Here is a 576,716-nt window from a genome sequence, read left to right as displayed (position 1 = left end):
AAAAGCATTCCGACTTGAGCGAACACTTTTTTTTTTCATTTGTAACCCACAGATAACCATTAAACCTCACTGAAACATGTATAGATGAAACCAAAAAGAAAATTGAATTTGATCAAAGCAGAATCATTTTGCAACACATATTTTCATGAATTAATTTACACTGTTCACTCTGAATATAGACTGAGGTGATAGAAGTCATGGGATAGCGATATGCACACATACAGATGAGGGTAGTATCGCGTACACAAGGTATAAAAATGCAGTGCAGCGATTTGCACTCAGGTGATTCATGTGAAAAGGTGCCCGACGTGATTGTGGCCACACGCCGGGAATGAACAGACTTTGAACGCGGTGTGGTTGTTGGGGCTAGATGCATGAGACATTCCTTTTCGGAAATCGTTAGGAAATTCAATATTCCGAGATCCACAGTGTCAAGAGTTTGGCGAGAATACCAAATTTCAGGTATTACCTCTCACGATGGACAGCGCAGTGGCCGACGACCTTCACTTAACGACCGAGAGCCGCAGCGTTTGTGTCGAATTGTCACTGCTAAAAGACAAGCAACACTGCTTGAAGTAAACGCAGAAATCAATGTGGGACGTGCGATGAACGTATCCGTTAGGACGGTGCGGTGGAATTTGGCTTTAATGGGCTACGGCAGCAGACGACCGACGCGAGTGCCTTTGTTAACAGCACAAATTGCCTGCAGCGCCTCTCCTGGACTCGCGAACTTGGACCCTAGACGACTGGAAAACTGTGGTTGGTCAGATGATTCCCTATTTAATTTCGTAAGAGCTGATGGTAGGGTTTGATTGTGGCGCAGATTCCCCAAAGCCATGGACCTAAGTTGTCAACAAGGGGCTGTGAAAGTTGGTGGTGACTCCATAATGATGTGGGTTGTGTTTAAATGGAATGGACTGGGTCCTCTGTCCAACTGAATCGATCATTGACTGGTAATGGTTATATTCGGCTACTTGGAGACCATTTGCAGCCATTCATGGGTTTTATGTCTCGAAGCAACGATGGAATTTGTATAGATGACAAGCCGCCAAGTCACTGGACCACAACCGCGACTGGTTTGCAGAATATTTTGAACAATTCGAGCGAGTGATTTGACCACCCAAATCACCCGACATGAATCCCATCGAACATTTATGGGACATAATAGAGAGTTCAGTTTGTTCACAAAATCCTCCACTGGCAACACTTTAGAAATTATGGTCGTCTATAGACAGTATGGTTAATTATTTCTGCAGGTTACTTCCAACGACTTCTTGAGTCCATGCCACATAGAGTTGCTGGACTACGCTGGTCAAGGAAGATCCGACATGATGTTAGGAGGCATCCCACAACTTTTGTGGTTCAATTGCCCCTATGGATGTCGTTTTATGCGACCTGCAATACGCCTGTGTCAAGAACGGTATCCAGACGGGCGATACTCACATATTCGATTAAGTTCTCCCTCAGAGCTTTGGACAGCTGTTAGCAAACGGAATCATACTGTGAAAAATACAAGTGAGGATTGGCCATGAGTTACACGATAGCTTTGGACCAATAGACACCTTACTTGTGTCATACTCATATACTCTTCCAAGTGTCTTCAATATTTCTTTGTGTAATTAGTAGTGTAGTCATACGAGGTTTGGATGTCGGCGTAAGTTCCATTTATAGTACTTATATTTCGTAAATGATTCATAAACGTTGCCTTACGAAGTGTGTATCACCATCGGAAACAACAAAGTTAACAGGAGATATCAAGAGCGGTAGTGTGGAAGTAACAACTTCCTGCCATAATACCCTATAAAAAAATTAATACATGACTCGCCACGTGAGTATGCTACAGTAGTTTCATAAGTAATATCTGTAAAATAGGTCTAAGATATCTTCGTATACTTCACCAGTTATTCAGCGACATTTTGACAACGTACTTCAATTCACCATAGCGAACTGGCCAACAACATTGTTCTGTCGTAGGGGTTGCATACAGCATACAACCACATCGGTAGGCGCAGCTGAATGGCCCTTATATAAAGTTCCGACAGTACAGAATCAAATATTTTATATACCGCAAAGACGAAACTTGAAATGAAAGATAAAGTCATCCAGCTGCAAGTAAAAATTTTCTTACTACGAATATTTAACACCTGTACCTCGCAGTCGCTTGAAAATTGGAATGAAAGATTCACAATGTGAAATTATTATCTACCTACGTAGTGAGGAAGACGTAATGGTCGCAATAAATTTGAAAACTTGAATTCAAAATTTAACCACCTTAATTTTTAGACCTAATTCATAGACGTCCATCCATTCGGAAGTTCCCATCTAGTTTCACGCGCTTTTTTTTCGAAAGAAAAGGAGAATGGAGCTACACTAAGCACGCTGAAAGATGCTCTGTATACGAACAACCTGCTACAGACATTGTATATCCTTGCTTCGGTTAAGACACTGGACTCAGCAGGATGAGATTTCAGGCCCTGATACAACCATCCGGACTGGATTTTAGGTTTAGCGTGATTTCCCTACATCACTTAACGGAACGCCACAAAGGGTCCTTTAAATCATTTACGGTAAATTTCCTGCTCATTCCTTACCCTATGTATGCTTTTTCTCTGTTTCTAGTGACACCGTCATCAACGGGACGTTAAGCACTTATCTTCACAAACCGTCCTCTTCCTGCTATAGACACTCCACACTCTGAAGGAATCAAAGACAATTCATAACTTCAGGTTTGTGGCGCAACGGGATGGTAAACCGTCACGCCAAGCACATTACGTCAGCCAAATATTCGTGGGAAGATAATCAGGACGAGAGGATAAGGTGGAAACTGAGATAATAGTCGTCGACTTTGACCAACTATGTACTAAACATTACGTATTTGGCCATATTTTGAAACGAAAATAAAACAAAAACACTAATATTTAGAGTTACAACTACGACGCCCAATTATCCAGAGAAACATCTGTTGGAAAGAAAACAACTCGAATACCGCTATCGTAAATAAAGTTCTATAGCTGCGATTGACACCGCGACAGACAGTGTTCGAAGTTAAGTTCACAGAATATAAATTAGCTATATAGCTCAAGTGCAGACTGCGATACATCTTTACAAATACAGGCATGTATTCATATCAGCACTAAATGAAAACAAAAATAACTTTTAAGTATTTACTGGAAAACAAACAGTTCGAGTATCGTAAAAACATATCTACAGTCATTGTGGCGATCACGATATACAGGACGTTAGGGTTATGGCTACAGATATTGTGTTCATTGGTACCTTAATAAGGGCAGACTTCACTGTGATAGTTATTTTTTTCTGTGCGTCCAACAGTCTTCCTGCAGACACCTCACATATTTCACTACCTGTTGCTTTCTGCACCATTGTAACTGCAACTCAAAGTGGACAACACGTGTCAGCATAGGCTATCTGTTTAGCGTTCAACTGTTCACACTTCAACACAAAACCTGCCCAGGGAAGAATAAATATTAATGATGTGCTTGTGTCACCCGTACTGGGAGGTACTGACCAACGTAAAAACGTACTACTCGTAATAGCAGTAATTATTAGTCTGGAAACGTAGGAAATACTAGCTACCAGTTTCGGCGCTTCAATGCGCCATCTTCTGGCCTTAGTTGATGCTGAAGACCATTGATTCAGCATATATATGGATCGTGATAACACCTTCAGCATCGACTAAGGCCTGAAGATGGCGCATCGAAGCGCCGAAACTGGTAGCTACACAATAAATAAGATCATAAGGATGGCTAGCAGCGTTTTATTTTCTTACAATAATGTAATGATGTTCAGTACACTGTTCTCAGTTATCAGTAGAAATATCTGCACGTATAGTCCTAACATCCCGTACAGCATGAGTTAAAAAAAGCCATTTATCGTTATGAAATGTGAATGATTACTCGAATAAATGCTATCATTACCACAGAAAAAGAAATACTATTTTTTTCCAATATCCATCCGTGAAAATTACTCTTGAAACCGATAAACATATCGCAACAAAAAGTCCTATAAGGAAATGCAATTCAAAATCCACGCCAAGATGTGACGTCATAGCAGTCGCTACCATCAGGTGACTAGTCGAAGTCGATGACTAGTCTCGCAAATTCGTCTTTTCCTGGACTAGATGATTCAACTGGCTGGACTCCCAGAACACTTTGTCTCTGACCACTAGGCCCACCCGTAATCACATTTAAATGGCCCCATCTGCCAGAGGCTGGGAAGGATGCTTGTAGTCAGAGGCCATTTCACTGTATTATTCAATGTGGCTCACATACTGTAACTAAATATTTTATATCACCATTGCATTACTTATCGACAAACCTCCTTCAAATATGGGACTACATACAATCTCCAGAGTACACGTCTCCTGCAGAAAACAAAAATTCTGGATCCTCACATCCAGCGCAATAGTGCATATAGGCTACGATAAGTGCCAGTGATTTTCACCTTTCCCGTACTTCATCTCCCATGATTGTGCAACAAGGTCAGTTACAAACTATGTCCGAACAGGCCTTGGAAGGCCCTACGGCACCGACCGGCCGCCGTGTCATCCTCAGACCACAGGCGTCACTGAATGCGGATACGGTGGTGCATGTGATCAACACACCGCACTCCCGACCGTATGTCAGCTTACGAGACTGAAGTCGCTACTTCTCAATCAAGTAGCTCCTCAGTTTGCCTCACAAGGGCTGAGCGCACCCCGCTTGCCAACAGTACTCGGCAGAACGGATGGACACCCATCCAAGTGCTAGCCCAGCCCAACAGCGCTTAACTACGGTGATCTGAAGAGAACCGGTGTTAACATTGCGGCAAGACCATTGGCAACAAGGTAAGTTAGTCGGCATATAAATCGCCAGTAGCAATTCCTCACGCGAATGATTCCTAATTAAAGATGTTATTATAGAGCTAGATGAAGCAAAGTTCACAGAAATTTAGAATGCAACAGCTGCGAGTTATAGGAGGAAGTTGAAACGCCTTCGACTCAGTAGTGAAAAGCTAATTCTTAAATAGAAAATTGTTTCTCGGATACATTCCCCTATTATGTCCAAATGGTTCAAATGGCTCTGAGCACTATGGGACTTAACATCTGAGGTCATCAGTCCCCTAGAACTTAGAACTACTTAAACCTAACTAACCTAAGGGCATTACACACATCCATGCCAGAGGCAGGATTCGAACATGCGACCGTAGTGGCCGCGTGGTTCCAGTCTGAAGAACCTAGAACCATTCGGCCACAATGGCCGGCCCCTTTTTATGTCAATACACGTTATCCACCGTTTTACATCGTTGGAGTGGAACTTTGGATGGATTGCAATTGTCAGTCGTCGACAACCATTACCTCTTCATCGTATTCGAGTGTTTTCTGCCTCCGAATATCTTTAGAGGAGGAAAGAGATAAAAGTGAAACTCGTTAGTTTTCTTTTCGAAAAATTAAGTATTTGGTTTCGATGAGAGGAGATGGTTCTCCTCTTTTACAATCCAATCCTCTTCTGGTATAGGTATTCAAATCAGATAACATCAAGAAACGACTTAGTCGTAAAATTGAACAAGTTAGAGCTAATACGGATGTTTATCGGCGATCATTCCTCGCACAGTCCAGACTCGGATATGCTTGTATGCGGTGAAAGGTAAGATACTGTTCTGTAAACGTTAGAAAATGACAGAACTGACCTGTCCGCTATAGTATCAGAGAACTTGCTTCTTTACTCCTTCTCTTCTTCTTCTTCTTCTGCAAACTAGGGTTTCCCTTGTGTGTCGGCCTCATTTAATGGATGCACTGATCCAACTGCTGTCCTATCTCTTGACCGGTCAGCAGGGCAGTCGTTTACAAATTTGAACCAGTCTTGTGCTATCCATTCTTACGACGTGATCGTTCCAATTATTCTCCTTGCCTTCCTCCATTTATTATATCCTGTATTCCACACCATTCGCTTACCGATACATTGGTTTTCTTCTCTCACATGGTTACTCCTTGGGTCTGTCTTAGTACCATCGTTCCCACTGCCGTTAACATTTGTTTTACATTTTTCGTTTTCGTTCTAGTTTCTGCTGCATGGACGCACCATTGTTTTATTATTTTTTTTATTTTGCCCTTAATTGTCACAAAGTTCTTTCTCTATACGATATTTTGGATGTCTCCCATTATCCTTACTGCCTTTGTCACTTGATTTTCCACACCCACAGTTAATTCTTTAAAGGTGTTGACAACAGTTCCTAGATAACTAACGGCCAACACTTGTTCAGTGGAACCATCAACTTTCATTTACATCTTACAGGTGTTTTTGATATTACCAGAGCCTTTGTTTCTTTAGGTGAGGCCTCCCATGTTACACTGTTTAGCTGTTTTATTAATTAGTGAAATATGCAAATCATCGCCATTATTTGCTATCAGTACTGCACCATCCAGCATGAGATATAGTATTTACCAATTTATTTCGCATTTTAAATGTGTGGATCTCCAGGTTGGGCATTCCTGGGTGATGTTAGTATCGGAACTGGGGGAACAAAATTTTGGGGCTGTTCACAGAAATAATAATAAGCCTTCTTCTTTGCAAAAATATTTATTCCTACCTTCTCTAAACAATACATATTATAAAAATGGATATATATCCATTTTTATAATATGTATTGGTTACAGAAGGGAGGTATATATATGAGCTGTAATCGCTGTAGGAGTAAGAACCTACCATGAAGGTTCAGGAGGTATGAGGTTACAAGAAGATGCGTGAAAAACAATCGCATCGTGCATGACATGACGTTTAAATTTGTTATTTCTGTGCTACTTACTCCGTTCGTTATTAACTTCGCAGACAGTGTCCACATGGGCCGCTAAATCCACCTACAAAAGTACCTCATCGTACCACATATGGTTCGGGAGATATGACTAATGAACACGGGGATGCATGAAAAACTGCCGCATCACTAATAACATTTAAGTTTATTATTTCTTTTCTACTAACTCTATTCGCAACATATTTCTCAAAGAATATCCACATTTGCTGCTGAATGTACCTATACAAATCCACAAATGTACGACAGATAGTTCAAGACATGTGACATCATAAACACTGAGATGCGCGAAAAATTCCGTATCATGTGTGAAGTTTTAATATACTTATTCGGGATAACACATTCCTACAGTCGAGTCAGCTTAAAGAAATCGCTGACTCCCGGCAGCAGGTTCGACAGGTCTCAACTGCGAAGCGCGAACGGCTGCAAGCGAAGAGTTATGAATATCAGTTGCCAAAGAGACATTCTCAAAATCGCGTTGTAGACACGCAAAGCAGCTGTACTTATACATTTGTACATTATGCATATTTCTTTGTACGACAGTTTCATAATTTCAAAGGTGTTTTCGCGAATGCACGGAAATGAGATTTTTTCGATATTACACTTCAAACACAGTTCGTTTTTTGTTTCTGTTGCTAATAGAAAATTGCCAAAATGGCTACCCAGGCAACGACTGGTTTCTCAGTTAGTACTGTGTATAAAGTAATTATATTACGTTACCTACAGAACAACACTCAATTAGCTCCCCTTACGAATGGCGTTACATTCAAAACAGTAATTATTTGGCGGCCAGCTGATACCGTCAGGTCACAAATCAGGAAAACACACGCATGCAGCCGACGGTTTCTCGCTTTTTGTGAGAGTAAAACCTCAACATCCAAATATAAACGTAATTAAAATTACTCCACTTCATAACTTTCAGTGGCACTGGTACAGCAACCGTAATGGATCTATAGACAGAAGAAACGGTCTTGGTTGCGCAAGATAGGTTTATTCAGTCTTCACATGTGAAGCGTTTCACCTGTTCTAGGCACCATCAGACAATCGATAAAATCCTTTCTAATCGTGACCGAGGCGTCGAACATAATTAAAAGTCCCATAGAGTCGGAAGGTAACAGCCAGATAGCCACAGTCGATGCCTCATTAAATCACAGATAAAATTCTTCTTACTCGTATTCGACGCGTCAAACGTGATTAAGAGTCACAAAAAACTGGGAGGAAACAGCATTAACATTGGCTATTTGGCTGTTGACGTTTGCCACCTCTAATACGAGTAAGAATTTTTACGACGCCTCGGTCACGATTAGCAAAGTGTTTTAATCGATAGCCTAACGATGCCTAGAATAGACGAAATGCGTCACACGTGAAGATTAAGTAAACTTGCCTTGTGCAGCCAAGACTGTGTTGTATCTAAATATAAATGTAACGTATTTGGCAGCCAGTTTTATCAAATAATGAATATTAGTTGGAAGGAACAAATAATCTACTTAAAAAATGAAAATTCATTAACAGTTATAAACATTGCCGAAATGCCATTAAAGACAACAAAGAAAGAGAATCTTTCAACGATTACTGCAGACACAGGCCGTTTGAAAGAAGGGTAAGGGAAAAACTGAGGTGCTGATATGGGGATGGGAGTAAGTCATGAAAAGCAAATTTTACAGCACACGCAAACGAAAAACGGTTTTGATAGTACGAAATTTTAAATTGTATTCAAAAATGGTTTGAGAAACTTCAAATTAACTTTACAAATATATATCTGCACAAGCAGTCACATTTGTATAAGAAATATAATTATGGTGTACAATTATTGCGGTAAAATGCGTGATATTTGAGGTCCACGCAGTCCATAATCGCCAGCAAGTTAATTTTTTAGCGTCACTATTGATGGGCCTTCACTCAACTGATGCTAAAGAACGAACTGCAGAGATATTCTTGACAGTTTTTCCCGTTTTCAATATGTTCTGCTCCCTCCACTGTTTCTTTTCATTGAATGAATCTTTTATTTCTGTGATGGTCAGTGTAACCCACAGAATTCTAATCTAAGAAGCAGAACTCTAGTTTAATGTATCGTATATCGAGATAAAATCATAGAAATCTTCCTCCATCATGTTTACAACACTGAATGTTTGTACATTATTTGCTTGTGTAATCATATCATCTATTTCGTAAGGAGTCATTCGTTACGAAATTGAATGAATGTCACGACACAGGAAATTTCAGACCGATATTATCAAGCATACTGTTTACCACTGCGTAGATTAGAGCCTTTAAAACCGTCCGATTTTTATTTTGGATGGTGCACTTATCACACCACAGAGACAGCGTGAGAGACAGTAACACATGTCTGTTTTCTGCTCAAAGCAGGATCGTCGATATTACGTAGCCTTCTTTGTTTTATCTGCACTATGTTGATAAAACCGAAAAGAAAATTATCTTGACATATCCAGTTTTCGTTCCAGAACTCTGAGTGTAGCTTCTGTAAGTCATTCTTTAAGTCAAAACTATGGCAGTCATATTTGCATTTACAAGCATGCTACACAAAAGAAGCATAGAAGTCGGTTAGGTGATAAAAAACACAAAAATTACGTGTTACCAGTAAATGTAATCAAGTAAATTTCATTGCAGACGGAAAATATGACTTATCAGTGCGTATGAAACAGGCTTGTGGAGAGTTTTGTCTTACCACCAACATTGATTCCGATTCAATAACACAGTAATTGAACGGTTGGTCACAGAGTAAAAGCTGGTAACTCGGTGGCTTGTTGACTTACTGCAGTATCCATGCGAGCTCACATGATGGTACTACAAGTGCCATCTTGCGTCGTTTGTAAGAACGCAACCGCTGACAACTTTGACATCTTTTACTACATTTTCTATAAAAAAAAACCTGAAAAATTATTTGTTTTGACTTACTACCTTTCCCACGTCAATGCCTCAATTATTGTAAAAGTATTAGTAACTCTAAATCACTAAACGTCTCACAATTTCGTTAGCTATCACCCACGACATTCCGCAACACTAATTATGTGTATACGACCATCACAGAATATAAAAGAATCCCTTTCTCCCCCGAGTCCTTTTGCATTTCCCTCCTCTGCCTCAATTTTCCGCCGTTTTACAATTTAAGTCACCGTTTTATCGCCTGATTTTATTGTTTCTTATCTTCTTACGTTTTAAAAATTCTGTAGGCTGAAGAGTAGCGTACTAACCTGCTGTCAGGCCGCCCCCTTCGGGGGGAATCGAAATTCAATAAAGGTAAAAAAATATTTCATCGTTTTATCTGAGAAAATGTGCGATATTCACAGTTCCGAAATTTATAAGCTCCGTACTCCACCCGAACAATATGTTTGGCAACCGGTCGCGAATGACTAGTAATGCGGAACAGTAGCTATGGACGAGATGTTCCATTTAAAAGGGAGACAGAAAACCGATACAATAGCAGTTCAGTCTCCATGTAGCTTCGTCGCGTACAGATCCCCAGTTGCGACGTAATAAGACATCTTTTAATTTCCGGCATGGAGTCACAGATATAGTGAGTTGAGAAATGCTATTGGCAAGTTCTGCCCGAGGTATGGCCAGAATGCGATTTATTGGGATTGTTGGTGACTGTCGGCGGGACGAAGTTCTTGCAACGAAAGAAGGAGATTCCTCGACACGGCAGCACATAATTACTTCCGAGAGGCCGAACCCGCATCCTTCTGTCCTATGCCTTCGTCAACGCGCCGTGCAGCAAATAACCAAGAGACACAGTAATTAACACACAGACACTCGGCGAAGGGTTTATTACGTTCATCATTCCTAAGATAGCTCCCCAAGGCGCCGTAATGTCGGGACCTAGCATCAAAGTATTTCTCTCTCAACGATACGAACTAAGTCATCAGCTACAAACAGGAGCAAAGAAATGGAACACTGTTCTGTTCACACTGATTTCAGAGATTTTTGCTCCACTTGAAAATAGAAAATTGCATTCCCTCTGTTGCGATCGGTGTCACGTGCCAAAATTCATTAATAGATACCGTATATTCTCATCAGAGTTTGCTGCATTTTAACGGTATAATGAAAAAGATATCCACATAAACTAAATATTTCGTTTGCTTTTGCTTTAGCAAAATTCATCATTATACTGCACAAAGTTTTTGTGGACGCCATTAAAGCTTTTAACACAAAAACAAGTCCCTCCGGGACATACTGTGTTCGAATGTTACTACTTGACCTTTTTTTATCGTGTCTACACATCTTGCACTGCCTGCATCTACATTCTTTACTTTCATTCTCGCTTTTGGTAAGTCACCAGGAAGCAGTACCATTAAGACAAGTAGAGCTGGTACTAGACGTCTGCATGTTTCTTAACTCTTTCAGGGGGAGCTAATGGTTCAAATGGATCTGAGCACTATGGGACTTAACAGTTGAGGTCATTAGTCCCCTAGAACTTAGAACTACTTAAATCTAACTAACCTAACAACATCACACACCCATCCATACCCGAGGCAGGATTCGAACCTGCGACCGTAGCGGACGCGCGGTTCCAAACTGAAGCGACTAGAACCGCTCGGTCACTCCGGCAGGCTCAGGGGGAGGTAAACGCCAGAAAAATTTACTCAAGAGCGGTATTAACGATAGTTTATAAATTTCAAATTTGATCCACTTGTAACACTGTCGTTTTATTATTGTGATTTTTTTCTGCAATAGGTTTGTAAAAATTCACCTTAACAACAACAAAATATTATCACTGAATGTGGTCACCTCAGCTAACCATCACCTGTTACAGTATACAAGTTCGATAGTTGGTGGTTCAACTTTGGTTCAAATGGTTCAAATGACTCTGAGCACTATGGGACTTAACTTCTGAGGTCATCAGTCCACTAGAACTTAGAACTACTTAAACCTAACTAACCTAAGGACATCACACACATCCATGCCCGAGGCAGGATTCGAACCTGCGACCGTAATGCAACTTTGGTATAACTTTCTTTTTGTTTTCGTGGTATCTCTTGAAACAGTTCTTGCCTGCTCTCTGGGAGAAAGGTACTTTGCACACTGGACACATCCACACAGTTCGGGCCAGGGTTTTTCTTGAGCTTCAAACTGCACACTTCTAGATGATGAGTGAATAGGCTGGTGTTTATTGCTTTCGTGGAGGATACTTTCGTCTACGTAAGACTTGTGTGTCTTGATCTGAGATGATAAATTAATTTAAGTACAATGGATGAAGCAGCAGCGACTGAAATGATTTTTGGAGTCAACAAACATTGTTTCCCCTCTCGACGAAAATGAATGACTGCTTATTGTCATCACTTTCGTCAATGTCAACAACGTTTTCACTAGAAGGAATTTCATCAAGTAATATTCGGTAACATTCTTTCCCTTTCCTTTCTTTTTTGGCGAGACGTAGTAGATGGAGAAGAAGGGCAATGATTAGAACCTCTCACCACACAGAAATCCGCCTGTGAAGCATAGAAAATTCTGTTCAATAGTAAATAATATTACATATAGATTTATGGAAGATCAGCACATAAATATAAACAATTACTACCCAAAAAAGCCGTGCAAAGAAGAGATACACAGATGAATGAAAGACACTTCCACGAATAACAGCTACAGTGCATGAAAAATCCAGAATGAAATTTTTGCTCTGCAGGGGAGTGTGCTCTGATATGAAACTTCCTGGAGGCTTAAAACCGTATACCGGATGGAGACTCGATCTTGGGACGTTCGCTTTTAACAGGCAAAGGCTCTACCCACTGAGTTACCAAAGCACGATTCAGCACTCTTGCTCAAAGCTTTACTTCCGCCAGTACCACAACTCCTACCTTCCACACTTCACAGAAATAACGACGGATCGTGAGTCATGCTTAAGTAACTCAGTCAGTAGAGTAATCGCCTACAAAAGACAAAGGTGCTGACTTTGATTTTCGGTTCGACACGTGGTTTTAATTTGCCAGCAAGTTTCATATCGGAGAAAACTTCGCTACAAAGAGAAAATTTCATTCTGGGAACATCCCCAGGCTGTGGCTAAGCCATGTTTCTGCAATATCCTTTCTTCCAGGAGCGCTGGTCTTGCAAGTTTCGCAGGAGAAGTTTTGTGAAGTTTGGAAGGTAGGAGACGAGGCACTTCCGGAAATAAGACTGTGAGAACACGTCCTAAGTCGAGCTAGAGTAGCTCAGTCGGTTAAGCCCTTGACGGCGAAAGGAAAAGTTGCTGAGTTCGAGTCTCCATAGGCACACAGTTTTAATCTGCCAGGAAGTTAACATGACAAATATATCTGCATTACTGCCTATTACGCGTTCATGAGATTTTTCCGTTCCATTTACCTTTTATCCTTCAAAATATAATTTAGTTTTAATATTCGGTAGTTATACACAAACCATCCCGTTTATTGCACCGCTTGTCAAAGTTAAGGACATTGAAAAACATATATTTATATTTGTCCTCCTTATATTTTACTCTATTTGTATCTTGCGTTCTGTCTACTCTCAAAGTTCGCATGCAACATGTTTATTTTTCCGGCAACTTAACAGCGGATCATCGCAGAAGCTTTAATCACTAATGTAAACGAGTGAATGTTATTGAACTTTTATTCCAGAAAATGGAGAAGTTTTTCAGCGTGTTTAGCTGCACTCTGTTGCCCCTTTATCCACGTCGATGTAATCAGTTACTTTATGCAAAACAATCTTTGCTTTCAGACGTTAAATTTGCTTACGTTGGGAACATACTTTTGAATGCAAAAAATAAATATTGGACAAAGAGGTGCAGTTTTCTAGTAATCATAGCAAGTTTCCAATCATATGGCACCAGTGTCTAGGGAAGAAGGGATCCTCTGATGGAAGTTTGATGATGGAGGAAAACTGCCACAACATATCTGTTCATTTGTTCCACTGTCACATGAAAGACAACCATTCACAACTACTACTTGAAGAAATATAGAAGTTTTTCTAGTCTGGGTTTTGTCCCCAACAGTTACTGACTTCAGGATGACCAAAGAACTTTGATATACACTGAAGAGCCAAAGAAACTAGTACAGCTGCCTAATATCGTGTAGCGTCCCCGCGAGCACGCAGAAGTGCCGTAAGACGACGTGGCATGACCGCAGCTGATGTCTGAAGTAGTGCTGGAGAGAACTCACAGCATGAATCCCGCAGGGCTGTCCATGAATCTGTAAGAGTACGAGGGAATGTAGATCACTTCTGAACAGCACGTTGCAAGGCATCCTAGGTATCCTCAGTAATGTTCATGTTCCTGGAGCCACTCTAGCAATTCTAGACGTGTGGGGTGTCGCATTGTCCTGCTAGAATTGCCCAAGTCCGTCGAAATGTACAAAGGACATGAATGGATGTAGATGATCAGACAGGATGCTTACGTACGTGTCACCTGTCAGAGTCGTATCTAGACCTATCAGATATCCCATATCACTCCAACTGCACACGCCTCACGCCATTACAGTCTCCACCAGCTTGAACAGTCCACTGCTGAGATTCAGGGTCTATGGATTCATGAGGTTGTCTCTATATCCTTACACGTCCATCCGCTCAATTCTGTCTGAAACGAGACTCGTCCGACCAGGCAACATGTTTCCAGTTATCAACAGTCCAGTGTCGGTGTTGGAGGACGCAGGCGAGGCGTAAAGCGAGCGGCTCCCACCGTCGGAGGTTGGAGTCCCCCCTCAGGCATGGGTGTGTGTTTTGTCCTTAGCGTAAGTTAGTCTGAGTTAGATTAAGTGGTGCGTAAGTTTAGGAACCGATGACCTCAGCAGTCTGGTCCCATAAGATCTTACCACAAATTTCCAAATTTCCGTGGCGTAAAGTTTTGTTTCGTGCAGTCATTAAGGGCACACGAGTGGGCTTTCAGCTCCGAAAGCCCATTCGGTTCGTACGCTGATTCGGTTCGTACGCTGACACTTGTTGATGGCCTAGCACTGAAATCTGCAGCAGTTAGCGGAAGGGTTGCACTTCTGTCACGCTGAACGATTCTCTTCAGTCGTCGTTGGTCCCGTTCTTGCAGAATCTTTTTCCGGACGCAGCGATGTCAAAGATTTGATGTTTTAGCTCTTTCCGAGATATTCATGGCACAATCATGAAATGGTCGTACAGGAAAATCCGCAGTTCATTGCTATTTCGGCGATGCTGCGTCCCGTCGCACGTGCGCCGACTGTAACACAACGTTCAAACTCACTTAAATCTTGATAATCTGCCACTCTAGCGGTAGTAACCGATCTAACAACTGCATCAGATACCTGTTGTCTTATATAGGCGTTGCCGACTGCAATGCCGTATTAGAATACGCATGCCTATACCAGTTCCTTTGGCGCTTCAGTGTAGAATAGGATCATCGAGACCTACAGGATCAAAGAATGATGTATTTAAATTTCGGTCAGTTAATGGCATACTACCGCTTTTGTTAACAAACAAGGGAATTTTGATAAGTCTTAGGTAATTAAAGACGGATCTGTCATGAGTACGTGGCTAGCTGCTTTTCATGCGACAGATCCTAGTTTCATAGACAACCGATCTTGAAGATCGTGTAGCGTCAATCAGATGCCGAGCAAGCAACCGTAGTGCAACGACTACGTTCGTGGCCACAACGCTGGTGATACAGGTTCAAACCCTGCGTTTTCTTCTAATTTCATCTTTGCAGAATATTATTTAGTTAATCAGTTTTCGGCTTATAATCCCATCATCAAATTTTAACCGGCTATCGTCGTCGAAAATGTTCAAATATTTGTAAACAACATTGGAAAACATGTTACTAATCTATAGTGAGCCACGAATACAGAGTAAACGTCATCGCACTAAATCAGGATAAACTATTAACACTAAGCATGAAAAACAGTGTCTAAATAACAATTTAAATTATATTAACACACCCAATAAAATAAAAATTAGTGCTTAACCAGAGTACTAAGTAATAACTTGAAGAGGTATTACATAAGGGGTTTGGGGTTCTTTGGGGAAGAGGACCAGACATCGAGGTCATCGGTCTCATCGGATTAGGGAAGGACGGGGAGGAAGTCGGCCGTGCTCTTTCAAAGGAACCATCCCGGCATTTGCCTGGAGCGATTTAGGGAAATCACGGAAAACCTAAATCAGGATGGCCGGAGGCGGAATTGAACCGTCGTCCTCCCGAATGCGAGTCCAGTGTCTAACCACTGCGCCACCTCGCTCGGTACTACATAAGGGAAGTGATACAGAAACAGAGTGAAAAATAGAACTGTCAGTTGTAACAACAGAATATATAGATTACGTAGGCGATCACAATAAAATTAATAAGTACAAAAAATGAAGGAAGAGTGGGAAGAATTGGAAAACTGGGAGCATGTTTAGAAGAGTGAGAGTATTGAGCTGCATTTGGTCATTTAATATTGAATCAGGACTGTGAAGCAGATGTCTGTTGATTTCCAGGGCTTCCACAGTTTGAGTCGTCAGCCTATGTTTACTAAGTGAAAAACATGGGACTGTGACCGGTAGCTGTTGCCCTAACTCCGTGCATTCTCAGCAAATTTGGAGTCTACGTTCTTGTTTACACATCCTAGCTGCTGTTTCTCTCCATGACCTATGTAAAATTTATCGCTATCAGGGCAAGTAATTTTGAATACCTCTGTTGCCTAGTAATTTTATCTTATCCTTGCAATTGAAAATACCCTTACCTGTGGTATTTCTCAAATATTAGAAAATCCTACAGTTAGAGGAGTTCAGTGTTTTTTTTACAGTGATACCGGTCCATGGGATGGTACTGTGCACCACTTCCTGCAGACACTGAAAGGAGCAGCAAAGGCATCATGGAGGAGGAGCATAATTTTCAATTTTTGTTTCCTATGTATGACGTGGCCAGTAAGGGAAGGTTGAAGCAATACATTTTATTATGTCTAACACCGTTTTGCAATTGACTTTAGACATGAGAACAAACATGAGACGCTTCACCATTCGGTGGAAAGCTGCATGATTGAGTATTACAGGGTGTTGCGACCAAGAAGGAATTACTTCTCCCCCAGTAATAGGTTTTCCACAAATCTTGAAACACTGTGTTTGTGTTCTGATGTCAATGGTTAGATATAGGAATTTTATGGATTTGTTGCTAATCTTCAATATGAATTGATTATTTTTATGTTCAGTGTTAAGTTATGAAAATATGAGCTGTGTTGTAGTCGGCCGTTGTGGCCGTGCGGTTCTAGGCGCTGCAGTCTGGAACCGCGAGACCGCTACGGTCGCAGGTTCGAATCCTGCCTCGGGCATGGATGTGTGTGATGTCCTTAGGTTAGTTAGGTTTAATTAGTTCTAAGTTCTAGGGGACTAATGACCTCAGAAGTTGAGTCCCATAGTGCTCAGAGTGTAGTGGGACGAAATTAAGCGTCACCCATCCACCAAAGTCAGCCCAGTTTGCAGGTGACTATAAGTTTAATTTAGTTTTGTTTATGTGTTTTCTTATTATTTGTAATAAATGTGAATTATCTAAAAGTGTCCGCCCCAGTAGTTGAGTGGTCAGCGTGACGGATTGCCGTCCTCTGGGCCCGGGTTCGATTCCCGGCTGGGTCGGAGATTTTCTCCGCTCAGGGACTGGGTGTTGTGTTGTGTTCATCATCATTTCATCCCCATCCGGCGTGCAGGTCGCCCAATGTGGCGCCGACTGTAATAAGACCTGCGATATGGCGGCCGGACCTGCCCCGCGAGGGGCCTCCCGGCCAATGACGCCAAACGCTCATTTCCATTTCCATCTAAAAGTTTGTATTTTTTTATGTGTTTCATGTACGGAGAGGTCGGCGCAACGAACGGGGACAGCATCTTCGTTGCCGCGATCAGAGAGGAAATTGCTGGCCGCTATACGTCGCGGGTCGACAGCCAAGGAGCAACAGAAGATCCTGGAACCGAGTTGTTGCGTCGTGCTTCTAAAAATTAAAAATGAAGTTTTATACTCTTTTTGTACAACAATGACATCATATAGATCTTAATCTTATTGAAATGTTAGTCACTGTCTGTCAACGCTCAAGTTCACATCTGTATGTGTAGGAAGCTAATAAAATAGTGTATGCTACTAAAGTTGAAACACGTGTCTTGAAGATTTATTTATGAAGAGTTATGTGAACGGATTAATAATATATTTGACAAGATTATTGATTCAGACAGCGTTGGCCGAAACTTTGAATCTAAAAAGTTTATTTAATGTGTGATTCTGATATCGATTAGATCAAGATAACGTGTGTCGATATAATTTTCTGAGGAGAAACAAACGAAATTTAAATTCGAAAAAGTTACGAAAGCCAATTGGCCCAAGTGATGTAATTCTCTGCACACGACTCAACTGATGTTTTACAGTTTCGTTCAAGAACCATTCTATGACAATTTAAAAAGAATATGAATCATTTTTGAAGTGGGTTGTAACTGACGTAGGTGACGAAGTCTGCACATGGTCATATATCAAACGAAAACTAATACGTCGTTACACCGCACCGTGGCGACCTTAGAAACAGGACTTGTGTGCAACTAAGGCACACAGGTACGAAACAAAGCATCAAGAGTCCTTCGGAAGTCAACGCGAGTTTCTTGGAGCCTTCACCAGCCAGCGGCGACTTCGCGGGTGTGGGCATCTGACGGAGTGCAGCCAAGCAGTACGGTCACGCAGTTGTTCCACGAGAAGGCGCATCTGTTGGGCAGCAGCTGAACGCTGCAAACCTCGACAACCCTTTTTCTCCCTAAACTAATAGGCCCAGTACGTCAGCTGCGGGGCGTTCCTCCGGCTGGTATTAGAGGTGTTGCTGAGGGCTTCGCCTGTCTACGGCGGTGCCGGGCGTGGTTGCAGCTAGCGACGTTTCCGGTGTTCGACTCAGCGTCCTGCCGGTTGCGGAAGCGGGGTCGCAGCATCTCAGCGGCTGCATCGACGGCTGTTACATCTGCAGCCCATAGCCGCACACTAATCATCGAGAACTACAAATTACAATATTAAGTGTCCGGTGAGTTTGTTTCAAGTTGGAAGTGGAGTGTTGTACATAGGAAGGGTGCTTTTACAGGATTGTTGATTACAAGTCTGCGTGTGTAAATAGTTAATATCTTACAATAATGTCGGGAAGTGAAATGTCAGACGAAGAGCAATCTATGTCCGATAGGAGCATGAGAGCCCTTTTTAGGGCGATCGCTAAATTAAAACAATCTAACGAGGAATCTACTGCTAGATTAAAAGAGGAACTAAAACAGGAATTAAAACAGTCTAACGAGGAATCTACTGCTAGACTTAAAGGGGAGCTAACAAAATCAACAGACAGGTTGCAGGAATATCTTAATGAAACCAGTCGAGAATTAAGTGATAAAATAGAGTCTTCTAAAGTTGAAATGCAGGAAAAATTAGTAGGACTTAGTAATAAGATTGCTGATAATTGTAAAAGGTTAGAAGAACATATCCAGGAATCGCGCGAGGAAAAAGCTCGCATGCGACACGATATTACTGACTTATCCGAGAGACTAGATAGTGTCAATATCTTAGTTGTAAATGAAATACAGAAAAATAACGATATGTTACGAGATGAATTTTCTATGTAAACAGAAACTGTTCGCAGAGAATTATTGAAATCTATTAAAGAGGTCTCTACCAAACCTGTAGAGATTTCTTCAATAGGTAATGTAGAATTAGAGACATTAACTCATCAAGTAGAAAAGGACCATACCGAAATCGAAAACATGAAATTTTTAATTACTGAAATATGCAGTAATCTTGAGACTGCCAAAGATAATAACATTGATGAAGGTACAGAGCGTTCACATCGTGAGCACAGTGAAGAATCGATATTAGCTAATCGAGTATCCAATACAGAAATGCGGATACAGGAAATTACTAAACGGTTATCGGAATTAGATAATAACGAGAACATTTCAGGTAGCAGAGGTAATAACATAATCAGAGACAACAGTCGCATCGAATTTGCTAGCTCGGACGACAACAATATGAATAAAGCAATCACGGCAAGCCAATCCGATGCAACTCCGTCTCTGCAATCTAAACAAAATCCGACTATTTCTTTCGCAGAATGTCTGGATGACATAACGACAAATTCAAATGTAGCAAGTCGATTTCCTGTATTTAAACCAGGAGGCGAACTTCACCCTATAATCTTTATAAAAGCTTTTGAAACATCATTATCTCCTAAATGGAGTAATGAAAAACGCATTCAATTTGTAATAGGACATTTAGAAGCAGAAGCTGCGGAATGGGCAGTACTGCATAGAAATGAATTCAGGGATTGGGATGATTTTGTTAAGCAGTTTAAACAAAATTATTGGTCAAGAGGAAAACAACAACACTTAACTTTAGAGTTGTTAGACCCTCCTCCATATTCTAAACGGTGGGGAGGTTATAGGAATTATTTTGAATGGAATTTAAACCGTGCTAAATTAATTGAAAGTCATCTAATGCGAGTCCTAATTAGTGGATTACCGTATTACATAAAGGAAAGAAAAATGTTATTCTACGAATTATACAAAACCTTAATAATGGGGACGAAACAGTTAACACCCGGGGTGTGTGGTTATATTTTAACGACTTGTTGTATTGGAAAGCACAGAGGGAACACCAGAGATGGAAAATCTGCATTCCGAAAACTGTTGTGGACGAGTTAATTACTTATATTCATGAAGGTTACGGGCATTTTGGAATTCATAAATGTATTAAACATCTAATGAAGTATTATTATTTCAAAAATATGTCACGTATTGTGAGAAGTATTATTAGGGCTTGTGAAACCTGTCAAAAGGTTAAAGTTAATAACAAACCCAAGCGTTATAAATTATATGCTGTAATTCCTCGAGGTTTGTGGGATCTACTATCATTAGATTTTTTCGGCCCTCTGCCTCGGAGTTCAGGAGGATTAACATATGTGTTTGTTGTAATGGAATGTTGGTCCAAACATGTGAAACTGTATACTTTGAAACGAGCGAATACAGCAAGCGTTATACGCTGCCTCACCCGAAATTACTTTGTTAACTGGGGCATTCCTAAACGACTTATGTCTGACAACGGTAGTGCCTTTATTAGTCAAAGATTTCAAGATATGATAAAACAATATGGAATCAAACATATCTTAATTTCGAAATATCACCCTCAAAGTAATTTAGTAGAAAGAGTCATGAAAGAATTAGGACGATTATGTAGAACTTATTGTGCACGTAAACATACTCGGTGGGCCAAACTAATGCCTGAATTCGAAAAGATATTAAATGAATTGCCTCACCTAACGACGGGATTATCACCTATAGAAATTTTAGGCAAACGAATTATAGGTGAGCCTTTACTAGCTGCTTTACCGTGGCCACCAGTAAATGAGATCCAACAATGTATCCCAGACGAAAAAGTTTGCGAACCGATTGTAAAAAATGCCGAACGGAGAATTAAAAGTTATAATCAACAGGCTATAGAACCCTCATTTCAGGTAGGAGATCTTGTGTTAGTACGATCTCATCCTAAAAGTTCTAAGATCGGTAAGGAATGTAGAAAATTCTTCTTGATCTTTGAAGGTCCATATGTTGTACATAAGATTGTACATCCCAAAGCATTACTTCTTATGGAACCTTCATCAGGTGTAATTAAAGGATTATATAGTGTTGATCAAATGAAACCCTTCATTCCTAAATAAGTTAATATTTAGTATATGTTACACACGGAAGAGCGTTCATAGTTTATTCATGTGAAGTTTTTCGTGATAGTTACGTGTTATTTTAAATAAATGACAGAAAGCTTAAACATGTGTTCTACAATAATCTACTGGTACTTCAAAAAGAGAAAGATAACCAAAAGGGGGATTTATATGGAGGAAATTTTGCTCTTAGGTCTAAAGGAATTTTGCGTATTTTAAATTTACTCGGATAGTAGGAACCAAAGGGGATGGTTAATAGTTTTAGGGACCATGGGCGTCCAGAGCTATATGGCTCACGAGAACATAGCAGAGTGCCTTTAATAGAGGTTTGTAATAGTGTTAATATAGAACACACCAAATGGGGCTCTCTCGCTTGTTTCTCCTAAATAAATGGCCATTACCCAACAAGGTGTCCGAAGGTAAAGAAAGCCGTGCCGAGATTCCAAAGAAAGTTTTGCTTGATTTCTCCTTGACCTCAGGCATAAATAAGGCATTAGGGAAGAGGATGACGTAAAGTAAATAGTACTATTAGTTATTGTGAGAAACTTATTAGTAATATACATTCTTGAAAAGAATAAATCTAGTAAATAAATGAAACTGAAACTAATCTATCACAATTTGAACGCTCTGTCCTAATGTACAACGTTAAAGAACGTACTAAATTAGTATTTATTAGCAACTATTAACTGAAGAGGAGCAATCTCCCTATATTCGGTTACGAATTACCATAAGAGCACAATTAAGAGTAAATGACAAATAGTCACAAAGATATCGTATTAAAAGGATTAAATCTATCTAATAGCAAGGACTCTAGGTTACGTAAAATGTGAGGAAAATGTATTAACAGTTAAATATTGTATATTGAACAGTTTTAATTCCGGTTAAAACCTGACAAACTGAGCTTGTGGGTGGGGTATGTAGTGGGACGAAATTAAGCGTCACCCATCCACCAAAGTCAGCCCAGTTTGCAGGTGACTATAAGTTTAATTTAGTTTTGTTTATGTGTTTTCTTATTATTTGTAATAAATGTGAATTATCTAAAAGTTTGTATTTTTTTATGTGTTTCATGTACGGAGAGGTCGGCGCAACGAACGGGGACAGCATCTTCGTTGCCGCGATCAGAGAGGAAATTGCTGGCCGCTATACGTCGCGGGTCGACAGCCAAGGAGCAACAGAAGATCCTGGAACCGAGTTGTTGCGTCGTGCTTCTAAAAATTAAAAATGAAGTTTTATACTCTTTTTGTACAACAATGACATCATATAGATCTTAATCTTATTGAAATGTTAGTCACTGTCTGTCAACGCTCAAGTTCACATCTGTATGTGTAGGAAGCTAATAAAATAGTGTATGCTACTAAAGTTGAAACACGTGTCTTGAAGATTTATTTATGAAGAGTTATGTGAACGGATTAATAATATATTTGACAAGATTATTGATTCAGACAGCGTTGGCCGAAACTTTGAATCTAAAAAGTTTATTTAATGTGTGATTCTGATATCGATTAGATCAAGATAACGTGTGTCGATATAATTTTCTGAGGAGAAACAAACGAAATTTAAATTCGAAAAAGTTACGAAAGCCAATTGGCCCAAGTGATGTAATTCTCTGCACACGACTCAACTGATGTTTTACAGTTTCGTTCAAGAACCATTCTATGACAATTTAAAAAGAATATGAATCATTTTTGAAGTGGGTTGTAACTGACGTAGGTGACGAAGTCTGCACATGGTCATATATCAAACGAAAACTAATACGTCGTTACACCGCAAGAGCCATATTTTTTTCTTTTTTTAGCTGTGTTGTAGTGGCTGTCCATATACATAGTACATCTTCTACACGCCTGAACGAGTATTTAATATTTTCACTCATATTATATCTATGCACTAAATAGTTGCTCAGAATTGTCCATGAATATTTCAGCCAAAAGAATTGTCCATGAACTTTTCCGCCAAAAGTGACTACAAGGGGAACCCACTGCTAAGCCAACTAACTGTTTATACAGGGTCTCTTAGATATGGAAACATCGTTGTGTTGAACATGTCTGAGTGGACAGCCTCACGTCATTCAATTCCACAGGGTTGACATTAGACTGGTATATCAACTCTGCCTGTCGGAAGAATATATCACAACTAGAACAAGAAATTAGCATTGATTGGTAATGTGATTGCGCCTCTAACACCCAAACTGAAAACAAAAGATTTCACAACGTCCCATTAATTAATAACTGAGATTCATTGGAAGAATCCTAAGGAAATGCAATCCGAAAACAAAGGAAGTAGGTTACACGAAACGTCCCCTTTGAACAATTGTACAGGACTGTGCTTAACCTGACATACAATATTTTTAGCGCAACGCAATCTGACTTTCAGAAATCCCTACAAAAGAATGGCCCTGACTAACATTAACCTATGCATTTCACAAATCGCTTATCTCACAAAAATCTTCGTTACTCGAACTACTGCAATACAGCGAGCGCCACTACTGCCAGCTAAATAAAAGATTCAAACTACGGAAGGCACTAACTACTGATAGGCATAGTTAGCAAATGAAAGATTTTGATAGAGAACAAACAATGTATTTACCTTAATAGTCATAATATATATAGCAGTTCATGACAAATTACAAAACTCCGCCATCTCTCTCCCCACATCCACCACTGCTGGCGGCTCACCTCCAACTGCGCAACGCTACGCGCTGTTCACATCCAGCTGCCGCTGCCCAATACTACAATGGCAGACAACAATGCAAACTAGCCACAGACTGCACACAGCACAGCCAGTGATTTTCACACAGAGCGCTACGTGGCGTTACCAATAAGAAAACCTAAACAGCCTACTTACATAACCCCCATGCTCCCCACAAAAAATTTTACAAATTGTTTTGGGCAGTGGCCACTAATGATTTGAAAAAATTTTTCATAATTACAATGACAAAGAAATCAAATGCACACACTTATTGATACAATGTTGGTCAAAAGCTAAAATTTTGTCACCGTCCATAAAGACAGTCCTGATCATTCATCATAATAGTAACTACAGTTTTTTTTCACAAAGTCTCATTAGTAAAAGAAATTGCACACAGAAGTAGTGGATTTCCATGCAGTCTTGAAGAAGTAGTGTTGTCCTTCCAACGGAAAGACAGCAGAGCAAACCCACAGCAGAGTCAGTCGAAGTTTTGAAGAATATTGGTAGGTAGGTGATCACAGAGCAGACCACTGTAGTCCTGGTAGAGATTACAATATTGGTGGGCCACCAGAGGCGCAGACCCACTGCAGTCCTTGTAGAAATAATGGTACTGGTGAGTCAGCAAAGACGCAGACCCACTGTAGTCCTTGTAGAGACGGCCAGCAGCCATCTGTTGCAAATGTGCAGGTGCACAATCACCATCAAAGAGTCTTGCGGACAATATAGCAAGTCAATAAACCACCACTTGTGCACTCACAAAGTTTCTGGAATTGTCCTTAGAACCAGCAATGCTGTTATCCAGTCCCTTGCTGAATCATTAACACACGTGCAAACATTATCAGTCCCTACTTCTCACATATTGTCCATATACTATGACCAACAGAAACGTGTGCAGTGAAATGTAACTTAATTTGAAGAACTGGTGTCTATACAATTATAAATTTACAACATGAAAATACAATTACAAAGGTACAAAATACATCATTAAAGAACATAATAGTACAGATAACATTTGTAGTAATATGGGCTTTACAAAAGAATCGAAATAACATATACATCAGTGTTACAGGAATTATGACATGAGTACATACATAAAAGATCAGAATACACTCCTGGAAATGGAAAAAAGAACACATTGACACCGGTGTGTCAGACCCACCATACTTGCTCCGGACACTGCGAGAGGGCTGTACAAGCAATGATCACACGCACGGCACAGCGGACACGCCAGGAACCGCGGTGTTGGCCGTCGAATGGCGCTAGCTGCGCAGCATTTGTGCACCGCCGCCGTCAGTGTCAGCCAGTTTGCCGTGGCATACGGAGCTCCATCGCAGTCTTTAACACTGGTAGCATGCCGCGACAGCGTGGACGTGAACCGTATGTGCAGTTGACGGACTTTGAGCGAGGGCGTATAGTGGGCATGTGGGAGGCCGGGTGGACGTACCGCCGAATTGCTCAACACGTGGGGCGTGAGGTCTCCACAGTACATCGATGTTGTCGCCAGTGGTCGGCGGAAGGTGCACGTGCCCGTCGACCTGGGACCGGACCGCAGCGACGCACGGATGCACGCCAAGACCGTAGGATCCTACGCAGTGCCGTAGGGGACCGCACCGCCACTTCCCAGCAAATTAGGGACACTGTTGCTCCTGGGGTATCGGCGAGGACCATTCGCAACCGTCTCCACGAAGCTGGGCTACGGTCCCGCACACCGTTAGGCCGTCTTCCGCTCACGCCCCAACATCGTGCAGCCCGCCTCCAGTGGTGTCGCGACAGGCGTGAATGGAGGGACGAATGGAGACGTGTCGTCTTCAGCGATGAGAGTCGCTTCTGCCTTGGTGCCAATGATGGTCGTATGCGTGTTTGGCGCCGTGCAGGTGAGCGCCACAATCAGGACTGCATACGACCGAGGCACACAGGGCCAACACCCGGCATCATGGTGTGGGGAGCGATCTCCTACACTGGCCGTACACCACTGGTGATCGTCGAGGGGACACTGAATAGGGCACGGTACATCCAAACCGTCATCGAACCCATCGTTCTACCATTCCTAGACTGGCAAGGGAACTTGCTGTTCCAACAGGACAATGCACGTCCGCATGTATCCCGTGCCACCCAACGTGCTCTAGAAGGTGTAAGTCAACTACCCTGGCCAGCAAGATCTCCGGATCTGTCCCCCATTGAGCATGTTTGGGACTGGATGAAGCGTCGTCTCACGCAGTCTGCACGTCCAGCACGAACGCTGGTCCAACTGAGGCGCCAGGTGGAAATGGCATGGCAAGCCGTTCCACAGGACTACATCCAGCATCTCTACGATCGTCTCCATGGGAGAATAGCAGCCTGCATTGCTGCGAAAGGTGGATATACACTGCACTAGTGCCGACATTGTGCATGCTCTGTTGCCTGTGTCCATGTGCCTGTGGTTCTGTCAGTGTGATCATGAGATGTATCTGACCCCAGGAATGTGTCAATAAAGTTTCCCCTTCCTGGGACAATGAATTCACGGTGTTCTTATTTCAATTTCCAGGAGTGTAATTATTGAAACATCGACTTCACACATGAGCATTAAAACAAAACAGAATAAATAATGTCTAAACATCTTTACAAAGAAAATAACATAGTATTTGAAAAATTCTACAACATATCTCTTATCAGATAAACACATAAAGACAGGAAAAACACAAACACACAACAGTACACAAACACATAGCATAATAATACAAAAGGAAAGGACAGGGTTTGTTTTACTGCAGTATTTTGCAAACAAAACTTTCTTTACTTCTTAGAGATCTCCCTTCATTCATCATTATTCCCAAAAAGTCCTATCTATACCTGCTTTCTTATTCTATTCATATTTCTTTCAAAATAATTATTTCTTAGTGCACAATACTCATTTTTGCCAAATCTGTTTCTTATAGCTTCTCAATGCATTTCTTCCAATTCAGCACAACTTGTTCTCTTATATAGCCTACCCCAACTAAGGGACGAGGCAATGCAACAGCACAAAACAATTAATACAAACAGCAATGACAAAATATTCAAATTGGCCAAGCAAGCAGCAATATTACAACTAATATTACGCAATGAGCAGCAAACAAGAAAAATAAATCAGTAGTAAAACTGGCTTAACAGAGTGATGTAAAGTGAAATTTAGTAGCACTATGCCTGGCAAACAGCAGAAGCAAAAGCAATAAATTATATCTAAACATGACAACGCTCAAGCAGAAAAATATTACAGTAAAGACTACAATGCAGATAAAGGAAATGTATAATCGCATCTTAATGTCTATGTAATTAAAGTGGTGCACCACAAGAAGTTATTCTACCAAAAAAGTTACCAAGTACTTGAAAAGAAAATGATATATGCAGTTACTGTTATTAGTCCCTTCTTATTGTTCTTTCCATTCCAAAAGCTCCTTTTTCTAAGAATGTGGGTCATAAAATAATTATTTAATAGATCTGTTGACAGAAAGTGTTCACATTAGCAAATGCATTTAATTTTATTTTATAAAAGCAATGATGCAACCCACCTGGAAAACAGATATCAAATAAAATAAGCAACTATGTACAAAGTGAAGCATAAAATATCATTCAGTAGTCATGAAGCATTTCATAAGTTAGTAGAAATTCTCTCAACTCTCATAGAAAGACGATTGTCATAATCATGTGTGCAGATGTATCTGTCCAAGTAATGAGCGTGTCGTATTTGCGATGCTTTCTCTAAAGGAATGTCAATGGCGAGGATAATGGCCTCTTTTTTTCTCCACCTAATGGCTTTCTTTTGTCAGACGACTACCTCTCAGCTGGGCGCCAAAAACGCATTACGCCAAGGTCACTTACCTTTCTTAACGAAATATTTACGACAGCAGTTTCCGCTACAGTGACATTCTCATATAAAAATATTTCACAGGTCGAGAATTTGCGTTGCAAATGTGTAGAAACAAAATCCTGTAAATATAACAAAGTCCAAAAAATTTTCAGTGGGATTGTAATACATTCACGCATTTACATACATTTCATAACTCTTAAAGTACGATTCTTGGTTTCCAACAACCTTTTTCACAAACCAGAGTCCCTAACCACTACTCATTATTTCTTACCTTATTCGTCGACACTTCTTCAATATTTCATCATAACAGATACGTAGCATACTCAAATAACTCATATAGCATCAGCTTATTGATCATAAACATACCGCAACAGCATAATACACATAGTCATCGTAATAATAACATCATAACACCTCAGTCAACTCTCAAAATCGTCGTAGCTTCCTCCAATAATTAAAAAAAATTCTCTGCTCATGTCAAAAGTGTCATCTGCCTCAAACGTACTTTAAAAATCGTGATCCCATACCAAATATATCATTCAAAGTTCTCATAATATCACAATGGGTCTGAAAAAATATGAACAGTTCACAAAGTACAGACAAAAATACAATTTTGTGAGTGTGAAGTCATACAACGGTGTAATTACGTAAACATCTGTCACTGCCGTAGTACAAAGGTTTGTCTCTCTCAGTTAAATGATCAGATAGCTGTGTAATTATGTGTTAGAGAAATATGGTACCGATGTGTAAAGTTGTGTAAGCAAATACCATATTAGCTAGGGCTCCTTGTGCTTGCCAAACACATGATACACAAAGTAAGCGTGTACCCCCCTGAGGATTAATGTAATTATACCCTCAGGTGTTACAGATTACAACAATGGAATGAAATGTTACGGAAAACTTTTGTATCATTGTACTTCAAATATCTTTAAAAATAAATGTTTTAAGTACAAAATTAATCACTCAAATGTGTGTCCTGTAGCGCTAAATGTGCGTCTTGCTGTAAGATAATTCTGTGGAAGTGTCGTAATTATCGTCCTCTGAAAGCTAAGTTCTGCAGAAGTCAATGTACTTACCTCATGATAAACAAAAGTGAAATGCTTTGAGTATAGATATCTTAGTTATTACGCTTATTGCCGTGATGAAGAAAGTACTGTGCTGTAACGTATTGTTGTGCTACAGAAAAGGCTGTCTCCTTGTAGCTATACCACAAAAGTTACTACTAAAATATGTTTTACATTCCAGAAGAATTCAGAAAAACTGTGCAGATATAAAACAGATACACCGCAAAAGCAACAAGGTAAATTGTGTCACACATTAGTAGCGTCGTGATATAGTCGTGTAGCTGTCAAATAAACTAACCACTGTGTCATCTGATATCTCTCAGAAAGCACCTTGAATCCATAATGTATTTTCAAGTAAACCAAAATGTTGCACTAAAATCTCATTAGCAGTACCAGTACATGTTCTATGTATGTAAGCCTGATAGTCGTTACGTAATCGTGCAACTAACAAGCAAGAATGTACAAATAACAACACTGTGTCGTCTGTTCACTGTAACGATGCATTCGTAATTTCTCTTTAAATAAGTTCTCTTGGTTCTTGACTGGATATTTAACTTCAAACATTGTTGTATGTTAACAGTTTCTTAAGTCTGACAAAGCATACTAGAAATGTGAAGTGAAAAGTTTTATGGCAAAGACAAAGTTAAAAAGCAGATTATCATTCAAGAAACGGTTTTACATGTGAAATGTGGTGTAAACCTTTAATCTTCCTAGTATGCAGAGTTTCAACTGAAAAGCAATTGTCATGTTTTATACGTCGGTAAGGAATGTTAAATCTTTTCTCAAGGTTAGCGTCTGTGTTATTTTGCTCTGAGCCAGCCGGCGCACGCGGCTGCCTGTGGTGCGAGTCATTGTCTGTTCCTTTGTTGGCGCGCGTCATTATTGGGATTTGGAGACCTAACTTCTACAAATTCACGTTGTCGAAAGTGCCCTGCTCTGTTTGAATCCCGCTAGTTCTGATGAAATTCAGGTCTGTCGTTATGATTATCTCGTCTGTAGTCATGTCGGTAGATTTCATAATTTCTTTCTTGTCGGTCATGTGGTGGAGAATTTCTTCCTGAATCGTAACTGTGCGCTGAACTGTTGCGTCTGAAGTTATTCTGTCTCCCTTGATAATAATTGTTTTGGTCCCCATATTGTCCGTTTCTAAGGTAATCTCTGTCATATTCACTACTTCGGGAATGCGATCTTTCTCTGTAACTATTATTACTCTGGCAGTGGTTGTCATATGGGTGGTGTCTGTTTTGGTCACGATTTGCGTTGTAAGAATAGACTTGTCATGTCCAGTTATTGTTTCTGTCGCCACGGAATTGTGACAGATGTGACCTGTAGTGATTGTTTTCCCATTTTCGCATCCTGCGACTGTCTGTGTCAATTTCTAATTCTTCTAAGAGTCCCTGAAAAGCTTCAATGTCGTCTTTGGAACGTCCTGCTAAAATAATATGTCGTAAATGTTCAGGCAATTTGAGTAAGCAAATGCGGATGAGTTCTGAGGGGCTGTATCGGTTTGAAAGATACTGATTCTTGTGCAACATGTCTTCAAAATATTTGACAAGACTGGAAAATTCAGATTGTTCAAAGTGTTTCATCATCATGATGCTATGTTTTACTCGGTCTTGTGTAGCTTGAGACCAATATGCTGAGAGGAAGGCATGGTAAAATTCTCCTTCACTGTGGCAATCGTGAATGACCGATCGCATTCTTACAGCTGGTTCATTCTCCAAGTAGCCACACATAAATTCTAACCTGTGCTCCAATGACCACTTGGGAGGAAAACAATGAGAGAATTGATGGAGCCACGCTTGTGGATGAATGTCGTTACCAGAATTCTTAAATGTTTTGAATTTACGTGTAGTAATGAACAGCTTATAGTCAAAGTCATCATGTCGGCGAGTCGCATATCGGTCATTGTTACGTCGTTTCGGCGGTTCCATTTCAAAATTCGGTGCACCTTGCCAATTTCTTTCATAATTTCCGAAATGCGCTGTGTTATTATTTTGTGGCTGTTCCGTATTTCTATGTCCCTCTTCCCGTATTGGGGCGCGAGTGTCCTCTGAAATACGTAATTCTTGTATTACCTGTGTCAGCTGATCTTGTACTTCGCGGATTTCTCTTTGGTGTTGCGTATTAATTTGATTCTGATTTTGTTTGAATTTCCTAATTTGTTTGCACTCTTCTGTGTCATTAAAGACTACCGGTTTTGTGTCATTCAGATTATCATCTACCTTCGTAGATAAATTATTTAGCTGATCCGAAAGTTCAACTACTTTCTCTGATAATGAACTAATTTCCTCCATGTGTCTTTCTGAACCAATTTTCAGAGTATCTACTGTGTCCTTTAAGTTTTCCTGAGCTTTTGCAAGTTGCGTAACCGAATCGGTAGATGCAACTGAGTCAATTTTAGCTTGCAAGGTCTCATGATTTTCATGAACAATAATTTGCAGTTCTTTTATGGCTGCTTCGTGATTCTGTAATGCATTTTCATGCCGCGAAAAAATAGGTTGAAAATGCTCACAAATTTGTGTTTTTACGTCGTTACAGACTTTTTGACATTTCGATTCGATTTTATGTAACTCAGTAGTTAAATCTTCACGTGTTTGTTCAAGTGTGGTGTCTAACTTTTGAAGATTTTGTTCCATTCTGTCTAACTTTTGAAGCTTTTGCTGTGTTTGTCTCTGATTTTGTTCCATTGTATCTAACTTTTGAAGATTTTGTTCCATTATGTCCAACTTTTGAAGATTTTTTTCCATTATGTCTAACTTTTGAAGCTTCTGTCCCATTTGTTGCATTAATTGTAATATCAATGCACTGGTGTCTGAAACATGTTCCTCAGTGCTATTCGGCAATGCATTTGAACCGGCAATATTCACATTTTGACAAGCAGAAAATGTGTCTTGACTTATTTGAGAAAACGGTGAGGACGCTAAACCTGAATCTACAGTATTTGCAAGATTGTGTCCTGTCATTTTGGAATTCTGAGGCGAGCTGTTGCCGACCGATCGATCGATAATGCTTCCCTGTTCACTAATTGTTTCACTGCCTATGCCATTGTTTGCCGCCCGCTCCATTTCCTTATGCACAATTACCAATTTACTACTTTGAATGTCTGTTACTTCATTACACAGTGGTGCTGATAAGCTACGCTCGTGTTCACTATTATTTCTCAGTTTACTTTGGAGCCTAGTGTTACGTTTTTCACACGCCATTATTGTCACAATATTTCACACGATAACACAGAAAAACACAATTTGAAGAGCAAAAATAAGAGAACACATTAACATAGCACTGAAAATGATATATAGTTAATTGCAAGCGCAGCTGCGAAATACTTGGTGCAAATCTACATGCATGCCACAACTGCTTTACTGTACAACAATGAAAGACTGCAACTACAAAGGAGATTCTTTCTACAATTACGCGCTAGCAATAAACAAAAGCTACACTAATTATACAAACTACAAGAAAAAATCAGAAGATTCCAGTGAGGTATCCTCGGCTAAGGGTCGACATATGAAACGTCCCCTTTGAACAATTATACACGTGACTGGGCTTAAACTGACACAATATTTTTAGCGCAACGCAATCTGACTTTCAGAAATCCCTACAAAAGAATGGCCCTGACTAACATTAACCTATGCATTTCACAAATCGCTTACCTCACAAAAATCTTCGTTACTCGAACTACTGCAATACAGCGAGCGCCACTACTGCCAGCTAAATAAAAGATTCAAACTACGGAAGGCACTAACTACTGATAGGCATAGTTAGCAAATGAAAGATTTTTATAGAGAACAAACAATGTATTTACCTTAATAGTCATAATATATATAGCAGTTCATGACAAATTACAAAACTCCGCCATCTCTCTCCCCACATCCACCACTGCTGGCGGCTCACCTCCAACTGCGCAACGCTACGCGCTGTTCACATCCAGCTGCCGCTGCCCAACACTACAATGGCAGACAACAATGCAAACTAGCCACAGACTGCACACAGCACAGCCAGTGATTTTCACACAGAGCGCTACGTGGCGTTACCAATAAGAAAACCTAAACAGCCTACTTACATACAGTATGCTTGTTCGCCCACCACTTGAATACTGCTCAGCAGTGTGGGATCCGTACCGGATTGGGTTGATAGAAGAGATAGAGAAGATCCAACGGAGATCAGCGCGCTTCGTTACAGGATCATTTAGTAATCGCGAAAGCGTTACGGAGATGATAGATAAACTCCAGTGGAAGACTCTGCAGGAGAGACGCTCAGTAGCTCGGTACGGGCTTTTGTTGAAGTTTCGAGAACATACCTTCACCGAGGAGTCAAGCAGTATATTGCTCCCTCCTACATATATCTCGCGAAGAGAGCATGAGGGTAAAATCAGAGCGATTAGAGCCCACTCAGAGGCAAACCGACAATCCTTCTTTCCACGAACAGTACGAGACTGGAATAGAAGGGAGAACCGATAGAGGTACTCAAGGTACCCTCGGCAAACACCGTCACTTGGCTTGCGGAGAATGGATGTAGATGTAGATGTAGATTAACTTGTGGGATTTTTTCCCTTAGACAGATCAACAAACTGTACATGAGAAAGATTTTTAATACGCTCCTTACTTCCTACATCAGAAAAACAATCGAGCGAGGTGGCGCAGTGGTTAGCACACTGGACTCGCATTCGGGAGGACGACAGTTCAATCCGGCGTCCGGCAATCCTGATTTAGATATTCCGTGATTTCCCTAAATCGCTTCAGGCAAATGTCTGGATGGTTCCTTTGAAAGGGCACGGCCTACGTCCTTCCTTGTCCTTCTGTAATCCAATGAGACCGGTGACCTCGCTGTTTGGTCTCTTTCACCAAATCAACCCTACCCAATCCTCAGAAAAACATCTAAATATAACGGAGGATGATATTGACTATGGTTTAGGTAAAGAAACTATTTAAAAACATGCAGTTGCTTATGCACTAAGGAAACGGACAACATTTCAGTGTAACACATGACAGGCTATGTCTTTTCACACCCATAAAACTTTTAGAGACAAGTTACATTAGCAAGATATCATAGTCAGAAAATTAGGCAATAGCAACACTTTTGTAGTTTTGAAAAAGGCCATTATTTGAAAAGGATTGTTTCCTGAACCAGATACACAGTATTATGATTTTATTGGTAATTATGTTGTTCTACAAAGAAGTGACAGAAGAATCGGTTAACATTATTTCCTAAGCTTTTTCAAGACAGTATGAACCATGACCAACGCCAAACGTTTTAGATGGTGAAAAATAAAAACGATTTCGGTATCATTACGGTTACCTTCGTAGAGGAATGAAATGTAGAATGCTGAAGAGACAGAAATCGCTGTATCTATGTTCTTTCTAAGTGACTACACTGTTTTGTACCTATGTCCTTTGAAATGGTGTACAATGTTTTGTACTACACTGAAGAGCCAAGGAAACTGGTATAGACAGGAGTACTCAAACACATAGACATGTAAACACGCCGAATACGGCGATGAATTCGGCAACACCTATATAAGTCAACAACTGTCTGGCGCAGTTGTTGGATAGGTTCTGTTGGTACAATGGCAGGTTATTAAGATCTGAGTGAATTTGAACGTGGTGTTGTAGTTGGCGCACGAGCGATGGGACACAGCACCGCCGAGGTACCGACGAAGTGGGCATTTTCCCGTACGACCATTTCACGAGTGTACCGTGAACATCAGGAATATTTCTAAATCTCCGACATCGCTGCGGCTGGAAAAAGATCCTGCAAGAACGCGACCAACGGCGAAAGAAGAGAATCGTTCAATATGACACAAGTGCAATCCTTCCGCAAATTGCTACAGATTTCAATGCTGGGCCACCAACAAGGGTCAACGAGCGAACCATTCAACGAAACATCGTCGATATGGGCTTTCGAAGCCGAAGGTCCTACCGTGCAGCCTTTATGACTGTCCCGTCTGGGCCCGTCAACACCGACATTGGACTGTTGATGCGTGGAAACATGTTGCCTGGTCGGACGAGTCTCGTTTCAGATTGTACCGAGAGAATGGACGTGTACGGGCATGGAGACAACCTCATGAATCCATGGACCCTGCACGTCAGTAGGGGACTGTTCAACCTGGTGGAGGCTCTTTAATGGTGTGGGGTGTGTGCAGCTGGAGTGACATGGGACCCCTTATATGTCTAGATACGACTCTCTAAATAAACGTCCCGTATGATCCCCTGCATCCATATATGTCCATTGCGCATTCCGACGGACTTGGGTAATTCCAGCAGGACAGTGTGCAACGCCACGCGTCCGGAGTTGCTATACAGTGGCTCCAGGTACACTCTTCCGAGTTTAAACACTTCCGCTGGCCACTAAACACCCCAGACACGAACATTGTTGAGCATATCAGGGTTGCCTTGCAACTTGCTGATCAGAAGAGATCTCCACCCCCACGTACTCTTACGGATTTATGCATGGCCCTGCTGGATTCATGGTGTCAGTTCCCTCTAGCACTACGCCAGGCATTAGTTGAGTCCATGCCACATCATTTTGCGGCACGTTTGAGTGCTCGCAGGGGCCCTACACGATATTAGGCGGGTGTAGCAGTTTCTTTGGCTCTTCAGTGTAATATGTGTGCACACCACAATATAGTATGTCCCTGACACAAACCGAATATGCATCCTTCTGTATTAGTTGCAGTGGTAGTTGAGCAACAGTGGACTTTGATACAAACATCACCAAAGACTCTAAACACTAAACGGCGGACCTAAAATCTTTGTACGAGGGACCTTCAGTAAGTAATGCACCACGTTTGTTTCTTAAACATGCTCGGTTTGCATACAGGATTTCAATAAACAATATTTTTCCACACTCTTTTGGCTACAAAACCTTATTTTTCAATATAATCTCCGTTCAGTGCGACGGCCTCATGTCACCTTACTCGGAAGGCCTGAATGCCCGCATGGTACCACTCTACTGGTCGGCATCTGAGCCAACTTCTTAGTGCATCGATAACCTCCCCATTTCCCGCGAAGTGCATCTCTCACGGGACAAAACAGATGGAAGTCGAAAGGTGCTAGGTCTGGGTTGTAGGGCGGATGAGCAAGAACAGTCTAATGAAGTTTTGTTAGCTGCTGTCGAGGGCGATGACTTTTGTGAGGCCTTGCGTTGTGATGAAGGAGGAAAAGTTCGTTTGCATGTATGTGAGACGGAGAGGAACTCGCGGGCACACACCGTTGAGTACCCCAACTGGTGGACGACTGTGCAGCACTACCAGCAGAGAAGTCCGGCTGTGCAGCGAGTTGTTTGATTGTAATCCATTGATCACCTCAAATGAGAGTGTCTGCACGTTCCAACATAGCAGAAGTCACAGCTGTCTGCGGCCGGCCGGCACGCGGGATATAGAACAGGTCTGTGCGACCTTGGTGCGATGATGACAGACGCCTCTCCCAACGACTCACCGTTCTTTTATCCACTGCCATGACTCCGTAGACATTCTACAAGCGCTCTGGTTTTCCACCAAAAGCACAGAAGCCATTTTGAAGGCTACATATAGCGCCGCCACCTATCGGAACTTCATGAACCTTCAGGGGCTGAAGCGTGGAACGGGACATCCTCGTCTAGAACTATTTTTAATCAACAGTACTTGTCGATACCACTATTATTTTTTCCGATTTTAGACAGGTCAATATTATCTCAGTTGCTTTTCAGAAAACTTTCGTACAATTTTATATACAGTATGTTATATTTCAAGCTAAAATTTACGAAAAGGAACTACTTCATAAAATATTTTAGTTTAGATCTTATAACCGACAAATACTAGTTCTGAATGTACAGTTAAAATAATATTTTTTTAGAAATATTTGAAATTATGAATTATTTGCACACTTAAAAAATTTCTGTTATTAATTACGCAATCCTGTACTGTTTACTATGTTTGTTTCTGGATTCATTTGTGAAATAATAATCGAAATTAATAATGTAACTAGAACTAGTAGGAATTCATTAGTTAAGAAAAACTAAGTTCTTTGGAATATTGTTATTTCCACAAAGCGTGGGAGTCGTAAGCTTGCCTCCGATATGATCGAACATATTTTTGTGCGAACAATGTAATTTCGGCTTTGTTAATGTGAGAGAATCAGTGGATAATGTACTGACATAAAAAATGCTGCAACGACAATCTTCCAGTTTATTTAGTTCAGACGAACCGTGAGGGCCTGATGTCAGATTTTCAGCTTCAGGAAACAAACCATTAGACAAAAAGAACTGTAGCCATCTCAACATGACAAGCTAAGTAAACTTGAAAGTTTTTTGTACATTTTGCTCCTCTCAAATCTTCGTAAAAGACTTTGCTTATTAATTACTGGGTGTGGGCATTCTTTAACACGGACAATAGATGGAAGGAGGAAGGAGGTGGGAGATTACAGGCGGGAATATTCCATCGTGTCCCACAACAAATTCCGCACTTTTTGCAACCGAAATCGGCTGGGAAAAATGTGTTTCATTACTTGTAGAACGCCCTGGTACAGTTATCAATATTTATTTTACTTGAACTATAGAACGTAAGAATTTGTAGTTTCTGTCAAATGAAGGAATAATTCATCAAGTTTTTGTTGCGATGTCAGTAAACTTGAACATATGCGCTGTTTCTTACTCCAAGAAAGTCTAATCGATTCCACGTCATACGTTTTACAACATTCTTTGTGTAACACCAGCAACAGCATCTGTAATATTTCTTCTTAATGTATCCAGATCATGTACTTGTGTAGCGTATACCTTGTCCTTTAATCTAAAGGGGTTTGCCTAGTGATCTTGCAGGCTAGCCAGTGGGACCATCACCTGTCAGAAAATATTCATTAATAAAATTTCTAACGTGCAATCCCCAATGCGATGTTCCATCATCTTGTTCGAAAATCGCATCAATCAGGAAGTCCCTCAGTTTCGGTTCAGCAGACTGTTCCAGCACATCCAAACAGATGTTAGCTATTACTGATTTTTCGACAAAAAATAATGGGCCAATAACACTGTCGTGCATTAAACAGCACCATACATGAATTTTAGGGTAAACCCTAAGGCGGTCTAAGGTGACACGTGGGTTTTCCGAACCCTGTATCCTGACAACGCTTGTGTTAACTTTAGCTGATAAAGTACAGGAAGCTTCATCTGAATAACAAATTGCTGCTGTCGATTCCTGGCAATATCTCAGTCGCAAAAGCCGCTCGACAAGTTCCATCACATGGTTGTATCGCGCATCGATCTTAGACCCATGCGGATGCGGTCTTCTGTGTATAATTCTTCGCACTGTCGTCCTATGAATTCATAATTCAAGATGTGTGTCGGTAAACTTAGAAGGCTTCATAAGGATGCCTGTTCCACAGCTCCGACACTTCGTTCACTGATCGGAGGCCGCCCTTTTCACGAAAGATCTAACAGGCTGTCGGACAGTTTAAATTTCATATACCATGCAACAATAATCCTTCTGTCAGGTACTTCTCTTCTGTATTATCTTCGAAAATTTAGCTACACAGCAATTGGTTATTTTGTGCCGTGACACCTCAAAACACACAGCGCTTTCTCCTCGCGTGACACCATATTACAATAACGGTGATTGTACAGTTCTCTCTATTCACCGTCTGCTCTGTCGAGGAAGCCTGCATACTCGGTTCACTAGACAAACAATCAAACAAGTCGTATTAATGAGTTTTATGACAATAAGAAAATTACAATACTTAACTTTGGCAATTACACAGATGTGTCACAAGCAAAGGCCGACATACAAAATAAACAATCTTCTTCAGTATAGACAATCCCAAGTCTGTGCTACATAAAGAGTATAAGCAAAGTGACTAGCGTTGACGCTGCTATCGAAATCGCTAAGCTTGAAGCTGCTACCGAACTGGACCGTCACCAATCGGTCGCGGCGCTCATGTCCTCTTCATATAGGGGCCACAGCTGTCGCGTTGTCGTCCTGGAGAGCGGTCCTGTCAGTGTGCGATTGGCTGACTTGTTCTCACAGCCTCCTCTTCCCTGTCGTTCCCAACTAGCGTGCCGGCGCTTGTCTTACGCCGAACCACCTTCTACCTGCAATAAAGATATGCAAACAAACTTGGTGATTTATTCTTTTATTTGTCACAAACCACAAATTTGGAAGTTCTATAGCTTATAACATAACTGAATTTCCCGTCGGTGCTTGGCAGAACATCATAATAATATCAAAAAAGGAAAAAACTTCATAATTTTTTGCAAAATTATGTTTATTTGGTGCCACGCGTGATTAGCCGAGCGGTCTATGGCGCTGCAGTCATGGACTGTGCGGCTGGTCCCGGCGGAGGTTCGAGTCCTCCTTCGGGTATGGGTGCGTGTGTTTGTCCTTAGGATAATTTAGGTTAAGTAGTGTGTAAGCTTAGGGACTGATGACCTTAGCAGTTAAGTCCCATAAGATTTCACACACATTTGAACATTTTTGTTTATTTGGTAACAAACCGGCTTTCGACTTTTCAGTCCAACTTCAGATGACAACTGAATGTCGGAAACAGAGATAAACGTAATCTGTGACTTACACAGGTATCATTTGTATAAAAGATAGTAACAAAGTGTTTACAAACATTACAATAATCATATTAACTAAAAAAGGGTAAACAAAGTTTTTATGTAGAGATACATATAACATAACGAATGACGAGAAATAAAATGAATTTGCACTCTGAATCTAGTATTTAACAAGGGGGAAAACGGAAACTGAGTCTGATCATTTAATACTAAACTGGCATTCTGTGTCATGTGTTTGTTGATTTCCAGTATTCCCAGTAGAGTCATCTTTCTGATTTTTTGACAGAATCTAAAATTTCATATTCTACATCATAAGGACGGTTCCTTGCTAAAAGATGATCAGCAAAGTTCGAATCTTTCTTCCTTAATCGTCAGTTTCTCTCACGTTCACATAGCCTAATTGCCACAGGTCTGCCTGCTTGAACAATATACACTTTTTCACACTGGCTGCTTGCCAAGCGTTGCATTTTGTCTTTACTACTGAAGAGAAATATTGATATGTTATTGGTATTATAAAATGTAGATCTGTAGTTGCAAGACATTAACTTTTTATTACGATTGTATGAAATGTTGCTAACGTGTGCAATTCTCCACCACTCTTTGAAACAATCGAGTGATTGCTGTTGGCCAGCGTACACAAGTGGTGTAATTTTATTCATTCCCTTTTTCGTAGAATATTATCGATCAGAGCAGCAGCTATTGCCATTGCTGGAAGCGATTTGATGATGATTGGTAGTTCTCTTTGAAAGGCTGATTTTTCTAAAATAAACGTGATAACTGAACAAGGACTTTAGGTCCAAGCTGTATTTTCTTTCGTTACAAAGCATTTATCTGCACACATTTTTAACCTTCCATATGATATTTCAGTATCTGCTTGTAAAACTCTATCCCTCGAATAGTTTGTCAACATATGACAGGTTATCTAAGAACAAATTATTCGTGAAGCAACATTTCTTTGGCTTAAACCATTGAAAACGAAAACGAAGAACCACGTGAGTATTCTAACTTACTAACAGTTGCAGCAGAGTGCACTTTTTCATCAACACGTGCGAAGACGGCGGTATATATGTCCGCCGTCGTGCCCTCGGAGCGGTCGGCGCCAGTTAACGGCGGACGCACTAAAATCTGAGGGCTCTCTCATGGGCCGCAATTGATGGCTGTTGACCCGCTGCCTCCCCAGCTGGTCTCGTTCCAACCGCCGCCTGTTACGCCAGCAAGAGGAAGACCGACTGCCTCGCTCGTTGGCCTCTGGCGAACAGCTAGTATTGCCGTGACGTTCCAAGGCGCAAAGATAACGAGCTGGCCTGTCCCTGTCGCTTGAAACGAGGCGAGATCTTGCACAGTTCACAACCTATGGACGTAATTCAGACACGTTCCTATTACCCCATCATAAACCACAGTTCACAATATTAACGTCTGCACACTCACCCACTCACACCCAAATATCCAGAATGAAATTATAATGAACTCCAGACCTTTAGCTGCTCACAGGCGTCGATAAATATCGACGGGGACAAGTTGAAAAATGTGCGCCCTGACCGGGACAAGAACCCAGGACCTCCTGCTTCCATGCCAAAAAACATCTGGAGGCTGGGGTGTCAGGTACAAATACAATTTGCCCATCGAGGGCACTGTGAAATAGTCAGCTTCTGCAATATTTATTATTCGTTAAACGAACCGGTTTTCGGTTGTTATGTCATCATTAGGTACTAAGATAAATACGTGGTGCAGTGAAATTTTGTTAGATCAAAGATTTTAGACTAGAGCATGTACAGAGTATCTCCATTTCCGGAGATGAAAAATGTTAGTAACTCATCTCGGGAAATGTAGATACTCTGTACATGCCCTAGTCCAAAATCTTTGATCCAACAAAATTTCACTGCACCACGTACTTATCTTTGTACCTGACCACGGTGTAACAGCCGAAAACCGGTTCATGTAATAAATAATAAATATTGTAGAATATTACGACAGTGCCTTGTGTGTGTTTCATTCATAATGTATGAAATTTTCTACCAAAAACCGACGGAACAGGAACAGTCAGATTCTACTATTAGATACCTTTAGTTTTTATAAATTTGTAATGATTTAAATCTAACGGTATAAATTCCAAAGAAATCAGTTGCTGACAGGTGTCAATATTACAGAACTATCAGTTCACCGAAGCATTATCGCAAAATACTAATACAAATTCCATACAGAAGAATGGAAAAACTGGTAGAAGTCGACCTCTGCTAAGATCAGTTTGGGTGTCCGAGAAATGCAGGAATAAGCGAGGCAATATTGGCACTACGACTTCTCTTATAAGATATGCAAAGGGAAGGCAAATCTACATTTGTAAACGTAGATAAAACCTTTTGACAATGTGGACTGGAATGCTCTAATTGAAATTCTGAAGGTAGCAGGAGTAAAATACAGGGAGCGAAAGAATATTTACAACTTGCGCAGAAATCAGATGACAGTTACAAAAATCGAGGGACATGAAAGGGAAGCAACGGTTGAGAAGGAAGTGAGATAGGGATGCAGCCTATCACCGACGTTATTGAAACTGTACGTTGAACAAGAAGTAACGGAAAATTTGGAATAGGGATTAAAGTTCAGGGAGAAGAAATAAAAGCTTATCGATGACGTTGTATTTCTGTCACAGACAGCAAAGGACTTGGAAGAGCAATTGAACGGAATGTACAGTGTCTTGAAAGGAGGGCATAAGATGAACATCAACAAAAGGAAAACAGATATAATGGAATGTAGTCAACTTAAATCAGGTGATGCTGAAGGAGTTGGATCAGTAAACGAGACACTAAAGGTAGTAGATGAGTTTCGCTATCTAGGTATCAAAATAACAAATGAGAAATTATAGTCTGGCAATGGCAAAAAAAGGGTTTCTGAAGAAGAGAAATCTGTTAACTTCGATTACAAGTTTTAATCTTAGGAAGTCTTTTCTGCAGGTATCTGTCTGGAGTGTAGCCATGTACGGAAGTGAAACGTGGACGATAAATACCTTAGACGAGAAGAAATGTGGTGTTGCAGAAAAATGCTTAACATTAGATGGACAAAACGTGAATATAATAGGCGACTCAAGAAATTTGTGACACAACTTGACTATAAGAAAGGATTGGTTGGCAGAACACATTCTCAGACATCAGAAGATCGGCAGTTTAGTAATGTAGGGAAGTGTGGATGATGAAAATCGTAGAGTGAGACCAAAAGAGCGAATATAGAAAGGAGATTCAGAGGAATGTAGGTTGCAGTAGTTATTCGGAGATGAAGATGGCTTGCACAGGATAGAGTAGCGTGGAGAGCTGCATGAAACCAGTCTTCGGACTGGAAACCACAACAGCAACATAAATGACGTAGTACACTCCAGCGAGTACTGGATCGTATTGTTAAAAGTCTAACATCAGGCAAGTAATGACTTTATTGCATGTGAGCAATAAAGTCATTCCTTGGCTAATGTCTGACTTTCTACCACTGCGACCCAGTCAGCCTGAATGTGTAACTACTGCTTGTTTCAATTTCAAGTTTGAGTCGGATAACACACGGAAAAAGTATTTTTTTTTTTTCGTGTCATGTAATTACTAATTTACAATTTTCGGATTTTTTCCTTTACTTGTAATGTAAAGTCTTGCTTCTTGCCAAATTTTATGAGTTTGAGAATATCAGAATATTTTACGTAAATAGCCGTATCTCTAGGTTGCACTAACTTAGATGGACAAACAAACGATCCTGTAAGTGTTCTGTTTTTACCAATTGAGGTACGGAACCTGTTGATATTTATCAACTCCTGTAAGCAGCTAAAGGTCTAGATTTCATTATAATTTCATTCTTCTAGAGATGCAAAATCACCAATGATATCTGTACAGATACCAGCTTCATACAAATCTCCAGATGTCAAAAACACATATCGGTACCAAACGTTGTGTGTCGATAGAGTATCAACCGAAACACCGATTTAGTTCGTGCTGTGTGCTGTAGTTCAGTAGAACGGGCGAAAATTGTAATTAAAAGTAATGCCAGAACTACGGAATATGTGAAAGGCGCATCTGTGAGCTGTTATAGCAGACACTTCTGGTAGGTGATTTGGTAGAGCGTCAGGTTGTCAAAAAAAGGAAAGTTTCGAGTCCGAAAGCCACTGGTGGCGATTTTCTTTTAACAGTTTACTTGTGATATTGTTACATGGGAGAACATCTTTCTGACATGTAAAAGGCAGTTTCGGCATTTTTAGCAATGTTCTTTTGGCAGTCTGCTTTCGCTTCTTTAGTTAAAAGTAACAAACGTGTAGTGTACATTTCTGTACATAGGTATGGTGTTATAGACAACACCATACCTATCTACGCAAATGTACTCTATAGGTTTGCTACTTTCAACTAACGACGCGAAAGCTGACTGCCAAAAGAAGAGAAAAATGTTCTCCCATATAACAATTCGACGATTAAACAGTTAAAAAACTGCTCTTAATGGGAATCGAACTTTTTTTGTAATTATGAACTTTTATTTACAAGTTAACAAAATACATTGCTAGAGATGAAGATAGCTTTAAGTTTCGTAGGTAGAATTCCCGTATTGTTATCTAAAGCCTATTTTTCTTTCGACTGTGGTTTATTTTGTTATACAACAATTGGTTTCTCAAATTATCTTCCTTGTTACATTTTATTGGCTTGCGAATTGATTTATAATGGTATTGTGATTTTATTTTAGTTCTAGTCCTGTCGGTTTCTGTGGCAAAGGAACATTTAGTTCTTTTTCAGTGATTTTGTTTGTATTTTTGACATTGAAGAATATATTGTATGAGTTAGTTAATGCTGTATTTTCAAAATTGGAGAGTGATTTTGATCTGGTGTCATGGGAACCTTCAGTATGATAATCTGACACTCTACCATCTCACCTACCAGAGATCTTCATGTTTGGAATTCACAGATACGCCTCTCCTGTAGTACTCCGTTCTTCTGGTGTTACTTTTAATTATCATTTACGCTTGCTCTATTGGGCGACAGCACACAGCACGAAGTAGATCGGAGTTCTGGTTGATACTCTATCGCCACACAACATCTGGTCAGTGAGTGAGTGGAAAGTCGAGCAGCTTAACAGTTGTACATAGAACCAGAATTTTATGGGGTTGTCGGCAAGATCTGTTGCTAAGGTATGATGATGGAAGTTTTTGTGTATGTCGCGCATCTATCGTTTTACAGACGCACAAATTTCCACTAACTTTTCTCTGGCGTCGTTTGTGCATTCTTCTTTTCACCTAGAATGTGACTGTCACTGCTTCCTCAGCATTTTTAAACCACGGAAGGTCTTTTCCGTCCTTAATCAACTTTCTCGGAACATACTAATCCAGAGTGCGATTTACAGTCGCTTTAAACTTTGTCCATAATGCCTCTTTGTCCATCATCGTGGAGCTACATGATGTCGTTTTGTGTGGCTGTTTGAAGTTGTGAGGTAACGGGCGAGTTGTGGCACCCTGCAAATATTATATGTTCGGAGTTGGAGGGTGGAGGGGCGAGGGCGCACAGCCGCGACCCGGTACCAGCCACGTGGTGCTGAACGTTATCTTAGCATCCGCGTGATGCCACACAAAGGCCGGTCCAACACGTGGCTGGGAATTCCTTGGTGACGCTGTGCGCCAGGAGGGTCAAAGATGGCGGACTTTGTCAAACCTTAATGGCAGACATTTCACAGTTCGTATAGAAATTAATAGTAGCCAGATGAATCACGATACCTCATAAAGAAACATGTACACTACTATTACTTGCACGACGATTCTGATGGCGCAATCAGATTTTCAATATATTTGTTAGTTTAAAGGTTAGTATCTTACGATGGATTATACAAATAATACGGTTCATCCAATTTCGTCGATCTACGTGTCTTTAGAAAGCTATTAGTGTAAACCTAAATTGGTGTGAGTTACAGGCATGCAACTTAAATAGTACATGAGTTATTGGAGGTCAAAGGGGCCGACTACTATCGATCGCGTCAGGCCATAAGTACTTCACAGTTACACGGAAAAACGGTAGCAGCATTCTTGTAAATATGTTTATTCGTCTGTCTTTGTTTATATTCGATATATACTATCCATGAAGAAATTGGTTAAATATGTACTGTGTGTTAGAAAGACAAGGAAATTAGACTCCTGGTCTGCCATTTGCTTCTTTTCTTCTGATATAGGTTTATTTAATTTGTTTATGTATTTAATAATGTGTGTTGAGCGTGTTTATGGTCTGGCCGTAGGAACATTTATTTAATTTCAAGTATTTAAATGTAGATCCAGTATTTCGAATATGTTTCATTATGTTTGTGAGTCAGCGTTGGTTTGAAGGCAGGGCGGGAGCGCTCTAGCCAGTCACAGCAATCATTGGAAAAAGGACACGTGGAGAGTGGGGAAGAGCATCGTTTCCAGAGAGGACACGGAGTTCGGAACAGTGCGCCGCGAGAGACAGTCGCACAAGAAGGGAGGTGCTGGACGTGACGGCGCGACGGACGCTCGGTCGCGACAGAGACTTGGAATGTGTGGAGCGGTTTACGCGTGGTCGCGACAGATATAAATACTTCGGAGTACCGACTTGTGCTCTTGTGAGATTTTCGTGGCTTCTACAGTGAAGACGTAGCGTACGTTTAGAAGTGAATATCTCGCGAGCTATGTTGTCGTTCATAACTACTTACGTGCAGTAGGAATCTATTGTTTCCCTGTTGTTCAACTGATATTTTATTTAATTGCTGGACCATCGACACCAGTAAGTGTTTTGCAGAAATATACCGCATTCTCAAAAGTACTTCTACTATCGTACTCATCATTTAAAGTCGTTAAGACAGTACCTGCAGATTTTATTTAATTGCAATCTTTCATTTATAAATTTCTATTTTACATTCGCAATTGCCGAGTGATAGGAACCTTTGACCATTCGATTCGTGTGTATATTCATATTGTGTACTGTAGACTCAGCAGTATTTGGCCTGTAATGAGGCAACTGCGTATCCCAGCCCCTATACAACGAAACCAACCAAAACTTTTAATATTTCAACTTTGAGTCGGAGGGTACGTAGTTAATTGAAAGCCCACAAAATGCACGCAGAAAGGCGAAAATGTCGTCCCCAATCATTCTCTGTGGGCTGTGGGGTGACTGCGATGTTCACTGACTGTCGGGAGTCCAAGCACGTGACTACTATTGCCATGGAGCGGATCATTTCTCAGCTTCCATGGAGCTATCTTTATCCCCAGAGGAGGGTATCTTGACCTAGTGGGATTGAAAGACTGCCTTCTCCCAATAAAGAAGACCGTAGAGGCGTCACCAGCGCCACACCAACACAGCTTGGCGAGCACGACTGCCTTTCGAAACACGCTGTTACAGTATCCTCACTAAACTAACCGTGAAGTAGCAGCAGCCTATATGTGATAATAACACCACATCATGACAGTAACATCACATCACCTCTTCCTCACTATCAAGAAATTAATTAAAAAATTCCTACAAGTCAGAAATTTAGTCTTCTCATGGGTTGGGCATCTTCAGATTCAACTGACTCAAATGTACACTGAAACCAAAAAAATAATTCTTTCTCTGAAATAAAAGTTAAAGCATAACCTTGTCTGATTAATTCTTCATTAAAAGTGCAACGTGAGGATGAATATGGTACCTCAAATTTATTTGTAGGATATTCGTGTCAGCAAAAGAAAAACAGAAAAATATGGTAGTAATTTTCGCTCCATATGAATCTTTGCAAAATCAGTTCTTGGCTTCCATTACTGTGTAGATTTGCTGCAATGAGCATCGTCTTGACAGATGTGAAATAATAAAAATTTCAATATCTCATATAGAGCAAAATTGTGTGTACAACACCAAAAATACTCAAAAGAATTCGTCTTTGCATGTACTCTTCTTCTTCAGAATTAAAAAAATAATGCTTTACCACATCGCGTCGGGATATTTTAGTTGTAACAACGACGGATTCTTAAGTTACGAAAAGTATGGCCTCTTAATTTGTTTGAGAAAAAGTATAAACTAAATGAATTACTCTAAATGATTCTAGTTTTTGTGTCGTCGTTGACTGTGCAGAGTCCTGTACTATGGGAAGCAAAGGAGAGGATGTTGTTTGGTGGCCGGTATCCTCTTGCTACCACATAACTGTACACATTTATTAACAGGGTTCTTTATTCATAAAACAAGAAGCTACTTATCTTTAAGCTAGTCCATGTCTTTTGGTGCAAGCTCTTCCGTAATAGTCCCCATTAACCTCACTACTGGTGAAGAACAAGTCCTGCTATGTACGCTACACTCTCGTAGCCAGTGAAGTGAACTGACAGACGCCAATTAGAATAGTAACTGGGCAAGTAACTGAATTGACTGCGACTGCTGCTCCGACTACGACTGGGCTGACTGTCTGTGACTAACTGGGCCCTCCAGTCTGTGGCGGCGATCTAAACACTTACGGTCGAGAGGGCGTAGGTCGTGCGTTGCTTGCGAGTCTGTCTTTTGCCTCTCTCTTGATAGGCGCGCTTGATTCAGCGCCTGTTATCGATCTTCTTGCAACCTCTTTGCCGACCATGTGCTGGCAACAGCTTACCCAGCACACTAGTGACTATGAATTAGTGAGTGGTAAGTTACATTACTAAATAGTGGTGACTGGCGTCTATCTATGTGGAAAAGCGTGTGTGTGTAAAATATCGTTTCCATTTCCTGTGGTTTACATAAATCAAAATGAGATTGAGTACATTTGTGGGTTCATTTACAAAAATTTAGTGTCTTTGCATGTGCTGACTGTGTGGTTTTAGACTGATACTGTTGAAGTAGTAAATTATAGTTGTCCTTCAAGCGAATTGATAGCCACTCCAGTGGCTATGACTGTCGACAGATTCAGTTTGCTGTGCCGTCTGCCAAGCACACAGACGCATGGTGGTCCCCACGTGCATCCCAGCGCATGGCGGCTTCTTGGCAGACCGCTGCGAAGGAAGGTGGACACACATTGCACCTGCCAGCTGATCAGCTTCTTGTGCCTCCACACAACTCGCCTACCTCTGAAACAGTCGTAACTTTAATGAGCAAATCTTAGCCACTTCATAAAAACCTCAGCACAGCACATTGTAACCCTGTTTTTACATTTTATGAAGAATGAGTGTGTGTGGTCACGAAGAATTTAACGTAAGACGTCAGCTCTGATTATACTACTTCCATGTGTTCAAGCAAATTAATTCATGGTTACTGCACCAAAAGTTAATTATCTACCCTGACTGAAAAATCTTCCTTACCGCTACTCAAAAACCTTTAAAATATTGTTACCCTAAACAGTCTTAAAGTTTAACAAATTATTACTGGCACTCAGCTATAGGCCTGAACATATGGTGATCAAAGTGAGATGTGTGTTTTGCATTAAGGTCTGAGAGGATGGAATAAATTCAAAGAAACAACCATTTCTAGCCACAGACGCTGGTGAACACACAAATAGTGACAGAGGAGAATGTAACAAAAAACACGGCTGAGATAACTCACTTGCTCTACTGGCAAAAACTGACATCCGAAAACTCCTAAAATCAACTCGGTAAGCACCGTAGGGGATTCTTTGCAGCTGCCAGTAGACCAAGAAACTCACAATACATTTACAGTGCATAATATGACCGCACAGAACACGAAATCCACTTATCCTTTTCTTGTCACGCACATTTCCACTAACGATAGCAATATAATCAGCGAATCTTATCACTATCTTCACAATCAGTTTTGATCCCATTCTTGAACCTTTCGTTTATTTCCATAATTGCTTCTTCGATGCAGAGATTGAACAATACAGGCGAGAAACTACAACCCTTACACTTGTATCAATCCGAACACTCCGTTCTTGGTGTTGCATTCTTACGGTACTCCCTTAGGTCTTGTACATATTCTATATTACCCGTCTTTACCTATAGCATATCCCTATTTTTCTCAGGATTTCGAACATCTTGCGCCATTTTACATTGTCGAACGCTTTTTCCAGGTTGACAAATCCTATGAATGTGTCTTGATTTTTCTTGAGTGTTGCTTCTATTATCAACAACAACATTAGAACTGCCTCTCTGGTACCTTTACCTTTCTGAGCAACAAACTGATCGTCATCTAACAGATCTTCCATTTTCTTTTCCGTTCTTTTGTGTATTATTCGTGTCAGCAACTTGTGTGCATGATCTGTTAAGCCTATACTGCGACACATCACGCATTTGTTGGCTCCTGCATTCTTCGGAATTATGTGATGATGTATTTCCAAAAGTCTGATGGTATATCGCCAATTTCACACATTTCACACACCAACGTGAACAGTCGCTTCGTTGCCACATCCCCCAATGATTTTAGAAATCTCGGTGGAACGTTATCTATCCCTTCTGTATTATTTGATCTTAAGTTTTCCAAATCTCTTTTACATTCTGATACTAATACTGGATCTCCTGTCTCTTCCATCGGCCTCTGTTTCTTCTTCTATCACATCATTAGGCAAGTTCTCCCCCTCATACAGGCCTTCAATGTACTCTTTTCACCCGTCCACTCTCTCCTCTGCATTTAATACTGGAACTTCAGCCTACTCCCCATCATCATTAAATTGTAATCAGAGTCCACGTTTGTTCCTGGGTGCACTTTGCAATCCGATACCGGAATCTCTGCCTCACCATGATGTAATCTTGTGATATGATTCTATATCTTCTCCTGGGTACGCCTTACAATCCACTTTCTGATTTCTGAATCTCTACCTGATCATGATGTAATCTAACTGAAATCTTCCCATATCTCCCGGTCAAGTATATCTTCTCTTCATCTGATTCTTAAACGGTGTATTCACAATTACTAGATGAAATTTATTGCAGAACTCAATTAGTCTTTCTCCTCTTTCATTTCTACTACCAAGCCCATATTTTCCTATAAGCCTTTCCTGTACTCCTTCCCCTACAACTGCATTCCAGTCCATCAAGGCTATTAGATTTTCACCTCTCTTCACGCACTGAATTACTCATTCAATATGTACCTATATTTTCTCGATGTCTTCATCATCTGCTTGCGACTTCGTCATGTATACCTGATGAATTATTGTTGTCGGTGTTGATTTGCTGTCGATTCTGATTAGAGCAACCCTATCACCGAACTGTTTACAGTAACTCCAGTAACTCACTCACTGCCCTACCTCCCTATTCAGGACGAATCATGCTCCCGTTATATCATTTTCTGCTGCTGTTGGCCGGCCGGAGTGGCCGAGCGGTTCTAGTCGCTACAGTCTGGAACCGCGCGACCGCTACGGTCGCAGGTTCGAATCCTGCCTCGGGCATGGATGTGTGTCATGTCCTTAGGTTAGTTAGGTTTAAGTAGTTCTAAGTTCTAGGGGACTGATGACTTCAGAAGTTAAGTCCCATAGTGATCAGAGCCATTTTGCTGCTGTTGATAGTACCCTACATTCATTTGACCAAAAATGTTTGTCTTCTTTCTGTTTCACTTACCTATATCTAATTCAGTCTTAACATTTCCCTTTTCAGATTTTCTAGCTTCCCTACCACTTTCGAACCGCTGACATTCCACTCCCAGATCCATAGAACGTTATCCTTTAGTTCTTTCTTCAGTCTTTTTCTCACAGCCACTTCCTCCTTGGCTGTCCTCTCACGGAGATACGAGTGGAACACTAGTCCGGAATCTTTTGCTAATGGATAGATCATCATGACACTTTATCAATTACAGGTCACCGTCCTGTGGATACACATTATGTGTTCTTAATAGAGTGTTGCCTTCTACATCCTCATGCCGTTGTCAATAGCTGATTCTTCAGCCTTTTAGGAGAAATGTCGCACGCCAGCGTCAAAGAGCACCCTGGATCTGAGTCGGCTCCTCCACCCTTTTCGACAAGGCCTTTGGCACAACGGGTGTGCCTTCACATGCTGTAAGCCTTCGGGAGAGATTTATCATATATCTGTCAAATGCAATAAACAAACAAGTCATATTCAAAGATGAATAAAAAGCAGGGTAAGAAAGTTAATATAAGAAATAAAAGGATATAAATGAAAAAGAAATATTAACAAAGAGCTTTAACAAACTGAGTAAATGAGTGCATTGAATAGATCGACTCCTGTACTGCGTGTAACTGTCATCCCCTGTTAGTTTCTGGTGAGGAAATTATAATTGTCTCACACCTTAGAACATCTCTTTTTATACGCAGCGCATTGCTGTAGTGTCATGAATCACTTCCTGTGAGGCGCACGTCACGGAGTTAACATGACAAGCAAGTGTGACGTGCAATGAACAATAATACTGTTTAAAAACTGTGATCACATGCCGTTCCCTAAATTATCGTATTCCTGCAGAAGACTCAGTATTCGTTCAGGCTAGCCAGTGGCAAATCGCTCCTACTACCGAAATCATTTCATCATGGACAGACGATTCAAAACCCATTTTACACGGGCGACTTTCTGATCAAGACTACTTTTTTTGAGCGCATATCACGCGCTTACACGTAAATCAGCAGCCATCGACGCCGCGAGTGGGGTAGCGACACCAGCGATGGACGGAATGTGCTCAGTGGGGTGCTCCAAGATCTTGAGTATGCTGCACACAGCACATGCGCAGAAATAGGGCACTGTGGCGGAATCTGCAATTGGAAATAAAAGGTGTACAACTTTGCTTCCGCCGTTTTTCCCCTAATATTTGAGGCTTTAATGAAACAAATTGGTTACACATGTGTCATTCAAAATATTTTCCACCGCTGGCCACCACTTTCTCCCATCTTTCGGCCAGTGTACGAATCCCGCGTCGAAAAAATTGTTCATCTTTTCAAGCGATCCACGAATCGATCCAATTTGTGACTTCCTCATGAGATCGAAAGTGTTGGTCAGCCGGGCCATGCGCCATTGATCTAAACAGGTGATAGTCAGACGGAGAAATGTCTGGAGAATACGGCGGATGGGGTAGGACTTCCCACTTTAACGCTTCCAAGTACGTATTGACCTCTTTTGCAACGTGGGATCGAGCGTTGTCGTGCTGCAAAATCACTTTATCGTGCCTCTCGCTTTATTGCGGCCGTTTGTATTTTAATGCTCTGCTCAAACGCATTAATTGCGTTCGATAACGAGCACCTGTGATTTTTTCACTTGGTTTTAACACCTCATAGTACACAACGCCGAGTTGGTCCCACCAAGTGCAGAGCATGATCTTTGAGCCGTGAATATTCAGTTTGGCCGTCGACGTGGAAGCGTGGCCGAAACATCCCCATGATTTTTTGAGTTTAGGGTTATCGTAAAGAACCCATTTTTCGTCCCCAGTCACAATGCGATACAGAAATCCCTTCCATTTTTGCCTCTGAAGCAACTGTTGACAAACACACAAATGCCATTCAACGTCTCTTGGTTTCAGCTCACACGGGTCCCAAGTTCCTTCTTTCTTAATCAAGCCCAGAGCCTTGAAACGTTTTGCTGTGTCACTCCCACTAATCGTGCCAATTCTTCTTGAGTTTGACGCGAGTCTTCACTCAGCAGTGTCTCCAATTCTGCATCTTCGAGAACATTCTCTCTTCCACCACTATGACGGTCTACGACGTTAAAATCACGGTTTTTGGAGCGTTGAAACCACTCACGACACGTTCTTTCACTAACAGCGTCCTTACCATACGTACTTGAGAGCATTCGATGAGGCTCAGCCGCTGTTTTCTTCATACTGAAACAAAACCGTAACACCTCCCGCAAATGACGAGAATTAGGCTCGTAAACTGACATTTTCAATGAAGAACAACTTTATGACGCCGACACAAATAGACTAATGTTTGAATGATGTTATGTTGACCGAGGTCCGAGCTAACTGCCTGACGTCTGCGATGTGTTTCTGTCGACCGCTACTTCCGTTGTCGCTACCTATCGGCAAACGGCGGAAGCAAAGTTGTACACCATGGAAAAAAAAAACTCGCACACATTTTTGGCGCGATGCACGTCCTGTTTTTTTCATTGCCAACCATACAGGTCGCTCCACCGCACAACATGTGAACCTTACAAAATTTTCTGCACCTGTCGACTGGGACCTTTTGGCATGCACAGCAGGTCTGTGAACCTACTCTACGCATCATCAAGCAGCTTCCTGTCTGAAGATAGTCTCTTAGACTGAGACCAGTTACCAGAATCTACAGATAATTATTTGTTGCCATCTGGACTGACTGGGTCTATTATACTAAAAGGCAACTGTTTACTACCTTCTAAATATTGTTTGATGTTTTTGTCAGTAGATATTATCTCGAGCTGATAAATGTAAATAATCTGAAATATTTGCACGTGTTTCCTGTTCTTCCAGTTCTCAAGAGTGTGGAGAATTTATTACATGACCTTTTCCCAGAAATTCCACAATGAAATTCGTTTAAACCACTAATAAACAGTATTGCCTTTGCTTACTCCTACGTTCTATTACTATATTTACATTTTTTCGTCAAACGTTCGATCCCTCACGATTTCACTTTCACCGGTCAGTTGTCAAACAGCACTCTCACAACACTACACAACTTCGACACTGACATGTAAACAGAAACAGAAACTCGGAAAAGGCCAGACTCAGTACAGGAATCAAACAGCATGGGCGCTGCAGTAGACTCACTTCTCTCCAACAGTCGATTGCAAAGCCGCTGAGAGCCAAAGTCAGGGGCACTATTTCGTAGATTTCGGCCGCTCTGCCGATCGGATAGATAGGCCAGTGCACCAAGTGGCCTTGTTTTCGAAAGAGAGCCGTCACGTTATTCTGTAGGCACTCTGGAAGCGACGTCGCACAGTTCCAGAGAACCGAGACGTTGTCACTACTCCTTGCGCCAATCAATCAAAAGCAAGCGGTCGTAGATCTGTGCATCTCACTGCAGCGCGCGCAGCACCACGAACCCAAAGCAGCCATCAGCTGACACAGTCACACTACGTGTGTTCAGAGTACGTAGTACTGCTCAGATTTCGCTGACCATGTGTTTCCATGCATGCTATTTGAATGTGTTCTGGGAATTGTTATAAATGCCACATTATATCATCTTATTTTCATTCACACTGACGTCTTGTTTTGTATTCTACATTTCGGAGTAAGAGTTAGGAATGGTGTGTAGTAGCACATTGTACAAATACATCTCTAAAAACAGCCGAAAAATTGGGATTCTTCTATTTCTCCCGGCGTACTTCAAGACGAAAGAGTTCATAGGTCAACAGCCGGCGCTTTGGCTGTCAGTTCGTCACCTGATGATGACAACATGATCGCTTGCCGAAATATTGTTCACCCGTGAACTCTTTCGTCACCCAAAAAAATTGTTTAAAAGAGTGTCAAAGAACAAGAAGATGCATAGAATGTGGTTGCAACTTGCTCCATGAAATCCTAATGCTGAAGTAGCCTACTTCCCTATATGATACATCAACTATTTGGGTCTTAAAAAAATTTTAAAAACGACTTTTCAAGAGCATGTGGCGAGTGCAGCTACTGAAATTCGTTTAGTTCATAACTCACATTTGATGAATCAAGATATTTCGTATATGCTGACATAGTCTAAAAATATTTTAGAGGGGATCTTTCATCTCCGTCTACTGTTGTTAAGAGTTTAGTTGCAGATAAATACTTGTGCCTTGCAAGTCGCGCTCTTAGATTCTGCCTAACCACACACTAGGAAATCGCAACGTATTTGGAAAAAACAGTGAAGTATTTGTGACAAAAAAATTATAAATGTCATCGACAGTTGTTTCACGCACAGCAATTTCATCTCTAGCAATTTCATGTTTTAAGTATAGTAGTCACGAAATCGAAGATACTCATTACTGAGAAAGCGCACTCTTCCTTGTAAATAACAATGAATATTGCAGAAACATTCTTAACTGACACGAATAACAAAGTGTCACACTATGTTACAAACACGCAGATGAAAAAAATTTATACACAACAGCACAACAGGATGTGAACCTACCATCATGAAACTTCAGTAGATCGTAGTCAGATCATCATGTAATGTAAGTTGCAAATGGGAGGAAAATTTATTATGATAACAGAATAATAAATAAAAAAGGAAGAAAAAAACTGAGAAAAAAGCCGACAGTTCTCATGATATGTAACAACAATTTTTATATATTGAAATTATATACAATTTTATTGGCTGACATCCAGCAACCATACGTTATTTAATTACATAATGTATATACAGACACATAAGTTGCAAAAAATTTTTTGTCAATTGTGCAGCCGATGTAGCTATATATGCAGCCTGTAATTACATTTTTAAATTGCTTTTTTACATTTTATTGACTTTTTAAATTTTTATTTACTTTGTATTTTTATATTTATTAATTGTTTTAGTCTTTATTTGCAGCGAAGCGTCAAAGAAACCGGTATAGGCGCACGTATTCAAATACAGAGATATGTGAACAGACACAATACGGTGGTGCGGTCGGCAACGAATATATAAGACAGGAAATGTCTGGCACAGTTGTTAGATCGGTTACTGCTGCTACAATGGCAGGGTATCAAGAGTTTGAACGTGCTGTCATAGTCGGCGCACGAGCGATGGGACACAGCATCTCCCAGGTAGCGGTGAAGTGGAGATTTTCCCGTACGACCATTTTACGAGTGTACCGTGAATATAAAGAATCCATTAAAAAAGATCAAGTCTCCGACATCGCTGCAGCCGGAAAAAGATCCTGCAAGAACGAGATGAACGACGACTGTAAACAATCAGTCAACGTGACGGAAGTGCAACCTTTCCGCAAATTGCTGCAGATTTCATTGGTGGGCCATCAACAAGTGTCAGCGTGCGAACCATTCAACGAAACATCATTGATATGGGCGTTAGGAGCAGAAGGTCCACTTGTGTACCCTTGATGACTGCACGACACAAAGCTTTATGCCTCGCCTGGGCCCGTCAACAACGACATCGGCCTATTGATGACTGAAAACACGTTGCCTGTTCCGTCGAGTCTCGTTTCAATTTGTATCGAGCGGATGGACGTGTACATGTATGGAGACAACCGAATAAATCCATGGACCCCGCATGTCAACAGGGGACTGTTGAAGCTGGTGGAGGTTCTCTAATGATGTGGGGCGTGTGCAGTTGGAGTGTATGAGACACCTGATATTTCTAGAAACAACTCTGGCAGGTGACACGTACGTAAGCATCCTGTCCGATCACCTGCATCCATTCATGTTCATTGTGCATTTCTACTGACTTGGGCATTTCCAGCAGGACAATACGACAACCCACACGTCCAGAGGTGCTACAGATTGGCTCCCAAAACACTCTTCTGAGTTTAAACACTTCCACTGGCCACCAAACTCCCCAAACATGAACATCATTGAGCATATCTGGAATGCCTTGAAACGTGCTTTTCAGAAGTGATCTTCACCCCGTTGTACTCTTATGGATTTATGGACAGCCCTGCAGAATCATGGTATTAGATCCCTCCGACACTACTTGAGACATTAGTCGAGTCCATTCCAAGTCGTGTTGTGGCACTTCTGGGTGCTCGCAGGGGCCCTAGACGATACTGGTCAGATGTAAAACTTGCTTTGCCTCTTCAGTGTATATTTAACTTGAATAAATCTTATTGATTCACGTTTGTGTCTCCACTACTGGTTTCATCATGAAATGACTTCATGTCCCCATTGCACACCTCTGGAAATTCAAGATATATTGATTTCGAGAAGATATTTTAAGTCATTTAATTACCTCTCAAATTGTCGTACCTCAACATCAATTATAGTACTTCGATCTTGTAATAACTTTTTTCTGTAGTCAGTTGGTACCAAATTTTAGCTAAATTGATGCCATGGTTAAACATTTGAATAATTTCATACAACTAAAACACCCCGTACCACAGAACGAGTTTCAGCTGACAAATTTAAGTTACTGAGTGTTTCAACAGCAATGGCAATCTTATCCAAGTCAGCTGAAATTATTACTGCAGCGTCAACCTGAGCTCTCCGTGGGGTATTACACGTGGAATATAAATGATGTCTAACACACTATTTCAGAATTTCCCATCGTTGTAGACTGCAACTGAACAGGTTGTAAACAAATTGAATCACTCTGAAAAGAGTGTCTGCTTCATGACAGTTCTCAGCTACTTGTACTCCACATAAGGCTATGAGAACCTCAAACAGAAAATTTCGGAAGAGGATTGGTTCAAATGGCTCTGAGCGCTATGGGACTTAACATCTGTGGTCATCAGTCCCCTAGAACGTAGAACTACTTAAACCTAACTAACCTAACGACATCACACACATCCATGCCCGAGGCAGGATTCGAACCTGCGACCGTAGCGGTCATGCGGTTCCAGACTGAAGCTCCTAGAACCGCACGGCCACACCGGCCGGCCGAAAGAGGATTTCACGAAGAAAACGTGTCTGAGCTTTATAAGACCCTCTAAATCATAAACTTGTCAGCGGCATTCGCGGATGAGAATTGATTGTTTCACAAGTGTTGAGCGAAGTAAATGTGCAATAGTAACTCTCGTTCTCTGATTAGAATTTACAAATTCCAAAAACCGTTCATTCATTCATTATTTATCAATTTCCTTCTGAAATAAATATCACGCAGGAGAAATGTATGTTCAGTATGGCTTGAATCAGGAGTCTGGTCTTTTTTGAAGCTGAAATTTATTCCAACTGGCAAGGAACAATTCCCATATTTTATATACAAGATCATAAATTCCCGTTTTAAAGTACAGAAAAATAAATAAAAGAAAGAGCCAATGGAATAGAGTATTATATGCAAAGTAGCAAGGGGCTTTTTTCAAAGAGTTTGTAACGAACGTCCCTGTCGTTTCACAACTAGTATGTAAACCCGTTGCACGTATTGTTAACGTTCTTAGCGTCTGGGAGTCTTTAGCATCTGGCAGTCTTTTTGTTCGACATTTTAATGTCCTAGCTTTTAGTGTTTGTACCCCGAGTATTCGCGTCGCTTAACTTCATGCGCCACTGTGTGAAATTTCTGTTCCTTTAATTTATTGTCAAAAGTATGAAAATAGACAGAACTGAGATATCGCTAACCTCCAGCGAACGTCTCAATCGACAAAAGATCGATATCATTAATTCTAATTTAAGAACTTCAGTTGTCGCCGAAGCTACTACTCAAACTTTTCGTCGCATCTTGACTTTCGATTATAGACCGTGTTTTGACATGTGTTATCCAGTTAAAGTGAGACCATTCATAGTAGTGAATCATATCAAAGAATGTTAATGAAAACCCGGTTAAGAAAACACTATACTGTCCTACGATTTCGAACAGAGAATCCCGAGAAGTGAATCGTGTATTGGATTATCTCTTAACAATAACAATGATAATAATAATAATAATAGTTTATTTCACATTAATATTAAAGGTTATAATTTTCAACTGATGTTAAATAAAATCTGTGTCTTTTTGAAGGAATTAATTCGGTGTACACGTGCTATCAAAGATATTAATTCATTTTGAAACGCGATTCGACCTCCTAGTAACTGTTAATGGGCATATTTGGTGGCATCTGCTAAACAACGCAGCTAACCGGTAGCAATAATTTAAATTTAAACATATTAATGAAAGAGACTTTAAAATATTTGTGTAACCTTGAATGCAAACTCAAATTAATGCAGAGAGCGGACATTGACTGAAGTAAAAGGTAGTGTTGTGTTGCCTCGCTTTCACGTATCTCGACGAGTTGAAGAAGACTATTTGGGCACAGAAAAAGGACGTTACACTTTCGTGATCGCGGGAGTGCCGGTAGGCAGCAATAGGAGGCGTCACAAGTTGCATCAACAATAATTGAGTCATGCGTCACATCTTCTCTCGGCTCCAAGATGGCACCCCCTGACATGATGGCCACAACTAGAAATAAATTTATTCTAATAAACGATTGACAGGTAGTGTTACCTGTAAACGCTTTCTAGCTTCTTGTCGGTCACTGACTTTGCTAACGTGTATTATGCAGAAGTGGGTCACATACACTCAAGAGTTCTCATATTCCGAGGAAATGTCCATTATTTGGATTTCCAGAGCTGAACGTCTGAAGGTCGACCCTATTTGGTCAAGAAATAATGTCACATGAAGTAAAGAGAGAGTTCCTGGGTAAGTTGGCTATTCCACCGACCAGCAAATAAGAACATTACCTCTTTACTTCTGTGCATCAGCATGGCCAATGTACCACTTGCATTTCACTTCATTTCCTCAGTTTTACGTTTCTTCCAAGATAGCTGTATACAAATAGAAATATTTTATTTTGCGTTTACTTTTGAACGCGAAATCTTTTCTGCATTATCGTTTTTCGTGTAAAATCACGTTGTGTTTAAATCAGAATTTTCTTATCTTTGGACACTGTTGGTAAACGTAGCAGGTTATAACGACGTTTCACATCTGTAGCTGTGTACATACGTTGGAAGAAATGTTTTGGTATGCTTTCTAGCAACGTTTAAAGAAAGCACACTCTCGACTCCGTCACAAGGTGGTTTTCGTGCACTATGTCTAAAGAAACTATTGTACATTCGAGGTTAAACAGGAAATAGAGTTTATGAACTGTACTGTAGGACTCAAAAAACTGAAGAACTGGACAGGAAGAGATAGTTTGGTTACGCTAGTGCCAGGTTCTTTTATTTATTGTATCATACAATTATTTTTTAACAATAGCTATCTGATATTCTCCATCTTACACCCTGGAGGATCGGAACATTCAAAGTTGCCCCCCACCCCCGTGAGGCTTGGAATCCAGGAATTTTCCTTCACCTCCCCACGCCCCCTCCCCCCTCTCGTCATGCCTGGTCAGTTGAGGCAAGAAAGTAGTTCATGTAAAAGGGACTTAACATTAGTGTACCTGTGACAAGATATTAGGCAATATACTCTACTTAATGAAGTGTCTTTGTAAGTGCTCAGATGATGACTAATACCTTAGGGTTTAAACAGCCACCCCGTGCACCATCCTCATGTGTTCTGGAATCTTGATCCGATGGTGGTTTTTGTAACAGAAAGTGGCTACGTCCAGTAGAACGACAAATTGCGATTTCGGCTGTTATTGTTTATATTTATATGAAGTACAGTGGCTTATGTTCCAGCATTATGTCATAATGCTTAATATTTATTACACTGGCATATACTTAAAAGATTCTTGTTTGTTGTTGCAGGGTTTGCAGTATATAGCGCCTTGCATTTATTATTGTAATTCTACTCTGAGCTATGTCAAAATTTTTTTGTAAGAGTAAAACGTATATTGTTGATCAATTAAGTCATCTCCGACTCCTGGTGACATGTAGAATTCCGCATCCTCCACCCCCCCCCCCTCCGAATAGATTCCTGGACATTGTTTTGGTCCTTAATTCTTCCAGAGCCATTCCATTGCTTTCTTTAATGGCCCCTATCCACCTTCTCCTAGATTTCACTCTACGGCTTTGACCTTCTGCTACTTCTGAGCATTGCAGCTTTTTCTAGTGAGTCTTTCGCTTCTGTTTTTCCGAGCATTGAAGCTTTTTCTAGTGAGTCTTCCGGCCCCAAAATATCTTAATCTCATCTGCTATATATTTTCAGCTTCATTCTTCCCCAAACCGACATTTCAAAAGAAACAATTTCGTCGCGATGGACTATTTTTGGTGATCATTACGCATACCTGTACCCAACTGTGAGAAGATCAGAGTTAGAGCCACTTTTGTTTTGGTCAGTAGTGACATTTTATTTTCCTTCAGCAACTTCATTAATTTTATTGGAGTGGCTTTTCCAAGTTGTACCCTTATTCTTATTCCTCGGTGCAGCAGGTGCTTTTTGCTATGTAAATACTAAAAATACATATTTATCTACTCCCTCAGCGATCTTCTCACCTATCCCCACATCGAGCTTAATTCTTGTTGTCAAAATTTTTTGTTGCCTTGAAATTTATCCTTAGTCCAACGCGATGGGGGAAAGTAAATGTTCTTAACAAAAAAATCTCGTGCTGCAATTAATGGGGCTTACAGAAACTACATCATATTTGTAAGAGAAAACCGTGCCCTGAACGCTGTCAAGAAGCTGTTCTCCAGTGGTTGAAAATGCATTAATGTAGCTACAGAGAAGGAGCTTATGAGACGAGAGGAGGAGCAAAAAGGTTAGACTTCGTCCATAATTTAGAATTCCTTTTGTACTCCACACGCTGTATACTGTATCTTCCCTGCGCTGGAGGCCACAGTACGTTGTATGGCGACACTGACGCGCGGTGCGTTTGGTGAGGCTGTGGGGAGCTGTTTTCAGTGGCTCGTCGCAGCGATATTGGCGTCTGTGGATGTCGTAATGAACGTGTAACATTGCACTTAACATTAAGCTGTTCTCTTACAGCACTTAATAATTTTCGTACAGTTTTGTAACTTTTTCTTGAATTGCTGATGAGATAAAAATATGAGAATTAAAGTGAACTGTATATAGCAACTGCTTGTTGGGAAGAAGGTCCGTCTTCGAAGCACAAACGACATTTGTTTCTACATGCTGTTACCCGCAAGGCTGCTGCCGTAGAAACGGACAGCTGCTCTAAAGACGTCGATGTCGACGAGACGTTGGATCTAACTGACCGCTGTGGATACACCTAGACCCGTTGGCACACACAATACTTATTCCCTTTTGCAAATTGACAGAAATACTGTCCTTTTTCTGTCAGTTATTCTTTCCAGCTGTTAAATTTGTCAGATCGAGATGGGGCAGCGCTTAAGAGTTGGAGCGGCATTCGGTCATCCGCATTTAGATTTTTCGTGTTTATGGTGACATTTTTCTTTGAAAAGACCAAGGTCAAATCGTGTCCCTACTTTCTTAATTCCTAGTTTGTGTGCCGAATGCAATGGCGTCAGTGTCGATGGGACCTTAAACCGTAAGCCTCCTTCCTACCATTTTCTAAATTAAACTTTTTTCACGTATCGGGCAATATTTATTCGGCGTAGGCTAGGTAGAGGACTCATTCTCTCAGCCTTGATTAGTATTTACCTTACTTGTTTTCCGGATTTTACGTTAATCATTTCGAGAGAGAAAATTTTCAGCATATTTCATACTGTCGGGGGAATGTGACACCAGAAATTTATATTCCGTATCGTGGTATTTCTTTAGAGGGTACAGAAGTTCTTGTTTGCGTTTTCCACACAGTTCTGTACCACGGGGAGGCAAGATTACTCTGCTGAGATTGCTGTCAAATTTTATTGCTTCTCTTCCCCTGTGATTAATTCATACTATTGATGGTTAATCCACCAGGGGGTTTAAGCGTCTCTTGTAAATACTGGTGCATGTTTCCAGCCTGCACAAAATATTAACCTTTTCTGACAGTCCACCGAGGACTCTGTTTAATTGATAACTTGAAAGGTCTTGTCTGTGTTAAAAACGCCGAAAAGAATATATATTACTAATAGCAGCGCTCTACACAATCTTTTCATGTGTATCATTAGAAATTCCTGAGTTGGAAGCGGGTTTTAAGGATTTTGGAAATTTATTGTGGAGAAGAGAAATATAGTCAGTGGTATATTACGAGTCATATAATTAACACTATTCATCGTCCTACTGCGCTGCGAGGGTTAAACTGAAATTCATACAGAACTTCATACAGAGCTGAAAGTGGTTTATTTCTGAAACATGGAAACTAAAATTTCTTTGTGACTCCGACTGTTTTCTACAGCTAGTGGTTTTCTCACCTATGTCCTTTTCTTGCATAAGCATAGTTTGTGGCCTAAGTATGTGAATGTCTTTATGCTAGAATTTTATTTTTCAGGCAGTTCTTACATTGTACTAGGAATTTTAGATAGAGACCTGTACTTTTTGTTTCTTGAGGTGCTGGTGTCCAAATAGTATTTCTCGAATATAATCCGTTAATTGTATACAGAACGCCGCAGGTCATGGATTGAAAATGCTGCAAGAGCTAAATCATTCGCAAAAGTTAACGCATCTAGCTTTGCGTTTCTTTTGGTTTGAATGAAGCCACATGGCATTTTTCTCAACTCTTGGATGATTTATTCAAATAAATAATAAACAAGAGTGACGAAAAGCCGCATCCTTGTCCTACTCCTGCACACATTGTGCATCCTTGTCCTACTCATGTATGCATTCTGCACCAGTCTGATAATATGTCCTCTTTCTTGACATAGATTAAATTTGTTCTACAAATTTTGTATATATATCATCGGTAAGTCGGTAGGAAAAATTATCATCTGCCAGTATCTGTACTAATTTGTTTCTGTTGAATTTATCAAAAGCTTTTTTGATATGCACCTATTTGCGCGGTTCGGATAATTCGCCACAGTATCTTCTATAACTTAGCGGAAGAGCAGACCCTGACATATCTATTCGTTCTGGATATATCTGCGGTTAGACGTCCTAGCTGCCTTACGTTGTACAGCAGTCGTTACAAATGACATCCGTCACCCAGTAACAGTTAGTTTCATAATATTTACTAACCGTTAGTGCAGTAAATATTTTTTTTTTAACTTTGATCGCTGGCCGGAGTGGCCGAGAGGTTCTAGGCGCTACAGTCTGGAACCGCACGACCGCTACGGTCGCAGGTTCGAATCCTGCCTCGGGAATGGATGTGTGTGATGTCCTTAGGTTAGTTAGGTTTAAGTAGTTCTAAGTTCTAGTGGACTGATGACCACAGCAGTTAAGTCCAATAGTGCTCAGAGCCATTTGAACCATTTTTTAACTTTGGTCAACAAAGTTAAATTGCTTTCCTTCTGTGGGAAACAAACGAATACAATTTGCTGCAGCATTATGGTACGTAATGCAAATGTGAAGCAAATTTATTATCTTTCTTGGCCTTATAAATTTCTTTAAATGACCAGTTTCAGTTCGACATAAACCACCTCAGTTTGGACAGGTGATTTTTGTAACCGATACAATGAGATCTTAAGATGGTTCGTGTTGGACCGGAATAATACGATGAAGACGGATAATAAATTTGTTTCAAAACCAGTGGTTGCGGATTTTATTTTCAAGGACATTACGTCAATGTTTGTAATGCAATTGTGTTAGAAGGGTTTTGACTAATTCTTGTATTGACTTTAATATTGTGATTCTTATATTTTACATTTCTCCCATTTCAAAACACAGCAGAAGTAAGCAAAAAACAATGAAAGCAGTAGTACAGAATTAAACAGTCCTGTGAACCATCGTATCCGGATGGTCTGTCGACACCGAAATGGAAAAAGTATCGACTATTCGCTCAGAAGAGCTGGACACATTTACCCTCTAGTGCGTCCCTATTAGGAGGTCCATGCCTGTGGCTACAGTCGTTCGTAGAAATGTCTCAACAAGCTAGCAGACGACGATGCTTACATCTTGCGTGGTGCAGCGATAATGCACGGAACTCTTACTAAGGAAGATGGGGGTCCAAATGCCCAGTCGGCCAGCCAGATTTATATTCTCTGTGATTTCGCTAAATCTTTTAAGTCGAAAGTTGGGATAGTTCCTTTCAAAAGACATGGCCGTTTGGCCTTCCCCAGTATTCTCCGCCTTTCTCAACCTGAGCTTGTGCTCCAGCTCTAAAGATCCCGTCGTCGACTAGACTTTAAACCCTGCTTGTTACGATATCCACGCCGAACATTGTAAGCAGTCACGCCGCTATTCGTTCGGTGCAAGACAAAGACTACCACTTCCTCAAACATAGACATACGCCAAGTTTTCTTTGTCGTGGATACATAGTAAATCTGGATTCAATGAGCCGCTTCCAGCCAAAGTTTCAGTGTCGTTTCCCTTGGTTATAAGGCAAATGCTGGAAATGGTAACCTCTCCCAATTATTTCCAAATGGGAACCCCTAAGCTCCACTTCCAGGTTTGCTGAGATTTGGCTGAATAGGACCGATCTCTAGAAGAGGATCTCAAACAGCTGGCCATATGTTGTGAAAGGGAACGAAAAGAAAAAAATAAAGATGGAAATAAACACTGCAGCCTATGTTCTCTCGCCGCATACTATCCTATATCTATAGTTACCAGAGACGTCTGTTTCATGATGGTTAGTTTAGGATTACGTTTTGGAAAACTGTTTCTCTTATCTGTTGGAAGCCCATGTACTCTATCATGTTTTCGCTAGGACAGTGTAAACCAGTAAGGACGTTTTCAGTTCTATTAATTTGTAGGATAGGATTTGGGTAGAATGGAGTTTGATCATGGTTGTGCAATCGTGGGCGTATTTTACAGCAGTTTTTTTAACAAATATTCCAGGTCTGTTCAAAAATTTCCACAACATTCGTAGTTTCGCGCCAATGGTGCGTCGGATCTAAATGCGGTTGGCATCCCTGCACACACCTGTGTTCGTTGTGTAGCTGCTAGAAGTTTCATTGTTCTATGTCTGTTAGCTTTTGTTCAGTGATGTATAGAGTAGAACGTTGTGTCGCACAGTTTGCAAATTTCGAAATGGCAGAGCTAGAGGAGCAACGTGTCTACATTAAATTTTGCGTGAAGCTCAAGAAAACCTTTACAGATACATCAAATGACGCAGGAAGCCTACAGTGATCAGCGCTTAAGCCGTACTCGAAGTTACGAATGGTTCACACGGTTTGAAAATGGCCGGACGGAAGTTAAAGCTGACCCTCGTTCAGGACGCCCTTCGACGTCTACCGATGACGCTCATGTCAGGAAATCAACGAAATTGTGCGTGCCAATCGAAGACTGAGTGTCCGAGAGATTGCAGAAGAATGTAACATTTCAATTGGATCACGTCATGAAGTCCTGACACAGCATCGTTTTGTCGCCAAGTTTTTCCATGGCTCAAGAGTCAATATCAGAAAGACCTCTGCCTCGCAATCTGTGAAGAGCTTTTGGATCGCGTAAATGAAAACGAGATGTTCCTTAAGAGAATCGTAACTGTTGATGAGTCGTAGAGCTATGATAATGATGTTGGGACCAACGTTCAATCTTCACAATGAGCCGGGAAAGGTTCTCCAAGACCAAAAAGAGCGGGTCAGCTCAAGTCAAATGTCAAAGCCATGCTGATAGTTCCCTTTGACTTTGAAGGATTAGTTCATCATGAATTCGTGCCACAGGAACAAACTGTTAAACGATGGTACTATCGGGACGTGTTGCGACGCCTGCGAGATAATGTTAGAAGGAAACGGCCTGAAATGTGGAGAGACAGTTCATGGCTTTTGCATCACGATAACGGACCTGTACGTTCTTTCCTGTTGGTGCGTGACTGTTGCATAAAAAACCAAATCACTGTGTGCCGCATCCACTCCAGACCTGACCCTTATTGATTTTCTTTTATTTCCAAATTTGAAAACCCCGTCGAAAGGACGAAGATATGCAACGATAGACGAGATAAAAGAAAATTCGTAGACGGCGCTTCGCCCGATCCAGCAAGAGGTGTACCAATACTGCTTCCGGCAGTGAAAACGGCGCTGGTGGCGGTGTATCAATTATAAATGAGAGTATTTCTAAGATCATGCACAATAAGTAAAAGGTAAGCGTGGACAAAGGTCCGGAATTTTTTGAACAGACGTCGTACATAATCACGTAAGCTCAAATTCCTCCAATGGAAATACCTGACAACTGATATCCAAGTAAACAGTATTCTGCCCAGAAACGATTCTTAATCGAAAATGGACGTAGCACAAATAACAATAATAATAACAATAATAAAAACTTGTTCTAAGCAAGTACTGTAGTTTCATGCAATAGCCATATCTGGCTCCTGTGACATACAAGAAGGCACCAGTCCGGGTAAATGATCAAAAATCACAATATCAGCCCGTAGAAATCTTATAAATCGCCACCCAGAATAACACTGAAAGCTAAATGAACAAATGTCACAACAAGAGCTGCGCTCTACTACCAAAAACCGCCACCAGCTACACTACAAACACTACACACGACTCTACTACACAAAACTTCTTAATATACTGACAACAGATACCATTATAAGGCAGACAAACTTATAGATACAGTGGATAGGCAAAATAATGTGAACACCTGTACTTACTTGGGAATTGTTTATTATTTAGGCGTTGGACCCCCATTTGCCCGTAATACAGCTGCGATTCTTCTTGAAATGCTGGCATATAATGAGTGTATAGTCTCCAGTCGAATGTTATGTCACTCTTCTATCTGAACCTCTTATAACTCCTGTAGTCACGAGGGAGACGGAAATCTGCTCCGGAGTTTGCGATCCAATACCGCCCACAAGGGTTCGATAACGTTGAAGCCCGGGAACCGCGTTGGCCAGGGAAGAAGCTGTAGTTCTGTCGCATGCTCCTCATAGCACGATTGTACTGTCCTGGCTGTGTGAATTGGCACCATTGTTAGAGAACAACATTTGAATCATGGGATGCACCTGATCACCTAAAATGTTCACGTAATCGTTGGTTGTAACTCGCCCTTTGAGACTAATAATGGGACGAGCAGAATATCGTATGGCTGTCCACATCGTCACACTTCCACCTCCATGCTTAACCGTTGGAATTAAGCAGTCAGAATTGTAGGCTTCTTCCGGCGTTCTCCAGGCGTAAACCTGGCCCGATGTTGGAAATAACGAAAACGTTGAATCGTCGGACCATATGACACGTTTCCACTGATCAGCCGTCCAGGATTTATGCTCCTGACGACATGTTTTACGCTTCTTTGCGTTGATTATTGTCACTAATAGTTTCGGTATAGCAGCTCGTCCATGATTATTCGCTTTATGGAGTTCTCGGCGGATAGATACGGGGTCTCGAAGATGGCTGTTGAGCTCTGCAATCACTTTAGCCGCCGTTGTTTTCTGTTGTTTTGACACAATTCGTGTTAGCATACGACAGTCTCTGTCCTTTAGTTTTGATTTACGCCCACTATTACGTTTACACAATGATGTCTTTCCATGTTTTGTGTAGATTGTCATGACTGTGGAAACAGTTGCCCTTGAAACATTCAATAAATTGGCTGTCTTGGTCACTGATGCTCCAGCTAATCGGGCCCCCACAATCTGCCCTCTTTAGAACTGTTATGTCTGTCATTGCACGTCGACCTTGGCCTCTGGATGCAAATACTAAGTGTGCACTACTCGTAAACAACCCGCACTGATGTCTAGTCCGTACTGAACACGCACAGTCCAGCGCTAAACTTGCCTTACCTGCATTGTCGACCGTCAAACACAACCATCCCATTACTACCACTGTTTACATTATTTTGCCTATCCCCTGTATGTATTACGATTGAATCACAACCTCTACGTAAATACAAAACACAATACAGAAATTAGACTACTATTTTCTCACGACCACCCCGTGCAGTGCAGACGTCACGATGTAATTCTTAAACCGCGTTCGAAAACACGACAGCCTTCATTGCACTCAGTACCCGCTGCACAATAGCTTCAACCCTGCCAGCTGCCCATCAGTAGATGTGTATCATAAAAACGCAATGCTTAATGCTTCGTACAATACAGCTTTCCTCGTCTCTTGATGTGGCTGCTGTCTTCTTCTGGACACCAGAAAAAGACACCATCTTCTCTCCAAGCCGGCAATGCTCACGCGCAACTTGGCCATGCCGCGTAGTGACAGTTGTGACTCTCTAGACGCTGAATGGCCCCTTGGCATTCACATTCCAGACTCCTCCTGTCTCAGCCTCGTTTGCTGGTCGCGAACAGTTTCACTATCCTCTCAACTGCGACCCACGGCGATGCTTGGGCCGGCAACGATGAACCCAAAACAAGTGTGAAGTGTGGCCATTGTCCCAATAATGCCAGGTCTGCCACACGAATTGTCAGTCACTAGACACCTCAGCCTCCGGGAGTGGTTCAGATTGTTGCTGCCACATCTGTTCAGTACCACTGACTGGTACGTCCAACGCCAGCGCACTGGCACACCACCGGCTCTTTGCCAATGCCTGGCCCCTCAGTGACATGCCACAGGTCCCTTAGCCGCTTCCATAGCGGCCATGGCACTGCATCCAGATGAGATTGTACTTCTCCGTACAGACCACTGCCCGCCGTTGCATCATGCTGCCACAGCAAAGTTCGTAATGGTACTGCTGCTGGCGACATCCCACCAACCGCACCTTCTTCCGGGACCTAGCGCTGGCCTGCATGCTTGACATTTGCACAGGCAGGAAGTAAAGCGGAATGCAGTTTCACGGCACGCTTTTATTTTATTAATGTTCAGTTAATAAAACGCCGCTATAGCTAATACTCATAGATTCACAACCAGTTTCCATATTTTTGTTCAAACACTCGGCTGTACAACAACCACAAGTATTTATTGTCATGTGTGAATCTACGGGGTGCTCGACAGGTGTGGAAAACATTAATTATGAAAACCATAATTTTGGATAAGATGCGAAGTGTATACTGGATAAGACAGCCTAATTAATGTTCAGACAGGTACAAACACGGCTAACATTTATATGAGAGACTAGTTTGTTGTGACTGTGTAGATTCTGCCGGAGTATTAACAGGTCAGATTCTTGCCGGGTCTTCAGCCGAATCAAATTGTCATCTGGACACAATATTTCCGCAGTCCACCAGGCCGCCATCATCAGGTGAGAAAAGCTAAGCCGCTCTCGCCAATAACTGATTCATACCATGAGCGACGGAACCTGTATATGCAGCGAAAATACGAAGGAGCGTGAGCTAAAGTAAAAACACTTATTTGTACAATGAACTTTTTTAAAAATATATATATATCAAGAAGGAGTATGTAAATTCCCTACTGTCCTAGTTAAAACTGACTGCGAGAAAGAAAACAGAACCCCACACATTCACAGTAGAGCAAAACACAGCAGTTTCTTCCTAGCAGTGAGTTTTCACATAAAACCTGTATATTGCTTAAAAAAATATGTATCCTGTGTCCATGCCAATATTTATTAAGATGTCTGTAAAACTTCGAAGTAAATCGGTCAAAAACTTTTCGAGAATTTTGGAAACAACGCTTTCTTCCTTTTTATATGTATTACACATGTACACTCCAACAACGAGAGGCCACGACGTTTCGAAAGCGGATTTACTGTAAACTTAACACTCGTAGTACTCCATGAGGACAACAAAATGTGTAAGCAGTTGCGCCTACTTCTCAAGCGTTATTTAGAAAATTGCAAGATATTTTCGGTCGTCAAATATACAGGGTGGTCCATTGATCGGGATCGGGCCAAATATCTCACGAAATAAGCGTCAAACGAAAAAACTACAAAGATCGAAACTTGTCTAGCTTAAAGGGGGAAACCAGATGGCGCTATGGTTGGCCCGCTAGATGGCGCTGCCATAGGTCAATCGGATATCAACTGCGTTTTTTTAAAATAGGAACCTCCATTTTTATTACATATTCGTGTAGTACGTAAAGAAATATGAACATAGGTACGTTTGAACATTTTATTTCGGTTGTTCCATTGAGATACATGTATGTACCTTTGTGAACTTATCATTTCTGAGAACACATGCTATTACAGTGTGATTACCTGTAAATACAACATTAATACAATAAATGCTCAAAATTATGTCCGTCAACCTCAATGCATTTGGCAATACGTGTAATGACATTCCTCTCAACAGCGAGTAGTTCGCCTTCCGCAATGTTCGCACATGCATTGACAATGCGCTGATGCATGTTGTCAGGCGTTGTCGGTGGATCACGATAGCAAATTTCCTTCCACTTTCCCCACAGAAAGAAATCTGGGGGCGTCAGATCCGGTGAACGTGCGGCCCATGGTATGGTGCTTCGACGACCAATCCACCTCACATGAAATATGCTATTCAATACCACTTCATCCGCATGAGAGCTATGTGCCAGACATCCATAATGTTGGAAGTACATCGCCATTCTGTCATGCAGTGAAACATCTTGTAGTAACATCGGTAGAACATTACGTAGGAAATCAGCATACACTGCGCCATTTAGATTGCCATCTTTAAAAAGGGGGCCAATTATCCTTCATCCCATAATGCCGCATCATACATTAACCCGCCAAGGTCACTGATGTTCCACTTGTCGCAACCATCGTGGATTTTCCGTTGCCCAATAGTGCATATTATGCCGGTTTACGTTACCGCTGTTGGTGAATGAGGCATCGTCGCTAAATAGAACGCGTGCAAAAAATCTGTCATCGTCCCGTAATTTCTCTTGTGCCCAGTGGCAGAACTGTACACGACGTTCAAAGTCTTCGCCATGCAGTTCCTAGTGCATAGAAATATGGTACGGGTGCAATCGATGTTGTAGCATTCTCAACACCGACGTTTTTGAGATTCCCAATTCTTGCTCAATTTGTCTGCTGCTGATGTGCGGATTAGCCGCGACAGCAGCTAAAACACCTACTTGGGCATCATCATTTGTTGCAGGTCGTGGTTGACGTTTCACATGTGGCTGAACACTCCATATTTCCTTAAATAACCTAAGTATCCTGCGAACGGTCAGGACACTTGGATGACGTCGTCCAGGATACCGAGCAGCATACATAGCACACGCCCGTTGGGCATTTTGATCACAATAGCCATACATCAACACGATATCGACCTTTTCCGCAATTGGTAAACTGTCCATTTTAACACGGGTAATGTATCACGAAGCAAATACCGTCCGCACTGACGGAATGCTGCCTGATACCACGTACTTATACGTTTGTGACTATTTAGCACCATTTATCACAAAGCGAAAAAAAGTGGTCCAACTAAAACATTCATATTTCTTTACGTACTACTCGTATATGTAATAAAAACGGGGGTTCCTACTTAAAAAAACGCAGTTGACATCCGTTTGACCTATGGTAGCGCCATCCAGCGGGCCAACCATAGCGCCATCTGGTTTCCCCCTTCAAGCTAAACAAGTTTCGTTCTTTATAATTTTTTCGTTTGACGCTTATTTCTTGAGATATTCGGCCCGGTCACGATCAATGGACTACCCTGCATACCTGTGCGTGGCCATTTTTACCATGAAGCGGCGGCAGCCAGGTGGTTAGCGTCAAGCCCCGTAATCGCTGGATCGAGTACCGTTCGTCAGTTTTTTTCTTTTATTTCCAACACAGTCATTTTCTTTACTATTTACATTACAATTTGTATAATGGGAAAAATAAGTGTAATCGGATGAGCTTTTATGTAATTTACAATGTTATTTGGCAGTCTACAAATTTTTATTATCATAAATAATATAATATTCATAAATGTCGACTAGTAAACGACCAAACGCATAAAGTGATACTGAAAATGTATGCTTGTCCGTGTCTTCAAAATTGTTCGTATTTAACCGAAAGAGAACGAGTAACTGCTTCTCGTGGAGACGCTATTAAAATACAATCGATATTGTATAACCAATTATCAGTGCTGATATTTTAGGAAATGCTACGTTATGCATGGTTTGCTTCCAAATGTCGTGTGAAAGAGGGGTTTTTGAAAATGTTAACGAGGTTTGTTTTTTCCATGGAAAACCTCAAAAGACCTTGCGTATGCTGAAACATAGCATTTATTCAATGCAGATGGTGCCGTTCAACTAAGTTTTTCATGTTTTTACGAAAAACACCATCCTGCAACTTGTGCTCGTAATGTCGAAAGCGACGATTAATTGTACAATTCTAAAGCCGCCTGTGCCGGTCAAAACTTGGAGGTAACAAGTCGTTTCGGGCTCCTTCCAGGTATAAGGGATTTCTCAAATCACTGACAAGCATACATTTTCAGTATCACTTTATGCGTTTGGCCGTTTACTAGTTGATAGTTATGAATATTATATTATTTGTGATAATAAAAATATGTAGACTGCGAAATAACATTGTAAATTTAATAAAAGTTCATTCGATTACACGTATTTTTCCCATTATATTAATTGTAAAATAAATAGTAAAGAAAATGACTGTGTTGGAAATAAAAAAAAACTGACGAACGGGACTCGATCCAGCGATTACGGGGCTTGAACGCTAACCACTCGGCTGCTGCCGCTTCGTGGTAAAAATGGTGCCGCACAGGTATATATTTGACGACGGAAATTATCTTGCAATTTTCTCAACAACGCTTGCGAAGTACGCGCTACTGCTTACACATTTTGTTGTCCTCATGGAGTACTAAAAGTGTACGAAGTTTACTGTAAATCGCGTTCCAAACGTCTTGGCCTCCCCTTGTAAGACAAATAAAAGTAAACACATCTCGAATTAACTTTTGGAATCGGAAGGAAATCACTAGATGTGATGCACATGTACAGACAAACAAATAATTTCAATTTCAGAAAAATTGGATGACTTGATTTACAAAAAGAACTTCACAAATTGAGCAAGTCAAAAACGCATTAGTTGACCTCTGGTGCTTAAGGAAGTAGTTATTCGCCTTGGTAGTGACTGATAAAGTTGTTGTGAGTCCTCGGGGCAAATTTTGTGCTTGTTGCTAGTTAGATCGTGAAAACGTTGAGCTGGTTGAAGGGCCCTGCCCATAATGCTCCAAACGTTCTCAACTGGGGAGTGATCTGGCATCTTGCAGGCCAAGGTAGGGTTTGGCGGGCGGGAATTATCTTGTTGAACTGTAAGTCGAGAATAGCTTACCATGAAGGGCAAAACGGGTCGTAGAATATCGTCAACGCCTCTTTGTGCTGCAACTGTGACGTAGATGGCAACCAAAGTGGTTCCGGTATGAAAAACAAGGCACCCAGACTGTCAGTCCTGGTTGTCAGGCCGAATGGCGGGCGACAGTCACTGTCCGGGCGTCTCCAGACAAGTCTTCGGCCTGGAATCTCATTGACTCAAGTAGAATCGCCTTCAGTGATTAGTCTCGCTTCGCAGTGAGCGTTGTATTCATCTGTTTGTCTGTACATGTACATCTACCGATTTCTGGCGCGTCGTTGCATCGTGTCTTATACTGTATTTATGTATTATACATACGAAAAATACGTAGCCTGTGTCCGTCCGAATGTTTATTAGAGTATCATGCACAAATACGAAGTAAATTGGTCAAGAACTTTTCGAGATGTTTGGTAACATCCTTTCGCCATTATATATGTATATATTATAAACTGAAGAGTCAAAAAAACTGGTACACCTGCCGAATATCGTGTAGGAACCCCGCCATCACGCAGAAGAGCCACAACATAACATGGCACGGACCCGAATAATGCCTGAAGTACTGCTGGAGGGAGTTGACGCCATGAATCCTACAGGGCTGTCCATAAATCTTTAAGTGTACAAGGGGATGGAGATCTCTTCTGAACTGCACGTTGCACGGCGTCCCAGATTTCCATATATTGTTCATGTCTAGCCAGCGGAAGTGTTTAAAGTCAGAAGAGTATTCCTGGAGAAACTCTGTAGCAATTCTGGAAGTGTAGGGTGTCGCATTGTCCTGCTGAAATTGCCCAAGTCCGTGGGAATTCACCATGGACGTGAACGGATGCAGGTGACCAGACAGGATGCTTACGTATGTGTCAGCTATCAGAGTCCTATCTAGAGGTAATAAGGGTCCAATATCGCTCCAATTGCACACGGCCCACGACCATTACAGAGTCTCCACCAGCTTGAACAGTTCCATGCATGCCTACTATGCAGCGGATACAGATTCGATTCCCGGCCGGGATGGAGACTTTCTCCCCGTGTGAACTGTGTGTTGTGTTGTCCTCACCATCATCATCTCATCATCACCATCGTCAAGTCGCCCAACGTGGCGGTATCGGAAATAAGACTTGCACCAGGCGGCCGAACTTCCGCGGACGGGGCCTTCCGGCCAACAATGCCAGACGATCATTTCATTTACCCTCTACAGCTCCCTCTAGTTCCATGCAACTTACTCAGTAATGTCTTAACGGATGTCAACCATCCTGTCCATTCGTTATTCCATATACTCCTCGCTCATTCTGCAGAGAATCTCCTATTGCTTACCTTCCCAGTCAGCCCAAATTTCAGCGTTCCTCTAGCACCTCCTCTAAAATACTTCGATCTCTTCTGTTCCGGTTTCCTCGACAGTCCATGTTTCATTTCCATATAATGCAGTGCTCCAAACGTACATTCTCAGAATTTCTTCCTCAAATCAAGACCTATGTTTGATACTAGTAGACTTCTCTTGGCCAGGAAACCCCTTTTTGCCTGTGTTAGTCTGCTTTTGACGTTTTTCTCGCTTCGTCAGTCACGAGTTATTTTGCTGCCCAGGTAGCACAGTTCTCCATCTACTTCTTGATCACCAGTCCTCATGTTAAGTTTGTCGCTGTCGTTATTTCTGCTGCTTCTCATTACATTCGTCTCTCTTCGATTTACCTTACATCCATATTCTGTACTTAATAGAGCAGAACCTGCAATTCCACTTCACTTTCACTAGGGATAGCGATGTCATCAGTGAATCTTATCACTGATATACTTTCCCCTTGAATGCTACTTTGTTTAGCTCGTCCTTATAGTTTGCAGAACAATATATAGCCGTTGTCAGTTCAAATGGTTCAAATGGCTCTGAACACTATGGGACTTAACTTCTGAGGTCAACAGTCCCCTAGAACTTAGAACTACTTAAACCTAACTAACCTAAGGACATTACACACATCCATTCCCGAGGCAGGATTCGAACCTGCCACCGTAGCGGTCGCGCGGTTCCAGACTGTAGCGCCTAGAACCGCTCGACCACCCCCGCCGGCCGTTGTCAGTAAAATATTCTTTGGAAATGGGAGGGGGAGGCACTTAACACCTATGACAGCCGTCACTCTCCCCCCTCTCTTTCATTCACACCTGCCACTACCACGATATCACTTTATGGTGACGAAATGTAATCCCAAGTGCATAAATACTCACGTGCCCTCGGTGGTGACACATTTCTGTTGCTGAAAAAGCATCAATAGAATAGTTAGGAAATGTTATGTTATGACGATGACTTTGAGAAAGTATATCCAGCCTGTGCCACTCCAACTTTTACACTGGGACTAACTGGCTGCTTCTCTTTTAACTTCCTTATTGGAATTAATGCCGGACTGTGAAGCGAGGCAAACTACAGGGGAACGGCCGCCGAGAACCGTCGCAACAAATTTGTATTCCGCGAAGACCGGCAGAGAAATTTATACATGCAGTTTGAAAGCGGCAGTGGCTGAATTGGAATGGAATTGGTAATGCGACAGTCGCAACACGTTAACTTTGATGTAGCTGTTACTGCTGCATTTAATTCGAAGTTTTATGCTGCAAATACAAAACAGTACTAAACGGCACTTGGTGTGAATGTATATAGATCAGTGAATACAAAGCATCTTTCAGTTGTCACAGCGCACTTTCAGAAAACTAACTTTTGGCTTTTTGCATTATATTGCATACAGGGACTCTCTGAGCTTTCTCTAACTACCCTCTGTGGTCTTCGGGCAACGCTTGGTGCCTCGAATCCAACAGCTGACTTGAATGTACGTTTTAAAATGCCAATGATGAAACGTGTTTAATTCCATTCGGAATCGTTTGCACCACGACCTTATTAATGTCAATAGGTTCTGGATAAATGGCAGCTTCGGTCGAAAATATTTAAATCCTTTATTTTACATGTCGATTTCGGTCATTGTGTCCAAATTATGCGAATCTTATGGGCCCATATCATAGTAGCAGAACAGTTTGTATGAGGTGTAACATATACTGTGATGATTAGTTCCAATAGATATGTTCACTTTTACTGTACGTTCGATCGGCAACTCATAAGGTTACAAGAAAGGCTCTTCTTAAATTTAAAAATTATTGCATGCAGTAGAGGTGGTGATATCTGTTGGTAGTAATCATGACAGTACATGTTACATCTCATAGTAAATATAGTGCTATAATGTTCGAATAATCTGGACTGACGATGGTCCCACAGAGACCGAAATAGATCTGTAAAACAAAGGATTTCAATATTTATGACCGATGCTGATATTTTTCCAAAATATAATGATGAAAGAAAATTCCACATATGAGTCTGCAATCGTGTTTATACTCTTCATCCTAATTCCATCTAGAGCGGACCCTTAACTTTATCTCTTCCAGTTATATAACATTTTTTGGCATGCAACCATTATCTATACACTCAAGAACATTGAAAACAGCGCATGAAGAGGTGAGAATCTGATCGAAATGAAATTTATTAGTCATAATGTAATGGATGCGAGATTCACTTGATCCTAAAATGAAGACACGTATACAAGTACAGTGGGTACAAGTAGACAAAACTAGGGATAGAGAAAAATAGAGGTGAGCAATAGGGGAAAAAAATGGTTCAAATGGCTCTGAGCACTACGGGACTTAACATCTATGGTCATCAGTCCCCTAGAACTTAGAACTACTTAAACCTAACTAACCTAAGGACATCACACAACACCCAGTCATCACGAGGCAAATAGGGAAAGGTGGGTAATATTCATTACGTACAAGAACCAAGACGGAACAACAAGAGCGTTCGGATTAGAAAGGTTGGACGAGAGTGGTGTAGTCATTCGCCCTTACTGTTCAATCCATACGTCGAAGAAGCAATTAAGGAAATAAAAGAAAAGTTCAAGATAAGGATTAAAATTCAAGGTGAAAGGATATCATGTTAAGATTCGCTGATGACATTGAAGGTGAAGAAGGATTATAGGACCTGCTGAATGGAAAGAACGGCGTATTGTAACCGAAGATAGACGAAAGTAACGAGAATTAGCAGAAAAGAGAACAGCAAGAAACGTAATATCATAACTGGTGATCACAAAGTACATGAAATTAAGGAATTCTACTCCCTATGCAGCAAAAGGACCAAAGAGGACATATAAAGCAGACCCTGGACAATAGATATCTTAATTTTAGGAATAAATTTCTGAGAATGTATGTTTGGAACACAACACTGTGTGGTAGTGAGACACAGACTATGTGAAAACTGGAACAGAAGAAAATTGAAGCATCTGAGACGTTGTGCTACAGAAGAACGTTGAAAATTAGGTGGACTCATAAGCCAAGGAAGAGGAGGTTCTGCACAGAATCGGCGAGGATTGGAATAAACGAAAAAACACTGACAAAAAGAAGGGACTGAATGATTGAACATCTGTTATGACATCAGGAACAACTTCTGTAGTACTAGAGGGGCTGCAGAGGGTAAAAACTGTAGAGGAAGACAGAGGCTGGAATACATCCAGCAAATAATTGAGAATATAGGTAGCAAGTGGTATTCTGAGATGAAAGCTTGGCACTGGACAGGAATTCGTGGCTGGTCGCATCAAAAAAATCAGAATACAGTGCAACATCAATAACGCGTTGGACCACCTTTCGCTGCAGTACATGCCGCAACACTGTCCGGTATCGAGTTGATTAGATGTCCGACGTTGTCCTGAGGCAGACTGGTCCACAAATCTTGAACAGCCTCCTTCAAATCACGTACAGAGTGACACGGTGGCATCTGGTGTTTTAATTGATCCCACGTATTCTCTACAGGGGACAAGTCCGGGGAGCAGATTCGGAACATGAAGTAGGAAGTCTTGAGCAACTCGAGCTGTTATGCGGACGAGCAAAGCTGGCAAAGCGCCCCTGGTAGACCACATGGGGTTCGAAGAATGTCACACATAACACTGGCTCGTTAAAGTTCCAAATACACGTACTACAGTTCTATCGTAGCCTATGTCCCCGCCCCCACCCTCCCCCTACCCCAGACAATTATGCCGGTTTTGCATCAGGTATGGTGCGTGACAGCGTGGATGGAACTGTACCGTTTACCAGTCTGCCTCCACACCCGTTAACGGCTGTCAACCGTCCCCATAACGTATCGGGATTCATCACTGAACACCACGTTTTGTCTGTTTGTGGCAGTTCACGTCTTTTCGGATTGGCACCACTGTAGGCTAAGTCGCTGATGTCCCGGTATTAAAAGCAGTACACTACACGGGCGTCTGGATTGCAAATTCGCATCCGCAAGGCGTCTGAAAATGGTTTATGGCACAACTGGCACCTATACATTTGCTTGTTTGATGGAGCGAGTCACTGCAGAATCCACGATCGGTTGCTGCACGAACCTTCGATACCCTCGCCTCGTCATCTTCCTGGTCGCTCCAGACCCGGTACGTCACACGTGTGTGCCATCTCGTGTCCACTGCTCCAGACATCCTGTGACGGAACGCTAGGAACGATCGACCTGGCGAGCCACACGGCATGTCGACCAGCCTGTGGTTTTCATGTCGATGAATAAGCCCCTCACAAGCTGGCTTAACTGCCAGAAATGTCATCTAACACGTCTACCTGACATTCTGCGCTCCGAATGTCCTCGAGTCGGGATGAAATCAACACTTGCATCACTCGTCCGCTATGCCTCCGTTCGTTTAAATAGCGCCACTGCAGGGTCAATGGGCTTGCGCACTGGCACCAAACATGGGTCATTTGCAGATCGAATGCTACTGAACTTACGTGCATAATATCGCAATTACACATTTCTAAATTCTGGGTACGCTATTTTCAGTGTTCCTCAGCGTAGAAACTGAAGACACTGCACCCTATAATTACAGCCTCAAGTCAAAATGGGACCATCCGTCTCCAAACCAAAGTACTGCATGTCCAGGACGAGTCAGAACAGCATTGATCAGTTTTCAGAGGTGGTAGTATGGACCAAATCAAATAAAAATGGTGGAGTAAACAAGGGCTCTAAAACACACATGTTAAGATTTATTAGCACTTTTTTATCTTCGATACTGTGAAACACATTTCTTCTACTGCAAGCTCTTCACTTTCCATATTTTGGTAGGCAGTATTATTGATCAGTTATGTCCAGTAGAAGAGCGCTGTTTCACAGTAGCGAACATGAACAAGTACTCTTAGCTTGCAAGACATGAATTTAGCGCCCTTGTTTATCAGGCATCTTTTTCCATATTAAAACCACAGAAATTTTGTTGGTGGAGTTCTGAATAACCCTGTATAAGTTCACATCACGTGTGAAGAAATACATATAGTCTGTGTGGAACACTACGGTGCCTCTCATCTGTTTTTCCACTTCTTCCCTTTCCCCTGAAACATTACAATCGTCCTCCATTTGCCAAACACTGCGAGACAGAAGATATTTTCTGTTATCAATTACCCGCTTTCCATTAAATAGTCTTCTAGATCGTATCTTACCTTTTGAAAATTCAACAATGAATCTCTTTGGCCCAAACAACACCCATTCATCTGGCCACGACATATCCTACACAGCTCCATTTAAGTTTCGTTAACGTGATAAGAAAAAGACTGTTTCTTCATTGTAGCCCTTGAAGCATTAATTTTCCTGTTTCTCCCAATAACTCTAATTAACAGACTTTTGGATTCGTAGGTGACAAACACTCTGCTTTCTCGTACATTACGTGTTACATACGCTCTAAGACAAAAAGACAAAATGATGACGCCCCAAGAAGGAATTGTTAGAATAGTACGGAAATCGGTAGATGTAATGTACATGTAGGCACTAACAAATGATTACAATCTCAGAAAAACTTGATGAACTATTCAACAGAAAGACCTTCACAAATTGACCAAGTCAGTACCGTGTTGGTCCACTTTTGCCCTTATGCAAGCAGTTATTCGGCTTGGAACGATTGATAGAGTAATTGTCAATATCAATGAAATTATACAACAGCTGTGTAACTGAAATGTTAATTTATTTTATTTTGAAGGCTACCGAAACTGGTAGCCTTCAAAATAAAATAATGTAACACCTCAGTTATAGGGCTGTTGGAGAATTTCATTGATATTGACAATTACTTAATCACCCATGTCTCCTATGCACGATACATCAACAGAGTGTATCCTGAGGGATACCGTCTCAAATTATGTCCCATTGGCGCATTAGATCCTAAAATTCCCGATCTGGTTGGAGGGCCCTGCGCATAATGCTAACCGTTCTCAGTTTGAGACAGATCCGACGACCTTTCTGGCCAAGGTAGGGTTTGACAAGCAGAAAGTCAAGCAGTAGAAACTCTCGCTGCGTGCAGGCGGTCATTATCTTGCTGAAATGTAAGCTCAGGCTGGGCTGCCATGAAGGGCAACAAAATAAGGGGTAGAATACTGTCGGCGTACAGCTGTGTTGTAAGGGTGCAGCGGATGGCAGCCAAGGAGTCTTCTGTTAAAAGAAACGGCACCCCAGACTATCAGTCTTGGTTGTCGGGCGTCATGGCAGGTGACCGTCACACAGGTATCCCAACGCTGTCTAGGGCGACTCAGAAGCGTCTTCGCTAGTCGTCGGTGTTCAGTTCGAAGCGGGACTTACCACTGAAGACCTGTTTCAATGAGATTCCAGACCGGAAACGTATTTGAGAACGTCCCCGGACAGTGGTGGGATACCAATTCGACTGTCACCCGCCAGACGGCCCGTCGACTAGGAGTGATGGTCTGGGACCCCTTTGGTTGTCAGCCGCGGCACCCTTGCAATACAGCGATACGTCGATGATATTCTACGCCCTGTTTTGGTGCCGTTCATGGCAAGCCATCCTGGACTTAAATTTCAGCAAGATAGCGTCCACTCGCACATTGCGAGTGTTTCTACTGGTTGTTTACAACCATTAGTTGTATATCACATACAAAGACCAACCCATCAGAAGGATAGTGAAATCATGTAGACTGAGGTGGGCGGGGCATGTGGCTCGCATGAATGATACAGAGGTACCAAAATAGAATATTACAAGAAAAGCCAGGAGGGCAGAGAGGGCGTGGTCGACCAACAGCCAGATGGAAAGATGGAGTAATCGAATATCTTAGGAAGATGGGCTATAGAAACTGGAGAGTATTGGCAAAGGACCGAGAGAAATGGAAGGAAATTGTAGAAGAGGCCAAGGCTCTTCATGAGCTGTAGAGCCAAGAAAGAAGAAGAAGAAGAAGTCTTCGTGCTTGCCAAACCCTTCCTTGGTCTGTAATATCGCCGAATCTCTCCCCAACTGACAACGTTTGGAGTGTTATATACAGAGCTCTCTATCACTTCGGGATTTTGACGATCCAACGCGCCAATTTGGCACAACATCCCTGAGGGGGACATCACACAGCTCTATCAACGCCAATCCGAATAACTGCTTACATAAGGACAGGAGGTGGGCCAACGCTTTACTAACCTGCTGAATTTCTGAAGTTCTTTCTCTCGTATGAAGCATGCAAGTTTTCTGACATTATAATTATTTGTTGGTCTGTGTTTGAACATCATATCTACGTATTACCGTCCCATTCGGATAATTCTTTCACGATGCGTCGTTTTCCCGTTTTCCTTCTTTTTTTTTTTCTTTTCCCCCCTCAGAGTGTATGCGTGAATATAAGCACCGACTTGTAGGACTTCAGTTGGTGTAGTCTTCAAATGGAAAATTTTTGTGTGTCCCTTATACCCTGAACCACCAAAGAAACTGGTATAGGCATACGTATTCAAATACAGAGATATGTAAACAGGCAAAATACGGCGCTACGGTCGGCAACACCTGTATAAGACAACAAGTATCTGGCGCAGTTGTTAGATCGGGAACTGCTGATACAGTGGCAGGTTATTAAGATTTACGTGAATTTGAACGTGGTGTTATAGTCGGCGTACGAACGATACGATATAGCATCCCCGAGGTAGCGATGAAGTGGGTATTTTCCCGTACGACCATTTTACGAGTGTACCCTGAAGATCAGGAAGCCGGTAAAACATCAAATCTCCATCACTGCGGCAACAACGGGATCAACGACGACTGAAGAGAATCGTTCAACGTGACAGACGTGTAACCCTTCCGCAAATTGCTGCAGATTTCAATGCTGGGCCATCAACAAGTGTCAGCGTGCGAACCATTCAACGAAACCGTCGATACGGGATTTCGGAGCCGAAGCCCCATTCGTGTGCCCTTGATGACTGCACGACACAAAGCTTTACGCCTCGCCTGGGCCCATCAACAACGGCATTCGACTGTTGATGACTAGAAACATGTTTCCTGGTCATACGAGTCTCGTTTCAAATTGTATCGAGTGAATGGACGTGTAGGGGTACAGAGACAACCTCATGAATGCATGGACCCCGCATGTCAGCTGGGGACTGTTCAAGCTGGTGGAGGCTCTGTAGTGATATGGGCATGTGCGGTTGGAGTGATATGGGACCCTGTTATGTCTAGATACGATTCTGACGGGTGATGCGTACTTAAGCATCCTGTCAGATCACCTGCTCCCATTCATGTCCATTGTGCATTCCGACGAACTTAGGCAATTCTAGCAGGACAATGCGACACTCCACAAGTCCAGAATTGCTAGTGAGTGGCTGCAGGAACACTCTGAGTTTAAACACTTCCGCTCGCCACCAAACTCCCCAGACATGACATTATTGAGCATATCTGGGATGACTTGCAACGTGCTCTTCAGAAGAGATCTCCACCCCTTCGTACTCCTACCGATTTATGGTGTCAATTCCCTTCAGCACTACTTCAGACATTAGTTGAGTCCATGACAAGTCGTTCTCGCGGGGGCCCTGCACGTTATTAGGTAGGTGTACCAGTTGCTTGGCTCTTCAGTGTACATTAACAATTATAAGCCTTCGCTTGCAGACACATCAGAAGCTTAATTTTGACAGTGCTATCTAATTTACCAAAAGCACACTAGGCCACCTACCCGAAACACAAAAACTCAATAATGTGTCCTGCAACTTTATTGCTCATTTGTCCTATTTTTGTTTCAATGCTTTGGTTAACCATTATTTTAATCTTATTATCGATGATTTTCATGGTTCGTTTTCAGACTTGTTCTCTAAAATAAGTGCTGTAACGCGCAGACGTTTTCCGTTTTTCCGGCTTAAAAATCCAGGAATAGTTTCGATAGTGTAAAATCTCTCTTTTCTGACTCCTCTTTCAAATTTGATTTTCTCTTTATCCTAATTAAGTCTAATATATGGTAGACTGTAGACTGGCGTATACATTCTACAGTATTGTAATATACGAATAAATAAAGTCAATGCCACGTCTCTCAAGAACTATTTGTAGCCTACATACTCTGCCGAAAAAAATTGCAACCCTCAAGGACTGCGTTCAGTGTCACGGAGCTATACAATATGTGCCTCCGGAGGCGTTGTAGTATTAGTGATTCATCTTTCACGATCATCGTCGATCAAATATATCTAGGAAGCCTGTTTTGCGCTCTCTGTTACTCTGGAGGCAGTAACTGTGGCGAGGCTATAGGCGAACTGTGAGTGCAACATTTTTTCTGGGTACAACTATGTCCCGTCGACGATTACGTACTCCTGTTGCACAACTTCGGCTATTTGAACAGTGTCGCATTATGGGTTTGCGGAGACTTGGATGGACGTATGGGTTGCTATATATGGCGGCCACATTGTATCGATTGTGTGTCGCTCCTTTTAGCAGTGATCTGTGTGACATTCCCGCACCTGTTGATTAGGTTCTGGACGTCCGCGTAGTGCAGATGCACATAAAGAGCGACGCATTGTGGGACCAGCAGTGGCCGACCGAACGTCATGTAGGGTAGACATCTAGGCAGATGTTACAACTGATGTTGTAAGGGTTTTGTTTTATACAGCAGATTGTAATTCTGGCAATATTTTGGATGTCTCGCGAAGTAGTAAAGCTACAATAGCGCCTGAGTAATAGCGGGCAACATTTCTACCAAAGAGTTTGCACTCCGAGACACTAGAACCTTTGCGTGTGAATGGAATGCAGTCTTGGAGAGAGGCGGGGGGAGAGAGAAGCAGTCGAGATGTATCTTGTGATGGATTAAGATGCGTTTAGGCCGTGCTGTGCGCAGCCAATAATTTTTTTACATTATTTTTCATTTGTGGAGAGATATTTTATAAATTCATTCAGAAGACTTCAAAAGATACTGTAATAGCGCATTTGCCGAGGCATTCAAGCGTAGTAATTAATTTGTCATGGATTGACAATTGGAGATTTTTTTATAACATAACAATGTGTGATTTACTGATTTTTCCTCAAAGATGAATAGCATATTTATTTCTAAGAAAGTAAAAAGAATTTATTCAGGTTTTTCCACTGTTAACATAAAGTGAATTTTTAATATTTGTAGTGTTCAAATACTTTGTCTTAGTGATTTAATGTTTTCTTAATACAGTTACTTTATTGTTTCTCGATCAATCAACATTCATCTCTTTACTTCAATTTTCACATATATAATTTTGCTTCCCCGAGTTTCTCAGCGACAGAAGTTTAATCAACAATTATCACTGGAGTAATGAAATTTACTAGCACAGACGTTTTGTGGATGTCTCTGTAGTTTAAAACACGCACTGCACGTCGTATCACCAAGTAGTGTAATAGTATGAATTTTTGTTAAGCGTAACAGCAGCAGCGACAGCAGTTTGGAGATAGCAGCAGCTCAGCAATTATTCATTGTGCAAACAGACAGGTCAGTTATAATTTACATATGATACAATTAACATTTCAACCGTGACACACTTTTCAGACAGGACATTTTTGGTAATTATTTATATTTCATATTTCTCTAGCAGTCAGATTGCTTTTATAATTGCTAATGGGGCAGTTTGCTTTATTCTTTTGCACTGCTGAACACTTTTCAAGAATTACGAGATTACTTACGAACCTAAATACGGTCTTCACTGTTTCTCTAGTCATGAGTTCAATTTCACATTACCACATGGATAAAATACCTGCAAATATGACTATACATTACCACACAACAGGAAAATAATTAGCCACTTTCAGTTGGGCAACAAAAAAAACGTTGGGGAACGTCCACATGTAGCAGAACTAACATCGTGGCTGTGGCCAGGTTAGCACTGACACAACGACACCGGAAAGCACGACTTTCTGGTGTTGTGAAAGAGTCGACTAGAGACTACGATGGCACTCTACAGTCTTCAGTGATAAGAGGAGGTTCCGTCTGTGTGCGAGTGATTGGCGTAAGCGTGTATAGCATAGATGTAGTGAGCGGCCATTTTCGGAATGCATTCATCCACGACACACAGGTACCATCCCACGCTTCATGGTGTGACGGGCCATTAGTTACAATTCGAACTCTCTTTTAGTGTTACTGTAGGGTATTGTAACCAGTGGCCGCTACATATCACAGTTTGTTACCCCCGCGGTACTGAGCTACTGCCACTTCTTCGACAGGAAGGTGATGATCTTTTTTAGCAGGAAATGCAGGTCCACATACGACGCAACGTGCTCTACATGGTGTGCAACATCTGTCCTGGTCAATAGGCTCACCAGATCTCTCGCCAACTGAGCACGTATTCGACATGGCGAAGATGGAACTTAATCGTTCTCCAGAGCCTGTAAGAACCATAGCCGAACTGCAACACAAGTTGTAAGATGCTTGTTGCAACCTATCACAGGATGCCACTGGGCACCTTTACGACAGTTTTCATACGAGAACATACGCCTTCGTTGCCGTCGTAGGGAGTGCACTGTATATTGATGCGACCGTCTAGGGGCCTTTTACTGTGACGTGTTGTAACATTATGGACATGGTATAGGTCGATTCAGTAAAACTATCTTGTTCATCTTTACCATCTGTTCAAACTGTTCACACAATATTTCGCCAGATAACATTTGTAGACGCTCTATAACTTCTAAAGACTGTAAATATAGGACAGATTTTATAGCTAATCGGAAATTACCTTCAGTGTAGACTTACAACCAAAATTTGCAACCACAAAGTTATCAAGAAAACTTAAATTTTTGGAAGAGATAATATGCATGTTACATGTAAACAACGTACTGACATCATAGAAATGGCCATATAATTTCAGTAACGAACCAAAACACAAAAACTGTAAATTGTGCAACATTGTTAAATTATTAATTAAGTCATTTTTTGGAACTTTATATCTCATCCGGAAACTTAGACAGAGACACTGAAATGCTTCCTAATTTTTGTCTGTTATATCCTGCTTTGGCAAAAATTTAAATCGAATCCGACACAAAACAACCTGAAAAGGTTCAGAGAAAGTAGAAAAATAGCCTCCTACACAATCATAAACGAAAAGAGGCTGTATGAAAGACTATCACTTCAACAAATACAGGTGTACTTCACTCAAAACAAATCCAGAGACTATTACCAATCTTTCAAAAGACACCTGAAAGGTTACGAACCACCCAGTTTAAATTTTCGTGACAAATCAGGGAAATTAAGTACAAATGACCAAGAAAATTGCAACATTTTAGCAAACTATTTCGAAGACCTTCTCAACTGTAAAGCGCCTCCAGAGAAGACGGAATTCAAAACTCCAGAAGAAATCCCTGCAGAATCACATCCAGCAACTCTAAATAAAGTCCGGGAAGCTATAAAATCCCTCGAGAACAACAAATATTCTGGTGAAGATGGATCACAGCTGAACTTTTGAAACTAGGTTAGGAAAAAGTAACTCTGCACCTCGGTACAGTAATTAAGGAAATTTGGAGAACCGAGAAGATCCCAGAAGATTGGAGGACGGCACTTATACATCCACTTCACAAAAAGGGTGACAGATCAGATGTGAACAATTTCAGGGGGATTCCCCTTCTATCCGTTCCATACAAGGTCCTTTCCAAGATATTACAAAATAGGATTGAACCAGTTCTCGATGCACAGATAGGAGAATACCAAAGTGGATCTAGAAAAGGGAGGAGATGTTCGGAGCAAATTATTAACCTTAAAAACATAATTAGAACACGTGCTGGTCAACTACATGTTACGACGTTTATTGATTTTAGAAATGCGTATGACTCCATAGACAGAGAAAGCCTCATTAGAATCTGAAGGAACTTCGAACTGACAGAAAAACTAGAGAGATAGTAAAGCAAACACTGACAGATACCGAGTCCAAAGTCAAGTTTCGAGGCAACATTTCTGAACCTTTTAAAAACCAAACGGGTTTGAGACAAGGGGTTGGACTCTCCCCAGTTCTATTCAACATCACTTTGGAAAAGATTATGACGGAGACATTGGAGGAATACACACAACAAAAAGTAAAGGGAATATCTTTTGGAGGATCAGTTAAAAGGCCTTACGATACATGCACTATCTTTTGCAGATGATATTGCTCTCCTGTCCACAAATATAGCAGATGCAATTAAACAAATAAAAATCTCAGCAAAACATGCAGCTAATTTTGGTTTACAGATATCACAAGAAAAAAAACTAAATTCATGTCTAAAAAATATAAGGAAATCAAAGAATTGCACACAGTTATTGGGTGTATTGAAAGGGTCAAACACCTTAAATATCTGGGAGAAACAATAACGGATACTGGCATAGAAAAAGAAGCAGTCAAACTTCGAGTAGCTAAACTTAGGAGAGCACATATTATAACACAGAAGCTGTAATACAAAAAATGCCTACACTACAAAACAGTGAAGAGAACCGAAGTTCAATAAGCAACAGAAACACTCTCCTTCAGGAACAAAGGACTAAGAGATGAGCTCGAGAAGAAGGAAAGAGTAATTCTGAGGAAGATTCTCGGTGGACACAAAAAATTGGTGAAAATGTGTAAAGATGAGCAATGAGGAGATCTACCAATTTATTAAATCAGTCGCAACGGAAATGAGAAAGAGAAGGCTGATGTTCTTTGGTCATCTGGTGAGAATGGATGGTGGCAGATTAACGAAGAAAATCTTCAATATAATTCAACATAAGAAAACACCCAACTCTTGGTTGCAAGGAATAAAGAAAGACCTCGGTCAACTTGGGCTTACAGAAATGGACTCAATGAATAGGGACAAGTACAGAAGGGCAATAACTGAATTCGAGGTTTTTCAGGAGGCTACAAAACCGAAGAACAACAAGAAACTAACAGCTGAACATCTGGAAAAAATGGCAGCAGGCAGAAGAGCAGCCCGAGAGAAGAGAAAGAAAAAAGTGTATATCAACTATAATTTGTAACGCGGTCCTTAGTTGGCCCATTCGTGTAAATAAAATAAATAAATAAAATCCCAAATAGAAAATAGCTAAATTTTAAATACGAAAATTGCGTCGTAATTTAGAATTAAAAATCATCAGTGATTCACAAAACTGTTCACACCAAAATCACTTTTACTATTAAGTATACCATTGTCAACAAAATATAAACGTCATATTCTCGTAAATAATTACCGATAGTTGGCTCTGGCTCTGAGCACTATGGGACTTAACAGCTGTGGTCATCAGTCCCCTAGAACTTAGAACTACTTAAACCTAACTTAACCTAAGGACATCACACACATCCATGCCCGAGGCAGGATTCGAACCTGCGACCGTAGCAGTCGCACGGTTCCGGACTGCGCGCCTAGAACCGCGAGACCACCGCGGCCGGCTACCGATAGTTGCTGTAATCATTATTCTCAACCTGTGAGTTCCACATTGTTCTAGTTTTTGTCATAGTATTAGCATGTGTCAAAACCTTGCAAACAAAATCCAGAATAAGAACTCCAGCCTGCAGCTGGAGGTTTCCAGGATGACAGGAAGCGGACATGTTTCGAGGGTCGCTTTAAAAACTGTTTTCATCACTAATACATGTGAATATTGTAACAAATAGTGTATCAAAATTTGGAAGTAAATCATCTGCCGGAAAATGACATCATGGCCAAGACTTTTTATTTAAAGACAAACGTCAAACCTCTTACCAGAACCTATTTTTATAAACTTTCACAGGAAGCAGCAGCAACAGCATGGGGGACATCGCCCAAAACGTAACAACATCAAAAAGCTAAGAACAAATTAATTCAGCCTATGCCCTCATCACTTTGTCCAAATTTAAATACTTTAGGGTAGAAGACGAGCACTGAAATCTAGTCATACCCAAAAAGGTATTAGAACAGGTGGATGAAGTGACGTCAGAATGTATGCAGCATTTGGTCTGAACTTGTTATTATATTCTCCTACAATGAAGAACTAGCTAGCACCTCACGTTTCATTAAAATGGCACATTTCGTTGAGTGTGTTGCATTTTTTTACCAAAAGTGTATTTTCTTAAAACTCGCTCGAAAGCTTTCTTAAAATCTGTGAATCCCAGTGGCAGTGGTAACTCAGATTTAATTTCCGACTCTATAATTTCGTTTATGACTTGCAGGGTTGTCCATTACGCTATAATCATGTCTACAGAGAGGATAATCTTTTCACTGATGGTAAGCTATTTTCTCTCCTTTTCAGTTGGCAACACATCAGTATATGTTGCATATTACGGAGAGGGTGCTGACAGTTCCATAATTCTTTTGTATCTCTACGTAGTCTTTTCTTGTGAAGAAGGACATCAATGTTCCAATTTTGGTGCATTGCCTTCTTTGGCAAACATTTTGTAAGTAGTTTCTTTTATTCGTTTTGTGTTACTTTTTCCTCAGCTTTAATCATTCTATTGAAATATCACTTCCTGTCAGCTTACTTTTTTCTTACCTTGAATAGCTTGAAGCACGTGATCTGGCATTATATCCGAATTGTTATTTTTTTTATCATGAAATGAAATGAAGTCCCATGCTTCTTTACAGAGCGTAGGGGAACGATGCGGGAGACCCGCACCGCCTTACTAGGCAAGGTCCTAGTGGAGGTGGTTTGCCATTGCCTTCCTCCGACCGTAATGGGGATGAATGATGATGATCAAGACGACACAACACCCAGTCATCTCGAGGCAGGGAAAATTCCTGACCCCGCCGGGAATAGAGCCCGGGACCACGTGCTCGGGAAGCGAGAACGCTACCGCGAGACCACGAGCAGAGGACTTTTTTTATCATATCTTGACATATAAAAACGTTTTAAAAATTATTGTAATATTTATACATTTTACTCTTTGTTGTGAGGTATCATACCATTTCCAGTCTTAGCTGATGAAAAGCAATGTTCTCCACGCCAGCATGGACGGGCCTGTTCCATGCCAGCGATTCCTACTGTCACCAGGGAATGTAGATCTGATGATGATCTCTGCAGTAGAACGAAACTGGTCATCCACAAAAAGAAAGTAACAACCTATATGCGCCCACGTATAAATCATGCACGCCACTCTGTAGTGTTCAAAACATGCTGATTAGCTCCTATCTTTCGTGTACCGCCAGCACATAAACTGAGGGGAAAATGACAGTATCGTTCCACAAGCGCCATATTATATCCCAAAATCTTATGAGAAATATTCAACTGGAACGATGGAATTTAATTTACATCTCTCTGAAATACTAGCGTCCTAAATAAATGAGAATGATTTCCACAAGAAGAAAATATTCTTCGAAAGACCCGCCTATAAATTGCTTCATCTTTGTCAGTGGCACGCCTCTGAATACCTTGGATCTCTTACTTCGAGGTGACATGGTTTGTGTGTGAGCTGAACACAACACCAGTTCTCTCGCTGTCAGTAACTTGATTTCCAATTTATAATTATCGTTATCCGAAACTGTAATGAGGACACGGATGCTACGTAATTCATTAGTTTCGTAGTCCTTATTCTACACTATTTTATATTACATGAAATGATTTCTTACATTTCTCCTTAACTCTGTACTGTTTTGACTATTTCATTTGTTGGTTCTACGGACACTATTTACGTGTATTTAAGACATCCTCAATGCTATCTCTGAAATGCGTCATTATTTTCCTTTGTCATGTTTATGATTGGTTCTTTTTCAGGACAACAACCTTTTCTCTGCAGCCACCTCTGTGGTTGCTTGTTTCCCGCGTTAAATAATGTTGACGGGTACTACAGCATTTCATACTAGTTTTTTTTTTATTTTTCACATTCATATTGGTTTGTCTCAATGTGCAGAGAATTAATTTTCACATTTTTGTAGGTAACGGTATGTCATATATCTGCGGAAGGTCTTCTCGCTTGCTGATTACTAATTATCTCTTGCTACTAAAAGAAAGCAGTGATCTCCGCTAGATTTCTACAGGTTACAAGAGAATCTTGGTTAAATAGTTTAGTAATGTGATATTTTATACCCATCTGGAACTTTCGGAAACCTAAAAGATGACGATATTGTGTCTTATATTTGTTACTGTAGTATTTTCATGCCCTGTATACTGCCTTTTGTAAAAGTCAGTCTATAAATCAACACAGACGATATTCTTCACAGCCATTAGACACGATACTCAAGATTGTGGTTTATCCGGCACTTGGGCGCACTGCTGTCGCAGCGCTTAGCAAGAATCAGCGGGAGTGTTTGTGGTTGCGGTCTGGTTGCGGTCTGGTTGCGACTGAAGATTGTGGATATTGTCTGTGATTACACTTTATTATCTCTGATGATAGTCGGTAAGATAAGAGTAGTTTATACGTCCGCCTTGATCTTTGATATTTCGTACTAAGTGTAAAATGACTTTTCATGCCCCACTTCTTCAAAAAAATAATTTAAAAAAAAGTATTATTTACCTTGGAGCGTCTCTTGTCTAAAATTTATAGAAACTTTTTCGAATCATTTGCGTATCCCAACAGTTTTTGTTTAGGAAGATAGATGTATTCGTTTGTATTGCCAGTATACGAAATTATTTCCGTGCTGCAGTAAATGGACTAGGTATCAAGGTGCATTTGCCTTTTCGGATGTCATACTTAAACAACGTACACAATAATTTACAAAATAGAAATAGCACTCTTAATAGTTCAAAATTTTACTCTGCAAAAACAAAATAAATCATTACGTAATTCTTACCTCACAATAAATTTTTTGAAGAGTTGTACATTGTACGCAGTGTTAGCAATCAGTAACAAGGAGTCAAGCATCTCTTATTTGAAGAACCATTAACGTCAAAAATCGTTTCAACCAGAAAACTACCTAACAGAGGTAACGGAAGAATGAAAATTAGCTTCTTTGAGGGTCAGATCCTGAATTCATATGCTAAATTAGGAATGTCTGTTTGGGATTTGAATGAAGTCTGTTCCTCCCTCATGTGAATCCAATGTACCAGCGACTGGCTGGTGCGTGCGTGCGTGTGTGTGTGTGTGTGTGTGTGTGTGTGTGTGTGTATGTGTGCGTAGACCACTTTAACCATTGTTCTCAGATTTTGCTATGTGGGCGTTAATAGTTTTCATTTCCGATCACTATTTTGAGAAGCAATGTAGCTATGAGTATTCTCTAAATATATTTGAATGAAATTCGTATCGTAATTTGGAATCGAACATCAGTGGTTGAAAATACATGTTCAGAAAAAAACAGAACACCTTGAACGACTAGAGATGGGACGTTCATATTCACAGGACATGTGTATGTTCTGCAGAAATGATTAGAATTCAAACCATGTCGGCCCGCGGTTTCAAGGTCAACATCTATATCCCAGCGCAACGCCACCTAACCGTAAAATGTGCCTGCGTCTCTGGTTGTCGCTATAAACCGAATGTGATGGATCAGTGTGACTTGAGCAGACGTGCAGGATGCCTCGCAGACGTATGCACGAACCGTACCGTCAAATCACTGAGTTTGAAAGAGGGCGCACTATTGGCGTGATAGAATTTGATGCATCCATGAGGGAAATTGCTGCTCGTGTGGGACGAAGCGTTTTGGCAGTGTGTGTGCAGAATGGTTAACGGAAGGTCGTAGAACACGACGAGATGGGTCAGGTCGCACCACCCACACCACGCCCCGAGAAGTTCGACACCTCATCCAAATGACATTGCAAGGTAGATCTGCGTCCTCGTCGGCTCTGGTGCAACACTGGATCGTGCGCGTCATCCACTTCTCCGCTTACCTTTGACGAATGTGCAGAAACATACCAGATAGCAATCGTGTATGGAACCACGTCGCTGAGGACAGGAATGGCATCAGATAGTGTTTTCGGACGAACCCAGGTTCTGTTTGTTTCAGAATGATGGGCGAATTTTGATTTGTCGCAGACAGGGGCAGCGGCATCACAGTGACTGCATTCGCGCAAGACATACAGCTCCAACTCGAGGCTTTATGATGTGGGGCGCTGTTGGATACAACCACAAATCAAAATTGGTGCGTGTCAGGGGCACTGTGACCAGTGTGACCTACGTGAATGACAAGCTGCCATCTGTAGCCATACCCTTTCTGCACAACACCCCAGGCGCCATTTTTCAACAAGGTAATGAACGATCTCATGTTGCTACATGAACACCTGCCTTCTTGGTGTCACAGGATGTCAGCCTTTCGTCCTGGCTCGCCAGATCACCAGACTTGTCGCCGATCGAAAATGTGTGTGATACGGTGAAACGGCGGGTGCAGCGCTGTGTCCCTATGTCAACCACCACAGATGAACTTCGCAACCAGGTGAATGCTGTGACGGGTCTGCTGACGCAAGATTACTAGAATTTGGTTTTAAACAGAAACTAAAATTAATCGTGGAAAGAAAATTGTTAAAATTGACTGGAGCAAATGTCCATTGTTGATGCCGAATGCATTTTCTTAGAGACCGAATTGATTTCTAAAAAACTACTGTAAAATTTACCCTCATCAATTTTGAGGAGCTGATACCTGTCATTTACGGGCGAAATGGAATCGTAGCTTGAACACTGTGGCCAGTTCATTCAAGGTCTCGCGCTTGTACACAAGTTTGCAAAACTCTTCGTCACGGTAGGCAGTTAATCTCAGGAACGCTGTATCAAGTTTCAAATGAATAAATGGCAGAATACTAATCGTATGCAGCCATACCGTCTCCACGCTACGATCTGTTAAGCTCGTATTGGTCGTTGGCTGTAACAATAAAACATTCCCTGTATCTTATGTCTGTTAGGAGAACTGTTAAAATGAGAACTCATGAGACTTAATGTAAATTAATGTAAATTCATTAATTTATTACAAACGGTTCGAAAGGTACACTTACATTAGATTTGTCTACATGAAGGAAAGATTATTTACTGATACGCAAGGAATGAAGCTATAGTGGGTCCTATCAGTAGAAAAGCTAACAGACAAGAGAAGGAGAGAGAGAGAGAGAGAGATACAAGCGGGAACGCTGTTCACTTACTTTCTAAAACAAATGGTTCCGAGCACTCTGGGACTTAACGTCTGAGGTCATCAGTCCCCTAGAACTTAGAACTACTTAAACCTAATCAACCAAAGGACATCACACAAATCCATGCCCGAGGCAGGCTTCGAACCAGCGACCGTAGCGGTCGCGCGGTTCCAGACTGAAGCGCCTAGAACCGCTCGGTCACAGCGGTCGGCTCCAAAACAAAGAAACGTATTATAATCGATCGCAATCACCCACAGGCTGCTTGCCGCTATATCATTGAAATGTTATTTATGAAATTATAATTACGTTGCACAAAATTAATTTACCTAAGTTACTTAGAGATGAAGTTACTTACAGCAAAGAAATAGAGTAGTGTGCATTTCTGCCCTTTTCGTCGCTTTTGCAACGCTACATTTACACAAAATTAGATGGGTCTGTCCATGTAATGTTTCAGCAGCATAGATGGCTATATCACAGGACACCATTCGCCCTTTATACGCGTCGATGTCATCACGCATGGAATAACTTATCAGGGCCCATTAGCGGACACTGTGCCAAATAGGCAACGGGACACATGCTGAACCGAGGTGACTGAAATGCTAACCACTTCTCCAGAACGTACTAATGTACATGTCCTGTGAACATGAACGTCCCATCTCTAGTCGTTCAGGGTTATCTGTTTTTTCTGGAAATGAGTATAACTTGAATTCCGAAAGGCAAATTAAAAATAGGACGTTGAACATCTAGACACAGTTCTTCGGCAACGCCTTCGTCGTTCTCAACGCCTTTCAACTTTTCCCCCCATTTGACATTCTTCCGATTTCTGAAAAACGACTCGTTAAGTTTTGAGATTTTTTTGTCTTTGCATTAGGTCTGCGAAAACCTTGCCCCCTCAGGCAGACCACGCTTTAGCGTAATGTCAATTTTTTATTCATGTGTTACTTTGAAGTAGTACGATCGTTCCATAATTCATCACTTGGTTACTTAATTCGATTGACTTTACGCTACTCTGTAGTTCAAATAAACTGGACTGGCCGTGAAAATGTGTCGTAGTCATTATCACTAAGAATGGTTGTATTTTTTGTTAACCAGTTTCGTTAGTCAACAATGAGACCAATGCCGCCGGAATAGCCAAGACGAATATGCCAAGTAGAAAAGAGAGCAATGATCGATCTAAGAACATTTCTTCAGAGAATGTTATTACCATCCGATATTCCTGTGACTTTCGTCGTATGCTTTATACTGTTAGACGCTATCTTTTTGTTGCTTACAAACATTTCTGACATTCCAATCCATGGAGTACACTTTTAAAGCAGTAATTATGTCAGATAATTTTCGTCCTTAGAATTTGACACTTTTATGTAAATATTTTAATACAATCCGTAATTAAAAAATCTTATTTTTTGTTTGTTTCAAAAGGTCATTGCAGCATACTGTGATGCAGTAAAATAGTGTCAGCTGTGCAGCTATGCTGGGACACAGTACCCAGCTGTTTCCCTTTAAGCCGCCACCAGAGATACACCAGATGCTCTTCTGACAGTTCCCAAGTTTCCCCCGCCCTTCGCCGAGAAGTCACAGCGCATATCCCGAGGCCACCAATGTTATGTTCCGTCGTCTCTGAAATCCACTGTTTTGGCACTTTGATCTTCCTGCGTCCTCATCGTAACGAACATTCGCTTGTACATTCAAACCCTATCATAAACAAAGATTCCAGTGTTCTGCTGTCTTCTTTTTCGTAATTGGTCAAGGAAATTACATGACCTGTTGGCATCTGTCTCGAGTTCTTCGGCCGACGTTAGTCTGACGATTTTTCTGTTTCACCCTCCATTGCTCGTGGTTGACTGGAGGTTGAAACTTTGATAATGCGAGCCACTCGTGCTGGCGAAACGTCAGAAAAATCATCAGACGAACGTCGGTCGAAGAACCCGAGACGGAAGCCAACAGGCAGTTTGTCAACAATTGGCCACGAAAGCCTTAACAATCTTGTAAAGTTAAATTACTTTCCCTTTCACATCAGTAAATAGTAAGAAGTAAGACAGTCGACGCTAGTATTGTAGCTATCCAAAGTATGTAAAATCTCGCAAATGTATAAACCAGATGACATCATACCTGTGCCTACTTTGAGGGCGTTCTGAAAAGCAATGCTCCCGAATATTTAAAGTGAAAACTCTTAAAGCTTTTTAAATAAAACAAACATTACTAATCATAGTATGCCAGTGGCGTATATAAAATTCCGTGTACATGTGGTAAAGTTTATGTTGGAACAACAAAAAGAAGCGTAAATACACGGTCAAAAGAGCACAGAAGTCTTTGCCGATTTGGAAAAACAGATAAATCGGCTGTAGCAGAACATGCTTTTCAGCCAGGAAATCATCAAGTGAAGTTTTCCGAAACACAAATTTTATCTACGACGACGAACTATTACCCACGGCTTTGTAGAGAAGCAATTGAAATATATAAACATAGGGATAATTTTAATCGGAAAGAAGAGACCATGAAACTTAGTGATATTTGGACAGTAGCACTACAGAATTGCTAGACAGTTTTATCCGTGACGAGATTACGACCGATAGTTAAGTTTTATCTCTGACAAAGATTATCTCTGCATATCACGTGTAACTCTGGTCACGCCCACTTTCTACGATATATAAGTCGCTCTCAGACGTCCGACCCGTCAGTCGGCAAGACTCACCGGAGGAGAAACACCCCTCTGAAGATGTCCAGCGCAGCTCTGGACGAAACGTTAGGAGCTGAAGAGTTTCATGGACCACGACCTTACATCCCGGAAGGTTTACCAGAAGATAAACATTACTAAGATTCAACATCTTTATTCTTCATGTCTATGTATTTACCGGGTGATCAAAAAGTCAGTATAAATTTTAAAACTTAATAAACCACGAAATAATGTAGATAGAGAGGTACAAACTGACACACATGCTTGGAATGACATGGGATTTTATTAGAACAAAAAAAAAAAAAAACAGAGTTCACAAAATGTCCGACAGATGGCGCTGGACAGCAAAACGTCAGTGACTGCGCATGACAATCGTGTATAAAAGGAGCTGTAATGAGTGAGAGACTCAGATGCGCCAGCAGTCGCAGCATGTTCACGTTACCTGAAAAGGCGCTTTTAGTGAAGCTGTATTATCAGAATGGGGAATGTGCTAGTTCAGCGCTACGATTCTATCGCCATAGGAAGGGGATTCGAACGGGTAAAGGTCCGTTGACAAATGCATCTGTGGCGAGAGTGATTTCGAAGTTCGAAGCCACGGATTGTTTAGACGATAGACCCGTAGTGGCCGACCGAGCACAAGGCGTAATGCTGCTGAGACAGGTCAGGAAGAAACGGAGACTGTAGCGTGTTCGTCTATGCACTGGGAAGTCATCGCTCGTGCAGTCGCACGTCGCACCGGCATTCCATACACTACTGTTTGGTTGGCACTGAGGCGTACCCTCCGATGCTATCCGTACAAAATCCATCGGCATCATGAACTGTTACCTGGTGATTTAGTGTAGCGGAGGGCATTTGCGGTGTGGGCGTTTCAAAAGATGGCGGAAGATGACGATTGGTTGAGTAACGTGTTGTGGACCGACGAAGCTCATTTCACGCTCCGAGGGTCTGTGAACGCCCACAACTGCAGAATTTGAGCTACCGAAAATCCTAGAACTGTCGTGGAAACTCCAATGCACGACGAGAAAGTCACGGTATGGGTTGGATTTACATCTACCGTTATCGGGCCTTTTTTCTTCGAGGAAATGCGTGATTCTGGTTTTGTAACTGCTACCGTGACGGGTGAGAGGTACGCCGATATGTTATAGAATCGCATCATCCCCAGCCTGTCTGATTAACACCTGCTAGAACGTACGATGTTTATGCAGGATGGCGCTCCACCCCATATTGCTAGACGCGTGATGATCGTGTGCTCAGCCGCCACTTTCGTCATGCTTGGCCTCCCAGGTCCCCAGACCTGAGTCCGCGCGATTATTGGCTTTGAGGTTACCTGAAGTCGCAAGTGTATCGTGATCGACCGACAACTCGAGGGATGCTGAAAGACAACATCCGACGTCAGTGCCTCACCATACCTCCGGACATGCTTACAGTGCTGTTCACAACATTATTCCTCGACTACAGCTGCTGTTGAGGAATGACGGTAGACGTATTGAGCATTTCCTGTAAAGAACCTCATCTTTGCTTTGTCTTACTTTGTTATACTAATTATTGCTATTCTGATCAGATGAAGCGCCATCTGTCGGACATTTTTTGAACTTTTCTATTTTTTTGGTTCTAACAAAACCTCAAGTCATTCCAAGCATGTGTGTCAATTTGTACCTCTCTATCTACATTATTCCGTGATTTATTCAGTTTTCAAATTTATACTTTCTTTTTGATCGCCCGGTATTTCTCAACATGGTCATCCTGCCGACGAAAACATGTCGCCCAACGAGAGATCAGTTGGTTTATTCCGTCACTGTAGGATGCCTGACTTTGTTGACGGAGCCACGACCTCACCTCCGCTTGCACCACTTCATCACTATCAAAGTGATGTCCTCGGAGGTGTTCTTCAGGTTTTGGAAACAGATGAAAATCGGATGAGGCCAGGTCGGGACTGTATGGAGGATGATCGACGCCAGTGAACTCAAGGAGTCGGATTGTTGCAAATGTCTCTGTGCTCGTGTGTGGTCTGGCATTGTCATGCTGAAGGACTGGGTGGTCCGTGGGTGGACGATTAGAAACTCGATAACAGCACGCTGTTTCTCTCTCAGCGACATAGTTACGCTACACACCGTCAGGTTACACGCTACAGTTTGGAGCCCTCTAGTGGAAGAGGACTAAAAATATGTAGGCATGAAGAACAAAGGTGTAGAATGTCAATAACGTTTATTTTATTTAAAGAACTTTAAGAGTTTTCGAATAAAAAATTATGAGCCATTACTTTGCAGCACGCCCTCGGATTTCTTTTTCCTTAAACTGTTGCATCTTCCAACGATAAAGCCCAATTTTGTTTCCGAGGGAAAAGTTAAGAAATACATAATTTGTATAACTATTTGATAAAATGAATTAACTCCATGAACAGCTCGTTCACGATCAGTCTGCAAGAATGAAATATAATAACATGAACTGTTATTGGTTGTAGAATTGTAGAACGTCTCAGAATAGATCAGGTGTACACTATTCCCAGGAAGCATTCACTAGGGTAGCGGAGTACGTGAATTCTGCACATGTGTGTGTCTTAGAAAAGGAATCCATCCACTGGCCCGAATGTACTGGTTTTTGAGAGAATACCGTTCGTCATTGCAGACCGCAGAATGATGACGTCAATACAGTACTAGTTATCTGCAGGAGCGTCCGTGGGTGAAGATGTGTTAAAGTTGGATCAAAAATTTGTAATCAGATGGCTCCATAGAACCCATGTCTTAGGAGCTGTAGTGGCGGAACATTTTGAGAAAAGCTTGGGGAAGATCGTATGTAAATTTCCTAACCGTATTATAGTATTAAGGACAAATTTCTACTTAACAATTATAGACTGGAAGACTGAGGTGACAAAGGTGACTGGCAGAAACATGGAATCGTTTGCAATTGTTCTAAATTCATTCTCTGAAAATTACTTCCAGCGGATTCGACTCTTGAGGGCAACGTCTTAGATCTGGAAATCGGTCTACACTTATCTAGAGCAGTGGAATCAGTGATCGTAACATCGCTGTCTACATGTATGTGAGTGTTCATTCATAAGACACAAGAAATAAAAAGTTGAGAGCCGTATTACGCAGACAGTGTTGTTCCTCGGCACTCAGGTGTACATCTGGTAAAGTAGTAGTAGTAGTAGAGGGGTTTTTTGGGCGCACGACAGCACGGTCTTCAGCGCCCGGCAACTGGTAAAAGCTCTACTTAAAAATCTATGGTAAAGTGTCAATTATCTATAGGACAGTGTGAGTGGGAATATATTACATAATCTTTGTGAGGATTATTTAGCCCAAAAATAATTTTACAGTATAGAGGAGTATGTATGTAAATAAAGAGGAATATTTTACTATCATGATGCGTTGTATGTATCGCATTCCCTGTTTTAGTATGTCTGTGTTGTAGTCAACTGAGTTAAAGTCTATTTAAATAACTTTGAGAAATATATAAATAACGACAAATGTATGCAACACTGCTGTCGTACTTAACCATTTTTTTCTGCTGTAAATTGTTTTTGGTAGGGAAAATATTACAATTATACTTTCATACATAAGGTAGACAAATGGGAAGAAATAAAAACTAATCAATCTATTCTTGAAACGATTTTAAAAGCTAAGATTCAGTGGTCTGCTAAGAAATGTAATAATAATCGATTAAGGTACAATTGACTGGATATGGAGAGCTAACCGAAACGTATCGTGGTTCATATCTACACAAATTTCATGTACTCGTAGTATACAACAGAAGCTTTATACGGGATCTCTGCGTTCCGCGGAATTAGTAAAAGTTTTTACAATGTGAATAAATGTGTGCAAAAGGATTCTGATATGATACTTAATTTCACTACAATTTTCATTTTTTTAGAGTTATTTCAGCGACTTTCTTATTGTATCTCAATCAAAGCCATTCCATAAAATGCTCGCTACGTGTTGCGCAAATGCTTTAGACCGTACATGAAGTTAAAAAAAATCTACCTGGCTGAAAGTTATGGCCTTTATTCAGAGCAAAGAGGCTTCACATAAGGAACCCCATTTGCCTTTACTAATTGTGTATCATATAAAAAAATTAACAAACAAAAAAGAAGAAGCTGTTGTTGTACACCTCTGACAACTCTCCAAGCGGCACGTCCAGTTCTTTTTGTCTCAAAGTGCACAACATTATAGAGGTAGAGGGAGGAGACTGGAGGGGCTGATACACCGCAGTATTCAGAATTGTTTACATGGGAGTCAAAATAAAGCACGCAAAATAATTAGTCATTTGGACAAACAGGAGCAAGATTAGTACTCACTAACTGAGTATCAGGTTACAATTGGTAAATTATTTTAAATCCTAATGGACGAGGAATGAAGAAGGGTCTGAAATAAAAGTACGAGTAACTGACACTGGAGGTCTCATCATAGTAGAAGTGATAAACAAAACCAATAAAAACGCGCAAAATTAAAAAAAATCTCCGTGCGTTGACCATATCAATATAAATCTAATAAAATATATATCACACAATTACAAACATTTCTAAACTGAATATGTGCCATAAGAGCGGAATGAAGCCCTAAGTCACAGTACAAGTTATAGTAGAACGTCTCTAGGTGCTTTTGGTGTTGTGTGCCAAAATCAACATCATCGTCATCACCATCGCCATAACTGTAGTCAGTTCTTCTCATGAAATATACGCCAGTATAATAAATAATAAATTAGTCCTTACTATCGATACACAAATCTCATATGCCCATCATGCTCAGACAGTATTTTCACACATACACAAGCAATTGAAAAGGAAGCGAATTTCATTTACCCAATTATTGTGTGTTCATAGACTAGAAGAAGTGTTTTGTCGAGGTGAAACGAAACTTACCATTGGAAAAACTTGCAACATAAGACTCGCAGTGCACTTAATTTCAATTGTTCAATACTTGTATGTAAATAATAAGATTAAAATTCATCCTCTGAAATGTGATTCCGTTTCAGCAAGCATTAACAATGCAGACTGTCAACGGTATTCATTTTCACCTACATTTTTAACATTTATAGTGATGCGGTCATAATAAATGTCTTAAAATAGTAATCGACACTTACTATTTACAATGTGAATTTTACAACTATCTGCTGGTGACCAGATCATAATATACTGTAGTGAGAATGGAATAAAGGCTACAATATATAAATTAAGCCATGTTGTTGCTACACATAATATAATAGCCTCTACAAGTAAAATTAAAATGACTGGATTTCGAGGATTAGAAGCGATAAGAGCAAAACGTGTGAAAAAAATGAGAAAACTCACTTCTAGTTCCTCAGCAACAACCAAGCATGTTCCCACTCTTAATCTTCACATGATCAACCTAACACCACTGAACCACAGAACTCAACCCCAGTGATCACTTTCAGCTCCACAAATTTTTACCACAATAGAATTCTTTAGTATTATATTCATGTTGTTGTTGTGGTCTTCAGTCCTGAGACTGGTTTGATGCAGCTCTCCATACATTATATTCATATAACTTGTATATTTTCGTACTATGAATTTTATTGGTGCACTCCGTTTAAAACTATCCATTTTGTATATTATAATTTAACTTCGTAATTTCAGATGCTTGATACAGTGATTGATGAGCACACGATTTCACATTTCTCAGTTAATATCACGACCAAAGACTTAATGGTATAATTGTTTCTAATACTTAGTTTCCAGCACATCAGTCTGTCCTGTGAAAGCTAGTCAGCTGTTTCCTGACGATGTCCCAGTATGCCGAAAACCGGTTAGAAATAAACGGATATTACTACGAAAAAATAAAGGTCACGTTCGAGCATGCTTCGCCCTCCGACGGTTCCGTACGAACGCGATTATGTGTACAGACAGTTCATCCATCCCGCAAAAAGAGAATCTCGACGAATTTTGTCTGTTGTTGATACTGACGCTGGCAAGATATCGGTTACGGGAATTCTAAGACTTCCGAGAGTGTTCTAATTTTAAGTTTTAAGTTTAACAATAGTCGCTACTTACCATATAGCGGAGATGCTGAGGCGAAGATAGGCGCAACAAAAAGACTGTAAAATAAAGCTTTCGGCCAAACAGGCCGTCATCAGAACAGGCCGGCCGTGGCAGCCAGAGACTGTCATCAAGTGTGTGTGAGTTGTGTTTGCGTGAGCGTGTGTGTATGTTGTCTGTTCTAATAAAGGCATGTTTGGCCGAAAGCTTTGTTTGATAGTCTTTTTATTGTGCCTATCTTCATCTCCGATACACGGTGAGTAGAAACTATTTTTTCCATAATATTGTTATTATTCCATCCCGGATTTTCCATTATTTGAGTTTTAAGTATAACTTTTCTGTGTAATTTCACATTTGCTATTGTAATTTCTGAGAAATAGATCTTAACGATCAGGCAAACTCACAGACGGATAACGATGCAAAAAAATATTCTTTTCGTGTAATATAAGTACAAATTAACAATGTTCAGATATTTTTCCTTTACTTGCATTGTGAAACCTTGCTTCTTGCCAAATTTCATGATTTTAGGTCAACGGCAAGTACCCAAAATGTTTTGGTTATTGAGTTTGCATGTATAAAAATATGTGACATAAATGATCCTAGCTATTGATTGCATTGAAGTAAGAAGCTTAACTTTATTCACCGCGAAGCGATTGCAGACCTTAGCACGTGACAAATTTGTTTGTTACGTCTACCCGTTCCTGAGAAAAAGTGGTCGTAACAGTTGGTCAGGCAGGACAGACTAACAAAAAAGCGATCCTGCACTGAAGTGCCAAAGAAAGTGGTACAGGCACCATTATTCAAATACAGAGATATGTAAACAGGCAGAATACGGCGCTGCCGTCGGTAGCGCCTATAAAAGACAACAAGGGACTCGCGCAGTTGTTAGATCGGTTACTGCTGCTACAATGGCAGGTCGTCAAGATTTAAGTAAGTTTGAACGTGATGTTACAATCGGTGCACGAGCGATGGGACACAGTATCGCCGAGGTAGCGATGAAGAGCGGGTTTTCCCGTACGACCATCGACCATTTCACGAGCATACCGTGAATATCAAGAATCCGATGAAACATGAATTATCCGACATTGCTGCGGCCGGAAAGAGACCGTCCAAGAACAGGACTAATGACGAATGAAGAGAGTCTTTCAGCGTGACTAAGATGCAACCCATCTCCAAATTGCAACAGAATTCGATGCCGGGCCATCAGCAAGTGTCAGCGTGCGAGCCTTTCAACGAAGCATTATCGACATGGGCTTTCGAAGCCGAAGGCCCCCTCGTGTGCCCTTGGTGACTGCACCACACAAAGCTCTACGCCTCGCCTGGGCCCATCAACATCGACATTGGACTGTTGATGACAGGAAACATGTTGCCTGGGTGGACGAGTCTCGTTTCAAATTATATCGAGCGGATGGATGTGTACGTGATTGGAGAGAACCTCATGAATCCAAGGACCCTGCATATGAGCAGGGGACTGTTCAAGTTGGTGGAGGCTCTGTAATGGTGTGGGGCGTGTGCAATAGGAGTGATATGGGATCCCTGATACGTCTAGATACGACTTTGACAGGTGACACGTACGTAAGCATCCTGTCTGATCGCTGGCATCCATTCGTGCGCGTTCTGCATTCCAACGGATTTGGGCAATTCCAACAGATCAACATGACACTCCACACCACCAGTATTGCTACAGAGTGGCTCCAGGAACACTCTTCTGAGTTTAAACTTTTCCTCTAGTCACCAAACTCCCCAGACATGAACATTGTTAAGCTTATGTGTGATGCCTTGCAACGTGCTGTTCAGAAGAAATATGCAACACCTCTTACTCTTACGGATTTATGGACAGCCCTGCAGGATTCATGGTATCAGTTCCCTCCAGCAGTACTTCAGAGCTTCAGTCTGGAGCCGCGCGACCGCTACGGTCGCAGGTTCGAATCCTGCTTCGGGCATGGATGTGTGTGATGTCCTTAGGTTAGTTAGGTTTAAGTAGTTCTAAGTTCTATGGGACTGATGACCTAAGCTGTTAAGTCCCATAGTGCTCAGAGCCATTTGAACTACTTCAGACATTAGTCGAGTCCGTGCCACGTCGTGTTGCGGAACTTCTGCGTGTTCCCGGGATGCCTACACTATATTAGGCAGGTGTACCAGTTTTTTGGCTCTTCAGTGTGTAAGGGATCCGTTCTTACCCACTGTGGTATGGACCCATAAAAAACGCAGTGTGTTTGTATTTCAGTCTTAACTACGAAATTGTGCTACTAAGACGTGACGGAAGAATCCATAGATATGGCGATGATGGCGATATTACTATCTTCCAGTGTCTGTATTCTCCATTTACAAGCACCCCCTACTTTTGCCAGCAACTATTAACTATTTAGTAATGCAGTTTAACTATCCATGTAAAGTCATATTCATACTTCGGTATTTCCGTGCCTTTGAAACTATATCTATTCTTCATCCTGGTTCATTTGTATTAAAGCAAAAGCTATAACCAGTGTGTGTACTGTAAGAACATGTGTGGGAAAGCATGGAAGGTATCATCTTTAATATTGCACTTCCTAATTTTCGTTGTTAGTGCGAACAAGACTACATCTGTTTTCTCGCGAGTGAGCCTCGCTCGTCACGTCTGTTACGTCATACTACAACGTGTGCAATAACCTCTTTGCCCACGATAAGCTGGACATGGGTTATCCATTGCTCCTTTTAAAAACACATTTTTGTCCCCATTGCTAAGCAGGCGGTAATGGAACATCTGTTTTTTACCACACAGTCCTTATCGGAGATAATGTCAAAAGTGAGTGAATGTACAGAAGTAAACACTTCAGTAAATATAAGAAAATTACGACTGTGTCTCTTTCACAGTCGAATAAAGAGAGATACTAACCAATTATGTGATTGACTCGAAATGTAATTACGATATATTAATATATGATGACGAGCAAATAGGGGCCGTCAACAGTAGTCGCTTAAAGAACGAGAATTACGTTTATTATGGTAAGTGCCTGGCCGTCAAGATCCACATACATTTACCGACGAGCTGAGGAAATTACATTCACCGCCGATAAAAGTACGTTAACGAGAGCCGTCATCATGGGTTAGTGGTTACTACTAAAAGCTGGCCGCAGAAACGCTACGTCACTGCCATGGTTTTGCTGAACTCCTGCACCGCTGCAATTCGCAAGCAATTTGTCTCAATGAGGACTTGCCCGCTTTGTCTAAAATGTCTCGTGTGGAGCTGCACTGAAGTTCAGGGCCTATTATTTCTTTAACAGACACAGAGGGACAATGCTGGACACTTAGAGCTACCAGACACCCGTGTCGACGAAAACTGGAAGCTCCTGTTGAGAAGAATCCAAAGATCACATAGCGGAACATATAAATGTAAATATTTTATTTCTTGGAGGTCCATTTCCGTGAATCAGTTTGCCAAATTATGCTAATAGTTCAATAATCGATCTCAAGTCTGTTCGAATTGTGATGACGCGATGTATAGCGATGGTACCTAGAGGGCCTAATACCAGAGACAGATAGTAGACACTGGTCGCCAAACAGTGTGAGGATAATTTTTTTTTTGACACATCATCCTGTGGTTACACAGTATATGTATATATTAGTTCTGAATACGGGAACGAGACCTTCTTGATACTCACGGAGCTTCTGTTAATATAACAAACTTTTTACAACATGTTATGTAGGCAAGTATTTTCGGAAATCACCTGATCTACAGCGTCACAAAGTAGAAGATTGCTCGAAGAACATGAAAGGTAGGAGCTGATTTCGAATAACTACATTTCTACCAACGGGCGTATGGTGAACATAGGATCATGCTTTGCTGTAACTGACACCTTAGATTATTTTGGCACTCTATTCTCATATGAGAGTTATCTCAGAAAATATTATCAACTTACCACCATTACTGCTTCTTTTCATTCTCCAATTACGAACCTGGCAACATAACTTGAACCAGTGTCCATTGCTTACTGGGCAGTGGCGTGTGTCTGTCACCCCTTAAGTACTACTACATAGCGAGATTTGGTATTCTGCTACTGTTCAAGCATATGGTACGGAGGGCCATTTTTGTCTATATTTGCTTACAGTGATTACAAATGGCTATGTGTGTTGTGGCGTAACAAGCTAGTTACGCCACACTGAGAAGGGAGCCGAAAGGCACGCGTACACACACACCGACTGGCGTCAAGTCTGGAACAGGATACGTTATGACTGCTATAAAGAAAGTACGTAGCTTTGGAATATACTTAACTTTTAATCACTCCTTGTGATACATCTCTCTTGACTATACAAATGAGACTCGTAAGATACATGCACTGTTACAATTGGCGCCTTGCTAGGTCGTAGCCATGGACTTAGCAGAAGGCTATTCTAACTGTCTCTCGGCAAATGAGAGGAAGGCTTCGTCCGTATTGTCGCTAGCAATGTCGTCCGTACAACTGGGGCGAGTGCTCGTCCGTATCTCGAGACCTGCCTTGTGGTGGCGCTCGGTCTGCGATCACACAGTGGCGACACGCGGGTCCGACTTGTACTAAATGGACCGCAGCCGATTTAAGCTACCACCTAGCAAGTGTGGTGTCTGGCGGTGACACCACAATGTGTGCAACTAATTTTCAGTATCCCTGTTGTTACTGTACATCTATTTCTACTGATTTACTTCGGAAGCCTCATTAAGGTGTGTGCTAGAGGATATTTCGTGTACCAATATCGCTTTCCCATTGCTTTTCGTCTATTTATGTTTAATGCGTTACATTTGAATGTTGTGTGTCAACAATGCAGCAAGCGTCGATTTTCTGCCAATCTTACAGCATCTCCATATATCTTCTAGTGTTGCGACTTCTCCATGTGCAATAGCATCATCAGTCAACAGATGCATCGAGCTTGCAGCTTTATCTGTTAGGTCATTTGTAGAGGAAAGTGCCTAAAATCAAACCCCACGTTGTTTTAATGTGAAAAAATAGTAAAAAGTAAAATAACATGCTCTAAAAGCATATAGTATTTACTTTTTAAGATTCGGCACCACTTACATTTTACTCTTACAAAATATAATTAAAAGTTATTATAAAAAAGTTAGTTTCAAAGACCTTACACTTACTGAGTTTGAAGAAAGCTTGCAAAAATCGGAGCCCTCGTAAAAATAATCGGAATAACACTAAACAAAATTAGAAACAGGTTTTAAATCAGAGACATCTAGAAAACAGAGTAATCTAGTTTCAATGTATAACAATTACAGATTTTAGTTTTTAAAACAGATGCAGAATTTTTTTAAGAAATATATACAAAATGTAAATCAAAATAAAACTATTTGCCAACGAAAACACAGATGTACACCTTTTCAGCCCCGGCATAATCCTCATGGTCCCACAGGGAGCATATAACGTACAAAAGACAAAGTTCCGCTCTAGCATTACCCTAAATTTTTTTGTCAGGAACATAAACCACACATCTTTGGAAGAGGAAATTCAGAAGACGAGCTCCACTTGGGATGTTCCAGACAACAGACTCTTTTCTTTTTCTATGCTTCATTCTTTGACATTTTTTCAAAACATAGACGATTATTTATTCTCCACTTGTTTGCAAATACTGAAGAATTGCAGAACATACCAACTCGTTGCTCAAACGATGTTTGTTAATTCGTTCTTAAAACGAAATGAACTTTAATAGAAGTAAAGGTGGGATCCATTAGAATTTGAGCGTCAGCTGGAATAATAATACCGTGTGCATTAAATATTAAAATGTCGAAGGAAGTAACAAAAAATAGATATTGTGGAACTGACGAATATGATTCTAAACAAAGGACACATATTGGACAATAGAGAGACTGATGTTGTCGGTAGCAGCAGATGTAAATTTGAAGTTAAGTACAAAAAATTTCTTTTATAAAACAATAAGCTTTTTACATTGTGTTTTGCTTGTGACGAAAACACTTTAACCAAAATGATAATCTCATAGCCAAAAATGGAATCTGAAGCAATGGAGAGTGAAGGGTGAGGGTGGGGGTGGGGAAAGGGAGTGAGTGGGTGTCGGACGTGGAAGACTTGATAAAAGAATTACAGAAGATGATCAAGTGTTTGAAACAGTAGAGCACAGTCACTTTCATACGAAAAATATCTTGTTAATACTAGGTCGAACTATGCAAAAGAGTGAAGAAAGATTCCTAAACATGGAACAATATATGTTAAACATATGAAGAGAGTCTAGAAGAGATTAAACAATAAATTCAAAATCTGGGACAGCAAGTAAAAACACTACACAGTGAGGCTTACAAACTTGGGGAGAAAATCCGGAGTGTAGCAAGAAAAGGTCTGGCTGTGGAAACAAAAATGGAGGAAATAGGGTCGTCCATCAGTTCAGTTGCACCATCTATGACTTTATCACCACCTCCTAAACCACATAATCTTCAGGAAACGAATTTTGTCTCATTCCTTCAAAATTGGGTTCAAAATGGTTCGAATGGCTCTGAGTAGTGTGGGACTTAACTTCTGAGGTCATGAGTCCCCTAGAACTTAGAACTACTTAAACCTAACTAACCCAAGGACATAACACACATCCATGCCCGAGGCAGAATTCTAACCTGCGACCGTAGCGGTCGCGCGGTTCCAGACTGTAGACCGCTCGGCCACCGCGGCCGGTTCAAAATTGGGACAATGAAGATGCAAGATCAGTGGATGGCTGTTGGAAAACCAGGTACCCGGAAGGAATGCTGCAGTTTGTGTGTGCCATGCGCGGCGTGCGGACAATTTTTGTCGAGCAGTCATCAACATCACTGCAACAGTACTCCCCGCTGTTAGTTTTGAGGAATTAGACACAGATTTTGTAACGTTTAATTGTAGAATGTCATCTCTGGGAAACAATTCAGTAAGACAGATCCTTTCCTTACAAAGAATGGTTTTTATGATTCTCCAATGCGAAGTTTTTCTAATGTTGAATGTATGTGGAGCTCTCTTTTTTTTCTTTTGTGTGTGCGCGAGGAATCAAAGTTCGCCATACTTCACAATACACCACAGCAAATCATCGACTCGTTAAAGTCTCCCTGAAAACAGCATACTCGAACACACACCAACTTAAATATAATTATGAAACGATTTTGTGTAACTGTGCATGTGACATCTAATCTGGTCCCCATTTTGCAGTTTCAGAACACTCTATCCACAGACAGAAATACGATGTAAATTTTAAGAAATTCATATGTGTGTCCAAGAAATGAAACATACAGTTTCTAGAGCACACTCTAATGCACTAGAGTATGTTTCAAAACTTAGTACAGGTCTTCTATAACAATCAGTCCGAAGGCCGAGCGGTTCTAGGCGCTACAGTCTGGAACCGCGCGACTGCTACGGCCGCAGGTTCGAATCGAATCCTGCTTCGGGCATGGATATGTGTGATGTCCTTAGGTTAGTTTGGTTTAAGTAGTTCTAAGTTCTAGGGGACTGATGACCTCAGATGTTAAGTCCCATAGTGCTCAGAGCCATTTGAACCATTTGACTGAGCCGGTCACTGAATACGTTTATCAAGATTGTCATCAAACAAGGTTCAAATCGTGTAATACGTACGCAGTCCTCTTAGAAGACGGTGTTTCTGTTAAATTACTGCAGGTATATAACTCTGTGTGGTTCCTCACCCCACTATCTCGTCTAGGAGAGCCCCAACAGAAGAATATCAAATGCGCAACATACACTACACTGTAATAAACGGACAGAATGGCGAACAAACGTCTCTAAGCTTCTGCCACGGCCTCAGTACACTGAGTTGACAAAAGTCATTGGCTACCTCCTAATATCGTGGCGGACCTCCTTCCTCCCGGCGTAGCAGGTCAACTCGATGTGGCATGGACTCAACAAGTAATTGGAAGTCCCCTGCAGAAATATTGAGCCATGCTGCCTCTATGGCCGTCCATGTTGGCAGAGCTGGATTTTGTGCACGAACTGACCTTTCGATTATTTCCTATAAATATTCGATGGGATTCACGTCGGGAGATTTGGATAGCCAAATTCTTCGCTCGAATTATTCAGAATGTTCTTAAAACCAATCACGAACAATTGTGGCCCGGTGACATCGCGCATTATCACGCAGGGCTCTGTCTGAGTGGACCCTTACTTCCCTAGGTGCTTGTGGTACCGAGATGGGGAACATGAAGTCCATGAATGGCTGCTAATGGTCTCCGAGTAGCTGAATAATCATTTACAGTCAATGATCGGTTCAGCTGGACTAGAGGACCAAACACAGCCCATACTATTATGGAGACAGCTCCAGCATGCACAGTGCCTTGTTGACAACTTGGATCCATGGCTTCGTGGGGTCTGGTTCACATGGCTCTGAGCAAAAAAAAGAATGGTTCAAATGGCTCTGAGCACTATGGGACTTAACATCTGTGGTCATCAGTCCCCTAGAACTTAGAGCTACTTAAACCTAACTAACCTAAGACATCACACACATCCATGCCCGAGGCAGGATTCGAACCTGCGACCGTAGCAGTCTCGCGGTTCCGGACTGAGCGCCTAGAATCGCGAGACCACCGCGGCCGGCTTCGTGGGGTCTGTGCCACACTCAAACCTTACCATCAGCTCTTACCAACTGAAATCGGGACTCATCTGACCAGGCCACAGTCGACTAGGATCCAATCAATATGGTCACAAGCCCTGCAGAGGCACTGCAGGCGATGTCTCGCTGTTAGGACCCCAGGGGCTCGACATTCATTTGCTGGGTACAGGCTTGGCGACCATGAGGTTCCTGAGCTGTAGATTGGTAACCACTAGCAGTTCCCTGTCACCGTAAGTTCTGGGCATGCTTCAGCGACCACCGAGCGGCGCGGCGGTGGAACGTTGTGTGTCACAGGGAATGGGGATCTTGGCTTGACCGCCAAGATCGCGAGGATGGAATAAACCTCTATGAAAAACCCCTCAGTCTCAAGTTGTGCTGCGCGCTGATGAGATGCACGGCTGTTGTGGAACAGTCGTTAGCGGGCAACCTCTGGGGAACCTGCCTCACCTCAGTTGTATAAGACTTACTCAGGCATTCAGGGCTCTGTCTGAGTGGACCCTTATTTCCCTAGGTGCTCGTGGTACCGAGATGGAACCCTCGAAATCTTCTTCTTCTCCTCCCAGCGGGGAGGGTGTACCGCCTGGGAGTTCTCACACCCATTCATCAAAAAGAATGAGGGAGGCTAGTACTCCTGATAATCAACTTGTTGTCAGTAACGGAGCTCAAGGAGTCATGAATCATAATGTCTTTGTTGTGATCAAGAGGAAAGAGTGGACGTTTGAAAAAGTGTCCCCCTTCCATATCCATAAAGGCTTAGAAGGGGTGGATAGTACTCTTAAGACTATTAAGCGGCTGCGCAGTGGTTCCTTGCTTGTTGAGACTAACCGGGCAAAGCAGTTGGAACTCCTTAAGAAGTCACAGAAATTGGGTGGGTACTACATCATTGTTGAGTAGCGTAACTCCCTCAACTCTAGCAAAGATGTGGTAACCTGCCGTGATATTATGGATATAGACGTTGCTGAACTCAAACAAGAATGGGCACCACAGGGGACCACAGATGAGGAACAACAGACACGCAAGAACAATGAAGAGACTGAGATGACTGCCACTTTTATTGTGACCTTCAATTCTCCAACGCTACCTGAACACAACATGGCAAGTTTCCTCCGACTTAGGGTTCGGCCCTATGCACCTAACCCTACGCGATGCTTCAAATGCCAGCGTTTTGGCCATACAACGCTGAGCTGCATAGGCGAAGCGATTTGTGATAAGTGTGGAAAGGCAGCCCATGAAGCTTGGATGGACTGTCCATCTCCATCAGTCTGTATTAACTGCTCTGGAAGCCACCCAGTCTGGAGCCAAGCCTGCCCTGTTTTTGCAGAGGAACGCAAAACTCAGGAAGTCATAGTCACTGAGCGGATCCCGTACGCAGAAGCCAAATAGGACTATCAGGCGATGAAATGCCCTGCTTTGCCACTTCCTATGCTTTGTTGGTGCAGAAACCTGTTATTAAGGTCGACGTTCGACTCAGACGACGTCCAGGGTTCCCTTATCCACCTCTAGCACCTGTACTTGCACCTGTATATGCCAAAGTAAAGTGAAAGACATAGAGATTCAAACACCTACAACGGAAGAGTCCAGTAATGCTTCCACAGTGCACAGCCCAAAGGCACCGCAAAAGTAGAGTGTCCATCAACGCCAAGTTTCTTCGAAGAAAACTGGCTCTTACCGCACCCTTTCCCCGTCATTCTTGCTGGGAAAGGGAGCAGGAAAAGGATCCCAACATACGGGTCGAAAGCTAACCCAGGAGCTATCAGACATCATTCTGGCATGTCTAACTGATGATGAGGACATCATGGATTTTGATGCCTCATCACCAGATCCAGTCAGCCCCAAAACCCCGCCTCACTCTACAAGTGCCTCACCACCTTGGCACAAAGACAGGGGTAAATCAAGACCACATTGACGAAATGGCTCCCATACTTCAATGGAATATGAATGGATACAGGACTCATCTGGCGGAACTGAGACTCCTTGTACAGGACAGATCCTTTTGCCTCAGCCTTCAAGAGACTCATTTTAAAGAGACTGACGACGTACCTGTACTTGGAGGTTATCACCTTTATAGAAACGAGACCTTACTGGTGACAGCGCAAAAGTTGTGGTTGCAGTGTTCATAAAGGACACTTTTCACTCCTCACCTATTCTCTTAACAACAAAACTACAAGCGGTTGCTGTCCGGATAGTGGCCCATGTGTACTTACCACCCCATGGTGGAATGATGAGGATCGCTTTGCAATCAGGAACAGGAGGGCAGCAATGTGCAGATTCAATCGATGCCCTGCATATGAGAATCTTGCAAACTTTCGAATGGCGCTTGCAAAGGCGAGGATAAAAATTCGGGAGAGTAAGCAGAGGTTTTGGCAAGATTTCCTGAACTCCATCAATAGGTCCACACCTGCATGCAAAGTATGGGAAGCCATTTGGATGATCTCAAAGAACAACTCTCGACCGCGAATAGCAGCTGTAGGAATACAGGGGTCTCTTGTAACATCGACAACAGATATAGCTCAGACAATGGCTGAATCATATAAATCCATTATGGCCGATTCCAGCCAGGATCCCGCCTTTCGTCAATATCGGGGAGCACAGAAGAAGGTTTCCACCAACATGGAAGAATACAACCAGCCTTTCTCTCTGTGGGAGCTGGATTCTGCATTGTCAGTTGCTTGTGATACGACCCCTGGAAACGACGAGATAACCTACAACATGTTACAACAGTTGGACCGACGGTCGAAGGAAGTCCTCCTTCAGCTCTTGAATAAAATTTGGATAACTGGCGAATTTCCCATCTCGTGGAAGGAATTTATTTTAACCACAATTTTAAAACCAGGAAAGGGTCGGACAGACCCTTGTAGTTATCGTAGTATTAGCCTGACAAGCTGTGTAGGAACGACACTGGAGCGTATGCTGAATCGGCGCCTAGTGTGGGTTCTGGAAACCAGTCCCTCCCTCCCGGTGTGCGTTCAGGAGGTATCGCTCCACTCTCGGTAACCTGAGCCTGCTTGAAGCTGCAATTCAACAAGCGTTCCTTCGTAAGCATCACCTTATCAGTGTTTTCTTCGATTTGGAAAAGGCCTACGATACTACCTGGAGGCATAATATTTTGTAGCAGCTCCATCAGTGGGGATTCCGTGGACGTCCTTTCTCTCGGACAGGTATTTTAGATACAGGGTTGGGAATGTCTTGTCTGACCGTTCTAGGCAGGAGAATGGTGTCCCTCAAGGGAGTGTTTTAATTGTCACTGCTTTCGCCATCGCAATCAATAGTATTACAACCACAGTGCGACGTCCAGTACTATGTTCCTTATTTGTGGACAACTTCTCCATCTTCTGTGCATCCTCCAGCCTCGCGACGGCTACTCGGCAATTGCAACTGACGATCAGACGGTTGGAGGAATGGTCTCGCACCACAGGTTTTAAATTCTCATTAGAGAAAACAGTTTGTGTTCCCTTGAATCGTTCCTGCTCTCCGTTTAATTTGCCTGTTTTAAAACTGGGGGGGGGGGGGGGGGCACCGACCTCACTTTTAAGAAAAAGTGGAAGTATCTGGGTCTTATCTTTGATGAGAAGTTAATATGGTTGCCACACCTTAAAAAACTGAAATTGAAATGTCCCAAGGCCTTAAACATCCTTAAATGTGTTAATCCTAGATCTTGGGGAGCCGATAGAACACGTCTGCTCCAACTTTATAAGGCCTTCGTGCGACCCCGGCTTGAATACGGATGCCAGATTTATGGGTCAGCAAGGCCTTCATACCTTAAAATGCTGGATGCAGTTCACAACTAAGGTATTAGGCTGTCAACAGGAGCCTATCGCACGAGCCCTGTTGTTAGTTTGTGTGCAGAGCTGGTGAGCCTCCACTGTCTATTCGACGTCTTCTTCTCGTGGTACGCCAAGCATTTAGGGCTTTGTCCGTTCCTATATCACCAGCATCCAGTTACGTTGTTCAGCCGCCAGTGGAACGGCTGCTCGATCATCGACCACAAGCAACACGGCCATTCGTGATCCGTGCAAGGGAGAGCCTTGAATTATTACACTTGGGGGGGGGGGGGGCATTAGGTCCAAAGCCAGGGGTGGAGTAGGGCATCCCCCTGGCTACTACCAAGGCCTAGATTGCTTTAGAACTGACTGCTTACAAGAAGCGTTGTGCCCCATACCATGTTTTTAAAATTAAATTTAATGAATTTTTACGTAGCCACCCAGATCTTATTACCGTCTATACGGATGGTTCAAAGCACGGAGATGTTTTCGGTTGTTCTGCAGTGTTCCCGGACACTGTTCTCAGGATAGGGCTCCCACAGCAGTTTTCAGTTTATTACGCGGAACTGTTTGCTATCCTGAGGGAAATGGAGCAGATGAGGCGGCCGCGTGACAAAAAATTTATCATCTGCTCCGATTCTCAAAGTGCCCTTCTCGCTGTTGGACAGATATACCCAGCAGATCGGATTGTGCAACGAGTGCAGGACGCTCTCCTTCTCTTGCACAGGCAAAACAAGGAAGTCATATTTTGCAGGGTTCCAGGGCACATAGGCATCCAGGGAAGAGAAATCGCTGATGCTGCTGCTAAGGAGGCTTGCTCCCTTCCTCCTCCTGCCAGCTGTTCAGTCCCTCTGCTGGCTGTCACGACCAGGAAGGCCATATGTTGGTGGGAATCCCAGTGGCTGGAAGTGAGGGACAATAAACTACGTTCCATCAAAACTTCAGTGCGACCATGGATCACCTCCCTCCGCTTGCGACGGTGTGAAGAAGTAGCCCTTACTCGGCTTAGAGTGGGACATTGCTAACTGACACACGGCTTCCTCTTATGTCGGGAGGAGCCCCAGTATGTCAGAGATGCAGGACACAGCTGTCATTACGACATCTTTTAACCGAGTGTGTTTTATATGATGACCTGAGGATTGAACTGGGTCTCCCACAGGATCTTCCCTCTGTTTTAACTGATTACGAGGAGAGTGTTCTTCGTGTCTTAAACTTTCGTGCGGTGTCTGGAATTCGTCCCAAAATACTTGTGCAATTTTGTGTCACAGAGTGGCTGGGTCACGTATTAGTGCTGTCATCCAGCCACGCTTATTTGTCCCTTTCTTAACAGCATCTTTACGGGTATTTTCTCCATGATTTCGTTTAGTTATCCCGCTGTGTCTCGCTGGAGTTTTATTACGGGCTTTTCTGAACCTCACCTTCCTGGTGTTGCTTTAAGTTTCCTGTGGTGGGAACAAACGTAGTTTTTCAGTTTATTGATCTCCTTCCACAGATTATGAAAATCTTCTTTTCTATAACATTAATTCAAGGGCGCTGATGACCTAGCTGTTTAGCACCCTCCACCATAAATCATCATCATAATCGACATCATCATCGTGCTGTTAGCAAAGGCGCTTGCGTCGATCTTCTGCTGCCACAGCCCATTAACGCCACATTCCACCGCACTGTCCTAGCAGATACGAGCGTCATCCGTCGCACATTGATTTCTGCGACTGTTTTTCACAGTATTGCTTGTCTCTTAGCACTGACAACTCTACGCAAACGCCACTGCTTTCGATCGTTAAGTGAAGACCGTCGACCATCGCGTTTTTCGTGGTGAGAGGTAATGCCTGAAATGTTGAGCTCTTTCCCTGATTACAATCATAAGGCATAAAACATGACACACAGACAAATACCTTTTATCTAGAATTAAATGTGGCGTATTCAAGTTTTTGTGTACGGACGGGCCTACAGTTAATTTGTTTTTCTCGTAACCCGAGACAAGTCACCAAAACAGCCCAGAGAAACTTCCAGACAGCACACCATAGAGAGCCACCAGAAGCTGAAACATCACGATTCGGTATGTGAAGTTTAAAGAAACAGAGAGCGTCTGTGATCCTCCTAGAACAGACAGGCTTGGACCTAGTCCGCAGACGATTCGGGCAGTGATGGACGCCTTCGTGAGAAGCCCCAAGAAGTCAATCCACAGAGTCTCACGTCAGCTGCACATTTCGAATACATTAGTCCACCGCATCCTACGTAAACAACTTCTTCTCCCTGCGTACGGAGTCCAGATCATGTAGTCCCTCCAACTAATAGGTTACAGTGGTCGTTATGACTTTGCTGTTGCCATGCTGGCTGACATTGAGGAAGATTTTATGCCAAGGAGAACGAGGTTTAACAAACACCAGTGAACGACATCGCAGCATTTTGACATAGAATTACTGACGTCATAACATCCAGCCTTCACGAAATGTTGACAAACAGATGCGTGGAGTTGGAATGTGGCCTGGATATCCTTCGGAAAGCGAAAGGATCACACGTCGAAATTTATTGTGTGCGTACGTACACAAAAATTTGAATATTATACCTGAAATCTGGTTTTCAGGATAGAGAGGATCAAGTTATAGTTGTGGAGGGGGCTGTAATCAGTTACTGTCAGTTGCACAAACCACACAAACTTTTATTTTCCTAAGAACCATTTAATTACACATTGCCTTAAAAGGATCAAAATAAAACAATATGGCTGGAGGCCTTGTTAAGAAAACTTGAGATACCTACCTCCTGTGCTGAAGGCCCAAAACCACACCAAAAACAAGAACGCCTGAAGGCCTGAACACAAGTTATAAAAAATTGCTTTAAATAATGCATGCGGCTGAAGGCCTTACTTAAAAAATATTTCGCGTAAATTCTCAGCTGAAGGTCACACATAAGACATTGAACAACTCAGGGCTTAGGGCCTGGATAACAAGAATTTCAGATAGAGCATTTTTTTAAAAAAAATTCGTTTTAAGCAAATTAATCTCCAAATTTTAATTTAAGACCGCTGAAGCCCTTATCTTAAAAATATTTCATGTAAAAGCTCAGCTGAAGACCACACACTGGACATTGAACAACTCAGGCCTTAAGGCCGGATAACAAGAATTTCAGATAGAACAAACTTTCAAAATTTAGTTTTTAAACAAATCAATCTTCCAATTTTAATTTAAGTCTGCTGAAGGCCTTATTAAAAATTAAAACAAACTAAAATAATAGATGGCTGAAGGCCTTGCACAGTACTTCAGACTAAAATGAAAATCACAATCTAAAACCAACAGAGAAGTGGTACTCATAAGGGTTCCAAGGGTCAGTCTGAGGAGGTAGCTCTAACATAAGGTGAGGTGAGACAGGCAGCCAAGAGTAAGGTTAAATAACTGGATGACAACCCGACCCAGGAACGGCTGAAGGACCATTAAACAACCTAATCAATTCCCTTCTGCCCGACCAACGGAACAACAACGAAAAGTATCAGCCGAGGATGAAGATACCAGCAGCGCTATGTCTTCAAAATTAGGGTCTCAAAAAGCCAAGGCACAATAACCACTCTAAGAAAAAAATATGAACAAATAACTAAAAGGCTGTCGAACCACATGCCGTGCCGGACAGCATCAACACAGCGAGGAAAAACACACTGCTGGAAAACTACGCCAACGACCAGGACAGGTGACTGGGGTGTTAACGGCCACAAGGCAGAAAATACCGCTGGTGCACTTCACTGATAAGTAACAACCAATTTAATAGTCAAAGACCATACAGGAAGACGGCTGCAAAATTTCACCGACTCCAACACACCATACATTGCTGCTAGCCGGATTGGCCCAGGAAGCAACTATCTGCAATGGACGAAGAGATGTCACAACAGTTGAGGTTTCGTAACAGGTTAACTGTTCATTCAACTTCAGTGTCCAGGTTGGGTGGGCAACGAACTTTGTATCTTTCGCAGCTAGAGCCTCACAATCCAACCGCGTGCACGTCGCCAGCGGTCCCAGCCTGACCGCTCGCAACGGAGACTTCCTCGCTGCTCTGTCACGACCGACCCCACTGCCACACACACCACCACACGGAAATATAGCGGTCACACCAAAGATGGTACAGCAGTACTAGTATCGATAAGTGCTGCTGCTGCCACTGATGGAGGCAAGTCAGCAACTCGTTATGGTAGTTACTCAGGGAGAAATAAGACGCCACTCAATCGTGACAAAATGCCAAAGAACAAACCGCATCAACGCGAGCTGGCCACAGCTTATTACCTGCTGTTCAACATGAAAGTTATGTGTCTATGTGACACATTTTCTGCGTTATGTATGTTTGTAACCAGGGAAAAACATCTGAGACACCCTGTATTACTTTCTTCCAGTCATGGCGGGTGAATACCACGTCATGCTTGTTCGTTCTTAATGGTGATCAGAAATTCTGAGCTGCCATCAGGCCCCAGATGTTCGCTTTATGCAGTTCGCACAATGCTTTGCATAAACAGGCTGTCCCAGTTGCTGATTCAGATCTGAGAAGTCTTGTATCACGTTATCCAAGCAGTCCTTCTTAGCATTAGGTCGCTTTCATCATTCTACATTTTGTTTTCTTCATTATTAACCATCGTCGTTGAAACCTTGCGTTTTCTGTCGTTGTCTCCGAAACAGTTGACTTTCGTACACTTAACGCAATGACAATCTCTAGAGATATTCACTGATGCGGATATCCGCTGATATATCGCAAAAATATGCAGTGATAATTACTTCGCGTTTAAATGAAGACATGTTTTCACTGAGCCTATAACTTTATGTAACACTTTTATCTGCTCTTGGCCAATTTCAACCTCGTGGTCATTATTAAGGCTCAGTTATAGCTCCTCTACTCTTGGGCATGTGTATTGCTGGTACGCCTGCAACAAAACCTCATGAATTTGGATCCGCAGAGGATTGGGCTCTAGCTGCCCAACACAAGGAAATAAAGAAACCGGAGGATGATCTATCAAATGATTTGGCTACGATCACTAACTGTTTCTGTAAATGAAGACTACAGCCCAGTCCACTTGAGACGGAGGTTTCATATTCACCTTAGCATAACTGCAACAACGTCGCCCTCATTCACAACGAAGCTGATTATCTAGGTGTTACTTTAGACAGAACGTTAAGCTGTGAAGAACACCTGATAAGGAAAGCTGAAAAACTCCGTACAAGGAATACAGAAGGTGTGAGGCACAACAGCTTCTACGTTATGGACAACAGCTTCAGCGCTGGTTATCACAGTAGCAATAGCAGTAGTAATCTGGCTTAACAGCCACCACACCACTAAAATTAACATCGAACTAAATGGAAAAATGAGAATGATTTCGGCCACAGTTAACCCTTTCAGACCTGAGTATTTTTTCTGGAGGAAGGAAACTTTTTTTCGCTTTATTGCTTTTAGGTGGTTTTGTTAATGATTTTGGGATCAATAATTATACAAATATATGCACCCCTTTCCGAAACGTAATTTGTACACAATCGCATACACTGGGTCGCAGTCAACAGTGAACTCATCGCAGAGAAAAAATCTTTTTTACATATTACACATAAATGTGAAATCTTATACACATAGAATAGTTATAAAATTCGCCCGGTTTAGAGCCAACAACGAACACTATATAAGGAGTTACGTTCAAATGTCCCTTTAATTTAAGTGAAAAGAACAGGAACAGTTCTTTTCCTTTGAGAAACAAAGATGTACACTACATTTTTCAGATTTTACTCTTGAACGTACGGTCGCTTGCATCCTGGGAATTTGCACCTAGTAGGAACTGAACTATTTTCATGAAGAGGCAAGTGTTGTGCTCCGTCATGCTGAATCTCTTCAGGAGTTCCAGTTTCTTCTTGTCGCCTTTGAACAGGAGTATCAGGAGGTGTGGCAGATGGTCGACCTCTTTTTTTTTTGGGGGGGGGGGGGGGGGTTCGGGGGGTATCATTCCCACATAACGCCAGAATGTCAGCCAGGCTCATATGGAAATGGACAGGATCCATTATTTTCTTCGTTGGTAACCAACTACTTTGGCACTTGTCCTGTACTCCATCCAACTCTGTACCACAGCAAAATCAGCAGCATGGAAAGTTGTTCCAAGTGTCCATTTCCTGGATTTTATAAAAATTCTGTAATATGACATCAGTCGATCAAGAAGGTCAGCTTCAGCCATCCCATGGTTGTAGAATTCTTCAACCTCTGGGGAACCGATAGTAACATATTTATTTTGTTTCTTGTCACGGTATTCACCTTTATCAGTTTTTCCTTACCCAATAAAATCTGAACCTGTTTTGTTCTCAACCCATTTTACCAGTCTTATGTCATATATGTTAAAAGTTTGTTCTAAAAAGATACTTTCCTTCTTCAGTGCTCATTGTCTGTTATTAGAGGAGAATTAGTAAAACTATTTAGTCTGACAACTCCAGTAGCACAGATGTTTTCTTGTTTCAGTTCTTTGATGAGCTGCATGAAGGAAAAACTTTACCAAAATATATCTTGTGCTCTATTTCATTTGTTTATTCTCTGGGCTAACTATAGAACCACTGTTGGTGTTTGACCACGTGCCTTCAACAAGCATTCCTGGAATTCAGTTGATACACCTTGATAAAGAATAAAACCGGTGTCTACTCTTACCCTATAACATGTACACTTTGATACCCGATGGAGTTGACTTGCCGTTCATTCACTGTTTTATAGAGAGATGACCTGCAAATGGGATCATTGCCACATTGACTGCTAAGTCTTCTTCCGCAGGTAACTCTAGACATCTCTTAGGTGTGGCAGTATGCATAGGCAGAACTTCATAAAACTTGTCTTTATTGTCAGCTGGTATAGCCGTTTTCATAAGAATATGCAAACTTGTTTTCAGTTGGAAGAATCTGTCTCTGGCTATATTGTCTAACAATAATTGCAGTTTCAGTACTGTGTCTCCATATATTTGAGCTATAGGAAATTTTAGAGTTCCCATAATTATATGGAGCTAAACAACGTTTTCATTTCTCCTGGTGTAGTCTGTTTGAAATTGCTTCTCTGTCCACTTCACAATGCTTATATATTTGTCATATCAGCCATAGTGCTGAAGAGGTAATTGGGAATGTACTTACTGAAATAAGTTGAAGGACAGAGTATCTCCTGGTCTGCAATATGTTGTTCTCAGTCAGAAGTGAATCTAGTTTAGAAAGTGCACAGTGACGACACTTTTTTTTTTTGGCGACACTTATTTTGTATCACTAATTTCATTGTTGATTATTATATGGCTTTCTTGAATATCACTGTCACCGTTGTCATTGTCGTTACACGCGTCACTTATTATTTGGCATTATCTGATCATCAGTTTCTAACCTGTTTATCAGCCCCCACTCTCACGATTGTTCTTGTTGAGGTGCAGGAGCACTTTACAACACGTAATAATTCTTTAGCTGATGATAAATCGAAGTCTGACATCTCCCCACTGATCAACAACTCTAATATGGCATTTGCATCTCGCTCATTGTTGAAATACTGTTTCTTTTAAATGATGAACTGAACCGAAAAATTTAAAAAATCCCAAACAGTAAACGAAGTAGTAGTCCTTTCCTATGTATAATAATGTACAGTAGGCCTAACCAGGTTGCCGATAAATAGAGCTTGAGTTAAATGTTAATTTTCGTAGCAATCACTCATAACAATTACTAATAACACAACAGACTTGTCAGATTTGTCTACTTTGAAAAAAATCACAACCAAAGTTCGTGAAATTGTTAGGATAGAGAAGAAACAATTACAACAACCATTTCACATTAAGTAAACACAACACTACTAGGTTACATAATACGTTGTGCTTGAGACCTCACAGTTACAATTGTCAATACTGAAAAACATCGTCACTTTTTATGGACTAAAATAATTAATTTTGAAATATTCATTGTTGTAATAAATAAATCGATGATTCAATAACACTCATGCAAAACAACGACACTAACATTCGATAATACAGTGGAATACAACTCACCAATCACTTGTGTGTATTCAGAAGATCACAAGCTGGTGCGCACTTCTACACTCACTTGGTGATATGTTTCGTGCACTCTGCAACAGGTAACAGCACTTGTGTGTGATGAGAAAAATGGACATTAAACCCTAGTTTACATGACGACATTGCGTTGCGCCACTCATTGCGTGGAATGAGTTGCACGCAAGTGGTTTCATATATGACTGGAGACACGGCGACACCAGTATACACTTCAATTTCGTCGTTTTGTGGGTCTCTGAGTCGTGTCTGAAATGAAAATTTTGGCAGCTGCTCCTCGCATGAGTTGTGATGGGGTTAAAGCATGTCAGCAGAACTGTTCTTCTAAATAGAGTTAATTATGCTATAAGGTGTAAAGGTATTGTAATGCATGAAGCACTGTCGCCAGAACTGAAATTACATATCATATTGCGTGCATTAAAATCGAGAACTCTCGGCATGGTTTTAGTGGGTGATGACGCTGTTTCATTAACACCAATAATTATTAACATTAACAGTAATAATTATTAACATTAGCAACAATAATTACTCGAAACAGGCCGCATTAAGAAGAGAATGGATTGCAAACTACTCTCTTGAAGATAGAGTTTTACAGTGGCAATATTTCACAATTCGAACATAGGTGAATGGGGAGCACTGCAGCGACGTTTTAAATAGATGAATAGATGAATATTGAATAAAGAATGCAGCTTCTTTAATTTGTATAGCCTTCCCTCCTATCAACAATATTCCTTAACAAAGAGTTGGCCAACTCAAACGATGGGATTTTAGTCTTGTAGGCGAGAGCATTGCCACAGCTAGAATTCCACTTGCTTGTATTTTTCTTAATTCAGTTGTATATGAGCTCCTAACTCAATAAATTTTGCCTTGCAGCTCAGATATTGTAATCCATCTATGTTATGATCGCACATGACGGTCTCAGCGGCAGCAAAATGTTGCTTATTTTTGTAATCAGCATCGCTGAAATCCCACAAACACCTATGCGAAGCATAGAAAACCAAAAAGCGAACATTATTCTCTGTTCCCCACTTCATATTTCATTTTGTCTACACTCTAGGAACACACATAACCTCAAAACTCATGCAACTAGTATCGCCAAAGTTGGAACACGCCGAAAGTGTTTAGTTTTTACTAACGAGTTGCGCAAACGCGCGGCGCGCATGCGCAGTGGCCGGAGCGCAGTTGCGTGCAACCTAGTGTCGTCGTGTAAGCTAGGCTTAAGGAACGTGAACATCAGTTTCCCATGGAGGAAAAATATTTCTGTTGCAGTTACGACACAGTAAAACTATATTTCCATAATTGTAGCCTCAGGGTCTGAAAGGGTTAAGAGCTCTTCCACCTTCTAGCTATCAGTCTTTAAGTCAGTTACCCCAGCAAAACTGCAAAGACAGAGGATTTAGAAAAATTTAAAACAATCAATAACATATTTTCATTCATTCTGTGATTACATAAATATTAAATGTGGAACCTATATCCTTAGAAAAAGCAACTCTGACCTGTCCAGTATTGGAAGGAAACCTGAGAAAATACTGTAACTGTGGATCTCAAGAATTTCCTGTATGTCTCTGAAAAACAGACTGGCTTTGACCTCCCAAGGACATGCTGGATAATTCTCAACCAGATTAGAACTAATCATGGGTAATGTGCGGACTCATTGCGTGAATTCCGTAAGTATAAATTGAAATTAAACACATTCTGAAGTACGGCAGCGGAGCCGAAAGGTAAAAAAATCAGTGTATACTACAGACAAGTTCACTAAAATCCTACACAGAAGAATTTGAAATATTAGTGACTGTGACAGATCGACAACTTTGACACTGCTGACACCCTCAGGCGTTTCAACCCTTCTCTAAGGGCATTGTGGACCACATCGTCGTCGAAGATGATCGCACCCATCTTGAACGCAAATTTTGCTCTCATGTACTGGCTGGAACCACTAGAGACCGTTCAAAACAGTTCAACGAAATTTGATCGTTATCCAAAGCAACGAAGGGTGCTTACGCTTTTTCAACGCTTCTATTTTGTATCCTCCTATGGCGTGATCGCAAGGAGATATGACAGTGGCACATGCGTGAATAAAACGACAAAGGGTCCCTGGAAGACCTCCCCCCTCTCTCCCAGTTCAGCAAAACCTTCGGTGGCACCTGCCTACTTTTGTTGAGAATTTTAAAAATTTACTGGAAGTAACTGACCCAGTGATGAAGTCTTTGGCACTTGTGCTCCAGCAACCGCTTCGACATTCTCTGATTCCCTCTGATTCCAGATGGCCTGCTGCGAGGCACAAGGGCAGCAGTATAGCGGCAAAAGAGCAGAAGTGTAGCCTGCCTGCAGGAGCGTGGGACTCCCGTCAGGGGTTCTGTCTGTGCAGATACAGTTGTAAGGGGCTAAACAAAGGCGGTGGCACCGAGGTTTTTGTCGAACTGTGGGGTCTTAGAGGGACCCTTTCCCATTTTATACATGCATGTGTCACTGTTGCACCCTCCTCCCCCACCCCACCCCCTTTCGTGATTACACCACAGGAGGGCGTAAAATACTAGGGACGAAAAAGCATAAATACCTTTTGCTGCTTTAGATCATGGTACGATTCGCTGACGACATTGCTATCTTGAGTGAAAGTGAAGAAGAGTTACATGATCTGCTGAATGAAATGAACATCTGATGAGTACAGAATATGGATTGAGAATAAATCGAAGAAGGACGAAAGTAATGAGAAGTAGCAGAAATGAGAACAGCGAGAAACTGTACATAAGAATTTATCGTCACGAAATAGAGGAAGTTAACTAATTCTGCTACCTAGGCAGCAAAATGCCCAATGAGAGATGGAGCAAGGAAGACATCAAAAGCAGACTAGCAATGGCAAAAAGTACATTCCTGGCCAAGAGAGGTCTACTAGTATCAAACATAGGTCTTGATTTGAAGAAGAAATTTCTGAGAATGCACGTTTAAAGCACAGCACTGTACGGTAGTGAAACATGGACTGCGGGAAACACGGAACAGAAGAGAAACGAAGCTGGTGAGGTACAGGATTGGTAAGCAGGGCACATGAGCTGCTGGAGTGGAATGCTGACCCCATTTGACGATACAGTAGCGAAAATCAAAGTGGCTACACGGAGCAGTCACATCCAAATGTTCCACCACAAAATGGCTCGCCATTTAAGGCTAGTCCAGGAGATGGCTGTTACATGCACGCCAGGGTAAACTCCCGCGCTCTCCTCAGTATCCGAGACAGAGAGCACTCTTAAACAGAGCCTTTGTTGGCCGGTGACTGCTTCTGCACGCCAGTTCCGCTCGCCGCCAGACCCTGGCGCCGGAATGTCAACACCGTGCGCCCTCGCAGAAGAACCAAGAGCCGACTGACTACTGGCGATGCTCCATGCACTGTCTTCCCTCTGTCACGGTCCCGACGGAGTCTCCGTCACTGCCCCCGGCCGAGTCTCAGCTCGCGAGCCGCGGCCTTCCTAAATATAGGTCGCTAGCTAACCAGGACGCCGCAAAGCTCGTAACTTCGACGGAGGAACTTTCCTGCCAAGAGCATCGCAGGAAGTCACGGCTCAGAAGCATTTGAGATGTGGTGCTACAGAAGAAGGTTGAAAATTATGTAGACCGATAACGTAAGGAACGAGAAGGTTCTGCGAAGAATCGGATATTAAAGGAATATGTAGAAAACACTGGCAAGAAGAAGGGACAGGGTTGTAGGACATCTGTTAAGGCATCAGGGGTGACGTCAATGGTACTAGAGGGAGCTGTAGAGGACAAAAACTGTAGAGGAAGAAAGAGACTGGAATACATCCAGCAAATATATGAGGACATAGGTTGCAAGTGCTACACTGAAATGAAGAGGATGGTGCAAGAGAGGGATTCGTGGCCGACTGCATCAAACCAGTCAGAAGACTGTTGACTCAAAAAAGAAAGATCATTTCGTCGAATGGTGTTGCACAGTTCCTAACGGTCGAACCTGCACACGAGAAGAAAAATTGCGGTCGCAGGGCTCAGATCATGTTTTATTTTGATGCGTCACCACAATGTCCTTAGAGAAGGGTTGAGACGTCCGAGGTTGTCAGCAGCGTCAAAGGTTGCGAAGAACGTCCTCGTGTTGCTCAACACATTACGAACTGTCGTTTTCGAGCTTGAAATGTGTGGGACTCAAAGGGAAAAGGGTGGTTTTATTGAGGTTCTTTACGCCACGCTCTGAGCGCCGGAGTGTCTGGAATGGTTTCCTCGGCCATTCATATGAAAACTACGCGATTTCAACGCTGCGCTTCGCTAACCTCCATCACAGAGTGATCAAAGGAGGTGTGAAATGTGGGTAGGAGGAGTTGTGACGACTTTCCCATCGTATGATACGACCATGGTGGCGCTGGGCAGAATTTAGGTGAAGTTTGGTGGCAATGTGACGTCATTAACCCAACATACACGTCACATGAGTTTCTGAGCTCTGGCCTTTTCTTCGTACGTATCGACACCTTGCTGTTAGAAGCGTCATCGAGCCTGACGATGACGTCGCAGGGCGCTATGGTTTCGCAACATTCCAGAGGAATGGTACACCTTCGAGCCAAATTTCAAACTTAAGTGTCGAAATGTGTGGGAATTTGGGGATTCCGAAAAAGTGACACTTTAAATATGTTGCGCAGTGTTGTTCACGACCGTCTAGTATATGTTTCCTGAAGTTCACTCACAGTGAGTACATGTTGTCAACCAGAATACTAGTCGCAGAACCACTGTCTGAACCACTTCAAAGTTCCTTCTAATGTGCCTGAGGCTTCGTACCTACCTCCACAGGGCGAATTTCTGACTAGACGGTTAAACCGTCCAGTGATTGACAATTTCAAATAAAATTCTAATTAAAACTTGAGCTTGAATTTGGAGTTACGGAAAGCATGATTAGGAAGCTCACAGTGTGTACAGTGTGTCTTAAACCTTTAAGGTTAAATCGTAACAGGTGACAGTGCGTTCACAACCGATTATATTAAGACAGGGAACCAGTGGCCAGAAATGGACATACACAGTGAACACCACATAGCAACAACGTAGTTCATGGTAACTGTTCAAGGCGACCGCCAGTCACAGTGTATGCATGGCAACGGCACATGAAGTTCTGCCACATTTTCTCAAAGATGCCTGGTGTGTTGTACCAGGAGACAGGCAGCTTGGACCCTACCAAGCAGGTGTTCATCCGTTTCTACGGAGGCTTCGTACACCATCGTCTTGACGTAACTCCAGAGGAAAAAATCCGGAGGTGTGAGATCCGGCGATCGCGTAGGACCAGTCCTTCGAATCTAACGATGCGGATGTTGTATTTCTGATGTTCGCAGACATTAACATCCAAGAGGGCAGGTGCACCGCCGTGTTGAAACCACATCCTTTCACGAACAACAATGGGTACAGACTCCAAGAACTGTGGCAGCACATCTCGCAGGAATAGCAAGTAACATGGATCAGTCAAACCGCGAGGCAGAAAATGTCATTTTAGGTAACCTTGAACAAAGCCCGCCCATACGTTGACAGAGAACCGTTGCCGGTGGCCGTCGATGGGGGTGGCGTGGGGATTGTCGTCACTCCAGATATGGCTATTGCGGCTGTTGAAAGCATCATCACTGGAGAATGAGGCCTCATCCGTGAAGAATACAACTGTAAGAGGTTCAGCACTACAACACCCCAACTTGGGCTCGAAATCTGTTGTTCGCAGTACTTGCACACGTTCTTTGTGATCAGGGGGTAATACCTGTTCCACCAGTACTCTCCACAGCGTATTCTTTGAAAGGTCCATTTCACGTGCACGTTGATGGATGCTTATTGCTGGGTAGTTGGCCGTACAATCCTACATCATCTCCTCAAAGTCTGATGTTTTGGTATGTTTTTTACGGGAACCTCGGCCAGCTCTCTGTGGTGTGAATGACACTGTCTCTCGTAGGTTAGTATCCATGGAGATATTCAAGCCAGGATGATGCCTGCTGTTTTACAGGCACTACATCCAGCTGCACCAGACATTAAATCCATGTCTGCCAACTGTCGTGATGAGTAACGTTCCGTCTTTGATGAAGTGTCATGCACTGTACTCAGTAGCACACGTACACACGTCACCATGGACACATAACAAGCTGTCTGATGCAAAGGACAACTGACACCAGGTATATTGGTGTGCGTGTGGCACGGGTTAATGCTCCGGTGCGATGTATGCAGTTGTTACATGACACAGGTGCTATGAGCTATTTTGTGTACAGTATGTATGATTGGTGGTCAGGTGTCTACGCTGTTTATCACCTGCTGCCTGTTCCAGTGTACAGCAGACAACCAGGGTCTTTGTAGGAGTGTGGCAGAACTATAATATGAGCATTGAGAGTAGCAGTCGTCGCTTTGAAAGTAACTGTGAACTACATGTTCTTATGTGATGTACGCTGTTTATTTCCATAACACAATAAATATCTACTTCCGATCATTGGTTCCCCTGTCGCAGCATAAACGACTGTCGACCCATCTTCGCCTGTTCCATATTGATGCCAAAGATTTGATATATTCTGTATGATATCGGTAGTCTAGTTGAAGTCATGTATAAATATTTAAGTAGTTAATATTAACAAACCAAGTTATGCATTTGTCGCCAAGACACTTGAAGTGTAAATCACTGTACTCTCTGTTTGTTTCGGTATGACACAGCCCCTGGTAGCGTTTCTGTCCTCACACACCGTGACCATCGTTTTTCGGAATGGAGATTGCTACCGAACCAAGCTGTTTGTCCCAGCATGCACCAGTGTAAGCCTTTCTATACTTTACGATGACATGTAATAAGAATGTTTATTATCGTGTTCGGTAAACTCCATGGGGGTAGGGGAAGAGAGCTTAGCTCACTGCTTTCGCAGATCTTCCTGGCGTAGAGTATCACCTCGGTATGCCTCTGCTCTTTTTTTTTTTGTCATTACATTCTCCATGCCCCATATGGGTGGGGGTGAGGAGGCTGTGCCGGCCGCGGTGGTCTAGCGGTTGTAGGCGCTCAGTCCGGAACCGCGCCACTGCTACGTCGCAGGTTCGAATCCTGCCTCGGGCATGAATGTGTGTGATGTCCTTAGGTTAGTTAGGTTTAAGTAGTTCTAAGTTCTAGGGGACTGATGACCACAGATGTTAAGTCCCAGAGTGCTCAGAGCCATTTGAACCATTTTTGGAGGGGGCTGTCAGTGGATACAAGTCACTGCTCTTCATCCACATAAGAGTAAAAAGTTTAAAACATATAATAAAATTGGACATGGCGGCTTAGAAAGTGAATTTTTGACATAACAAAAAGATATAGATTAAATTACTAAATTTAAATATATATATAAGATGGATTTGTTGATTAAGTAAAAGACTGGCACAGATGAAATGGCAAATAGATCTCTCATGAAAGGTGAAAGACAGAGGGACAGTTGCATAAGTTAAAAAGTAAAAAGCCGGTGACTTGACTAATTAAGATAGATATACACGAGTAAAATAATGAGGGAGCCAAGATGAGGGGTATCCTGGGAACGTAGCAGTTGGAGTAGTGTGTAAGAGGGTGTTCGTATGGGCGGATGTTTGGAGTAGGAATGCGGTAGAGTGAAGAGGGATGACCTGCTGGACCAAGCCTTACAGTGTGGGTGGAGAGGATTGAAGCCCTGACCGGGGGAAAGGGGGGAAGGGGGGGTACGCCTCTGCTCTTTAGCGAAGACTTTTCATGACCTCCCTCGTACAGTTTATAGGCAAAATAATATGAATAGCGGTAGTGATTGGATGGTTGCGTTTGACGGTCAACAATGCAGGTAATGCACGTGTCACGCTGGACTTTGCGTGTTCAGTACGGACTAGGCATCAGTGCAGGTTGTTTACGAGTAGCGCACACTTCGTATTTGCATCCAGAGGCCGAGGTCGACGTGCAATGAAAGACCTAGCAGAGTTCCAAAGAGGGCAGGTTGTGGGGGCACGATTAGCTGGAGCCTCAGTAACCAAGATGGCCAACTTATTGAATGTAACAAAAGCAATTGTTTCAGTAGTCATGACAGCCTAAACAAAACCTGGCAAGACATCATCCTGTAAACGTAATAGCGGTTGTCAATCAAATTTAAATGACAGAGATCGTCCTACGCTAACACGAATTGTGTCAATACAACACAAAACTACAGCGGCTAAAGTGAATGCACAGCTCAATAGACATCTTCGAGAGCCCGTATCTGTCTACACTGTCTGCCAAGAACTCCATAAAGCGAATATTCCTGGACGACCTGCTATACCGAAACCATTAGTGACGACAACCGAAGCAAACAAGCGTAAAACATATTGTCAGGAGCATAAATCCTGGGCCGGCCATTGTGGCCGAGCGGTGACGTTTCCGTTATTTTCAACATCGAGCCGGATTTACGTCTCGAGAACACCAAAAGAAGCCTACAATCCTGATTGCTTGATTATACATGGAGGTGCAAGTGTGATGGTGTGGGCAGCCATATCATCGTATTCTGCTGGTCCCACCATTACTCTCAAAGGCCGTATTACAGCCATCGCTTATGAGAACATTTTAGGTGATCAGGTGCCCTCCATAATTCAAACGTTGTTCCCTACTTACGATGCCATATTTCAGGAGGATAATGCACCTTTCACACAGCCAGGAAAGCGTAATCGTGGTATGAGGAGGATGCAACTGAACTACAGCGTCTTGCCTGGCTAGGACAGTCCCCGAACTTCAACATTATCGAACCCTTGTGGGAGGTATCGGAGTGCAGACTCTGGAGCAGATTTCTGCCTCCGTCGCAACTACAGGGGTTAGAAGAGATCCTGATCGAAGAGTGGCATTCCACTGGAGTCTGTACAATTATTATGTGCCAGTATTCCAAGAAGAGTTGCAGCTGTATTACGGGCAAATCGGGTTACAACTCATTATTAATAAACCATTCCCAAGTACACTACTGGCCATTAAAATTGCTAAACCAAGAAGAAATGCAGATGATACATGAGTATTCATTGGAAAAATATATTGTACTAGAACTAATGTGTGACTACATTAACACGCAATTTGGGTGCATAGATCCTGAGAAATCACTACCCAGAACAACCACCTCTGGCCGTAATAACGGCTTTGATACGCCTGGGCATTGAGTCAAACAGAACTTGGATGGCGTGTACAGGCACAGCTGCCCATGCAGCTTCAACACGATACCACACTTCATCAAGAGTAGTGACTGGCATATTGTGATGAGCCAGTTGCCGACCACCACTGACCAGACGTTTTCAGTTAGTGAGAGATCTGGAGAATGTGCTGGCCAGGGCAGCAGTCGAGCATTTTCTGTATCCAGAAAGGCCCATACAGGACCTGCAACATGCGGTCGTGCATTATCCTGCAGAAATGTAAGGTTTCGCAGCGATCGAATGAAGGGTAGAGCCACATCTGAAATGTAACGTCCGCTGTTCAAAGTGCCGTCAATGCGAACAAGAGGTGACCGATACGTGTAACCAGTGGCACCCCATACCATCACGCCGGGTGATACGCCAGTATGGCGATGACGAATACACGCTTCCAATGTGCGTTCACCGCGATGTCGCCAAACACGGATGCGACCATCATGATGCTGTAAACAGAACCTGGATTCATCCGAAAAATTGACGTTTTGCCATTCGTGCACCCAGGTTCGTCGTTGAGTACACGATCGCAGGCGCTTCTGTCTATGATGCAGCGTCAAGGATAACCACAACCATGGTCTCCGAGCTGATAGTCCATGCTGCTGCAAACGTCGTCGAACTGTTGGTGCCGATGGTTGTTGTCTTGCAAACGTCCCCATCTGTTGACTCAGGGAACGAGACGTGGCTGCACGATCCGTTACAGCCATGCGGATAAGATGCCTGTCATCTCGACTGCTAGTGATACGAGGCCGTTGGGATACAGCACGGCGTTCTGTATTACCTTCCTGAACCCACCGATTCCACATTCTGCTAACAGTCATTGGGTCTCGACCAACGCGAGCAGCACTGTCGCGATAGGCTACAATCCGACCTTTATCAAAGTCGGAAACGTGGTGGTACGCATTTCTCCTCCTTACACGAGGCATCACAACAACGTTTCACCAGGCAACGCCGGTCAACTGCTGTTTGTCTATGAGAAACTGGTTGGAAACTTTCCTCGTGTCAGCACGTTGTAGGTGTCGCCACTGGCGCCGACCTTGTGTCAATGCTCTGAAAAGCAAATCATTTGCATATCACAGCATCTTCTTCCTGTCGGTTAAATTTCGAGTCTGTAGCCCGTCATCTTCGTGGTGTAGCAGTTTTAATGGCCAGTAGTGTAAGTACAGGTGTTCGCATTATTTCGCCTATCCCCTTTATATTGGTTCTGTGAGATGTGCGTAAGATGATGCGTATAGATTTTCCGGAGGCGGACTTTGAGGAGCGACGAGAGCCTAAACGCGGACGTCTCGGGATGTTTGCATAATTCTGGAGGTCATCAACATTCCTCGTGGACGGCCGCCGTCTTATTACTAATGGGGAATGCTATCAAAGACGGGCGCACGTGCAGCAGCTGTTAATGCCTGCGCTGCTGGGGTAGGCAGAGGGCGCCGCCAGCCGACAGCCGGCAGCCGGCCCGTCGTGTCCGCCCCATTACCGGCGGCAGAGGGCGCGTGACCCCGGCCTCATTTGCGGCGCCCGCCAGCCCGCTCGCCTTCCGTAACGAGACGCGGTAATCGCGTTGCCACCGCGCCGCGTCGCGAGCGCCCTCCAGCGGACAACGCCGCCGTGTCTTCCTCCTCCTCCTCCTCCTCCTCCTCCTCCTGCTCGCGGTATTACATTATCAAATTTCTTTGTCAAAGATTTGATCAAAGATGTGATCAAATATTCCGTCAAATATATTTGACAAACATCTTTGACGTAGCGCTAGAAGGGGTATTAAACTATCATATTTTTCGTCAAAGTTCAAGATGGCTGACAACAACAGCTTGTTATTAACCGCAGCAGTTGCATGTACCACAATTGCACTGTGTGCACATGCGGAATAGAAGCGGGGGGAAAAAGGAAACGTACCTGGGTGATGCCGTGGGTTTTACGACGACACGATAAAAGCATTCAACAAAACTTGTTACGTGAGCTTATAGTGAGGACGTCAAGTCGTACATCAATTACTTAAGAATGGATGAGCATACATTTCTGTATATGCTCATTGAAATGTATCCTCATATCACAAAGCACAATATTCACTTAAGAACTGCTACATCTGCAGAAGGCAGGCTCACTGTAACACTCCGATTCCTTGTTACAGGAGAGGGTTAGGTTAGGTTAGGTTAGGTCAGGTCTCCAATCTTCGTAATCTATTTTTGTATTCAGCGTGCCTCACGTTGTAAAGCGCCTCATCAGCTTCATACATCTCTATTAATTTTGTAGTTGTCGGCAAACACCACTTGTATTTACCGATAATGTTTATATAAACACTACAGACGACAGAATGCAGCGATGCTAGCGCTCCATGTGGTAACATGTCACATTGCGGTGAACAGAAGACAAGCGACTTCTTTGATCAAATCTACAGCGACGCCCTATATTTGATCAAATATTGGACGACATTAGACAAAGTTCCCTATTACACCATCAAATACCTTTGACAAAGATATTGGACGAAGATATTTGACAAATAAATTTGATAGTGTAATACCGGCCTAACCGCCGCTGCGCACCCCGCAGTTTAAGCTGTCAACGGCCGAGCTCGCAGGTTCCCTCCGAGGTATCGAGGTGACTGCGATCGAAAAGTCGCTCACGTCAAAATACACGGGGTGCAAAAAAAATATGGAAACAGAAAACAATACCGGATGTTTCAAAAAGGACGTTACAGCTATGAAACTTCATATAAATTAACTAACAGTACCTACAGAGGCCTTAGGAGAGCCAGTCGTGACAAAACTCTACCATCTGGTGAGCAAGTTGTATGAGACCAGGGTAAGATAGAGACTGCCTACAGGAATATTAAAGAGACCTTTGGAGAAAAGAGAACCACTTGTATGAATATCAAGAGCTCCGATGGAAACCCAAGTCTAAGCAAAGAAGGGAAAGCACAAAGGTGGAAGGAGTATATAGAGAGTCTACACAAGGGCAATGTGCTTGAGGACAATATTATGGAAATGGAAGATCGTGTAGATGAAGATTAAATTGAAGATACGATACTTCGTCAAGAGTTTGACAGAGCACTGAAAGACCTTAGTCGAAACAAGGCCCCGGCAGTAGACAACATTTCATTAGAACTACTGACAGCCTTGGGAGAGCCAGTCCTGACAAAACTCTATCATCTGGTGAGCGAGATGTATGAGACAGGCGAAATACCCTCAGACTTCAAAAAGAATATAATAATTACAATCCCAAAGAAAGCAGGTGTTGACAGATGTGAAAATTACCGAACAATCAGTTTAATAAGCCACAGCTGCAAAATACTAACACGAACTCTTTGCAGACAAATGGAAAAACTAGTAGAAGCCGGCCTCGGGGAAGATCAGTTTTGATTCTGTAGAATACTGGAACACTTGAGGCAATACTGACGCTACGACTTATGTTAGAAGCTAGACTAAGGAAAGGCAAACCTACGTTTCTAGCATTTGTAGACTTAGAGAAACCATTTGACAATGTTGACTGGAATACTCTCTTTCAAATTCTGAAGGTGGCAGGGGTAAAATACAGGGAGCGAAAGGCTATTTACAATTTGTACAGAAATCAGATGGCAGTTATAAGAGTCGATGGACATGAAAGGGAAGTAGTGGTTGGGAAGGGAGTGAGACAGGGTTGTAACCTTTCCCCGATGTTATTCAATCTTTATATTGAGCAAGCAACGAAGGAAACAAAAGAAAAATTCGGAGTACGTATTAAAATCCATGGAGAAGAAATAAAATCTTTGAGGTTTGCCGATGACATTGTTATTCTGTCAGAGACAGCAAAGGACGTGGAAGAGCAGTTGAATGGAATGGATAGTGTCTTGAAAGGAGGATATAAGATGAACATCAACAAAAGCAAAACGAGGATAATGGAATGTAGTCGAAATAAGTTGGGTGATGCTGAGGGAATTAGATTAGGAAATGAGACACTTAAAGTAGTAAAGGAGTTTTGCTATTTGGGGAGCAAACTAACTGATGATGGTCGAAGTAGAGAGGATATAAAATGTAGACTGGCAATGACAAGGAAAGCATTTCTGAAGAAGAGAAATTTGTTAACATCGAATATAGATTTAAGTGCCAGGAAGTCATTTCTGAAAGTATTTGTATGGAGTGTAGCCATGTATGGAAGTGAAACATGGACGATAAATAGTTTGGACAAGAAGAGAATAGAAGCTTTCGAAATGTGGTGCTACAGAAGAATGCTGAAGATTAGATGTGTAGATCACATAACTAATGAGACGGTATTGAATAGGTTTGGGGAGAAGAGAAGTTTTTTGGCACAACTTGACTAGAAGAAGGGATCGGTTGGTAGGACATGTTCTGAGGCATCAAGGGATCACCAATTTAGTATTGGAGGGCAGTGTGGAGGGTAAAAATCGTAGAGGGAGACCAAGAGATGAATACACTAAGCAGATTCAAAAGGATGTAGGTTGCAGTAGGTACTGGGAGATGAAGAAGCTTGCACAGGATAGACTAGCATTGAGAGCTGCATCAAACCAGTGTTAGGACTGAACCACAACAACAACATACAGAGGTGGTTGCAGTGTCAATTTGTAGGGAAATACATCAGGCTTTGACTCGCGTAGTTAGCTAGTGCCGAATCGCACCGTAAGGAGCGCTAGCGGTAGTTACGTTAAAGATGGCTGCCTTCACTGGGGCTGAGCGTGACGGCTGTGTGTTTTGGTTTGAAGAATCGAAGTCGGCGACAACAGTTCAACGTAATTTCCGTACCAAGTACGCTAGAGATCCTTCTAGTAGGCTTACAGTTTATGAGTGGGATAAATGTTTTGTAGAAACAGGGTGCTCGGTAAGACATGGGAAATCATCACGTCATCCAAGCAAATCTGACGATGTCGTTGAGCGAGTGAGGCAACGTTTTGTCAAAAGCTCTACGAAATCGACCCAGCGTGCATCTCCTGAACTGCAAATCCTACATACAACTGGAGAGTGTTGAGAAACTGTTTGCATTTCAAACCGTACAGATTGACAATTGTACAAGCTATAAAAGACACTGATGAAAGTGCGTGCAAGAACTTCTGCGCGGATATGTTAGATCGATGACATGAGCATGAACATTTCTTGGACAAAATCATCTTTTCTGACGAGTCGACTTTTCACTTAAATGGCAAAGTCAAAACACAAACTGTAGGATTTGGGGCAGCGAAAATCCACATCAAACATTGCAACATATTCGTGATAGCCCTAAACTGATCATTTTTTGTGGATTGAGCAAGAACAAATCATACGGCCCCTTTTTCCCATCAATGAGATAGTGTACCTCGATATGTTACAACAGGTTTTGATACCACAGATCAATGAGGATGACCGAGAACGAAATGTTTACCTCCCCACTACCTGGCTGACGTCCAGGATTTTCTCAGTGACCGCTTTCCAGGTCAGTGGATTGGCTGTGATGCGCCAATTGCATGGCCCCCACGTTCCCCAGAACTGACACCACTCGATTTTTTATAGGTGTTCACCAAGTATATCGTGTTTGTACCTCCTGCTCAGGCGCCTCTACCTGAACTTAGAGCAAGAGTTTACGCCGCCACTGAGCAAGTTACATCTGCAATGCTACAGTGAAATTGGAAAGGAATTGACTTCCGATGGCATGTATGTAGGAAAACCAATGGAAACCATATAAACGTCTTTAGTTTAAGGTAAAAAAACGTGATTTGTTTCCCTACAAAACAACACTGAGCTGTGCGTGGCTCATGATTTTGACCTGTCCTCCCTGCATTTCTGAAACGGTAAGAATATTTTTTTTTTTTAGTTTTGTGTTAATGTCTTCTGGCGCCACTATCTTTGCTCACCTTCGCTGTCTGTGAGTGGCAACAACAGCGTTATCGATAGTCAGTTCGTGTTACTATCTGTGGAGCGACCGCGATTATCTCCGGGTTCTGCTCTGACAGGAACGAGTTGGTGGAGTGAGTCGGTGCAGTGAGTCGGCAGAGTCACTCGGAAGGCAGTCAGTCGCATGTTAGTCAGTCGGCTCTGTGTGTCAGTCCCTTTTGGGTTGTGGACTGAGTCGTTCGTCGTTACTCGGCTCTTGGACGAGTTGGTAGTCAGTAGCAGGCAGGTACGTACAATGCAAGTACGCGCCGTGACCATGATTGATGCAGATGGAAGGCCATTAGTCGGTTGGTTGGCTGGTCGTCGGATGACGACATGTAGTCTGGTGAGAACTGACACCAGTATCAGTCGAGGAAGGGTTGGCAGCCAGCAACGGTCGGGTCCATATGGTTTTAGTATTCACCGGGACCGCTGTCGGCGAAAGTGGGCTACCATTGGTCGTTTGCTCGGCCGGTCGTCTCTCTCGACGACGTCTTGGATCCTCAGGATGAACACCATTTCCTGAGTGGGTATGTGGTTGGATTTTGTTGGTTCGTTGGTACTGAGCAGTGACATAGTCTCCACAGCGCGAAGCCAGACCGGCGCTTTTGGCAGGAACACGCACTGTTGCATTTGGAGGCGCTAGCTATGTGAGCGCTTTCCTCCGAAGCAGGATCCTCAATTTGAGTAATTAGTTGCCTGTTCTTAAAAATCGACTGTTACGATTTCTTCGTTTTGGTGTATTGTTCTTTCCTCAGCCGTTGACACGTGTGATAACAAGTAGTGTGTGTTGTCTAAAACCCCCAGCCTTCTTACGTAGTGATTTAACGGTTGTGACTTGTGTTTTCTGTATTCCTTGAAACTTGCCTTGAGTGGTGTGTGATGCCTTGATCTTGGTGAGGCCGTGTCCGAAGTAGAGGTATTTTGGTTAACTCCTCATCGGCCAATATTTTCTATTATTTGTGCAGTTGGATCTAATGGTTCGAAATCGGTCAAATTGTTGGTCAGTCGTGAACCGTCCCTAGGTTGTGCTGCCTTCCCTTATCTGACCTTACGCCTTGGCTGACTGTCTCACTTCACTACACCCGTAAGGGATCTTCTCAGGCCGATCTTGGAGTATTTTCTGAACACCACTTGTTATTGTTTTAATTTGTGTTTTCCCCTTTGTAATTCTGTAAGTACTGTGCTTGGCCTTCTCTAGTGTATTAATGCTGTTTTAATGATTGAAATTAGGCCTTCAGCCGTGTTTTATTTAAATTTCTAGTTTGCTCTGTGTTTGGGCCTTCAGCCGTGTTTGTTTCAGAATCTGTGGCTTTAATATGTAAATCCTTGTCTGTAAGGTTTCCCTTTAATTATCTTGAATTCTTGAAACGGCATTCAGCCGTGTTTTGTAAATTTTTATCTCAAGATTGTCTTTAATTATTCTTGAGTAATTGCTTGAGCCTTCAGCCGACAAGATACTTCAAGTTTTCTTAAGATGTTTTTCCTGTTGTACTGTGTAAAGGCTTATCTTTAAACTCTCTCTTTTATAATGTAAAGAAATTTTTTTAATTGGGCTTTCAGCCGAAGAATTGACTTGAATTTTCCTTAATATTGCCTTCAGCCGGAATTTGTAAATACTTGGCTTTTAAAGAATTTCCTTAGCTGAACTGAAATATTAATTCGGCCTTTAGCCGAGAAGATATGGTAATTTTACTTAAGTAAGGCTTTCAGCCGTTAGTCTAAATCCTGGTGTTTTAAAAGCAATGATTTAAACTTATTCTGGAGAAGTTACTTGGGCCCTCAGCCGTGAATTGATCTTTGTTGTTTTAAAGAGAAAACGGTGCATTGGTTTGTGGAATAAAGTTCTGTGTATTCTTGTGTAACTAACTGTAATTGACCTTGGCCCCTTTCTACAACCTGATCCGCTCTGTCCTGCGAAACCAGATTATAAACACTAAACCTAGCTATATATCGTCCTTCGTTAAATTTATATGAATTTTTAAAGCTCTAAAGTCCTTTTTGGAACATCCTGTACTTTTTAAGGTACACAAGCTCTCCTATGGGGCGACCTGTATCGTTGGAAATGAAAACACGGTTCGTACAGCGTACTGTCTGCAAGAGAGCGACCTCGCCAGGGACCTCTTACAAGCCGTCCGTGGACGCCCTATATCCAAAGATAAGCGCGCAGAAAAGCCTGGCGCGATAAATTGATTTGCGACAGGGTCCAGCACCGTGTCGAAGATTAATATTCCATACAGGGAAAGCGTAGGAACACCATGCGCTAAGTCACAGAGCGGACAAAAGCGTGTTGAGTGATCGTGACTGACGCTCAATGAAGAAGACTGTGATGGAAAATAAGGAGACAACAGCTGCAAAAGTCATTGCAGAAATGAGCCTCGCACTAGCCAATCCTTTCAGCACCAGACCAACACCAAGAGAGCCCCACAAGAAAGGAATTTCAGGATGGACTGGAATTCCGAAACCACTCATCTGTGATGCCAAAATCCGTAACAGGAAAACGTGGTGAAGAATCCATAAAATCTTGGCTATGGAGTAATGGAAGGAAGTCATTTGGTCGGATGATTCTACTTTGACACTGTTTACAACTTTTTGGCGACTTTATAGTCCCAAGAGTGAAGCATTGCGGGGATTCGTTGATGGTTTTGGCGACCATATCGTGGTATTCCATGGTGCCCGTAGTTCCTCTGCAATGGCGCATTACTTCCACAGATTCTGTGACCATCTTGGCTGATCATGTCCATCAAATGGTACAATTGTTCCCAAATGGTGACCCTGAGTTCCAAGACGACGACGCCTGTTCACCCAGCACGCAATGTGCAGGACTGGTTTTCTGAGCATGAGGATGAATCGACGCATCTCCCGTGGCCGCCGAAGTCACCAGATTTCAACATTTTTTAGCCTTTGTGGTCTGCTTTGTGGAGGAGGGTGCGCCATCGGAATATACCTCCGTCACCTTTACCTGAACTCGACAGTATTTTGCAGGAAGAATAGAATAAGTGCAAGTGTGGTATTTATCCATGCTGAGACGACTGGAAGGTGTTTTGAATAAAAACGGTTTTCCTTTACCGTATTAGGCGTGGGTCTCCGTTTGTAAATGATGAAGACACTTTGTATATTGCGATCGCAGTGTACACACTTTTATTATTCCAAGATGACCGGTTTCAACAGTTTTACGTTACCATCATCTGATCTAAGGGGAAAACATAAAGATACTAAGGAAGGGGACTGAGACTACTGTTAATTTCACCAGTTATCGAGAACACAAAATTTCTGAGTCAAAGAGTCAAACTGAAGAGTAAAAGAAACTGGTACACCTGCCTAATATCGTGTAGGGCCCCGCGAGCACGCTCAAATGTCGCAACACGACGTGGCATGGACTCGACTAACGTCTAAAGTAGTGCTGGAGGGAACCATGAAATCTGCAGGCCTGTCCAAAAATTCCCAAAGAGTACGGGGGGTAGAGATCTCTTCTGAACAGCACGTTCAAGGCATACCAGATATGCTCAATAACGTTCATATGTCTGGGGAATCTAGAGGCCAGCCGAAGTGTTTAAACTCAGGAGAATGTTCTTGAAGCACTTTGTAGCAATTCTGGACGTGTGGGGCGACACATTGTCCTGCTGGAATTGCCCGTCCGTGGGAATGCACAATGGACATGAATAAATGCAGGTGATCAGATAAGATGTTTACGAACGTGCCACCTGTCACAATCGTTCTAGACTTATCAGGGATTCCATATCACTCCAGCTGCACGCGCCCCACATCATTACAGAGTCGCCACCAGATTCCACGGTCTCCTGCTGATATGCAGGGTCCAGTGATTCATAACGTTGTCTCCATACCCGTAGATGTCCGTCCGATACATCGATACAATTTGAAACGAGACTCGTCCGACCAGGTAACATGTTTCCAGTCATCAACAATCCAATGTCGGTGTTGACAGGTCCAAGCCTCCACCAGCTTGAACAGTCAAATGGTTCAAATGGCTCTGAGCACTATGGGACTTAACTTCTGAGGTCATCAGTCCCCTAGAACTTAGAACTACTTAAACCTAACTAACCTAAAGACATCACACACATCCATGCCCGAGGCAGGATTCGAACCTGCGACGGTAGTGGTCGCGCGGTTCCAAACTGTAGCGCCTAGAACCGCAGGGTCCATGAATTCATGAGGTTGTCTCCATATCTGTACACGTCCATCTTCTCGATACTATAAGGAATGAGACTCGTCCGACCAGTCAATACGTTTCCAGTCATCAAAAAGGCCAGGCGAGGCGTAAAGCTTTGTGTCGCGCAGTCATCAACGGTACACGAGTGGGCCTCCGGCTCCGAAAGCCCATATCAATAATGTTTCGTTGAATGGTTCGCATGCTGACACTTGTTGATGGCCCAGCATCGAAATCTGCAGAAATTTGGAGATGGGTTGCACTTCAGTCACGTTGAACGACTCTCTTCAGTCGTCGTTAGTCCTGTTCTTGGACGATCTTCCTCCGGCCGCAGCGATGTTGGAGATTTCATGTTTCGTCGGATTCCTGATATTCACGGGACACTCGTGGAATGGTCGTATGGGAAAAATCCCCACTTCATCACTACCTCGGAGATGCTGTGTACCATCGCTGGTGTGCCGACTATAACACCACGTTCAAACTCACTTAAATCTTGAGTATCTTCCATTGTAGAAGCAGTAACCAATTTAACTACTGCGCAAGACACTTGTTCTCTTATGCAGCGCCGTATTCTGCCTGTTTACATATCTCTCTGTTTGGATACGCATGCCTAAACCAGTGTCTTTTGCGCCTTAGTATATAACATACAAAGTTTCCATGTTACATTAAATGCAGTCAAAACATACAAGGCAATCTACACGTATACATTTCTTGATAGAAACCTAGTTGACAAACGACACGCATCTGATAAAATTCACACAGTTGGTAAAATCCTCGCACCATCCACCCATATCTGCGGCGAACATAACTCTTCCCAGCTTACCGCACATCACCACTCCGCCGCCGGAGTAACATAGTGGCGGTAGGATCCACTACAAAGTTACCTGTCTCGGCGCTGGATGGCGTGTGCAGTACAAGCTGAATGATCAGGTGTTGTGGTGCACCAAAAATAAAAGTGGATTTTTCAAAGTTCAAGATATAACAATTAGAAATTTCACCCAGCCATATAAAATTACCGTGGCCTTTACAGGTACACGACCGATTTCGTGAATACAAAACTGGTATCGAAAGATATAAATATATGTTACATTTCACCTTTGATTACAGACGTAGTATAGTGAATAGAATATGGTTTTTAGCTTGCCAGTGTTATGTAAATCATAGAAAATTGTTCAATAGATACATTGTACCTCGTCAACATTCTTAAACACGAGTCAAGTGCAAACTGCTACGAAGAAACAAATTATAAACCAAGAAGACTAAATCACGAGGTGGGACTGGGTGCATGTTACGCGCTGAGTTTGATTGTTCAAATTTTTCATCATTACACGGTGTAAAACAATTTCATCACCAAACTATTCATTGAAATCACTTTACATCGTTTTACAAAAGGTTTTTTTTTTCAAAACAATGGGTACTAGTTTTTTTCAGTGGTTAAAAATATTACACTTGAAGACACACACAACTCACAGCGATTAAATAATTAGCATCAGTAAAAGTTCATAAACACCAGTGAAGTGAAATGAGAAGAAGACAAGGTTTTCTGCTCGGATGTCTACAGGGTAATATCTACAGCAGCAGAAAATGGTATAACGGGAGTAGGATTCATTATGAATAGGAAGGTAGGGCAGGGAGTGTATTACTGTGAACAGTTCCGTGGTAGGGTTGTTGTCATTAGAATGGACAGCAAACCAACACCGACAACGATAGTTCAGGAATACATGCCGTCGTTGCAAGCCGAGGATGAAGAGACTGACAGAGTATGTGAGGACATTGAACTGGTAATTCAGTACATAAAGGGAGATAAAAATCTAATAATCATGGGAAGTTCGAATGCGTTCGTAAGAGAAGGAGTAGAATAAAGGGTTATGGAAGAATATGGGATTGGTGTTAGGAATGAGAGAGGAGAAAGACTAATTGAGTTCTGCAATAAATTTCAGGTAGTAATAGCGAATACTGTGTTCAAGAATCATAAAAAGGCGGAAATGTACTTGATTGGAGACATGGGAATATTTCCGTTAGGTTGCAACACGGCCAGGCAGAGATTCAGAAATCAGATATTGCACTGTAAGGCGTACTCACGAGTAGATGTACACTCAGATCACAATTTAGTAGTGATGAAGAGCAGGCTGAAGTCCAAGACATTAGTCAGGAAGAATCAATGAGCAAAGCAGTAGGATGCGGAAATACTAACGAGCGCGTTGGTAGGCTTGAAGTTCTCTAAGACTATAGATACTGAGATAAGGAACAGCTCAGTATTCAGATGAAGAGGAATGGACATCTCTAAAAAGGGCAGTCGCAGAAGTTGGAAAGAAAAACGTAGGTACATAGAAGGTAACCGAGAAAAAAACATAGGTAATACAATACGACTTCAGTTCAGAGAAGTTCATGAATGCAGAAATTAAATCAATAGAAAGGGCGGGGGAGCTAAGGCGAAACGGCTGCAGAAAAAACGTGGAGAAATCGAAAAAGAAATGATTGTCTGAACGAGTGACTCAGCACACATAAAATTCAAAAGACCTTTCGAAGACTTACGATCGAATAAGATAGAAGTTGAGTAGAACGTATGAGTCAGGCGTGATACCATCTGACTTTCGGAAAAACATCATCCATACAATTCCTAAGATTCCAAGAACCGACTAGTGGAAGAATTAGCGCACAATCAGCTTAACAGCTCATGCATCCCAAGTTAGTGACCAGACTAGTATACAGAAGAATGGAAAAGTAAATTGATAGTGTGTCAGATGACGATGAGTTTGGCTTTAGGAAAAGTAAAGGCTTCAGAGGTACAATTCTGACGTTACGGTTGACTATGATAGCAAGACTGAAGAAGAATCAAGACACGTTTAGAGGATTTGTCGAACTGGAAAAAAGAGGTCGACAATGTCATATGGTGCAAGATGTTCGGAATTTTGAAGAAAGATAGTAGTAAGGCATAAGAAGAGACGAATACAAGAGGCAAGAGGGAATAATAAAAGTGGACGACCAAGAACGAACTGCTCAGATTAAAAAGGGTGTAAGACAGGGAAGTAGTCTGTCGACCCTATTGTTCAATCTGAACATCGAAGAAGCAATTACTGAAATAAAGGAAAGGCTCAAGATTGGAATTAAAATCCAATGAGAAAGGATATCATGATACGTTTCGTTGATTACATTGCTATCCTCGGTGGAAGTGGATATGAATTACAGGATCCATTGAATGGAATAACAGTCTAATGAGTACAGAATATGGATTGAAAATCGAAAAAAGACGAAAGTAATGAGAAGTAGCGGAAATGAGAAAAGCGAGAAACTTAACGTCAGGTTTGGCGATTACGAAGTAGATGAAGCTAAGGATTTCTGCTATCTAGGTAGCAAAATAACCCATGACGATCGGAGCAAGAAGAATGTAAAAAGCAGACTAGCACTGACAAAAGCATTCCTGGCCAAGAGAAGTCTACTAATCTCCGCAATATCCTTTCTTTCAGGAGTGCTGGTTCTGCAAGGTTCGCTGGAGAGCTTCTGTAAAGTTTGGAAGGTAGGAGACGAGGTACTGGCAGGAGTTAAGCTGTGAGAACGGGGCCTGAGTCGTGCTTGGGTAGCTCATTTGGTAGAGCACTTGTCCGCGAAAGGCAAAGGTACCGAGTTTGAGTCTCGGTCCGGCAGGACCCGGTCTACCAGGAAGTTTCAGAAGTCTACTAGTATCAAACATAGGTCTGGATTTGTGAATTTGTGGAAGATATTTCTGAGAATGTTTGGAACACATCACTGAATGATAAAGAAATATGGACTGTGGGAAAACCAGGAAAGAATAGAATCGAAGCATTTGTGATTTGTTGTGAAATGCCTGGGCTAACAGGACAGAGCGAATTAGGTTGTGGAAAGGGCCAAAATAAGCTGATGTCAGTTGCACTCAACATAAAAACTTTATTTATCAACACACAGTATTACAACAAGGATGAAAAACTTTAATCGACCTCCTTTGATTAACCTTAGATCGGCTGAAGGCCACACTAAAAATCCAAGACGCAAGGCCTAAGCAAGAAATTGAAATACAAGGTTTTTCTGGGGGTTTCACCCAAAAATATATTCTAAATCCTCAATCTAAACAGGCTGAAGCCCTTAGCAGTTTAATTTTAATGGAACTTGGCTGCATGTTAAGCAATAAGGAAAGTTTCAATCAAATGGCAGAAGGCCTTATCTTAAAATATTTCACGCAAAATTCGACCGAAGGCCCCATACAAAAGCATAACAATCTTATGCCTTAAGGCCAAGACAAGAACATTAATTTAAGAGATGTTAATACTCGGCTGAAGGCCACGTATCAACAAAATATGTTTAAGAGCATAAGGCCTAGAAAAAGAGTTCCAATTTAAAAGGCAGAAGGCCTTATCTTAAAACATCTCACGTAAAATTCGGCTGAAGGTCCCATATAAAAGAATAACAATGTCATACCTTAAGGGCAAGACGAGAACATTAATTTAAGAGATATTGATTCTCGGCTGAAGGCCACTCATCTACCAGATAACTAAAACCCAAACAGGGAACTTACTATGTAACATGCAAGGAATGGCGCTCAGAAGCTTTCAAGGGTCAGCCTGGGATTGTAACACTAACGCCTGTTTAGGTGAGACAGGCAGCCTGTCCAACGACTTCTTAATCTGAAGGCAACCCAACTGACAGACAGCCAACCGACCAATCAACAAGATCAGTTCCGCTCCACGCAACCAGAAAAAGGCCCACAAGATTTCAGTACAACGACACACAGAATAATGGCGCCCACAACGACCAACAACACCTCAGCTGTCGAAATACACGCCTTGCTGGACAGCAACAACACGACGAGGAAAATACGCTGCCGAAAATTTCGTCAACGACCAGGACAGGTAACCGGACTGTCAACGGCCACAAGGCAGAAGATACCGCTGGTCATCTTCAATAAAAGAGAATAAATCAAGTTAAGTTAAACTCCTCAGGAAGACGACTGGAATCCTAGCCGACTTGAATACACACACGTTGTTGCTCACGGGAATGTCCCAAAAGCGACAACCAGGATCAAAAGAAGAAATGTAAACAGTTGAGGCTCGATAGTAGGTTAAGTGAGGACTCAACTTTCATGTCCACGATCGGTGGGCGACGAGTATTGTAGCACTCGCCAGCAGCACCTCACACTCCAACCGCACATGCACACCGCCAGCGGCCCCGGCCAGAGCACGGTTGACGGAGACTTCCTTGCTGCTCCACGCCAACCGACCGACTCCCCAGGCCCAGAAACGGTGAAAGGACCAAATATACGTCCGCCGATGAGACGACCAACCGAACGACCAACCAACGATCCTCCCGCTCCAAACCCCCTCTGTCGGACACTTCATGTGTGTCGCTACCAGTCGGCGAGCACTGGCTGTCCGCACCTCAACGGCGCCCCGTCCCCGATTTCACTGCTGCTGCGTCCCGACTGCACTGCTGGTCCGTCTCCAACCGACTGCCAGACACACGACGACCCGGACATACTATTGGTTGCTCCAGAGATGGTAAGGCAGTGCACTTATCGATATGCGCTGCTACTGCCACTCACGAGCAAATAAGGCAGGAAGTTAGTGACGCCAGTAAATGTAATAAGAAAACGAGGCGGCAGTACCGTAATAGAAGATGAAAATGAATAAATGGCCTGAACACGAGCCGTGCACGGCTCATGGTGTTACAGACGAATGTTGAAAATTAGATGAACTGATTCTCCGGAGAATCGGCGAGGAAAGGAATGTATGGAAAACAATGGCAATAAGGGATAGGACGGTAGGATATCTGTTATGACATCGCGGAATAACTTTCGTGGTACTAGAGGGAGCTATAGAGGTTAAAAACTCTAGAGAAATACAAGCATTGGAATACATCCAGCAAATAATTGAGGACGTAACTTGCTGTGAAATGAAAAAGCTGGTACAGGAGAGGAATTCATGGCGGTGCGCATAAAATCAGTCAGAAGACTGATGACTGACAGAAAAAAAAGACATTGGGTAATAATTTCCAAAATATAGAAGTATCAGATGAGGCATGTAGTACTCAGTTTTGAAAATAGACGGTGCCCATGCACTATCATTTCTGTCAATAGGAGCAAATACATAAGCGCCATGTATAAGTACGAGTATATGGCAACCTTTCCACATTGACTTATCTAACGAGATCTCCTTAACCCCCAAACATCACTTTAACTAAAACACCATCAAGAATTACAATAATTTAAAAATGTCTGCAGTACTACTGTTAATTGTCCATTGGCTATGGTGCTACTTCATGAACTCATACTACATGTTACAATTTTTCCTTGGAATCCAAGATAACTCCTACAGAAATAAGTATAACTAAGTAATAAGCCATAGGCTGTAACTGTACGTATAATAAATTAATAAAATTAAAGAAATTAGAAGGGAGTGGAAAGGAAACAGATTCAGCATTAATAAGCTGAAAAACCATATTCTACTCACTATACTATGCATCTAATCGATGGTGAAATGTAACATATTTTCGTACCAGTTTCGTATCGTATTTTATAGCGTTTGAAAACGATAGAATATCGAAATGCGTAAGACAATTTTGGAAATAATAACAGGTATGGTCAAGGCATCTGAAAGTTATTAAACTGCATCCAAATGGTCGCTTCCTTTCATAGCATTTTTATGCAAATTGCATGCAGGATCAGTAACGTAAATAAATTAGCAGTTGCAAAGAGGAACGCAGCTATGTTATCGAGGATCCACCACACTGAAAATGGAAAAAGATAGACAGAGAGAGAGAGAGAGCAAGAGGCTTTTTTTCAGCACCAGATGTTAGGGGACGCTTTACTGGTTAACAGCCTGAAATCAGAGTCAGAAAAGGGACCAGCTTCTTGTAAGGAAGGCACTCGGAATAACCGTAGCTCAACCAACTGAAATCACGTGAAGAGCGAAAACGCAAGAATCCGAGTCTCCCTTTTGGAAGTGGATGGAACAAACTAAATTTTCGTCGCCTGACACCTTCACCGGCCTCCACTGCCAGCAAGAAACGTGCAGGTGAGCTGACTTGCACTTAGCCACAGATGCAGGCTGTTGGTGTGAAATCTATCATTCAGTTTGCAGCCACATCGGAGTCCACCTGCAAATTAACATGGTGAGATGTAGCCACGACAGCGAGATGATCCGTAGGGACAGTCAAATCATTTCACAAAGTTTCAATAGTTTCAGGCTTCACTCTGAAGTCTTTCTTGCAGATTTCTACGGTCAATATGCGTTCAACTCCGGCCACAGATGCAAACATATGCCCTTCTCAAATATCGTATGATTGCCTCTATCTAGCTTTTAATATTAACATTTCATTCATCACGGTACAACTTCACTAATATCATTTTTTCTATTGAGGCATAGTTATTATATGCAGACCCCGGACCTTTATCCTGATGTGCCGAGGTAATAGTTGCATCTTCTCAACGTTGTCAGATGTGATACACACTTTAATGTAATAAGCTGAATTAATGGTCATTCTTGTTGAATTCCGTTGCTAAAAAATTCCCTATTCGTTATTCTGGAGAGGTTACGATTTGCTTACGTCATATTATAGGACCAATTTATATAATCAATACAAACGTACGCTAGCAGTATCATTGAAACACTACCCGTAATTGTCTCATCTAACTTCTTCGCTCTTCGATGTAACGTCTATCTAAATGTTTTATTCGTTATTTGTGACCATTTATGTAATTGCAATTAATCTATGTATGTAGTTTCAAAGGTAGCATGCTGTAAACGAATGGAAATGTTAAAACTTTACTTAAAATACTGATTCATGCATGGGGAAAATAGGTCTGCAATCGTGTAAAACTTGGAGAAAAGTCCCTGAGCAACCAAATTTACTTAGCGGGAATTGAAAAGGTGGATCTGTCGGTCGAACTGAAAAGCTCCTTTGTGCCATGAGTTAGTCGGTGGCTAGCAGGCAAAGTGTTCGCGTGTTATGAACTGAACTAGGTAAGAAGAACTGCAAGATTATACACTGAAGCGCCAAAGAAACAGTTACAGACATGCGTATTCAAATACAGAGATATGTAAACAGGCAGAATTCGCCGTGGCGGTCGCCAACGGCTATGTAAGACAACAAGTGTCTGGCGCAGTTGTTAGATCGGTTACTGCTGCTACGACGGCAGGTTATCAAGATTTAAGTGAGTTTGGACGTGGTGTTATAGTTGGAGCACGAGCGATGGAACACAGCATTTCCGAGGTAGCGATTAAGTGGGGTTTTCCCGTACGACCGTATCACGAGTTTACCGTGAATATCAGGAATACGGTAAAACATCAAATCTCCGAGATTGCTGCGGCCGGAAAAAGATCCTGCAACAACGGGACCAACGACAACTGAAGAGAATCGTTTAACCTGACGGAAGTGAAACTCTTCCGCATATTGCTGCATATTTCAGTGGTGGCCCACCAACAAATGTCAGCGCTCGAACAGTTCAACGAAACATCATCGATATGGGCTTTCGCAGCCGAAGGCCCACTCGCATACTCTTGATGACTGCACGACACAAAGCTTTACGCCTCGCACGGGCCTATCAACACCGGCATTGGATTGTTGATGACTGGAAACATGTTACCTGGTCGGGGGAGTCTCGTTTCAAACTGAATCGAGCGGATGGACGTGTACGGGTGTGGAGACAACCTCATGAATCCATGGACGCTTCATGTCAGCAGGGAACTTTTCAAGCTGGTGGAGACTCTGTAATGGTGTGGGGCGTATGCAGTTGGAGTGATCTGAATCTGATCTAGACACATCTCTGACGGGTGAGAGGTACATAAGCAACCCGTCTGATCACCTGCATCCATTCATGTCCATTGCACATTTCGATGGACTTGGGCAATTCCAGCAGGACAATTCGACACCCAACACATCCAGAATTGCTACAGAGTGGCTCCAGGAACACTCTTATGAGTTTAAACACTTCCGCTGGCCACCAAACTCGCCAGTCATGAACTTTATTGGACATATCTGGGGCGCCTTGCAATGTGCTCTTGAGAAGAGATCTCCACCCACTCGTACTCTTACGGATTTATGGACAGCTCTGCAAGATTCATTGTGTCAATTCCCTCCAGCAATACTTCAGACATTAGCCGAGTCCATGCCACATCGTATTGCGGAACTTCTGCGTGCCCGCGGGGGCCCACACGATATTAGGCAGGTGTACCAGTTTCTTTGGCTCTTCAGTGTATAATGTAGCCTCGGATGTGAAAGCAATTTCAGTTATTATTCATGGCATACTTTGGTTGGTTGTGTACCACGAAAATCCGACGCTAAGAAGAGAATTTTTAGAGCTAATTACATAGCAAGAGCAATGGATATTTTTGCCACCTTTTTTGAATAGTACAGGAGACCGACATTGCAACCACCTTCGTCGCAAATTACTAGTTGAGCACTGTAAAATAGCATGGACCAGTTAGCGGTTTCTTTTTCAATAATAAGTTGGCGTTCTGTAAACTTTGTTTTGAGTACCTGTATTTCATCCTTAGTTGTTTACATAGACAGGATCCTAGCCCAAGTGCTACGATATTTTCGTGTATCCTATTTTACTGAGCTGGAAAGTCATTTCAGTAAACTTGCACTACAGTTAATAAACTTTGTGGAGTAGCAAATTTCATAATTATTCAGTGAGCATAAGTGCCTAGTAGACGGTTTCGAAATAATAGTATTAATAATTTCATGGTACATAGGTTACTGTGTTTCTCATTGCGTGTTGTGCTTAATGAGTTCAGCCTTGATCTGAGCCTACTGACAGATTAGTTGGTGGGTACCCTTGTTAACAGTTGAGCCAGATTTAAATTTCATATTTCAATAACAGTAGTCAAGAAGTACAACTTTCATGCTTATAACTTGTGCGTATTATACTAAGCAGATACCTACAACTATTCAAATTATACTAGATTCAGCCACCACATGTCCCATCTGAGCTAAATGACATTAGGAAGTGAAGGCTCCTTGAGAATACGAATAATAGCCAGTACAAAAGATGAAATTACTTGAAAACTATTCCAGTGCTAGTAACTTCTAATAAATAAACTGACAAGAAAAGCCCTTTTCCAAGTTAACAGTGTTCCACCATTAGTGATCATTTAACTAATGCAAATTGGAGTATCAGTATCAAGTAAAATCAGTCCCAATAGTTAACTTTTTTATGAACCACTTGGTACGATTTTGCCTAATTAGCCAGGCGACCGTTTCCTTTTACGCTTACTTCATAACTAATAGAACCTTGGTCCGATTCCAATTTGTTCTGCTACTGCTTTTCTTCATTAGAGAAACGCAAACGGTATGATACCTTTCAATTAAGCACGATCACTGTCAGAGAAGTATTCTTTCATAGAAGTACTATTATCGAAGTATCGTTAATTTAGTATTAGCCGGTCTGTATTACTAAGCGACTATCCGCAACACATACCAGTTGCAGGTTGTAACCCCCTCCTTCCTTCCTAATTCCAGTTATTGCCCACAATAAGAGAAGTCTTTTACGAAAAATTTGAGAGGAGTGAAGCTTACAGTAAACTTTCTGGTTTACTTAGTTTTTCATGTAGTGTTGGCCCCAGTTCTTCTTGTCTAGGGCTCTGATTCTTGAAGCTGAAATTCTCACATTTTAGGTCCTCATGGTTGAACTGATCTGAATAAATTTGAAGTTTGTTGTTACAGAATTTTTGTTGTTAGATTAATATATTTTGTCACATTTTAGAATATCATACAGTCTGGAATTTTCACATTAAGAAAGCTGAAATTAAATCTTTCGCCCAAAATACAAACATACGTCCGATCACATCAGAGGCATGCTTACTACTAAGTCATTCTGCGGTAATAACCATGTTCCAAAGGGTTTACAACTTTTCTTGACAGATCCTCCTAATTTCGATTACTATTTCATAAATCAACTCAGAAATAAACGTAGTAAACAGTACTAAATTGTGTAATTAATAATAGAAATTTTAAGTCTGACAAATAATGCGCAATCAAATGTTTCTAAAAAATAATTTGAACTGTACATTCAGATTGGTTCAAATGGCTCTGAGCACTATGGGACTCAACTGCTGTGGTCATCAGTCCCCTAGAACTTAGCACTACTTAAACCTAACTAACCTAAGGACATCACACACACCCATGCCCGAGGCAGGATTCGAACCTCCGACCGTAGCAGCAGCGCGGTTCCGGACTGGAGCGCCTAGAATCGCACGGCCACCGCGGCCGGCTGTACATTCAGAGCTTATCGAAAATAAAGTAGTTCCTTTTCATAAATTTTAACTTGAAATATAACATATTGTGTATAAAATTATATGAAAGTTTTCAGAAAAGCAGCTGAGTTAAAACTGACCTGCCCAAAATTCGAGAAATACACACATCAAAAAAGTTTTACATCACCTTGGTTCCGAGAGTTCCGGAACCTTTACGGAGAAATGGAAGAGAGATCAACATAAACATCATTTTTGCCCTTTTTATTGCTCATAAAAACCACATATTGCATGTTGTACCACCATACAGCGAGACCTTCAGAGGTGGTGGTCCAGATTGCTGTACACACCGGTGCCTCTAATACCCAATAGCACCTCCTCTTGCATTGATGCGTGCCTGTATTCGTCGTGGCATACTATCCACAAGCTGAGCAAGGCACTGTTGGTCCAGATTGTCCCACCCCTCAACGGCGATTCGGCGTAGACCTCCCAGAGTGGTTGGGGGTCACGTCGTCCATAAACAGCCCTTTTCAATCTATCCCAGGCATGTTCGATAGGGTTCATGTCTGGAGAACATGCTGGTCACTCTAGTCGAGCATTGTCGTTATCCTGAAGAAAGTCATTCACAACATGTGCATGATGGGGGCGCGAGTTGTCGTCCATGAAGACGAATGCCTCGCCAATATTCTGCCAATATGGTTGCTCTATCGGTCGGAGGATGGCATTCATGAATCGTACAGCCGTTACGGCGCCTTCCGTGACCACTAGCGGCGTACGTTGGCCCCACGTAATGGCACTCCAAAACAGCAGGGAACTTCCACCTTGTTGCACTTGCTGGACAGTATGTCTAAGGCGTTCAGCCTGACCGGGTTGCCTCCAAACACGTCTCCGATTATTGTCTAGTTGAAGGCATAAGCGTCACTCATCGGTGAAGAGAACGTAATGGACCTCGCCATGGACGTCGGGAGCGAAGTTGCTCTTCATGCAGCCTATTACACACAGCTTGAGTCGTAACACGACGTCCTGTGGCTGGACGGAAAACGTTATTCAGCATGGTGGCGTTACTGTCAGCTTTCCTCCAATCCATAATCCGTAGGTAGCGGTCATCCACTGCAGTGGTAGCCCTTGGGCATGTTATCGACAGTTCCTGTCTCTCTGTCCGAACAACATTGTTATGGTTCTCTCCGAAACGCCTAGACACTTCCCCTGTTGGGAGCCCTTCCTAACAGAAAGTAACAATGCGGACGCAATCGAAGCGCGGTATTGACCGTCTAGGTATGGTTGAACTACAGACAACACGAGCCGAGTACCTCCTTCCTGGTGGAATGACTGGAACTGATCAGCTGTCGGACCCCCTCCGTCTAAAGGGCGCTGCTCGTGCATGGTTGATTACATGTTTGGGATGATTTAGAGAACAGTCAAAGCGTCTGTGTCTGTGATGCAATATTCATAGTCAACGTCTATCTTCAGGAGTTCTGGGAACGAGGGTCTTGCAATTTTTTTTTTTTTTTGATGTATCTAACTCTGGTTTCTACAACTACTGTTGAGGAAAAATAATGCTGGAGGAGGATGCCCCGTTACAAGGTTGCCCATCTAACGTCTACAAGGGGCAACAAAAATTTGATTTTGAATATTTCGTTTCATTATTGATCAAATCTATAATACCGTTATAATCTATTCCGTAAGAGGTATCACATTATGTCTCAAGTTTAACACAATAACACAAGTATTATACTTAGAAAAGTGTCGTCTTGAGACAGCACAAGTAACGGCACGCAGACAGCCGAAATTCATTCAGACGATATTTGAGAATGAAAGCACTTAGCGGCTTCCAACAAACTTTACGCATAATTACAACCCTTTTCTAAACTTTATCGAACGTACATGGTTAACTTCAAATATTTAACATATTAACTCATTTGTAAAGTAATTAGAAGCTGTTTTATACGTGGGAGTTCGAGTCTTCAAAGATTCGGGGGATTACTGGTCTTAGAGAAATGACTACTATCGAAAAGGGGTCTATCGTTAACATAGTTTACGTGCCACCAGTGCGCGTGGTTTACATAACTCCCAATCTCACAGCTCGCTGGCCTTCGACAATGAAGTTCTTGCTGCTGCTGCTGCTGCTGCGCGTAATGCAAATATGCTGTAGGACTGTCACACGTCCGGGTTTCGTTGGATTTTCCCTTGTTTTGAGGCTGTCTGGGAGCATCCTGCTGGACAACTGCCCGGGGTAAACACGTAACCTTTTTCTGTGTCCGAAGAAATTCGACTGATTGGAAAAAACAGATTTTGATAAACCTTAGTTAAAACTCGCTGAGTGAGAACTGGCGCATGGCGTTTGTTCCATATTAAGAAAACAGCTGCGATCATTCTTAGACGCTCTCCTGTACACACATTTTCCACACTTCTTTACTGAGAACAACGAGAAGTCGTCAGCCATGGACGACCGCATGCGCCGCACTGCAGTCCTGCCAGACAGTTGTGCGCAGGGAAGCCAGTTGTGCAGGTGTAGCGTACGTTTCACTCCACACATCCGTGCCGCAAACTCCATATCTCGATACTGCAGTACACCGTCTAACGCATGTTTGTAAGATTTACTTTCGTTAACATTATTTAACTTATCATGGTTTTCTTCCCGTCGGATAACTTGTTGTCGACAGGCTGTATGTGTCCAGGGAAATTCTATAATTTAACCCAGATGTCCGGAGATGCCAGAATCTTTCTCTGGGGTTGGAAGTTTAAGTGATGACATGTGTATGTTTGACCGAAGGCCTCCACTTTTTGCCGATCTATGTCGATGGAGGACTGGAGCGAGGCACGGTAGAAAAAAAAAAAAAAAAGTGGACGTGAGACAGGTTGAATATAAAAAAAACCAACAAACTGGCCGGCCAGTGTGGCCGAGCGGTTCTAGGCACTTCAGTCTGGAACCGCGCGACCACTAAGGTCGCAGGTTCGAATCCTGCCTCAGGCATGGATGTGTGTGATGTCCTAAAGTTAGTTTCGTTTAAGTAGTTCTGAGTTCTAAGGGACTGATGACCTCAGATGTTAAGTCCCATAGTGCTCAGAGCCATTTTTTTGAACCAACAAACTGGAGAGACGGATTCCTGACTGGAAATGGAGGAAAAAAGGTCCTATTAACATGTGTCCGGAAATGCATTGTTGCCACGGCAGATGGCACTGGAGGAATAAGAGTTCCTCTGACCACGTGCCGTGTATTCCTTGTGTGTTGCAGGCTGTGTGACCGACGCAGCGTACTGTAAGTAGCAGTATTGTCTGGTCGGTATTCATGTCGGGAAAAAGGCGAGATTGTGTTTGTGTACGGCTAAGCAGATGGAAACGGGCAACGGCCTTGCCGCAGTGGATACACCGGTTCCCGTGCGATCACAGAAGTTAAGCGCTGTCGGGCGTGGCCGGCACTTGGATGGTTCACCATCCAGCCGCCATGCGCTATTGCCATTTTTCGGGGTGCACTCAGCCTCGGGATGCCAGTTGAGGAGCTACTCGACCGAATAGTAGCGGCTTCGGTCAAGAATACTATCGTAACGACCGCTTCCTCCATCGAAGATGACACGGCGGTCGAATGGTCCCGGTAGGCCACTCGTGGCCTGAAGACGGAGTGAGTGCTAAGCAGATGGAAATGGTCGAGAGGCAGCATGACTATACCAAAACAAGTCTCCTCACAGACACCAGCCACATCACAGAACATTTCAAGCCCTTTTTGGGCGTTTGTGTGACCATGGGTCCTCTCACAGACGATCGTGCAGGGAGGCGGCGGACTGTGCGTGCACCAGATATGGAGAGCCGGGTTCTACAGGATATTCAGATGAACCTTCGTACAAGCTCCAGCAAGTTGCCCGCTAACATAGTATTAGCCAAAGTACGACTATGTGTATCCTGTATGACAACCGCTACCTGAAACGATTGGAATGATTGTCAGCGGCGGATTTCTCCTCTACGGGAGGATTTTGTCGATGGTTTTTGCACCAGAGCATCACAATGATGGGATTTCTGTCATCAATCCTCTTTACGGACGAAGCAACTTTTACCAGAACTGGCTTCATCAATCTGCATAATCGTCGTCTGTGGGCTACAGACAATCCTTGGACAGTGGTTGAAGCGTCTCATCGGCATCGGGTCAGCATCAGTGTATGGAAGGGATTCTTAGCGATCACATACTTGGACACTGGTTATTATTCCTTAACGCTTAGACGGACCATCTACCTGGATATCCTGCGGAACACTCTGTCTGGGCAGCATGAGGAAGCACCTTTGGCAATACGACAAGTTCTGTGGTTTCTGCCTGACGGAGCACCACCCCACTTCCGCATTAAATTCACCGACATCTCAACAACATCTTCGCTGGACGTTGGACAGGACCCGGAAGCCCTGTAGCATGGCCTGCTAGGTCACTAGACTTAAATCCCCCGTATTTTCACCTCTAGCAGATCTGAAAAGCGTTGTGTACGCTGCACCAGTTCCTGGTGTGCAGACCCTTCAACAGCGTGTTTACGATGCATGTGACGCCATTCGGAGAGAGTCCGGAAAGAGCGGAAGAGTGTGGTAATCCATGATGCGACGTGTGAACGGGTGCACTGCATTCCTGGAAGGCCATTTTGAACATCGGTTGTGACGTGGATGTGATGCAGCTTTGTACTGTGTCCCGGAAGGATTTGTTGTCGTTGCACGCTCACCTTCACTGCCGGACACATGTTCATGGATCTTTTTTTCTCCATTTCCAGTCACGAATCCGTCCTTGCAGTTCGTTGCGGTTTTATTTTTGTTCACCCCGTATAATTTACTTGCCACTCCAGCCACAAATTCTGTTGCTCCCTAGTTCCAATTGGTACTACCTGATGTGTACATAAAGGAAGAATTTAGGAATAATCATTCCGTGGCTTATTCATAATACGAGTTGGTATTCGTTGTGTATATTAACAACGATAATCAGTGGTCAGTTAAACCCTCGTTAATAAACGTAAAAGGAACATTTTATGAGCTCTTAATTAAAACCATTTTTACTTGTAATTAATAATTTATACAGTCTTAATAATTTACGAGGAACAAATAAAATATGTTGTTCATTATACTTACTTTTACATTACACGTGGCAAGGGTCTTATCGACATTACGCCTACCCTATGAGGCTCTTTCACTTATGTCTGTGGACTGCACTGTCTGTCTATTTGGTCTTGCTACCCAACCTAGACGAGTCCTCCCGCATGTTATCTCACCACCTTATTCTGATTCTTCCTCTTGCTCTCGTTCCATCTTTTGTTCATCAGAAAGCTATTCTAGGTTGTCTATTCTTGGCCGTCCAGGCTGTATGTCCATCCCAGTTCAGTCTTGTCTGCTTTAGCACTTTGACAGTGTTACGGTGTTTTCACAGCTGAAGTAATTTTTCATTTTTTCTTATCTTCCATTTCATGTTATTTTCATCACATACAAGTCCAAAAATTTTCCTTAGTTCTTTTCTTTCGAATATTAGTAGATTTTCTTCATCTTCCTTTCCCAATATTAAGATCACCGGTATTATAGTCGACTGATACAAGTGAATTTCGAAGTCGATACTAAGTAATATTTTCTTTAACATATTTATAAAACTAAAAAAGTATTTTGTTCGCTGTTGCTGGACGATTCTCTGTTTCTATATCCGTTCTATTGTTGTTACTAGAAAGACTCCCTAAGTACCTGAAGAGATCAGTCAACTGCCTTGACAGCCGGTCCATGTACAACCAAAACTCCATCACGTCTGATTTTCTTCCTTATAACCAGATATTCTGTCTATTCTTCTTTAATATGTAATCCATTTTTCTCGTCGATTTTATAATACTTTTGATTATCCTCATTAATTGTGTTTTGGAACCACTTATTAAAGCTACAGCACGCAAGTGTAGTAAGGTTTTTCCTCTCCTGTTGGATGCCCTGTATATTGGTTATTGTAAATTCTCCGTCGATTTTCTCTAAGAGAGGTTAACTAAAAAAATGTGAAATGTCCTCCCCTTGTCTCATTCAGTGCAACATTAAAATTTACAGTTCCTCCTACAGATATGTTCATACGACATAAAGTTTCGTCTGCCTACATTTTAGCTAATCTCATTAGCTTCCAGGATATTTCAGATTTCCTCATTATAATTAGGGGTGTCTCTTGGTTTTGTTTTATTTTCAATGGTTTTAGAATGTTCACTCGATTTGTGATTTAGTTACTACAATGAGACATTTAATTTTTTTTTTTTTGCGCAATATTTTTCATCAATATAGCTCATAATATTTCTTCATCAGTGCTTCATATTTGTTAAGCCTACTTGCAAAATCACAAAATTTTCTAAAACAGCGTAGAAAAATGGTACTTTTATGAAAATTGACAGGGGAGGGGGCGGGAGGTGGAGGGAACCGACCGCAACTTTGCCATTTCTACCAGAGGAATGCAATCACCTCAGAACAGTTCTACCGAGAACAAACCATAATGTCAAAATGACAGATCACGTGAGGTCTGTAGTACTGCGACCTTCATTGCTTGAAAAACATGTCCTTTTCAGGAGCAACGAGTCTCCATTATTAAACAGTAGTTTGCCAGTCGTTCGTAAGAAGATGTTGACTCATTTCATGGGAAACATTCAGATCCTGCAGTGCAAAATAATTCGACAATAATGAGATTAATCGCCCGTTTCCGGAAATGCGGATCAGTTACAAACAAGAAGAGAAGCGAGAGGCCGGCCGGGGTGGCCGAGCGGTTCTAGGCGCTACAGTCTGGAACCGCGCGACCGCTACGGTCGCAGGTTCGAATCCTGCCTCGGGCATGGATGTGTATGATGTCCTTAGGTTAGTTAGGTTTAAGTACTTCTAAGTTCTAGGGGACTGATGACCTCAGAAGTTAAGTCCCATAGTGCTCAGAGCCATTTGAAGCCATTTTGAAGAAGCGAGAGACTGGCAGCTTTGACGCAAGATTCACTGGTTGTGGGGAGGAAAAGTTTTGATGAGGCTATCTGTCCAGTCTCAGATTTTGCGTGGCAGTGCTGAGAAAGCTGTATACAAGCTAAAATTTCGTACATATCGTGTTAGTATGCAGCAATTGGAGGCACTGTGTAAAGAAAAGTGTCTACCGTACTGTAATGATATCGGTCATTGGTTGACATCTACGGAATTAAGGAACTGAACCATATTTTCCCCATTAATGAGATGAGGTTTCACCTTAGTGGATAAGCGAATAGTGATAACATAAGGATTTACTCAATAGGATATCCGCATATCTTTTAGGAAAAGGATCAGGAAACTGGAGTGTGCTGTATCGTTGAGCAGTGGGCCCAGGTTTCTTTGGGACTAAAGAGAACAATGTTGTGTACTAAGACACCGTTACACAGTTTGCCGGCCGCTGTGACAGAGCGGTTCTAGGCGCTTCAGTCCGGAACCGCGCTGTTGCTGCGGTCGCAGGTTGGAATCCTGCCTCGGGCATAGATGTGTGTGATGTCCTTAGGTTAAGTTAGGTTTAAGTAGTTCTAAGTCTAGGGGACTAATGACCTCAGATGTTAAGTCCCATAGTGCTTAGAGCCACTTGAACACAGTTTATTTCGCTTGTTGATGAGGCAGACGTTGTTCTTGGTTGCATCAGGTTCGTGGCACTTGTCACACGTGTGACGAAACAAATAAACAAATGATTTTGTTACAACCCCTCTCCCCCCGAGCTCAGGGGGTGTACTACGTCAGAACGACCGAAAGGTATGATTTGCGAGAGAGGAGTGACTGACGCCGAAGCGTGCAGAGAAACACAGGCAAGTGAGTCGCTGACTTTATTACATCGAAGCTACACAGCTGGCCTTCTGCTGAACTGGGCGATGACGCCGCGCACCGTGGCAATGGCAATGCCGGAATTTGCAGCGTCGGCGTCCCGTTGCCCAGCCTTGCGGACGTAACTTCACGGCTACGGGGCCGCCGCGTGCGTTAGATGCGCCCAATAGCCCGGAACACGGCTGACTGCTCCCTCGAGCGCGACTCGTGGACCCCACGTACAGCACCGAAGGGAAGCAGCCGACCGCCGTTGTGGTGGACCTTAGCAGCTCCGGTTGTCCGCCCAGGGCAGCTCGTTCAGCGCCGGCAGACAGCTCTGTATCCGGGAGGCTGCGAGTTCGCACCCCGGCCCCGCCCCTGCGGACGACAGCTTGCATTCCGCCGGACGATGGTACCCAGAGAGTGGAGGCTGGCAGCCCTCTCGCTCTTCGCGCCGATGCAGCTCCAAGAAGCGGCGCGCCCCGCCACAGCTATGACGCGTCTGTGCGGCGGAGGTTGGACTATCAGACCAATTGTGTGATTGGTTCCTAGATAACAGAATGCAGCATGTCATTCTCAATCGAGAAAGTCTTCCGAAGTAAGAGTGATTTCAGGTGTGCCGCAGGGGAGTGTCGTAGGACCGTTGCCATTCACAATATATATAAATGACCTTGTGGATGACATCGGAAGTTCACTGAGGCTTTTTGCGGATGATGCTGTGGTATATCGAGAGGTTGTAACAATGGAAAATTGTACTGAAGAGCAGGAGGATCTGCAGCGAATTGACGCATGGTGCAGGGAATGGCAATTGAATCTCAATGTAGACAAGTGTAATGTGCTGCGAATACATAGAAAGAAAGATCCCTTATCATTTAGCTACAATATAGCAGGTCAGCAACTGGAAGCAGTTAATTCCATAAATTATCTGGGAGTAGGCAGAAGGAGTGATTTAAAATGGAATGATCGTATAAAGTTGATCGTCGGTAAAGCAGATGTCAGACTGAGATTCACTGGAAGAATCCTAAGGAAATGCAATCTGAAAACAAAGGAAGTAGGTTACAGTACACTTGTTCGCCCACTGCTTGAATACTGCTCGCAGTGTGGGATGCGTACCAGATAGGGTTGATAGAAGAGAGAGAAGATCCAACGGTGAGCAGCGCGCTTCGTTACAGGATCGTTTAGTAATCGCGAAAGTGTTACGGAGATGATAAACTCCAGTGGAAGACTCTGCGGGAGAGACGCTCAGTAGCTCGGTACAGGCTTTTGTTGAAGTTTCGAGAACATACCTTTACCGAGGAGTCAAGCAGTATATTGCTCCCTTCTAGGTATATCTCGCGAAGAGACCATGAGGATAAAATCAGAGAGATTAGAGCCCACACAGAGGCATACCGACAATGCTTCTTTCCACGAACAATACGAGACTGGAATGGAAGGGAGAACCGATAGAGGTACTCAAGGTACCCTCCGCGACACATCGTCAGGTGGCTTGCGGAGTATGGATGTAGATGTAGATGTAGTTTCAGCGGGCCGATTCGCCGCCGATACACACCACCAACAGGTCGTCGTTGTTGGCCTGCTTTCTCTCCGGTGTTCTAGACACGGACGAAATGGCGACACGACTGCCTGATTTGAGCCTCCGGGCTCGTTTATTTATACTTTTCTTTCCCCTACGCATCTGTCGTAGTTCCTCTGGAGGGGACAAGTGGAATGCTCTTTCATAATTACATCACCTTTCATCAGCCCGCTCCGGCCCTTACACAAAAGTCACTAGGTGCTGTCGCAACTGCAACATACTTATTCGTGGCGCAGCAATTCATTAAGCCAAATCACTGTTAAACAATCAAGTTACAAGACAACAGTTAGCTTTCAAACTACCTCATGTATTACTAAGGTAGAACACTAGCTTGAAACCGAAGGTTTCGAATTCTTAGCAACAAAAAGTAAGCAGAACGTTTCAAAAAATATATCATTTATGACGACGAAGAAAGAGCAGTTTCTTACTCCTGCCTTTTAGTAACAGTGACACCAACAGATTTCGCAGTTGCGGTTTCGACAGCAAACTGAAATACTCATTGCTGGCGCAAGTAGCCAGCCGTTGTGGCCGAGCGGTTCTAGGCGCTTCAATACGGAACCGCGCGACTGCTACGGTCTCAGGTTCGAATCCTGCCTCGGGCATGGATCTCTGTGATGTCCTTAGGTTAGTTAGGTTGAAGTAGTTCTAAGTTCTAGGGGACTGATGACCTCAGATGTTAAGTCCCATAGTGCTCAGAGCCATTTGAACGATTTTCTGGAGCAAGTAGCTTTTAACTGATCATTTCAAATCCTTAACAATAGCTGCAGAAGGAGATAACCATATCAGGAATCTTCATTTTCTCAAGGAAAAATCATAGCTGCGGGACAACCACCGGGACGAAAATACGGGTACAGACTATAAAAAACTTGCTAAATCAAACCATTTAATAAGGCAAAACCCTTTATCCTACAGCAACAAGGCTTATTTGATACCACAGGTTAAAAGTTTTTCGCCTACAAGATTTACTAACAGAATGCTTTCGTAAGTTTTCGTTTGTTACCCAGAAGGAGTTACAGCATTTTTGTACTATGTATGGTAATAGTATTGTATTTTTACCAAGCAATTTTTACTCAAACATCGCGCAAAACATAAATTGCTTTGAGATAATGGGCATCCAACGAACGGTATCTTCTGTATAGATGTGTCACCAAACCACGAAGCATTCACAATCTCGTTGTGTGACAGCCGACAGTACACACATGCATATTTCGATTGCTGTATCTTCAGTCAGGAACCGCGCGACCGCTACGGTCGCAGGTTCGAATCCTGCCTCGGCATGGATGTGTCTGATGTCCTTAGGTTAGTTAGGTTTAAGTAGTTCTAAGTTCTAGGGGACTGATGATCACAGAAGTTAAGTCCCATAGTGCTCAGAGCCATTTGAACCATTTGATTGCTGTGTAAGTGATACATAACTCATGTTAAGATAATAGTACTTAGGTTCTGAAGTTGCTGCAAAAACATGCAACAAACATTATTTGCGGTACAAATCTTTCCCCCCGGATTTCGTTTGGTTATTCTTAGTTTAGCATGGAAGCAGCTGTAAAATAGTCGTTTTGCAGAGTATAGATTTAGATGTAGAATAACTAAATGTCCTTGCTCATATACATGCCATATCTACTCCATTGTTTCATCTATCTACTGACAAATAAAAAGCACCGTATTTCAAGAATCTAAGAATTTAATCACACTAGAAATTTGACCACAAATTAGTTCAAGTTAAAACATCATAACTCTTGTTAGCGCTATACTTGTCCGCGGTTTTAAAACGTCAGATAATATACGTTAATCCATACATTCTTCTTTCTATATCTCTCCCTCCACCAAATAAAATATCACTCCCATCTAGATTCGAAATTTGCAGCTGAAATCACAGTACTGTTGCGTTATTTCAGTGCAAAGCCCCGAAAATCCATAATACATCCCACGCTGCATATGTACCCTTTGACCATAGACACCCATAAACAGCACACACTCCTGTCTCTGCCGTGTTTAGTTTTGAAATCAACCTCTACGTTACCTGCCGTAGAACAAAAAGTCGAATTCTGTCATGTCTGTCATTACGCATTTCATTTACAGTTGACATAAAGCGTTGATTTCAACAAGTCAACGACTTATTGTTTTAATATTACTTTATTTAGTACCATAGTTAACCTAATGTCTCCAAAAATTTACAATATTAATGCAATTGTTATCACTCCTATATTTGTCCTGGTGAAAGGATACTAGTTTCAAACATTGTACTTTCAGTCTTTTCTTTTTTTTTTATTTTTTACTAGCAACAGAATTGCAGTTCTGTAGCGAATTCCTATATTTCTTGCGTTTCAAATTATTTAAGACAAAATATTAGTTTCTCAGGAAGCATTTATTTTTCCGGAGATTCCTAAACAAGACGTGTGAAATGCTTTATTACACTTTTATAAGAATTGACACCCACTTCTATCCATAACGTCTGGTTTCTACACAAAAAAAGCGTTTATGTTATTACTTTTACTTAGCTCAGTACAGATAACGAAATAGTATCAAGATAAGAAGCATAAAATACTAGAAAACGTTGATTATAAAGAAAGCTCTTGTAGTGAGTTAGATCGAAACATTCTTTCGCCTTAAAATCTTCATCATTCATAGAGTTTTATATCTGAGAACGGAGGTATTTTTACGAGATAGATACACACGGTGTTAAAAAAAGTATTCTATATTTTGAGAGGTGGGACTGTGAACCAAACAAGAAACCAAGTCCCGTAAACGAGTGCTTGAGCACTTGCTCAGTAGAAGAGATGTGTTTCATAGTAGTGAAAATTTAAAAAATGATCATAGCTCTTAAGATATGGCTATTAGATCCCATGTTTACTCGACATTTTTAGCTTTTGTTCCATATTACCATCTCGCAAAATACGTCATATTTTCTTTTTGAAAACCCTGTATAATGATCCTTATCATTCAGTTTTCGTATTTAAAGATAAATATGCAATCCCAGACAGAGGACCGTTTTACTCTGACTGGTAACGTTATTACTGCTTAGCCTCAGCCTGTTAATTCATGAATTAATCTGCAAAAATGTATACACGTTTTTTTTGTGATTTTAAAACAAATTTACCCGAGGAACGACGTATTACTTCCTTTCACATATCTTTCAGTGTAATCAAATACTGCACAAGAATTAATCATTGTAATAAAAAAAACTTTACTGCAAATAGTAGAGTTAAGCTAAACTTAATGGTATTCCAGAATCCGTCTGAATTCGGATGCCACCTCTAGTCTGTTGATCGAGATATCGGTTTCACTATAACAGCTCCATGTGGGGTTTCTATATCTATGGTCTATGCATGCAATAGTAGCACCCACATGTCAAGAAGCGCCACGTGGCACGATTGAGGCCACTCAGGGACAGCAGACGGCGCTTGGAATGGCCTTACTTTCGCTTTACAGATCGTCCGGTCAACCGGCGAGTCGCCAGTGTGCCCCTGCACAGTGGCGCGTAGGCAGACCCGCGGCACAAACGAGTCGTTGCGACACTTCCTCATTGATAGCGGCGCGGGGCAGAGACCTCGCCTTGGCCTTCCCACGCGAGCCACCGCCTCACCTCACCTGCCAGACTGCCCGCCGTTACTGTTTCATTTCCATCGCCAACACTTACCAAGATGTCAAAGAAAAGAGAGATGCGTAACCTGAAAGTTTACCGAAAGGCAGTCTTTATAACTACAGCTAGGACGCTGATTCCAGTACAGGATGTTTAAGGACGAGTAGCAAACGCCAGTAAACGCCTGATTCCCTAAAGAATCGATCCCCCATGTGTAAAACAGCGTCAAACATCTGATAACATTACAAATTAGTTACTGTGTTAAATATATGACGATGAACATGTAATCGGGAAAATGGAAAAGGTTTGAAATTTTGGCGTAACTCTTCCCACTCTCAAAAGATATTTTTGGCTCAGAATCGGACAGTTCGGTCAATAAGTGGTGTAAGTTCGTGAAACTCTTGTCGACCCCTGTTCACTAATCCGGGTATTCTGACATTGGCCTCGCAATATATATATTCTTTACTGTCGTTTCTTGTTAACAATATCAGCTTATTCTCAAGAATTGGCAGCTTTCACTCAGTTAATACTAAGCAGAAATCCAATCTGCATTTGGATCGCACTTCCTTGACTCTTTTGCAGAAAGGTGTGCATTATACTGCTGCATCCATTTTCAATAAGTTACTACAAGAATTCAAAAATCTTAGCAGTAATCCACACGCTTTCAAATCGAAACTGAAGAGTTTCCTCATGGAGCACTCCTTCTATTCTGCCGAGGAGTTCCTTGAGAAATTAAGCTGGTTCCTATGTTATATGTTGATTGCGTTTACTTAAACTTATGGCTTGTCTTTTTTTGGTTCATAAACATTTTATTTAATCTCTTATTAGTTTCATGTTCTAATTTCATCTACTGACACGTTCCACGACCTTAGAGATTTGCTTCTCAATTTAGTCCACGGAACTAGACATGGTTCATAAACATTTTATTTAATCTCTTATTAGTTTTATGATCTAATTTCATGTACTGACACGTTCCACGACCTTAGAGATTTGCTTCTCAATTTAGTCCACGGAACTAGACATGTAAAATAAATAAATAAATCATACTTAAAGCTCTTTTGAAGTCGCTAAGTACTCTCAATATGAAACATTGGATTAATACAGCTGGGTAATTTGCGCTCCATTTTAAGCAAAAACTAGTTTTTCGCACCTCTAAGTATTTATGACGTCATATCTCCTAAACTATGTGTCGTACAAAGACATAATTTTGCAGGTACGTTCTGTGACATACGTAAATACTGTCTGCAAAGTGTGTTGGGAACAGAATTAGTACTAAAGAAGTAGTAAAATAAAACGTCATACCTAACGAAGTTTTACTGCGTGCCATTTTAACCAGAAGCTATTTTTCATGCATTTAAATATCTATGACGTCATATTTTCTAGACCATGAGTCGTATAATGATATAACTTTGCAAATACATTCAGTGGTATATGTGTATATAGCTGGCCGCTGTGGCCGAGAGGTTCTAGGCGTTTCAGTCCGGAACCACGCTGCTGCTACGGTCGCAGGTTCGAATCCTGCCTCGGGCATGGATGTGTGTGATATCCTTAGGTTAGTTAGGTTTAAGTAGTTCTAAGTCAAGGGGACTGATGACCTCAGATGTCAAGTCCCATAGTGCTTAGAGCAGTTTGAACCATTTTATATGTGGATATTGCTTGCAAACTGACGCAATTTAAATGTTTATTTGACACTATAACAGTGAAGCCATAGTCATAGTACATAAATTTTTTCTTTAAAAGAAAGGGGTTACATTACCGGTTTCGATGAACTACGTCGTCATTTTCAAATGTAAAGCATCAGTTGGAGAATATGTAATGGGAATTGTGACCATACATCTAACAACAGTTACGAAAAATAATGAGACAAGGCAACCGAGGCAATGATGGCACAATCAACTCATTGCAAGTTATGTCCATGCTTGCCCAACCGGAATGAACAGTAGGCATTGATTTATGTCAATGGGGTAAGTCGAAAGTTTATGCCGGTCCAGGTTTCGAATCCAGGTCTCCTTCTTAGGGGGCGGATAAGCTGACCGTTATTCCATCCGGATACACTGGTCAGCACATCCGCTCGGACTACCCTATCACACCTCCCGTCACACCAAAATCTTCAACTTATACCACACACAACTGATGTAATGCCCTTGCTCATTAGCCTAATTACTTGCAGCCTATCACTGATTCTCCAACTGATGTTTTAGATTTGAAAATGACGACGTTGTTTCTTTGAAACCGTTAATGTAACCTCTTTTCTAAAGAAAAGTTTTATGTACTGTGACTATGGCTTCACTATTGTATTATCAAATAAACTTTTAACTTATATTATAGTCACACTCCTTTACGACAATTATGACGGAATAGAGAATAAATTAAACTGTCATGTCTGGTGCTGAAATTTGACTGTATGAACAGAGAAAATGTAGTAAGCAATAAAGGTTTTTAACATGGCTGTCAATCAGCGACTGTTGTATAATACAAAATTTGAAAAACACAGCCCTCAGTCGCGAACACAATTAATTTGTGACCTAGGTTTCGGTGTCACAAAGGACACATTTGACTGTAGCAGAGGACACATGGCAGCCATTAGTGGCTTGCATCTCTGTTGCATTTTATTTTAATCTGACTATCTGGCGCTGTCAGGTATGACTGCAGCTTTCGTATTTTTTGGTACGTTATGCTGAAACATTTAATTTTCATTTTGTCCGTAGAAGGTGTCCTTTGTGACACCGAAACCTAGGTCACAAATTAAACTGTGTTCGCGACTGAGGGCTGTGTTTTTCAAAATTTTGTAAGCAATAAAGTTTTTTTCTTTTCATCATTTTGTGGGAGGGGGGGGGGGGGGGCGGGGGCGGAGCGTCAGAGAGAAATATAAAGTCCTTGCTCACCTCGAGACAAACACGTAGTTTCTAACTTCAATATTTGTCTTAATGTGTTACACTTTTATCTCGAGAGTACGCCTATTAATGAGTAGATCATGACAGGATTTTAAATTCGGCTAACAATTATTACGCGAAATATTGAAAATCAAAGTTTTGTTGCCCCTGGAATACTAGGCAACCTGTAGCTCACAACGGATTCCACGTTCCGGGTACAGGATAGTTGCTCAGTGATACAGATAACAGGTGGTGGCAGTACAGATTAATTCGAATAAAACATTGCACATGTGTCCACTTCTTATTTGTTGCAGAGATACAGCTGAGCGCAGAGGAAAGTTTTCATTCAGCATGTTGGTACTCCTGTTGCCGCGATCACTTTTCATGTCACTAGTGTTTTGAAATTCAAGGTGTGAAGTTACGCATGAGTTTTCATAACTGAACTTTTCGACTGTGTTGTGGTTGCGATTTGTTGATCAATTCTACTGTACCAACTTTAAACGCAGCCAAAATCTCTCAGACAAACAGAAGCTAAACGATGTCAAAGTTAGCGTAAGGAGGGCTATGCGTGAAGCGTTCAGTGAATTCGAAAGTAAAATTCTATGTACCGACTTGACAGAAAAACCTAGGAAGTTCTGGTCTTACGTTAAATCAGTAAGTGGCTCGAAACAACGTATCCAGACACTCCGAGATGATGATGGCATTGAAACAGAGGATGACACGCGTAAAGCTGAAATACTAAACACCTTTTTCCAAAGCTGTTTCACAGGGGAAGACCGCACTGCAGTTCCTTCTCTAAATCCTCGCACAAACGAAAAAATGGCTGACATCGAAATAAGTGTCCAAGGAATAGAAAAGCAACTGGAATCACTCAACAGAGGAAAGTCCACTGGACCCGACGGGATACCAATTCGATTCTACATAGAGTACGCGAAAGAACTTGCCCCCCCTTCTAACAGCCATGTGCCGCAAGTCTCTAGAGGAACGGAAGGTTCCAAATGATTGGAAAAGAGCACAGATAGTCCCAGTCTTCAAGAAGGGTCGTCGAGCAGATGCGCAAAACTATAGACCTATATCTCTGACGTCGATCTGTTGTAGAATTTTAGAACATGTTTTTTGCTCGAGTATCATGTCGTTTTTGGAAACCCAGAATCTACTCTGTAGGAATCAACATGGATTCCGGAAACAGCGATCGTGTGAGACCCAACTCGCTTTATTTGTTCATGAGACCCAGAAAATAGTAGATACAGGCTCCCAGGTAGATGCTATTTTCCTTGACTTCCGGAAGGCGTTCGATACAGTTCCACACTGTCGCCTGATAAACAAAGTAAGAGCCTACAAAATATCAGACTTGCTGTGTGGCTGGATTGAAGAATTTTTAGCAAACAGAACACAGCATGTTGTTCTCAATGGAGAGACGTCTACAGACGTTAAAGTAACCTCTGGCGTGCCACAGGGGAGTGTTATGAGACCATTGCTTTTCACAATATATATAAATGACCTAGTAGATAGTGTCGGAAGTTCCATGGATGTGTGTGATGTCCTTATGTTAGTTAGGTTTAAGTAGTTCTAAGTTCTAGGGGACTGATGACCTCAGAAGTTAAGTCCCATAGTGCTCAGAGCCATTTTTCCATGCGGCTTTTCGCGGATGATGCTGTAGTATACAGAGAAGTTGCAGCATTAGAAAATTGTAGCGAAATGCAGGAAGATCTGGAGCGGATAGGCACTTGGTGCATGGAGTGGCAACTGACCTTTAACATAGACAAATGAAATGTATTGCGAATACGTAGAAAGAAGGATCCTTTATTGCATGATTACGTGATAGCGGAACAAACACTGGTAGCAGTTACTTCTGTAAAATATCTGGGAATATGCGCGCGGAACGATTTGAAGTGGAATGATCATATAAAATTAATTGTTGGTAAGGCGGGTACCAGGTTGAGATTCATTGGGAGAGTCCTTAGAAAATGTAGTCCATCAACAAAGGAGGTGGCTTACAAAACACTCGTTCGACCTATACTTGAGTATTGCTCATCAGTGTGGGATCCGTACCAGATCGGGTTGACGGAGGAGATAGAGAAGATCCACCAAAGAAGAGCGGAGCGTTTCGTCACAGGGTTATTTGGTAACCGTGATAGCGTTACGGAGATGTTCAGCAAACTCAAGTGGCAGACTCTGCAAGAGAGGCGCTCTGCATCGCGGTGTAGCTTGCTCGCCAGGTTTCGAGAGGGTTCGTTTCTGGATGAGGTATCGAATATATTGCTTCCCCCTACTTATACCTCCCGAGGAGATCACGAATGTAAAATTAGAGAGATTCGAGGGCGCACGGAGGCTTTCAGACAGTCGTTCTTCCCGCGAACCATACGCGACTGGAACAGAAAAGGGAGGTAATGACAGTGGCACGTAAAGTGCCCTCCGCCACACACCGTTGGGTAGCTTGCCGAGTATAAATGTAGATGTAGATCGCTGACGCACGCTACATGTATTTACAAAAGCTGAGTGTGCTGATACGCTGCTTATGTACGGCTTTTGTACTGGAAGCACTGCTGCTGCTACTTGTGAAGGACTTCCTAACAGCAGATTACCACACTCAGCAGAGTCAACCAGCCCTTTCACAGAACTGCGTAAGACTGGCGCAGTTCCCAGTAGTCATATTACATTTGAACGGGCAAATGAACGGTGTGTAGCTGAATCAGATGACATTAATTTGTTGCTTCAACAACATCCTTCAACAACCCCCCGCAGAATTTCTACATGTATAAGCTTTCCACATATAAGAATGTAGCAGACGTTATATACGCACAGCCACTCGGTATCATTAACTGAAGACTCGACACCTTCGCAAAGTAGATGAAGGCAGACGTGTTGGAATTTAATCTTTGCCTAAATGCAAAGTAACTGTTTATGCCACTTTCACTCGTGTCGGTATCAGTAGCCGGCCGCTGTGGCCGAGCGGTTCTAGGCCCTTCAGTCCGGAACCACGCTGTTGCTACGGTCGCAGGTTCGAATTCTGCCTCGGGCATGAATGTGTATGATGTCCTTAGGTTAGTGAGGTTTATGTAGCTCTAAGTCTAGGGGACTGATGACCTCAGATGTTTTTTAAGTCCCAGAGTGCTTAGAGACATTTTTGAATCGGTATCAGCACCACTTATAACTCTCATCGATGCTCCGACGAAAACTCTGACGCCTCTGTGGAGACAGATTTTCAATAACATTTCTCTGAAAATGTGTAGTGTGGCATGCCAGACTATAAGCTGATTGAGCTTGTTGTACTACACATTCCCGTTTCTAGACTTTCTCGAAATTGAGATTCCAGTTTTATTGGAAGAGATTCCTTCCTACATGAGGAGGTGATATCATTTAAACCCAACGTTCCCTGGAAGATGGACTGCCTTAAACTGTCATGTTTCTTGGCCACCAAGGCCCTCAAATCTTACCCCTTTAGATGTTAGCCTCTATGGTTGGTTGAGAGGGGAAGTCTACAAAGAAAACGTAAACACACGGGACGAGTTGATCATTCGGATAACGAATAGTGCCGCACTCATAAAAGGACGTCAAGGTGACTGCAGAAGAGCTGCATGTGATGTTTTCATGAGCATTCGTAAACTCATTGAAGTCAGAGATGGAGTTTATCAAAATTACTTTGAACTTAACGCGTAAGCATATGCGCGTATTATTATTATGTTATTACAAATATGAGGTATTTTTTACTCCAGTTAGATAAAAATATATTTACATGAAACTATTCAGAAAATTGGAATATACATGTATACATCACAACATTAGATTACTTTAAAGACATATTTAATGATTTTTAAGATGTAAACACTCACTTCTCATAATTACAAAAATTAAATCTCACGAAGGTAGTACGAGGGTCAGTCAAAAAGTAATGCCTCCTATTTTTTTTTCTACGTTTAATTGTCAGGAAATTTAAATGCAATTACATAGGTTGAAAACCACAACATTGAGGATCAGTTTGTCATTTTTCAATGTAATCTCCGCCCATCTCTACAGTTTTGGTCCATCTTTGAACAAGGGCATGTATCCCAGCACGGTAAAAATCACAGCTCTGCTTCCTAAGCCATTGACGCACGGATGTTTTGACGGCCTCCTCATCTTCAAAATGAATCCCACGATGAGCTTCTTTTAATGGCCCGAACAGATGGAAGTCTGATGGTGCCAGGTCAGGGCTGTATGGGGGATGAGGCAAAACTTCCCATCCAATTTTGACAATGTCGTCAGAGGTGTGACGACTGGTGTGTGGTCTTGCATTGTCATGCAAAAGAAGAACATCTGCCATTGATTTTGTTGGGCGAACTCGCTGAAGACGTGCTTTAAGTTTGTTGAGGGTTGTGACGTATTGAACAGAATTTATTGTGCATCCCTGATCCAAAAAATCAACCAGAATCACACCCTCTGTATCCCAGAAAACTGTTGCCATAACTTTCCCTGCCGATCGCACAGTTTTGAATTTTTTCTTCCTCGGCGAGCTTGTGTGACGCCACTCCATTGACTGCCTCTTTGATTCGGGTTCAAAAAAATGCACCCATGTTTCGTCCCCGGTCACAATTTTTTTCAGAAACTCATCTCCCTCCAAACGGAAGCGCTGCAAGTGTTGGGAGCTATTGTTTTCCTTGCCTCTTTATTCTGATCGGTTAACATTCTTGGAACCCACCGTGCACAAACTTTTGAGTACCCCAATTGTTTAATAATCGTGATCACACTGCCTTTACTAAGAGAAATAATGCGACACACTTCATCTGCAGTCACCCGACGGTCACCACGAATGATGTCATCAACTTGCTGAATGTTGTGTGGAGTCACTGCACTCACCGGCCTGCCGCTCCGCTTTCCGTCAGTCAACGGTGTTTGCCCTTCAGCTTCCTTACAACGACGAACCCATCGTCTAACAGTGCTGACATCCACTGTCACAACACCATACACCTTCTTCAGTCTTTCATGAATGCGTATGGGCGTTTCACCTTCTGCATTCAAGAATTCAATCACACAACGCTGTCTCAAACGAACATCGATGTCGGCCATCTTACAAACTTCTGCTGTGCTGCCACCTGTTGACACAGAAAGTTACTACTGCAGTGGATTGCAGAAGAAGGTTTGAGGAATGGCACCAAATTCAAATTTTTCACTTAACTTAATTTCTTTAAGTAGAAAAAAAATGGGAGGCATTACTTTTTGACCGACCCTCGTATATTATGGAGGGTTTGTCTTTTATGTCTAAATCAGAATCATAACCGATACATTCTTTGCAAAATAAAACAAACACAGTAACGTACAGCAAGTCTTGCACACACGTCGTAGTTCTGGTCCTTTTTCTAGGAAGACTAATCACATCTCCCAGGAAACAATCTAGCTTTCTTCTGTCTTGACACTTCTGCTCCAGTAATAGAACTCACAATTTGAAAAGTGAAGGTAAGTGTTTTTGGTGAGGTGGATTATAGAGTGATATCCTTTTCTTGCAGCCTTCCTGAGATATAGTTGCTACATCCTCTGATCCTCTGGATCATCATTATCTTCTCCACAGTATCCGTATTACGATGACTCTCTGAAATACACTCCTGGAAATTGAAATAAGAACACCGTGAATTCATTGTCCCAGGAAGGGGAAACTTTATTGACACATTCCTGGGGTCAGATACATCACATGATCACACTGACAGAACCACAGGCACATAGACACAGGCAACAGAGCATGCACAATGTCGGCACTAGTACAGTGTATATCCACCTTTCGCAGCAATGCAGGCTGCTATTCTCCCATGGAGACGATCGTAGAGATGCTGGATGTAGTCCTGTGGAACGACTTGCCATGCCATTTCCACCCGGCGCCTCAGTTGGACCAGCGTTCGTGCTGGACGTGCAGACCGCGTGAGACGACGCTTCATCCAGTCCCAAACATGCTCAATGGGGGACAGATCCGGAGATCTTGCTGGCCAGGGTAGTTGACTTACACCTTCTAGAGCACGTTGGGTGGCACGGGATACATGCGGACGTGCATTGTCCTGTTGGAACAGCAAGTTCCCTTGCCGGTCTAGGAATGGTAGAACGATGGGTTCGATGACGGTTTGGATGTACCGTGCACTATTCAGTGTCCCCTCGACGATCACCAGTGGTGTACGGCCAGTGTAGGAGATCGCTCCCCACACCATGATGCCGGGTGTTGGCCCTGTGTGCCTCGGTCGTATGCAGTCCTGATTGTGGCGCTCACCTGCACGGCGCCAAACACGCATACGACCATCATTGGCACCAAGGCAGAAGCGACTCTCATCGCTGAAGACGACACGTCTCCATTCGTCCCTCCATTCACGCCTGTCGCGACACCACTGGAGGCGGGCTGCACGATGTAGGGGCGTGAGCGGAAGACGGCCTAACGGTGTGCGGGACCGTAGCCCAGTTTCATGGAGACGGTTGCGAATGGTCCTCGCCGATACCCCAGGAGCAACAGTGTCCCTAATTTGCTGGGAAGTGGCGGTGCGGTCCCCTACGGCACTGCGTAGGATCCTACGGTCTTGGCGTGCATCCGTGCGTCGCTGCGGTCCGGTCCCAGGTCGACGGGCACGTGCACCTTCCGCCGACCACTGGCGACAACATCGATGTACTGTGGAGACCTCACGCCCCACGTGTTGAGCAATTCGGCGGTACGTCCACCCGGCCTCCCGCATGCCCACTATACGCCCTCGCTCAAAGTCCGTCAACTGCACATACGGTTTACGTCCACGCTGTCGCGGCATGCTACCAGTGTTAAAGATTGCGATGGAGCTCCGTATGCCACGGCAAACTGGCTGACACTGACGGCGGCGGTGCACAAATGCTGCGCAGCTAGCGCCATTCGACGGCCAACACCGCGGTTCCTGGTGTGTCCGCTGTGCCGTGCGTGTGATCATTGCTTGTACAGCCCTCTCGCAGTGTCCGGAGCAAGTATGGTGGGTCTGACACACCGGTGTCAATGTGTTCTTTTTTCCATTTCCAGGAGTGTATTTTCACTCTGAGACTCATTATTTATTTCATATTCGTTTGCATAATGTTCTACAAAGGAGATACCTTTTTCGAATCTGCAATCTATTCCCGTAGTTCAGTAGTTGCATTATCACACTCGCGGGATATTTTGTACCCAGGCGCTAGAAGACACATCTCTATTCAAAAAAGCACTGCATCAAACTCGGGAACTTACACATTGTTACAAGGAGGTACAGTTGGTTGAAAGGTATGCTCTCAGCAGTAAAACTTAATCGGTCATTTTTATAAAGGTGTCATCCCCAATTTTTTCTCAAAACTTTTTTTTGGTGGATTCGGGTTCTCTGAGGTCGGTTCAGCGATTCCTCATGAAAATGAGTCAAATCTCATCGTCGCAGGGGACTGTAGTCGAGAAGAAAGATAGCATTCATTTTGAAAAGGAGTCATCTCTCGGAGATGGCCTATTTTCAGAATGAACCGTACGCTGATGATGGAGTCTGCCCTCCCCACTTTTCCACCTGTTCTACCTTTGTTGTGGTTAATGCAACAATCCCTGCTAGTGTGTCATTTATAGCTTGGCGGCCTTATTACGGCTTGCACTGCGTTAGTGTTAGTTCTTGTTTAATAAACATGTCTTTCTCCGGAAGTAAGAGCTCTTCAAGTGCGTCTTCTGTTCCTTCGAAACCAACGAAACAAAGGTATTCGAAATCCCTGTAAATATAAACAGATCGCGATGAGAAAATCAAAAATGACGGCATAGGAGTATATTAACCACATTGGGGAACTTGTTCAAACCCGACAAACTGAAACCCCTTGCAAGTAAGTTTCTGTTCAGTTAATGAAACACCTGAATTGTGACACTTGTAGCGTTAAGGCAGCTATACTGTGACTAGAAGTAACTGACCTTGTGTCTAGAATATTTGTGCAGTTTACCACTATCTTATATGTATGCCATAAATATCTGCGCCAGCATATATTGGACTGGAAAAATACGACTTACACCGTACGAAACGAGACGCAGTTTGCCTGATCATCGCCCAGCAACACTTGGTACACTCCTGTGCTGCATGACCATACGTCGAACAAGTTTCCAGTACAAACTTAGTGCATGGTTCTCTACGACCCGTTAAATTACAGGTAGCACATCTCACTAGTACCAAATACGTTTCTTTACAAGTGCCTCTGAAGTCCGATAAATCAACAGGCTCCGTTGGTTGACATAGCACGTCCATCAATACGCCTAAATTCTGCCGTATCACACAGAAGGAAAAATGTTTTTCTGATCGCCGTGTTGCGGTTACTGCTGCGAAGTATGGATGGTGCAGAGACAGATCACTGCGTCAGAATTCCAGGCGTTGGAGTCGACCTCCGATGCCAAATCCTCAGATGACGGCTTCGGAGTGAACACTTCTGACAAAATTTAAAGAGGGGCCGAGCGGAGACACCTCTGCACGAAGTCGGGTCTGCAGTTGGAGACCTGTGACTCGTCTCTCACGCTAGTAAAACACTGTCGAAGCTCGGTTATTTATTATCAAAATTTACTGTCACCTTGTTCCACACCGGCCTTGTAGCCGATGCCTCATCCAGCTGCGAGTTGGATTCCCGCTGAAGGCTGCCGAGTCAGCTCCTCGTCTGGAGGCACAGGAGAAGCGTGAGTCACCTTGCGCGCCTGTGGTCCAGCATGAATGGTCTCGTACTAACTGTTGGAGTGTGCTCCACCCCACGCCAAACTCTATGTTGACCCTTGATGACCCATCTGCGACGTGGTTTTGTCGGAATTCGTGTGGTCGGTCGATCTCCTTCCTAACGACCAGGTAGGTTTCAGCATCCAGAGGCGCCTATCAGGTGTAAAAGTATGAAACCGGAATTTGGTTGCAATAATTGCACATCTGTTGTTTGAAACTGATAAACAATATTTAACTCAAAATAATCTCCATTTTATACATTTCTCCCACCTCTCTGGCAAGCTACGAATGCCACGCAAAAAAAAAGAAGAAAAAGAAAAAAAAAAAAATTTTTGAAGCGAACCAGTCAGCGAGCCATGTTTGTACATTTCCATACGAATTGAGGTGTTGTTCAGTGAGACTGTGTCCCAGTGATGCAAACAGATAATAATCGGTGGGGCCAAATCTGGAGAATAAGCCACATGCCCTAGTACTTTCCAACTGAACGCCTCGATCGTTTCCCTGACCCGTTTTGGTGTGTGATGTGGCGTTGTCATGGAGCAGTGAGGCTTTGTGTTGCCTTTTTCCATATTCCGGTCGGTTCTAACGTAATGCTCGAATAAAAACGATCATTTTCTGTTGGAAGCGATCAGTGTTAAGGGTTTCACCAGGTTTTAGCAGCTCGTGATAGATGACAGCCTTCTGATCCCGCCCAACACAGAGCACTGTCTTCTTTCCAAAGCGATTTGGTTTGCAGTGGATGTCGATGGTTTCCCTGGATTCATCCATGATTTACGACGCTTAGGAGTCTCAAAATATATCCATTTTTCATCATCTGTCACTATTCGATGGACAAACGACTTTCTTTTGTATCTGGCGAGCAGCATTTCAAAATTCGTCTTCCGATTTACTTGCTGTCTTTCTTTCAGTTCATGCGGAACCCATTCTCCCACTTTCTGCATCTTTCCCATAGCTTTCAACCGAAGAGATACGGCTTTCTGCGTCACATTCAATTGTTCCGCGAGTTCCTGCTGAGTTTGAGTATTATCTTCAGCCAATAAGAGCTGCAGTTGGTTGTCTTTGAACTTTTTTGTGGTTTCCCGCGCTCGTCGTTTCTGATGTCAACTTCACCACTTTATAATTTTTTGGACCACTCGAAACACTGTGTTTTTCCCGATAGCATGTTCGGCGAAAGCTTCGACAAACATTCGATGCGATTCTGCAGCAGTTTTCTTCAAATAATAAAAGAAAACCAATACTGTCCACAAATCGTAGTTCGTAGGCACAAAACTCGACATGTTTGTGGGTCTGAAACAGATACCGATGTATGGAACTTGGGTTACTGTGTGCTGCCATTCGTCGTCAGCCGTTACAGGAAGGAGATGGCGCTGCAGACGCGGTCTCACGAGCCCTACACTGACCGCTAGCACCGTCTATAAGGAAATTCCGGTTTCATACTTCTACACCTGGTGGGCGTTGAACAGGAACGTGCACCCCACGAGGCCCTGTTGCCGATTTCTTCGCTGAAATTCGACGCTGTCAGCACTCCGTGATGTGGTGATGTCGGAAGACAGTCAGATTCTCCATGAGTAATGGTAGGCGGCGAACAGTATGAAGATCATCAGGCGAAGACTATCATCTCAGGTACATCTGTAGCTGCTTCTACACTGTTCTGAAGTATCAAGGACACGGATCCACTGCAGTATCTTAATCATGGAATAGAGTGCTGTTACTGTGAACGCCATCGATCCCAATGATCAACTCCTTGAGAGCTGGAGTGCTCGAGTATTTAGAGGGAGCTAACGTGAGCGTATGGCGTGATGCTCGGTTCACGATGAGCCCACGTATCCTTATTCTGCTATATTGGCTTAACAGGCTCTTAACTGCTGTGTCATTGGTTCTTATGAAATAGGTTCTGTTCTTTTGGACATCTCTTATGAGCTAACGAATATGCGTGTCACGTTTCCATTGATTTTCTGTCCCGTGCTATTTTCTGCTGAGTTCGTCCTCTCTCTAGGCGCGGCATTTAAACGTGCTGAGGTATGACCCAATAGCGACATCATCGTTTATTTCCTGGTTCTGTCTCTGCCTCTTGCGTGACCGCCCTTTGCTTGTGGCAAGGTGAATGAATTTCAATAAAATTTTCTAATTTTCAACCCCTTACTATTCGGTGCCGTAACAGCTTTCATTGCTGTCTAGTATTATTAATACTGCGTTTTGTTTTCAGGTGTCCTCGCAAATGTTTTTCCACTATATCGCCTGCAAAAACTATGGAACTGATCGTGACAGTGAAGAACTTTAATACCAAGGACGAGCAAGCTATTTTTCTCCAAGGACTAATCGATGTTCAGCCACCAAAAAAACTGTAACAAACGTTTGTCCGATGAAAATATTCAAACAAAAAGTAAGTTTGAGTCTCGAAAAATCAAATAAAAACGTCTTCAAGTACCATGTCTACTATTGGAAAAGTCGTAGCCGAACTTATCATGATAACAAAGGCAAAACGGTAGGTGCTCGTTCAAACATGATCCCTGGCGAATATTGCCAGAAGATTTATGAATTTATAAGTGATATACCTGCCAAGCAATTACCTTATTCTGGCACCATAGAACATTAGCTTTCCTCAGAGCTAAAAGTAAAATGTTTATACGAAATGTTCAATACAAAACATCCAGAATGCCAAACAAAAGGAAAATACTGATTTTTTCTGAATTGTTTTCACGAAAATTTCAGTTTACCTTTTGACTGCTCAGAATTCGACATGTACCCGAAGTGTGAAGATCTAGGTAACGTAATAAGAGACCCCCACTTACATGACAATGCCAAACGTGCTTCAAAAAATGGATATTCTCTGACTGACATGCAAAGCAAATGAAAAAGTAGCTGCTGTGTGCTTTGACTACATGCAAAATCTTCCTCTACTTTACTTGCCTGTGCAAGAGGTCTTTTATTACCGTCAGCTATGGCTAAATGAATTCTGCGTTCACAATTTTACGATGAGATTTGGAACATATATTGTGTTCGAACATTATGAATTATCTCGAAGAAAACGGTCTATTGGCACACAGTCAACATGGATTTAGAAAACATCGTTCTTGTAAAACACAACTAGCTTTTGACACTGTACCACGCAAGCGGCTCGTAGTGAAATTGGGTGCTTGTGGAATATCGTCTCAGTTATGTGACTGGATTCATGATTTCCTGTCAGAGAGGTCACAGTTCGTAGTAACTGACGGAAAGTCATCGAGTAAAAGAGAGGCGATTTCTGCCGTTCCTTATCTGTACAAACGATTTGGGAGACAATCTGAGCAGCCGTCTTAGGTTGTTTTCAGATGACGCTGTCGTTTATCGACTAATAATGTCATCAGAAGATCAAAACAAATTGCAAAACGATTTAGAAAAGCTATCTGAATGGTGCGAAAATTGGCAGTTGACCCTAAATAACGAAGAGTGTGAGATCATCCGCATCAGTGCTAAAAGGAATCCGTCAAACTTTAGTTACATGATAAATCAGTCAAATCTAAAGGCCAAAAAATGGTTCAAATGGCTCTGAGCGCTATGGGACTTAACATCTGAGGTCATGAGTCCCCTAGAACTTAGAACTACTTAAACCTAACTAACCTAAGGACATCACACACATCCATGCCCGAGGCAGGATTCGAACCTGCGACCGTAGCGGTCGCGCGGTTCCAGACTGAAGCGCCTTTAACCGCGTGGCCACACTGGCCGGCAAAGTCCATAAATTAAACTAAATACCTAGGAATTACAATTACGAACAACTTAAATTGGAAGGAACACATAGAAAATGTTGTGGGGAGGGTTAACCAAAGACTGTGTTTTATTGGCAGGACACTTAGAAAATGTAACAGATCTACAAAAGAGACTGCCTACACTAGGCTTGTCTGTCCTCTTTTAGAATACTGCTGCGCGGTGTGTGATCCTTACCAGATAGGACTGACGGAGCTCTTCGAAAAAGTTCAAAGAAGGGCAGCACGTTTTGTATTATTGCGAAATATGGGGGACAGCGTCACTGAAATGATACAGGATTTTGGCTGGACATCATTAAATCAAAGGCATTTTTCGTTGCGCAGAGTCTTCTCACGAAATTCCAATCACCAACTTTCTCCTCGGAATGCGGTAATATTTTGTTGACACCGACCTACATAGGGAGAAACGATGACCACGATGAAATAAGGGAAATCAAAGTTCGTACGGAAAGATATAGGTGTTCATTCTTTCCGCGCGCTATACGAGATTGGAATAATAGAGAATTGTGAAGGTGGTCCTATGAGCCCTCTGCCGAGCACTTAAATGTGATTTGCAGAGTATCCATGTAGATGTTGATGTAGATGACGATAAAGTTCAGGAAGATTACTAAGACCAAGTTCATTTTCTTGTGCAGACTTCCCATAACCATTTAACGCAGGCAGGAGAAAGGTAAGGTTAGACAGATACATAGAAGGGATGGTCTATACCTTGGTCAGGTGAATCAATTGACGGAAAGACGGTGTACCACATTTTTTTAGCGAAATAAGGGTTCACCCACATCTATAATGCTACAGAGGTTTGAGACGGTGAATGCCCTGAGAAGGAGTGTAAGTGCAGTGAATTTAGGAGATTGAAGCAGTGTAATGACTGGTGTTCAGAATATGAAAGTTTTGTCCAAACTACACTCTTGCGCATTAATTAAGGATAATAGCACAATGTGGTGCCACACAACGTGGCACTACACAAAACTGGCGCTAATAGCATAGGCACAAAGGGAACACACACGACACAGATCTGGTGATAAGAAGAGAAAACCGTCCCGAAACACATGTGCTACAAACCGCCACTGTTTCCTGTGCATGTACCCCAACATCAATATGGGATATGATCACCATGCACACGTACACAGGCCGCACAACGGGTTGGCATACTCTGGATCAGATGGTCGAGCAGCTGCTGGGGTATAGCCTCCCATTCTTGCACCAGTGCCTGTCGGAGCTCCTGAAGTGTCCTAGGGGTTTGAAGACGTGCAGCGATACGTCGACCGAGAGAATCCCAGACGTGCTCGATGGGCTTTAGATCTGGAGAACAGGTAGGCCACTCCATTCGCCTGATATCTTCTGTTTCAAGGTACTCCTCCACGATGGCAGCTCGGTGGGGCCGTGTGTTATCATCCATTAGGAGGAAAGTGGGACCCACTGCACACCTGAAAAGGTGGACATACTGGTTCAAAATGACGTCCCGATACACCTGATCTGTTACAGTTCCTCTGTCAAAGACATGCAGGGGTGTACGTCCGCCAATCATAATCCCACACCACACCATCAAACCACGACCTCCATACAGGTCCCTTTCAAGGACATTAAGGGGTTGGTATCTGGTTCCTGTTTCACCCCAGATGAAAACCCCGTGAGAATCACTGTTCAAACTATACCTGGACCAGTTTGTGAACATAACATGGAACCAATGTTGCAATGACCATGTACTGTGTTCTTGACACCAGGCTTATGGTCTCCCATGTGACCAGGGGTCAGTGAAATGCATCTTGCAGGCCACCAGGCGAATAAACCATGTCTGTTCAGTTGTCTGTAGACTGTGTGTCTGGAAACAACTGTTCCAGTGGCTGTGGTAAGGTCCAGAGCAAGGCTACCTGCAGTACTCCGTGGCCGTCTAAAAAAATGGTTCAAATGGCTCTGAGCAATATGGGACTTAACATCTATGGTCATCAGTCCCCAAGAACTTAGAACTACTTAAAACTAACTAACCTAATGACATCACACAACACCCAGTCATCAGGAGGCAGAGAAAATCCCTGACCCCGCCGGGAATCGAACCCGGGAACCCGGGCGCGGGAAGCGAGAACGTTACCGCACGACCACAAGCTGTGGATTGTGGCCGTCTGCCAGCACTGATGGTGAGATATCGATCTTCTTGTGGTGTTGTACACTGTGGACGTGCCGTACTGTAGCACCTTGACACGTTTCCTGTCTGCTGGAATCGTTGCCATGATCTTTAGATCACACTTAGTGGCACACGGAGGGCCTGTGCTACGACCTGCTGTGTTTGGCCAGCCTCTAGCCACCCTAGTATTCTACCCCTCATAACGTCATCAATATGTGTTCTTTGAGCTATTTTCAACACACGGTCACCATTAGCACGACTGAAAACGTCTGCACACTTACTCACTGCAACGTACTCTGACATGCACCAACAGACCTCTGCGAATGCGGACTGCTGCCAGTGCCACTGTGTGATGACCACACGTCAAATGCACTGCATGGTCATACCTTGAGGTGATTTAAACCAGCAAACCGCCCACCAGAGCGTTGTTTCAACATGTATCAGCATTATCCTTAATTTATGAGCATTAGTGTAGTTCTACAATACACGCATCAAAAAAAGTTTTGCATCACCTCGGTTCAGAGAGATCCGGAACCTGTACAGAAAATTGGAATATAGATCAACATAAACATCATTTCCGCCCTTTTTATTGCTCACGGAAACCACACATTGCATGTTGTACTACCATACAGCGAGACCTTCAGATATGGTGGTCCAGACTGCTGTACACACCAGTACCTGTAATACCCAGTAACACATGCTCTTGCATTGATGCATGCCGGCATTCATCGTGGAATACTATCCGTAAGTTCAGCAAGGCACTGCTGGTCCAGATTGTCCCACTCCTCAATGGGCGATTCGGCCTAGACCCGTCAGAGTAGTTGGTGGGTCACATCGTCCATAAAAAGGCCTTTTCAATCTATCCCAGGCATGTTCGATAGTGTTAATGCCTGGAGAACATACTGGCCACTCTAGTCACATAATGCCAACCCAGAACTTCAGGGAACCTTCACCTTGCTGCACTCGCTGGACAGTATGTCTAAGGTATTCAGCCTGACCGGGTTGCCTCCAAACATGCCTCTGACAATTGTCTGGTTGAAGGCATATGCGACACTCATCGGTGAAGCGAACATGATGACAATCCTGAGCAGTCCATTCGGCATGTTGTTCGGCCCATCTGTACTGCATTGCATGGTGTCGTGGTTGCAAAGATGGACCTCGCCATGGACATCAGGAGTGAAGTTGTGCATCACGCAGCCTACTGTGCACAGTTTGAGTCATAACACGACGTCCTGAGGCTGCACAAAAAGCATTATTCAACATGGTGACGTTGCTGTCAGGGTTCCTCCAAAACATAATCCGTAGGTAGCGGTCATCCACTGCAGTAGTAGCCCTTGGGTGGCCTGAGCTATTTATATCATCAACCATTCCTGTCTCTCAGTATCTCCTCCATGTCTGAACAACATCACTTTGGTTCACTCTGAGATGCCTGGACACTTCCCTTGTTGAGAGGCCTTCCTGGCTCAAAGTAACAATGGTGACCCGATTGAACCACAGTATTGACAGTCTAGGCATGGTTGAACTACAGACAACATAAGCTGTGTACCTCCTTCCAAGTGGAATGACTGGAACTGATCGGCTGTCGAACCCCCTCCGTCTAATAGGCACTACTCTTGCATGGTTGTTACACCTTTGGGCAGGTTTAGTGACATCTCTGAACAGTCATAGGGACTTTGCCTGTGATACAATATACACAGTCAACGTCTATCTTCGGAAGTCCTGGAAATGGGATTATGCAGAACTTCTTTTGATGTGTGTAGAATAGACTTATCTGATAGCAAAGATGAAAATGGTTGGAGCAGGGATGTTCCACGCTTGTTGAGTACAGCCTGTACTGATATTTGACTCTAGAGACCGAATAGTAGGCATATACCCTACAAGCAACTCCACAGGTAATAATAATGTGAGAATGAGTGAAAGGTAACTAACTATGTACATATACATGATGGTACACTAGGAGCTCTTGAGTACACTGGCTTGAAGGCAATACATTGTTAAATAAATAAATATAAACCTCATAAGTAAGCTGAAGAAGTTTATTTAAGTTGGATCATGATACACATATAAAGTGATATCTTGTATGTAAATGGACCGGTCATTGCAGGACAGCTTCTTGACTCACACAGGATGTGAAGTAAATAAGACGGAGAGACTCAAAGTAACACCATTTGCACAGTTTACCTGAAAAGAAACAACAAAATTGAAAAAGACTTACTATTAAAAATGAAGTTTTATTTCTTTTTGAAGAAGGAAAACATATCAATTGTTTTTAAGTAATTGGGTTAGTCATAGTTGTATGTTAATGAGAAATCAATTCTTTTTTTAGATTGTGAGATGTCCCCACTTGTTTCCTTTATGTGGGGGATTGAAGTGTTACATGCCATTTAGACAAACGACATTTTACACTCCTTGTGTAGTACAAGTAAAGATGATTGTGACAGAATAATATTAAGTAGGGAAGTAGCTACTCTAAATCTAGAAAAATGTAATTAATTGCAGATGAGTAGGGAAAACAATCCTATAATTTTTTCAATACATCATTAGTAACACACTAATTCACATAGTTAGGTTGATTAAATATCTAGGTGCAACGCTGCAAAGCAATATTAAATGAAATAAGGATGTAGTGGGGAAAGAGAATGGTTAATTTGCTTCATTAGTAGAGTTTAGGGAAAGAGGAGTTCATCGTAAAAGAGGTCACATATGGAGCTCTAGTGCAATCCATTCTTGAGTACTGCTCCAGTCTCTTGGATCCCCATCAGGTCAGATTAGTGGAAGACATGGAAGCAATAAAGAGCCAGCTGCTATGTTTATCAGTATGTTTGGTCTACATGTAAATATTATGGATATCCTTCAAGAAATCAAATGGAAATCTGTGGGGGGAAATGTGATGTTCCTTTTTAGAAACACTGTTGAGAAAGAAACTTCCTGGCAGATTAAAACTGTGTGCCCGACCGAGACTCGAACTCCCGACAGGTCCCGAGTTCGAGTCTCGGTCGGGCACACAGTTTTAATCTGCCAGGAAGTTTCATATCAGCGCACACTCCGCTGCAGAGTGAAAATCTCATTCTGGAAACTGTTGAGAAAATTTAGGGAACCAGCATTTGAAACTGACAGCAGAATGATCATGCTGCCACCAACATACATTTCCAATAAGCACCACAAAAAAAAAAAAAAGATACGAGAAATCAGAGCTCATACTGAGGCATACAGAGATTCATTTTTCCCTTGCTTTATTTGCTGAGTGAAACAGGAAGGGAAATGATTAGTACTGGTATAATGTGTGGTGTCACCGCCAGACACCACACTTGCTAGGTGGTAGCTTTAAATCGGTCGCGGTCCATTAGTACATGTCGGACCCGCGTGTCGCCACTGACAGTGATCGCAGACCGAGCGCCACCACATGGCAGGTCTTGAGAGACTTACTAGCACTCGCCCCAGTTGTACGGATGACTTAGCTAGCAATGCAACACTGACGAAGCCTCGTTTATTTGCAGAGAAGATAGTTAGAATAGCCTTCAGCTAAGTCAATGGCTACGACCTAGCAAGGCGCCATAGCAATTGATAGTTATCGTATGAAGCGTGTCTCATCAAGAACGATGTATACAAATGATGGATTAAAGTTAAGTATTCCAGAAGCTACGTACTTTTCTTTATAGCATTCATTACGTATCCTGTTTCAGACCTCACGCCATCCTGCGTGAGCTTATAGCATGCATTTCGGCCTTCTCTAGCAATATAACATAATGTACCTACCGCTGTGCACCATATGGTGCCTTATGGAGCTTGTATGTATAATGTAAATGTATAGATAAAAAATCTACTCACCAAGGGGAAGTAGAGGAACACACACACACAAAAGGGTTTAACATTTACAAGCTTTCGGAGCCAGAGGGCGCCTTCTTCTCACAGAAGAGCTGAAGGTGAGGGAAGAGGAGTGAAGGAAAAAGACTGGAGAGGGATAGGGAAAGGAGTGCAGTTCAGAAAAGTCACCCAGAACCCTGGGTCATGGGAGACGCACTGGACAGGATGAGAAGAAAAGAGCGATTGTTTGGGACTGCACTGGATGAGATTCAAAAACCTGAGAGCTTAAAGATGGAAGACACTGTAATATGCAAAACAGAGAATAGTACTAAAACCCCGTGCATGAGTAAATAAGATCGAAAAACTAAGTGCATTGTATGTCACAGAGATAGGAGGGGGGATGGTGAAAAATAGACAAGTCAGAAAATGAAAGGGGTAGAGAACTATAATGGAGTGAAGAAAGGAGTAGTTACTGTGATTATATGCTAAGACAGAGGGAATTAACATAAATTAAGGCCAGGTGAGTGGCGAGAACCAAGGACCTGTTGTAGCGCTAGTTCCCACCTGCAGAGGTCTGGGAAACTGGTGTCTTGGGGAAGAATCCAGATGGTGCGTGTGGTGAAACAGGCATCAAGGTCATGACTGTCATGTTGTACAGCATGCCGTGTAACAGGATATTGTGTTTCCTGTATACACCCTCTACCTATGCCCATTCATCCTGACTGATAACTGGACAGTAGTCATGCAGATGTAAAAGGCCAAACAGTGTTCACATAACAGCTGGTACACGACGTGTCGTTTCACAGATGGCTCGCTGTTTGATATTATATGTTTTGCCAGTAACAGGGCAGGGTGGTAATAAAAGGGTTCATAAGGCAAGTCTTGTAATGGGGATGGTCACAGGGGTAGGAGCCATAGGGTTGGGAGATGGGTGCAGAAGGAGCACAGGGTCTGACAAGGATATTGCGGGGTTTGAGAGGGTGACAAAAAGCTATTCTGGATGTGGTGGGCAAAGTCTCAGACAGAATGGATCTCATTTTAGGGCATGATTTTAGGAAGTCATGGCCTTTTTGAAATAGCTGATTAATACATTCAAGACCAGGATAACATGGCTGGCAAGTGGTGTGCTCTGAAGATGTATTTTGGAGGGATCAACAGTACCAGGATTGAATGTGATGGCCTAAGAAATCTACTTTTGAATTAGGCTGTTGGGATAATTATGTTCAGTGAAGGCTGAAGTGAGAGTGGTAATGTGCTGCTGTAAAGAGTCTGTATCCAAACAAATACTTTTGCCTCAAATGCCAAGGCTGTATGGGATAGAATGTGTGACATGGAAAAGGATGGCAACTGTCAAAATGTAAGTACTGTTGTTTGTTAGTAAGTTTGATCTGGACAGAAGTGTGCAGCTGGCCTTTGGTAAGGATGAGATCAACATCAAAGAAGGTGGGATGGGATTTGGAGTAGGACCATGTGAAACATAATTGGGATAAGATATTTAGAGATTCCAGCAATTTTGACAGCCCTGTAACTGGAAAACACCCATAATAACAAAGGGAGAGACATCTGTAAAATGATGCACATCATATATCAGCTGTTATGTAAACAATGTTGAGCCTTTTACATCAGCATGACTACCACCCAGTTATCAGTCAGGATGAATGGGCACAGGCAGAGGGCATATACAGGCAACACACAATATAATGGTGCAGAGCATGCTGTACAATATGAGTGTCATGACCTCAGTGCCTGTTTCACCACACCCACCATCTGGATTCTTCCCCCAGGCACCAGTTTCCCAGACTTCTGCAGGTGGGAGGTAGCACTACAACATGTCCTTGGTTCTCGCCACTCACCTGGTCTTAATTTATGTTAATTCCATCCACGTCAACATTTCTTCACAATAACTACTCCTTTCTTCACTCCATTTTAGTTTTACACTCCTTTCATTTCCTGACTTGTCTATATTTCGTCATCCCCCCTCCCACCTTTGTTATGTGCAATTCACTTAGCTTTTCACTCTTATTAACTCGTGCACGATGCTTTAGTAGTAATCTCTGTCTTGCATATTACCCTGTCTTCCATGTTTTCTCAGGTTTTCAAATCTCGGTCAGTGCAATCCCCAACAATGAATCTTTCCTTCTCATCCTGTCTGGTAAGTCTCCCCTGAACAGGGGTTCTCGATGACTTTTCTGAACTGTACTCCTTTCCCTAAACCTCTCCAGTCCTTTCCCTTCACCTCTCTTCCTTCCCCTTCAACTCTTGCACCAGAAGAAGGAGCCTCTGGCTCCAAAAGCTTGTAAAAGTTAAACCCTTGTGTGTGTGTTCCCCTGCTGCCACTTGGTGAATAGATTTTTTATCTATCCATTTACATTATGTCATCAATAATTGATTATTTTCAGAGTATGTATGTAGATGCAGATTTAGGTGTGTTTAATGGAAGACATCGAAGCAATTCAGAGGCATGCTGCTAGATTTGTTACCAGTAAGTTCAATTAGCATGCAAGTATAACGGAGATGCGTCATGAACTCAAACGGGAATCCCTGGAGGGAAGGTGGCATTCTTTTTGCAAACTACTATTGTGGAAATTTAGAGAACTGGCATTTGAGGCTGACTTTCGAATAATTCTACTGCCACCAACAAACATTTTGAATTAGGACCGTGAAGATAAGATAAATGAAATTAGGACTCATATGGAGGCTTACAGACAGTCTCTTTTACTTTGCTCTGTTTGCAAGTGGAACAGTAAGGGATATGATTAGTAGTGGTGTGTGGTACACTCTACCATGCACTATACAGTGGCTTGAGGTGTATGTATGTGGATATAGATGTCCTTTTTTGGTGTTTGCTTCATTTCTTGTCATTGGTGGGAACAGACATCCTTGATTGGTTTTTGGTTTATTTCTTGTAACTGGTGGAAACAGGTAAATGAGAAATGGGCAACAGTTATGGCATAGTGCTGTTTACTTGCTGCCTAGTGTTGGCTGAGGCATGCCAGTACTCCATGTACCTACAACCACTGTGGTCTCCCTGTGAGAGTTGCTTTGCAAGGGCTATCACCACATAGCTCTGTTACTGCCAGCAGCCAAATCTCTGGAAATCTGTACCTGTCTTCTCTAGAACAGAAAAGGCCATTTGCAACAGCAGCCAGAACAATGGAAAATTTTACATATTGACAATGCAATCACGTATGCAATGCAATCACATATTTTATTGACAGCATTTCTGTGAAGTTTTCATCATTTTTTTCTGTCACAGCTTTCAGCCTTTTTTAATATCATGAATTTCACTTTTTAATGTGAGCTGTAGTAACTGATAATCAGACTTGAGACAGTGAGCACAATGAAAAGGACATCAAGGTCATTAGTGATGAAGCTCAGCCTCAAATTGTGTCAAGAATGGGGAACGAAATTGGCCATGCCATTTCGAAGTACCCATCCTGGCATTCACCTGCAGCAATTTGCAGAAATGACAAAAAACCTAATGATGGATGGATGCAAATTTGAACCATCATCCTACCAAATGTGAGCCCAGTGTGCTAAACACTGTACCACCTCACTTAGTGCCTGCAATGAAGTGAAACTGTCAGGTCTGTTAATGATAATTCAAGCAATGGTAAATATATGGAACTGTGATTATATTACTTCTTCCACTTCGTGAAAACAAGAATAAGAGCACAGTAGTCACATTAGTTTATGTGTGTTTATGACCTAAGCAGGCAGTGGTCCAAAAATTTTATTGCAATTTTTATGTTGTAGAGGTGAATCTATGATGTAAATAGTAAATTTTCCTATGTAGATGAAACTAATAAGGGTCAAATGTGACTGGTAGCTTTAATGCCTTGAGTAATTTTCATTATGTCTCTCAAATAACAGTTCAAAAATCAAAGTGCATATCACTGGTTAGTGCTAAAGTTAGTGAAATAAACTTTTGTTACTCATTAACTTCATATATTATATGGAAGTAAAATAATATATTAAAAGAATGTGATGTTCTTCCCTTTGTTGCCACTGCATATTCTGTCCAACTATTTTCCTGGTGTTAATGAGTGAAGTTTGTTTTGTGTGGAGGGGATACCAACCCTAAGCATAGTCCCCAACCTGGAGGAGCAGAGACTTTTCTGTCAGAGTTATTTTCCCTTAGGAATGCTGCCTTCAGAAATCATCACACTTCGGTATGTTACAAGGGCATTTGAAAAGTACATGCCAAAATAAAAATTACTTACATGTTTGAGGTAAACCTTTTTTATTTTTCAACATAGTCTCCTTTTAGAGTTATACACTTCGTCCAATGCTGTTCTAATTTGTTGATCCCTTCTGAATAATAGGAATTGTCCAAGTCTGCAAAATAGCTACTGGTTGCTGCAATCACCTCCTTGTCTGAATAAAATCTTTGTCCTGCCAGCCATTTCTTCAAATTGGGGAACAAATAGTAGTCCAAGGGAACCAAATCTGGAGAATAGAGAGGATGTTAAACGAGTTGGAACCCTATTTCCATTAATTTTGCGACCACAACTGCTGAGGTGTGTGCTGGTGCACTGTCGTGATGGAAAAGTACTTTTTGCAGTCCAATTGCTGGCGTTTTTCTTGCAGCTCGGTTTTCTAATGGTCCAATAACAACGAATAATCTGCACCTGTAATGGTTTTACCCTTTTCCGTATATTTGATGAGGATTACCCCTTGCGAATCCCAAAAGACAGTCGCAACAACCTTTCCAGCCGAAGGAACGGTCTTCACCTTTTTTGGTGAAGATTGTTGTTTGGTCTCAGGAGTATTGTAATGTATCCATGTTTCATCCACAGTGACGAAACGATGCTTAAAGTCCTGTGAATTCTTCCTGAACAGCTGCAAACCATCCTTGCAACGCTTCCCACGATTCCGTTTTTGGTCAAACATGAGCAATCACGGAACTCATCCTGCGGATAGCTTTCTCATGTCCAAACGTTTATGAAAAATATTATGTACCCATTCATTTGAGGTGCCCACAGCACTAGCAATCTCATGCACCTTAACTCTTCTGTCATCCATCACCATATCATGGATTTTATCAATGATTTCTGGAGTCGTAACCTCCACAGGGCGTCCAGAATGTTCAGCATCACTTGTGCCCATATGGCCACTCCAAAAATTTTGAATCCACTTATAAACTGTTCCAATAGAAGGTGCAGAGTCCCCGTAATGTTTATCAAGCTTCTCTTTAGTTTCCTGAGGCGTTTTGCCTTTCATAAAGTAATGTTTAATCACCACATGAAATTCTTTTTTGTCCATTTTTTGACATCACTCGACTTCCTTGGTCCACATGAATGCCAAACACAAACAAGTAGACCAATATGGCTGAAACTTGGTGTGCGTTCTTTCCAAAGATCCTACTAACTAAACATGACCTCGATATGCGCCGGTGGTGCCGTCCCTTGGACTTTGCACAGACTTTTCAAATGCCCCTTGTAAATATCATTTGTAAAAGATATAATTTTCAAATATGTAGGACTGAACTAAAGTTATGACATGGAAAAATCAGAGCCAAGATAATAATTAGTAATCAAATAGTAGAACAAGTTTCAAGCTTCACTTATCTTGGTTCTGATTTAGCTGTTAATAATGATGATGAAGTGAAGAGCATAGGTGTGGAACAATTCAGTTTACATTCAAAGGTAAGGTGAGAGAAGAGACTCATCTTAAATTTTATAAGACTACTAGCTGACAAACTCAGCATTGCCCAAGTACTCATTTCGAATTGACACAGGACTCCTGCACCGTCACACAGGGTAAGGTCCTAGTGGAGGTGGTTTGCTGTTGCTTTCTCCTGACCTGTCTGAAGTGTCAAGTATGTATCTGTGTTGTGTGGATGACTGTGATGAGTGCTTCCACAGTGTAGTGTTGGATTTGTGTTTACACAGATGAAGGCAAGGGGGAGGGTAAAAACCATTGCTGGCACATAGCTTACTCCTCTCAAAAGCACCAAAGAGCCCCCGAGATTAGTGACCCCAACCAATGGACAGATCACTATCAATAGTGTCACATGTTCTCACTTCATGAGACACTGTGAGAAGGCTGGGTCTGTAATCCAGGACAGAGGCACAAAGACTGTTGATCAGAAAGTTTACACCACCACCTTTCCTCCCCTTGGAGGCCAAATACCAGCAGTGAAAATTTCATACACCACCACAATTCAAACCAATTTACCTCTGAGCTGAGCACCACCGCACAGACATGTGTTAGTGCCCTTGCTATGGAAGCAGGTAAGAATATGAGTACATATTTCTAAATAAGGACCCTGAAGGTCATCAGTGCTATGATCCCATGCAACCCCTAACTGGCCCTGTCTCCATGCTCATGAGATTACAGTGTCTAAACTATATCTACAAGAGTACTATGTAACTAAAAACATATATGTGAGTGTATACCTGTCCTTCCCCCCCCCCCCCCCCCCCCCCCCCCCAAGGTAAGTCTTTCCACTCCCGGGATTGGAATGACTCCTTACCCTCTCCCTTAAAACCCACATCCTTTCATCTTTCTCTCTCCTTCCCTCTTTCCTGATGAAGCAACCATGGGTTGCAAAAGCTTGAAATTTGTGTGTGTGTTTATTGTCTTATTGTCTCTATCAACATACCAACGCTTTCGTTTGGTAAGTTACAGCATCTTTGTTTTTAGATATATTTTTCCCACGTGGAATGTTTCCCTCTATTATATTCAGACTACTATGTAAGTCACACTTAAGTGCTTGCAGAGGATGCCCCGAACCACTTTCGAACAATTTCTCAACTGTCCCATTCTCAGACAGCACGTTAGAAAAATGAACATCTGAATTTTTCTATGTGAGCTATGATTTCTCGTATTTTACTATGGACATTTGCCCTTATGTAGGTGGGAGTAGATAAAATATTTTCACATTTTGAAGAGGAAGTTGGTGATTTAAATTTTGTGAACAGATCTGACCACAATAAAAAAGTGCCTTTATTTCATTGGTTGACATACCAACTTGAATTTTATATCTATGACACTCTCCTCTCTATTTTGTGATAATACAAAATGAGCTCACCTTCTTTGAATTTTTTTGATGTCCTATATCAATCTTTTCTTGTAAGAATCCCATACCACAAAGATATAGACAAGAAGAGAATGGACAGCTGTATTGTAAACAGTCTCTTAAACAGATTGGTCGCATCTTTTGTGTATTCTGCCAATAAAACTCAGTCTTTGATTCACCTTACCAACATTTTCTATGAGATGCTTCCATTTTAAAATGTTTACAGTTGTAATCCCTAGGTATTCAAATGAATTGACAACATTTCAGTTCATGTGACTTATCATGCAAACCAAAATTTAAAATGATTTTTTAGTACTCATGTGGAGGACATAACTATTTCTCCTGTTTAATTGCCACTTTACACATCATAAAGATATCTTGTCTAAATTATTTGGCAATTAATACTGATCATCTGGTTAGTTTATGAGATGGTAAATGACAACATCATCTGCAGACAGTGTAAGAGAGCTGCTCACATTGTCTCCTATGTTGTTAATGTAGATTAGGATCAGCAAAAGGCCTATTGCACTTCCTTGGGTAAAGCTTGGTACAATTTCTGTTTCATTTGATGCCTTCCCATCAGTTACTATGAATTATAACCTTTCTGACAGAAAATCATGGCTCTAGTCACTCAACTGAAATGATCCAACACAGGTGTATAATCTGATTAGAAGCTGCTTATGAGGAATGATGTCAAAAGGTTTCTCGGAATTTAGAAATATACACTCAGCTTGAGTTCCCCTGGTTCTCATTACTTCATGTGAACAAAGATCCACTTGCATTTTACAAGAACAATACTTTCTAATCCATGCTGGTAATGTATCAATAGTTCATTTTCTTCATGGTATTTCATAATGTCTGAATATGTTTCAAGATCCTACTGCAAGTTGATATCAATGATCTCTGTTCAATTAACAATAAACCATAGTTCCCTAAAAAGTAGAATGGAGAAACACTGTGGATGGTGGCACACCATATATTTATTTATTTATTTAAAAACAAAGATCATGTGACTTACCATACGAAAGTGCTGGCAGGTCGATAGAAACACAAACAGACACATACATACACACAAAATTCAAGCTTTCGCAACAAACTGTTGCCTCATCAGGAAAGAGGGAAGGAGAGGGAAAGACGAAAGGAAGTGGGTTTTAAGGGAGAGGGTAAGGAGTCATTCCAATCCCGGTAGCAGAAAGACTTACCTTAGGGGGAAAAAAGGACGGGTATACACTCGCACACTCACACATATCCATCCACACATATACAGACACAAGCAGACATATTTAAAGACAAAGAGTTTGGGCAGAGATCTTTCTGCTCCCGAGACTGGAATGACTCCTTACCCTCTCCCTTAAAACCCACTTCCTTTCGTCTTTCCCTCTTTCCTGATGAGGCAACAGTTTGTTGCGAAAGCTTGAATTTTGTGTGTATGTATGTGTCTGTTTGTGTTTCTATCGACCTGCCAGCGCTTTCGTATGGTAAGTCACATCATCTTTGTTTTTAAATATATTTTTCCCACGTGGAATGTTTCCCTCTATTATATTGATATCGTTTATTTATTTATTTATTTATTTAACCTGGCAAGATTAGGGCTATCAGGCCCTCTCTTACATCTAACCAGGCATTCTACTTATTTTACATTCATATGTTTTAGTAGGCATGTTAAACTACATCTAGTACAAGATGTGAAATAAACAATTAGAAAGGTACACCTGGAAAAATACATACATATAGAGTTTATATTCGTAGATCATAAGTACTGTTATAATTAGACATTATTGAAGAGACAGATTTTAGATAGGAGTGCTGGCAGCAGGGAGTATGAGGGAGACTCATGCTGAAGGGAGGAGAATAGAGAGACATGATGAAACATAATTAAGGAAATATAAAGGAAAAGAAGATTGTGTTGCTAATAGAGATAGATGAAGAGGAAGGCATCTCAGGAGCAAGATAGGAGACGCTAGCTTTGCCATTTGACGGATGAGGATTGGCCTTGTACATTAATTTTGTGGAGAACTTTATGAGGATGATAGTAGGAAATGCTTCAACTTCTTCTTAAAAGCAGCAGGAGATTGAATTTTGCGCAAGGTAAGGGGCAGTTTGTTCCAGAGGCGGACAGCAGCAACTGAGAAGGAGTTTGCAAAAGTTTTTGTTTTGTGAGTGGGCACAGTTAGGGTACCAAATAAGACTGACCTCGTGTTTCGATTATGATGGCATGACAGGTTATTAATCTCTGAAGCAAGGTACTGGGGTGCTTGCGAGACGAGGAGTCAGTGAAGTAGACATAGAGTGTGGTAGTCACGCAATTTGTCCGGCCGCAGCCACCCTAGCTCGGAGTATGAAGCACTAACATGATCATATCGGTGAATGTTGCAGGTTTAACACACACAGGCATTCATGGTTAGCTCTAGCCTCTTTTGTTTTCCCTACTCATGCATTGTTGAATCACATCACAATAGTGGAGGTTCGGTAGAACGAGTGCTTGCACGAGCTGGCATTTCAAGTCCTGTGGAAATATGTTCCGAAAATTTTTGAGAGCATAGAGACAAGCAGACGTCTTTCAGCACACTGCGACTGTATTCTCCGCCCAGTTGAGATGCTCATCCAAAGTTACACCCAAGTTCTTCACTGTTTTCTGATATGGTATTGGAGTACCGTTGAGCAGAATAGGAGGTAGCCATTCGCGGAAATCTGAACTTATTAATTTGTGATGGGCTATTAAGATTACTTGCGTCTTTTTTGCATTTAGTTTAAGCCTCAGGTTTTTCGCCCATGTCACTACTGAAGACAGATCATCATTCATCTGAGTGATTGCAGTGTTTACATCTTCAGGTCTGACGCTTAGGTAGAGCTGGAGGTCGTCGGCAAAGAAATGATATTTACAACAGGACAGAACCGACGAAATATCGTTGACATATAAAGAAAAAAAAAAGTGGTCCTAAGACTGATCCTTGTGGCACTCCTGAGGAAACATGTTTCCAGGAAGATTTTTCATTTACGCAGACAACACATTGCTGTCTGTCTTTTAAGTAGCTTTCAAACCATCTCATTGCACTATCAGAGAAATTAAGCTGTTGGATTTTTCTGAGCAATATGTCAAAGTTAACAGTGTCAAAAGCTTTGCTGAAGTCCAGTAGCGTCAATACTGTTGCCTTTCGATTGTCGATGGCATATTTCAGGTCATCAGTTACTTTAATTAGAGCAGTGTTTGTGCTGTGATGTTTACGGAAACCGGATTGAAATTTGTCATATAGGCTGAATTCATGCAAGTGTTCAGTGATTTGGTCATGAACTATATATTCAAGTGCTTTGGAAACAGCAGGTGGTATGCTAATTGGTTGGTAATCACTAGGCAGTTGATTGTGGTTTATTTTTGGACTAATTGTAATTTAACTTCAAGCCAGACATCCTGTACTTTCCAATCTAACGAGAGCATGTAGTATGAAACAATATCACATTTGCTTGTGAACGCCTTGTATAATGATGGACAGTAATCTTCACAGACAATTTTAACAACCTCTGCATCATCCAATATGATTTTCTGACAGCTCAGGTGTACAAGGATGAGATTGGCCAACCTTTCATTCTTCTGCAGGGTGTAGCAAAATGTGACTATTCACTACAGAGATCTGTTGCTGGACAAAACACTGAACAAAGAGAGTTGCCCAATATGAACCTTCCTGCATCCCCCCACCCCCAAATAAATCTGATTCCAATATATCTGGGGTTTGTTTGGAAGATATTTAAGTTAGGTTATCAAATTCTACAGCAGATCCAGAGCAGGAGATCGCTCTTCCTGAAGAATGGCAGAAGGTTCCTCATGAATGAATCAGTTCTGAAATTCAGCTCTTTTCAATAAGAAATAAAGGCACATAGAAAAACAGTATAAATCATTATCAAATAATTATTTGCATTCACAGCCATGACAAAAGACACATGTAACTGTGACTCTATAGCTCCTTAATAGAAACAGGGTGGAGTTATATGCTCTGCATGCAGTGAAAGTCTTCAACAACACAGCATGAAACATGATATTATTACTTTACGCTGGGCCACAATTATTGAACTATGTTGAAAAATAAACGTAAATTAATTACAAACTACATCATCCACTTACATTCTTCAACACATAAATATCACTACAGATATTCGGACTTAGGTTGTGACATGTTTGATGTATCTGCCATCATTGGCAATGATGTGGCGCAGACGAATAGCGAAATTATGCATGACCAGTTGAAGTGTCAGAACATCAATGTTGTTGATGACCTCCTGAATGGTTATTTTCAGCTCAGTAATCATTTAGGGGCTATTTCTGTACACCTTGTCTTTAATATATACTCACAAAAGGGAGATGCATGTGTTCAGATCCAGATAATGTGGTGGTCAACCGAGGCTTATGCCAGTGACCTCTCAGTACCCCAGAGCCAGAATGCAGTCCCCAAAATGCTCCTTCAGGACATCGGACACTCTCCTGCTTTGATGGCACTGAGCTCCATCTTGTATGAACCATGTCTTCTCAAAATCATGGTCACTTTGGATAATGGGGATGAAATCATCTTCCGAAACCTTCACATACCATTTGGTAGTCACTGTGCCATCACACTGATCTTTCTGTGTCTGGACATTGCACACTGCACAGTTACCCATTGACGGTGAAGAGTCTTCTCAATCATGAAATGCTGATTCTCAGTCCCCCAAATGCATCAATTTTGCTCATTGACGACCCCACGCAAATGCAAGTGGGCTTCATTGCTTATCCAAACCATGCATGTACATACTAATTCCCGACATGTCGCATGGCCAAATATGCAGTTTGAATGTTCTAACAGAAACTGTTCAGAAGTTATGATGATTTTATTTCACATAGTTCAATAATTGTCAACCTGTAAGTATTCAAAAAGAAATAAAATGTTTCTAGCCACAATGCAGTCTCTATGCACATAATTTTTTGGGATCATAAAATATTTGCATCATCTGAGACAGAAACTGAAAATTATTATTACAATTGAGATTTTTTTTTATATAGGATCCTGGAATAAAATGATGGGACCCTTTTTAAATATCAGCTTGTGTTTATCATAATGAAATGAAATGATTGTATGGCTTTATAGGCCAGAAGAAATGACCTGCTGTTGTTTGGCCATCTAGTGCAAGTCTTTTTATTTGACAGCACTTAAGGACTTTTGTGTCAATGATGATGAAATCATGATGCAGATTCACTAAACTACACGCATAATAACATGTCATAATTATTTGTATTTATATTAGATTCAGCTTCCATTCCATAGACCCCAATAAGTGAGATGATTCCCATAGGTGTAGAACATGTCAGAAAGTATAACATTAAACATTTGAATATAATACTTGCTATTCTGATTGTTCATCAGGAGATTGTCAAAATAGGCGAATACAATGCGATAAACTGGAACAGCTAATATTTAGAGAATTAACACACTGTCAGAATGAAACATTGTTATGCACTGTTAATAAATTTATCATACACAAAATACCTAATCTTGACTGTTGTGACAAGTGCTGTCAAAATTGAAATCTAACAGACATTTTTACACAAGCTGGCTTAACCATCTCTGTTAAGATATTCATCTATAGATAGAAGGACCTGCCTATCATAAAGTCTTTCAAACTCTGTTTAAACCAAATTTTTAATGGTTGCTGGCAATTTATGGAAAATGTGTGATCCTGAATATTGGACTGCTCCTTGGACCAAGGTAAGTGATTTAAGGTCTTTAAGTAGATTGTTCTTATTCCTAGTATTGATACTATGTGTTGAGCTATTGGTTCGAAACAGAGATGTATTACTTGCAACAAATCTGATTAAGGAATACATATACTGAGAAGGACTGGTTAGAATTCAAAGTTCCTTGAACAGGTTTCTCCATGTTCTTGAATTTACACCACAAATGATTCTTATCACATGTATTTGCACACTAAAAACTTTGGCTCAGTTTGATAAGTTGCCCCAGAATATGATCCCCTATGACATAATAGAATGAAAGTAATCAAAGTATGCAAGTATTTTATATTTACATTCCTACATCTGACACCATTCTCACTGCAAATACAGACTTGTTTGGCACTTAAGCAGTTCTGTGGTACGCCCTTCCCACCTGAATTCATTATCCGGTTGTAACCCCAGAAATTTAACACAGTCAACCTCTTTGATCTGCCTGTCTTCATATGTTCCAGGGGGAAATCTCTTACAGGTTCTGAATGGCATATAGTGGGTCTTCTCAAAGTTTAATGACAGTGAATTAGCTTTAAACCACTTATTAATGCCAGGAAAAATTTGATTAGCAGCTATTTGTAAATCTGTACTTGACTTGCTGCTTATTGTAATGTTTGTATCACCTGCAAACAAAACAAACTTAGCATCTGGCAATGTAACAGATGAGAGCTCATTAATGTACACAAGAAAAAGAAATTGACCCAAAATGGAACCTAAGGGAACACTACATGTAACTAATTCCCAGTCAAATGAAAACTAACAGGTATTTCGCAACGACACCCTTTGTTTCCTGTTAGATAGATAAGACTCAAACCATTTCGCAGCATTGCCAGTCACCTTAATATTCTACTTTACTTAAGAGAATGCTGTAGTTCACACAGCAAAAGGCTTTTGATAGGTCACAGAAAATGCCAGTAGCCTCTAATTTATTATCTAACGAATTAAGCACATTCTCACTGTAAGTGCAAATAGCTTTCTCTATATCAGAACCCTTAAGAAATCCAAACAGTGATTTGGACAATATACTATTCGCAGTCAGATGCTTAAGGAGACACTTGAACACAACCTTTTCAAATATTTTTGAGAAAGCTGGAAAAAGTGAAATTTATCACAATGTTACAAGCTATTGTCTAAGAATGTATTAATTTGCATTTGTTTCCTTTCCTCGCTTCACATTTCTGAAGCTATCTTTCTTGGCATGACTTATGTAGGCCTACTAAAATGTAATCTCAGTGCATGTTATTTATTAACACAAAAAGTTTGTATCCCAAAAAATTTTTGGTTTTACATCAGTTTGTCGGTCACTGGAACTTACTTCTGCTTAATAACACAGAACTTAGGTATCAGGCAAGGTCCATATTCTCAGAGACAGACGAATCATTGTTTCTGGCTTAAAGGAGGTGTGAAACAAGAAGATTCAGAGCAGTCTGCATAACCCAACATCAACAGGATGAATCATATTCACAAACCTTCTGAATACAGCTCCAGTCTGTTAATAGAGCAGTCCTTCACTTGCTAATTAACACTTGTTGAAAGAAGCAGTATGTTACAAGATCCTTAGTATGGATTTTAATACTGCTTCCCCAACAGAAATTATGGAACAAATTATCCCACGAATTTCTCAAAGCAGTTACATTTATACTCAAGCAGGTTTTGTTGGAAACAATCTTTTATTTTGGAAGACATGAAATAATAGGCAATTTGATACTCATTTTATAACTGTAGTAACAATTCACTTCCTTGTCTTAAACATATGTTCAGTCATACAGAATACACAAATTAATGTCATGTGTTTTACTTTACTAATTAAGTAAATAAAAGTACTATAGAAAACTAATTCTTGCATTAGCTTAGCTTATTCCACATTTACCAATATTTCCTCACTAATTATCACACAAATTTATCAAAAGTACTTGCTGCCATGCATGCTTTGTACATTCGAGTAAATATACATATATACAGTAAATGGTTTATGAGATAACATTGGCACTGTTACATCTTCACAGGAATATATCTTCAAATTATTTACATGTCATTCAAAGAGTTTAAAATACATACTTGGATATGTTCAGATATACAAGGTACCATGTATTAGGGATTGATTAATACAAAATAAGACAAGACTGAATAATACTGGAATAATTGGCACATTGAATTATTCTTGAATACTCATTGGACAGTCAATGAAGAGAACAGCATGTTCGTTGACAATTTGTGCGTTTCATGTTTAAGTGACTTCTCATTTGTTAAAAACTTAAACAATAAAATGGAATCTGACAATACTGGCTTCAACAGTTCTCAGTTGCAGAGCTGATACATAAGCGAAAGCAAAAACTTATGCTTACAACTAATTACACTAAATACTCTTTTTGTTTGAATCTCACATAATATTTTCAGATGTTATTCTTTATGTTGCCAAATATAAATAAATGACAAATGGGTTTTTGGTTCTTCTATTTGTATGAGCACATAAATAAGGTTGGCATACAATTTTCCGTATTTATTTTCTATTCACATAGGATCACAGCTGTTTTCCTTACGAGAATTCACATTCTATCAGTTTGTTTCCATACCATCACAATGAATATGCCTTATTCATTATTTTTAAAAGATATTCCACTGCTAATTCGATCTATCAGAAACAATGTAGTTTGAAGAAAGAGGTATGAATCTTCAGAAAGTACAGAAATATGTATCATCACCCGAATACCATTAGTAACATACAATCTCAAACTATCACTATTGTAAAGTGTAATTGGTGTTTTCATTTCAGATAATCATCACACTTCAAATCTTAATATCATTAAAGGATTAATTGCTGATATGTTACATAACTAACATAATATCTAGAATTTAGCACATTTGAATCTAATCAATAAAATATTAAACTGTATATGTGACTCTAGGGATAATCATCCACCATGTTATTTAAACACGACCATTTACATTCAACATGATACCAGAGCAAAGAGTGAATCACAATTACTAGAACTGAATGATGGTTAATTTTCATTATTCATATTAAAGTATGAAAATAATGGAATACAGGGATAAGATTTGTATATTTATGAATTGACCAATTCGACTTTGACGCGAGTGGTCATCAGAAATTTCCAAAAATAAATACTTCCTGTAAGAACATGCCCTACAGTTTTAAAATGCATTCATTGACTTTAGCATCACGTAAAATTAACAACCTCAACCATATTTCTACAGCACAAAGTTTTGGTAAAAACCAATATTATGTACTGCAAAAGCTCAGATTCAATTAATTATTCCTGTCTTCAAGCACAGGGACAGAGCTTAAAATCCATTATGATCATTATGTAGAAGCAAAATAGTAAAAGACATGTTTGCAATATTTTTATGAACTATTTTAATATCAGATTCTCCTGTAAATAATCTATTTCCTATCAAATTTGAATTGTGCCTTCTCAAATACAATTTTTTTCCCATTTCTACATATTTTATCAAATGAATACAACGCGAAATTTTGTTTAGTTGTCTTTCCTTATAAATTTCATTTCAAAATTTCTTCTCTTGCCACATTTTAAGCATTTCATAATAATTTTTGATTCCTCAAAGATAATAGTCTATTTTGTTACAAGGAAATGTCATCCTCACAAAAAACAAGCAAGACACAAAAGACTGCACGTCCACAGCAGATAATTCATCTCTCTGTGTTTCACATGCAGTTATTTATTTTATGAGCATACAAAATTTCACAAATACCTTTTGGAATACTGCACACGAAACGTGTGTCTTACAGCAAATGTGAGAGCCTTTGTAAGACACAACACTTGGAGTATTCGCAATGAGAATCAACACCTTGAGGATATAAATGTTTGTTTTTTTTTCAGTTTATGGATTAATTTGTTTTGATGTGATATGTAACCATTCTCAGTGAAATTGGTACCAGGTGATAAAGAAAACACAATTTTGGACTGTTCCGGTTGTGAAATATCTCTTCCACATGGGTGCTTTAGACATTATAGTACACACAAGAGAAAAACAACTCTTGATAATGAAACATAACTTGCATATACTGTCAAAGAAGCAGTTTTTGCAAAGTTGTATAAATAATGCAATGATTGGTATTATATTATTGTGATGTCTTTATGAAATGAAAAGAAGGGTTACAATAACTGCTCTGGAAGATTCCTGGACTGTTAACAGAAGTATTGTTGTAGTGTATGTGCAAATATTCAGTGTACACTAGATGCAAAACAACATTAAAATTACTGTAATTTTACATGGCCAGAAGACTGAGAACATTTTATAAAATAATGTTGTTGTGAGAAATTCTGGTCCCATTTCCAAAAAATTATGACACAACTGAGATGTCCAGTTATTATGAAGCAACTACTTAAAAAAGAAATATGCTGTTTAATCTCACTATTTCCTGAAAAAGAGATTAAGTTACGAAATGTAGTTATTAATTTTAGTCTCACCATTACGAAGACAAAGTGGTAAAAACAATTATAACCAAGACTTTCTTCATGAATTGATTAGTGTTAAAGAAGAGATTCTGAAGTATTACAGTGTTACAAACACAGGTTCTTTATTCTATTTTTTGAGACACAGTAAAAGAAATGGTGATGTGTACAATGTGGATGAAGGTGCATCTCACTAAATTTCTGTTGTCATTAACATTATCTTTAGCATCTCAACATCACACTTCCTCTATTTATCTCTAGCAGAAGCAGGCTTCTGTTTTTGCAAGCTATAGAATACTTGATGCTTTGTATTGCTTTCCACTCTGCACCAAAAATAGCTACATGTGTCTTTAATTACATTGAATTATGTATTATGTTATTTATTTGCAAGTTAAGACTGTTTCAGTTCATGCCTACTGTGTTTTTGTACTGTAAATAGTGCCCCTGATTATGAGGGACAAGGAAGCAAAATTAGGATTTAACATTCTGTTAACAACATGGTCATTAGAGATGAAGCTTAAGCTCAGTTTGGTGGGGAAGGAAGTAAGGCATGACCTGTCATAACTATCCCAGTATTTGCCATAAGAAATTTAGAGAAAAAATGAAAAATCTAAATCTGGATCAATGGACAGGGATTTGAAACTGTGTCCTTTAAATGAGTCCAATGCCTTACCACTGTGCCTCCTAACTCCATAGTAGGAGACAGAAGAAACATATGCATGCAAGAAATACACTCTTATAAATAATTAAGAAAAATTTAGACAGTGATATCAGTGGAAGTTGCTTTTGTCTTGGCGCCTTTGTTAGTTAAATCAAGGCAGCAAGATTACTGCTCTTAGCAGCTACTGAGATTTCTATTTTGGTGAATTTGAGTCACTACATACTGTCATACTTTGTTTCTTGTCTTGGTTATTTAACAAAAGTTCCTAGCATAGCACTAGATTATGTATGCATTTCAGTGTTGATGAAGAGCTATGTTATTTCAATTCGTGAATGATATCCACTTTATGAGATTGTATGCAAGTATTAAGGTGAATTACAATGAACAGCTGAGCAATATAAAAAGTAACAAAAAATACAAAATCAGTTATGTGATGAATGTAGTGCAAACATTCAACCTGTGTTTCATTTTTTCACATAACATCCACTTTTGCATACATAATTCATTGAGTTTTCACTATCCTGCTATCTTAGATACGAGAAGTATAACTAATTATTGTCAAATAATCCATTTATTGTAATGAATATCATAAATACTAGTAGGACATAAAATTTCTGGCACATAACTGTTTTGGCACTTCACATTTTATGCATAACTCTCTTCATAAAATTTTAAACACTTTCACTATAAATTAGCATTATTTTGTAGGCCAACAGTACTCAAATATCCAAAGAATTTTAGAAAGCTCTTATAAAACTTAGCATATAAATTAGAATACATTTCATTAGACTACACAATAAAAACATTTCCAAAAACAAAAATACAAATTCATTTTTGGCTGTCTTATGATCTACATTATTTTTATATATATGTCTGGTCTTCTAAACGTATGCAAAACTAGCAAACAAATAACTTCACAAATATGTGTTTGCACCCCCATACATTTTTTAAGTGCAGATGGGTTTCAAGATTATGTCACAGTAGTGTAAGAATACAAGAAAAAGATTCCAGCCAGTAGCTTGAAAGCTACATTAAGTTCTGTAGAAATGATTCCACTTAAGTGGAAGATAGAAGATATACAGGAGGAATATGTCAAATATTTGAGAGTAGAATGCTCACATTATATAGTTTAGTTTTCTTTAAGAGAATCCTCTCTACTAATGTGAGGTAAGAAAAGTGGAAAATAATTCTGTCAATATGTTCTGTGTTTTTAATTCCAACTGTGTGTGTGTGTGTGTGTGTGTGTGTGTGTGTGTGTGTGTCAAAAGTCCAATTTTGCTAGTATTGGTCAAAGAGAATGTCAGTTTAGAAGCCAGCCATATTCATTCCATTTTCAATAATAATTTTACAAAAATAACATTCAAGCTATCTCACACTTGAAATAACTGGTTCATTAGTCTTCTATAAACATTACATATACTTTTTAAAGTAATAACATTACTTGCATGTGTAAAAAAATGTTTTACTTCTATAAGCTAAGCAGATAAGGGTATGAAAGAACACAATTTAAGGCCTCCTGTCTACTTAATTACTACTTTTGTTTTCTCCTTCTCTTTACAATGTTCAACATTTTCCAACAATGCATAAATTCTAAACAAATTTCTTCTTTATTGATCACCATGAAAATATATTCATAATTTATAGATGTCCCACTGTGTTGACCATTGCTGATCAAAAATGTCAACAACAGAAATAATTTTTGTTCTTCTACATCATTATCAAAACTTATAGTATTTCATATTCGTATCATCTACATTCACAGTAAATTAACTGGTCTTCGAAACACATGTTGGTATAGCATTGGACCACTTGCCATTTCGTAGACATCGTAGCATGGGTGCTCCACGGAGCTCTAAATCTGCATCACAGGTGAATGTAATTGTCTCTCCAATTTTGTAGTAGAACTTAACAGCTGACATTCTTCCACTAATTGTTGTCCCTGGGTAAGAACAGGCTTGGATACCTGCAACATAATACAAGGAAACTGAAGAATTTTTCAAACAGAAGGGGAAAACTTATATAACTCATCATTAGATGGTTAGTATGACTTGGGCTATGAACACAATGTGACAAGTTTAAACTGTGAAGGAAGTGTATATTTACTCTGCATTTGTCTCTTTGGATTTAAAACATTGGAGAATTCACTACCACAGTAACACAAGAAATGATTCTGCCTTTATTACAAATTAGTTAATTCCAGTAACCAAGTACCATTGATGATAGCAAACTGCCACTGATGTGAGGTATCTTCATTTTAAGGAAAGGATCCTAAAATTAAAATGGTAAAAGCTGGGCAATATTTTCTAAATGTAAAAACAAACAAATAAAACTGATTAAGACTTGAACAAACAGACAAGTTATAGACACTCAAAATAAATAAAAAAAATAATAAAAAAAGATGATGATGCACGACAAAAAAATCAATAGATGTGATGTACTATAGAGACAAACAAATTATTACAGTTTTAGAAAAATTGGATAATTTATTCAAGAGAAAGGGCATCACACACTGAGCAAGTCAGGCAGTTATCTGGTTCAGAATTGATTTACAGGAGTTGCTGGATCTCCTCCTGAGGGACACCACCTCAGATTTTGTCCAATTGGCATGTTAGATCATCAAAATGCTGAGCTGGTTAGAGGGTCCTGCACAGAATGCTCCAAACATTTTCAACAGGGGACAGATCCAGTGACCTTGCTAGCCAAGATAGGGTTTGGCAGGCATGAAGACAAGCAGTAGGGTAGCTCACCATGAATGGCAGCAAAGCATGGCTTAGAAAATCATCAATATACTTCTGTACTGTAAAGGTACCACTGATGACAACCAGAGGGTTCCTACTATGAAAAGAAATAACTGTCACTCCTGGTTGTTGAGCTGTAAGGTGGGTAACAGTCAGGTTGGTTTCTCATCACTGTCTGGGGCATCTCCAGACACAGTTCGCCCTAGAATCTCACTGACTGGGGTAGAATTATCTTCAGTAATGAGTTGTGCTTAGAATTTAGTCCCGATGACCAGTGAAGACATGTCTGGAGATGCCCTGGACAGTGGTGGGATACCAACCTGACTGTTGCCTGCCATATGGCCGCACAACCAGTAGTGATGGTCTTGGGTGCCATTTCTTTTCATAAAAGGACCCCTTTGGTTGTCATTCACAGCACCCTTACACCACATCAATATGTCCACAATATTCTAGGCTCCATTTAGTTGTCCTTGATGGTAAGCCATACTGGGCTTACATTTCAGCAAGATAATGCCCACCCACATGGTGAGAGTTTCAACTGCCTGTCTTCATGCTTGCAAACCCTATCTTAGCCAGCCAGGTCACTGGACCTGTCCCCTATCAAGAATGTTTGGAGCATTATGGGCAGGGCCCTCTAATCAGCTCAGCATTTTGATGATCTAATGGGCCAATTGGACAGAATTTGACACAATATCCCTCAGGATGACATCAAATAACTCTAACAATCAATTTCAAGCCAAATAGCTGTTTGCATAAGGGCCAGAGGGGGATCAACTTATTATTGACTTGCTTGATTTGTGAATCTCTTTCTCTTGAATACATCATTCAATTTTTCAGAAATTGTAATCATTTGTTTGTCCGTACATGTACAGCATGCCTACCAATTTCCATTGAATTATGATAATTCCTTAATGGTGCATCATTTTCTTCTTTTTTCTTCGAAAGTATCTCTATCTGTACTTTGCAGATCTCTACAAATTTCATGCCAAAATTTGTTTACAACTGTAACACAGAACTTCACAATTTCCTTATTCCATTATGAGTGGTGTGCAGAAGGAATTTCAAAACTGAACTGACAATACATGGCATAAGGTATAAATCAAAGATGGGAATAACATTGATAAGAAGCCCAAACAGGTCTTATTCCTTAGTATTATCACAGGGAAAACATAGGAACTGATACAGAAGTCTTTGATATTTTGGTGATAATTACCAGGAAACTGAACTAGATGTTCTAATCAAAGTGCTGGAATCAGCAAAGTCAACTATGATTCAGCTTCTCTCAGTAAAGAACAGATTTAACACATAGGTAAAGGCTCTGAGGCAAATGCACCCCAAAAGATAGTTATTTATTACACTGTAGCCTGTTACCTTTAATTTAAACAGCAGCCTGTATTCATTCTTACACAAACTATTACTATAAACAGCACTTTCTGGTATATATAAGTTCTCAGAAATTTACTACAGAACTGAAATTAGAAAGAAGCATTTCAGATATTTTCCAACTGAATTTAAACAATGCCAGTCAACATTTTTAGAACTGTTGACTCTGGATGATGTTTTACAAATGGATAGTAGACTTTAGATAGTGCCTCTAAATATTGGTTAACTCCATGTAGCAGAGATTTGGGAGTGTGGCTTCTAATTGGTACAGTTCTTAGAAGAAATCGTGAAGGACAACCTGAAAATTTGAACAAGAGAGATCAAGTACTTAGAAGTATTAGTTTTTAAAAGTTTTTTATTTATTAATAAAAAAATATTAGTTACATATTAATTACATATCCAGTACAGTATATTACATTAAAGATATTACAAGAAAAATTGTAAACCAATTTTTGTGTTTTGATGAGTCTCCTGAAAATTAAGTTAATGACTTGAAATTGTATGTTATGAAACAATAAACTTCTATTCTGTTCTAGTCAAGTTTATTTCTGACACTATTATGAAAAGGACAGATTGCCACTCACAATATAGTGGAGTTGTTGAGTCGCTCACAGGCACAACTAAAAGACTGCTAAACAAGTACACTTATGGCCAAAAGGTCTTCTTCTGAACTAGACAACATATATGCACACACATTCAGACAAATGCAACTCACACAAACATGACCACTGTCTCTGGCTGCTCAGACCAGACCTGTCTTTTTGTTGTACCAGTCTACAACTGATTAGTAAACCCATCCTTTTCATAATATTGTCATTTTTCCATCCTGGATTTTCCAAGTTTATTTTTGTTGCTTGAGATTCAGTTTGACAGTTTTTTCTCTTATGTGTAATACAAAGAACTAATAAAAACTAGTATTTTGAGATATAATTGAAGGGGACAAAGAATCAGTATAGCTTGCAGGACCCCAAAAATTTCACCACAGTGCTAACAGATTCACAACCTTCCCTTGTATTGAATCTACAAGCTGCCTCTGGTAAAAAATTATTGTACAATAATTATATTGGTTGTGGTAAATAGCATGGACCACAATCTCAGTCACACAACTAAAACTGATATCAATAACACAAATGAGAAGGCTCTCCAAAGAAGTGTGAAGAACATTACAAGTAGTCCTCCTCTGTTAGGCCTCTGATGAATACTTGGCAATAAAACAACTTTGGTATTTTTAACAATGTCCTTCCCCCCTTTACTTGATACCTTATGCCCTGTGTTATTAGAATATTTTTGTAATTTGTACTGCTCTCCACTCATGAGAATGAATGAAGAATTCTGTATAATGTTGTCTATTATGAAGTGTCGTGTGGTGTCTGGTGTGGTTTGTGGTTTTTGGTGTGCTGTAAAAAAAATCTATGGTGTGGTGTGTGGTCCATGGTGTGTGATGTGTAGTGTATGTGGTGTTTGGCTACAGAATTTTAAAAAAAAATATGTTGGAAGTTTAAAATTTTTACTGTGAAGAATGTTGTAACTGTGATGAAAATTATATGTTTCGAGAGTCTGTTGCTTTTTCTGCAAGAAGATCAATATCTCACAAAAGTACAAGGAACAAATGGGTATTATTTTCAAATCCTTTAACAATGCATGACATGATGTCAGCACCCTTTGCTTAGTGATCCACATGTTCATAATTATTTTATTTTGGAATACTAGTAGTCAGATGACATTTATTGAATTCCCCTGGAAGGTTATGCAATAATGAATAACGAACTCAAAATAACAGCTATACGTTATCATTCTGTTTTCCATATTCATGGCATCTGACAAATTACACATTGCATATGCTGAGCTATTTAATGTATTATATTGAATTTTGAGGAAGACTGACTGTGTATTTCATATTATTTTTGTTTTGTTATGATATGGTGACCTATTTGTTCTCTCTGTCTCTCTTTCTCTTTAGTTGTTTAGTGGATTCTGACTCTGTGTGACTGCACTATTTCCCAAAGACTTTCCCAGGTCAGAATCCATTACTTCTGTGATGCCATCAAATCATCTCATCCTTTGCTGTCCTCTCTTTCCTGTGCCTTTGGTCTTCCATAGCATTAAGGCTTCTGCCAGTGAACCATGTCTTCTCATGATGTGCCTAAAGTAGGTCAGTTCTTGTTTCAGTATCACACCTGCCAAGAAGCAGTCTTGTTTGTATTTGCTAAGATATTAACCTATTCATTCTCTTTGCAGTCCATGGAACCCTAAGGAGCTTTCTCTGACATCACATTTCAAAGGAGTCTATTCTATGATGTTTAGCCTTTTTATGGTCCAGGTCTCACATCCATACATCACAAATGGAAAGCTCATAGCCCTTACTACAGAGAACCTTTGTTGTTAGAGTTACGTCTCTAGTCCTCAAAACATTATCAAGGTTGGACATTGCCTATCTATCAAGTAACAGACATGTCTTGATTTCATGGCCGCTGTCAGGATCATCAGAGATAATTGAACATAGAAACTAATCCCATTATCTCTCTTCTTATTTTTTACAGGATCTTTATAGAGTTGCTGTCTCTGACCATTAGTCAAGAACAGAAAGACATGCAGAAATAAAAAATTGAAATCATCCTGTTATGCACTTGATTACATATGACCCCTAGGGACACATATGAATGTGCACTGTGTTGCTGAAGACTATAATGCTTTATCTAGCAGCAGAAGACAAATGACTATTGCGTATGGATAGCTCATTAGAAGGCAAGGTATCACTACAGTGTTGCATTCGCACAGCAAGCATGCCACCCATCTCACCATGTGAATACACCAGCCAATAATGTTCATCACGGATGGTATAAATACAGTTCTGTAATCAACTCCAATATTGTTGGTTACTATCATTACTGTACTACAGACCATTAAATAGCAATCTCACTTGGCACTTGGTTCTTCTCTCTGGTTGTGTTTCGGATAACATCTCTCTTTTTTTTTCTTGCCTTGTTGACATAACTGTGGTGAAGCTTTTGCTTTGCACCTCACTACTGCATAGGCTGCTTTGGGCTTGCACAAGTCTGAGTCTTGTCCACTCAGCCATGTTTAGCTCTACTATCACTTGGTATCATGTTCTCTTCTGCAGGCTGCCCTTTTGCAATGTGGCTTCACACATTCGCTCCTGGGTTCCGATGTGTGAGCTGATATCCAGCTACTCACAGATGTAGCAGCTCAATAGGGTAGAGGATTGCCTGTGAAAGGTTCAAGGGTCAAGTCTCAACTCAGTGTGCAGTTTTTATCTGCTGGGAAGTTTCAAAACAGCACACACTCTTCTGAAAAGTGAAAACTATGATTACTGGAAGAGTTATATCTCAAACTGTTTCCTTTAGAATACTGGTCAGAAGACTGTCTAGTATTTGTTTGTTGTTAACTGTAATCACATCACACATAACAAAGCTTCTAAACTCTTGGATCACAAAGACACATATGGCAAAGAACTCTGAAATTCACTTTTATGTAGAAAATGAAAGGTTGAAAACAGGCTGCTGAAGCAGAATGTAATAAAGGCATAGGGTATCAAAACAATGTCTCACAAGTAGGGACTCAAAGATATGAAACATATATCTGAGGTACACAATTATAAAGATGAAGAGGGGGTGAAAGAACAGATAACACAGATATTTGCAAGAATAGAGAAACATTTCATGTACCACTATAATGGATGAATTAATGTTGGTAGGCATCACTTTTAACAGTTAAACTGAGTCATACTTAGTTTGTCTTTACAGGGTGAATCAAAAAAATGTTTACAAATTGACTTGGCACACCACGCATACAACAAGGATCAATAATCATGTAGGAACCAGAGGTTGTAAATGCCATGAGAAACACGTCCAGGCATTGCAACCAGTGGACTACAACAATTACATGGTATTTGTGCAGTGGTTTCTGCAGGAATCCGCTGCAGACCAAAGCTTCACAGCAAGTGTCTTCTTCACCGATGAGGCTGTAATGAGGGTTCACAACCTGCATACATGGGCAGATGTGAACCCACATGCTACATGAACGTGTGCCTCACAATGCAAAATTATCCTTTATGTTTGGGCTGTCATCACTGGAGGCTGTTTAATTGGACTGTACATTATCTCAGACCAACTTGATGGTCGCACATATCTCATATTCTTGTGAAAGGTTCTGCCGGATATGCTGAATGATATTCCCATTCCTATTTGTCACCGCATTCAATTTCAGCATGACAGAGCCCCTGTGCATTTCTTCAGCAGGTGAGGATACACCAGCAGGCAACATTTTCCAACTGCTGGATTGGCTGTGATGGGCCAGCTGCATGGCCATCGTGGTCACCCAATCTATCCCCAATCCGTTTTCTCCTGTGGGAGTATCTGAAGGGCTTTGTGTACAAAACACTTGTTACATCACCCAAGGACCTAGTGGGCAGGATTGTTGCAGCTTCAGTGTCAGATGTGTCTTGATGTATCTGGACAAAATTTTATGAGCATCTCCTCTAGTGAGCATCCATTTATAACATGTGACTAAATAACTGTAGTGCCATTCAGTAGCCCCAGATTGCCTTTGCAAGCCCTGGTTCCTATGTGATTACTGATCCTTGATGTACACCTGATGTGCCATGTCAGTTTGTAAACATTTTTCTAAATCACTGTGTATAGTAAATATGCAACATTATTTTTGTTGATGTTTGTGGTGTAAAACCAAGTAGTTGTTTCTTGTCATGAAAAAGAGAACAGAGTACACCACCATAATCAGTGCAATAATTCTACCACCCTACTTCTTATCTTTGTCCACAAAGTGGCTGAACTAGATGCCTACTATGTTTTAACTTCATGTCATCACACAGCCTCTATATGAACAGAAAACAGAATATGTTGTGCATTGAACCATAAAGATCATTACATTCATCTCCAAAAGAAGAAAAAATTACAGTGCAAACATATTTCATCGTCATCATATTCATATTATAGAGGTATCATTGCATCTGTTTGCCATCAGATTTTAAATAATGATAGAAAAATTTGTCAGATCAAAAAGAATGACTGTACCGTTAGGGGAGACTGCTTGTGGTTTTACATTTACGGGAATAATGCCCTTTTCTCTTTAGTGCTGTAATTTCCTTGTTTACGCCTACCTGTGATTATAGTGTTGTCGTTATAATTATCTTCTTACACAATTCCTCACTGACTATCCCAATTATCTTACTACACAGTTCCTCACTGACTACCACAATCATCTTATTACAAAATTCCTCACTGACTACCATATCTATGTTAGTGACTGCATAGTTTCTCTTAATATTTTTAAGGTTATCTACTTGTTTCATTCAAGTAAGTGTAATTTGTATAGGCTATACATACACTTTGGAACTGAACCAGACCACCGACCATTTTCTTGACAGGCAATTATAGGCTGCCCTTCCATCATAAATTCAGGATTGCAATTGAACTGCACAACATCACCTGCCTTATACGGGCCAGATCCTTGAATATATCCATTTTCTGGTGTTGGTGGTGTATCACATTGTACCTCTGGAATAAAACGAGTAAGTCCAAGTGTGAATCACACAATTACATCATCTGAAAACAAACACTATAGTTAGGCACTTATTCTTGTTGCCATACTGCTTCTTTGTAATAAGAAGCCATCATGGAAATTTTGAAGGGATTTTTCACTCAGTATTTACCTTTTTGGATTGTAGCTGTTTTCTACAGAATGATTTGTTGTTTCTAAATTAAAATTATTGTGTACTTCTTGATACACATTATATACGGTATAATTTGATCTGCATAGAGAGCTCATGACATATCTTGTATAACACTGTCCACCAATGAAGCCAGTAACAGAATGACAACAAGAACAAAGCAACAGACTGTTTTAATTAAATATAACATGGCATAAATGATGAAGCTGAGATTGCTATACATAATCAGAAAAATTAATCTAGAGGGATAAATTCTGGGACATTCCTGCTGCAAGATAAAAATAATAAATGGAATGACTAACATATGTAATGATGAAACTGAAAAAAAAGTGCAGCATATGTTGTTACAGTACTTAAATTTTTACATGTCACTTTCACATGGAGTATGCTTGTTACCACCGAGGGCAAATGTCCATTCTACATAGTGGTTTTCTCGTGCACACAAGTCATTCACAAAGTTTTGTGCTGTGCTCATGAGAGGGCAAGCCTTCATTCTGTATTATCTCCTTTACTACCTTGACATGTTGGCATTGGGGTTGTCCAGTCACCACTGGGCAAGCAGACAGCTTCATGAGGACCCCTCAGTCCATAGCCCTGTGCACAGCTGAACACTGCTCGGCCCCCAACTTCTCTGCTCAGAATTGACACTCGTAAATGAGGATCTGTCAGATTTACCAGATCTGCGCACTCGATACCTGTGGACAAGAAATATATCCCATGTTAAGACACTTAAAAAAAAAAAATAAAATAAAATAAAAAATAAAAATTGTGCTCAGATACGGAAGAAGATGAGGTTGTGGGAACATAAAAATGCAGTAGAAGGCATAATGAACAGAGTATGTAAATACAGATAACTGGAATAATGATTTAGAAGAGGGAAAATGACACTGTTAAATGTAGCTGGTGCCTCCACAGACTGTGTAACTATTATAACCTTATACTCTGAGTGTGTATAATTAAACAGCGTGCATCTCCATGGCCGGCCTGAAGAGGCTGCCTCACACTGGCACAGACGGCACAGTGGTTTGTGGGCATTCTAGTATTGTGCTTGTGCAATGTTACAATAGCCACAAATGCAAAATTTGTAGGACTGAATATCAATTCTCAGTTGAAGTAGTGTGAACAAAAAAAGATACTTGCAAACAGTACATCAGCAATATGTTATGCCCTTGAGTCCTGTCATCAGTGTGTAACAGTACATTCAATTCTCAGCTAGGGCATTCTTTTCTAGGGATCAAATACACAAAATTTGAAAACAAATTTCAAACTGTAGAAAAGGGCCATAGGAATAATAACCAAAACTAATAGTTGAGCTCACTGTAAAGATCTGTTCAAAACACTGAGGATTTTACCTGCATTGTGTGAATTCACTTACCAAACAGTAGTACACACCAAAAATAACATTGATAATTACTGTACAAACACACTGTGCACGACCATGGAACAAAATCTTGTCTGAACTTACATTTATCAAGAAAGAATAAACATAAAATTCAAAACAGCATTTTCTACCAAGGAATAAAACTGTACAATAAATTATTTACAGTAATTAAAAAGTTGCTAAAACAATCTTAATCAAGAAAGCAGTTAAAAAGTACCTGTTAACCCTAACATTCTATACACTGAAGGATTACTTAAATAACACAGAGCAGGGGCTCGGAAAAATGTAACACAAATAATAATAATAACAGTAACAAAACATGTAACATTCCACATAATACTTTCACACTATATTTCTTTCCTTTTCTGGAAAGACTTATTCCCAAAGCTGTGTAATGTATAACGCTAACACCTTATCCTCTTTCTGAACTCAACATCTCACTCATTAAAGAAGGATGCTGACTCAGTTTTGTAAGTAAGAAATGGGAAGTTGCGGCACACAGAATCATTCTAACCTCAGCTGATAGTGTTTGTAGTGTTATAAAACAATGAGACTATAATGTGAGTAATGTGTGCAGTGACTGGAAATGACAAATGAATGAAAAGAGTGGCATCAGCTTTTTTCATTATTAAATAACTTATTTGTAAGCAGTACTGTTCACTAGGAGTAAACCAATGAGGCAGCACTGTTTCAAACAGACTGGCTTAGTGTTCAGCAGAGTGGAGGTTCCATTCTTCTTCCAGCTATTCTGATTTAGGTTTTCCACAGTTTCTTGAAATTATTTCAGACAAATGGTTCCTACTGTAGGGCCACAATCAACTACCTGTCTCATCCTTGTCATATTAGACCTGTAAGTCCATAAACATTAGTGAATTACTTGATTTTTGTTGTTCTTAAATTGTAATACCAAGACATGTGCAATATCCATGTAAAAGAGATCTATGGATAACTACTACTACTACTACTTTTGCTACAACTAGCTCGTAGCCTGGGATTCACTCCTCTAAGTTCTTGGAATCAAAAATTTGCCAAATGTGTTCAAGTATATTTCATTCATCATCGGATGTTTATTGGATGTTACCAGCATGGTTCTTTACTGACAAGGATGAGGGTCATACATAAGGCCTAATATTCTTTATTTCAGAGTCCAAGGAGAGGAACAAGGATACTGATGGAAAGGATAGTGAAATGTCAAGTATTTTGAATGGTCAGAAAACCGGCTGTTTAGACAAATTCTCATTTAGGAGCAGTAAATTTCAGAATTTGAGACACTTATTGATATAGTTGGAAGAGTATTTAAATAAATCATACAGGCTAAAGTAAAGATATGATAAGGGTGCCAGAAAAAAATACCTGATAGAAAGAAAATAATGTCATATGTTTGATCATAGAGAAATAGAGCATGGAGGAAATTCAGCTTACACTTTATAGTAAACAAGGAAAAAATAAAAAATTCAGATATGAATTACGTCTCACGCAGAATAAAAAGACTTGTTGTAAACATGTTAACCATTCAAATCTATTTATTAATTATGCTCAAACTTTGGCACAGAGAAAGATTTCTACGAAGAATTAAAGAATCTGATAAATGACAGCAAAACCCAATACAAACTGTTAATGTGGCATTTTAATAAAAAAGTGGGACAAAAACTGAAAAACTTCAGGTATGATATTTTAAACATGTTAACAGAAATGGCTGGGGTCCTACATTAGTAGAGTTCGCTGAGAGGTAAAATACACATTTGTCCTTAAAGCATTCATGCACAAAAAATAAAACAGATATTCAACCTGACAAGGACCAATCCTAACTAAATTTGAAATTGACTATATTTTATCAAACAATAACGTGAGGAACAAAATGGCTTTGGAAAAGGAAGATCATGTTGCAGCAAAATTTCTAATATCAAACCAGAGAGAATTTAATATAGAAAAACATATTGCCTTCATCAACTGCAATATAGCTTTTGACAAAGTCAACAGAAACAAATTATTACAAATTCTGGGAAATGATCATGTTCCCCAGCAATGCATCAGTAATACACTGCTGAGAAGAAAATAAAATAAAATAAAAAATTAGAACACCTGAAAGAGGACACTGATTTAGATCCAGTGATGGTGTATGCCACCTGGGGGATAGTAGATGTACTGATAATGGTTTCAATGTTGGTTCCCATCAGATAGTGTTGTGGCATATCTACTGGAGTGCCATCTGTGTCTACCCATTAAAAGGGAATACCCAGAGCCAGAAGGCTCAGTGTGGTGCTAAAGTGTGAAGCAAACAGGCAACCATGCTACGGAGACAAATACATGCTTCCTACAGTGAACTGAGTGAGTTTCAAAGACGTCAAATTGTGTTCTTCTGAGTCACAGGACGGTCCTTTCAGAGACTTTCCTGGCATCAGTGATAACGTGACCACTCCCACACTAATAGATGAGGCTTTTGATGTCTCCACAGCACTGATGCCCATCAGGATTGTCATATTGTAAGAGCAGCAGTGGCTGTTAAAGCACAGATAAAAGAGCTTGTGAGCCCATACATGTCAACAGAAACTGCTGTGATCCAGTTATTAGCAGTGGTACTATGGGCACACACATCTCTTAAAGCTAGTCTTCAACCCAGTCCACAGCACTGACACACACAGCTCAACTGCCGCCATCAGAGGATCACCTGAAAGATGGAATGGAGATTCTGCCTGCACACAGAGATGGTCGTTTGCATACACAACATAGACATTGTGAGTGCTGTCTCGTAGAGTGCATTGGTCCGAGACACACTGGCCCCACCTCATGCCTAATGGTCTGGGGTGTGATAAGCTACAACTCTCTTTCGCCTTTGGTGTTTCTGTAGCTCTTGGTACATGCAAGATGTTTTTATACCCATTCTTGCAACTGGAAGATGGTGTCTTGCGCCAACAGGATAATGCTCACTCATACATTTCCCATGAAACTCAACATGCTCTGCAAGATATGCAGCAACTTCCCTGGTCAGCACAATCACACACTTGTCTCCAACTGAGCATGTGTGGGATATGATGGACAAGAAGTGACTCCTGAGACTCATCAACCAACAACTCTTACGGAACTACACGAACAGGTCTGGCAGGCACAGCATAACATATCTCAGGACAGTATTCACCATCTGCACAATCAACTGGGTGCCAGTCAATGTCTGCATTGCCACTTGTGGAGGCTACACCATGTATTAATATGGGTGTTTAAGCATGGGTTGATACCTGGTACCTCAGAATGACTTGTACTATTGATCTGTAAATGTAATAATTTTATGTACTGCATATGCACTGCTGCCACAAAAAATATCAAGTGAACTGGAAACATCTAAAAAGTGTACTAATTTGTTTTCCAACTGTGTACATACAAAATTCACAGAACAAATTTAATCTGTGTCAAGAAAGAGAACAAATTTTCAGAATGGGGTAGAACACACGCAGAAGTACAACAAGATTGTGGCCTTTCACCATTCTTGTCCATTATTTATATGTGTAAAACCATTCAAAAGTGGAGACATATGTCACATGGCTTTATTCAAGTCAACAGAAACACACACACACACACACACACACACACACATTATGGCCATCTACAGGAAATACCAAGTTCAAAGTTAAGATCAGTTTGAAAAATAAAATTCTACAAAGAGTGAACACGTTCACATATTTAGACTATATGAGGTCTGTTAAAAAAGTTCTGGAACATTCGTAATTTTATGCCAATGGTGTGTTGGAGTGAAATGTGGTTGGCATCCCTGCACATGCCTGTGTTTAATATGTAACTGCCAGAAGTTTCATTGTTGTATATCCATCAGTTATTGTTCAGTGCTGTATTGAGTAGTAGTTTGCATTCAACATTTCATGAATTTTGAGATGGCAGAGTTAAAGGAGCAACACATCTGCATTAAATTTTGGATGAAACTCAAGAAAACCTTTACAGAGACACACCAAATGATGCAGAAAGCATATGGTGACAAGTGCTGAAGCCATACTCAGTGTTATGAATGGTTCACATGGTTTAAAAATGGCCAGACAGAACTTAAAGATGACCCTCATTCAGGACACCCTTCAACGTCTACCGACAATGTTTACGTCAGGAGCATCAATGAAATTGCGCATGCCAGTCAAAGACTGACTGTCCAAAGATTACAGAAGAATGTAACATTTCATTTGGATCACATCATCAAATCCGGACACAGCATTTTGAGTACATAGTGTTTCCGCCAAGTTTGTCCCATGGCTCATGAGTCACGACCAAAAAAACCTTGACCTCAGAGTCTGTGAAGAACTTGTGCTTTTGATCATGTAATTGAGAACAAGATGTTCCTTAAGAGACTCATAACTAGTGATGAGATGTGGGTGTATGGTTATGATGTTGAGAGCAAGGTTCAATCTGCACAGTGGTTCAGAAAAGGTTCTCCAAGACCAATAAAAGCACGTCAGGTTAGGTCAAATGTCAAAACCATGTTGATAGTTTCCTTTGACTTTAAAGGATTAGTTTATCATGAATTCGTGCCACAAGGACTAACTGCTACTCGATGGTACTATTTGGATGTGTTGCAACGCCTGTGAGTAAATGTGAGAAGTAAATGACCTGAAATGTGGCAAGACAATACATGGCTCTTGCTTCATGATAACGTAACCACACATTCATCCTTTTTGGTGCATGACTATTACACAAAAAACTAAATCAATGTGCTGCCTCATCCCCCATGCTCTCCAGACCTGGCCCCTGTGGATCTGTTTTTATTTCCAAAGTTGAAAACCCCATTGAAAGAACAAAGATTTGCAATGATAGACAAGATGAAAGAAAATTTGCAGACAGTGGTTTGCATGATCCAGCAAAAGGCTTACCAAGAATACTTCCAGAAGTGGAAATGGCATTGGGAGCAGTGGATCAATCATGGAGGAGAGTATTTCGAAGTACACCATGAACAATAAGTAAAAGGTAAGCGTAGAAATAGCCTATGAACAAGTCCGAGAATTTTTTGAACAGGCTTCATAAACTACTCTTTAGAAGAAACAGACCTATCTGAAAAATCCATCGGCTGCACAAAAATAAAGGGAGCCATGTTTATGATGAACCAATTACCTGAATGTGTGATTCATTTTAGGCAACATCTTTTAGGACAACACGATCCCATTTTCAAGTTCTTAAAATTAATTTGCCATTAGGCACAGTCAAAAATAATAAGCACATAACAAACACGCAATGTCAATCATATAAAACTCTCCAGTATACATATCATGGCGTAAAGTACATAATTACCAGCAGCACTTAACAATTATCCATGGTAGTGTTAAGTGCTACCAGTAATTATGAAAAAGTATAATGGAGAGTCTTACATATTGAACAATGCATGTTTGCTACTTCCTTACTATTTTTCACTGTGCCTAATGGCAAACTGATTTTAGGACTTTGAGAATGAGATCATGTCATCCTGAAATATGTTAAGTTAAATAAATCACACATTTGGACAACTGCAGTTGCCCACACTGATGCCATGATACAGTTGTACTATGCCTTCACAACAGAAAAATTGTAAAGTATTTGAAGACTTCTTTAAAAGTTTGTGTAGTTCACGAGATGAATCAGAAACACAGACAGTTGATACTGAAAATAATGACATTTCAGAAGTGAGCTAGATGAGGGGTTTAAAGATATCTGAGGTCTGAAAAAAAAATTAGAAATAGTAGAATATGCCTGTGACATTACTGGGACTGGATGTGCTGGGTGAGTACACATAAAGGACAGGTTTTGCACCTGGGTCTTCCACAGGTATACAACTGATATGGCAATATACTGGGAGTATGTGTGGCATCAGGGGGGACCAAGCCATTTTGCAGTTTGGGTGAGCAGTGTGAAACCACTTTGGGAGAGGAGGGAAGGATTTCTAGAACCAACTTCCTTATTTCTGGACATAACCAAAGATAGATGAAGCCCTGTTGGTAAGGATCTTGGATTTATTACACTCACTTCCCAATGCATTTTCACCCTAATGGTATTTGTTGCTGATAATAAAAATCAGCTGGACAGTGATTTCTGCAGTCATAATACAAGACACAAAAGTAATTTTCATGTAGACTTTGCCCCCTTGTGTAGGGTTCAGAATAGAGTTATATACTCTGCTGGGAAGATATTCAACACACTCCCAACTAATATAATGCAAGAAATTGGGAATTACTGACAACATACAAAACATACTTCATCAGCCACTCTCCCTACAAATTAACCGAATATATAGGTACAAGGATTGAAAGTTTCTGTTAAGTTTTGTGGGACGTAGCAGTGTTTCTTGTAAATCTGCTTAACAAGTTGTATCATACTGCAAATAGTGCTCAGTATTTACAGATGTAATTACAAATTTTCCTTGAAAAATACCTCTGTAACCAAGTAAACATTAAACTACCAATAGTAGATAACTGAGGAGGAGCCACATTTTTCAAACTAGGAGCTTTCTTTCTAATTTGTTTGACTGAAGATAGATAGCATAAGTATCAATAACAATAACTAGTGTAATAATAGTTTATTGTTATTACAGCATAAAGATTATGTTTTATGACTTTTTTCTTTTGTTAATGTACACCTTGACTCTTTACACATTTCTGCAGATTCTTCCTACTGATGGTATCTACAGAACATGGGCGAATGAATGAATTATGTGGTTGGGTTGTTCCATATTTTACGATGAGGCTACTTCTTTGCAGCTGATTTGTTGGGATGGCTGGAGAATTAGATGCATATGAGAATATGGCACATGACATCTATTTGTGAATTATTTGGTGGGTAGTGCCTGTTTATGAAGGCCTTACTAAAACCTGCGTCATACTGAACAAGTTATCGCTCAAATTGCAGATGTGGTAGCCAAAGGTGCCTGGACTAAATGGGAGAGATATTTTAGTGTGGAAGGAATGGCAGCTATCAAAGAGGAAACACATGATGAACGGTGGAATCTATATCAGGTTCTCATGGAATGAAGAGAAAGGTGAAGGGGAACACCAAGAAGCATGTCATGCTGAGCAGAAGGACCAGGTAAAATGGACAGAAGAGAAAGGGTTGAGATTGTGGAGGGATGAGGATAGTGTGTCTTGGTCCTGGGTATAGGTCAGGAGGATATCATCAATGAACCTGAATCAGACAAGGGATTTAGGATCTTGAGTGGCTAGGATGGTTTCCTTAAGATGTGTCACAGACAGGTTGTCATATGAGGGTGCCATGCAGGTGCCCATGACTCTGTCAGGGCTTTGTTTGCATATCTTCCCCTTAAAGGAGAAGTAATTGTGAGCAAAGATATAGTTGGTAAGATATACAAGGAAGGAGGGGTGAGGTGGTGGTACTGGAGTCAGCAAGTTTTTGGATAATGTAGTGCTTGATGGCAGCAAAGCTACAGGCATGGAGAATGTTGATGTATAGGGAGATGGTGTCAACAGTGACAAGCAAGGGTCCAAGGAGAAGGAGTGGAGATGATGAAGAAAGTAGTTTTGTTCCTTGATATAGGAATTCAGTCTGGAAAGAGAGGGGGAGTGTAACTGGGGTGAGCTGGAAGGTAGATGCATTCTTCAAACTTACGGATGTTCATCATGCCAAAACCACAACCAACAGAGATGCCGGAAGATAGTATGGACTTGACAGATCTACTGTGCGACACTGGGTGGCTTCAGAGGAAAAACTGAAGAACAAGAAAATCATTAAGGGGATCAGAATGTGGTAAATATCTGAACTTGAAGCTATTCTTTCCTATGTGCAAAATAAAGGGGAAAGACAGGATCCCTATGTCACAAGAAATAATCCAACAGGAGGCCTTGGAAATCGAAAGTGTCTTAAAAGTGCCATAAGGAGAATTCAGTTCGAGGACTGGTTGGTGTCAGCAGTTTATGCAGACAAATGGCCTTGCTCTCCAATGAAGTACACAAACAGAATCCAAGCAGATTTTGAGGATAAACTGGTTAACTTCCAGTTGTACATCAACCTGTTGCAAAAGTGTCAGTCATCAGACTGAAAATGCTGATGAAGTGCCAGTATCTTTTGTCGTGGTGTGCAACATTATAGTAGACATGAAGTGGCAAAAAGTATCCCATTAACAAGAACCAGGAATGAAATGAAAAAAAAAAGGATAACTGTGATGTTAGCTATTACATCTGAGGGGAGAAAGTTACCCTCTTAAGTCATTCTGAAGACAAAAACTATGCCCAAAGAAAACTTTCCTAAAGGCTTAGTATTTGCTGCCAAGGAAAGGGCAGGATGACAATGGAATTGATCACTGAATGGCCATTTATTGTTTGAAATCACAGTCCTAAGGCAGTGCTTGCTAAGAGACCTATGCTACTTTTTGATGCATTACATAAAAAATAAACTTGCTGCACAAAAGACAGACCTTATTGTAATGCCTTGAGCTATAACTTCAGAATTACAGGTGCTAGATGTAGCCATAAACAAGCTATTCAAAGAAAATCTTCAAAAAATGTATTCAGATTGGGTCCTGGAAGAAGACCATGCCCTTATACCATCTGGTAAGATTAAGGATCCATTAGTCACCAATGTGGGTAAGTGGATTCTTGTTTCATGTTTCTCCATGTCATCAGATTCAGTCATTGAAGGGTTCAAGAAATTCTGAATATCAAATGTGCTGGATGACAGTGAGGATGATGTACTGTTTGAAGAGAATGAAGAAAATTATGGGAGTGAGAGGAATGAAGTGAACACTGGTACTGTTGAGAGTGATTAAGACAAAATATGGTACCAGTACATTAGGTGAAAATCTGTAGAATCATATGTTACAATAAATTGGGCCAATTGGTACTTTGTATCAACCTTTTTAAGATGGCTGGTGGCTGAAATGTGTTGGGAATCAATAAAATATTTGTAGCTCAAACAAATGGTTTATTATAGCATATAACTGCAAATATGATCACTGGATTTCATTTTGCATCCATATAACATATTGTTGAAATACTAAATGATAGGCCACCTCAGATGATCTTGTCACTGCTCCTCCCACAAATGTAATTTCAGTGTCTCCACAGCAGCCCACAGTTTCATTCTGGTGCACTAGTGTGGGAAGAACATGCAGGAGGCACTTCAAGTGGGCAGTACCCCCAGGGGAGATCACTAGAGAAGGCAGTTTCCAAAGTCACCAGTAACCAGCTGCACTCTGTCTGATTATGCCAACCACCACCACTCTACCATGCCACCAAGTGGACCATGACAATCACCACCACCACCACCATGACCACAACTGCTACTGCTGCTGCCACCATCAGCACAGCCCTTGCAACCACTAGCAGACATCCTGCATGCTAGACAGCTCATAATCTCAAGAGAAACAGAGGCATCTACCATGCCCATGCCACTGCAGCCAGATCCACGTGTTTGGTGGCTGCCTACACTGAAGACAATATCACAGAGATGCCATTGTGTGTCTAACATCCAGGCAATCACAGCACCTTTCAGTACTTCTGTCAATCCTAAGGTGTGGCAACACAAATGCTGCCAGAGACCCATACATCAGTCCAGTTGGACAGCTCCATAAGTCCAGTAGGGCAGCCTCCTCAGTCTCACCACAGACCATGAGAGTTCCAGGCTCTATACCACCTGGCAGCAATAACAGTGACATACAACAGAAAATGAAAACTGGCTAGTTGATAGTGCTGCCAGTTCCTACAGCTCACAACCAAAATGCATCAAACAAGACATGATACGGGTCATGGTTCTTATGTTACACCACTGCACATAAGAGGTGGACTGCATACTGGCCACAGTGACTTGCTAATACTGATTTGGCTTTGTCATTATGCTCTTGGTTTGATCTAGTTATGACAGAATATGCTGCACTCATTTTTGTTTGTGAACACTTTTCAGAATCTCACTGTGTTTGCTATAGATGATTGTTCAGGGTACTACCTGACTGCCCATCAGTACTTCCCACTTTTGTGAGCATCCCAATCAGCACATTGATCATTCAGTACCCACTGTATTTGTGCCTTGTACAAATATTGTATATGATCAATCAATAACTGTTCATACAGTTACAAAATAATGAACTTCTACCACAGAGGAAAAGATCGGAATTACACTAACTGAAGCTTAGTCCAGGAGGTTGGCAAAATGACAGGATGTGCAGAAAGCAAGTTTCCATCTCTGGATTTCAGAAAAACCATTGTTGGGTGGTAGGGTGTAAACAGTCCATCAGGAAAAACTTGAGTCACATGTACCACAACCTGAGAAACTGGGTACTCGATTCCCAAGGCAGGCAGTTACTCTGTGTCTATTTAGGCATTCAACTGATCATGCAGGAACACAGTTCATAAATAATATGAATCGTCTGACATGTTACGTGTCTTTAATGTTGTAAGATATACCACAGTTCGAGCTGGAGTACATGATAGTGAGTGGTTGTGTAAGGCATGCTTTGCGGTGGGAACAGTTACAGTGTTAGGAAACAGCAATAATGATCAGTGAATGCCATTTGGTTTGACAGGGACTTTTGGAGAGACTATTTCATCTCAGGGTTTGACCTGAGAAATCTCAGCAGAATAATCCATTGAGTCATTTGAAACCTGGGTGGTACTATGTTAAAATAAGGTTGCTTCTGAATTTGCTAAATTGGTCCAAAAGATAATTGCCCAGGAGATTTGTTTGTGTACATGATCAGGGGGGTGGCTGTGACAGATTACTAGTACAGGTTTTAAGGCACTTGCTGTTGGACCAGGTATGTTTATCAGGGATGTTTAGGCTGTAAGTTAGGAACTGTTTGATACAGAAAGGCAACATCTAGGAATGTGGCTTTGGTTATGAAGGAAACCATGAAATAAATTGATAAAAAGAGTTAAGTTGTTGCTTTTACTCCAAGTTCAAGCCACATGAGATACCACGAGGGGCCTAGGATTTTTATGATTTTCAGCAGCATTATTTTTAGATGATGAAATTTCCCTTTCAAATAGCCAGTCCAGATTGGCATAGTTGTGAACAATTTTGGATAAATTTGATAGAAGAGTGGCAATGCTGCAGACATCACTGTTGAGTTTAATGAGGCTGGTCATCTGGTCAGTAGGATATGTGCCTTAGCCTATCTGTGGAAGTTGTTGAGCAAAATGTGCTGTTGTTTCGTCTTTCGATAGTTCAATTCTCATATTTTTTGTTCATCACAGTACTTGTATGTGTGGCCAGAGATGTGATCTTTTTTAAGCATGGACTGATCTCATCTACTGATACAGACTTGGGGATAACTGGAAGTGTTTGGCAAAAATCTCCTGAGAGTATGAGGAAAGCTCCTTCCTCCCTTTCAGAGTTTCCTCACAAGTCTTTTAATGTTCTGTCCATGGTTTTGAGTGATTTTTTATGTGCCATTGTGCATTCATCCCAGAAGATAATTTTAGTTTGCTTTAGAAGTTCACCCCACCCAGATGCTCTTGAGATTTTACATACTGGGAATTGTTCTTTGGCTGTATTCAACAGTAGTTGTAGGGTGGAACTGACAGTTCGTCCCTGTTCCATATGTGTGACTGCAATGCCAGATGATGCCAGTACAAGTGTGATGTGTTGTTTAGCATGTATTTCCGCCAGCAATAGATTTATTAGAAATGTTTTCCTGGTGCCATCTGATGCATCAAAGTAAATAATTCCACCAGTGTTGTTGTCAATCTGGTCCATGATAACATTGTAAATTTCTTTTGATTGTTACTGACTAGTGGTTTGTTGTGAGCAATGTATTGAAGTAGTTCATTGATTTTATAGCTTTTTTTCTTAGTAATTTCAATGTTTAGCACACTGATAGCATCTCATCATGGTGTTTTCATTGTTATACTAAGGTCTGGTTGTTTATTGCTAACCATTTATCTTCTAAGTGCATGAGTGTTTAATTGAAGATGTCATCGTTGAATGCAATGGCCAGTTCAGGATGAGCTTGTTGGAGTTGGTGCAGAATGAATCATGCAAACTCTTTGAAGGAGTCCCACAGCTATTTTAGATTTGATAGTTTACATGTTGTTAGAAGTATGGCAAATAAGCCTCTCATTTGTTCAGCTAAGGCTGTGAGTGAGGCTTCTTGTAGTGTTAATCCCCAGTATTTGTAGGTTTCCAGTAGTCCTAAGCCTTGAAATGCATCTCTGTATACCTGGCAAAAGCAGCCATCAACAGTCTTTAGATCTGTGAAACTTATTGGTCCCCATATTTTATGTAGCAACATCCAGAGGTAGAAACATTCAGCCTTGTTCAGATGTACAGCATATACCTGGCCTAGTGTGCCAGTTTTCATAATTCCTGGATGATCTTCTACTGGAATTCCTTGTTTATGTTGCTGAAAGATTTTTCCTGTTGTTCCACAAACATTTGGTTGACATGTAGTAATGTTGCAAATGGATCTGTTTAGCACAGTTGATAAAAAAGCCATTAATGTTGTGTTCTGAGGTGGTTTTCTTGTAGTTTTCCTGGCAGTGTCTTTTGTGAAGTAAACCCTCTGTCCATTCTCCAAATGTACTGCTAGATGTTGCACAGTTGGTTCATGCTTGTGTATAGGAAATGCAAAAATCCAATATGCTGCTTCATTAGTGCTGATATCTCTTCCTATTTGGCACCTGATGATCTTGTTGTTTCTGTTTTGCTATTCACTGTCTTTGGCTATTTGAAATACTGCCTGCCACTGCCTTTGTTCACACACTTACATATTTGATGGATTTCACCGAATTGCAGTATTCTACATTTATGTGCACTTGGAACATTTTGGAAAGTAGTGTGTTATGTGATATTACCACTGGTTATCTATTTCTAGTTTGTTGCTGCCTTGTATTCATATTTTTGCTGTGAAGCCACCATTTTTGGGTGTTCATCTTCTGTATTTGGGATAGCCACCAACTTCAGTTTGTGTGTCATCCAAATATGGTTTTGGGTACAGTTTGTGTGTCATCCAAATATGGTTTTGGGTACTTTTATGTAAATTTTCCATCACTTGTGCATGGCGAACTGGGGTTTAATGGCTTGCGAGGTCCACTGAATCATGTGTTTTACTACTATGTTGTACAGCTTCGGATCTTCTTGTGGGTTGGGAAATTCAGCTGGCATGATTTTGTTGACATCCTTGGGATGAATTTTCTCACGTAGCCATATGGGATTGTTTGAGTGAGGCAATCATTGGTTTTGCCATTCGATTGTGTACATCCAGCATCTAATGGTTTCAAAGATGTGGCATTTTGTGATGATTTCAATAAATCTCATTTGTTTTTGTCGGACCTCTCAGGCTGTTATGTTGTGTCAATGGATGGGGGCTTGTCTGTGTGACTTCCTGTGTATGATGAAGGTAAGATTACCATTGTTCCAATGAAGTCAGTGTTTCCACCATTTATGATTGAGTCTCAAAGGTGGATGAATTCTTCTGCAGGTAGTTTCTTGTGATTCAGTCTTATGTAAAGCATCTGTTCCACTTCTATTTTTGCTTACATATCTACCAGGAATTGTTGGAATAGATGGTGGGTGTTGAGAATGTGGTTGTATGTTTAATTATCTCTTATCATTAAGCGGTAAGCTTAAGTGACTTTTTTGTTTATTTCTAAGCCAGTTTCAGGTTGGTTTTGTTTCACACTGAAATGATATCCATCCTCTCCATGTAGAAATATTAATGTATATTGGAGGGCATCATATGAATGGTGTTTCTCTGCAAAGTGTTGTAGTCCTTCTCTTCTTTGCTGTGCAATTATGTCGCGGCTTGTGTTTTCACTGTCCACAATTATAATAGTGACTTTGTCTATCTGAGGTACATTAAATCGACATCTATATTCTCCATGTGGTCTTTTGTCAGCTCGAATTATAACTTTATAGTCATCAGAAATCACTGGGTCTTGTGCTGTATTGAATATGTGAATCAGTTGACTGTATTCATATAAGATCCTCTGTACATCTCAGACAACTTCTCATCTCAGTCCACTGATACCTCTGCATCGCCGATCAGTTTCTATTAATTCATTTCTGATGAAATATACTCGCAGAAATTTATGGTCTTCATTGGGTAATGGTAGTAATGATCCCATGTTGTGATAGATTTGTCCTTGGATGGAAAAAACATAATCGATTTCACCTCTGTTAGAGTTGATCAAACTGACACTGAAAGAAGTCATCTGGAGAAACTGTTTTGATTCTGGAGTCTCCCTGCACATGTAATGTAAAAAATCCTGCAGATGTGCTTCCAGTGGTAGTATTCAATTTTTTCCATTCATGCAGCAGAATGCTGGTGTTTCTCTACTGAATTTTTGCACATTGTGAACTTGGCAGATGTTATCCATATTTTTGCTTACAACATGTTTGTGTTTGTTATATTCTTTTGTCAGGTCATAATGGAATGCTTCATTGCTAGGTTGTACTGTTTATGTGTACTCTTCTGCACTTTTCGTAGGGCGATATTTTCATGGCTGTCTCGAGTTCACAGTCCTTTATTATAAGATTGTGTCACAATTTTTAATTTTTCAATCCATTTGTTTAATTGTTCTTTGGTTCCTCTGCTTGTCACAGTGCTTATTCTTGTTTGTTGGGAACCTAAACATGCTTCGGGCCCTTCGTCTGTGTCATTTGCTCACTGTTGTTTTTGTTTTCGCCATTTTGCTTCAAAACTGGCAAGATCTCCTCCTCTTTTACATTTGAGTGTTGTCTAAAATGTAAACCAAATCAACTTTTTATTAACAAATATGGTAAGAACACTTTACACACTTTTGACACTTTATTTTCGATTTACTTTCAGTCACTGTATCACTTTGACTACTCACACTACACTGTTTGTTTTTATTCACTCACTGCACTACTTTTCAGTTCCTCCCTTCATCACTGAGAAGTAACTGATGTTCGAACCCACAACGGGTCTTGCTTTATATACACCCACCAATGGGTAGCCCCACCTGTGGCAAATTTCAGAGCATACCAAAAGGTTTTCCAGAATATTCCACAATATTTGAGAGTGTTTTGGAATATTCCAAATGATCTGGATTTTCCTGAATATTCTGGAATCTTCCAGAATGTTACAAACTATTCCCAAACATCCCAGATCATTGTGGAACATTCCAGAATATTCTGGAATGTTGTGGAATGCACTCAAGTACTCTCAAATGTTCTGCAATGTTCTCAAATGTTCTAGAATATTCTAGTAATTTCTAGAGGGCAAAACTTTTCAGCCCTTATATCTTCAAAAGTACACTCTTCCAGTAAAAATGGGAACCTTCTTCAGGGATGGGGAATAGAAGGCTACCACACCATATAGCTCCTCTGATTGTACTGGGACTCATTTCTGAGTTTTTGCAGTACGCACATTGTACATGAGCAGTACCGGCTCACATCAATCAATTGACCACAAGATTGCAATAGTGATTCATGATCTTTGGTGTTTCTCCACGCAAGGAGCTTTGACCAGCATGAAGGCTGACAGTTCGAATTTGCAGACTGAATTGGAAGAAGCTCTTGTGGAGTGTGAGGCTGGTTTACTTCTGCTGCCTGGAGGTGATATTAAATGGCTTTTACAGAGCACAGACCTCATCCCATGAAGAAGGTGTTTTGTGTTGACTTTGGTGGCTTGGGACTCTGGAAATTTGCCTGTGCCAAGCGTGTGGAGATTTTGAGAGCCATTTTGCTACTGATTCATTTTTCGTTAGGCTCTTTCTGTGGCTTCTGTGGATTGTTTTGTTAAAGTCGTAGTCCTGCAACTACTTTCTCCTTCCTGGAAGGTCTGTTGTGCTTGATGTTTATAGGCGTTCACTCTGAACTGAGCTTTACCTTACTGGAAGCAACTCTGTTTCATTACATAGATTAGTCACAACTGTTTGTGAAATGTGTGAAAGTCTCACGGTCTGTGTTACGTATTTAGTGGGGTTACATTAATCAGACCTTCTTATTAAATTGATCATATTTCTGGTGGCTTACCATGGACTGTGTTGTGGGCTGAATTGTGTGTTGTTGTTCTTTTTAAATACAGTGAAGTCTAACTTAATCAGACTGCCTTTCACTGTAATCGTTTTAGTTAAGGATTTACAAAACATTTTTGTGGGGTTAGTCTAATTTAATCACAGTGTCTTTTCGTTTTAATCACTTCAGGTAAGCATTCGTGAAACTTTTTAGTGGGGTCAGCCTGATTTAATCAGAGCACCTTCACTCTGTAGTGATTTAGTTAAGTTGTTGTAACAAATTTTTGGGTGTTGTTAGTTGACCCACCCTGAGATTTTCTGTGGTAAATTCTGCTAAAATAAGAATGTACTGTTCCACTGTAGTTGTAACACACAGTCTGGTAAACCAAGTCTGACATCTGAGATTTGGTTGCTTAGCTATTTGAAATAGTGCAGTTTACATTAGCAAGAGCTGCCCGATTCATTACTTACAGCTAGTGTTTTACTGCAAAACATGTTAGAAGTCAGCAATTCTGAATTTTCTTCTATTCAAAATCGTGTTTCATGATTGTTCCTGCTGCATAATTTGCCAATTAATTATGGGGACAGTAAGCCTTATTCGTTTTCTCATTCATGTAATCAGAGTGCAATCCAGTTGTTAAGTACTTTGTGGCTTTCACCTGATCTGCTGATTGGGCAATGTTTGTTTCTTATTTACTTATGTTTGACTCTTAAATGGTTATAATGAAATTGTGTCACCCTTTGTTAAGCAGTGCACTGTTACTAGTTTTGTAAGGATGGTTCTTAGTTTGTTGTAGTTCACGTTGTAAGGCAAGTGCCTCACCACACCAGCATACCCCATACCCATGGGTGGTGAGTTCTCACCACACACCCTGTCAGTCGGGTTATCCTGCCTGTTGTGGGGCTGAATTGTATCTGTACAGCTTCACCTGGTTCTGAACTTATGTCACCAATAGACATGACACATTGTGTTTCTACTGTTAACTGTTATCAAATTCACTGTGATCACTTGAGATGATGTATTAAAAAGCCAGCTGAAAAATGTTGTAGATTGTAGATTGTATTTTATTGGTCCTGTTGTCTACATAGCAGCTTATGCATAAGACACTGGACAAGTCAAGTTATAAATATACAGGCTGAAAGTAATTTCAAGGCATACATATTTAAGCTTACAATAATACACTTTACACACAAGTATTTATATAACACATTTCATAAATTTAAATATTCTTCAATGGAATAAAAGCAGTGATGCTGTAAATATGACTTTAGAGATTTTCCAAATGTATTGACCTCAGTGATTTCCAATTACCAAATCGTGAATACGCCCGAACTAAAAATTTATCACCATAATGTGCAATCCCTGCGTAATAAGATTGATGAAATTAACGTTCTATTAACACATGAACTTAATGATATCTCAGTGTTATGCATTTCTGAGCACTGGCTTAACCCAGAATTAATCCAGAATACGAAAATAAACAAATTTGTCTTGGCTGCTTACTACTGCAGGAAAAACAGCAAACAGGGTGGGGTAGCAATTTACACAAAGGATAATGTAGATTTTATTACACTACCTGACTTAACCAGGGCAAATGTCAAAAAGGATTATGAAATTGCAGCTATAAAAATTACTCAGTTCAACCTGGTTATTGCTACAGTTTACCGATCACCGTCCGGGAATTTTGAACTTTTCTTAAACAAAATGGAGTCATTGCTAAATAAAGTAAATAAAATGGATTGTGAATTGATAATCTGTGGTGACTTCAATATTGACTTCCTCACGAATAATGGAAATAGGGAGACCATTTTCAACCTTGCAACGTCCTACAATTTAAAGGCTGAAGTAAAAGCAGCTACCCGAGTATCAGAAACTTGTCAAACAGCTCTTGATCAGTTTCTAGTAAAGAAGAGTTTACACAACACCTCACTAAAAATTTTCAATGCAGGTTTTAGTGATCATCTTGCTCAAATATTAAGCATAAAAGTACAAGGCAGTATTATTAACAACATGTCTTTTAGAACAGCATATCGAAGCTATGATCAGCATAATGTGAACTACTTCAACAACTTATTACAGAAAGAAAAATGGCTAGGAGTGTACAAAATGAACGATATAAATGAAAAATTCGACACTTTCATTGATACATTAACCCATTTCTTTGAACTTGCATTCCCACTGAAAACATTAACCATACGGGGAAACTCTAGAACAAACAGCTGGATCACAAAGGGAATAAGGGTTTCATGCCAGAAGAAAAGACTACTTCATGAAATATGTAAGTCAAAAAATTCCTCACCTGTAGTACGCGCATACTATAAAAAATACTCCAAAATATTAAGAAAAGTAATAAAAGCAGCAAAAATAATGCATCATTTATAATTCAGCTAATAAATCAAAGGCTATGTGGAGCGTTATAAAAAAAGAATGTGGAGAATACAGACAACCTTGGAAAAATATAACACTATCAAATAAAAAAGTAACAAACCCCTTAGAAGTAGCTAACACATTTAACAACTTTTTCACAGGTGTTGCTGAAAATATGTTACAATCAAACTTTAAGAGCATCCAGGCAAATGAATATAAAATAAGTACATGTAGAGGATCAATGTACATCAGTTGTGTTTCACAAGATGAAGTAGCTAAAGCAATAAAAGGACTAAAAAATTCCAAATCGGCAGGTATTGATGGTATACCTGCAACAATGTTAAAGAAGAGCGCATTAAACCTAATTGAAGTACTCACACATTTATGCGACTGCTCACTTCAGGCAGGCACTTTCCCTGATGTGTTAAAAACATCAAAAGTTATTCCTGTATATAAAAAAGGGGATAAAGACAATGTAAATAACTACAGACCCATCACAATTTCCTCCTGCATCTCTAAAGTACTGGAAAAAGTTATGTATGAGAAACTTATGAAATTTATAAATAAAAACAGCATCCTATGTAATGAACAACATGGGTTCAGAAATAAGAGGTCAACGACAACTGCTGTCTATGAGTGCATCAATTCCATCCTAAACCTGATGGACAAAAAACAGGAAACAATAGGAGTCTTTATTGACTTGTCAAAAGCTTTTGACATGGTGGACCATAAAATTCTGCTATCAAAGCTAGAAAGATATGGTATTCGAGGTCTGTCCAACAAGTGGATCAGTTCCTTCCTGACAAATCGTATGCAGGCAGTGTGCATCAAGCACACAAATATTGAACTAAAGACTGTATCTAATCACTTATCTGACTATAAACAAATAAAATGTGGTGGACCCCAAGGATCCGTATTGGGACCCCTTCTGTTTCTTCGGTACATAAATGATCTAAGCTTAAATATTGATGCACACAAATCAATCATATTTGCAGATGACACCACGATTCTACTAAAAAGAGACGACGACGAACAGTTACAGCAGACAGTAAACACGGTCACGAAACAACTTAGCAGCTGTGCACAGAGTAATCAGCTTGTAATAAACAGTAAGAAAACCGTTGCTCTAAAATTCCACAATGTTCCTAACAAGGACATGTTTATCCCATCAGTCTCTATCAATGACGAACCAGTTGGTAACAGTACTGAAACCAAATTCTTAGGACTTTGGCTGCAGAGTAACATCAGATGGAATAAGCGTATTGAATGTCTCAATGCAGAACTGAGCAAAACATGTTATCTTCTTTGTTCATTAAAATCATGCTGTAGTGAGAAAACAGTATTGATTGCATATCATATGTACTTTCATTCTCGTCTTAGATATGGGGTCACCTTCTGGGGAAACTCTAAAATAGCTAATAGCACTTTTAAACTACAAAAAAGGGCCATTAGAATCTTGTTTGGGTGCAAGCCTAGAGACTCTTGTAAACCCCTGTTTAAGAAATCTGGTATTCCCCCATTACCGTGTGTATACATTATGGAAACCCTTTTGTTCTTTAAATTAAATGTAATAGGCAAGGACCAGAGGCTACAAAAAAACTGTGATATGCATGAGCACTTTACCAGGTTTTGATTATTAATCAGCCACTTGGTTGACTTCAAATACCTGTTAATATTTGACAAACTGCTTTGTTTTTTAATTGATTAAAAGGTTTCCTGCTGATGTCAGTTGCTAATCTCACTAGCTCGAATAATATTCGACAATTTGTTTAATTTCTTACTTATTTTTAAAATTATTTTACTGACATCATAAGGTCATATACTTTTATTTAAATAAAAGGTTATGCATATTTTCAACTGTGAATACTGCTTTCTTACCTTCTGGCCAAGCCCTATCACTCAACAGCATATTACGCTGCTTTAAGGTAACTACACCCAGTTCAAAAGTGTAGGAAGAGGCATAAAGAAGACGTGAAGTTTCAGATAGGCACAATTAAAAGACACTTACACAAAGTTTTCGGTTATAGCCTTCATCAGCAAAAGAGAAAGAGAGAAACACACACCATTCATACACACAAGCAAGCTTACCTCATGCACACATGACTGACAACTGTGGCAGCTCAGGCTGGAGCGCAGAATACCACTATACAATTTACCTCTTGCATCAACCCACTACCATTTACTCCAGCCCTGCCACTTCTCATTCTGCCCTTTTCATCATCAATAAACCAAAGCTGGCAATGTTTACCAATGTAATATTTTTTACTTGCTAGTTTCTCTAGTATCTTTTATTCACTTTTGTCTCCTCTCATCCTCACAACTCTTATCCTAGAGTCTTGCCTGCCTCCCTTCTTTAAGTGTTTAATCACCCAATCCCTCTTTGGTCTCTAAAGGAGGACTATATAATATCAAAAGTAAGGAAAGTTATTTTTTATGTAAGCTTTTATATTAGCAGTACCATGTACTGCTGTTTCATCAAGGTAAATATTAGCCAGTCTAGTTATCTCTCTCTCCACCTGTAACAATTTTGATTTAGGTACTCACTTTCACAGATGGGTATTGGTGCACTCCAATTTCCAGATGGAAGACATGTAATCTCTGGTGCACCAATGAGTGAATTTCCATTTGCACAAGAGAGCAAAATCTTTGTATTCATCTTGGTATTAAGCGTGTTCACATTCAAGCCTCTGCGTGATGGAATAGGAGGACAGTGAACAGCTGAAAGAAAAATAAATACTGATAAATCAATATCAGGAAACAGTAGTTTCATATTCTTACCAAGGACTTATACTTACGAATAAATGCAACATATCCTACAGATTATAAACAAGATGCATAGGTCTGTCATATTTTGTTTTATATGATGAGACTGAAATATTGGAGTCCAAAGTTCACATAAAACAACAGAGGTGCATGAGATTTTTTGTGACCTGTGCCTTCCATAATGTGGGTAGCATGCATCTCCTGTGATCTCTTGTCACTGAACAATGGATGATGTGCAACCCTCAAGGAACTGACAAAGTCAGCTCATATTTATTAAAGAAGCTCAACAATGTAAGGAAAAGACAGATTGCTACTTACCCGAAAGACGATACCAGAAGTTGCAGACAGGCACAACTAAAAGACACTTACACACTAGCTTTTGGACTGGTCCGAGCTGCCAGAGATGTCGGTTCAGGTGCATGTGAGGTGTGCTGGTTTGAGGGAATAAATATGTATGTCTTTCCTTTTCTGATGAAGGCTGTGGCCGAAAGCAAATGTGTAAGTGACTTTTAGTTGTGCCAGTCTGCAACTTGCCAATGTCATCTATAGGGTAATTAGCAATCCATTTTTTTTCCTTACATTGTTGGAATTCCAACTTGGAGTTTCCATTGTTTCCTATTTTTATAAATCATATATTATTTTAGAGTGGACACTGCATCTGCCAGAAGGGCACAGCCAAATTCAATCACTTGTTGTAGCATTGTGGTAGAAGCTATATGGACTGCTGTGTTCTTGTATGGAGGTGAGCTTAACACTTTGGAGATTGTCAGTGTTATGAGGAAAAGTATTAATTATGCCTTGAAGGAAGTCTGTCACTTGTTGTTTCAAGATTTATAATACATACTGCACTACAGGAAATGAAATTCAAATTTGCAGACACAAACACATCAGGGAGTTCACGCTTGCAGTAAGTGACAAACCATGATCCTACACTCAGAAACTGCAAAACCACAAATTCAATATAATAGCTTGTAGCAGAAGAGGTTATGATCTTGACAGAATAGTTCCACACAGAAGTGGGGGTGAAATGTCATCAGAACTAACACTGACCAGCCAACAACCCAGAAGCCTTTTGGATACAGCACTAATAATCTCACCAGACAAAGTATTAATGACTTCCTTAAAAAGACACACTGATCAATTTGGACCGCTACAGATAATTTAGAACTGCTATGAGGTGGTCGTGTAGCCATTCACTGTGAAGAAAAGTCATAGATGTGAAGTGGGGATATGTGCTGCTCCGTTGTATGGAATGGGCACAGTATGTCATGTCAATGTGGGGACATGTCAGAATCGTAGAAAGGAGCTACAGTGTCACATCTGGAATGCCCATGATCCAGTAGTGAATGAATTTGCTTCAGTTTGTTGGTGCTGCATCAATGCAGACCATTCAACATGTATACATGGAATAATATATGACTAACAGACATCTAACACAGCACAAGAACAATGATCTTAAAAAGGCTGACTGACAGAGATCAGAGAAGAATGTCATATCTTGTGAGTGACAATCAGTTTCAAATTTAACAAGAATTGCTGCTGTCTGAGAATGGAGATTCATATAAGCCAGTTTTGAGTGAACCTTGTGAAGTGAAGTACATGGAATGGATTTTGCAGTCAGACAACTTGCAATGAGGCATGCAATCCGCGACATGTGGAGGGTAAAGTTCAGGCTGGATGTGGTTCTGTGATACCACCCCCTCCCCCCCAAAAAAATCCCCTTATTTGGGCTTACTCATTCAGGTTACCACAAACATGAACCACAATATTTATTTCAACATTCTTATTAGTGACCAAGTGTAGCCCTTCCTTCTAGATCTCCACAATGAGCATTCTGATAACATTCCCAGCTTCCAAGGATGACCACAGTCCATCCGACAAACCCTCAAGCAACCCATCACACCTCGACTGCTTCAGTAAACTATCCAATCCTAGCCACGCGGTCTGAGGTGCCTTGCAACGGTTTGCGCAGCATGCCCCATCGGAGGTTCGAGTCTTCCCTTGGGCATGGGTGTGTGTGTTGTCCTTAGCGTAAGTTTGTTTAAGTTAGATTTAATAGTGCGTAAGCCTAGGGACCAATGATTTCAGCAGTTTGGTCCCATAGGAATTTACCACAAATTTCCAAAATTTATCTAATCCTAACTTCATAGAAATAGCCTGGGACTATTTGGGACAGCAGTGGAACATAGCAGTAAATGATATGTGTATCAAGTTTGGGTGAATCTGCTCTACACATTCCACAATTACATTTTACAAATCACACCCACTTCCCATCTACAAATCCACTGCCATGGGTCAATAGTGACCAGAATTGTCAGTCTAGCAGCCCTGACTTGGGTTAACCTTTTCTCATCACCACTCTAACACTCACCAAATCCCATTGGCGTGCAATGTCTTTGGGACTGTCACCAATCAGTCTAATAATGCAAAAATATTTTTTTTGTACTAATATTGGTTGTTATTTATAATTTTTACATGTCACCTCTTTCATATCCTCAGTTCCCTTCCTAACAGTGGTAGGGGTTTCTAAATCCCCCCACCCAATTTTTTTAACAGATGATACTTCATATTCATACCAAGTGTGGTTGAAATTGCTTCAGATGTTCCAGAGTAATGAGTACATGTCATCACTTTCCCTATCCCTCAAACAGTCATAGTAGGGCAGTCTGATGTCAACAGTACTTATTCCCAGATAGGAAGTCACATGTATACAAATTCTGGTGGGAATTTTTCCATGAATTCCATAACTATGCTTGCATGTCACCCCCATTCTTCCCTCATCTTCACTCTCCCATCACTCAGAGTGCTATGGGTATCTGAGTCCACCAGTATCAATTTCTAGATAGTAAAAGTCATTATCAAATGTAATCAAAACTGCACCCTAACATTACAGTTATGTCAATCTTTATTACAACCATTCCTACCTCCAATTAATAAATGTTATAGGGGCTGTCATCAGTCAGCTCAGCAGCCCAGAAAAATGTAGATCTGACATTAATATAGTTCAGTCAACTATTTTTAGATGTCACCATCTTCTCACCCTCATCTCATCCTTAAGGGTCTGTGATTTTCATCCCAGCAGAAGATTTTTTTAGATCTTAGCCCATTGATATATCACCTCATAGAGCCAAATAATTTCCTATTTGAAGTAATACAACACACATTTAAATATTATTTTTCCTAGTACTAAATAAAACAAATATTTTGTAAATATCCCAGAATGAATTTACTATTTAATGAACAAGTTGATCAGCCTTGCATTTGCAATGACAATACCATCCTAGGTAAGTGACATAAACCCAAGAAAATTGTTTATCACAACTACTTTGAGTGAAACATAATACAGGGAATCATATTTTGCAGGAATGCATGTAGTGTAAATAAAATATTATTATTGCAAAAACCTATTATTAGAAAAAGTGTAATATTATGCCTAGAGAATCACACAAACTATTATTGAGGGATATAATTGTTTTAAAATTTCAATACATAGTAATTCAGAATTAGTGTTTACATATATTTTATAGGACAGTGTTTTCAACATACGGACATTACTAGAAACAAAGTAAATTTCATGTTTCCCTCTCACAGATTAAAACTTACTTGTAGACTCCACCGTACATGGTTATGAAAATTTATATTAAATTAAAAGGGAGAACCTTCCACAATATGGAATTAACTTATCTGAAAGTAAAACTTTATTAATAATAATTTTGTCACAGTTTCAATGTTTGTACTGCTCAGTCTCCTATATATGTTTTATGTATGTACAGAATGAGATAATAAAATACTGATTCAGAAATGTGTTTTGGAAAATTAAATTATGATCTTTCAAACAATAAGCTGAAATATTTAATCCAAATCACATTTCAGCATCAGAACTGTAGTAGCATTTGAGTTAGCAATAAGATTTTTAGTGTAAAACAATTAAAAAATACAGGGAATGAATGTGATCACCCTAAATATTTAATCAGAGCAAAATGACTCAGAAAGCACAGCAATGATGTAGCCAGAAGGGATGTACTGAAATATCATATTCTTGTGTTTGGGGCACATATATTTCTCACAAATACGCTGTGGCTATGACACTTCTCAAATGTGCTGTGGCTAAGACACTATCTTGAACAATCCAGAAATTCTGAAGATGAAATGTGATTTTGTAATTGCCATAGCTCGTCCAATATCAGGCACATTTTACTACTAAAATGTCCACAACAACAATAATAGAGCAACTGATAATTAAGCTAAATATTACTGACCTTTGACAACAATTTCAACTGCGTGAGTGTGACGAGTTGGAGTTACACATGTGAAAACTCCAGAATCATCACGGCTGGCATGATAAATACTTAGGCGATATTCCAATTGTGAGTCTCTTCCTGGATCTGTCGTCCATCCTTCTGGATACTTTCTGTAAACAACAACAGAATTGTTCAAACTGATTTAAACTTACCGGCATGTCACCAAAAAATTATAACTTAATAATTGGCCACTGCATGGTTGAATACCATAGATGTAATAGATTACATTAATTTCATAATAACTCTTCATTTATAGCCAGGACCCTTCAAGACAGTAAGTGAAGTAAAGACCATAGCAACATTTCCCAAACAACTGATCAAAATTTATATACGTGCAATTTATAAACCCAATTAGAAGAATATGAAAATTACTGTCTAAAATTCCATTACTGTATTAATATTACACAATATATAAAGTCTGCCTTCATAAGCTTTCATGCTCAGGTCATTTTCAGAATCAGGAGCTGACTGAAACCCAAAGTAGGAAGCTCTGAAATATTTAGTCATGAAATGTATATCAGGAAAACAGATTAGATGCTGTAAGGAGGAGTAGTGTTCGCTGCAGTCAACAAAAATATTGTCTCTATTGAAGTTGAATTTGAGTGTGACTGTGAAGCTATCTGGATGTGTGTAACAGATCTAAGTGAATTCAAGTTAATTACTGGATGTTTTCACCAGCCACCTAATTACAACATGACAGTTTTAGAATCATTCAAAAAAAGTCTACACTCAGCAGTGTGGAAATACCCAGATCATGTAATAGTGTCTGGAGGAGACTTAAGCATACCAAGTATAGACTGAGATCCATATGGATTCATTGCAGGTGATATGGGCATGCAATCTTGTGAAGTACTTTTGAACATGTTTCCCAAAAACTGTCTTCAGCAGCTCTTTCAACAGCCCACACACAATGGAAATATTTTAGTCCTTGTAGCTATAAACAGGCCTGAATTATCGATGGTGTCAGTACAGAGACAGGGATTAGTAACCCTGATATCACATATCGATGAAAGGTTACTAAGTTAATACATCCATCAAGAAGGCTAGGAGAGTATTTGTGATGGAAACAGCAGATAAGCACTTGTTGGCATTCCAGACAGACAATGAACGGACATCATTTACTTCCACTATGATGGGCATAGAGGAATTACGGGCCAAAAATTGCACTCTGGAGAAGTATGTACTGAGTAAGTGAATTAAGGATGGGAAAGACCTACTGTGAATTAATAATAAAATTTGGAAAATGCTGAAGCGGCAAAGACTGTTGCACTCTCAGGTCAAAAAAGAATGCACAAATCATGATAGGCCAAAGTTAGCGGAAATTTTTGTGTCTGTAAAAAGAGCGATGTGTGGAGCATAAAACAACTACCACTGTCACACCTTAGCAAAAAGATCTTTCCAAGAACCTGAGAAAACTCGGGTCCTACATAAAATCAAAAGTGGGTCAAAGGCTTCTATCCAGTCATTCTTTGACCAGTCTGGTGTGGCAACAGGTGATAGCAAAAGGAAAACAGAAGTTTTAAATTTCACGTTTTTAAGAAATCCATCAAGAAGGAGGATCATACAAACACTGACATTTGACAGTTACATACACTCCTTTATGAAGGACATAGTAATACGCATCCCTGCTGTCAAGAAGCAACTGAAAGAGTTGAAAACAAATAGGTCATCAAGTCCAGATGACATTTCAATTTGGTTTTACAGGGATTAGTCTATGACACTGGCCCCTTACTTAACTTACATTTAACATGACTCTCTTGTACAGTGAAAAGTCCCAAGTGACTGGAAAAAAGCACAGGTTATTCCCGTATATATTAAGGGTAAAATAACAGACCAGTGAAATTATAGACCAATATCCTTAACATCAGTTTGCTGCAGAATTCTTGAACATATTCCCAGTTAGAACATAATAAATTTTCTTGACATGGAAAAGTTTCTGTCCAAAAATCAGCATAGATTTAGAATTTAGAAAGCATCACTCATTTAAAACTCAGTTTACCCTTTTCTCAGATGATATCCTGTGAACTATGGATGAAGGGAAATAGACAAATTCCATACTCCAAGATTTACAGAAAGCATTTTACACGGCGCCCCACAGTAGACTGTTAATGAAGGTACAAACATACAGACTAGGTACCCAGACGTAGGATGAATTTGAATCTAAACTATGGAGAGTCCAAGTTGGAATATTAACAATATTGTGACAATGATAGATTGCTACTCACCATAAATATGACACACTGAGCTGCACACAGAGACAATGAAAATACTGTTATACATCTGAGCATTAAACCAAAACCTTCTTCAGCGAGTAAAACACACACATGAAGACATTCACACAATCAAGTTCACCTCACCCACACATGATCACCATCCCCAGCTGCTTTAGACAGAATGCAAATGTGTAGCAGCAAAAGGAAGCAGCAATCCAAAGTGGGGAGAGGAAGGAGGAAAGGATAGCACAGAACATGTGGAGTGTGCAGGAACCATACGGTGCTAGGACAAGACTGCTAGATGCAGTGTCAAGAGGTTATGGTGGAGGAAAGTGTGTGGGAATGAGGAGCAGAAAAGGAGAAGAGCAGAGAAGGGAAACAGACTGATGGGTGTGTTGGCAGAGAGTGGCCCACAATAAGAGTTACGGGATGTGAATTATGAGGTTGTGAGAGGACAGCAGGGGATAGAAACTGTTGGGTGGAGGGTGTAGGGGCAACTGTTTATCATAGGTTAATGCAGGGATGATTTCTGGAGCAGACAATGTGTTGTAAGGATAACCCCCATCTGTGCAGTTTAAGATAGCTGGTGATGGAGGGGAGGATCCAGATGGCCTGGGTTGCTAAGCAGCCACTGGAATCAAACATGTTATGTTAAGCTACATGTCATGCAATGGGGTGGCTACAGTTTGGTGGTGGCCATTTGTCCTGCTGGACAGTTGGTTCATAGTCATACCAATACAAAAAGCTGTCCAATGATTGTAGCAGAGGTGGCACATGGCATGATTGTTTCACAGATGGCATTGTTAGCTGCAACAGGCAAAAGACGTACTTTGTTGGTGCTGCACATTTTTGTGATTTTCATCAAGATAAACTCATGCTGCAGTGATCTTCTTCGACATGCCAGTATAGAGGTGTGCACCAAATCAGCTAAGTGAAAAATCTATCCAATAAACACGTTTATTTATGTATGAAACCAGATTTCAGAATTTTCCTTTAGGTGATAATGTGTGTACAAAAACCATGTGCTGACATAAAGTTCTAGATTTGCTTATTTCACTGATTGTGTCACTTCTTCATAATTTTCATTGATTGTATCAACACTCATTTGTATTGTGATATATTGTGAAATTTCGAAGATTCCCAAGTGCCGCAGTAAACTCGTATTGTAAATAAATGTAAATGTTGTGTGACTAGGGCTTCCCGTTGGGTAGACCGTACGCCGGGTGCAAGTCTTTTGATTTGACGCCATTTCGGCAACTTGCGCGTTGATGGGGATGAAATGATGATGATTAGGACAACACAAAACCCAGTCCCTGAGTAGAGAAAATATCCAACCCAGCCAGGAATCAAACCCGGGCCCTTAGGAAACACATTCTGTCACGCTGACCCCTCAGCTACCGGGGGTGGGGGCAACTTATCATCAATTATAGGCTTAAACTTAATCGTACTCTTTTAAAATTTTTGAGGACAGTAGTCTATCTTCATTCAAAATAATTATTCTCTAAATTCATTTCACAATTATATGAAAAACAGGTTATTTTTAAGAATTTTCAGATGCATAAGAAACTATAAGAAACTATCTTAAGTTACTGGTACCAGTGGTCTGGATACATATTTTATCTTGTAGCATATCAGTATTTGTGGTTTGCAGTTCTGTCTAGAATACATCACCCACAAATTTTATTGTATATCAACACAAAAAAACGTGCATTTTTGAGAATTTTTGGAAGCTGGACTCCATAACCAAATATTTCTACTGTTGTAGAGTCCTTAGCTCTGCAAGGACTAACCTTGATTGAGAAAGATTTTTAAATTTTGAATTTTTCTAGGCATGAAGCACACTTTTGCCACTACTACTATATGAACAATATCACAATCAGTATTATGGAAGGGGCACATGAGGAGAAAATTATGGAGATCTTTCCTCTTACCTAAAATGAGTCCTAGTTGATGCCAGTGATTAAAGTGAGGGTGCATCCAAGAAACCCTGTGCCTCATCTTGCCTTTAAATTACATGTTAGTACCACACTGGTACTCGGCAGAAAATTCAAGACACCATAAAGATTTCTTATTCATCTTGCCCACTCCATATATGTCAAGGCAGTCTCAGCAAGTAGCAGAACTGCATTCAATACAGGTACTGAAGTCACCTAGAATGCACTGATGCTCACCAAGATGCATTCCCTGCCACACTTTGTAGAGATGTTCGTAAAACTGATCCTTTAAGTCACGGTCAGCATTGGTCTGCTGCTAGTTGACAAATGTGAAGTCAGAGATCATGTTCGTGCTTCCAGTATCCTCCCAAATTGAACCCACATACGGTAGCCTGATATCCTGCCAGACTGTTACAGCAACATTAAGCCCAGCTAAACCCACATATATTATAGCTAATTTGAGTGGATATTGAGAGCTCCCACATGTGTCTGGGAAACCTTGTGCCATTATGTGGATGTTCCATGTTGCAAACCACAGTGATTTGGATAATACTTCTCTTTTATTTCTGCAGGTGTTGACAGTTTAGCAATTGCTTCTAGTGCTCTGTACCCCCAAATGAAACAACTGGCACCAGGATGGACCAGTAACTAATTGGATTGGTACACATATGTGAGCTGTGGTGGCTTCTCTGAGGGCGCATGCACGATCCTACTGGCACCACTTGTGCGTGCGTTCCAACGATTCTGACCCTCGTCATATCATCTTTACTTGGTTACGTGTTCCCTCAGGGCCTGGATGGGTATACCTGAGTAGGTCTCGGCATCTTAGCAATTGCACAGAGTTGAAACCGTTGACCAGTGGGCTATGACGCCCATGTTGTCCTGCAGCGTTGACTGTTGTTACTGGAGAGTTTAGCTGGCAAAGAGTGGCTCTTGTCATGTGCAACCTTGTTATGAAGTGCATCAGTCAATTTTGGTGCACTAAATAAACTGAGATGTATTGAAGAACTTGTCAGCAGCTATGAGCAGGACACCATTATTATCCTGTGCCCACCTGGAGTCCTGGAGCTACTGGCCTCCTTGATATTTATTTGAAATTATCTATGAAGACTGTTCTGTAAGTAGTGTACTTAAAGGTTGTTAATTCTGCCCTGGTGTGAGTTGGTCAGGAATTCAATTCCTTTATGCCTTTCAGTGACTCCTTATGAATTTGGAGATTCTGTAAGTGACATTTTGCAATGTTAATCTGGTACTTGAAAGTGTTATTTGTCATCATTGACTATTTGATACTATTGATGATAATTTCTGTTTGTTGTCAACCTTATGGCCTTCTCTGGGGTGAGTTATTGGATTTGGCCTGTAACTAAAGTTGTGTGCACTCAGCCTAAAGGTAATCACACGTAGGTCACGTGTGTGTGCATGCTACTCTCTTACTCCTTGTTGAGGAGCCCTTTGGCTTATGGGTGTACATTATAACTGGCCATCTGCCATTCGGTGTGTATCCAAATTACGGTGTCTATTAGTCCTTAAGAGGCCCTATTAAAGCTATACCTTGACTCATTTAATCTTGTTTGATTATTATATGGTTGTTCTTTTAAATGACTTTGTACATTATTTCTTGCTATTTCTAGAAAGATTAACTTGCAATGTTTATGAACAAGCCACTCCTATACTGCAGCTTTAATAGTCGGTTACCTTGAAAATAATCTTTACTTGACCACTTAAGTATAGCTACCTATGGTAATTTCTATCAAACTTGTTTGCTGTTTGTTGTTTGGTATACGTTGACAGCCTTGTGTTGGCAGCACTTGACACACTACTTTTCTGCTGGTCCGGGGCAGCAACGTATTTTCCTTCTGCTTCAGAAGCTTTCCCGTCATCACACAAGAACTAAGTTTGGACAGGCCACACGTGCTTCTACAGATCTCCTGTTCCAGCCTCAAGTTAAGTAGTTTATTTTCTTTCTTTTAGTATCGTGCCATGATGAGGGTGCCACCAGGTTAGTACTTGGCTTTAGTGATTTTGGGAAAGTAACTTACTCGTTGTTTCTATTATTGTAAGGCCCTTGTAGACATGTGATAAAACCCTTTGGGCAAACTTGAGCACTGAGTTTCTTGATTTCTGTAAAAAGATAGGGTTTTCAGTGCCATTATCATTTTAATAGTGTTTTAGGGGACCCGTAGTTTATTTAGTACTTAACTTGATTTATGTGCACAATCTTGTGGCTAATCAGTGAACCATTACTGTTTGCTTTGATTTTTACACATGGGTACAGTTTGTCCAGCTTGGCTGTATCTTGTCTATACGTCATCATTTGCTTTACACTCCCTAGTATTGTTAATAAAAGGAAAATTTGATGTGATTATGTACCTCCTAGTGGTGAGAGGGCTAATTTACTTTGGATACCAAAATTATATGTACTTTTGTCTAATTTCTTGCCTTGAAATACGCCTGGGGCTTATTGTTGCAGTTGAGATGTGAATGCACTCTAATGCCGAAATGAGCTCATTGTGAATGATTTATAAAATAAAACCATTTAAAGAGCAGCATAGCTGGCTGATATTCATAACAATCATGTCATTATAAGACATATTTTGCACTGCAGGCTCCAAAGAACAAAATTTTATATATTTTATTTAACATTTGTTGAGCTTATATTTAAGTCCTTCTGGGATTAGCCCGCAGTTGTGATACTAGTCACAGGGACAGAGTGCTCCCACAAGTTTATTTAATCATTTAACTCCTTGTAACCAGGCCACCATTGTATTGCACAGTTGACATGTTCTTCAAGTACAATTTGTAGTTTTATGTGCAATGCAAATGTCCTTAAGCCTCCTGACATTAATTTAAAAACCTTAATTAGCTATATGAATTTGGCAAGAACCTTGATAACTGTTAGTTGGCTAATGATAGAATTGTTATTAATAAGAAATAAATGTTTGGGAATGGTAAAATGATACATCACATTGGGCCACTCTTCCATGCGCTTTCGTTGAATTAATCCCAATCCCTGACCTGGGTCTCAATATAATACGATACTGCAGTGCTTGTGTTATTCCAAATTATGAAGCAATGTTCCTTTGGACATGCATGCTGACAACAGCCATTATAAAATACATGAAGAGTATTCACTGCTGCAAATATGGACAACCACCAACTGTATAGTCAAATGACTACATTGAAAATTTGTGCCGGACCAGGACTCGTACCCAGATTTCCCGCTTATCACGAGTGGTCGTCTTACCATTTGGCTACCACAGCATGACTCACAGTCAGATCCAAACTTCCATATGTCATCGACCATATACCTACAACCTGTGCTCATACATTCATTATGTATATTTCCATACAGAGGAGACATTTTACTTTAAAATTGTTTACATGGTGTCAGCAGATAAATATGACATTGCAGTGCCTGCGTTGCTCTGAACTAGGATGCAACAGTCCTTCATACATGCTTGCAAGCATGCAAATATATGGAAATGAAGGAACATTGCATCGTAATCACAGGCATGTCTGAATGAGCACTGCATCATAATTTGGAATAACGCAGGCACTGCAATACCTCATTTATCAGCCGACCCTGAGCAAATGACTTTCACGTAAAATGTCTCCTCTGCAAGGGAATATACATAATGGATGTATGAGTACAGGTTCTAACATATGGTTGACGACATATAGAAGTTTCGGTAGCCAAATGGTAAGGAGACTGCTTGCAGCGTGACGGAAATCCAAGTTCAAGTCCTGGTCCATCACAAATTTTCATTGTAGTCATTCCATTATACAGCTGATGGTTGTCCATATTTGCAACAGCAAATACATTTCATGTACCTGGTATGGGGTTGCCCAGCTTGAAGCAGGTGATGACTGTCCAGTGGACCTCTGATGGGCCCTCTGTAGGAACCTCTGGCGCCCACACTAAAGTCCATTTGTGCAAACTCATAATCGGTGAAGTGCTGCCACCTGTGTTAATTCCACATGGCAGCAAGTGGGTGATCTGTCCTTTTTGTGGATGTTACTGCACCTGGGATGCATTTCCCATGCCAGCAAGCTTGGCCTTTACTTGTGCCACCTTCTCACCCTTGCTGGCCAGTTCCACAGGAGTGACGACAACTGACATGTGGAGTCAGCTTGGATGCTGGTGTTAGTTGTTCATTTCTGGTTGCACCACACTCATCTCTAACAGAAAAGCCAATTCCAAAACTTGGTTCAGAGGTGCCTTCCCCAGTACAGTTTGTATACCAGTACTGACAAAGTCCATAACTCTCAGACAATGGGAAGAGTTAGGATACAATAAAGGAAGAACGGGCACTGTGAGCCACACTTCATCTCACTCTTCCACATAGGCCAAACCAGCTTGGGTGGCCCTAAGAGTAGCTACACTACTGCCAGCCATGCCCCTCTGCACAATGGTAGCATACAAATCCTCTCACCGATGCAGACAATGCTATGTTAAGGCAAACCATACTTCTTAATCTACTGATGATGACCTGAAACTAACTGATAAGTCAAACATACTCTTAACAAAGAAGAAACAAGAAGCAACATTTCAGATAAACAATACTTGCATTTGCCTTTCAGTTAAGCAGCTATGCTTGTCAGTATTTACTTACCTATAATTGTGACTGATAACCCACTTAGGAGTTCCAAATCGACGTATCCAGAGACATTCCATGTGCAATATTGTGCCAGGGTATACTATTAGCCGTCCGTCATTGCTCTGTGCTATAGGGCCTAACTGATGACGAAAAAGTATTGTTGGGGGTTTCTCCACTGTAAAAAAAATCATTATTACTGAGTTTAATGTCCGAGATTCTCAAAGAACGTTCCACAGAAAATTCCATACATTATGGTGAACTTCATTTCCATATATTTCACTTGCATGCTATTTTTGTAGACTGCAGGACAATTTAACAAAGATTTCTATCAACACATATGCAAAATCAAATAACATACTCATTTTAAACAACAACGAAAACAATCAATTATTGATAAATATAATAGAAGGAAACATTCCACGTGGGAAAAATTATATATAAAAACAAAGATGAGGTGACTTATCGAACGAAAGCGCTGGCAGGTCGATAGACACACAAACAAACACAAACATACACACAAAATTCAAGCTTTCGCAACAAACTGTTGCCTCATCAGGAACGAGGGAAGGAGGGGGGAAGACGAAAGGAAGAGGGTTTTAAGGGAGAGGGTAAGGAGTCATTCCAATCCCGGGAGCGGAAAGACTTACCTTAGGGGGAAAAAAGGACAGGTATACACTCGCACACATGCACATATCCATCCACACATACAGACACAAGCAGACATATTTAAAGACCTAAAAGGTTGGTAGACAACGTTGTGCATAAAGGTTAGGTAGTTGTGTTGCCGCCAAAACATGTTAAAGGACGGAGAAATTCGGGAAAATTTCGAAAAAACTGCGTGTAGTATATTAAAAAGAGTGGTATTGTGGTGGCAGATTATGAAAATGAGGCTAACAATTGTCTGACGAAGAAATAATGACGTTAAAACCTGTGAGAAGCGGCTAAATATTATAAGTGATGTGGGAAAAACGGAAATGGAAATAAAGCGAAAGTTATTAGAACTGGCCGAAATGGTTGTTTAAAAGGTGAAAGGAGCTGTTTGTGAACTAGAAACGGTGGATATTATAGCGGCGGTAGTGCTGAAAGCGGCAAAAAAAAAAATTTTTTTTGGTTATGATTTGGAAGTGGGTTACGTATTATTTAGTATATATATAGGCGGGATAAAATAGTATAGCAGATTACGGTAAAAAGGAGAAGGTGAATACAAAGTGAAACTACTGCCAAAAACAGAAAGAGGAAAATAAGACGACAGAAAAGATTTCGAAATGCAACAGTGACAATAACAAACGTAATTGTTGGATTCAAATTAATGATATCAATATAATAGAAGGAAACATTCCACGTGGGAAAAATTATATATAAAAACAAAGATGAGGTGACTTACCGAACGAAAGCGCTGGCAGGTCGATAGACACACAAACAAACACAAACATACACACAAAATTCAAGCTTTCGCAACAAACTGTTGCCTCATCAGGAAAGAGGGAAGGAGGGGGGAAGACGAAAGGAAGTGGGTTTTAAGGGAGAGGGTAAGGAGTCATTCCAATCCCGGGAGCGGAAAGACTTACCTTAGGGGGAAAATATGTCTGCTTGTGTCTGTATGTGTGGATGGATATGTGCGTGTGTGCGAGTGTATACCTGTCCTTTTTTCCCCCTAAGGTAAGTCTTTCCGCTCCCGGGATTGGAATGACTCCTTACCCTCTCCCTTAAAACCCACTTCCTTTCGGCTTCCCCCCTCCATCCCTCTTTCCTGATGAGGCAACAGTTTGTTGCGAAAGCTTGAATTTTGTGTGTATGTTTGTGTTTGTTTGTGTGTCTATCGACCTGCCAGCACTTTCGTTCGGTAAGTCACCTCATCTTTGTTTTTATATACAATTATTGATAAAATTATTTAATTGGATGGACAAAAATGTCTACTCACCAAGTGGCAGCAGAGCACACATATAAAATACTGTTGTGTTTGGCAAGCTTTTGGAGCCAGTGGCTCCTTCTTTAGGCAGGAGGGTTGGAGGGGAAGGAAGAAGGGTGAATGAAGAGGAGGTCTAAGAAAAGGGGTAGATTTTGGGAAAGTCACCGAGAACCACAGCTCAGAGGAGACTTACCATATGAGATGAGAAGGAAAGACTTACTGCAGTCTTTCCTTCTCACCCCGTACAGTAAGTCACCACTGACCTGTGGTTCTGGGTGACTTTCACAAAATCGACCCCCTTTCTGAGACCTCTCCACTCCTCTTCCTTCACCCTTCTTCCTTCCCCTTCTACAGTTCATAGTGAACCCTGGCCTCTTCAACAACTCTCTGCCAGTTATTACAGTCCAAAGCTCAATCTTTCCATTCCCTATAGCCCATTTTCTGCCAGGTCTTCCATGATTCCCTCTATCTGTCTGATTCTTGGAGGGGCCCCATCCTCTTTGCCCCCTGGATTTCCATTTAATAACCTCTGTATCACCCATCAGTGCCATTTATTTATTTTTATTTATTTATTTATTCATCCGTAGACAACTTGTGTTGTATGGATGTCGTCAACTGTATACATGGAATGAGTATATACATAATAGTACTTCTGGTAGCACATATTTCTATGGTGCAACTTAATCGTTTGTACACAAAACAAATACAGACCAATCTTAGTTACAAATAAATATAAATTTACAAATGTATTCTTGCAGATTACACAAAACAAATACATACCAATCTTAATTAAACATAAATATAAAGTTACAAAGGTACTCTTGCATGAATTGAGGTGAACACATGTCATTTACAGTATTCTTTGACAGTATAATAACATTTATCTGCTAAATAATTTTTTGCAGCTTTCCTAAAGGCATGTATTCCAGTTTCAGCTTTGATCTCCTCTGGAAGTCTATTATACATTTTTAATCCATTAAATAATAAACTATTTTGGGTTTTTGCTTTGTTTTTTCGTATGAGATGCAAATGGTGGCAGGATCTAGTCCAGTGTTGGTGTATAGATCTGTTTTGTGTGTACTGGTCAAAGTGTTTCTTTATATATATCACAGTCTGAAAGATGTATTCACATGGTACTGTCAAGATTCCCATGGTTTTGAATAAATCAGTACAGTGAGCTCTCTTGCTGCTTTTTGTTATTATTCGTACTGCCCTCTTTTGGAGCTTGAAAATTGCTTGTATGTTCTGCACATTTGTACCCCAGAAGGTTATGCCATAACTAATTATTGAATGCACATATGCAAAGTATGTCGTCTTAGCACATGAACTATTACATACTGACATAATTATCCGGAGTGCATAGCAAGCAGTAGCAATTTTCTTTTCTAGTGCTGCAATATGGTCAGTCCAGTTAAGCTGTGAGTCAACATGCATTCCTAGGAATTTTGTGTTTGTGACACAATCTATAAGTTCATCTTTAACTCTTAGGCCTATGTTATTATGTTTTTTATTTATGTGGAAATTAATACTGTTTGTTTTTTTAATATTGAGGGTTAATTTGTTGCTTACTACCCACTTGCATACATGATCAAGAGTTTCTTCAGCTTTGTCTCTCAATTTGTCTGGTGACTTGTCACTGATAAGGATACTGCTATCATCTGCAAATAGTATTGCTTCCCCGTATTTGACACTCTGGGGAAAATCATTGATATATATTAGGAAGAGTATTGGCCCTAACACACTTCCCTGAGGGACTCCTATGTTAATATGTTCTGGTTTGGAAATGTGTTTTGTCAATCTGCTGAACTTCGTTTGTGAGATCTCTACACACTGTACCCTATTTTCCAAGTATGATTGAAACCAATTATTTACTGTTCCCCTTATTCCTAGTGCCTCCATTTTGTTTAGTAGTATTTTGTGGTCTACCGTGTCAAATGCTTTGCTAAGGTCAAGGAATATGCCTGTTACATGTTCACCTTCGTCAAGTGCTTCTAAGACAAAATTTGTGAAGTGAGCTACTGCTGTACCTGTGCTTCTTCCTGGCCTGAAACCAAACTGTTCTTTACACAGTAGGTTGTACTTGTTTAGGAAATCCATTAGTCTCTTTTTCATTATATTTTCTATTACCTTGGAAAAGGATGAGAGTAATGAGATGGGCCTATAGTTTTCTATATTTTCTGGATCGCCTTTCTTAAATAGAGGCAGGACTTTTGCACATTTTAAGTATTCTGGGAAGCAGCCTGCAGTGAAAGATTCATTTATGATGTGTGCCAAAGGATGTTGTATGCTGTCAATGCAGTCCTTCAGTAAGCACACTGGCACTTCATCTAAACCTGCTGATGTTTTATTCTTTAGATTCTTCACAACCATCCTTACTTCTTCTGTAGAAGTCGGTAACAGTAACATTGAGTTATCCATATAGTTCAATTTTTGTTCAGGCTGTTTTTTGCCAAACTTTTGCTGTAGCTTGATAGCAACACTGCTGAAGTACTCATTTACAGTATTTACTAGTGTATTCGGGTTATGTATAATAGCACCATTATGTTTAATTTGAATGTTTACTGTTTTTAATTTATTACTGTTTGTTTCCTGTTTGGTAACAGTCCAGGCTGCTTTAATTTTATTTTCTGCCTTTTCTATAATACTGTCATTGTGGGCTTTTTTTGCATCTCGTAATACTCTTCTGTATATTCTTTTGTATGTGTGGTAGTAGTTTAGGAAACCAGGATCACTATGGTAGTTTTTTAACCTGTTCAGTTGTTTGAGTGTTGCAGAGGATTTCCTTATTCCTTTGGTCACCCAGGTATTTCTTTTGTGTGAGTGTACTGCAGTTTGCACCTTTGGGAATGCTTCATCAAATCTGAGTTTAAATAGTGACATGAATTTAGAAAATTTCTTATTTACACTAGTTTCAGCATACACTTCTTCCCAAGTTATACTGTTTATTTGCTTGGCGAATTCTGATCTGTTTGGTTTGGAGAAAACCCTTCTGTATGTGTATGTTTTAGTTGTATTGTCTATATTTATGTTTAATTTTAGGATTTGACAGGAGTGATCAGAAAGGCCAAGGTTATCTACAATAATTTCACAACTTTCTTTATCTATGTCTGTGATGATGTGATCAATTGTTGATGATGAGTTTTTGGCTATCCTCGTGGCTCTGTTAACTAATGGTGATAACTTATAACAGCGCAATATATTCAAGAATGAGTTACAGAATCTATCTGGGTTTTGTGTGTTTATATTTAAGTCTCCACAAATGAGAACCTTCCCTTTAAGATTCGAAGCCATGTCTAGAATCTGGATTAGTTTTGCAGTGAAAGTATCTATATCACCACTGGGTGAACGGTAAATACATATTATAGTTAACCTTTGTGCCTCATCTGTCTTGCTTATCTCTATGGCTGATATTTCTATGTGTTTTTCCTCACTTACAGAATTAATATCATTTCTAATTTTATAGGCAATTCCTTGCTTAACATATATACATGATCCACCACCTCTAATGGTGGTTCTACTATAATGACATGCTAGTATATATGAGTTCAAATTTATTAATGTTATTTCAGTTCCTCTACACCAATGTTCAGTAATGCAAGTGACTGAACTGTTTAAAGTTTGTAATTCCACTTCTAATTGTTGCACTTTGTTTCTGATAGATTGTATATTTTGATGAAAGACTGAGAAACGAGCACAGCTTACCTTGCCTGTATCTTTTGTTTGCATTTTGTTGACAGTGACTGATGCTTTGCGCCAGTTTGTCCCAGTTTTTTTCTCCTCTTGGTGCTGAACCATAAAAAATTCTCCTTTGGAGTGATGTACTTTCTTGTCCTCTGGCTCCTTCTGATGGGGTGTGGTTTAGCTGGTGGCTTCTCCATTGGTACTGTCGTTTCTGGTGCTACTGCTGTTGTTGGCTTTGCTGTTGTCTGTCCCACTGTTGCTGTGTCTCCTGTTCTTATTGTTGGTGGTGGTGGTGAAGGTTCTGCTGATGTCAGTTCTGCTGCTGACGAGATGACTGCCTTTGTTGATTTTTCTTGTACTGTGGAATGTTCTATTACTGATAGTGGTATAACAGTTGTTTTTGTGTTTAAGGTGTTTTGAAGTAGTTTTAATTCCTTCATTATCATGTTCGCCAGATATTCTTTCCCAATACTGTTTAAGTGTAGTCCATGTTGTGTATGGAATCTACGACCTATATTATTTATATTAACACATTTAACATTTTTAAAACGTCTACAGATTTTGGCAAACTGATAGTTGGCTTTTTGTATTTCTGTGTTTACACATGATTGGTTATCCAGATCGTGCCGATGTGGTGTATTCACGATTATCACATTTGTATGCGTGAGGTTCGTCAGACACTGTTTAAGATAACGTGTAGCATTTGCAGTTTCATTTTTATATATATCGTTTGAACCTCCGATGAGTATTACACAGTCTTTATCGTGTAGATTTTTAACCTCTCTAGATTCAGTCGTTTTTATTATTTCCGCTAGTGGGGCTCCAGGTTTTACTATGCTACACAAACTTTTATTAGTTTTCTCTTTAATCTTCTTTGCGAGTCCACGGCCATGACTATCTGAAAGCATGAGTATTTTATTGTGCGAGTTATCTGTTACAATGTTTTTCGTTTGAGTGTCTGTTTGTATCGGTATTTTGTGACGTACTTCAAGGTCATTTTGTACCAGTATTGTCTCATGAAGTTCATACGACACTTTATCGCTGTTTCGAGATTTTTTGATGTGTTTAGACTGTTCACTAGTGGTTTTAGGCCTACTATCTTGAATGCTTTTCTTCCCAAGCGACTCGTAACGGCTCGTTATACCCTCGCTGTCTACAATTGCGAGTACTTCAAACGAGTTTTCATGCACGAAATTAACGTTGCGGTCATTGTTCACACGATTTAACACTTCTTGTTTGTTGTTTTTAAACGTAGCTTGGTTGTTTTTAAACGTAGCTTTGTTCCAGTTTTTGGAAGCAGGCGAAATGTTTTGCACCGAGTCCCGCGTGTAGCACGTACCTTGTTTTGATCGGAGATCATAATTTTCTTTCTTGAGCCATGAAATTTCTTTACGAAGCACTTCGACAATTTTCTGTAGGCTGATAATACGTTCATTTAATTTTGTTGTAACACCATTATCATTCACATAATGACTGTTTTTCACTACGGAGCTGTAATTTTCGCGCACAGGAATATTACGAACACTTGAATCTGTCGCCATGTTCAATATACCTGGTGCATCTCAATCTTGTTGACTTCACTATTCTTCTAATAGGTGTATCTTTATAAACAGCGTGCAGCTCATGACTGTACCTGCTCCTCCATCTTCCTCTATCACAGGTTGGACCAGTGAATCTTTGAAGTATCCTTCTCTCAAAGGCATCTAGCATTCCAATATATTTCGATGTTAATGACCAAGTTTCCAAAGTATATGTAAGAACTGCCATTATTAGTGTTTTATAAATCACTGACTATTAGTCTTTGTTTAATTTGATAAGAGGTCTCATTTGAATGGGTCACTGTTGATGCCAGATATTTTAAACTACTAATCTCTCTCAAAACCATAATTACCCAACATTATTGAGGGTGCCATGTTCTTGAAACTGTATATATGTCATCGAAACAGGTGAGTATTTGCACTGATTTATAAAAGATTATTCCACTGTTCAGCTGGTACGTACCCCTCATGATCCCCTCCAAGGCAGCATTACAAGGGAGACACATGCAAGCATGTCTCCTTGCCTTGCACCATCTTGTAAAGGATGTGGCAGAAGCACAGGCTATTTCAATTCATCTCTAAGAGTGAAATGGTATTATTGGCAGCACTGAATATTTGTCATATGTTTCAGGTAGGTTTATCATTTGCTGAAATGAAGTGCTGGAGTGGGCCTGAAGTTGCCAAGGCTGTGCAGGCCTTTTACAAAAATGATGATCATGACAGCTGCCTCTAGAAGGGAATACTGTCTTCACTCCAAGCTATGATGGGATGATTCTGTACCATTGGCATATACAGTGAAAATCTTTGGGAACAGGAAATATACTTAAGGTGAAATCACCAGTAAGGCTAATTAAAGTTGTCACTCACAGGAACCAATAGAGGAGGTGTGAAACGTTCTAACCAACAGACCAAAGCATTTTGTGAGGCAAAGTGTGGCAATAATGGTTAAGTCCAGTCATAGTGTGCAACTGTACAGGATACAACGGGCTGCACAACAATTCAGTGAGAGGGATTATGAAAAGTGAATGACTCCATCAGTTGAGCTGTTGATTAAAATTAGGGACAATGGAGGCTTCTTAAATTAGCTATGGATGAGTGACGAAGCACATTTTCATTTCATTCCAATGATTATGGCAACAAACAAAACCCTCATTAATGGTGCAGAGGTAATCCTCATGAACTCCATCAACGCTCCTTACACAGCCAGAAAGTCACCGTGTGGAGCACAGTCTCTTCAGTTTGCAAAATCAGGCTTTCTTTTTTGAGGATGAACATGATGGGCAACCACAATCACATCTCAGTGGTATGCTGCCATGGTTGACACATTTCTTGCTCTTGAACTTGAACAGTTTCCTGCAAACAAGTATTGGTCTCCGCAAGATGATGCTACATAACACTGTGTTCAAATTTCAATGGCAGCAGTGTGCAGAGTGCTTGGTAACCACATAATTTCAAGGAATGTGGACTTTTGTGGCCTCCCAGACTCCCTGACTAAATGGTCTGTGATTAATTTCTTTTGGGGTTCCTGAAACACAGAGTGTATGCTAGATGTATGCACACAACTGCGGGACTGAAAGATACCATTTGTGCACAAATCAGGAACATTCCTATACAGATGCTCAAATGTGCCTCGAACAATTTACATCACAGACTGTCTGAGTGTCAACATAACAATGGTGGTCACCTACATGAGATCATTTTCAAAACATGAATGATGCATGAAATAGCAATACTTAAGGGATTTCATTGTTGTGACTGAAAATGTTTCACAGTATAATCCTGGACCTGTTTTGTTGTATCCAAATCAGTCCATTTTTCACCACACCCTGTACATCAGTGCTATGAAGACACTTTGCTGAAACTGTCAGGGGCATAAAGTCAAAATGCCCAGAAATGCTGTCGGATGGACTCATCCTGTTGCACGACAATGCCACATCCAGAAGGAGTGAAATTGCCATTATGAACAAACCAAGTGCCCTAGAAGTTCCCAGAGGGGTTCAACACAGTTCTGTCCTTGAACCAATCCTGTTCTTGATATATATATGAATGATTTACTTTCTCTTGTGCCATAAAAGTCTCTAATATACGCTGGCAAAACTACTCTTGTGACTAGTAATTAATGTTCAGGTAAGGTAAATAAGGTAACAAATGTTATAGTCAAAATGTTTGCAAACTGGCTCATCCCAACAGATTTATGATAAATAATAGTAAAACTGAAATTGTTAACTTTTATTCCAAACATTGGCTGAAAAAGTTAGTGAGGGTGACTCAGTAAAACTGCTGGAAAATCACATGGATCCCAAGTTGGTATGGAATGTGGAGCTGTGTATCACACTGTTCAGACTGATAATCCCATTGTGTAAATTAATACACTTATTTAGTAAATAACAACCATTGTCCTCCTACTATGCATTCTTATTATTCTGAGGGCATCCAAAATCACGCACCGAGTGTGTTCATCAGTAGATGATAACGATTGTCCTCCTATTACGCATTCTTCCATTCAAATTTGGTGATTGGAGTTATTCTGTGGGCACCTCGCCTGATGCACAGAGTGCGTTCACGTGGCAAAACAATAACTCAAGTCAACCATGGGCATTGGAACCATGTTAGACACTTTTCAAGGATATGAACAGATTAATCACTCTAAGTTAAGAGCTTTCCCTCTTTAAATAAAAAAAAAATCTGATCCGAGCTTACCATGCAGAAGCACTGTCTACAACAAGAAATATAAAAATAGCCTAAATATCAAACAATGGAAAGTCCAGGATCGAATAACAACAATATTATGAAAAAGATAGATTGCTACTCACTATATAGAGAAGGTGTTGAGTTGCAGAAAAATGAAAAGACTGCTATTCATTTTAGTATGGCCGCAGCAACCAGAGACAGTGGTCATGTGTGTGTGAGTTCTGTTTGTGTGAATGCATGTGTGTGCTCTACTTCAGAAGAATCCCTTTTGGCCAAAAGCAAAATGCACAGCAGTCGTTTTGTTGTGGCTGTCTGCAACCCAACAAGTCCTCTATATGGTGAGCAACAATCTATCATTTTCATAATATTTAATAGCCTAAATTTGGAAAGAGCAAATACCACAACAGCTTTAAATATATTGCTGCAAAGCTTTATAACAAATTACCACTGTCAGTGAGAGAGTTGCTCACTAACGAGTTTCAAAGGTATTTGCCAAATCTGTTAATGGACAAATGTATGTATGAAGTAGAAGAATTTTAGTGGAAATATTAATGTGTATGATGTAGAAATGCTTAAGTATTTGTAAGATTCCTTGTTATGACTTTAAATGTACAAAAATTCTCAGTAAACACATTTGTTTTCTGAACAAACTTGTACTGATCATTACAAATATTTTACTTGTAAAACTGATGATATCCATCTTAATGAGAACTCACTAATGACAAGGATGTATTAGTCTATTTTAAAAGAAATTTTGGTAGGCTGACTAACTCACAAGCATAGTCATTCTGTTGATTCAGTCCAAAACACACAGGTTTCTGTCCATCCCATTCTCCACCAATACAACGCCTGTGACTTGAACCAATCATGGCATATTTTCCAATGTCAACACAGCGAGATACCTACACATGAGGGAAAAAAAAAGGTTGATTTTATTTATTTTTCTATCAATATGTATTAAGGACTGTGATATCAATTTTATATCAAATTTAAATTTTAAGGTAACAGATATTTTACACAGACATATGATAAAATATTATTACTAAAAATTGTACATCTAGAGCTGTCTCTGAAATAGTAATTTATTTGCTGATGTTCTCTTCTTCTTCACCATCTAAAATAAAAGTTTTTATCAACAAATTGTAACTCTGGTGTGATAAATAACTATCCATAAGATGTTAATAAGTAGTACATTTACATATTTACAAAGTGCTAATTCCACAAAAATATATAAGTGAAAGCAGAAATATGCAGTTTCAGTTGCCCTATAAGCATAAATGGACAAATACAAGTTTCATTCATTTATTAATTGTGTTCCATGGATCCCACAAAGAAGGAACACCTTCACAGATGTGGAGCACATTCACATATACTTTAACTCTTAGAAACTTAATATGTATACTGTATTAACAATAAATTATGACACCAGATAAATAACAATAAATTATAACACCAGCTAAATGTGATCAATTATGACAGCAGCTAAATGTTAGTAGGAACACTACCATTCTGACTAAATCAGTTGCTTCCTCAATTAGTTTAAATAACTGCTCTTTATCTGCTACCGGTCACTCAAAATGTACATGATTTCATTGCTAGTCTTCAAAGAAAATAGTTACCAGTATCTGTAAAACATCAACTGAATGGGGTTAGGGATTGTGTCAGATGGTGTAGCTAATGGGAAAGAGGAGAGGAAGAGTGAGAAGGAGGGTTGGGGAAGAACAGCTGACAAGTGTGTGGGACAACAATGTGGTGCCAGAGAGCTCCCTCTAACACTTGCAGGGAAGTTTTGCATGGTGCACATTGATGTAGAGGTGTTAAATATAATGGGAAGACAGAAAAGAGGAAGAGGGAGTCAGTGGAGAAGAGGGTGTGACTACAAGATGAGTGAAGCTAAGTTTATGTAGTGGAGCTGGAGATGGAGGTGGGTGTGGGGCAGGGGCTAATGGAGACTGAGACCAGGAGGACTGCATGGTCACACAATGTATTACAAGGGTGAATCCCATTACTGCAGTTAAGAAAAGGTGATGTTGGGGGAAAGGATCCAGGAGAAAGTTGTGAAGCACCCATTGAAGTTGAGCACCTTGTGACCAACAGTGTATTCTATCATTGGGCGATTAACTCTAGTTTTTGTCACAGTTTGGAAGTGGCCATTCATTCAGGTGGACAGTTCATTAATGGTCATTCTCCCATAAAATGCTGTGCTCAGGTTGCAGAAGAGCTGGAACGTGATATGGCTGCTTTCACAGGTGGATTAGCTGATAGGAAAGGAACCATAAAAGAATTCAGAAGGAGGTTATTTGTTTTATTTCTGAATTAAATATATTGAGCTGCTTTTTTTGTCCTTAAGTAAGTCATAAATTTATTCTATACCTTTTGAAAATTTACAGGCATTACAAATTTTGAGAAAATTAAACAATGGAAAATCCAGGATCAAATAATGACAATATGAAAAGGATAGTTGCTACTCACCATATAGTGGAGATGCCGAGATGCAGATCGGCACAACATAAAGAATGTCAAACCAAGCTTTTGGCCAAACAAGCTTTCATCAGAATTAAATACACACACACACACACACACACACACACACACACACAACACACACACACACACACACACACACACACACACACACACACACACACACACACACCAGTGCAACTCACACAAAAAAGGCCAAAGTCTCTGGCTGCCAAGGCCAGAATTTTGACAAAAGATATTCTACATACTAAGCAAACCTTAGCTACACAATATTTTTGGAAACTTACCAGGACAGATCCAGGAGGAAATTCTACAACTTCTTCAGTTATGTGTTGGTCATTGTAGAAAGACACAAGATTTGGCTCTGTGTTGCGGTAGATGCACGTACTATTTTTCATTTCTGTATGACCATCCTGAGCTTCATCACCTTCTGAAAATGATGGTTATTTAATAGATTTTATGGAATAACAGATCATCTGCACTTCAAATTCTTCAGTAATACACTAATAAATACATCATAAGAAAGAGAATACCAAGTGAAAAACTTCACTAATGACGGCATACAATATAGTAAATAAAATACAACTAAAAGTTAACTATGAGTTGACATCAAGCACTTAAACTGAAGATTCATTAAGTTTGAATTTTTTATATGTCTGGGATTCCTGATTGCCAATGGCTATGTATTAGTGGCATATTTCAAAACATTTCTATTCAAATGACAAGTTCATACCTATTTTTCTTGTACTTTATAAAATGGTCACTAAAAGTTTCTACTGAAACTCCGATTAGAACAGGTATTGCCTGCTGTTGACCCAATACACTGAGGTCACAAAATTCAAGAGACATATGGAAGTATCTGGACTTATGAGAAGATTTTTGTTTCCAAACTTAACAAACACAGCGTACAGGAAAACATGAGTGAGTGATATCTCTGGCTACATACAGTAACAAGTAAAGACAAAGAAAGAATAAATAACATTGGTGGTCGTGCAGTTGAACTGCACGTGCCAATTCTCAACACCAGTGATCAATAAACATGTTGCCTTTTCATAGCATCAGACAGTGAGCTGCCCTCCTGTGTTGGTTGACTCCATAATGCACAAAAAACAGAAAAAAACAGGTGTACTTTCTTCTTTACCCTATTCTCAACCCATTATCTCAAGAGCACAAGAAATCGTGCAATATTCCATATTTAGGAAAAATCTCTCTGAATGTAGACCAAAAGCTTAATCCAGGAACCTTAAACATAATTTTATGTGTACAACACTGCTGGACACTTTATGCCCAATTGTAAAGACAGCAGTTCAGCTTCACAAAAGACTGAAATATGCAAAATCACTTATAATTGTAGCAAATTCTATACAGGTCAACCTGGCAGGGCAACTTGTACCAATTTGAAGGAATACCATAAAGTTCGAAATTTAGAAAAGGAGACTCTACTTTTGCAGACTACCTGCTTTGAGAAAGTCATGAAGTCTTACAGCACATCCCTATGGGTGGGGGGAAGGGGAGGAAGATGAATTACCTTAAAATTAAAATAAAGGAAACTAACAAACATATGTTCATTTTCCAAATCTCTGTACTGAATGACCAGACATGGTTCCCTCACTCACCATTTGTAACTGCAAATATCTACTCATAATCATATCAATATCTTGTTGTAAATTACCTCTCTTGCTCACATAGCCCATTTTTCCTTCATTTCAGTAACTGTAATTTCAACTGTCCTATTAAAAAAATTAAAAAATATACTTTGTGTAATCACAGTTGCTTCATGTACCTGCTTAATCTTGCTAAGATACCTTATCTGTATGTAACATAGGACATGCTGAAGACGAGATTATTCGGGTCAGCCTCTCCTTGAAATATGTCACTGACATTTATTGTTCAGTTTATTTTCTTCTCAGAACAAATGTTGTAATTTGTTACACCTGTATAATTTCATTAGTTAATGTGTCACATATTTTGTCAAGTGAAATAATCTTCATCACATTTAAAAATAGTTCGTTTCATTTTAGTCCTAAATCAAATGTTAACAGTTGTCATCTGTGGAAACCGACATCCCTGTAGATGTACTAATTGAAAATCTTTGATCCTACAAAAATTTTACTGCTACACGTATTTATCTTCATACCTGATGATGAAATAATAACTAAAAACTGGTTTGTAAAACAAATAATAAATATTGTCAAGTATTACAGCAGTGTTGTGTGTGTTTTCATTCATAATGTACTAAATATTCTACCAAGAACTGATGGAACAATCAATCAAATAAAATGAGAAGTCCAAAAAATCTATTTGTTGACAATACCAGTGCATTATTGTCTGCAAGAATAAACTATATAAAAAAAAAAAAAAAACGCCAATGCTATACAAGATCTGGGTCTGTGGGATCAGCAGGGCTTTACACGGAATATACAAGTAAGTAATTTCTTGAAAACACCCAGCACTGTGCTACCATCTGTGGATACTAAAAACTACATCTGGTAAACAAATAGTGGTACAGGGATAATATTCTAACATTTTCCTGATGACCGGAGACTGTGTGGTACTGGGTTGCAAGACTCACATGTCTCTCGCGGGTGATTTACGTATTGTGTGCAGCCGATCTTCTTCTCAGGACAGATGGCTGTGTCAATCTTCCTTCACAATGCTTCTTCTCCAAAGATTTTGTGCTGGTTAGGGAAATGATACTGAACTATTTCTCTACTTTTGAAATGATTTCTTACTCTCATAATACTTTCACATCAAGTTCACCATATTTTCTTCTTCACAATAAAACAACTACACAAGTTTCACATGCACTTTCAAGTCTCGCAAATCAACTACATCTGGAAAACCTTAGTACTCAACATATACCATTACAGTCTCTTTTGGTTTTAGTAACCCTTGTCAAAACAGTTCTTACTCCTATCAAGTCAAACAACAAAGTATATGAGTCTCTAGATAAAACCTATTTCATTTGTTCGCAACAGTCACTACTGTTTCACTGCCAAAAAGTAGCCCTTGATTACTCCTTGTACTTGGCATATGGCTTCCAAGGCGTGCGTGGCCACCACTTGTCAGCGCCAACAGACTGCCACAACTTTAGTCTTCTCGTAACACACGCCCGTCCTGCACACACACAAACCGTGGCACAGTAGACACATTTCCACTCTCACACACTCATCCTTAAAATATCGTGTATTCAAGATGGTGGAAATACAAGTGTCTCTAGAATTTACCCTGAAGTTCTCAAGGCACTACAATATGCACATTTCCATTTACTGCTTCAGTATGGAATCATTTTCTGCAGCAATGCTACCCAGATGACAAACACATTTAGAATGCAAAAGAAAGCACTGAGGATAATTTGTGGTCTTAAAAATTAAGTATTATATACCTAATTTTTCTGAATTAAGTGTTTCAGTTTTGTTTATACTTAAAACAATCTTACTCACTAGGGAATATGTCATGGAAACTGAATAACTGATGTATAAAAAAGATGATAACAACTATGATATGATACCAGAGGACAGTCAAATATTCACCAAGTGATTTCAAGAATATCATCCTATTAGGAAAGAGTATTTGAGTGAGGAGTCACATTATACAGTAACACATCAGAAGAAATAAAGATTTCTCTAGAGCCAGTATTTAACAGATTAAAGCAATTCCTAATAAAACAATCTTTTATTCTATATACCAATACCTAATCTGAAAAAATAGTATTCCTTCTTCAAATGTAGATCAACCAAACAAAGTCAAGAGTGTAAGAATGTATATGTTTTTTCCTTTCCATTTTATATAGTATGTTATGTTGTTTAGACCTCTCTGGCATCACTCGTGCAAATTGTGCTCTAAGCTATAGCTGAACCACTAATTCTACAATACAATTTTGGGGCAATACTGTTCCTTCTGCACATAAATGTATTACTCTTAAACAGTAAAAATATGTTACCTTCATCATATTTTAGTTTTAGTACACCACCATGAACATACTGTAGAAGCAAGATTCAGAGAACCAATATAAACATATATCTCCAGCTTATTTTCTCTTCCATTTTCTTAGTGTATTTTTCAAATCTTTGTATGCCCTACAACTTTATCTCTTCTGTGAACTTAGTTAGCTTCTTTTCTCTTCCATTTTCTTAGTGTATTTTTCACATCTTTGTATGCCCTACAACTTTATCTCTTCTGTGAAGCTTCTTTTCTCTTCCATTTTCTTAGTGTATTTTTCAAATCTTTGTATGCCTACAACTTTATCTCTTCTGTGAACTTAGTTAATGAATTGTTGGTCATGTTAAAACATCATTTGTCAGATAATAGCTCACCAAATCTCTTCATTTTCTTTTAAATTATTCATCTAATGGTTTCTTATTTCCATCAGTCTAGACCATGCAATATTAACATCCTTCTACACAATCACACCTACAATGATTATAGCATCATCTGATTCAGCATTTCCATCACACATCTTCAGTTTTCCATTGTGTATCATAGGAAAACAATTAAAACATTTTTTTTAATAAAACCAATGACTGACATTATGAAATCATAATTTTAAAAATGGCTTCTTTTCTTAATTTTATTCTTTTCTTAGAATTCAGTGATTATTCTTAAATTTCTTCCATCATATATTATATCATTCCGAGACTCAGAAGGTTATTATTCACATTCCTGCCAGCTTTTCAAATCAGTCAGTCTTAGAAATATATTTACTTTGTCAGACAAGAAGTGTTGCTAACAAGTGACATTATCTTTCCGTTTTGAACTTTTTCTTCAATTTTGTGGTTTTCTTCTATGTCCTTCACTGCTCTCTTCACAAATGACATATAATAATTTTGCAAGCCTCCTACAGACCTGTAAAACTTACATATGATCATTGTTTCAATTGACATAATTGCTAAAAATAGCTTTAATTAGATGTAAAGAATGTATGGCATGAACACCACATGGTCTCAGTTTCTGAAGGTTAGGAAAAGAAATCTCTAAGCACTCATTCAGGGTTACCAATTATCCAAATTTACTTCTGTTATGACGTGTTGAAGGTGAAAGAGAAAAAAATGTAAACACATAAATGAGTAGTATCATACGTATCTAATAATCAAGATAACTACTTACCACAATTAAGGGATCTGCCCACCCAACTACCATCTTCACAAACAATCCGCCAAGTTGTCTTCTCCCCCATTATACTTGCTATGCAATTGAATGTCACTTCTGTTCCATCTGGAAAACTGAAAGGAGGTTTCTATCAGTTTCAATGAGACTGAAAGAGTAATCCTTATACGTATAATTTGAGTCTAGCCTCCTTCCACCCATTTTGAAATTAAAGCAGTAGGCCGTTAACAAATCATATGCAATGAACGAGTCGTGGAATGTGTTCCAGATTATCTGATGGAAGCGATGTTTGGTCAAACATTTAGCTCAAAAATGTATCTATCTTTGGAGAGTAATAAGTGGGATGTGTAAACTGAGATTGTGAGGATTTAAAATTATAAGTGGGAAAAAAAACAAAGCAAGAAAATCTTTTCTGAAAAAGATAAATTTGCTTATTAATGTACGGAAATCTGTGGTTGAGAATAACAAATTATTTGGGAATAAAGTAGACGATTCACCAAAAGGCAGAAGCATTGGGTATAACACACACATACACACTGACATGGACATGCCTGTCTCCCTACAGTGTGATCATTCAACTGCCAGCTCATGGGAGAGTGGGGAGCCTTCCATGGGCTAGCTAGGGGTACAGGTAGAGAGGGCAGGTGGCAGATGGCTGGGCACGCGATTTCACAGACTAGGGCATGAGATGACAGCGTACAACTAGGTGACATATTGGGTGCAATATATGAGGGAGGGATTTTGGGTTGCTAGAAGTAAGTTATGCTGTTATAGGGAGTCGCATTGAACGTGGAGCTGTGTGTGTGGCTGTTGTAATAGATGTGGCCATAACTACAGCAGGTGACAAAAGTCACGTACAACAACATGTGTCGTGGCCGTTACAGATTGTGTTATAAAGGCGAGAGGGATGAAATGTAAGAGAAAGAAATGGACGGGCAATAGAGGGCAGCTAAATAAAGGAGATAGTAACAGAGGTTGGATGACACGAGGTTTGGATGGAAGAGGCCACTAGATGGTATAACAATGTACAGAAAGTTCTGTGCTCCAATCTCATGCCCTAGTCTAAGAAATCACGTGCCCAGCCACCTGCGCCGCTAGCCCACAGATAGCTCCCCACTCTCCCACAAGCTGGCAGTTGAATGAGCACTGTAGGGAGACAGGTGTGTGAATATGAGTGTGTGTGTGTGTGTGTGTGTGTGTGTGTGTGTGTGTGTGTGTGTGTGTGTGTGTGTGTCCATGTTTCTCCTCCAGTTTGAGAAAAGAATTTCATTGTGAAAGCTAAAAAAGCAAAGCTCTGTACCTTTTGTTTGTCAATGACGCAGCGCTTCTGTCTTTTGTTGAGTTGTCTCCTTTATTCCCAAATAATTCATAAATTTGTTTATATCTGTTATAAATATAAGTGCAAGGAAATCTTTTCTGAAGGTATTCAGCTAGCATATATCATTATACAGAAGTGAAATGTTGATGATAAACATATCAGACCAGAGGAGAATAGGTCTTGAAATGTGGTGCTACAGAAGAATACTGAAAAGAAAATGGATGGTCAAATAACTAATGAAGAAGTACTATATCACATTGGGGAAAAAATAAATTCATTGCACAACTTGACTTAGAAGGGATCAGTTGATAAAACACATTCTGGGACATAAAGAAATTGTCTATTTGGTAATGGGAGGAAAATGTGAAAGGTGAAAATGTTATAGGGAGACTAAGATTAGATTGTAGCAAGCAGGTTCTCATGGATTTATGTTGTGATAATTATGTGGAGATGAAGTGACTTGCTCACAACAGAGTAATGTGGAGAGCTGCGTCAAATCTGTCTTCAGACTGAATCTCAGAACAAAAACAATATTAACAACAACATACTCATTGAAGAACAGTAATATGAGAAAAGACAGTCTGTTGTATCAGGACCGTAATTAAGTTAATGAGAAAGTGCGAGTTCCAGTGTGTTAACACAATACAGTGATACTCTGCTCTTTTACTGTGTTCTTGTTTCCACTGTGCCCTGAAAAGGAGAGACAGCAATTTCAAGAAATGGTGGACTATCAGTTATTGTCACAGATTCAAAGCCACTACAGATGAAGCTTTCACAAAACTGCAGCTGGGATAATGGAAGAGTATTTCATCCAATTTTAAGATGGTTGAAGATATTGTTTGGTGGCTAGAAACTAAATGAGGATAAACCTAAGAAAGGAAGCCTTCTTAAATCAAAAAGCATTAAACCTACCGATAATTGCAGATTTTGTGTATTAAAATTATAGGACAACAGTTATGTAGAATATGTATCGTGCCACTTACTAGATTTTGATAAACAAATTGATGAGGAAAATCTCTGCTACATCTTACTTATGAATTTAAGGACCACACTACATTGCTATGGGCCATTATGCTAATTCTGCTAAGTACCACAGATCTGTACTGTTAATATACATGATCTGAACACTATAACTTTAAATGGAACATTTGACATAATGATTTTAAAGTGCAGGAGAAAAGAAAAGAAGCTATTGGTTTATAGAGAAAAAAAGTTTCCATGTATAACAGTTAGTGATCAATATTAGATAGTGTTCGATTCTGAAAAGCAAATTTTAGTATGGAAGAACTACATTAGTCTCTTTTGGCAGGCAAAAATGTGAAGATTGAAGGTAATGATGAGAAAAAAGTCAAACAGATCCATGAGTCATACAAGAAGAAATAAGGGGCATTATAATATCAATGAAATGTTATAAAGCTCAATAGAGCTGTTCAAACTCTTGGGGGAGGGGTCTCTCTATTCTGTTCACTTGCTATCATAAATGTTTGCTTCTCTCCACAAAAACCAAATGCAAGGAAATAACAAGATCACACACTTTTAGTTTAATGAGCCATGTTTTAAAAATATTCCTCATAATTAGTCACCAAAGATTGTTTGAGAAATGTGAAAACATTCTCAGTGGCTCGCAGCTTGACATTAAACAAGGATTTGACACAAGAGAGGCTACAGGTCTAGCACCTGTGCAAAACTGCTTTGATCAGCGGGTAAACACAGGACTGCCTTTTATTAATTCAAAAAAGCTTTGACAGAGTGTGGTGTAAGAAACTGATCCAAATTATTAACAAAATGGACACGGGTAAGAATGATCTTAGATGCATAAAAATTATATTGAAACCAGACTGCTCAGATGAAGATAAATGATTAAATCTCCACAATGTTCAGGTTGTAGTATTAACAACATCCAACATGTCAATAATGCTACACTGTTTCCAAATAATATATAAGATGTAGGAAGACTACTTAACATTGTAGGTGAATATAGCAAAAACTGGGGCCTAGATATTAATATTAAGGAAAGAAAATAAATGTAACAACACTGTGGTGTCATTTAATTATCCGCCAATCAAATGAGTAAGTAAAGTTTCCTGAAGACTGGATGATGGATAGGGAGGTAAAATATTAAATAGAATATGCAAGAAATACCTTTACAAAATTCCAACAAATTTGTTATAATGTGAATTGCAATCCATATCTCAACAGTCTGATTCATTAAATGCTATGTCTGGTTGGTGTTTCTGCATGGCATGAAAGGGTGGACATTAAAAGGCTCAAATCTGTGGACTGATTTTATGACTATTTTGCTAATTATTGTAAATCACTGTCCACAATCAAGCATAATATATTTATCAGTTAAAAGACATAAACTGTTGTAATCACTTAAGTTTGGTTTGGTTCATTCAATGGATAAATTCTCATAGACTTGATCTGATTGCTTTTCAGCTAAATGAGATTTACACAAATAGCATGAAATGTAGCATAAAATAGCTTTCTATAGGACAAGCATGATCAAAAGAATCCTCATGAAGGTCACTTTACATTACATTAGTTGTATCCAATTAACTCCATGCATGTCCTGATATGGGGACAGAAGTCAATGACAAGCATTTCATTTAAATGCACTACAATGAAATAACTTACCATTATTGAATATTACTCTAATAAAGTGCTAATATAAATTACAAAATAACTAAAACATTATTTTTAAAAGTTTCTGTGAGGATACTCTTAAAAACTGAGTAGGAAGAGTTGAACAACAGAAAGTTCTTTAAGTCAGGGTTAAACTTCACTACGTTACCCATAAGACATTCAATATGCTCTATTTAAATTTCATCACATTACCCATAAACCATTTAATATGGACTGGTAAGCTATCAAATACATGTGTACCCATGTACTCATGGGAGAGTCAAAAAAAAAAAAAAAAAAAAAAAAAAAAAAAAAAAAAAAAAAAAAAAAAAAAAAAAAAAAACCTGAACTAGCAGACATTTGAAGATAGGATCAGTTATTGTGTAAGAGCCTACTTACAAATTTTTGAGAACCAGTATTAAGTGAAGAATATGGGAATACACTGTACACCTCATTATAACCCTGTAAGTAATACTTGTTTACATGCCAGGGCACCAGGCCGCTGGTGCACTACACTTTGTATATTCCGCCAATGGCATCTGTGTGGGCCAGCCACCAGAAGCCACCTGTTGTGTGCCAGATGACTTATGCACAGCTGTGCCATCTACCAGAGCCCTCCTTTTTATAAGCACAGTGCAGAAGGCAGCAGCTCTCATACTCTGTTCATACTTATTGTCAGCTACTGCTTGTATTAGTATCTTGATTGTTTCTATGTTGGTGTCTACATTCTCAACTGTTGTTCACGTGTATATGGAAGAAGAATAAAATGTGGTTCACTGTGACTGTGCTGTTGTTCCTGTATTAGAGTAAGATACAACTGGAAATGAGTGTGGCCTTCACTTTTATGTGCTCAGTATATTTGGTTGTTCCTTCAGTTCTTCTGTCCATGGAGGCTGTGCTCCAATCTCTCCTCAAGCAGCAGAAGGCTCTTATGGTTGCTGTCACAAACTTGTTGGCCACACTGACTACACAGACTTCATCACAACTGGCACACCTGCCCTCTTTTCCCCCTTACAATGGTGCAACCAAAGACTGGGAGGCGTATAAGAAGCAGCTTCAGCAACACTTCTTTGCTTTTTGTGTCACTGACGCAAACTTGTGTAAGGCTTTGTTTCTTTCTCGGATTGGGTGCCAGTTAGTCCCATTCCAGGAACCTGAATTGTTTTCCCTCAACAAAATGTGTAAATTGTTTGTCAAATTACATGCATGCAGGTCATTGTAGTGCATGTACAGTTCTGTCATTGTCATAAACTGCCCCACAATTCCTACTGGGCTTGGACAGCTGAACTCCATGGCCCAGTCACAAATTTCATTTTTTCCAATGCTCATCATAATTCCTATGCTGATTCTATGGTCCCTGACACCATCATTTGGTTGCCTCGTGACTAGAAGGTGCGTCAACATGCACTACAGTGGGAGCATCCATCTTTGGGTGAAGCACAGGGTGTTCAAAAAGTCTGTCTGCAGTGCCATATGATTGCCAGCCGCGCGTATCTTATGATTGTGGGTCCCATATTTTTCAACGAAACAATAAATGTACAATGATACTGCAGTGATATTCTGTACCCATTCATAGGAGAACTTGTGTTAAGTGAAATACTGAACGTTTATTTTCAACAAGATGGTGCAACCGCGCATACAGCTCACGTTTCAATGTCACTTCTTGCTGATGTTTTTGGTGGTCGCATAATTTCACAGGGACTTTGGCCTCCACGATCGTCTGACCTAACACCACTTGACATTTTCTTCTGGGGTGCAGTGAAAGCAACTGTCTATAAAAACCGTCCAAAATCCATCGATGAATTGAAAACTGCAATATCCACTTTCACTGCTTCTGTTACAGAAGAAATGTTACATCTTGAGTTTGGAAAAATGATTAGATGAATTCAATTGTGTATTCAACAACAAGGGGGACACTTTCAACATTTAATGTGAAAATTTGTAAGTAAAAATGAATATTCAATAAATTAATAACTTGTATTTCACTGAGTTTCATTTTGGAATATTCACTGCGGCATATGGCACGTGCGGCTAGCAACCATACCAGCCAATTCTCAGGGGGAGGGCAATGTGGCAGCCTTACAAATGCTGCCTAAACACTGTACTGCACAGCAACATGCCAAACAACAACAACAACCAGAGCATCTTGCCCATAGTGTCTCATGGCATGTACTAATTGTGTGTCTCCCATGCTAATGAATCGTAATAAACTGTTTATCAAAATGCCAGTTATAGACAAAGTGTTCAGACCACACATCAAGACAGGTGAAGCCGTGACTTTACTGAATTCACAAACTTATGTCAGTTTGGGATCTCCAGTGTTACCTCCAGTTACTCAATGTTAGGCGAGTTACAACAAGTAGCATATTCCAATTTTGGGGCAATTTAAGGCTCCCATATGTACAAATCTGTAGTTCATTCCTTGACTTTTTTTATAGTGGGTGATGCTGGCACCAATAATTTGTTCAGTCTGAATGCTTTCAATGCTTTTGGTTTTTTCATTTCTTACCAGGTCCCTCACACCAGCAATTAGAGTCTCTGTGTTCTGAGTTCTCATCTCTTTTCTTGGATGCGTTAGGTTGTGCCACTAATTTTGCAGCCCACATTACAGTGAAACCTACTACATGGAAATGCTTTTTCCATGAGCACCATATTGTAGTGGTTTTGCATGATCAACTGAAATCAAAATTAGACAAGCTGGTGTTGTTGATCAAACAGCCTATTACATAAAGTGAGTAGTCTACCCTCCCTTGTGATTGTTAAAAAACTGCTTGGCTCCACCTCTGCAACAGCTTTACAGCCTCAGTTAACACTCAATCTACCGTTGACACCTATCCTTTGCCCTGTATGGACAAGTTATTAGCTAAAGTCACTGTGGGCCAGTTTCTCTCCAAAATTGATTTATCTGAAGCCTACTTACAAGTTCCATTGGGGGGGAGAATTCTAAATGGCTCCCTCTGAGTAACATGCCCTTTCAGTTGTACCAACATCAGCACCTCTTGTTCAGTGTGGCAAGTATCCTGGTGATTTTTCAGCGATTGTTTGGACAACTGACAATGTTCATTCCAGGATGCATCGACTATCTTGATGACATCGCCATGACAGATGCATCCATGGAAGTGCATTTATGTAACTTACACACTTTGTCCATGGTTCTACACACTGCAGGGCTGAAATGTAACTTGGCCACATCACACTTTTTGCAGCCATCTATTGTGTATTTTCGGTTAGATGTACCTCAGGATGCTGTTAAGCCATTACGTCATCATGTCACCAATGTCATAGCTCTGCCTTTTCCTACAACTATCACAAAACTCCAAACATTTCTATGAAAAGTTGCTTAATATCTCATATTTATTACAGGTATGGTAACATTGGCCCATCCCCATCATGAGTTGCTACAGAAGAACATTCCTTTTCAGTGGACACCAGCCTGTGAGCACAGGTTCACGTTTCTGAAATCTAAATTACATTTTATTCCTTGTTTGGCTACTTTACAACATAGCCACCACCTGATTTTGGCTACAGATACCTCTCTGTATGGAGTCTGGGCCTTTCTCACACAGTGATGTAAGGATGGTTCTGATTATCTACTGTCTCTAATGACCTTGTTGTCAACAGGAAATTAAGTGCTAATCTCCTCCTCCTCCTCCTACAAATGTCCAATAGCTCAAAAACGCTCAACTCTCTTCAGCAGTCCTATTGCCAAGTTGAAAAGCAAGCACTTGTTATCATCTATGCCATTAAAAAGTTTCATGTGATCTTGTATGGGTCTAAGTTTCACCTCATTACTGACCACAAGCCCTTGATTTCATTGTTTAATCCTTCTGCTTCATTGCCTGACAGAGCCGAACAACATCTCCACCATTTGGCCTTGTTTCTGTTTTGCTCCAACTATGAAATACATTTTTTGCCTACCATGGAACATGCTAATGCCGATGCCCTGTCCCAGCTTCTGATTGGGCTGGATGCTATTTTTGATCAGTATGCATTCCTTTGTTTTCATTTAGATGTTGAGGTTCAGCATATGATGGATGGGTTCCATATTATGAGTTCACAGATCACATCTGCTGTTGTTGCCAATCTGGTTTTGCATCAAGTTGTTCACCTCATTCAGCATGGTTGGGCAGACAGATCTCTGGGCAGTCCTCCTGATCCTTTGTGTAAACAATTTTGCCCTCCATCACTGACTTTCAGTATTTGATGGTGCTGTTCACTTAACTGTGGATTAGCTGTCACACAGTGTTGTGATCCTCGCCAGCCTACAGCATGATGTGCACTCGCTCTTACATCATGTATGTTAGGGCATCTTGCATACCAAGTTATTGGCCCATCGGCATGTGTTCTGGCCTGGCAGTGATGGTGACATGGTGCATCTTGTCGCGATCTGCTCTCACTGTGCTACTTGTAGGTAGCACTGCAGTAACAACACTCTCTTCATGGCTCACACTGTAGCTTCTGTGGAAATGTGTCCATGTTGAGTTTGTGGGACCTTTCATAAATTCTTACTGGTTGTTGGTTGTTGATGCTTTCTCTAAATTTCCATATGTTATCCACTGTACTCTGATTTTTGCTGTGGCCGTGATTGTGGCTGTCTCCGAAATTTTTCCTATTGGAGGATTGCCTTATATGCTTGTGATGGACAATGGTACACATTTTGCATATCAGACCTTCCACAATATCTGCACCTGTTGAAGTATTCTCAGATGACTGCGCCTGCTTTTCACCCCCCATACTAATGGCAAGGCAGAGCATCTTGTCCACATGTTCAAGGTTCAAATCAAGAAGTACATCATGGACTCCTCCACAGATGGCATCTTGTCACATTTCTTGAGTTCCCACAGGTTTAGGCTAGTGGAGGATCAGAGTTTGGCTGAGATACTCCATGATCACCAGCCCCACACCTTTCTCCATCTGCTCACATCGACCCACCAATGCCCACTGGAACGACATTCATCTTGCTTCGCCTCTGGCTCCACAGTCTGGGCTCAGTGGTTCAACTATTGACCAAAGTGGATTCTGGCCACAGTCTAAAGCTGCTGATGTTCTTGCCTATATAAGGTGTGCACCTTTGATGGGTTGGTTGTGCATCATCATGATCAGCTATGTCCTCGCGCCCTGGTGAGGGCCACAGGTCCACCACCGCCAGCTCCGCTTCCGCCCTCGGCATCTTTCCTGACCTCAAATGACATACCTGCAGTGGGGGATGAACCCGTCCTTCTTGTAGATATCACCAAATCCTGCCTCTTCTCCGAGGTCCAGCTCCCTTAGCACCTGCTGCTGTGCCTTCCTGCAATGCTTTTCTGTCACTGGTGATTCCACTGCCAGCTAGGGTGGTACTTATGGGTCTTTCGCACAGTGGTGTCCCTGGCGCCCTGACTGAGGCCTTCACCGAAGGCACAGTTCCACCAATTTAAGGAACCAGACACCAAAATGCAAGTAGCGCCATTGTCACCTATCCTCTCATATGGTACTTTAAAGGGGAGCGACCACCGCACTTGTCTGTGGCAGCGACAATTCCTCCCATACTCACCAGTTCCATCCCGGAATCTCCTTCCACTGTTACCGCCATCACCTGCAGCATATTCTCGAGGGGCTGTGGATGTTTCAACTGCTGTCCCAACACCCATATTGACAGAGCACTATTTCCTCAGTGGGGTGCTGTAACTCTGTCTGGAATACTTGGATAAGTGCTGTGGCACAAGGTCACTGGGATGCTACACTTTGAATATTCAGCCAATGTCATCTGTGCAGGCTAGCCATCAGAATCTGTCTTCAGTGGGCCACATGACTTATGCACATAGTACAGCATCCACCACACCATCTACCAGAGACCTTCTCTTTACAAGTGCAGTGCTGCATGCACTCGCTCTCATTTTGCTTTCACACCTACTGTCAGCAAATGCCTACTTTCAGCAACTGCCTGCATCAGTAACTGGATTGTTTCTATGTTTGTGTCTACGTTCGCTACTGTTGTTCGGTTGTACATGGAAGAAGAATAAACTTTGGTTCATTGCAGCCCTACTGTTGTTTGTGTCTTAGAGTACCCCCAGCAAGTTTTGCTCCTGTAGGAACTGTGAAGACAATGTTAGGCTAATTACAGCACACTCATTCTTTTTGGATGTCACACACAAATGGAATGGAAAGAGCACGCACACACATGGGGGTATGTCTGAAAGCTGCTCAACTAAATTTTTAATTTTGCTCTTGCCAGCTGTTCAACATCTCAGCTATATCACAAGTAGTTACCTTCACTTTTACATTATATGTATCCATCCAAGACTTTCAAGTATAATGTTTTCACAAAATAAATGATTCAATTTTTGACCACACATGTAGATGCTAAAAGCTAAGTAATTAAATTACTTAAGGGGAACTACTACTGTGTCCTCCAATATGAAACTTAAATTTTGCTTATGTTAAAATTTACGTTAATTGAAAAATGATGCAACAAAACTATCATGCCAAATGCTGCAAATAATCAGTTCAAAAATGTTCATCATATCCAGCTTGTTATGCAAACATATAAAAAATACATATTTACATACAGTTTATGTGAAAAAAATAATGTTATAAGCTTTCTGACAGCTTAGCCTTCCTACAGTTGAAATCCCACAATCCTAGTTTTCAGCTAATATGACTCTTCATGGTTCCATTTTGTAAAGTTTCTTGGAGATAATCAACAAACTTCTGACATATCTGAGAAACATTATCTGGTTACCATTTTCGTAAACACCGAGGTATTTATGAAGATAACAGAGTCTATTTCAGCACAGGCCTTCAAATGTCATAGCAGTAATCACCCCTATAACTAATAATAGAAGACTGACAGGCACGTTAACAGACTATGGTACAGCAATGATACTACAATTAAAAGCAATGACTGAGGCTGCGCAATTACTGCACTGGACTTGCATTTTAGTGAAGCAAAGTTGAAATTCCTGTTGGGCATCCAGATATAGGTTTCCCATGGTTTCCTAAGTCACACAAGGAAAATGCCGAGATGATCTCTTTGTAACTCTATGGTAAATTTCACAAAACTCATTTAATAAGAGGCCTTGCTCCATTCATGATGACTTCATCAATGACAGGACATTGAACCCTGATGTTCCTTCACCACTTTCTCTTACTAGGCCCTGGCATCTAAGTTTCCTACCTCAAACAGAAGTACATAGAAAAACCTCTCAAAACAAAATATGTGGTAACCACATGAGCTACTGACCAAGGACCAAACAGGTTTAAACTACCTTCACTCTCCATCAGTTTGCAACAACTAAACACTTCGTTATACGAGGGTGTGCTGAAAAGTAATGGCTCCAAATTTATTGTGTCAAACTCTAAAAGCTTTTTAAAGAAAACAAATGTTATTAACATTCTACAACTTTATTCTTCACATCTACATATCTGCAGCCCTCTGCCTATAGAAGGCTTCGAATTGTAGCATGTAGCATGGTGATGTGTAATGTAACTATGTCCGTGCATGGGAAACAGCATGCCTAATTTTGAATTCGAAGAGTTTGTCCACACATGGAGCTCCCTCTCCTTCAGCATGACAATGCCAGACCACATAAGAGCACTACAATGTCTACAACGATCTGATGCCTCGGGTTCACTGTCATTGATCAACCTACATTGTCCTGTCTTGGCCCCATCTGATTTTCATCTGTTTCCAAACCTTAGAGAACATCTTTGAGGACTTCCATTTGATAGTGATGAGGTAGTGCAAGCAGAGGTGAGGTTGTGGCTCCATTGACAAAGTCAAACATTCTACAGTGACAATATCAACAAACTGGTCTCTCATTGAGAGAAATGTGTTTGTTGCAATGGGACAATGTTGAGAAATAAATATGTAGACATAATGTAGAAAGTTAATAACCTTCTTATATAAAAAGTTTTAAGAGTTTTTGCTTACAAAATTCAGAGACTTTACATTTCGAAACACACCCTTGTATATCCTACAAGTACATGTTAGTACGTACAGAAAATACATAAAGAATTTCAGTTGGAATAAAGTCACTGGTTATTTCTTTAAAAAGCTCTGTACACCTTATTCTGTAATTAGGAATGTATCTCATAAAGTCAGCTTGAAAAATGTAAAGGCATGTTGCACATAACTAGTCTCCATATGCTGTATGATGAAGTTACTAGTATGCAAAAGGAAATGGAATAATATTCTATACAGCAAATACTCACACAACTTCCATATAACTCATTCATACTCTACAAAATCAGCTCAATTGCTTGATGATATTTTCATCAAATGAACAGTGAGTATTAATCTTATATCTTATTCAGTGCTGTAAAATTAGTGAAGTGTATATTAGAAATTCACTGTCATAGAGCTGAAATTCTGATAGTATTATCTGAACATTACAACAAGATATAGCTTATTAAGGAAAACTATTTAAAACTCGTTGCTCTAATACTTGTGTAAGCAAAAGACAGAAGAAACTTACTTGGATGGTTCCCAGCTGCAGCATATTCAAGAAAAAAGTAAAATGTTGACTCATTACTGCTCATAATCTTCTCTACTTACAAACTTACGATTCCACTAATATTTAACATGAACAGTTGGGAGCAACAAGTACAATGGCGTTTTACAGTACCAAATTGATAAAAATCAGTTTTAAACCATCATATATGCACAATTTAATAGTAAAAAAGTAAGCACCTGTCACTATTACAGGGTGTATACGTGGACAAGGAAAAAAAATACCCGGATTTTCCGGTTAAAAATACACTTTCTCCCGGGTGAAAATACACTTTTTCCGTGTTAAGCGACAGTATACTCTTCCTCGGTACTGTAAAACTCATCAATTCTTTGAATGTTTATGGTTTTATATACTGACGTAGAATTTCCCGCCACTTTAGAAAACTAAACTCAGAGGGGGAAAACACGTTTTGAAAGACCTTTGCTGTGCACCAACATGTACGCTGCATATTTCCGTATTACAAAGGTATAAATTTGAATTCCATCATACAACGCATGTCACTTTCCGAAGCATTGAAATCGAGATTGCAATGCGCTTTTGTAAGCCAGTCATAGCTCATGTCACGTGATCTCGCCAGCTGATGACAGCATAGGACATGTGATGTAGTCAGCCAATAGCAAGAGCACTCTTAAGTAGCGCGAACACACAAATAAGAAAAGTTAATGTTTTAAATTAATATACATAGCACTCACATATAATACTGGTCTCAAAGATTAATAAGCTGGAAGAGTATCTAAACTTCCACATACAATGTTGATCTTTTTTGCACGTGTTACAGTTTAAGGTACACACACAAATGTGCCAGCACAATTTTTAATAACTGCGTTTCAAATAAAGTAGAAAAGATTAATGAAAGCCAAACCTCTTTAGCAAACCGACAAAAATAACTTCATTGTTATGCAAGGCAATTAATGCTTGACTGTGAGGAAGATTGAAATAAAATCTAAAACTAATAACATATTTTAGCTTTCCGTAATCATGCGAACGTATTGTAATTCATTTGATAACTCCCGGCCGCAAAAATCCGTTTATTATCATTTAACGTGAGAACAATAAACGAAGAAGAAACAACAAAATGACTGAACTTAAACACAGTTCACGTGGATACGACCCATCTCCCCACCACAACTCAGACTGCTCTGGGCATCAGCGCCAGATTTACTGTATTTCCGAACCTGTGCAATATTGAGTAGTGGCGGCCAGCCATACTTCCGTAACCAGAAGCGAAAGAAGGTACTACTCATACGAGACTCAACAGCGCATGCGCAAGAGCCCGTCCGCAACTGCTCAAACGAATCTAATTTAAACAGTTGTCACATGTCACGCTCATCGGAAGCAATTTGTTTTTATGAAGCATTGCATAGTCTTCCTAAAGCCATTGACACACTTTGCTGTTGGTAGATGCTTGTATGAGCACTGTGTTTGGTTGTTGTATACGGCGCATTTCCTTTGCAACTTAAAGTTTTCTTCTTCTTTTTTTTCATTCATGTTTTGTTGCTGCAGTATTATTCTGCAGTAGCAGGATACAGTAATATCCTTTGTATGAGCGTTGGTTCTTACCAGTCAAAATCACAAAAATGTAACTGAAAACTAAAACAATGAAATATTCCCGGAATTCTAAACAATTCCCGGGTTTTTCCCAGTTTTCTCCTGGATGAAAAAATTCCCGGGTTTTTCCCGGATCTCCCATTTGTCCCGGGTCGTATACACCCTGTATTATCTATCAGCTTACCAATTAATGTAAAAATTTGACATGTTTTACATACCTTCACTTCACATAATAAATAATTGAGATCTTTTAGGTTAATGTGTCTGAAACTTTAATGTTAAATGGTCTCCTTTATGTGTAGATGAATATATATGTAGTACAGAAGAAGCACAAACTATCAATTTGAATGCAGTAGGAAGATATTAAATAAAAGCATTGTACTGCCATGGTAACTTCTGTCATTGTACCCTCTATTACCATTCATACTTCTGTCTGCTGCCTGCATATTGATTGGTTTATTTATCTGTGTTTCTGTATGTTCTTCTTGATCTACTGATCATAAATAAATTAGTAAACAGACTGAGTAGTTTGTGCTATGTATTTAATGTCCTGATTAAAGTCAGTGAAACAGACAACACTATAATGTGCATAATTCGCACTTGCACAGTCGATACTCAAATTTTGCATTCCATTTTGGGGTGTCTCAGACAGAGGGATATGTAGAATGGAATAATTATGATAATGAGTCAAGTGCCCCTTTCCTTCACCTTTAAATATATATTTCTGGAGCTCAGTACCCTACTAGTGTCACATACTTACATTCACAAAATAGTGTGTTTTACACATATTTTTACAAAAAATAAACACATCTACTGTCATCAGACCCATAGTTACAAAGGCCTCCCTATAGTTGATGTCTATGTAAAGGACACAATAGTGTAGGCACATGGGGGCCTCTTGTTTATCCTCGAACTCCACATTATATGGGTATGAAAACTTATAACAAAGTAAAAGGTAGAAAATTCCTCAGCACAAATTTAGAAACACTGAAAAAAAAACTTATATGAGAAACTAGGGCAGGAATATTACTATTCAGTAGAAGAATTCATGAATGACAACCTGACAATTTGAGCAAGAGAGAGCAAGTACTTTGGACTGTTAATTTTTAAAAGTTTGTAACTTTCTAAGAAAATTTATTTATTGCTTAATTAATTATTATCCAATACAGTATATTATATTACCGATATTATAAGAAAGATTGTAAATCAGTTTTTGTGTTTTGATGAGTCTCCTGTATATTAAGTCAGTGACTTAAAACTGTATGTTACAAGACAATAAACTTGTATTCTGTTCTATACAACAACCTACCTAAGAACTTAAAAGTCAAATACAGAAGGATTCATAGAAAAATAAAAAAATGTGACTTCAGAAGAACTGTTTCTATACAGTCGAAGAATTTCTGAAGGCCACTCTAAAGTAAACAAGCTGTATATTTTCTTACTTATTATTAAGTTTATAGCTGATTAGTTCATTCTACATATGTTACTGTTATGTTTCTTATTTTGAGTCTAAAACAACCAAGTTAAATATTTTCTACTGATTTATGACAATATTATGAAAATTAAATATTTCTACTTACCATATAGAGGAGATGCTGAATTGCAGACAGATACAACAAAATGACTGCCATAAATATTGTGCTTTTGGCCAAAAGAACTTTTTCTAAAGTATATACATCCATGCAAGCACAACTTACACACACATGACCACTGTCTCTGGCCGCCAATGCTGGACTGCGAGAGATGTGCCTGATGGGAGAAACAATCTGGATGGCAGGAGTAAAGAGGAGGCTGGGGCAGGGATGGGAAGATAGAGCAGGACAGAGGTGGAGAAGGTAAAGTGCTCCTTCTTGTTGAAGCACGCATGGATGTGGTGGGGACAGGGTACGGCAGCTAGGTGTAGCTGGGAGGTTTGAGGGGAAAGTGGAGGGTGGAAAAGGATAAAATAGGAGGAAAAAAAAGACTAGTAAAAGCATTTGTGGAACTGGAGTAGAATTAGGGAGGCAGACTGGTGGATGAAGGTCAGGGACTAATGAAGGCTGTGACCAGAGGGAGTTATGGGAATGAATGCTCAACATGTATGGCAGCCTTTTGTTATGTCTGTCTGGGACTCAACGTCTCCACTATATAATATTGGAAGCAGTCTTTCCTTTTCATAACATTGTCATTATTCCATTCTGGACTTCCCATTGTTAATTCTGGTTAGTTATTTCATTCTACAAATATAAATATTCTTCTTCTTATGTCCCCCATTGTTAATTATGGTTAGTTATTTCATTCTACAAATATAAATATTCTTCTTCTTATGTCCCCCATTGTTAATTCTGGTTAGTTATTTCATTCTACAAATATAAATATTCTTCTTCTTATGTCCCATATCCATTACTTTTGTTTTATTATGACATAATAATGATAATTATTATAATGTAATATTGTAACTTATCCCATATCCTTTTTTTACTTATTATGATTTAATTATAATATTTATACAAACTGTAATTGTGACTTGCACCTTGTCCACATGCAATAACACACAACATGATTTAGGGGATCAATAAAAATCAAATCAAAATCAAAGCCACCTTTCTCTGTTATTTAGTTAACTCAGTCTTATGTCACATGTGAAAAGGAATAAAATACACCAGTAGTGTGAAAACAAACATGTTGTTTATTTAGATGTTTCTAAAAATATATATACAATTTCAAAATTATGGAGTAAAACAATCCCATATTCATAATAATGTTAATATAACACACAACCTGATAACATACTGTATTTTTCCAGCAGCAAGAATAAACAAATACTTGTGTGAACACAGCCTGAGTTAGCAACACAGAGTTGCCTGTGGAACCGACATCTCAAATCCACAATACTTGATTGTCAACCCCTGTGGTTTACACTTGACATTCCACTCCCAACTCTTCCCTCCACTCCATACCTCCCTTGCCCTTTGGTGCCCTCACAACCACCCCTACGCAAGAATTGTCAACAGAACCGCCACCAGTTCGTTAGCATAGTAAACCCAATTACTATGGATTCAGCACTAGTATTCATTTCATACTACTTTTATGTCACCCTCTTCTCACCTCTAAGGATGAAATGTCATTTGAACTTTCATAAAAGTGTTTTACTGAGATGTGCCATTGGGGCAAAACAGGATAGGGCAGACTGGGACAGTGCCCTGTCACTTTTGTATGCAGGTAGATTTCAAACTGCATGTATTTTTTTCTTTCACCTTGCTTTTCCAGAAGATGTAGACTTGTATTAGAAAGACTGACAGACAGTAACGGTCTGTCAAATCAATGGGAATGAAATTTTCAGTCATTTTATCTTCTGAACAAGCTTGAGCTTCTGAAATGTGAGGATTCATCAGAAATAATAAATTATTTTCTGTTAAAATAGATGTACAGTTGCTAGAAACTTTTGAAATAACTCCACACTCCCAGTTGCTAGAAACTTTTGAAATGACTCCACACTCCATGCAACTGTTAACTTCTTGATTTATTTTTCAGTCTTCAGCTCTTTTCAGGTACTTTTTTCAAATGTTATTTGTAAATACAATCATAGTTTTTCACTTAATATTGCATTAATTAATTAAAGACAGTGACAAAACAGAACACAAATTATATGAGGTGAGATAACATATTACATACAATTACTGGATGCAAGAGCATTAAAAAATCTGTGATGGAAAATATTGCCATACTCCCCTCCTGTATACCGATCTCGAGGCCAAATAGCATATATATGCTTAACAATGCACAAGTAACACCAATAATATGGCAGTATATCACAATATTAAAATTATGTTTATTATCAAATAATATATTTGTGCTTGAGATATGGATTATGACAAACATCTCAAGAATCACTCTGCTACAGTTTGTATGAAGTATGGTACTCAGAATAGTAGTTATGTAGAATAACAACTGACAGGTCATACGATTCCGTACAAATATATTTTATTATTCTACAAGGTACAAAGCATGTCGTCAGAAACCTCGATCAGAGCGAACTAATTGCAGGGCCAGAGAGTTTAGTTGAGCTTCCTTGGGGCAGCAATACTGTTCCAGGTGAATCCACAGAGTTATGTTTCCACAGAGCATGTGGTGCCACTGTTCCACTAGGGCCAATGGACAGGGGGTAGTAAGCAGTCATGTGGAAATGATGGCACTCGCAAAGATGGCAAAGTCCATTGAACAAGGCAGACTCAAACTGGCAGCCTCGGTCTGCCATCAGTGATGTTGGACAGCCGAACCTGGTAATTCAGTAGCAAACAAAGGCCTTGGCAATTGTGTTGAATGAAATGTCCAGGAATGGCGCAGCCTCAACCCAGCGCATCATGCAGGCAATCATGGATAAGATGTATTTTGAACCCTGTGACTCAGGGAGTGGCCAGACTAAATCAGTATGAATGTACTGAAAACACCAATTTAGGCTAGGGAATTCCCCAAAGGGGGGCTGAGTGCTTTGTCCGACCTCTACCTGCTGATGAGGGTACAGGTCCTGGGCCTTGCAGTGCAGTCACACTTGATGTTGAGCCAGACAAAGTGTTACAAGACTAATTTCAATGTGAGACATATGCAGGATGTGCAAGATTGTGCGTGCAGCAAGTGGAAGACAGTTTTACAATAGGACAGGAGGACAATTAGTTATAGCCTCTCACATGACACATCACACCAAACAAGTTTGGTTGCTCCTGGCAGTGTGCACTGTTGTGGTTGTAGCCCAGTGTCTTATCCAGTGAGTAGCTGTTGTAGGCTGGGATCTGTGGTCTGTGCGTCAGTAAGTTGATCAGTGAGTAGCTGTTGTAGGCTGGGATCTGTGGTCTGTGCGTCAGTAAGTTGATCAAAGTCCAGCTGAGTAAGTGTGGCCACCAAGCAAGGCAGGTAATCCACAACTATATTTTCTACACATCAGATGTGTCTGACATCGGTGATAAGTTGTGAGACCAGTTCGAGGTGGTGAAAGCACCTTGGTGTGGAGAAACCAAAGTGCTTTTTATCACATTGCAAGAGGCTTTTGGTTGGCATAAATGGTCAGAGGGCATCCTTCAGTGTCATCCTGGAAATAGTGTAACACCTCATAGAAGGCCAAGAGCTCTCTATCAAAAGTTGAGTAGTTCTTCTGAGTACCGGTCAACTTTCGAGAGAAGAAATCCAGCGGCTGTGTAATGCTGGCAATCTCTTGTTGTAGTACCACAGCAATCGCATAGTCACTGGCGTCTGCGTCTGGTGATAGTAGGGCGAGGGTTACAGCCGGTGAGAGATTGGATTTAATCTTGTCAAAGGCTGTTTGTATTTCAGACATCCACAACAGGCATTGTTTGCCAGTTGTGTTCTTGTTGTGTAGTGGCTCAGCCAGAGGCAAGATTGTTTCAGCAGCGTTAGGAAGATGACACCTGCAAAAATGGATGACACCGAGGAATCGTCATAATTCTTGATAGGGAGGAGGCGGTTTTGTTCCCTTTTCTCCAGCATGGGGCGTATCCCCAAAGTATTAACCAAATATCCAATGAAGGTGACATACAACTGCCGTAGTTGGCATTTATCATTATTAATTACAATGTCGTGTGCCTCTAACTTGTCTAGCATAGTGCGTAAATGAATCTCATGTTCATCAGGAGACTGTGAGAAAATTATCATGTCATCTAGGTAAGCACAGCAGAAGGACATGTTAAAGAAGAGGTCATTAATAAACCGCAGACAGGTCTGGGCCACGTTTCTTAACTGATACAGCACAAATAAAAACTCGAACAGACTGAATGGTGTGATTATTGCTGTTTTTAGTATATCATCGACAGCCATACGTATCTGTAAATAGGCCCATTTACAAATAACAATACTGAACATAGTGGCTCCAGCAAGTTTGTGTATGAAGCCTTGTAAGTTTGATACATGGCTCCAGCAAGTTTGTGTATGAAGCCTTGTAAGTTTGATACATGGTAGCTGTCTAGTATAGTCCAGGCATTGTGGTAGTGATAAACGCCACACAATCGCCAAGTATTATCCTTTTTGAGGATGAACTTGATAGAAGAAGTCCAGGCACTGTCAGATGGCTGTACAATACCAGCACACAAGAGTTCACCCATGGTGGCTTTTGCCACTTTGAGTTTGTGGGGAGGTAAGTGGTGAGTGCGATGGTGGACCTGGGAATGGTGTTGATGCGATGAACTGTACCGTTACAGATGGTACAAATAGTCTGCAGCTGGTTGGACTGTCATGATGTGGGAGCCGAGGCACAGCGATAGGTGTTACAGTAACACCATTGTCAATGGGCAATCCAGTCACAGTGGCACTGTCAATAACGCTTGGTGTGGATGGGAGAGCACAATTAGGTAGCTAAAGTCACTTGACTGGCCTTTTTGAGGCTAACATAATGTCTTCATCAGCAGGCAGTGGGTGTAGATGTAGCAGAATCGTGAGTTGCTGTTTAGCCATATGAAGCTCGCTAGATGTCTCGGCCATACGTGAGCGGAGAAGGTCAATTGTTGCTCACTTATCAGAGTTGGAACACCAGTGTTCGGAGTGCATGGCAGATGTCATGCAGAGTTCATCCAGAAGTATTTGACATTTCAAGATAAGATCGAGAGGTGTTACTGACTGGGAAGTAGGGGACGGTGCCAGGGAGTCACTGATCTTGCCACTGATCGCCCATTGGCCATCGTGATGCAGGAGCAGAGTGCCGTTTAGGTCTGACAATAAACGATAATGCCTGAGGAAGTCAGCACCTAAGGCATGTTCCACCGTTTCAGCTATCAAGAACATCCAGGACACAGGTGTGTGGTTGCCAAAATCAACAGTGATGGAGATGGTGCCAACCACCAGTATCACAATTGGCAATTGCATGGACGAAGGTGAAAGTGTAGTTGTAGTGACAGACGGCGGAACCATACTTTCATCAGCTCTGGTGTTGACTAGAAGGTAAGAATTCAGTTGTGCATAGTAAACAAAGAGGCAAAAGGCATCTGGTCGTAGATGAGACCTGGGGACACCAACATGATGCGGTAATTTGTGATGACTTGAAGAGGACAAGTGACCTGGTCCACCAGTATCAGGCTGCAAGATCAGTTTGGGTATGAGTAAGGCTGGCGGCAATGTAGTGCGTCAGAGCCGAAGCGAGTGTGGAACCAGCAGAGACAGTGCACTTGGGTGAGCATAGTGCCTGGCTGACTCGCATGGTTTTGATTGGCAGGCACAGGTCAGTGACCAGGTGGTAGTGCACCAGTGGTGATCTGCACTGTAGGCAATTGTTTATGTCCATCACTCAGGAGACCGCATGGAGCAGTAGTGGGTGCTGGTTCAGGAAGGTTCAGTGAGTCCTAGTAGACATTGGGTGGCAGGCATCTACATGGTAGGAAACATGCAATAGCTGCCAGGAGCAGTGGCAGGGCATTGGCAGGGTCAAGTGTTGTTGGCGATGTAGGTGGGCATGCTGTCAGTGGTAGTGAGGTCACAATGAGAATTATTCAACAAGTGATGCTGTGTGAGCGCTAGGATTCAATCAGCAAGGTGTAGTTTGCAATCTAGTGGAGCATCCTCATATGTGATCATCACCATTTGAATGTTCTCTGGCAGATTTAATAGCCACAAAGTTCACAATGTATGATCTGAGAGTAGGCTCATATAATTTGCAGGCGAAGCTTGTGCCACAGCATGGAAGGCATATTGTGACCGAGTGAGGTTTCACTTATCATTACATGGAGATTTTTGTCTGGTGAGCAGAAGTGCCTTGACCGTCTTGTACTTGTTTGTGTATGTGCATCAAGCAGAAAGTCACTAATGAGATCGGCATTATCACCGAGGTGGTTGAGAAGTACTGCAAATTTGTCACTGTCCTCAGTGACACCTGCAGACCACTTTATGCATTCTCTAAGTGTGAACCACAGCATAGGTGAATCCACATTCAATGGTGGGAGTTTCAGCCAAGGACACGCAGAATGGTTACGGCCATGATTATGTGAGGCTGGCAGCACCATGAGGTTAGCATTGCCTGGTGCGGTAGATGCAGCAGGAGCAGAGGCATTGTGAAGTGGTGTTCGTAAAGCGGTGAAGAGATACATGGCATGGTGGGTGCAGAAGATGCAGAAGCATCAGGACAGTGCACATCATGATGAGATGAAGGTATATGCAGCGTTTTAGATGCGAGTAAGCATGTAGGTGCGCAAGACCAGCACTATGTGGTGTGTAGTGCTGGTCCACAGGAGCTGCTGGATACTGTCAGAACATGGTTTGCTCACAGGGTAACGAAACTTGCAAGACAGTTGCTCTAAATACAGGCATTACACACACATGGAGGAGTCGCAGTGTGTGCATGTCATGTGAAGTGATGACGGCTGCAAGTGAACACGGGGTGGGTGGCGGAGATGTGACATCACTCGGGTGACATGTTGGTGGGTGTGACATTGGTGATGTGGGCAGATGCTGCATGATGACATAGTTGAATAGTTTGCTTTTAGATCCAGGAAGATCATTTGAACCCATGTCATTTTTTCCAGAAGGTGATAAACAGTTGGAAACAGTTTGAGGATTGTTTAGTGGGGGCCAATGTCGACCAGCTATTGCTCTCAGCACACAGATTTCGGGAGGCCCTAGCCACACCACCACTGGCACTAAAGGATTGTGCAAGAGCATAAGTCTCATTATTTACTGCAAGGAAGCTCAGAGCACTATCTGTACTGACGAATGGGGTGGCAGGAAGCTGTTGTTCATCTGGAATGACATTCATTGTCATATCAGAATCGCTAGGCAAGTAGTCACCTGGCATCATTACAGTGCTATCACTGATGAGGTCACATTGTGAATTTGACACATGTTGTTGGCTGGTTTGGTGTGAAGTGGCGTGAGTCTGGCATGGTAGACATAGAGACAATTGAAGCGTTGTCATCAGTTCACTACACACTGCTGAATCAGACAATTCGTCCAAGTTTTGGCAAACTGTATCAAACTGAGGCACAGAAAATTCATGGAACTCTCAGGCATTGACGAAGAGGTTAGACTGACATCCTTCAGAGCAGGAAGTATCTGAGCTGGAGGCAGCTGCGGAACAATAGGACAATGGACCGGTGTGGGAGATTTTACATTTTAAATGTGGTGCGATTGAAATTTCGGGGACATCACTGTAGGAAGTATGGTAATTGAGATAGTAGTTACATATAATAACAACTAAGAGGTTGTATGATTCCAAACAAATATATTTTATTGTCCTGGAAGGTACAAAACATGCTGTCACAAACATCGATCAGAGAGGAGAACTAACTGCGGGTCCAGAGTGGTTAGCTGAGCTACCTAAGGGCAGCAGGCAGCTCCACAAAGTTACATCCCCCACAAGTTTTTAACAAACAGACAGTGGTACAAAGTAAGGAGTTTCTCAATAACCCTTAACCTGTTTCATGATGAAGTTCTGTGATGCCTTCGTGCTCAGGAGCAATGTCATAGTAACATGCAGGAGCTGAACCAATGATTCTGAAGACACCTCTCCCTTGCAATCATATGGTTTAAAGAGCTCATGTATTATGACATATTTTATTACAACTGTTAGATTTTAAAATACTGTTGTAGCTGCAACTGTCAAATTGTTACTCTCCTTCTCCTGGCCCCTTATTCACACTACACTACCAGATAGATTTGGGTTACTAACAATCCATATTTAAGAGTATATAAGACACTGTCTTCACCATTGGCACTAAGAAAAAAAGAAAAAAAAAGTTCTCTCAGTTTGTGTCTCATAATTTATATATTTTGTTCTGCCATTATACAAACACTACACAGTTTATTGCATTGTGTTTTGTGTTTTTTTTTTTTTTTTTTTTTTTTGTTCAAAAAAATATTTTTAGTTTTAAGATGAGTAACTAAATAGGGACAGGAAAATGTCACATACACAATAAAGCAAAGTATAACACAAAATCTGTGATTTTTCATGATGTAATGTGAAACATACAGTTGCTACAAAATATTGCAAAATTTCCAGATTTTTTCCTAATCTCATAAATCTGAGGGTGGCAGGTTACAAATAATGGTAACTAATAGTTAATGAATGCTGGAACTAGATTTCATTTTCAATGTTGAGAATTGTGTATCATCTTAAAATACCAGTCGGCTTTCCTCACAAAGAACTAAGACTCTTAGAACAACATTATATAAAAATACCTTGCTTCCAATGTTCTCTATATCAGTAACAGTATTGTTGCCAAAGTGACATTTCCCAACACTTATGCAAAACTGTTGTACAAAAAAATGACTCGTTTTTGACAGACCTTTAATGCGATGAATCAATCAAACCACACATTTTCATAGAACAAAAGCATAAATATGGAAAATACCAAATACAGTACTTATCTGTGCAAACAGCCTCTGAACACCTTACAACCTAATCTAAACTCTTTCTGCAGAATAAATCGTAAGGTCAGTACAAATTTCATTCAGAAAACAATTAAAAAATATTAAATAAATATTTAAATAAATATTTTCAGCGTTGCTTTTTTATAGGCAGAAACAAGTCTGTGTGGCGTCATGTGACCTGTGCTCTGACTGGCCGACTGAGCAGATGGCACGTTGATTTACATGTTCGTGAAGCTAAAGTTTCATATTTGGTGATTTTAGTGTATATACTTAAGTACAACAAAAATATACAATTCAGTTGAGGCACTGCATTATAGATATCACCAAAACATGTCGTTTATGAAGCAAGTCATTGTGCAATAATATCAAGGAATCTAACGTCACCAAAGAAAATTATTGCCTGCATTCCAGGTTAACAGTGAAAATTGCTTTTTTACTGTGGAAAAATTAAGTTTTGATATTAAACCAGCAAAATTTTGAGAAAAAATAAAAGAATGAATACCTCAGAATGAGGTGGAGGAACCACTGAAGCACACTGGGTTGTACTTTCAAACTAGGCTAAAAACCCTTATGGCCATAAAACTATGTATACTATGTCCACAGCTCTAGGTTTTAGTTTCAACAATGGGATGATAATGAATTCTCTTAAAGTTGACATGGAAAAGATTGCGCTAGGTGTTCCTGGAATGGAAAGTCTCAGATGTGTAAGATATTCTGAAGGGATGCAAGACTCTGGATAGCAGTTGTGATATTATAGTGAAGTGTTGACACACTGGCAGCATAATGTCTCAGAAATGAGTTTTGATGTTTTAACATTGCTTTCTTTTTAAAAAAAACTTTTAACAATATAAGGCTGTAAAGCTATTTTTTAAACTGAATAAATTTAATGGGTTTAATATAAATAATTTCTTTCATATTTAGTAATGCAACAAATGGGACTGACAACACCAATATACATAATGTAATTAACAGTCTATTCTCATTTTCATCATAACACTGAAAAACACAACAACAAAATAAGACAAAAATAAGGAATACATTACTACTAACACAAGCCCTCAGAAACTATTACCAAAACTGGGAAAAAATGACAAAAAATTGGCAGAAAATAACGCAAAAATTATCAGAAAATAACATCAAAATTGATGGTAAATTAACAGTGAAATTTTTAGAAATTAACACCAACATTGGTGAATAATAACACAAAAACTGGCCACAAAATAAAACATTTTTCCTTTTTCTAGTGACTTAAGTTATGATGACATGTGTAGAACATTAAACCATCTAGAAATAGCATAGATTTTGTTAAAGTAAATTCTTTTTATTAATGTATTTAAAAAGAAGTTTTGTGTTAAATCATTAATCAACATCATGTTGAGCATAATATTTTGTTTATCTCTGTTTTTTTATTTTGAGTCACAACACTCATAATTTTACTCTTAGGTGTTTTTAGAAGCTCTTTGGTCAAGTGACTTCTTGTGTAAACAGTGCCTCCAGATTCAGAAATAAATCTAAGTATTTGAAAACCAAACTCACCGCTTTTTGTCAACACCTGATCTTTACTGAGAAGAAATTAGTTTTTTTTCTCAAGTTCCATCAGTGTGATAGTCTTCCCCCAAAATTTTAGGTAACTGACTTCTGCTCATGATGATGTCAGCTACCTGAATTAATCATTCAAACTACATCGGACGAATACATGAAATCAAAAACAAATAACTGGAATGGAATATTTCCATAATTATTTCTTTCTTGTGACCTCTCTACTGCTCTTTCTTCATCTATTTCCAACATATTTTATTTTCATAAAGTACTCATCTTGTACATTAACTTCTCAATTCTTTTTAATGTATGCTCTTCTTTAAAGGTACTTTAAATATAATTCAATAACTTCATGTGACCCTTTTCTTGACTCACATAAAAATAATGACAAATTATGCACTAAAATTTCTAACAGCTGTAAGGAATGTATAGATTGCTACTCACCACAAAGAGGAGGCACTGAGTTGCAAACAGGCACGTGCTTGGATTGCTCAGTTGATAGAGCAATTGTCTGCATAAGGCAAAGGTCCCAAATCATGTCCCAACCCAGTACTATCCACCCACTGACATGCATCCCACTATAATCATCTTTTGATTTATTTTTCTCTTTGACATCATTGCATTTTCCTTACAATTTTATTTCATTTTCATTGTTCCTGTCTATCCTCCTCTATGTGGTGAATAGCAATCTATCCTTTTCATATAGTTGTTATTCCATCCAGTACTTCCAAATCTTCAATTTTGCCTAAAAATTTACACATTTATTATTCTGAAATTATTGTATGTCCATTCTTCTAGACTAGCAGTGCTCCAAAGAATGTTATGGTATATTATCTTACACAAACCATAAAATATAAACTATAACTTGAAACTCACTGGTAGATTAAATCCAAGTGTCACACTGGGACTTTGCCTCTCACAGGCAATACTTTTACTGACTAGTGAGTTCTCCAGGTTTTGTTCATAAATGATTGATCCAGTAAAGAAAGTAGGAGAGTGAAACTTCCTGGAAGATTAAAACTGTGTGCCCGACCGAGACTCGAACTCGGTCGGGCACACAGTTTTAATCTGCCAGGAAGTTTCATATCAGCACACACTCCGCTGCAGAGTGAAAATCTCATTCTGGAAAGTAGGAGAGTGTTTGTGAAGTTTGGAAAGTGAAGTTGTGAGGGTCAGTCACAAGATGTGCCATTATGACTCAGTGAGTAGGAGCACTGAGCACAAAAGTCAAGGTTCTGGTGAGTTCAAGTCCAACTCCAGCACATAGTTCTAAAGTGACAAGATGTTCCAAAACCACACACACTTCACTGCATAGTGGAAGATTCATTGCAGAAAATATAATTTGATGCCACACCACAGATTTTCAATAAACAAAGAAGAAAAAGGAGAGGTGGTTATTGTCACTGCGGAAAAATATTTAAGTTAGTTGTGATTTGTCTGCTAAAATGTAATGTTAGAAGGAAACATGTACCTCTTATCAGAGTCATCAATTGGCTCCCCATCACGGTAGACTAGAGAACCCTGGACACGTGCTGGGGGACCACACCCTCTTCGATAGCCTTCTGGGAAATCTACTACACTTATATCACCACCCTTGGTGATATCACTACCTCCTTTGAACTGCAAATCCACTTCTGAAAGTTTTCCTGTCATATCTGCAATGTGAGGATACACAGAACTTTAAAGGAACTCCACAGAGATAGTTAACAGCTTTAATATTAACATCTGAAAATACAGAATGCAATATATTTCAAACCAGTATCATCTAGTGATAATAATTTTCTTCTAATTTTCTTATCACTTTAATTAGTCTACATTGTATAAAGCAAAACCACCCTGTAACACTAAACATCTTTTACAGATACAACTTACAAACTCTAAATTGATATGCCAGGAATAGTATGCACCAAGCTAGTCTTCAGACTGAAGATAATAACAACGATGACAACAACAACAATATTAGACATTAAGTTTGTATCAAAATATGACCTGCTTCATCAGTCTTAAATATGTCATAATTTCAATGTAGTTAATGCTAAAATATATTAATTTCTGTCACAGTACCTAACAAATGTGTACATATAGATTGCACAGCAAATTAAATTGATGAACAAATTAATTTCCAAAAAAAAAAAAAAAAAAAAAAAAAAAAAAAAAAAAAAAAAAAAAAAAAAAAAACAGTAAAATCATTCTGATTCAGATGAGAGTTGTATAACAATATTGATGATGGTGGCCCTGTAACATTACTCATAACACTACATATGTAATATGCCACAGCACTGTAACATTACTAGTTACAGATGTTCACTGTACGGCGAAAAATTTGTGTTCAGAATCTTGTCAAACAATAATATAAGGACTCAGTTGTTGATAATGGTAACAGCTGAACCAGGAGGTAGCTGAACCACAAATTAATTGTTAAAATAATCGAAAGTTAGTGTATGTGGTGCTGACTAGTTAATAATGTCTCACAGCGCTGCACTACTTCTCATGCTAATTTCAGTAACTTCACTCATAATGTGTCTTTCTGCTGCAAACATTGCAAACAAAATATCATTCCCCAAAAATCTAACTTATTTCCATAGAAATTAGATTAGTTTTAAATAATAATAGAATGAAAAAGTTGTTAGAGAATGGAAAAAAGCAGGTGCACCAGCGCACAGACTGGGACCAAGACATAAGGGCATAGACTTACACTGTTTAGCATTTGCTGATGACATGGCACTGATCGCACAAGATATTACTGATGCACAGAAACGGCTAGAATTATTACAAGAACAGGCAGCTAAAATAGGATTACAAATTTCATTTGAAAAAAAATTTATGACTGACGTCAAAGATGCACCTTCTGATCTCAAAATTGGTAATAACTACATCTCTCGAGTAAAAGAATTTAAATATTTAGGTGAATGGATTGCAGAAAATGGTAATGAAAAGAAATCTGTCAGATCAAGAGTCCAGAAAATGGAGACGGAGTTTCAGTTAACAAAAAACATTTACAACAAAAAGAGTCTCTCGTGGAACTGCAAAATACGACACTACACAACAGTAATTAGACCCAAAGCTCTCTACGCATCTGAGACACTAAACCTTCAACACAGAACACTAAAAGAGGAATTAGAAGTGAAAGAGTGTAAGATAATGAAGAAAATCCTAGGACCAAGAACTAAAGATGGGGTACATTATCCAAAACCCAATGCAGAAATATATAAAAATATCTCCAAAATAACAGACACAATGCACATGAGAAGAATCCAATTCATGGGGCACTTAGAAAGAATGGACTCAAACAGGTTAACGCACAAAATCCATACATTTTTAAAGAACAAAACTACAAGACCGAACTGGTACAAACAGACAGAAAAAGACCTGAGAGAATTAGGGTCTCCAAATCTACATGATAGAAATGAAATCAGAAAAATCACAAACACACGGGGTTTTGAGGAAGAAGAGAGAAAAACTAACCGACATACATGGTCTATGCAACGAAAGCTAGCCCATTCGTTGTTTATGAAGGTATACTGGGTGAAAAGGAAGGCCAACAAATGTTGATTACGCATGTTCCTATGTGATCCATCTGCGAAGAAGAAGAAAAGAAGAATGAATGCAAAGTAACATCCACAGATTCTCCTCATTTAAGAAAATAAATTACCTTCACAAAATGTAGAAAAGTACCATAATAATGATTCACAACTGAAATCAGTTAAATCATCAAAATACAGTACCTGCTTGTAACAATTAGTAGGGATATGATATACAATGATCAGATAGGCTCAATCATATGTAGGGCAAACTTCAGTTCATTACCAGGATACTGGTTAAAAATCATTTGTAACATCCCATATTAGAATATTGCTCAAGTGTGTTGGACACATATCACATAGGGCTTACAGGGGACACTGAATATATGCAAAGAACAACAGCAAGAATGGCCACTGGTTAAGACTTCTGAAAGTGTCAACTGGAGTTGTTTGATGCTTGAAGACAGACACTTATTGTCCCACAAGAGCCTACTCAGCTTTGAGAACCAGTCTTAAGTAATGAAACTAGAGGCATTCTTCTTTTCCTTATGTGTTGCTGCCATAGGGAGTGTGAAGACAAGGTTAGACTAACTACAGCACACAGAGGCATTTAAGTAGTTATCCTCCCTGTGATCCATACACAATTGGAACAGGAAGAAACCCTAAATGTATCAAAAATACCCTATGTCATGCATTTCAAAGTGGTTTACAGGTTGTGTTTGTATATAGATGGTGATAAAACTGTCTCATATACAGAAGGCTAAGAAGTGCTGACATTAGGGACAGCAATTGGAGTGTAAAAACAACGAAATAGTGTATCATTTTTATGCTCATTAACTGTGATGAAGCATTAGTTCACTTGCCTGAGAAAACGCAGTTGGATCTAAAAATAGGCTCTCAGTATAAAATCGTGTGAATTTGACATTAGAATTGTAATTTCTATGAAAATAATGCATACTATTTGCAGTATTAATAGCACTGAAGGTTCAAAGGTATATATCAAACCTCTAATCAAAATGATTCTATAAAATTCAAAATTCTCCTGTAACCATGCATAATTTACCAATATGGCGATGACTAAAAACACATTTCAGGTTAAGTGTAAAATCAGCTATTTTGTAATAATCAAAACACCAAATAATGCTGTCTGAAAGAAACTACATAAATATTCAGTCTGATCTTGATAAGATTTCAAAGTAGTGAAAAGATGGGAAAGTTGCTGTAAATGTTCATAAATTTAAAATTGTCCCTTCACAAACGAAAAAACATAGTGTCTTGAGTATACTATCAATGAGTCACAGCTGGAATTGGTCAACTCTAACAAATATTTGTGTGTAACAATTTGTAGGGACTTAAAATGGAAAAAATCACATAGTCTCAGTCATAATTAAAGCATGTGTCAGACTGCAGTTCAGTGGCAGAATATTAGGCAAATGTGATCAGTCTACAAAGGAGAATGCATACAAATCACACATGTGACCCATCCTAGAATATTTCTCAAGTGTGTGGGACCCATACAAAATCGTGCTAACAGATGATATTGAATGGATACAAAGCAGGGCAGCAAGAATGGCAAAGGTATGTTTGATCCATGGGTGCATGTCATGAATATACTGAAAGATTTGAACAGGCAGGCATTTGAAGTATCCTGTGAAAACCTACTTAGAAAGTTTCTAGAACCAATTTTAAGTGATGAATCTAGGAATGCATTACAACCCCCTATGTATCGATCCCATAGGGATAGTGAAGACGTGATTAGACTACTTACAGCATGTGCAGGAGCATTTAAGCAATCATTCTTCCCTTGATCCACAAGTAAATGGAATGGAAGATAGCCCCAACTGCTGGTACAATGGGATGTATGCTTGGCCGTGTGCTTCACAATGGTTTGCAGATTATATGTGTAGATGTAAATGATTGTGGGAATACGTTCAAAAGTCACTTGCCAGCAAAAAATTAAAGTTATAAATGTAGCAATAACTTATAAACAGCTTGAGAAGTATGCAAGAAAAACTTGAAGTTGACAGTCAAAATTCTCATTGGCACCATAATGAAGCTTAGAAAAGTGGATGTTAATGAATAGGATTTTACTACACCATATTTCTACTATTCAGTATTACATATTCTTTTAATACTGACTATGTTAACATATCTAAAAACAAAGATGATGTGACTTACCAAACAAAAGCGCTGGCAGGTCGATAGACACACAAACAAACACAAACATACACACAAAATTCAAGCTTTCGCAACAAACGGTTGCTTCATCAGGTAAGAGGGAAGGAGAGAGAAAGACGAAAGGATGTGGGTTTTAAGGGAGAGGGTAAGGAGTCATTCCAATCCCGGGAGCGGAAAGACTTACCTTAGGGGGAAAAAAGGGGTATACACTCGCACACACACACATATCCATCCGCACATACACAGACACAAGCAGTCACAGCCGTCATTTCACCACCACACCCAGTCTTTTATTATATTCATGACTATGTTAACATGTATATTTATCTAGTTGATTAAAACTTCTTTATTTGGTTTCCAGTATTTTGGATTTCAAATGAATTTATATGTATCCCCATAACTCATTTAGATGGATCAGTTATCAAACATTAATTATAAAATGATATATTTCAACTGTTTGTCTCTTAGTGTGTCAGTCAACTATGTTAAAGATAATGTAACTATTGTCTTATAACTATAACTTAATGCAAAACTACAAATTTACTTGTCAACAGATTAATATATTTGTGAGACTTACTACCATATCTGTAGTTTGGTGCTAAGTGTCGGCATGCTGGAGTTCTTGGCTTCAACATTCCAAGCGAACATTCAACAGGTTGTGCAGTTGATTTGCTGTAGTCACTGTCACATTGGAAGTTTACTGAAGCTCCATGAGCTATTGTCAGACCAGCACGATATCCAGAAAGGTACTGACCATTTGTAATCATTGGTAGCTCACATGGTGCTGATAAGTGGAAAATACAAATCAGTGTATTATAATGAAGAAAGCTAACAATTAAATTATTATTCCAATTTTTAATGAGACAACAAAATAATATAATATGTAAATCAATTCAATGTAATCAGTTCATTATAATAAAACAAAATAAACAATGTCAAATATCAGTTATCAATTAATGATACTGTATACTTCAGAACTACCACTCTGGCTGAATGATATTTATAGCAAATTAAGATACAGCAGTATTCCTTCCATAGAAATAAAAGTTTATGTCTTATGAATAAATCCTTCGGTATCTGCAAATATGATATATCTGAATACACTTTCAATGTATAGAGATATTTTATCACGATAGAGTACCTTTCAACCAAAAAGTTATGCTGGGAAGAATGTAGGCTGTGGCATATTCAATAATGCACTCAGTCAGTCATCCTCATGCTCAAAACAAAAAAGTCTCAAGCAAAATAGATATTTCAAAATACAGGGAAAAGAAAAAATGCCGCAGTTGCAGGTTGGCATGTACATTTTGAAAACATGTTTGAAAATGAGAAGCTGGCAACACTGTCATATCATGCAGGACATTGGAATGTACAGAGGAACTCATATTACCCTGTACTACCGTACCAGCCATCATAGCTCACTAAGTAGACTGCAGAGAGATAAAAGCCACATCCACTGTGGAGATACGGTTTGAATCTTCATAAGGTTTCTTTTTTAACTTTTAGACATCCATTCCCTAATTCTCATCACATATAAGCAGGACATCATTTTGTCACATGACAATAGCCTATCACATCACAGTGGGATCCATTAAAATGCATGCATGTGTCTACTAACCACACATTGTCCAACCATAACTGGTCCTGCCAGTTCATGTAGGTGGTTTCCTGATCTTCTTGACAGAATACACAAAAAATGAAAATGTCAATCTCTTTTTGGTGCTGCGTGCATCTAATAACAAAGGTGCTTCTGCTGCTCATGTGTATGCTGCAGGGTTGTATGATGTCACTCCACGAATTGCCGTTTTGTTTCCAGTTCAAAGAAATGAAACTGTATTCCATTGTCCGTGACAATGTTCAGCAAGAAATTGTCATGATCAACCTTGTAATACACAAGCAATTCTGTACAGATAATTCTTCATTACTTTTTATGGTCTTCTACAAGGTGGCAAGGAACAAAGTGGGCATACAAGCAGCAAGGTGTTTGATGGTGATCCAGTAAGGCACTATCTTGGGTAACTACATTTTTAACACTTGATGAATATTAAAATCTGAGGAATAACAAAAATGCATGTCAGTGAAATATTCTATGGAAAACTTTTTTTAACCCATTAAGTGTGTGTTCCACGGATCACGGATCATAAAGATGTGCAGAAAGTCAGTTGACAGTCATATGATACATCCATTATAAATACAGCAACATGCTGACTACTTATAAATTTTAAAAATATACAGATGTGAATTAGTAATTCCTGCACGCCATCTTATCACCTTTTACATGTTACATAAACAGCAATTCTACATAACACAAGAGCTGTCAAGGAGAAATTTTCCCATTTTCTTTTTGGGTGAATCCTTCTTTAATGAGCTAGAGCATGTGCCCACACACACACACACACACACACACACACACACACACACGCACACAAGAAAACAAACATTTGTGCAGTTATACAGTGAATGCTAAACACACATTGCTGGGATTGCAGTTCAGCAGATGGACTGGGGCCGCGGCAGGGGAGTGGTGGGGGGTGGGGGAGGGGGGAGCATTTGTGTCGAATGGGGTGGTTAGGGGAGAAAAGAGGCAAGAAAGTGGGAGGAGGGGTTGAGGAGAGGGAGCTGGTGGTATGGAGGGAAACAACAGGTGAATGGAATAGGAATGTGGAAGGGAGGAGCAGCAGTTGCATGGGCTAGGAATGAGATACATATGCACTGGAGCCGAGCCGGTGAGTATGTGTGGTGCACGATAACAACGACATGGAGGTGTGGCCTGGGAGTGGGTGACAGGGCAGAGGTAAGGGGGACTGTGGGTAGAGGATGTGGGTGCTGTGGGTTACCTGAGACTGAGGCCAGTGGGCTTACAGAAGTGAAAGATGTGTCGCATGGGTAACTCCCCATTTGCACAGTTCAGAAAATCTGATGCTGGAACAAAAGACCCAGATGACAAGAGTTGTGAAGCAAACAGTGAATTGGCCACTTTGTGCTCAGCAGTGTGTTCTCCTGCTGGGTGTCAACTCTGTTCTTGGTCACAATTTAGTGGTGGCTGTTCATTCTGGCAGACAGCTGATTGGTAGTCTTGCTAACATAAAATGTCCCGAAATTGCAACAGACCCGGTACATGATAGCTCTGTCTTCACCGGTGGTCCTGTCTCTGATAGGGGAGATAAACCTATGACAGAAGTAATGTGCTGGGTGGGACTGGGCAGGTCTTGCACCTGAGTATTCCAGTGGAATATAGGCTTTGTGGTAAGAGGTGGGAAGTGAGAGATGGACCAGCATTTTTTGTCAGCTTGTGATGAACATGGTTTAGTTTCTTCAGTCTGGGTTGTTACTGATGAGGGGTGTGCTCACTTGAAAATGATTATTGGGGGTGGTGGGAGCATTGCATTGTTAGAATGTCCAAGTGGAAGACAGGCATTCTTGTTTGAGGAAATTAGTAACTTTGACCCCATGTTTTTCTATTACCTCTATATAAATCTCATTTTGGTTACTAGTTGGGAATTAGTATACTTTAAGCTTAACAGATCATGAAATTAAAAGAAAATCAGCAGTTTCTTTTCATGTTACTCATTTTTTGTTCTGTCACACATTGCACCAGCCACAACAAAGCCCCACAGTGAATGCTGCTTTCAAATATGGTATGAGTTAGCTGATTTTTGTAAGCAGCTGGAAATATCCTGACTATGACCAAATGAGGGGATGCAGCTGTGAACAGGCAAGTGGGAGGGTTCCCAAGAGCCGCCGTGTACCCCACATACCAAAGGTACCTCAAAATAAATCCTCTCCTGTTGATCTTGTCTGCTCTACAGGACATATGGAATCCATGAGTAGTCACCCACTTGGCTGTGAGTGGTGTGTCAGTGGTAGGGCTAGGTTATCTGTGCAGAGGAGACAGGGACCAGGGACAACTCAGGGTGTTACACATATCCCCTAACCAACAAATTCAAGGTACTGACTTCCACTCAACCCAAAACTAAGCAATGAAACTCACTTGTTGCCAAACCTAATGTGACCTGCATCAAGAAGAGGCAAACACAAAAGAGTAGCGATTCCTTAATTGTATGTAACATATGGCAAATAATAGCACCCCTTTGGTAATGGCAGCAAGGAATAGGAAGAAACACCAGGTGCACTTAGTGTTTATGCCTGGGTGCAACATTTGACATGTTGAAGAGGCAATTCCACCAGGCATTAAGGGAACCAGATGCAACCAACTGCAGATTGTATCACATTTTGGAACAAATTATGCATGCTGCAAGGATCTAAGACCATGCTTGGAACATTACAGCAACGAAGACCAGTCTTGTTCACAGAGTTTATCCTAAACACAGAATCTGCAGCACTGTTCCAGAACTGATCATGCTTTCCCCCTTCCACAGTTCTGAGTTTGGTGGAAGAATTGAACGACAGACTTTGAAGGTTCTATGAAATGTTTAACTGTGACTTCCTGGACTTGTGCGCTAGGGTTGAGAACTGTAGTGCCTCCAAAACTTGACCATGTGTGCACTACGTATCATAGGCTGCTATCCATGTAGCTGACTGTGTGTGGGGGGCAAAAAGGTGGTTCTCCATGCAGTGTAGATAAAGATAACCGTAGGAGACCAGGAAGTATCAGTGTAAGATCCAAAGAAATGCCCTCCCCAGCCCCAGGCGCAACTATCAAAATCGTAGTGATTAACTGCCAAAGCATACACAACAAAGTGCCAGAGTTTAAAGCACTCTTAAAAAGCAGTGGAGCTCACATAATACTGCATATAGAAACAATATTATGTAATGGAAAGTTGCCATTCACCATATAGTGGAGATGCTGAGTCGCAGGTAGGCACAACACAAAGACTCTCACAAATAACGCTTTCAGCCCATAGGGCCTTTGTCAAAAACAGACCACACACACACACACACACACACACACACACACATATTCACGCAAATGCAACTCACACACACATGACTGCAGTCTCAGGCAACTGTAGCCACACTGTGCGCAGCAGCACCAGTGCACGATGGGAGTGGCAACTGGGAGGGGGTAAGGAGGAGGCTGGCGTGGGGAGGGGGAGGTATAGTAGAGTAGGGGTGGTGGACAGTGCATTGCTGCTGGGGAACAGACAGGGACAAGGTGGAGAGAGGATAGGACAGCTATGAGCTGTCGGGAGGTTAGATGGAGGGCATGGGAGAGGTGGGGAGGGAGGGGGGTGGCAGAAAAGAAGAGAAGTAAAAAGACTGGGTATGATGGAGGAACAAGGGCTGTATAGTGCTGGAATGGGAACAGGGAGGCTGGATGGGTGAGGACAATGACTAATGAAGGTTGAGGCCAGGAGGGTTATTGGAATCTAGGATATACTGCAGGGAAAGATCCAATCTGTGCAACACAGTAAAGCCGGTGTTGGTGGGAAGGATCCACATGGCACGCACTGTGAAGCAGTCATTGAAATGAAGATGTCATGTTTGGCAGCGTGTTCAGCAACTGCGTGTGGTGGTCCACTTACTTCTTGGCCACAGTTTGTCGGTGGCCATTCATGCGGGCAGAAGATAGCAGTAAAAGACTGTGTGCTTTTTATTTATTTTTATTTTTTAATACAATAAATGCAATTAATTTTCACGCAGTTCATTTTTAGGCCAATATTTCACCAGTCAACAATTCCATCCATGAAATTCAATTCACGAAAGCCTGAAAAATATGTTTTGTCATGCTAAAAGTTCGCAATTTATAGATGTGATTTTATTTCTAAATTTTTTATACTGGCATTTACACAATTGTGTATTTTACTTTGCCAGGCTAGGAGCTTCCCATTACTATCATTTGTAACTTTTTATGTGGAGTTTAAGAATGGATTTAATTCCCCATATTGTATGTCACTACATGTTATATCATCAGACATTCATTTTGCCATGTGAAGTTAATTTTAATTAATGACTATGCATACTGCATTTTAACTATTAAATTTACGATAATGGTTAGCCATGTACCCTAGATATAGTGCCACCTGCTGGCTTCAGTTATTTGTAATTGAAGTTAATTGTAACTGTCATGTTATTCATAACAGGGCCAAAAATTCATGCAAAATGATTAACTTAGACAACAAAAGCATAGCACTGAAAGTTCTCAACTGATAGTAAGAAAACTCACAAACTCAAAAAAAGTCTGACTTTTTTTAACAAGAACATACAAAAATTTTACAGCATATTTCTGTATGGTGGTTCTCTTTGTTGCCATCTTGTGAACATTTACTAAGACACTGGGAAGTTATTCAGTCATACTTTCTCTTTCAAGGGGAAGAAGAGACAAGCTCTTTAACATGGACTTCATGAAATGTGTGGATGAAGAAGATGAATAATCACTTCTCTTTTTTATATGCAGTTCATACGTAACGATAGGATTTTCGTTGCATCAGCAGTTTTACAGTTTCAAAATTGAAACTTGCAAACTACATATCTTTGTGATGGTTTACAATACCTGAAGAAAATGCCTGAATATTGATTAAAATTTAAGGGTCATGGATTGGATGTAGACACCACGTGCGAGTATAAGTGTGAGCTGGCGTTATCATGGAATGCTGATGAACTGTGGTGTGACAATACACCGGCCGCTGAGCACACACAGTAGTCACGTCGTGTTGCTGGTTCCCTGTACAAGTAGAACAGTTTCCAAAACACATGGTTCTGACGTGGAATTATGTCTTTTTCGACTCACAATGGAGTACTGACAAATCCTTATTTGTTCACGGTAGGATGTCAGACACTGTTAAAACAGGTCGGCATAACGAGCACGTTATTATAGATGTGGTGATGGCTAATAACTCGTAGTTCAGGTATTCCTGTGACTCATGGACCCAATGCCCCCAATGATCCTGACAAATACCAAGGGAGACCCTCAGCTAAGGACACAAACCTCATAAATGCCTTATAAAAAGATTTTTTAATGTTTATTGTGACTCAAATTCTGAAGAGACTGAGCAAATTAGACTAGGACAAATTTTAAAAACTATGCTTCTAATGTTTGTGAGAGAAGCCTACACTATGTTTAATTTGAAAACCTAACCTCCCAAGAAATTCACTGTTCTGAGCAGGAAGGATGAGATGGCCATTGATAGCCTGACAGAGATTGTAAATGACCATAGCATTAAAATAAAAAATGATGAATTGTACAATCAATTAAGAAAAGTCATTGAAACTTTTAAAACTTCTGATTTACCAACGGACCAAAAACTGATTCATTTCATTACTAAAACTGCAGCCCCAGAGCTATCAAACATATTTAAATTTGTGTTTTCTGTTCCTGTGAGCAGTGCATATGTAAAATGAGTGTTTACCTGATGAGAAACTTGTGGACTGATGAGCAAAACAAACTGAAGGTGACTCCTGTGGAATGTGAACTTCTTGTTAAAATAAACTACAATATGAGCTGCTCAGAGTTCCATAAGCAAGATCTGCATGATAAGAAACTTCTAAAGGCTGCTATATCAAACAACTATGTCTGTAAGTTCCATCCCCAGCTCCAATTACTTTCACTCATGTACAGCATAAACACCATAAACTTTTAATTATTTTAAGTTTCAAGTAAGGTATTTGCAATTCAGTTTTCTTGCGAGGATAAAAACTGACAAATACTAGTAAGAATGCAAATCTTATCTATTAAGTGCTATCTTTTGTTTGAAGTGTCCCAACTTTTGACTTCCAAAAGGTGGCAATATCCTGACTTTTGACCTGCCAAAAGTGGCAACCCTACCACAGAAAGAGAACAAATCTTTCAACCACAGCCTCTGGTAGTACTCATTCATCATCTTACAGAAATAATGTAATGATATTTTATAGGATGTCCTTGTTGGAATTACTTTACAGCTGTAGCTGTTCTTTCACTTGCAAAAAAACGTTATTATATGTATGAGGTTCCTTCAAATGAAACCTGGTCAGTGCATCTAACTTTGCCTTACACGTAAGGTGGCACCATGCAACTGGGGGTATGGTGGCACCATCTATTGGTAGAGAGATTAACACATGTGCACCATTTGATGTTGCATAGAGCCAGTGCAGTTTCATGCTGAAGAGAAGGTGGTCACACAAGTTATAATCCACTAGCGAACACGCAGGTGAGTAAGCAGGAACGATGAGGAATGATTCAATTTTTGGCATCAGATGGAGTTGGAGACAGTGAAATGCATCAATGGATGAAAGCTGTGTACGGTGAGTACAGTCTGAGTCGTTCAAATGTTGTGGAATGGCGCAAATGATTCATTGAGGAGTACAAGTCACTGGAAGGTGATTCTCATCCTGGAGAGGCTCATTGTGTCACCACACTGCAAATGGTTGTGGAAGTGAATGCTTTAGTCTTCGACAACTGCAGAATCGCAATGGGCGAGATCCATCAGTTAGTGGGTATCAGCATGGGCACAGCCCACCCCATAATGCATCAACACTTGAACTTTCGAAAAATCTGTGTGCAGTGGGTTTCCCAGCAACTGATTGCCAAACAGTGCAATACTCGAATGGCGCTGTCTTTGAGTCATCTGAAACGTTATCATGAGGAGGAATACAGCTTTCTGTCACATCTTGTCACAGGTGACAAAACATGGTGTCACCATTTTGAACCAGAAAGCAAGCATCAGAGCAAGCAGTGGAATCATGCGACTTCACCACCTCCAAAGATATCAAAGACCGTGCACACCAGTTCTGGTAAGGTCATGATGTCCTCCTTTTTTGACCACAAGGCCCCATGAGTTCCTGGAATGGGGAACCACCGTCAATGCCCAGTATTATCAAGCCACTTTATAGAACCTTAGATGAGCCATCAAGCTGAAACGCTGAGGCATGCTGTCCAGTTGCGTTATTCTCCTGCATGATAATGCCTGCCCACACACGGCCAATGCAATGAAGATGACATTGCAGCAGTTTTGGTGGGAAACGCTGGAACATCCAATGTACAGTCCCGGCCTTTCACCGTGTGACTTTCATGTGTTTGGACCCCTAAAACAAGCTATTTGTGGACATCAATTCGCAACGGACGATGAAGTGTGTGTCTGGGCTCAAACCTGGATCCAACAGCAGCCTACTAGCTTCTTCAAGGATGGAATCGACCGGTTGGTGTCACATTGGGATAAATGTGCCAACAGTTTTGGCGACTATTTTTGAGTATGTGTACTGTGCATAGCTACATTTTTGAGTTAATAAAATCGTTACCATCACTTTACACTAATGATCAGGTTTTATTTAAAAGCCCCTTATAAAATACCAAAGGCGAGACCAATAAATTGTCTTGGATAAAGTGTACCTTTTTTATTTGTGCGAATCAAAATATTCATTGGGCTTTGTCATTCTGTAACATCTGAGATTACAAACAATGGAACAGTCACTTGCTTGAGCTGTTGCTTGTTGCCACAAGCTGTTAACTTTTAAAAAAAAGTAAGATTCCTATTTTTCTTTGTTCTAATTCATAGCTTTTATATCCTCTATTCAGATTTTAGCAGGTTATACTTTTCATGGTTACATAAAAAGAGGCTTGTTATAATAGTTGTTTCTTCACCTATCAGAAAAGTTAATTGTATTAAAATTCATATGACAATTGTGGAGCTGTATTAGGAAAAGGATACTCTGCTAAACACCATAAAGATGACACTCTGATTTAAAGACAGGCAAAATGTAAAGGCTTACACATTACAGCTTTCATGTAAAGCCTTCTTCAGCACTTTCACACAAGAAAACACCTCACGCATGACTGATGCCACTGGCAGCTCTGACCAGCATGATTCAGATCAGAGCTGCCAGTGGTAGCGGTCATGTGCACATGAGGTGTGTGTGTGTGTGTTTTCTGTGCTGAACAAGTCTTTGGCCAAAAACTAAAACATGTAACAGTCTCTTCACTGTGGCTGTCTACAAATCAACAGGTCATCTGTATGGGAGCAATACTGTATCCTTTTCCTAATAATGTTGATATTCCAACCTAGAGTTTCCATTGTCTGATTATGGAGATAGATGTTAGGTTTATTACAGAGTATGCAACTACAATTACTACTTAGTATGTTAAAGCTTTCAAAGCAGGGAGCTACCTCACCTCACCTGGCGTGCACTCTGGCTCCTGTGACGAAGACCACTCCCCATGCCAACACTGCATATTGTTTGGTCCTTTTATATTGTAACCAATAATGCAACCAAAGTCTACAACTTTACCATGGGGTACATCTGCACTTGCATTTAACATCACACCTGGCTTGCCATCAGCTGGTGCTAAACGAAACAGTCCATGCTCCATTTTGGGAATGTGACATGGTACTGAAAAAATTTGAATGATAAATTTAAGATTTTAACAATACTGTTTGTTTAAAAAAAAATATTTAAGATTATCAAGTCAGTAAAATTTTTAGAAAAATTCTAGAAATTGTCTGTGAACACATTCAATAACAGTTTGCAACTTTGGCATACACACAAACACACAATATTTGTATCCATTATCACCTTGTCCATCTGGATCTATCACCACATAATATACAGGGTGTTTCAAAATGAATAGACGGGTATTAAAGATTTGCAGCATTTATTACATTCAATGTACAGTTATGAATAATACATCAAATGAAAGAGCGACTCAAACAGTTTTTCTTACAAGTGTTCAATGTGCGCACCATTCTCCACCTATTGATTCAATAGGTGAGTCCTTCCCAAACCTTCAACAGTGTGTCTGAAGTAATTGCTGCAATAATGCTATTTCTAAAGTCAAGTAGATCAGCTGGTAGCAGAGGCACATACACATGATTCTTTGTGTGACCCCAAAGGTAAAAAATCACATGGTGGCTAATCATGTGTTAATGTGGAAGTCATGCAGAACAAGCTATGTCATCCAGCCCCTTGAAGCCAATCCAACACCACATTTCACTGAAAAAATAAAGGCCCATAAACTTTTCAACAGGATACAGTGCATACAAAAAATTTGGGGACTCTTGTTCGAACTGTACAATCTCGTCACAATTTGCTTACCCCCAGATGTGCACATTATGTGTGCTCACATTTCCACATACCCGAAATTTCAGTTTGTCACTGAAGATGACACGATCCAGAAAATATTTGTCATCATGCCGTAACATTTTGTTTACATGATGTACCATAAACCATAGTCTGCAGGCTTTAGAGCTTCGAATAACTGCAAATGACAAGGACATAGTTGTAAGCATCTCCATCAGAATCTCCACCAACGTCACTGAAATTGGTAATCCACAACTACCTTTTGAAACTGATTTCTTGGGGCTATGCATGGAAGTCTCTCACTTGTTCAACACATTCTTCACTCACTCTTGGTCATTCCATACTCTTCCCTTTGCACACAGATGTACAAACAAAATGAGTTGCTCTTTCATTTGATGTATTACTTATAATTGTAAGATGAATTTAAGAAATGCTACAAAGCCTTAAAACCTGTATATTAATTTTGAAACATCTTGTGATATACTATGTCTATATAATGAATGCAAATTGTTAAACAAGGGATAGTTCTGAATGTAGAACATTAAATGTGAGCATGATTGACAGTTCTGTTAATAAAACTAAGTATTATGATAGTAATTAGCTTTTAATGTACACTACTAACATACCACAGTTTCATGAACCAAAAGCCACAATTACAAGAAAAGGTATGCTTCATACATAAAAGAAACTACATTTCAATTGTTTTTAATTTAGTACATTATTTCTTACATGAGATAGTATATAGGTCTCTTACAAGCAATGCAGTCAGGTTTCCCAGGTCTCCAACGGCCTCGTGCACATTTAGCAGTGTTGTTGCTGAGTGTCGGACCATAACCTTGATCACATGTAACACGTGCCACAGTCCGGATCACGGCCATTCTTCAGAATTTCAATCTTCACAAAGGGTTCACTAGATAAAGGCTCACAGGGACCAGCTGAAAAAAATTACTTTGTATTCATACCACCGAATCATGTACTTTTGATTACTGATTTAATAAGATGCTTTTCTATGGCGCTTTTGTTGATTTTGAAGATAAAATTGACTCAGACGACTACATAGTAGTCTTGCAAGACTTATCTGAGCAAGGCATTCAGACAGCCTATAAGTGATTAAACAGAACATCTATGCCATGTCTCCAGCATTTTTAGTAGCAGCAAATGGACAATAGATTCCCCTAGAAAAAGAGGTGTTACATAATGTGTTTGCATCTGAACTAAACTGTTCTCAGCTGTATTGTAAATGGCAGTATGGAGTGACCTAGGAAGATACTGGGAGTGTAAATCAACAGAAGAAGGCTCAACAAACCGAAATTTATGGATGATACTAAGCTGTTGGCTAAAGCATTGAGTAAATTCAGTTCTTGTTTACTTACCTCGCTCCAAACATAGTTAGCCTCACCTTGAACATTTTGAAAATAAGATACTGTCCAAATGGATTGCAACAGGATATGTTTACATGCATAATTTGATCCTGCAAAATGTGAGCAAGTAAATCTATCTTGGATAGTTCATAGATATGGCTATTGACTTAAAACTTGAAATCTGCTTTTGCATGAAACTAGGGTCGGATGTTTTTGGGTATGATGCATCAATCTCCTGACTGAAGATGCCCGTAAAATTGAAAAATATATTTTGTGACTAATGAATTTTTCCATTGTCATTGCAGGCTGCGAAATCTGGTCACTGTATGAATTTATTAGAGGAAAATTCATAACTTAGCAGAGAATGATGGGGAGAAAAAAGATAAGATGAGAGAAAGGGGCATATGGTCTCTCACAAAGACCAGTGCCATCCTGGAAACTGCAGTCTTACTGAAATGGTAATGAACTGATCATGTTGCCTGGTGCAAATGCATATGAGTGTGATGCTACACTGGAATCCAACAAACACAAAGACCCAGGAGAAGGCCACCAACAAGTGGAAAAAAAGACATCTTGGAAGTCAGTGGCCAGGAAAGGCCAGACATAGAGGATTTTGCTAAACGTTTGCCTCTCTCCGTAACTCGAAGAGGCCACATCATTTTATGACAGAAATGGTTGTTGATGACAAACTCTGAATCAGATACAGGAACAGAAGTATTGGCAATTTCTTGAGATATTCTTGCTTTTTTTATCATTCTGAAGCCAAACTACTAGCAATGCCCTAAGATTTTCGTATGTATTGGAATTCATATTTTCGGTACACCTCAACAACAACAAAAAAAGGCTTTCATAGAAATTATGGTAAAAGGTAATACTGTACATAACACTCAATACAACAAACTTAAAACAAAACCCAATGTACACACAAAATAAATGAAATGCCGCTACTTACGGAGATCACTAATATTATGTACTGGTAGCTATGAAGGAAAATAATAATGGCCAAGATAAATTAAGCTGAAAATGGGAAAGAAAGAATGATGGACGACTCCTTGCACCACACTGCAGTGATACTCCTTCCTCTGAAGTTTTTGGCTGCTTTTGGAGGCAAGTCAGGTGATCAGTAAAATCACCACCATTGATATGAAGTTTTGCCCAGAGGACTGCAAATGCAGTTTCAATTTCTGTCTCAATGGATTTGAGTTTCTTGTTTGCTAAGATGAGTACACCACTTCCACCTCCCATTAGTCTATTTTTGTGACATACACTTAGGTATACATAAAAATCTCACAATTGTGTCCTTGTTTCCTGACTGAGGAAGGAACTAGAGCTGTTGTATTGTTACAAATGAAATGCTGGCAGTTAACAAAGGTCTTTTGGACACCAATAAGGAAAATAATTGTGGCAAAGATAAATTAACCTGGAAATGGGAAAGAAAGAATGATGAATGGCTCCTTGCACTGCAGTGATACTATCTCCTCTGCAGAGTGAGGCTATTTTTGAAGATGTTTCAGGTGATCGTTAGAAGGACTACGTTACAATCTTATTGGCAGTAATTAGAATTTCCTGTCCTGGAAGAAATACTGGCCAGGCATTATGTCTCCTTGAAATTTTATGGTTTTGACTGACTATGACTTATTGCAAGCAGAGTTAATATAAAAACATCAATACAAAAAATAAATCACCATCACTGAAAAAGAAATCCCAAAGTTGTCTAAAGATTTAACAATCGTACCATTTGAATGTACAGGAAGGAGAAGTAGGACATGTTTGCTATGCACTTACACACTGTACATTTGTACAGCTAATGGAGAAATTTCTAGCAGTAGGGAAGGAGTCACAAACTGCCTCTGTAGACTTTTCAAAAGTTTATGACATGGTTCGCAGAGCAAAACAGTGGGCAGCTATGAAAGATACAGACACGGATTATCATTTCGGAATGTACAAAGGTAATACGGTACAACTTATGCTGATCCACCTGAACATTATGACCACCTATCTAATGGCTGGTATGTCCACCTTTGGCACAGATAACAGCAGCAGTGTGTCATGGCATGGAAGCAATGAGGCCTTGGTAGGTCGCTGGAAGGAGTGGGCAACACATCTGCACACACAAGTCACCTAATTCCTGTAAATTCTGGGGAGGGGGTGAAGAGCTCTTACACTGCATTCAATCACGTCCCATATGTGTTTAATTGTGTTCAGATCTGGTGAGTTTAAGGGCGAGACCATCAACTGGAACATGCCACTACGTTCCTTGAACCACTCCATCATACTCCTTGCCTTGTGACATGGCACATTACCTTGCTGAAAAATACCACAGCCACTGGGAAACATGAACATCATATACACTCCTGGAAATGGAAAAAAGAACACATTGACACCGGTGTGTCAGACCCACCATACTTGCTCCGGACACTGCGAGAGGGCCTGTACAAGGCAATGATCACACACGCACGGCACAGCGGACACACCAGGAACCGCGGTGTTGGCCGTCGAATGGCGCTAGCTGCGCAGCATTTGTGCACCGCCGCCGTCAGTGTCAGCCAGTTTGCCGTGGCATACGGAGCTCCATCGCAGTCTTTAACGCAGGTAGCATGCCGCGACAGCGTGGACGTGAACCGTATGTGCAGTTGACGGACTTTGAGCGAGGGCGTATAGTGGGCATGCGGGGAGGCCGGGTGGATGTACCACCCGAATTGCTCAACACGTGGAGCGTGAGGTCTCCACAGTACATCGATGTTGTCGCCAGTGGTCGGCGGAAGGTGCACGTGCCCGTCGACCTGGGACCGGACCGCAGCGACGCACACGGATGCACGCCAAGACCGTAGGATCCTACGCAGTGCCGTAGGGGACCGCACCGCCACTTCCCAGCAAATTAGGGACACTGTTGCTCCTGGGGTATCGGCGAGGACCATTCGCAACCGTCTCCATGAAGCTGGGCTACGGTCCCGCACACCATTAGGCCGTCTTCCGCTCACGCCCCCAACATCGTGCAGGCCCGCCTCCAGTGGTGTCGCGGCAGGCGTGAATGGAGGGACGAATGGAGACATGTCGTCTTCAGCGATGAGAGTCAATTCTGCCTTGGTGCCAATGATGGTCGTATGCGTGTTTGGCGCCGTGCAGGTGAGCGCCACAATCAGGACTGCATACGACCGAGGCACACAGGGGCCAACACCCGGCATCATGGTGTGGGGAGCGATCTCCTACACTGGCCGTACACCACTGGTGATCGTCAAGGGGACACTGAATAGTGCACGGTACATCCAAACCGTCATCGAACCCATCGTTCTACCATTCCTAGACCGGCAAGGGAACTTGCTGTTCCAACAGGACAATGCACGTCCGCATGTATCCCCGTGCCACCCAACGTGCTCTAGAAGGTGTAAGTCAACTACCCTGGCCAGCAAGATCTCCGGATCTGTCCCCCATTGAGCATGTTTGGGGACTGGGATGAAGCGTCGTCTCACGCGGTCTGCACGTCCAGCACGAACGCTGGTCCAACTGAGGCGCCAGGTGGAAATGGCATGGCAAGCCGTTCCACAGGACTTACATCCAGCATCTCTATGATCGTCTCCATGGGAGAATAGCAGCCTGCATTGCTGCGAAAGGTGGATATACACTGTACTAGTGCCGACATTGTGCATGCATCTGTTGCCTGTGTCTATGTGCCTGTGGTTCTGTCAGTGTGATCATGTGATGTATCTGACCCCAGGAATGTGTCAATACAGTTTCCCCTTCCTGGGACAAATGAATTCACGGTGTTCTTATTTCAATTTCCAGGAGTGTATGTGGTCTGCAACCAGTGTAAGATACTCTGTGGCCAACATTGTGCCTTGCATGAGCTCCACTGCACCCATGGATGCCTACGTGGATATTCCCCAGAGCATAACGAAGACACCACTAGCTTGTCTCCATCCCAGAGTACAGGTGTCAAGGAGGCTGTTCCCTTGGAAGATGACAGATTCACACCCTCCCATTTGCATGATGAAAAAAGTATTGGAATTCATCAGATCATGCAACACTCTGCCACTGTACCAGTGTCCAGCGCTAACGCTCATTTGCCCATTTCAATTGTAATTGCCTATGTTTGTCTTGCTAACATTGGCACATGCAAGGGATGTTGGCTGCAGAGCCCCATCATTAGGAGTGTTGGGTGCATTGTATGTTCAGACACACTTGTACTCTGTCCAGCATTAAAGTTCCTCCACAGTTCGCTGCCTGTCCTCTTTTACTGATCAACCCAGTCTACATCATCCGACATCTGTAATTTGGCATGGCCGCCCAACCCCACTATGTCTGGATGTGGTTTCACCACTTGCTGAAGACACTCACCACAGCACTCCTTGAAAACCTGACAAGCTGAGCAGTTTCCGAAATGCTCATAGTGAGCCGGGCCATCACAATTTGCCCTCAGTCAAACTCAGATATATCGCTCACTTTCCCCATTCTACATCACGAAAAGTACATTCACTGATACTACATGCATTGTGCATGTGACTGATAGCAATTTGACAACTAAGAATGTGTGAAGTGTATGTGCAAACTTCCCACTTCTCTTATACAAGTCGACTTACTTGGTGTACACAGTCGATCTTCTTCTCTGGCTTCTCGAGTCTCTATAAACTTCTTCTCTGAAGAATGATGCTAGTTACAGAAACCTCTCACTTGTGAAATAATTAGGTACTCAAAGAATAGTTTTCAGCAACTATTGGTATATTTGAGCTTCATAAAGAACAAAATTTACACTTCTCACATAAACATTAGACTTCTTGTAAGTCACTCGCATTGTCTCACATTAGAAACAGATTTAAGAACATTTCTTGTTATTTATAACAATGGTCACTGACATGATTAGCACAGAATAACCTAGAAGTTCCGTGGTGGTTCAGTATACTTTCACTAGAATTTCCATGGATCGCCCAACAAGTACTTGTCGGTGCCGTTTGTGACACACAGTAGGTAGGATTCTAGCATCCCACTCTCACATCTAAAAAATTGTGTGTTTGAGACAGTAGAAGGCCAAATGGTTCTAGAATTTAGGCAGAAATTCTCGAAACACTGCATATCCCCCCCCCCCCCCCCCCCCCCCCTATATTGAACATGCGATATTTTTTACATAATCATTATGTAAATAACGTCACCCGTAACCACATTACATATCATAATCCTATACTTTTCTTCTACATGTTTATATACATATTTTTTTCAACTAAATTTCTTTGTACTCCCTTAAAAAAGGCTTCTGCTTACAGTCTTTCTACTTCTTTCTTACTCTACTTTGTTTAGACATGAACATTTGTGTGAGGTTTTACTCAACTTTTCTAATATATAGGAATTATGAGGACTCCCTTTCTCCAATTGTAAACGCCAGGTGTTCATGACACATGAGGAATCTACTTTCTGTTCTCATCTATTGTACTACCTTTCCTTAGTATTTACTATTTTTAATATTCTTCATAGTTTGGAGGAACTCCAGACAAAATGAAAGTGTTCTCTAGACACTTGTAAACTTCCACGAAACATATTAATTCTCATTGTGCATAGAATTCAAACTTTCCAGAATAATCCCTGCAAAATTTCGTGACTTTTGTCACGATACTGTCCCTTTCCCCTGGGATCAGTACCTATACCTTGCTTGTGGGTTGACCTTATAAGAGCACTTCCTCTTTCCATTCTGGTAGGGACGCCCCTTTATAAAACATTCCTATTTTTTAGGCCACAGGTCATCCTATCTCCATGTAGGTAACCTGTCTTTCATATTTAGTAAATGCTGGGTATGCCCTCCTTATCTTTTATGAGTAGACCTCACAGTTCATTACCCTAGCATACGTTTCTATGTATACTATAATTATCTTCTGGTAAAGCTACAAATCTACTCTACACTTCTCATTCACTTCTTAATATATCATTTAATCCCTAGAGTCTTCCTCTACTTCTCAACTTCTGTACTCTTAGTAGATACTATGTCTACCTAGAATTCAAGTCCAACTAGCCTATTATTCATCAATTTTCAGAGTATTTATTACACTTACTTTTTTTAAATGACTATAACAATCAGTTACACTCTGGTTTGCATTTTTTTTCTTTGCTCATGCCTCCTTTTTATGTATACTCGATGTAGAATCATTTCAATGTTTGTGTGAATGCGGATGTGTGTTCTTGTAGTCTGATTCTTTGGCATTCTTATCTTAAGATAAGATTTAGGTTATTAGAAACCACAGAAACAAGGAAGGACTTAAGCGATAGAAGTTTGTGAATATGGAAAGAGGGAAAAAATAGATAGGTCCTCAAATGGAAGTAAGAAACAAAAAAAAAAAAGATACGGTTGCTAAGATCTAAGAAGAGGAAGAAGATAGTCTCAAAGATAGGAAATCCTTACTACCTCCCTTCCCCAGGATCCGTACCCCTGGGATACTTGAGTGAGACGCCGGAGGAGGTTTGGTGATAAATCGTCTCCTATAGAATGGACATTCCCACCTTCACCCTTGAGGTCCCCAAAGGAAATCTTAGCAACCCTATGGAAACAGCAAATGGTGAAGAATCAGGCACACTTGTTTACGAGGGTTTTCTGAAAAGTGTGATGTGTGTTTTGTGTTAGCCATGGTTTATTTGCTCTTGTAAACCATGCTTTTATCTACAGCACCCACCCCTTTCAAACTTAATGCAAACCCTGCCATTTATATCACAACTCACAAAAGGTATAAAATATTCTATACATAATAGAAAATCTACATACTACGGCAAATTAGTTGTTCAACTAGTCACACAATATTATATTTTCTACAAACATAATATTCCATTCAGTTCACTTTATCTAAATATCACTTTTTACCTGTGATTCTCTAGGATTGTTTTTTATTTGACTGTCATATCTGGTTTTCTAAGATATAAGAATACAGTATAGTTTAAGATTTTAAAGGAATTCGGTGCAGGAAAACTATTTTGGAAGAAACACCGAAAACAACTTGGGATCCGACAGTCATCACTCTACCCGTTAACTCAAAATGTTAATGTCCCTGAGGGATATATGACTCTGCCCGGGTCCCATGGATCTGATATTAACTTTTCTTGTGCACTGGCAGACCGGTATTTCTCTTCAAACTTCTTTTGAAAGTCTCCCCACTGCAAATCAGTCACCACTTCCCAAGTTAACACAACATTACATGAAGATACTCTTTTTTCTATTTTGTGTTGAGTAAGCTTGAGTTCTTCCAGAGTTCATCTATGCCCTTCCTGGTATCAGTAAGTTTGGAAGAAGCCATAGGCAACACGTTCCTGGATGTTATTCTCTCAGTAACCTTTCTTTCTATAATTTCTTTGACTTGTTCTTCCAAACTACTTACATTTACAATATCAGAGTTTGCTACTTTCTCTTTAAAGCTTCTTTCTATATTATCCACTCATGTATTTACACCTGTAATTTGTGACTGAGTGACAGGCATTAACTCGCTCTGCTTATCTACACTTTCTTTTAAAGTATGCTTATCTACACTTTCTTTTAAAGGACTCGGTCCCTGCTTTACAGCATTAAATTTGATGTTACACACATTTTCAAAAGATCCTAATTTTTCATTTATTTCTGATTCTACATTATTGAATCTGTCCTCAATCTCATCATTCTGTTCACTACTAAGGTCAGTGAACATTTAATTTACATGAAAGTGCAGGGAACTAGTCAATTCATTCTTTAAATCTATCTTAAAATTCTCTACTTTAGTCTGTGAAGCGTTGAATTCAGTCTTCAATTTTCCCATGCCTTCACATAGATTACAAAATTCTTTACTTTGTGATACCTTAACACTTAACAATCCTAAAGTTTCATTCTGAACATCCAATTTAGCATTTAAAGTTCCACTCTGAGCATCTTATTTTGCATTTAAAGTTGTACTCTGGTCATTTAATTTAGCATTTAAAGTTGAACTCTGTGCAACTAATTTAGCATTTAACTGCAGACTCTGAGCATTTAAGGCTTCATTTAATTGAGTTTTGATTACATTTACCAACTCAGACCAGTCTGGCCCTTCTTTATTAATTGTCTTAGCCATGACTGGATCTGAAATTTCCCCAACTTACTGTTTGTTATCCATATTTTTACAAGCTTTAGACCTTGTGAGCATTTAAAAATTAACTTTAAGCATAATCATTACATTAATAAAGTTCACTCAATAGCTTGTATCAGCTCCCACTAAGGTACTAAGGTTTTGTTTTGCGCTCACCCAGCGTAGACTTGTCGCATTGTAGGTGAGCGGATGTGACGGCAGGTCAGCACCGGTGAATAGCAGCTGGTGCCGGCGATGTCGGATGTAGGCTGGTTTCCACGTCTGCGTTCCCGTGATGCATGTGAGAGCTGTATACTCCCTGCACCCGATCTTCTTAGTTGTATCATTCTAGACATATCTCTTTATAGTCTTAATACGTCAAGATTTTCTCTCCAATTTTTAACATTGTGACTTCCTGACGTCTTCTCCTTTTTTACATTCACCAATTTTCTCCATCTGATCCTTTGGGCTTAATTCAATTTCTTGGAATGATTCTTTTGTCTCATTATGCTCAGTTGCTATGGCAACACGATATCTTCTTATCGTCTCAAAATTCCTGTTTTCTTTTGTCCTTTCACACTGGTCGCCATGTTCTAACGTTTTTGTGATGACTTTTATAATAGGCCATCTCCTCTAAAACTGTGCTCTTTCGGCAACACCGTCAGTATATTTGGACTCTATGTGCAATAACAAATTCATACTTTCAATATAAACATTAGACTTCCTGTAAGTCACGCATATCGTCTCACATTAGAAACAGACTTAAGTACATTTAGCAAAGAGTTGGCTTAACAATCATAACTCTATTACAAACAAATCGTAAAATACGTCTTGCCTCCAACAAGCCCAAGATAAGAGTTCTTTTTTAGGCTTCAGAGTCTCAATTGTTCTTGTTATTTATAGCAATGGTCACTGATATGATTAGCACAGAATAACCTAGAAGTTCCGTGGTTCTTCAGTATACTTTCACTAGAACTTCCATTGATCGCCCGACAAGTACCGGTCGGTGCCGTTTTTCTGCTGCGTCTACCTTCTGTTTGCGACTGATTTCACACCTGCACACACAAACTTGTGGTGCCCAGTAGGTACAATTCTAGCATCCCACTCTCACATCTAAAAAATTGTGTATTTGAGATGGTAGAAGGCTGAGTGGTTTTAGAATTTATGCAGAAATTCTCGAAACACTACAATGACTAGCAGTCATTCCTTGTGAGGTGACACAGCTATCACCTGGATGGATTTATTTTGATAGTAGGATGGATTTATTTTGATAGTAGGTTGGTGGTAATAACGTTCTGGCGGATCAGTGTAAAAAAGGCTCAATAATAAAAGAACCTTTTAATGTCATTAAAGGGCTGAGAGACTGTTTCAGTATATCATCCACCTTTTTGAATTTACATGTAGAACTAGCTCTCCAAAGATGGTAGAACAGCTGTGAGGAAATGGGAATTTATTGTTAATGATATACAGGTGTCTTTTTAAGTTTAGCTGATGATCAGTCCATTCTGTCACACATTGAATATGATCTTGTGTTAATGGTACAATGTTTATGTCAGGAATGTGACAAATGGAGACCATAAATGAATGCAAAAAAAAGCTGAATACCTGATAGTGAATAGTGATACTAGACATGAAGTACACATTAATGATGGAGCAGTTAGACAGGTAAAAAATTTCAGTATATATAGTCACGTATTAACAAAAGTGAATTGGGTAATCATCATCATCTTGGACAGTTTCCAGCCTCTGGCCGGGTCTGTATGGAACGTAGGCCTCTCCATCGTCTTCTGTCTTGCCACCATCTCTTCGTCTTCACCTTGGTCCAGTTTTCTCCTTCCTTCTGGATGCATTCCTCTACTCCTTTCGGCCATCTGTCTCTTGGTCTTCCTCTTGGTCCCTTTCCTTCCAATTTCATCTCATGTATGCTCCTGGGTATCCTCTTCTCCTTCATTCTCTTAATGTGTCCATACCATTTCAGCCTTGATTTCTCTATCTCATCCTGTAATGGTTCCACCTTCATTAACTCTCTGATACTCTCATTTCTTAACCTGTCTATCTTTGTCACTCCAATACTGTTTCTCAAGAATTTCAACTCACTAGCTTGTACTTTGCGTTTCTCTCTTCCTTTCATAACCCAGGTTTCTGGTGCATATGAGAGAATTGGGACATAGTATGACCGGTATATAACCTTTTCACTGATTTGGGGTACATCCTTGCTCCATATCAGGCTTCTGACACTCTTCATCTACATCTACATCTACACCTACATACATACTCTGCAATCCACCATACGGTGCGTGGCGGAGGGTACCTCATACCACAACTAGCATCTTCTCTTCCTGTTCCACTCCCACACAGAACGAGAGAAAAATGACTGCCTATATGCCTCTGTACGAGCAGTAATCTCTCTTATCTTATCTTTGTGGTCTTCCCGCAAAATATAAGTTGGCAGCAGTAAAATTGTACAGCAGTCAGCCTCAAATATTGGTTCTCTAAATTTCCTCAGTAGCGATTCACGAAAAGAACGCCTCCTTTCCTCTAGAGACTCCCACCCAAGTTCCTGAAGCATTTCCGTAACACTCGCATGATGATCAAACCTACCAGTAACAAATCTAGCAGCCTGCCTCTGAATTGCTTCTATGTCCTCCCTCAATCCGACCTGATAGGGATCCCAGATGCTCGAAAAGTACTCGAGAATAGGTCATATTAGTGTTTTATAAGCGGTCTCCTTTACAGATGAACCACATCTTCCCAAAATTCTACCAATGAACCGAAGACGACTATCCGCCTTCCCCACAACTGCCATTACATGCTTGTCCCACTTCATATCACTCTGCAATGTTACGCCCAAATATTTAATCGACGTGACTGTGTCAAGCGCTACACTACAGATGGAGTATTCAAACATTACGGGATTCTTTTTCCTATTCATCTGCATTAGTTTACATTTAACTATATTTAGAATTAGCTGCCATTCTTTACACCAATCACAAATCCTGTCCAAGTCATATTGTATCCTCCGACGGTCTCTCAACGACGACACCTTCCCGTACACCACAGCATCATCAGCAAATAGCCACACATTGCTATCCACCCTATCTGAAAGATCATTTATGTAGATAGAAAACAACAGTGGACCTACCACACTTCCCTGGGGCGCTCCAGATGATACCCTCACCTCCGATGAACGCTCACCATCGAAGACAACGTACTGGGTTCTCTTCCGAAATTCTTCTGCTTTTCTCCCCTGCTCGTTTATTTTTCTGTCTTTTTTCCATCTTCCTGTATCAGGCTTCCTAGGTGCTTGAAACTCTCCACTCGCCTCCATTGTTCCCCACCAATTGTTATTCCAGTTGTTCCTCTCTCCTTCTTTCTTGTTGTGATAATCATCTCACTCTTACTTATACTAAATTTCTCCCACAAGTCCAACCCCTTGTCCAAGTCATGGGAGATGGGCAACGGCATGATGTAGGGGATTGCCTGTAGGAGCAAGGTACAGTGGGGACTGTGTGTGCCCTGGGACTGCTACGGTAGCTGTGAAGGTCCTAAATGAACCCTGAAAAGTGACAGCTAACAAGGCTATGGTGAAGGTACAATAGGCCCAGCAAGCCATTAGTGGATTATGATTTCTGCTTTCAAAAATAGAATGGTCCTTGGAAAGGACAGATTTAATCGACGACAAACTGGCTATAAACAAGGACTAAGATTTGGAACATTAAATAGACCAACATTGACTGGAAAAGTGGAGGAGATGGTAGGCATGATGGAAAGAAGGAAGTCTGACGTATTGGGGTAAGCTGAAATGAGATGGAAAGGAGAAGGAAGGTAGAGAACTGAGGAAAGGCTACAGAATGTATTGGAGTGGAAATGAGGAGGGAAGGAGATATGGAGTCAGAATAGTAGTAAGAGATGGATTAAAAGAGAAAGTGAAGAGAATAAGTGACAGGATGATGAACAGCAAAATATCACTCAAGGGGACGACCATAGAGGTAATACAAGTGTATGCACCACAGGTGTGTTGCACTTCTGAGGAGAAGCGAGGGTTTGAAGAGGAAATGCAGAAGCAGATGGGAAGGAAGAATATGATAGTAATGGGGGATTTAAATGCACACAATGGAAGAGAAAGGTAAGGCTGCGAAAGTGTGCTTGGACCAGGGGGTTCTGGCTGCCAAAATGAGGAAGGTGAAAGGCTATTGGAGATCTGTCAAAAGAATGGCTTGCTGGTTAGGAAATTTTGGTTCAGGAAAAGGGAGAGCCACAAGATTACATGGTACAGTCAAGACTTAAGGAGGAAGTCGATAGTTGATAGTTGACTACTTCTTGTACGATAGTGAGATGAATAGGAACATCATTGACATTAAGGTAATACCATCAGAGGCCTTGGATAGCGACCAACGTTTGCTGGTAATGAACCTGAGAGGGACTAAGGATAATAACGGTACAGAAAACCAGGAAAGGCATATAAGGGTATGGAAGCTGAAGGAGGAAGAAAACAGGCTACAGTACCTACAAGTAGTGAAGGTAAGTGCAGCTGAAGCAATACGTGGGAGGACAAGCAACAAAAAGAGATGGAAAGGAACAGCCAAGTGGAATGATAAAACAAAGGATATAATTCAGAAGAAAAATAGAGCCTTTAGGGTATGATTCCAGAAGAGAACAGTAGAGACAAAAGAAGAGTATCAGGCAAGAAAGAAAGAAGCAAAAAGAGTGGTGGTGGAGGAAAAAAGAAAATGGATAGAACAGTGGACTAGAATGATGGAGGAGGATAGTGAAGGTTTAAAAAAGGTGTTATAGGGGATGATTAAAAGTAAGAGGAAGAACAGTATGACAGATTATGCTCGAATGGTGAACAAAAGTGGACAAGATGTAGAGAATAAGGAGGAACTCAAGAATATGTGGGAAGAGTATTTTGAAGAACCCCTGAACCTGAATGGAGACCTGGATGAGGAGGAACAAGGCGAGGAGAAAAAAAAGAGGAGGAAAAGCAAATAGAGAAGACCTTACATGGGGAGAAGTGGTAGAGGTATTGGGCAAGATGAAGGGAGGGAAGTCACCAGGTCTGGATGAGCTAAGTGTAGAAATCGTGAGAGCAGCAGGAGAGGTGGGGATACAATGACTATATCGAGTAATGAAAATTGTGTGGGGACAGAAGATGATCCCAGAACACTGGAAGAAAGGAATAATTGTCCTGATCTTTAAGAAGGGAAATAGAAAAGAGTGCAACAACTATTGGGGGATAACACTGATGAGTCATTGTGCAAAGATTTTTGAGAAAATTTTGGAAGCATGAATTCGGGCGAAATTGGAAGGAAGAATGAGAGAAGAGCAACATGGCTTCAGAACAGAAAGGTCCATGATGGATCTAATTTTTGCTGTAAGACAACTGCGGGAACAGCACTATGAATATGGAATAGCTATCTACTAATGATAGTGTAAGTAGAAGCAAAGTATGGAAAGCCCTGGAGAACAAAGGAGTAGCAAAACAGATTACTTGGAGGATAAGGAAAATGTACCATGGAATTGTGAGGTGTGAAAGTGGGAGGAGAGAGATCAGCTTGAATTGAACAGAAGAATGACTTGAGGCAGGGAAGTGCACTTACACCATTACTCTTCATTGTAGTGATGGATGATATAACGGGTACAGTAGCACAAGTAATTGGTGAAAGGAAGATTGAAACCATGGTGTTTGCAGGTGATCTGGTGATTTGGGGTTATAAGGAGGAGAACATACAAGAGCAGTTGGACGTATGGGAATGAACAGTACAACTGAGTAATATGAAAGTAAAATACACAATACACCAAGCATTAACAGGATGTATGAATTCATTTTGGTGGGGTAAAAACACTTCTAACAACAGCAACAAAAGAGTGGGTACACTAATAGTTGAATCTTTGCTATGATATGAATCAGAATTATGGATTTTAAATGCTGACCTCAAAATAAGACGTTGTAGAGGAGGATTACTTATGAATACCAGTAAGTGGTATACAGTAGGCATTTGTTGAGAATGCCTGATTAACAGTGGCCAAAGAAAATTTTTAAATGGAAACTATCTGACAGAAGCAAATGCACCAGACCAGTGACATTCTTGGAAAAAACACAACAACAAAATAATGGAACATCACATTGTATGCAGAGAGGATGCTCTAAATAGAGATGTTTGGCAGAACGTATCAGGTACACAGCAAAAATGTTATAATTAGTTGACCCTGTATTAACTACTCCTGTAATAATAATAATAATATATCAAGAAATCTAAATCATGTACAAAAAATTCATATAGGGGAGATTCCACAACATAGTATTTTTATACCATTTATTAACCAGCGGTATTCCTGAATACCACAATCAGTAATCATATTATGAGAAGGAAAGTTGCTACCACCATATAGAGGTGATGCTGAGTCACAGATAGCCACAAAAAAAAGACTTTCACACTTAAAGCTTTCGGCCAATGGCCTCTGTTGACAATAAGACACACACACACGCACACACACACACACACACACACACACACACACACACACACACACACACACTCATGCGAACGCTACTCACAGACACGACTGCAGTATTTTTTCTCTCCAATTCTGCTACTTCCCCCTCCCCCTCCTCACCTCTCCCCTGCCCTCCATCTAATCTGCAGAAATTCACTGACCCCCCTCCCCACACGAGCCTCCTCCTTACCCCCACCCAGTCGCCCCTCTCATCATGCACTGATGCTGCTGCCTGCAGTGTGGTTTCAGTTGCCTGAGACTGCAATCGTGTGTGTGAGTAGCATTTGCGCACGTGTGTGTGTGTGTGTGTGTGTGTGTGTGTGTGTGTGTGTGTGTCTGTGTGTGCGTGCGTAAGTGTGTCTATTGTTGACGAAGGCCATTGCCCGAAAGCTTTAAGTGAGAAAATCTTTTTGTTGTGGTTATCTGCGACTCAGCAAATCCACTGTATGGTGAGTAGCAACTTTCCTTCTCATTTATTGTTACATTCCATCCTGGATTTTCCATTGTTTGGCAATCAGTAATAACTCACAGGTTACATCATGGGAGGTTTGGAAAATTAGTGACTTCCAAAATAAAATAATACAAAACTTTTGCTTGGCTTTATTCAATACATATTCCCTTGAGCACCCAAATGTCTACAGAAGCCCATCAAGGAAAAAATTTAGGAATGTGGAATGAAACAAAATATACATTACCAAAAGTGCAGCAACTCTTAGAAACTTAATCTGTACATTCTACTATCAATACCTATTGCAGTGTCATTGATCACTGACCACAACAAATTGACAGTCAACCCAGAGATTCTGCACGACCAAGCAGCATCATCAGGAAGAAGCAGTAAGCCATGTCTCCTGTAGTTATGAGGCACCACTGCCACATCATGCTCCTCAAATACTGCTACATAGGACCAGAGCAGCCAGTTGTGTTCTGTCTACAACTTACGAAAAAGTAGCTTTTGTGTGAGTTTGTGTAATCCGTTTTTTGGTTTGTTTTTGCGTCTTTGAGAGCGTTTTTCCCTGGGGAAGTAAGGGTGCATCAAGATGAAGTTGATATCACGCCTACAGTGCCATCTTGAATGCAGTCAGTCACTGAAGTTCTATTTCCACCTCCAGAGGACAGTGTCATTATATCATCCCTCAGTTAAGCCTAGTTTTGTCTTAAATGTACAGTGTGCTGATAGCCATCAACAGACATGTATTCACTGTAGCTGCAATAAACATTCAGAGTTCCTAATATACAGACAGGTAATTTAGCGCAGCTCGCGTCTACAGCTGCCTCATGCGTCAGTTGCATAATTAATTCCAGACATGTTCACACAGCCACAGTGGAGAACTAAACATAAGTGATTTTTTGCATCACTAAAGGATATTGCAATTTGACTGTTCATGTAACTGACTGTTTTATCTGTTCACTTGAACATGTGTTCAAAGTAGAACACAACATAATGGTGAATCAGCTGGCACTCTCTAGTCACTCGCTGTGGCAATTTGATTCTAATTAATTGTTCTTGCAGCAGTGTGTGTGTGTGTGTGTGTGTGTGTGTGTGTGTGTGTGTGTGTGTTTTAGCTAACTAAGACTGTCTTACACTGTCTGTTTCTGCTGCAGTGCCAGACTTGTCACTATCATAAATTGTACAGTTACTGGGACAACATACTGATCAGTTGTTGCAAATGATGCAAGCATTGTTAGCAGCAATAGCAGTGCCACAACCGCTGCCCCTGCCTGTCCAAGTGCAACCAACACAAAAAGTGGCTCAAGCCTGACTTTCAAGAGTTTGTGGAGCAAGACAAATACTGGGCAGAATATGTGGCCTAGCTTACTGCAAATTTCTACACCTACAATGACACAGATAACCAGCACATTTATCATTTCTTGTCCATGGTAGGCACAGAATTGTACAGGTTTGCTGTAAAACTTTTTACTAAGCTTTGTCCTGACGACCTAAACTGTCCGATCATTTTGAAGCACAAGTCCACATAGCAGCTACAAGGTATAAATTCTTTCAGCTCAAACAGCTGCCGGAAAAGTCATACAAATAATGGGTCACAGAACTACTTGGGTTGACAAGACAGTGTCAGTTTAAGGACTAATGTGCTTTATGTTATAGTGGTGTCACTCTTCATAATGCAATAACACGTAACATTTCTGATGCTCACATTTGAGACTTCATTCTCAAGCATCCAACACATACCTGAAGACAGTGTTGACTATAATTTAGTCATAGGACATAGTTGATGTCACTGAACGTAACTTGCAAGTTCTGCCCATTTCTATTGAAAAGAGTGAGGAAGTTTTCACTGCCCACACCATTCAGGTCAACCATCCTGACATCTCAGTTTCACATTAAAAGGCCTTTTTGTCGAGCCACAGTGCAGCCCACACAGATGTTGAAGTCTTGCCACGTTGTCAAGTGTCTGTGCTGGCAGGCTGAAGTCTTGCCACGTTGTCAAGTGTCTGTGCTGGCAGGCTAAGTGTCATCTGTGGCAAAGAAAGCCACGCACAAAGAGTGTGTCTGCAGCAATCTAGCGTAGGAAAGTTTTCTAACTCGACGTCAGATCTATTTCACATGATGTGTATGCTGTTTCTGCTGCACCTGTGCAAGCATATAATTTCTTAGCTCAATCTGACTGCCAAGACAAACCCCCTGAAGTAATAAACAGGCAATCAAACAAATTGTTCACTCACTTGCATGTCGTGAACACAAATGTGAAATTTACCTTAGGTACTGGAACAGTGGTTACACTGCTCAACCTGAAATGCGGGATGAATCCCATGCTTTGGTTTAGTGCTACTATTAATCTGTAATGCCTGTAAGTAACAGTAACTGGTTATTCTGGAAGCAAATGTGGTTGTTGTACAAGCAATCAAACACAAGTTTTTTAGCAAGTTTAATTAAAAGGGACAAATCAGAATTCAGTTCAATACTGGGCGTGAGATGAGCTGACATGGATAGTGTCATCGGCAGTTGCGAATGATTCTGGACTGATCTGAATCAGGTGTTGGCGGAGGGTCTCAGTGACTTACATGAGCACAAGGCAAAGGATCACAGCCCTGGAAGAGGCAAACAAAAATAACAACAGAATACCCATAGGAGGACACACCTCCACATTGGGAAGGTGAACTGTTCCTACCAGTACCTTCCAGTAAAGACAAAATAGTTTTGTCAGCAAATAACTACGGTAAAGCAGAAGGCATCAGTTATACAAAATCATAATTCTGAGATTCAAGTGCTAGGGAGTCCATAAGGACAAGTTAAAGTTCAGCATGTTCAGTTTTAGGGGGAAGATGGTGGCAAATGTCACAGTGGTCCAAAAAGGGTGGCAGGAATGCTATTGTTAGGACTTGGGAATTGTAGCTGTGAACGGGATGGATGGACATCAGTGTCGCTAGTCCAAATCTTGTAAATAAGCTTTGTGTTTTCTGCAAACAAAGCCAGAGTATGTGCGGTAACTTGCACATAGATTGCGCAATTTTATAAGAGTGAATTAAAATTTGATTTGGACTGTGACAATGGCAGAGGCATAGACAAATGTAGTTTACTTAGCAAAGCTTATTCTGTTCAACAATATGGATATGGTCAGACATGGAAAGTCAGCTGCTGCATTTGCTCGTGCTGCTGTACTTATGTGAACAATAAAAGATCAATGACAGCCTATTGGTTACGACTGCTATGAATGAGAATTGTGTGGCTTTAGTGGGGCAGACTTGTGTAGTTCTGTATCGTTCCTTTGGAAAAGACCCTGGAACTGTGTATGGAAGAGCTGCTTGGCAAGAAGAACACTATACTCATAAGGGCACAATAAGGATTAGACTAATTATGACAAGATTCAGCTGGTTGCAGGATTTGATGTGATTAAAGCAGAGTCTGCCGGCCAATGGGCACCCTCCTCAATTGTTCTTTTGAAGCCATCAGGTAAGTTGAGAGTTTGAGCAGATTCCGAAGTGACTGGTAATGTTCAAACTATGATTGATTCCTTCCCTTTAGCTCCTGGGAAGACTTACTGGACAGGTTGCTGAGGCCAAAATGCAGAAGTGGATGGAGTGCATGGATTCTCAGAGGCGGACACATCAGGTGAAGCAAAATCCTGTGATGATGGCTATGCAGTAGCTCTTCTGGTGACTTACCATCAATGGGCAAGGACCAGTATAATGATAAAAACACCTTGAGGGCCTACTCCCATAGGTGGGTTGGCTAATAACTGGTCTATCTGGGATTTGGAGATCCTGATAAACTGTTCTACCCCACCATTAAACTGGGGATGGAAAGGGCACTATGAGAATATGGTTGATACCATTAGTGAATTTTTACTTGAAAACTAGTATGTAAACTGACTCATTCCACACCATTTCAATACAAGAATCATTCAAATGAGCTACTACAGAACACGTAACTAACTGTTTCCTTTATGAGTAATCAAGAGGGGCATCAGTGCTCTGGATAGAGATGTGGTGCAGACATCTCGCTGTTGGTATTCTTGTGCAGCAATTTGTGAAAGTAGAAGAAAATCAAGATTCAAGCAGTGATTAAGTACTACTTAAAGAAATACACGAAAGAAAATGAAATTCATGCCAATTTTCAGAAAATGTTGAGAGACTCTGCTCCTTCATATTCAAGTGTTGTCAAGTGAACAAACATGTCCAAGTACAGCTGGAATAAGTTAGAAGATGCAACATGTAATGGTCAGCGAAGATGGGCAACTACCCCAGAAATTACTGCAAAAGTGTACAAAATAGTCAACTGAGAAATTCTGAAGCTGTAAGGATGTCATCTGTGTGGGCTGATCACAATTTAACAATGTAATTGGACATGGAAAATTATCTGCTAGATGGATATCATGATTCTTAATTCAGGATCAGAAGTGCATCAGAATAGAAATGTCCAAACAATGTCCGAATGGTTGACCTGTTTTCAGAGCAACCAGCAAGATATTTTGGTCTGGTTTGTGACCACATATGAAACTTGGGTCCACTAATATATGCAGAGACAAACCAACAGTCAAACCAGTAGTAAAATGTTGATTCACCACCACCAAAAAAATTAAGGCAATATCGTTGGCTGGAAAGGTCATGTCATTAATTTTATGGGCTGCAAAAGGGATTCTGTTGATAGATTATCTTCCCATAGGTCAAACAACTATGGGATGTTTGGCAAGGAAGAAAGTCATCTTTCACCATAACAAGTGTCATTTCCTCAGCAAAAATGCTTGAACTATGTTAAGAACTGTTGCAACAACCACCTTATATGCTCAAAACTTTCCTAAGTGGATAGAGATTCCCTTCAAACAAAGAACTGACAGATAAAACTGATGGGTATTTTGCAAGTATTAAGGAATCTAATTTTTCAAACAGGAGCAAGGCGTTATAAAATAACTGGACCAAGTGTATTATGTACAGAGGGACTACACTAAAAAGTTTCACTGGGCTAAGTCATTTCCTTTTGTTCCAATCTGAGAACTTTCCAAACTACCGTCGTACAATGAACATTGCTATTTGTCCAGCAGCGAACAGGAGTTTTCAATTTCTGATTCTATATAAAAGGGTAATTTATAGGAGGGCAATATTTTTGTTGCCAACTTTTTTTATTTAAGTGCAGGTGTACACCATTGTAAAAATGATTTTGTGCCAAACTTTTCATGAGCAGTATAACAGCATCACTTTGTGAAAAGCAATTCAGTAATAATAATACTTGAAAGACTGAATGACACAAAATTCTTACCTTTTGTGCCCTTGACCCTATCCCTTGTTCGGGGGCGGCCTTTCTTTTTAATTCGAGGACTGGTGTTTTTATTTTTCGTCATCAATTGAAGTCCCTGCTTTGATTGGTGTCCTTTCAGCAGAGCACGTTTTAATCTTCTTAGTGTGTGTTCTTTATCTGTTCTTTTCAATGTTTCACTATATTCAGCCACTGATTTTAGACCCAATCTGAAATATTTAGTTACTAGGGAAATATTTCAAATATTACATATAACAAAACTTTCTATTTCTACAAGTTTACTGAATAGTGTAGAGAGTCATGAGCTTATCATTCATTTTAAGTGATAAAATTCTGAATAGAATTTTTTGAAAAATTGCAATTGAAAATAATTTCACAATGGAAGAATATTAGCAAAAACACATATTAATATTCTAATAATTAAAAGTATGAAAGGAAAATCCAGTCAAGAAAATTACTAAAAAGCTACCAACACTAACCTTCAGGAGACAACTTACATAAACTGCTTATTGATACATATAAATGGAAAAGTGACATACTAGCTAGCTTTTGAAAGTAATAGTTCCTTTCTCAAGGAGGAGAGAGGTCTATGTCAGGGAAAACTGAAAGGAAGGATAGATCACTCAGACTCAAGGATTAGAGGCACCCTCCTGCTGTTAGAATGCAGATAGACCTCACTGAAATTGGGGACTGTGTGACTTCCATTTCTTCTCAATGTTCTACAACCTATCTCTCTCTCTCCTCCCAGAATCAGAAACTCTTAGTTCGAAAAGCTACTTAGTGTGTCATTTTTATATTTACACAAGTCTACAAGCAATGCCTATCATTTCATTTCCAATACACAAGTGTAAGCCAAAATTCTGTTTCATTATTTATTATAATTAAGAATGACATTCACAGCAAGTAACTTTTCAGGGTGTATACGTGGACAAGGAAAAAAAATTCCCGGATTTCCCGGTTAAAAATACACTTTCTCCCGGGTGAAAGCATGCGTTTTCCTTGTTAAGTGACAGTATATTTTCCCTTATCAATCCTTTGAATGGTTATGGTTTTATACAAGGGGGAGAATTTCCCAGCACTTTAGAAAACGAGACTCAGGGGAAAAGACACGTTTTGAAAATATCTTTGATGTGCAGCAACATGTACGCCGCGTATTTTCGTATTACAAAAGTATACATTGGAATTCCACCAAACACCACATGTTACTTTCCAAATCATTGCCGGTCAGGGTGGCCGAGCAGTTCTAGGTGCTACAGTCTGGAACCGCGCGACCGCTACGGTCGCAGGTTCGAATCCTGCCTCGGGCATGGATGTGTGTGATGTCCTTAGATTTAAGTAGTTCTAAGTTCTAGGGGACTGATGACCTCAGAAGTTAAGTCCAATAGTGCTCAGAGCCATTTGAACCATTTTGAACCGAATCATTGAAATCGAGATTCCGATGCGTGTTTGTAAGCCAGTCATAGCTCATGTCACGTGATCTCGCCAACCGATGGCAGCGGATATTCAGAGCATAGGACACGTCAGCCAACAGCAACATCACTGTTAAGTAGCACGAACACACAAACAGGGAAAGTTAATAGTTTAAATTAATATACATAGTGTTGCTACAATAAAAGCAAAGCTTTCACATATAATATTGGTCTCTAAGGTTAATAAGCTGCAAGAGAAGCTAAGCTTTCGTATATATTGTTGATCTTTTTTGCGTGTGTTATACTTAGAATACACCACACAAATGTGCCAGTAAAATTTTTAATAATGACATAAATGTCTGATCCTAAGGGTTCGAAATTCTTCTAAATGGCTTGTCATCAAAGAGTTGATTTTTAAATGAGAGTCAAACGCTCTGTGATTTAATAAATTCATGGTACATTCTCGCACGTACCTCAACTTACGTAAAAGGATATTTACTTTGAAAGTAATGCTTTTGAAACCACCATTCCCAATATTTTCCTGTGACTTGTTAGAAATAGGTTCGTTTCAGCAGTTGCCAGAGAGCACAGGTAACAGACGTAGGAAGCCCGTATGTACGTACGTGTAAAATATTAAAAGATCATACATTATGTCATAAAAGAAACAAGACATCAGAAGATACTCCAAGAGCATCGGAATTTAATGAACCACACTAAAATGTGCACATTTAAAGTGCATACTTAAAGTGCACATTCGTATGTCCAGATTCCCAATGAAGTAGACCTTGACCTGATATTAAGCTTTTCAGTGTGGTTTTCGGGATCTAAATTTTCTTGGGGCACCAGTACTGTATTATATCATGTTTGGTTCTTTATTGTGGCAAAATGCCATATGTGCTACAAGATGAAAACTTGCACTTGAAATGCAGCGAACAGTTGAAACTAGCCAGTACTGTGGAATTAAACATTTCGTTTCAAATACATTGACTGCCTCTGCAGGAAAAGTTTATAAAAGTCAAATTTCTTTAGCAAACAGACAAAAATAACTTCAGTGTTCTGCAAGGTGATAAATGCTTGACTGTCAGAAAACTGGAAATAAAATAGCATCTGAAACTAATGACATATTTCAGCCTTCCATAATTATGTGAATGCATTTTAATTCACTTGATAGCTCCCGGCCACAAATATCCGTTTTGTTTTCATTTGACATAAGAGTAAACAAGGGGGAAACAGCAAAATCACTAAAGTAAACACGGGTCACGTGAAGACTACCCATTATAACTCAAACTGCTCTGCGCATCAGCCCCAGATCTACGATAATTGAGAACTGGATCAATACTAAAAAAATCGAATTTTCAAAAATATGATCATCTTGTAGCGCATATCTTACTGAAAAGTCTGAAACATAAAACACATGTGTTCAAGAAAATGAGGGCATATTATTTGGTCTTAAGTGTGCCAAACTGCAGTGCGACGCCTCTTCGTAAAGCATTCTTCTACCGCACGTCACCGTATTTCACTCTGTGGAATTGAAACGTGTATATTTTGTAATGGATGCCATCAAACAATATTCAGGGCAGTGGAAATTTAAATGTCCTATGGTGCCTCTCCTGCTCCCAGTTGGCCAGTTTGACAGCCTGCCTCTTTTCTAAAAAAATCTCGCAATTAATAGCGGATGGGATTATTTGTAATCGGGAGAACAAGAACTCTTCAGAAAATTTGCACTCTTTATTGCCTATTAGCTAATAACTTGCTGTTTTGTGTGATATAAAATTAAATATAAGATACATAAAACCAATAAAGACAAGAGATAAGCAAGAAATTACACATTTCTTCAATCCTTAGCTCCTAGCATTTTTTCTCTCTCTAATCTTGCTACTGCTTTACATGGCATGCTTTCCTTTCTGCGAAAGAATCTATTAGCTCATTAAAATTTGTCAAATGTCTTGCTACATGAAAAATCGAAATGTCTTTATCTAATACTGAAAAAGCTGTTAACACAAATAATACCCAAGCAAGACATGTAGTTTCTCGGTCTGGTTACATCCATTTTGTCACTGTCTGCTAGATAAAACAAAATAGGCCTTTCTGATATTGCAGCAATTTTGTAACACACGCCAAATAAACAAGACTGTTTTGGCACAAATGGCCATTTTATAACAAGACAGAATATAATTCATGAAGTGCCAATATCAAATGCCTATTAGGCCTACTACAAGCAAAAAGCTTTCTGTTAGGAAATAGTTTCATATTTCATTCATACGCATCAGTTTCTCAAGCACGAGATCGAAAAGTAATATTACGAAATTTTTATATAAATTTGGAATCGTCTTATTCTTCCATAATTTGTGTGATGTCCCCATTTCTTCTCCTTCCTCGTTCTAACAAACAATCTTGTCATCACCAATTCTGTAGCTATTCCTGCCATCATCAAAATGTTTTCGCCGATTAACTTCAGATCAGAGATTTAGTTATCCCGCGATTATTTTCCGGTTAGGCGCTATTACGTGTTCGTACAACACGTTTCCCACGTTACTTCCAAAATAGAATTTAAGCGGCTGCTAGCCAGGGACTGTACAACTGGTTCTTACTAGTATCGCAATCAGGCCTAAAATTTTCTGTCAACATTTCATTTTCTGGGATACACCGAGAAGATAACATGTAATCTTTCTCACCAGCTATTCCTGTCAGTCGTGTATTTCCATTCTGGTAGTCTGAATTTATAGATTTCGCTAGTAATTATAACAACTCTGATCATTCACAAACCCAATCAACCACATAATCAGACAGCGATTGGCTTTCATCCATTCGGCTTTACTTCGCTCAGCTCATATAGCCCCGTCCCCTTTTGTCGACTGAAAGTTTATTTATAGATGCGACGAGGATTCTCCTGACAGACATTACACATTCAAAAATCATCTTATGATTCATTCAGAAATCAACTTAAAATGTGTTCAAAAATGTTCAAAAACTAACAGGGAAGTGTTTGAAAATCATATGAATAATCGATAGACAAACGTGCACTGGATGGTAGGTGCTTTGTGAAACAAGTTCTTTTCCTCAAGAATATGAATTTGGCACCCCCTTTTCCTGGTAGCATCTAGATGCTTGCTGCGACTGCTTGCATGGCCAACAGCCACATTCTTGTAGCCAGAAGCAGGAGAATCTACAACTCAAATACGACTCAACTGCGCATGCGCACGAGCTCATTCATAACTCTAAAACGAATCTAATGTAAACAGTTGTGACTTCACGCTCATCGGAGGCAATTTGTTTTTATGAAGCATTGCATAGTCTTCCTAAAGCCTTTGACATATTTTGCTGTTGGCAGACACTTGTATGAGCACTGTGTGTTGTTGTTGTATATGGAGCATTTCCTTTGAAATTTGTTTTTGTTTTTTTTCTCTTGTTTATGTTTTATTGTGAAGTATTATTTTGCAGTAGTGCGATACAGTAATATCCTTTGTTAGAGTATCGGTTCTTACCAGTCAAAATTACAAAAATTTAACTGAAAACTAAAACAATGAAAAATTCCCAGAATTCTAAAAAATTCCCGCGTTTTTCCCCGTTTTCTCCCGGATGAAAAAAGTTCCCAGATTTTTCCCGGATCTCCTGGTTGTCCAGGGTGCATACACCCTGCTTTTTGGCAATGAGTTTAGTGAATGTGAAACAGATACTAATTCATGAAATTTTAAACACGTTTATATTTTTATATTCATCTAACTCTACTATTTGTATCAACTATGAGCTATTACCATTAAACACATTGTTGTTATGGATTCTAAGGAAATGTCAACAGATGTTTAATTAGTCCATTGTGTAACATATGTCACAAAAACCTCACGAATCTAGAAACTACATATCATCATCAATTCCTGTCACTCTTGGCAGAATACCAGATAATGTCCAGCCAGGTAAAAGGTTTCCAGCTGAATCTGGTATCACTAATTTCCTATGCCTCTTACCTAACTCTTCTCTTGCAGGGATTACTTGGTATTCAGTTCTTTCTCTTATCTGATGCACACCAGTGCAAAGTGTCCTTCTGATTGATTTTAATTAATTACTTTTGTGTTTTTCCTAACCACCTCCATCTGTATTTTTTCGAGACAGGTTGTCTTCCACTGCACTTGATCAGAAACTATGATTGGGTCTACAAAGATTAAAACAATAATTAAAAAATATTCATTTAACCTGAAGGTGTTGGGAGATATGTTTGCTATACTTGGAAATGCTATACAGCAAATGAGAGGTCACAAGTTACTAGTAACAATTCTGATTTACATTCTGCTCAGGATCATATCTTGATTTAAAAAGTCAAGTCATTGCAATGATAAAAATTACATGTTGTTGTTGTTGTGGTCTTCAGTCCTGAGACTGGTTTGATGCAGCTCTCCATGCTTATGCTACTCTATCCTGTGCAAGCTTTTTCATCTCCCAGTACCTACTGCAACCTACATCCTTCTGAATCTGCTTAGTGTATTCATCTCTTGGTCTCCCTCTACGATTTTTACCCTCCACGCTGCCCTCCAATACTAAATTGGTGATCCCTTGATGCCTCAGAACATGTCCTACCAACCGATCCCTTCTTCTGGTCAAGTTGTGCCACAAACTTCTGTTCTCTCCAACCCTATTCAATACTTCCTCATTAGTTATGTGATCTACCCATCTAATCTTCAGCATTCTTCTGTAGCACCACATTTCGAAAGCTTCTATTCTCTTCTTGTCCAAACTATTTATCGTCCATGTTTCACTTCCATACATGGCTACACTCCATACGAATACTTTCAGAAATGACTTCCTGACACTTAAATCAATACTGGATGTTAACAAATTTCTCTTCTTCAGAAACGCTTTCCTTGCCATTGCCAGCCTACATTTTATATCCTCTCTATTTCGACCATCATCAGTTATTTTGCTCCCCAAATAGCAAAACTCCTTTACTACTTTAAGTGCCTCATTTCCTAATCTAATTCCCTCAGCATCACCCGACTTGATTAGACTACATTCCATTATCCTTGTTTTGCTTTTGTTGATGTTCATCTTATATCCTCCTTTCAAGACACTGTCCATTCCATTCAACTGCTCTTCCAAGTCCTTTGCTGTCTCTGACAGAATCACAATGTCATCGGCGAACCTCAAAGTTTTTATTTCTTCTCCATGAATTTTAATACCTACTCCTAATTTTTCTTTTGTTTCCTTTACTGCTTGCTCAATATACAGATTGAACAACATCGGGGAGAGGCTACAACCCTGTCTTACTCCCTTCCCAACCACTGCTTCCCTTTCATGTCCCTCGACTCTTATAACTGCCATCTGGTTTCTGTACAAATTGTAAATAGCCTTTCGCTCCCTGTATTTTACCCCTGCCACCTTTAGAATTTGAAAGAGAGTATTCCAGTCAACATTGTCAAAAGCTTTCTCTAAGTCTACAAATGCTAGAAACGTAGGTTTGCCTTTCCTTAATCTTTCTTCTAAGATAAGTCTTAAGGTCAGTATTGCCTCACGTGTTCCAGTGTTTCTACGGAATCCAAACTGATCTTCCCCGAGGTTGGCTTCTACTAGTTTTTCCATTCGTCTGTAAAGAATTCGTGTTAGTATTTTGCAGCTGTGACTTATTAAGCTGATAGTTCGGTAATTTTCACATCTGTCAACACCTGCTTTCTTTGGGATTGGAATTATTATATTCTTCTTGAAGTCTGAGGGTATTTCGCCTGTTTCATACATCTTGCTCACCAGATGGTAGAGTTTTGTCAGGACTGGCTCTCCCACGGCCGTCAGTAGTTCCAATGGAATATTGTCTACTCCGGGGGCCTTGTTTCGACTCAGGTCTTTCAGTGCTCTGTCAAACTCTTCACGCAGTATCATATCTCCCATTTCATCTTCATCTACATCCTCTTCCATTTCCATAATATTGTCCTCAAGTACATCGCCCTTGTATAGACCCTCTATATACTCCTTCCACCTTTCTGCTTTCCCTTCTTTGCTTAGAACTGGGTTTCCATCTGAGCTCTTGATATTCATACAAGTCGTTCTCTTATCTCCAAAGGTCTCTTTAATTTTCCTGTAGGCGGTATCTATCTTACCCCTAGTGAGATAGGCCTCTACATCTTTACATTTGTCCTCTAGCCATCCCTGCTTAGCCATTTTGCAAATCCTGTCGATCTCATTTTTGAGACGTTTGTATTCCTTTTTGCCTGTTTCACTTACTGCATTTTTATATTTTCTCCTTTCATCAATTAAATTCAGTATTTCTTCTGTTACCCAAGGATTTCTACTAGCCCTTGTCTTTTTACCTACTTGATCCTCTGCTGCCTTCACTACTTCATCCCTCAAAGCTACCCATTCTTCTTCTACTGTATTTATTTCCCCCATTCCTGTCAATTGCTCCCTTATGCTCTCCCTGAATCTCTGTACAACCTCTGGTTCTTTTAGTTTATCCAGGTCCCATCTCCTTAAATTCCCACCTTTTTGCAGTTTCTTCAGTTTTAATCTACAGGTCATAACCAATAGATTGTGGTCAGAGTCCACATCTGCCCCTGGAAATGTCTTACAATTTAAAACCTGGTTCCTAAATCTCTGTCTTACCATTATATAATCTATCTGATACCTTTTAGTATCTCCAGGGTTCTTCCATGTATACAACCTTCTTTCATGATTCTTAAACCAAGTGTTAGTTATGATTATGTTGTGCTCTGTGCAAAATTCTACAAGGCGGCTTCCTCTTTCATTTCTGTCCCCCAATCCATATTCACCTACTATGTTTCCTTCTCTCCCTTTTCCTACACTCGAATTCCAGTCACCCATGACTATTAAATTTTCGTCTCCCTTCACAGTCTGAATAATTTCTTTTATTTCATCATACATTTCTTCAATTTCTTCGTCATCTGCAGAGCTAGTTGGCATATAAACTTGTACTACTGTAGTAGGTGTGGGCTTCATATCTATCTTGGCCACAATAATGCGTTCACTATGGTGTTTGTAGTAGCTTACCCGCATTCCTATTTTCCTATTCATTATTAAACCTACTCCTGCATTACCCCTATTTGATTTTGTGTTTATAACCCTGTAGTCACCTGACCAGAAGTCTTGTTCCTCCTGCCACCGAACTTCACTAATTCCCACTATATCTAACTTCAACCTACCCATTTCCATTTTTAAATTTTCTAACCTACCTGCCCGATTAAGGGATCTGACATTCCACGCTCCGATCCGTAGAACGCCAGTTTTCTTTCTCCTGATAACGACATCCTCTTGAGTAGTCCCCGCCCGGAGATCCGAATGGGGGACTATTTTACCTCCGGAGTATTTTACCCAAGAGGACGCCATCATCATGTAATCATACAGAAAAGCTGCATGCCCTCGGGAAAAATTACGGCTGTAGTTTCCCCTTGCTTTCAGCCGTTCGCAGTACCAGCACAGCAAGGCCGTTTTGGTTATTGTTACAAGGCCAGATCAGTCAATCATCCAGACTGTTGCCCTTGCAACTACTGAAAAGGCTGCTGCCCCTCTTCAGGAACCACACATTTGTCTGGCCTCTCAACAGATACCCCTCCATTGTGGTTGCACCTACATATTGGAGGCTAATATGCACCACATGTGTAATGGATGTGATACTACTTCTGTAGTAATCAGTACACTCACATAATTGCCAATTCTGGTAGATGAACATCAACTGTGTAACGTAATCAGAAAAGTAAGCTTGTTCTGGAAAGTTGCAACACATTCACTTATAATGTAAGGCACTGATTTGCAGTTGTTTGAAGTGTGAACAGAAAAACACATTGTGTTTTACAAATAATATATACTGCCTACCTGTAACCCTAGCCACTGAAATAGTCTAAAGGGGAGTTCATTGTAACTGTATCTCTGTGGCTTCATCCGAAGCTCTGAGAGTTCCTCCTCACTATGGGATTTATGTAATATTATGAGTGATATAATTCATAAACACATAATTATTTATAGTTGACTGAAGTATTTTAATAATATGTGATGCAATGAGATGATCGAATACTACAACTTTCTATTTATTTCACTACAACTTCTAAAGAACCATTATTTAATAATAAACTCTCAATATAAGATCTTTAATACTGAATTATCATTGGATTTTAGTATAGAAGTTTTTTCCATTGGTATCAGAGTACAGGATTTATCTTGAAAGTACCTTGTTCATGTTACAAATTTTAGCAACTTCCAACATTAATTATTACCCCAATTTAATTTTTTTACATTATTCATTTTAATTTTTACTTCTTGTCTCCCTTGGAACAATAAATAAAAGGATTGTCATGGAGCCTTTACATTATCTCATTTAACTTCAGAAAATAAGAATTACATTGTCATTGTAATTCAAAACTTGAAATGATTGTATGTAGGTAAGTAAGCTATAAGTCACACATTCTAATTCAAATTTAGATTTCATCTCAAGGCTCTAAACAATAGTGACAAATACCTTCCAGCAGCAGAATAATCATCCATGATGTTTTGTGAATCAGTTAGATACTTTTCACTCTTCTTATTTTGTTGGATATTATGACCCTTATGATGTATTATCCACCTAATAGCATCATTATCAGGATCTTTGTACACTGGTGAATTGAATCTGAATGATGTCTTCTGGTACCTTACTTCAGGGTGAAAGCTTTTTCTTTGGCCAGCTTCATGAATAACAACTGGTTTGTGCTGCCCACCAAAAATCCTTCCTTGAGGGATTTGAGGTTGTTGCTGATCCACTTCTGATGACACGTTAATCTGCATCCACAAAAAAATTTGATATTTTTAAACCTGACAGTGAAAAACAAGACACTATCAAACAGGTTTATGTTCTTTTATCAATTATGACAAGCTATTTATGCTATTACTCTACAGTCACAAATACATTTTATGTAAAATGAGCGCCAGAGTGTTACCAAACTGCAACCATTAATCTTTTAGTCATAAACACATTACCCTATAGAGGGTGATTCAGCTGCCCATACCCATGGGTTTTATGTCTTTAAATACCACATGCAAGATTTTCATATTCTCTCGCATGCTAAGAGCCAACTGTTAGTTCAATAGAAAAAAATTAACAGGATCTCTTTGTAGGAAATTTAATGCAGTTAAATTTTGTACTGGGATATGTTTCTACTGGAGTTTGTAGTTTTCAAATTATTCAAGAAAAATGTATGAAAGTGATCTCCAAATGAGTTTTTCTTAAAGAACTCAAAAACCGTGGGCTCCAGCAAAAATGTATCCTGGTACAAAATTTAACTGTACATTAAATTTCCTTCCAAAGTGTCTGGTAATTTTTTGTGTAGGACTAAAATTTTGCACATTGCTAGGGAGAGAATATGAAAATCTCATGTGTGGGTTTTGAAGGAGCGTGCTGCATAAAACCTATCATCAGGGGCAGCCGAATCACTCTGTATACAGTTGAAAGCAGCACTTTTAATGAAGTAACATTAAATCATGTGCAATTACAGTTATTTGCTGTTTCATTTGCTGGTATCCTGACTCAAATAGTGAATGCTGCTACTCAGAAATTTGCAAGAAAGAATTTATATTAGATTATAAAGTTCCATGCAAAGCAGAATTTTCTTCTGATTTTGAAATATTCGCTAAAGCTCTGGCAAGAACAGACTCTGTGCAGTGGACTTCTTTATTGGATTCTAATGTAATGAATGTGCCCACACCCAGCAGCAGCCTGCGAACTCCTCTCTACATCACATTGTTCAAAAACACTGCTTCAATGGTTTCTGTTACTCTATAGCTGTTTTACTTTGCATGCATCCGTTGAGTGCCCTCAGCATAAAGCAGAATGCCACCAATGTTGCCATAAAGAGAATATTGCAGAGGTGTGGCAAAGTGCTGCAAGTGTCAGGCGACATACTTTGCCATTTCAGAATAGTAATATTACAGACAGTGTAGTAATATTACAGACAGTGATCAGGTACTAGCACATATGAAGATACTGTTACATGGAGATTACAGGAAGTGCCATTGATATTTCTCTTTAACACTGGGGCATTAGTCTTGATCATAAACTAATCCACATATTTAAGTATTGGTGTTTCACCACTGGAGAATGTGTAATCAAAATTATGGACATATGGCTGACATATGATCCCACTGTTACGCTAAATGCAACTTCCCAACAGATGTAATCAAGTTATACAGACAGTGTCTTTCCTGGTGGATGCAGACCTGTCTGAGGAAAACATTTTTGGATGGGATGCATACCCTGCACTTGAGTTCTCAATTCAGTATTTGGTGCATTCTACAGTTGGTGTCATGTGAAGCAGTAGACTCCAACCACTCTCAATTTGAACCATTGTTTGAGCAGGGGTTAATGAAGTCTTTGAACTTTCACACCTACATAGAACTGACAGCTTTGGTGGGCCACAGTTCTTTGAAGTGCATCAAATTCTGCTGTCACTCTGGGATGGAGTTACGTACTCATTGTCATGCCCCAATGAGCTCTTTTCTAGATTATCTGTAAAGGGGGGGGGGGGGGGGGGACGTTTTTGAAATTTAATCTTGTAGAAGATTATTTTCAGCTTCCATTAGATGATGATTCCAGAAAAGTTTTGATGTTGAATATACACTTTGGCCTCTACAAATACAGTAGATTACATTTGGAGTCATTAGTATGCTGGCCAAATTTCAAAGGTTTTTGGAACAGGTCATTACAGGAATTACTACTGTGTAAATTACTTCTGTGACATTTTGGTAACATGATTTACTAATGAAGAACATTTACATAATATGTGTATCATTTTCAAAACCCTTGCCAACAAAACCTTCAAGTGTAATTTTCCCAAATTTTCTTTTTTTCAGCCATTTGTTATGTACCTCAACTATGTTCTTTGTAAAGAGTACCTTCAGCCTATTCAAGAGTATGTTGTAGCAATATATAAAATGCCAGGACAAAAGTCAGTGAAATACCTCACTTGGTTCTCTTTTATTGGTTGGATGCTTTTCAGAAGGACTTTCAAACCTTGAAACAATGCATTCAGTCGGCAACCTGTTTAATCATATACTAGTCTCACTTATCATTAATTTTGGCTGTGGTTGCCTCATTGCATGGCATTGGAGCAGTCCCATCTCATAAGATTGTCAGTGATACTGAAAAACCTACAGTGCTTATGCCCAAAACATTAAATCAGGCCCAGGAACATATGTCCAAATAGAAAAACTGGCATCAGTTACCACTTTGTGTTTTTTTCCTTTTTTTTGTATGGGTCTAAGTTTCATTTAATTACAGGTCATGAGCCCTTTGTATCACTGTCAGGCCCAAGGTCATCAAATGGATTGGCAGGCTTTGTATTTATCAAACTACCAGTACTTTATGCACTCTGTGCACTAAACATTTAAATGTTCTCATGGGCCCAAAGCCAGAATTCAACAGGCAAGAAACAATCTGTTTCCAGATGGACACCTAAACAGAGCAATTCATGGAAGACTTTTCATCGATTCTAAAGATACTGCAGCAGCATCCAGGCATTATCCACTTCTCCAGCAGATCCTCTGTACAGGATGGCCCACCAAGTTGTTGGCCACAGCACCTCTGGCGTCCACCGCTTCTTCATCTGATGACATGAACTTCAAATTCATCAGTACATCCTGCTAACATGTGAAGATGACAATTGCTGGGTGGTGGTCCTGACATCCCTGCAGTGAGTGTTGCAGTTACTCAACCATCACATAAAGGGATCACTGGGATGAAGCAGCTGGCCTGCCAATATGTCTACTGACCATGCATGACTGGTGGCACGACAAGCGTTGTCCATCACTGTGCAGCCTGCAATGCACATCAGCTGGGTCTCTCTCAGTCTTATTCTCCAAAGCTGACACCTGGTCAGTCACAGGACCACATCCAAGTGGATTTTGCTGATCCCTTCCTTGGAACAATATGGTTAATTATGATAGAGTCTTTCTCTCATTTTTCTTGTGCCACCAGGTTGCAGCAGACGATAACATCAATGATGGTATGCGACCTTGAAATAATTTTCGCACCCACATTTCGGTTACAGGCAATAGATCACAGTTTATGGCATCTCTGTTCTGGAAATCATGCACTCACTACAGCATTAGGCATTTGATGATCAAGCTTTCAATGGCTTCATAGAACATTTCATTTTCACTTTTAAAATGCAAATTGCAAAAGCTATAGCATCAGCTGATGCTAACTAGTTCTGGTAACAACTCCTTGTGGGATGCTGTGCAGATGCTGCAAAAAGCTTTGGTTCTAGCATGCCTGACAGATATTTCCACCATGCAGGGAGCACCACAATAGTGTCAGCCAACATACTTGGCTGTTCAACAGTTTACCAGCGAAAACAGGCAACTGGTCCTTACACTTCTCCTACTACAAGGGACCCCCATGAAACTCAATCTGGCTTCTCCATCTCTGCCAGTACCAGCACTGGCACAATCTGATTCTGAAGTTCCCATGACACTCCTTGAGCCACTACTTTGTTTCACCTTCATCATCTGGGAATCCCAGAACTGACCACATAGTCTTCCTCAAACAATTGGCCACTGCCTCTTTGCCATCTGTGATGCGACTCAGCATCTCTGCTATATGGTGAGTAGCAACTCTCCTTCTAATAATATTGTTACATTCCTTCCTCGATTTTCCATTGTTTGAGAATCAGTAATCACTCATAGGTCACATCAGTACACAGCATGACAGGTTTGGAAGATTAGTGATTTCCAAAATAAGATAATACAGAACTTTTGCATAGCTTTATTCAATATATATTCCCTTGAGCACCCAAATGTCTACAGAAGCCCATCAAGAAAAAAAATTACCTGTACACTCTATTATCAATACCTATTGCAGTGTCATTAATAATTGACCTCAACAAATCAACAGTCGACCCAGAGATCCTGCACACCCAAGCACCTTCATCAGGAAGAAGCAGTAAGCCACGTCTCCTATAGTTGGAAGGCACCATTGCCACATCATGTTCTTCAAATACTGCCACACAGGAGCAGAGCGGCCAGTTGTTTCCTGTATACAATTTGTGCCTACAGTTCCATCTTGAATGCAGTCACCCACTGAAGTTTTATTTCCACCACCAGAGAACAGTGTCCATCCCTCAGTTAAGCCTAGTTGAGTCTTAAATGTACAGTGTGTTGAATGCCATCAACAGATATGTATTCATTGTAACTGCAGTAAACATTCACAGTTCATAATCAACAGACAGGTAATTTAATGCAGCTTGTATCTACAGCTGCCTCTTGTGTATTTGAACAGGAAGTCACTCAGGTGCCTAATTAATTCCTCGCATGTTCACACAGCCACAACAGTGGAGAACTAAACATAAGTGTATTTTTTGCATCACTAAAGGATACTGTAATTTGACTGTTCATTTAACTGACTGTTTTATCTGCTCACTTGTATGTGAGTTCAAAGCATAATGGTTGTTGCAAATGCTGCAAGGATTGTTAGCAGCAATAGTAGTGCCACAACCGTTGCCCCTGCCTATCCAAGTGCAACCAATACAACAAGTGGCTCAAGCCTGAATTTTAAGAGTTTGTGGAGCAAGGCAAAGACCAGGCAGAATATGTGGCCCAGCTTACTGCATATTTCTACACCTGCAATGACACAGATAACCAGCACATTTATCATTTCTTGTCCTCAGGAGGCACAGAACTGTACAGATTTGCTTTAAAACTTTTTTTAAGCTTTGTCCTGATGACATAAACTGTCAGATCATTTTGAAGCATAGGTCCATGTGGCACCCACAAGGTATAAATTCTTTCAGATCAAACAGCTGCTGTAACAGTCAGACAAACAATGGGTCACAGACCTGCTTGGGTCGACAAGACAGTGTCAGTTTAAGGGCTCATGTGGTTTACATTATACTTGTATCATGCTTTATAATGCAGTTTTGCTGATCCCTTCCTTGGAACAATATGGTTAATTATGGTGGACTCTTTCTTTCACTTTCCTTGTGCCACCAGGTTGCAGCAGATGATAACATCAATGATGGTATGGGACCTCGACATAATTTTCGCCATCAGACAAGCACCTCACACCTCGGTTAAAGGCAATAGATCTCACTTTATGGTATCTCTGTTCGGAAAATCCTGCACTCACTACAGCATTAAGCAGTTAATGATCACCCTTTCAATGGCTTAACAGAACATTTCATTTTCACTTTTAAAATACAAATTGCAGAACCCAGAACCGACCACATAGCCTTCCTCAATTCAAGGACGGCAAGGGCTGAGGGGGGGAGGGGGGGGGGAATCTCGTACCCCTCTGGAGATGGAAGACAGAGAACAGTCAATATGTGTCATTACATCTACAGCTGGGTGTTGCAACAAGAAAAACACAGAATATTTGGCCAGCCAATCCTGTGAGACCACCTAACTTGTTAATTTAAGTCTGAATGGCCACAAGCTCATTCTCATTTCTGCAAGTTGGACTCCACCATGTTCTGATTTTAACTGATGCTTCCCTAGATGATATTACATTTATGGACTATGCCAGACAATGAACCCACACTGCTCTTACAGTTATGCAATTCAATTAAGCATGCAGAAGAAAGTTACACTTCAGTGGTTACCAAATACTGTACTTATTCTGCCAGACAAACAAACTATTGTGTTGGTTTCCTCCAGCTTTTGTCAATATCTCAGACCTGCATTACTACTGATGACTTGCTTGCATTCAGTTTAACTTACAAGCACATTGAATTAGTTGTGAAAATACTTTTCATTTTCTTGTGGCTGAGGACACTTATTTTACTGAGAACTTACAGTCTTTTGATTCATGTTGCAGTGTACTTATGTGACTTTTAACAGTCGCCATAGATAGGTGAGTCACAAAATTTCAGAGAATTCACTCTATGCCCTGTTATGAGAACTATTTTGATGAAGTTATTATAAATATCACCACAAACATTACTTAATTTGAAAATTGCAGCTTTTAAAATTTAATTTGTGTAAGTGCTGTTTTTCAAGTGAGTACCTTCAGCAGCTGTTTAATAAATGCTTTATTGTGTGATTGATTTCAGTCAAGATCATTATCCAGCACCTGTTATAAACATGTAAAACATGAACATTTCAGATGAAAAGAATGTTTGAAAATTGTAGTACAAATATAAGCAATGCTTGCAGGTTTTTGTTAACTGCAAGAGTTACATATACATAAAAAATACAATGTCAGAAAATTGTGTTTATAAATAATGTTTAGTTATACAGAGGTAGATACTTTTAGAGTCAGTATAGTGACCCATACAGATCCACACCTGAGATCGAGGCACACAGTCGTAATCCGCACAACCGAAGTCGGCAGACACAGCTAAAAGTTTGACAACTATCAGAGGCTGTCACTCATGGATGTGCATGCAGCCCCTTGTCCCTACTGACTGCCCAAAAGCGGTTTAGTGAGCTAACTCAGCTTCATGTTTACCTCTCCCACATGTTATCGGGCTGTTACTGTGAGCCACTCTGTGGTTAGTGTACCCATTATAATAAGTTGTTTTCTAGACTTAACAAAGTTTGTTGTGTCCATCATCATGTGGTGTTCTCTTGTGGGATTAGAACACTCAATTAGACAGCTATCAATGAAATACAAAAAATTAAATGGCAAAGCATCATGAGCACCTGTCAGCTTAAAACCTGTAAATGTGCTAGATTTCTTTCCAATCAATTGGCTCTCATGACCATTATTACCCCTATAACAAAGTATCATGAAAATTTTCAGTATATTTTTGTGGTTTGAGTCATTCATTCAAAGAATTTGGTTGTTAATCCTGTATTTATGGAGAAGAATATTAATGAAAAATGTAATCTGTTCTCTAATGAATTTGTGCCACTGTTTGAAACTGTATTTCCAAAAATAATCTTGAGAAACAATCCTCCAGCTGCAAAACTGAAACCATGGGTTACTAAAGGGATCAGAATTTCCTATAGAACAAAAAGAAATGTATATGAATCCCTAAGGCTGTCTAATGATCCCATCAAAAAGGATGACTATAGATTGTACTGTAATATTTTAAAAATCCAAAACTACTTACACACATCAAAAAAACTTTTGCATCACGTCGGTTCTGAGAGTTCCGGAACCTGTACAGAAAACTGGAATAGAGGTCAACATAAACATCATTTCTGCTCTTGTTGTTGCTCATGAAAACCACACATTGCATGTTGTATCACCATGCAGCGAGACCTTCAGAGGTGGTGATCCAGATTGCTGTACACACCAGTATCTCTGATACCCAATAGCACGCCCTCTTGCACTGATGCATCCTTGTACTCGTTGTGGCATACAATCCACAAGTTCATCAAGGCACTGTTGGTCCAGATTGTCCCTCTCCTCAACGGCGATTCAGCGTAGATTCCTCAGAGTGGATGGTGGGTTATGTCATCCATAATCGGCCCTTTTCAATCTATCCCTGGGATGTTCAATAGGGTTCATGTCTGGAGAACATGCTGGCCACTCTAGTCGAGCGATGTAGTTATCCTGAAGGAAGTCATTCACAAGATGTGCACAATGGGGGCACAAACTGTTGTCCATGAAGATGAATGCCTCGCGAATATGCTGCCGAAATGGTTGCACTATCGGTCGGAGGATGGCATTCACGTATCGTACAGCCATTACAGTGCCTTCCATGACCACCAGCGGTGTATGTCATCCCCACATAATACCCTCCCCCCCCCCCCCCCCAAAAAAAAAAAAATCAGGGAACCTCCACCCTGCTGCATACACTGGACAGTGTGTATAAGGCGTTAAGCCTGACTGGGTTACCTCCAAACATGTCTCCGATGATTGTCTGGTTGAAGGTATATGCGACACTCATCGGTGAAGAGAATGTGATGTCAATCCTGAGCGGTCCATTCGGCATGTTGTTAGGCCTATCTGTACCTCGCTGCAAGGTGTTGTGGTTGCAAAGATGTGCCTCACCATGGACGTTAGGAGTGAAGTTGCGCATCATGAAGCCTATTGCGCACAGTTTGAGTCGAAACATGACATCCTGTGGCTGCATGAAAAGCATTATTCGACATGGTGGAGGTGCTGTCAGCATTTCTCCGAGCCATAATCTGGAGGTAGTGGTCATCCACTGCAGTAGTAGCCTTCGGGCGGCCTGAGCGAGGCATATCATCGACAGTTCCTGTCTCTCTGTATCTCCTCCACATCTGAACAACATCGCTTTGGTTCACTCTGAGACGCCTGGACACTTCCCTTGTTGAGAGCTCTTCCTGGCACAAAGTAACAATGTGGACACGATCGAACTGCGGTATTGACCGTCTAGGCTTGGTTGAACTCCAGACAACATCTGCCGTTGACCTCCTTCCTGGAGGAGTGACTGGAACTGATTGGCTATCGGACCCCCTCTGTCCAACAGGTGCTGCTCATGCATGGTTGTTTACACCTTTGGGTGGGTTTAGTGACATCTCTGAACAGTCAAAGGGACTATATCTGTGATACAATATCCACAGTCAATGTCTACCTTCAGGAGTTCTGGGAACTGGAATGACGCAAAACTTTTTGTGATGTGTGTACATAACATGTGAAATTGACAATATTTTAAAAAGGGTAATAAAAAAATCAAAAACGATGTACATAACATCTGAAACTGACAGCTCAAACAACAAATCAAAAACTATCTGGTAAGTTATAAAAAGGGAGAGTGGTAGAAAAGTAGAGTACATGACTCACATTGAATTAATTCAGGATGTAAATACTATCAAAAATACTGAGAAAGTTGCTAATATCTTCAATAAACATTTTTTAACAGCTGAAAAAAAATTGATTGTGTAGGCTCAGTGGGTGATGTGACAGCCATTCTGCGTAAAGCTAACAGTGCCAGAGTTTGCCAGATGCAGGTAACACCCTTAACAATTAATGAGATCAATAAGACAATCAGAGAGATGAAGTCAAAAACCTCTTGTGGGGTTGATAATATTTCAACTAAGATACTTAAGCACTGTCATGGCTATATAAACACAGTCTTGTGTCACATTTTTAATGAGTTCCTAAAACAAGGTATTGTTCCAAAACTACTTTTCAAGAAAGATGAAAAAACTGATGTAACAAACTACTGCTCAATATCACTGCTAACAAGTTTTTCAAAGGTCCTAGACAAACTGGTACACAGGAGAATTGTTAATCAACTGAACTGCCATAGGATTCTCAGTCAATGTCAGTTTGGTTTCCGGCAAGGCCTATTAATTGATGATGCTATTCCCTCTTTCACCATTCAAATTCTCAATTCTCTTAACAGAAAATTGGCACCAATTTGAATCCTACGTGACCTATCCAAAGCTTTTGACTATGTCAACCATGAAATTCTGCTAAATAAAGAAGACTACTAGCGGTAAATGGAATAATGTGGACATGGATTAAATCCTAACTTACAGATGGGAAACAAAGGGTAATAATTACTGACAGTAATTGAATCCCAGCTTTGTCCAAGTGGGGCGCAGTCAACACTTGAGAGTGCCTCAAGGCTCGGTACTGGGACCCTTACTGTTTCTTACATTTGTAAATGACCTCCCACACTGCACCACGTCAGTGAGCAAGTTCACCCTATTCGCTGACGATACTTTCCTTCTAGTTGATAAAGCAACAGGGAACAACCAGGAAACATCTGAAAACAATGCATTTGATGACATTCTGAAATTGTTTAACTGTAATGGATTCTGTCTGAATCTCAAAAAAACTAATTATGTACTGTTTCAGATGGCATATAAAGAACCGGAGGATATAAATACAGAATGTAATGGACAACAAATAAAGCAAGTCGACTAAGTTCCTGGTTGTGTACATAGACTGCAAACAAAATTTGTCCAACCATATCCTAGATCTAGAAAAAAGGCTACATTCTGCAACATTTGCCTTAAGCATAATTGCATCACTCACACATAAGGAGGCCATAACAGCTGCTTACTTTGGATATTTCCATGCACTTTTGTCTTATGGAATCATCTTACGGAATCATCTTTTGGAGCAACCAGCCATTGGCAAAGAGAAGTTTTTACTGTTCAGAGGAGAGCTATATGTAACATGAGTGGTGTGCAACCAAGGCACTCATGCAGGAATCTGTTAAGGAAACTACAGGTATGTACAGTGATATCTCAGTACATATACTCCATTGTATGTTTCATTAATAAAAACTATTCTCTCTTCAAAACCAATAGTGAATATCATGGTCACAACACAAGATCAAAAGAGGACTTTCATAGTAACCAGTCAAACTATACTCTTGTACAGAAAGGAGTAAATTATACAGGCATCAAAATTTACAATGCTGTATCCAGTGTCATCTAAATCTTGCTCCTGAAACACCAAAGTTCAAGAGCAAACTGAAGGAATACTTAATAAAATAGTCATTCTATTCAATTAGTGAATTTTTTAGTGCACAGCAGCAAGTTTTTATTATACAACTGGGTTAGCCATGCAATGCTGTAATGTTATATTGTTGCTCAAATACTTTGATATTGTTAATCTGAATGTGTAAACATAAGTGTTAATTCTGATATATGCTATATGTTTTTATTTCTTCTAGTGTCACATGTTGTTTCTATGAGTCTTGTCATGAATTAATTATATTGTGTGCTGCTCTATTGTTAACGTTGTAAAAACAGGGTGTATACCCGGACAAGAAAATAAAATTCCCGAATTTTTCCCGCATTTCCCAGTTAAAAATACATTTTGTCCAGGGTGAAAACACGCTTTTTCCATGTTAAGTGACAGTGTACTTTTCCTAGGAACAGTAAAACTTATCAATCCTTTGAATGGTTATGGTTTTATATAGCGGCTTAGAATTTCCTTGATATTGACCTCCATCTGTCCAACGGCCAGCTTCACAAATCCGTCCACATCAAACCCACCCACATTATGACAGCTGCCACCCATTCCATATCAAATGATCCCTTCCCTACAGCCTAGGTCTTCGTGGCAAACGAACCTGCTCCAGTCTGGAATCCCTGAACCATTACACCAACAACCTGAAAACAGCTTTTGCATCCCGCAACTACCCTCCCAACCTGGTACAGAAGCAAATAACCAGAGCCACTTCCTCATCCCCTCAAACCCAAAGCTCCCACAGAAGAACCCCAAAAGTGCCCCACTTGTGACAGGATACTTTCCGGGACTGGATCAGACTCTGAATGTGGCTCTCCAGCAGGGACATGACTTCCTCAAATCCTGCCCTGAAATGAGATCCATCCTTCATGAAATCCTCCCCACTCCACCAAGAGTGTCTTTCTGCCATCCACTTAACCTTTGTAATCTCTTGGTTCATCCCTATGAAATCCCCAAACCACCTTCCCTACCCTCTGGCTCCTACCCTTGTAACTGCCCCCAGTGTAAAACCTGTCGCAGGCAGCCTCCCACCACCACCTACTCAAGTCCTGTAACCCGGAAGGTGTAAATGATAAAAGGCAGAGCCACATATGAAAGCACCAATGTGATTTACCAACTGACCTGCCTACACTGTGAAGCTTTCTATGTGGGAATGACCAGCAACAAACTGACCATTCGCATGAACCGACACAGGCAGACAGTGTTTGTTGGTAATGAGGATCACCCTGTGGCTAAACATGCATGGGAACTTTCCCTTCAATATATCCTCTCTTCCCATTACCCACCAGGCCTCAACCTCTGCTAATTTCAAGTTGCCGCCGCTCATACCTCACCTGTCACTCAACAACATCTTTGCCTCTGTACTTCCGCCCTGACTGACATCTCTGCCCAGACTCTTTGCCTTTACATATGTCTGATTGTGTCTGTATATGTGTGGATGGATATGTGTGTGTGAGTGTATACCTGTCCCTTTTTCCCCCTAAGGTAAGTCTTTCCACTCCCGGGATTGGAATGACTCCTTACCCTCTCCCTTAAAACCCACTTCCTTTCGTCTTTCCCTCTCCATCCCTCTTTCCTGATGAGGCAACAGTCTGTTGCGAAAGCTTGAATTTTGTATGTATGTATGTGTCTGTTTGTGTTTCTATCGACCTGTCAGTGCTTTCGTATGGTAAGTCACATCATTGTGTCTGTATATGTGAGGATGGATATGTGTGTGTGTGTGCGCGAGTGTATACCTGTCCCTTCTTCCCCATAAGGTAAGTCTTTCCACTCCCGGGATTGAATTGACTCCTTACCCTCTCCCTTAAAACCCACTTCCTTTCGTCTTTCCCTCTCCTTCCCTCTTTCCTGATGAGGGAACAGTCTGTTGCGAAAGCTTGAATTTTGTGTGTATGTATGTCTCTGTTTGTGTTTCTATCAACCTGTCAGTGCTTTCGTATGGTAAGTCACATCATCTTTGTTTTTAAATTTATTTTTCCCGCATGGAATGTTTCCCTCTATTATATTGATATCATTAATTTGAACCCAACAATTACGTTTGTTATTGTCACTGTTGCATTTCGAAATCTTTTCTGTCGTCTTATTTTCCCTTTCTGTTTTTGCCAGTAGTTTCTCTTTGTATTCACCTTCTCCTTTTTACCGCTGTACAATTTTATCCCGCCTATATATACTCAATAATACGTAACCCACTTCCAAACCATAACCAAAAAAAAAATTTTTTTTTTTGCCGCTTTCAACACTACCGCCGCTATAAAATCCACCATTTCTAGTTCACAAACAGTTCCTTTCACATTTTAAACAATTATTTCGGATAGTTCTAATAACTTTCGCTTTATTTCCATTTCCGTTTTTCCCACATCACTGATAATTTTTAGCCGCTTCCCACAGGTTTTAACGTCATTATTTCTTCGTCAGACAATTGTTAGCCTCATTTTCATAATCTGCCACCACAAAACCACTCCTTTTAATATATTACACGCAGTTTTTTCGAAATTTTCCCGAATTTCTCCGTCCTCTAACGTGTTTTGGCGGCAACACAACCACCTAACCTTTGTGCACATTGTTGTCTACCAACCCAAGTCCAACATAGCCCAGCTGTAACCAACATCTTTTCGCCTTTTTTCACACCAGATCTCCAGTTACTTTCCAGTCCACCTTTATCCCTCGCCATGTATTTTTATTTTCATTTTCATTTCAGCCTCATGTTACACTTTCCACCTTCTAATACCATGTCACCCTCACAACACCCCCACAATGACCCCATTAAGTTTTATTTACATTCCCTCTGCAAACATGCCTTCGCCCTAGCCAGATTACGCTCCCATATTCTATTTTCTCAGGCTTGTCTAACATTTGGCATTACCCCCAAAGGCCTCACACTTAAAGTTCCCATCTCTGGCTGCAACTCTTCTTTCCATCAGTCCCTATACCAGTTCCAAACTGAACAATCCATTGCCCTCACCCACCTAATCCTTCACCTACACATCAACTCAGCCAATGAACACACCCGTCAACTCCTATCCTTAATAAAAGTCCTTAATCTTTCCTCTCCCACATCCACACCGGCTGTTCAGAGCATCCTCCTACAGGCCAACCGTAAATTAGAACAGCATGCCACCCTCCACCTCAAAAAACTATCCAATCTCCTGGTGTCCCACCTCCGGAAAGGCAACTCACTCACCCTTCACAACCTTTCCAGCAAACCTCAACCTCCTCTCATTGCACACAAACCCAGTCTCTCCCATCTACTCAATCTCCCACTTCCAGCTCCACTCCCTCCAAAACCTCAAAATTCCAATCAACACAATCTGGAACCACAACACCCTAATTCAGTAGTTAACCTTTCCTCCAAACCTCTCTCCCAATCCGAAACCTCTGTCCTATCCAAAGGCCTCACCTTTAGCCCCACCCCCAGATTCAACCAAACAGCCCTCGTCAAAGATTTACTGTCCTACACTCGTAGTCTCTGCTGGAAATATCACTTTGCCACGAAGAAAAATTATCCTAATCCTACTCCTAATGATCCAACTCCCCAAGACACCATCCAAATTGAACCCTGCCTGGAACAGTTCCGTCCTCCGTCGCAGCGGGACCCACCTCCTCTTCCTCAAAATCACCCTCTCCAAACCTTCCAGGAATTTCTGACTTCCAGCCTTGCATCTCAATCCCTCTTAAAAAACCTTAATCCTACTCCCAACATCACAACTGCTGAAGCCCAGGCTATCCGTGATCTGAAGGCTGACCGATCCATCGTCATTCTTCCGGCGGACAAGGGTTCCACGACCGTGGTACTTGATCGTCGGGAGTATGTGGCTGAGGGACTGCGTCAGCTTTCAGACAACACCACATACAAAGTTTGCCAAGGTAATCCCATTCACGATGTCCAGGTGTAGCTTCAAGGAATCCTCAGAACCTTAGGCCCCCTGCAAAACCTTTCACCTGACTCCATCAACCTCCTGACCCCACCGACATCCCGCACCCCTACCTTCTACCTTCTTCCTAAAAACCAAAAAACCCAATCATCCCGGCCGCCCCATTGTAGCTGGTTACCAAGCCCCCACAGAACGTATCTCTGCCTACGTAGATCAACACCTTCAACCCAATCCATGCAGTCTCCCATCCTTCATTAAAGACACCAACCACTTTCTCGAATGCCTGGAATCCTTACCCAGTGTGTTACCCCCGGAAACCATCCTTGTAACCATTGATGCCACTTCCTTATACACAAATATTCTGCACGTCCAGGGCCTCGCTGCGATGGAGCATTTCCTTTCACGCCGATCACCTGCCACCCTACCTAAAACCTCTTTCCTCATCACCTTAGCCAGCTTCATCCTGACCCACAACTTCTTCACTTCTGAAGGCCAGACATACCAACAATTAAAGGGAACAGCCATGGGTACCAGGATGGCCCCCTCATATGCCAACCTGTTCATGGGTCGCTTAGAGGAAGCCTTCTTGGTTACCCAGGCCTGCCAACCCAAAGTTTGGTACAGATTTATTGATCACATCTTCATGATCTGGACTCACAGTGAAGAAGAACTCCAGAATTTCCTCTCCAACCTCAACTCCTTTGGTTAAATAAGATTGACCCGGTCCTACTCCTAATCCCAAGCCACTTTCCTTGACGTTGACCTCCACCTGTCCAATGGCCAGCTTCACACGTCCGTCCACATCAAACCCACCAACAAGCAACAGTACCTCCATTATGACAGCTGCCACCCATTCCACATCAAACGGTCCCTTCCCTACAGCCTAGGTCTTCGTGGCAAACGAATCTGCTGCAGTCCGGAATCCCTGAACCATTACACCAACAACCTGACAACAGCTTTCGCATCCCGCAACTACCCTTCCAACCTGGTACAGAAGCAAATAACCAGAGCCACTTCCTCATCCCCTCAAACCCAGAATCCCCCACAGAAGAACCACAAAAGTGCCCCACTTGTGACAGGATACTTTCCGGGACTGGACCAGACTCTGAATGTGGCTCTCCAGCAGGGATACGACTTCCTCAAATCCTGCCCTGAAATGAGATCCATCCTTCATGAAATCCTCCCCACTCCACCAAGAGCGTCCTTCCGCCGTCCTCCTAACCTTCGTAACCTGTTAGTTCATCCCTATGAAATCCCCAAACCACCTTCCCTACCCTCTGGATCCTATCCTTGTAACTGCCCCCGGTGTAAAACCTGTCCCATGCACCCTCCTACCACCACCTACACCAGTCCTGTAACCCGGAAGGTGTACACGATCAAAGGCAGAGCCACATGTGAAAGCACCCACGTGATTAACCAACTGACCTGCCTACACTGTGATGCATTCTATGTGGGAATGACCAGCAACAAACTGTCCATTCGCATGAATGGACACAGGCAGACAGTATTTGTTGGTAATGAGGATCACCCTGTGGCTAAACATGCCTTGGTGCACGGCCAGCACATCTTGGCACAGTGTTACACCGTCCGGGTTATCTGGATACTTCCCACTAACACCAACCTATCCGAACTCCGGAGATGGGAACTTGCTCTTCAATACATCCTCTCTTCCCGTTATCCACCAGGCCTCAATCTCTGCTAATTTCAAGTTGCCGCCACTCATACCTCACCTGTCATTCAACAACATCTTTGCCTCTGCCTCGACTGACATCTCTGCCCAAACTCTTTGTCTTTAAATATGTCTTGTTGTGTCTGTATATGTGTGGATGGATATGTGTGTGTGTGCGAGTGTATACCCGTCCTTTTTTCCCCCTAAGGTAAGTCTTTCCGCTCCCGGGATTGGAATGACTCCTTACCCTCTCCCTTAAAACCCACATCTTTTTGTCTTTCCCTCTCCTTCCCCCTTTCCTGATGAGGCAACAGTTTGTTGCGAAAGCTTGAATTTTGTGTGTATGTTTGTGTTTGTTTGTGTGTCTGTCGACCTGCCAGCACTTTCATTTGGTAAGTCACTACATCTTTGTTTTTAGATATATTTTTCCTACGTGGAATGTTTCCCTATATATATATATATATATATATATATATATATATATATATATATATATATATATATATATATATATATATATATATATATATATATATACACACACACTCCTGGAAATTGAAATAAGAACACCGTGAATTCATTGTCCCAGGAAGGGGAAACTTTATTCACACATTCCTGGGGTCAGATACATCACATGATCACACTGACAGAACCACAGGCACATAGACAGGCAACAGAGCATGCACAATGTCGGCACTAGTACAGTGTATATCCACCTTTCGCAGCAATGCAGGCTGCTATTCTCCCATGGAGACGATCGTAGAGATGCTGGATGTAATCCTGTGGAACGGCTTGCCATGCCATTTCCACCTGGCACCTCAGTTGGACCAGCGTTCGTGCTGGACGTGCAGACCACGTGAGACGACGCTTCATCCAGTCCCAAACATGCTCAATGGGGGACAGATCCGGAGATCTTGCTGGCCAGGGTAGTTGACTTACACCTTCTAGAGCACGTTGGGTGGCACGGGATACATGCGGACGTGCATTGTCCTGTTGGAACAGCAAGTTCCCTTGCCGGTCTAGGAATGGTAGAACGATGGGTTCGATGACGGTTTGGATGTACCGTGCACTATTCAGTGTCCCCTCGACGATCACCAGTGGTGTACGGCCAGTGTAGGAGATCGCTCCCCACACCATGATGCCGGGTGTTGGCCCTGTGTGCCTCGGTCGTATGCAGTCCTGATTGTGGCGCTCACCTGCACGGTGCCAAACACGCATACGACCATCATTGGCACCAAGGCAGAAGCGACTCTCATCGCTGAAGACGACACGTCTCCATTCGTCCCTCCATTCACGCCTGTCGCGACACCACTGGAGGCGGGCTGCACGATGTTGGGGTGTGAGCGGAAGACGGCCTAACGGTGTGCGGGACCGTAGCCCAGCTTCATGGAGACGGTTGCGAATGGTCCTCGCCGATACCCCAGGAGCAACAGTGTCCCTAATTTGCTGGGAAGTGGCGGTGCGGTCCCCTACGGCACTGCGTAGGATCCTACGGTCTTGGCGTGCATCCGTGCGTCGCTGCGGTCCGGTCCCAGGTCGACGGGCACGTGCACCTTCCGCCGACCACTGGCGACAACATCGATGTACTGTGGAGACCTCACGCCCCACGTGTTGAGCAATTTGGCGGTACGTCCACCCGGCCTCCCGCATGCCCACTATACGCCCTCGCTCAAAGTGCGCCAACTGCACATACGGTTCACGTCCACGCTGTCGCGGCATGCTACCAGTGTTAAAGACTGCGATGGAGCTCCGTATGCCACGGCAAACTGGCTGACACTGACGACGGCGGTGCACAAATGCTGCGCAGCTAGCGCCATTCGACGGCCAACACCGCGGTTCCTGGTGTGTCCGCTGTGCTGTGCGTGTGATCATTGCTTGTACAGCCCTCTCGCAGTGTCCGGAGCAAGTATGGTGGGTCTGACACACCGGTGTCAATGTGTTCTTTTTTCCATTTCCAGGAGTGTGTGTGTGTGTGTGTGTGTGTGTGTGTGTGTGTGTGTGTGTGTGTATATATATATATATATATATAAGAGGGAAACATTCCACGTGGGAAAAATATATCTAAAAACACAGATGATGTGACTTACCAAACGAAAGTGCTGGCAGGTCGATAGACACACAAACAAACACAAACATACACATTAAATTCAAGCTTTCGCAACAAACTGTTGCCCCATCAGGAAAGAGGGAAGGATAGGGAAAGACGAAAGGATGTTGGTTTTAAGGGAGAGGGTAAGGAGTCATTCCAATCCCGGGAGCGGAAAGACTTACCTTAGGGGGAAAAAAGGGGTATACACTCACACACACACACATATCCATCCGCACATACACAGACGCAAGCAGACACAGCCGTCATTTCACCGCCACACCCAGTCTTTTAATTTCTTATTATTTCTCTCCTTTCCGCTACTTACCCCCCTCCCCTCCGCACCTTCTCTCCTGCCCTCCGTCTAAACTGCAACACTTCACTGTCTGCCAATCCCACCATACTAACCCTGTCCCTCCCCACCCCAGCCTCCTCCGTACCCCCACCCAGTCACCACACCTATCATGCACTGGTGCTGCTGCTCGCAATGTGGTTTCAGTTCTCCGAGACTGCAGGCGTGTGTGCAAGTTGCGTTTGTGTGAGTGTGCGTGTGCATGTGCGTATGTGTGTCTACTGCTGGCAAAGGCCGAAAGCTATAATTGTGTGAATCTTTTTGCTGTGCCTATCGTGACTCAGCATCTCCACTATATTTTAACATTATTTATAAACATTGTATTTTTGATATGTATGCATAAATATGAACATCTTTATAATATTCTCATACCATTGTATAACTTGGTAATGAAGAGTGCTGTACTGATGTGATTTCAATAGCGTGTTTCTTTCCTAAATAAGATGCACGTGATGATTTCACCAATAAATCACGTTCAAACTGTCTGATACGTTCTGCAAATTTTGGACTCAAAAAAACTGCCTGCCTCTGTTCCTGTACTGAGCGACTCCATCGAAGTCTTGGATGCAGTCCTTTAATACACCTGTCAAAAAATGTAACATTTTAATATGGATACCCAACAAGCTAACACAAACTCAACAGTTATGGTAAAAAATGTCTTTAATTATCTATTGAATTCAGGAGAACAAACTATAGCCTCTATACTTTGCACACATAACTTGTTTTAAAAACATTAACACAAGAGAATAGGTTGCTGTAGATCAGCGACTAAACAACATTAAAATACTGGTACCTTCCAATTGTTTTATCAATTATGGTCAGATTTGCTTATGGTCTACCAAAATTATTTTCAACCCTGATGCCTCATCCAATTAAAGGATCAAGCCAACACTTCCCAATTATTTTTTTGTGGTTTCTGCTCATGTTCTTTAGCAAACAGATTATGCGTTTCTACAGCAAAGTCCCAATGAGACAGGAATGGCATCATTCATGTAAAACATATTTTCATATTGTACATTGTAATTTTTATAATGTGATTCACACAATAATACTTTCCACAAAACTACTTCTGATAGGACTATTTTCTATTAAAAAAAGGTATCATATGTAAGTACATTTCCAATCAATGCTATCCACAAAAATCACAACTGAAACATTAGAAAATTAAGAAATCAGAGTTAACTTGTTTAGTGAATAGTGTAAACTGTTTAGTCAAAACTAACTAAAATGGATTTTAAAACAGTGTGAAAGGCAATGTCCACAAGTAAATCAGCTACAGATTAGCACATGCTGGAAGTTCCCTAAGTCCTCAATAGAAAATGCAAAGAATGAAGCTTCAGATTCTCAAACAAAGAGCAAAAGTGAAAGTTAAATATGATTATTTAAGACTAAATAAGTACGTTGAGCCTTTTGCCTTTGTTGAAATAGGAATTTTTCCTTTGTATGAAATTATTGACAGTAATATTATTATTCTCTGCATTGTCAAGATATTTGAAAACACATGTACGAAGACACTACAAAATTTGGAACATAAAGGATGTTTCTCAGTTCAGTTTGAGGGCTTGTAATGAGGATGAAGTAGGTATGATGTTAATGACAAAACATGTATAATAAAATATTCCGTACATCCACATTTGCTGCATAAAAGAATTATTACAGTTTACTATGACTCAGATAATAACTATAGTTGTAAGCAACTAACTAATGAGGTAACAATGTAAAATATTAATCATTGTTGTAGTAATGGAACAAGATGTGCACAATGAATTAAGAAGAGACAGCACATGCACAATATGAAAAGCAAATACTGTATGTTTTGGGTGTCACATAGCACTGGCCACTCAAGCATTAAAGCACAATTACTTGTTTCCAGCCTGATAAGAAATTAAATTAGATCCACCCAATAGATTAACTAATCAAGAAGTCTTACTTTATATGTTTATAATATCTCTTATTGTTCTTAATATATATTAATGATTTGCCACTCTATGTTCATGAAGATACACAGCTAGTTCTTTTTGCTGATGATGCAAATATCGTTATCACACCCAACAAACCTGAGTTAGCCGAGAAAATTGTAAATAACATCTTTCAGAAAATTAAGTCGTTCTTTACAAATGGACTCTCACTAAATTTTGAGAAAACACAGTATATACACTTCTGTACACTAAATGGCACAACACCATTGATAAATGTAGACTTTGAACAAAAGTCTGTTGCTAAAGCAGAATATTCAAAATTTCTGGGTGTGTGCATTGAACTGGAAGAAACACATTGATGATCTGCTGAAACATTTTAAGTTCAGCTTCTTAAGCTGTTAGGGTTATTGCAAAATCTTGGTGACAAACATATCAGTAAATTAGCCTACTATGCCTATTTTCATTCATTGCACAGAAGCATCTAATCAGAATAATAGGTGCAGCCGTCCCAAGATCACCTTACAGACATGTATTTAAGAAACTAGGGATATTCACAGTATCTTCACAATACATAATTAATTATTAATAACCCATCTCAATTAAAAAACTAATAGCAACGTGCATAGCTACAACAATAGAGAAAGGATGGGCTTCACTATTCTGTGTTAAATTTGACTTTGGCACGGAAAAGGGTGAATTATTTCGCCACAGAAATCTTTGGTCACTTACCAATTAGCATTAAAAGTCTGACAGAGAGCCAACCAGAATTTGAAAATAAAATAAAAAATTTCTGAATGATGACTCCTTTTACTCAACAGATGAATTTTTAGATGTGAAGTAGCAAACAGAAAAAAATAAGAAGAGTAGGTAAGTGTAGTGCACATCTTACTAAGGCCTTCTCCATGTACCTATTTTACAATTCTTTCACTCAGATGAACTGCAAATTATGTCATCACAAAATATATACACTTCATCTCCTTATGTGACAGTGTTATCAAAAGGATAGATTGTTACCCACCATACAGTGGAGATGTTGAATAATGTCGCAGACAGGCATGGTGAAAAGACTACTGAACATGTAATCTTTTGGCCAGAAGGCCTTCTTCTAAAATAGCCAACATACGAGGGCTGCTCAAAATTTAAGGTGACTTTTCAAATTGGTTTTTTTTTTTTTTTGGTGCCCATTTCCCAAACATATGTTCACAGTTTCAAGCGTAAAGCCTACTTCATCTGTTTATGACAAATAGAAAGGTTAGATGTGTTTTAGTGTGCTCGGCAATTTTCAGTTATTACAGAAAAAAATGGAACAAAGAATTTGCATCAAATTTTGTGTGAAAAATAGAATCAAGTGCTATAAAAAACTTGAAATATTGACAGTGGCATACAGTGAGTCTCCTCTAAGTAAAAAAAAAAATCTTACAAGTGGTACAAGCTCTTCCAAGATGGCAGAGATGCCAATAATGAACCTCGCTTTGGATGTCCCAGCACATCAACAACAGATGATAACGTCAAAACTGCGAAGAAAATTGTATTGGAAAATCGTCGAACTACTGTAAGAGAAGTTGCTGAGGATGTTGGCATATCAGTTGGCTCGTGTCATGTTTTGGGCATGAAATGTGTGTCAGTGAAGCTTGTTCCAAAACTTCCCAATTTTGATAAGAAGAACTATCGCATGAGTGTCACTCAGGAGCTCTTGAATGACATCAATGATGATCCTGGTTTGCTAAAAAGGGTCATAACAAGTGGCGAAACATGGGTTTACGGTTATGACATCGAAACCAAAGCCCAATCATCCCAATGGAAGCATCTCGGAGAGCCAAGACCGAAAAAAGCACGCCAAGTTTGATCAATTACCGATACGTAGTGTCTCATGCACCGTTTGCAAGAACCAATATGCAAAAAACTTCAGGAATTGTGGAAAAACAATTCATTGCTTTTGCATCATGACAATGCACCTGCTCAGTCACCATTGCTTGTGATTTGGCCAAAAACAACACAACAATCATGCCTCAGCCAACATTCATGAGATTTGGCCCCATGCAACTTTTTCCTGTTTCCAAAAATGAAGAGTCCTATGAAAGGATGAAGATTTTCAATGTCAGGAAATAAAAACTGCATCACTGGAAGTACTCAAGGCTGTACCAAAAAGTGCTTATGAGAAGTGCTTCGAGAATTGGAAGAAGCATTGGCACAAGTGTATTGTATCTGAGGGGGATTACTTTGAAGCGGACAACGTGAATTCTGATAAATAAATAAATAATTTTTTAATAAAAATATAAAGCCATCTTACTTTTCGAACATACCTCATGCACACACAGATTCACACAAACACAGCTCCCACACACATGACTACTGTCTCTGGCTGCTGAGACCAGTCTGGCTCTGGATGCCAGAGACAGTGGTCATGTGCAAGTGACCTGTGTTGGTGTGAAAGTGTTTGTGTAGGTTGTGTATTTCAGAAGAAGGCTTTCTGGCCGAAAGCTCACATGTTTAGAAGTCTTTTCATTGTGCCTGTCTGTGGCTTAAGATGTTCACTATACAGTGAGTAGCAATCTATCCTTTTCACAATATTGTCATTAATCCATCCTGGACTTTCCATTACATACTTGTTTAGAGTTTGAAGTACTGTTCTGCATCCTGACACAAAGATCTTAAATATGTGACAACAAACATAATGCAAGAAACTGAGAATTTGTGTAAACGCCAACAAAAAAAAGTAATTATGTATCTTCTTATCCACAACTTCTATAGGTCACCTGATAATCATTCCACACTGCTTGGGGTTCTCAACCATGGTGAGACTCAATAAATGAATGAATGAATGAATGCCACTGAGAACAGTTACAGTTCTTTACTAGATCATGGCCATGGCATACCCAAACATATTCCCACATTTTTCAATCAATATCTTCCGCAGATAGATTCATTATATGTTACCAAGAGTAAAATTGGTCTGCTTATAAACATGTACCTGCCTCTAAAATTACTGTAGTTTGGGCAAGCTCTGATTACCAGAGTTAACAATTATAATTCCTGTAATAGCAAAATTATATTATCAACAAGTATTTTCTTTTCAAGCAGTAGATAATGTTTTATTTTAAATAGGCAATACTACTCCTATGTGGGTAGTATGTATAACTGAGTACAAAAGAACATCTCACCGAGGAAGCTCCTTAGGACTCCATCGTCCACCAATACATGTGGCTCCAGGTGGCCCATCTCCAAGAACATAGCCGCGTTCACATTCATAAATGATCTGCTTATTGTTGGTGACCTTGCGTACATATGGGCGGTAATCATACACTCCCATGTTCCCAACCAACATGACTCTGCCATTTTCAATGTACCCAGGAAATGGGCAGTACACTGGTGATCAAAATAACTTTTCATTAACATGAATATAAATTTATTGAAGAAATACATGTTTATCACAATGTTGCACATAATGGAAACAAAACTAATAACTGTTTCACTAAAAACAACAACAAAAAAGAATCACAACGATGACAGAAGTAGAAACTACATTTTTTTCATGTAAATATAACAACAAAATTTTAAAAAGGGAACAGTTTATGTTAGCCATATGTGTGTTAAAGAACATTAAATGAGCAAAAGAAATGCAAAAATAAAACAATAATGTTATACTAATGTGTAAAATGTAAGAAGAGGATGAGAGACTTTCAGCATCAATAACTTTAAGTTTTTCTTTAAGAATAACTCAATAACTTACTCCTTCCTTTTTTGACTTGTTAGCCAACCTCCTTCTAATTGAGAGTCACTATCATGTGTCTGCGTATATAAAAGAACCAATAAACATCAATAGTTGCCATCCCTCCCGTATCAAATAATTTCTTCGTTACTGCATAGTGTATATAATCAACATAACTCTTCTGACCTTGTAGCCTATGCAAATCAGGTTAGCCACTTCCATACTCAATAAACCTCCTCATATACATCAATCATTCCTCCTACACAGCAATAATACCCTGCTTCACAGTGATTCTAGTCTCTCTATCAGAGACACAATTTCAAAATGTAGCCCACCTTGGATTAAATTCTCAACACTTCATTCTGAGTTAGTTATATATCAGGTTACTTGTCAGCTGCTCATTAGATGTAACAATCATAAATCCCTAGGACACCACTGAAATCATTTTAAAAATCTGTGGATCTCTAACATAATCTTCCCACATCCTTCTTAGTCCTACCTACACTACAAGAAATGCTCCATCACTGTGAGAGCAACTTGAGAGACCACAATTCTTGTACACAAGTTCATGATTAATCACTCTCCCACTTTGGCATAAGCATTGGGTCACAGATTTTCATAGAGGATGAACAGAAACAGTGGCAGTGTAAAGTCTTCGCTATGCACAAGAGCATGAACAGTAATGAACTTTCATAATATACTCTGACTGGGTGGTGGAGCTCACCTTCAGCCCAGATCTTGACCTTACATAGTCAATTCTGTATCACCTAATCTATACACCTCTCTGTCACTTTTCTAAAGTAAGTGGGAGCTCATTTGTAAAGCCTGTATAAGCAAGAGATATGTGTGTTATAAAAAGATGTACTTTTGGTACACAGGTAGTTCTTAAGTAAACCTTCCTGAGATTAAAATCATATGCCAGATTTCACTACCTCCAGCCACACCACTGATAAATCCTACACCAAAGGCAGAGTAACAAGCAAGTGAAACAACCAACATAGCTTATTAATTGACATACCATGATGAGAAAAATAATGATTACCTGCTTACCAGTGTTTTGGTCCACCTTTTGAATGCTATATACAGCAACAATTCTCCATGGCATAGATTTAAGAAGTCTTTGATATCTTCCCAGAGGTATGTGGCAAAACAGATGTCTATGCATAGGTCATGTAATTCTCATAAATTATGGGTCAGTGATTTGTTGTCATGTAGCTGGAACGCAATAGCATCACAGATTCTATTGTGTTCAGACCAGGTAAATTTGGTGACCACAGTGTCAATAATATTCCACTATTATGTTCCTCTAGCCACCAAAGTATAATTCCAGCCTTGTGATAAGGACAGTTATCCTGCTGGGAAACACCATTACTGTCAGGGAAGACATCAAGCACACCAGGATGGACATGGTCCACAATACTGTTCAAAAAGTAAGCAGCTGTCATGCTGCCTATGACTACTACCACAGATCTCATGGAAGCCCAAGGGAATACCCTCCATAAAACGAAACGGCACACATCAACCTGTCTCTGTGGGCATTTTTCAAGAAGCCATTTGCCTGGACGACAGCTTGTGAGAGAAGAAACAGATTCTTCTGTCTAAGTGACTCATTTCAACTGATCCACAGTCCAGTTTGATGATCCCATGCCACTACAGTCATCACTGACAAAGGCAATGGGTCAACATGAAACATGTAGGGGTTGTCTGTTGCAGTGCCCCTTGTTCAGCAGTGGTGACTGGTCTGCTTCAAAACATTGCTGCCTCCACCTGCATTGTACTCTGTTGTCAAATCTGGCACAGATAGCTGCCTATCCTGCTTTACATTGCAGGCAACCCTCTGAATCTTGTGATGAAGTATGGACATCCAGCACCTTGTCATCTACTCATAGTTTCACTGAATTTCAACCATTTTATACACATACTGACAACAGTACCATGCCAACAGCCAATGCCCTTTGCCATTTCTGAGATGCTCCATCATTCACCAATATATGTGAGACCAGGTGGCTCATCACTGAGAACAGAACCATGCTCACATTCAGTCATTAGGTGGGCATTGGTCTTATTGTTTCAGCTCATCAGCATAAGTGTTTAATGTGTGATTTCTTACATGGGAAAGACAACCACCATATCATATCATCTGAATGCATGAATGGACACAAAAGAGCAGTGCCATGCAACTTGGATACATCTAATGCACAGCTGCTGAGCAGCAGGGATTCCCAAACTTTTCCTCTGATGGAACAGTCTGAGAATCCTCGTATTTTGATGGAACATCTTGTTTATTTTGAAGGTTAATAAAAAGTTGAAAAATGAGAAAAACTGGTTTTATTCAGGGAATACGTCAATTTTACACCATAACTAATAACACAGAAATCATAATAAAATTTTAAAAAGTAATAAGTATTGTCAAAACATCAAAAAGAAACTGTCATGTTATTAATAGTTTCTTAAGGAGCACTTATTCAATTCCTGAGGACCAACAGCGTTCTGCAGAACACAGTATGGAAAACCCTTGTCTACAGTATGACTCAAGAGACCTGAGTGCTTCCTAAACCAAACAAGCCATTTGGATCCCCCTTCCTCCACTGGTTTTGTCCTTCCACAGCACCAATTCCTCCAAGTTTCAGTGATGGTACCTCGTGCTCCAATATACACTTTCACCCCAACTCCTCTTGGACTTTGACCCCTCCTGTTTCTTTCCCATGTCACTGAATTTACTTCTTATTTCTGTTTATTTTCATTTTCTCCTTCAAACTAAATATTTTCTCTTTTTTTCCAACTCCCTTTTTCTCTGCCCTCCTGATTTTTGATTTCATTATCCTTTCCACTTTCTAATTCCCCTTCATCTTTAGTCTGTCTGCACATCCCATTCTGGAGCTTTATCCTTGAACTACGAATTGAAGCTGACCTCCTAATCACTCAGGTATCTTCCCCTTCTTCTTTGCCTTCCTCATCTACACAACAGGTTGGTCCCTCCTCATTCACACAACAGGTGCGTCCCTCTCAATGTAGGGCCTGAAGTGATACAGTGATTCACTTGGCCCTGAATAATGTGTCTGAACACAAGCTTTGAGATTGTCCGACAACTCCCTGGCTGAAATGCTGAGAACTGTGTGTCCATTTGAAATATCACAAGCAGCACAACAAAAATTTTTAGAAGATTTTGAAAATTGCCATGTGGCCCAGGGTGACAGCAATATAGTGCAGCGACTGACCATCAAAGACTTTCCAGTGGTAAACAAGTTCCCTTCAGGAGTGGCCACCTGGCCACATTCTCTGCAACCCTGAGCTAATTCCAGGGGGCATTCAAGACAATAACATTGGTTTCCAAGTTACTCGGACTGTTTTTCATTGCATCTCAGATAGGAATCTCCACATTATAAGGACAAGTGCTTAAATATTTATGTGAAGGTCACATTGCAGAAGTACATTGTGGCATGGTGGCCACAAGACATTGGCCCTAGCTGATTCAAATCAATAAAATTTCAGGCAGTGAGCATGTTTGCCCAGTGTGCAAAGTTTTGTAACATGTAATAGTGCAAAAACGTCCAGTGACTTTTATTTTCAGTATTGGCACATCGGTCTCAGTCAAAAACGAGTCTATCTTCTGTAGTGTGGGCACTCCCTCACTCAGCAAAGTGTAATTGAACTTGTGGGTGTATGGCCACCATGAGATGTCACTCTTCAGTCACATGCAAGTGATGATCACTTACAATCAGTCATCTCAAATGTTGCCATTAGCATATCCTTTGGTAGAGAATATTTTTGGTCTTGACACATATTCCACATTTGAAGTTTCATTACTTCATTTACTCCACTGCATGTTAGTAACCTGCACTGCAATTGACACACTTTGTACACAATTCCTCCACTGTTTGAACTTAGTTTGGGGAAGGCAGTTGACTTTCAGCCCTACATTGTCTTAAAGCCTACACCAAGTCCAAGATTTTGTAAATCTCATCTGACTCCATTGGTTATACAGGATGATGTACAGGATGATGTTATGATTTAACCAGACAGATGACAACAACAACATGTATTTCTCCATTTCCTACATTGGGCTTTGCCATTAGTGCTTGTTACGAAGCATGGACACACTCTTTGGTTATTAATAATGCTCAAGCAGAGAGTGATACTTATTCCTTGCCTTGTGCAAAAGAAATTTTTCCTTCACTCATGTGGACAAACTTATTCATGTTATATCCTACGTGAATATGTAGTGGTTATTCAGAATAAGTCTGTGCATAAATCCATCAAGGATATTTAAGTATTTCTAGAAAAGTGAATTATATGTGCAATTTATTCCCCAGGCAGCCTCCATTGCCCATCTGTTAATTCTTCCTTGTAAAAATGAAGTACATTATGCATAACTGTATTTGCCACTTTGTGGACCTAATGCAAAACTGCCAGAACATACAACACATTATCTTCATTGGTGTCCGCCCCAATAGCTGAGTGATCAGCATGATGGATTGCCATCCTACAGGCCCAGGTTCGATTCTTGGCTGGGTCGGGGATTTTCTCTGCTCAGAGACTGGGTGTTGTGCTGTCTTCATCATCATTTCATCCCCATCCGGTGCACAGGTCGCCCAACGTGGCGTCGAATGGAATAAGACCTGCACCAAGACAGCCAGACCTGCCCCGCAAGGGGCCTCCCAGCCAATGACACCAAATGCCTATTTCCATTTCCATCTTCATTGGTGGATTCTCTGACAAATTTTCAATACTCCATTCACTATCACACTTCGGCTCATCATTTTAATGCTGATAAACATTCCTGCCTGCCAGGATATACTGATCCTAAATATAACCACCAGAGGACTGTTTGTTTTCAATCAGATGGCCAATTGGAGCAATCATTAGATAATTTACCTCTCGATTTCCAGGGTGCATTACAACAGCATCTAGGTGTGACCCACGGCTTCCACAGGCCCTGTAATATGTCTGATCAAATTGGTCTACCCAGTCCTCAGATGCAAAACTATATGGCCGCCATTATTTTTTCAATAACAGCACCAATTTCAAGTTTGGCAGGATATGGTGCTCTTTATGGGAGATGACAAATGGTGCCCTGTGGGGGTAATGTCAAGTGCTCTAACTTCTGCATCAATACCACTGTGGTATTTTCAAGCTGAAGCAACTGGCACACCATTTCAGCTACTGGCCTCGATGGACGACAATTGAACATGGGTGGTTGACAGTGCACCATTTGCCAGGCATATCGGCTGCGCTCAAACCAGCTGTTCTCTCCGTGGCCACTGCCACTGCACCAGTGCCCAGTGGCAAAGCATCAGTGCTCACCTCAGTCATTCTCTGATTTCATGGAACCTTTCTTAGGGTCCAAGTGATTAATCGTGGACTCCTTCTCCCACTACCTGTGTGTCATCCACCTCCAGCAGACAACAGGAGCCACATGGAACCCTTGCAGTGGATCTTTGCAGTAGAGGGTGCAGTCAGCACACAGCTGATAATAATGAGCTCCAATTAAAATTACCAATTTCAAAAGATTTTGCACCCGCAATGGAATTAAACATCTTACCAAATCTTACCAAATTCCCTTTCCCTTTCCACCCAGCTTCAAATGGACTGGTGGAATGGTTTGCATGCAGCTTCAAAGGTCAATTGTTAGAAACCTTAGCATCTGCTAACCTGGCTTCAATTTTAAACTGCTTCCTAGCTTCTTACAGGTCCACATCTATCAATGATTGGAGCTGCCTTCACAGCACACTTCTGGATCTCGTTTTTACAACCAGAACATGAAGCAGACATTCATGCTACTCCCTGTGGGTGACCTGGTATGGGTGTGCACATCTGAGTAGAATCCAAGGTGTATTTAGGGATCTGTAGCAGGACAGCAGGGGCTCCAGGTAGTTTTAGTGGCTGTAACTGTAGCATATTACACCAACACCACAACCCACTCCAGTGGTGGCACTCTTGTAAGTGGTATCCCCCATCAGGGAGACCACCACTGCATTCACACCATACAGCTCTCTGTCACACGAGATGGCCAATTGGTCCTCCTTTCTGAGAGCTGAGGAGCGCACACATCTGCACTGAACTGGCTTCACCGATGATCAACTCTCCAGTTCCATCATGCCCTGCAGGATGCCTCCACTCCCAGAAATCTCCAGGCCTATGCAAGAAGCTCCAGATCCAGCACCATTGTCAATGGCAGCCTCAGGCATATCCCACAAGCTTTGTCTCATAACACTGCCCAGCTACCACCCACTTCCACCATGATGTCCTGCAGCCCTCTGGCTGGGCAGGTGATGGCCCTGTATGCCAGTTCATGGGGAGAGGATTTAGTAATCCCCTCCCAATCACATACTTGTGGGCAAGTGGATGATACAGACAAATCAACACACATAATGTCATCCATTTGCAGCGAGGGCACCCGCACTGGAAACACTGTTGAACTCACAAGCAGTCTTGTTGATGTATATATCAGACAAATACAATGCACCTTCTGCTCTCTTCCTCAGTTTCTAGTATCTCATTTGCTTTACCGGTGGACTCAGGCGACCACAAGTACTTACTGTATGCACAGGGCTATAAATTACGAATGCAAAGTTTTCCCCTTTGTTAGACTTAATGGAACTTTCTTTAATATCAGACTCCCTAAAGATAGCAAAGCATACTAGTAATGCATGTGCTTTATCAGGAGCTCTCTCATATTAACTCCATTTTGGCTTATATCAAGTTGCACCAAGGCCTATTTCCGTTTAGTTTCATAGACTAATATGCAGTTTTAATTTGTTGTTACAAAAAAATGATTTCTGTTGAAGATATGTTGTTGGGCTTAAATCGAGTGTTACAACACAATGAATTTGATGTTTTGTTGTTCCACTGTTATGATACATTAGCTCTGCACTTGCAGCCTAATCTTCATATGGTGCAGAACCCAGTGATGAAGAGAGAAGCACCTCTGCAAGATAAATTTATCTGCAAGACTGCAGCATAAACATATAATATTAATTACTATACTTGACATGAGTAATTGAACCTTCTGCAGGAAGGAGAATTCAATGTCAAAACAAAAAATATGGAAGAGTACATAGCACGGTGTTTACTTCAGTATCAAAATTACAGAGAACAGCGTATAGGAATTTCATCTTCTGTAGGTAAATATCAGCCAGCCATTCTGTTTCCTGTGATTCTTCAGCTCTTTGCAGTATGTAGCATGAAGAAAAAGTTCTCAACGTAGAGGTCAGATCTTCATATCAGACTTACTCACCATTTCAGCAACAGAAATAACTAGCCTGATTAGCTTAAGTATGAGTGCATTTGGTGTCCAAAGCAGCATTTGCAAAGCAGCATTTGCAAAGCAGCATTCTCCCACAGTTCTGAAAGTCTGGCTTATGTATGATAAACGCATTGGCAAGATGTCAGGGACAGTCCCAATTTATGGAGATCTAAACTATCTTTTATTCTGTTCGTGAGGAATTTAACATTGATAGGCGAAAGGAACATGTATTGCACCTTGTGGTTTTCCATAATACAACCAATTTCACCGGACAGTGGCAGCACCTAATTGTTGCCTTTCTATTGTTATGGAGAACACGAAGAAAGACTGATGTTCAGCACTTCCCTATATATGTCAGTGGACTTGCTGTCTGTAAGTAGTGCTTTTATTTTCTTTTACTACTTAATATGGGTTCCAGTAGTGTACTGTGCAGGCAAACAGAACCAACAAGAGACACTGTTAAGAGTCGTATGTCAGTAAACGAGTTAAAAGTGTTTTCCTGCAGTTAGTTCAATAGCACACATTGTCTTGCTAAGTTTTTTACTACAATGTGCTAGCAATATTATGAAGCCAAACAATACACTCACAAGGAGCAATGATACTTGACTTCTTGCAAGCCAAGAAAAATAACCATAGGCAACAGAAACTTGCAGCTTTAAAATTTGGTTACTTGTGTATAGAGACAGGAAAGCGGAACCAGTAATGAACAGGGGCAATGATAACTTTTCAGGTGCAAGTATTTTTTGGGAAAGATCATCCAGAGATGAATATATATAATTAAACTAAAAAAGAATTTGTCTACCTCAAGCTCAGGAGAAGTCTATTATGTCATTTGAATAAAAGTTCACCTTTCTTATGTACTGAAATCTGCCAAGAATGGATATAACCTTACAAAATCCATTGGATCATATCATTATAGATACAACTGAAATACAACTTCTTAACTTCATATGTAAGAGAAGGGCTGGCAAAGTGACACTAGCACAAGCAGTATGGAAAAAAAAATGTTCAAATGTGTGTGAAATATTATGGGACTTAACTGCTAAGGTCATCAGCCCCCAAGCTTACACACTATTTAACCTAAATTATCCTAAGGACGAACACACACACCCATACTCGAGGGAGGACTCGAACCTCCGCTGGGACCAGCCGCACAATCCATGACTGCAGCTGTATGGAGGGGAGGAAAGATGTTACTAGGAAGGTTCTGATAAGAGAACCTGAGGAAGATACAATATTGCCCACTAGGGCAATATATGGAAGTTGGTAGGACACTTTCTCCTTTTCTGCCAAAGTTTCAGTATAGATATCTAATTTGTTAGCTGTAGGCAAATAGAATGTAACTAAATTTTACTGCAGAAGCACAGATTTTGCAAAAATACTGACAAATTCCATTCTAAAAGACAATGTATTAATGTAATTAAGGCATTATAATGCAAATGAAAATCAGAAATGAATGTTAACAACATTTCAAACAAAAGAAGAATATTTACTTACCAGCCACCCAAAAGGGTGCAACTGCACTATATTTAATAAACACAGAGATTAAATAAAGCATGAAAACAGGACGTCTATGATAACAGAGCTAGTGTATCTTGGTATGTACAGCAACTGTTAGATAGGTGTGTGAGGTGGTGGCAGAGTGAGATGGTTAGCCAACTCCACTAGCCACAAGATATGGCTAGAGATGGATGCATAACAGTGGAGGAGCCCTGTTGGCTTGGACATTCTTAATCATGCAGCTGCTTTTCAGGAACAAATGCATGTTTCTGCATATGTTAATTTGATTGGGTTTTGCAATGAACTTATGAAAGATAAAAAGGGGCAAGTCCATGCAAAATCTTCTCAAAGGCTATTAAGTGACGATCCTGAGGAAATGCTTTAGGATCATATTAGGATGATAAATGAAAATTCTACAAAGTCTAGATATAAGACATAAATGAATGCCTAAATGATGTTTCCATGTGGTTGCTGTGTAAAGATTCAATGGTCTTTATCAAGAGCAGTTACATGGAGCCCAGAGACCTCAACAGTGTTGGACCTCAGTGAACGACACAGTCTTGGAAGACAAACCAACGGCAGTATTGACATTATGAGTGTTCAGGTTATGGCTTCTTTACGTATAAGAGTACTAGTATGTATCATAGAAGAGCAATGAAAAAAGGGTGAGTGACACCACAATGAAAAAAATGCAAAAATGATAGATTATTTAAATAGTAGGGAACTAAAGAAGAGGCTTATGCAAAGCATGACTGCTAAACATCTGCCAAGACTGACATCATAATTGTACCTATCTGCAAGTGGACCAAAGATCAATGCAACAATATCCACACATTAAAATAAAGATGTAAATAACTGTTTACAATGTAAGAGAGTAACTGAAACTATAACAGTATTAAAACTGAAATACCTTCCTGACAATATGGTAATTCGCCAGTCCAGTTTCCGTAACGGCACTCAGTCACATTCCCTCCACGAAGTGTGAAACCATCCCTACACTTAAAACGAGCGAGCATACCATGTTCTGTTTTGGGAGCAATGACCAAGCCATTCCTGGGAGCTCTGGGCATACGCTTGCAGCGAGCTAAAATAAGAAAAGTTACTGCTCTATTAAATATTTACTCCTTAATTAAATTTTTTAATGTGAAGTGAAAATCATATTTTTTACGTCTTTGAAGAACTCCAATTTTAGCAGAGAGAACTCTTCTATGCTGCTGATTACATACCTACCAATATCGATACAACTGCATTTGCATCATCAAAAAAATTATTTACGTGCAAGCACTAAAACGAATTTGTACATGCATAGACATTCCAAAACTCAAATTTAATACCACTATCTCCTCTTTCTTTGTCTAATTTTCACATGGATATGTTTGATCTGTTACAGTCACTCTCATTCCTCATTCTCCCTCTCCTTCTCTCTCTTAAAAATATACACACACACACGAAACATAGATGCGCATAAAGATAAGAGAGCAAGTTTTATCATTGTAGCTGTATTCAAACTGTACCATTGTTATTTGTTCTGTGACATATATTACTTTGTATTTATTTATACCAAATAACAAAATTCAATTGAGAAAACTGTAAAATTACAAGGAAACAACATGGCTGGTCATTCTTCAGTTGAAAAGGAAGGAATAGGAGGCAGCAGATGGCCAGCCATTCTGTCTCACTATAATTTTATATTTATTTATTATTATTAGCCAGTCAAAACCAAAAAATACTAATTTCCTTAAAGATCTTCCTGCGTTTTGCAACAGTCTTCATGAGATTTGATTCTCTAAAAACAGGCTGTACTGGCAACAAACTGTCTTTAAAGACGTACTACCATTACCCATCAAATTGTTGATCAGAATGGTTAAAGATTTTGTGACCACTTAATGACAAATTGCATGTTGGCTTCTGTCTCAGGTTCTTCAGCTGATATTTGTTTGATTATCAAGCTGCTTGGGAGATTCTTTGGGCAAGATGCAGTATCAGAGGTAGGCATAAAATTGTATTTCAATCCTTCTATTGATCACCAGACTCACCTCCTGATGTAATAGAAAACTAGAGAAAACCTCAGTTTGCTAATCATATAACAATCAAGTGGGAAAATTACAGTTTTGTTAGTGGTGGATGTGACAAGACCTCACATGAGGCATTACTTCTCTCAACTTCTCTCAAAAATACCTAGAACAAATGGTTCGGACTCCATTCATGATGGAAACAGATCTAATGGCAACAAACAGACCTGACACCTTTGAGGATGTCCATATTAAAACTGGTATCAGTGACCATACGGCAGTTGTAGCAACAGTGACTGCCAAGTGTCATTTCCCAATGAGGAACTTGTAACTTTTAACTCATGACAGGAGCATGTAGAGGAACTATGGCTCAAATTTAACAGAACAGTTGACCATGCACTGAACAGATATGGGCCCACTGGGACACTTCATTATGGGAAACACCCTCTATGGGACACAGTCACTGTACAGAAACTTCTAAGGAAAGTGAGACTATTGTATAATTAGTATAAAACAAAGCAGCAGGCCATAGGTAGAGAACATGTTTGGCTGTCAAGTGAACAATCCAGAAACCCTTCATGACCACTGTAACATAATATGACAGAAAGATCTCTCATGAAGTCCAAAGAAATTCTGGTTGTATGTGAAAGCTGTTAGTGGTGCCAAAGTTGGTGTCCAGCTACTCATGGATGAGACAGGAACTGAAACTGAGGGTAAAAAAGCTTAAAGGAGAAATACTTAACCCTGTTTTCAAATGCTCAATTACAAAGCAAAACCGATGGGTATTGCCCCAATTTAATTCTTATGCCACTGAAAAGATGGGTGAAATAGATATTAATTCCAGTGGCAATGAGAGACAGTAGAAATTGTTAAAACTGAGCAAAGTTCCAGGGCCCAATGGATTCCTTATCTGATTCTACACTGAATTTATGATTGAGTTATCAACAAACAGTCCATTATCCTTGATTTTCATTTCTTGTAGAATCTTAGAACATATTCTGAGCTCATATTTAAGGTGGTATCTTGAACAGAATGACCTCCTTCATGCCAACCAGCATGGATTTTGAAACCATAAATCATGTGAAATCCAACTTGCACTTTTCTCAAATGATGCTACAAAAGCCAGGGATGAAGGCAATCATGTAGTTGCAGTCCAGAATGAGATTTTTTCACTCTGCAGTGGAGTGTGCATATGAGTTCCAGTCTCAGTCTGGCACACAGGTTTAATCTGCCAGGAAGTTTCATGTAGATGCAGTATTACTCGATTTCTGAAAGGCATTTGACTCAGTACCACAACTACCCTCATTATCAAAAGTACGGTCATATGGGTTATCAAGTGAAATATGTGACAGGACTGAGAATTTCTTGATGGGGAGGATGCAGCAAGTTAGCCTAGATGAAGAGTCACAGACTGATGTAGACATAACTTTGGGTGTATGGCAGGGAAGTGAGTTAGGGCCCTTAGCTATTCACATTATATATTAATGGTCTTGCAGACAATATTAATAGTAACCTTAGATTTTTTGCAGGTGATGCAGTTATTTATAATGAATTACTGTCTGAAAGACACTGCATAAATATTCAGCCAGATCTAGAAATGTTAGATTATGAACTTCACAAAAAGAAAAAAAAAGTAATATACTATGACTATAATATCAGTAAGACACAACTGGAATTGGTGAACTCATACAAATTCCTGATCTAACACTTTGTATGGTCATGAAATTGAGCAATCATGTAGGCTTAGTCATGGGTAAAGTAGGTAGAGATTTATTGTTAGAATAATGGAGAAATGCAACCAGTCCACGAAGGGGACTGTTTAGAAATCATTCGTGTGACCCATCCAAGAATAATTGCTGAAGTGTGTGCAGCCCATACAAGAAAGGACTGACGGGATACTGAACGTGTCCAGAGAAGGGCAAAACAAATGGTCACAAGTTTGTCTGACCCGCAGGAGAGTGTCACAGAGATGTTGAAAGAACTGAACTGGCAGACTCTTGAAGATAGACATAAACTATCCCTAGAAAGTCTACTTATGAAGTTTCAGGAACCAGCTTTCAATGATGACTTTAGGAACATACTACAACCCCCCACATATCATTCCCATAGGAATTATTTGGGCAATATCAGACAAATTGCAGCATGCACAGAGGTATTTAAACAATCATTCTTCCCACACTACATATGTGAATGGAATGGGAAAAAGCCCTAACTACTGGTACATTGGAACATAACCTCTGCCGTATACTTCACAGTTGTTTGGAGAGCATGGATGTAGTTGAATCGCTCTTAGCAAATACTTAATGTGAATTGTAAGATCTCATTTCTTCTCACATTGAGAGATATATCACCAACAGCAGATGCAAATTTGATGACTGATGACATCGTAAAATGAATACTGTTCCTGCGAACTACAGCAACACACAAAACATTTGTTTTCATTTGTGTTCTACATAGTTACCTTTGAAATTGGATGACTTGAATCTGTCATAAAATATCTCTTTCAACTAGGTACTCACTCAACTTAACATCTATGTAGTGTCTATTTCAATAGCAAACTGTTTTCCTGCGGTGATCTCACTACACTGTGCTTAGCAAAATCAAAGGCACATTTATGAAACTTAGTGCATTCTGAATTTGATTTAGTACTAAATTACCTGCATGAAATTTATTTCAAGAATAATCATATTAGGAAATTAGTAAGTCAATGGCAAGCTTAAAATAAAGTGAGAAAATAATAATTTAAATCACTGAAAGTATCTCTGCAACTACTAATCTTAAAAGTGTTTTATGATCAAAGGTTAAAAACATAAATCCCAGTGCACAGGTCAGCAATTACTTATCAAGCAATTATCAATCACAAAACAAGTTGCTCTTTTTTGCAGATTTTTTTTTCTGAAATATACACTAGTGCAAAACTGTTAAAGACTCAATGAAGGTTGTTTTCTTAAACATTAGTTTAAAATTCCACATCTGTAACACACAAATATTAATACCTCTCATTTTATTTGTATGGCAATCACAGTTAATCAAATTTCTGCATTTTATTTGCAGTCATGTACAGTTAAGACCACTAAAGTATGTTCACATGTTGGAGGTGGCACACAAACTATCAGCTCAAACTGTGAGAACAGTGGTTCATTATGTTGAAAATGAAACATTTTGAGAGAATCAAAACTAGTTGCAATCTCCAATGTCCTACTGCGTAACAATGTCATCTACTATCATTTCTGTGTATTTCTTCGCAAAGCTGAACCCACATTTCCATTAGTCAGAACTAAGGTAATTACGTATACTATGGCTCCACAAACTAAGTAACAACTATAACATGGGATGATCAGCCTGTGGATTTTCATATAAAGTTAGTATTATTATGTTGTATTAAATGAATGTTTCATTAAGATACACATAATATTAGAAAAGTGTTTACTACGAAATGTTAAATTAAGACCAATTGGAGAATGGAAGAGTTGATGTGCAAGTTTCCATTATTCGTGTTTTAGTTACTGATAAGTAGATGTGGCTGTCCTGTCACAAATATTATCAATGTTCATTTCTGATTTTCATGATATGAGACTATATGCCCATGGTATTTGCTTTTCAGTAGAAATATCTATAAAAATTGAGGATCAATCCAACTTGGCTGTCCTTATGTACTTTACAGACAAAGAGAAACACATTGGTAGAAGTTATTTTAGACAAGAATGCACTCAGTTCATTAAAAGGTGGAAGTGTAATGAACATTCAGGGAGAATGTTACACTTTCTACTTTTGTGCTAAAGTACTCTGGATCCTCCCAATGAACTTGCCAAGGTGATATGGCTTGTGTTCCTCAACAATACAGACAGCTGTACCACTGGTGCTCTAATGTTTGGTTTAATAATCATGATATCCTTTTGGGTAAAATATTCCTGAAGTATAATAGCCCCCATTCAGTTATCCTTGGGGACAGGGAGGGTGGGGCCACAACATGCAAGAGAGTATCATCATCAGAAGAAAAAGGGGTCACAGCGTCAAATGTTAGAAGCCGTAATTGGGTGCATAGTTTAGAGAACTTAAAAAGGGAAATGGATGGTCAAAGTTAGTTATAGTGGGAATTAGTGAAGTGGCTGCAAGAGCAGAACTTCTGGTCAGATGAGTAGAATACAAAATCAAACAGGGGTAATGCAGGACAAGCTCAAGTAATGTACTGAAAAAGAGAAATGCAGGTAAGCTACTACGAACAGAATAGTGAACACATTATCATAGCCAAGATAGACATACAGTCAACACCCACTACAGTAGTAACCAACTGACTTCACAAACAATGAAGAGATTGAAATTGTGTATAATGAGATAAAGGAAACTATTCAAATTGTTGAGGGAGATGAAAATTTAATTGTGATGTATGACTGGATTTGGTGTAAGTAAAGCAAGAGAAAGAAAAATAGTAGGAGCACATACACTGGAGGAAAGGTACCTGCATCAGAATTTTGCACACAGCACAAATTTAATCATCACTTAAATTTGATTTAAGAATCTTGAAAGAAGGCTGTGTACACAGAAGAGACCTGGAGTACAGAAAGGTTTCAGACTGATTATATAATGTGTGGTAACCCACTGGGGTACTACCTAGATATCGGGCACCAGCCAATGTCCCCAATGTCAGCCATCATTGTAGGACTGGCACAAGCGATGAGACTCCAAATTCCTTACTGTGAAGTGTGGCTGCCATGGGGCAATGCTGCAGCCGAGCAATTGTGTATAGCAGGTGCACAGGTATTTCCCAGCACCACTTGCGTCATGCTGTCTACATATCTGACCATCACCTGGATATTGTCCTCAGTTGGCTCCAACTCATTTTGTTATTTAATACATTAGCTAGAACTGTACTGTACTTATACTGCCATGTGGTTATGCCATACATGTATATGTTGTGAACTATTGTCCTGTGAGATTATTAAATATACTTGTTCTGGAGGTGTTTTTTTATGTTGTGAATTACAGCATAACTGACAACCATCTTGGTATTTTTCGCATTTGTTACGTAACCATGGACATGCTACCTTACTAGGACTGTGTGTGTCAATTTAAGTCATGGTACAGCAATTTATGGGACAGAAACATCACGTAGCCTTCTTGTCTGCAATGTGCTCCTGGCTGTAAGCTAAAAATTCGCCACCGTTCTCACCTGGCAGAAGAAGGAGAAGTGCATTTGACACAGCATTGAAAGACTTAAGTGAAAACATGGCCCCAGGAGTTAATATTATTCAGCTATCGAACTATATATATCACACACACCAACCACTGACTCAGACGGTCCTTAGCTGCCAAGGATGACAGTGGACACATAGCTGTGAGCTGTACTTGTGTGAATGTGTGTGATTTTTGTCTTGTCTACATTTGATTAAGGATTTAGTTCAATAGATGAATAATATCTACCAGTCTATTTCATTGTGCTTGTCTGCCTCTTCTACTGTATGTGTTGATCCTTCTTATATTGTTGTTATTCCATTCTGAATTTTCAATTCCTTTATAAACAAACCTCTGATTGATGAACACTCCATACACTGATCACTTTACCACACATGTAAACATCTTCTCTGTGGTGAAATATAGTATCTGCAACAGTTTTCCATGTTGAAATTACTTTGATCCTCAGCATTCAGCAATATACTGTACACACAGCTGTATTTATTCCACCTTCTTTAACTTTTCATGTCTAAAGTATTTAATGAAGTGATAAATCAAAGTAATTCTTCAATACTGTGTGTGTGTGTGTATGTGAAGCACACTGGAAACCCTGAAGAAAATGGTTCACCAAGTTTTTGAAACTAAGATACGTACAGCATTAAAAATATGAAAACCTGTACCTAAATCAAGACATACATTTTTTCATAAGTGTTCATAACATGTTTATGAGATACATGTGTGTTGCATCAATCCATTAGCAGACAGTATTGTAGCAGTAAGAAAAACAAACATCACTCACCTGGTCCACATCGAGGCATAACAGTCCATGTACCATTGTTGCAAATAGGTGTTCGATTTGCTGGAAACTCATACATTGGATCACACTTTACGAACAACCGTTCCCCATGTTGGACTACCAGTGGCAGCTCATCTGTTGTTTCATTCCCTATCCACAACTGAATCCTACCCTGTCTCACACTTGGTACAACACATGGAGCTGTGTGGAGAAAATACTGTGAAAACATACTTTCTTTACAGGTAAATCATCAATAGGTACACATCACTGAAATGAGAATCATCTGGGCTCACATGCAGTACATTTTACTTAAATGGATTAAGCAATGTAATTTGCTACAGTAAAACCCATTTCATTTAAGTAGTAGATTATCAACAGTAACACATCATTAGAGCAAAGAGTTAAACACTTTCAGCGATTCTAGGTAGTAAATTCTCTTCATCATTATGATTCAACTTATAAATAGCAGTTTGTCTTTTATAAAATTGTATGTGTCATGTCCTACATTCCTTTCCAGATTAACTACAAAGACAACATAAAATACTGCTGCTGTTGTATGAGATACATTTTCATTACAAAATAAGTAAAATTAATATTGTTGAATGTAAAAGTTACTACACATGTGCATATAATAAGAATGGATATCACAGACTAACATTTAGTGTAAAATATGCGTCCAGTACAAAAATACAAAGAATAACCTCCATTGTTTCTGTTCTTTTACCCAGTCTGCAACTCATCTTTATTATTTACAGGTAGTGTTCTACTTATCATTTAGCACAAATTACCCTTACTTTTTACACTTCTTTCATTGACCTAAGCTATACTGTATACACTATCCAAAAATAATTTACCTAAAAATTAATGTAATGTTTGAGTCAAAAATAAAAACACAATGTTTGCTCCTAGTTATTTAATCAATGTTGCAAATGTCAGTTCTGAATCATTAATCTCTAAATTCAGGCAATTAAGTCATCATTCATAGACATTATGAAACAATTTTTAATGTTACTGTTGTATTAGTATGGATCAATACCACAAGTTTTGCATGAATGAAGTAATCTAGATTTAACACCTGCCGTATCAACAAGTAATGTCATAAGCAAAATTACAATTTTGTGCAAATCACAAACCATACAAAAAAACATTATTGCTGTTTCAATCTATCACAACGTATTTTTCTGCAGCATATCCCCATGGCTGACTGAATATGCAAATCTGATATAGTTTTATGGCAATAATCAGAAGCCAGAATTCTAAATCTATCTCTTCCCTACCTGTTTTCATTATTATTGTGCAAGTTTAAAATCAAATGGGAAAAAGAAAACTACATAAGATTACTCACTGGAAAAGTCTTACAGTTCCACAAATCAATTGTGAAAATAGTATGAAATAATTCCTATAATAAACCATTGATGACAAATAGGATAAACTGTGGAAGGCAGCAAAAGAATGGTGCTGCTAATGCTCATACACTCCTGAAAGTGTTATCTGTAGCTTCTATGACAAAACATGTTGAAGTTGGGGAAAAAAACCCAGCAAAGACACCACATTCAGAGCTTCAGACGTAACAGCAGACAGCATGGAAGTATCCATCTGCACTAATAGAGAAAGTAAAGAATTCAGCTTGGATATTAGTTTTTACCTTGTAAAATTTTCAAATGTACTTTGCTGATTGTCCATCAAGAGACTCTACAGCAATAGGCTACTTGTAATGTGAATTTATATACAATACATGAGGACCAGGGCACAAAATTTCAAAATGATAGTTTTCTTCTTTGTATAGGCTAATACTCCAATCTATGGCAAAACATGTTGAAGTTGGGGAAAAAAACCCAGCAAAGACACCACATTCAGAGCTTCAGACGTAACAACAGACAGCATGGAAGTATCCATCTGCACTAATAGAGAAAGTAAAGAATTCAGCTAGGATATTAGTTTTTACCTTGTAAAATTTTCAAATGTACTTTGCTGATTGTCCATCAAGAGACTCTACAGCAATAGGCTACTTGTAATGTGAATTTATATACAATACATGAGGACCAGTGCACAAAATTTCAAAATGATAGTTTTCTTCTTTGTATAGGCTAATACTCCAATCCAAGTAACTAATCTCACAGTTGTTCTGTGTGTGATTCACATTCTGCAAATGTCAAAGTTTTCAGAACTGGAAAATTCTTCCTAATTAAGCCCAAAAGATTGGAATTTGCCCAGAAAATCAGTGATTTTGTCCAGAGTAATTTATTATTTTCCTCCATTCTCTCTCTCTCTCTCTCTCTCTCTGTCTGTCCATCCGCACACGTGTGTGTGTGTGTGTGTGTGTGTGTGTGTGTGTGTGTGTGTGTGTGAGTGAGTGTAATTTTACCTATTCCTGATGTCTCTCATATATACTACTCATTCACAGTGAGTAGAAAAGAGGAAGTGGGACATCTTTCCACACATTAACACAGATAGGTAGGTGACTTTTCCACGAACTACCAGCAACTGTGCCATTTTGAGACTCAACTTGGTGTAATTCTGTTTTATCTGATGTTTTCTTTTGAAATTGTCGGTGCTTTTTTTGTGATTTCGCTTATGGTGTTGTGTGTTAGAACTTCTAGATAATCACATATAGAAGTGAAAAATAAGAAAAAATGCCATGTTTCATTGCAGTATGCTACAAATAAATTAAAGGTAAACATTTCTTTATGCCTCCAAAAAAATGCAACACTGTTTTTAAAATGCATAAGAGCAGTTCTCCAATGAGACAGATATATGTCTCACAATTGTTTTGAGAGTGATTAAGTTTCCAAAGAAACTCAGAACAATAGCAGTCTTGTTAACCATCAGTGGTAAACAAACTTAAACCCCAAGAAAAATGTGGTCTCTAGCACTTCATTATTTTCTAATGAGCCAAATATCTATCAAAAAGAAATACATAAATTTTAAAGAGAAATTGTGGCAAAGAAGGCCTAAACCAGAAGAACCTGAGATATCTATCAATGTTTCTCCTGATGAAGAAAATGTAAGGAATAAACTGACATCAGATGCAGCTATAGTCTCACTGAAAAGAGCACTGAATAAACTAGAATTAAAATGTAAAGTCAGAAAACCCAATGCTAAAATCAATCTACTGTGAAAGCAACTTGCATAGAAAAACTGTAAGATGGATAAGTCAGAAGTAGATTATTCCAAAATCTGTAAGATACTGAATTCAACTGATGAAAATGCAATCATGTGGGAATTTTCTTATGCTATTTGTGTAATAAAGTGCATAAGCAATAATTTTTGTGATAAAATAGACTTTTTTAATGGTGAGATAGTCAGCTATAATTTTAGCAACAAGTTTATCAATAGATGATGTCCCAAAAATTCACTGGACTGAAAGACTGCCACAGATTAACTTCTATCCACTTGGACCTAATGCCACTTCAATGACTGCACATATGATTAGCTATGCAGTTTTGCAGTAAATCAGTAGCCAACAGCATAAAAAATTTCAGGGGTAAGAGATGTAGTATTCAAAGGTACTGAGTCAATGTGAGACATAGCAAGGTATGATAACTGAAGAAAACTTCATAAGTCAATACTGCTATAAAAGCATTTTAGTGAAGGACCAGTTGTGAAAGAACAATGTCATCATCAGATCTTATGCTTTAATATTTGTAAAAAATATTGTCCACCAGTGTTGCAACTCACTTCACACTGCATATGCACTTCCCACTACCATGAAGATCAGACATGTCTGCTTGTGTCTGTGTATGTGCGGATGGATATGTGTGTGTGTGCGATGTATACCTGTCCTTTTTTCCCCCTAAGGTAAGTCTTCCTGCTTCCGGGATTGGAATGACCCCTTACCCTCTCCCTTAAAACCCACATCCTTTTGTCTTTCCCTCTCCTTCCCTCTTTCCTCATGAAGCAACCGTTGGTTGCGAAAGCTTGAATTTTGTGTGTATCTTTGTGTGTCTATCAACGTGCCAGCGCTTTCGTTTGGTAAGTTACATCATATTTGTTTTTAGATATATTTTTCCAACGTGGAATGTTTCCCTCTATTATAAAAACAAAGATGATGTGACTTACCAGACGAAAGTGCTGGCAGGTTGATAGACACACAAATATTCCGCACGTCCAGGGCCTCGCTGTGCTGGAGCACTTCCTTTCACGCTGATCACCTGCCACCCTACCTAAAACCTCTTTCCTCATTACCTTAGCCAGCTTCATCCTGACCCACAAGTTCTTCACTTTTGAAGGCCAGACATACCAACAATTAAAGGGAACAGCCATGGGTACCAGGATGGCCCCCTCGTACGCCAACCTATTTATGGGTCGCTTAGAGGAAGCCTTCTTGGTTACCCAGGCCTGCCAACCCAAAGTTTGGTACAGATTTATTGATCACATCTTCATGATCTGGACTCACAGTGAAGAAGAACTCCAGAATTTCCTCTCCTCAACTCCTTTGGTTCCATCAGATTCACCTGGTCCTACTCCAAATCCCATGCCACTTTCCTTGACGTTGACCTCCATCTATCCAATAGCCAGCTTCACACATCCGTCCACATCAAACCCACCAACAAGCAACAGTACCTCGATTATGACAGCTGCCACACATTCCACATCAAATGGTCCCTTCCCTGCAGCCTAGGTCTTCATGGCAAACGAATCTGCTCCAGTCCAGAATCCCTGAACCATTACACCAACAACCTGAAAACAGCTTTCGCATCCCGCAACTACCCTCCCGACCTGGTACAGAAGCAAATAACCAGAGCCACTTCCTCATCCCCTCAAACCCAGACCTCCCACAGAAGAACCCCAAAAGTGCACCACTTGTGACAGGATACTTTCAGGACTGGACCAGACTCTGAATGTGGCTCTCCAGCAGGGATACGACTTCCTCAAATCCTGCCCTGAGATCCATCCTTCATGAAATCCTCCCCACTCCACCAAGAGTGTCTTTCCGCCGTCCACCTAACCTTCGAAACCTCTTAGTTCATCCCTATGAAATCCCCAAACCACCTTCCCTACTCTCTGGCTACTCAGTACAGAGCAAAAATGTTGTTGAATGACATTTGAGGTATGAGTGGCGGCAACTTGAAATTAGCGGAGGTTGAGGCCTGGCGGATAACGAGAAGAGAGGATATACTGAAGGGCAAGTTCCCATCTCCGGAGTTCTGACAGGTTGGTGTTAGTGGGAAGTATCCAGATAACCCGGACGGTGTATCACTGTGCCAAGATGTGCTGGCCGTGCACCAAGACATGTTTAGCCACAGGGTGATCCTCATTACCAACAAACACTGTCTGCCTGTGTCCATTCATGCGAATGGACAGTTTGTTGCCGGTCATTCCCACATAGAAAGCTTCACAGTGTAGGCAGGTCAGTTGGTAAATCACGTGGGTGCTTTCACACGTGGCTCTGCCTTCGATCGTGTACACCTTCCGGGTTACAGGACTGGAGTAAGTGTTGGTGGGAGAGTGCATTGCACAGGTTTTACACCGGGGGCGGTTACAAGGGTAGGAGCCAGAGGGTAAGGAAGGTGGTTTGGTGATTTCATAGGGATGAACTAAGAGGTTACGAAGGTTAGGTGGACGGCGGAAAGACACTCTTGGTGGAGTGGGGAAGATTTCATGACGGATGGATCTCATTTCAGAGCAGGATTTGAGGAAGTCGTATCCCTGCTGGAGAGCCACATTCAGAGTCTGGTCCAGTCCCGAAAGTATCCTATCACAAGTGGGGCACTTTCATGGTTCTTCTGTGGGAGGTTCTGGGTTTGAGGGGATGAGGAAGTGGCTCTGGTCATTTGCTTCTGTACCAGGTCGGGAGGGTAGTTGGGGGATGTGAAAGCTGTTTTCAGGTTGTTGGTGTAATGGTTCAGGGATTCCGGACTGGAGCAGATTTGTTTGCCACGAAGACCTAGGCTGTAGGGAAGGGACCGTTTGATGTGGAATGGGTGGCAGCTGTCATAATGGAGGTACTGTTGCTTGTTGGTGGGTTTGATGTGGACGGACGTGTGAAGCTGGCCATTGGACAGATGGAGGTCAACGTCAAGGAAAGTGGCATGAGATTTGGAGTAGGACCAGGTGAACCTGATGGAACTAAAGGAGTTGAGATTGGAGAGGAAATTCTGTAGTTCTTCTTCACTGTGAGTCCAGATCATGAAGATGTCATCAATAAATCTGTGCCAAACTTTGGGTTGGCAGGCCTGGGTAACCAAGAAGGCTTCCTCTAAGCGACCCGTGAATAGGTTGGCATACGAGGGGGCCATCCGGGTACCCATGGCTGTTCCCTTTAATTGTTGGTATGTCTGGCCTTCAAAAGTGAAGAAGTTGGGGGTCAGGATGAAGCTGGTTGCTTCATCAGGAAAGAGGGAAGGAGAGGGAAAGACGAAAGGATGTGGGTTTTAAGGGAGAGGGTAAGGAGTCATTCCAATCCCGGGAGTGGAAAGACTTACCATAGGGGGAAGAAAGGACAGGTATACACTCGCACACACACCCATATCCAACCACACATACACAGACACAAGCAGACATTTGTAAAGGCAAAGAGATTCGGCAGAGATGTCAGGCGAGGCAGAAATACAGACGCAAAGATGTTGTTGAAATACAGGTGAGGTATGAGCGGCGGCAACTTGAAATAACCTCTTGTTATCCGCCAGGCCTCCGCTAGTTTCAACTTCAAATAACCTCTCGTTATCCGCCAGGCCTCAACCTCCGCTAGTTTCAAGTTGCCGCCGCTCATACCTCACCTGTATTTCAACAACATCTTTGCATCTGTACTTCTGCCTCGACTGACATTTCTGCCGAATCTCTTTGCCTTTACAAATGTCTGCTTGTGTCTGTGTACGTGTGGTTGGATATGGGTGTGTGTGCGAGTGTATACCTGCCCTTTTTTCCCCATAGGGTAAGTCTTTCCACTCCCGGGATTGGAATGACTCCTTACCCTCTCCCTTAAAACCCACATCCTTTCGTCTTTCCCTCTCCTTCCCTCTTTCCTGATGTATATATATGGTCCTCCAGTAAAACGCTTTTTTAGAAATCTTGGCTTGTTAAGTTTCTTCAGTTATCCTACACTGCAGACTGCACCCAGATTGGCAATATCAGGAATACAAAGCAAGGTGTGCCACCCCCAACTGGTACAGTTATACACTTTGAATATGTTTATTTTATTTTTTACACATAGTATATGCACAATAGTTAACAAAAATAATAAATTTCTTTTTTTTAAAACAAAGGTTATCAAAACATTATTATTCACTGTGTAGGTTCCTACTTATTGATAGCAATAAGATCAATAGTTTACCTGAAAACATTAACTTTAAAGAAACGTTAGTGATCAATTAATGTAAATCACGAGAAACTGGGATTTCCAGTGAGCAAATAGCTGTTTCTAAATTGGATTAATTCATTTGGACTTCCTCATTCTTCTCTTCTCAACAAATTTCTTTTTCCCCCTCCACCTTAAAAAATTTCCATTTATAAACTAAATAATATTTAAAAATGACATGTTGAACAATCTTCCAATCTTAACTTGCGATTATTTCAAAAATTAACTACCATAATCTTGTAGCCTTGAATTTCTGATTCATAAAAAGAACTTGTTCATTTGTTAATTATTATTCAGTTTGTAAAAGTACACCTTACTGACACTTTTCAGTGGACTTCGGAAATCACCACAAAAACGAAATCATCTTCACAAAACAGCATCTGTAATACTGCCAATTTCTAGGTATCCAATTCATAGTTAAACTGATGTACTTCTTTGATGATTTTATCTTTGGGGCCTTCAATTTTGCTACCCTTTACATTATTATAAAATATGTAATAGCAAATATAACAATAATGGAAATTCCTGGATGGAGCAATATGTAAAATAACAGAAAGGCAACTACTCACCTATAGCGGATCCATGCGTGGAACACAGTAACACATAATAGAGGACAAAATTCATACTACCTTTCAAGCACTAGCTCTTTTTCCAGCAACAGTATACACACCAAAGCGCCCCCCCACCCCCCCACCCCACCCCACACACACACAGACACACACACAGTGACAGACACCCAAATGCACTCTCCGGTGGCCATGGCAAGACTAATTAATGATCCTCAGTTACTGAAAGCAGTCGCTTAAGCTACTGGAGGTGCAAAGTGGATAGGGAAGGACATAAGGAAGACCTTGAGAAGTTACTTGAGCTCATGTTAGACTTCTGTGGTGGGCTCAGGGTTGTAAGGTTGGAATGCAGAGGTGTTGGTAAATTGGTGGAGGCCCTCAGTCGCAGAGATACTATGATACTATGATTCATGGCCAAAGTGGTGGCGCATTTGTCTGAAGGAAGGATGATAAGGCATGGATTGTTTTTCAGGTTACAGGTTAAGAAAGAAAGAAAGAAAGATGCCAGGGGATGACTTGGTGGAAAGGAATAAGGATCACTGTTGGATGGAGGTCAGAAACGCTGTAAACAAGGTTCTATATGGAGTTTAGGTTGGCTGTTATCAGTGGAGTGCGTAGCTAAGAAATGTTTCCACTGCAAAGAAAGAGAAAAGGAAAGAAGGTCCTTTCAGGTTCAGTGTGGCCCAAGACGAGGCCTTTCTGACCCATGCAGACGTGTCAGTACTTTCTCTTCCTTACAGGTCTCCCCTCTATCCCCCCCTCCCCTAGACAACCCACATTTACAATGACAGCAGTAGTTGTCGAACCCCCCTTGTGGCCCCCCCCCCCCCCCCCAAGGAGCCCACATTTGCAGTGACAGCAGGAGTTGGCAAAATATACCAATAATGTTACCAGAGGGACATCCAGCCCCGTATTTACAAATGGGCCACATGGGCATGGGCGGCAAGTTCTTAGGGGTGGCAAAATCTTACAGGCGGCAAAAGTTTGAGCATACAAATTTATGTGTGCAGAAAAAAACCCATAGAAGTTATTATTAGGTTAATTTGAGTTAGGTCGAAGCCATTTCGACCGTGCTAATGTGTTCGAGTGCACCTTTTCCCCAGTTACCATGGTTTCTGACTGGCCATTCGCTTTTCAATTTGTGGCCAATGGACGGCCGACACTGTCTCCCACTGATAAGAAGATATAAGAAGATATTCTTCTGATGGTATCAAAGCATTTAAAACTGTGCCCCAAAGAGATCATCATGCATGTGCCTAGCATAGGTGTAAAGCAGTGCTACAGGTGGCCCAACTACGAAACACACAAAAAGCGTTCGAGTTTGCAAAGGAATCAAAATGAGTGCATCTCAAGAAAAACGTGTGTAGAAATGAAAGAAGTTCTTTTATGAGTCAGAAAATGATACAGTGGATTGCAAATCTGAAGGTGAAATACTGAAGACCAATTATTTAATTACATTGAACAGACTATCTGGAGAGCTCAATAATCATCTTGGTGTCCACAAAGAGTTTTCTGGAAAGTTCTCTTTCTTATCCAGTTTGATGGACATGGACCCTGATGAAGTCTATAATGCTGCAAAATAGCTGCAGCATATTTACTCAGGGGATATAGAGGATTCTTTTGGAACAGAATGTGTCAATCAGTATCACTCAGCGAATTTATTTGACCAGACCAGCAACGAACTGCTCAGCTGAACGATCCTTCTCAGTTCTTGGAAGGGTTAAGAACCACTTACATGCTTCTCAGATTCAAGATTGTTTGAATAACTTGTCTGTATTAGCAATAGAAAATGATCTAACTGTGAAATTGGACTCTGAAAATGTGATAAATGTGGTTGCTGATAACAAGGCAAGAAGAAAGCCATTGAACTGTTGTCATTCTTTGTTGATATAATAATCAACTGCTATAATTCCATACAATATTATCCTCTTTTGTAGATTTCTTCTTTAAGTAATACACTTATTTTTAATAGCATGTTTATAATTTTGTTGCTAAATGTTTTTCAAAACGGACTAAGTTTGTTGTTGTGGCGAAAAAAGTTAGAGGGCCCATGGGTGTAACATTATCTAAATACGGGCCTGGGGACATCCTACCAAAAATCCTACTCACAATCCCCAAACTAGTGTTTAGTGTTCCATAGCCCACCCAACTCACAGAATACTCCTATCCATCCCTATAGGAATACTAATCCTTATCCTGCATCCCATGGTCGTTCCTTTGTGGTCAGTCCAGGAGTAAGACCTGTCCCATACATCCATCTAAACACGTCCTACTGCAGTCCAGTCACACCCATTTCCTACCCAAAAACAGGAGGGGGCATGCCTGAAAGCAGCCATGTTATGTGTCAGCTATGCTGCATGAACCATGGACCTTGCCGTTGGTGGGGAGGCTTGCGTGTCTCAGCGATACAGATAGCCGTATCATAGGTGCAACCACAAAGGAGGGGTATTTTCTGAGAGGCCAGACAAACGTGTGGTTCCTGAAGAGGGGCAGCAGCCTTTTCGGTAGTTGCAGGGGCAACAGTCTGGATGACTGACTGATCTGGCCTTGTAACACTAACCAAAATGGCCTTGCTGTGCTGGTACTGCGAACGGTTGAAAGCATGGGGAATCTACAGCCGTAATTTTTCCCAAGGGCATGCAGCTTTACTGTATGGATAAATGATGATGGCGTCCTCTTGGGTAAAATATTCTGGAGGTAAAATAGTCCCCCATTTGGATCTCCAGGTGGGGACTACTCAAGAGGACATCGTTATCAGGAGAAAGAAAATTGGCGTTCTATGGATCAGAGCGTGGAATGTCAGACCCCTTAATCGGGCAGGTAGGTTAGAAAATTTAAAAAGGGAAATGGATAGGTTAAAGTTAGATATAGTGGGAATTAGTGAAGTTCGGTGGCGGGAGGAACAAGACTTTTGGTCAGGTGAATACAGGGTTATAAATACAAAATCAAATAGGGGTAATGCAGGAGTTGGTTTAATAACGAATAAAAAAATAGGAGTGCGGGTAAGCTACTACAAACAGCATAGTGAACGCATTATTGTGGCCAAGATAGACACAAAGCCCACGGCTACTACAGTAGCACAAGTTTATATGCCAACTAGCTCTGCCGATGACGAAGAATATGAAGAAATGTATGATGAAATAAAAGAAATTATTCAGATAGTGAAGGGAGGCGAAAATTTAATAGTCATGGGTGACTGGAATTTGGTAGTAGGACAAGGGAGAGTAGGAAACGTAGTAGGTGATTATGGATTGGGGGTAAGAAATGAAAGAGGAAGCTGCCTGGTAGAATTTTGCACAGAGCACAACTTAATAACAGCTAACACTTGGTTCAAGAATCATAAAAGAAGGTTGTATACATGGAAGAAGCCTGGAGATACTGACAGGTTTCACATAGATTGTATAATGGTAAGACAGAGATTTAGCAACCAGGTTTTAAATTGTAAGACATTTCCAGGGGCAGATGTGGACTCTGACCACAATCTATTAGTTATGAACTGTAGATTAAAACTGAAGAAACTGCAAAAAGGTGGGAATTTAAGGAGATGGGACCTGGATAAACTGACTAAACCAGAGGTTGTACAGAGTTTCAGGGAGAGCATAAGGGAACAATTGACAGGAATGAGGGAAAGAAATACAGTAAAAGAAGAATGGGTAGCTTTGAGGGATGAAGTAGTGAAGGCAGCAGAGGATCAAGTAGGTAAAAAGATGAGGGCTAGTAGAAATCCTTGGGTTACAGAAGAAATATTGAATTTAATTGATGAAAGGAAAAAATATAAAAATGCAGTAAATGAAGCAGGCAAAAAGGAATACAAACGTCTCAAAAATGAGATCGACAGGACGTGCAAAATGGGTAAGAAGGGATGGCAGAGGACAAATGTAAGGATGTAGAGGCTGATCTCACTGGGGGTAAGATAGGTACTGCCTACAGTTAAATTAAAGAGACCTTTGGAGAAAAGAGAACCACTTGCATGAATATCAAGAGCTCAGATGGAAACCAAGTTCTAAGCAAAGAAGGGAAAGCAGAAAGGTGGAAGGAGTATATAGAGGGTCTATACAAGGGCGATGTACTTGAGGACAATATTATGGAAATGGAAGAGGATGAAAATGAAGATGAAATGGGAGATATGATACTGCGTGAAGAGTTTGACAGAGCACTGAAAGACCTGAGTCGAAAGAAGGCCCGGGAATAGACAACATTCCCTTAGAACTACTGACAGCCTTGGGAGAGCCAGTCCTGACAAAACTCTACCATCTCGTGAGCAAGATGTATGAGACAGGTGAAATACCTTCAGACTTCAAGAAGAATGTAATAATTCCAATCCCATGAAAGCAGGTGTTGACAGATGTGAAAATTACCGAACTATCAGTTTAATAAGTCACTGCTGCAAAATACTAACACGAATTCTTTACAGACGAATGGACAAACTAGTGGAAGCTGACCTTGGGGAAGATCAGATTGGATTCCATAAAAATATTGGAACACGTGAGGCAATACTGACCCTACGACTTATCTTAGAAGCTAGCTTAAGGAAAGGCAAACCTATGTTTCTTGCATTTGTAGACTTAGAGAAATCTTTTGACAATGTTGACTGGAATACTCTCTTTCAAATTCTGAAGGTGGCAGGGGTAAAATACAGGGAGCAAAAGGCTAATTACAATTTGTACAGAAACCAGATGGCAGTTATAAGAGTCGAGGGACATGAAAGGGAAGCAGTGATTGGGAAGGGAGTGAGACAGGGTTGTAGCCTCCCCGATGTTATTCAATCTGTATATTGAGCAAGCAGTGAAGGAAACAAAAGAAAAATTCAGAGGAGGAATTAAAATCCATGGAGAAGAAATAAAAACTTTGAGGTTTGCCGATGACATTGTAATTCTGTCAGAGACAGCAAAGGACTTGGAAGAGCAGTTGAACGGAATGGACAGTGTCTTGAAGGGAGGATATAAGATGAACACCAACAAAAGCAAAACGAGGATAAGGGAATGTAGTCAAATTAAGTCGGGTGATGCTGAGGGAATTAGATTAGGAAATGAGGCACTTAAAGTAGTAAAGGAGTTTTGCTATTTGGGAAGCAAAATAACTGATGATGGTCGAAGTAGAGAGGATATAAAATGTAGACTGGCAATGGCAAGGAAAGTGTTTCTGAAGAAGAGAAATTTGTTAACAGAGAGTATAGATTTAAGTGTCAGGAAGTCGTTTCTGAAAGTATTTGTATGGAGTGTAGCCATGTATGGAAGTGAAACATGGACGATAAATAGTTTAGACAAGAAGAGAATAGAAGCTTTCGAAATGTGGTGCTACAGAAGAATGCTGATGATTAGATGGGTAGGTCACATAACTAATGAGGAGGTATTGAATAGGATTGGGGAGAAGAGAAGTTTGTGGCAAAATTTGACTAGAAGAAGCGATCGGTTGGTAGGACATGTTCTGAGGCATCAAGGGATCACCAATTTAGTATTGGAGGGCAGCGTGGAGGGTAAAAATCGTAGAGGGAGACCAAGAGATGAATACACTAAGCAGATTCAGAAGGATGTAGGTTGCAGTAGGTACTGGGAGATGAAGAAGCTTGCACAGGATAGAGTAGCATGGAGAGCTGCATCAAACCAGTCTCAGGACTGAAGACCACAACAACAACAACAACAATGATGCAATTACTCTACAGCATCCTATGTGGGCATGACAAGTAGCCAACTGTCTCTTCACAGGACCACCAAACTGTGCAAACTGCAAACTTCTGACAACACGAATGAATTCAACAGCTGCTTCACAATGTGGGTCATTTAGTATTCCCTTCCAGCACAAGTTTCTCTGAACTATACAGATGGGCACTTGTCTGTCCGACACATCCTGCACTCTTGCGATCCCCCTCCACTAACCTGTTCCCACTGCCTTACCTTGCATTTAGCTGCTCTCTTCTGTCCGTATCACTTCTTCTGCATCTAGATCATGCAGTGATGCACTATTTTCCCTCAGTTCCCTCCCTCTTCTTCTTCCTACTTCGATTGTTGTACCCTCTGTACCTTTTCTGTCTTGTTGTGAAGCCTCAAAGTCATCTGTCCAACGGCCTGCCTCTTTCCTGCTACTCCCTCATTGCCTCATTCCCCATCCCAACTCCATCAGCTTAGGCAACTGCTTTCAGTAACTGAGGATCAATAATTAGTATTGCCATGACCACCAGTGTGCATCTGGGTGTCTGTGTGGTTGTGTGTGTGTGTGTGTCCGTACTACTGCTGGGAAAACAGCTAGTGATAGAAAGCTCGTGTGAATGCTGTTTTCTGTCAAGTGTCACTGTGCTCCATGCATTGATCCACTATAAGTGAATGGCTGAGTCTTGCTTATTTTATCTAATAACAAATTATGATTTTTATTATTATGTGTATTTATAAGTAGGGACGTAAACAATGACTGAGTCAATTCCTGTTTAGCTACCAGAGTATGAATAAACATCATACAGTTAGCGGATATTCATAATTTAGCTAACACCATGTAAGCAGTCTGTGGTAAGTCACTAAACTGAAAACACCTCTGTGTTGCCATCAGTCTGTCAGATATCATCATTTATCTTGTTAACATCATACAGTCAGCTTCTGTGGGTAAGTGTGTTGGTCCATCCCAAGCTGTCAGAAAGTAATTATCAATGTGACTCAGTACAGTAACTATGTCCATCAGTAAAAGTGTCAAGTTTGCTATGTAACAAACTTGTTATTTGTAAGCCAGAACTCGATAGAGAAAGTGTACAGTTTATAGGTAACCACTCTACCAAAAGAATTGCAGTGTACATGATATGTTGTTATGCAATGTAAGAATTGTCTAAGCTGTTGAATACAAGCTGATCATGGCAATATTACTTGTTTCAATAAATGTGAGAAGATAGTACATCAATTTCTACATGTCTGTGTTTGTTATCTAACAACTAGTTACCAAATCAAATAACTGCAGGATGAACAACGAAGAAAAGATGTGAGACCTCCAAGATAAAATTCAAGTCATTAATGCTTCAAACGGAATCATTCACAAGGGACATGAATAATTTAATGGCTTTGTACAAAAACCCAGACGCTCACAACACACTGGTTAAATGGAGGAATATTCTCACCAATGAGAGTAACATCTTTGCTTCTGAGGGAAAAAAAAAAAAAAAACTTTTCAATTCATACAAATAATTATTGAAAGTGCTTAGGGAATATTTGTATATTGGCATTAAAGAGGGTTCAGCTATGTCCTCAGAGTAAAATTCAATCAGGATGTCATTTCAGCATCATTAAGTCTCTGAACTGCAATAATCATCTACCAAAAATAGACTTTGTCGGGATGCAAATGGTACACTGTATTTACATGCCTGTAAAAGTGTCATTTTTTCTGGTGGAAACTTTGAACACAAATGTGAATGTTTACTTAAGCTAAATAAATACATCAACTAGACATCTGGAGCGAAATAAGAGAGACAAGAGTTCTGAAACTGGGAAACATAATTAAGAAAACATCTCTACAGAAGCTCAATCTGATTCACAACATACATCAAAGATTCTTGAAAGTAACTTAGTACAGGAGTTTGTCTGACATCTCACTCTCTATGTTTATGATTATTAGAGATTATGGTTCTATGTGGTCCAGTCACATTACTATTACTATCGCCTAGGTTTGACATCAATGTGCAATAACCACTGGCAGATGGGATGTGGCAACACTACCAGTGGAGGGTGTATACAGATAAAGCGTGTCAAAGGGATGCAGGAAACAGTGCAGTTGTTATCATAATGTGGAAATGGAGTAATTTATCTTATGTTCAGGTAGAGCATTGGCTTTTGGACCAAATGTGGAATCTTTTCCAAAATGCCTACAGTATACAGTGTATGGCAAAACAGTGCTATCCAAAATACATGCCAAGGCAACTGGGGTGCACCATGTGCCATAGATGACAGGGTTGAACAACAGCAGCATAGATGTGTACAGGCCAATAGATTTGCAACTGTTGAGTAACTGACTGGCCAGGTGAACCAAGGACTACCAACAGTATCTCCTCAATGACCATTCAAAGAACATTGTTGTGTATGACCTTCTGCAGAAGACACCTGACTCGTGCACACATGCTAACTACTGTCCACTGGTGGCGAAGGTTTGGATTTGCATGCCAATACTGCAACTGGATATCCACTGAGTGGCAACAGGTGGTCTTTTGAGATGAATCACGTTTTATGCTCCACTGGACAGATGGCAAACAACCTGCAACAATTCTCCAAAGGATCGAGGCTGGAGGAGGAGGTGTTATGATGCAGGGAATGTTTTCATGACATCCGGTAATCTCATCATCCTGGAACACACTGGATCAACAGAGGTATGCATCTATCTTTGGGGATCATGTTCATCCCTAAATGCAGTGTGTTTTTTCTTGACATGACAGCATCTACCACCATGACAATGCAATGTATCACACAGCTCACAGTGTAGTGTATGTGCGTGATTCGAAGAGCACCATGATGAATTTACCATGATTTGAAGAGCACTATGATGCATTTACCATACTCCCGTGGCCAACAAACTCTTTGGATTCAAACCCAATCTGTGGGACCACCTCAATCAGGCTGTCCACACCACAGATCCTCAATTGAGAAACCTAACACAGCTGGCCACGGCATGGAGTCAGCATGGCTGTGGGTACCTCCAGAATGTCATTGACTCTGTTCTGTCTCACAGTAATCCACAATGCAAAAGACTGTCATTCAGGATTTTGAAAGGTGATCACATTAGTGTGACTGGACAACGTATTGCAAGAAAGATATTATTCCTATAACTATCAAGAGGTATCTTCACTGTTCATGTGCAAATAGAAAATGTCATCACAGTGATTTCCACATCAACAGCTTAGGAGATGACATATTTCTTGAAAGTTTAAACAATTTGGATCACATTAGTGCTGAACTTTCCAATGTAGGATGCAGTGAAGCTCATGTGATGGTTACAGTTCCTAAGCTGATTTTTGAGAAAGGATGGTTAGGGACATTAAACTAACTCTGAACTCCCTGAAAATTTTAAGAGTCCACCCTGAAACAACTGATATCCACTGATAAATAGTAGTTAAACCCACATATTTGTTTATTTCATTATATGTACATTTATGTTTATGAATGAATTAGTTAACGTGTTGTGACACTATGTGTCCTTCCTTAGATCGTAAGCAGAGCTACTGAAATCTCGTGGCCGAATCAATGACCTAAGGTAGGCTGCGTATTTTCTCTTCTGCTCACTCTGACTCATTGTGAAAAACATCAGGTTGTAGTAAGTCCCTGCAGTTAAAACAGAAAAAAATTATAGCCTACTTTCAATTACTGGCTTACAAAAATCAATTAGACTTGTTTCTGAATAAAACGTTGCTTATAATTAATGATTTGATTTTTATCTCCATTTTCAGTTCACTGCAAAATTTATACAGTTTGTCCAGTGTAGCTTGGCACTTTTAATGAGGATCTGTTAAGAGCAGAAGCAAGAAGGCAAATATATCCCACTCATAGACTTCCATGGATTAGTAGTGGTGTGCAGAGAACAAGTGCATCCATACTCTCACAATGCAGGCAGCACACACCTGTTTTATGCTTCTCATAAATTAGAGAATTCAATGTTCTGTTTAAGTGAAATTGAAACTAATAATGCCTTATACTATGATATAATGTAAATGGATAGATAAATATAATCACCAATCGTTGGCAGGTGACACACACACAGAACGATTTAACTTCTACACACTTTTGGAGCAAATGGCTCCTTCTACTAGCAGAAGAGTTGAAGGGGAAGGAAGAGGGGTGAAGGAAAACGACTGGAGAGATTTAGGGAAAGGGGTATAGTTTAGAACTCACCCAGAACCCTGGCTCAGGGAAGACTTACCATAAACATCGCGCATGAGTTAATAAGAGTGAAAAGCTATATGCACTGTATGTAGTAGAGGTGGGAGGGGAGATGGTGAAAAATAGATAAGTCAGGAAATGAAAGATGTAGAAAACAAAAATGGAGTGAAGAAAGGAGTAGTTACAGTGAAGGAATACTGAGACAAAAGGGGTTAACATAAATTAAGGGCAGATGGGTGGCAAGAACCAAGGACATGTTGTAGTGCTAGTTTCCACCTGCAGAGTTCTGAGAAACTGGTGTCTGGGGGAAGAATCCAGATGGCACATGTGGTGAAACAGCACCGAGGTCATGTTGTAGAGCATGCATTGCAACAGGATTTTGTGTGTTGCCTATATACACCCTCTGCCTACGCCCATTCATCCTGACTGATAACTGGGTAGTAGTCATGCTGATGTACAAGGCTGAACAGTGTTTACATAACAGCTGGTATATGACAAGTGTTGTTTCACAGGTAGCTCTCCCTTTGATAGCATATATTTTGCTAGTTACAGGGCTGGAATAGGTGATGGTAGGAGGGTGCATAGGGCAAGTCTTGCATTGGGGACAGCCACAGGGGTAGGAGCCGTAGGGTAGGGAGATGAGTGCAGGAGGAGCATAGGCTCCGACAAGGACATTGCAGAGATTGGGAGGGCTACGGAAAGTAATTCTAGGTGTGGTGGGCAAAATCTCAGACAGAATGGATCTTATCTCAGGGCATGATTTTAGAAAGTCATGGCCTTGTCAAAGTAGTTGATTAATACATTCAAGACCAAGACTTCTTAAAATAATGCCCTGAAATGAGATCCATTCTGTTTGATATTTTGCCAACCACATCAAGAATAGTTCTTCATCACCCTCTCGATCTCTGCAATAGCCATGTCAAATCCTAAGCTCCTTCTGCACCCACCTCCCAACCCTACAGCTCCTACCCTTGTGACCATCCCCACTGTAAGATTTGCCCTATGCACCCTTCTACCACCACCTATTCCAGCCCTGTAACTGGCAAAACATATACTATCAGAGGGAAAGCCACCTGTGAAATGACACGTCATATACCAGCTGTTATGTAACCACTGTTCGGCCTTTTACATCGACATGACTGCCACCCAGTTATCAGTCTGGATGAATGGGCATAGGCAGAGGGTGTGTATGAGGTGCATTCAAAAAGTATGATGACTTTATATTTTTATGAAAAAATATTTATTTATTCATCAATGTTCATGTTATCCCCTTCAAAGTAACCCGTCTCAGATAAAATACACTTGTACCATTGCTTCTTCCAATCCTCGAAGCACTTCTCATAAGCACTTTTTTGCTACAGCCCTGAGTACTTCCAGCGATGCAGCTTTTATTTCCTCATCATTGAAAATCTACCTCCTTTCATAGGTCTCTTCAGTTTTGGGAACAGGAAAAAGTTGCAGTGGGCCAATATCATGGCTGAGGCATCATTGTCGTGTTGCTTTTGTCCCAAACATGTCTCACAAACAACAATGAATGAGCAGGTGCATTGTTGTGAGGCGAAAGCCATGAATTATTTTTCCACAAATCTGGATGTTTTTTGCATATTGCTTCTTGCAGACGGCGCAAAACGTCAAGGTAATACTCCTTACTGACCGTATGACCTTGAGGCAAAAATTCATGATGCACTACGCCATGGTAATTCAAAAAAACAATGAGCTAAACTTTGACACATTTGATCGATCTTGGTGTGCTTTTTTCGGTCTTGACTCTCCGGGAAGCTTCCATTGGGAAGACTGGGCTTTGGTTTCGATGTCATAACCGTAAACCCATGTTTCGTCACCAGCTATGACCCTTTTGAGCAAATCAGGATCATCACTGACGTCATTCAAGAGCTCCTGAGTGGTGCTCATGCAACAGTTCTTCTGATCAGAACTGAGAAGTTTTGAAACAAACTTAGCTGACACATGTCTCATATGCACAACATAAAAAAAATTGCGTTGACACGAGCCAACTGATATGCCAACATCCTCAGCAACTTCTCTTACAGTAATTCGACGATTTTCCAAAACACTTTTCTTCAGTGCTTCGATGTTATTATCTGTTGTTGATATGCTGCGACGTCCAGAGCAAGGTTCATCATTGGCATTTTCTTAGTCATCTTGAAAGAGATTGTACCATTTGTAAACATTTTCTTTTACTTAGAGCAGACTCACCGTATGTGACTGTCAACATTTCAAGTGTTTTAGGGAACTTGATTCCATTTTTCACACAAAATATGATGCACATCTTTGCTCTACTTTCTAATAATAATCAAAAATCGTCCAGCACCCTAAAACACGTCTAACCCTTCTATCTGTCAAAAACAAAGTATGCTGTACACTTGAAACTGTAAACATATGTTTGGGACATGTGTGCCAATGTAACAATAAAAAAGTTTGATAATCGAATGTACATTGCCCATGCAATTTGAAATGTCACCTTACTTGTTGATCTGCCCTCGTACACCCGACACACAATATTGTGTTGCAGAACATGCTGCACCACATGACAGTCATGACATTGGTGTCTGTTTCACCACATGCACCATCTGGATTCTTCCCCCAGACACCAGTTTCTCAGAACTCAGCAGGTGGGAACTAGCACTACAACACGTCCTCAGTTCTCATCATCCATCTGGCCTTAATTTACATTAATTCCTTCTGCTTCAGCATTTCTTCATAGTAACTACTCCTTTTTTCACTCCATTTTATTTTTCTACACCTTTCATTTTCTGACATGTCTATTTTTCACTGTCCCCCCTCCCACTTCTGTTACATATAATGCACTTAGCTTTTCACTCTTATTAACTCATGCATGATGTTTTAGTGGTAATCTCTGTCTTGCATATTACCCTGTCTTCCACCTTTAACCTCTGAGGCTTTCAAATCCCATCTGGTGCATCCCCATCCCATCCGCCAAGTTTCCCCTGACCACGGGTTCTGGGTGAGTTTTCTGAACTGTATCCCTTTCCCAAAACATCTACAGTCCTTTCCTTTCATCCACCTTCCATCCACTTCAACTCTTCTGCCAAAAGAAGGAGCCACTGCCTCTGAAATCTTGTAAAAGTTAAACCCTTTTTGTGTGTGTTTTCACCCGCCACCACTTGGTGAATAGATTTTGATCCATCCATTTACATTATATTATCAATAATAATTTTCAGTGTTATATTGTGATACGTTCAACAATGAAACCCATTGCCACAAATTATTTATCAGCAAAAGAAAAAGGCATTCAACAATAGCCAACACAATACTACTACACAAATGTTGCTTGCTGTTGAAGTTTGAAAGCTTATTGGTCCACAGTTACACGATTTCTACTGATTCCTTTTGCCAACAGCCCCTGCTAGAAGTGCCAAATTACAGTGGAAAAAAAACTTCAGTGCACAATGACAGAAATTTTGATGCTCAATGAAACCAAATATAGACTAAACATTATCAAAATCTCCATGTTCAGCACTCAAGTCACAACAGGAAAAATGTAGGAGAGCAGGGTGTATACGTGGACAAAGAAAAAAAAATTCCCGCCTTTTTCCCGGATTTCCCGGTAAAAAATACACGTTCTCCCGGGTGGAAATACACTTTTTCCGTGTTAAGTGACAGTACACTCTTCCTTGGCACTGTAAAACACATCAATCCTTTGAATTTTTATGGTTTTACATACCAATGTAGAATTTTCAGGCACTTCAGAAAACGAAACTCCCGGGAGGAGGTATTATTTTCGTATTACGAAGGTATAAATTTGAATTTCACCAAATACCGCATGTCACTTTCCGAAGCATTGAAATCGAGATTGCGATGCACTTTTGTAAGCCAGTTATAGCTTACGTCACTTGACCTCGCCCGCTGATGACAGCATAGGACACGTGATGTAGTCAGTCAATGGCAAGATCACTCTTAAGTAGCGGGAACACATAAATAAGAAAAGTTCATTGTTTGAATTAAGATACATCACACAAATGTGCCAATAAAATTCTTAATAACGACATAAATGACTGATATGGTCTCGAAATTCTTCTAAATGGTCGTCCTCAAAGAGTTGATTTTAAAATGAGAGTCAAACGCTTTGTGATTTAAGAAATTCATCGTACATTCTCGCACACAGTTCATCTTGAGCAAAAGGAAATTTGCTTTGAATGTAAAGCTTTTCAAACCACCATCTGCAATATTTTCCCGTGACCTGTTAGACATTGGTTCGTTTCAGCAGTTGCAAGAGAGCGCCAGATAACAGGCGTCACCACACTTGCGCAGCTACGATGACGCAGGAAGCCCATATGTTCATACGGGTAAATATTAAAAGATCTTATATTATGTCATAAAAGAAACAAGACAACAGAGGATACTTCAAGAGCATCGGAATTTTGTGAACCACACTAAAATGAATAATTCGGCTTAAAGTGCACATTCGTATGTCCATATTCGGATGTAAATTTTCTTGGAGTACCAGTGCTGTATTATCTCAAGTTTGGTTCTTCATTATGGTATAATGCCATACATGCACTTGAAATGCAGCGAACAGTTGAAACCAACCAGGAGTGTGAAATTAAACTCTTTGTTTCAAATAAATTGACTGCCTCAGCAGAAAAGATTAATAAAAGCCAAATCTCTTTAGCAAACGGACAAAAATAACTTCACTATTCAGCAAGGCGATTAATGCTTGACTGTCAGAAAACTGGAAATAAAATCTCAAAGTAATAACATATTTTTGCCTTCAGTTACTAAGCCAACGCCTTCCGTTACTAAGCGAACGTATTTTAATTCATTTGATAGCTCCCGGCGACAAAAATCCATTTCATCATCATTTAACGTGAGAGCAATAAACGAAGACGAAACAACAAAATCACTGAACGAAAGACGGGTCACGTGGAGACGACCCACCTCCCCACCACAACTCTGACTGCTCTGTGCATCAGCCCCAGATTTACTATATTCCCGAACTGGGGCAATATTAGGTAGTGGTACCTCAGTAACCAGAAGTGGGAGAAGGTACTACGCATACGCGACTGAACTGCGCATGCGCAAGAGCCCGCCCGCAACTGCTCAAACGACTGGCTCTGAGCACTATGCGACTTAACTTCTGAGGTCATCAGTGGCCTAGAACTTAGAACTAATTAAACCTAACTAACCTAAGGACATCACACACATCCATGCCCAAGGCAGGATTCGAACCTGCGACTGTAGCGGTCGCTCGGCTCCATACTGTAGTGCCTAGAACCGCATGGCCACTCCGGCCGGCTCTTAAACGACTCTAATTTAAACAGTTGTCACATCATGCTCATCGGAGGCAATTTGTTGTTATGAAGCATTGCATAGTCCTCCTAAGCCTTCGACACACTGTGCTGTTGGCAGACGCTAGTATGAGCACTGTGTTTTGTTGTTGTATACGGCACATTTCCTTTGAAACTAAAGTTTTATTTTCGTTTTTTTTCTCTCGTTCATGTTTTGTTGCTGCAGTATTATTCTGCAGTAGTGGGATACAGTAATATCCTTAGTTACAGCATTGGTTCTTACCAATCCAAAATCATAAAAATTTAACTGAAAACCAAAACAATGAAAAATTCCCAGAATTCTAAACAATTCCTGGGTTTTTCCCGGTTTTCTCCCGAATGAATAAATTCCTGGGTTTTTCCCAGATCTCCCAGATGTCCCGGGTTGTATACACCCTGGAGAGGTACTGGAATTGTTTTGCAATTATGGTTCCAAATTCATGGTGCCACATCCTATATTAAACAATCTGTACTTAATTTGACGCTCTGGCAAGTCCAACCAAGAGACTATTATATCAATTAATTATATCAACAGTATGTGCAATATCCATATATGCAAACAGAAAAAACTAGTGTTTGAACGGAACAGTGTTACATGCACAAATGAAACAAAATAAATAAATTCTAAAGCAGTTCAATGATCTGCAGTACAAATGATCATGACATATACTCAGCATGGTTTTGAGAAAGAGACATTTACTGAACTAGTGTTAGAGTCACTGTAGAACAGTTGACAAATATATTGAAGTTGAGATATGTTCACAGTGCAGAGACTACAGAAAAATAGAGCAAAAAGAATTAATTGAATCTGTCCATGGTTGTCTGCTAATTCTGGTAACAGTACCAAAAGTGCCTAAAGTCTAAATTACCGTAATACACATAATGGTCTATCTCCTGTTTACTGATGGTGATACATTTTTAAATAGTGAATTATACTATATTCAAAGTGGTTAAAACTAATTTTTTTAACAATACAGAAGACTTTCCTTCTTGAGGCTATCTTTCAACTGGCATGCTCTTCTGCATATACTTTGTTTTTGCATAGCTAATATGAAATATGTGTATGTAGATGGTCAAAGTTTAATGCCTAACAAATGTTGAGATCATAAGAATTGAAAACAGTCATTCATTTGGGAGGAATTTAAGGAAAAAAAGACTAGTGTCTTGTTAGCGGAACCATCCCGACAAACACTTGAGTGATCCCGAGAAAGCTCTGGAAACATATATAAGAACAGTGTGTCAGAGATTCGAAAACTATTCCTGTAAAAGTTATGGTCAATATGAGCGAAGATGTCAATGGACATTTCCAATTTTTTAGAGAAGTTCAATGTAAGTGTTGCTGTTACCAGTTTGTGAAAAATCTGTAATCTACAGTCAAAAAACAGAAGATATCACATTTGCCTTCCATTTACACAGACATACATGAGACTGACGGTTATATACAGTTATTTCATAAAGTATTTGGCGTCTAGACATCATATATCTGAAATTTCTATTGTTACAGTTTGTAATCCTACTTATGACATTTGTTTCCCAATACAACAGTATGAACGTGTTACATACACAATGAATTAGTCTTAATAACTGTTTATGTAGCTTATAAGTTATTACAATTATGATAAACAGTTTAGCTTGATAAATCTACAATTAGAACTAACCCGATCACACTACAAATAATTAATATCATAAGCATGTTATTTGATTAACAAAAGCAATGAAAACTATTATACAGTAGAACAGAGTATTGAAATTCTTTTGAAGGTATTAATATTGTTGCTCTGGCAGTGAAAGCAGACAGTACTGTTGAAGTAGCACTGAAACACTAGGCTTCAATCACTTATGCCTTTATGGGTTTAATCTGCCAATATTTACCTAGACATTTTGGCAAAGGATATCGCCACCGACCATCAATCTGGCACACAGTTGAAGTGTTTCCCTCCAGCTTCATGCCATCATGGCACCTGAAGATAATACTTGCACCAAGACCAGTACCAGCCTCGATATTCTCAAGCCATCCATTGTACAGGATGCCCGGATGGCCACAGTTTATTTCTACACAACAAAATTGTGCCAGGAAAACAGACAATACGACATTTATCATATCTGTAGCAACTAATGTATTTCAAAGCACCAAGAAGCTGAGATGGAAATATTTTTTTTTTAATTTTGATATTTCAATTAGTTGATCAAAAATTCCATTGCATACACTTACTATGAAAATTTCTCTCTGACCTGCCTGATACTGTCATATTACTTTTACTTAACTGTAAATTTGAAACAAAATTCTAACATATTTTTGAAATCTAGTAATGTCAAATACTAGAAGAATTATAAATACAATCTTTTGTTAATGAATTTAGCCTCTTAGGGCAAAGAGCCTTTGAAATAGATTTGAAAGTGGAGAAGAAGGAAAATGAAAATAAAAATACTGAGACAAAATTAAACAATATTTTCTTACATGAATTAATTATTAATAGCTTCCACTAAAGGTAGAAACTATCTTCAAACATTACACAGAAAGAGTACTTTATTAATGTAACAAAAACCTCTGACTCATTGATCAGACTCACTGAAACTGTTGCTCAATACTGGGACTCAACAAACATGCAACACGGACACACATTTTCTAAAAGAAATGATCTACAAGCAAATGCAGAACTGAATGTTCCTAAGCTGACTTTTAGCAATTTTCCCTACTATCTAAGGTACATAAACTCAATGACATTGCTGCCGGTTTCACTAATTGTTAGATTAATACTACTTTTCTCAGTTTCCTTCAATGCTTTCGTCCTGCATGTATATATATGCCTAACATGCAAATTATGCTGCTAGTATAAAGTCAGTTTCTCAAACATACATAAAAAATTATATTTTTTTCTGTGAATACACTTCAATAAATTGGCACAGGGCAGCTAAATCTGCTGGACTAAATTCTGAGCTGCATTAAAATGGAATTTCGTATTGAAATAAACACAAAGTTGGTAAATCAGTGTTCACAAACATGGATTAGAGATATGCAATGTGGAAAAATTCATACTAAAGTTTGACATATTGTTGTCAGAAAGAAAAAGAAATATTGAGTTTTCAGAACTGAGATTACATTCTTTGGTGGATAATGGAGAGAAAATGCGTGTAGAAATTGCTGAATAGAAACTGCTGAAAGTTTAAAAGGATGAATAAAGAAAGACGAGTAAGCCAAAATCAAGAGTACAGGGGAAAATGTATGTAGAAAGGCTAGAATTCATCTCATTGCTATCAGACTCTATTTTTATTCTCTGTCCATCTGTATAATGCATATGGTACAGGGTCCTTTTGATTCTATCATATCTTCAGATTACTGAATTGTTTGTACAATTAGTAGACCTATTATTTTGGATTCTCAGTCTGCACTGGGGCCTGAACAATATTTATAGCCTCCACCATGAAAGATATTTCTTGGAATAATATTATGAGAAGGAAAGCTGCTACTCACCATATAGCAGAGACGCTGAGTCACAGATAGGCACAACAAAAAGAATGAGATTTTCACTCTGCAGTGGAGTGTGCGCTGACATAAAACTTCCTGGCAGATTAAAACTGTGTGCCCGACCGAGACTCGAACTCGGGACCTTTGCCTTTCGTGGGCAAGTGCTCTACCATCTGAGCTACCGAAGCACGACTCACGCCCGGTACTCACAGCTTTACTTCTGCCAGTATCTCGTCTCCTACCTTCCAAACTTTACAGAAGCTCTCCTGCGAACCTTGCAGAACTAGCACTCCTGAAAGAAAGGATACTGCGGAGACATGGCTTAGCCATGGCTAAGCCATGTCTTTTTTTGTATGTGCGTCTGTTGTGACACAGTAAACACATAATTTCACAATCTTTATGTAATGGGTACAATTTGGTAGTTCTTTCACATTATATGTTTTCTTTCCTATGTCTTTGGTGTCCAAAACAAATGTATACTGTTTCTGAACCTTACAACTGCTATATCAATGACCCCACATGCATTAAAATATTGCAACTCATAAATCTTTCTTCCTCGTAAAATAATTTCTTCAGTTGTTGTGTGTATGCAGAAAACTATTAAATCTATCTCCAAATGCCAGCAAACATTTTCTCTCAGCATCTAATATTATCCTAGACTGTAAACTGTCCCACATGTAGGATATACAGGGTGTCCCAAAAAGAATGACCTGATTTTAAATAGTATTATTTATTACGAAGAAGGGATTAACACCAACAAATTGCATACTAAATCACTCAGAAAATACAGAAGTTTATAAAAATCCATCATAAATGTTCAATATGTCCTCCATTGGCTGTACGGACGACACCTAGCCAATAGCCGAATTCATCCCACACTGAACGTAAGGTGTCTTTGTCACTGAAGCTACAGCAGCTGATATTTTGGTTTTTAGTTCATCAATGTCACGAGGTAAGGGAGGAACATAAACGCATTGTTTAACATAACCGCACAGGAAGAAATCACATGGTGTTAAGTCAGGGGGCCTAGGAGACCAAGACAGTAAAGCCCGGTCTTGGGGTCCTGTATGCCCTATCCAACGTTGAGGCACACTGGCATTGAAGAAACTGCGCACGTTGTTGTGCCAGTGCGGTAGTGCTCCATCTAGCTGATAGATGAAATTGTCGAAGTCAAGTTGTGGGAATGACCAGTTCCGTAGCATTGCAAGATATGATTGTCCTGTTATGGCTTCTTCCTCAAAAAAGCAGGGTCCATAAACGTTACTTTGCGAAACAGCACAAAAAACATTCACTTTTGGTGAATCACGTTCATGTTCAATTGTTTCATGAGGATTTTCAAGGCCCCATATATGCACATTATGACGGTGAACCTTACCACTAATATGGAAAGTTGCCTCATCGCTGAATATCAACCATGACATAAAAGTGTCATCTTCCATGTACCCTAGAATAGCATTGCTGAAGTCCATTCACTTCATATCATCAGTATCTTGAAGAGCTGGTACCAGTTTTAATTGGTATGGTTTGAGAGCTAAACGACACCGTAGCACACGCCACACTGTCATACGTGGTAACGCAAGTTCTCAGCTAGCATGACACGTAGACATGCGGGGTCTCCACTCAAATGCTCGTTGGATTTGTTCCACTGTTTGTTAAGGAACACATGGCCGGCCAGGACTTTTGCCTTTACAGAGGCACCCTGTTTCTTCAAACTGTTTATATCATTGTCAAATGTTCTTCAGTGATGGTGGTTTAGCACGTAATCGAATATGAAATGCCCACTCAACTGTGATCACTGATTGAGTAGGACTAAATTCAATAACACAATAAGCCTTCTCTTGCCATATTGCACGAGACTGGCTGCACGCTCCAGGTCAGTGCTCGTAGCGACATCTAGCAGATTTTTTCTGAAACTCTGGACCATGCTCATTACATCTAGCGCTGTTTCAGTTACCTAGTGAAAATTGTCTCAATATTATTAATAGTTAAAATTGGGTCATTCCTTATGGGACACCCTGTATTTGCCTTTTTTCTTTTATCGTGCCTACACACCTATTATGCACTGTTAGTGACTTCCCGCAAGTTAATTCAAAGTAATGTTTCATTATTCACATGCTGTAAGCATCACTTTCCTTTCTAGCCTCCCTAAGTGCAAAACTTACATACACAAAAACATCTGCATCTATAATCTGCAAGCCACCTTGCATTGTACATTTGAGCATACATCTGATCCTACTATCATTTTCCCATTTCCCATACAAGTGGGACGTAAGCTCTCTCACTTTCAATAGAAAACCTCTCCATGACACATTATGCCATTCTTGTAGTGACTGCCACTGAAGTTTGTTGAGCATATCAGTGACTGCCACTGAAGTTTGTTGAGCATATCTGGAAGACATACTAAATAAATCCAAACTGGTAAACATCTCAAACTGATGAGCAATACTCAAGGATCAGTTTAACAAGTGTTTTGTAGGTCACTTTTGCAGAATGTATTTCCTTGAGATTCTTCCAATAAATATCGTCCAGGCATCTGCTTTCTCTACAATTACTTTTATGTTGTCACACACTTTAGGTTGGCCCAGATGGTTCCAGTTAGAAATTTTATGGTTGTAAATGTTACCAGAGGTTTTTTTACCACTAGTTAAATATCTTTACCTACGTATGCACAATATGTTACACTGGGATGACCTACAACGACCCACTACAGCACAAAAAATACATGAAATTTTAATCACTTTTCAAGTAATAAGCACTCATGAGAACCGTTATGTAAAAAAAAAGATATACATCCATGAGTTCTAACACACACGCGCACACACACACACACACACACACACACACAAACAAGAACTGTTCAACCTTCTGCTACACAGTGTTCACTGTGGATTTTGATAATAAGGTGCACGAGTGTGGGCAAAAAATGTTTAACAACAAGTATCAGTATCCTGTCAGAAAGTATGTTTCACATCTCATCAGTGCCAATCTGACCAGATGCTTTGACAGTCAAATTTTCTGAGTGTACCACCAGTTAGGCTCACTTCTGTTATCCATTTCCCCATCTTTCAATAGTACCACTATTCATTTCGATAGCTTTCTGATCCACAAATTCTTTTTTCTAGTTACATTACTTTGATTTTTCCAGAAATTCAGATCTCATTCGGCACAGTAAATTTCACTTGTATCAGCATGTGCCACTGATTCTGAGAGATTTCTCATTTCAGTTTTCCTTTTACATCTGGTGATATATTTTCCCTTTGTTCCTCCTTCTCCTCTTCTAAAAATTAAGGAACCCCAGTTCCAAAAAACTGAAGAGTAATGAATACCCTCCTGTTATCAGTGAACATTGCACATAATTTATCTTCTACATTGGTAAAGTCTGAAAAATTACACGATGCATTAAAATCATTAAGAGAAATCATAATTCATTTTGTACACCACTATAACAATATCATATTTATTTGTGTTCATTCAATACAGGTTTCTCAGAGCAGTTATACCTGATGTTCTGCCTCTTTACAGTCACTTCCTTCCATGCAACAGATAGACATCCATAACATAGATGTATAGCAACAGCAAATTATTTTAGCCACAGTAAACATAATTTTAATAAAGCAGAGTCTTAGCGACTAGTCAGACATTTAGCACTGTGTCTTCAATAATACTGATAAATGCACATTTACATGGACTTAACACCAGGGAGCAGAAACTATGCTAACATCAAACACTGAAACATTTATCATCCTCTATTAATAACAGCAACAGCAGGATTCCAAAACGAACATAAAAAAAAACAAAGGGAATTTTTCTTCCTGGATGAAGATATATAGGTAAAATCGTATTGTCTGTTACTTCCTTAACAATTTTTGTGTGCCTGTTGTTAATAATTATTGGTTATTATATGTCTGTGTATCACTTTCTGTCATGATTCTTTTTCTGAGCATTCCTTTTTATTTCAACAGAGCATATCACTAAGCATTAGGTCACGTATCTTTCTCCAGTACTTCATAGAGAACAACAAATAAAGACAGAAGTATAATGGCATGAGTGATGTGTCATCTGTTACATGCAAATGTGTAGCTACTTACACAAGCCTGGATAGTTTGAATGCGTTTGATTCAATGTATCTACTGACTGTAACAGCAGAATGCTGAGACTCTACTTTGATAACTTTTTGATGAATATTAATAAAAAGTTTTGCACACATGCTCTAATATAGTGAAAGATAATTCTGTTAGAAGTTAAGCTAGCGAACGAAGACTCAAAAAAAGGTTAAAAGAAGAACAAGAAAAATCATGTTTCCTGTGACAATAGCACAATTTATGTGATGTGTACAGAAATACAGAAACTAGAAGAAATAGTGGGTTATTAAATTCTGTAGTTAGCTTATTTGCACTGCATTTAGCAGTTGGCATTAGCATTTTGTGTTCAAATGTTTCATACATTAGTAAACAAAAAGTTTTTCTTGGGGCTTTATTTTCATACTTTTTGGTATCTTGATTTTAATTTTGGGTGCACTGATGTGCATAAGCAATAATAATAATAATAATTTAAGGGAAAGAGGAAAAAATAGCATTAATACAGATGAAAAATTTATCTGCTGAGGAAATAATAGTGATTAAGATTAGTGATGACTAACATTGTGCAAAGTTCACTGTTGTGAATTATGATTATTGTTCACAGCATGTAATGTTATCACTGAAATCTCTATGTGCCATAATGTCTCTGTTACCTATCACAAATGAAAAGAACAGAAAATGGTGACAGTTATTGAAATATGTTACACAGTTCAGAAGTAATGCTCATGGTTTGGATTAATATATTTTACAAATTACATTTCATTGTGGTATCACTGTTTCATACATTGCTGACCTGCATTAACAAAATGGCATAGTAAAATAAATAGCTACAGAATGATCATCAAAACTTTACTTTTAATTAAATTAGGCTGTCTTCTTCTCATGAATTTCGTATGTTCTGTATTTAGTGTTCCATGTACAGACGTACATTAAGAGTTTTTGAAGAAGATATGAACTTACAGAAGTATTCTGTTTCCCCTGAAGAGGTGTCATCAGATATGTTTACAAGTAGAGAGACTGCATGCAACTACTTAAACAATTGTAACACATTTCACAGTTAATAGTCAGAAATGTGCAATCATGACATCCAGAAAGAAATGAGGAACGTAAGTAAATTTTATAACATTAAAATTAACGGAAAAAGAGAAACAGTGTGCTGACGTACCAGAAATTGTTATTTCACTTTTGTTGATACAAGCTTCATAAACTACTTCACATGCATATATGCATAAACTAATACACACGTACATATGCAAATCTACTTTATGTTGGATGAAATCAGCATTGCTCAGTTCCTTTTCATTAGATTTGTTATTTCCTCAGAAAAATATTTAAAAGCCCCATCATTTTGTTACTTAATGAGATTCCGTAACAGTAGCCAAGACTTATTCATTTCTTTGTCACACTGTACATTACAGACATTATTCTCCCGCTTCGAGGATTCTTTAGTATTCATAATTTTATCTCCAGTCTCCTGCTCATAAAATACTTGCCCCCAAATTAATAGATTTATTGGTGACTGGGAAATGATAAGATGCTCTGTTGTGAAGATGCTGGGTGGTGGTAAGTGACAGCTCATTAGTTTCAAAGATAAGGAATGGTAATAAACCAGAATCTTAATCACTTAATGACAGTGTTGGTTAGTTGTAGGAAGCTGCTGATCTGAACAGCATATGCTGTGTTTAAATAATTAATTGGGACACTGAAAAATATGGCATGGACATGCTTAGTCTGCTAAACCTCCACTTGTAGCTGTAGCAATAAATGTTCCTGTGACCTCTTTCTCTGAGATGCCTTTGATGCAATAGCTGAGTCAGTTTACTGTCATGTGCAAACCCCGGATATCTTATTGTATTTTGAAAACTGACAACTGTTTTGCTATCTGTAATACAGGTGGTATAAAGTGACAACTGTGTTGTTCATCTGCAATACAGGTGGACAACAGCATATGTAACAGCATATGTAACAACAGCATATGAGATCTTATCCAGTGCAATCCCAACAATCAGTCTTTCCTTCTCATTTTGTCTAAGTCTCCCCTGACCCAATGTTCCAAGACTTTTCCATAACTCTCCCTGTTTCCTTAATGTTGCCAGTCCTTTGATTCTTCCCTCTTCATTAGCCCTTCTGCCAAAAGACAGAGCAACTGGCTCCAAAAGCTTGCACATTACCTTAACTTTTACAAGTGTTTTCTCCTGCTGCCGCTTGGTGATTAGGCTTTCTACCTGTCCAGTTACATTATATTTTCAAAAATTGATTATTTTTGTTGATGTATTAGCTCCAGGACCAGATAAACATTTCACACCAAACTTTTGATTCAGCAGCCTGATACTGAATGCTGAGACACCAAGCCACATTATTTATGTGCACTTATACATATGCCACTGTCCACTGTTACAAGTCATATGTCTACATTTGACAATCTTTGTACTTTGTACCATCAGATTCTAAATATTCTCTAGCTTCCTTCTCATTTATGTCTAATAATATTTCAACAGCCCAGTAACTTTATAGCATCAATCATCGATCAGAAATTTGGAGCTCTAATTTTACATACGATTTATTCACACCCTGCTCCTCTCATATAATTTTGTGAGTATCATCTGATATTAAATTCTAAAAAATTCAGTCTTCCCATTCATATATAGCCTACATCATTTTTACAAATCTAGTCCGTAATCTACATTTATTTCCTTTGCTTTCAAAAAAAATTAATCTTGTTAAGAGCCCAGCATACTTCACCGATCTCAGTTTTAATATTGACGTATCCTAATTTCTGCTATTGTCCTTACATCTATGTGAAAATACTTTTAACCCAGGCCTACTAGCTAATCTTCAAAAGAGCACTACTGATTGTATGGCACTACAGCGAGATCCAATTCTGATTTTCATGCCATTTTGCATCATCACAGCATGCGTTTCGAAGTTGAGAAGCACAAAACACTCTGATGCATAGCTAGTCCAGACTTACCTTTGCACTCTGGCTGCTCCCCAGTCCACTTCTTGTCAGCTCCACACCTACGTGTTGGCTCCCCTACAAGTGTGTATCCATCCTTGCACTCGTACGTGACAACCGAATTGTAGGAGCAGGATGTGTAGATCGCCTTCCCGTTGCCAGGATTGTCAGGCGGAGGGCACTGCACGGCTGTAACCACAACACAACCACAAACAGACAACAAAAGCCTCATAGCTCATCAACCATATATGTCTTGAAGTAATACCCAAATGTGTATACTACAGGCTACATTTACATCTAAATACAAAATCCACAAGCCACCACACATTGAACAGCAGAGGGTAATTTGTATCACTACTAGCCATTCTCTTTCCTGTTCCACTTGCAAATGGAGTGCGAGAGAAATGACTGTGTATATGCTTCCATATGAGCCCTAACTTCTCTAATCTTGTTTTCATTGTTCTTATGCGAAATGTACAGGAGAATCATTCTGCAATCAACAGAAATCCTGGTTCTCTATATTTTCTGAATGCTGTTTCACGAGAAGAATGTCATCTTCCTTCCAGGGATTACCATTTGAGTATCTTGGAGCATTTAAGTAACACTCATGTGATGATCAAACCTATTAGTAGCAAATCTAGCACCATGCATACGAAATGCTTCACTGTCTTCCTTTAATTCTGACCTGGTGGGGAGACCAAACACTCAAGCAGCACTCAAGAATGGGTCATACGAGTGTTCTATAAGTGGTCTTTATAGATGAGCTACACTTCCCATGTACTGAACTGAAGTACACCATTTACCTTATCTGCTACCGAACTTATGTGCTCATTCCATTTCATATTGCTTCCTGTTGTTTTGCCTATATATTTCACTTATATGGCTGTGTCATGAAGCACACCATTAAGACTGTATCCAAACATTAGAGGCTTGTTTTTAATACCAATCTTCATTAACTTATCTTCTTCTATATTTAGAGCAAGCTGCCATCTATCACACCAAATAGAAATTCTGTCTAAATTGTTCTATACCCTCCTACAATTGCTCAACAAAGAAACTTTCCTGTAACACTATAGCATCATCAGCAAACAATGGCAGGTTGCTCGTCACCCAATCCATCAGATAGTTTATCTATAGACTATAGAGAACTAAGAGCAGCCCTCTCACATTTTCCTGGGGCACACCTAACTATACCCTTGCCTCTAACAATCATTTGCCATATAGGACAACTAACCGCATTCTATTACTTAAGACCCATACCGTATGCTCTGATCTTTGTTTGCAGTCTGCAGTGGCACAGTGTGTCAAAAGCTTTCAGGAAGTCTAAGAGGAACCTGCTTGTTGCCCTTCATCCATGTTATTCAGAATACTGTGTGAGTAAAGGACAAGCTTAGCTTTGCACAAGCAATTTCTGGACAGAATTTTTTCTATCTGAAGGAAATTTATAGTGGAGATGCTGAGTCACAGATAGGCACAACAGACACACACTGAAACTCTTTCCCCACAGGAACCTGAGCAACATGCATGATGCCACCTCAGAAAGCTCTCGATCATGCTCACCTCCTGCTCCCACCTTAGTGTGCCACTGTCCACTGCCTTTACAACTTCCCTCAAAACCTCCCCCATGCCCCCTCATAGCTAACAAACCCTGCCTCGCACTACACTTACCCCACCCCCCAAAACTCCCTCCCACCACCACACTGAATCCTGAACCTAACACACCCACAACACAGTCATGAACCTTTCCTCCAGAAGCCTTACCCCACAGAAATATCAGTCCTTTCCAAAGGCCTCATCTTTTGCCCCACTCCCAAATTCAATCATGCAGGACTTGTTAAAGACCTTCTCCCTGTCCCTACAGTGGAAACACTTTTTCGCCACCAACCCTACCAATCAGACTCAACCAAAGACCAATATTGAACCTTGCCTAATTCAGATCACTCCTCCATCCAACCGTGATCCACCCCACTGCCCCCAAACCACCCCCTGGTAACTTTCCAGAGTTTCCTGACCTCATATCTTGCCTCACTACCATTTCCCAAATCCCTCAACATGCAGACTAACCTTACATCTGCAGGAAGAACCACAGTCCATCATCTAAAAACTGATCCTGACCTTGCAATCCTACCTGCAGACAACAGCTTCACCACTGTTGTTCTGAACCGCAAGGATTACCTGGTGGAAGGGCTCTTCCACCTGTCAGATACTCCCACCTACAAACCTTGCCACAGTGATCCCATTCGAGTAATCCAGCAGGATCTCCAGTCACTACTCAAATTCTTAGGCCCATCCCAGAACCTCTCCCTGGAGTCCATCTCTCTACTCACCTCTACCACTCCCTGCACTCCTACCTTCTACATGCTTCCCAAAGTCCACCCACCTAACCATCCAGGATGCCCCATTGTGGCCAGTTACTCTGCCCCCACTGAGAGAATCTCTGCTCTCGTATACCAACACGGTCTTCAACCTATTACCTGGAACCTACCCTCCTATATAAAAGACACCAACCATTCCCTCCACTGACTCTCCACAGTTACTGTCCATTTATCACATGGTTCCTGGTTGTCACTATTGATACCACCTCCCTACACACTAACACTCCTAATGCCCATGGCCTTACCGCTATTGAACACTACCTTTCCCAGTGCCCGACGGATTCCAAACCAACAACCTACTTCCTAGTCACCATGACCAACTATATCCTCACCCACAATTACTTCTCCTTTGAAGGCATTACCTACAAACAAATCTGAGGAATGGCTATGGGCACCTGCATGACACCATCCTATGCCAACCTACTCATGGGCCATCTAGAGGAATCCTTCGTAAACACCCAGAATCCTAAACCCCTCACCTGGTTCAGATTCATTTATGACAGCTATGCTATCTGGATCAAAGGTGAGGGCACCCTATCCACATTCCTCCAGAACCTCAAAACCTCTCCCCAATTTGCTTCACTTGGTCCTACTCAACCCAACTTCCTAGATTTTGACCTCCACCTCAACTGCCCACCTCTGCCTCTTGCTTGTACTGCATTCCCACTAAAATAATTAGGTTACCCTAGTAAGCAAAACCAACTGTGATCTCTCCATATACACTCCCCCCGCCACTTCCTAAAATTTTCGTAGAAGTGAAAGTCTAATATGTACTGTAACCCAAGGTCTACATTTGGTTGGAAGATCATGCTCTGATTTTGAGTTGGCGAAACCACCGAATGTGAATGCGAAAATAAATGCTGCTGTATCACATAAATCTGTAGTGTGGTCTGATATCTCTTCTCGTACTTCGCCACATTTAACACACTTTTCGTTATAAAAACTTGTGTGTGTATAACATTCCATGTGGGAAAAATATATCTAAAAACAAAGCTGATGTAACTTACCAAACGAAAGCGCTGGCATGTTGATAGACACACAAACAAACACAAACATACACACAAAATTCAAGCTTTTGCAACCGACGGTTGCTTCATCAGGAAAAGAGGGAAGGAGAGGGAAAGACGAAAGAAAGGATGTGGGTTTTATAGGAGAGGGTAAGGAGTCATTCCAATCCCGGGAGCGGAAAGACTTACCTTAGGGGGAAAAATGGACAGGTATACACTTGCACACATACACATATCCATCCGCACATACACAGACACATGCAGATACTTATATCTAAAAACAAAGATGGTTGCAAAAGCTTGAATTTTGTGTGTATGTTTGCGTGTCTATCAACATGCCAGCGCTTTCGTTTCGTAAGTTACATCAGTACAGAAATATCTGCTTGTGTCTGTGTATGTGCGGATGGATATGTGTGAGTGTGCGAGTGTATACCTGTCCTTTTTTCCCCCTAAGGTAAGTCTTTCCACTCCCGGGATTGGAATGACTCCTTACCCTCTCCCTTAACCCCACATCCTTTCGTCTTTCCCTCTCCTTCCCTCTTTCCTGATGAAGCAACCGTTGGTTGCGAAAGCTTGAATTTTGTGTGTATGTTTGTGTGTCTATCAACACGCCAGCGCTTTCGTTTGGTAAGTTACATCACATATATACCTTTTATGGATCATCTGGCATAAATCATAACTCTGTTCTGAAAAACCTAACCTCCGGACACTGTTCTCATTTAACGGGCACCAGTACGGAAATTCAAACACAACAACTGATATCTATATGTGTGCTTCACTGCATTCTATAGTACATATCGTTAATATGTCGATGTGTATTCTTTGTGCCCCTTGTGACTTTTGATCTCTTAAAAAAAAAAAGTAGCAAGCAACCATATTAACCCAACATTCTTTCTTCCTTATACTTTTGAATGAACAAAATGTAATTATGATTATTTTTATTTTCGATAACATTACTGAATGTATTGATATATGCTTGCCCAAGGTATGAGACATTGTATTGTACATCAAATTTCAAGGTAGAATCCAACTTCAGCGCAAAATGACTGTAATTTGGCTGACCGCTCCCTACTCTTCAACAAACCGGGGTATCTGCTCCGGACGGCAATTTTAGGGGGCGCCAAGTTCATATTCTTGAAGGAAAAAACCTTGTTTCACAAAGCGCCTAACATACAATGCACGTTAGTCTATCGATTGCTGATATGATTTTTAAAGCATCGCTGTTTGTTTTGAACATTTTTGAACACATTCTAAATTGATTTCTGAACGAATCGTAAGATGATTTTTGAATGTGTGCACAGAATACGTGATGTCTGAATCCCCATCGCATCTAGAAATAAACTTTCTTGCAGACAAAAGGGGACGGGACTCTAACAGCTAAGCCAAAGAAACCAATCGCTGTCTGTTTATGTGGTTGACTGGCTGTGCGAAAGATAAGCGTTGTTATAATTATTAGCGAAATCGATAGATTCATACTACTAGAATGGAAATAACATGTAAGAAAGATTACATATTATCTTCTCGGTGTATCCAAGAAAATGAAATTTTGATACAAAATTTTTGCCAGATCGCTACACTACTACCGCGGCAAATGCATTGTACGAACACGTAATAACGTCTAACCGGGCAATAAAAGCGGGATAACTAAACCGGTGATTCTGGCAGGGTTAGTTAAGATAAACAGAGTATAAATTTTGACAATGGCAGGTATACGTACAGAGTTAGTTCAAATGGCTCTAAACACTATGGGACTTAACATCTGAGGTCATCAATCCCCTAGATTTAGAACAACTTAAACCTAACTAACCTAAGGACATCACACACATCCATGACCGAGGCAGGATTCGAACCTGCGACCGTAGCAGCAGGGCGGTGCTGGACTGAAGCGCCTAGAGAATTAGTGATGACAAGAGTGTTTGTTGGAACTAGGAAAGTGAAGAAACATGGACAGCACACAAATCATATGGAAGAATATGACGATTCCAAATTTATATAAAAGTTTCGTACTACTATTACTTTACGATCTCATGGTTGAGAAACTGGAGCATATGAATGAAATTTGAAAATATTTCCTAAGATAAAACTTTTTTCTTGTAGGCCAATAGGCATTTTGATGTTGGTACTTCGTGAATTACATTCTGTGTGCTATATATATAAATCAGGTACATTAGATCGATCATCTGTGGCTAAACAGTCTCGGTTATTTGGCGTGTGTTACAACTGCTGCAATACCAGAAAGGCCTATTTCGTTTTACCTACCAGACAGTGACAAAATAGACATAATCAAATCGAAAAAGCAGACCAGTCTTGGGTACTATTCGTGTTAACAGCTTTTTCGGTATTCGACGACAATTTTTATTTTTCATGTAGCTAAACGTTTGACGAACTTTGGTGAGGTAATAGATTCTTTCGCAGAAAGGAAGGCACGCCATGCAAAGCTGTAGTAAGATTACAGAGCAAAAAAAAAAAATGCTGGGACGTAAGGATTGAAGATATGTGTACTGTCTTGCATGTATTTTGTCTTTACTGGTTCTATGTTTCCTTTAGGCCTATTTATTTTATGTCACGCAAAGGAGAAAGTTATTAGCTAATAAGCAAGAAAGGGTGCAAATTTCCTGAAGAGTTTTTATTCTCCCGGTCACAAATAATCCCACCCAGTATTAAGCGCGATTTTTTTATTTTTTTTATTATATATATATATATATATATATATATATATATATATATATATATATAGTTTTTACTTGGTGCGGGGGGGGGGGGGGGGGGGGTCGGATGCGAAACCGGCCGACTGGGAGAAGGAGATGCACAAAATGACATTTTAATTTCCTCTGTCCGGAATATAGGTTTGATAGATTCCATTGCAAAATATACACTTTTGGATTCCACAGAGCGAAATATAGTGGCGTGCGATGGAAGAATGCTGTGTGAAGAGCCGTGGCACTGCACTTCGGCACACTTAAGACCACATAACATTTATTACATTTCCTCAAGCATATAATTATGTTTTATATATCAAACTCTTCAGAAAGATGCGCTAGAAAATGAACACATTTTAGAAAAATCAAAGGGGGGGGGGGGGGGAAGGGGGCGCTATCAAGTTTTTGCCCCGGCTCGGTATTATCATAGATCCGGGGCTGCTCCCCCCCCCCCCCCCCCCCTTTTCTCCACACACGCAAAAGTTTCTTTTCAACTTCCCACGTTTTATGGTTTGATACATTTTTTGTTGCCTTGCGAACGCAAGATTCCTTATTACAGAGTGGTAAACAATAAAGGTCTTACTTGAAAGAAACATGACAAGGGCTCCGCAATTAATCCCAAAATCTTTTACTGCTACGGTACTTACTTTTTTCGTTCTATAGTTTTCTGTTCCGCCTAGCTTCTTCACGCTGTTTATCGTGTCGGATAGGTTACATTTTAAAAACGAGTAGCTGACACACACACACACAACTTGAACACGAATCGAGCGAAACACAACCATTATAGCAGTCGCGGCAGTGACATTAACAATCGGCGTCCAAATGAACTCAACAATGAACCCTACCTACTACACTAGCAATAGTGCTGCTGTCTGTTGGTCACCTACTTTTCAAATTATATGCTATTCTCTTTCTCTATATGCGTGATCACGTCTATTGCAAGTGCAAGTGCCGTTTGAGTTCCAGCGGTTCCCCGTTTCGGCCTACCTGACCTATGCATTAAGTCCGGTCCTGCTTCTGTCAACTGACCACGATATTGGAAAATCATAAATGTGCGTCTGCGCCTACACTCTTGCGATACTGAAGCCTAGCACTCCCCTAAAAGGTCCTGGCCGAGTTTCCTTCGCTGGACCACTGTCCCCTTTCGAGTTGCTATACTCAATGAAATGAATTGCAGTTTCGTTTATTGCCAGACACAATAAGGCGCAAAATGCTCCGCCAAATAAACATCTAGATTGTACAGGTACATATCACTTACTTCAAATGATTTTCCTGCGTTCTCTACTCTTGTCATCTGGCTGAAGGCACACCCACCTGAATATAACGTCACTGCGGTGAGTACTCTTGCCTGAAAGTTCACTGGTTGTCAAGTGTTTTGTTATATACAGGGTTGCCTCCGTCCTGATGTATCGGGACCGTCACCGTAATGGACTTTCTTGTCCCGACATCACGACACGACTTGGGTTGTCATATCTAGCTGTGACCATGTCGGGATACTCTGAGATGGGGGTGTAGAAATGAAGTAAAAATTTGTTTAATTTTTATTTAGAACACATTTGTATGGAACTTCTTGTAGCAGAGGTAGTTGGTACACCATATTTTTCGGATGATTTCACCTTTTTCAGCATGTCTTTTTTTCCCTTTAACGTATTTATAAATATCTGTGCGAGTCAGCATGTAGTGAAACTATCACCGTAAGATTGATTCTACAGTCCCTGGCAGCAGTCGATTTCTTTCATCAGTACTCTGGGCCAACATCTGCAAAAATACTGTTGTGTGCGGGTATAGAAAACAAAAAAAAAAAAAAAAACCATAATTTTAGCAAGTGGCACAAATATTCATGATTTTTGGTTTCCTTAAGGAAGTAAATCCACCTTTCTTCCACGGAATGTTTAGACATAGTCACGCCTAGTTTCTAAAAAGCTCTTCAGATACCTATATTCCTGAAAACAAGTGTCGCCTAAAATTTTCACATCAGTTTTAGTGCCGGCCGCTGTGGCCGAGCGGTTCTAGGCGCTTCAGTCCGGAACCGCGCTGCTGCTGGTCGCAGGTTCGAATCCTGCCTCGGGCATGGATGTGTGTGATGTCCTTAGGTTAGTTAGGTTTAAGTAGTTGGTTCTAAGTCTAGGGGACTGATGACCTCAGATGTTAAGTGCCATAGTGCTTAGAGCCATTTGAACCAGTTTTAGTCAGTTATAGAACAGTGTTTTCAATCATCACCAAATCTGCGGTTTCAGATTGCATCATGCAATCAAATACTTGGTATTTATTAATAGAAATAGACCATTTTTCCTTCCAAATTTCGAAATCAATTTTTTCTTGGTTGGGGATCTCATTCTTTAATTTGTTCATATTCATCGTGGTTTGCTATGCCAATAAAATTGGCAGTCTTCCTTTCTTTCAGACAGCTTTGAGTGTCGATTATTGTATTTCTTATTTCAATTATCGAGACTATTCTTCTCCACGATTTTTATATTTTTTTCCGCAGAAACACGAATTTCCTGATCGGACAACTGAAAATCTGAAATTATTTTAGGCGGCCTGTCTTCGGTGTCAACATTTTTTTAAAATGGAACCCAAAGGTTAAGAAATTCTCTCAACTTGCGGGCATTAACCACAGTCACTTTTGTGTGAGATAGAAGAATCTGATTGACATCGACGTGCTAGCAGAACTCTTCAGCTTTTCTGTCCTTTCCGTGTATACTGAAAAATAATTGAATGTTTTGTCTAGGGTTGCCACCCATCCCGATGTATCGAGAACGTCATTGTTATGGATCTTCTAATCCCGACATCCCGCCACGATTTCAGATGATTACACGAAAGAGTGGTCTTTTGTCAAGAAAGGATGTATGGATCAGGAAGCGATGTGTGAGATTTGTAGCTGTTCCATCTCAGTATCTTAGAGAGGTAAGGCAGATGGAAGGTATTACATTTCTAGAATCATACAAATAGATTGGCAGTAGCATCGACATCAAAGCCAGTTTATATGGTAAAAGAAGATACTCAGGAAGAATTGCTCGTTGCTGCTGCTCGTTGAATCTCATGTGTCTCGTGGCTCACTGCTTGGTGCAGTTATTTTCATCTGATACCATTTCACTGACGGGATTATCAGTTTACATTGGCCCACCGCGCAACAAGCGTGAACGCTACTATCTAGTGTATTTATGACACCAGTTAAATGGCAAGAAAAGGCACGAACATTTTTTCTACACAAGCGACATACTGCTACCATTCGGCACCCCCTTCCCTCTCCTCTCGACATTAATCAATGTCGGGAAGATAGGGAAGGGGATGCCAAATGGTACCAGTACGTCGCTTGCGGGGAAAAAATGCTCGCGAACCGAAGCTGCACTTGGGCAGCTCTTCCGGTTTTCGAAAACATTATATTTGAAACTCTACCGAATTTCTGACCTAACAGAGTCGTCACTATTTGCATTGCACGCAGCAGACATTTGTGTGTTTTCAGCGTTGTCAGGGATTTCCAATTTTTAATGATGTTCTTCCTCTCGACTTGGAACGAAGACTTTTTGGTTGTCTACAAAAGTGTTTCACCTGCTCTTAATTCACATCTGAGTAAGAGCTGCTTGTTTTTCTTAATATAACATATAATTGTGTTTCAGAACCGCTTTTAGTCGTCGCGTTTAAGTTTAAAAAGACAACTGCAGTGCTGCACTAGGAACTTTAGAAGAAATGGGATAACTTTGCCAACCTAGAATTACATATTCTTTTCAACATTTTCCGTAATATCTTTTCCCTAATATGTTTTCGAAAACCGGAAAAGCTGCCCGAGTGCAGCTTCGGTTCGCGAACATTTTTCCCCGCAAGCGACGTACTGGTGCCATTTGGCATCCCCTTCCCTATCTTCCCGACATTGGTTAATGTCGAGAGGAGAGGGAAGGGGGCGCCGAATGGTACCAGTATGTCGCTTGTGTAGAAAGACCTCCCATCGAAAATGATTCAGTATATTTCGTGTGGTGTTGGCTGTACGGTTTCTTACAGTATCAAGTGTATAAGATAAAAATTTATTTTGTTTTACACGTTCCCAAATGTCAAGACACATCACGCCAGATGTAGGAGGCCATAGGTATCAAAATGACGACGATATTACATGTATTTTGCTATCTCTGCAATGGTTCATACGGAAATGTACATTGGAAAGACAACTGGAATCTGTAGCAGTTGGCTTATAACCATCACAAATGAAATTTAGTGTTTGTCTTCCATGGAGCCCGACTGCGTTGAGCAATGGCGAAGAAGAGGGACACTTCAAAGAAGTCATTGTCTGTTCTTTGGAGACAGAGAGTTCAAGGTGTCATATCTTCTAACAACTAATTAAGAGAAAGGTTTTTAGTTCCTAAACATGCCTGCCGAAACTTTATTCAATGTACAAGACATTATTTGCCTCCTTACAATGTAAACTGGGCAGATTTTACCTTCTCTGATGAATCTTTCTGAATCTCCTTTCAAGTCCGATTGTTGTAGATTTAAAGCTGCCTATTTTAATGTTCTGAATATTTATATACATATTTGTCTTTCAAATTTTCATAGTTTTAACCACGTTTCCTCTCTTTTTTGTGACTTGCGCTTGTTTTAATGCAGTTGACAACGTTGCCCAGTTTCTCTGGTAACTTTGTCATCGCTACTTGCAAATTTTTATCGCATAAATGTTCTCTTAATTTATTATGTTTCCATAAATTATGAAACTAGGGATTAGGGTTAATGATTTATAATGGCTCTAGAGCATTTTCGCAAATATCAGTTCACACAGTAATTTAAAGAAAAGAAATAAAAGCGGCGTAGTTGTCTCTATTGACGGTACTTTTAACACTATAGGTGTACTTTCAATGATGTGGGTGTTCTACAGTGTTCGACATTGGGTCTGCTCTTATTCTTGTCGTATATCCAAGAAGAAGAAATGGTTCTGGTTGCTGACAATGCTAGTATTATAATCACACCTAACGGAGTAACTGCACTTGAAAATTAAAAACTAGTTTTCCGCAAATGGGTGTTAGAGAATTTCGATAAAACGCAGCACAAGTAGGGTACAAGGCCTGAGCACATCATTGGAAATAATGCATCAGGGTAAGCCCACAAACGAAAGAGAATAGTCTTTTTTTGGATGTTTATAAGGATCTGAATTAGAAGTAGGGACGATGGTTATTGCTGAAACAAGCGGTTTTCGGCTCTAATGTTCTTTTTTTTTCGTCTCCAGTTTAAACTGACTGTTAAAACCGCGCGAAGTAAACGGTTTCTGAAATCACCAATTTTCGGTTTTTTATTGCTATTATTTGTAGTAATAAAAATAGATACCGAACAGACTGAAAACTTGTGTTAAATTGTCCGTTTCCAAGAGCAACAAGGAGAAAGTCATTTTATGCACACACAGGCAGCAGACTAGCTACCTTCTTTTTTTATCAAACTGTGAATGACTTGTTAAGTTTTTAATTTATTGTTGCTGCCGTAAGTTCCTTTCTCTTTTATTTTACAGGAATAGCACATAAAGCCGTAATATTTTAACCCTTTCAGACTTGAATTTTTTCTGGAAGAAAGAAAATTGTTCTTAATGTGGCACTGCTCGTAGGTTATTTTTTAATGATTTTAGATGCAAGATTTATATAAAGACATGTACCCGTTTGCAAAACATACTTTGTACGAGGCCCATTCAAAAAAATCCACAATATTCGTAACTTCGCGTCAGAGGTGTATTGGAGCGAAATGAGGTTGGCATCTCTCCACATGCTTGTGTTTAATGTGTAGCTGCTGGAAGTTTCATTTTTGTATGTCTGTTAGTTATTGCTCTGTGCTGGATTGAGTAGAACATTGTGTCGCACAATTTACGAATTTCAAAGTAGGAGAGTTAGAGAAGCAACGCGTCTGCATTAAATTTTGAGTGAAACTCAAGAAAACCTTTACAGAGATACACCGAATGATGCAGGAAACCTACGGTTATGAGTGCCGAAGCAGTACTTGGTGGTGCGAATGGTTGAAACGGTTTAAAAACGGCCGGACTGAAGTTAAAGATGACCCTCGTTCAGGACACTCCTCGACGTCTACCGACGACGCTTAGGTCAGGAATGTCAACGAAATTGTGTTTGCCAATCGAAGACTGACTGTCCAAGATATTGCAGAAGAACGTAACATTTCAGGTGGATCATGTCATTAAATCCTGACACAACATCTTGGAATGCATCGTGTTGCCGCCAGGTTCGTCCCACGGTTCATGAGTCAAGACCAAAAAGACTTTCGCTTCGGAATCTGTGAAGAGCTTTTGGATCGCTCAAATGAGAACGAGATGTTCTTTAAGAGAATCATAGCTGGCGATGAGACGTCGGTCTACGGTTATGAAGGTGGGACCAAGCGTCAGTCTTCACTGTGGGTAGGGAAAGGTTCACGATAAATCTCGTCAGGTCAGGTCAAATGTCAAAGCTATGCTGATAGTTCTCTTTGACTTTGAAGCATCAGTAAATCTTGGATTTGTGCCACAGGGAAAAGTCGTTAATCTGTGGTACTATCGGGACGTGTTGCGACGCCTCCAAGAAATGGTAAAAGGAAACGGCCAGAAATGTGGCGGCCAATTCGTGACTCTTGCATCACAATAACGCACCCACACATTCATCCCTGTTGGTGCATGACTATTGGACACAAAACGAAATCACTATGCTGCCTCATCCGCTGTGCTCTCCATACCTGGCCCCTGCTGGTTTTTCTTTTTTATTTCCAAAGTTGAAAACTCCGTTGAAAGGACGAAGTTTTGCAACGATAGACGAGATAAAAGAAAATTCGCAGACGGTGCTTCGCGCGATCCAGCAAGGGGCTTACCAAGACTGCTTCCGGAAGTGGAAACGGCGTTGGAAGCGGTGTATCAATTGCGGAAGAGAGTATATCGGAGGAGACCATGCACAGTAAGAAAAAGGTAAGCGTAGAAAAATTTTATGGACAAAGTTCCGGAATTTTTTGATCACGCCTCGTACACTCGGCTTCATCTTATAGACTAAAATAATTAACTACGGAAAATTCTCTATCGTAATGAACAGTAACATGGTCATTCAGTAATTATCATGCCGGCCGCGGTGGCCGAGGGGTTCTAGGCGCTTCAGTCTGGAACCGTGCGACCACTACGGTCGCAGGTTCGAATCCTGCCTCGGGCATGGATGTGTGTAATGTCCTTAGATTAGTTAGGTTTAAGTAGTTCTAAGTTCTAGGGGACTGAAGACCTCAGATGTTAAGTCCCATAGTACTCAGAGCCATTTGAACCAAGTAATTATCAAAGAAAATAGCAATATTCAATAATACTGTAGAAGATAGTGAACCATCCACGTCCGTATTTTCTGGTGGCCACGAGCTGCTGCATTGACTTGCTGATTCATAGTGATGCCCAGCAGTTGGCACTTGCGAATAGTGAAGAGGCAGAACATTTACAAATTTGTACATCATTTTTCCATTGGATAAATACTTCTGTTGCAGCGAAGACACAGTAAAAGTTAATGTGCACAATTGTAGCCAGAATGTCTGAAAGGGTTAAAGAAATTGGCGCATAGTACTTCATTGCTGCCAACTTTGTAAAATACTTGGCGACTAGGGTTGGCGCCATTCTGTAATACCACAGATGATCAGCAACGACATCGAGAAAAACTACTGTATATACCAGCTGGGGGTGGAGGGTGGGAAGGGGGGGGGGGGGGGGAAGTCGTGCATACTGCTCGCAGACGCGTACCGTCTTATAGCTCACGTCAGACGGCAACAGATACATTTTTGTCGGTAGTACTGGTCCAATTCTTATGTCAAGCGTTTGTTGCTCGTCTCTGTCTGCATTGTTATTATTTAAGAGCACTGATGGCGTTCTCAATTTTCTGTAATAACGCAATATTTGCAAGCAGTGGAAATTTTACTGATAAACATTGTTTTTTTTTTAAATTTAATTAAAATACAAACAAAATATTACCACCACTGCCAGTTTATATACTGCTTTTTTTTACCCGGTTATTTGTCAGAAACTGTTGTAACTGAGACCAAAGTCTAGGACGCTGCAGTCGTGGACTGTGCGGCTGGTCCCGGCGGAGGTTCGAATCCTCCCTCGGACATGGGTGTGTGTGTTTGTCCCTAGGGTAATTTAGGTTAAGTAGTGTGTAAGCTTAGGGACTGATGACCTTAGCAGTTAAGTCTCATAAGATTTCACACACATTTGAACATTTGAGACCAAAGAAATACCGATAAACACCGGCTATTCTGAACTAAAGTACCGGTATAGGTTTTATCTTGTCGGCTTTCGCCATCCCCAACTAACAGTCACACTTTACGTTCGAGCTCAGCAACTTTCGCGTTGCGGATAATATTCTACTTTGGAGATGAAAAAGTAGAAAAATTGACTTACTTTTCCTGTTTCTACCGAATAATGTGTTACGGATTCATATTCAAGGATCAATCGTCACGGAGGAAAAAAACAGTTTGTCGCACAAAAGCGTGTAATGAGAATAACATGTGGTGTCCACTCTAGAATATCTTGTACACAGGTATTTATGGAGATATAGATGGTAGTGAAGTGTAAAACACTGTGTGAAAGGAAAAAAAGAAACTTAAGAAATCATTATGTAAATGATCTGCGTATTGCATATTTTCCGTTGAGAAGATGAGATAAATGTAAAACTGACTCATTGCTTGTGATAGGGAGAGACCTCAACTACAACGATCGTTCAATAAGTAACGCAACCCATTTTTTCTTGGCCTATTTCGGTTGAAAAAAATTGAGGAATTTGTTTGGGACATCGTGGAATATTCCCGCTTCAGTCCCTATATTTTCATGTAGTTCCGATAGGTGGCCTTTGATATGGCATCTGTAACTGAGGTGCGTTCCAAGCACAGAACTGTCAAGGGTAGGTGGAGAAGTGGAGGAGGCGCAAGTAACTAGTGCGTTTATACAGGGTGGTCCATTGATCGTGACCGGGTCAAATATCTCACGAAATAAGCGTCAAACGAAAAAACTACAAAGAACGAAACTCGTCTAGGTTGAAGGGGGAAACCAGATGGCGCTATGGTTGGCCCGCTAGATGGCGCTGTCATAGGTCAAACGGATATTAACCGCGTTTTTTTTTTTTTAATAGGAACCCCCATTTTTTATTACATATTCGTTTAGTACGTAAGGAAATATGAATGTTTTAGTTCGAGCACTTTTTTTCGCTTTGTGATAGATGGCGCTGTAATAGTCACAAACGTATAAGTACGTGGTATCACGATGCTTATTTCGTGAGATATTTGGCCCGGTCACTATCAATGGACCACCCTGTATATAGCGAATGTCTCTCACCCCTGACAGTGTACGATGTGTTACACTATTCCACTGCCAGAGGCGCAGAGGATGCAGATGTGTCTTGCTATGACATTTAGCTGAGGTGTCGTTCTTCTTGGGGGGGGGGGGAGGGGGGTGGTCTGGTTGGTGCGACTTGATCCATCTCGCCGTGTTGTAAGGCCTTCCGCAACCATTCTGCACACAGTTGTTGCAGTGCCGAAAGGCCGCCCCCACACGAGCAGGAATTTCCAAGATGGATACATAAACATTATCTCACGGCAACAATGCGCCCTATTTCAAACTTACTGATTTGGTGGTACGGTCCGCGCATGCGTCCGCGAGGCATCCTGCACGTCTGCTCAAGTCATACTGATCCGTTACCTTCCGTTTATAGCGAGACGAGAGCCACAGGCACATTTTACGTGTAGACAGTGTTGCGCCGCGATACCGATGTTGAACTTGAACCCGCCGCGGGCCGACGTGCTTCAAATTACACTGCTGGCCACCGTAAATGCAACACCAAGAAAGACAAGAGGTAGCACAACAAAATTTATTTTGTAGATAACATGTTGACCAAGTATCAAATGATTACGTTTACAGACGTCTGTGACATTTGGTTCCTGCCAGAAACAGTAGCCAGAGTAGCCGCCATTGTTGGAGATCACCGCTGCCACACGTCTCGGCATTGAGTCAAAGAGACGTTGGATGTGTTCCTGGGGTACAGCAGCCCAAGCAGCTTCCACACGTTGCCAAAGATCATCTGGTGTGGCAGCTGGGGATGTAATCTGGGTCACTCGTTTAGCAACCATGGACCACATGTTTTCTATCGGCGAAAGATCCGGAGAGCGAGCCGGCCAGGGAAGCAATTCAATCTGGTTATTAACGAAGAACCTTTGGACAATGCGTGCCACGTGTGGTCGCGCATTGTCCTGTTGAAATATGGCTATGGCCGAGCCCTGAAGGTAAGGAAGGACAACTGGCTCCAGCACCTCGGATATGTAGCGCCGGCTATTTAAAGTACCGGCAATGCGTACTAGAGGCGTGCGAGAGTAATATCCAATACCGCCCCATACCATAATACCCGGTGCAAGACCAGTGTGGCGGTGCATAATGCAGCTGTCCAGCATCCTCTCTCCACGGTGTCTCCACACTCGAATCCGACCATCGTGGTGCTGCAGACAGAAGCGAGCCTCGTCAGTAAAGACAACGTCATTCCATTCTGCCGTCCACATCCGTCTGTCATCACACCATTGGCGACGGAGACGTCTGTGGTTCTGCGTCAATGGTAGACGAAGCAATGGACGTCTTGCGGACAGACCACTCTGCTGTAAACGGTGTCGAATGGTACGCGCAGACACTGGATGATGCGTTACAGACGCAATGTGCTGTGCTATGGTTCTGGATGTAACTGAGCGATCCGTCACTGCCATGCGCACAATTTGCCTATCAGCATGTGCAGTGGTGCACCGAGGTGAATGCGATCGACCACGTCGGTCCGTCGTACCCTCCTGCATCCAACGGTCACATATCCGCATTACGTTTGTTTGGTTTCGTCCAACACGACTAGCGATTTCTCTGTATGATAATCCACAATCTCGGTAAGCCACTATCCTTCCTCTGTCGAACTCGGATACTTGATCAAACGATGTTCGCTGTTGTCTACGAGGCATAACTGATCGTCTTGTGAAACAACCACAAGGTAAACACACGTGCCGAACGTACACTCGTCGAAATCGCCAAGCCTTAAATGGCGCTATGAGGTGGCGCCACAGGCGCGCGTGATGTGCGTCTGCGCTGAAATTCTAATCAGTTGCATATCTCATCGCTGCAAACCCATGGTGTAAGTTTCACTTGATTCGGATGCTTCCTTCAGGGTGTTGCATTTACGGTGGCCAGCAGTGTATAATCATTTCTGCACAACATACTAATGTACACGTCCTGCGAATACACTCCTGGAAATTGAAATAAGAACACCGTGAATTCATTGTCCCAGGAAGGGGAAACTTTATTGACACATTCCTGGGGTCAGATACATCACATGATCACACTGACAGAACCACAGGCACATAGACACAGGCAACAGAGCATGCACAATGTCGGCACTAGTACAGTGTATATCCACCTTTCGCAGCAATGCAGGCTGCTATTCTCCCATGGAGACGATCGTAGAGATGCTGGATGTAGTCCTGTGGAACGGCTTGCCATGCCATTTCCACCTGGCGCCTCAGTTGGACCAGCGTTCGTGCTGGACGTGCAGACCGCGTGAGACGACGCTTCATCCAGTCCCAAACATGCTCAATGGGGGACAGATCCGGAGATCTTGCTGGCCAGGGTAGTTGACTTACACCTTCTAGAGCACGTTGGGTGGCACGGGATACATGCGGACGTGCATTGTCCTGTTGGAACAGCAAGTTCCCTTGCCGGTCTAGGAATGGTAGAACGATGGGTTCGATGACGGTTTGGATGTACCGTGCACTATTCAGTGTCCCCTCGACGATCACCAGTGGTGTACGGCCAGTGTAGGAGATCGCTTCCCACACCATGATGCCGGGTGTTGGCCCTGTGTGCCTCGGTCGTATGCAGTCCTGATTGTGGCGCTCACCTGCACGGCGCCAAACACGCATACGACCATCATTGGCACCAAGGCAGAAGCGACTCTCATCGCTGAAGACGACACGTCTCCATTCGTCCCTCCATTCACGCCTGTCGCGACACCACTGGAGGCGGGCTGCACGATGTTGGGGCGTGAGCGGAAGACGGCCTAACGCTGTGCGGGACCGAAGCCCAGCTTCATGGAGACGGTTGCGAATGGGCCTTGCCGATACCCCAGGAGCAACAGTGTCCCTAATTTGCTGGGAAGTGGCGGTGCGGTCCCCTACGGCACTGCGTAGGATCCTACGGTCTTGGCGTGCATCCGTGCGTCGCTGCGGTCCGGTCCCAGGTCGACGGGCACGTGCACCTTCCGCCGACCACTGGCGACAACATCGATGTACAGTGGAGACCTCACGCCCCACGTGTTGAGCAATTCGGCGGTACGTCCACCCGGCCTCCCGCATGCCCACTATACGCCCTCGCTCAAAGTCCGTCAACTGCACATACGGTTCACGTCCACGCTGTCGCAGCATGCTACCAGTGTTAAAGACTGCGATGGAGCTCCGTATGCCACGGCAAACTGGCTGACACTGACGGCGGCGGTGCACAAATGCTGCGCAGCTAGCGCCATTCGACGGCCAACACCGCTGTTCCTGGTGTGTCCGCTGTGCCGTGCGTGTGATCATTGCTTGTACAGCCCTCTCGCAGTGTCCGGAGCAAGTATGGTGGGTCTGACACACCGGTGTCAATGTGTTCTTTTTTCCATTTCCAGGAGTGTATGAAGGTCCTATCTATAGCCGTTCAAGGTGTTCTGTTTTTTCTGAACGTGGGTGTACGTGGATGATGGGGAGGCTACTGATGCAGCAAGACGTTGGCTCCGACGTTGAGCCGTAGAGCGGTACCGTGGGGGCATACAGGCCCTCTGAGTGAGGTGGCGCGAGGCCGACGCCCTGAACGGAGATTACTGTGACAAATCGAAGCCACGACGTTGGGGTCACGTGGTTGAAGGCGCAGGCGGCCGAATTTTTCGACGAAGGAATTTCCAAGCTCGTCCATCGCTACGATAAGTGCCTTAATTTATATGGCAACTATGTAGAAAAGTAGTATTTAAGTGTGGCTTTCATCTGCATATAATAAAAAATTTTCAAATACTTTATTTATTTTTAATTCCAAAACGTAATGTACTTTGTGGATAGCTCTCGTATAATGAAACAAAGGCACGTGAATTTTCATGAAGTTGTAGTCAATTTCATTTATTATCTTACTATTTACCACTTGTATTTAGCCGGCCGCGGTTTCCGAGCGGTTCTAGGCGCTTCAAACTGGAACCGCGCGACCGCTACGGTCGCAAGTTCGAATCCTGCCTCGGCATGGATGTATGTGGTGCCCTTAGGTTAGTTAGGTTTAAGTAGTTCTAGGGGACTGATGACCTCAGATGTTAAGTCCCATAGTGCTCAGAGCCATTTGAACCATCTGAACTTGTATTTATATTTTCAAGGATGAGAGACAGGCCTGGAAAGCTCAAGTGAAACCTCGATAAATAATGATGCGAATGGCGTTATTCACAATCAGTAAAATAGCAAGACCATAAGAGTAATGTAGAATTACTCGCCGGATGTGCTCTCGACATCACACGTTGCAGGATGGTATTTGTCATACAGACATGGAAAACACAAATTGAAAGTCATTGCTTATACTTAATGCAAATACCGATGAGTTTTCTTCATTATATTACCACTCACATGTCATGTAAATTAAATAAAGTGACCAGTGATGAAAAAATAAAGATTAATAAATAATAATTAATAATAATAATAATAATTAATAATAAAAATTGTTGTGGACTGGCAAGACAGCCAATCCACAGTGACGGGTAACCGAAAGGCACACGCTTTAACTCACGCAGGCTGGCGTGAGGTCTGAAGCAGGATACGTAATGAATGCTATAAAGAAAAGTACGTAGCTGCTGGAATACTTAACTTTAATCCACAATTGGTGAACATTGGTCTTGTTGATACAGTATATGCGTCATTAGATACATAGCAAAGGATAAATGGCGCCTTGCTAGGTCGTAGCAATTGACTTAGCTGAAGGCTATGCTAACTATCGTCTCGGCAAATGAGAGCGTAATTCTCAGTGAACCTTTCCTAGCAAAGTCGGCTGTACAACTGGGGCGAGTGCCAGGACGTCTCTCTAGACCTGCCGTGTGGCGGCGCTCGGTCTGCTATCACTGATAGTGGCGACACGCGGGTCCGACGTATACTAGCGGTCCGCGGCCGATTTAAAAGGCTACCACCTAGCAAGTGTGGTGTCTGGCGGTGACACCACAAAAATAAAGATTAAAAAATAAAAGTAAGCGGGATTCGCACTGTGGTCTAGTCCACAACCTTCTTGTATAGCGCGAACACTGACCGCTTGACCGCAACGACTTCTTGCGGTTAGCACCTTCGCATAGATACATGAGTTATATAAAAGATGCGTAAAACTATTTTCGCGATTTTCTCGGAGTTGACAGAATTGTGGACCTTGCTGTTTGCACATTCTGTTGTTTTAATGGTCTACTAAAGATGTACAAAGTTTGAAGTAAATCTGCAATCCCAACGTCGTGGCCTCCCCTAATGAGAAATAGGGTTTTGTTTTTATGGTGTATTGGAATCCTGAAAATGAATAAAAATATGCTGCATTGCTTACTGAATGTCCCCCGGATGATGCACGCAATAAGTAGATAACTGAAACAGACAGACAGACACACACACACACACACACACACACACACACAGAGAGAGACACAGAGAGAGAGAGAGAGAGAGAGAGAGAGAGAAGTGAACAGGGAGCAGAGCGCAACTTACGCACGCAGGCGGGCAGCTCCCGCGGGCTCCACGTGCCGTCGGCCTGGCAGAAGCGGTCCGGGCGGCCGACCAGCTCGAAGCCCTCTGCGCAGTGGTAGGTGACGCGGCAGCCGAACGTGTAGCACTCGCCGGCGTGCCAGCCATGCTGGGTGTCCGCGGGCGGGCCGCACGAGCGCGCTGCAACACATCGTGACGACACACAGCTCAGCTTCCGCTCGCCACTAAAAAAGACGCCGTTCACAGTGGCAGCGACAACGGTCGTCAGACGCCGTCGCCAGAGGTCATGGTCACGGTGCGTCCAGTCTCATTCGTCAGGTTTTGGCGGGGTCGAGCAGGTTTGGTTAGGTTAGAATCAGGTAGGTGGGTGGGATGGATACCACGGTATTTGTAATTAAAAACATGTCAAATGAGCTATACCTGTCTCTAAAAGAAAGTTTCGAATACTCTAGACTCTGTCTTCTGTTATTGGATCCCCAAATAACTTTTACGAAATACCCATGTATTATGAAAATACGTAGTTTCAATGATACACCTCACTAATGATTTCTCCAAAACACTTTGTACAGAGTAGGGCTTATTATGCTATAGTGGCGACTTCGGTGTGCAAAAGTTTTGCCAATGAGTTTTTGAGTACCCGTAACGTCTTGAAAAACCTCTGCAAGATTTTTATATTATATCGCTAGCTATTCGGAAACTGCACTGAAGGTTCAGAGAAACAGGTACACCTGCCTAATATCGTATAGGGCCTCCGCGAGCACGCAGATATGCCGCAAAACGACTTGGCATGGACTCGACTCATGTCTGAAATAGAGCTTGAGGGCACTGGCACCACGAATGCTCCAGGGCTTTAGCCATAAATCCTTAAGAGTGCGAGGGGTGGAGGTCTCTTCTGTACAGCACGTCGCAAGGTATCCCAGATATGCTCAATGACGTTCATGTCTGGGGAGTTTGCTGACCAGCGGAAGTGTTTAAACGCAGGTGTTCCTGGATCCACTCTGTAGCAATTCTTGACGTGTGAGGTGTTGCATTGTCCTGATGGAATTGCCAAGGTCCGTCGGAAAGCACAATGGACTTGAGTGGATGCAGGTGATCAGACAGGATGCCTACGTCAGAGTCGTACCTAGACATATCAGGGGTCACATATCACTCCAATTGCACACGCCCCACGCCATTACAGAGCCTCCACCAGCTTGAAGAGTCCCCTGCTAACACGCAGCGTTCACGGATTCATGAAGTTGTCTCCATACCCGTACACGTCCATCCACTTGATACAATTTGAAACGAGACTCGTCCGACCAGGCAACATGTTTCCAGTCATCGCTGGCCGGAGTGGCCGAGCAGTTCTAGGCGCTAAAGTCTGGATCCGCGCGACCGCTACGGTCGCAGGTTCGAATCCTACCTCGGGCATGGATGTGTGTGATGTTCTTAGGTTAGTTAGGTTTAAGTAGTTCTAAGTTCTTGGGGACTGATGACCTCAGAAGTTAAGTCCCATAGTGCTCAGAGCCATTTTTTTTCCAGTCATCAACAATCCAATGTCGGTGTTGACGGGCCCCGGCGAGGCCTAAACATTTGTGTCATGCAGTCATCAAGGGTACACATGTGGTCCTTTGGCTCCGAAAGCCCATGTCTTTCGTTGAATGTTTCGCACGCTGACATTTGTTGACGGCCCAGCACTGAAATCTGCATGAACATGCGGAAGAGTTGCACTTCTGCCACGTTGAATGATTCTCTTCACTCGTCGTTGGTCCCGTTCTTGTAGGACCTTTTTTCGGCCGCAGCGATGTCGGAGATTTGACGTTTTACTCGATTCCTGATATTCACGGTACACTCGTCGTACGGGAAAATCCCCACTTCACCGCTGCCTCGGAGATACTGTGTCCCATCGCTCATGCGCCGACTATAACACCACGTTCAAACTCACTTAAATCTTGATAACCTGCCATTGTAGCAGCAGTAACCGATGTAACAACTGCTCCACATACTTGTAGTCTTATATAGGCGTTGCCGATCGCAGCGCCGTATAGTGTCTGTTTAACAGTTTCTTTGGCGCTTTAGTGTATGTAGTTTCAACAATACGCCGCACTCAGGTTCTCTCCAAAGGTTCTCAGAGTATGGTGTATTATGCTACAGTGGCAACTACGGTGTATAAAGGTTTTGCCAATGAGGTTATGAGCACATAATGGTTAAATTACGTGAAAGCAGATGTTTCTATTACATAATGAACGGATAAAAGTTGTGTGTGAGTAAGCAAGTATTATTTAATTAATGAAAAGTAGATTTGCGGTTTCAGCAGCAACTTACTTTACTCTAAAAACGAATATTAATGCAATGCTGGCAGTAGGTCTAAATTCTAATACTGGAAACTTCGCTGCTCTTTCAGGACTTGGACTTGAGAATAGACGTAGAAAGGTTTATTGTGGCAGTATTACTTCAGATTCGGTGTAGTTTTTAATAAAGAAAATGAACCCTATTACAGTGTCTTTTAGGGCATATAGAATAAATAAAAAATTTCGTAGTATTTGTGGCGCAAGAGTGAAAATATTATCCTCGTAAAGTAGCATTTAGGGTATGGTAAATAACATCCAACACGTCAAATAAGAACTTTGAAACTGTAGTTTTCAGAACGTGCTATAGGCCTAATCAATGGAAAGATGTAATCGCCGGATGTTCAAATGGTTCAAATGGCTCTGAGCACTATGGGACTCAACTGCTGTGGTCATAAGTCCCCTAGAACTTAGAACTACTTAAACCTAACTAACCTAAGGACAACACACACATCCATGCCCGAGGCAGGATTCGAACCTGCGACCGTAGCAGCCGCGCGGTTCCGGACTGAGCGCCTAGAACCGCTAGACCACTGCGGCCGGCAATCGCCGGATGTCAAAGTGTCATTCCTAATTCTACTTGAGCCAGAATTGCATCTTTAATTGATACAGGATTTTTTAATACAGTCCAAATCGCAGCTATAGGGAAGCTCCAGAAATCTGTTTCGCTGAATTTGTGTGAAGTTGTGCACACATATGCCACTTAACCCTCAATGACTGTCATTCAGCATACGTGTGAAAGACAAACACGAAGTCTGGAATAGGACTGGGTTGGGTTGTTTTGGGCGAGGAGACCAGACAGAGAGGTCATCGGTCTCATCGGATTAGGCAAGAATGGGCAGGGAAGTCGACCGTGCCCTTTGAAAGGAACCATCCCGGCATTTGCCTGGAGCGATTTAGGGAAATCACGGAAAACCTAAATCAGGATGGCCGGACCCGGGATTGAACCGTCGTCCTCCCGAATGTGAGTCCAGTCTGGCATAGGATACTCTGAAACCTCAAGCACTGTAAAGTGGATAAACATACATGCATCACATTTGCAAACTGGCCGGCCGCGGTGGTCTTGCGGTTGAGGCGCTCAGTCCGGAACCGCACGACTGCTACGGTCGCGGGTTCGAATCCTGCCTCGGGCATGGATGTGTGTGATGTCCTTAGGTTAGTTAGGTTTAAGTAGTTCTAAGTTCTAGGGGACTGATGACCTCAGAAGTTAAGTCCCATAGTGCTCAGAGCCAACATTTGCAAACTACCTTATGGAACAGAACAACCAACCTACTGTCATAAAAACGCCATTAATCAGTAACAGAAATTTGAGGACAGCTAATGTCCACCTACCACAACCCAAAAAGATCCACTACAGTAACTTAAATCATAAGATACACCGTCCTTGTCACTTGAACAAATTATTTTTTCGAGATTACAATCCACACCTAAAATTTCCGATAAAGATTTCACCTATTTGTGGTATCCAATAAACCTGTGATTTCAGTCCATAGATTCCAAGGATATTATATTTTTCATCCTCAGGATACCGCAAGCTACTCCTTTCACTAAACTTACCACTTTCCCACAGTCTATGTTTATGTCGTGTCAGCCATTATGAACCGAAAAAAACAAACTGATTTAAATTCCACCGATTGTCATCCGAAATCTGTACGTTCGGGCGATGAGATCGGCTACATTGCGACTGCGCACTTAGTGGCGGACAGATTTGAAAAGATCGGCCGTCTTCGAGCGATGTCGGTCGTCGGCGGAATGCGCCGATATCGGTGCAAATGTGACCGCAGCCTAATGTCCACCTACCACAACCCAAAAAGACCCACTACAGTAGCTTAAATCATAAGATACACCATTCTGGTCACTTGACAAATTATTTTTTCGAGGTTACAATCCACACCTAAAATTTGCTCGCCATAAGCGAGCGTCGGATCGCAGCGATCAACCGCATGGGCGACCGACCGCTTCGTAGATAGCACGCTTGTGGGGAAATCGCAGCGATCGGTCGCTGATCGTTAGCCACGTGGAAATCCCAGGCTATCTGATGGATCGCATGTGGTTCGTGTACGACAATGGCTGTCTGGCTGATTAGCAGAGGCGTTGACAATACGGCTGCGACCCGTTTCTCTAGTTATTAAGCGTGGCTGTGGAGTTGTGTTTCGTTTCACTTTGCCCACGTTGAGTAGAATTTATACAGGGTGTTACAAAAAGGTACGGCCAAACTTTCAGGAAACATTCCTCACACACAAATAAAAAAAAAAGATGTTATGTGGACATGCGTCCGGAAACGCTTAATTTCCATGTTAGAGCTCATTTTAGTTTCGTCAGTATGTACTGTACTTCCTCGATTCACCGCCAGTTGGCCCAATTGAAGGAAGGTAATGTTGACATGCGACTCATTGCTCTACAGTACTAGCATCAAGCACATCAGTACGTAGCATCAACAGGTTAGTGTTCATCACGAACGTGGTTTTGTAGTCAGTGCAATGTCTACAAACGCGGAGTTGGCAGATGCCCATTTGATGTATGGATTAGCACGGGGCAATAGCCGTTGCGCGGTACGTTTGTATCGAGACAGATTTCCAGAACGAAGACGTTCGAAGCAATTGATCGACGTCTTAGGGAGCACGGAACATTCCAGCCTATGACTCGCGACTGGGGAAGACCTAGAACGACGAGGACACCTGCAATGGACGAGGCAATTCTTCGTGCAGTTGACGTCAATCCTAATGTCAACGTCAGAGACGCTGCTGCTGTACAAGGTAACGTTGACCACGTCACTGTATGGAGAGTGCTACGGGAGAACCAGTTGTTTCCGTACCATGTACAGCGTGTGCAGGCACTATCAGCAGCTGATTGGCCTCCACGGTACACTTCAGCGAATGGTTCATCCAACAATGTGTCAATCTCCATTTCAGTACAAATGTTCTCTTTACGGATGAGGCTTCATTCCAACGTGATCAAATTGTAAATTTTCACAATCAACATGTGTGCGCTGTAGAGAATCCGCACGCAATTGTGCAATCACGTCATCAACATAGATTTTCTGTGAACGTTTGGGCAGGCATTGTTGGTGATGTCTTGATTGGACCCCATGTTCTTCCAGCTACGCTCAATGGAGCATGTTATCATGATTTCATACGGGATACTCTACCTGTGCTGCTAGAACATGTGCCTTTACAAGTACGACACAACATGTGGTTCATGCACGATGGAGCTCCTGCACATTTCAGTCGCAGTGTTCGTACGCTTCTCAACAACAGATTCGGTGACCGATGGATTGGTAGAGGCGGACCAATTCCATGGCCTCCACGCTCTCCTGACCTCAACCCTCTTGACTTTCATGTATGGGGGCATTTGAAAGCTCTTATCTACGCAACCCCGGTACCAAATGTATTGTGGACGGCTGTGATACAATACGCCATTCTCCAGGGCTGCATCAGCGCATCAGGGATTCCATGCGACGGAGGGTGGATGCATGTATCCTCGCTAACGGAGGACATTTTGAACATTTCCTGTAACAAAGTATTTGAAGTCACGCTGGTACGTTCTGTTGCTGTGTGTTTCCATTCCATGATTAATGTGATTTGAAGAAGTAATAAAATGAGCTCTAACATGGAAAGTAAGTGTTTCCGGACACATGTCCACCTAACATATTTTCTTTCTTTGTGTGTGAGGAATGTTTCCTGAAAGTTTGGCCGTACCTTTTTTGTAACACCATGCAGTTATCCAGGGACCACAAACTACGCTGAGAAGTAAAGTGGTAGCCGAAGTTACCGTTTGTAATAAGAAGTAATCCAAAGTCTCCCTCCGATTTTGCTGTGACCAGCGTTTTGAAGCTTGAGCTATGGCACTAGAAGTGATGGGAAGTTCTTAGTCACGTCGCAGAGGACTCCATCTTATGATTTTAAGATATTTATGAGATACCTATACCATATATTAAAAGTTTTGATCTTGTAAACAAAATGATACATTATACAGGGGGGTCCATTGATAGTGACTGGGCCAAATATCTCACGAAATAAGCATCAAACAAAAAACTGCAAAGAACAAAACTCGTCTAGCTTGAAGGGGGAAACCAGATGGCGCTACGGTTGGCCCGCTAGATGGTGCTGCCAAAGGTCAAACGGATATCAGCTGCATGTTTTATTACATATTCGTGTAGTACGTAAAGAAAAATGAATGTTTTAGTTGGACCACTTTTTCGCTTTGTGATAGTCACAAACGTATAAGTACGTGGTATCACGTAACATTCCGCCAGTGCGGACGGTATTTGCTTCGTGATACATTGCCCGTGTTAAAATGGATGTTAAAATGGACCGTTTACCAATTGCGGAAAAGATCGATATCGTGTTGATGTATGGCTTTTGTAATCAAAATGCCCATCGGGTGTGTGCTATGTATGCTGCTCGGTATCCTGGACGACATCATCCAAGTGTCCGGACCGGTCACCGGATAGTTACGTTATTTAAGGAAACAGGACGTCTTCAGCCACATGTGAAACGTCAACCACGACCTACAACAAATGATGATGTCCAAGTAGGTGTTTTAGTTGCTGTCGCGGATAATACGCACATCAGTAGCAGACAAATTGCGCGAGAATCAGGAATCTCAAAAACGTCGGTGTTGAGAGTGCTACACCAACATCGATTGCACCCGTACCATATTTCTATGCACCAGGAGTTGCATGGCGACGACTTTGAACGTCGTATACAATTCTGCCACTGGGCACAAGAGAAATTACGGGACGATGACAGATTTTTTGCACGCGTTCTATTTCGCGACGAAGCGTCATTCACCAGCAGCGGTAACGTAAACCGGCATAATATGCACTATTGGGCAACGGAAAATCCACGATGGCTGCGACAAGTGGAACATCAGGGACCTTTTCGGGTTAATGTATGGTGCGGCATTATGGAAGGAAGGATAATGGGCTCCCATTTTATCAATGGCAATCTAAATGGTGCAATGTATGCTCATTTCCTACGTAATGTTCTACCGATGTTACTACAAGATGTTTCACTGAATCACAGAATGGCGATGTACTTCCAACATGATGGATGTCCGTCACATAGCTCGCGTGCGGTTTAAGTGGCATTGAATAGCATATTTCATGACAGGTGGATTGGTCGTCGAAGCACCATACCATGGCCCGCATGTTCACCGGATCTGACGTCCTCAGATTTCTTTCTGTGGGTATAGTTGAAGGATATTTGCTATCGTGATCCACCGACAACGCCTGACAACATGCGTTAGCGCATTTTCAGTGCATGTGCGAACATTACGGAAGGCGAACTACTCGCTGTTATGAGGAATGTCGTTACATGTATTGCCAAATACACTGAGGTTGACGGACATCATTATGAGCATTTATTGTATTAATGTGGTATTTACAAGTAATCACGCTGTAACAGCATGCGTTCTCAGAAATGATGAGTTCACAAAGGTACATGTATCGCTTTGGAACAATCGAAATAAAATGTGCAAACGTACCTACGTTCTGTATTTTAATTTAAAAAACCTATTTTTTACCAACTGTTCATCTAAAATTGTGAGCCTTATTTTTGTGACTATTACAGCGCCATCTATCACAAAGCGAAAAAAGTGGTCCAACTAAAACATTCATATTTCTTTACGTACTACACGAACATGTAACAAAAAATGTGGGTTCCTATATAAAAAAAAAACCAGTTGATATCCGTTTGACCTATGGCAGCGCCATCTAGCGTGCCAACCATAGCGCCATCTGGTTTCCCCCTTCATGCTAGGCGAGTTCGTTCTCTGTAGTTTTTTCGTTTGACGCTTATTTCGTGAGGTATTTGGCCCAGTCACTATCAATGGACCACCCTGTGTACCTACCGTACTGTAATGTTAAGAGGACATTTTAATTTAAATGTTCAGGACGAATCTACACTGAAGCGCCAAAGAAACTGGTATAGGCCTGCATATTCAATTGCAGAGATAAGTAAACAGGCAGAATACGGCGCTGCGGTCGGCAACGCCTATGTAAGACAATTGTTTGACGCAATTGTTACATCGGTTACTGCTGCTGCACTGCTGCACTGAATATGAATGGCGCACACATTATAAATTCTGGATATCATGACTACACACTCTTTTCACTATCTTTTTTATTCCGATAAATTCTATTACGATTCAAAGATAACCTAAACACACCATTACATTCTATACAACAATTACACATGAGAAACTCCGCCCAGTACGCATGGCTTTACATTGGTGATTCTCTATCTTATGGTCTCGTAATTATCTAACGCTACAGTGCACTTTCTGGATAGGATGGTGGATCTTTTGCTATATCTCACACTTCGACTCTCACACCCATCATCACGAAAATTTCCTCCAGACCGAGCGGTACAAAAAGGAACATGCACAACCCACTGCCTCTGAACCTATCTTGCTACTCTCCCATGCAAACCAAGTGGCAGTGTGCGAACCACTCGTGTATCCTTGATGACTGCACGACACAAAGCTTTACGCTTCGCCTGGGGCTGTCAACACCGACATTGGACTGTCGTTGACAGGAAACATGTTGCCTGGTCGGACGAGTGTTCGTTTCAAATTGTATCAAAAATGGCTCAAATGGCTCTGAGCACTATGGGACTTAACATCTGTGGCCATCAGTCCCCTAGAACTTAGAACTACTTAAACCTAACTAACCTAAGGACATCACACACATCCATGCCCGAGGCAGGATTCGAACCTGCGACCGTAGCATCAAATTGTATCGAGCGGATGGACGTGCACAGGTATGGAGACAACTTCAGGAGCTCATGGACCCTGCATGTCAGCAGGGGACTGTTCGAGCTGGTGGAGGCTCTGTAATGGTGTGGGGCATGTCTAGTTGGAGCGATGTGGGGCCCCTGGTACGTGTAGATACGACTCTAACAATTGACACGTGCGTAAGGATCCTGGCTGATCACGTGCATCCATTCATGTCCAGTGTACATTCCGACGGACTTGGGCAATTCCAGGAAGACAATGCGATACCCCACACTTCCACACTTGCTACAGAGTGGCTCCAGGAACATTCTTCTGACTTTTAACACTCCCATTGGCCACCAAACTCTACAGACATGAACATTATTGGGCATATCTGGGATGCCTTGCAACGTGCTGTTGAGAAGAGGTATTCGTCCCTCACACTCTTATGGATTTATGGACAGCCCTGCAGGATTCATGGTGTCAATTCCCTCCTGCACTACTTCAGACATTAGTCGTGTCCATGCCACGTCGTGTGGCGGCACTTTTGCGTCTTCGCGGGGGCCCTACACAATGTTAGGCAGGTGTACCAGTTTCTTTGGCTCTTCATTGTATTTATAGTAGCAGTTTTCTCAAGTCCCTTATCATTTCATATGATCTAATTCTCCTTCATACAATTATTAACAAGTGTTACGGTAATCAGTAGAGCTACTATTGACAACATCTCTATTGACACATCTAGTACGCTGTGTAAAAATTTGCAGTATACTATATGAATAATGAATAAAAAAGGAACTGAGGATTAATAAACGTAAAAGGAATTGTATTGACACTCTGGAAAGATGTACACAATCCATTTGGCGTTAGTGGAAAATGTAATACATTCTGTAAAGTAATCTACAGTTCCCAACAAAAGCGTTTCAAAATAAGTTTGATAAATTATATTTCTCGTTTATTTGAAATTTATGTTTTGCAAGTATTCTTGTGATTTCGGAAATCAACTGCAATTGCTGCTAAACCCAGAAGTTTATTTTCCATAGCAGAAGTTTCGACACAGTGACATTCAGAACACTGACTGAAACTGCCTGCCAGATCGATGGCGTGTGGGATGTCGAAACGAGCGACCGATTGCAAGCGATATCGCATGCCACGAATAGCTGCGATCCGTCGCTCGTGTGTGGAAAGGGGGGTGAGGGGGTGGGGGAGGGCTCTTTAGCTTCCATTTAAAGTGTGTTAAAGAAGTTGGCCTTTCACCTCCCTGGTCCTGTATTGGTGCAAGTCGATAGACTTCGGAGACTTGGGCCGGTAGTCATTCGTTTTTGGCTGCAGCCACCGTAACTTACTTATTCATTTATGTGGCCTCTGGCAGCTAACGGCCATTTAGCCAGCTAAACGTTAAATAAGAGACATGTAGCACAGCCCATAAACTGATGACATAACAGTGATAGAAGTATAACAACATTTACGATTAGCATTGTTGTAGTGGCACAAATGTCAATAAACATACACGTGTACATGTAAAAAACATCTACATCTACGTAGATACTCCGCAACCCACCGTATGGTGCGTGGCGGTGGGTACCATGCACCACTACTTGTCATTTCCTTCTCTGTTCCACTAGCAAATGAAGAGAGAGAAAAACGAACGTTTATGTGTCTCCGTACGAGCCGTAATTTCTCACACCTTATCTTCGTGGTCCTTAATCGCAGTGTATGTTGGCAGCAGTAGAATCGTTCGGCAGCCAGCTTCAAATGGCGGTTCTCTGAATTTTCTCAATTGTATTCCTCGAAAAGAACGGCGCTTTCCCTCCAGAGCCTCCCATTTGAGTTCCCGAAGCATCTCCGTATCACTTACGTGTTGTTCGACCCTAGCGGTAATACATCAGCAGCCCGCCTCTGAATTTCTTCGATGTCTTCCTTCAATCCGACGTGTCACGGATCCCAAACACTCGAGCAGTACTCAAGAATAGGTCGCACCAACGTCCTATATGCAGCCTCCTTTACAGGTGAACCACTCTTCCCTAAAATTCTTGCAATAAACCGAAGTCGACCATTCGCCTTCCCTGACACAGTTGTCACATGCTCGTCCCACTTCACATCGCTTTGCAACGTTACGCCTATATGTTTAAACGACTTTGCGGTGGGGCGGGTTTTGTTGTCGTTACTCGATTTTACTCTCTCTCTCATTTATTGTCCACATACCTCAGTACGGCTTCCTTACGACGTCACTTCACTCTGCAGTAGTAAATACCCACTAGGCCGTGTAAAGCAGCGTTAATGAAACCACACAGAGGCTGCGTAACTCAAGCTGCGAATCAGTTCCTGTAAGTTCATTTTAACAAATTTCGGGTGGTGGGTAAATGCAGTTTACCTGCAGTAAGCCTTCGGAAATTTTAGTAAACTGGTTTTTATTCTTAAGGAAGCACATAAATTTTCTATCAAGTCCGAATTTACTATTTTTAACGGTTCTACTATTCCCATCTGAAAGTCTGTACAAAACGTTCTCACACGAAAAAAAAAATCAGCTAGAATATCTACCAGTCCAACCCGATTAGTGTTCGATCTGACAGTTACTGACCCACTACTATAGCGAGTTGAAACTTCGGTCGTATCAGTGTTCTTCAAAGTTAGAAGTGCTCACCCAAGTATTCCATAAAGTATATGGAAAATGCCACACGAAATTTCACTAAGACCAAAATATCACACGCTCATAACACATCAATTAATTAATCAAATTGTCCTCAAAATGTTCATAACTTAAACTGCCTAAGTCATGACACTTCCTATCAGCAATGAACTCAACAGGTCTTCATTTTACAAGTTATTTTCTCGGCGACATTTAGCATGATGTTACACGCACGAAGGTTGGCGAGCGACTCTCTCGATGCCACCCCACTCTATGCCCATCTAACTTTCTGCGCGTGGGAGCAGCTTAGTTCTGATTGGCTAATGGTTTGAATGACCAATCAGAATGCTCCTGCTAGATCATTCTCGCAGGGAAACTTGCCTGAGCCAATAGCTAATCAGAAAATCATTTAAGACATTCCAATGCCAGTTTCTAATATAACTTTTAATAAAATAGACCGAAATGTAAAAGCAAGCACACATCGACATACGTCATCAGCTTCGTGGTTATACCACAAGTTTCCCACGATTCAATTTCGTAAGTTTTTACATAAAATAGTATTAAGTTTTTTCGTATGTCCCACAGACACTCTCTCATTCATTCCCGTGTATACACACAACAAAATAATAAGCAGATAATAATTTTGTTTAATTTTTACACTATGAAATGCAGAGTAATTAAAGTTTTGAAAAGAAAAATTCCAATTAAGTAATTTTATATATTGAAAACTTTGTTATGACTTTGGATGATAATAAAAGATAAACTGCTATTGTTCCTAACTGAGTTTTGGAACATAAGTGTAGGTTTTAGGACATTTAAGTAATTTTCTGCTGCGTGCTATACTGCAATAAATGTTATTCGGTAATAACTTACAACTTGACTGTGTCAAACGGGACCCTGGTAATACTGTACTCGAACGTTACACGTTGGATCTTCCTACTCATCCGCATTAACTTACGGTTTTCTACATAGAGGGCCAGTTGCCATTCATCACACGAAAAAGAATTATTCTCTAAGTCGTCTTGTATCTCCCTACAGCCACTCAACTTCGACGGCTTACCATATACCACGGCGTCATCAGAAAACAACCACAGATTTCTGCCCATCCTGTCCGCCAAAACATTTATGTGTATAGAGGTGATGAACGTGCTGCGTATCAGTTTTACACGGCACCACAAGTTAATAAATAAAACTAAAAGTAGGAGCACTAGAAATACAACTGTTCAGAGCCTAAATTAAAATACCTGTACATCTAAAATATGTTTTAACATAACATTTAACATAGTTGACATTGCTGTGTTATCATTACGAAGATGTAATGGCAACTTGTAAAAACTGAATAGTTCTTCGGAGTATACGGCAATATTTAAAGAGAATAGAACGCTGGCACTCGTAGGAAACTCTACTTTCAGACGACGTAACTATTGTAAAACAGATTGCCTTTGCCTCTTTGAACTTGCAAAGAGTATGTGATTGATGTCACCTTTTGCAGTGTTATTACACTCACAGAGCGGGGTTGGAGCAATTCCAATGGGGTGACGGTGCATCGGAAAGTTTCGGTGGTTGAATCTCATACGGCGGAGGGTACATGTCAGTCATCAGGGTAAGCGAACATTGCGAAAGCAAAGTCTACGTGGGATAACAAGCAGAAAGCTGGAGTAATAACTTCTCCGGAATAGTTGAGATACGTTCCAGTCGTCTTGCCATAACTAATAGGCATTCGGTGTGGGCAGACGGTACAGCTCAGAGAGCGAAAGTTTGAGGTCGGTGAAAGTTGCTGAGTTTGTGGCTTCTGACTCCTTCGTTATGAATTACGCTGCAGTGAGATTTAACTCACAGGAATTCTATCTGCTGCCTTTGGATTTCACACTGGATGTATTGGCAAATGATTGCCAAGACGAGGTTATTCGTTTTAGAATTCCACTTCCTATGCCTTAGAGATTATAAAACGGATATAGAATCACATAAAAAGAGGACCTCGGAAACATGAAAGGAGGTGACACATTTTAAGGCTTCTAGTATGCCTACAGCTTCCGCAGAAGAAATCAAAATTTCTTTCGGCAGTTGAAACATTTTTGAGACATATGTTTGTGGACAGAAAAAGGCACAACCCGCCCTTTCTCCCTCTCTTAATTTGGAGCCGTGAGTATGTACATATGTACAAAAAGTCCAGCCATTTGTAGTATACAACGCAGATTATATTGCGAAAGATGAATGGATTTTCTGTTAGTGACATGCCATCTAAATGTATATGCACTTAGTGGGAGAGGTCTGATTAATTGTAGATATAAATACGGAGTGAACGACCGCTGAGGGTTTTTGTTGGCAGGTGAACGTACGTTCTACGGCTGATCACTAAAGCAGGGAAAAGGGGGGGGGGGCAGAGGAGGCGCTAATCCTGTAAATGAAGCCGAGGGCCTCCAGTTTGGAATGCAAAGGATAATTTAAGAAGGACATCCTGTTGAGTAGAAATTTGTCCGCGACCAATTGCCTTCTTTTGTGTAAAGGCATGCTGAGCCTCAATTAAGAGGGTTTTCGTATGGGTAGAGCCCACAGCGCCTAAGCACTGCAGAATACATCTCAACTGCAATTCGTCCAATTTCCTCTGGAAGTCCTTTCGGCCAATGTGGAACGCCACGATAGCGTAGTCAAGTCTTGATCGAATTAAGGTTTTGTACGTCAGTAAATGGGTGGTACGAGAGCCCCACCAAATTCGGAAAACTGATCACATAATATTTAGTGCTTTTTCACAGCCACTTATTCATGGTTAATGTGAGGGACCCATGACAAGCGAGATTCAAAGAAGACGCCCAAGAACCGAACCTGCGATGACACTAGGTAACATTTAAACTCTGCGATCATTATGTCGGGAATTGGTGGAGACGCAATCTTGGAAAATACGACGGGATTTGACTCATCACTTGAAGCTTCTATGGCATGTGTTCGGAGGCAGATTTTCACGTGGGACATGACAAAGGAAAGTGCCGCTTCATATTCTGGAAAAAAAAGCGGAGTGAGTATACAACCAAATTTCGTCTGCATGTACTGAAGTATTGTCAACGTGGGAAGAGCTGATTCCACGTCCGTAGCGTACACAGCGTATAACAGAGGAGTGAGAATTACTCCTTGTGGAAGGTCAGTTGGGGCAATGCGGAGTCCCATCAGTTTACGATGGAACTTGATGAAAATCTTCCTCTCCGAAATCACCCATCCCAGTCCATAAACCATTTTTTTCCGGGACGCCTAAAGCTGTAAGCCTATGGAGCAAAAGATCTGTATTTACATTGTCATAAAATCCCTTGATATGCAGGAACATAGCTGAGGTCTTTTCGTTCTTCGAAAAGGCTGTCAGGGTGTCTGGCGATAAAAGAGTGATACTGACAGTTGTGCCTTTTTTCCTTCTAAATTCAAATTGAGAAATAGCCCAGAGGTTGTTCGATTCGAGCTACCACTTCAATCGTGGTTTAACTAATTGTTCCCGCGTTTTCCCAATGCAAGAGGAAAGAGCAATGGGGCGGCAGGTGTTTGACAACTATCTTCGCCTCTTTTCAAGACCAGGACAGTTATGTGTGTTCTCTAATCTTGGACGACGTACTTAGATACTCAAAGGTGATCTCTACACATAAAAGGCAATGTCCTGACTAACTGACTGACTCATCGGCGCCCAGCCCAAACCGCTGAGGACAGAAACTTGAAATTTGGAGAAGATGTCGATCTTATACAGTAGCCGTCGTATGGCTTTTTCGAATTTCCAATCCTAAGGGGGTGAAATAGGGGATGAAGGTTTTTCCTTTTTAAAGAAATTGCTATTAAGGCAATTTTGAAGCTGGACCTATGCAAACTGGTATTTGATTCTCGGTCAGAAATAAAGAAATAAGTAATCCATTAAATTTCGGGCATGCAGCCGCGCAAATAAAATTTCTTCTACTGATATTTCGGCCGCGTATCGTCCGGCCATCTTCAGAGCGAGTCACAAGACTGATGACAAGGTGCCAAGCGCGGCCTTATATGCTCCACCGCGGCGGTACTGCGCATGCGGGTCACAGATGCTGCGCCGCCTGTGGCGAAAGCGTACGGACGTTCGATGTGCTTATCGATGTTTGATCGGCGGCGATGACACGGTGACGACTTCTCTGCAATTTAATTAGTCCAAGAGCCGGATTCCATGCTTTGTCCAAATTGAAACCTTTATCTCTGTTTATTAAATTGTTGGCTAATCGAATTTCTATGGCTTCCTTGAATACAGAATCCCAAAAAGAAGAGGTGGATGTTAAAATCTTCACATCACTGTAATTCATCGAATGACCCGTATCAATTCGATGAATTACAGTGATGTGAAGATTTTAACATCCACCTCTTCTTTTTGGGATTCTGTATTCAAGGAAGCCATAGAAATTCGATTAGCCAACAATTTAATAAACAGAGATAAAGGTTTCAATTTGGACAAAGCATGGAATCCGGCTCTTGGACTAATTAAATTGCAGAGAAGTCGTCACCGTGTCATCGCCGCCGATCAAACATCGATAAGCACATCGAACGTCCGTACGCTTTCGCCACAGGCGGCGCAGCATCTGTGACCCGCATGCGCAGTACCGCCGCGGTGGAGCATATAAGGCCGCGCTTGGCACCTTGTCATCAGTCTTGTGACTCGCTCTGAAGATGGCCGGACGATACGCGGCCGAAATATCAGTAGAAGAAATTTTATTTGCGCGGCTGCATGCCCGAAATTTAATGGATTATTCATTACGCCGCGAGAAGTTGAAAATGCACACAAAGAAATAAGTGTTTCAGCGTTTTTGAAAATTTAAACTTATGGGGGGGGGGGGAGGAGAGAAATAATGGGTGAAAGCTTTTTTTGAAAACATATCGTTGTCAAAGAATTACTGAAGTGTTTTTAAAGCTACATCTATGAACACTGATATTTGACTTCTCGGTTATGAATATAAACTATGTGTTCCAATGTTTATGGAAACTGAACCTCTAAGGGGATGGACTAGGGGATGAGAGTTTTTATGAAAATATTTTATTACGAAAGCATTTTAAAGCTAAATCTGTGAAGATTTAAATTTAGCTACCCAGTTAGAAATAAAAAATACGTGTTTCACTGTTTTTGGAAATTCAACCCTTATGGTTTGAAGCTAAATCTATGAAAAATCATATTTGGCTTCTCTTTTAGAAATAAAACATACGCATGTCACTGTTTTTGGCAATTCAACCCCAAAGGGGGGAGGAATAGGGGGGGAAACATTTTACGAAAGTGCAGAAACATTTTTAAAGGTAAATCTTTGAAAATTGGTGTTTAGCTTCTCGAATATAGATGAAAAAATTCGTGTTTCACTGTTTTTGGAATTTCAACCTCTAAGGGTGTGAAATAGGGTCAGACTCATCATCGCCCAGCCCAGCTAAAGACAGAAACTAGAAGTTTGGAGATGGTGTGGATCTTATTCTGTATGCATCGTTTAAGAAGGGATTGTCTGAAATTCCACTCCTAAGGGCGTGAAATAGGGGATGAAAGGGTTTTTGAAAGAATATTGCTATTACAGGCATTTTAAGACTAGAACTACGAAAGCTGGTATTTGATTCCTCAGTCAGAAAATAAAAAAATATATGTTTCAGCAAATTTGGAAATTCAACCATGAGCTGTGCTCTCCTTCCGGTGGCGCATTGCCAGAGGGGGTCACGGTGCTTAGCGTGCGATCGCTGGCGGCTTTTGGAGAGAGAGGACGTACGAGCGTACGGGCAGTTTGTGGTAAGTGGCCCGCGTGGACGGCCGTTTCGCGAGCGGTATCGTATCGTACGGTGAGCTGCTTTGAGGTGGGAAACCACGCCTTGTCGCGGTTTTCGGTTGCGACTCATCCAGAAGGGCACTGACGCGATGTGCCTGAAGGCTTGATGTTTTGCCGTTTGGTATTATCGAGTTCCCGGCTTTTTGTGGTAAGATTGCTCTTTCCTTACGTATTGTAACACCCCCCTCCCCCCACCACTCCCTTAAAGAGGACGTGGTGGTTTAAACTGTGGCCGTTGGTATTCGAAGCTGCCTCATGCAGACTAGACTCTTGGTTGCTAGTATGTGCCAGTTGTTTGCTATTTATTTTGCTGCCCGCAAGGTTGCACCGGCGAGATTGCCTCGTGGTAGAGCGACGTTCACCGTTTGACAGTTTGAATCTGCCTGTGGTCGCGTGTGTGTGTTCACCGTTAAATGGTACATCGTCAACTTGACCTGCAAGTTCGCATCTTGCGGATTCGTGTCGTGGCTTTCTTGTAGTGGTCCCCGAATTTTCCTGTTGTTGTTAACGTGCACCGTTGAATGACAATTTCTTTAACGCCAAGGAGCCTTTCGACAGAGCGACGTTGAGTGTTCAATGAGCGCACAGTTGAAATTACTGTTATAACCAAACATTCAGCTCCTGAAGAAGACAGTGATGATTTCGAAAGTTAGATTTTAACTCAGATATGGCGCAGCCTGAAGACCAAGAGGATTGTGTACAAATGGTATAGGCGTATTATGTTTTTTTACAATAATTAGTTGAATTTGTGAAGACAAGACAGCAACTCACCAACGCCCGAAATAGTTGTAGTATTTACATTATCATATTATGGAATTAACTGTAATGATACCATCTAATAGATACATGAAATACTCATACTTGCTTTAGCACTAGACACGTGACACACGAAAGAAAAAAATCACAGTTTATAATCAGCAGCGCTTCTTGCGTGTACTAACCGTTTTGCAACTTTGAGTTCAAAAAAAGGAAGATTATCGTTTAACCTCTCTTGTTGATGAGGTCTTTATCGGGAAAGGATAGGAAGGAAATCAGACCTGACCTTTCAGAGGAACTATCCTGGCATTTGTCTTATGTTATTTGGGAAATTACGGGCTACCGTGATCTAGATGACTGGACGAAGTTTTCGACCGACATCCTACCGAATTTGAGGTAGCTGCGGAAATGAACGTTATTCTGTAAACACACGTGACCTGCAATATAAACTAAACTGCATAATGGCTTGACTGATTATAGTGTGTAAACGGCGACTTCTGAAAGACAGGGCAGCATGACAGATTACTTTGGTAAATGTCTGACGTATCTGTAGTATCTAGAATTGCACTCTACCAAAAGTAGGGTTCGGTAGTTTTGGTACAGTAATGACATAGTAAATGGTAGGACTGCCGGTAGTATTGGTGGCATTTGTATGGGAAGAAACATAAGTCAATGTACGAAAGAGCAACTCGTACTCGACAATGTCTCTTTGTTGTTTGTACGTGTACTTTTGTTTGTTTTGGACATAATTAGAACCGCACATCGTTCCGTGTTAGTCCATTGTTTGTTATAATCCTTACAAAATATAAATTGCATTTTATAAGTAAGAAGAATTATTTGATCGCTTAACTTCCGTGCTTTTATGCAACCAAAGCAATTACTTTTGATACAACTACAGTTTACATGCACATACCTAAAAACACATGGATAATTACTTTTGGTAATTTAGTACTAGTAGTAGTAATTTAGTAAATGGAAAGGTGTTCAGCGTGACCAAACCGAAGAGTTTCCTGGTATTATAAATACGCTCGGAAGTGGGTTGTGAATAACAGGAACATGTTTTGTACAAGCTCGACAAAGTACTGAAGCAACGTTTGATGTCTTTGTTTTGCATTTTTTACCTTTTTTTGAGGAAACTGCGTGTTCTAGGGCTATGTGATGAAGGCTTACTGCTTTTTTTTAAAATTTTTGCTACAGTGCCCCTCTGTTTCACGATACAAATAAACAATTTTCGAATAAAACCTGAATTAAACCATGACAACTTTAATTTTCCTATAAATATTTTTTTATTTTTAAGTAGCAGACGGCAGCAAAAGTGTTCTGTAGGTTACGCAGCCATTGATATTTCCTCACTCAGTTTCTAGACGGTTCACCGCTTCCGGTTTCTAGGGGAATCTAGTAAGACAGTAATCACATACGCTAACAGACTCACAGAAATGAGACAACGCCCGATAGGTCTGCAGTACGTATGACGTAGACGTAATGCGGTTACAATATTCACTGACTAAGACTACTAGGAAAAAGACGGAAGTCTACATGTACTTATAATACACTCCTGGAAATTGAAATAAGAACACCGTGAATTCATTGTCCCAGGAAGGGGAAACTCTATTGACACATTCCTGGGGTCAGATACATCACATGATCACACTGACAGAACCACAGGCACATAGACACAGGCAACAGAGCATGCACAATGTCGGCACTAGTACAGTGTATATCCACCTTTCGCAGCAATGCAGGCTGCTATTCTCCCATGGAGACGATCGTAGAGATGCTGGATGTAGTCCTGTGGAACGGCTTGCCATGCCATTTCCACCTGGCGCCTCAGTTAGACCAGCGTTCGTGCTGGACGTGCAGACCGCGTGAGACGACGCTTCATCCAGTCCCAAACATGCTCAATGGGGGACAGATCCGGAGATCTTGCTGGCCAGGGTAGTTGACTTACACCTTCTAGAGCACGTTGGGTGGCACGGGATACATGCGGGCGTGCATTGTCCTGTTGGAACAGCAAGTTCCCTTGCCGGTCTAGGAATGGTAGAACGATGGGTTCGATGACGGTTTGGATGTACCGTGCACTATTCAGTGTCCCCTCGACGATCACCAGTGGTGTACGGCCAGTGTAGGAGATCGCTCCCCACACCATGATGCCGGGTGTTGGCCCTGTGTGCCCCGGTCGTATGCAGTCCTGATTGTGGCGCTCACCTGCACGGCGCCAAACACGCATACGACCATCATTGGCACCAAGGCAGAAGCGACTCTCATCGCTGAAGACGACACGTCTCCATTCGTCCCTCCATTCACGCCTGTCGCGACACCACTAGAGGCGGGCTGCACGATGTTGGGGCGTGAGCGGAAGACGGCCTAACGGTGTGCGGGACCGTAGCCCAGCTTCATGGAGACGGTTGCGAATGGGCCTTGCCGATACCCCAGGAGCAACAGTGTCCCTAATTTGCTGGGAAGTTGCGGTGCGGTCCCCTACGGCACTGCGTAGGATCCTACGGTCTTGGCGTGCATCCGTGCGTCGCTGCGGTCCGGTCCCAGGTCGACGGGCACGTGCACCTTACGCCGACCACTGGCGACAACATCGATGTACTGTGGAGACCTCACGCCCCACGTGTTGAGCAATTCGGCGGTACGTCCACCCGGCCTCCCGCATGCCCACTATACGCCCTCGCTCAAAGTCCGTCAACTGCACATACGGTTCACGTCCACGCTGTCGCGGCATGCTACCAGTATTAAAGACTGCGATGGAGTTCCGTATGCCACGGCAAACTGGCTGACACTGACGGCGGCGGTGCACAAATGCTGCGCAGCTAGCGCCATTCGACGGCCAACACCGCGGTTCCTGGTGTGTCCGCTGTGCCGTGCGTGTGATCATTGCTTGTACAGCCCTCTCGCAGTGTCCGGAGCAAGTATGGTGGGTCTGACACACCGGTGTCAATGTGTTCTTTTTTCCATTTCCAGGAGTGTAGTTGCGGTAGTTTTACAACTCTAGTTGTATCCTATGTCGCTGCCCCTGCCATGTAGTCCACCTTTCTGATGTAGCAGTGTGTCAGCATGCCTACATCGATGTGATGCCAAAAGAGGCGAGGATTCCAGCAGTTATTCCCAGATGCCACTAGCTACGATCGCATATTTGCCAAGGCTTGTCACGAGCAACAATCGCGCACAACGATAACGTCACTCCTGTGTGAAGCCAACCAGTGGGACGCACATTATTGCTAGCAGCATCAGCCAGGTGCGCGGAATCAGTGAAGTAATACGCGCGGTTTCATAAATCACAGCGCACCGAGTCATCTACAGTTCTTTGGCGGATTTCATCGCCAGCTCATCGAGAGTTCAGCAGAGTTCATTATCAGCGGAGCCAAAAGATCAGAATCCCTCGACACCAAGTTATCAGCCAGGAAGCCGATTCTCGGTCGGAGAGCATCATTTAGGCAGGCTGGAGTTCGGTTGCCCACGCATAAACAGGCGACGATGTTAGTGGCCACCAAGACCCTCCTGCGATGTGGTAACTGACTTGTCTCTAGATGGGTGTTTACTTCAGGAAGTGACTGTTTGTTTATAGAATTTAGTTCTCAGCCTGCACCGACTCAAATGTGTTTAATCCGAATGGGATATACATTTGTGTTAGTATTATCGCAATACGCAATTTTCCATGTACTTGTACTACTTATTTGAGTTTAGCGGTATTGAAGAACATATGCAACAGACCTCCCCATGAACCATGGACCTTGCCGTTGGTGGGGAGGCTTGCGTGCCTCAGCGATACACATAGCCGTACCGTAGGTGCAACCACAACGGAGGGGTATCTGTTGAGAGGCCAGACAAACGTGTGGTTCCTGAAGAGGGGCAGCAGCCTTTTCAGCAGTTGCAAGGGCAACAGTCTGGATGATTGACTGATCTGGCCTTGTAACAATAACCAAAACGGCCTTGCTGTGCTGGTACTGCGAACGGCTGAAAGCAAGGGGAAACTACAGCCGTAATTTTTCCCGAGGGCATGCAGCTTTACTGTATGATTACATGATGATAGCGTCCTCTTGGGTAAAATATTCCGGAGGTAAAATAGTCCCCCATTCGGATCTCCGGGCGGGGACTACTCAAGAGGATGTCGTTATCAGGAGAAAGAAAACTGGCGTTCTACGGATCGGAGCGTGGAATGTCAGATCCCTTAATCGGGCAGGTAGGTTAGAAAATTTAAAAAGGGAAATGGATAGGTTGAAGTTAGATATAGTGGGAATTAGTGAAGTTCGGTGGCAGGAGGAACAAGACTTCTGGTCAGATGACTACAGGGTTATAAGCACAAAATCAAATAGGGGTAATGCAGGAGTAGGTTTAATAATGAATAGGAAAATAGGAATGCGGGTAATTTACTACAAACAGCATAGTGAACGCATTATTGTGGCCAAGATAGATACGACGCCCACACCTACTACAGTAGTACAAGTTTATATGCCAACTAGCTCTGCAGATGACGAAGAAATTGAAGAAATGTATGATGAAATAAAAGAAATTATTCAGATAGTGAAGGGAGACGAAAATTTAATAGTCATGGGTGACTGGAATTCGAGTGTAGGAAAAGGGAGAGAAGGAAACATAGTAGGTGAATATGGATTGGGGGACAGAAATGAAAGAGGAAGCCGCCTTGTAGAATTTTGCACAGAGCACAACATAATCATAACTAACACTTGGTTTAAGAATCATGAAAGAAGGTTGTATACATGGAAGAACCCTGGAGATACTAAAAGGTATCAGATAGATTATATAATGGTAAGACAGAGATTTAGGAACCAGGTTTTAAATTGTAAGACATTTCCAGGGGCAGAAGTGGACTCTGACCACAATCTATTGGTTATGACCTGTAGATTAAAACTGAAGAAACTGCAAAAAGGTGGGAATTTAAGGAGATGGGACCTGGATAAACTAAAAGAACCAGAGGTTGTACAGAGATTCAGGGAGAGCATAAGGGAGCAATTGACAGGAATGGGGGAAATAAATACAGTAGAAGAAGAATGGGTAGCTTTGAGGGATGAAGTAGTGAAGGCAGCAGAGGATCAAGTAGGTAAAAAGACGAGGGCTAGTAGAAATCCTTGGGTAACAGAAGAAATATTGAATTTAATTGATGAAAGGAGAAAATATAAAAATGCAGTAAATGAAGCAGGCAAAAAGGAATACAAACTTCTCAAAAATGAGATCGACAGGAAGTGCAAAATGGCTAAGCAGGGATGGCTAGAGGACAAATGTAAGGATGCAGAGGCCTATCTCACTAGGGGTAAGATAGATACTGCCTAAAGGAAAATTAAAGAGACCTTTGGAGATAAGAGAACGACTTGTATGAATATCAAGAGCTCAGATGGAAACCCAGTTCTAAGCAAAGAAGGGAAAGCAGAAAGGTGGAAGGAGTATATAGAGGGTCTATACAAGGGCGATGTACTTGAGGACAATATTATGGAAATGGAAGAGGATGTAGATGAAGATGAAATGGGAGACACGATACTGCGTGAAGAGTTTGACAGAGCACTGAAAGACCTGAGTCGAAACAAGGCCCCCGGAGTAGACAATATTCCATTGGAACTACTGACGGCCGTGGGAGAGCCAGTCCTGAGAAAACTCTACCATCTGGTGAGCAAGATGTATGAAACAGGCGAAATACCCTCAGACTTCAAGAAGAATATAATAATTCCAATCCCAAAGAAAGCAGGTGTTGACAGATGTGAAAATTACCGAACTATCAGCTTAATAAGTCACAGCTGCAAAATACTAACACGAATTCTTTACAGACGAATGGAAAAACTAGTAGAAGCCAACCTCGGGGAAGATCAGTTTGGATTCCGTAGAAACACTGGAACACGTGAGGCAATACTGACCTTACGACTTATCTTAGAAGAAAGATTAAGGAAAGGCAAACCTACGTTTCTAGCATTTGTAGACTTAGAGAAAGCTTTTGACAATGTTGACTGGAATACTCTCTTTCAAATTCTAAAGGTGGCAGGGATAAAATACAGGGAGCGAAAGGCTATTTACAATTTGTACAGAAACCAGATGGCAGTTATAAGAGTCGAGGGACATGAAAGGGAAGCAGTGGTTGGGAAGGGAGTAAGACAGGGTTGTAGCCTCTCCCCGACGTTGTTCAATCTGTATATTGAGCAAGCAGTAAAGGAAACAAAAGAAAAATTCGGAGTAGGTATTAAAATTCATGGAGAAGAAATAAAAACTTTGAGGTTCGCTGATGACATTGTAATTCTGTCAGAGACAGCAAAGGACTTGGAAGAGCAGTTGAATGGAATGGACAGTGTCTTGAAAGGAGGATATAAGATGAACAAAAGCAAAACAAGGATAATGGAATGTAGTCGAATTAAGTCGGGTGATGCTGAGGGAATTAGATTAGGAAATGAGTCACTTAAAGTAGTAAAGGAGTTTTGCTATTTGGGAAGCAAAATAACTGATGATGGTCGAAGTAGAGAGGATATAAAATGTAGGCTGGCAATGGCAAGGAAAGCGTTTCTGAAGAAGAGAAATTTGTTAACATCCAGTATTGATTTAAGTGTCAGGAAGTCATTTCTGAAAGTATTTGTATGGAGTGTCGCCATGTATGGAAGTGAAACATGGACAATAAATAGTTTGGACAAGAAGAGAATAGAAGCTTTTGAAATGTGGTGCTACAGAAGAATGCTGAAGATTAGATGGGTAGATCACATAACTAATGAGGAAGTATTGAATAGGATTGGGGAGAAGAGAAGTTTGTGGCACAACTTGACCAGAAGAAGGGATCGGTTGGTAGGACATGTTCTGAGGCATCAAGGGATCACCAATTTAGTATTGGAGGGCAGCGTGGAGGGTAAAAATCGTAGAGGGAGACCAAGAGATGAATACACTAAGCAGATTCAGAAGGATGTAGGTTGCAGTAGGTACTGGGAGATGAAAAAGCTTGCACAGGATAGAGTAGCATGGAGAGCTGCATCAAACCAGTCTCAGGACTGAAGACCACAACAACAACAATGCAACAGAATCACAAAGTCCCCGTGAGTGAGCGTTAAAGTACCATGAATAAGATGATACTCAACGCAATGCCGAAGCAGTTACGAGCTTTTATGTCGCTAGAACCATAAATTAAACCAAATGCTCAAATACGATCGTTTTTTTGTGCTCTTCAGCCGGAAAGTGGTGTGTTGCAGCTATCTGCAAGAAGACTGGCGCAACCACAGATGGGCCGAAACAGATGTACCACTGGAACTCCGAAACACATACAGGGTGAGTCACCTGCCCCTACCTATGGGTTTTATGCAACCCGCAACGTCTTGTAAAACCACGCACAGGATTTTCATATTCTCTCGCTCACTATGCGCGAACTATTAGTCCTACAGCGAAAATGAACAGCGTGTGGTTTTTGAAGGTAGTGTACAAGGGTTATTCGGAAAGTAAGGAAAGATCGGTCACGAAATGGAAACCACATTGAAAATCCGATGAAGTTTTGTGCAGGTGTGTTGGGCAGTGTCTCTAGTATACCCGTCGATCGCGTTTCGTCGTTCTTTGTAGTTCTGAGCACACAGGGAGCACATAAAGATACCTAGAACGATAGTGTCTGCCGGCAAGTACGAGGGCCTAGTGAGAAATTTCGCCTGAAACTATGCAGCCAACATTACATAACTGTTGTGCGTTTTCTTTTTCAAAATTATCAGCCGCATTCTGCAGGGGCAATGAAGACGCTCCTGCATCGTTTTCAATTGGAAATTATTGATTACCCACAATACAGCCCGTAATTGTCTCCCTCTGAGTTTCATCTCTGCTCACATGAACCGCTGGCTATGAAGAGAACATTTTGGCCCAGACAACGAGCTGTAGGCCAGCGTGGAGAATTGGTGGAAAGCACTGGCGGCTGCCTTCTATAACGAGGGTATTGGAAAGTTAGTACAACGCTACGACAAATGTCTAAGTCGGATCGGCGACTATGGAGGTAAGTAGCTGGAAGTTGTAGCTAACTGTTGCAAATAAAACAGTTTTGATTTTCACTGTGGTTTCCATTTCGCGACCTATCGTTCCTCACTTTCCGAATAGCCCTCGCAGAATTGGCTACTGTATAACTGGCCAGTCTTCATTTCGACACCGGCATTTTAGTAAAGGTATTGTACGCACAAAACTTCTTCAAGTTTTTCTCAAACTTCCAGCAGCTGACAAGTTCAGCAACTACTTGCAGCAATATGCAGGAAGCTGTTTCCATTTACTTGCGGAGCTACTTCTGCAAATTGGCGAAATTTCTTGAAGTCGATTTGCTGGAGGGAGTTTCCACGTCAAAGAACTTGCGGAAGTATCTTCCGCAAGCGACTTCCTGAAGTCAGACCTCTCCCGGGCTTTGATGACTTTCCAGAACATGTAGCCGCTATTCCTCATCGTAGTAGCTCCTCAGTTGACATCACGAGGCTGAGTGGACCACACTCCATCAAGAACAAATTCGTGGCGGTTCCGGGAACTGAACTTTTGTGCTCCGCTTGGCAGTCGGAAATCCCTCAGTGACACATTTTAAAAACCTTCTATTCTCTTGTAGTCTTGACGTTTTAGTGACCACATTTCACTTCACTTCCGTACAAGTACACCTTCATAAAAGACATCCTGACAGTTATATTTATATCCGGTATTAACGTACTTTTTTTTGAGAAATGGTTTCCACGTTACTACCAATTTGCAGTTTACATCGCCTCTAAATCATCCATTAACGTCGCCTGTTGGAAACGGAGTAGAGGTACCGCAAGAGTAGACGTAATCAGCAACACGTCTCAACGCAGTGGGCCAAACACGCCGTGTGCAGCAGGTGGGCCTGTAGCGCGGATTGCCTATACGTGTACCCCACAGGCGCCCAAACCGCAGCCGTGTCCCGGCGTGCAGCTACGCACATATTGTCCGCGTGTGATTACACCCTCCCTGAACCGCTTGATTGAGGACATTTCTCAAGGGACTAACAATGACCTGTATCTTTCAGGCTACCGAAACACGTCAGAGTTTATACCTGTCTTCTGTGAAACTAGGGTTTATAGTGAAACTAAATGAAAGCAACTAACACTAGATAAATCTCGGCGAAATGTGTCAGATGTAGCATCCCAATTATAGAACCCATAATGAACACTCTTTTGTTGCAAAAAGAAACAGAAAAATCAGTCAGCCTGACAGTGATGACAGCTACTGACAACAAAATTTACACTCTTAACAGTTTGAATAACAAGAATGTTATGTAAATACGAACGCTTATCATAAAGAAAGGACTGAATGAAAGAGTACCATATGATACGAAACAGAAACTTTAAAGAAAGAATTAAAAAGAATTATTATTTACGAAGGTTAAAGCCCAGACCATAAATTGACCAAAGATAACATTTATCCTAGATGACAGTTGTAGCCGCATCGAGCTGTAAGTTCGCTGTGACTACAATGTAACTCGGCAATGGAGATGTTAACTTCACTTCTCCTTTGTACTCTTGCAATAGTAGTACTCGTGTTTAGCGCTACCGACCAGAAGTTTAAAAGTTTTATGGTTGGAAGTATTAGAAGTCGGACTGAAGTAAAATCACCTTTACCGTTTAGATAGATAACGGGATAGTATATATGTGACACAAAAATAACTCGTGTGATTGCTGATTTGTGATGGGACTTAGCCTTCGTGATAATTAATAGTCACGAACATAAAAGACTGATCGCCGACATAAAATCAATTATTAGACTTGAGTAGGCAATAGATAAACGCAATGACGAAGAACTTACAATTGCGCAATGTTGTCAGAAGCTATCGTCAAAGTCATAATTCCTGATGCTAACAGACGCAATTCCCTGAATGAAAAATCGGTGTGTGTGCTCAGTGTAGGGAGAAATAATTACTAAGAATAATAAACATTAATTCAACCTTAATTCTTCGTGTCGCATACATCATTTAAGGGACATTTAAAGTGTATTTGTGGAATTAACTGATTCTCCGGATAACATAAAAGTGATTTAGTGACAATTTAACTGTAAACAGCAATAAGTTTACACCGAAATTCGACGCATTCTGAGTATTGCTCAAGGGTATGCTATCTCTGAAATTACGTCGTGTAGTTGTTGAATACGCTACGTAGCGACGCCTTGACGACGGAATAATAATTAACAACTCAATAGCCTTGCAAAAATCATCATGTGACATCGGCTTGGGTGCTGGATTGATGATTCAAGACACTATATTTACAACGTTTGAATACCCATTCTCAAACCGGGCATAAGAACTACAGTCAGCAAGTTCGCGTGAACTGAAAAGTGTGTCGCGAACACCCAAAGGACTTTTGGTCATCATTTCAGATCAAGGGAGTCATCGCGTTATCGAGTGGTGCAGTGGAGAAGATCGATAGACATCAAACACCATTACTTTAATTACAAGCAAGGGCGGCGCACACACTTCGACCTGCTGCTCCACCGACACTTTGATATCAGTTTTGAGAGACAGTATCTGAAAAATAACCAAACCGCGCGAGGAGTTTGTTTTTCTAATAGTTACATATTGGCGTTGTCGTGATCGACGGACGCCGTTCCACGTCATCTCGACTGGGGTTAACCATCACCATCGAGCCGAGACAAACCGAGAGGTCACAAAATGTAACGTCTTTTAAAATTGGACGGATCAAATATTGTCAGAAAAATACAAATATTATGTACTGAGGGCGTCTGCTGTACTTCTGCGTAGTACATAACGGGCTTGAGTATTAGACCAATCTAAAAGAGCCACACTGCACGAGCGAATTGATGTATGCTCAATATCTAAACGACTAAATTAAAGTCAGAGAACACTTTCCTAAATAAAGTCCCCAAAGCTGGAGCAGTACTGTGATTACCTTGCTTCACAAAAAAAGACACGGGCAAGGCACACAAAATTATGGACCTACTAACCTGCCCTCCGTAATGTATAAGGGGGCAGCCAAATGAAATCGAGACAGAATGAAAGTAAGTAAACTGTTTATCATTTCAAAAGTACCCGCCACAGGTGTTAAAATATTTTTCCCCCTGTGAGATAAGACGGTCAAAGTCTTCATGGAAAAATGTTTGCCTTTGCCTATGGCAACATGATTGTACCCAGGCGTACACCGCTTCGTCCGAAACAAATCGATGGCCACGAGTACCTCCCTTCAGGATTTGCTCAAATATCGCAAGGTTGTTTCCAGTACGCTGCAGACGTTCCACTGCGCAGCCCTTACACACTCTCCGTGTGGTTCCGATCTCTCCCCACACGATTTCCATACATTTAGAGCCATTAAGAAACGCATTCGCAGCCGTAGATATGCTTCGCACGAAGAGGTGCGCGCTTGAGTACAATCAACATTGTGTAGGCAACCGCAAACATTTTTTCTTGAAGGTGTTGACCCCTTGTCTCACAATGGGGAAAATCTATTAACGGTTATCGCAGTTACTTTTGAAAACTTTTTTCCCATCTGCCTCGTTTTCATTCGACTGCCCCTTATACACGTATAAGATACTCACTAAAATTACACCAGTCTGCGTGATTTCTGATGAACGAAAACAAACGTCTATTTAACTAAATTTTTTGTGCTGATTTCAAAACTGTTCTTAGTTTTGATTATCATATCGGGTCTCCAGCCGGAACATAACTTGACACAATATTTCGGCGGTGCACCTGTCCGCCATCTTCAGGAGAGTAAGCCGTCGCACTAGCTCGCTGGAACGGTGTTATTATATCACGTACATTTTTCCACAATGGAATGAAGTTTTTTATTCTTAGTTATAAGAACATTTTTAGGACAGAGAGCTGGATACACGAAAATGCCTTTCTTCTTAGGTGATTGGGGAAGCTGGAGTGTGAAGGTTTGTCCAAATCCGAGACATTTCATGGCTGGAACTAGAAACATCTTACATGAATCGCTTACAGATCAGAAAAAAGTGCATCCAGCACTATGTATCAAATTGCGCTCGATGAAGTAGATTGTAAGGGCTCATTCGAAAGATACATCCTCCTTTAAGTACCTTTTTAAGTTATTTCCATTTATCACTCAAGGAAAACTGAAAGTTGGAACTTTTGTTGGTCATCAAATTTACAAATTGAGGAAGGATGAAGAATCTGATAATAGAATGGTAAAGAAAAAGTTGTATGAAATGCCTTGAGGTCTGAATAGTTACAGGACAAACAGTTCAAAAGTTGGCTAGCTAAAGGTGATGATGAAGGGATGGCAAAGTATACAGCAGTCATTTTCAAATCGAGCACTGTGGCTCCCAGGAGTGTCACAGCTTCCAGGGGCATTGCGGCTTTATCTTAGGGGTGTATGTTCTCTCGTACAGAAAATTCATGTCTGCAACTGAAAGATTTGTAGAGAGTAAAAACTACCCAGATCACAAGAATATTGTCCAAACCATGTTGGGAAATAAGAGAAAGTTGGGTTATAACACGAATGCAAAATTCTACTTCCTTCGCTCACATATTAGCCAATGCTCTTAAAATCTGGGACATTATAATGAAGAGCAAGAAGAGCAATTCCATCAGGAGATTTAGAGTATGGAAAAGAGGTGCCAAGGAAGATGGATTGAGAGTATGATGGCCGACTATTGTTAAGATGTTGAAGAAGGATAGTAATGAAGGTTCTGCGGAGAAAACAAAACAGAGAAACTTTGAAAATTACATCTGGCAGATACTCATAATGTTGCTAAAACAACAGTTTGATATACTTTTAGTACATACTTAAAAAATAGCACTGCAACCGATAACCAGTAGCAGAGCATGTTTTTTTGTACGAGGATTGAACTTAAATGAACAGAGTATAGTTGTCTATATGCACGACTAACAACTCCCGTAATATTATTAATCAGCGACAGAAGGCTGTTTTTCACTTTTACAGTTTTAAAACATGGCTGTTACTCGACAACCGTACAGTAGTTTCAACATAGGTTTATACAGCCAACCGGTTGTGAATAACTGTTTGGTGCATTAACTAGGTTTCGACACCTACTAAGGGTGTCTGCACCAGAACGAAAGTTTTATAACTCTGTAAAATAATACATAATAATACATAGAAAATTAAGTTTGACAAAAAACACATTAACTAAGATGACAATTGTCACGACGTACAAAGGTTACTTACGTAAAATTACATTGCGAAAAAGGAATGGTCAGAGTTCAGAACAGATTTGCTCAAATGAATAAAATAAAACACGTTCCAATCTTTGCCACGTGTGCTTAGCTAGGAACATCAGACTGGTCGGCCCAGTGGCTTACATTGCTGCCACGGAAACAATATGTGTTGTGCCGCCTGTCGGGAGCGGACAATGGCATGTGCCCATTTGAAACAGTATAGGAGAAATAATTGGAAAATAACGACAGTTAATTTTAAGAACGAAATTTAAAGGAAGAGAGCTTCATGTATTTTTGAAAATACACAGTAGTCAAGCAGATTAAGTATAACAAAGAGCCATATTAGACTTTCGAGAAATTACTATTACGTGAAGGACAGAATAACATAGAAAAATTTTACGAACAACTACAACACAGAAAATATTAGCATGATGATAACTTAAGTAGCTCACATCTATGAGATTCGAAGAAAAGGACGTTTCGGGATCAGAGGCAGGGTAAAAAAAGTAAAAATAGAGAAATCAAAATTTTGCGAGCAGTCGATTGAAAGCATTTAAAAAGTTTTTGTTGTTTATTGACGATGAGACCATCGTTCTTAGAAATATTCTTTAAAATCTCCAGTTCTTCGAGTATATCGAACCTATGACATGTCTTTTGCCTATGTAAAATGGAAATTTCTTCAACGCATTTCGGTTTATGTCCGGAAATTAGCAGATGTTCAGCGAAAGACGAATTGTGTACATTAGTGCCTCTTTTTCCCAATATATGTTCCTTGTACCTGACACTAAAAGACCTTAAAGATTGTCCTATATAATAAACGGGACACGTATTACAAGTGATTTTATACATTCGGAAATCTTAACTTGCTTTATTTACACAGCAGATCGTAGATACCGAAACTACGGAGCAGAAAACGACTGGCTGGAGGGTCATGTGAACTGCAAATCCCTTCCACGTCTCTCTATTTTCTTTTTCATCCACCGTCGCGTTTGGCGACAGTCCTCAGTCTGCAGAAACCTGTAAACATCGGAAGCCTTCGGTCAAATATCATATTTGCTTCAAATTTTTAGACAACATAGTTGTATGGAGATAACAGCGATTGGTTTACTTATAATCAATTATTCAAAATGACAGTCACAATCGCATTTCTTTTGCCGCCAACCGGTTTCAACCCGCGATGTGGTCATCTTCAGGGTAATTTACACCATTTGGTCGCTCGCTGGAGTCGTCACCCTGCCTGTTGATGGTTACCAACCGTGCACACGCAGGGTGACGACTCCAGAGAGCGACCAAATGGTGTAAATTGCCCTGAAGATGACCACATCGCGGGTTGAAACCGGTTGGCGGCAAAAGAAATAATGCGATTGCGACTGTCATTTTGAATAATTGATATCTGCTTCAGCATCCAGTTCACCGACATTTTAGATCCTCCAATACCGTAGTGAAGTAGCGGGAAAAACATTGCTGACCAATGGCGAGCTGTGTAGGCGGCGTGATCGAAGCGGACCATTGCCAAATAGAACACGTTAACAATAGATGTCTTTTCGGTAGTAGTCGTTTATTTATGATGTTACTTGGACGGAATGACACCGTAATAACAGCGTGTACTTACAATCACGGGTCGAGTTAAAGACTTCTTGTCGTAGGCGGAAGATAGGAACGTGAGAGGTAAGAGAACTCCCGAACCCCTCCCAATTAATTCTCATGGTAAATTCAGAACCAGAAGTTTGTCAAGACATTTCAAAATAAACATCTACAAAACACACCTGCAGCCAGTATTATTATATGAACGTGCCTCCTGGAATACAACCAAGCAAGATCTGAACAGACTGACGATATTCGAAAGGAAAGTCCTTCGGAATATTTTTGGACAAGTTTACGATAATGAGAGTGAAAAATGGAGGATTCATCACAATACAGGACAAGAATGCAGGACAACCGATGGCCGAAAACTGTACTCAACTCCAAGCCAATCGGCAGAAGGCTCGTAGGAAGACCTAGAACTCGATGGACTGCGTATCCAAAGACCTTCAGAGAGTGGGACTGCTGGAAGGATGGCAGGAAGGAGCCGAGGACAGGCTGAAGTGGAGGCAATCTCTCAAAGCAGCGCGCAGTCCATTGGGCCTGATTGCGTAAAGTAAGTAAATTCAAATGACAGAGATACGAGGCGCGTTTTCGAATCGCATATTTATAAATCTAACATTCTACTTAGAACCGATCACTTGAGCGCACGTTAACGCAGCGTTCCCAGAAAATGTCTGTAGGCGCAAAAAATACCGTTGACGCACGGTTAGAACGATAGGTTCGAGATTACTGGCATCCACCCACTAATTAACGAAGTAGAAAAGAAACATCATTTTGAAATATAGTTTTGGAGTTGCATAAAAATAAAATTTTGAGACCGTGATCTTGGGAGCAATTGGTTTTGATTTTATGTGTGGGAAATAACTAAGAGAAAAAGAAAAATATAGCTGAGAAGAACTTTGTTGTTAACAAGTACATTTTCGTTCATATCATACGATCCGCATCTTCAAGCCTACTTACATTAACAAAGTAGTTGGTAAATTTACCTCGAATGCTATCCGCTGACGAAGTGAGTCGTCCATTTATACATGTGAGGTTTCCTCCTAAGATGTCTTTGTCATTCGAACATAGTTGTGGAATACTGTGCTTTTACTACGTGTTCGACACAATTTATTCTGACATCTGATGGTCGATGAAGTATTCTCCATTTACACTGAAGCACCAAAGAAACTTGTATAGGCAAAGACATAGATTGTAAACAGGCAGAATACGGCGATGTGGCTGGCAAGACAGGTGTCTGGTGCAGTTGTTGGCTCGGTTTCTGCTGCTACAATGGTAGGTTATCAAGATTTAGGTGAGTTTGAATGTGGTGTTATTGTCGGCGCACGAGCGATGGGACACAGCATCTCCGAGGTAGCGACGAAGTGGAGATTTTCCCGTACAATCATTTCACGAGTGTACCGTGAATATCAGGAATCGGATAAAACATCAAATCTCTGACATTGCTGCGGCCGGAAAAAGATCGTGCAAGAACGGGACCAACGACGACTGAAGAGAATCGTTCAATGTGACAAAGGTAAAACCCTTCCGCAAATAGCTGCAGATTTCAGTGATGGGCCATCAACAAGTGTCAGCGTGCGAACCATTCAACGAAACATCGTCGACATGGGCTTTCGGAGCCGAAGGCCCACTATTGTACCCTTGATGGCTGCACGACGCAAAGATTTACGCCTCGCCTGGGCGCGTCAACACCGACTTTGGACTTTTGATGACTGAAAACCTGTTGCCTGGTCGCACGAGTCTCGTTTCAAATTGTATCGAGTGAATGGAGTTGTACGAGTATGGAGAAAACCTCTTGAATCCATGTCAGCAGGGGACTGTTCAAGCTGGTGGAGGCTCTGTAATGGCGTGGGGCGTGTGCAGTTGGAGTGATGTGGGACCATTGGTACATCTAGATATGACTCTGAGAGGTGACACGCACGTAAGCATCCCGTCTGATCACCTTCATCCATTCATGTCCATTGTGCATTCCGACGGACTTGAGAAATTCCAGCAGGACAATGCGACCCCCCACACGTCCAGAATTGCTACAGAGTGACTCCAGGAACACTCTTCTGAGTTTAAACACTTCCACTGGCCACCAAACTCCCCAAACATGAACACTGTTGAGAATATCTGGGATGCCTTGCAGCGTGCTGTTCAGAAGAGCTCTCCACCCTCTCGTACTCTTACGGATTTACGGACAGCCCTGCAGGATTCATGTTGTCAGTTCCCTCCAGCACTACTTCAGACGTTAGTCGACTCCATGCTACGTCGTGTGGAGGCGCTTCTCCGTGCTCACGAGGGCCCTTAACGGTATTATGGAGGTGTACCAGTTTCTTTGCCTCTTCAATGTATTACACACTATACCAAAAGTACACTCGACCCACCTGTGTGCTGAAGTTAGTCAATAGCTAAATATATTTTTTTCGCACGTCAGCTGCATTTTGCCGCAGGGTCACATTATATTTTCCATCTGTCCAAACCTTCATCAACTACGTTCACGCAAGAAAGTATCATCTCGCGGTTTTCTGTTAAAGTCTTTTTTTCGGTACATCCAAAGATTTTGCAGTGAGTTTCTCACAGGGAACGGAATCTGAAAATTCCTGAGTCGCAAATGTCTATCCAGATAAAACGATAGTGCCAAAAGCTGTAGATAAAAAATGTTTTTGATTGATGTATAAGAAATTTAATGCTCTGGATTTTCTGTTCAGATATGTTTACCATGGAAAATTCCGAATCAATGAGCAAATCTTTCTTACCGTTCAAATCCTTGACATATTTCAATCCAGTTTTCTTCATTTGTTATTAGCATCACAATGTCTTTTACTTTCATCCAGATAACTTCGCATATTTGAATTATCAAATATCATGTCGATTTTGCAATTCTTACGTGTGTACTGAACATCGGCTTGATATCTGAAACTGAAGACTGCGCAAGAGTAGCTGCAGCGACTAACGCTCTCTATCGCTCGTCATGCGAACTCTTTTGAAATTCGATCACACATTAGCGCCCCTCAACGTGCATTACATCTGAACTTCAACAGTCTTTCGTTCTTGTTTTTTTTTCCTTCCGTTTTTGTGTCCCTTTTTATTTACGTCCATGGTGGGGGGCCCATCTCGCCACCCCTCAGTACGGCACTGACTGGAGCCAAACAATAAAAAGTCATCCCCAAAACGCAGATGGTTCTTTTGAGTTCCATGAACACGTATTCCTCATCCCTTTTTTACCAATTTAAGGTTCTTACAATCTCCTTGAGCGCTGTTGAGAATACTTTTGGTATATGGAACATCCTTGTCTGACATCTCCTTCGAGTATGAATTTCCCACTACCATCCTGATGTAGTCTAATGAAAGCTTTAGAGTGCTAACATAGACTGAAGCAATCGCTTGTTGCTCACGTGCTGGTAGTGCAGATTTTGTTGAAACTGAGCCAATAGCTTTCTGACTGTGGTGTCACCGCCAGACACCACACTTGCTAGGTGGTAGATTAAATCGGCCGCGGTCCATTTAGTACATGTCGGACCCGCGTGTCGCCACTGTGATCGCAGACCTAGCGCCACCACAAGGCAGGTCTCGTGATACGAACAAGCACTCGCCCCAGTTGTACGGACGACCTAGCTAGCGACTAGATGTACGAAGCCTTTCTCTCTCATTAGCCGAGAGACAGAATAGCCATCAGCTAAGTTAATGGCTACGAACTAGCAAGGCGCCATTAGCCTTACAGTGATTGTAATTAAAGTCTCCTGTGTATCGTCAAGAGCGATGTACCACAATGATTGATTAAAGATAAGTATTAATCCAGCTACGTACTTTTCTTCATAGCATTAATTACGTAGCCTGTTCCAGTACTTCACGCCCGTCTGCGTTAGTCTAGCGTCCATTTTCAGCCATCTCTATCTACAAGGTGTTGGCCCAGCTGCCGACACATCACTGACGATCTATGATTCCCAGACGAATCGGTAATTCATGTTCATGTTCATCGTACCATTGCACCACATTTACTTCTAAGCTTGTTCCTTCGACTGCTTAGAAACTAATATATTTCTAAGTGACTTATGCTAACACAGGCATTTCTAAAAACTGTAGCATATCTTTTCTCAAAAATAGATATTGTAGGTTCAGTTCCTAATAATGTTTTTGAAAACTGCTTTCACTTTGTGCCATCAGGTCATGGTTTCCCACAAAATGGTATCTCATATTTAAAGATTTAAGTAACTGAAGAAAAATATTTAAATAAAAGCATCTTGCGCCTTTGTTTATCACCGTGCCACACGTTTAACCCATGTCGTTCTTGTATCAAATCTGACTGGACAGTCGTTTTCTCTGTGCTACATGATTTTAAAACCTAAGTATAAAATCACAAAATTTTCTAAGTAAGCCAAGAAAAGATTGCAGAAAAGTAGTTTTACGGGAAGTTGGGACAAGGTGGGTGGGAGGGTGGCAGGGGGGGGGGGGGGAGACAGAGCTTTGTAGCTTCTACTAGCGGCGTGTGATCACATCAGGACGACTCTGCCTCCAGTATATACATTCAGACGAATGGAACTGGACAGAGCATGGCAAGAAAACGGTTTTCTCATTTTAAGAAGGATCGTTGTGACATTAGTGGCTCTCCAATGTTCTGCATGTTCAGAAAGTCCTTCGGGTTTCGAAGAGGGGCGTGTAAACGCATCAATCCATAACGAGTCACATCAGTGTACCCGACAACTACAAAATGTGATGACCTGTGATCATTTCACTATCGTGTGACATTTGCTTGCAGTGAGGAAAATTCAAAAATCGGGTGTATGGATACAGCACGCTCTGAGCCGAAATCACAAAAATCAGCTGGTGGCCGTATGATCATTCTGCTTGCTCGTCATCAACTGGCTCCAAAACAACACCGACTGTTCCTACCCTGCATCGTTACTGGTGACGAGAAATGTTGTCTTTAGGTTAACAAGGAAAAGGAAGTTATGGATGAGCCCAAACAAAGCAGAAACTCTTACTACAAAGACATGCACGCAACCAAAAATGATAATGTTATGCATCTGATGCAGAAGCGACGGTGTGGTGTACTACGAATTGCTTCCCGGAGGGTTTAACCATAACAGCTGACAGTTACTGTCAATAGCTGAGGCGTCTTGCAGGCGCAGTCCAAGAACAATGACCAAGACTACTGAGTGAAGCGGTGCTACTCCACGATAACGCCTGCCTGAATTCTGCTACATTGACAAAGAACGCTGTACAGGAGTTGGGTTGGGAAGTCATTCTGCACCCACCTTATTCACATGATCTTTCGCCCTTATTCACCTTTTCCGCTTTATATCCGGATGAAAGTGCGCCTTGAAAATGGTTCGACGAGTTCTCCGCCTCGAAACCACATGATTTCTACAATTGCGTAATCGAAAAGTTACCCCAGCGTTGGCAGACTGTTCCAAATAGTGAAGGACGATATACACTAACGGAAAAAAAATCGCCGTAGGAGATGTGTGACATAAATCAATAAATAAATAGTTTTACCTCCCCCCCCCCCTCTCTCATCATCGTTCTCGTAAATGAGTGGATAGTCAATATATTTAAACTAGTAATTTTATACAAGAACAGATTTATATAGGATAGGAGAAATGAGTGAGTACTTATGGTGTAGTGATGATATAAATGTTAGACGTTAGTCGTCCAAGTAAGTGGGTGATTAGGCGTTTCAATGATTGTTGTTCACTTATGTCAACCCTTGACTAGATTACGTATAACAATACGAGAGCTATACTTGGCATATCTTACTGTGCACTCTTCTTTAGTAATTAGTTATTAGAGGAACTACAAGTATTTTACATATGTGACGAACTGTTTTGACGACAACACCCTGTTTACTTCTATATGGAGCATTGTTATGTACTTGATCGTTCTTTTACTAATACGGGCCTATTAGAATTAGATTATTTTAGACCTGGGTTACGGCCATAAATGAGGCACCGACATTGAAATGGCACATTTTGGTGGCATGTTAGCTTACATTTCTCTTGTTGGAATGAACTGACGCATGTGTATTTATTTTACACCATTGACTACTTTTTAATATATTAACTGGGTTCCGTACCATTCTTCCAGGTCCTCCTCACTTGTGTATCGTATCGTTATGAATGATGTTGCTTAAGTAACCTATTTCACTTTGTTACTTTATAGCGATGACGATACAGTGTCATGCAAACGTAATCCTTTCCACCTTTCCCTCCATTCACTATTTATAAACAATGGAATCATGCCTTACATATGTCTGATTGGCAATGCATATATTCCTTCCTGTTAGTTAAATTTTGCACGCAAAGACGGGTTTAGGGTATTATTATTCGCTTTTAACACTGACGGCCGTGGGAGAGCCAGTCCTGACAAAACTCTACCATCTGGTGAGCAAGATGTATGAAACAGGCGAAATACCCTCAGATTTCAAGAAGAATATAATAATTCCAATCCCAAAGAAAGCAGGTGTTGACAGATGTGAAAATTACCGAACTATCAGCTTAATAAGTCACAGCTGCAAAATACTAACACGAATTCTTTACAGACGAATGGAAAAACTAGTAGAAGCCAACCTCGGGGAAGATCAGTTTGGATTCCGTAGAAACACTGGAACACGTGAGGCAATACTGACCTTACGACTTATCTTAGAAGAAAGATTAAGGAAAGGCAAACCCACGTTTCTAGCATTTGTAGACTTAGAGAAAGCTTTTGACAATGTTGACTGGAATACTCTCTTTCAAATTCTAAAGGTGGCAGGGATAAAATACAGGGAGCGAAAGGCTATTTACAATTTGTACAGAAACCAGATGGCAGTTATAAGAGTCGAGAGACATGAAAGGGAATCAGTGGTTGGGAAGGGAGTAAGACAGGGTTGTAGCCTCTCCCCGATGTTGTTCAATCTGTATATTGAGCAAGCAGTAAAGGAAACAAAAGAAAAATTCGGAGTAGGTATTAAAATTCATGGAGAAGAAATAAAAACTTTGAGGTTCGCCGATGACATTGTAATTCTGTCAGAGACAGCAAAGGACTTGGAAGAGCAGTTGAATGGAATGGACAGTGTCTTGAAAGGAGGATATAAGATGAACATCAACAAAAGCAAAACAAGGATAATGGAATGTAGTCTAATTAAGTCGGGTGATGCTGAGGGAATTAGATTAGGAAATGAGACACTTACAGTAGTAAAGGAGTTTTGCTATTTGGGGAGCAAAATAACTGATGATGGTCGAAGTAGAGAGGATATAAAATGTAGGCTGGCAATGGCAAGGAAAGCGTTTCTGAAGAAGAGAAATTTGTTAACATCCAGTATTGATTTAAGTGTCAGGAAGCCATTTCTGAAAGTATTCGTATGGAGTGTAGCCATGTATGGAAGTGAAACATGGACGATACAAGAAGAGAATAGAAGCTTTAGAAATGTGGTGCTACAGAAGAATGCTGAAGATTAGATGGGTAGATCACAATAACAAAATTCCTTTACTACTTTAAGAGTCTCATTTCCTAATCTAATTCCCTCAGCATCATCCGACTTAATTCGACTACATTCCATTATCCTCGTTTTGCTTTTGTTGATGTTCATCTTATACCCTCCTTTCAAGACACTATCCATTCCGTTCAACTGCTCTTCCAAGTCCTTTGCTGTCTCTGACAGAATTACAATGTCATCGGCGAACCTCAAAGTTTTTATTTCTTCTCCGTGGATTTTAATACCTACTCCGAATTTTTCTTTTGTTTCCTTTACTGCTTGCTCAATACACAGATTGAATAACATCGGGGATAGACTACAACCCTGTCTCACTCCCTTCCCAACCACTGCTTCCCTTTCATGTCCCTCGACTCTTATAACTGCCATCTGGTTTCTGTACAAATTGTAAATAGCCTTTCGCTCCCAATATTTTATCCCTGCCACCTTTAGAATTTGAAAGAGAGTATGCCAGTCAAATCTTTCTCTAAGTCTACAAATGCCAGAAACGTAGGTTTGCCTTTCCTCAATCTATTTTCTAAGATAAGTCGTAGGGTCAGTATCGCCTCATGTGTTCCAATATTTCTACGGAATCCAAACTGATCTTCCCCGAGGTCGGGTTCCACTAGTTTTTCCATTCGTCTGTAAAGAATTCGCGTTAGTATTTTGCAGCTGTGACTTATTAAACTGATTGTTCGGTAATTTTCACATCTGTCAACACCTGCTTTCTTTGGGATTGGAATTATTATATTCTTCTTGAAGTCTGAGGGTATTTCGCCTGTCTCATACATCTTGCTCACCAGATGGTAGAGTTTTGTGAGGACTGGCTCTCCCAAGGCTGTCAGTAGTTACGTCGAAACTAGTAGCCAAATAAATACGAAATCTTAAGTACAGCTGGAGGAGTTTCATTTTTAATACAAATAAATCAAAGTTGGTAGGCGTGTTTCTACATCTGAAAGATGATGTCTATTCAAATTTCGTGCCAGTCACATAAGAGAGGCGCTCGTAGCGCCACCATACACGCTCTAACGGTCGTGAGCATTAGTTACTTTCAAATTGGACGTGGTGAGCTAATGTTAGTCAGGAACGTCTTTAAGGCGACAAAGACGCCATTATTGACATCTCACTGGCTGTGATCGATGACGTGTAATATCGCTACGAGAAGCTGGTTTTTCCTTCTGCGATATTGGCAAGAACGTAGCGACTGTACATAATGGCTGGCAGTGGTGGAGAATGTACGGTCGCAAGTGACCAGGCTCTGGACAGTCACGTGGCAGTACCGAGAGGGAAGACCATAATTGAGATGTGGGTCACTTACGGAAAGGCAGATTTCGGTGTGGAGGGGGCCTTACTCAGTTACTGTTGGTTGCTCAGTTTGTTTTTTTAAATCACATACTCTTTATTTGGAACCAATTGCATATAAGTTTGACAATAAGGAAATGCGACCAAAGTGGTCCAAAAGAAACAAATATCCGAACCACAATCAAGGAGGCTGTCGAACTACACGCCTTACCGGACAGCAGCGGCAAGGCGAGGAAAGGTGCACTGCCTCGAAAATACGCTAACCTCCGGGACAGGTAGCTGGGGCGTTAGCGGCCACTAGGCAGGAAAATACCGCTGGTTGAACTTCATCAATAAACACAAGGAATTCAATGATTATAATAAAAGGTGGAGGAAGGCTAATTAATTTCACCAACTCCAAACACTCCACTCGTTGCTCTTCGTCTCAGCGACCCTGCGAGCAGTAAAGCACGAACAAACGGCGTGATCTCAAAATAGGGGAGGTTACACTACTGGGTTAATGTTCACTCAACTCAAACGTCCTGGGTCCGGTGGAGAACGAGGTTGTCGCCCTCGCAACTACAGCCCCTCGATCCGGCAGTGCCTGCGTGCTGCCAGCGGTCCTGGCATGTTCACGCCCTGTTGGACCTCACTGCTGCTCCATCCCAACCGAACTCCCGACACACCAGACCCGGAAAACACTTGACGCCCTTTCAAAGATAGTACCACGGTACTAGATATCGATGAACGCTGCTGCTGCCACTTGCGGACAGACAATGCTAGCAACGTAGCGGCGCCAATAAACATAAGAAGAAAACGAGACGCCACTATCCCTATTACACGATGGCAACCTACCAACGGCACCAACGCGAGCCACACACGGCTCACTCGTGTTCGGCGCATGGCTCTGGTGCATCGACTGCATCTGCAGCAGCAATTATAGCAACAGTTGGCACCACAGTGGGTACAACGAACTGTTAAAAATCGGTTACTTCAAGAACAGGCCCATGCCAGACGCCCTGTAGCGTGCATTCCACTGACCCCAAACCACCACCATTTGCAACTTCAGCGGCGTCAAGTGAGAGCTCATTGGAGGGCAGGGTGGGGGTCTGTTGTATTTTTTGATGAAAGCTGGTCCTGACTTGGTACCAGTGACGGCCGTGCGTGTTGGATAGGAGGAGGCCAGTTAAGGGCGTGCAACCAAACCAGTCTGCGTGCTAGGCACACTGAACCTACACCTGGAGTTCTATTATGGTGTGCGATCTCGTATGGCAGCAGGAGCACTCTCGTGGTTATCCCATGCACTCTGACTGCAAATCTGCACGTCAATCTTGTGTTGTGCTGATATTCATGAACAGCATTCCAGGGGGTGCTTTCCAACAAATGGCTCTGAGCACTATGGGACTTAACATCTGAGGTCATCAGTCCCCTAGAACTTAGAACTACTTAAACCTAACTAACCTAAGGACATCACACACATCCATCCCCGAGGCAGGATTCGAACCTGCGACCGTAGCGATCGCGCGGTTCCAGACTGAAGCGCCTAGAACCGCTCGGCCACCAACAGCCGGCGCTTTCCAACAAGTTAACGCTCTCCCACACACCGCTGTTGTAACTCAACATGCTCTAGAGAGCTTCGACACGTTTCCTTGACCTGCTCAATCACCAGATCTGACTACAATCGAGCACACATTGGACATCATTGGACGACAACTCCAGCGTCATCCACAAACAGCATTAACCGACCGAGTGCAGTATCTCTGCTTAGCAACGTAAACAGAGATTGCAGTTTGGTTCGCACTGCGAAACAATTTAAAAAATGTAGTTGTATTACAGACAGTTGTACTTTTAGCGGTGTCCATTATGGTTCATAGCCTTTCGACAGGCAATTACACAAAAGTTTCGTTTGTCTGGGACCAGAAGAGCGGCTTTTGCGGCCGTCCTGAGCGGACGCGCTGTGGCGCTTCTGGTTGGATGTTACGACTTTCAGTCTCTGGGTTAAGTGTTGTGTAAAATTGTGATTGTGGTGATGCAGCATTTTAATTTCCTTGTTTTCGCGAGCTGTTAACTGCTGACATGGCAACCATGTTTCTCACAAAGCTTACCCTAAGTTTTGAATTTGACAAAGCAACCCGTAATGTTCAGCCAAGTTTACTGGGAATTCATGACTGGATCGTTGACGTTATTGGCATTACTTCGGATCAGACGCACACTGCTTATTATGACTTGGAGCAATACTGCTTTTTTGTGAAGCTGCTTTCCCCGTTGGTGCTGGAACGGATTTTGCCAGAAATTTGAAGGAAATGCTGAATTCCGCCATCGCGATAATTCGGTGAGTACAGTTATGATTTCAAATGCTGATGTTGATTATAAACAAGTCAGAGTATTTATTTTGCCCCATGAGGTAGAAAACTGCTACTTAAAAGACGTATCATCTAAAGCAAATTCGTAATGAACGACGGTCAAGCCAACATAGATTGCAATGCTTTAGTGGTGTTCGTTCTGTCGATATGCATGTCAAGCATTCCATCTCATATTTTGGTTTGTGGTTACAAAGCGCACGTTATTTACAATCGACTGACTTTCACTAGTCACATGTGTAACGAAAGTGGGCATCTCCGGCAAAACTGTCCAGAAAAGGTGTTTGTATTGCAGAATAATTTACAACAGCGTAAAAGGTTAACACTGGCTGATCTTGTGACCGAAAATCAGATGACGGGTGGTGAAGGTTCCAGCATTACGGGAAATGTGGACGACAGGCCACAAAATACTCTTGAAGCATTTCCACCTTTACTTAGAAAAGACACTGTTGACAATCCGACTGCAAAACGTAGTACAGTCACTAACAAGAAACGTCGAACTTGTGACGGCAGTAGTACAGATGACGAAGATATCAGCCTGTCGCTGAAAGCTGTGGGTGACATTCAGAAAACAGTAATGGAAACTACTGTTTCAGACAATATTGTCAGCATAGATTCAATCTCTGAGTCAAGTATCTCAGTAGACAAATCGAGTACGCCACCTTCAACCGAACAGGTCGAAGTGACGTCACAGTTCCATTCTGTAGTTCTGGACGCGCCAGTAGATGGCACCGGTCTTGGTGATGCCACAACCCCACGCTGCAGTACCGGTACGTCAATCAATGCAGAAGATTCACTCGCGGAAGAAACTGAAAGCAAACATGACGAGGGAAACAAACGTATTCCCAAAATTTCATCGCTCTATGTTAATTAATTCTTGGGGTTACGATTTTTTTTCGCATCAGAGTATTGTTGATGACTGAAGTCTCTGTTATGTGTATCTTGCGTTTCTTAGGCATGGAAAAAAGCTACGAACTTATGCACCAACCCAATATGTTATATGGACATGGGTCTGCACAAGCTTTATTTGCATGATAGAACTCAATTTCTACAACTCGTCAACACGTTAATCACGGGGATCACACAGGAAAAGAATATAACAGCGCAGTATAGAACACTTCCCAAATCAAATATTCAAAATGCCCTGTGTTAGCAAAGGTATGTTCATCAATCCATCGTCGCATTGAAATCCTAAAGCACTAGTGTATTCCTGGAGAACTGCGTAATGCCTCGTAGTCTTTAACAGTAAGGGTATATAGCCTTGTACATAAGAGCTTCGAAATGCTCCAACAGATAAAAGTATAGCGGGTTTAGGTCCGTAGAGCGTGGAGTCTAAGGAATTGACCCACCTCTACCCACGCATTCGCCAAGGAATCTGTTATTTAGAAGCCCACGAACATTAACACTGAAACGAGGAATAGCTCCATCGTGCATGAAGTATATGTTTTGTCGCACCCGTAAAGGCACGTGTTCCAGCAGGACGGGTAGACAGCTCCGAAGTCTCTGTTGAGCCTGGGTGGAAGAGCATGAGACCCTAACAGTTACCGTCGGCCGGTGTGACCGAGCGGTTCTAGGCGTTACAGTCTGGAACCGCGCGACCGCTACGGTCGCAGGTTCGAATCCTGCCTCGGGCATGGATGTGTGTGATGTCCTTAGGTTAGTTAGGTTTAAATAGTTGTAAGTTCTAGGGGACTGATGACCTCAGATGTTGAGTTCCATAGTGCTCAGAGCCGTTTTTGAACCTAACAGTTACCAACAATACCGGCCCAAACGTTTAGAGAAAATCTTTGTTGATGATGTGACTGCCCAACTTCGTGAGGACTCTCGACAGCCCACACGTGCTGACCGTGAAAATTTACAATCTGGTCACGCTGAAATGAAGCCTCAACCGTGAACAGCACATTCACACGAAATTTCGGGCTGGCACCCTGTTGAATGAACCATTCGCAGAAGTGTACCCATGCAAGGATACCAGGTACTGATAATGCCTGCTCACGCTGTACATGGTACGGATACAACTCTCTCCAGACAGTCATGTAATCAACATTACTTGTTGCAGCTGTATGTCCCGCGCTGATACTATCGTTATCGTCAACTACACAAGAAGTTCCCCCTCCGCTTTAGGTGTCCTCATCCTTATAGGTCTCCCCCAGCTGCGAGTAATAGGCGTAAACGTCCCATGCTTCCTAAGACGATGACCAACTGCATTCTGTAGGGTCACCGTCGTTCTGGAAATTTCTCCCGATTCAAACTTTGAGCGCCACGGCCATTACCAACTGCTAATCTGTACAGCAAATGGGCGCCTGCCAACTCCTCACTTGAGTACACTTCCGTTGGACTGTCCCGGAAACCAAGCCTGCGATGGACACTTAATAGTTGATGCTACATGCTAGTCCGTGATGAACACTAAATAGATCATACTATGTGCTTGTTTGGTTATAGTAGAGCAATGGGGTTAGTTGCACGTGAACACAAGCAGTGAAGTGAGGCACATGTCAAAATTACTTTCGTTTCACTGCAATGAAAAACACTGATGGTGAACCTAAGAATTACAACTTCCTTTGCACTCCAAACCGATAGGATGTGTTGAACATTTAGCGTAAGAATGAGAGATGAGAAGTATAAAATGAGTACTAATACAGAAATAAAGCGTTTCCGGATCCATGTTCATAGTTATAACACATTTTATTTTTTTATATGTGAGGAATGTTTCCTGAAACTTTGGCCGTGACTTTTTGACACACCCTGTAGATGTGGATGTTGATAAAAATTTCCTCCATACGCCTATTACGCACTGCCTTATCACACCTTTATGTGGAACACATTTATATAAATCGTAAAATAATTGTTATCTCAGTTTCACATGTTGTAGCAGTCATTTAGCTGTAAGTTTATCAGTAGCTGAGTAGCTTCAGATGATGATGTAAAATAGGTATTATATCATGAAGTCTTATATAATAACCTACTGGAAATGTTTTTTGTAGTCAGTAAAGCTACAGCTCGACACAATTCGGGAGGACGGTTCAAATCTGCATGCAGCCAGCCTAATTTAGGTTTCTCGTGATTTCCATAAATCGTTCCAAACAAATACTGGGATGGTTCCCTTCTAAGGGAACGACCGATTTCCTTCCCCAATTTTAAAAACAATCAGAGCATTTTCTTCATCTCTAATGGCTTCGATGTCGAGGGGGCGTTAAACTCTAATTTGCCTTCCGTCTTTTTTGTAAATCACCACAGTGCGAAGAAACGGCTCGTGGCATTGTACAGACGCCTTTGTGTGTGTTTATGTATGTGTGTGCGTGTGTGCGTGCGAGCGCGCGTGCGTGTGCTTTAAGCAGCCTGGTGTACTCGTAATAGCATAATACGCATTACTTTGAATGTAGTTCTCTGTTTTTATAATACGGATTACTTTGGATGCAGTCCCCTGTTTTTGGAAGCATCAGGTGTGAGTTTTCAAGATGTGAAATCTGACAACGCAATATTTTTCTTCTTCCGTTAACGACCTGCTGCACAACATCCATGACAAAAACTGCACAGAATCAAGACACGAATACAATGAACGCATACATACGAGGTGTGTGAGAATAGCGATGACTCTGATTTTTTTATCTACCAAGGTTTTTATTTTTTCAGACAACAATTTTGTCTCCTTTAAAGTAGTTCCCTTTGGCAGCTACACAGCGGGGGAGTCTTTGATCCCAGCCTTGCTAGGAGAGCTGAAAGGCTTTAGCTGGTAGGGCCTTTAACTTGACGGTCACATTCTTTTCATTGTTCTCCAGAGTGCCAAACTGACGTCTTTTTAAGAATTTTTCAGTTTCGGAAAAAGAAAAATGGGCTCAGAGCAGGTGAATAGGGGGGCTGTGGAATATCGGGAAATGAAAAATGGGCTCAGGCCGGATGAAGAGGGGGGTGGGGGTGGGGAGGGGGCTGTGGAATAACAGGAACGCCTTTTGAGGTCAAAAATTCCGTGCTGGATGTCGCCGTGTGACACGGGGCGTTGTCATGATGCACCATCCACCTGTCTGCAACGTCAATTCTCTCTCGATTAACCCTTTTCATGAGCCTTTCAAGGAAGTCTTTGTAAAACACTTGGTTGACCGTTTGTCCTGGAGGAACAAATTCGTTATGCACGATACCCCCTACTGTCAAAAAGCAAATCAGAATTGTTTTGATCCTTGATTTGCTCATTCGAGGTTTCTTCGGTTGAGGAGATGCCTCGGTGTGTCATCCTCAATTCTCCACTTTGTCTCAGGATCGTACGAAAAAAATCCAGGGTTCATCACCTGCGATCACACTACTGAACCATCGTGGTCATTGGTAGTCCTAAGAAGATCAACGCACACATTTCTTCGATTGTCCTTGTGCTCAGTTGAAAGATTTTTCGGCATCATTTTGGCACAAATCTTTCGCATGTGCAAAACGTCGGTCAAGATTTGATGTACGGTGAAAGTGTTTAAAAATTACCCGCCATCCATATTTTTAGATGTCGGTCTGATCTCACAAGAGCACACAAACGTTTGACGTTTTCGTCGGTCTTTGAAGTTGAAGACCTCCCTGAGCGGGATTCAACTTCATGTGTTTTCTGCCTTCCAAAAATTATTTGTGCCCGCGAAAAACTTGTGCTCTTGATAAGGAATCTTTCCCATAGGCCTGTTTCAACATTTCAGAGGTCCACTTGTTGATTCACCAAGTTTAACACAAAACGTGATGGCGTAAAGTTGCTCTAAATTCCGCTGTTTCTTTTTCGTAACACACAAGAAAAACACAACTTTGCTGATGGCGCTCTCAAACATCACGAGGTGGCTGAAACTCGGGCTGAGCATCTGGAAGGGATGAAGAGAGCGGTCTACACAAGGAGAACAACACAGCGTTGCCAGATTGCTCACAGTGTTGTCAGAAAAATATGTATGTGTGTATGTGTGTGAATGTTCCACACCTTCTCCTAAACCACTGGACCGATTTCAGCCAAACTTGGTACGAATATTCTTTACTATCAGGCAACAATCGCTGTAGGGGTAAGAACCACCCACCTAATACAGTTCAGAAGATATAAACATTGAGATGCATGAAAAACTGCCGCATGATGCCTGACGCTTAAGTTTATTACTCTTCTGCTGCTAACATATTTTGCAGACAGTATCCACATATGCTGCTGAATGTACCTAGACAAGTACATCATTTTAAGATTCATAGTTTAAGAGATATGACGTCATAAACAGTGACCATCGTGCATGACCTTTTAATACATTCATTCTTTACAACTAAGACAAACCTATAGTCGAGTCAGCTTACGGAAATCCCAGCCACCTTGCAGCGCTTTCTTTCAACTACGAAGTGTAAACGGCTGTTGGCGATAACAGTAGCTGTCTCTAAGGTTATGGAGGGGTGTTACCAGAGAGACGTTTACAAAATCACGTTGTAGATATACGAAGCAGCTGCGCCCAGCGCATGGAAACTGTCCAAGATCACGTTTCTTAATTTATACATTTGTACTTTATGTATATTTCCCATAATTTCAAAGGTATTTTAACGAATACATGGAAATTAAACTTTTTCGATACTTCGCTACAAAAACAGTTCATTTTTTTATTTCTTTCCGATATAAAATTGACGAAAAGAATACCTAGGCGATGTTGAATTTGTCAGGCGGTAAGATAAATAATGGCTGCCATCAAATAAAGATAAATTCTGGCTTCAAGTGAAACAAAACTTATATCAAAACAAAAATGATATGATTATTTCAAAATATCGTCTGTCCTATGTTCAGGGTGTTTCCGTAAGAGCGTACGAAAATGTAACAGAACACAGAGAATGCTCCACTGAACAATTTGAGATAGGTAACCTGATGTCGAAGAAGCCAGCTTAAGGAGATTTGGAAGTAAACTTGTCTACCGCTTTGTCTAGCATTGCTATTTTCCAGCTTATTTACAATAACATTCGTACAAGATTACACGTACTATGCTGTTTATTTACACGTACATTCTTTATTTCCTGCTAGGAAACGAGGAGGACGAGTCTGATAACCAGAAAGTAATGATGCAAGTTTTTTTTTCTTTATTTGTCCATAAGGTGTGTCTTGTTGTATCGTATTTACATTGTCCCGTGACAGGATGTGCTATGAATCAACGACAGACCCATTTATTACTCACTGGTATCCAGAGACGTACAGTACAATACGATGGAGCAGTACCGGTACAGTATTTACAGTGGTCGATTGGAAGGGGAGGTCCTATTCCGTGGCTTGCGAGGTCACCTGACTTGATTCCCTTTGACTGTTTCCTATGGGGATACCTAAAGTCACTTGTGTATGAGACCCCAGCGGATACGGAGATGAAATTAGTACCCAGGGTTGTAGCTGCCTGTGGCGTGATTTGAAACACACCAGGGATATTTGTCAGGGTGCGTCAGAAGCCTGTTCGCCGACGTCATTCTTGCATTAAGGTTGATGGCCGTCAGTTTCAGCACATTTTGTAAGATACAGTACAAATGGTACGTTCAAGCGTCAATGACGGTATTTTCAGTTAACTGTAACTAATGTAAATAAAAAAAGTACACAGAAATGTGATTTTATTCCTATTATCTCCTTGAGTTGGGTTCGCCGATCCTAGGTTCCCGAACTCAAATTGTTCAGTGGGGCACCCTCTATGTCCTGTTAAATTTTTACACGCTTTTACGGAAAGACCCTGTATATTGAGATAAGGGAACAGCAAAAAGCTTATACACTACTGACCATTAAAATTGCTACACCACGAAGATGACGTGCTACAGACGCAAAATTTAACCGACAGGAAGAAGATGCTGTGATATGCAAACGATTAGCTTTTCAGAGCATTCACATAAGGTTGGCGCCGGTGGCGACACCTACAACGTGCTGACATGAGGAAAGTTTCCAACCGATTTCTTATACACATACAGCAGTAGACCGGCGTTGCCTGGTGAAACGTTGTTGTGATGCCTCGTGTAAGGAGGAGAAATGCGTACCATCACGTTTCTGACTTTGATAAAGGTCGGATTGTAGCCTATAGCGATTGCAGTTTATCCTATCGCGACATTGCTGCTCGCGTTGGTCGAGATCCAATAACTGTTAGCAGAATGTGGAATCGGTGGATTCAGGAGGGTAATACGGAACGCCGTGCTGGATCCCAACGGCCTCGTATCACTAGCAATCGAGATGACAGGCATCTTATCCGCCTGGCTGTAGCGGATCGTGGAGCCACGTCTCGATCCGTGAGTCAACAGATGGGGACGTTTGCAAGACAACAACCATCTGCACGAACAGTTCGACGACGTTTGCAGCAGCATGGACTATCAGCTCGGACACCCTGGGTGCGGTTACCCTTGACGCTGCATCACAAACAGGAGCGCCTGCGATGGTATAAACGACGAACCTGGGTGCAAGAATGGCAAAATGTTATTTTCTCGGATGAATCCAGGTTCTGTTTACAGCATCATGATGGTCACATCCGTGTTTGGCGACATCGCGGCGACCGCACATTGGAAGCGTGTATTCGTCATCGTCATACTGCCGTATCACCCGGCGTGTTGGTACGGGGTGCTATTGGTTACACGTCTCGGCCACCTCTTGTTCGTATTGACGGCACTTTGAACAGTGGACGTTACATTTCAGATGTGTTACGACCCGTGGCTCTACCCTTCATTCGATCCCTGCGAAACTCTACATTTCAGCAGGATAATGCACGACCGCATGTTGCAGGCCCTGTACGGGCCTCTCTGGATACAGAAAATGTTCGACTGCTTCCCTGGCCAGTACATTCTCCAGATCTCTCACCAACTGAAAACGTCTGGTCAATGGTGGCCGAGCAACTGGCTCGTCACAATACGCCAGTCACTACTCTTGATGAACTGTGGTATCGTGTTGAAGCTGCATGGGCAGCTGTACCTGTACACGCCATCCAAGCTCTGTTTCACTCAATGCCCAGTAGTATCAAGGCCGTTATTACTACCAGAGGTGGTTGTTCTGGGTACTGAGTCCTCAGGATCTATGCACCCAAATTGCGTGAAAATCTAATTACATGTCAGTTCTAGTATATTTGTCCAATGAATACCCGTTTATCGTCTGCATTTCTTCTTGGTGTAGCAATTTTAATGGCCAGTAGTGTACCTTGAATGGTGGAGAGAGATCAGAAGCCAACAGTTTTTACGGTTACTCCAGGACTTATAAGGCAGTTTCTGTTTAAAACGCATTCTTAAGTGTTGCATATTTCCTTTTGCAACCTTCTGACCCTTTCGTTTCTGTTTAAAACGCATTCTTAAGTGTTGCATATTTCCTTTTGCAACCTTCTGACCCTTTCAGCCTCTGGCGAAGGCACGCATGGTGCAATAAACGTTACGCGAAAGTTTATGCGACAAAAAAGGTGAAAGTAGGGCGATTAATACATCGCGAGCGCCTTAGGCAGCAGGAAGAACGCCACTTCCGGCCGATCTTGCAAATACAAGTCGTCGAACGGAGTGGCCTGCCAGAAGCCCCGCTGCGGAACGGCGCAGCTAATATAGGATAACGCGTGCTGCTCGCGCCCTTTGATAGCCGGAATGCGGACCAATATGGCTCGGCGCACGCCTTCCTCCGCGATTTTAATCTCGATGAAACTGGCGGCCATAGTAATAACAGCAATTATGGCGATGGAGAAACATTAACTCGAGTGGAACGGAGCGTATTTTCCGAGCCCGTCTCTGCAGTGCGCCGCTGCAAACATCCCCGATATAGGAGCCAGCCTATCCGTAAGATGCCAGTGAGCACGTTTCGTGAGCCACACTGGCAGTCGCCTTTCCTACACCGTTATACCGTCTGCAGTAGACAGACAAGGTGTAGCGCCGAATGTATTGTAGATGTCTCGTTATCTCTACTACAAAGGAAAAGTACGTCTTCTGTAGGTCCCTTAAATGTTGGTAATAGAGGATCTTTCAAGAAGACTAGAGTAAGGTGGTACAGTTTCGATCATTTCGGACAAATGCTATTGTAACAAGAAACAGATTGAGGAAGAGATAATTTAAATTATTGCACTTGTTCTTTGATGTTTAGTGAGTATGTAACACAAATATTGCCGGCCGCGGTGGCCGAGCGGTTCTAGGCGCTTCAGTCCGGAACCGCGCGACTGATACGGTCGCAGGTTCGAATCCTGCCTCAGGCATGGATGTGTGGTGATGTCCTTAGGTTAGTTAGGTTTAAGTAGTGGCTAATGGTTCTGAGCACTATGGGACTTAACATCTGTGGTCATCAGTCCCCTAGAACTTAGAACTACTTAAACCTAACTAACCTAAGGACATCACACACATCCATGCCCGAGGCAGCGTAGCAGTCGCGCGGTTCCGGACTGAGCGCCTAGAACCGCTAGACCACCGCGGCCGGCGTTTAAGTAGTTCTAAGTTCTAGGGGACTGATGACCTCAGATGTTAAGACCCATAGTGCTCAGAGCCAAGCCATAACACAAATATTACACCATTACAAGTGTTGGTTTAAAGGCAAGAAAAGGTTACAGAATTGAGTAAAATTGTTCGAAAGTGTACCACACTAGGTACAATTGTGATCACTTCTTGACACAATTCTGATCGTTGACATTTTCCACATAAAGAGCTCTTCCTCCGTCGGGCACGATCGCAGCTCGTAGTCTCGTGGCTAGCATTGCTGCCTCTGGACCACGTGGTCCCGGGTTCGATTCCCGGTCGGGTTGGGGATTTTCTCTGCCCGGGAAGTGAGTGTTTGTGTTGTCCTCATCATTTGCAACAGTGGCTAGATTGGATTGTGTAAAAACCGGGACTTCGTACGGGCACCGATAACAGCGCAGTTGAGCGCCCCAGCCATCGGGCACCGACGCAAACTTTGCGGTACCAAACATTATATTTTGGGGCGAATCCAGTCACTCTTTGCCAGTGATACCTCACTATAATAATTCAAGACACAAAATCCACAATTATTCTCGTTTTTTGCTGGCGATTTGAAGCTTTTACTACTTCATTCATCATTACTCAAAGACCTACATTTCTGTTTCTTGTTATACTTCCATTTGTTAATTCTTTCTTTGTTACGTGTTAAAAAGATTTCTCTTGCTGTAGAGTTTTTCCAGGTTTTCATCTGAGAAAATACTACTTCCTCTGGTGTTAGCAATATGTCCTGGACAGCACCGTGCTGAGAAATGGTACTGGATGCTGGTGTTACGAATTTCCCCTGTCATCAGTTATATCGTCCGACCCTGGTAGCTGAGTGGTCAGCGAGACGGAATGTCATACCTAACGGCCCGGGTTCTATTCCCGGCTGGGTCGGAGATTTTCTCCGCTCAGGGACTGGGTGTTGTGTTGTCCTTATCATCATCCTTTCATCCCCATCGACACGCAAGTCACCGAAGGGGCGTCAACTCGAAAGACTTGAACCAGGCGAACGGTCTAGTCAACGGGAGGCTCTACCCAAACGGCATTTTCATTTCCATCAGTTACATCTTTTACAGACATGCGTTCTTCGCCCATAACGCTGGTAGTAGCTTGACTGGTGGGGACTGAAGGAGCAGGAGCCTCGAATAACGTTGAAGGTGCAACTTCTTAATTACCTTTACGACTAAATATTCTTGGGGGTCTGTTTTGAGGAAAGCCGGACTCGCCTATACTATAAATACACCCAAGCAAATCATATTACTTCGGAATTTCTTCCAAATTCTGGAAATAATTATTTTCGCTTTACTTACGCCTTAAGCTCTGGCTCGCGGAAGACCCTCGGGTTTTCCCGTGCTAAGGTTAGCGTGTCTCTTAATAAATACCCTAAACCAATCGATTACAGCAACCTCGCTTCTAAGTTCAATGGATGTTTCACATTATTTTTCTTAACCAACCGAAACGCGGCTCCTCTTAACTGGAGTGGCCACAGGTTCAATCCTCACTGTTCCAGAAATGAAGCTGTTCTGGACCAAACAATCCTCCAATATAGAATTGAGTACCGCTGGATGACCAGTTCTGCTTTCTATAGATGGAGCCGGCCGCTGTGACCGATCGGTTCTAGGCGCTTCAGTCTGGAACCGCGCGACCGCTACGGTCGCAAGTTCGAATCCTGCCTCGGGCATGGTTGTGTGTGATGTCCTTAGGTAAGTTAGGTTTAATTAGTTCTAAGTTCTAGTCGACTGATGACCTCAGATGTTAAGTCCCATAGTGCTCAGAGCAATTTTAACCATTTTATAGTTGGAGGTAATCCAGCTTGCATTTTCATTTTCATTTGTACCTTACCATGCAGAGTGCTGAAGGGTATGTCGTATAATTCTGATGCAGCGCGAAGGCTCAAGTCTCCAACCATTACATTCTTTATTGCCTCATGTAATGCAGTTGGACTCCATTTACTGTAGATTTTCTTTTGTGGTCGTTTTTGGGGCGTCTAAGAGAAAAAAAATAAGAGTTTGCTTTAAAAATTCGAGAGAGAAAATATGTTTAAATATACAGAACTTATATGTAGTGGACAATTTGTCTACAGTTAACAGTTTTGACGGACGAAACTAAAGAACTGCATTGATCGAAATGTGTACTAGGGTATCGAAATTGTACCATTCTTCTGATCCAAAATGTGCTGTTGGCGAGAGTGAAATCACGAGTAATTGGTACTGAACTGTGCCAAGAAATGCCAGCACATGTCACACGGTCTTTCTCTATAAATGCCACAGAACTTCACTTACCTCTCAACAAGAAAAAAATTATAACTCTGTAATACAAGCTGGTGTATTCAGGAAAAAAAGGAAGAGCTGCAGAAACCTTCCGCACTGCGACGCCCCACAAAGGTAAATGCTACCAACAGTAAGAAACTGAAAAATGGCGCGAAAAATTATGTTGATCGGAACTGTACCTACAACGTAATTGTACCACCTTACCCTTCACGTATTTAGAACTCACATATTTATTAAACTGTAAGGAAAACAACTATGAAACATTGGACACTTATTTACGAATCACTCAAATATACATTACACATGTTCAATTCGTCATCCATCAACAATATTACATGGATACTCAAATTCCTCCCGTACTTGGGTAAGCACGTCCATCGTTACCGATGTTATGGCAGTACGGATCCGGTTCTTCAACTCTTCTGTTCTGCTGTGCTGTTGGTGCGTAAACGTTGTCCTTAATGAAACTCTACGGGAATAAGCGACAAAGTATCAAATCCGGTGACAGTGGCGGCCAGCTGAGAAGTGCTGAGTCTGACGACCAATACAGCGGGTCGGTAGAGTCTCAGTCAGATATTCACGCAGTTGGCGACTCCAGTTGTAACATACCTGGTCATAAATAAGCTTGTAGTTCCTCGGTGGCAGTGATCACGAAGAAGAATTGGCTGTAAATCGCACAATCTGCTTAACAGCTCATGCATCCAAGTTGCTGACAGGAATAATATACAGAAGAATGGGAAAGAAAACTGAGAATGTGTTGGATGACGATCAGTTTGGCTTTAGGAAAGGAAAAGGGATCGGAGAGGCAAATTTGACGTTGTGGTTGATAATGGAAGCAAGACTAAACAAAAATCAAGACACGTTCATAGGAATGGTGGACCTGGTAAACGCGTTCGACAACATAAAATGGTGCAAGATGTTCGAAGTTCTGAGAAAAATAGGGGTAAGCTATAGGGAGAGACGGGTAATATACAATATTGACAAGACGCAAGAGGGCATAATAAGAGTGGACGACCAATAACGAAGTGCTCGGATTAAGAAGGGTGTAAGACAGGGATGTAGTCTTTCGCCCCTACTGTTCAATCTGTACATCGAAGAAGCAATAATGAAAACAAAAAAAAGGTTCAGGAATGGAATTAAAATTCAAGGTGAAAGGGTATCAATGATACGATTCACAGACGACATTGCTGTCCTGAGTGAAAGTGAGGAAAAATTAAATGATTTACTGAATGGAATGAACAGCCTAGTGAGTACAGAATATAGATTGACCGTAAATCGAAGAATGACGAATGTAATGAAAAGTAGCAGAAATGAGAACAATGAGAAGCTTAACATCAGGACTAATGGTCACGAAGTAGCTGAAGTTAAGGAAGTCTACTACCTAGGTGGCAAAATAATCAATGACGGACGGAGCACATCAAAAGCAGACTAGCATTGGCAAAAAGGGTATTCCTGGCCAAGAGATGTCTGCTAGTATCAAACATAGGTGTTAATTTGAGGGAGAAATTTCTGAGAATGTACGTCTAGAGCACATTATTGTATGGTAGTGAAATATGGACTGCGGGAAAACCGGAATAGAAGAGAAAAGAGACTATAAGATTAATTTCAACAAAAGTGAAACAAGGGTTATGGAATTCTTCTTAAGTGCTCAAATAATACGAGCATAGCAAACAACTCACTTCAGAAAAGTATGTAGTACAGGTGACAATTATTGAATTATATGAAATAAAATCGTCATAACTTCCAACGGTTGTCGTTACGACGTTCAAACGGCACATTTGGCCACGGGGCGTGATAGGAATTAGTATGCGCTGTATGGTTTGGTTTAGTGACGAAGCCCACTTTCATTTGGATGGGTTCGTCAAGAAGCAAAATTGGCGCATTTATGGGACTGAGAGTCCGAATTACGCAGTCGAGAAGTCCCTTCACCCTCAATGGGTGACTGTGTGGTGTGCAACGCCCACTCTCGGAATAATCGGTGCGATATTCCTTGATGTGGGTGCCCATAGCCGTACCCTGGATTTATTTGCTGGTAATGCCTCCAAAGGAGAAGGCTTTGGAAGACGAGTTCATTCCCCTTATACAAAGTGATCCTGATTTCGACAAGATGTAGTTCATGCAAGACGGAGCTCGACCCGATCGAAGCAGGAGAGTGTTTGATGTCCTGGAGGAGTACTTTGGGAACCGCATTCTGGCTATGGGGTACCCAGAGGCCACTGGCATGGGCCTCGATTGGCCGCCATACTCTCTGCCTCTGAACACATCCGACTCCTTTTTGTGAGGCTACTCTAAAGACACGGTGTACAGCAATAAACCCAAAACCACTTCTGACCTGAAAACAGCCATTCAGGAGATCATCGACAGCATCGATGGTTCCGACACTTCAGTGCGCCATGCAGAATTTCGGTATTCGTCTTGGCCACATCATCGACAATGATGGCAGGCGTATTGAATATGTCATAAGCTAAATCCGAATATCTGTAGCGACGTTTACATGTAGAATAAAGTGTTTGCACGCCGTAGTTTGTAACTACGTTTTTTTCATATAGTTCAATAATTGTCACCCTGTATGCAGACTTGTAATATGTTCCATAGTATAATTTAGCGATGTACAATACGTGGAATATGACTGCTCCATTAGTCGGGCTATCGGAGTAGGCTGAAATGGATAACTAGCATGGAAGGAAAGAGATACTATCTACCGCCTTCCTGTGTGCACAGTACAGCAGCGGGCTCAAAAACTTGAAGGCGAGAATGTTTCACAAACGAACGAAGCATGCGTTCCACAACACCGTTTCTCGCTACTTTCCAACTGAGAAGATGGTATTATTCGCGTCACATAATGAAATATTTTGAAATAGAACTCTCCTTTCTGGTATTCATACTTAACAAAGTGTAATAAATGCTTTATGTCCGGGCTCATGGAATAGTCTGAGCCTCTGGCACATAATACATTCTTTTTGTCTCTTATAACACTCTCGTGACATTTTTGGTAAATTTATGTGGACGACCATGGTGGTATAGTGACTCAGTTTGAAGACTGATTTGATGCAGTTCTCCAACCAGTCTATTCTGTGCAAGCGTCTTCTTCCCAGAATAACAGCTGCAAGCAACATCCATTTGAATCTGCTTATTGTATTCTGTCCTAGGTCTACCTATACAACCCTTATAACCCCCCCCCCCTTAGTCAAAATGGAGTACTCAGTAATGAAACAAAGCAGTAGGCTCTGCCAGAAATATCGACTCTTGGACAATGTGTCTAATAACGTATGTTAGTACGACAGTATGCCACCTTAGGCAGTTTATAACACTTAAAACACTTGATAATGGCACTTTGAAGCCGAAATCATGATTGTGTAAGCGTAAATGTAACACTGTAAATAAACAACAGTCTAATGGCAGTACTGTCTTTAAAGAAATAAAATTCATTTTCCTCCAGTTTCATTCAGTCCCCCGCATTACTTATTCTCTCTACCAGTCTAATCCTCAGCATTCTTCTATAGCATCACATTTTTAAAACCTTCATTTCTTTTCCTGTCTGAACTGCTTATTGTACATATTTCACTTCTGCACAAGGCTCCAAAAAATGTTCAAATGTGTGTGAAATCTCATGGGACTTAACTGCTAAGGTCATCCGTCCCTAAGCTTACACACTACTCAACCTAAATTATCCTAAGGACAAACACACACACCCATGCCTGAGGGAGGACTCTAACCTCCGCCGGGACCAACCGCACAGTCCATGACTGCAGTGCCCTAGAGCGCTTGGCTAATCCCGCTCGGCTAATCCCGCGCGGCCACAAGGCTCCACTTAAGACAAATAACTTTAGAAAAGACTTCCTAACACTTAAATTTATCAAATGAAACTATAATAGTTCCAGAGACCTTTTGAAGTCTCCAACATCTGTGATGTATATATGAAGTCTAAAGCGACTAATGAAAATTTTTACTACAGCGGGAATTCGAACCCAGGTCGCCTGCTCACTAAAATCTTCTGAACGTCGCTTTAGTGCCTTTGAAGGACCACAGTCTGCCCGTTCGGAAGCTTCTAACGCGTCTTTAAACTTCATAAAATGCGGCGCAAGTCTTACACTTTTCTGCACGTCTAGCCTTGTTTCAAACTTCTTCTTCACTGTAATACTTTTTATTGCTGCCTTCAGAGCTGCTGGAAAGCCACAAGTTTTTGCAGCGAGAACTTGACGATCCGCGCTAGCCTCTTAGGAGACTGGCCTTTGTCTCAATGCAGAGATAGCCACGCATCCATGTATGGGATTATCCGCTGCATATAAATTCCAGACAATAACTATAGTTATCTGAAGGTCACATATCAGTTTAAAATACTGCAGTGATAAGTTAGGCAAAACAAGTAGTGAATAAACAAATTTCCCCATGAGATCAAGAGTTGATACCATATAGCTTCGTCTCTTGATCGAAAGTATCCAGACGCCATTATGTAACACGAGACAAGGAGGCGGCAGTACAAAAGAAGGCAGAGAGTATTGCATTGTCAGTAGAGAAGCAGAACGTCACCCACTGTCAACGGCTTTTGATTGTGTGAATAACGAAATTCTTCTAGATAACCTCAAGTATTGTCATATGAGTGGGACAGTGCACAAATGGTTTAGTTCAAATTTAAATGGAAGAATGCAGAAGGTTGAAATTAACAGTACAGATAGTCTGCAAAAATCAGTAGAGTCCTCTAACTGGGGAGGTATCAAGAATGGTGTCCCACAGGGTTCAGTCTTGGGTCCATTAATGTTCTTAATGTATCTAAATGACTTGCAACTCTACATTCATGAAGATGCAAGGCTAGTTCTTTCTGCTGATGCTACAAGTATAGTAATAATACCCAAAAAATAAGAATCAGCTGAGAAAATTGTAAATAACGTCTTTCAGAAAATTGTTAAGTGGCTTTAAGCAAATGGACTCTCACTTAATTTTGAGAAGACACAGTACATACAATTCTCTACAGTAAACAGCATAACACCATTAATAAATATAGACTATGAACAGAAGTCTGCTGCTAAGACAATATATTCAAAATTTCTGCATTGTGAGCACTGATGAGAAATTGAGTTTGTAGAAACACGTCGATGATCTGTTAAAACGGTTAGGTTCACCTACTTATGCATTTAGAGTTATTGCAAATTTTGGTGATAAACAGTAAATTAGCCTACTATGCCTATTTTCTTTCACTGTTTTCATATGGCATCATATTTTGGGGTAATTCGCCATTAAGAGAAAAAGTATTCATTGCACAAAAGCGTGTAATCAGAATAATAGCTGGAGCCCACCCAACATCACCTTGCAGACATTTATTTAAGGAACTCCGGATATTCAGAATACCTTCGTAATACGTATATTCACTTAAGAAATTTGTTACAATACTAATAATCCATCCCAATTGAAAAATAAGTGCATAGCTTCAACACTAGAAGAATAGATGATCTTCACTATTCTGGGTTATATCTGACTTTGACACAGAAAGGGGTGAATTGTGCTACCACAAAAAACTTTGGTCATTTGCCAAATAGCATTAAAAGTCTGACAGATAGGTAACCAACATTTAAAAATGAATTAAAAGAATTTCTGAATCACAACTCCTTCTACTCAATAGATGAATTTTTAGATATGAAGTAGTAGCCCCCCAAAAAAGAAATTAATTAATTATTTTGTGTAAAGAAAATTTGTGTTAAAGTGACACGTTCCGCATCATTACAAAATGTCGTATTCAAGATCTATGGAACAAGTATTAAATTGTGTATGTATGTATGTGACATCAGAATGGGTCGGTCAGGAGAGCACAGAAGCTAGTCATTGCAAATCACCTGAGTAACAAATCCACCAGGGACATTTCAACCATTCTAAAGCTGCCCAAGTCGATTGTTCGTGATGCGGCTGTGAAATGGAAATGCGTAGGAGCAACAGTAGCTGTACCAGGACTACGAATGCCTAATGTTACTGGTGAGAGGGAACGTCGAGCACTGGATAGCTTGCTTGTAAAAAATCGCATTAAATCAACGGAAGAAATCACTTGTGATTTCCAAAGCGCTACCAGCACTCCAGGCAGCACAGTGTACAGTGGCCGTGGGTAGTAAATTTAAAAGAATTGGGTACAACGATCGAGCAGCCCTCATAAAGCCACACATTTCCGTAGTCATTGCTAAGCGAAGGCTCAAGTGGCGTACAGAGCTACGCCACTGCACAGTGGATGACTGGAAACGGAGGATTTGGAGTAGTGGATCGTGCTATACTCTTTGGCAATCCGGCGGAAGGGTGTGTGTTTGACAAATGCCTGGAGAACATTACCTGCGCCATGTGTAGTGACAACACTGAAGCACAGGGGAGGTGGGTTCACAGTGCGACGGTTGTTTTCGGGGTTAGGGTGTGGTCTCCTTATTGCGCTTCAGGAAACACTAAGGGCGAAAAGGTGTGAACGTACACTGAAGAGCCAAAGAAACTCGCGCAGGCATGCGTATTCAATACAGAGACAAGTAAACAGGCAGAGTATGGCACTGCGGTCGGCACCGCCTATATAAGACAACAAGTGTCTGACGCAGTTGTTAGATCGGTTACTGCTGATACAATGGCAGGTTATCAAGATGTAAGTGAGTTTGAACGTGGCGTTACAGTCGGCGCACGGGCGATGATACACAGCATCTCCCAGGTAGCGATCAAGTGGGGATTTTTCCGTACGATCATTTCACTAGTGTACCGTCAATTATCAAGAATCCGGTAAAACATCAAATCTCCGACAACGCTGAGGCCGGAAAAAGATCCTGCAAGAACGGCACCAACGGCAACTGAAGAGAATCGTTCAACGTGACAGAAGTGCAATCCTTCCACAAATTGCTGCAGATTTCAGTGTTGGGCCATCAACAAGTGTCAGCGTGCAAATCATTAAACGAAGAATCATCGTTATGGGCTTTCAGAGCCGAAGGCACACCCGTGTATCCCTGATGACTCCACGACACAAAGCTTTACGCCTCACCTGGGCTCGTTAACACCAACATTGGACAGTTGATGAATGGAAACATGTTGCTTGGTCTGACGAGTATCGTTTCAAGGTGGTTGGAGCGGAAGGACGTGTGGCATGGAGAGAACCTCATAAATCCATAGATCCTGCATGTCAGCAGGGCATTTCCCAGGTTGGTGGAGGCTCTGTAATGGTGTCGGGTGTGTGCAGTTGGAGTGATATGAGACCCCTGATACGTCTAGATACGACCCTGACAGGTGACACGTACGTAAGCATCCTGTCTGATTACCTGCATCCATTTATGTCCATTGTGGATTCTGAAGAACTTGGGAAATTCCAGCAGGACAATGCGACACTCCACACGTGCAGGATTGCTAAAGAATTGCTCGAGGAACACTCTTCTGAGTTTAAACGCTTCCGCTGGCCACCAAACTCCTCAGACATAGACATTATTTAGCATATCTGGGATGCCTTGCAACGCGCTGTTCACAAGAGATCTCCAACTCCTCGTACTCTTACGGATTTATGTACACTCCTGCAGGATTGACGGTGTCAATTCCCTCCAGCATTACTTCGGACATTAGTTGAGTCCATGCCACGTCGTGTTGCGGCACTCCTGAGTGCTCGCGGGAGCCCTTCACGATATTAGGCAGGTGTACCAGTTTCTTTGGCTCTTCGGTGTATATCATATTTCATGTTTTCTGAACATACACTACTGGCCATTAAAATTGCTACACCACGAAGATGACGTGCTACAGACGCGAAATTTAACCGACAGGAAGAAGATGCTGTGATATGCAAATGATTAGCTTTTCAGAGCATTCACACGAGGTTGGCGCCGGTGGCGACACCTACAACGTGCTGACATGAGGAAAGTTTCCAACCGATTTCTCATACACAAACAGCAGTTGACCGGCGTTGCCTGGTGAAACGTTGTTGTGATGCCTCGTGTAAGGAGGAGAAATGCGTACCATCACGTTTCCGACTTTGATAAAGGTCGGATTGTAGCCTATCGCAATTGCGGTTTATCGTATCGCGACATTGCTGCTCGCGTTGGTCGAGATCCAATCACTGTTAGCAGAATACGGAATCGGTGGGTTCAGGAGGGTAATACGGAACGCCGTGCTGGATCCCAATGATCTCGTATCACTAGCAGTCAATATGACAGGCATCTTATCCGCATGGCTATAACAGATCGTGCAGCCACGTCTCGATCCGTGAGTCAACAGATGGGGAGGTTTGCAAGACACCAACCATCTGCACGAACAGTCAGACGACGTTTTCAGCAGCATGGACTATCAGCTCGGATACCATGGCTGCGGTTACCCTTGACGCTGCATCACAAACAGGAGCGCCTGCGATGGTGTACTCAACGACGAACCTGGGTGCACGAATGGCAAAACGTCATTTTTTCGGATGAATCCAGGTTCTGTTTACAGCATAATGATGGTCGCATCCGTGTTTGGCGACATCGCGGTGAACGCACATTGGAAGCGTGTATTCGTCATCGTCATACTGCCGTATCTCCCCGTGCGATGGTATGGGGTGCCATTGGTTACACGTCTGGGACACCTCTTTTTCACATTGACGGCGCTTTGAACAGTGGACGTTAAATTTCAGATGTGTTACGACCCGTGGCTCTACCCTTCATTAGATCCCTGCGAAACCCTTCATTTCAGCAGGATAATGCACGACCGCATGTTGCAGGTCCTGTACGGGCCTATCTGGACACAGAAAATGTTCGACTGTTTTCCTGGGCAGCACATTCTCCAGATCTCTCACCAACTGAAAACGTCTGGTCAATGGTGGCCGAGCAACTGGCTCGTCACAATACGTCAGTCACTACTCTAGATGAACTGTGGCAGCTGTACCTGTACTCGCCACCCAAGCTCTGTTTGACTCAACGCCTAGGCGTATCAAGGCCGTTATTACGGCCAGAGGTGGTTGTTCTGGATACTGATTTCTCAGGATCTATGCACCCAAATTGCGTGAAAATGTAATCACATGTCAGTCCTGGTATAATATATTTGTCCAATGAATACCCGTTTATCATCTGCATTTCTTCTTGGTGTAGCAGTTTTAATGACCAGTAGTGTAACTCGAAAACAAAAAAATGAGAAAACAGTTAAATGTTTTGTAAAATGATTTGTCTAACATTAGAGGAACATCTGATGCGCCTTTGAGTGATGCTCGAAATAATGTACAGCAAATTAGGTGCCGAGTGAGAATTTAAAGTTTAGCTTATAATCCCAGAACCTTGGAATAATGATGACTCTGGCTTAGTGGTCTCCTTACGACACAAACGTAGCAGCAACCCAGCTGCTGTAAAAATTACACTGCCCTTTCAAATATTGTGTCTCACTACATTCCCCTTCTCCCCCCCCCCCCTCCCTCTTGCCCCCCACCCCCACCTTCCCACTGCAGCCTCTGCCTCTAGAGGGCCATCTGTAGAGGAACGGCTTCTCAGTAAGTGGGGCGCGACTGTAGCTCTGAGGACGCGGAAGTCCGCCGGAATAATACCTGAAGGGGCCCCCAGCGACCGGCCTACCCGGCATCCCGATTAGAGCGCGGCTGTCGCGGGATCCGGCCGCGGCTCGCCTGGGGCCATGAATCGCGGCAAGTTGCCGCCAGCGGGGCACTAAACTCGGGAATTATCTGGCGCGGGGGCGCAAGCAGATCTCTGGGCTGTGGCCCTGAGGGGAGGGGGCGTGGGGCGCTGCTGGCTGCCGGGGCGGCGAGCGCAGTGCTACGGCCGCGCGCTGCATAAAGAGCGATTAACGTCGCTGGTGCCGGCGAAAACGCAGATTTATTGCTGCTCACGACGTCCCCGCGGACAGGCCACCTAAGCTATTCAGCTCAGTGCTGTATTTTTCAAAATTACTCCTCATTTGTTTTATTTTCGTGCCTGGCAAGCTCTTTCGTTACTGATAAAAGAGCGCAGCACTAGGATGTAGTCCTGTCGTTGCCTTTTATTCTCTCTCTCTCTCTCTCTCTCTCGCTCTCTCTCTCTCTATCTCTCTCTCGGACAGGATTGTTACGCTGTAGTGAAATTTACGGCGAGCAATAAACACCTCTTGTAGCTATTTCACATTTGTCGCTCGTTTCTTTATTTTCTAACGAGATAGTAGACGCATTCCTATCGCCGCAAATAGATTTTATGGCTCTGCGCATCTCCCATTTGTCATCAGAGTACTAGGATTCGGTAGTATGAAGTCTTCATATTGCTGTCGGCGACGGCACTCGACTCAGAGGTAACTTATTTGATTGCCGGCGGTAAAACGGATTTTCATCTCGAGAAAGTGGCCAGAAGGAAGAGGAGAGACTGCAGAGAACAGTGAATTGCTCCACGGAGGCCCCGGCGCGCAGTAACGACTTAGCATAAATTACGTAACCTCTCCGCAGTCTCTTACAGAATAAGGGCACAGTGATCTGCTCGCGGTAATCGAACTGTCGTACGAGAATCGTGGCGCATAGCTCGGGTCTTTTCAAGAGAAATAGGGGGTATCATACATTCGTTTTGCCTGACCTTGTCGTTAACAGAGCTCTGCCTTCGAACTTCCTGACGGAATAAACTAATCTAGCGGTAAAAGATAGAGAGCTGAAGGTAATCTGCAACTTTACAGCAACCAAGACGTGAGAGGAAAGTGGTTGTTGAGAAGGGAGTGAGAAAAGGATTTAGCCGACCCTTAGTGTTATTCATTCTGCACTGTGAAGGAAAGGGAGATGCGTGGAAAGTGAATTAAGGTTCAAGAAGAAGAAATAAAAACTTTGAGGTTTGGTGATAACATTGTAATTCTGTCGGAGTCAGCAAAGAACTTGTAAGAGCAGTTGAAGAGAATAAATATTAAATTGCAGTAGTTCAAACTGTTTACACTGTTGATAATATAATAGACAGTAATACCAACAGATTGGTAGTGTGTGAAAAATAGAAAACACAAGAAAGTGATGAGGATATGGGATTGGAAACTGATGGAGAGTGAAGGTGCTGTGAAATAAATAGAATTAATCACCCAAAAATTTGCAAAAGAAGTTTTCTGCGATGTTGAAAAAGAATGGAGTTTATTCAAAGAGTCGAAGCAGTTCAAAAAGTATGTGGTAGAACATCTGGAAAGATAAAGTAAGACAGACAAGTTGGTGGCATGATACCATAATCTAAGAAGTTAGAAGAAAAAATGGAGCATGGAGAAAGTGATGCGAAACTAAAAATGACGAGGACCATAAAAGATATGTAGAGGAAAAGAAGAAGTGCAAAGAAAAAGGCATGGGAAGAGTTTACAAAAAAACTTGAAGAAGATGTGAAGAGCAATAAGAAAATGTTCTATGAAATGATGAAAAATAAAAGGAAGGCTTCTGAAGTACCAGTAAAGGTGGAAACGGATGATGGTACTGTGACTAAGATCCAGGGAATATAAAGGATCTATGGAGAGAACATTTTAAGAAACTGTTAAACACTGAGGAACAGGTACGCGAGGAAACAACAAATAATGGAGAAATTGAGAGAAGTTGGGAAGCAGAATTAGGACAAATTACACGGAAGAAATGGAAATAGCTGTGAAGAAAATGAATTGGGAGAAAGCACCAGGACATGACGCTGTATCAGTGGACATGATAAGAGCAGCAGGCCCAGAGGGAATGCAGTGGCTGTATAGAGTACTATCAAATGTGTAGAGAAATAGTACAATACCTGACGATTGGAGAAGAGGAGACATTGTTTCCATCTTCAAAAAAGGCAATAAAAGACTTTATAAAAACTACAGAGGAATAACCCTTATGAGTCATACAGCTAAGATTTTTGAAAGAATTTTACTAAATCGAATAAGTGAAAAGATAGAGAAGAAGCTGAGTGAAGAACAGCATGGGTTTAGGAAAGGAAGACTTGATATTTTCTATCCGTCAACTGATGGAAAAAAGTTGGGAGTATAACAGAATGGTGACAATGGTTTTTATAGACATAGAAAAGGCATATGACTCAGTTAACAGAGAAAGACTCTGCTGCAGCAGCAAGTCATATACCCCTAGCTTACTTATTTGTTACATAGTTTAATTCTTAATTTCTTTTCGTGTTTTTGGGTACTTCCATTGTTTAATTCATAAATTTCGGGCGTATTATAGTATTTGAGAGTTGTAGCATCGCGCTTTAGTGTTTACTTCGTAGATTCTTACTTAAATTGCGTGTGAGTTTCATATAGGAGGTGTTATTTCGAGATTTAGTTACTGTAATCGTAAATTCAGGCAGATTGTAGCGCAGTCGTTAGGCATTTATACAGGTTAGTTAATACATTCTTTGGGTGTTTCCCTTGTGTTATCTAGGCACGGACTCGTGTTTCAGTAACTGTTGTTCAACATCGATTAGAATGGACAGGCACTGTGATTGCTGTGTTCGGATGAGGGCTGAGTTGGCATCCCTTCGCTCACAGCTGTAAGCGGCGCTGACTTCGGTCGCGCAGCTTGAGGCTGTTGCCAATGGGCACCACTGTGGGGAGCCGGACTTGGGTATCACGGGGATGTCAACCTCGTCCCGTCTGTCCCCAGATCGGTCTGCCGCTGTGGTTGCCCCGGTTGCTGCCCGCAGTGGGGCTGAGTCCTCGCCTGTGGTTGATTGGGAGGTCGTTCCAAGGCGTGGCAGGCAGCGAAAGACGTCCCCGGAGGCTGATCAGAAAGCCTCCCCGGTGCGTATGACAAACAGGTTTCAGGCACTGTCTCTGGCTGAGCCAGATGCAGCTGCCTGCCCTGTTTCAGAGGATGATTCTCAGCCTTCAAGGTCCGGACAATCACAGAGGGTGGGTTTATTGGTAATTGGGAGCTCCAATGTTAGGCGCGTAATGGGGCCCCTTAGGGATACGGCGGCTAAGGAGGGGAAGAAATCCAGTGTGCATTCCGTGTGCATTCCGGGTGGAGTCATTCCTGATGTGGAAAGGGTCCTTCCGGATGCCATGAAGAGCACAGGGTGCAGCCAGCTGCAGGTGGTGGCACATGTCGGCACTAATGACGTGTGTCGCTTTGGATCTGAGGAAATTCTCTCTGGATTCCAGCGGCTATCTGATTTGGCGATGGCTGCCGGTCTTGCTTACGAGATGAAGGCAGAGCTCACCATCTGCAGCATCGTTGACAGAACCGACTGTGGACCTTTGGTACAGAGCCGGGTGGAGGGTCTGAATCAGAGGCTCAGACGGTTTTGCGAATGTGTTGGCTGCAGATTCCTTGACTTGCGCCATAGGGTGGTGGGGTTTCGGGTTCCGCTGAATAGGTCAGGAGTTCACTACACTCAGCTGGCGGCTATACGGGTAGCGGAGGCTGTGTGGCGTGGACTGGGCGGTTTTTTAGGTTAGAAGGCCTCGGGAAAGTACGGGGTGGGCTGCAATCTCAAAGAGTGCATGGCAAATACAGGACGTGCCTGGATCAAGGAACAATCGGAATTGTAGTTTTAAATTGTTGTAGTTGTGCTGGGATAGTCCCTGAGCTTCAAGCGCTAATAGAAAGCACAGAAGCTGAAATCGTTATAGGTACAGAAAGCTGGCTAAAGCCTGAAATAAGTTCTGCAGAAATTTTTACGAAGTCTCAGACGGTGTTCAGAAAGATAGATTAGGCAGAATTGGTGGTGGGATGTTTGTGTCTGTCAGTAGTGGTTTATCTTCTAGTGAAGTCGAAGTAGATACTCCGTGTGAATTGGTAAGGGTGGAGGTTATACTTAACAGCCGAACTAAGTTAATAATTGGCTCCTTCTACCGATCCCAGACTCCGATGATACAGTTGCTGAACAGTTCAGAGAAAATTTGAGTCTCGTAACAAATAAATATCCCCACTCATACGGTTATAGTTGGTGGGGACTTCAACCTTCCCTCGATATGTTGGCAAAAATACTTGTTCAAAACTATGGTAGGCAGAAAACATCTTCCGAGATTGTCCTAAATACTTTCTCCGAAAATTATTTCGAGCAGTTAGTCCACGAACCCACGCGAATTGTAAATGGTTGCGAAAACACACTTGACCTCTTAGCCACAAAAAATCCAGAGCTGATAGAGAGCATCATGACTGATATAGGGATTAGTGATCACAAGGTCGTTGTAGCTAGGCTCAATACCGTTTCTTCCAAATCCACCAGAAACAAACGCAAAATAATTTTATTTAAAAAAGCGGATAAAGTGTCACTAGAAGCCTTCCTAAGAGACAATCTCCATTCCTTCCGAACTGACTATGCAAATGTAGACGAGATGTGGCTCAAATTCAAAGATATAGTAGCAACAGCAATTGAGAGATTCATACCTCATAAATTGGTAAGAGATGGAACTGATCCCCCGTGGTACACAAACGCTGTTGCAGAGGCAACGGAAAAAGCATGCGAAGTTCAGAAGAACGCGAAATCCCGAAGATTGGCTAAAATTTACAGACGCGCGAAATTTGGCACGGACTTCAATCCGAGATGCCTTTAATAGGTTCCACAACGAAACACTGTCTCGAAATTTGGTAGAAAATCCGAAGAAATTCTGGTCGTATGTAAAGTACACAAGCGGCAAGACGCAGTCAATACCTTCGCTGCGCAGTGCCGATAGTACTGTTACCGACGACTGTACCGCTAAAGCGGAGTTGTTGAACGCAGTTTTCCGAAATTCCTTCACCAGGGAAGACGAATGGAATATTCCAGAATTCGAAACACGAACAGCTGCTAGCATGAGTTTCTTAGAAGTAGATACCTTAGGGGTTGCGAAGCAACTCAAATCGCTTGATACGGGCAAGTCTTCAGGTCCAGATTGTATACCGATTAGGTTCCTTTCAGATTACGCTGATACAATAGCTCCCTACTTAGCAATCATATACAACCGCTCGCTCACCGATAGATTGGAAAATTGCGCAGGTCGCACCAGTGTTTAAGAAGGGTAGTAGGAGTAATCCATCGAACTACAGACCTATATCATTGACGTCGGTTTGTAGTAGAGTTTTGGAGCACATACTGTATTCAAACATTATGTTCTACCACATACTTTTTGAACTGCTTCGACTCTTGTGCAACGCAGCTAGCTCTTTATTCGCACGAAGTAATGGCCGCTATCGACAGGGGATCTCAAGTTGATTGATTCCGTATTTCTAGATTTCCGGAAAGCTTTTGACACCGTTCCTCACAAGCGACTTCCAATCAAGCTGCGGGCCTATGGGGCATCGTCTCAGTTGTGCGACTGGATTTGTGATTTCCTGTCAGGAAGGTCGCAGTTCGTAGTAATAGACGGCAAATCATCGAGTAAAACTGAAGTGATATCAGGTGTTTCCCAGGGAAGCGTCCTGGGACCTCTGCTGTTCCTGATCTATATAAATGACCTGGGTGACAATCTGAGCAGTTCTCTTAGGTTGTTCGCAGATGCTGCTGTAATTTACCGTCTAGTAAGGTCATCCGAAGACCGGTATCAGTTGCAAAGCGATTTAGAAAAGATTGCTGTATGGTGTGGCAGGTGGCAGTTGACGCTAAATAACGAAAAGTGTGAGGTGATCCACATGAGTTCCAAAAGAAATCCGTTGGAATTCGATTACTCGATAAATAGTACAATTCTCAAGGCTGTCAATTCAACTAAGTACCTGGGTGTTAAAATTACGAACAAGTCCAGTTGGAAAGACCACATAGATAATGTTGTGGGGAAGGCGAACCAAAGGTTGCGTTTCATTGGCAGGACACTTAGAAGATGCAACAAGTCCACTAAAGAGGCAGCTTACACTACACTCGTTCGTCCTCTGTTAGAATATTGCTGCGCGGTGTGGAATCCTTACCAGGTAAGATTGACGGAGGACATCGAAAGGGTGCAAAAAAGGGCAACTCGTTTTGTATTATCACGTAATAGAGGAGAGAGTGTGGCAGATATGATACGCGAATTGGGACGGAAGTCATTAAAGCAAAGACGTTTTTCGTCGCGGCGAGATCTATTTACGAAATTTCAGTCACCAACTTTCTCTTGCGAATGCGAAAATATTTTGTTGAGCCAAACCTACATAGGTAGGAATGATCATCAAAATAAAATAAGAGAAATCAGAGCTCGAACAGAAAGGTTTAGGTGTTCGTTTTTCCCGTGCGCTGTTCGGGAGTGGAATGGTAGAGAGATAGTATGATTGTGGTTCCATGAACCCTCTGCCAAGCACTTAAATGTGAATTGCAGAGTAGTCATGTAGATGTAGATGTAGAAGAAATGAAGAAAATAGATATAAAAGATGGACATATTAATGTAATAAAGACACTGTACAGATGACACAACTGTAGAATTAGAACACCATTGGGGAGCTCTGAATACTTCGAAATAAGACAAGGACATAAACAAAGAAGTATCCTATCTCCTGCACTTTTTAATGTTGTGATGGAGGGAATGAATAGGTCAGTTAAATATATAGTAAAAAATGGTTCAAATGGCTCTGAGCACTATGGGACTTAACTTCTAAGGTCATCAGTCCCCTAGAACTTAGAACTACTTAAACCTAACTAACCTAAGGACATCACACACATCCATGCCCGAGGCAGGATTCGAACCTGCGACCGTAGCGGTCGCGCGGTTCTAGACTATAGCGCCAAGAATGGACAGAGTAAGGAATGTAGATATTAGAAAGGACCTTAAACAAGAAAGTATGAGAGAAGAAATTGAAAAAAAAGTAGATAAAGAATGTACGGGCATATTAAAAGGATGCTTGGGCAGACACTCCAAAAATTATGGAAGAACTGAAGATGGATGGAGAAAGGCCTAGAGGACGCCCAAGAACACGGTGGAAAACGGGAGTGGGAATATCTGTGGAAAGGAGAAGTGTGGCCTGGCAGCAAGTGGAGGAAGAGTAGTGGTGGGAGGACCGAACCAAATGGAGAGGACTCGTCAGCACCCAGACCTGGCAGTAGCTGGAGCGGGATCCAGATATAGATAGACAGTCAACAGAACGGAAACTTTTGCTGTCTATTTTGCACTGGTACCCGTACAAGATCCAGACGATGCATCAACTAAAACCTCATCATCAGCAAGGAGGTTCTGAATTTGTTCTTCGGGTCTGGCGCTGTTCGAAGTTGATGACATGTATCCAGGCAATATTCTATACAGTGACGAGGTACATTTTACACTACAGAGTGCAGTGAATACACAGAACTGCCGAATTTGTGGTAGACCCTACTATTAAACCGCATGTTGTGCGTGAAGAACCACTACACTTCAAATGGTTCAAATGGCTCTGAGCACTATGGGACTTAACATCTATGGTCATCAGTCCCATAGAACTTAGAACTACTTAATCCTAACTAACCTAAGGACATCACACACATCCATGCCCGAGGCAGGATTCGAACCTGCGGCCGTAGCAGTCGCGCGACTCCGGACTGAGCGCCTAGAACCGCTAGACCACCGCGGCCGGCGGGAACCACTACTCTCTCTGTAAGCGTGGTCTGATGTGGATTCACAAGCATCTTTATTCTCGGTCCGTCCTTCTTTGAAGAGAATGCATCCACTGGGCCTTCCAGGCGTACCGCGACGTCTGCACCTTATCGAGACCTCCTTGCAAAACATGTGATTCCTGGTTTGGAAGAGAGCAACTGTGTTCAAACCACTGTTTTCATCCAAGACGAGGCAACACCTCATGTCACTCGCCCAGCGAAAGATCTGGTTAATGCTACCTTCCACGAACGTGTTGTCTCCAGAGTTTTCTATATGCAAGGCCTGGAAGATCACCTGACCTGAATGTACGGGATTTTTGACTGCGGCGTTTATGAGGGACGCGTTAGGTCTCTCTCTGATCTGAACGCTAGTGTACAGGAACACATTGTTCAGATTCCACCCGGACTGCTGTGAATAACTGTTGATCTCGTCTTTTTAGTGAGGCATCATCTCATCGACGTCCTCGGTGCCCATCCTGAAGAAATAGTGTAAGCAGCAGTTAATAATAAAATCGACGTTGTGCCTTTCTCACTTGTTTGACCTTTTATGCTCACGTTCTGTTCCTAAACTGTTGCATATGGAAACATTTTTATACGTCTCTTGCATTCACAGCACCACCTTTGCTCCTGGTGACCAAAATTGTAACTAATTTTTCTTTCAGCCTATTGTATGTATTGTATGTTGACCGGGGACCTAGAAACGACGGAGAAGCTCCGTCCCCGCCGCCGCCGCAGTTGTCCACAACCCCACGACGACTACCGCAGTCCACCCCTCCGCCGCCCCACACCGAACCCAGGGTTATTGTGCGGTTCGGCTCCCGGTGGAACTCCCCCCTCCCCCCCCAGGTAACGTCTCACACCAGACGAGAGTAACACCTATGTTTGCGTGGTAGAGTGATGGTGGTGTACGCGTACGTGGAGAACTTGTTTGCGCAGCAATCGCCGACATAGTGTAGCTGAGGCGGAATAAGGGGAACCAGCCCGCATTCGCCGAGGCAGATGGAAAACCGCCTAAAAACCATCCACAGACTGACCGGCTCACCGAACGTCGACACAAGTCCGCCGGGTGGATTCGTGCCAGGAACCAGACGATCCTTCCCACTCCGGAAAGCCGTTCGTTAGACCTATCGGCTAACCGAGCGGGCTTTTCAGCCTAAGTCGGTTCCGCATTAACGCTTTAGAATATCTATCACGTATCGGTGCTATACGATAAGTACAGTCCACACTGGACCTCTGTGAGGAGCTGGGTTCACTTATAACAATGTGGTATTTAATTCGTTGTGTGCAGTGTTCCATTTTTATTAAACTTGCAGTAATGTAAAGTTTGTTAAATCAGCCTAGAAAAATTATAGGATGGTAATTTCTACCGCTGGGGTGTATGAATGTTGACGGATTCCTTTTAGCACTCATGTGGATGACCTCACACTTCTCATTAATTAGGGTCATTTGCCGGTTTTCGCCTCATCTAAATCGTTTTGCAACTGGTTTAGATCTTCTGATGACTTCACTAGACGATTAACGACAACATCTTCCGCAAACAATTGTCCCCTAAATCATTTATGTAGATAAGGAACACCAGAGGGCCTATAACACTACTTTGGGGAACGCCAGAAATCACTTCTGTTTTACTCGATGACGTTCCGTCACTTACTACGAAGTGAGACCTCTGACAGGAAATGACGAATGTAGTCACATAACAGAGACAATATTCCACAACCACGCAATTTTATTACAGGCTGCTTGTGAGGTAAGGTGTCAAAAGTCCTCTGGAAATCTAGACATGAAGAACCAATTTGAAATCGACTGTCGATAGCACTCAACACTTCGTGTGCGTAAAGAGCTAGTTATGTTTAACAAGAAGGATGTTTTCTAAATCCGCACTGACTCTGTGTCAATATGTTTTTTATTCCAGTGTTTGATCACAATATCAATTCTTTTGACGATGATCGGTTTCAGTCAGTAATGACCATCCTCAGATCTTTCCTACACCGTGTTCTAAAGTGGTAAGGCCGTAATGGCATTGTCAAAACATATAAATATACTCAGCACAGCATCGTCACATAGATCTAAAATAAGGTGTAGAACAGGCTACATCGTCCACCCAGTCATTTTAGATCTATGTGACGATGCTGTGCTGAGTATATTTATATGTTTTGACGATGCCATTACAGCCTCATCACTTTAGAAGATGGTGTAGAAAAGATCTGAGGATGGTCATTACTGACTGAAACCGGTCATCGTCAAAAGAACTGATATTGTGATCAAAGACTGGAATAAAAAAACATTTGACAGTATTGGATCACTGTTCATATAAACGACTATGTCGCAGCTGGTGAAACTATGTGTTAATAGACTATTCCCATGGAGGTAATTCATAGTGTTCGAACACAAGATATGATCCAAAATCCTGCTGCATATCGACGTTAATGATACGGGATTGCAATTTAGTGGATTACTGCTCTTTCCTTTCTTGAATACTTGTGATCGGTGCAACTTTCCAGTCTCTGGATACGGATCTTTAGTCGAGTGAGCGATTGTATGTTATTGTTAATGGCTCTGCGTATACTGTTATTCAGAGAAATGGCTGCTGATCAGACAATTTGTGGGGCAGTGTTGTTATCCAGTGTGCTGCCCGTAGCACACGCCGCGCGTGCCCGGATGCAGAGGAAAACAAACAACAGGGATGGGAAGCGGCCACGTGATAAGGCGCTGCGCGATAAAAGCTTACGGCTCGGGCACACTGCGGCGGATGTGAGGTGTGACGCGGGGCGCGAGGTGTCCAGATAAGGAGTACACAGTACCGGCGGGCGTCTCTGAAAGACTGCCGCGCCCTGGCCCAGGGGCTCGTGTTGCGCAGGTGAGAGTTCGGCGTTTAGAAGACTCCCAACACACATTCTCTCTGTCTCCCTCCACACGTCCATTCGTTTCTGCTGTGCATCATGCTCTACAATTTTCCGGTGACTTTCTCTGACACCATATAATTTACGCATATCTCGCGATTCACTTCACGGAACTCATAAGTGCTTCAGCTAAAAGGTTATGGGTGCTAAATTATTGCTATTTACTAACAACGAAAACGTCGGTTGTGAGCCTCGAAAGTAATGTATTTTCGATAAATTACATGTAATAGTACACTATTTACCATTAAAATTGCTACACCACGAAGACGACGTGCTACAGACGCGAAATTTAACCGACAGGAAGAAGATGCTGTGATGTGATATGGAAACTTTTCAGAGCATTCACACAAGTTGGCGCCGGTGGCGACAGCTACAACGTGTTGACATGAGGAACGTTTCCAACCGATTTCTCATACACAAGCAGCAGCTGACCGGCGTTGCCTGGTGAAACGTTATTGTGATGCTTCGTGTAAGGAAGAAAACTTCGATAAAGGTCAGATTGTAGCCTATCGCGATTGCGGTTTATCGTATCGCGACATTGTTGCTCGCGTTGGTTCAGATCCAATGACAGTTAGCAGAATATGGAATAGGTGGGTTCAAGAGGGTAATACGGAACGCATTGCTGAATCCCAACGGCCGCGTATCACTAGCAGTCGAGATGACTGGCATCTTATCCGCCTGGCTGTAGCGGATCGTGGAGCCACGTCTCGATCCGTGAGTCAACAGATGGGGACGTTTGCAAGACAACAACCATCTGCACGAACAGTTCGACGACGTTTTCAGCAGCATGGACTATCAGCTCGGAGACCATGGCTGCGGATACCCTTGACGCTGCATCACAGACAGGAGCGCCTGCGATGGTGTACTCAACGACGAACCTGGGTGCACGAATGGCAAAACGTCATTTTTTCGGATGAATCCAGGTTCTGTTTACAGCATCATGATGGTCGCATCCGTGTTTGGGGACATCGTGGCGAACGCACATTGGAAGCGTGTATTCGTCATCGCCATACTGGCGTATCACCTGGCGTGATGGTATGGGGTGCCACTGGATACACGAGTCGGTCACCTCTTGTTCGCATTGACGGAACTTTGAGCAGTGGACGTTACATTTCTGATACGTTACGACTCGTGGCTCTACCTACCATTCCATCCCTGCGAAACTCTTTATTTCAGAAGGATAATGCACGACCGCATGTTGCAGGTCCTGTACGGGCCTTTCTGGATACAGAAAATGTTCCACTGCTTCCCTGGCCAGCACATTCTCCAGATCTCTCACGAACTGAAAATGTCTGATCAATGGTGGCCGAGCAACTGGCTCGTCGCAACAGGCAAGTCACTACTCTTGATGAACTGTGGTATCGTGTTGAAGCTACATGGGCAGCTGTACCTGTACACGCCATCCAAGCTCTGTTTGACTCAATGCCCCGGCGTATCAAGGCCGTTATTACTACCAGAGGTGGTTGTTCTGGGTACTGATTTCTCAGGATCTATGCACCCAAATTGCGTGAAAATGTAATCACATATCAGTTCTAGTATAATATATTTGTCCAATGAATACTCGTTTATCATCTGCATTTCTTCTTGGTGTAGCGATTTTAATGGCCAGTAGAGTATATGTAATAGCGTCTCTTGCTATTCAGCCATTATCATTTTATTGTCTGCCGGTGTAACTGTGTTACTTGGCCCGCCCGGTTGGCCTTGTGGTCTAACGCAGGGCTTTCCGGACTGGGAAGGAGCGCCTGGCCCCCGGCACGAATCCGCCCGGCCGACTTGTGTGACGGTCCGGTGAACCGGCCAGTCTGTGAATGGTTTTTAGGCGGTTTTCCATCTGCCTCGGCGAATGCGGGCTGGTTCCCATACTCCGCCTCAGCTACACTATGTCGGCGATTGATGCGCAAACAAGTTCTCCACGTACACCACACTCTACCACGCAAACATAGGGGCTACACTCGTCTGGTGTGAGACGTTCTTTGGGGGGATCTACCGGGGGCCAAACCGCACAATAACCCTGAAAGAGTGGTTCGGTGTGCGGCAGCGGATGGGTGAAGTGGACTGCGGTAGTAGTCGTGCGGTTGTGGACCACTGCGGCTGCAGTGGGGACGGAGCCTCTCCCCCGTTTCTAGGCCCCCGGTTAACATACAATACAGTACAGTACAAGACAACTGTGCTACTTTCCAAACTCTACAGAAGTTCTCCGGCGCACCTTACTGGACTAGCACTCTTGGAAGGGAGGATATCACTGAGAAACGGCTTATACATGGCTTGTAAGTGGGCTGTTTAGGTTTTTATGTTTGTAACGCCACGTAGAGGAGTGTATGAAAATCACTGACTGCGCTGTGTGCAGTCTGTGGCTAGTTGGACTCATTGTTGGAATATTCGCTTGTGTAGTGTTGTGCAGTAGGAGGTGAGCCGCCGGCGGTAGTGGATGTGGAGAGAGAGAGATGTCAGAGTTTTGAGAGGTTGCTATAAGCGGACGATCTGGACGTGTGTCCGCCAGAAAAAGGAAATTTGTAAAGATGGATGTCATGAATCGATATATATATATATATATATATATATATATATATATATATATATATATATATATATGATGACTTTTGTACACTATTAAGGTAAATACATTGTTTGTTCTCTATCAATATCTTTCATTTGATAACTACGCCTATCAGTAGTTTGTACCTTAAGTAGTTAGAATCTTTTATTTAGCTGGTAGTATTGGCGCTCGCTCTATTGCAGTAGTTCGAGTAACGAAGATTTTTGTGAGGTAAGTGATTCATGAAAGGTATAGATTATTGTTACTCAGGGCCATTCTTTTGTAGGGATTATTGAAAGTCAGACTGCGTTGCGCTAAAAATAAAATATTGTGTGTCAGTTTAGTGATGATCAGAACAAGTAAAGAGAGAACTGTCTGAGTAAGTTCACTTCTACTCAGCCGTCTTTGTATCAAATAACGTAGACGTTTACCAGCACAGTCATTCATAATTTTTCAAAGGGAATGCTTCAAGCCTAGATATTGTTTCTTGAAAGAATCTTTCATTCTGCAGCAGGGAGCGAAGGCTCAGGTAAATGTAAATTCCGTGTGGCTAGGGCCTCCCGTCGGATAGACCGTTCGCCCGGTGCAAGTCTTTCGAGTTGGCACCGCTTCGCCAACTTGCATGTCGATGGGGATGAAATGATGATGGTAAGGACAACACAACACCCAGTCCCTGAGCGGAGAAAATCTCCGACCCAGCCGAGAATCGCCCCGGGCCGTTAGGTATGACATTCCGTCGCGCTGATCACTTTTTTGTTTAATTCTTCAAGGTACCATTTAAACACATACAAATGAGTGTTAGTTAAACAAAATATTAGAATAACATTAAATACAACAATATATAACATATTGTGTCTTCTTCCTTTTTTTTTCAATAATCTTTATTGAACAAACTAACAGTACATATATATATATACTATGCAAGAGTTCTTCAAGGTACTATTTAAACATATACAAATGACTGTTAGTTAAACAACTGTCTTCTTCCTTTATTATTGTTATTATATCCTTTTTTTTGGGTCGATGCATGAGAACGCGGATAAGGGTGCTGCATCATGTGACAGGTAGACATGGCACACCCCAAGGAAGACGCTGCGGAGATAACCGGCAAAAGTTTGTCGGTAAGATGGTTTTCGGGTGAGGGTGCTATGCGCGGTCACAACTTTGTACCAGAAGTCAAGGACTGTATGCGGACCACACTGAAAGAAGTATTCTAAAGCCTGTCCTCGAAACCAGATTAGGGTATGGTGCTTAGCAAGAGGGTAGTGAAATGTCTGGGGCAACAACAAGAAATCCGGGGTTACCGTCGTTGGCGGGCCACGGAGGTAAAAGCCCACGATTCGTTGGATGAAGAGCCATACGTTTCGTTTTGGGGGGGCACGTAAGACGGTGCAGGTCGGTGTCTTCCAGCTGACAGTCAGGGCAGAGTGGGGAGGTGGCCAGTCCTATGCGATAAAGTCGACTATTAATCAGGAATTTGCCATAGACTAAAACATACCAGAGTGCAGACACAGACGACGGTAAAAACGCTGCATGTAGACACCCCCAAACCATTCGCCAGTTAATGTTAGGATGCTGTAGCACCATGGGGTCGCAAGGGTTGGACAGCATGAACCAACGATAATAATCTTTTGTACGGGGAGGACGGGTGACTGGAAGATCGGTCCGAACGTAGCTCAGTTCTATGAAACAATTGGCGACGTGGTACACTAATGGAGAAATAGGTGCCACATTGATTGGTGGAGCTAGAGAAGCTGGTCGGAGGATATCTAAGAGACTGCGTGTTAAGGACAGGACCAGTCCCTGCCAGTGCCGCAACATAGTCTGGACAAAGAGTGCAGAAGATCGTGCCCGCACGTTGCCGAGTCCGAGGCCACGTTTTGCAGGAGGCAGTGTTAGAGTGTTGTAGCGGACTTTGAAATGTGCCCCTGCTGACACGAAATATCCAAAGGCTGATTGGATGCGGCAGCCAAGGAGTAACGGCATTGGGAGGATCTGGGCGACGTGTACCAGTTTAGGGACGACATACATGTTGACATAGGACACACGTTGGAGTTGGTTTAAGTAGCGGTGCACTTGACAGCGGACATGGTGCCGAATCGACTGCAAAATCCGCCGGTTCAAATGGTTCAAATGGCTCTGAGCACTATGGGACTTAACTACTGTGGTCATCAGTCCCCTAGAACTTAGAACTACTTAAACCTAACTAACCTAAAGACATCACACACATCCATGCCCGAGGCAGGATTCGAACCTGCGACCGTAGCAATCGCGCGGTTCCGGACTGCGCGCCTAGAACCGCTAGACCACCGCGGCCGGCAATCCGCCGGTAAGCGAGGGCTACTGTGCGGTGTGTGGAGCTCGTAAATTCGATACTCAAGTAACGAACGGTGGTACTGACTGGAAGTGGGGTCGGCACCACAACCGGGAGGCCGCGCCCAATGTGCATCAAAGTCGATTTACGGACATTAAGAATGCTACCAGAAAGACGTCCATACCGGTGGATCAATTGGATGGCGTCTTTGAGTTCCGTGGAGGAGCAGTAAGAAAGAGGAGGTCGTCCGCATAAGCCCTGCAGTGAAAGGTGTAGTCACGTAAAGTGAGACCCTGCAGTCTAGAGGTAAGACCAGTGACGAGGGGCTCAAGTGCAATGGCATATAGTAAAGTAGACATAGGGCATCCTTGACGCACAGAGTGGCGTATAGGAATCGGTCCTACAAGCCTCCCAATGACTTGTACCATCGATACCGTGGGAAGTAGTAAGAGGCGAATGGCATCGACAAAAAGTAATGGGAACCCCATACGTGTCGCCACCATGAGGAGGAATGGGTGTCGAACGCGATCAAAGGCACTCGTGAAATCGATGGATACCAGTGCTGCACGAAGGCGAGAAACCGACGCCTGCGCGATGATGTCACGGCATTCTCCTAGGGCTGTTTGTAAGGTGGCCCCACAACCACGTGCAGTCTGCTCCGGTGAATGGACCGTAGGTAAGACGGTGCGTATGCGCGCTGCTAAGAGCCGTGCATAGATTTTATAGTCTGCATTCAGCAGTGTAATGGGGCGATATGCAGAGACATGAGACCCTCCCTTAGGCTTAGGCACAGGCAGAAGAATACCAGTGACGAATTCAGGTGGAATTGGGAAGGACGGAGTAAAGAGTTCCTGAATCATTTCCGTCCAGCGAGGAAGCATTAACGTGGTGAACGCCCAGTAGAACTCCACGGGGAGACCATCTGGTCCTGGTGATTTGTTCTTGGCCCCCTTGTTGATCGCATCTACCACCTCTTCTGCGGTGATTGCAGACATCATGGACGTTGACTCCGCTTCGGTGAGGGTCCGATCAGGGGAAGGACGGAGATAATCAGGAATTGGCGTAGCCATCGGTTCATCATCATAAAATTGGCGATAATGTTCAGCAAAGGCAGACACCACTGCCGCCTGTGTTGTGTGGTGAACACCGTCGGAGGTCGTGATGTTGGGGACGAAAAGTCGACGTCGACGACTATGGTCGGATGCGGCATGGATTGTGGATGGGGTTTCGTCGTGGAGGAGGTCCTGTCGTCGGGAACGCACCACGACACCAGGCAGTCGTGCACGTTGGAGAGAGAGGAGACGAGCTTTAGTACGCTGTCGTTCCCTTGGATTTCAGGTGATGGAGGGAGCGCATCGAGCTCACGGAGGACGGCGTAGTGAAAATTTGTGGTGTCTCGATGCCATGCTGCTGCTTCCTTGCCACATTGCATGAAGACCTTTCTGATCGCAGGTTTGGCACATTTGAGCCACCAATGGAACGTGGATGCGTACTGTGGGAGGCGTCTTTCGCAAGACGCCCATGTAATGGCAACACATTGTCGGCAGTGTGGATCATTAAGGAGGGAGGTATTAAGCTTGCAGTAACCTCTGCTGCACCACACTGACTGAGGTGGGAGAGCCAGGGAGCAAATGACGGCGCAGTGGTCCGAAAATGCAAGGGTCCATCGTTCAGCTTGGGCAACTTCGTTGCCAAGGTGGGCAGAGACATAAAACCGGTTTAGTCTGCTTGCAGAATGTGCTGTACAATGGGTAAAACCGGGAGTATTGCCATGAATTTTCTCCCAAACGTCCACTACATGAAAATCTTCGGTTAAGGTGAGCAGCGCCGGGCATGGCGAATAACCAGGCATTTGGTCCTCCGGATGGAGGACGCAGTTGAAATCGCCTCCCACGATAAAGGTGATCATAGCGTCCAGAAAACAGGGGCGCCACGTCATGTCCGAAGAAAGTGGACCGCTACCGACGGTTCGTACCACTCAGCTACCAGGGGTGGACAAGGCTCAGGTGAACCTTGATGACATATTAAACTTTTGTGCTGAATCAAGACAGGATCTAGGATCCTTGGGGTGGGGTGGGGGTGGGGGTGGGGGGATCGAAGGAAGATTACACTCATTCTCATTTTCGCTTATCCTGTTTCCCCTCACTCTACATTTACGTACATACTTCGCAAGCCGCCGTGTGGTGCATTGTGGAAAATAGACACTGTACGACTGCCAGTCATTTCCTTTCCTGTTGCAGCTGCAAACATAGCGAGGGAAAAACGACTGACAGTATGCCTCTATACGAGCCTTAATGTAACTAATCTTCGTGCTCGTGATGCGAAATGTACATCGGCGGCAGTAGAATCGTTCTTCAGTCTGCCTCAAATGGCGATTCTCTAAATTTTCTCAGTAGTGCACCGCGAAAAGAACGTCCCCTTCCATCCAGTGACTCCCATTTGACTTCCCGAAGCGTCTCCGTAATATTTGCGTGCTGGTCGAACCTACCGATAATACATCTAGCTGCCCGCCTCTGAAGTGCTTCGATGTTTTCCTTTAATCCGACCTGGTGCGGATCCCAAACACTCGAGCAGTACTCAAGAATGGGCTGCACCAGCGTCCCATATGTGGTCTCCTTTGCAGATGAACCACTGCTTCCTAAAATTGTCCCAGTAAACCGAAGTCGACCATTCGCCTTTCCTACTACAATTCTTGCATTTCATATTCCTTTGCAGCGTTACGGATATTTAATAGAGGTGACAGTGCCAAGCACTGTATTGTCGCAGGCAGTCGATGACTTTACAGTGTACTGATCAGTGTAGGATACCAAAACTACACGTGTCGTTTTCCATGCGGCACCATAGCTTAGCAGACTGCTTCGTTTACCTTAAGATGCACCTGCGGAGAGACCCAACAGTTTGATTGGTTACTGGGGTGCTGCGTACGTTCAAAAACTCATACATTCATTGCTTATTAGTTGTTAAATAAAACCTAAAATAGGAATTTGCCTAAGTGTAAAGGGTCTCCCAACAATGTGGACATTAGAAAGCGTCAATGAAAACTATCTAACAACATTTGAAACATAACAAATGCTATGAAGAGCCCAAATAAGTTCGTACGTTGTCGTGTTGTCATGGGAGTGTTCCGTGCTGGCCGAGAGAAGACTTATTGTCTTTCCGGTGGACCATGAGGTTATGTATAGACAGGCTACATGTTCATAGTTTCAGTCTTGCCGGCAGTCAGTTAAGATGTGCTTCGCGTTGTGAGTCTGTGAGTGCTGCAGACCATGTACATATGAAGAACATTTTATATATTCTACATATGTGTATGAAAAGTATATTAATTGCGTGTGTGAATTATTTTACGTGTGGATTTGTAGTTCAACTAACGACGTGAGCATACGCTTTTGTGACGCTTCTTAGCCAGTGGAGTTACGTTTCACATGTCGGTTGCAATGTATCGTTGTATCTTCGTTATATGTGGCTGGGTCTATCTGTATCAGGCGTCCTTGTACAGATCTCCCTTCCCCACCTTGTTCTATTCACGTCTTGCTATGTCTCCGAATACAGCAACTAGATCCTGCATATGCGCCGCGTCTCTCTTGCAGTCTATTCTTTGGGCGCTCTCTGTCAGATGGCCAGCCTTATTCTCAACGTGTGTTTATACTGCGGGTCAACTGTGAATCTCCGTACCAAGCTCAAATCCCCCTGCAGATATTCTTGCATTTCGCTATAGTTCTGAAGCGTTGCAACTTCTCAATATATAACATGACCCATGAAAAATCTAATGGACGTTATTAGTTTTGTTAGTGATGGTGGCATTACACCTGAGTTGCTTTTACGTGTGAAGATTTCTTTTTGGTAAGAACGCCATACTGTGTTCTATTTGCTAGTAATACCTGATCCAGTTACAAAGGTAGTCTGATATTGCACACAATTGCATCTTGTTCGTTACGCAACATACCAGAACTACCGTTGTCGTTGTTATTGTGGTCTGCAGCTCGAAAACTGGTTTGATGTTGCTCTCCACGCTACTCAATACGACGCAAGCCTGTTGTCTCGGAATAACTACTGACACCGACATTTATTTCAATCTGATATTATACTCACCCCAGAGTCCACACTGCCCAGTTATCAAAATGACGATATCTTGACTCCTTAAAATGCATCCTATCAAACGATCCCATCTTTTGCTCAAGTTGTGCCATAAATTTCTTTTTTGTCCTATTCGCTTCAGTACCTCCTCATTATTTACCAGACCACATGCCCATTAAATCTTCAGTATTCTTCTGTAGCACCACATTTCAAAAGTTTGTATTCTCTTTTTTGTGAGGAGATGATACAACTTCCGTCTGCTCACAACGGTGGGTTCCTTGATTGCTCTGGGAGAAGTCTCATCACACGAGAACACATGAAATATTAGTTCACTTTATTACCTTAATGAGTAAAAGATTTACCTAAGTTTGACGCATTTCTTTGCCACAGGACTACTGGATAATTTACAGCTGCCATAGCCTAGCAAAGCATCACGTGAGGCACTAATTAATAAACAGTTCTCTTGAAGTACAATGTTCAACATTAACAATACTACAAGTTCATTTCAAATTTTAACTACTCCGTTGGTCCTAGACGATGATGTCGCCTGCTGTAGCTGAGGTCTCGAACTGGGCTGAGTTGTTGTGTGCCCAACGCTATATTGACCTCACTGGCATGCTCAACCCTATATTGACCTCAGTTGGAGTGCGCTGCAGTCTGTAGTCTGTGGGAGCACCTCCCATACATCACTGCGGATTGCAACGAGCTCTCGCTAATGTCTGTGGTATCGATTCGCGTTGTCGACTTTGATGTGAGACAGCGATCTCTGGGCGATACCACACTGTTCTTGTTTGAAGTGTTTATCGTTCCCATATCACTTCTGTACAAGGCTACACTCCGGACAAATACCCTCAGAAAAGACTTCCTTACAATTAAACTTATATTAGATGTTGAAAAACGCTATTGCCAATCTGAATTTTATACCCTCTCTGCTTCAGCCATAATAAATTATTTTGCTATGCAAATAACAAAACTCATCTACTTTAAGTGCCTCGTTTCTTAATCTAATTCCCTCAGTATCACCTGATTTAACTCGACTACATTCCATTAGGAGGAAGGCAACGGAAACCACCTCCGCTATGACCTTGCCTAGTCAGTGGTGCGGGTCTCCTGCATCGTCCGCTACGCTCCTCGGAGTATGGGACCTCATCATCATCATCAATTCCATTACTCTTGATTTACTTTTGTTGCTGTTATAACCACTGCTTCCCTTACGTGTGCTTCCACTCTTGTAACTGCGATCTGATTTCTGGACATGTTGTAAATAACCTTTCGTTTCCTTTCGAATTTTACCCCTAATACCTTCAGAACTTGTAAGACTGTATTCAAATCAACACTGTCAAAAACTCTCTCTAAACACACAAATGATATACCGGGAGATCAACCAGTCAGTACAAATTTGAAAACTGAGTAAATCACGGAATAATGTAGATAGAGAGGTACAAATTGACACACATGCTTGGAATGACATGGGGTTTTATTAGAACCAAAAAATACGAAAGTTCAAAAAATGTCCGACAGATGGCGCTTCATCTGATCAGAAAAGCAATAATTAACATAACAAAGTAAGACAAAGCGAAGATGATGTTCTTTACAGGAAATGCTCAATATGTCCACCATCATTCCTCAACAATAATTGTAGTCGAGGAATAATGTTGGGAACAGCACTGTAAAGCATGTCCGGAGTTATGGTGAGGCATTGGCGTCGGATGTTGTCTTTCAGCATCCATACAGATGTCGGTCGATCACGATACACTTGCGACTTCAGGTAACCCCAAAGCCAATAATCGCACGGACTGAGGTCTGGGGACCTGGGAGGCCAAGCATGACGAAAGTGGCTGCTGAGCACACGATCATCACCAAACGAAGCGCGCAAGAGATCTTCACGCGTCTAGCAATACTTTGGTTTTTGTTTTCGGTTCTAATAAAACCCCATATCATTCCAAGCATGTGTGTCAATTTTTACCTCTTTATCTACATTATTCCGTGGTTTATTAAGTTTTCAAATTTATACTGAGTTTTTGATCGCCCGGTAAGTGTGGAACTGCACTGGACACATATGTGATGACAATTGAAAATTGGTGGTGGACTGGGACTGGAACACGGATTTCCTGCTTATGGCGTGCAGTCACCTTAACCATTAGGGTATCTAAGCACGATTCCAGCTACGAATTCTCAACATATTGCGTTGGACTAGTGTATTCACACTACATTGCAGGTTCTGCATTGCCGAAAGGTTTGCGCCGATATCATTTCATCCTCACTGCTTCATTCCCATCTATCGATTCATTCATTTAATTCATTTCGTGTAGGAACATGATGTGGATTGATCAGATACGTTCATTATGGGTAAGGTAGGTAGCACATTTTGATTCGTTGGCGGTGTACTACGGATGTATAGTGGCTATAAAAAGGATTACTTACAAATCACTTGTGTGTGTGTCCCATCGAAGCGTGTGGGACGCTTGTCTGCCTCCGAAGCTGAAGGGTCAGCGCTGGTGCCTGCGATGCTGAGGGACTCGGTTTCGATTTTCAGTATCGCAAGGAATTTTTCCTTGGTAGGAGCAATGGGACACGGTGCCAGTTAAGGAGCAGCTTTACCGAGTAGTAATGGCACCGGTTCACGAAAGGTGACAAAGGCCAAGAGAGTGACGTGCTGATCCGATGCCCCTCGATATCAAATTCAGTGACGCCATTGGTGGAGGACGACACGGCGGTCGGTCAGTGCCCAGGGGGCCGCCAAGGCCTTTATATTTTTTTTTTGTAGGACGCGTACCAAACAGGACTGACTGGTGTTGCTGAACATGCAAAATGTAGGGCAGCACATTCGGTCACAGGATTGTTTGACTCACTAAAGAGCGTCACGAGAATACTGAAAAACATGAACTGGCAGACGTTTCAAGATAGAATTCAATTATTCTTTGAAACCGTGCTTACAAAGTTTCAAGAACCAGTATTAAGAGACGAATATAGAGATATTCTTCAGCCACTGGCGTTTCGTTCCCGTAGGGAGCGCCAAGACAAGATTAGACTAATTTTTAGCGCGCTCAGAAGTATTTGAGAAGTCATTCTTTTCTAGCACAATCTTACGTTAAAGGTTTAACACAATAAGACAAGTACTACAGTTAGAAACAGTGTATGTGTATAGAGTTCCAAAAGAAATCCGTTGGAATTCGATTACTCGATAAATAGTACAATTCTCAAGGCTGTCAATTCAACTAAGTACCTGGGTGTAAAAATTACGAACAACTTCAGTTGGAAAGACCACATAGATAATATTGTGGGGAAGGGGAGCCAAAGGTTGCGTTTCAGTGGCAGGACACTTAGAAGATGCAACAAGTCCAAGAGACAGCTTACACCACACTCGTTCGTCCTTTGTTAGACTATTGCTGCGCGGTGTGGGATCCTTACCACGTGGGATTGGCGGAGGACATCGAAAGGGTGCAAAAAATGGCAGCTCGTTTTGTATTATCACGTAATAGGGGAGAGAGTGTGGCAGATATGATACGCGAGTTGGGATGGAAGTCATTAAAGCAAAGACGTTTTTCGTCGTGGCGAGGTCTATTTACGAAATTTCAGTCACCAACTTTCTCTTGCGAATGCGAAAATATTTTGTTGAGCCCAACCTACATAGGTAGGAATGATCATCAAAATAAAATAAGAGAAATCAGAGCTCGAACAGAAAGGTTTAGGTGTTCGTTCTTCCCGGGCGCTGTTCGGGAGTGGAATGGTAGGGAGATAGTATGATTGTGGTTCGATGAACCTTCTGCCAAGCACTTAAATGTGAATTGCAGAGTAATCATGTAGATGTAGATGTAGGTAGCGTAACTCACGCTGCGCAAATTATAGAGACTACATTCATCCAGTATTTGAGAGCGAGAGCATTTGGATACTTCCACCAAACTTTACACATAATTTCAAAGCTTTTCGAAATATTTTTCGCTGACACCGCCTCACAAAATGAAGAAAGGAGAAGATTTACTACATTTCCGCTGTTCTTGCAGTAAAACTTTAGTATCAGGCATGACGGTTTAATTTGTATATCTTTACCATTCACTTTATCAGCATCAGCGATTGCAGACAGTATGACCACATACTACTGAACGTATAACCAAAAGTTGTTCGAGACGTAGTTCAGGATATATGGTGGTATGAGCTTTGAGATGCGTTAAAAACTAAAATATCTACTACCATGTAGGTTTTAGATGCTGAATGTCAAATATCGAACACAGTAATTCATTAGTAAAGTAATGAGAAGCCTGATACTGTTTTATACATGGAAGTTCGATTCTTTAAAGGGTAGAGGGACGGGAGAGAGGGGACTGGTTACTGCCATTTTTTTCTGAATTCAAAGTTTTTGGACTTAAGTCAAAGTACCATACAGGGTGGTCAGAAACGGGCAGAAAAATTTGAAAGGGTGTTGCAGCTTAGGTTTTACTGAGAAATAACTGTTAAGTAAAAATTTCGATACGTTGCGCTGTTTCCGATTTAACTAATCCAAGCGGTCCGCCAAGTTGTTCTCATAGCGTAGATGAAAGCGCAAGAGACTGCTCAGCCTTTGGTTCTGCTTATCCTTAGTAGCGTCTGACGTCCAATTTTTATATTGCTCTGTTGTTCGGTTTTAGGAAACCAAACGAAGAATACGTTGGCGACACTATCTCTGGAGGGGTGGGAGAACGCTTGAATTTGCACGCGCAAAGGCCTGATCGGCTAACTTCAGTGTTAATTAACTAGGCTAGCATTTGCATTTACCAGAGGTAGAAGTATGAAAACTGGATTTGGTTGCAATAATTACACGTCTATTCTTTGACACCGATAAACAATATTTTATCCAAAATAATCTCCACTGCTTTTTATACATTTCTCCCACCTCTCCGGTATGCTATGAATGCCTCACCGAAAAAAAGTTCATCTTTTGAAGCGAACCAGTCAGCGAGCCATTTTCGTACATTTTCATACGAATTGAAGCGTAGTTCAGAGAGAGCGTGTCTCAGTTATGGAAATAGATGATAATCGGGCGGAGCCAAGTCTGGAGAATAAGCCGCGTGCCCTAGTATTTCCCAACTGAACGTCTCGATCGTTTCCCTGACCATTTTTGCTGTGTGTTATGGGGCTTTATCATGGAGCAATATGACTTTGTGTTGCCTTTTTCCATAGTCCGTCATAATCAATTGTTACACGAGTTCCTGTTGAGTATGAGTATCATCTTCATCCAATAAGGCCTGCAATTCATTGTCTTCGAACTTTTTCGTTCGTTTCCCGCGCTCGTCCTTTCTCGTGGCAGAACCACCACTTTTGAATTTTTGAACCACTCAAAACACTGTGTTTTCCCAAAAGCATGTTCGCCGAAAGCTTCGAAAAACATTCGATGCGATTCTACATTTACATCATACTCCGCAAACCATCTAATGGTGTGTGACGGAGGATACTTTCCGTACCACTATATGATCCCTCAAACCCTGTTCCACTCGGTAAGCCTCTGCATTGGCTCTAATTTCTCGAATTTTCTCCTTGTGGTCAACACGCGAGCTGTATGAGGGGGGAAATACTATGTTGCCCGACTCCACCTGAAAAGGGCTGGCCCGAAATTTCGATAGTAAATATCTCCGTGATGCACAATGCCTCTCTTGTAACGTCTACCAGTAGAGTTTGTTTAGCATCTCCGCCAGCTAAACAATCCTGTGACGAAAAGCGCCGCTATTCGTTGGATCTTCCCTATCTCCTCTATCAGTCCTACCTGGTGGGGATCCCAGATAGATGAACAGTACTCAAGAATCGGTCGAACAAGCGCGTTATAAGCCACTTATTTCGTGGATGAGATACATTTCCTTAAGGTTCTTCCGATTAATCTGAGTATGGTATCTGATTTTCCCACTATCTGTTTTATGTGGTCACTTTACTTAAGGTCGCTCTGGATAGTTACGCCTAGATATTTTACGGCAGACGCTCTCTCTAAGTGTTTCTCATCAACAGTGTAGCTGCACAGTAGTGGATTTCTTTTCCTAAGTATGCGCAAGATGTTACATTTATTTACGTTCAGAGTCAACTGCCAGAGCCTGCACCATTCATCAATTCTCTGCAAGTCGTTCTGCAAATTCTTACCATCTTCTGGCGTTGCTTCTTTGGTATAGGCAACTGCATCATCTGCGAATAGCCTTAAAAAGAGCATCCGGCGCTTTCTACTAGATTATTCATATACAGGGTGGTCCATTGATAGTGACCGGGCCAAATATCTCACGAAATAAGCATCAAACGAAAAAACTACAAAGAACGAAACTCGCCTAGCTTGAAGGGGGAAACCAGATGACGCTATGGTTAACCCGCTAGATGGCGCTGCCATCGGTCAAACGGATATCAACTGCGTTTTTAAAAGTAGGAACCCCCATTTTTATTACATATTCGAGTAGTACGTAAAGAAATATGAATGTTTTAGTTGGATCACTTTTCTCGCTTCGTGATAGATGGCGCTGTAATAGACACAAACGTATAACTACGTGATATCACGTAATATTCCGCCAGTGCGGACGGTATTTGCTTCGTGATACATTACCCGTGTCAAAATGGATCGTTTACCAATTGCGGAAAAGGTCAATATCGTGTCGATGTATGACTATTGTGATCAAAAGGTCCAGCGGGCGTGTGCTATGTATGCTGCTCGGTATCATGGACGACATCATCCAAGCGTCCGGACCGTTCAGTGAATAGTTACGCTATTTAAGGTAACAGGAAGCGTTCAGCCACGTGTGAAACGTCAACTACGACCTGCAACAAATGATGATAACCAAGTAGGTGTTTTAGCTGCTGTCGCGGCTAATCCGCACATCAGTAGCAGACAAATTGCGCGAGAATCGGGAATCTCAAAAACGTCGATGTTGAGAATGCTACATCAATATCGATTGCACCCGTACCACATTTCTATGCACCAGGAGTTGCATGGCGACAACTTTGAACGTCGTGTACAGTTCTGCCACTGGGCACAAGAGAAATTACGGGACGATGACAGATTTTTTGCACGCGTTCTGTTTAGCGACGAAGCGTCATTCACCAACAGCGGTAACGTAAACCGGCGTAATATGCACTATTGGGCAACGGAAAATCCACAATGGCTGCGACAAGTGGAACATCAGCGAGCTTGGCGGGTTAATGTATGGTGCGGCATTATTGGAGGGAGGATAATTGGCCCCCATTTTATCGATGGCATTCTAAATGGTGCAATGTATGCTGATTTCCTACGTAATGTTCTACCGATGTTTCTACAAGATGTTTCAATGTATGCTGATTTCCTACGTAATGTTCTACCGATGTTACTACAAGATGTTTCAATGTATGCTGATTTCCTACGTAATGTTCTACCGATGTTACTACAAGATGTTTCACTGCATGACAGAAAGGCGATGTACTTGCAACATGGCACGGGCCGAGGTGGCCGAGCGGTTCTAGGCGCTACAGGCTGGAACCGCGCGACCGCTACGGTCGCAAGTTCGACTCCTGCCTCGGGAATGGATGCGTGTGATGTCCTTAGGTTAGTTAGGTTTAAGTAGTTCTATGTTCTAGGGGACTGATGACCTCAGAAGTTAAGTCCCATAGTGCTCAGAGCCATTTTGAACTTCCAACATGATGGATGTCCGGCACATAGCTCGCTTGCGGTTGAAGCGGTATTGAAGAGCATATTTCATGACAGGTGGATTGGTCGTCGAAGCACCATACCATGGCCCGCACGTTCACAGGATTAGATGTCCCCGGATTTCTTTCTGTGGGGAAAGTTGAAGGATATTTACTATCGTGATCTACCGACATCGCCTGACAACATGCGTCAGCGCATTGTCAATGCATGTGCGAACATTACGGAAGGCGAACTACTCGCTGTTGAGAGGAATGTCGTTACAAGTATTGACAAATGCATTGTGGTTGACGGACATCATTTTGAGCATTTATTGCATTAATGTGATATTTACAGGTAATCACGCTGTAACAGCATGCGTTCTCAGAAATGATAAGTTCACAAAGTTACATGTATCACATTGGAACAACCGAAATAAAATGTTCAAACGTACCTACTTTCTGTATTTTAATTTAAAAAACCTACCTGTTACCAAGTGTTCGTCTAAAATTGTGAGCCATATGTTTGTGACTATCACAGCGCCATCTATCACAAAGCGAAAAAAGTGGTCCAACTAAAACATTCATATTTATTTACGTACTATATGAATATGTAATAAAAATGGGGGTTCCTATTTTAAAAAAAACACAGTTGATATCCGTTTGACCTAGGGCAGAGCCATCTAGCGGGCCAACTATAGCGCCATCTGGTTTCCCACTTCAAGCTAGACAAGTTTCGTTCTTTGTAGTTTTTTCGTTTGACGCTTATTTCGTAAGATGGTTGGCCCGGTCACGATAAATGGACCACCTTGTATATTGTAAACGGCAACGGTCCTATCACTCTTCCCTGTGGTACTCCGGATATCACCTTTACATTTGTCGATTTTGTTCCGTTTCTGTAGTAGTTTTCCTCAAATGGTAACAGAAACCTAATGCTATACGCAAATCGTAGGCAGGAAACTCGACATGTTTACGGGTTTGAAACAGATACCGATGTACGGAACTTGAGTTACTGTGTGTTGACATTCGTTGTCAGCAGTCACAGGAAGCAGATGGCGCCGCAGAGGCAGTACCACAGGCCGTACAATGACGGCTAGCACCATCTATAGAGACATTCCGGTTTCATACTTCTACACCTATTATGATAAAGCATGCATTTCTCATGGTCTTTCCGTACTTTTCTCCATCCCCTGCATATTGATTCCTACAGAGGACAATCTCGGCCTCCAGAAAGACCGTAATGAGCGAGAATAACGTGTCCCAGATACGAGGCGAGTTTTCATTTGACTCAAATGAAAACCTTAAATATTTTTTTAAATATTATTTATCATGCAGAAGTGGTACAAAGCTGTATCAATTTTCAACATAATCTCCCCCACGCTCAATGCATGACCTCGAGCGTTACGAAGTGCATAAATTCCTTTAGAAAAAAATTCATTTGGTAGTCCGTGCAACCACTCATGCACCGCGTGGCTTACCTCTTCATCAGAACGGAACTTCTTTCCTTCCATTGCGTCTTTGCGTGGTCCAAGCATACGGAAATCACTTGGGGCAAGGTCTGGTGAGTATGGTGGATGAGGAAGACACTCAAAATGCAGGTCTGTGATTGTTGCAACAGTTGTACGGGCAATGTAGGTCCTTGCATTGTCATGTTGCAAAAGGACACCTGCTGACAGCGATCAACGTCGCTTTGATTTCATTGCAGGCCGCAGATGATTTTTTAGGAGATCTGTGTATGATGCACTGGCGACAGTGGTCCCTCTAGGCATTTAATGCTTCAAAATGACACCATTTTGGCCCCAAAAGAGAGTCAGTATAACCTTCTCTGCTATGGTTCTGTTCGAAACGCATTTGGTTTTGGTGATGAGGAATGGCGCCATTCCTTGCTCGCCCTCTTCGTTTCTGGTTGGTGGAAGTGAACCCAGGTTTCGTCCCCAGTAACGATTCTTGCAAGGAAGCCATCACCTTCTCGTTCAAAGCGCCGAAGCATCAACACGTCGTACTCTCATTTCAGGAGTCAGCTGCCCTGGCACCCATCTTGCAGACACTTTATGAAAGTGGAGTACATCATGCACAGTGTGGTGTGCTAACCCATGACTGATCTGTAAACATGCTGCAATGTCATTCAGTGTCACTCGGCGGTTTTCCTTCACTATGGAGACGGCCGCAGTGGCCGAGCGGTTCTAGGCGCTTCAGTCTGGAACCGCGTGACCGCTACGGTCGCAGGTTCGAATCCTGCCTCGGGCATGGATGTGTGTGATGTCCTTAGGTTAGTTAGGTTTAAGTAGTTCTAAGTTCTAGGGGACTGATGACCTCAGAAGTTAAGTTCCATAGTGCTCAGAGCCACTTGAACCATTTTGAACCTTCACTGCCCGCATCTCGTGGTCGTGCGGTAGCGTTCTCGCTTCCCACGCCCGGGTTCCCGGGTTCGATTCCCGGCGGGGTCAGGGATTTTCTCTGCCTCGTGATGGTTGGGTGTTGTGTGATGTCCTTAGGTTAGTTAGGTTTAAGTAGTTCTAAGTTCTAGGGGACTGATGACCATAGATGTTAAGTCCCATAGTGCTCAGAGCCATTTGAACCATTTTTTGAACCTTCACTATGGCTTCAACTGCTGCAATGTTCTGTGGAGTCACAACTCGTTGTGCCCGACCTGGAAGAGGAGCATCTTCCACTGAAGTCACACCATTTGCGAACTTCCTACTCCATTCGTAGACTTGCTGCTGTGACAAACATGCATCACCGTACTGAACCTTCATTCGTCGATGAATTTCAATAGGTTTCACATCTTCACTACGCAAAAACCGAATAACAGAACGCTGTTCATCCCTGGTGCAAGTCGCAAGTGGGGCGGCCATCTTTATACTGATACTGCGACGGTATGTTTGCATCTGCACTATGCTGCCACCTACAGGCCATTCTGCACGCTGTTTGTAGCACGCTTACCAACTTACAGGATAACGGCGCGAAATTTCGATTTGTTATCACAAATTTAAGGTTTTCATTTGACTCCCCCATCGTACTTCGAACTACACCACTAGCGCGTGAGACGGGGTTTCCCAGCGCCTCAGCATACGCGGTTTGGCCGGCCTCGGCCGCTGTGTCCGGTCCAGAGCCGGTGCGCCGCCGCTACAGGTGCCGTGGTGAGGAGGTGCCGGCTATAAGGGGCGAGCGGCGCTCAGCTGCGATGGGGCTCAGGAGCTGCTCCGCGCTGTTTAAGTCCCGGCGGCGCCCGCGCGGAAAAAAGGATTCCGTCCCCGTCTAGGGCCCTCCTGTGCCGTCTGGAGCCGCTAAGAGGATTGCCGCCTTCAATGCATCTCTGCTGCAACTCCTACTTCACCCAACTATTGGGCTGAGCTATCGGGCACGCGGTAGTCTCTCAGATGCGCGACAGTAACTCGTGAATATCCCGTTCCACGGAGAGGCAGCAGAGAGATGGACCGTGTAGCAGAAAAAAAGACGGTGGAAGACTTAGGGAAAAGCTGGAATTTGGAACATCTGGATCGAGGTAAGTTGAAGAACTGTCCAACATACACCAACGAGCCGAGCCGAAACAAAAAAATGGTTCAGATGGCTCTGAGCACTATGGGACTTCTGTGGTCATCAGTCCCCTAGAACTTAGTACTACTTAAACCTAACTAACCTAAGTACATCACACACATCCATGCCCGAGGCAGGATTCGAACCTGTGACCGTAGCGGTCGCGCGGTTCCAGACTGTAGGGCCTAGAACCGCTCGGCCAGCCCGGTCGGCTGAGCCGAAACATTATGAGCACTGTCCACTGCGGCACTGAATGCCACCTGATGTTGCGGATGTGACGCAGCAAGGAAAGTATACACTGTGGTGACACAGATTGTGCGGTATGCACATACAGTCATGGAAATAAGTATTCATACAGTAGGTGGTGACAAACAACAATGGTGTGTTGGGATAGTAAATCACCCACAGCGCCGATACGAATATGTACGATGATGTAGCGTCAGATAACCATGTTCTTGGTATTGAAGCTTCCCGTATGCCATGAATCTATTCTGTGAAAATAAAATATGTTACACTCCGCACAGTCTACGACAGGGCAAAATGTATTCATACGCCGGCCAGAGTGGCCGAGCGGTTAAAGGCGCTACAGTCTGGAACCGCACGACCGCTACGGTCGCAGGTTCGAATCCTGCCTCGGGCATGGATGTGTGTGATGTCCTTGGGTTAGTTATGTTTAAGTAGTTCTAAGTTCTAGGGGACTTATGACCACAGCAGTTGAGTCCCATAGTGCTCAGAGCCATTTTTGTATTCATACAGCGGACTACTTTCAACGAAACAGACGGCTGAGGAAGCCCTGGAGTGCATGCCACACTTGTGTAGTCGTGTGGCGGCCGTGAAGCAACAGCACGTCGAACGTGGGTACCGTGGAACAGCAGAATGGGCCGCAAGGGGAAGGAAACGACCATTGAGGAACAAAACATCGTTATCGCCCAATGTCTTCAACATAAGTCGTATGCCGAAATTGCGAACATCATAGGACGAATACAGAATGAGATTTTCACTCTGCAGCGGAGTGTGCGCTGATATGAAACATTCTGGCAGATTAAAACTGTGTTCCGGATCCAGATTCGAACTCGGGACCTTTGCCTTTCGCAGGCAAGTGCTCCACGAACTGAGCTACCCAAGCACGACTCACGCCCCGTCCTCGTAGCTTTACTTCTGCCAGTACCTCGCCTCCTACCTTCCAAACTTTACAGAAGCTCTCCTGCTAACCTTGAAGAACTAGAACTCCTGAAAGAAAGGATGTTATGGAGACATGGCTTAGCCACAGCCTGGGGGATGTTTCCAGAATGAGATTTTCACTCTGCAGCGGAGTGTGCACTGATATGAAACTTCCTGGCAGATTAAAACTGTGTGCCGGACCGAGACTCGAACTCGGGACCTTTGCCTTTCGCGGGCAAGTGCTCTACCAACTGAGCTACCCAAGCACGACTCACGCCCCGTCCTCACAGCTTTACTTCTGCCAGTACCTCGCCTCCTACCATCCAAAGTTACAGAAGCTCTCATGCGAACCTTGCAGAACTAGCACTCCTGAAAGAAAGGATATCGCGCAGACATGGCTTAGCCATTATTACTACAATAACACCCACGGAACGTAAGTAACAATCAAATAATCTGCCAGGAAGTTTCATATCATAGGACGAAGTCGAGCGACTGTGCAATCTATCATTATGCGATATAAGGACAGACATGTAGAAATAAACAATGAACGACACACTCGTCCACAGTAGCTTACAACAAGAGAGACCAGAATGCTACTGCGAATCGTGAAGAAAAACCCGAAAACGACAACGTCGGCACTATCCGCATATGCACATTACCACTTCCGAAAGGACATCACTCCAAGGGCAGATCGTACCATTCTCAGTCGTTCGTGCTACAGAGCCAGGGTCTCGAGATGAAAGCCCTACATCATCAAAAAGAACAGGAAGTGGCGGATGGAATTTGCGAAACAGCATGTATCAAAGACAGCAGACTTTTGGGATACTGTATTGTTTAGTGATGAAAGCAAATTTAGTGTCGTGCGCAATGATGGTAGGATCTTGGTCTGGAGAAGTCCGAATACTGACCTCGACCGAAACAACATTCAACCCACGGTGAAGCACGGAGGTGGTGGAGTGATGGTATGGGGCTGTATGTCAGCCTCCAGTGCCGGAAAATTAGTGTTTGTGGAAGGTACCATGGATAGATTTGTGTATATGAACATTCTCAAACAGAACTTATAACAGAGTGTTGACGCCTTGGGTCTTCCTAGAAATTATTACTTCCAACAGGACAATGATCCCAAATATACGGCGCAAATTGTCCGGCTGTGGTTGCTCTACAACACTCCACACACTCTTAAAACACCAGCTCAGAGTCCGGACCTGAATCCCATCGAACACTTGTGGAGTGAGCTGGAAACACGAGTGAGAAAACACGACATCCGTAATAAGGCCTCTTTGAAAGAGGCTGTCCTTCGAGAATGGGAAGGTATCACGTCGGAAACTACATGTAAATTGGTCCATTCCATGCTACGGACGTTGCGAGAAGTAATACATCGTAAGGGTATGCATACGAAGTATTAAACATGTTCTGGCTTTGTTAGAAGTGTCATTTTCTGTTGGTGTATGAATACTTAATACCCAGTGCAGTAGAGAACTTGGCAGACGTTTTTGTATTTTGTTTTGTAAAGGCTTGTTCATTCACTTTCTATATGCATAGCTGCATTGGCGACTGGCCAGTGTGTATAGTGCATATCCAATCAGTGTTCTTGGTTTAGTATTGTCAATAAAGGCAGTTTACTTTTCCACACTCTAGTGTATGAATGCTTATTTCCATTACTGTATACAATTGGCAGTAGTATCTCGTCCGCAAGGCATAAAAGGGCAGTGTGCTATCATTTGGCCTCAGGTAATTCACGTGGAAAGGTTTCCGAAGTGATTATGGCCTCCCGGCGGGACTTAACAGACTTTGATCACATAGTTGAGTTGGGCGCACGGGACATTCAGTTTCGGAAATCGTTAGAGAATTCAATATTCCGAGATACACAGTGTCAAGAGTGTGGCTAGAATACCAAATTTCAGGCATTGCCTCTCACCAAGAACAACGCGGTGCCCCACGGCATTCAATTGACGACCAAGAGCAGCCACGTTTCCGTAGGGTTCTCAGTGCTAACAGACAAGCGTGAAATAAATGCAGAGATCAGTGTGGGACGTATCACGAACGTATCTCTTAGGACAGTGCGGCGAAATTTGGCTTTAAAGGGGTACGGCAGCAGAAGAACGACGCGAGTGTCATTGCTAAAGCATGACATCGCCTGCAGCGCCTCTCCTGGGCTCGTGACCATATAGGTTGGACCCTAGACGATTGGAAAACGGTGGGCTGGTCAGGTGAGTCCCGATTCCAATTGGTAAGAGCTAATGGTAAGGGTTAGTGTGTGGCGCAGATCCCATGAAGCCAAGGGCTCAGGATGTCAACAAGGCACTGTGCCAGCTTCCGATGGCTCCATGATGGTGTGGGCTTCGTTTAGATAGAATGGTCTGGGCCCTGTAGTACAACTGAACCGATCATTCATTGGAAACGCTTATGTTCGGCTACTTTGAGACCCTATGCAGTTATTCATGGACTTCATGTTCCCAAACACAGATGGAATGTTTATGGATAACAGAGCGCCATATCATCGGGCCACAGTTGTTCGCAAGCGGTTTGAAGAACATTCCGGACAGTTTGAGCGGATGATTTGGACATCGAGATCACCCGACATGAATCCCAACGACCATTTATGGGACATAGTCGAGAGTCAGTTTGTGTACAACATCCTACACCAACAGCACTTTCGCAGTTATGGACGGTCATAGAGGCAACATGGCTCAATATTTCTGCAGGGGGACTTTCAACGACTTGTTGCGTCGATGCCACGCAGAGTTGCTTCACTACGCCTGGTCCGACACGGTACGTGGAGGTATCCCATGACTATTGTTACCTCAGTGTATAAGCGGAGAAGATACAAAAGGGGAATCATTCTAGCGACGAAACAGGTCGCAAATGGGAAATCCCCTGATATGAGCAACTCTGACAAAGAGCGGACTCCAACGGTCTAGCGCCTGGGAACGAGCATTTCGGTAACGGCGAAGCTGATCCGCTGTTCTCGTTGAGCGTCTATGGAAAGTGGGAGAAGGACGGTGAAACCACGACTAGGCGACAAGCTGTGGGACGCCCATCCTTATCGCAGAACGTAGTGTTGACGGCTTTCGAGTTTTGCAAAGCAGGATACGCCGAAATTCGCGGCAGATCTGTCGACAGAGTACAGTGCTGGTTCAGGCACAAGTGTTTCGGAGCACACAGTTCAACACACATCGTTGACGATGCGGCTCTACAGCAGACTACCCCTACAGTTTCCCATGTTGGTGTAACGACACCATCAGTTCCAATTCCAGTAGGTATGGGATCAGTGAGATTGGATCGCAGATCAATTGAAATATGTCGCGGGGTTGTATCATTCTAGGTTCTTGGTACAGTCAGTCGAAGGTCGTGTGCTATTGCACCATCATCCAGAGAAAGGACAGCATCGCTCGATGGATGCAGGACAATGGGGGCAATGTTACGTTACTGGGGACATTCAGTTGGGCTTTTATGAGACCTGTAGTAGTAATCGAAGGCACCACCACAGCTGTGGACTATGTAAACTTTCCTGTGGACTACCTGCACCTCTCAATGCTTGATGTCTTCAACGGAGACTGGGTTCTTTCAGCAGGATGACTATACGTATCACAAGGCGAGAAACGTTCTACAGTGTTTCGAGGAGCTGATGTCTCGATATCTCGGCCACAAAATGCACCTTATTTGGACCCGACGGAACACATCTGGTATGCTATAGGGCGCCAGCTTCGCGTCCGCAAACCACTGAACCGTAGTTTGTGAGAATTGCACAGGGTGACTATAACCGAAGTGCACCTAGTCATGGAGGTCCAGTGTGGGCTGTAACTGTCGTATGGCAGCGAAACTTTGTAGATACGCTAACGCGTTAATGCGGAACCGATTTACGTTGAAAAAAATTAGTTACAGTTTTGGCCACCAGATGCAAACCTGGCGCTGTACAACTCCGTGTCGGCGTTTCTGGTGATCATGTCGAGCAAATTGTGTAAGCAGCCGTTAATAATAAAATCATTATTATGCCTTTCCCACACGTTTGACATTTTCTGCCCACGCCTCATTCCTAGTCGTCACCAATGGAAACATTCCTATACGTCTTTCTTACATTCACAGCGCCATATTTGTAGCATGTGGCCAAAATTGGATCCAATTTTTTTCAGCTTTAATCGGTTCCACGTTAACGCATTAGGGTATGTACCAAGTTTGCTGTACGGTACATACAGCCCACATTGGATCTGTGTGAGTACCATCCAGTGTTACCTGTTTGTAGACATCTGGTGCTACATATTTGTGGAAACATATCAAGAACCATTGCTGCATTGCATTACAGAGGTGGGCTAACACACTATTAAGGAGGTGGCCACAATGTTTTGCCTTACCAGAGTATGTGTTTCTTGCGTGCACACAGCCACATATGACTACAGGTGATAATTAAGAAAGAAGTACATGGAAAATGGACACTAAGGTAAGATAACCAATAAGTACTTCGACGAGGAGAGACTATATAGACCTGCGATACGGAGCAAACCCAGTAATGTTCTTCTAAACTTTTCAGAATGCAAATTTTAATTTTTTTAAAAGTTTTGTATATCAGTTATATTTATATACATCATCAAGTTTCTGTTTACATACCACAATCTTTACCTGTATTAATGGGTTTCCTCCATTTTTCAAATATTATGTTGTAATTGTTTTTCTTTTCCTTCATTTTTGGTTTCCGTACCTCACTCATTAAAAACGGAACCCTTATTGTCGTAGGATCACTTCGTTGGCCGTTTGTCTGTCTGTCTGTCCAACTGTTGAGAACCCTTTTCCTCAGCAACTGGTAGGTGTATCAAGTTGAAATTTATGTCACATACTAAAGTCTATTGTCCCTTGGTGACGTAAGAAACTTAAGCCTGCAAGTCAACGCTATCAAAAGATGCGGCCATTTATGTCACGTAATCAGATACTCACAAACTCACTCATCAAAAGATATGTGGTACTTCATAATGAACCAGAATCATGAAATTTGATAAGAAGCAAGGTTTCACATTGAAACAAAAGGAACAAATCCGAAAATTGTTAATTGGTGATTATGTCAGAAGGAAAAAAATATTTTTTACACTCGTTATCAATCAGTCTCCCGTCCGTATGTTAAGATCCTTTTTTCTCAAGAACAGTTAAACATATTAAGTTGAAATTTATGTCACATATTAAGGCATGGGGTCTGTTTTCAGTGTGAAGAGTGTAACGTTGTAAGTCAATGCGATCAAAAGATACGGCCATTTGTGTCTCATAATCTGCTACTCACACACTCACTCATCAAAACAAAGAGGATACTTCCCGTTGACCTAGAGCCATGAAATTTGGCAAGAAGTAAGGTTTCATAGTATATGTGAAGGAAAAAAACCCGAAAACTGTGTATCTGTAATTATATTACACAACAAAAATGTCACATTATCAGACTGTGTGTCTATTCGTCTCTTAAGACCCTTGTTTCTGTGGAAAGGATAGACTATGAAGTCGAAATTTATATCACATAGTGAAATCTACGTCCCTTGGAGGTGTAAAAAATGTAGGCCTCAGCATCAATGCAGTCAAAACATACGCCCGTTTAATTCAAGTATTTGGATATCTTGCCAGTATCGATATTGATAACAGTCAAAAAATCACCGAGATTCTTGATTCTCGGGATGGATGAACTGTCTGTATACATAATCAAGTTTGGTCTGAACCCTCGGTGCGCGAGTCCTGCTATCATTTCATTTTTTTTCTTTGTTCGCTTTCAGTTCTCTAATTACTTTGGCATTTTTGCTGGTGCTGATAACTTTTATTCTGATGAAAGTGCCAATACCGACAAAGCAAATTACAGCAAAATCCACCGTTCCTGGATATTTCGCATTTATAATCCCCTGTTATTTTACAACAACATTTTAGTTACTATCAAAGAAATTTCTGTGGGATCGTCCAAATTATCTTTCCATTTTTCAAAGGAATTCCGTATACTATTCACTTGGCTTCAGTAAAGCGCCTCTTGAAGCTGGAGCCAGCTCCTTCCTGCTCAGTTAGCCGGCCTCTGTGGCCGAGCGGTTCTAGGCGCTTCAGTCTGGAACCGCGCTGCTGCTACGGTCGCAGGTTCGAATCCTGCCTCGGGCATGGCTGTGTGTGATGTCCTTAGGTTGGTTAGTTTTAAGTAGTTCTAAGTCTAGGGGACTGATGACCTCAGTTGTTAAGTGCTTAGAGCCATTTGAACCTGTTCTGTTAGGTTGAAATACACGTGTAATAACTGTCGATATTTACCTTTGTAAACAATATAATGTGGAAACATCTCTAAGAACTCAACATTGTCCTTCAATATTTTCTTCTTCTCAGGTTTGATTCCATAGGAACACAGTTGTGCCAGCGATTGTATTAACTTCAAGTAGTAAAGGAAACAGCAGTTAGTAGCTAATAATGTTCATTGTATACTTAGATTTCAGTCAATGTGTGACCATCTTTAGTGCAGTAAATGTAAGTTAGACATTGAAACCACTTGTATATGCACACTGACGCAGCCTGACTTTTCATGTCACCGGGTGGCTTGGAAGATGTGGGATGTTTCCACCGTTCCTGGATAATTCGCATTTATAATCCCCTGTTATACATCCTCTGTATACATAATTAAGTTTGGACTGACCCCTCGGTGCGATTTGGTTGGGAAACACTACAACATTCTCCGGACAGCCTATACCTTTCACTGAGGCATTTTCACCTCTTTCGCAACCTGAAGAAAGACGTGCCTGAACGACGTATTCAGTCGGAAGAGGAATTGCAAGAATGGCTGCTGTTGTGGATCCGTCAGCGGCCGACCGCGCTCTACGAAAAAGGAATTAAGGAATTACAAAATTTTTAAGGCTGTCGTGGCCACTTGTTGACAAATTGCCTGTTGGCTCTGTCTCGGGATCTTCGGCCGACGTTTCTTTGATAATTTTTCTGACTTGGTGCTAGTGAAACGTCAGAAAAAATTTCAGTCAAACATCGGCCGAAGAACCCGAGACGGAAGTCAACAGGCAATTTGTGAAACTGGAATTGATCGTCTCGTCTCCCAGTGGGATGAATCTCTCAACGCGTGTGGCGATTACTTTGGAATGGAGCCATTCCATAGTCCCGACGTGATGGCGTTCCATTTCACTGCTTCTCATGGCATAACCTTAATCCTGTTACTTTATCCGTTTTTTTTTTCGTCTCGTTGTTCTTTGGGAATATATAGTTCTTGATTCCTAACTCTGCAGTGCTTAGTACAACTTGCAACCGCTCAGAAAACCGTTATTTTTCACTGACGACGTTTCAAACTTGCTCTTAGGAACCGTCATTACACTGGCAACTCTAACGCAACTCTGCATTTAATCATTAGTTACCGAAAGAACTCGCATACCTGTAAACCATTCTGTATTCACTGAAAAACACAATGATACCAAAATAGGGTATGGCAGCGGCAGGCCGCTGAGGGGTGGCAGGGTAGGCTGTGACGTCAGCGTTGCAACTTGCTATTGCGCACACACATCGTGAACTCTTCCTTACGCTGAATGGTGTACAGCAATTTGTCTGCCACAAATCATCAATGACACCAGGAAAAATAAATAACATCCCATCCTTTTTGTCATGAAAATGGTAGCTGTCACACAGCATATGAAATAATCGATTACTAGACGTGAAAAATCGAATTTATATCCTACGTCTCGTATGCACCTTCTGATTCTGACGACTTCTTTTTGTTGCTTTATGTCAAACAAAAAGTAAGTGAAAAGTGATTTTCGCAACTTGAAGGAGCTGAATGATTCCAAAAGCATGTTTTAGACATAAAAGTGTTAGAGTGAAAATAAAGTTGCCAGAATTGTTTCGAACGCACGCAAAATGTATAAATTTTACAGGCCATCATTTTGAGAAACAATAAAACGACTTGTACAAAGAAATAATTTTCTTTCGTTGATTTTGTAATCTCGAACGCGAGAAAAGCTAAGAGAAGAAAATACGTTCATTGATTGTTGTATGCAGGGTGATTTTTTCCACCGTGTACAAACTCTAGGGATTGATCGACGATAGGATACGGAAAAAAAAAAAAAAAAAAAAAAAAAAAAAAAAAAAAAAAACTTAGGTCCGGTAATGCATAGTTTCCATGCTAGAGACAATTTATTCAATCATACATTGTTACAGAGACTACGGTCTAAGATAACGAACGTTCAAGCGTCTAAATGGTGGATCCTCTAATTAGGTTGCAATTTCGATTAATACTCAAAGACGCATCCCGTATTAGCGACCCGTGCAATACTTTAGCATACCACTAGAGGACACAGAACAAAGGGCGCAGCCTATCTCGACTATATCTTTTGAATGTCATTATAAATCTGGTCAGTCAGACTAAGCGCGTATTTGTTCACTAAACGTTTGTGCAGAACTGTGAGGAATGCCTTCATGCCGCCAAAGAACAGGACAGCAAGCTGGGCGCCGTTGTCTACGGCGTTCTGTACGTCGAAGAAGCAATGATGGAAATATAAGGAAGAGTCGGGAATGGGACTGAAATTCAGGGTGAAACGATGTGAATGAATGACGAGAGTCGCTGATGACATTGCTATTCTCAGTGGAAGTTAGCAATAATTACAAGATGTATTGGATGGAATGAACAATCTAACGAGTACGTAATGTGGTCTGATGGCAAAAGAAAAAGTAGTAATGATGAGTAGAGAAAGTGAGATCAGCGATAAACGTAAAAATTAGAGACCACGTAGCGAGCGAGCTAAGGGCATTCTGCTATCTTGGAACCAAAATTACGTATGATATAAGGAGGATATAAGAAGCAAACTAGTACAATAGAACATTCCTGAACACGTCTTCTAGTATCAAACTACGGCCTCAATTTGCGGAACGCACCTCTATAAGTGTATATCTGGAGCACAGCAGAAGTGAATCATTGACTGAGGAAAAACCGAAAAGGAAATAAATCGATGCGTGTGAGATGTGATGTTACAGAAAGTGGACTGGTAAGGTAAGAAATGAGAACGTTGGTTTTCCGTAGAATCTGGAAACAGTGACTGGAAGAGGGTGCAGGATGTCAGCACACGTGTTACGTTATGGAACAACTTCCACGGTACTAGAGCCAGCCGTAGAGGGCAAAAACTGCAGAGGAAGGCAGAGATTGCAGCAAGCAGACCGGACGAAAGTTAAGTCATCTCCAGGGGATATCACACTGATACCAGGTGACACTAACACCTCTCTACTAGCCTTATTAACGCTAACATTTTGATGAAGAAAGGAGTCCAGAAGTCTTTTCAGCTACCCCATTTTCAGCTGAAGCCATTGCTTTTGCTACGTCTCATGCGCTTTTTCTAACAGTTGGGATTAAGCTCTGGCGATTCTACGGGCAAATCGAGGTGAAAAAAGGCGTCTGAGTGTTCGTGGAACCAGAAAAATGCCTGGAGTTTTGTGAACACGGCTGTTATCGTCTTGGAAGACGGACGTATTCACAGCATAATCATTAATACGTAGGAGAAAAAAACAGAAATTGGTCGCAGCAAATACTGAAACACCTTTATCGTTTTCGCAGTAAGCTGAATGAAAACAAGGTTACAATTTTTGAACTGTGTGAAAAAAACGTTAATTAGTTACAAACTACGGCGTGCACGCACTTTATTCGACATGAAAACGTCACTACAGATGTTCGGATTTAGGTTATGACATGTTCGATATGTCTGCCATCATTAGTGATAATGTGGCGCAGGCGAATAGCGAAATTCTGCATGACTCGCTGAAGTGTCGGAACATCGATGCTGTCGATGACTTCCTGAATGGCTGTTTTCAGATCAGAAATGGTTTTGGGGTTATTGCTGTACACCTTGTCGTTAATACACCCCCAACAATAAGGAGTCACATGTGTTCAGATCCGGAGAATATGGCGGCCAACCGAGGACCACGCCAATGGCCTCTGGGTACACCAGAGCCAGAATGCGGTCCCCAAAGAGCTCCTCCAGGACATCAAACACACTCCTGCTTCGACGGGGTCGAGCTCCGTCTTGGATGAACCACATCTTGTCGAACTCAGGGTCACTTTGGATAATGAGAATGAAATCATCTTCCAAAACCTTCACGTACCGTTCGGTAGTCACCGTGCCGTCAAGGACTATCGCACCGATTATTTCGTTACAGGACAATGCACGCCACACAGTCACCCATTGAGAGTGAAGAGACTTCTCGATAGCGAAATGCGGAGTCTCAGTCACCCAAATGCCCCAGTTTTGTTTATTTACGAACCCATCCAAATGAAAGTGGGCTTCGTCGCCAAATCAAACCATGCACGTGCATACTAATTCCCATATTGCCCCGCGGCCAGCCGTACAGTTTGGACATCCTGACGCAAACCGTTTAGAAGTTATGACGATTTTATTTCATATAGTTCAATAACTGTCACCCTATAAGCACAATCATTTCAGTACAATAATTCCCAAAATACCACAGAACCACTCTGCATGAAATACACCCTCCCCACACTGCAACCTATTGAACAGTGGGTACGCTCGTTGTCTTGCATCTTTTGGAAGAAGGGAAAGCAGTGAATCATCTCACCACACTATACATCCCCAGTCAAGGACGGTCCACTAGCTGACTCGTTTGGTTCGTTGATGCCGTGCCAATGTGAGCAATGGATTTTGTGATGTATTCGACTCCAAATGCACACTGCCTGCAGCTCCCTTCGATATGCCTGCTCGTGTACTGGCTGAGACGGACCTGTATTTACTGTCAGCAGCATTCCGTATCGTGTTTGAAACTAATTTTCACTGACAAGATGTGACACACTTCTCTGTCTACTGGTTCCACATGTCACCATGGAGTAAGTGGTCTAAAGATGGTCGTGTTTGACTGAAACCGCTTACCAGAATAAGTAAATATTATCGATAAGGAGAGAAGCTGAAGAAATGAATTAAAATTTGTACGACTGCAGTGATTGAACCGGGATCTCATTCTTAGTTTTTTTGTTTTTTTTTTGTTTTTTTTACGCTACCCTTTTTTTAGTTTTTTTTTGTGAAAGCCCCTTAATAAAATGGAACTAAAAAAAACCCTAAGTGCCACCGCCACTTTTCATCCTATAACAGAAAAAAATCTGGTCCACTTCAGGCGTTGGCTCCTGGCTAAGCCTACTCCAGAGAGCTGCCTATATACCAGGGGAAATATGGGAAATCAAGGCTAGGGCTATCCTTACAAACAACAAAATCTTCCTTTTTTTAAATTTAATTTTAATTTTTTTTTATTTTGTTTTGTGTACTTTTGTTGCGTATTTGATCAGAGGCCTTCTGCGCCCCGCTGGTAATATGTTGAGTCACATCTTCTCGAAATTGATGTGTTCCGTTGAATTGTTCAGAAATGTTCATTGGTTCAAACAGGAAACCTTCTTCTCTCTTGGCTTAGCACATTCCAGCTGCGAGGCCGCTCGTGGAAAGCACTCCCAAGGAAGTTAGAGAAAAATTGTCTGTATTTTGGGTGACGGACAACGACATAATGACGGTCATTGAGCTATGTCCAAAAATCGAGTACAGAGTCTACAGTTTGTCCAAATAGGTAGTGAATGGCATGTCCGCGAATCCAATTCACAGCATTGGTCTTTGTCCGAGGAAAATAGTCACGTTCCGGAAATAATAGTGAAAAGGGAGTAATCCGATCCGGAATGTCCCGCGTTAGAAAAGCCACAATAAGTCGAACCAAGTGCCAAACCTCCGCCGCCGGTCCGCAAACAAACCGATGTTCATCATTGTCGGGCACTCCACACGTGGAACATAGAGGTGATTGGGCGAGGTGGATATGATGAAGGCGAAATTGGTTGATTTGCTTACCATTGACAGTTAGGTACCAGACAGATTGAACATTCGTGTCAAGGTAACAGGCGAACACCGCGCGCCATACATGACGCAAGTCAACCTAGGGGAACTTTTGTTCAATCGGGTTAGGTGGACGACCTAATTGGAGGACATTGTATACTTCCTTGGTCTTGAGTAAAAGCGGTCTTGGTAAGGTGAGGCGTAGATAACTGAGTTCAAGAAAGAAGTATCGTATATAATGGAACTGGGCCGGAACATCCGAGATCATCACTGGGGCTGACAGTGAGACCGGCGAATATGCCGACAGGAGGAGACCAGTGAGGCTCGTTGGGCAACGTGTCCATACCGTCATCTGGGAGCTGACAAATAGGGCGCGAGCTCTATCCGGCACGTGAAACAGACCTATCCCACCTCGTTCACGGGGAAGAGTAAGGGTTGCATAGTTAACTTTGAACAACAGCCCAGAGCTGACGATAGATGCCATCGCTGCCAACATGCGACGTGCCACAGTAAGCGGGAAAGGTAGAACTTGTGCTACATGGGGAACTCGGGATGCGATATATATAGTGACATATCGAGCTCATTGGAGAATATCTAGGGATCGAAGGCGATGGTCCATAAGACCTGCTCTGATCATTAAAAGGAGGCGTCGGCAGTTGATGGTGGCTGAACGCCGGAGATCAGATGAAAAATCTATTCCCAAACAGCGAATGGTATCAACGGTGGTGAGAGGTGTAACGCACTCCACGGGAAGTCCCGTGCCAATGAACATAACTTGTGACTTACGTACGTTTAAAGAGCTACCCGACGCCTCACCATAAGTCGCTACCCACGTCAAAACAGCTCGAACCTCGTCGGCATTACGTAAACAGATGACTACATCGTCAGCATAGGCCCTGCAACAGAATCGGTAGCAATCTATGGACAACCCTACCAAACGTTGTCTTAGTCCACATAGCAAGGATTCCAAGAAAAAGGCGAACAAAATTGCTGATAGAGGGCAACCTTGACGTACGGATCGACCTATTTTTATCGGTGGAGTGAGTCTGCCATTGTACATAATCCTGGACGAGGCACCCCGCAGAAGGCGCATCACGACCGTGATAACGGCGACTGGGAAACCCATATGGTGGAGAACGGCCGTAAGGAACGAATGGTCAACCCTATCAAAAGCTTGACTAAAGTCCAAAGACGCAAGTGCCCCAGAGAGGCGTTGTGCCTGGGTAACGGCGATCATATCCCTGTAGCGGCATAAAGCCGTGCGGATATTATTATCCCCTCTCAAAGATGCATGGTCTGGCGACACAACATATCGGGCAACGTTTTTAAATCGTGCCGCCAAAAGGCGAGTGAAGATTTTCGTATCACTGTTAAGGAGGGTGAGGGACCGATAATCACTGATATTGTTGCCACCATGCGGTTTATGTACAGGAATAATAATTCCTTCCATGAATGCGTCCAGCACAGGTACTGCCGGAGACATCAGTTCCCGACAGATGGAGGTGAAGGTGGACTCTAACAAATCACGGTAGGTGCGATAAAATTCGAGGGGAAGACCGTCGGGTCCTGGGGAGCGATTGATAGTTCCTGCCTGGATCGCATCGCGGACTTCCTCGTCAGTCACCTCTGACATCAAGTCAATTGCCGCATCTCCTGGGATACCACCGAAGTTGAGCTGTGTGACTTCCTCGATCAACTCTGGGGAATGTGGAATTGCGGCGTATAGCTGCTGGTAGTGGGCGTGAAGCACATTCCCTATTGCAGATTGGGTTACGTAGCGACGCCCTTCTTGATCTGTTAGGACGTGAATCAATTTTAGGCGTCGATTTTGGCGTTCTTGGATGATATGGAACATCGACGGATGTTCATGAGGCATGCGATCAGCAGTACGAGATCGTACTATCGCTCCTTCCAAATGCCTTCGCATGAGATTGGAGATTTGGGCCTTAGCATGGTTCATCCTTGTATGGCGCTCAGGGGAGCATTCTCGTAGGATCCTGTAATAAAAGTCCATAGTGCTCTTCCTCCAGGCGACAACATCTTTGCCATACCGGATCAAAGTTTTTCGAAGAGCAGGTTTTGCACACTGGATCCACCAGGATATGGTAGACGGATACGTGGGTCGGCGTCTATTACATGTGATCCAAGTGTCTTCTATTAGAAGTCGACAGTCAGGTGAATTAAGAAGTGCCGTGTTCAGTTTCCATAAACCACGTCCGTGCCATACTGCCTGTCTTGTGAGAACAACATCACAGAAGTAAGTCGCATGATCTGAGAAAGCAACAGGCCAGATTTCAGCCTGTCGAGTGTGTTGAATTAGGGATCGCGAGATGTAGATGCGATCCAGTCGGTTAGAGGAATGCGCAGTGTAGTACGTAAAGCCCAAAAGATCACCTTGAACATGTCTCCACGTGTCAACAAATTGTAGCCGCGTGACGACTGTTTCCAGAGCTGCGCATGGTGAGTGACGCGGCAATTGATCCTGAGGTCGCTGGGTGCAGTTGAAGTCTCCACCCATGACCCAGTCATCGTGTGGTCCCATAAAAATGGGTGTAACTTCATTCGCGAAGAAGGCATTGCGTTCACGACGGTAGCTGGAGCCCGACGGCGCATAAATGTTGACGATGCGTACACCAAAGAGAGTAAGGGCCATACCTCTGCCGTTGGGGAGGTATAGGACATCTTCGGCAGGAAGACCTTCGCGTAAGATGATGGCAACACCACTACCGGTGTCCGAAGCGGGAGAAAGATGCGCCGTGAAGCCATGCGGTGGTGAAAAATCGGCGACATGCACTTCCTGAAAAAGCGCAATATCTATGTCCGCATCATAAATCATATCGCGGAGCAGCGCTAGTTTGTGGGGCGCACGAATGGTCGCGAGGTTAATCGTTGCGACACTATAATGCTGGTGTTGGAGTCCCACAGGCACAGGTGGGGCTTCTTCAGGAGCGAGAGGTCGTCGATCTTGCCGGTCTGCTGAAGAGGCTGCTATTGTGGAGAGTTTGCGGGCGCGGGCGCAACCGATGGGGGCGCCCCATCATCAGCACCGTCCACCCCAGTCCCGTCGATCTCCACGTCGTCTGCCCCGGAGACTGGTACTACGGTAGGCCATCGGCTGTGCACATCATCCACGTGGAGAGGAGACGTAGTTTTCGTCTCATCGGATAGGCTCTCTTCAACGTCGACTTGTGGGGGCGACGGCGCCAGTAAAGAGGGGTGGTCGTTGCCAGTGGTCGCCTGTGGCGGGCCGTTCGCATCAGACTTTTTGTCATCAAAGAGCGGTTTGCCGTCCATCTTCGGGTCTGCATCCCTAGTATCCATCCGTAGAATGGATTCATCAGGGGGTGTACGGCTACGTTTCTTTCTCTTTCGTGTCGTCCCTTGTTTTCGAACATGTCGTTCAGAGTCCGATTGCGGGTGGTTTCGTCTGACTCCGGACCAGTCTGAAGGAAAGCAGAAGTAGGTACCACTCCCGGATCAACGTCCATCTCAGTAGCATTTTCAGTCACATTACTGCGAAGATTCGGCAGGTCAGGATCTGGCGTCTGTGGCACCTCAGAAAGATTCTCAGTAGCGACTGCATCCACCTGATCAGACGACGTCAACGAAGCAGGAAGACCCTGTGGAGAGGTGCTACCTTCCTTGGCAACCTTGGCATATGTGACAGGGATCTGAGTGATCACCGCTGGGGACGCTTCCTCTCCGACCGGCGTCTGAATCAGGCGGCGTCGCATGCAGGCGGATCTGACGTGGCCTTCTTGTCCACAACCTGCACATGTTCGGGGTTGGCCGTCGTACATGACAATGGCTCGCACCCCGCCAATTGTCAGATATGATGGTATATGTTTTTTCAGTTCAATTTTGACCTGACGCACACCATTAAGGACGTGGTAGGTCGTGAAGGTTTGCCATTTTTCCTCTACGTAACCGATGACGTTACCGTATGGTTGTAACGCAGAGACAACTTCGTCCTTCGGCACTTCAAAAGGTAGTTCAAACACCCTAATCGTGCGTTGACCGTACTCTGCGAGTTCAAGTGTTACAGCTCCGACGTGACCATCAGAGTATTTGAACTTAAGTCCATTGGCATGGCGGCGAATAACATCTTCACACACCTCGGTGTTTGTCATTTTAATATAAACGACACTACTCATGATCGAAAAATGGATTCCGATAGCGTGGTTAGGATCTAAACGAACTTCTTCACGTATAAACGTTTCTACTTCATGTGCACGAGGTCGCGCATGTTCAGCTGGGAAGGAAACTTCAAGGGTCGCACGGCGGTAAGCGCTCGACGTGTTGTTCACGGTGGACGGACACAAGCCATAAAGCTACGACGCGGAAGTAAACAACGCCTGCAGCGGAGCACTGGCCGGCGCGCGGGGCCGTCCGCACGCTGCCACGGCTGGGAGCCGACTGCTTCCAGGAAAATGTAATTTCATCAGATAAATAAATATTCATCAGATAAATAAATATTAGTTGCTTAAGAAGATCCCTGTCGTTGCAGTGTGACTTCAAAAATTGACGATAGTAAAAAAAAAAAAAAAAAAAAATGGTTCAAATGGCTCTGAGCACTATGGGACTTAACATCTGAGGTCATCAGTCCCCTAGAACTACTTAAACCTAACTAACCTAAAGACATCACACACATCCATGCCCTAGGCAGGATTCGAACCTGCGACCGTAGCGGTCGCGCGGTTCCAGACTAGAACCGCTCGGCCACACCGGCCGGCGACGATAGTAAAGTATGAAGTAATTCCTGTGGTGCTACGATTAAAAACACAGTGGAAAATGTAGGCACCCGACGGCCGGGGTGGAAGCGAGTGATGTGGGGCGGCAGCCGGAGTTGCACCACTGTGCTGGGCGGCCACTGTCCAGGCGGGCAGTGGGCGTGGTCCGGCCGCTCGGACGTCGCTGACAGCCTCTGGCAGCGGCGCTGCGCGGGCCCCGGAGAGCTCGGCAAATATTTGGCCGGCGGCGCAAACAACTCGGACAACCTGTTGCCCGCTGAGCGGATACATCCCGCGCAGTCCAGTCCACACCCAGCGCCCGTTTTTCGGAACCTCTGATCTACCGCTGTCCGTGCCAGCGACGCGACTGATCTGCCGGCTGGATCTACCGAGCTCCGAACTGTTCAAATTATTTTACGAACACCGCTTCAGGACGGCTAGTGATTAAAGCAGTTCCCGCTGCACTTTGTGAGGTAACGATATGGCAACATTTTGAAAGAAAACTGAATCTCAGGCTGTTCTTCGAGCGGACTAAGGTAACTGACATAGCGCCTGGCACGGCGAGAGTGTGGGGGAGGGGGTGGGGTGAGGGGACGTGGCGTGAGAGGGGGTCTGCCCGGATAGAGAGAGCTTCCTCCATAGGCCGGCACATTACAGTAAACGATGAGGTGTTTCCTTCCTCAGCACACTTACTTGCTGCACCGTACTCTGGCATGCACCAACACATCTCTGCGTATGTGGACTGCTGCCAACGCCACTGTGTGACGACCGCCGGTCAAATGCACCGCATGGTCATACCCTGAGGTGATTTAAACCCGCAAACCGCCCACCAGAGCGTTGTTTCACCATGTATCAACATTATCCTTAATTTATGAGCATGAGTGTAGATTCATGTGGTCTTCGAATAAGTTTTCTCTGGAATTCACTCTATATCCCACAAAATAAATATTACTGTTTACGTTATAATTGCTGCAATACTGCTCTAATGTTTTTTGTATCGCTTTTGTTCTTTCTCTCATTACTGGTTGCTCTATTTAAGATACGTTTCATTGCTGCGATAAGCACGTATAATTTTATACAGTGAAGCGCCAAAGAAACTGCGAATACATAGAAAGAAAGATCCCTTATCATTTAGCTACAATATAGCAGGTCAGCAACTGGAAGCAGTTAATTCCATAAATTATCTGGCAGTACGCATTAGGAGTAATTTAAAATGGAATGATCATATAAAGTTGATCGTCGGTAAAGCAGATGCCAGACTGAGATTCATTGGAAGAATCCTAAGGAAATGCAATCCGAAAACAAAGGAAGTAGGCTACAGTACGTTTGTTCGCCCACTGCTTGAATACTGCTCAGCAGTGTGGGATCCGTACCAGATAGGGTTGATAGAACAGATAGAGAAGATTCAACGGAGAGCAGCGCGCTTTGTTACAGGATCATTTAGTAATCGCGAAAGCGTTACGGAGATGATAGATAAACTACAGTAGAAGACTCTGCAGGAGAGACGCTCAGTACCTCAGTACGGGCTTTTGTTGAAGTTTCGAGAACATACCTCCACAGAGGCGTCAAGCAGTATATTGCTCCCTCCTACGTATATCTCGCGATGAGGATAAAATCAGAGAGATTAGACCCTACACAGAGGCATACCGACAATCCTTCTTTCCACGAACAATACGAGACTGGAATAGAAGGGAGAACCAATAGAGGTACTCAAAGTACCCTCCGCCACACACCGTCAGGTGGCTTGCGGAGTATGGATGTAGATGTAGATGTAGAAACTGGTACACTTGCCTAATATCGTGTAGTACCCCCGCGAGCACACAGAAGTGCCGAAACACGACTAATATCTGAAGTAGTGCTGGAGGGAACTGACACCATGAACCCTGCAGGGCTTTCCATAAATTCGTAAGAGAACGAGGAGGTAGAGATCTCTTCTGAACAATACGTTACAAGGCATCCCAGGTATGGTCCACAATGTTCATGTTTGGGGAGTTTGGTGGCCAGCGGAAGTGTTTAAACTCAGGCACTCTGTAGCAATTCTGGACGTGTGGGGTGCCGAAATTGTCCTGGTGGAATTGCCCAAATCCGGTGGAATGCACAATGGACACGAATGGGTGCAGGTGATCACACAGCATGCTTCCGTGCATGTCACCTGTCAGATTCGTATCTAGATGTGTCAGGGGTCCCACGTCGCTCCAATTGCACACGCCCCACATCATTACAGAGACTCCACCAGCTTGAACAGTCCCCTGCTGACATGCAGGGTCCATGGATTCATGAGGTTGTCTCCATGCCTGTACACGTCATTCCGCTGGATAAAATTTGAAACGAGACTCGTCCGACCAGGCAACATGTTTCCAGTCATCAATAGTCCAATCTCGATGTTGATGGGCTCAGGCGAAGCGTAAAGCCTTGTGTCGTGCAGTCATCGAGGTTACACAAATGGATCTTTTGCTCCGAAAGCCCATATCGATGACGTTTTGTTGAATGGTTCGTATGCAATTTGCGGAAGGGTTGCACTTCTGTCACGCTGAACGGTTCTCGTCAGTCGTCGTTGGTCCCGTTCTTGCAGGATCTTTTTCCGGCCCCAGCGTTGTCGGAGATTCGATGTTTTACCGCATTCGTGATATTCACGGTACACTCGTGAAATGGTCGTGCGGGAAAATCCCAACTTCATCACTACCTCGGAGATACTGTGTTCCGTCGCTCGTGCGCCGACTTTAACACCACGTTCAAATTCCCTTAAATCTTCATAACCGGCCATTGTAGCAGCAGTACCCGATCTAACAACTGCGCCAGACACTTGTCGACCGCAGGGCCGTATTCTCTTTCCATATCTCTATATTTGAAGACAGATACGTTTCTTTGGCGGTTCAAGTAAGTGGATCAGAAAAATTAATAGTAGCCTAATTAGAAACCTAGCTATCCATTTTTCGTAACAAAACCATACAGACTACTACTTAGTACGATATGCACGTACACAGATGGCGGTAGTATCGCATATACAAAGTACAAAATGGCAGTGCATTGACGGAAGTGTTCCTGAAACTCCTGTCTGGCCGGACATGGGGATTGCATCCTTCCACCTTCCTCCACGCTTACAAATCCCTCATCCATACTATCCTCTGTTATGCCAGAATTGCCTGGATGTCCGCACCCACCCACTTTTACAAGGCCCTCCAAATCCTCGAACGCCATGTACTCCGCCTTGCCTTCTGTATCCGCCTTCCTTCCCCCACATGGCTTCTGTATGAACTCATCCCCTCGTTTTCCTCCAATATCTCCGCATCCTTTACACTGTCCGCAGGCTTGATCCCCCAACCCCCTGGTTTCCTCCTTCCTCTCCACCCCACCCACACCCGTTGCCGCGCCTCTATCGCTGTATCCCTCCCTCTCTCCACCTCCACACCCTCCATCTCCTTCATCAGGGCAATTTCCAGCGCCTCCCCCTCCCAGACATTGAACTTCACTGTGACATATACCCTTCCTTCCGACTATAACCTGGCTTTGTTCGCCCCCCCCCCCCTCCCCAGGACATAATTTATGAGGCATAATCGAGAGGTGAGCTCGTACACAACATCCTACACCGATAGTATTTCGCAAATAAGGTCGGCTATACAGGATGATTTTTTCCGCCGAGTACAAACTTCAGGGTTTGATCGATTAGGGGATACGGAACAAAAAAGCCCTAATAAACTTATGTCCGGAAATTAATGGTTCCCATGCTAGAGACCATTTATTCAATAATAAATTGTTACAGAGACTGTGGTCTAATACGCGCTGTGGCATGCAGCCACAATTACAGTATTTGTTGATAATGGTTTCCATGTGCCTCAACGCATGTGTGTACGCGTCATATCATGTTCTGTCTTACACGTTCATATCGGGCAGGCTGCATCCGAGGAGTGTGAAAGGTAGCTTTAACACGCTGCTCCAGTGTCTCCACATCTGGAGTTGGCTCTGCATCCCCGATATCTTTGAGATGGCCCCATAACTAGAAATCGCATGGGTTGAAGTCCTGTGAACGAGCAGGCCCTGCAACTACATCCATCGAACAGGGAAGACACGATAGAGATGCGTCCGGACGTTAACGGTGAAATGGGCCGGAGCACCATCACGTAGCAGCCACAAACCTTTCGAATCATGGAAACCACTTCTTCCAGCAGAAGGTAAAGTCACCCGCAAGAAACGGCGACGTGGAAGGAAGACTGGTCCTACAATACGGTCGCCAATTACCCGGTCCACACATTCCGGCTGCACCGATGCTGACAATTCGCTGTCACCATACCATTGTAATAGGGGGAGACTTCAATCTACCAGGTATAGAATGGGATAGTCACACAATCAGAACTGGAGCCAGGGACAGAGACTCTTGTGACATTATCCTGACTGCCTTGTCCGAGAATTACTTCGAGCAGATAGTTAGAGAACCAACTCGTGAAGCTAACGTTTTAGACCTCATAGCAACAAATAGACCGGAACTTTTCGACTCCGTGAATGTAGAAGAGGGTATCAGTGATCATAAGTCAGTGGTTGCATCAATGATTACAAGTGTAATAAGAAATGCCAAGAAAGGAAGGAAAATATATTTGCTTAACAAGAGTGATAGGGCACAAATCGCAGAATATCTGAGTGACCACCATCAAACGTTCATTTCTGAGGAAGAGGATGTGGAACAAAAATGGAAAAAATTCAGAAACATCGTCCAGTACGCCTCAGATAAGTTCGTACCGACTAAGGTCCAAAGCGAGGGGAAAGATCCACCGTGGTATAACAATCATGTACGAAAGGTACTACGGAAACAAAGAAAGCTTCATCATAGGTTTAAGAGTAGTCGAATCATAGCTGATAAGGAAAAGCTGAACGAAGCGAAAAAGAGCGTAAAGAGAGCAATGAGAGAAGCATTCAACGAATTCGAACATAAAACATTGGCAAACAATCTAAACAAGAACCCTAAAAAGTTTTGGTCATATGTAAAATCGGTAAGCGGATCTAAATCCCCTATTCAGTCACTCGTTGACCACGATGGCACCGAAACAGAGGACGACCGAAGAAAGGCAGAAATACTGAATTCAGTGTTCCGAAACTGTTTCACTGCGGAAAATCGTAACACGGTCCCTGACTTCAGCCGTCGCACGGACGCCAAAATGGAAAATATTGAAATAAACGATATCGGAATTGAAAAACAACTGCTATCACTTAGTAGCGGAAAAGCATCCGGACCAGACGAGATACCCTTAAGATTCTACAGTGATTATGCTAAAGAACTTGCCCCCTTTCTATCAGCAATTTATCGTAGATCGCTGGAAGAACGTAAAGTACCTAGCGACTGGAAGAAAGCGCAGGTCGTTCCCATTTTCAAGAAGGGTCATAAATCAGATGCGAATAATTATAGGCCTATTTCGCTTACGTCAATCTGTTGTAGAATAATGGAACATGTTTTGTGTTCTCGTATTATGACGTTCTTAGATAATACAAATCTCCTTCATCATAACCAACATGGATTCCGCAAACAGAGATCATGTGAAACTCAGCTCGCCCTATTTGCCCAAGAAATTCACAGTGCCGTAGACACTGGCGAGCAGATTGATGCCGTATTCCTGGACTTCAGGAAGGCATTTGATACGGTTCCGCACTTACGTTTAGTGAAAAAAATACGAGCTTACGGAATATCGGACCAGGTTTGTGATTGGATTCAGGATTTCCTAGAAGAAAGAACACAACATGTCATTCTTAACGGTTCAAAATCTGCAGATGTAGAGGTAATTTCGGGAGTACCGCAGGGAAGCGTGATAGGACCTTTATTGTTTACAATATACATAAATGACTTAGTTGACAACATCGGTAGCTCCGTGAGGCTATTTGCAGATGACACGGTTGTCTACAAGAAAGTAGCAACATCAGAAGACTCGTACGTACTCCAGGAGGACCTGCAGAGGATTAATGCATGGTGCGACAGCTGGCAGCTTTCCCTAAACGTAGATAAATGTAATATAATGCGCATACATAGGGGCAGAAATCCATTCCAGTACGATTATGCCATAGGTGGTAAATCATTGGAAGCGGTAACGACCGTAAAATACTTAGGAGTTACTATCCGGAGCGATCTGAAGTGGAATGATCACATAAAACAAATAGTGGGAAAAGCAGGCGCCAGGTTGAGATTCATAGGAAGAATTCTAAGAAAATGTGACTCATCGACGAAAGAAGTAGCTTACAAAACGCTTGTTCGTCCGATTCTTGAGTATTGCTCATCAGTATGGGACCCTTACCAGGTTGGATTAATAGAAGAGATAGACCTGATCCAGCGAAAAGCAGCGCGATTCGTCATGGGGACATTTAGTCAGCGCGAGAGCGTTACGGAGATGCTGAACAAGCTCCAGTGGCGGACACTTCAAGAAAGGCGTTACGCAATACGGAGAGGTTTATTACCGAAATTACGAGAGAGCACATTCCGGGAAGAGATGGGCAACATATTACTACCGCCCACATATATCTCGCGTAATGATCACAACGAAAAGATCCGAGAAATTAGAGCAAATACGGAGACTTACAAGCAGTCGTTCTTCCCACGCACAATTCGTGAATGGAACAGGGAAGGGGGGATCAGATAGTGGTACAATAAGTACCCTCCGCCACACACCGTAAGGTGGCTCGCGGAGTATAGATGCAGATGTAGATGTAGATGAGGGTTCTGCATGTTATCCCACAGATGACAGTGAAAGTTGAAGATACTACTCCGCATAAAGGTGGCCTCATCTGTGAATAGAATGGATGACAGAAATCCCGGAATCGTGTTTGCCTGGTGAAAAAACCAGTGACAAAACTGCTATGGATGTGGAAAGTCTGGTGCTAGTAAGTCCTGCATACGCTGTAAGTGATAAGGGTAGTAACAATTGTCATGGAGAAAGTTCCACACGGTTGCCTGGCTTACTATTTACTGGCGGACCAACTGCCTGGTACTGACACGGCGGTCGCCTTCCACAGTGTTATTCACATTTTCCTCCAAGTCTGGGGTCCGAATATTAACGGTACGTCCCTCAGGATTTCCTGCTTCCCGAAACGAACCTGTCTCAGACAAATGGCGAAAAACTGTTGCAAACATTGAATGCTGTGGTTGTTGTCGGCGGGGATAGGAATCCTGATACAACCTCGCTGCCCGTTGCCATTTGCCTTTGCGTAACTAAACACCATCTACATCTACTTCCATACTCCGCAAGCCACCTGGCGGTGTGTGGCGGAGGGTACCTTGAGTACCTCAATCGGTTCTCCCTTCTATTCCAGTCTCGTACTGTTCGTGGAAAGGAAGATTGTCGGTATGCCTCTGTGTGGGCTCTAATCTCTCTGATTTTATACTGATGGTCTCTTCGCGAGATATACGTAGGAGGGAGCAATATACTGCTTGTCTCCTCGGTGAAGATATGTTCTCGAAACTTCAACAAAAGCCCGTACCGAGCTACTGAGTGTCTCTCTTGCAGAGTCTTCCACTGGAGTTTATCTATCATCTCCGTGACGCTTTCGCCATTATTAAATGATCCTGTAACGAAGCGCGCTGCTCTCCGTTGGATCTTCTCTATCTGTTCTATCAACTCTATCTGATACGGATCCCACACTGGTGAGCAGTATCCAAGCAGTGGGCGAACAAGTATATTGTAACCTACTTCCTTTGTTTTCGGACTTCATTTCCTTAGGATTCTTCCAATGAATCTCAGTCTGGCTTCTGCTTTACCGACGATTAATTTTATATGGTCATTCCATTTTAAATCACTCCTAATGCGTACTCCCAGATAATTTATGGAATTAACTGCTTCCAGTTGCTGACCTGCTATATAGTACGTAAATGATAAAGGATCTTTCTTTCTATGTATTTGCAGCACATTACACTTGTCTACATTGAGATTCAATTGCCATTCCCTGCACCATGCGTCAATTCGTTGCATATCCTCTTGCATTTCAGTACAATTTTCCATTGTTACAACGTCTCGATATAATACAGCATCATCCGCAAAAAGCCTCAATGAACTTCCGATGTTATCCACAAGGTCATTTATGTATATTGTGAATAGCAACGGTCCTACGACACTCCCCTGCGACACACCTGAAATCCCTCTTACTTTGGAAGACTTCTATCCATTGCCATGTCGGCAAGCTCTCGATTCGAATATCAAACCATTGTGTAAAAGGCTGTATCACCTCCGCTAGAAGGAGAGTCAGCAAGAGAAGTGAATCGGACACAACAATACCAATTACTATGGCAGGATACGGCGCCAGGGCGTGACGTATTAGAAACAGTAGCACACTCTGGGAGGAAACCATGTAACTGTGCCTGCATGGTACAGTAGGTACTAGACCGCAGTCTCCGTAACAAAGCGAGAGTGAATAAATGATCTATAGCATGGAAACCATGCATTTCCAGACATACCAGGTGATCAAAAAGTCAGTATAAATTTGAAAACTTAATAAACCACGGAATAATGTAGACAGAGAGGTAAAAATTGACACACATGCTTGGAATGACATGGGGTTTTATTAGAACCACCCCACCATATTGCTTGACGACTGAAAGATCTCTTGCGGGCGTCGTTTGGTGATGATCGTGTGCTCAGCCGCCACTTTCGCCATGCTTGGCCTCCCAGGTCCTCAGACCTCAGTCCGTGCGATTATTGGCTTTGGGGTTACCTGGAGTCGCAAGTGTATCGTGATCGACCGACATCTCTAGGGATGCTGAAAGACAACATCCGACGCCAATGCCTGACCTTAACTCCGGACATGCTTTACAGTGCTGTTCACAACATTATTCCTCGACTACAGCTATTGTTGAGGAATGATGGTGGACATATTGAGCATTTCCTGTAAAGACCATCATCTTTGCTTTGTCTTACTTTGTTGTACTAATTATTGCTATTCTGATGAGCTGAAGCGCCATCTGTCGGACATTTTTTGAACTTTTGTATATTTTTGGTTCTAATAAAACCCCATGTCATTCCAAGCATGTGTGCCAATTTGTACCTCTCTATCTACAGTATTCCGTGATTTATTCAGTTTTCAAATTTATACTGACTTTTTGATCACCCAGTAAATTCATTATACCTTTTTTGTTCCATATCTCCTTATCGACAAATTCCTAGAGTTTGTACACGGTGGAATACGTCTCCCTGTAGAAGTAGCATGGTTCAATATTTCTGCAGGGGATTTGCAACGAGTTGTTGAGTCCATGCCACGTCGAGTTGGCGCTCTGTGCCGGGCAGAAGGAGGTCCGATACGTTATTAGGAGGTAAGCCATCATTTTTGTCAGCGCAGTGTAGCTTTGAACAGACTGCAGTTAACGTATGTGTGTGTGTTGGGCGACTGGCAGTGGTACGGACAAGGTAAGACGTCGGATGACGGATGCAGCGCCGACTACAGGGGGTAGAGCGGCGGAAGCAGGTGTTCCGAGACGGCGGGCGCGCCACCGCCTGTTCCCGCCCCACGTCGGTGACGAACTTGGCGAACTGCTGACGGCCTAATGAATTAATGAGGCGCACGGATGTGCTGAGCGCAGCGCGCTCTCTCCCTCTCCGCCTGCCGCTGCCGCGGTCCACTTCCTCCTGCCGGGCCTTACAGCGCAAGCGAACACGGCGCCCACGATTATCCAGTCCCCGGTGTAACCAGCCGCGCTGAATATCAGCAGAGTATAGAAAATCAGCGGGATTTTTGGCAAATTGAAATGATGGACAAGCGGATACAACTACACTACTGTCCATTAAAATAGCTACACCAAGAAGAAATGCAGATGATAAACGGGTATTCATTGGACAAATATATTACACTACAACTGACATGTGATTACATTTTCACGCAATTTGGGTGCATAGATCATGAGAAATCAGTACCCACAACAACCACCTCCGGCCGTAATAAGGGCCTTGATGCGCCTGGGCATTGAGTCAAACAGAGCATGGATGGTGTGTACAGGTACAGCTGCCCATGCAGCTTCAACACGATACCATAGTTCATCAAGAGTAGTGACTGGCGTATTGTGACGAGCCAGTTGCTCGACCACCATTGACTAGACGTTTTGAGTTGGTGAGAGATCTGGAGAATGTCCTGGCCAGGGCAGCAGTCGAACATTTTCTGTATCCAGAAAGGCCCGTACAGGACCTGAAACATGCGGTCGTGCATTATCCTGCTGAAATGTAGGGTTTCGCAGGGATCGAATGAAGGGTAGAGCCACGGGTCGTAACACATCAGAAATGTAACGTCCACTGTTCAAAGTGCCGTCAATGCGAACAAGAGGTGACCGAGACGTGTAACCAATGGCACCCAATACCATCACGCCAGGTGATACGCCAATATGGCGATGACGAATACACGCTTCCAATGTGCGTTCACCGCGATGTCGCCAAACACGGATGCGTCCATCATGATGCTGTAAACAGAACCTGGATTCATCCGAAAAAATGACGTCTTGCTACTGATGCACCGAGGTTCGTCGTTGAGTACACCATCGCAGGCGCTCCTGTCTGCGATGCAGCGTCAAGGGTAACCGCAGCCATGGTCTCCGAGCTGATAGTCCATGCTGCTGCAAACGTCGTCGAACTGTTCGTGCAGATGGTTATTGTCTTGCAAACGTCCCCATCCGTTGACTCATGGATCGAGGCGTGGCTGCACGATCCGTTACAGCCATGTGGATAAGATGCTTTTCATCTCGACTGCTAGTGATACGAAGCCGTTGGGAACCAGCACGGCGTTCCATATTACCCTCCTGAACCCACCGATTCCATATTCTGCTAACAGTCACTGGATCTCGACTAAAGCGAGCAGCAATGTCGCGATACGATAAACCGCAATCGCGAGAGGCTACAATCCGACCTTTATCAAAGTCGTAAATGTGATGGTACGCATTTCTTCCCCTTACACGAGGCATCACAACAACGTTTCACCAGGAAATGCCAGTCAACTGCAGTTTGTGTATGAGAAATCGGTTGGAAACTTTCCTCATGTCAGCACATTGTAGGTGTCGCCACCGGCGCCAACCTTGTGTGAATGCTCTGAAAAGCTAATAATTTACATATCACAGCATCTTCTTAATGTCGGTTAAATTTCGCGTCTGTAGCACGTCATCTTCGTGGTGTAGCAATTTTAATGGCCAGTAGTGTACTAATATGAGGAACTTAGATATCCTCGGTGTAACGAAACAGCTTAAAGCACTTAATAAAGGCAAGTCTTCCGGTTCAGAAAGCGTACCAAAGAGGTTTCTTTCAAAGCATGCTGTTACAATAGCTCCATACCTACAGGGGAAACTCTCATCGTACCCCTCTCAGATATTGTGGTAAGGTGACCCAGTGGATAGCCCGTCACAAGCTGAACACTGATCAAGCATGAAAACGGGATGAAGTTGTACTGAACTGTGAAAAAAGAAGCCAAATAAACTCATATTCATAAATTAAAGATAATTCTGATACATGGTGGAAAAACGCTCTGGTGGGTGGTTTGCGGGTTTAAATCACCTCGGGGTATGACCATGCGGTGCATTTGACCTGCGGTCGTCGCGCGGTGGCGCTGGCAGCAGTCCACATACGCAGAGGTGTGTTGGTGCATGTCAGAGTACGGTGCAGCGAGTGAGTGTGCAGACGTTTTCAGACTTGCTATGGTGACTGTGTGTTGAAAATGGCTCACAGAACACATATTGATGACGTTATCAGGGGTAGAATACTAGGGCGACTGGAGGCTGGTCAAACACAGCACGGCGTAGCACGGGCCCACCGTTTGCCACATAGTGTAATGTCAATATTACGGCAACGATTCCAGCAGTCAGGAAACGTGTGCAGGCACTATAGTACGGGACGTCCACTGTGTACAACACTACAAGAAGACCGATATCTCACCATCAGTGCCTGCAGACGACCATGGAGTACTTCAGGTAGCTTTGCTCGGGACCTTACCGCAGCCACTGGAACAGTGTTCTCCAGACATATAGTCTACAGACGACTGAACAGACATTGTGTATTCGCCCGGAGAACTGCAAGGTGCATTCTACTGACCCCTGGTCACAGGAGAGCCCGTAAAGCCTGGTGTCAAGAACACAATACATAGCCATTGGAACAGTGGTCCCAGGTTATGTTCACGAACGAGTCCAGGTATAGTCTGAACAGTGATACTCACCGGCTTTTTATCTGACGTGAACCAGGAACCAGATATCAGCTCCATAATGTCCTTGGAAGGGATCTGTATGGAATTCGTGGTTTGATGGTGTGGAGTGGGATTATGATTGGTGCACTTACACCCCTGCATGTCTTTGACAGCGGAACTGTAACAGGTCAGATGTATCGGGACGTCATTTTGCACCAGTATGTCCGCCTTTTCAGGGGTGCAGTGGCTCCCACCTTCCTCCTTATTGATGATAATGCACGGCCCCACCGAGCTGCCATCGTGGAGGAGTACCTTGAAACAGAAGATATCAGGCGAATAGAGTGGCCTGCCTGTTCTCCAGACCTAAACATCATCAAGCACATCTGGGATGCTCTCGGTCGAAGTATCGCTGCACGTCTTCAAATCCCTAGGACATTTCAGGAGCTCCGACAGGCACTGGTGCAAGAATGGGAGGCTATACCCCAGCAGCTGCTCGACTACCTGATTCAGAGTATGCCATCTCGTTGTTCGGCCTGTGTATGTGTGCACGGTGATCATATACCATATTGATGTCGGGGTACATGCGCAGGAAACAGTGGAGTTTTGTAGCACATGTGTTTCGGGACAGTTTTGTCAACTTATCACCAATACTGTGGACTTACAGATCTGTGTCCTGTGTGTTCCCTATGTGACTATGCTATTAGCGCCAGTTTTGTGTAGTGCCACGTTGTGTGGCACCACATTCTGCAATTATCCTTAATTTATGAGCATGAGTGTAGAAACAGCGAACGGTCCAAGCTCATGATGTATAACATTGAGCGATATTGAATAGCCCTGGTGTAGTGGTTCTGTGGTCACGGTGTTGGCCTGCGAAGGTGGAGAGCTGTGCTCAAATCTCTTTCGTGCCCATTTATTTTTTTTCCACATAATTATGAACTGCCCGTCCGGTCATTTATGTGTCTTTTCGTTGTATTCAGATCAGTGTCTGTGTCGTCGTGAAACGTCCGTCTGCAACAGGTCTAAGGAAGGAACCTCCAGATGTATGTACCTCCTATTTGTTCTACACAAATAACATATGTTAATGGCTCTTGCGTTCTGTTTTGGAAGTTCTGGCTATTGAATTCCTCTGTTGCAGAACAGTTCACACCCGTTTATTTGTCGTTTTCATTTTTGTGAGACATCTGTGCAGCATCTCACTTGATCTCACTGTTTATCACATTTTCTTGGGACGGTAATATATTCTTACCACATGACTCATTTTCTATAATTAATGCATAGTGTGACAATTGCCAAGACTAAAGAAGGAGAACAGACACGTCAATAACCGGTCGGAAAGTTCGTAAGTCTGTGAGAAAAAAAAATGGGGTGCGAGGGAGATTTGAACACGGATATTCATGTTCGCTGTCGAACACCGTGACCACACAACCACGGCAGGGTACGTCTTGTAGTTCGCTCGGTGTTGCATATCGGCCTATGTACGTGTGCTTGGAACGTTCTCTGTTTCTATTTTGCTTCTTATTTAGCAGTTCGCTACGCCTTCTTCCTGTTTTCATGCTTGATCTGTGTTTAGTTTTTGGCGGAGTTTCCACTGGGTCATCTTCCCAAAACTCTGAGGTGGGTGCGGTGGGGAGTTTCCCCTTGTTAGCAATCACGTACATCCACTCAATCATCAAAGATCCGTACACAAAGACGGGAAAGATGCACAGGTCACACCAATACTAGAGAAAGTAAGCAGGAGTAATCCACTAAATTACAGGCCCGTATCATTAACGCCGATTTGCATTAGGATTTTGGAACATGTACTGTGCTCGAACATTATGAATTACCTTGAAGAAAACGATTTATTGAAAAATATGCAGCACGGACTCAGACAATATCGTTCTTGTGAAACACTGGTAGGTCTTTATTCTCACGAAGTAATGAATCCTATCGGCAAGGGAAGTCAAACTGATTCCATATTTTTAGATTTCCAGAAGGCTTTTGACACTGTTCCTCACAAGTGAATTCTAATTAAACATTTTTGGAAGATGACTATCAACAGCCGTCAAGTAACGTATAAAATGCATGTTTGACCATCGGCCTAAATATCGACAGGTTTCAGTCATGGACCATCTTCATGGATAAGGATTAAATGGTTTAAGCCACCACATTACATTTGTCATTACGTAAATAATATGGATAACATGTCATGAATATCAGTATAAGACTTTTAGTAGCAAACATACTAATTAATACCAAGGGTAGACAGAGCAAAGATCAGGATCAGTGCGAAAAAAGTAAGAATAGGCTAATTCCTGGCACCACATTAGAACCATCATGTCTGGAAACCTTATTAAAACTTATTTCTTGCTAATGCAAAAAGTTATGTCGAAGAAGCTGTGGATGCTGTATGGCTCCGTTATTTGCACGAATGGCAATGGTATGTGCTACAACTCGCAAGATCCAGCACGAGGAAGAAACTGAGACTGCTCTCGGGCAAACGCGTGACGAAATCGAGGAAGAAGAGGATTACAATAAAGATGATAATCGTATCGCGGGTAAAGTGGAAGGCGTATCTATCTGTGGAAGAAATTTCTATCTGTGCCGTTTTCTCGGTACTGACGGCGATAAACTCGCAAAACCCCGCCCGTCAAGGGTAGGGAAGAGAAGGAAATTCGCTAAATTTCGTAAGAGTGCTGTAATTTCGAATCAGGTCTAGTGGAGATATGAAAATAAATGAGTTTATTGCCCAAAACCTGTGCGAGAGTAGACTTTGTGGTACTATAACTATTATTTTACAAAAAAAGGGTTACCAGATAAATCGTAGGAAATTTTCTTTAGTTTAATTTATTGCATAATTATTTTCGTCATAAAATGAGTCGGTAAAGCCTGTTTTCGGGCACCATCTTACCCATGAGCGACGCGAGTGGCAAAGATACGAGGTGGAAAAGTGCATCGAAACTTAAAAAAATACCAATTTTTAAAACTTCCAGAAAACTTTACAGGTAAAATTACCAAATGACTGGACAACTAGCACATAGGGCCGGCACTATGGGTGACGTAATTCATCCCCTTGTTGGAGCTGACAGCAAACAAATGGAAACAAAAGGAAAATACGCACCGGTCATTCAGTCATTCGTCTTCGATTGAAGGTTTGTATGAGTACAGTGTGCACTAACGAAGTTAAGGTACAGTGTTACTCATCAATGTAGAATTTAACAGACCAGTAATTGTAACGATGTTTCTTATTTACAATACCGGTACACGTAGTACTGTAATACTTTTCAACTATATGTAGCACTTGTACCATATCTAAGAGCTAGTTTTTCCACTGGTGCATTTTTAGTCAGCTTCTCTTCACCATTTTCCAAAAGTAACGTTGGGTCACACATTAAAGGATCGAAATACATTTTCCTGAAGCGAACAAAGTTTTATTCTGTTATGTGCAACATATCACTAAAGGTCGTTGTCTGCCCATGTAGCTCAAGTCTGTTCTTTGTTGACTCCGAAAAACATTTTAAGCCAACAGACTGCCCTACACCTCTTTTCAATATTCCTATTTAGAATTTGTTAATATTCCTATTTTGGATGAAATCAGTCCCATAAAAAAGAAGGAATCCAACCTAGTAACTTAGGAGTACTAAAGACATCAAAATTTAGTGTCGTTCGGTGATGTCCTCCGGAACGAAACCGTTGCCGTGTGCACGCAAGCCTATAATAAACGTCAGGGTGCGTGATTTGCTCTTATCTAATATGTACTGCATTATAAGGCTGAAAAATTCTAAGCTCAATTTCGCGAATGATACACGAACCATGCCACTGGACTCTCGATACGAAGAATTTCCTACGCTGTACTCAAACTTTTCGAAGTATAAAACAACAACATAATTCGACGACGCGCGAATCGTGCAATGATAGGTATGTACACGTTCCACTGTAGCGGCTGAATAAAGTGGTTTCGTTTTGTACGATGTTAGCCGCCAAGTTAACGCCATAAATATGAAGTTTCACAATTTGTAGAGAGGGGTGTCTGTAAGACGGGGAATAGCTTCTCCCGGCTAAATTAAAATTATGCCTTCGCCAGCGCTGTCCCATATAGTCCAATTTAACGCACTTATTTTACCTAATGATACGCATTTCTCAGCGTTTTCTTTCACCAGCATTAAATTTACGTTCTGCAAGTGATACAGTATCCCGCCGGCGATATAGCGCTGAGAGTACGTCTGTACACTGAAGCAATTTTATCTACAGTTGGAATGAAGTTCTTATATGCCTCGATCTCTTTTCGTACACCGTCACTGACGAATTAATTCGATAACAAACAGTAATAGTAGTTATCGTGACTAATTTTACGATACATAGTAATAGATCGATCAATAAGTTCGTAACGTTTTCGTTTTGCAAGTTGATATACCGGTTGCTATGGGTTTATTTATCGATTGTCATTTTTTATTTGTAGTTCACTGTTGTTGTTTCGTTTGAATATTGTCATTTTGTCATTTAGAGATAGTGAGTGGAGGTCTAAACGCTATAAAATGGAGTTCCAACTGGAGAAATCAGAACATTGCCAAAGTATTCTTCTGTTTGAGTAGAGGGGTGACAGCAGCGAGACAGCCAGAAACAATTGCACCGATGTAGGGGCAATGTCATTGAACAGAGCACGGCAAGAAAATGGTTTTCTCGTTTAAAGGAGGATCGTTTTGACGGTAGTCATTCTTCAAGTTCAGGAAGACCTTCGGGGTTTGATGAAGATCGTTTAAACGCGTTAATCCACATTGATCCACGTCAGTGTACTCGAGAAATGGCAAATGTAATGAACTGCGATCGTTGCACGATCGTGGAACATTTGCATGCAGTGGTGAAGGTTCAAAAATCGGGTGTCCTAGGGGCGTTTGAAAAGTCTGTGCAAAAATAAAAACTACTTACGTGTTTGGGGTAAACCTTTTTTATTTTTCGACATAGTCTCCTTTTAAACTTATACACTTCGTCCAACTCTGTTCTAATTTGTTGATCCCTCCCGAATAATAGGAATTGTCCAAGTCTGCAAAATAGCTGTTAGTTGCTGCAATCACCTCCTCGTTTGAATAAAATCAGCCATTTCTTCAAGTTGGGGAACAAATAGTAGTCCAAGGGAGCCAAGTCTGGAGAACAGGGGGGATGTGAAACGAGTTGGAATTCTATTTACAATAATTTTGCGACCACAACTGCTGAGGTGTGTGCTGGTGCATTGTTGTGATGGAAAAGGACTTTTCGCGGTCCAATCGCCGGCGTTTTTCTTGCAGCTCGGTTTTCAAAAGGTCCAATAACGATGAATAATATGAACCTTTAACTCTTTTTCAGATAGTCGATGATTACCCCTTGCGAATCCCAAAAGACAGTCGCCATAACCCTTCCAGCCAAAGGAAAGATCTTCGCCTTTTTTGGTGCAGATTCTCCCTTGGTTCAAATGGCTCTGAGCGCTATGGGACGTAACATCTGAGGTCATCAGTCCCCTTGAACTTAGAACTACTTAAACCTAACCAACCTAAGGACATCACACACATCCATACCCGAGGCAGGATTCGAACCTGCGACAGTAGCGGTTGCGCGGTTCCAGACTGAAGCGCCTAGAACCGTCTCCCTTGGTAACCCATTGTTTAGATTGTTGTTTGGTGTGAGGAGTACAGTAATGTATCCATGTTCCATCCACAGTGACGAAACGACGCTTAAAGTCCTGCGGATTCTTCCTGAACAGCTACAAACCATCCTTGCTACACTTCACACGATTCCGTTTTTGGTCAAGCGTGAGCAGTCACGGAACCTGTCTTGCGGATAGCTTTCCGATGTCCAAATGTTTATGCAAAATATTATGTACCCGTTCATTCGACATGCCCACAGCACTAGCAATCTCACGCACCTTAACTCTCCTGTCATCCATCACCACATCATGGGTTTTATCGATCATTTATGGAGTCGTAACCTGCACAGGGCGTCCAGAACGTTAAGCATTACTTTTGCCCATACGACCACTCCGAAAATTTTGAAACCACTTATGAACTGTTCTAATCGAAGGTGCAGAGTCACCGTAATATTTATCAAGCTTCTCTTTAGTCTCCTGAGGCGTTTTGCCTTTCATAAAGTAATGTTTAATCACCACACGAAATTCTTTTTCGTCCATTTCTTGACAATCACTCGACTTCCTTGATTCACACGAATGCCAAACACAAAGAAATAGACCAATATGCCTGAAACTTTGTGTGCGTTCTTTCCAAAGATGCTACTAACTAAATATGACCTCGATACGCGCCTGTGGTGCCATCTCTCGGATTTTGCGCGGACTTTTCAAACGCCTCTCGTATATGTATCGCATGCTCCAAGCCAAAATCACAAAAAGTCAGCGAGTGGCCATAAGTGAATCTCTGCTTGCTCGTCATCAACTAGCTCGTGAACATCACCGATCACTCCTATACCGTATCGTTACTGGTGATGAGAAATAGTGTCCTTGCGCTAAGATAAGGAAGAGAAAGAAATGGATGAGTGCAAATAAAGCAGCAACTATCCGGACAAAGACCTGCTCGCATCCACAAAAGATAATGTTATGCACCTGATGGAACAGCGACGATGCGGACTACTACAAATTGTTTCCCCGAGGTGTAACCATCACCACTGATATTTACTGCCGCATATCGTGGTCGTGCGGTAGCGTTCTCGCTTCCCACGCCCGGGTTCCCGGGTTCGATTCCCGGCGGGGTCAGGGATTTTCTCTGCCTCGTGATGGCTGGGTGTTGTGTGCTGTCCTTAGGTTAGTTAGGTTTAAGTAGTTCTAAGTTCTAGGGGACTGATGACCATAGATGTTAAGTCCCATAGTGCTCAGAGCCATTTGAACCATTTTGATATTTACTATCAACAACTACAGATGCAGCCTGGGAACGACGAGCAGGAAGACTGCGTGAACTGATGCTAATCCACCATAACGCTCGCCACATTCTGCTAGATTGATAAAAAACACTATGCAGAAGTTTGGTTCGGAAGCCATTCTGTGCCCACCTTATTCGCCTGAGCTTGCACCCTCAGATGTTCACATTTTCCACTCTCTACTGAACAGCCTTTAAGGACTTCCTTTCCGGATGAAAATGCGCTCCGAAAATGGCTCGACGAGTTCTTCGCCTCAAATCCACGTCACTTCTACAGTCGCGGAATGGAAAAGTTACCCAGACGTTGGCAGACTTGCAAATAGAGAAGGGGGATATATTACTGACGACTAATGGCTCTGTGAAGCGTTCATTAAACTTATGAAAAAATGAGACAAGTTTATGCACCAACTTAATAATAATAATACAGGTTAATTAATATGCGTGGCCTATGTCGGTCAATAGCACAGATGAACTTAATATTGCAGATTATATGTTAGTACACTTGACCTATGTCGGTCTGTAGCACATATGCGTGATGACAGAGATGTTATACCCTCCGCCACACTTTAATTAATATGCTTGACTTATGTCAGTCAATAGTACTTAAGTGTGATGACAGGGGTGTTGTACGCCCAGTTACACCCTAATTAAATTATAGATAATGATTTAGGTTTTAAATAAGTGAGACAAGTAAGGTGCTCGCTATTAGTCATGTTCGGTGGGGATACTCTACACAATGACCATATGTGTTTAAAGTCGTAAAGGTTATCCTTAAACTTTATATACCCAACCAAGTAAATTTCCTACCATTTAATACAATTTGCGTATAGTTAATACATAGGGACTTCATCTACATGATGCTCAGTTTGCTTACAATTACGGTTATCAGCTCTCAACACGTGATGTACAGACAGCCAATGATATACAGCCTAGACTCTCCGTATGCGCACGCGCACGAGTTGCTATGTGCTCAGTGCAATTCCGCGTGCAACGGTCAGTGCCAAAGTAGTTGCCGCTGGCAACCGACCACGTGGTGAAGTGATGCTGGGGCTGGACTTCAGTTAAGTAGTTTTAATTCGACATGGTACCACTGTACTATAGGTTTTAATTTTTAGCGTTGACTGTGCCTTACTCTGGCATGTTATAGTAATTTTATGCTTCTGAAGAAGGCTAGATTAATCCAGCCGAAACCTGGTTAAAGACCAGAAAATATTCGCAACTGAGGCGGATTTTTCAATATATTGGTCTATTACAAGTTATTCCTACAGGAAGTAGTATCCGTGAAAACGAGAAGATAAATACCTATAATAGCATGTCAGAAAACCAATACCTTCGAGATATGGGGCAATCTGTCTTCTCTTTCCCATCGATGTGTTAGGTAGAAGTAGACACTATAGGCAGCGCTGCAAGCGCTTGCCACACATCCTTGAACTCTTTTCGCTGCGAATCATAGCTGGCTCCGTTTGGATTATATCACATGTATCGGTCACACGCTCCTGTAACGTCTGCACATTGTGTATGGTTTGGACATACACCAGTGCCTTTAAATGTCGCCATAGACAGAAGCGCAACGGACTGAGGTATGGTGAAAGGTGAGGCAATGCTAACGGACCTCCTAGACCGATTCATCACCCATGAAACGTTGCTGTGGGGTACTGTCGCACGATCAGTAGGAAATGGGGTGGTGCTCCGTTGAGCGTAAACCAGTCAATGGTTTCTCCAACAGCGCTGATGATTTGTCGCGCAGAAATTGGTAATACACATCATCAGGCAAGCGTACCGAAATTACGAGGGACGTTCAGTAAGTAACATTAACACTTTTTTTTTCCCTATTTTCGGTCGAAACAATACATAATTTGTTGTGGGACATCGTGAAATACTCCCGCCTCAGCCCCTATAGTTCCACGGACTTCCAATGGGCGCCGACCTTACACGTAGTCTTTAAAGTGACGTCTGCAATGGAGGTGCGTTCCAAGCAGAGTGCTGTCGTTGAGTTTCTTTTGGCGGAAAATCAAACCTTCGCAGAATGTTCGTAGGCGCTTGCAGAACGTCTACGGAGACCTGGCCAGTGAACAAAAGCACGGTGAGTCTTTGAGCGAGGCGTCTGTCGTGAATGCACGAAGGACGCACAAACCTGGCCGATCTCCGACTAGCCGGCCGGCCACACACAGCTACGTCTCCTGCAACGTTAAAACGTGCGGACACCCTTATTAGAGGTGATCGATGGATCGGAGTCAAACACGTCGCTGCTCAACTGGACGTTGGTAGTGCTGACACACTCGTCCAACAGTTGGGGTACTGAAAGGTGTGTGCCCGCCTAGCAAAGACCGAAAAGAGAAACGAAGGACTATCTGTGCGGAATTGCTTTCACGCTACGAGACTGAGCGTGAAAATCATCGTCGAACATCATCACAGGCTATGAAACATGGGTTCATCACTTTGAAGTGCACAGAAAACGGCAATCCATTGAGTGGCGCCACCACACCACTTCTCCTCCGAAGAAAAAGTCCAAAGCCGCACCCTCCGCAGGTAAAGTCATGGCGACGACCGTCTGGAATTCTGACGGGGCTATTGTGTTTGATGTCGTCCCTCGCCGGCCGCTGTGGCCGAGCGGTTCTAGGCGCTTTAGTCCGGAAACGCGCTGCTGCAATGGTCGTAGGTTCGAATCCTGCATTGGTCATGGATGTGTGTGATGTCCTTAGGTTAGTTAGGTTTAAGTAGTTCTAAGTCTAGGGGACTGATGACCTCAGATATTAAGTCCCATAGTACTTAGAACCATTTGAACCATTTTTTGTCATCCCTCATGATGCAATGATCAACTCCGACCTATATTGTTCTACCCCCAGAAAACTGAAAAAAGACTCCAGTGTATTATTGTTGAAAAACGTTTTGTATCCAAAAGGGGGGGGGGGGAATGGTATGGTGTGTTCTGAATAAAACCAACCTGCTTTTAAAAATAAATGTGTTGCATTATTTATTGAATTCCTCTCGTACTTTCGTTTGGATTCCACCTCGCATTTTAAGGGCAACTGAAGCCTATGGACTGCCTGTAATTATCCTTGAGTAATTGCGCTAACTGCCATATAACCATGGACTTTGATACTTTCCCTAGATGAAGGGAAGAAGCAAGTAATGTATATAAATTTTGTCTCGCTCTTGTGCACTATAAGTCAATATCAACCGGTCAGGTTTATTTTGAAACTTCATCAGCACTCTGACATTTTACGAGTCCAGTCCCTGTGATACTGTTAGACTACATGGACACGTAGTGCACGTTACATAAAAACACATTACGCATGAACTCTGATTACATATTATTTTGAATTTAGGAGGACCTGATTCCTTTATCTTTCGGGGGAACAAGTGCAGGATGCGGGAATTCATGGCAAGGGCGATTATTTCGAAAACAACTCTTATTAAAACTGATGATTTATTATAATGGTCAACGATGCACGTGAAACATATGAACTGTTATCAAACTAACGGTAACATTATGCAGTCCCTTGCCTGCACGATAACAATGCTTAAATAAAATTACAGGGAGAACCGGTGAGGGTAACTTTAGAGGCAAGTGCATGGAGATTGGAAGACCACTGAAAGAGGGTAATAATCCTGCACTGACGTTAGAATAAGAATGCACAAAACAATGACAAACATCTCCACCACCACTGAACCGCACAGGTGAAAGAGACTAACCTACACACTGACTGAAGTCGATGTCACTGCCTTCTCACTAAAATTAATAAACTCTGTAACTACTATTATGTCTGACAAAATTATGCAACTTGAGGCTCATTCTGCACAGAATCACTTATTCTAGTGAGCAGGAAAGCCGGTGCTCACAATGTCTTTGATTTGTTCACGCGTAGTGGTTGGGCCATACAAAGATTCTTACGTCAGAAACAGAGAACCAACTTAAAATCGCGTGATCAGATTCACGCAAATACACATACAGACTACAAGTTGATCACTGGAGGTGACAAACTTTGACTAAGCAGTTGAAAACTTTACCTTCTTTCTACACTAGGCTCATCACATGAAAACATCAGTCTGCTTATGTTGCAAGAAATTAATTTCTATCAGCATCAATATGCTCACAAATTGAAGAAAACACTACCTTCAAACAAATGTGGAATGATTCCCAATTGAAGAAACATTATACTGCTGGTGGCGCTTGGCCGGTGTGAGGTGTTGATAATGGCGTCTTTTTTGCATTAAAGGCATTGTTCATTAACATCAATTCACCACTTCTTATCTCAAAAGAAGGTAACTAACGCTCAAGACTGTTGCAACGCGTATTTAAAGCAAACCTTATTTGCAGCTTCACAGTGGTGTTACTAGCGCCACTCTTATGCGATTGGCGCGAAAATTGAACGGACATCATCTTCCTACCGACTTTCGTTTTGTTGTACAACTTCTTCTCGGAGTTGCGATTTTTTTTCCGTCAGTATATTATCTGACATACGGAAATAACACAATGACTTTATTTAATTAACCTCTAAACTAAGAAAAAGACTAATTCTATATATGTCAAGAAATAATAAGAAAGAAACGATGAGACAGAGGAAAAATAAATTAAACTGTTCACGCAGAAGATAAGTTACATAAAATTCACTGCATTGCTCATGAAGGTGTTTACAAGTATCCACCAAGTCCCTAATTTTCTCTACCGATAGAGGAAGAAGCGCTTTATACACTGCAGGAAACATCATAACACATGTAGGGATGTTGTGATTGATTTTATCTCCTGTTTTTAGCGGAGAAAGACGTACGGTTCCCAAATTGAATGACATTATCACTAAGGTGCAGATACACTGCATTTCGGATCATCTACACTGATATTCAATCAAGTTAGTAGTAATTTTCAAGTTTGAGTCAGATTGATAGCAACAAATTCATTCTGGCTCAGTTCGTTCACAATGAAAAGTTTACTTTACGAGCTTAAGGTGTTATATGTATTGTATACTTCCATTCATAGGTAATCATGATATACATTACTTTTCGCTTTCCTGATTAATGTAATGCAATATTCGGTTCCAAGGCTGCAAGTTATGCCCAGAAACAATAAACTTATGCTCTATTGTTGTAAAATATACTCTCGAAACAAGGTAGTTGCACAAACGTATCATTTTCCAGTTACTGATTTGCTCAAACCAACGGCCAAACCAAGGAAATTAATCAGTATACAATTTTTACGTTATACTTATAGACAATGTTCTTGTACGTGACACTTTTGATGTGGTTCTTTCGGGCATGTCTTTATCAGCTGTAAAAAAAATACCATTATGCACTGTTCCTATCACTTTTCATATCGTTCTGCTTCCAATTGGAACGATCTATTTTTCTTTCTGTGCTTTTATTTGACGATGCAATATCCTTTGGAGTGAAACTCACAATAACCACGTCTGCCATTCACATTGATTGCCTATACAGCGTTCTTTATTGGAGGTCAATTTTAAAACTACAAATAGCTGAACTTGAAAAAAAGAAAAAACATATCTGTTGTTATTGTAGCATGTCTCCTGTGATGTACCACTTTATTCCAGTGAAGGCTAAACATTGCCAAAAATGTGATATA

General features: G+C 41.5%; 1 pseudogene; it reads right to left on the bottom strand.

Moving 5' to 3' along the window:
* Nucleotides 1–207,120: 207,120 nt before the first annotated feature.
* LOC124803181 lies at nucleotides 207,121–550,719 on the bottom strand (annotated as a pseudogene).
* Nucleotides 550,720–576,716: the final 25,997 nt, after the last annotated feature.

The sequence above is a fragment of the Schistocerca piceifrons genome, chromosome 6, assembly GCF_021461385.2.
Source record: "Schistocerca piceifrons isolate TAMUIC-IGC-003096 chromosome 6, iqSchPice1.1, whole genome shotgun sequence".
Classification (NCBI taxonomy): Eukaryota; Metazoa; Arthropoda; class Insecta; order Orthoptera; family Acrididae; genus Schistocerca; species Schistocerca piceifrons.
The sequence above is the reverse complement of the archived record's forward strand: the minus strand, read 5'-3'. Positions and strand labels throughout refer to the sequence as shown.